Source organism: Rhodnius prolixus, unplaced genomic scaffold (genome assembly GCF_049639745.1).
Source record: "Rhodnius prolixus isolate KJV_2025 unplaced genomic scaffold, Rpr scaffold_6, whole genome shotgun sequence".
NCBI classification, from domain to species: Eukaryota; Metazoa; Arthropoda; class Insecta; order Hemiptera; family Reduviidae; genus Rhodnius; species Rhodnius prolixus.
The window spans coordinates 7,337,684-7,899,015 of NW_027411634.1; the positions used below are offsets into that span (position 1 = coordinate 7,337,684).

Consider the following 561,332-nt stretch of genomic DNA (forward strand, 5'->3'; position numbering starts at 1 on the left):
ATCACGGATTTAAAACAATATTTCAGTCTAGAATTCGTCTTTCCGAAGTATTTGGTGAGCACAAATAACGCGTAGGTAATATCAAGTAAATTATTCAGCAATAATTATTCATTTCTCAATTGTAATTTAATTTAGTCCCCTCTAATTTTACTTATAGTAAAATACTGGAATAATTATGTTAGCTGTCATAAAAATATGCATATCTTATTTATCTTATTACAGTCAATCTAGAGTTAAATGGTGTTCTACTTGAACAAATATTTTGTAGATTAAAATGGCCAGCATAAGGGTCTGTGAAACATCTAATAAATTCAAAAAAATATTAATGAAAATTAATGTAGTAAAATTACTTAAAATAATATCAATGAAGTATTAATGAAATGTTGGGGTACTAGCTGATTTGTGTACCTTTTGGCGTTTAATCAACCCTTATACTTAACATTTTAAACTGTAAGTTTTTTGTTAAAGAGATATATAATATAATGCTCGTGACAGCATTAGCTTTTTAAAGTTTATAATTATATTCCCAGTATTAATTATTTTTATACAATAGATTTATCTAACCTTTGGATTTTTTGTACTATTTTTTGTTGTTTTCTCAGATTCTTCAAAGATTTCAATTCCAGTCAGTCGCACCAATAAACAGGCTGAAAATGATAAACAATACCTCTTATTAGAATTTAATAAAGCTATAGTTTGTTTAGCATTCGGGATTAAAGTGCAAGATAATTAAAACAAAAACCTTGACCACTGGCATAGAGAAAGTCGTCTGAGTATATCACCAGTTTTAATTAAAATTTGCTGATTATTGCATTAATAATTGTTCTTTTTAGTTGACTTGAAATACGTAATTACTGATTTTATAAGGATTCGGAATCAAACCCTGCTTTATGAATCATAATTGCACAACACGGATTGATGTTTTATGTAAGAAGTAACCGTGGTATATATCTCGTAAGGAGGTGGATTGTATGGAACTAGAATATTCTATGATTTCAATTTTTTTAGCTATGGTGAATTATTACACTAACAGAAACAAAAGAAACCAGTTTAATTTATAAAAAAAAAAAAAATATTTTGCCCAACGGCAAGATATTTCGTATTTTCGGTGAACTCTTAAATTGGAAATCTGTTTGATTTCCCTGTCGTGTGGATTAAGAGAGATTAAGTAATGTTAATTATTTCATTTAACATTTTTACTAGCAAATAAACAATTACATAAACACACTAAGCAATCACAATCAAAGCAAAAAAAAAAAAAAATGTCTGAGATTATTTGAATTTTTAACAATAACTTCATTTGACAATAATTTTCTGGGGAAGGGAAAAAAAACTTGCTCATATTTGTATGATGTATGTGCTGGTGAAAAAAAGGAGGCGTTGAAAATTGCACATTACCTAGCTCTCCAGAGAGAGGAGTTTAATATTTCATCGGCTACAAGTTGCCCTAGTTTACAACTCTAGCAATTTAATGTGCTTACTGTATTAAGTTTGGCCATCAATAGACCACTCCCACACATACGTTTGTGTGTACTCACAAATATCTAACACATCATAAACTTATATCTTATTAAGATATTTTCTTCTTGACCCTTTTTCGTGTTGAATTATTGCTTTTATTAGTATAACAATTCCTTCATCACTTTAGATTTTATGAGGATTTTTGGTTCTGAAAATAAATAAAATTTCTGCCGGAAATAAAGTTTTATGAACCTTTAAATATTATGAGATTTTTACTATCTCTTACTTTTAGCAAGAGTAATTATTTCGATTATGTCAAATTTTCTATTCTGAGTATCTCACTGGTCCATTGGAGGTCCATTTTTCTCTCTTTGTATTTTCCCCCTTCGTATAATTAACCCTAGAGGAAAGGAGTTAATTTCCAGAATAATTCTACATAATATGCTATACGCATCTCACTAAAATATGTCAAAAGTACACTCCGATAATTAATTTATTACAGTTTACCTTGAAAGTAAATAAAATAGCACAGACATTACAAGAAAAAACTTAAATTTATATAAAAAAATTTTACAAGAGAAAGATTTCTATTATTACTTAGTGAAAAATAAAGATGTATGTAACTAGAAAACACTGACTAGTAATGCTGTGAAAAGGTATGTCTTAGATGTTGAAGCACCTTACTAATAAAGAAATAACAATTAAGATATGGCATATCTTCAAATTGTAAAGAATATGTAGGAACAAATATGTTAGAAACCATTTTACCAATGCGAAATATGAAGGAAATCTGCAAGCATTGTAAAGTTAGTTGTATGAAAATACGATGTGAAGGTTTATCAACAGATTTTTTTTTTAAATTTTTTGTTAACAGCTACGATCGAAACAGCTCAGCATTTTTAAATTAGCCTATCAGAATGGCATGTTCGACAGCCTTGGAGCCTCCATCACCATGCAATAAGTTTGACATGCTGTGAAGAGAGTAATTTATAATAGCTAAGTTTTTTTTTTAAAAAAAAAGTACAAAAAAAAGAAAATAAGAGCTACAATGAAAATAACTGCATAAAATAAAGCAAGCTTTGTTAAAATGAAGTTTTTTTTGTCTATAAATAGCTAACTTTTCTGCAACAAGAAAACTTTATCATGCAAGAAGAAAAGAGCATCTTATTACCAACCAATCCATACTACTTTAGTGGCGGTAATTATAGTTCACACTTGACATTCTAATGTCTTTAAAGATTTTAATTTTTAATAAGGATTTGTGTCATCATCATCCTGAAAATATTAATGATCTATTCCATAATTATTTCTATATTTTACTAAGTATAAATTTATTAATTGATATGAAACATCATTTTGGAAAGTGTACATCACACACTACAATCTCCCTACTTTGTAAGGAAAAGAGATGCAAATGAGGAGTGGAGGTAACCTGAATTTGGACAAGCTTTTTAAGAAAGGTTAGAAACTAAATATTAGAAACCAAAGGAGCCCTCACTCATCGAAAAGTAAGAAACTGTACGACTCCTAATTTCAAGACTCAAACTTCTTAAGGTGGGAAGTTTACAAAGAGGTATTGGGACACTAGCTTACTACAAGTGCTGATCCTGTTTCCAACCGCTTTTTGAAGATAGCTCTGTACGAAGACGTATACTGTGAACTGAAAGTATAGAACAGCCGCACTATTTCAGTACTTAAAAGACCCTAAAAACTCTGCCCTAGTAGTTTACTGTTTCAACAACGATTGCGATCGAGTGAAAGTTTTGAACAGAGCTGAATCACGGCAAAAACAAGGATAAAATATGACAATAAATGGATATCAACAAGTTTTGTTGTAAACTAGTCACTGAAAAGGATAAGAATTCAGCTTGGAACATGAAATCCTGGGCAATTACTAATTTGACCATTACTTGATCTGACTCAGTTAATCGAGAATTGTGAACATTAAATTCCAATTAGGTAATGATTAGGGATGAATCATTCTCACCGCAGAAGCATGATCGCATCTAAATCCTACTGAAATGAATTAATTGGATTTTTGGATATATCCCGTTGAATTTTAATTCAATTATATTCTAATATTGGGAAAAATTTATTTATATAGACGTAGAGGTCTTTTAAGTTTATTTGAAACATTTTCCCAGAATAATTTGATGAAGGACACAGGGAAAGGGTATACCAACCTCTAACGTGCTGCATCAGCAGCATGTAATTCCAAATTAGAAAAAAGACAAAATTTATTAAAATTTTCAAGATAAAATGGTAATTATTATTTGGTAATATAAAAACATCGAATGCATTCAAGTACATATCTTTCTGCATAGAAAGAACAGAAATAAAATTGGCTCACCACAGGATAGTTCTGAAGATGACAGCAAGTAAATCCAGGAATTGATTTGTAAGCCGACTCCAAACAGCTAATTATTTATATCTAAAAGGATATTTATTATTTCTTGTAAAAGTATCATTCAATGTACACAGCGAAAATAATTAACCTTTATTTCGAGATACAGAATCTCTACGATAGTGGCGCCTCATGTCTACAAAAAATGAAGACACAATTTATGTGTAAAATTGTAAATCAATATTTATATATATATTTCTGAAAAAGAAAATTATCAAATACATTAAATTCGAAAATTCCTATTATTTATTCCATAATTTAAAATTGAATTATTTTACATGGGGTTAAATTCTAGGCAATAATTTTTTCAACTTATTCAATTTTTCAATAAATAAATACACAATGAAAATAAAACTGATTTAATCATTTCATTAGTTGTCCATTTAAAAAAAAAAGTATTGCTATTTTTGTATTTTTGGTGCGTGCACTATTTGTTGTTGCCCTCAGCTTCTCATTATAATAGTGCATGATGGAGTCAAATACTAATCACCAGGTATGTTAATAACTTAATAAACTATTCCAATAGAATTAAGTTAATATAAAGATTTACTTAAAAATTGGTACGTTAAAATTAAATAAATTATTCTATTGAGTTGCTTAGAAGAACCAGGTTTATCAAATTTTCTATGAAAATGGAACGGAATGGTTAGAAATGCCCAGAAGTTCTAATTTTTTAGAAGCAAAAAACTGAGTTATTTCTTGGTCAAAAAAGTAATATGTTCCAAAAAAATTATTTAACTCAAATTAGATGTATAGATTGCAGAATCATCTGCAAGTTTTCTCTAATCCCTGTTCCAAATGATTAAGCCTTGGATTAATATTACTTATAAAAAAAGGGTTTCACTGACTAAGTGCATATTTAAAATGGATAAATTATATGGCAGTGGCTATTTAGTTTGCATTTAAAATTCACCAATCTGAATATCATTCTTATTCGAGATAGAAATGTAAGTAAATATGATTTATTTATGAATTACTTGCAGGCTAATTATATTCACTATCTTAGAGCTAATGGGCTTTTACATTTCCCTACAGTTCAGAATCTGTAGAACAACTTGACTTTGCTTATACTGAACCCACAGATTTGCAAATTTGTTCCTGTTGGCTTAAGGGTATATAGATAAGTTTGTGGGCAGTAAGTGTAAGTAGGTAGAATACACTTTCAGATAAACAATTTATTCCAATATCAGTTTATCTTTCTTTTAATTTAAAGCACCTCAACATTTCGGGAATTGACACAGGGTCTTCTTAATTCTTAATGCATTGCCAGCACACTTACATTGTTCCTCGTCACAGGCGTCACTATAGAATAGGAACAGCTCATCTGAGGACAGCAATCTGAACTTGAATTTGGCGAAGACTATTTTTTTGTAAATGAATAGCTGAATGAATTACAGAATATAATCTTCACTTGAAAAACATCATATTAATTTTAAAAATAAATTAACTACCGAGAGCTTCTCATTGCAGGTTAGTCTCTGTTCAGCACTTTCTCAAGTTAGTTACTGGATAGGTAATCTAACCTTATTGAAGTTATGTTACAAAATAAGACGCAAATAACAACCTCGTCGATTATCCAACACTACGGGCGAACGGACCTAACCACATTTTCGTCAAATTACTTTCAGATTAAATGGATCGGCATAGGTTAGTAACAATTAGATAATTGTTTGATAAATAATTTCATCAGTTGGTAATTTCTTTTATATATGAAAAAACAATACAAATCAGTCAGAACTTACGATCATCTCACCATACTTTACTTTTGAGACTGAGCAAGGAAAACTAAAGTTAATGTTAAACAAAAGACATCAAAAACGTAATCATCAAATTTCGTTAAATAATTCTATTCTCCAAGTGCTATGGAACGTTACTGATGTATGTATATCTTCCTCATGGCATTTCTAATCTCTAAATCCTCGCTTTTTCATAATTTTAGTTATACCTCGTTTAAACACAGGTTGCCATTACATTTTTTTTTAAGTTAATTTTTATTTTTTCCGTTTTTCGTTTATAACTTGACACAATGAAATGTTCTGCAGATGCCATGTCTGACAGTAACCACTTAGTACAAGACTGAGTAAACATGGTAAGGGGAGGGACCGATTGTGGGAGGCAGTCCTTAGGTCGAGATGTCCCCAATCCTTCAATCTGCACACTACATTATCTCAGGACAATGGGAACATATACATTGAAATTTACAATTACATAAAATACAACGATACATATGTATGTGTAACTTAAATAAGATTTGATTAGAACATTAGTATTTGGTATTCATAATACGTAGGCCACTCTAATAAGTCAACTCTTGCTCTTGATTTGATCCGTAACTTGTTATCGCTGGTTGGTTTGCTTGACACGAGAGGCAGAAAAAAGAAGTGCATATTATGGAATATAACATTGCGTTCCTATTCACATTTAGAAGCAGATTTTTTTAATATAGATCGAAAATGTTTATAATTCTAATTTTGTTTCGTTAAAAGTTAGTAAAAAATGTCTTCGTTGCCGATTTCTATCTTCTCGGTAACATTTTATGATGAAGTTCCTTTTCAGAATAAGTTCTTATTTCGTGGAAATCACGGCACTTCCCGTGATTCGGAAAAATCACGAAAAGCTGAAATTAGCTTACTTTGTTATGTTTCAATAAAATCTTTGTACTTGAAACAGGCCAATATATCAAAGCGGAAAACCAGTTTGAAGTTTCTATAGTTTTTGGTATATCTGAAATTTCAATTAAAATCAAATCTGAACTACTGACTCGATACTTCCTGAATACTTGACTTCTTTTTTGTGGGGAGATAACGACGTACCTTCAAGATCTATTGGTGCTACTTGCGCTGAGTCTAGGAAAAAAGTATAGCTAACCTCCAAGATATCTAAGAAATTTTATGATTTAAGTGGATAGCTTCTTAGATGATTAAATCTTTTTGGATAATGATATCGCAGTCAAGATCATTAGTTTACAGAATTTATTTTAACTCAGGTCGAGAAATACCTCAGAAACGTTCCGGTTACCTAGACAGATTTTCGTCGGCCTTGCTTTAGGGAGACGTACAGAGGTGGCTCTGAAAACTTCTCTCTTTTCAGCTCATCCCGGGGGAAAATTGTCTCCTTCCTGCAAAAACGTTCAGACTTTAGGTATTGACGCTTTTGCTTTCCAAAGCAGTTCTATTTCGTTCCACTCCACGTTTCAGCACCAATACTTCCTTTAAGTACTATTAAAAGATTATGTAAATCCCGTGTTCTTTAGTGTACCTTGATCGTAGTTTGAGCCGAGCTTAGGATGATTTGAAGATATTAATTTTTTTTCTTTCCCTCACTCACATTTACGTACTCCACCCACTTAAACAATCTATTAAACAAAATTTGAGTAAAGATTTTGAGTACTGTATTTGCCAGATATTCTGTAAGTAGTATATAATATCTATAAGTAAAGGTCAAATAGATTTCATGCTTTCAACGATTAGAAAACATATTTTATAATTTACATTCTAAACTGATACCAGCGCAATTGCAATGGTATTCATCTAGTAATCAATGCTATTCATCTAGCATTCAATGCAATTGATCTTTCTTTTTCTAAGTATCATTTGTTTTTACTTAATTGAAGTGCAGCTAGAACTTTTTTCAGAGCGACATCCTTTTTTAAATAATACTTTATAAATTAAAAAAAAGAAAAAAAGAGATATAACAAAGAAATATTTAACAATAAAATTAAATTAATTCTCTTTGCATCACCTGTTCGTGTACTTAAGAATACATTCTTTTGTTTTAAACCCTTTCGAGAACTTTCCTTGACCTAGAAACATGGTTTTATATAATTATCTTTTTTAGTGCTGCACTTGCACATTTGTTACAGGTATTAAACATATTGTGATGCAAATTACTCGCCAACTTCCATTTTTGATTTGATTGATCAGTTTTCTTCCAAAACATTTTTACAGAACAAAAAGAAATAAGTTTACCATGATAAAGTTATAATTCCAATTAAAAAAAAAAAAGGTACCATTTTCAAGTTTTTTCCAACTCTTATTTGAATAATTATAACTGTTTTCATGTAACAAGAACATTGTAGCTGAAGGTGGGGAAATGAACGTTGCTTCATAAGTCATGAATGGCTTTTGTCCTGATGTATCTACGTGAGATATCTCGGAATTCGCATGGCCAGCGTCATTCGGGGATTACTTGGAAGTGGTGGGTTTGAGAAAGACAATTTGTGAGGAAAGATAGACGATTATGGGATTTATTTTGTCGGACTTAAGAAAGTTCGTGAATGGTACCTTCATGACGTATGATTAATATTGTTGGAGACGTAAAAAGGAGGCGTTCTGAAGGAAGATTTTTGTTGTAGGCTTTGCACTCTATTGAAGTTAGAACGCACAGCTCTGCCCTAGAATTCTAGTGCCTGAGTTCAGATGGAAGCGATTAACTTGTGTTGGGTATTAGTGCCTAGAAGTGGGATTGTGGCGGGGAAGACTACGCCCAACTGGGCGAAAATTTAATATCTACGGAAGGCAATTCGAGAAGTAAATATTAGAAATATTCAAATAACAAACAAACAAAAACATACATTCAACAAAATAAAACTTCAATGCCATTATAAAAATAAATAATTGAATCAGGATAAGTTCATGAGAAAGTATTCTACTCTTTTACTAGATGCTTTCTAACAAAGAAATTAATAATAATTTTAGTTTTTGTGGTAAATGCTCTGCCGGTTTTTAAACTGTCTGGAGAGCAATATTGATCTCTACACTCTGTGTAATACGAGGGCCATTGAAGATGTATTCTCTGGCAGAGTATCAGAACTGCTGGTACTGTACATGGCGAGCAGCACACACAACGTCTGATCTTAAAGCTCTTTTGAGTAGCATAGGCTACTCATCATCGTCATCATCTTTCCATCCCATCTTGAACTATGCCCGCCATGCCATGCATTAATTAAATAATTTAATTTTCCATTGGAAGCAGTGTGAAATTTACTCATTCCGTTCGGTCTCAGTGATGATTGTTTAAGCTCTTTTACGATGAGATTAAGAGGGTGATCTCTGGGCTCGTTTTGCAAACGAAGGACCCCCCTCAAAAATGGAAGTTTACAAAAATGTTGCGGAAAGATAAATTCATGAGCTGAATCCTGTTTTATGAAGCAATATTGTATTAAAGAGAGCCAATGTAAATGTACCATTATTCAGAAAATAAGCTTTTTGGGAGTGAAACATAGTCACTCTTGAGTTGCAAGAAGACTAAAAGTTAATCTCCACCGAAATAGATTTCTGGTGCCGGTCGGCAAAAAAGTCTAACTGGAGAGAACCAGATTTGAAGTTATTCGGGAAATAATGGACACCAAGAAGACTGTGTTGGCGTACATTGCTGAAAAAAAAAAGATCAATGGTTCGGACTTGTGAAGGGGTGCTAGATGAAAGGTTGCCTAAAAAAATCATAGCGTGGAAACCAGATGGTACGCTGTGGACTTACAGAGAAGGGTGTTTTAAAAATGTATTTCTTGATTCTTTAATTGCATGTTGTAAAACATTTTTAATTTATGAAATTAATAAGATTAACTTTATTTTTGTAATTTTTCGGCGCACGAAGTCTGTGGTCATTAGTACCCACAATTTTTATTCTTTTATTTGCGTAAATTAATCGATTCTAAGTATTAATTATTTTAGAACCATTTTTCTATTTTTCAAGGTAAACCTCAATTTTAGGGAAGCTGATAGTAAAAAAAAATCTCTCTCTGTGTAACTCTTAGTTATGAATTTTGATTTTAATTTACTTTTCTTTTTTAATTGCATTTTATTAGTTCATAATATTGTATTTAATTAATTTAATATTTATTTTTAGATTTTCAAAGATGTAATGAGTAATATCAGTTCGATAATAATCTGAGACTATGGATGCGCATTTTGTATTTCTAGTTTGTGAGTTTGAGGTAAAATAATATTCTATTATTTTTTTAAGTTCGCTGTTCTAAACTTTTTAGCTTAAAGTATATTTTAAAATGCACATAATTCTACTTCAAACGGTTTTCGGAACATCAATTTATTCCCTTTGCTAAGTCCTTGATTACAGAAAGAAGAAAAGACCGAACCTATGAAATATTTTATGGTTACCAAAAACGAAAAAATGATTCGTGAAAAAAGTGAAAATCAATTTTATAACATTGTAGCTACCTCACTGGATTAATTGGAAATTGCTATATCCCTAATAAGTACGTTAAAAAGGGAACTGACTTTGGACAGTCGAGGCGCTCTGTTTACAGAATTTCACCAATGAGTTTAGATCTACTATACTCTATTATTAGAGTGCAAAATTTATTAACTTATCGATCAGAATACAGAATGGAGTATTCCGTTAGTTTTCTCCCGTTTTCCTAATAGCTGCTTGTTGGGCAAACAGTGAAATGTAAAGAGAGTTATTTTGGTCGACGAACAACACCACTGATAATGTAACCTAGTTATCTAGTGGATATCGATATATGGTTCAGTTGCAGAAAGGCCCCCCCCATTTATGTTCCTCTAATTTATTAACTTTTTTTTAAAGCTAGCCTTGTCAGTTTATATTGCGCTTCCTCTGCAAGACTATAAAAAGAGATGACTGTTTCTATGACATCAGTATTATGTAAAAGCAATCATGTTCCTGTTTTTTTAAAGAAGAATGTCTCTGTTTTGAAAATTATTTTTGAATTATGAGCGTATGAATGTTACTGTAACAGTGAGTAATGTTTATTTCTTTTTGGCCTGGGTCCAGAACCTTTATTCGTCTACGAGGAGGTCTGTACTATGCCAAATCATCTAACTATAGGGTTTCTGAGTGTGTTCAGTGAGCTAAAGTTGGAATTTTGGTTGGATCTGGTTCATGTTCGGTGTTCGGTTTGAGTTGATGCAGTTTTTCTAAGATTTCTGTTGAGAGTCTAGATTGTCTAGATGGTAACCCGGGTGACTACAGTTTATGCTCTCCAAACTTCTTAATCTAGGATTTCATCTTGAAATTCTGCGGAAGATTCTGTATTGGAGGAAATCTGACCGATAAATACAATTTTTACCCTCTCTCGAGATTTCCAGGAGCTTAAATAGTTACCAGGTGATAGAGTGGAATAAATCTCATCCAGACTTCTCGTGACTTTAATTTACTGCTTGCTTTATGCTGTAAATTTAGCGAGAACATTGGAAAGGGTATGCATTGAATAGAGATTTATATCTGCCGATCTTACTTCTTTTCTGAGCGTACCTAGAGAATTCCTTGGAAGAATGGTTTCATTATCTAAGGATGAGGATTTTTAGGGTGAGTGGCCTCGTTTGACTCCATGAGGGCTCCTTAAATCTTTCAATTAGCGTTTCAATAAATGTTTTACACACTTCTATTATAAGATTTAACACACACCCGCAACCCAAAATGTAGTTATGCTTAATCACCTATGATTGAAGGTTGAATTTCTTTCAAAACATTTACTGTCAGTGATTGGCTATTGCAGAAAAAAAAATAATAATCCAAGGCTAAGGGATCTTATACTGAAGACGCAACGGTAATTGATTCGCTTAATTTAACTAGATTGTCAGGTAATGCCAATTAAGCTCCTCCCTTAGAGGCGTCTTGTCAATCTGGTAAAGCTGTAAATAATTACCTTGTTTAATCCTCCAAGGGCCAAACCTGGCAAGGACCATCTAGTGTCTGGTTGACACTACTGGTCAGCCACAAGGGACGCCTAGATCATGTCCAAAGACCACCCGAGATGTCCGTTCGTATCGGCCCAGGCATCCCACACAAGATAACTAACTTAGAGAGTCACCACAAACTCGTAAATAGAAGGAAGGAGACTTTAGGGTTTAGAGAGTCTCAAGTCACTTCCGCCATATTATAACTTATTATTTTATTGCGTTAATTAATTGAATTTGTAAATATGCAGTATTTTAATATTATTTTTCTGCAGAAATGATGTGTAAGACAAGAGATGAAATTGAAATGTAGAAGACAAAGTGAGATGGAAGAAGTAAGAATTATGATGGTTAGAGAGAGAGTGAGGAAGAGAGAGAGAGGGGGGGGGGGAAGGGGCATGAGAGATGCAGATATTGATCCTCGTTCAGTTTGACCCATGACCTTTCGTTCGGTTTACTTCGCACACTCCGACAGCGCTCCACACAAGAGTTCCACTTCTAGTCATCCTTCTTCAGCGATAGTGCCCCTATTCTGGATGAATCTATCCTTCTCTCTCACTCTATAAATATAAGTATGCAAAGAAAATATATAGGGACATATCTCACGCTATTTCTCTCTGTCTTCCCATCTTCTTCTTTTGGACATTCTTTTATAGCCAACGGGAAGGCGAGGATGTGTTAAGTTTTCTCCAGCGTCCCCTGGTGGTCAATATATATCTACCACTTCAAACTTCCAATTTCATCTCTATAAAAAGAGCAATATGTTCTCTTTGAAGGCTCTGATCTACATCCGATAAATGTCTTTCCGTATACAATTTCACCATTTTGAATCATAAAGACCGAGTCAGATTTTCGAATATTTATAAAAACCTTGAGCCTGAATTAAGGATAAGTAGGGCCGTGTACATAAGGAAAATCGAAGAACTACCGTCAAAATGTACTTTTGTTTTACACACTATATATCTCGTTACTTGAGCCCCACACATAGACATCCATACGATAGATAACCAGCCTGAATTCTCAAGAGTGTAGTCTCAAAATTGTGGATAATGTCATTTCAAAAGAGTCCTATATACAGGTGAGATCTCACTCCCAAGATGATGAAACACCCACCCTTGTGACCAAAAGAAGTTCCAGGAAGAGCGGGCAGTTAGGGCACCCAACTTTCTTAAGGCATCACTCCCCAATGCTCCAAATAATGATATTACGAAGAAGATTCTTCTACTAGTAAATATATGATTCTGGTTAGTTGTATTCGCCTCCAATGCCTGTAAACGCTCTATGGAAACACCAATTAGACCAGGCTTCTAGGAAGAGAAGGGAACGCAGTCGGGGATCCTTCTAATGTTCTACGCATTCCTCCGTGCCTTCCCCTGATCCAAATAAATTTTATGAGATGGTTCCTTCCTTGTTAAATTCCTTCAACTTGTTGGTAATTTTGGCGACTATCTAGTTCGAAAAAAGAAATGCCCTGTCTTTAATGAAGGATTTAGGGTGCAATATAGTAAGCGTTTTTGAAGATTTACTAAGGTAATTCACTGTGTGTACTTCGGTGGTGGAGTACACCTACTATCCATCAGGAGAGGTTACATGTTTCCAGACCGTCCCACAGTGTCCTGATAAACGGCTATCCGTCGATATGGGATGAGATTAATTCTATTGCCCCTTACAGATTCTTGAAACTTTTTTCCATCAATCCCACACACTCGATTGCCCTAAATGACAAACAATAAATATCACTTTCCAAATAAATTTTCCTAAATCTAATCCAATTGAAAGGTGACGCCATTTAAGAGCAAAGTATTTGTTAGGTTTTTAGTTCTCTTAGAATCGTAACAGTCGGTTACCTTCATTAATATTATCAGTTCAATTTTGTTTCTTATTTATTACTTTTTTATTGGAGAGAAGAAAAAAATATCGTGTAAACTTTCTTAATAGACATTATTTTGAAAGCGTTTATAATAAACAATACCCAAACATAAACAAAAGAATTTTACTCTGTGGCAGGCTGTCTGCTGAATACTTGATCTTACTGCAATACCTAAGCTTTCTTATAAATTGGAACTTTTACTATGAAACTATTCATCTAAGAATAAGAGAAAGAAAGGAAGAGAAGTATTAGCCAGTAGGAAAATATGTACGAATATTACGAGTAAGAAGAAATAAAAATTCTAATATGCCATATATATATTTGTCCTACATAATACCATTAGAGCGAACGTGTTCAAGATGTTTATAATAGTACTTGACCGCATCTGGTCTAATCAGCTGATGTAACCTTACTTTAGTTAATTGAATTGTTATAGATTATTGCTCTAGTTCTGTCCCTTAGTTCTAGAGATTTTTATAATTGTCTGACCCATATTAACCATGGTATGGTTTATGGGGCCATTAAATTTAATTATTTCCATAATCATAATCATTTTCTTAACCAATTCTTTCAGAGTGATCTCCTAAAAGTTTCCTTACTCTTTTCTTGGACATTAATTTAGTTGGGAGGTGGGGTTGATTATTACTCGTTGGATTTTAGGTCAGATTGGTCCTGAATATGAGTCCAGTCAATCCATGAGGGTAGCCTCTAATCTTACTACTGGTAATAAAGGATCAGATACCTAGTAGATCTCTAACTTCTTAATTCTATTTTATTAGATGTTAGAACTTATTATTTTATAAATTAATTTATTATAAGTTTTCATTTTAGTTCTTCTGAATTTGAAAATATTTATAACTTCCTCTCACCTTGAACATCCCCTTACAGATGGCGTAGAAGAAGTAAGAATATTGCAAGATCAATCTCTATTTAAATCTTATTAGGACAACAATTTTAAATTTATTTGTCCCCAAAATTACTGGTGTTCAAGAAACCAAAAATTAGTTTTCTATATCAAATCAAACGCAAACTCTCTCTTTTACTATTCGCTTTGTTCTAACTTATACTTTTTCTTCTGGTTCAGAAAACTCCCACCCGAGCTCAGAAAGGAGGAAATACAGAGTAGTTCTGGACCTCTAGAGTAACCTTCCTGGACTGAAGTAGGCAAAGATTTGTCCATGCAGTTACAAACGGGAGTAAAACTGAGAGTTGTTTCCAGAATAAGTTCGGATGCTTGAAGAGTTCTCACATTGGACATTTACGGCGCAGAGTGCACCTGGAACTAGGATTATAACGTAAATATCTCCTGCAATTGAATGGGGAGATAGAGGAGACTTCTAATGAATTACGGACTGACTTTATCCGCTAAAACATCCTGCCGTTTTAACAGGAGAGCAGGATGTGATATACCCTTTTTTGGAGGGAGAAATTCTTAAGCTTTAGGGAGTATTATTCCAATCTACCGAATTTGTAGAGTTTGGTAAATATCTTTTCAGCGCATTTTGCTTGACGTGTGAAAATCTAATATTTTTTTTTTTTTTTTTTTTTTTTTTTTTTTTTTTTTTTTTTTGGCGCATCAACAGCTGAGGTCATTAGCGCCCGGAGCTTTTTCCAGTGCACTGCCGGCCTCCGGACAGTGTTCTCTCGTTACAGACAACACTGTCCATCACCGGACAGTGAGCTGTAAGAAGCTCCTAAGAAGAGAAAATCTAAGGGTCAGCTGCTGGATTCGAACCCGGGACCTCCGCGTGGGAGTCCAGTATGCTAACCTCATAGCTAATCCCTTCCCTCTAATATTATTGAAGTTAAGGAATTCACAGACAGGAAGCCAACAAACAAACAAAAAAAAAAAAAAAAAAAAAAATTCTGAATCATATGTTAGCCTTTGTTTAAGCCTTTGTTATATGACAACTGTTAAAATTAGAAAACAAAACAAAAATGGTTTGACTATTTTTGTCAATGCCTTTTCTGTTAGTCCAGGCCAGTTTTATCGTAGGATTACTACGAAATTCCGTTTATATCGTCAACTAAAAAATATAGATCTAATAATGATTAATAACTTCTTTTTAAATCGATTTATGGCTGACCCTCTTGTTAATGTCATGTCATTTAATACTTCTGTGATCAATTGTTAACTAGTTTGTATCTATAAAAAGGTAATCAATTTATATATGACAGGTGATTTAGTAACTTAAATGCATTGCCTTGATTGAACTGAACATACCGTTTGGAACCTATTAATGTGGCATCAAACCCAGGCTCTACAAACCCAAGCTGAAGCCTTGGCCACCATTAGAAATTATCCCCACTCATCTCTTGCCATTGCTTTTGACCACTATTCTGTGACAACGATCTGTTTTTTCTAGTTATTTTCACATTAGAATCACTGTGACTTCTGTTTGGAAAGTAGTTTTCAGACGCTCCAGAATAGACCAACCTCCATATTATTGCTTTTTTTTCTAAGCAGATTAAATTATTGTTTTTGGATAAACACATTTAAAGTCCCCAGCGAAGGAGAGTAGACTTCTGTATGTACTCTAAGCCAATTTCCAGCCACAAATTCTTTAGGGTCATGGTGACTATCTGCTTTCAAACTCCTGTTCTTCTGTTCTATGTTGATTAAATAAGTGAACGTCTAGGTAAGATATAATTAAGATTATTAATCAAGATCAATTTAAAGTTTAATTAGTCTAATAATTTTGGCGGACAGTGAGTAGTTTTTAATTTAGTTATTACACTTAGAATGGATTCTTGTACTTTCATTATTTTTGTTGACGTCGTTAACTGGTATTCTCTAATGCAGGGCAGTGCTAAGGTCAACGAAATGTCAAAGTTGAAAGTAGTCAAGTTATTCCCTCTACCTCTAATCATCTACAATTCAGGTTGTAGTTAATTTCTGTTTACAAAAAAGCTTGAAATTAGAACAATGATATTTCTCTACTCTTTTTACTATCTAATATAATATAGCTGGGTTATTCCCTTAACTGCAGGAACCCTTTATTAAATTGTGGCGTAAAGTTTTTCAATTTTGGCCACATTTTTATCTTTATGTATTTAGTTTTTGAAGGTATAAAATTTCCAACCTAATTAAATATTTCACAATTACTAAACTATATATTCGCTTTCTTAACGAAAAAAATCATTCTTGTTTTCTTTTAGATAAATTATGTTTCAATTATATACTATTAATTTGGTCGTAAAGCCCGCATAAGTAAATAGGCATTACAACTCCTTTTGTATTATTATAATTTTAATAAAAGAATGAATTTGAAAGATCTTACAGTTTGCTTGATATTTTAATTTCTTAACTGTCTTTAGTTTAAAAGAGTTTAGTTCAGAGCAGATAAGTCTGTTGAAGTAGTGGGGCTGAAGAACTAAATGGTAATAGTTGTCTTTTGTTCATGAGAAAGAACTGAATTAAATAGAACTTTTATTCTTACTCCCTGGTGTCACTTTGCGGTGATGGGCATGCAGACTATGTCGCATTTCCATAAGAGAATACCGTCCAGAAACAGGCAGTGAACTAAGACGGCTCCTAGCGCTAAAAACCTTAAGAGTGGTTAGGTGAACTTTAAACAAAATATAATTTAAGCGATGAAAGGGGTTAATTAAGTTGTTAGTGTTCTGTAGCGCGAAGTTCCTGGTTTGAGTCCAGATGTTAGATTAGATTAGATTAGACTAGGGCGGCCTCAAGGCCTACGCCACTGCGACCCCTTTGGATCTATTGTGACTCCCTCACCACTCTAAAGCTCACCCTCCAGACTCGCCTTTTTGATCAGACTCTTAATTGTGGAGAGCGACTCTTGGGTAAAGCTCTCAGGCCTTGGTTTTTTCTCCCCGAGAAGTAGCATCCTTAGCCACACGAGCTCCTCTCACTGACACAACACGTGCAGTGCCGTTTCCTCCTCTTCCGACAGAACCTAAAAGGCTATCATCTGCCAGGACCATGCGATGCATGTGTTTTCTGAGCCTGCAGGAGTCCAAATGTTACATTTTGATTGCTATAAAGAGCTGCGTGATGGCTGTAAATAGAAGATGCTACTTCTGACTGATCTGCCAAATAAAAAGTCGGCATGTTACTATTAACAGGAACGTCCTACTCTACAAAATCTGCACGCTGCTTATAGATAGGCTTCAATCAATAACAATCTCCATAAACTCTTTTGGCGTTCGTAAGGAGAAAATGGAAAAGAATCTTTAGTCCAGTTAGGAATGCCCAGAGCAGGAGAAGAATGGTTATTCTTTAAATTATTAAAATTGGTTAATTTTTGGCAGCCATCACGCAAGGATGTCAGAAAGAGCGATGCTTAGAAAGATGATGGAATCGAAGATGACATATACTGAAGTAAAAGAGACATTTGCTAATTTATGTTGACTGGGCGAATCTTGAAAACTGTAGCAACCTACAGCGATGACCGTCAGTGGCAGAGACCCAAAAATAAGATAAAGAGCCAGGAAAGGAGAAGTATAAGGGACCGTAGCTTCTTGCTCGGTAATAGTCACTTGTAACGAGACCAGTGACAAGAGTAAACATCTCTGAGATTGGCAATGCACTCAGAATTCTCAGGAAGCCAGTAACCTCAGATGTTGATGCGTCTTAAAATGGAACTTATAATAATATTTAAAGGGGAAATATTCTGGAATAATTTATAAATAAATAATTAACTGAATTTTTTGAAATAAATATTTTATGGGGATCTTGTGCAGAAAATAGTTTTTGCTCAAGTCCTTAATAAAAAAAACTAGAAACTTTTTGAATTTAGAGAAATAAGTTCATACGTTTTGCAATTTGATGCTCTTAATACTCTCTTATTGCTAACTTGCAAGAAATTATAGGCGTGCAATAAGTGAAATTTCTTTCAAAATTCCACGCAGCATAAATCAACTAATTGATAAATATAGCTATTTGTGACATAAAAGAGCCCGAAAGATAATCGAATTAAACATTTAATTTGTTCACCAATACAATTTGGTAGTATTAGAGCTGGTTTTTTTTATCTGTCTTTTTCCCTGCTACCTAACCACACTAGAACCTAAATCAAAATGTAATTAAAAGCAATTTGAAGAGGGATAAGTGAAATAATGCGGTAATCTTACGGGCAACATGTATACATATATTTTTAACGTTAAATAATTTTTATTATATTGTACTACGTGATTATTCTTAACACATTTCTTAGACTACGTGCATTTCCATGCAAACTCTCCTGCTCATTTTTAAATATTTTTGCTAATAATAAATTTTTCTCTGATTTATCTAGATTGCTATAACTAATTATGCAACCTGTTTGTGTGTGCAGGTAGTAGTAATGTTGTGGGATGTACGCAGCGGCTGGAGGCGCTTCATTGGCCAGCCGGCAAGCTCGCCGAAATATCAGGAAACAGCAACAGAGTTCGGATGTTGTCCATCAACAGTTCAAACGCCGGTTCGAATTACTACAGGCGCAACACGCTCCAGCCGCCACTTCCGAACTGTTCCATCATCATCATCATCACCATCCACATGCTTCTTTTTTGGATTTACATCACGCGCGACTTCCGGCATTATCCAGCCAAGATATTTCAGAGGTTAGTTCATCATTTTCTGAAACACCAAGACGATTCTTTGCCGAATGGATTTTGTTTTTCCAGCGTGATCCTTTCAGCGGGTATTATGTGAATTTGGCGGTGGGAGGGGACTGAAACTTTTTTCGAAGAAAATGAACTTCAATCTTGAGACGAATACTTCAGTGATGATTTTCTTTTGAATTGTTAGGTTTGATTTTGAATGTAGTCTTCTGAATTCAGGGATTTTCAAAATGTTTAAGCTACAGAAATCTCCGTTTTTTTCTCGTAGCTCCAGTGAAATATAATATCACAATATTGAGTGGAAGAATTCCTAATAAATGGCAATTATAATCAATGATTTACAAAGGAGAAAGAACAGAGACTTCATGTTTCAATTTTGTCCCCACAGCGGAAACTAAACATTGACATAAATCCTTCTACCAGTAGAAATATCACTTTAATAAAAGATTTTTCACTGCTTGAGACTTTTTTTGAAAATGTCTACAAGTATTTTTTTTTAATCTTACTCATATCGATTTTTATAAAGGCTCTTCCGGAAGAAAGGGTGATTAAGCTTCCCTCTGTACGCTCCTGTTTCTATTGATGAACAAAAATGGGTTGCTGAAGAAAATTTACACAACCAAAAGTACCACTTTCGCTGAAAGGGTTTTTCACTTCGTTGAGATATTTCCGAAAATGCCTTCTACCATTATCTGTAAACTTTGCATTCATATTACATAAATGTAGATCAATAATATTTATTTGCATCTATATATACGTATATATTAAAGAGAAAAAGAGCTTTAGTCTAATTAAAACATTAGGTCAATCTTATAGCACTATGTTTGATTCATCTCTGGCCTAGTTTGGTGGCAAGCAACGACTTTCCCTGCTTCTGTCTGATTTAATTATTCAAGATATGCTCTTTGGAAACCGCTTCCCGCGCCATATTTCTAAGGCAAAAATGTAAAACAAACATATTTGATTGGAGGGCGTGCCTTCAGCAAAATATTTACTTTAATTATTATAGATTGTTTACACCGCTGAAAGTTTTTTTTCCCTACGTAGTCTTACTATGTAAGACAAGTTTATATGAAATTCGTTTTAGGGTCATCTGAAGAGAAAAAGTTAGATTTGTTTCAAAAATCGAGGTTGAAAAAATAAAATAGGGTAGAACCTTGAGAATTATGGCAAGAGAAAATCGTGTGGGTGATTGCACCAGAGTATTACTTTTTGACGACAAAGTAGGAGATTTGATCTGAGAAATTCAGCGGGCCATATAACAGCATCACTAAGGACAATTTCAGAGCCTTGGCTTTCTCACATAAAGATATTCATCGCATGTAACGATCTTATTATTATTATTGTTCCATTTTAAATAATAACTAATTCTGAAAATAATATAGTTTGTATTTTTTCTCTCTCGTTCTGACCTTGACTCACTCTTAATGTTCGTGTTTAGTGAATAGAGTTCGTGTCGGTTTTAAGGGTCCAAAGAGGTCCCTTAGTTTCTTTGCAGTTCAGCTGTTTTATTTAGAAGGTAACGGTCAGTTGATTTATACAGTTAAATCTAGTAATATTATGTATTGTATACAGTCGTTTGTATTGTGGGCGCCAGTTTGAGTTTTATAAAAATAAATATTTAAAAAATACGAAAGAAATAAAATGGCATAATAAATTTTATATTAAGAATGAAATGTACCTGAAATATTCTGTTCTTAATAGTAACTTTTCTAATAAAACATTCATTTTATAAGGAAAGAAGGGATTAAGAGAGGGGCCAGCACGCTTCCCTGAACTGTTTCCCTTTAACTTTAACCTTACCACTACTAAGCACAGAAATCTAGTACGTTGAATTAATAATAAATAAATTATTCAAAGGGATATAATTGTAAGGGTTGTAACAAGAATTTGGTACCAATAACAAGTGAGCAAATGAGAAGCCATTTATTACTGTAAAACAAAGTAAATTGGGAACTAGACTAATCCTTGAGATTACTTTGTCCTGGGAGTTTAATCCCATCCAAATTAAGCATTCCTGACTTGCAGATCGTCAAGAGTATTTGTGCCTTTCTTCCCTCATTCTTTTGTTTTACAAAGGGGAAAAAAACAATCTGTTCTTTATTAAATAGTTGAATTTAAATCAATTTAAGCCAATATTTTTTTCAGGTAGCTTTAAGATCTAGAAACGAATATCCAAGATTTCGCGAACCTTGCTTACATGCATCATAGTAATTTCTTTACCTACTGTTCTTAAGAAGAATTTTTATATGATAAACCTTCATTATGTTTAGACGGACGACACAAGAGATATCCCCATATCAGACTCAAAAAACCAGACATGACAAAACGCTACCAACTACTTCAACATTTACTGAGTAAATAATCTTAACTGTCGCTACAAAACAAAAGACAGAATTAAAACAGCAATTATAGGACATTCGAAGACTTACAGAATTCAACATTTCCTCCCTTTAAGAGGGGATTAAAAAAAACTAAAATTATAAATATTATGTTACAGCTAGTAAATAAATCTAAAAACTGGACCAATAATAAGGATGTGAAAGTACCACTTTTAAAAATTGGCAAACTTGTCAAACTAGAGAGAAAATCACAGGCAGACAAAGGTGTTGTAATTTTTTGTTTTTAATTTGTTATTAACTGGAATACGAACAGATCCCTAGGTGCTAAGAGCGGAATTGTAGAAAATAGGAACGGTTGACAGGCACGGGGAAGGCAACCTAATTAGCAGCAATAATTAATACAGTGTTTCGTGAACGGATGCTATCAGTCTGTCTGTTAGTGTTCCAGAGAGAACAGCTAGCTGGCGGAATGGTATCTCTGGAGGAGGGCATTTATGGAGCTGCCACCCTCGCAGAGGCTCATTCTCCGCAACTATGACCTAGTTTAAACAACCGTCTTCCACTCTCCCAGGGGCAACTTGGACCCACCATTTATTATATATAGTGGTTCACTTTGCTAAACACAAGAATTTGCTTTAATCATTTCTCTTCATGCTATTTAATAGTAATAATAATTTAGTAATTGACTAAGTACTTACCACTATTATTATTATTGTTTGACATTTAGTTTTTTTTTTATTTTAAGCATTATTACGAAAAAAAATCTGCATTGGGGGAAGCTTACAAAATTTTCTACTGAAGCTTTTTGAAAAGATATTTTTTCTTTTTATTTTAAGAATTTTAAACATAATTAATTCTCATAACAGTATTGATGAGAAAACGTACAATTCAAGAAAAAAGGCACGTCAGAAAAAAACTTAACCTCATTCTGCCCAAAAATTAATTATCCCAGGAAAAAAGTTTAAAAATACAGGAGTAGTTAGTGTATAATATTTTTTTAAAAAAAGAAGCTAAAGTGATGTTTCGGAATAATGGATAATATAATTTTTATGCAACTGATAGATCCTTGCATTAAACTATAGTGGCACTTCAGAAAAGCGGTGTCCATATCCTTACTAGAAAAATGCCCTAAAATGAAGTTTTCAAGGAAAATGTTTCGAATAAATGTTAGTGTGCACTTATTTAAAAAAAAAATCTTTTCATACCACTTTCATTTCCTATTCGGGAAACTAAGAAAAAGGGGAAAAATTGATTCACTTGGACCACTACCAGTAGTTACATCAATTTTGACCAAATTCTGACTACAGGATTTCTTTGTGGCACTTAAACGAAATAAAAATCATAGCCTATTCCACTCTACCCTTCAATTTTTATGGTTAAATTAATTTAATGGTCGATGTATCCTAACTGCCTATTCGAATGTATTCGCAATATTTATACATAAATGTATACTACAAGATTTACTATTCAACTTCTACTTGGTGTATGTGTAGATAAACTGTCAAAATAGAAATTCTTCACGCTACTAAGTTAACCAATAAATCACGTAGAGATATCCACACAACATTCACAAGGCTGGAAAATTGAATGTTCACCAACGAGGAAATATATTTATATCCTTATCAATTTTCATATAAAGGTTATCATAAACAATAAATTTGTGGCTATATAAACTTAAATAATAGCGTGACAACATGAATTTATAAATGAATGCACTTAACGCTGAGTTTCTCTTTTAGTAAAGCATTGAATTTTCAGTTCCCCCAACCCCATAATTTTTTAGATCCTCTTAAAACTGAGATAAACAAAATCTGATGTAAAATATTCACACTACTTTCTTTGAATGCGATTATTTCATTTTTTGATTGTTAAATTTTCTTCCAAAATTATAATTGCTAATTTTTAAAACACATATATTTATTACTAACAGTTATGTGGACACCGCGTCAGTGTTTTAATTTAAGGCATTTCAGGTGTCAAGGTATCCGAATGTATTGAGGCGAAGCCTGAAAAGCTAAGAAGTATTTTGGTGGTTTACTAGATTCGATTCCCAGCCTAAGCCTTGAATGTTATTCAAGTATATACATATATACATATAAGAAATTTGTAGTGAAGTCTGTATGCTTTTTGCTTTCATTCACAACTCCTAATTTGGTAGTTTGACAAAAGTTGATAGATAAACTAGAAAAAGTAGGCATTACTTTACTTTAATGACATTTCTTGTTGCAACATTTTTGAGGTTGTAAAATACAATAAACAAAAATAAAGAAAAAAATGATATAGTTTCATGAAAACTGTCTTATACCAAAATTTCGCAGGTTACAAGGGAGTCTATCTCAATAATCAATCCATCTTCAGAGTGACCTAAAAATAATTTTTGCTAAAAAAAATTATTTTAACAAAGGTTATGGTCAAAATGTTGTAAATGTATTCGAAGTTAGGAGACAGGAGGTGTTTTTTTTAAAAAAAATCTCAAAAAATTGGGAAATCCCATCAGTTAAATTAAATAGTCCTTTAAGTTGTAGAATTTTAGCAACACATTTACTACTCCTTCAAGAACCGGAACAGGACCAATTTCAAATAAAATTTTGCCAACAGGTATTTTTTACGAAATGATTTGGAAATCTTACTTTCTTAATAAATCTTTTACACATCATTAATTATAATTGCCATTTAGCTAAAACAAAAAAAAAATCTTTCATTTGGTGATTGTGATTTAATTCTGATTTGTAATTTTGTTCAATATCCTTTGAATATGTTTATCTTTATGGAATCTTGATGGATAGTTTGTTTTTTGGTGTTTTGATAGGTTGAGTACAATGTTATCTCCTTTTTTTCGCTGACATTTATATTCAGCTAGTGTAAATTGCAATAGAGAGGACCAAAAACCAGTAGAAACTCGCAAGGTATCTTGAAAAAAGTAAAATAATGATTACAGAGAAAATAATTCTTGTATTTTCCCGCAGGTATACTTCTAAAAAAGGAATCAATAATTAAAAAAAAAAAAAAAAAGTGGAATTAAGTTTTTTTACCCGCCCAATACAGAAAAAGTTGTAGTTCTTACTAGTGTTCTTATTCATCCAAGAAGAAGAACATCCAACTGCGAAGGAATACATCTTAACAGTAACTCAAGGACCAAACAATAAAAATAACAAAAAAGAAATATATATATATATATAATAGATATCTATGTGTTATTATGCAAAGAGTTAGGTAAAGAGAGAAAGAGAAAATAGAAGAGAAAACCTAATAAAAGAAAGGAAAATAAGACCATACGGCCTATTCTACGCTTCTTGTGCCCACATATCAATATTTCGCTAAATATATATTACTTAGAAGAAGAAATAAGAAAACTATATTTAAATATATTATAATCTTTAAAAATAACAAAAAATTAAAATTCATATTTTGGTTTGAAAAAACAAAATAAAAAGGACCGAAATAAAAGGATAATAAAGAATATTAATTTTCAAAAAGAGGGGGGAACAGTTTCTTGAAAAAAATATTTTTTTTTTAAAAAAAAAGGACAATATATTTGCTGGGACGTTTCTGTTGTTTTTTATATTTACGTCTTCTGCTTGTCATCACTTCATGTCAATTATAAATAAAAAGGTATCGCTTTAGATGCTTGTTCGCGAGGTCCACTCTTTTTCTATAAATATATATTTAAAAAATTAACAAATATAAAAATATATAAGTTTAGGCGGGAAAAAATACTTAGTGTTTGAGTTATAGCGGTTTTATTTTCCACAAAAGTGTCGACTGATAGTGTGGTAGCGGACTTTGATTATTGATTAATTTAAAATAATGGTGGCTTAAATGAATAGAGACTATCTTTGAAATAAACTTAAACAAGACGTGCTTAATTTTTAGTTTTAGTTTTGTTTTTCTTCTTTTTAATAAATGGAACGAAAAATTGAAAATTCATCTAAAGAAATTTGCAATTTTAATCACCAAATAAGATGAATAACTGCATTGTGGTCGGACCGAGGGGGTTAGTAGTGAGATGCAGAACTGGCGGCGTGCACCAGGGCTAGTATGCAGGCCGCGCTTATCATCAGAGAAAAGGAGAAGTTACGACAGAAAAAGTTCCGAAGGGGCAGATTCGAATTACCCAGTCATGTTGCTACAAAGGAAATTGGACCTTTTCCACCATATCCACCCCATAATTGGGTCAGTATTCAATTTTTTCTTTATTTTAATTTTATTGCTTAATTGTCTTCTAAATATATATTATGTTTTATCTATACTTATTTCAGAAATGTTTGCAAAGCAAAGTAAAAACTACTACCATTATTCGTCAAAAATTACTTATAATTACGATATTATTACTTATCTTGAGCTGAAGCATTTACTGCAACTATTTCGTCTTCCAAATCATCATCCTCAACAGTGCTTACTACACCCCCATTAAACTTCACGCCTCGAGAAAGTAGGAGTTGTTTCAGAAGGAGCAGATTTTGTGAATTTTAAAATAAACTGCCACCTCAATAATAACTTAAGTGAATTTTCGGCGGTTTACTTCCTCACAACAGAACTTGTACATTTGTTCAGTTTGTAAAAGCAGTTTTTTCCATACGCTTTTTGACCCACAAAACGTGTATTTTATATAAAGATATTCTGCACCACTGCAATAATTTCTCTAACATAGGTAAAAAAAAGTAAAGTTACGATTCACGATGATAATGTTCGATTAGAGTATCAGAAAGGTATTATTGGCTCAATGACACACAAGTATATGATAAAATTAATAAATAAATAATAATTAAATTTTTTCTGTGGAATAGGTTTCTGAAAACAAATGTACATTTGAAATTATAATATTATTTAGAATTAAATGGCTTAATGTTTAATGTTAGTTAAAAACTCTGAGACCCGATTGCATTTGGCGTTCGTGCAGCGGTGATATATCCTATAACTTATGTAAATTAGATTTAGTTTCTTTGCGGAAGTGGGATACAGTCAGGCGAACTCACCCTTGCAAGTAGAATCGCCACTCTTCGTCACTACTAATGTCACTGCCGTTTTCCGGTCACCTCATATTGCACCATAGTTGCAACCCTACATTAGTTCTGAGTAATGGCACATTTAAGTGACATAAATTTCTGGTTTACGTAATTGTTGGAAAATACATATTTTAATGTATAGACTTATATATATATTTTCCTCTAGACTCACAGACGGCCTTACAGATTATCAAGTCCTACGAGGTCATTTCAAGGACTACTTCAAGATTCTGAGAAGAATTGGTGAGGATGGCCGAGCATTTAGGTCACTGAAGCGACAGACCGTTTATAAGGGAGTTCCCAAAGAATCTGAAATTTTTCTTGGTGTAACAAAGTGATTCACAAGTGAAGCAATCAAAGCGCGGGCGTACACTAAGTTGCAGCAATGGTGGATGGAAAGAGGTAGGAAAAGAAGTTCATTGTTAAATTTGCCTATGTTTACTACAGAATCAGTCCAGCAAGGCTGGAGCTAACATTTGGATGGTCTCATTAACACATACATAATAAGCGTCGATCTGCCAACCTGCAGTCTGTAAAGGTTTTATCAGGAAGAGTATTTATAGCAATGTCCTTATTGTGTCGCAATGTGAAGTTACAGAGAAGAAAACTCATGCCCTTCAAGCTTAACCCAGGAGCCGCCCATTAAGCATCCAGTTCTAACTAATGGGGCCGCTGTTGTCCCTTTGGGGGTCGTCATAGCTTTCTATCCGAACTCTAAGTTGTCTAATCTAATCATCGTTATAGACTAAAGAGGTTCCTTCATAAAAATAGAAAAATAGGTTATTCCTCAATAAAAATAGAAAAATTATGGAAAGGGTTTCTTAAGAAAGTAATAGTGTTTTGAGATAGGCTGGTGCGGAAGGTTAGTTTGAAAATGTTTGAGCCGAAAAATTCTTTTAGATAACAGTATTGATTTTAGGAGAATTCTAGAGGTGCTGATACGTCATGCTTTCTTGAACAGTACCATTTATAACAGTGATTTACGCAATAAAGGTGAAAATCCGTTTAGTAAAGTATTACTTCCATTTTTGGATTTTATTCACTCTTGTTTCTTCTTTGGATTTTCTTGCGACAATTTAACTCTGTTTTTTAATAATATATGACATAAGATCATACAGTATACAAAAATTGTATTTCCTAGAATAAGCGTATCCACTCTCCTTTCGCAGAAGTGCACTTAATTTAATTTTACTGCAAAAAATTATTTCGAATAAAAGTTAGGGACTACTGTGAATAAGTATAATATGCGAGAACACAGTTTAAAGAATTTTTTTTTAGATATATTCGAGAAAATCATTTTAAAAAAAGTGAAAAATCCATTCAAGTATACTGATATTTTCAGTGGAGGCGTTTTGCTACCTAAGTTATAGTCAGGTTCCCTCTGGTCGATAACCTTATGTTTTTGAGATGTTCACAAAAAGTGAAAAATCCATTCAAGTATACTGATATTTTCAGTGGAGGCGTTTTGCTACCTAAGTTATAGTCAGGTTCCCTCTGGTCGATAACCTTATGTTTTTGAGATGTTCACAAAAAGTGAAAAATCCATTCAAGTATACTGATATTTTCAGTGGAGGCGTTTTGCTACCTAAGTTATAGTCAGGTTCCCTCTGGTCGATAACCTTATGTTTTTGAGATGTTCACCGTTTCATCGTTTTGATTGTCTGTAACTTATGCTTATTACTCGCTTGTAAGTTTTCTTTGGAATTTGGGAGTTTAAATTCAAGGATCGTGGTCAGATTCACTAATACACAAATAACGTAAATAAATATATGACCACATTTACTTCCGTCATATGTGAAGTTCATCATTTAATATAATTTAACAATAAACAAAGATATTATTTTTAAAATGGTGAGGAAAATATGATTCTTACGCCGTTTTACCTTATAATCAAGAGCACGTTTCTTAATTGGTCGTTCCAAATAGGTTATTAAATTCTAAGTTTTATATTGTAATATAGTTAATAATTTTGTTGGTTATAACCTCTTACATGTTATTAAACGAAGATAAAAAAAAAAGTTTATATTAACTTGCTGCTTTTATGGGCTAGAGTTGATGGCAACGTGCTTGTGGAAAAGTCTTGGGTAACCGGTATAAAGTGTAAGCAAGGTGAGTACGAAGTAAAAGAGGGTTTAAGCTGTAAAATGGACAGGGTAAGGTGTGGCGGGTCAGTCATCAGGTTCGGAGACAAGTTGGAGGCCGTAGTGGAAGTGACAAGGGTAAGTGGAGAGGACGTGAAACACGGCGAAGAACGTAACGGTGGCTAACGGCAGGCGGACTTGGACTGTTCAAGAGGCAGGAGCAGAGGAGGGTAACAGGGATCGATGTGAAAGGGCACAGCGCAAGCGCTGGTTAACAGAACGCCGGTTCATTCAAGAGAGAGGGGCGGCAATATTGTTGGATAAGAAAAAGATATGGAGATATTGGGCCTTAATGACGTACACGGAGGCGCGTGAAAAAAAAGAAGAAATTGTCCGTAGTATTTCAGTATAAAATTATGTGTCATAATTTAGTATCAAGTAAGAAAATGATTGTCGACCATTGAAAGTAAACAAATCCATTCTTTTCTTGAAGCCCTCTTCTTCAAACTTGCATACCATCTTACCAACCTGCAGTTCCTAAGCTCAATTAGCCAATTAGAAATAAGTTTAGTGTGCGAACCATAATTTCAATTGAGTTAAAGTTCCTAGAGCCAAGATTCGTGTTCTTAATTAAGTTAGGGACTTATTGCTGACATTCTGAACAAACTGGTGCGGCAAACGCTGGAACTTATTCCTGTTGATTGGGACAGCAATGCTGAACAATTGTCTCGTACTGGTCAGGCAGTCTTGATGAAAAGTATCATTACAGGCTGATAGTAAGCAAAGTGGTGATGTGTACAGACTGTGCTTGATATATTTATCTAGATGTCTTAAAATTAGCGAACTGCTGAAGAAAACGGACTGTGGCCACAGAAGACACCAAGGTTGCCTAATGAAAATTCTACTCGCAGAAGGCTTCTGCTATTTTATAAGGTTCTGTAATCATGTCTTAGATTAAAGAGGGAATCTTATATGTACCTTAAAGATCAGTGATTGTGAACTAAGTAATTGCCCATATCAATTATCTGTGTTAATTACGTGAGTTGAAAGTTAGTGTTGTTTGTGAAGTTAGGCTGGGATAATCGCTGCGATGCTCATACTAACTCGACAAGAAGTGGCTGTTCCACATCCCCTCGAGATATATTACTTTAGACAGCCACGACCTGAAGTCATGGTCTTACCTTGTTTAAAAAATATGTCTTTTATTTCAATTAGCTTTAATCAATTAGAAAGCAACCTAAACTATAATTCTCATCAGTTTGAAAAACAAACAAGACAAAAATGAATGATTTACAAGTGGAATAAAATTCTGAAGATAATTTTGGACTTGTTTTCACGAAAATTTAGAGGTTTCAAAACAATATTTTGAAAAATGGTAGAAAAAAGGAACTACTGACAAATCAATAAGTGAAATAACAGACAGAATTCTTATTTTTTTTATTTCATTAAAAGATGTCTTCGTTTGAAAATATGATTTTCACTTTACCAGAAACCTCAAAGTACTACACATATTTATGAAGGGAATAAAGTGTGAAGTGACATTGTACAATTCTTAAGAAAAAGAAAAGTGAAGGATTATTTAGTTACTATAAAATATATTTTCCAAGTATGTTATTTCTATGTTTTCTACGAACATTCAGTTTTAAAAATCTTATGTATATATTATTAATAACAGACAAATTCAAAAACCACTTCTACAGGCAACAATATGGGATAAATTGTGGAAATATAAGGCTGGTGAACACGTCAGAGAAGTTTGGTGTGTTTAGAGCCACCTGTTGGATTTTGCAAGACCCCCCCTCATGCCGGCACACACCAGTTGGTGCCTTCCCTCACCGACCCCTTAGCAACAGTTGGCAGACCAAACCAGAGCTACTCTCCTCACCGCCTCACCCCTAGCAACCACTCAATATTATCTGACCTGAAAACGTAATACCTGTCGTTGGTTATATTTTCGTTCTTCAAATGGGAGACATATTTTATGTAAGAAAGGCTTCAGTTTCACTTGCAGTCGTATTTTAAACGATATATTGGATTCCTAAGATTTCTCAAGTGAGTTACATGAAAGAAATAAATTTCAGTATTCCTTCAAAAGTGAAAATTGGAAATAATTTCCAAGGAAACTAAATTCAAAATATTAAAATTTAGCATATGTATCATTTCAACCATAACTGAAATATATTTCAGTTAAATTTTATAAGAATATATCGTTCTTTTTTTTTAATTTTTGATGTATTATAATATATTAGCGATTCGAATATCTCTTTATAACAGGAATGTGGAAAGAATTTATTTGTAAGTTTGTAATGTGTTTTAAATTTGTAAATTTAAAATTTTTATTTCATTGTGAACAAAAGTAAAAATTTTTCTAATTGAATTTGGAACGTTACATAAAATTTAAATAAAATCGCTGCTCCCCCAAAATTGCATTAAAATTAATACAAATTTTGTAAAATGTTCCGCTGAGATAATTTTTTAAAAATTTATGCAAGTATATGTCATATGATTTCTTAACAATACTATTATTATCATTGGAAAATTTCAATATTTTTTCTTAGATTAGATTCCATTATCGTTAACCATCGCGACCCAGAGTGATTATGGAACCTTCTATCCAGTTCTATCTGTTTAATCAAATTAGAGACTATTGCTCCTGTGCAAAATATGTAGCAATGAGTTTTCTTCTCTGAAGGGCCAAAATGTGATTCTTAGAAGGCTTTCTGACTGACGCAATCTGTACAGTGGCTTTTTCTTTCCCTTTTGACAAACCTACACCAGCCATCCGCTGCCAGGACCACGCAATCCCTCAGGTTTCTCCAGTCTACAGTGGCTACAATCATCTCAATGGCCGCCATGCCTTGTTGGTAACGTAGTAAATTTAGGTAAGTTGCTAATAATGAACACTTTTGCCTGCCCCTGGCCTGGGGCCCATTATCATCATCATTAATTGTTGCCATGCGACTATGATAACCTTGTAAGAGTTATTACCCTGTCAGAAACTTTTCAAAAAAATCTCCATCTATTTTATTGGGTGACAGTTTCGTTTGGCTTTAAACAACCATTGTAATAATTTTAGGAACAGAAACTTGAGTAAGACCAAATTGTTTTCATTTTTTAGGTCTTCTTGTTAAACATTGGAAGATTTTTGAAAGCAATTTCCATTCTTTTAAGTAAACTACGATGGAAGATATGATTTTGAATAATTTATAGGGATCAGGATGATCCTTGCTTGTTGTACAATTGGATGAATAATAACATTAAAAAATATTGATAACTATCTCATATTTTGTTTAAAAATGGGCAATAAAATGACAAAGCCACATAATGAAGAACAATCGCATTTCAGTGGTCAACGGGTATTCTTATGCGAACACTGTTATCGGAAAACTGCTGTTAATGCTAATTCATCCATTTGCAGGAATTGTGGCAATATTAACCTCCATGTTTGTTTTTATCCATTCAGCGAACCGATCATACCAATTAAATTAAAACCTAAACAAGATCTATTTCAAGACAGTTTGGAGAGTCTATATGCGAACATGAGCTGTTGTGGCATAATTAAACGTACCGACGAGAAATCTTTCAATAACGTTGCCGAGCAAGAATTGCCGCCAAAGATTAGCCCTGAAGATTTCTTTAATTCGGATCTATTCAATGAGCCAAAGGGTTCTATTCAATATGAAGAACAACGCTTTTGTGGGATACCTGTCTTATTCGAGAAGAGAAATCAAAATGAGGCATCAAGAGAAGTTTCTGTGTATGTTTCACCAACAGATCACCTACAGGTAGATAATTTATCTTATAATTTGCAAGATGCAGGTCCCACACCTTTATCGTTTGACAAACCTACCACAAACTCTGTGCCGACAGGTGAAACAGCTGTATCTTCTAAAACTAATGAAGACTCCGAATTTACTCTAATCGATCCTGATTCGTCCACTAAACTTGATAAGGATTGCTCGCCGGTTAAATATAATACACTTGAATCCTGTAGCAAGCAAGAGGTGACTATTTCAGTATCACAAACAGACCTTTCTCTTACTTCCATTCATCTTACAATTGGTAGCAATGATGATGAGGAAGTTGAGTTCATTCAATGTGGAAATGATTCAGTTACTTTCCATTTTGGAACGCAAGAGGTGGATTCTTTTGAGGATTGGGAAAATTTTAGTGAATTTATGATTGATTTACCATTATATGAAAATGACTCTCTTAAGCCCAGAGAAGCAATTTCGGTCAGTAATGGAATGAAATTGAATTCTTGCAGGACTAGAGACCTGAGTCATTGTATCATGAGTATTGACAGTGATAACATTGTCCAGATTAGTCTGCTGCGAGAAGAGATTGATGGAATCGTCAGGTGTGACACATCGGAAACTATGCAAGATCATTGCAAGGAAACTCTTCAAAACAGTATTACCCAAGCTATAACTAAGAGTAATAACAAAACGTCCTCTGAACAGGTAAATGTTACAGAACTTCTAAACAGTATTTCAGAACCGAAGTTAGAAGATTGTGATGTCAGTTTGAGAGCCCGTAGGCAATGTCCATTCCAGGTGACTGAAGGAAGTCTGTTCCTACCTAAATCACTGAATAACGATGACAGCAGGTGTAGGTTGCCTTCCATAATAAATGAAGATTCATTCTACAGATCCTCACTGCAAGGGCCTAAAGACTCTAAAGTTGAAAACCGTTCAAACTTAAAAATTTGGTCTCATAGTTTTGAAAATGTTCTGCAATTTTGTCATTGTAATAAGGAATTATTAGATTGTGGTGTTTACCATTTAGAAGCTAAGGGTAATGTGCAAGTGTCTTCTTATTCGCAAACATATATCGCTAAGCATACAATTAACCCTCAATTTGAGTTCCATTCACAGAACATTGTTAGTCAAAAAGGACAAAGCAACTTTGTTGTTACAGATCAAGATAATATTGCACTAAATGAGAGCATTCCCTTACAACTACAAGGCACATTTCCCAATGAAGGCTCTGCATTTTATATTTCTACCAATCTAGATGTATCACCAAAAAAATTTGTAAATGTTGCCCACACTGAAGAACAAGTTGTAAATGTTACAGTTTCTGGGTCAACTTTGTCATTAGTTGAAGCCAAAGATGAGAATTCCTTATTGAAAAAAGTATTCTCATTGGTAGAAAATATTATAAACGAATTATTGCCTTATTTCTCTGTAGAGATTATCCACGTATTTAAAAGAATAGATAATCCATTTGTTTTAGACATTTTGATGTCCATAATTAGAGATTTAAAAGCAGCTAAATGTATAATACAACTTGTAAGAGATATTCCTTACAGATTCGTAGCTGATAGTTACTATTTGCTTAAAATACAAAAACTTCTTGGCAAAGTGATCAGTGGTTTACAGCATCTAGAAAATGAGAAAATGTATTGGCCAAAAAGTGTCCAATCCAAACGTTTTTGCGCTTCAGTCTACGATTTCAATTTGGATATATTTGAATCGCTGAAATCTTCAGTTTGTGCAAAACCAATCACAAGGAGTAAATCTCTACCTTTATTTTAGCTTTTTATTCCAACTCTTCAAATAAATTTATTTTAGTGGAACCACTTCAGTTAAAAAAAAAAAAAAAAAAATCGACGCAGAATGACGAAGAATTTTTATTTTAGTGATCTTTGTTGTGACTGTTTTGGTAATAAATGTTTATTTTTGAAAATATTTATTATAATTCCAGCATTATTACTGATAGTTAAGTTAGCATCCCATAGAGGCCTGAGTTAAACTAATATTTTATTTTAAACAAAAAAGCAGAGTTCTTACGTTTAATGTAAAAAACATTCGATGATAGTAATAAATGCTGACTGCCAGTATGTCACGTGAATGAAATGCATTCAACAAAATCAATTTAAAAAAAATCTATTGTGATCAATCTCATACTAAAATTTTCGAGGTTTTAACTTTTTAACCCTTTAAAGTGTGAATTTTATAAAATTTAATTTTCACTAACATTATAAAGATCTTAAATTGCACATCACACATAAATGGCATTTTCACATATTCCTGCTCTCACCAGAATGCAAAAATTATTCAGATAATAGTTGTTGGTCTATACGAATTAAAGAAAATCGTGGGGAGCTCTTTTTTTTTTTTTTTTTTTTTTTTTTTTTTTTTTTTTAAATGAAATCTCAGGAAAATAAAAATTATTTTCATAAAATAGTTTTCAAGCTTCTCCAAGCTTATCGCTCTTCCAACCTTCTCCTTAAGGGATGTACGGTACAAAAAATTATGTTCTTGCTTTTCTCTTCGTTTATTGTTGTCTCCTTTTTATTTTTGTGGAATTATAAAAGTAATTAAGATTAAGAATTGATAATAAAACAATGTAGCGAGTTATGCATGATAAACTGACAAAATCCAATTATTAGGGATAATTTAAGGGAATTATTTAGCTCTGTTAATTTCTACAATAAACAATAATCCTTAATATTATGTAGTGGAGACTGCATGCATTTCTCCGAAGTGGACTTAAATGCAATAATACAAACATATGAAAATAATAAAATGTAGAATAAAGAATAATTTTTTTTTACTTAAAAAAATTTGTTATGTGGCCATAAAAAAAAAACCTTTATCAATCAGACAAATGCTTAGCACAAGAATGGTATGGTAATGAAGAAAACGGTTTGGCGAAGGGAAAACCTTTTAGCAAATTAGTTTTGACTCTAGCCAGCTGCCTGCCCACTTTCTCAGTTTCTGCAGTCCAGGATTAGATTTGGTCTCCTCTAGTTAGGAGTTGCCTTATCATATTCTGCATGGACTTTACTTGGGAAACCTGTTCGACCTAAAGAAGTTGATTACATTCTATTTTCGTAATATAGAGTTTTATCATGCAGAATCTAAATTAAAGCAATTTAACTTCCAAAATTGATATATTGTATTTAATTTTAGTAGAAAATTTCTAATATAGAATGTTACTGAAGTGAATTTACAAAAAAAAGTAGTATCTGGAAGGGCCAGTCATAAATTTCATTCGAAACTAATTAAATGTGGATAGTTATGCTACTCACTATCTTCAGCCGACTGAAGGTGAAACCATGAACTAAAATAAATCGTCCTAAATTCTAAAAGTTGGAGAAAGTGAAAAAAAGAGTCAATTTTCTTAAATTAAACTAAAACTATGTGAAAATAATTAGATAATTATAGATGTCCTAGTTAGTATAGACTGTTTATCATAAAATCATTAAACTTGTAGATTAGTTACTGAGATAAAGTCTCCCACCATTATCTTACCTAGGTTCTTAGTGCTGTTAATATAAATATAAACTAATATATACTGTTCCAGAGATCTTTATACAACAAAAAGTATGGTTGCGTGATCGTATGCCATGATTCTCTGTCGTTTCTTACATCGAACCTAAGAGAGTGGGTTAGACCTTTCTGACCAGAACAATCTGGCTTTGTAATTCATCAGGATAGTTTTAGTAAATGTACACTGAATGCCGTTTATCATCCTTGCCGATGTCAGCTTTGTAGTGGTATTTGCATATCTGGAAATAGCATCTAATGCAGTTTAGATTTAAAGTTCATATACCATATTTTTATATCTTTATTAATAGAATTCATTTTCCATAGCATTGTGCGCCTGCTAATTCTCTACAAAGTTAGGTATTTACAAAACTTGTAGGTTGGTCTGAATTGTATAAGTAGATGATGTAAAATCTGTACATTTTTACTCCATTTTCTGACCAAAGACGACCCTGTTGCTGCAAATACCAGAATAATATGTTGTTTTTCTTTTCTTTTTTAAATACTGAAGCGACTTTCTCTCATTTCTAAATTCATTATGAAAAGTTTCTTCAGCTATGGAATTTTCACCAAATATTTGGTAACTATAGAAGTCTAGTACTTACTTCATAATAACTAATGTACCGGGAAGAGACCTCCAGGGAACATGACGGCCCTGCGATTATTTCAGCCTCTCTGCACAAATTGCACCAAACACCCACTGCCTCATCTCTCACAAAATATTCTATGGACCTGGATAGTTGTGTAACTATTTGGGCGTATTGAGCCCACAAGCGAACTCTAGCGTTTCATTAACAAGTACACATACTAAATACATTCGCATATAGCGTTGTGCTGTGAAAGCTGAGTTCGACTGGGCACGGTAGCGTAGGGTTAAATTTCTTCCCAACAATTATTATTTTTTTTTTTTCGATGGACATGTATTAACATTTCTTTTGACCAAAAGAAGTTTCTTCAGTTATTCTCGGATTCAACACAGTATGCCTGCACTAGTCAGAGCAATTTACATATTTGCTGAAATAAATAATAAATCACTCATCAGAAACATCAACTATAACTGTGACATTGGGTTCAGGCACAGAAAGGTGAAAGCGTCCTTATTTAAACTCGTGGCACCCAGATTAGGGTTTCTTAATTTTCCCCTTAATTAAATTATTTATAAAATTTAGAACTGAAACCCTGGTTCAACTTGGTAAATATTGTATTTACATAAATGTACGAACATTTTTGTCATTGCATGTTATACCAATTCTTCAAACTTTATTTGTAAGATGCGGTCACATGAGTTTATTTCTTAAAATCAGATAAGGTCATTATTGTTTAGGGAGACTTAATGTCCAAAGTAAGTGTTGTGACCGCGGGGGCGGGGGCGGAATCACATTCTTTTACAGTTTTTACGATAATATAAAGTTTATTTCTCACTGGAGCAAAACCTGGAATCTCACGTAAGCCCACGTTCTTAACTCACTACGATAGTGATTTACATACGATTTAATCTTTATATTTCGAGCTATATTATTATTTTTAGTGTACCTAACTTCTGAAAGATTATTTTAATACGGTGTTACGGTGTGACTAGTAGATGTACATTGTGACAGTGTTCACTGAAATCAGGACTGGCTCTACTTTCAAACAATCCAACTTTTTACTTAAAATGATCTGCAACGGCTGCACATCCATATATTAGGTACACCATTTGGAGAGTGAAACTGCAGTAAAGTGACGTGAATAACACAAAATAAAATAAAGAATTTCACAAAGTTCAAAGCTGCGTTTAACTCCAGCTAGTCAAATTATGGCCAAAGAAAATAACGAATTAAAAATAAAATACACTGAAGTCCAAAGTAATATTTCGGATGCATTCTACTATCCTTTTTTTTGCCAACCTAATGCAGAATGTATATCATACTCTTATAAGATGGTCAGTCAGGATTGAACAGTGTGGAAAATGCCACCAAATACCGTTTCATGTTTTCCTTTATTCTACGTACATTATCACAGATGAAATGTAGATGGATGAGTGCCATTTAATGAGGAGGTGATGAGTTTCTGTTAAAAAAAACTTCAAGCTCCGTCATTTGGAGCTAACCAAGGCTTCGATTTGTCGATATTGGCCCATGCGACTGACCCTGAGCGATGTGATTAATAAATAAACACATGACTTGTAAATGTTGTTAAAAAACCTCTGCAGTGCAGGCGAAAATACTCTGCCAGCTAATTGAAACAATCCCTTGCAATGTCCCTGTTCAACCAGACATCGTGCAATTGACATTTAATTGACATATGCATAGCTGTATTTAAAAGATTCTTGGCATGCTAAAGAAATACGTGCGCAATGCAGTTGTGTGATGTGTTGTAATTCTTTATTTCAATTAATGTTTCATTTACTTCAAGCAATTATCAACTCAAATAAACATTTACTGTAAAAAAATGTGAACATCACAAATTACAATCAATACTTTTATTTTAGTGTTACTACATTTAATGTATTTACTATAAATTGTACGCTAAATTGATCCCACGCAAAATTGTTTTTCTATCGATTGTTTATTCTATATTATTAATTCTTTCTTGTTTATTCTGTTATCATTTAACATGGATGAAGATACATTTTAAAGCCATAAGAAGCAATTAATTATTATTTTTATTTTCACCAAAGTCCCTATTACACTTCAAACTATAACCTTCATCATGCCCTGAGTGTTTCATTTTTTTTCTTAATTTATCCATTCCCTACTCCAAAATTTCTATACCAACCTCCTGGATCATCGTAATTTTTTCTCCCAACCTCTTGGCACACCCTTCACCGTGACAATCTACCGCGACGTTTTTTAAATGGTGACACAGCTGCTAAAAAAACAAGCTTCCATCTGCTTCAGACGTAGCGAATTATTCAAAGGCTACGTGAGAAGCAAGAAGCGAACCCGGTTTTAAATAGCTGTGAATTCTGCGTCCGCTTGCCTTTCAAATTCTTTTCCTAATAGAGATACTTGAAAGTATGGACATCCATTGTCACGCAACTCATTGTCAGGTTTGTAAATTAGAATTGTAATTACAAGGATAGAGAGCGTCGTTAGTGTTCACAACAGATTTATTTATTTATTTTTGAAGAAAAAAAACATTTCTTGTGATATTGTTTTTTTTTTATTAATTTTTACTGTGATAAAGAACCTTACCTTTATTTATTTATTTTAGCTCTTTGATGCTGTTTCCGACTAACATTTAATATGAAGCTGATGTTTCAGAATTGGTAATATTGTAGATGCTGAAAACTTTGTATTAATTCCTTTGCAAGGTCTTTTCATTAAATACGTTTTTAAAAAATCTTCAAATTAGTAATTTTAACATTATTATTGTTATAGGGTAAGTCAGCATGGGCAGAAAGGGATCGCCGAGCATCTGAGGCGGTTGTACCTCACAGAGCGAGGCATGCTGACCATAGAAGGTGGATATCTAGGAATCGGGTAAATGTTACATAATCTACTGTCTTATTTAACCAACTTAAGTAGATTAAAATAGATGGCAATTACTTTCTTTGTACCGTATCTATTTTAAAATCAATTACAAATTAAGAAGAGCATCCACCGCCAGTGGCTTACTTAGAAAGACAAAACTAATAATAAATTCATATTTATTATCTGATTTAGACGTGAAATAAATTTCACCCGTTTTTAGCTCTATTTCAAAGTTTATTACTTGAATATCCCATTTGAAATTAAATTTATTGACAAAGCTTTTCCTTCTTCAAGTTTCTTTCGAAAAGTACATTATTGGCCATTAAAATTTATTTTTTTGGGCTCATACCAACAACTTCATTTGTGAGAAGTCTAATTATAGGGGAAACAGTAAAGTTTAGTTAGAATTTATAAGTTTAATTAGACTCTGTTGGTTAGTTCTAGGTAAATAATTGCAACTTTATAGTAGTTTAATACAGTAGTTAATATTATTCATTAATATAATAATATAAATTAATAACTTTCCTAAAGAAATAAATCTTGAGATTAGAATTAGATGTAGGGTGACACTATTCTGTTAGTTCTATGTGTAACTTCGATATTACCGAGGTATTTTTAAAACGAACTGTATTTCGTTTACAAAAACAGGACAATACTTTTTCTTTTTTTTTTAACCATTCAATCAAAATATGGGTACTTTTTACCAATTTGGCTAGAAGTACTTTTTCGCTGGGTTAGGTTGCAGTCATGTATGTTTTCATTTGCAGTCATATCTTAGTCTATGATTTTTAAAATGTGTAAACGAGTTATCAGTCTAAGTTAAAAATATTTGTTAGACATTCCAGCTTGTAGAGCCTGTTTTGTAGTTGTTTTTTATTTTCTACATTTTATTCATTATTTATTGAAATTTCAAGTATTAAATTCTATAAAATATATTTCAGTTCTATTTTGAAGTCTTCAAGCGAATGTCAGACATTTCATTTTCTATTATATGCTCGACTTATTCCTTTAATAGACACAATTATTTAAGCAATTAATATAAATAATGCTTCAAGCAGATCAGATCATAGATTCAGCTTCTAATAGGAGACGAACTAGGAAAGCTGATTAGCAAATGTTTCTTTTATTTTATTTCAATCTTTTTAATACTTGCTTTTAGGGTGTGGGGAAGTGAGATCAAGAAAATTTAATAGCATGTTCTATTTAATATTAGTTCTTACAAATATTTGTACAATACAAGTATATATTTATTTTCTCTTTGTCTCCCTTACTAGAGATTAATATAAATAAATGATTTTAGATCCACGATTCTTCATACGGCGGTAGCAGTAGTGAAGAAGATGATTTCCCCGGCTTGTATCATCAGAGTGCAGCGGCGAATGCTCTGCTCTACGTGGGACTGGGTACAACTGCCATAGGGTTGGTTATAGCGTTCGTAGGTACTGGCGAGAAAGGCTTCAAAACGTTGGAATTGAGGCTGATTGGACCAACCCTTATTGCTGGAGGGCTGCTTTGCTGTTTGCTCAGAATTTTTCTATGTGTTTGTCCTACAAGTTGTATTAGGTTAGAAACATCTTCATTTTGTTTTTCATTTTTGGGCTTAAACATTTGTTTAATATTATGCGATTATTATACAGGCGTAAATTCAGACAAAGAAAGAAAAAAAGGCACATTTCAGCCGAACTTAATAGGCATTTTGATAAGAATGATTATTATCGCCATCTGCCATTTAACGCCAGAACTGCAGAAGATTTCCTTCTAATGGATCAGTCTGGTCAGTATATTTTTTAAATTATTATAGGTTGTAAAAATATAAATAAAAACTTAAAAAATTAAACTCAGCTTCAGAAGTGAAGCAACGGATGAATACTACTGCCATATCTGATTTTTTTTTTGTTCTATAACTATACTTACAAGTGCTGCAGATTATGAATGGTAAGAAATTTAACATTTAACCCACTGAACCAAATTCCTTTTTTGGTAAGCAGAAATCACTCTTGAATCTTTTATTTAATTCCATCAATTTGTCTTCGAATTCTGATCCGGGATATTTCGTATCCGAAATTGAGCCAAGCGCTACTCTTTAAATATTTTTTATAAGAATCTTATGAATGTACTGTAGATAAATGTTAGCGATCCTCTCAGAGGCTCAAGAGAAGAACGATGAAACATTGCCATTGAAGGCATATCTAGAATGTTTACTACTGCTCTGTTATTTTCTTTGCAAAGTTAGTTATTTTCTTTCTTCTTTCAGCTAATAAAAAAACAAAAAAACGGGTGTCCATTTTGCCAGCTGTAGCATCCACATCAGATGGACGAGAAATACCCAAGATTATGGTACCTTCTTCAGAAGAAAGATCACCAGTTCGGGAAGGCAATCTTATTGAACTGAAGCCGCTACACGATAATGCACAAAAAGTAATAAAATATGTATTTCTAAAATTAAAAGTAGCAAGTTTTAAGGTTTTTACTTTCTCTTAATTCTTAACTTTATTTATTTATTTTTTTTTCCGGGACTGATGTTTTGAGAACAAATAACCTTGTGAGAACAAAAATTAGCCTGCAAATGTATGCTTTGTGTTACGTAAATCAAGAACAAAAAATCGTAGAAAGTTCAAATTTGATATTTCTTTTATTTCGAATAAAAGGCAAAATAAATAAATCAACCGGACAATTTACCCAAACGATTTTTCATACATCTTACTCGAAATATTTTCTTTAAATTCTGTGTTGAAGTGTTTATTTTTATCTCTAATATAAGTGTTATAAGTGTTATCACCTAGGTAATAGTAGTACAGTAAGAATTATGTAAAAATTCATTAAAATCATTAAAATTTCGAGTTTGAATACAATCGGTCGAGCAGAAGTGCTACTTATTTTTATATTCAACTTATTTATTTTTAACTTCCACGTACTGTTTGACCAGAGAACACTTCTTTTTATGAGGACAGATTTAAAAGCATGGTTTGTAACATCGCCTATTCCTTAAAAATGTTTTTATTACGATGGTCTTTAAATCCAATTAACTTTAGTGAGAATTCGAATCTTGAGGATTATTGTCATGTGAGTGTTATGTTTTAAGTAATGAGTTGAATTTATTTTATAGGGCGGATCGACCGTCAAAAGAGGAGAAGCAAGTTCAGCAGCGGCAAAAGATAGTGCCAGTTTTAGCAGTGATGACTCCTACAATCTTGATCAGAGTTTGGCGCTTTTTGATCGGTCTACAAACGGAGGTGGTGCAGCCAGTGGAAGTGGTGGCGCTGAGAGATTGGCCAGGCTTACTTCAACACTCACTTTTGGAGATTCACTGGATTCTCCAGTTGGTGAAGAGGAACGACCCAGCGGTGGGGAAACTGATAGAGCTAACATAGGAGGAGGCGGTTTACTTGATATCGACGACGATCTATATCCACCGCCCCCAGCACAAGCCTCTAATACTTCCCTTAATTCTCCTTTGATATCTAACAATGCACAGGATCAAGAAGACAATAAAGAATTGGTACTTTGTCCTTCAGATCTCAAGAACGAATGAGAAATAGCAAGGGGTAGAGTAAGTTGTTTGGAGAGCTTTAGATCTGTGACCTTGCTCTCTGTTTGTAATAGACGACACTTCTTACTAACATCAGGTAGAACAAAAGTCATATTTTACCCGCTCCAAGCGTTTGGTCAGGAAAGGGTAAATGAATAATACAAATATAATAGGTATGCTCGTCAATAAATTGGGATTTATAAAGCTCCAAAATGATTTCCAAAGAAGAAAATGTATGTATAGAAATTCCATGAATCTTGATCATAAAATTTAGTCAATTCAGTAAAGTGAAAATCTATTTACAAATAATAAATTGCGTACATATGGTATTTAAAACTAGTTTCAGTAACCAGACTAGAGTTATGACCAACTCCCAAACTTAAGATTGTAGTTTATATTATTTCATAAGTTTTATCTGTCGGGTAAGGTAGTGGGGATTATTTCACCAACAATCATTTCTGTTGGGCTAATAAAGTCAGTGTGCTGCCACTGAATTAAGTCTTCCATAATGGTGAAATATATATTTTCTTCCAGCTAGTTAGTTTTTTTATAATTTTCAGAATGATAATGGAATTTCTGTAACATACATTTTGTTTGTAGTTAACTTTTTGAATTATTTTAATGCAGTTTGTTTTAGAAATATTTTATTTTAATTTGACCCTTTAGATATTAAATAACAAAAAAAAGGTTTTTGTTTTGTATACTCTTTCTAATTAATTAGTTGTGCTATTTTATTATTATTATTATTATTATTACTAATTACAATATTTAAGAAAGTCCTTGCGAAAAATTAAAACGAATGAAGCAGTGGAATCTTCGTGCAACGTTGAGTCCGTGACAACGCGCTAACAGGGCATTTGGATGTATTTTCAATTTCTGCTTTCTCAAGGCTAGTCGAAAGTCGGGCATCTCCACATATTATCGAACCAGGCACTCGCGCGACGAAGTCGGTGTAGGTGGATGCAGTAAAAGAACTGCGTATGTAGTTCTAATACAAAAAGTAGTTTTCATTTCTATTATGAGAAATTAAACGAATGGAACTGTACCCTTTTAAAAAAACTTATACTAAAAGCTTCTAGGTTTTTTTATTTTGTTTTTAAGTTTCGAAAATGTAATGTATCTACTCAACCTGTATATTCAAGCCTTTGATAGTAAGTGAACGTCAAGATGCATAAAAATTAGTCTAATTTTATCTACTGAGTTGCATTCGTTAAGGTTTTCTATTTCATGTAATAAAGACGGCTGCTCTAAATTGGCTTAGGGCTAAACTCTTGTTTAAGGTCAATTTCGAATTCGGTAACCCAAGTTTTTTTACTTGATTTCTTGTGAAAAATTTGAATGAAAAAGCTCAGTCGCGCATTGAGTTGGCCTGCTCAGAATCCGAAATACGCATTTAACTTTAATCTTTTAAACATTAATTGCGAAATTCCTCTGCCATTCCAATTGGCTAATGTCTTTTACATCAGTTTTCACGCTAAAAAATGTGGCATCTTGTGAAGAAAAGTACAACTCTCCTTAGATACTTCAAAGTAAAAAGTGATTGAAAGTTTAAGATCTGATATAGATATTACAACAGAGTTACTGGAGTTTAAACCGAAAGAAGGAGCCCTAATTAATTAAATGTTTTAATCTATCAAGCGCTTTTAAATGATGAGGGTCGCAATTTAAAACTACAAAAGTAACATAAAACTCAATAACAAATTTAGAATCGAAAAAACTTAAAACTTTAAAAATAAATATTTTATTGCATTTACGAAATCTGAAAAAAAACTAATGCCACTGTTTTCAAAAAATTGTTTTCAAGTAATTGCCTTTCAATTATAAAAATATAAATAGTTAAAACTAAGAAAATTGCTAAAAATGAATTAATAAGTAAATGAATTCTTCACAAGCATTTGTTATTTGAAATAAATAATATAGCGGCAAAGAAGAGATTTAAAAAAAAAATATTTTTACATAAAAGTTTAGTTGATTTAAATTTAAACTAGAACATGAATAGAGAAAAATGTAATAAAACTATTTTAAAGAAAAATGTCAATTTTTATATTTTGATAATTTTTAGTAAAACAAAAAAAATCGTAATATTTTTGCCCTAAAAAAGTTCTTAAATAATGAAAGGAAGAGAGAAAACAAATGAAATTAATAAACAAGTAATAATAACTATTAAAAAATGTGTAATAGAATTTATTAAAATTAGCTACGCTTAATACTAGATGAAAAAAATTGTTATGTCGCATATTTTAGAGAGATCCTTTTATGAAAAATGAAACAAAAATATTTATCTAAAATAACTGGATGTTTTCATTAAAATTATCCAATATTCATTTTTACAGTATTGATATATTAAAACTGTCCGGTAGGACAGTTGTATAAGGGTTGATCATCAAAAACTGCAGGAAAAAGCGTAACGTTGAAAAACACCCAACTTTGACAATTTTTTTCTCTTTTTCTATAAAAGATAAAATTCCCAAATTTTCTTTAAATTATAGGACAAACCCTCCTTTATAACTGAAATTTTTTTGCAACAACATAGATCTAATAGATTTCGAGAAAAAAGTTGCCGAAAATGAGCAAAAACGGCTTTTTCAAAAATTGTTGTTGTTCTTCTTCTTCTTCTTCTTCTTGTTGTTGTTGTTGTTGTTGTTGTTGTTGTTGTTGTTGTTGTTGTTACCTTTTTTGTAAACCGCGTACCGCCTAAACGCGTGAACCGATTTTCATGAATGAGGTGTCATTCGATTCGGAATTTTTTGTAGATGTGCCTTTTGGGGGTCTCGACGCTGTACATCGAATGGGAGAGGAGTTAGCCCCCTTTATGTAAGGCCTCCTCCAAAATTATTATTTCTAATTTCTCTGTAAATCTTGGCCCGATTTTGATAAAATTTGGTAGGATGATAGGGTTAGGGCTCCCCTACGTAACATTAAAGCGGCGATCAGCTCTTACACTTGTTAAGGGGAAGTATAGCAATCTTTCAAATTATCGAGACGTGAACCGATTTTCTTGAATAAAGTGTCATTCGAATCAAAATTTTGTACAGATTTGTACTTTAAAAGTCTCGACGCCATGCCTCATAAGGAGGGGAGTTTGCCCTACCCAAATAAGGCCCTTTCTAAAACTATTATTACCAATATTTCTATAAAGCTTAGTCCGATTTTGATAAAATTTAGCACGAAGAAGTGATTAAAGCTCCTCTACGTGGCTGTGAAGTGCCATCATGCTCTTACGCCTTCCAACAGGAAGTACTGCAATCGTTAAAATTATCAATGAGTGAACCGATTTACATCAATGAATTGTCGTTCGATTCAAAATCTTTGCCTTTTAGGGAGAAGTCCAGTAATCGCAGTTTATTTTTCTTGCTCCTCTTAAAAGGAATTACTGAAATCGCAGTTTAATTTTGCTATTTACGTACAAATACCTTCCTATTTTATTCAAAACGCTTTCTCAAAAAAATTGTTATTGAGGATGGTTTGGGGACCGCAATTATAATCGTTCTTTAAAAAGATCTCTACAGTAGTTACGGTTCCGACTTAACGCCTTATCAGGTTATAATGATAGAATTGCTTATACCAAATTTTAAAAAAATCTGTAAAGCAGATATGTAACTTTGCAAAATAGACAAAAAGAAAAATCTATCCAAAAGGTACAAAAATCTCCTTAACAAAAACTTACAGTTTAAAATGTTAAGTATAAGGGTTGATTAAACGCCAAAAGGTACACAAATCAGCAAGTACCCATCATTTCATTTATACTTCATTGATATGATTTAAGTAATTTTACTGCATTAACTTTTCCTTCACATTTTTAGAATTTATTAGATGTCACAGACCCTTATGCTGGCCAGTTCATTCATAATATTTTTTTGTTATAATTATGATAAAATGAGTTCTGAATTATTCTGAGTAGTCACATATACATGCATGTTAAAGTAGAAAAAGACAAAGTCAGAGTCAGCCACTGTTTAAATTTGAATCACGAAGGATTTAAAACAATATTTCAGTCTTGAATTCGTCTTACCGAAATATTCGTGAGCACAAATAACACACAGTTAATAACAAGTAGATTATTCAACAATAATTATTCATTTCTCAATTGTAATTTAATTTAGTCCCCCTAATTTTACTTATAGTAAAATACTGGAATAATTAGCTGTCCTAAAAATATGCAAATCTTATTTATTTTATATTACATATATACAACATTGTGGGAAGAACATCTAGATTGAGAATGTAATTGAAGAAAACTATATTATTTGCGATAAAGCCAGATAATTATTACCTATTATTATAAACGTTTGACTACTTCATAAAATAAAAATTACTTTAATCGAAGAATGAACTTAAACCGACGATTTTTATTTTAAAATAAAAATAAATAAAATGAAATCATTAATGTATGTTGGTGTAAACTTTTTTTTAAAAAAGTTTTTGAAATCTTTAGCCTAATTTTTTTTTTCTTTTTAACCTGTAATTAATAGTTTGATTATTATAGATAAATAGATATTACAATCTACAGTCTAGAACAAATATTTTGTAGATGAAAATGGCCAGCATAAGGGTCTGTGACATCTAATAAATTCTAAAAATGTGAAGGAAAAGTTAATGCAGTAAAATTACTTAAATCATATCAATGAAGTATAAATGAAATGATGGGTACTTGCTGATTTGTGTACCTTTTGGCGTTTAATCAACCCTTATACTTAACATTTTAAACTGTAAGTTTTTGTTAAGGAGATTTTGTTATTAAATGGATACAAATAAAGTGAACTAATATATATTTTATTGAAAATCTTTAGAAAAAACTTTTGATTAGTCATCTGAAATGTTAACCTGTCAACAAAATTGTGTGTATGTAGATTTGAATTTTTTAGACAAGTTTGCTATATAAAAATTAAAAGTTGTTTAGTGAGGCAAAATAATTGCTAAAATTTATGATTACAATCACTAATTCTTTATTTTACAAGAAAAGTTGTTGATTTTACAAAACAGTTTATTAAAAGAACTTTAAAAAAATGTTTTCATTTCTGATCTATTCTTTAAAAAAAGAAAAGTATTTTACAAATCTTTAAAATGAATTAACAAGTAATTTGTAATATCAGAAAACTGGGTACGGGGAATCAACAGTTATTATTATTCTGCGTCTCGCCATTGCAGAAAAACTGTGCTAAACGGCGAACACCTCTGCTCAGTCATTCTCTCACAGTTTAAAATCTCAGGGAGGATTCATTTCTCCACCGTTTCCTTATCAATCAGCATGAAATGCACTAACAACTCAGCTGCAATTTAAAAACTTTCGCTATCTTCTAGCGGAATCCCAAAGAGCTCGCGCTATTCATAATTTGTTGACGAATAATTAAATGAAAAAAGTTAAACGTACAGCACAAAACTGAGTTGTATTTAATTATTCTTTGTGTAAATGCGCTGTACTCCTTTAATTGTATTTTAATCAATTTAAAATATTACGGACGAAAAAAGTAGAATTGTTTAACATTAAATAAAGTTGAACGTGTAAAAAAAATGATTTTTTCAACTTGAGTTTATTTTTTTGCATTTACACGATCGATTTAAAATATTTGGTTTAAATGTTTTTCTTTATAAGACAAATGAACATACATTAAAATGAAAAAAAACAAAAAAAAAAACGTAAATATCGAGAAGAGGTTCATACGATACTCGTATAATTGAGACCAGCACAACTTTGAGACATGAGTGCTTTTGAACATTGAACTTGTGGACAATCATTGAACTATATTTTTCTAAGTTAAATAAAAACCAAAAAAGGCAAATTGATAATTGACAGAACAATGGTATGTTAAAAATCTTTTTGAATACTTAATAAAAGTTAATAAACAAGCAGAAAATTTTGTAATAGCCATAAATTTTTGTATTTTTGCAATTATTTATTTAACAGTTTTAAAAGCACAAGCCAAAAATGGAAAGTAAGTCTAAATCTTATATTATAAATGAAAATCAAATGTTTAATTTTATTTCAACGTATAGTAGTAATATAAACGCTTTCTTTGAAAGACATCTTAAAAGACACAATTTTAAAAAGTATTTGTCAAAAAAAATCACGAAATTATGAAGTTAATATTTATGTAAGCATTAAACTGACCAAAAAGTGGTCTTTTGCAGAACTAATTACGTGTATAAAAGCATATTGTTGCAGTATATTTTCTTTGAATAAGTTTTACACAAAATGCAAACACGATACCTAAAAAATTTAAGGAAATCTATGATCAGTCACGTTATTACTAAATTTGTTTTGTTTTGAACATTACAAAAATTATTGCGAAATTGCAGTGACGTAGCGATCTTAGATTCGGTCCAGGTGTGGATTCTGTTCCCTAGGCTCAACGAGCAGACAGGCTAATTGTACCTATCCCTTCTTGCAGTTCCAGTAGGGGAACACCATCCTTTTCGTAAGTAAAGGTCCTATCGTTTTTGCGCCTTCAGTTCCTTTGATCTGCGAAAGTTTTTTTTTTTATCATAAACCAACAAACACAACGTAATCAAACAGGATACAGGATACTCTAATTCTTCATATCTGATGTGCATATATACTCGGAATAAAATTGTACCAATCCTATGGAGTTGTTTTCTGAGCCTAATGTATTGTATAAGGTCTAACGGTGTAAGGTCAGACTGAGTTTGCAAGGGCATTCTGCCCGTTTTTGTAGACCAGAAGAACCTGTGGGGAACTCTCCTGCTCCAAAGCTGCTTATTTCAGGATGTCTCTAGGAATAGCCTCCGGATTATCACTACTAGCCTCCATGCAATCTCCAAATCGTATTCCTTTTCAAGGTACCTTCCATCGATCAAACTTAAGAAGCTAGCTCAGAAAATGAAAAGTTTAGGTAAATTGAATTCCAACGTACTCTCGGAAGTAAATATTTATTTGACTGGAAAAAAATTGGTTTTTTATACCAATCAAATCCTAGTTATCCTTACTTCAAATCGCAAGGAACTAAACTTAAATCATCCTTAAATAATTTGTTTATTTATTATTATTACTAATTATTGATTAGTAAAATTTATTAAAAAAAAAAAAATAGATGGCATAAATAAAGAGGAGAATGTTATTTTGAAGCGAAAGAGCAAGGTTCACCCAGAAACGGTTAAGAAAGTAAAATTAAACTGAGTACAAAATTTGTGTTATCTATTCAATTATTGATTTTAAAATATTTAAAAAAATAATTGACAATATTATTTAAGATATTTATTGAAACTTAAAAATTGGTTCGCACATATGTGTGAAATGGTGGCACTACTGTACAAAGTAAATTGAAGATTAAAAAGTGTTATAACGTTAACTATCGTCTAAGTGTTAAAAAAACAATTATCCAACAGTTAGTAAAAACAAATTTTATTATCTGCTAAAATTTCTGAAATCAATCTTGCTTGTCGTCTACATATTGAAATTGGTAATTATGTCTTTTGTTTCTTTTTTTTTTTTTTAAAGATTTCTAAAAGTTGCGATTTTAGTTTAAAATTGACTATCAATGTTGATATTTTTCTTTATAAATTGTCGACGTAGAGTGTTGTTGATAACATTACGGATCTGTTTAGGCTCATTCATGGCTTATAAAAAAGCCACCCTCCATTTAATGCTGCGTTTCGCGTACCTCATAGAATAATAAATATATTGTGTTCTTGTTTGTTGAATGCAGAACCAAGCAAAGTTTAAAGCATAAATAAAAAAATATAAGGTCAAAAAGTAAGCGTAACACATCTATAATAAAAAGTAATGCTGGAGAACTCTTCCATCATATCACTTGCCACTTCCACATGTACCCAATCACGTTTTTGGGTTTACCTTTTAGTGCTATCTTCGAAACTAACGCATACATCAGAAATAGAAAGGTATAAATTAAATTAATTTCTCAAAATTAGAAATGTCCAACACAAACGAAGTATTCTCATTTGCTTATTCATTCTATCCCAATTTTTACTGAATAATTCAAGATAAAAGATCGCTATAAAAATAAAAAAGAACTTTAAAAATAATCATTTCGCTACGTTGCCGTCAATATGCAATTAGGAATCTTTTTTTTTTCAAGTAATTAATTACTTGGAATCATTTTGTTTTAAAAAACACCTACAAAAAGATTTTTTGTTTAAATGAAAATATCTGTTATTTTCCCTTGTGTTATCAATTAGCTTTGACCGAAAAAAAAATAATGTAATAAAACAATATTTAACCGACTAAAAAAAAGAAACCTAACCATCTTACATTATTGATGGATTTTAGAGTATATGTTTATAATATTTTACAAAATATAAATATACATAGAGAGAGAGAGAGAAACAGGCAGAAATATAAGATATAAAATAAACTAAATAAACCAATAAATTTATTGTGTGTGTATATAGTAGCCAAAAAGGAATTAGTGTTATTTCTCCAATTTGAAAATACCAGACAAAATTCTGTTGTAAATAATCGTAATGTAAACTAAATAAAAGAAAAACAAAACCATTTTAATATATTTTTATTACTGCAATCTTCCAATAATTCATAAAAATTTTTATAATAAAAGAGAAGAAATAATAAAGCTATAAATGTCGTTGAAATATTGCTAGGTTTCAATGAGTCAAGTATAAATTTTTATATATGTATGAACATTCCTCTTCCGGTGATCATTTTTTAAGTAAAAAAAAAATCGTTGTAATTTTACGCAGTGTAAGAATATTTTGCGGGGAGGTTATACTTTGTAAACTAACCTATAACCTAGAGCCATAAACTCTAGTAGGAATATTATATGAAAATAATGTACAAAAAGTAGAAGTTTATTTCTTAAGTTACAGGCGTATTACATCACAAGGTTAAGGGGCTCCAACAAGTATTCATTTTGAACTTCGGTTTCTACTAAGATGTAGGTCTTAAAACAGATGTTAAATGTGTTTTTCAAACGTTACCTCACCGATGTCTGTCTCCATTAGCGGCTCTAATACGATATGAAATTGTGGGGGGACTACTTGTGGAACAGTAATCTTGTGATTAAGGTAATCGCTATATCGTCCTGTTGCTGCATTTTTCTTGATTGGGTTTTTATTATGTACCTCCAATATACATTTATTTTAAAGCATTTGTGCAACTTTTATAAATGGATCTTCACAGAATTGGATTTTTATCTGTGTCTACGTAATACAAACGTATTGTAAACTACAGTTTTGCTTAGGTTGTACTTTCAGAACAGGCACAAATAAATTATTTGTTTTATACGGTGCGCCCAAGGATTGAACAAAATATCTTTTAGGATTGATCCCTAATAAAAAAAATAATGAAAAATAAAAATAAATAAAAAACCTACGGAAGTAAATACGGGAAAGCTCGGCTACCGAACGCAGAAATTGCTTAAAAACTCTGTTTTTCATATTTCTAGGGAATGGGACAAAACTATCGTCAAATCAACAAATATCTCAAATTTTTAAGATGTTAAATGTTTCTGGAGTTAAGACTGAATAAGAACGAGAAGGTAAATTTACTATTGCATGGGGCAGTAAAACTCCTCGGCCGGCCACGCTTGAGTTGCTTTCTCCACTGCGCAAAATATTGATAGTTGATGAACTAAATAGATCTTAGTTTACAATTGCGAGTGACATAATTGATTACATATTTTTACAGCCATCAAGAGAAGATTTAAGGTACAAGTAATCGTTAAATTTGATGAAAGTAAGTCTAGGAACGAATCACAGCGTACCTCCCACATGAAAGTTGGTTCGTAAGTAGGAAAACTAATATGAATTTAAAAATATGCTTTAGTAATAATAATAAAAATCCTATTTCTGGGCAGTTTCAAATTCTTAATATTGTTCATTCAAATGACTTTTAAAACTGCAAATATGTTACTACTTCGTAGTTAAATATTTTATAATTTTTTTCAACAATCAGACTTGATTTACTATCTAAGAACATCAAATAAAATTAATTTTATTTACAAATGAATGATATTATGAATTATTTATTTATTTATCTATACAAAAACTATACTTAATTCTTACAAAGTATAAACAATGGTTTTTTTTTATGCTTTTGGAAACAGTATAAATATTAGAAGTTAGAGAAAAATTAAATTGGAATGAATAGGTAAGAGTATTAAATTTTGGCGTTTACAAAGTTTTCAATGAATGTGTGTATCCAATGTAATTAAAAAACGAATAATTGCTAGTTTTTTGCTTAGATGTGCGACAGGTTTCGGTCAGCATCGGTCATTGGAAAGTTTTTATTAATCAATTTTTTTTTTTTGCTCAAATGATTTTAAGTTCGTGTACTTATTGCACACGTATAAATCTACTTTCTTCTATTTCAAATCTTTAACCAGGTTAATTTATAAGCACACTTTTGGAGGAAGGTTTAATCCCAGGTCTTGCCACTTGTTATTCTGTTATTAAGAATAAAATAAATTAAATAAAGTCAAGCTCTTGAAGCTAAACCATTTAAAAAAAAAAAAAAATTGTACGGTTCTAATCCCTACACAACAACGAGTATCAAATGTGCTGTTGAAATTCCGACAAAGAACAGATCAGATCAAAAATTGAACTGTAAAGAACGGTTTTTTCGAGTTTAACGTAATTTTTTGTACACTTGCTAAAGAATTTAATAGAAGATGCGCTTTTTCTAGATATCACTATAAAGTGACGATGTACAAATATTTAGTACAATCTTGAAGTTCCAAGAAATTATAATTTTAAAACTTATTGAAGAGTCATGTGCCTAGATTTACTTCGGATTTATTGAGTAGACATTCCTGGAATTGTTTTAGACTTGCATTTATAACTCTGTAAGAGCCAATTGCTAAAAAAAATATTTTTGTTTAAAAAATATGTCTAATCTGGTTTGGTAAAATAAATTATCTGAAAATAACTCTCGCCGCGGTTCAAAGCTAGTAAGATTAGCTACTTAAATTAAAAGATTTTTCCTTCAGAATGAAACACCAAAAGAAGCGTTGAAGTTAGTTTTTTTTTTTAAGAAACTGCACTCATAATTTTTTCTCATTAAAGGAGCATAAGATTGATTTGCACCAACAGACAATAAAAATATAATTTATTCTATCTCCAAATTTAATGTATAAATATATTCTACAACTAAAATACTTTCTTTTTCTTTTTTTTTTAATATTGAGAAAACAATCTATAATCCAAATTTTTAAATTTAAAGACATGTTTGAGAGAATTTAATTAAATAGTCGAGTATCAAAAAGAAAAAAAAAATATGTATATACATATACAAGGTTCCATATATTCAGTCACAGAAACTAGCTAAGCTAAACTAGAAAATTAAGTCGAAAAGTAAACATGGTAAATACTCTCTTACTCACACCATTATATTACACAGGCAACGTTATGAGCATTTACACAAAATATGGAACCTAAAACATTTCTTTATTCATAAAAATAACAATTATTATAAATGCTGACTAAATAATAATTTTCATAAATTTATTTACAAATTTACAAGTTGAGAAACATCAAATGATAGATTTACTTTCTTTACGCTTACAGCTTCTTCAAAAAAAGTTAGGTAACGTACTAAATCAACTTTATTCGACTCTGTAGAATATTAAGAAAAATTCGAACGATAAAGTCGGAAAATATATATTTCAAAAAAATAAGTGTGGAGTGTATTTTGTAAGTGCATTTTAGCTGAAACCTGAAGATAGATATACTTATTCGCCTTGCATTATTTGTCGCTTTAACTGTCTGACCCAAAAAATGGCCATGTAAGAATTAATACCCAAAGAATGATTTAAAATCGAGGTAGTAAGATTTAATTATGAAATCTGGGGATGAGCTAATTGGGCCAAGAATAGACATTATTCCAAATCTATGAGTAAATCTAGTAACATTTCAAAGCGGAAATATCAGAATCAAGAGGTTATCCTATTCCATAGCTAGGCTGTCATTAAAGCGTTGAGTTCACATGTTATCATCTCAAAAATGGTTCCTAGATGAACCCTGGCTAGGTATAGCATCTCCCAATCACTTGGGCCTAAATAGAACCCGAACCCTTCGGGGAGAGATAAGTGTCGATTATTGACAGAGGAAGTATAATTAGAGAATCTAAGTGAACTAATGTGGACGAATATCCGCGCAAGTTGGGTGAACAATTTGTATGTTTGGGGGTTTTGGACCAATGTTTACAATTAACCAATCCTTTCGCAAATATGATACAAACCTAAATTTTTCATATATACGCATGTATGCATATTCACACTAAAGAGAATCAATTAAATATTTAAAAATAAGAACATATACATGGGTTACCATTATGTTTGTTTACTTATCTTTAAGAAAGTACATTTTTTTTGTATACTTTCTTATATTTTCAATTTCTATTTTAAAAAAATACTAAAAGCCTTAAATTTTAAATAATCTAACTTCATCATTAGGCTTAAAGTTTATCAAGAAAATTGTATTCAAAATCAAATATAAATTTTATTACAGATTTTACTAAATTTAGGGTTACTTTCTATTTAGCACCTTATTAACTACACATTTAGAAATAACAACCTTTTGAAACCCTATTTTTATCTTTAACACGATATTATTTAGATTTCGAAAATAGTGCACTTCAGCAATCCATTTTTGAAATCTGCTGAATACGTATTAACTTAAAATTTAAATATACTAAAAAAAAGACAGGTATTTCCAAATAAGGCAGTAAAATAATAACAATTATTATAGACGCAATATGATATTTTAAATGTCCCTTCCTCCACTTTTAATTATGAAGGTTACCTACCGTTGGATATTATTAACATTTTCATTCAATTGGAAATAAAAAAAAGAATCTAAACAAACTCTTAAGAAATTGAATCTTTGATAAGATGCATTAAAATCAAAATCATGTAAAAATAATGATTTAAAATAGAATAAAAAGTTTAAACACTATTTATTTTTTCTAAGTATAAAACTTCAATTATTGACAACTTGAATTAAACTGACTGTAAAAAAGGTAACATTATATGTACAGCAATCATAAGGAAAGGAGAAAATAAAGAATTTTTTTCTTTTACATTCTTACGAACTTAACATGTTTGGGGGGAGAACTATTAGCAATTGCTTTAAAATTTGCAATTAAAACCACTTACTATTTCCATTATATTTTCCCGTTCTGCAGTCAAAAATGTACGAATCAAATTTTTTCCTTAGGAATATTTTGAAATATTACTGGAAGATTTAAAAAAATAACGAGGAACTATTGCATTAATGCTATCAAAGTTTGCGTAGGGATATATAACCCTGATTAATACAAATTTAAAATTTATCAACAGCTGGCTTGAATGGACAGATTGATTTTCATCATGTATTAAAGGGGTTTTTCTTAGATCATCATGTGATAAAGGAGTGCCCAATTTACGACACAAAATAGAATTCTAGCAACCACAAACAAATAAAATGATAATACTAATAAAAAGGGAAGGGATTAGCTACATGGTTAACGTATTAGATTCTCACGCGGAGATCCCGGGTTCGAATCCAGCTGCTGGCCCTTGTATTTTCCTTGGAGCTTCTTACAGCTCACCGTTCGGTGATGGATAGTGTCGTTTTTAACGAGAGAACACTGTCCAAAGGCCGTTAGTGCACTGAAAAAAGCTCCGGGCGCCAATAACCTCAGATTTTGACGCGCCTTAAATAAAATAATAATAATAAAATTGATCAAAATGCAAACAAATGTTCACAAAAAAAAAGAATTGCGATATTGAATGAATAATGCCAATGTGCTAGAAACATATTCAGCTGTTATCCGATAAGAGAGCAATTTTACAATAGACAACAGTCTTGGTGAAACCAAGATGTGATCGTAAGAATAATAACAATAAAGTTGATGATAGTGAATAGATTTCATTGGAAAGTTCAGTCAGTAGTCCAAAGCCCATTCATTCTCCTGCAGAAAATTATCTACCACATCCTTCATAGCAAAATTCGGTATCAGCTGATCTTGAGTTAGCTTGACTCTTGTCACTGGATCAAAATGGCCGACCCTCTGAAAGAGATTATCAATACCATACTTTAATTAGAAGTTAATTTAACTTGGAATGCCCGGTAACATGGGTATTATATATATATTATATTTAAGAAAAGCTCTAGTCAGAATGTTGACTTTTAAAGTGAATTTTTAAAAACTACATTTCATCGTTATAAAGAATCAGGCAAAAAAGTCAATTTCGCAACAATTTCTGAGCACCCTAAAAACTTAGAAACACTAAGAGCGTCTTAAAATTCAGGAGATAGGTTCTGTTTCTAGATAGCCTGCTCATTCAAAAATTTTAGAAAGTTTTGCTCAAGCTGTTCTCTATCCTTAAATCGGGCGTTTTTTTCCCCCCACAGCAGTTACCAGAAGCGGAAGTGGTCCCTACACAAACAAAACTTTCAGATATATTAGGCATGTCTCAACTCAACTATAAACGCAACATGCTAACAGACAATAGTTTCAGAGTTACAAAACATTCCACATCAAATTAAGCTTCAGCAAGCCGCTCGCCGACTTAAAGTCTGTAAAAATATTCTTAAAAACCGGGTGTCTAGTTTTATCAAACAAGTTATATTACTTGCAATGAAAAGTCCAACAATCTCATATAAAATGAAGGTGCATAAGAGCTCTGTGAAAAGATATTTATAAAAAAGGTTATAAATAAATACCTGTAAGTGTTCTTCAATATCCTTCCTCTCATAAGTAATACCGCTGGGAGTGATTACTGGCTCACGAAGGATTTCAAAACTAATCTTTCCACAGAGAAAATCTGGTACATCGCGTTTCTGAAAAAAATATTTTATAATTTATGAAGTGTGTTCACTACAAAATGGGAACATAACAATTGATACAATATTCAGAGTTTTGGATTAAGAATTCAGTCGGAAGCTCCAATCATACCGCAATATCTGTTTTTTTAGTCAAAGGTTTCTAGAATTGATATATTTGGAATGCGAGTTATGTTTTGTGAAGATTATGCAGCTTGTGCCTTCCGTCGATTTTCGCTTGCAACACGTTCATCTAAGTTTGTGTCGGTATATCGTTATTAAGAGGTGATCGAAGTATTATTGTAGTTTCCTCTTTAAGACTCACCTCTCGTTCCTTAGCCACTTAGAAGTATATCGACATTATTCAGTCCTTCGGAATGTCCTCAAATAAAGGACCTCAAAACTGTACTTGAATCCAACACTCACTACATTGCATTCAAGAGGATAGAAACCAAAACATGGAAGAACAAGGGTATCAGCAAGTAAAATACTTCTCTATACTATGTATTTTTGTGAATTTTGCCCAAGCATGTTAAACTCATTAGGGTATTTGCTTTATACTATTACCTCCTTATTTATCAAAGAATCAAGATAGTTAAAATTAGTCTTTTGACAAAATTTTTATCTTTTTTGTTTTAAATACAATTATCGTTTTTTTTTGTTTTTTTTAAGTGTGTAGGTATATTATATAATTAAATAATAATAAAATCTTTTCAACATATTTTGACTTGAAAATATTGAGCATCTATTGAGACACTGACACTTGTAAATATAATTTAAAATCACAGGAGCATCGACAAAACATTAAACCAGTGACTTCATAGATTCAATTTCGATAGATGGCTTATAAAAGCAAATCAATTTATATTTTAATAAAATAATTTGAAGTAATTTAAATCACTCTATCACTAAGAGTAACAATAAAATTAATCGCGTACATTTATAGGTTCTTAAGAAGACATTAAATTAATTTAGATTACTTACCCTTCTTCGGTCATCAACTTTGGCAAAGAGGGCATTTAATTCACTAATACAATTTTCCTGCAAAGAAAAATTAATTAATTAATAGGAGACTTTATAAATATTATTATTTATTACTTTTTGTTAATCGGACAGGGCAGATTCGTTGCAACCTTCCACACCTACTTAATTGCACTTAATCCCCGTATTGCAGAATTTCTCGAACTATTCTTGTGGTAAAACCACTCCCAGAATCACTCTTAATGTCCTCTTTCTAAAGGCATCTGCAGAGGCCTTGATAATTCTCTCTAGTCAATTGACCGTTCTCACGACAGGAAAGGTCACAAACTTACTCAAGTTATATCTCTCTTTCAATTCGAAACCTAGTTGCTGATATTTCCCCAACGAACTTACAGCTTATTTTCGACAAAGAGGCAGCAATATAAATTGTTTTATTTTCCAAGTCTAATCACTGTTCACCTAGATGACTTATTAGATCCAAAGAAATTTAGGGGTCGTTTAGGTTCGAGGTTTAGGGGTATAACCTAATATACCTCAAGGCTGTGCTTCTTTCTTATCACCCAATGAACGTGGTTGGCGGCATTGCAGAAACTTTTTATGCAATCGGACGGAGGCATGACTCAGAGCAGCTTACCTTGAGAAGATAAAGTGCCTAGGTGAAACCATTTAGTAGACATAGTTATAAAAAAAAAAACTATCGTCTAATAAGCAGTTACGCTTATTCATTTTCAAATCAAAGCTGTGAGCAACCTGCATTTTCTTAGAATATTTTCCCGCACTATGTGCTTTCTATAATTTCATTAGAAATCACATGTTTTTGGATCGCCTACGAAACAACGTTTCTGGAAATAGGGTGCCAAGCAGTAACTACTTAGTCAAGACTAATCAAGAACGTTGCTGTCGGAAGTAAGCGTAAAAAGCCGTGCAACTACTTTTGGGCCTATTCATTTTTCAAATTAGTCTCGCTAATAACATCTAATTGTGCATTTGTAAATTAAGGCAGTAAAATTCTAATCTAATCGGCAAAAAGCTTGTTTGAGCTTTTGAACTATGAACGTATGTTCAAAGTAAGCTCTCAATGATTATTTTACGATTCCTGCAGAGATTCGCTAACTTGATGAAAGCTCTTCTTCTTTGGGGAAAGGTACAGCCTAGCCAAGGAAGTACTAGAATGACAACCCTTGTCTGTTCATAACAATCAACCCCTCTATGCGGATTGAAACCACTTCTGAACCCCAAAATTACAAGTGATAAAAGGTACATTGTTTTTATTACTCATTTTTAGTTGGTAAGCTTGTTTTAAGCACTAATTGAATTATACGCGAACATTACTAAAAAACAACAAGGGTATTATTACAATCAAAATTAAATACTTACACATTTCGATTCAATTTCCATCACCCTATCTTGAATAAATTCTTCGTTGAGATCATCCATGTTTTGTTTGACTTTTTCAATTTGTCTGCCTGCATCTTCATGCACCAGTCGACTTAAATATGTCTGTAAAGAAAATAAGTACCTAAAAAAGATACATTAAGGAAACTAATTGAAGCTGCTGATCCTGGTAAACGGAAGTGCGGAAACTTGAGAGCTTTAATGACATAATTAAAATAAGCCTTAAGGTATATATATATTTATTTAGTCTACCTTCCGCAGGACGGATTCAATTCCAACTTACAACTTCAAAATGATGACCGAATTGTACGGAAGATAGAATCAGGGTATGTGTTGAGTTTACATATAATACAAAATTAAACCCTAGTAGCATATTCAACAGTTTGAACGAATAAAAAATAAAAATAGGAAGAAGAAAAAAGGAACAATTAGCTTTTAAAATCATAATAGAAACAGAAATAAACAGAGGTACAGACCAAAAGTTCTATTTCTTGTGTAATTCGTTTTTCTTCTTGTACATTCCATCTTTTCTTGCGAGCTATCCTTAGTTGACAAGCAATATCATCGCCAAAATTTAATTTTTGTTCTTTGGCTAAGTCATTTGCTGGAAAAATGAAAATCTCAGTAAAATCAATACATCAATATCAATGAATAAGTTAAACGAGCCAATTTTTTAAGGTTTTTCTCTATCACTCACAAGGCGGAAAAACTGTTGATACAGAACTTTCACATTTTTTAAAAGTAAAGCTAGCAATGCAAAAATGAGTATAAAACTGTATTAAGAATTAACCCCAAACTATAAAAAAATAGTAATAGTTGAGACCTCTTTGTAAATGTTTAATAGCTTCATCAAAGTTATCCATTTCTAGAAGGGCCTGTCCTAAAAAAAAGTGTCCTTTAACTAGAGTAGAATCCATATCCAGAGCTCGCCTACAATCTTGACAAGATGAATCCCATCGTTTTAATTTCAAATGACATAATGCTCTATTTGTAAAATATGTAGGCATTGTTGGGTTCTTTATCTGAAATAAAAAAAATATAATAAATATTTTCCGTAATTTCTTTGGAATTCACTAAACTTAAGGAAAAAGAGGTTCTGCTGATATGGAGAGTAGCTTTATAGGTTTCTCAGGCGACATGGATTTATGGAGACAAAGTTTTATTTATAAACACGTAAATCCATGAACTGTGTAGAAATAGAAGGTAACATCTTTCTACGGTTGACGCAACACTTCATTACCGCCCCTTTGGCGTAGAAGGTAAGGGAGCTGCTGGAGAGCCTATTCTCAGCAGGGTTGAATCAATAAACGATTTTGTTTTCACATTTTAAATGAGTTATTTTGCAATGAAGATTAATGTTAAAGAGGACAAAAAGAAAACACTAATTTTTAATAAATATGAAATTTTATTTATTCGGTGTTTCTAATTTAAATGGGATTCTTGTTCAGGAACTATGACGGATCACCCTGTAGAGGTATTCTACAGAGTAGTGTGCTTATTAAATATTTATTAAATCCGATCAAACAAAGACCTTGGTCTCTCACGACAGTTTAAGTAAAGGCAACACACTTGAAAAACTAGCTCACACATTTCCCTACAAGAAAAATTAGGGCCATCCATTTAACAAACCTTACGCACTCATCTCCCGTACTTATTTACTACTTTATTTGAAAGCTTACTTTTTTTTCTAGACGACTTATGGAAAAGAGAAATTTTTAAAGAGATCCGTGCACACACAAGTTTAACTAATCCAGGCGGGTTAATAATGAGTATAAAGTACAAAAATAATTTTTGATAATTAGACTCAACACTTTTATGGATGAATATAAGCAAATAAAAGTAAAGTAATATTCAAAAAACAACGTAAAGTATCAAAGAATCCAACTTACTTTATCTTGTTTAAGGTACTATTTTGAAACATTTACGTTCCCATGAAATAAGGAATGAAGTGGTTTTTAAGCTTCATGCATAGACATGATTTTGAGATTTGCTGTAGCAACAATTTAAATGATCTCATTACTGGACAAAAAAATATGTGAGGAACCAACATTTTATTTTTTATAATATTCATATCTTCCTTACAACTTTCAACATAAAAATGTAAATTGCAATTGGGTTAGTAGAAATTTTTTTTTGCCAAAAATCGTTTAAGTTTCATAAACGCATGATATACGTCAATATAATAATACACCTCCTTTACTTTCAGCAACTATTGGGCAAAAAATTGATAAAAGAATGGCGCAATTTTCTTTGTTATTCCACATTAATAGAATTTTTTGCCTGCAGCAACTTTAAAATTACAATGAATGCCACGCTTCTATCATTACAGATTCTTGTAAAGAAACAGGTGAGAAATTTCAAATTATAAATTATATTTTATAAAAATGAATGATGAATGAAAAAGAGAAAAATCAGTAACTAATTAGGACGATATTGCTTAACGTGGCAACACCTTATTAACTACTAGTGGCTACAGTAAATATAGTTTGTTTAAGAAAAACGTATATTTTTACAAATGAAGCCTCTTCTTTTGATACACCTTTGAGTCAGTGATGGAGAGATAACTCAAATATACCCTTCACTAAGTAAGTTGACTGTAATGAGGGAATTGATGAGAAAAAAATGAATACCTAATAAAACTTCAGCGTAACATTATTTAGAAAAAGTAACTAACTTTACACTACACTTAGGAGAACACATGGTAATGTTTATTACAGTTAATAAAGATGGACTAATATAATTCTACAGGTAAAAATAACATTGAGTTGAGTTTTTAAATGAAAATCAAACTTACTATTGCTTTGGTGTAACAAGTTACAGCATCTTCGTATTTTCTCATACTGAAATGTCTGTTACCTTGATCTTTTAATTCTTTATCAGTAAGATTTGCCGTGGAATATGTGTATTTACTCATTATGCACCTCCAATGGCACGATTTAAAACATAAGAGAGAGTAAAAACAAAATCGTAAATAAGTCTTCAGATAATAACAACTTGTAAATTTACAGTGAGGTTATAATGATTGCAGATGATGGCAAAAATGGGCTACGAATAGTACGGGTATCTGGCAGCTGATTGTAAGGTTAAAATAAGTAATGCTTTAATAACTAATAGATAGCAGCAGAATTTTAAGAACATAATTGATAAGAATTCCAAATCGTCATTGTTTTCATATTTTGTTGGAAGTTAGACTGTAGACATTGCAGCTTTTGGTGAGCATTCCAGACCATTTCAAACTAGAAAACAAATTTGGCTCAGTCACCATAATAATTTTCAAACTATAATGAAATCAGCTTTACTGAAACGCAGCCTTTTTTGTTTGTTAATTGCTTAAAGTTGTACCAAGATGAAACGAGGGCTGGATAATTTCGTTGATTATCCGTCAAAGTACGCTTTTTTATTTCTGACTAATTTCGGCTTTTCATCCATCATGTATGTGTACTCTACATGGTCGCAAAGAGTCGTAATGTGCCAGAAGCTGTGTATCTGTAAGTAAAATTGTCTGCACCAAAGCTCTGATCGTGGATGAAAATCCAAAGCACGTCAGAATGTAAGTAAACGAACTATGATAGAAAAAATTAATGTATGAATGAAAAAGTTATTTTTCAAAAAGAAAAAGAAACTGTCTCTAGATGGAAATTTCTTAGTTTGAAGAGTTTTAGCTTATAAAAGAAATAGTTTCAGCCAAAGAATTGTAATTTAAAGTTTCTACTAGAGGTGTGTATGCAAACTGAACCCATCCTCATTCGTACTTGTTCCTTCAATTCCGTCGGTCACTCGTTCACCTTCCTTTTGGTCCTCGGTCAGTCAGTCTGTCCCTTGTTTCTTTGCACTAAGTTTCCCATTAAGTTTTACGTTTAGAGAGAGCAAAAACTGTGATAAAATAAAATTAAGAAATAAAATTGTTTTATAAGTTTAAAGTAGAGGTTTGGCTCTAGTAATTGTCGAGATGTCTCAGGAGTTATTAAGAGCTGCTGAGGAAACATGGTAAGAGATATCCCAGAAATCGGCCAAGAGATATTGCTTGACTCTCGATTAAAAAAAAAAAACTGTTTCAAGCCAGGTAGCACAAAATATGCGAAGGTTTAAGAAAGCATAGTCAATAAAGTGAAACATTTACTATCACTGGAAAAAGAAAAAAACTAACTTCACTCCCTTCCTCATGTAAAATATTTTATATTTTTTCCGTCTTATAAAAGTTTTCCGACAAGCATCAACTGCCGAAGTTATGATATAGAGCAGAGAATGAACATTAATGATCTAAGAATTCAAGTTAAAACCATGTCCCGACTCCTGGCTCCTAAGTTGAGAAAATCGAACACAATGACAGTAAGATTAATAAATTAACTTCTGTTTAATATATATTATTTTTCAGAAAGGCATCTATTTTAAGAAGCAATAGATTTGAAAACCCCTTTTAATGATAATTCACGTATTAATAGTAATATCACGTTTTTAATTTTTCTTTCAAGCGATACCCTTCCTTGCAGTCTTGAGAGAGCCGTTCTTCTACTGCTTCTCCACAACTTTACGGTTTTCATTATCAGCTTACAACAATATTAATCCCCTTGGAGGTACTTCAAGAGAAAAACTTGAGAACAATTCTCTCACATCAGATATTAATCATTCTGAGCTTACAGGGAAGGAATTAGCTATGCAGTTAGCGTATTGGATTCCCACGCGGAGGACCCGGATTCGAATCCAGCTGCTGACTCTTAGATTTTCTCTTTCAAGGAGCCTCTTAAAGCACACTGTGCGGTGATGGACAGTGTCGTCTGTTACTAGAGAACACTGTCCGGAGGCCGGCAGTGCACTGAAGAAGCTCCGGGCGCAATAACCTCAGATGTTTATTCATATTTATCAAAAAGAAATGTCAGCCAGTCAAAGTGACTTCCACTGGAATGGTAGTGCAGCGTAAGCAAGTGTGGTCCATGTCCTAAAGGATAAATCATCGCAACAGACAGCGCATCCAACATCCAGGTATGTTTATAGCATTTTTATTTCTTTAACTTTATTTCCAACTATTTTTAACTCTTTCTTTTGTCTGTATAATGTACTAGCAATACACTTATGGGTCAGTTGAGATTTAGTATAGGGTTTTTTCCTCCTATCTTTCATTCTGTCTTAAGCTTAGTTTATTGGCGATTCCTTAATAATTTAGTAATATCACATTTTCGCATTACAAAATTTCTGTAATTCCTCTTTTCCTCTTCTAAGTTCTAAGATACTGCACTCATATCTTCTTGATTCAACGCCCATCTAATGTTCTTATCATGTGTCTTACCAGGTTCCACTTGCTCTCTAAAATCATTTTCTTCATGTCTTCCAACATTCTCTCTTTTTCTATTGCTTTTTTTTTTGTCTCTTCTTGACATTTTAAGTTTTGTGCTAGTACGTGGCAACTATTCCTTATTTCAGGAATTATTCATTCTGTTAGTGTTCAATCTCCGTTTCATATCTCAACTGGCACTTCAGTTGCAATCCTGAGTTTCAGCTAATTCAATTCTGTTCAGAAAGTGGCTTTGCTCTCTTCAAATGCTTCAAGAAATTCTTCATCTTGCCTAACCTTTGAAATCACCTACCGTAAATATGTAATCGCTTAAATTTCTTTGCTTCTTTTCTCCTTATTCTTTCTTTATTCGACGATGAATTAAATAAATATAGCTGTCTTTAAATTATACTTTACTTTTAAAAAATATTATTCCAATTAATTGTACATTATTTTTGTTTAATAAAATATTTTTTCAAATAAAAAAGAATTATTTTCTATCTACATACATATGTATGTTTTAATAATACATTTTTTCTAGTGGATTGGGATAAAACCTGCTTTTAACCTTCCACTGTAACCTAATCTAAGGGTTTTGAATGTAACCTGCATTAGATAGTGGAGCCAGTTTAACATTTCATCTATAAATTTACGTACATATAAATGACAAATTACGACAGTTTTATCCAGATTATTCATATATTGATATATTCTGATGCATATACGCATATCTGATAAAGTGACATACAATATTGGATTAGATTTGTGGATTGAGGCTTGCAAGTAAGTAGTTAAAATACTTATTGGACCAGTCCATTTACTATTATTCCAAAAACATTTATTAACATAGACTAAAATTATTTATTTCAATTCATCATAAGATAAGTTATAGCAATAGTTTAAAACTGCAGAACAAATTTCACTTGATGTTTTTCTTCCGGCTCACTAACTTTCCGAAATTTGAAGTATTGGGAAGTAATTTAAAAGGGAAATGGAAAAAAGATGAAATTTACAGGTACATGAAGTCTTTTAGTTTTATGATTAGTATTAGATTGATGATAGATTCAATGGGGGCCCAAAAACTGAGGATTAATGAAAAATATCTTATCGAACAGACCTTGTAATTACTTAATCACTAATGACTAAGTTATTAGCAGAAAATTTTATGGGTTAACGAGATCATGTTGCCTTTAACATATTTACAGGAAAAATCCCATTAAAAAAGTAAATGTGCTCTATTCTAATATAACATTTATTCCAAAGGGACAAAGTAATGTAGTTACTTGTAAAAACCTAACCTTTCCCCATCCAAATAATTTCTGGATGCACCTCTGATTCGTAGAATCGTGTTCCCCAAGTTGACGATCTAGTATATAAGAATGGTCAAATTTGATCTAGCCCTTCAAAGTTGTCAATGAGTGCAAATATTTAGGTGTACCTTTGTTGTCTAAAGTCGCTCAAGCATTTCCCAGAATCATAAGCTTATTGTAATTAGAACGTTTAGACGACCAAATTTGGTATTAACAGGATACGGTCAGATTGTTGTAGTCTTGGTTACTTAAAGTAAAATTTAGTTTTCATATTTTGGTCTACCTCTCCACCGTAGGTTATGCCTGCTAAACTTGGGAAGTACGACCAGAAAGAAATAATTTTCAACAATTTTTCATTAAAAAGTTCTTTGCGTTATGCCATTGTTCCCAAAATCATAAGACTTATCAGTTAAACTCATTGGTCCCAAATTGTCTTTGGATGGTAATAACATTAAATTTCCAAAACTGCTGCAGCTCCTTGATTATCCATGGTAAAAAATTGTTTTTCTGGAAGTAATGAACCAAATTAATGTTCTTTAGTTTCAAAACTAAACGCATCATGTAAGTTTTTTCTTTTTCTATTCATAATATTTTAAACAGTTCAATTTGTTTCAGAGAAAATTATCTAAAAGATTCCATTCAAGCAAGAGAGGGATAGTTTAAAGAATGGTTTCTTAATTTGGAATGCAAACCTTTGTGATAATAAACTCTTAAATGGTAATAAGTAAGTATTTATTTAGATAATATAAAGTGATAAATATAGAATATAAATAAGCCAGAAAGATAATTGGTAATTTCAGTAATACTTTTTAATTATGCCAAGTTTTAGACCCAGATCTAATTAATTTAAATTAAGCGTTTTGTCGGGTCGTTTTTAACCTCTGTGTGTCTTTATTTTCTTGAAGACTTTAGTTTTGTTGACATAGTCTGAATGTCTTAATATTACCCCAGAGATATCATTGTCCGCTTTAGTTAATACGTGATTATCTTTTATTTTCTGTCATAACTTATTTGCTGTTCGTAGTTCCTGATGTCTGTTTAGTTCTGTATTTTCAGTTTTGTATGTATATCTTTAATAAAATCAGTCGCTAACTGTTGTGCGTCTTCTTTCTCAGTAGTAGTAATGTTACGGCCATTCCTGCTTCGATCATTAGTTGTTCAGTGTTTTGATGTGCTCATTATTTTTTTGATTATGTTTAAGTCCTTTGCCTTAAGAAATTACGAATGTCTAAACAAACACCAAACGAAGTGCTTGTTGAATGTTTTTTGTTATAATTTTTTTTTTTAAGATTTTACTTATTTATGTACTTTTTAGATAATTTGAATTACTTATTCATCATTATTTCATTGTAACATAAATAATCCCCAGTACAAAGAAAAAAAATTATAATTTTGTGTTCTTTGGATCAAGTTCGCCCCTCCCTCCCTTATGTAATAATAATTTTAAAGCAATACAAATGCACTAAACATGCAGAACCTTTTATTAGGTAATAGATTGAATTAATTTTTATTTCATTATTTTTGCCCAAACATTTACGATTTATTAACACTTTGAATGGCACTGACAACATGTAGCCTTCTTGACTTAGCAGGTGTAGTTCAAGGTTGGATCAGAATTGGAACAGAAATACTTTGTCATTTTAAACCAAATTAATCTGTTTGCAAGCAAAATTAATACAGAATGGTTTAATTTGGTTGTTATATATTTGAACTGCTTGAAACAAAAAAGTTCTTCTACAGAAAAATATTCCGATTTCCGCAAGTTGTGAATTTAATCAATATTATTATTGTAGCATTCTTTATAAGTGTCCAGTGCTTTTATCCATGGGCTTTTCTAACCCTCTGCTAGTTTGCAGCTCAGTAATGCTCAGCTTTCATGTGAATGATTACCTGTACGGGGCTCGTACTTTACATCCACCAGAACGATGGAAAATCTTAGATGGTTCTCATCTACTCCATTTTGGAGAATAAACCAGTCAGGAAAAACTCTTTCCACCACTTATGAAAATGTTCATCAGGTAATCTTACCCATTATTTCCACCCTTGCCTTGACTAAAATTTAATTAATAGGTTCAAAGTAATCCAACAAAAACCAAATTCTATTTTCATATAGTAATTTGAATCGTACCATTTGTATCTGAAAAAAAAGTTTTAGTTTTTGTTGAAATAAGGTTTCAATTTGATTGTAAAATTCAACAATTCAATGTGTTTTGTATTTTGCAATCACATTTATAAAGTAAAAAATAAATCTAGTTTATTCACTCTTTTAATCTTTCTTTCATTATTCTACTTTTGAAGTTTTTTTGAAGTAGTATCCTTGAAGTAATCATTGATTTTCTATTTTATTATTACTTATAATGGAATTGTTTATTCTTTACTGTGTAATGGCTAAAACTCCTATAATTATTTTACATATTGCGATTAATAGAAGAAGTAAATAAAGTTTAATAACATTTTGCATATTTATGAATTGCAAAGGTATGGATGTGTAGACAATTTCAATTTAAAAAAGCAACAAAAACTGCTTTTATGAGCGCTCTACTGGGAAGATCGATAACTACTTAGCAGTTATTAGTTCTCAGTTCCTCCGCTAGATCGCAAGGGTATGTAGAATTTGTTTTTAATTTCATGTAAAACATGTAATTTTTTTTTTTTTTTTTTTTTTTTTTTTGGCGCATCAACAGCTGAGGTTATTAGCGCCCGGAGCTTTTTCCTGTGCACTGCCGGCCTCCGGACAGTGTTCTCTCGTTACAGACAACACTGTCCATCACCGGACAGTGAGCTGTAAGAAGCTCCTAGGAAGAGAAAATCTAAGGGCTAGCTGCTGGATTCGAACCCGGGACCTCCGCGTGGGAGTCCAGTATGCTAACCTCATAGCTAATCCCTTCCCTTAATTATTTCCATTTTTGTTACCAATTTAAATAACTTTGATAAGATCTTTAAAAGTTCCTTAAACAATGATTAAGTGTAAGTGTAGAGAGTCACCAACATGTAAATGTTGGTAAGTGTGACATTACATTGGACAATTTTATTTAGAGGGTGAAGTGTTAATTTCATTGTACCATCAGTATCCAAATTGCAGACAAAAATTGTTCAATTATAAAATTGAAGACCTATTTTTTGAAAAGTAAAGGTACCATGGTCTTTAATTAATTATTATTTTTTTCTTTATTACAGTGCATCGTTTCTCGACCTTTCAGCCAATAGTTGGCGTGCAGTTACCCTTGGAGGTCCGTTCTTTACATCCAGCTATACTTCCGCAAATGTGTTGAGATAACTCTCATTCATTTCTACATCCCTGGGAAATCTACAGACATTACATTGTAATGTGAGACAGGTAATTATCTCTTCATATGTAAAGCATTAAAAAAACATAAATAAATAGCAGATTAATAAGTCTTGAATCTGAATTAGAAACTGTATTTCTGTCTTTTAATTACTGTATTTTCGTAACAATTGATCGGTTTGTCTGTGTAACCATATATCTTTAAATATTCACACATGTATTTTTTTTATATCTAATTTAGTATTAATTATATATATTCAAATATAAATCAACGCTGCAGCTTTTATTCCGATATCACTATTTTTATTCAGATTTAATGTGTTATAACGTAAACAAAAGAAACAAAAATTATTTAATATTAAACTCAGTAAACACTTTATTTTATTCTGTAATATTGAATTTCAGATTAAAAACCGCCAACATGGGAGTACCATCTGGCAAACTGTTCCTTAAATTTAGCCAAAAAGTCAAAAGACGTTGGAAAACATCTATCCAGTAAAAAAATTAAGAACGATTTATCGTGCAGGAATCATCAGTTATTAAAAAATTATGTGGTTAAATATGAGTGAGTAAATATAAGTTAAAATATGAGGTAAATATGTGGACCACAACACTCAAATGTGAGTGTAAGGAGGTCCTATATAAGTCTTACTGCCAACATGGTTAAATTTGAGTGAAAGGCGGTTTATATAATCAGCGATACTTGATATATGAAAGGTCCTAAAATGTCAAATTTATTCTGTTTATTTTGCCAATTTTGCCTCAGTATGGTTATATTTTTGCTAGTATTTATTATATGATCTTTCTGAAAAGAAACAGTTTCAAAGACCGTTGTTCTGGTTGTTTTTACACTAATGAGAAATCACGATCAATACGAGTATCAGTACTCTACTTCACAAAAAAAAAGTATCGTAACAGAAATAAGATTTTTCTAAAAGTTTCTGGTATCTTGAGGGCTATTTTGTACTACAGAAATGATCTGTGGTAATATCATTTTTATCTTTAGGAATATTCTTCGGAAAAGTAACCTTTTTTATTGTAATAATGTTTTTTAATAATTTATTTTATTTATTTTTTGGTAGAAGAACTTCCAACTCAAGAACATTACAAAGATCTTACTTCTCAGAGTGCACTCAACAAATCCAACCGGATTCTGAAACTACATACTTGATTCTTGGATTGACGGAAGAAATGATTTTAATTGAAAAAAGTGATAAATACCGAAGGGTATGGAATATGTTGAATATTGTGAAGCAACTTAATGGACTTAATAAAACTTTTAAAGGTACATCAGTGGATTTACAGATTTCAGGTATTGTTGAAACTCAAATAACTATAACTATTCTTAGCGTACTTGTTTTATATTACTAGACAAAAGTGCTTCTTTAAAACTTAATTCAGTTAGCTAAATCGTTCTGTGAATTTCAATGAGAAAAGTTTTAATTTCGCTGGAATTATGTTATCATGTAATTGGAAAATACGTTAAACGCGAACTATATTTTTGAAAAGGAAATGCAAGTATTTCCGGTCGAGTTAAACCAGTTAGTTAATTCTATTGATAAAGGTTCAATATGATTGAATAGTGGTGATTCTAAAACTATACCAAATTTGAATTATATTTTTTAGACAAAATAACCCGATTGAAATCACAAAAGTATTCTTGGATATGTATTTCAATTTATTGTTTTAAGGGTTATTGTATTTGATTATTCTTATTTATTTATTTTGTGGATGATTTAAATGTTCGTTCTCTAATGTAGCTGTATTGCAATCATATTTAATTTATTCAATAGTAAAAAGAAAGTTATATTTTTCTCTAACTTTCTTAAATGAAGATAAAACTCAGGTAACACTTGATTTTAATTACATCTAATAATGTTCATTTTCAGATTTAATACTGCTGTTGCTGGAGTAGTGGCAGTAGAAATATTCATCAATCAATGTCCAAGTGAAGGAGACGTAAAGGACGTTAGGGATCAAGTAATGAAGCAAGTATTTTGTAGTTATTACATGTTTATTTTGCCAAACGTTCATGCGAATGATTTTTATCTTCCAATCGTCTATCTAAGTAACTATTTTTCAGTCACTTTGACTCTTTAATAAATTTTCATGAGAAAAAGGTTGAATTAGGTGGAAAAATGAAAAGAACAAACTATAAATGAAAATGTAATTATATTTTTCATAAAAAATATCAAATTACAGTAGTTACAATGTATTCTTGTAAATTTATTCATTGTCATTCACATATACAACGGTTTAAATGATTAAAAAAACAGTGATTTAAAAGTAAATATCTTTGATTTAGCTTTATTTATATAATTTTTTTGTAAAAGACCAATCAAATTTAGTATTCCATGTAATTGCTACAGCTTTATGTCCCTATAACAAACAATTTTTAATAGAACACATATTATTTTCGGCTATTACATTAATAAAGCTCACAGTGTGATTATAATTTATTTATTTTATTTTTTTAGGATTTTTGGAGAAATGGCCTTCCAGCTTTCAAGATAGCGCCTGCATTCGAATGAAGGCTTCGTCTCTTTCACCATTACGCCGGCTCGCAATTACCCTTGAGAACCCTTCTTCAAATCCAGCAGCACTTCTACATTTAATTTGTGGTTTCACATCCATTTCTACATTCCGGACAATTTAAACGATTAGAAATTCTACCATGCATTCTTCTGGAGCTGTGTAGCAGGTAATCTTATCCACACCTAAAAACGTTTAGAGAATTTTGTCACAAAATAAACCTTTTTTTTCATATAACTAAATATTTTTCTTTGAATTCAAATGTGAGAAAAGTAATTCTGTTAAAGGTTTTAATTAGGTAGAAAAATACAGCGTCGAACATTCATGTACGTGATACTGTATTTTACAATCCAATAAGTCGAGCTAAATCTATTTGATTATATTTTATTAAAATTAGAATTCTGACTTAACTAAAATATTACACATACGGAATCCTTATTCGGTTTCATTCGTTTTATTTCAGTATTTTGACTACATGTTTGACGATTTAGTTAACATTTGGTATAACACACCATGTAAGCTTCCTTATTTAGTGAGAAAATGTTGGGCAAGTTGGGAACGTGATCGAAGGAGAAGTACTGCTTGAAGAAATGGATTACAGAATGTTTTAATTCCTCGATTTCTACAATCTTTACACAAGCTGTGAATTTAAAGTTAAAATAATTAATGAAGCATTCATTATAAATGTCCATTGCTTTAATCCCTTATGGTTCTCATCCATTCTATTTTGAAGACTGAAGAAGTCAAGGAAATCTACCAACCACCTGGCCTATGGAAATGTTCTTCAGGTAATGTAATCTATTATTTACTGCATTCAATGTGTTATAGCATGAACTAAAATCATTTTTATGATGTTAAATCATTTCCTTTGTATCGGAATAAGTGATGTTTCCACTTTCGAAGATTAATTTAAACGTACATGTATAAAATCAAATGAAACTATTTTTCATCCAATTTTTTTTTATTATTATTTTTGAATATTTGTTCTGTCTTTATTGAGATTAAACTTTTTTTCATCTTAATTTCATTTTCACAAAACGTTTTTATTTTATTCAAAATGGCTTATTGTTGAGGCTTAATAGTAGTTGAACAATTTTGTGCCCAACAGTACATATTACTCAGTATTAAACTCAGTAAACCCCTCTTTCATCTTGTCACCAACTGGTTAAATGCGAGCGTAAAGTAGTCCTACAGAGGACTGGAGAGTTACCCATTTAAAGACATGTTTGTAAAAACTTGATATAAAAGTATTATAACAAAAATTGTATAATTTACTTTAAAAAAATTTAAAAACGAATTAATTAATGTTTTATTTATTTTTCTGTACTTTGACAGAAATCGTGGGGTAGATACTACCTTTCCAATTGTCATCGAATTCTCTCTCACCAATCAAAAATCTTTAGGAAAATAGTAAATGCTCTTCGGTTCGCTTTGATCTTACCATTCACACTGACCTCAAAATCTTTTATTCTTTTTTCCAGATTTCATTTTATTGTTTTGAGGAAGCTCTTACATTTTATAATTCTTAACGTATATATACTGAAGAATTACTTCATTATTATATTTAAGGAAAAAGTTGTATATTTAAAGAAAATTTCAGTATGTAAGTTGTGACGAAAGAAATTTGTGAATGCTCTCAACTGAATTGAATTCGTTAGTGTTGCTCATTAGTTCATCGACTAAACTAAGTTATGAATGTTACTTTTTGAAGTTTGACTAAGTTTGTAGATTGTGTTGGCTTTTATTTTAATCGATCTTGTAGGTTAAACCGAATAAATTCTTTTTAGTTTTATTACCGCTTAAAGTTCATTAAACATTTTTATGTATGTGAGATATCTTTAGTTAATAGAGCAGCTCATTCGGTTTAGCGTAACCTTAGTGTCAAATTTCTATCTACTTTCACCATTTCAGTTCTATACTCATTCAACCTATCTATTTTCAGATAGCAATGTTTTTTAATATTTTTAGCTGTTATTTGCAAATTTTATATCTATAACAATTACAAAATTGTCAGTATTGTAGTGAAGTTCAGAATTTGGTAAAACGTAAGCGCGATTCCTGTCTAAAGAGAGTCACAAACAGATAAACGTCTAATGAGAAGATATAGGTTTTTAAGAAATGATCAATTCTTTAGTTTAATCACAGTAATGTTTATTCAATTTTTATAATATACATAAATTGTTACAGAATTTTTTTTCTCTGGCTTATTGCTAGGTAAAACTCAGTAAACATTTTAATTATTTTTATTACAATAAATAATGTTGATTTTAAGAATAAATACTGTTGATACCAGGGTACTGCCTGCAAAACTGTTCATCAATGGAAACCCAAGTGAAAAAGACGTAAAACATCAATCCAATGTGAATGCATCAATAAACATTGGTTAAGAATCTATAAAAAAAAAAAAAAGTATGTAATTATTGTACTTAAGATGCATGTGTTTATCTCAATTCAAAATTGCATGTTAAAAACGAATTATTTTGTTGCTGAATAAAATAGTCATAAAAAATGATTTTATTTATTTTTCATTTTAATCTTTCAATTTATATAAAAAAAACTAAAATAAGACTAAAAAAATTAATAATATTGTATTCAACTTGCAAAATATTGAAGAAATAAGAAAAAATGAAAAGGAATACCTACATATTAAAGACAAAAGCAGCCAAACCAGCAGTTAAGAGCGCTCTATCGGCTAGCTTGACAACTATTAGCTACTATTAGTTCTTACATCTTCCACTAGATCGCATAGGTATGTAGAATTCATGTCTTTAATTTCATTCTTTACATTTAAGCCATTTTAATTTTCATCCAACTGTTTCTATGATCACAGTTTTCTTGTTTTCATTCCTCTATTTCAATGTAGCCTGATGTAATCAATTGAATTCAAAAGTGGTGAATGTTATTTGAGTCACTTTTGGATAATTTAGGGTTATCATTCATGAGTTAGAATTCGATTAAATAAAATTTTAAATTCTTAAGTTAATTATATTTTAGCAGTATAAACTTTTTTTTACAGATAAAGTAATTCTTTTTCTTTCAATTTGGATGCGTAAAGTTTTAATTTGTTAAAAAAAGAGTTTTAATCCTTCCATTAATTTCGGCCCATTCAGTAATTCGCCAACCAGCAGTTACTCCTCTTTGCTTCTAGCAGCACTTCTGCAGTTGAAAATAAGATGATTCGCTTTCATTTCTATGATCTGGATAATGTAAGGAACTTAAAACATCTACCACCCATTCTTGCGTAGATGTATTTCAGGTAATCTTATCAATTTTTAGTTAATACGACCTTTGCATTTTAACAAACTTTTTTCATATAACTAAATCTCTCTCTTTAAATTCAAAAAAGAGAAAAGTTGCAATTTGATTGAAAGAAAGTTTTAATTGGTTAGAATAATATAAGCCAAACGTTCATGCGAATGATTTTTATCTTCCAATCGTCTATCTAAGTAACTATTTTTCAGTCACTTTGACTCTTTAATAAATTTTCATGAGAAAAAGGTTGAATTAGGTGGAAAAATGAAAAGAACAAACTATAAATGAAAATGTAATTATATTTTTCATAAAAAATATCAAATTACAGTAGTTACAATGTATTCTTGTAAATTTATTCATTGTCATTCACATATACAACGGTTTAAATGATAAAAAAACAGTGATTTAAAAGTAAATATCTTTGATTTAGCTTTATTTACATAATTTTTTTTGTAAAAGACCAATCAAATTTAGTATTCCATGTAATTTCTACAGCTTTATGTCCCTATAACAAACAATTTTGAATTGAATTAAAATTTCGTACAATAAGTAGATTGTAAAATGGTTTATTGTAGCTGAAACAACAGTAATTTGATCGAATTTTAAAAGTTTAAATTGCTTTTGAAGGGACTCATTTTCGGCTATTACATTAATAAAGCTCACAGTGTGATTATAATTTATTTATTTTATTTTTTTAGGATTTTTGGAGAAATGGCCTTCCAGCTTTCAAGATAGCGCCTGCATTCGAATGAAGGCTTCGTCTCTTTCACCATTATGCCGGCTTGCAATTACCCTTGAGAACCCTTCTTCAAATCCAGCAGCACTTCTGAGAAAAGTAATTCTGTTAAAAGGTTTTAATTAGGTAGAAAAATACAACGTCGAACATTCATGTACGTTATACTGTATTTCACAATCCAATAAGTCGAGCGAAATCTATTTGATTAATTTTTGTTAAAATTAGAATTTATAACTGTAATTTTTTTGCGTCTACTCAGATCTAATAGTTTTCGGGAAAAAAGTTGCTGAAAATGAGCTAAAAAGCAAAAGAGAATAAGAGCCAGTTCTGTTCATAAAGACTTCTAATCATTAAACAAATTTTGTATCTACTCGTATTAAAGCTTTAATAAAGTAATGGGTTTACAGAGATTTCATTTTTTAATATTTAGGGTGTATGTATAAAATTCTTTATGAACTAAATGATTTACTCCATTTTCGTCTTACACTTGGACAATGCGATTAATGCTAGAAAATATTTTAATCTCTTTCAGGGCTACGAATATGGTAGATCTGGTAATCCTTCAAGAGCTGTTCTTGAGGAGTGCTTAGCTTCATTGGACGATGCAAAAAATGGTTTGGCATTTTCGTCTGGATTGGCCGTAGTCATTGGATTGTGTGCACTGTTAAAAGTGGAGATCACATTATAACAGGGGATGATATATACGGTGGAACAAATAGGTTTGTATTAAATAAAAGTTTATCTAGAAAGATAGCTTGAATATCAGTACAGTATTAGTTTATTAAATATTTAAATATAAAATGTAGAAATTTCTTTTTACAAGCATTAAAATTCGTTGCTGAATTCTTTAGATTAATAAATAGAGAAGTTCTTCTGATTTGATTTTTTGTGCATTCATCACAAACGAATTAATTTTTTTTTTGCGTCAAAATCAATTGGTTTTTTTTGGTCATAAAGGAGATATTCTAAGCTAGTGCACCAGCCAAAGTAGATGCCTTTTTGTGGTTCTTTCTGACCATCTCCCTACTTGGTGCAGGTTAACTCCGCTTCCTGTGTAATCACTCTAAAAATATTTTTTACTAGATTAATAGTTTTTGAATAATGGAAATCAACTTTTTTTTTTAATATCTGTGTTTCGAATATATATATATATTTACTTCAATTGGTTTAGTGCTTGAGAATTTCTCTTTTAAGTGGAAATTAATGTGTATTATTTTGTGGTCTCAGATACCTGAGAAATGTTGCCAAAAAGATGGGAGTTGACACAACTTTTTTCGATATGACTGCCCCAGAAACTTTGAATGAAGTAATCCAGCCTAATACTAGAGTATGTATATTTTTTTCAATTTTTATATTTTTATAAACATTTATTCCAAATGGATTTTAGTAATATGTTTATTTATTATTTTTGTTATTTATTTTTTGAAGCTCGTTTGGGTTGAAAGCCCTACGAATCCTATGATGAAAGTTATGGACATACCTAGAATAAGTGAAATTATTAAAAGACATAATCAAGATATTATATTTGTTCTGGACAACACTTTTTTAACACCGTATTTTCAGGTGAACGTTATAGTATTTAATTATTCGAGGTTAATTTTATTTTAAACTTACATAGGATTATCAGTTGCCTACACGTAGAGTATGTTCTAATGTTTTGCTTTATAGATAGTTATTTTTTGACTATTTTTGGACGCAAGATTCAGGAAGTATAGGTCTTGAATGATTGCCAGCAACAAGTTATTTTTTTATTATTACCTATGTATTTAGGACTATACTGTTTATGTTTATAATTAATTTAGGTATTTAATTAGCTTTAATTTTTTATTATTATCATTATTTACTTTTGTTTTCATTTTTCAGAAACCATTACCTTTAGGAGCTGATATTTCCATGTACTCTTTAACTAAATACATGGATGGCCACTCGGACGTAATAATGGGAGCAATGACTACAAATAATGAAGATCTTTATAAAAGGATGATGTACTTACAGAATTGTAAGTTTATACTTCTGTGCTTATTAAATATTACAATCCTTATTTACTATAAAATAATGCAATTAATCGAGATAGTTGCAGTGTTGATGGTAACCTTATAAATTAAATTATGTTATTTATTTAAACAAAGTAATAATATTCTGTTTTCTGCATCGGCTTTCGCCACTCAACCAGTGACTTTCCCTATATCTTTGTTCACTCAATAATATAATGTTTGCAATCTAAAATCTAACAATCCTCCATGCGTCTTATTTACATCTACTGATCCTAAACCTTCATCTCACCGATGGCAGGACTCCCCATTTTTTTTAGCCTCACGGTACCAGTACTCAATTCTTGCCTTTATGGCACTTTGTCGCATTCGTCTCTTAATGGATTTACGAAAAAATGTATTTATATTATATTGATTTAATTGCTGGAATATATCAAATGTCACCTTTTCGAAATAGTTGTATAAAGTACCGTGCATTTACTTTCTTTTGAATAACGTTGGCATATCTTTTTATTATATGTTTGAGATCTTATTTATTGCCCTTAGCGTATAGGGTAAAGATCTCTGGTTGATTCTTTGCAAATGTGATCCACAAACTGATCTTAACATACTTATTGTAGAAATATAAGCCTGTACTCATAACTTGTTCTTAAAAACCACCGTCCTTTAGATAATTCGGGCATCATGATCTTATAGGAACTACTCTAGTTGCTGTTATTGTAATCTGCCATTTCTGCAAGGCTTGCTTGGTAATCTTAGATCTCATATCAGTAACAGAATATTTATATTACCGTTGTTGGTGGTAAGCATGTCTTCTACCATTTCGCTGCTCTAACGCCGTCCCCTTACAAAACTAATAGGGTCCTTTCTTCTTTGAGTTAAGGGTGGCTGTTATATCTTTAACTAATTAAAGGATGTTAAAGCAAATAATCTGTCTTCTCTTTAAAAGGTTTTTTTTTTTGTGTAGCTACTAATAGTAAAATAATTTTTACAGAAAATGTTTTTTTTGTAACAATTTTAAACATTTTTCCGTTTTGTTTAAAGCAATGGGTATCGTGCCATCACCTTTCGACTGTTACCTCGTAAACAGAAGTCTTAAGACTTTAGCCGTTAGAATGAACCAACATATGAAGAATGCCATCATTGTCGCCAAACACTTGGAAAAACATCCTTCAGTAGAAAGAGTACTGTGCCCTGGTACGCAGATAAATTTATTTTATACATTTTACAGGGATAAATTTTGTTAAGTATGGAAAAATGAATTGATTTTCTATTTTCAAGCTCTACCCAGCCACCCACATCACAGTCTAGCTAAAAGACTTTGGTCAGGAAGCTCTGGTATGATGTCATTCTATATAAAAAATGGAAATTTAGAAAAAAACAATGCATTTCTGTCATCACTTAAAGTGTTCATATTAGCTGAATCATTAGGAGGTTTTCAATCTCTTGCAGAATTACCGTAAGTACCTGCGATTTTGTCAAAATTATAAATAACTTAATAACTTATAAATAAAAAAAATCAGTTTTATAATTGGTATAAAAGCTTTTAATGATTTTTCAATAATCTACAACCTTTGACACGCCTTAAATTAAAAAACAAAAAATTATCTTCTTCCTTATAAGTGAATCTTATGTATAACTCTAATCAACTTTTATCTCTAAGTAGAGATGATTAGAAGAATGGTGGTAAAATTAATTGATGGGTTGATATAAATATAACCTTAGAGAAAAAAAAGATGAACTGTCAAGGACTCAATAATCTGAAATTCTCATTTCAGATTGAGTGGATAACTTCTTATTTTTTCCGTCATCTAGTATCTTGATTTTATCAGATTTGTTCAGAGATGTCATCTTATTTCTGTTAAATAATGTATTTTATTAAAAACTTTATTTGCTTTTTATCCCACTACTAGGAATTATTGCTATCTAGCAGATGTTTTATTTCGACATTTTTTTGCTTGATTGTAAATTAACTCGTAAACGTTAATGTATTCCTAACAATGAACCGTGGCTTTTACAATTGTAAAACAAAAAATAAAGCTGGTTACTTGCTTGCAGAGTAACGGCTCCGATAGCTGTTTCTTTTTATCTTTCTTGCAAAGTTGAGAGAAAAAAGGTTAGCTCATTTCAGAACTAGGATTTAACCCAGACGAGATTACCGGAAGTAGTAGCCGATTTCTGACGTCAAGAAGGTTAACTATGTCATGATTTTCTCTTAACTAAATTTACATAATTACTGTTCATTATTTTTGGTGACTGAATCATAGTTTCAATAGGATGAGGAAATTAATGCCAGTTTCAGTCATGGTAAACTTTATTATGCCGAGCTTTCGACCTAGGGACTAGGGGTCATCTTCAGGACTAATTTACAAAGTTAACAATGTTTTACATCATTAGTTGGGGTGTCTTCTGTCTTATCTATCCATTTTTCGATCTGGTTATTGTATGGTAATCTGGAGCATCTTTATTATTTCGTTGAAAATGTTCTTTTGTTTCAGTAATCCGTTTGCAGTTATTGCAGTTGTCAATAAGAGCAATGCTTCAAGAGCTGAAAAAAAACAAAATTTAGTTTGGGAATTCTTCTTTCCTTACTTTAATTACAGCTGGTTTTGATTGAATATTGGACACATTAAAAAAATAAATATATGTAAAACGCTATATTGATTAATCTAAAAGATAGCTTGAGACGCTTTGATCTAGAAAGGATTGCGAAGTCTTCCTGTGGTAATGGTAAGAGAAAATTAATAGTAAAACTTAAAGTTTGACTGCAGTGCATTTAAGTACTAAGTCACCTTTGAGTAAATCTATTATCACCTTCAATGTATTTCATATTAGTATAAAGTAATTGCAGAAGATTGAAGTCTTACTCTTGATTGATGGATTCAATAGATTAGCATGGTTGAGGAATAACGTTAGATTGGTATACAACTTTTTACTCCACATCTTCAACTTCTTATAAAAATAGTTAGTTTTTATTGATTTAATTATGGAGATTTATTTGAAGAATTTATTTATATGAAGAATTTCCCTCGCTTGTTGTACCAATATTATTGTCCCATAATTATTAAAATAGTTTCATAAGATTGGTTGGTTCTATTATACATATGTAGCTTGTGAAGAGAGTGTTATAAATATATTATTTTGGTATTTGCTTTATTTAAATCAAAGAATAAATCAGAAATTGAAGTCCTTATATTTAAATTACAATAGAAATGTATAATTCTATACATTCTGTTCTCACTTTAAAATTAGAAATGGGGAAAAATAAACGTTCAAGAACGTCAATGCTATCTAGTGGCAATAGCTTAAACTAAAAAGATGTAATTACATAGAAACTAGTTCCAGTGATCACCGCTAGGTAGCATGAACATGTACTTTGACACTCTTAAAGTAAACATTAAATAACCTCGTAACAAAACAACTGACCGGTAAGGCAGTGGGGTAAAACGGTTATTCGGTTTTCACCTAAAATACTCTATCATGTAGAATCAGTAATAATTTGCTTTATTTATTAAATGTTCTTCACCCACGTTGATAAACATTTTATACCGTCACTATTTTAAAAAGAAGTTTTCCTCTAAAAAAAATTTCCATGTTTAAAATTCCCTGTTTACCTTATAGTTTGATGTTTCTTTATTTATGGTTGATAGTTTTAAGTTGATGCTGTTGTAACTAACTCAGTGAGAACTTTACATACCTTTGAAAACTGATTGTAATATCTATTTGCATTAAGCGATAACTTCCTTGGAAATTAAGAAACTTCTTTTTGAATCATTACTGCGTCAAAGACTTCTTGCAGGTAAGCAACATTTTTTGTGTATACTTTTAGTTTTAATTACGTGTTGAACCGTGTCTCTAAACATATTTGAATATTCTGGAATATGCTATGTCACTCAGAAACAATACTAAGTGACAGAACAGTGTCCATATTAAGGCTGTTCATTACTTTTTTAATATGGTTAAATCCGCTATTATAACTCATTTCATTATTTTGAAGAATCCTTCTATACTTCAAGCAAGTACGACCGTATTTATGAGATAATTCGCATCTATTCTATTTTGATAATAAACTAAACTAGATTCTCTAATTGTGGAACTGTTATCTATTATTTACTACGTTCAGAGTAATACTACATAAAATAAAACTTTTTTCATCTTATCTTTGTAGCTGAAAAAAGTTTTAATTTCTGAAAGGTTTTAATTTGATTGAAATTCTGTTACTCCGTAAAAACTAATTATTTTAGGTACATAAATATTGTTGATTGTACATAATGTTGATTTTCAGATTAAAAATCTCTGATACTGGAGTACTGCCTGCAAAACTGTTCATCAATAGAAGCCCAACTGAAATAGACGTAAATCATCTGTCCTAGGAGATTTTTATGAAGAATCAATTAATAAAACAAGTATTTTGTAGTTACTATATGTAATATGCAAGTTAATTTCACAATGTAATTTTAGAATTTTTACTTCAAATTACTTGTTCTTTGTTTTTAATAAAATGTTTAATTTGTTTGCTGTATATAAAAAAAATATATATAAATTTAAAAAAACAATCTTATTTATTCTCCTTTTCATCTCCAGTAAAAAGGAAAAAGTTCAAAAAACTTCGATAGCGAACAGACAACAGGATGAAAGAAATAATTTCCAAAAATAAAAATAAACTGTTAAAGATGATTTATTAACATGTTTGTACAGATTTATTGTTAAAAGCATTTATTAAAAAGAAAACAATAAAAAGGAAAACATGAAAAGAGATTAGAAATAGATGCGACAATGGAAGGAATAAAAAAGAAAACCTTTAAAAAAAGGATAAAAAAAAAACATTAGAAAATCCTCTTAATTTCGATGTAATGTTTCTGCATTTGATAGTTAATATTAAAGGCAATCCTGGAATGTATACGTTAGGTCGATCAATTTTGAAAATCAAGAAGTATAAAAACCATTGTGAAAAGTAAAAAAGAAAAATTAGTTTCAAAAATGGCCACAAGGTAGCAGCACTTACTGGACCTGTCAACTATATAAACACATTTTAGTTCACATATTCGCCACTAGGTAGCACTAAAACTGTGTATGTACAACTGTTAAGATTTCTCTTCAGTACGACTTGAGCATTGAAGGGGAGAAGGTCGCTCTGTCGCTCGTCACCTCAAACATATCTACTCTTGTGCCCCATCTCAATCATCAATATGAAAAAGGTATGATAACATATGTCTGTCTACTCTAAAAATCACTGTCGTAAACGTTACATTAAAATTCTTCATTTAGAATTTTAAAAAAATATTCGAATTATCAAATATAGGTACCATTACATATGTCTGTCTTGTAAAAAGTAAGCATTTTTCTAAAATATAATAATCACTATCACAAATATAGATGACAGTTCTTCTATAAGAATTATAAAAAAAAACTATTCAAACATTAAATATAAAATAAGGTATTTCAGGAAGCCAACAAAACAATAAAAATTAATTGCCCCGCCCTCCCACCCTGCAAAATCATTCACCTATATACTCTAGCTGTACTATTGCACACTCGAGAAGCAAGAAACATTTTATGCATTTTTCTCACCATAAAACAACTTATTTTATCTTACCTCCGGTATCAATAATTAACACATACCTAATGCCATCTAAATATAATGTTGCCTAATTAAAAAAAAGCTCGAGCTACATAATAAATAATAAAAACCACGGAGTTAATAACGAATGAATTGCAGTTCTAACAGTCACTCCTAGCTAACAGAAAAATCACTATTTTAACGATTAGATTTCTCTTTCTAGACATTTGAGGCCTTTTTTAACTGTTTTTTTTTTTATGTTTTCTTTTTACGTATTTTTTTCATTATTTTTAATTTCTTATTATTTAAGAGTTTAAAAGGAAAAATAAATACAATATTATTAATTAACTACTTTTTTTATTAGTTAAAAATAATTTATAAAAAAATTTACAGTAAGTTTTATAAAATCTTTACAGAGTTTGGGAAAACTTCAATCGACTGGTACAAGACTTATACAGGACCTTCTTAAACACACATTTAACCAATGAAAGGAGTCGTCAATATGATTAAATGTGAGTGAAAGGAAGTCCTATATAATAAACCAATGCTAGATTGTAATTGTGAGGTCTATCATTTTTAAAAATAGAAACTAAAAAGCAAATTGAACTTTTATCACCGTTTCACTGAGATGCAGTGGTTTCTGTATAAGTTAGTTAATAATAAGGCTATTCTAGTGTATACAGCAAGGGAAGATCTGTTGTGAAAAACAAGAATCAAACACCATTGGAATATGTAGAAATCGTCCTCTAATTTCACTCGAACACTCCTGTTTAGTAGTTAATAGTTAATATTAAGGCCGATGTAAGAATGTACATGTAGGTACGTTTAAGTATGAAGAAATAACTATTGGAAAAAGTGGAAATTTTCTCCTAATTTCACAGGAATGCTGATGTTTTAGCATTTTATAGTTAATATAAAGGCTAATGATACATTATACATAGTGGGACCACCTCTTTTGTTAATTAAGAAGTAAAAAGTATTGAAAAAAGTGGAAAGGGTCTCCTAATTTCACTGAATTGCAGCAATTTCGTATTTGATAGTTAATAATAAATGCTAAATTACAAATGAAGGGTCGATCTATTTTGAAAATTATAAAGTATAATCCATTAGAAAAAGTTGAATTTATTTCTTAATTTCACAAGAATATCGCTGTTTCCGTGTTTGAAAAGCCATTCCAAGATTGTGCAAATTAGCTTTAAGAATTATAAAGTAGTGTGGCCCGGGGAGAACAGTGAAGTTGAAATCTTGTAATTCTTCCTCTGAAATTTAATAAAAAGGAACCTTATTTAATGATATTAAGTAACCTATGTACGTATTACACACAGTTGTTTATGTATTTTGGGAGAATCGTTTCGAGTTTTGGTATAGTTATACTTCGTAGAATATAGCCAGTGTAAGAAAAAATAATAAGATGACAATGTTAGGGCTTGAAAAAGGTGTGAAATATATCGAAACTTTGGTATTTATACATGATGGTGATTTCGGCAATTCAGATGGACTGGCTTCGTAGATAGGACTGATAAGAACTTGCTAGCTCAGTGTTTCGCTGGTAATGGACTATTTCGTAACAAGAATGAAGAGGGTAGTATTGCTTACAACCAGGAGTAGAATGAGAAGTACTTGCTGGAGCAAGTGTGTGAACAAGACCTTTCCTTTTGTATCCTCTTCATGAGGTATTTTGCTTATTTATGTCACTTGGCCCTTTAATTTTTCACCTTTACTTTAATATCCACCAAGCACTGTTACAATTCAATTACTTTTTCTTGCCTATTATAATTACAAGGTGTTACGATCAAGACATAGAATGTTATTCAGTTTTCAACGGATATATTTGTTTTCTATAAATGTTTTTATGAATCTTCAAGTTTCGTGTATGATGAAAATCAATAAGGGAAAATTCAAATATTTATATTTAGTTAAATGGCTCCTTTGGCCATCTAACTACAAATTTACTGAATCTGATTTTTCCTATTTTCTCTTTAGCAGCATTTACGATTTCCTGCAAACAACGTACTTTCATTATGTTATTATGATCAAGAGCATGTATTGAAACATTTCTCTCGAAAAATTGATAAAAACTAAAAACTCTCTGTAATCAATAAAAGACTGCTATTGCAGCTGGTATGGAGCAATCTGTACTTTGACAGAAATCGTTGGGTGCTTACTACCTTTCCAACGAATCCAGTCTCCCCAATCAAAAATCATTAGAAAAATAGTAAATGCTCTTCGGTTCGCATTGATCTTACCATTCATAATGACCTCAAAATCTTTTATCCTCTATCTAGCGAAATCCTTTCTTTGCAAAATTATTGTTATGTGCACATTATTGTTTGTTTAGATACAGTCACATTTATTTAATTATATGAATAATATTTCATCAGTAGTTATAGATATTAAATGTGTTTCGTTACTTTTATGAATTAAAAGAAATAATTTTGAACAAAACTGAGCTTGAAAAATCGTTTATTTTGGTTGACGAACCTCATAAAGTAATGATTTCAATTTATGGCAGCTTGACTTAATCAAGTTTAATATAACAGTTTAATTGCAACGTAATTTATGTTAAAATAATTTAATGTTTTACAATGCCACAAATACGTTCTAAAAGATTGATCCGTTTAAAAGATATTAACTAAAATTTCAGCATTCATATTTTTTTGATTTCTTAAATTTTTGAAAGATACAAATTTATCTTGAATAAATAGTTGCGTTTTAAGTTGTAGTATAATTGAATTGAATGCTTTTAATTTAAGATTAAATCTATAAACTGTTTATTTCATTGAATAACGATATTCAGATTGGAAACAGCCAATACTGTGAGCCAATAACTGCAAAACCGTTCATCAAGTGAAGTGGAAATGAAAAAGACGTTGAGAAAACATCAGTCAAATGAGTATGTACAAACAACTTTTTTTAATATGAAAGATATTGACGTAACTAGGTTTTCCACTTTAGGGCTTACACATGAACAATTTCAACACAAGATTAATATCTTACCACTAATGTAGAATAACAGACAACGAAGATTTTGTAAAAATAATAACCTAAAAGAGAAAATTATCGCGTAGGTTCGTGGAAATTCGCCACGTACAAGGATAGGTAATAGGTTAAGTAGTTTTTACGGATTTTCTTAAAAACAGCTTCAAAGATTTTGTTTAAACTTTGTGTACTTTTTATTTAAGCCGTATTACATAAATTTTACTGAAAACCGTTCTCTCAAAACTTATTTTGAGACCTCTTTTGGAGTACAACTTCAGCCCTAGGTCAACATCGTAAAATAGCATTTTATATAAAATTTTAAGTTTTGCCACTAATTTCTTATTAAACTTTACCTATTATTTAATTAAAATTCCAAATTTGAAGAAAATCTATCGAGCAGATTTTCAAAAATTAGCCAAAGAAGGTCAGAAGTACAGGTGCTCATTTTTGCCTTAAAAAACTATTTCTAATGGAAAATAAATTTTTAACTACTTATTTTAACTTGATAATTTAATATTCTTTCATTTTTTAAAAGAAAAGAATTAGTATTATTAATTTTTAACTGGAAATACTTTTTGTATTCTTCCGCAAAACCATGTGCTTTTGAGTGACGTCATAAAGTAGTCCCAAATTAATTATTTATAAAAAGACTTTAAAACTATTAATAGTGTGAGAAAATCATTTCTTTTATCTAAATTAACTTGTTATTAATCCATTTTAAATAGAATTATGCTTAAATTTAATTTTATAAAAAATCCAAGTTCAAATATGGCGACTAACGGATTTTTGCAGTCAGTTGCCATTGGGCTCCCGACCAGTGAACATCTAAGCAGTTCACGTAAGTAAAATTTTATTATTTATTTAATTAAATTCAATCAAATTTTTATTAAAATGAATAAAGTGATACAAATATATTAAATTTACGGAGTTTTAGATATTTTTTTACTAAAAAATTAAAAGAATTGAATTAGCACGTGGTCCACCAATGAATCTTGCATGCCTGGACAAGCAACAATTCTTATTTCTTTAATTATTTTTCTATTTCACTTAATTAATTTTTACATTTTAACATAAAATTAATTTAATATAATTTTTAATAAAAAATTAAACAATTTAGCATGTGGTAGACCAACGAATCTTGCATGCCTGGACAAGTAATGATTCTTATTGCTTTAATTATTTTTCTATTTCACTTTATTAATTTTTACATTTTGAATTTAAATTTATGTTTATTCTAACTTTAAATTTATTTATTTACTTTTTTGTTGTAACTTGCCTCTTGAGATAGCTTCAGACCTTGGGACATTTCTTAACACCTTTTCTAAAACAATCAATAGTCCGAATTGTGAAGTATGTCATCCCGAACAGTCTTCACCTTGAACAGAATAAGCAGGGGTTAAGTAAATTTTGGAAAAAAATAAGTAAGTAATAATATTTATTATTTTATTCAATAAGAACACTGCAAATTAAAATTTTATAATAGAAATTCAAATAGTTTAAAATAAAATTAATTAATGAAATCAATTAAGGATTCAAATGGAACATGCTACAATCTACAATTGGTTGGATTTTGAAATAATTTTAAAGCGCACAATAAGAAAGGCAACCTTCACTTTGGAGTTAAGCATTGAATAAAAAGAAAGATAAATATCTTTGATTTAAAATCCACTAAGTGAATTTATATGATTCTTATGAGTAATGGGCTAGTCAATTACTTCATTAAAAAAATGTTAAGCTATGGGAAGATCCATCAATTTCTATTTAAAACAATTGGAGGGCATTTCGTTTCCCTAAAAACATTTCTTATGTACTTAAATATAATATACTAGACTAAAGGAAATTAAAATATTATTCAAGGTTTATGAGAAATTTTATTATAATAATTCTTCCATTACACGTCCATACAGCAAATCTTAAAACGTTCTCACTTATTAAAAACAATATCTAGATTTTAAGTTTGTACAATGCATTAATAAGGAAAGATAATCCTTAAACTTATAGTCTTAAATATATAGATAATCGATAGGTAATTTTTGGGGAGCGAAATCTGATCTCTACCTCCTCGAGGTGCTCCCTGGGCAACTACTCCCGGGAGTAGGCTAACAGAGACAGTACACGTTTCAAAGCTCAAATGTAGCTTCAATTAACCTTACTTTTACAAATTTTCTAGTATAATCTTTAGCTTCAATGTTAATTATAATTCCACTTATTTTACATTTTCATATTTAATTAATATGGTGTAACTAATAGCATGATAATAATGCATGAAAAAATTAAATCATTTCACTAATTGCATGTTCACTACTCACCTAAATGAATACTTGGAATTATAATTATTTAAAACATTTTAGTGGCCACTAACAATGTTTTTACTCGGTTTTTTAAGACTAAATGAGAATCAAATGTACCGACTAATTAATTATTGTGTTAGATTTATCTCGAATACACATCCGGCACAACACTTCGTGACAAAAAACACCTTCTCCTATTTTATACATTACACGATTCATTGTTTCAAAATCATTTGTTTCTTGTTTGATTTGATCAATTTCAGGCTGGGGTTTCAGTTGTTAATCGTCTTCTTGTTCTTTCTTGAATTTCGTTTTCTTTGTTGGTTTTGCAGACATTGTTTTCTTCAAGTCTGTATCTTTTTGTAAGCCCACTTCCCCCCAGTCTGATCAGAAGAAACTATATCTTAGGAATTTCAATGGATAGCTAAAGTATCTAGTTTGTAAGTTAGGTTAAGCTTAGTTGTAAGTTGAGCAAGAAAGCCCCTGCCATATAAAAAGAAACAATATCAAAGGAATTTCAATGGATGACTAAATTATCTAGTTTATAAGTTAGGTTAAGCTTAGTTGTAAGTTGGGCAAGTAAGCCCCTCCCATATCAGAAGAAACCATATCAAAGAATTTTCAATGGATGACTAAATTATCTAGATTATAAGTTAGGTTAAGCTTAGTTGTAAGTTGGGCAAGTGGGCCCCTGCCATATAAGAAGAAACCATATCTTAGGAATTTCAAAGGATGGCTAATGGATCTAGTTTGTAAGTTAGGTTAAGCTTAGTTGTAAGTTGAGCAAGAGAGCCCCTGCCATATAAGAAGAAACAATATCAAAGGAATTTCAATGGATGACTAAATTATCTAGTTTATAAGTTAGGTTAAGCTTAGTGGTAAGTTGAGTAAGTGGGCCCCTGCCATATAAGAAGAAACCATATCAAAGGAATTTCAATGGATGACTATATTATGTAGTTTATAAGTTAGGTTAGGCTTTGTTGTAAGTTGGGCAAGTGGGCCGCTGCCATATAAAAAGAAACCATATCTTAAGAATTTCAAAGGATGACTAAAGTATCTAGTTTGTAAGTTAGGTTAAGCTTAGTTGTAAGTTCGGCAAGTGTGCCCCAGCCATATCAGAAGAAACCAAATCAAAGGAATTTCAATGGATGACTAAAGTATCTAGTTTGTAAGTTAGGTTAAGCTTAGTTGTAAGTTGGGCAAGAGAGCCGCTGCCATATAAGAAGAAACTATATCTTAGGAATTTCAATGGATGACGAAATTATCTAGTTTATAAGTTAGGTTAAGCTTAGTTGTAAGTTGAGCAAGTGGGCCACTGCCATATAAGAAGAATCCATATTTTAGGAATTTCAATCGATTGATTAAGTATCTAGTTTGTAAGTTAGGTTAAGCTTAAGAGTAAGTTGGGCAAGTGTGACACTGCCATATAAGAAGAAACCATATCAAAGGAATTTAAAAGAATAGCTAAATATGTAGTTTATAAGTTAGGTTAAGCTTAGTTGTAAATTGGGCAAGTGTGCCTCCGCCATATAAGAAGAAACCAAATCAAAGGAATTTCAATGGATGACGAAATTATCTAGTTTATAAGTTAAGTTAAGTTAAGCTTAGTTGTAAGTTGGGCAAGTGAGCTCCTGTCATATAAGAAGAAACCATATCTTAGGAATTTCAAAGGATGGCAAATGCAACTAGTTTGTAAGTTAGGTTAAGCTTAGTTGTAAGTTGGGCAAATGTGCCTTTGCCATATAAGAAGAAAACATATGAAAGGAATTTAAAAGGATAGCTAAATATGTAGTTTAAAAGTTAGGTTAACCTTAGTTGTAAGCTGGGCAAGTGTGCCCCTGCCATATCAGAACAAACCATATCTCTAGAATTTCAAAAATAGCTAAAGTATCTAGTTTGTAAGTTAGGTTAAGCTTAATTATAAGTTGGGCAAGTGTGACACTGCCATATAAGAAGAAACCATATCAAAGGAATTTAAAAGGATAGCTAAATATGTAGTTTATAAGTTAGGTTAAGCTTAGTTGTAAATTGGGCAAGTGTGCCTCCGCCATATAAGAAGAAACCATAACAAAGGAATTTCAATGAATGACGAAATTATCTAGTTTATAAGTTAGGTTAAGCTTAGTTGTAAGTTGGGCAAGTGGGCCTCTGCCATATAAGAAGAAACCATATTTTAGGAATTTCAATCGATGGCTTAAGTATCTAGTTTGTAGGTTAGGTTAAGCTTAGTTGTAAGTTAGGCAGTATGCACCTACCATATTAGAAGAAACCATATAATAGGAACTTCAAAGGATGGCTAAATATCTAGTTTATAAGTTAGGTTAAGTTTAGTGGCAAGTTGAGCAAGTGGGCCCCTGCCATATAAGAAGAAACCATATCAAAGGAATTTCAAAGGATAACTAAATATCTAGTTTATAAGTTAGGTTAAGCTTAGTGGTAAGTTGAGTAAGTGGGCCCCTGCCATATAAGAAGAAACCATATCAAAGGAATTTCAATGGATGACTATATTATGTAGTTTATAAGTTAGGTTAGGCTTTGTTGTAAGTTGGGCAAGTGGGCCGCTGCCATATAAAAAGAAACCATATCTTAAGAATTTCAAAGGATGACTAAAGTATCTAGTTTGTATGTTAGGTTAAGCTTAGTTGTAAGTTGGACAAGTGTGCCCCAGCCATATCAGAAGAAACCAAATCAAAGGAATTTCAATGGATGACTAAATTATCTAGTTTATAAGTTAGGTTAAGCTTAGTTGTAAGTTGGGCAAGTGGGGCTCTGCCATATAAGAAGAAACCATAGCTTAGGAATTTCTATGGATAGCTGAAGTATCTAGTTTGTAAGTTAGGTTAAGCTTAGTTGTAAGTTGGCAAGTGAGCCCCTGCCATATCAGAAGAAACTATATCTTAGGAATTTCAAAGGATGGCTAAAGTATCTAGTTTGTAAGTTAGGTTAAGCTTAGTTGTATGCTGGGCATGTGTGCCCCTGCCATATAAGAAGAAACCTTATCTTGGGAATTTCAATGGATGGCTAATGGATCTAGTTTGTAAGTTAGGTTAAGCTTAATTGTAAGTTGGGCAAGTGTGACACTGCCATATAAGAAGAAACCATATCAAAGGAATTTAAAAGGATAGCTAAATATGTAGTTTATAAGTTAGGTTAAGCTTAGTTGTAAATTGGGCAAGTGTGCCTCCGCCATATAAGAAGAAACCATATCAAAGGAATTTCAATGAATGACGAAATTATCTAGTTTATAAGTTAGGTTAAGCTTAGTTGTAAGTTGGGCAAGTGTGCCTCCGCCATATCAGAAGAAACCATATCTTAAGAATTTCAAAGGATGATTAAAGTATCTAGTTTGTAAGTTAGGTTAAGCTTAGTTGTAAGTTGGACAAGTGTGCCCCAGCCATATCAGAAGAAACCAAATCAAAGGAATTTCAATGGATGACTAAATTATCTAGTTTATAAGTTAGGTTAAGCTTAGTTGTAAGTTGGGCAAGTGAGGCTCTGCCATATAAGAAGAAACCATATCTTAGGAATTTCTATGGATAGCTGAAGTATCTAGTTTGTAAGTTAGGTTAAGCTTAGTTGTAAGTTGGGCAAATGAGCCCCTGCCATATCAGAAGAAACTATATCTTAGGAATTTCAAAGGATGGCTAAAGTATCTAGTTTGTAAGTTAGGTTAAGCTTAGTTGTAAGTTGGGCAAGAGCGCCGCTGCCATATAAGAAGAAACTATATCTTAGGAATTTCAATGGATGACGAAATTATCTAGTTTATAAGTTAGGTTAAGCTTAATTGTAAGTTGAGCAAGTGGGCCTCTGCCATATAAGAAGAAACCATATTTTAGGAATTTCAATCGATGGCTTAAGTATCTAGTTTGTAAGTTAGGTTAAGCTTAGTTGTAAGTTGGGCAGTATGCACCTGCCATATTAGAAGAAACCATATTATAGGAATTTCAATGGATGGCTAATGGATCTAGTTTGTAAGTTAGGTTAAGCTAAGTTGCAAGTTGGGCAAGGGAGCCCCTGCCATATAAGAAGAAACAATATCAAAGGAATTTCAATAGATGACTAAATTATCTAGTTTATAAGTTAGGTTAAGCTTAGTTGTAAGTTGGGCCCCTGCCTTATAAGAAGAAACCATATCTCAGGAATTTCAAAGGATAGCTAAAGTATCTAGTCTGTAAGTTAGGTTAAACTTAGTTGTAAGTTTGGCAGTGTGCCCTCCCCATATAAGAAGAAAACATATCTTAGGAATTTCAATGGATGGCTAAAGTATCTAGTTTGTAAGTTAGGTTAAGCTTAATTTTAAGTTGGGCAAGTGTGACAATGCCATATAAGAAGAAACCATATCAAAGGAATTTCAATGGATGATGAAGTTATCTAGTTTATAAGTTTGGTTAAGCTTAGTTGTAAGTTGGGCGAGTGGGCCTCTGCCATATAAGAAGAAACCATATCTTAGGAATTTCAAAGGACGGCTAAAGCAACTAGTTCGTAAGTTAGGTAATGCTTAGTTGTAAGTTAGGTTAAGCTTAGTTGTAAGTTAGACAAGAGAGCCCCTGCCATATAAGAAGAAACAATATCAAAGGAATTTCAATGGATGATTAAATTTTCTAGTTTATAAGTTAGGTTAAGCTTAGTTGTAAGTTGGGCTAGTGGGCCCCAGCCTTATAAGAAGAAACCATATCTTAGGAATTTCAAAGGATAGCTAAAGTATTTAGTTTGTAAGTTAGGTTAAGCTTAATTGTAAGTTGGGCAAGTGTGCCTCCGCCATATGAGAAGAAACCATATCAAAGGAATTTCAATGGATGACGAAATTATCTAGTTTATAAATTAGGTTAAGCTTAGTTGTAAGTTGGGCAAGTGGGCCTCTGTTATATAAGAAGAAACCATATCAAAGGAATTTCAAAGGATAGCTAAATATCTAGTTTATAAGTTAGGTTAAGCTTAGTGGTAAGTTGAGCAAGTGGGCCCCTGCCATATAAGAAGAAACCATATCAAAGGAATTTCAATGGATGACTAAATAATGTAGTTTATAAGTTAGGTTAAGCTTTGTTGTAAGTTGGGCAAGTGGGCCGCTGCCATATAAAAAGAAACCATATCTTAGGAATTTCAAAGGATGACTAAAGTATCTAGTTTGTAAGTTAGGTTAAGCTTAGTTGTAAGTTGGGCAAGTGTGCCCCTGCCATATCAGAAGAAACCAAATCAAAGGAATTTCAAAGGATGACTAAAGGATTTATTTTGTAAGTTAGGTTAAGCTTAGTTGTAAGTTGGGCAAGTGTGCCCCTGCCATATTAGAAGAAACCATATCTTAGGAATTTCAATGGATGGCTAAAGGATCTAGTTTGTAAGTTAGGTTAAGCTTAGTTGTAGGCTGGGCAAGTGTGTCCCTGCCATATAAGAAGAAACCAGATCTTAGGAATTTCAATGGATGGCTAAAGGATCTAGTTTGTAAGTTAGGTTAAGCTTAGTTGTAAGTTGGGCATGAGAGCCCCTGCCATATAAGAAGAAACCATATCAAAGGAATTTCAATGGATGACTAAATTATCTAGTTTATAAGTTAGGTAAAGCTTAGTTGTAAGTTGGGCAAGTGGGCCCCTGCCATATAAGAAGAAACCATATCTTAGGAATTTCAAAGGATAGATAAAGTATCTAGTTTGTAAGTTAGGTTAAGCTTAAGAGTAAGTTGGGCAAGTGTGACACTGCCATATAAGAAGAAACCATATCAAAGGAATTTAAAAGGATAGCTAAATATGTAGTTTATAAGTTAGGTTAAGTTTAGTTGTAAATTGGGCAAGTGTGCCTCCACCATATAAGAAGAAACCAAATCAAAGCAATTTCAATGGATGACGAAATTATCTAGTTTATAAGTTAGGTTAAGTTTAGTTTAAGTTAGGCAGTATGCCCCTGCCATATCAGAAGAAACCATATTTTAGGAATTTCAATGGATGCCTGATGTAATTAGTTTAGAAGGTAGCTTAGTTTTAACTTAGTGAAGTGCCGTCGTTCAGCTCAGAAGGAAACTATATCTTTGGAATCTCAGTAGTGGATCTCAAAGTAGTTGATAAGTAGTATTTTAAGGAAATTGTTTGGAACAAATAGTTTATCTAGTAACAAACTGACTTTAATAGTAATTTCAGTGCACGTCATCTAATAAATACAGAAATTTAACTATTTTAAGTGAACACTTCTATTTTGTTTTGCTGACTGTTGAAGTGCTCTTGATATAGGTTTAAATTTCTCTTGTATTTTTTTTTTCTACTCTTGGTGGTGCATTCATGTGGCTTTTTTTCTTTTGGAACAGATAGAGTATATTTCCTGGCAATATACTTTTATTAATTAATCTACGTTGTAATCTTAAAAAGAAGGTTGTATTTAGGTAAAAGTGATATTGATTGGAAGAAGAAAACGGTTGAACAGGTAAAAACCGTACGCTGGTTACTGAGAAACTTGTCGGGATGGTTTCATTTCAAATTCGTCTAAGAGTAGGAGATCTTTTCTAGTTATTATTGATAGCATTCTCAAAGCAGTCTTATTGTTTCTATATTAGTTGCTTTGTAGTCAGTCAAAAATCTTTAGGAGTTCTATTATTAATAATTGAAACACTTACTTTTACAAATTTTTTAGTATAATCTTTCGCTTCGATGTTACTATAATTCCACTTATTTTACATTTTCATATTTAATTAATATGGTGTAACTAATAGCATGATAATAATGCATGAAAAGATTAAATTATTTCACTAATTGCATGTTCACTACTCACCTAAATGAATACTTGGAATTATAATTATTTAAAACATTTTAGTGGCCACTAACAATGTTTTTACTCGGTTTTTTAAGACTAAATGTGAATCAAATGTACCGACTAATTAATTATTGTGTTAGATTTATTTCGAATACACATCCTGCACAACACTTCGTGACAAAAAACACTGGCTCCGATTTTATACATTACACGTTTCATTGTTTTAAAATCTTTTGTTTCTTGGTTGATTTGTTTAATTTCAGGCTGGGGTTTCAGTTGTTAATCGTCTTCTTGTTCTTTCTTGAATTTCGTTTCTTTTTTGGTTTTGCAGACTTTGTTTTCTTCAAGTCTGTACCTTTTTGTGAGCCCAATTACCCACCAGTCCAAAAACCCTATTTTTCCGAACGCCTTTCTAATAATCCCCCTATTTCCCTAATTGCCCCATCCTTTACATATCCTAGAAATCTAGGTTTAACTCATTCTAGTCATTGGTCTATGCAGACAGATCTCCCTGTATATCCCTCAATCACTAAACGATATTCTTACCCTATTCCCTTTTCCTCCAATTTTATCTCAATTCATTTTTCAAACTCCATTTTATGGAGTTCTACGTATCCCTATGCCTGCTTAAAATACCAACTAGAATGCGGACGTGGGTAGAAAGGCGTTCTTAGGGGAGCGAAAACTGATCTCTACCTCCTCGAGGTGCTCCCTGGGCAACTACTCCCGGGAGTAGGCTAACAGAGACAGTACATTTTTTAACGCTCAAATGTAGCTTCAATTTAAATTTTTTCCAAATTTAATTAAACTTTATAAATAGAAATATATTCATTAACGATAAGCGAAATGATAAATTAGAACTGTTTTAAAAGGGTTGTAGAATATGAAAGTGTTATCTCGTGCAGTTTCGCGTAAGTTTCGAGATATATATGAAAAATGGCTAAAAAAAAATATACCTCAACTGTTACAGCTCGAACTTAAAATAAAACTAATAATATTTCGTCAAGTTATTTCTACAGGAAGCGTGTTTAATTTTTTTCAACTTTTTTCTGTATTGATATCTTCTTTTCACTTAAATTTACCTTTTTCCTTTTATGATCCAAACTTAAACTAGCGAAAAATTCATTACCAGCTAAATATACAATTTCTGTACTAATATAAGAATCAGCGTTCTTTTAAAATCAATAATGGTTTATTTACAAAAACAAGTAAAAGTGATAAACAGAAAAATATATACATAGCGATACTTCATGACAGAATAAACATTCTGGCCTGACACAATTAAAGAAGGCCTTTTGTTAGTTTAAGTGTAGATTATTTAGTGACGTTACACTGAAACAACATTATTGTTTACTAACAAATTAAACTATTCATGTTCCAAATAATTAGTTTTGAGTATAGTTAAGATAATTATTAAGATCAAGGATAATGAAGAACGTCAATGATAATGAAGATGTGGAATCAAGCTTTGATGTGGAAACCAAACAATTTAAATGCTGCTTAGTTATAAGTTAGTTTTAAGTAACGCTAATCCCAAGCTGTGATGAGGAAAACCAACTTCGTTTAGTTAAGTTAGTTTTAAGAGACTTTAAGTTTGTACATTGTATTTAAAAAAAAGATATCTTTTACTATTTTTCTCCCTAATCCTCTTGATATTAAGCACCAGTATGACATTAAATTTTATGACCAAGGGCAAAGCAGCTGTGATATGGAAGCCAAAAATGATTAATACGAATTAAATAACTCCAAATCCCTACACTCAGTGATGTGGAAGTCTAACATAGTTTTAAATTAATTAATTTAGTAAATTTGTAGCTATAACTGTGATGCAGTGATGTGAATTTTGTGAAAAAATTTTGTTAACATAAGTTAGTTTTAGAAAAACGCTTACATTATTCTGGGGACATATTGTTTAGTTGTTAATTAGTTATAAGATATTAGTTAAAGAAACGCTAATTCCAAGCTGCGATAAGGAAGCCAAATACCATTTAAATGCTTATTATTAATAAGTTAGTTATAAGAAACGCTAGACCTAAACTGGGATGTGGAAAAACTCATAATTTAATCGATAGTTATAAGCTAGTTTTAAGAAAACGCTAGCACTAATGCTGCGATGAGGAAACCAAACATCGTTCAGTAATTAAGTTCCCTAGTTTCAAATAATAGTTATAATTCTAATGCAGTGATGTGGAAACCAATATTTTTTCAAACGTAATTTAGTTAGTTAGTTAGTTAGCTTTATAAGATAGTTATAATCTTCATGAGATGACGTGAACACCAAAAAATATTTCAATTGTTAAATTAGTTAGTTTACTAACTCTTAAGTAAGTATAAACCAGAAGCTGTGATGTGAAAACTGTGTAATATAATACTAAGTTATATGATTCGCATATGTACCAACTTTGATGTCACACAGGAGATGGATAAATAGAAAAAGGAATCTAACTCTACAATATTTTTACATATGGGACATATGTTTTTAATATGCTCATCCAGGTAAAAAAAAGAAAACTTAGTTTTAAGAATTAGTTTTAATGAGGCTGGGATGATGTTATGGATGAAGGAATGGAATGGTAGTCCTACAAATATTTTGGATGTAATGGTAGATGGCTTAACGGACAATGGAGAAAAGAATATTTGGTGTTTGTTGAAATTGGTCCTTTCGTTGTTGCAAAATCTTAGTTATTTTTTTTTTGATGATTGGATCTATTGTAGTTTGTATAATATCGCATTTGCTCTGAGTGCTAGTAGTTGAATTGATACTCCAAAAAATGATTCACATTGATTTTATAAAAACAATTCTTTCCTACGGTTCCATACCCAGTCGATTATTAATCTCGATTGAATTATAATCACTTCTCATCATTGAATATTTTGGGAAGCAGATTTTTAAACTCTGTTCTTATTTGTATTGACCCTCTATATTTATCATTAGCATTTATGTATTTTATTATTTGTCTCATGGCACCGACTGTTAATTTTTAGGCATTTTTTTCCTCCTGAAACTCATCAGTATTGACACACGTTGAAATTTCGTAAAGTTACAAGTTGATACTTGATTAAACTTTTCTTGGTGACTCTTTCCCTTATGTATTAGGAAGAAAGAATTGAAACTGACTATATCATAAGTGACAATAAAAACTGATAGATGGCACTAGTTTTAGTTACATTTTTAGTTGTAGTTTAGTTTAAGTAGAGCATTAGTTTAGAGTACAGATAGAATTTAGTATTAGTTATAAAAGTAGGTATAGTTTTAAGAATTAGTTATAGAAGTAGGTATATTGTTAAGAACTAGTTATAGAAATAGGTATAGTTTTAAGAATTAGTTATAGAAGTAGGTATAGTTTTAACGAATTAGTTATAGAAGTAGGTATAGTTTTAAGCACATTTAAAGGCCATCATATCAGTTTACATTCATTGAAAAAGTTCAGGTGTTGTGAGATGCAGTTTTAATAGATAACTAACCTAATTCTGATTCTAACTTCTCCTACATTATGTTACCAACCTGTATAAAATTAGCTCTTACCCCAACTTCGAATAAAAGATAAGTGAATTTGAAGCTAATTTCCAGACATGCAATTTTACTCTTTTATTCCTCTAAAACTATCTGCACCTTACACTCCTTTCCACGTTAATAAAAAAATAATTGCTAGCTTAAATGTGACACTTAATTCTTCTAGAGTTCACTACTAACACGACATATTTTAAAAGTATGGTACCATACTACTAATATCCGGGCAAATATAAAAAAAAACGGTGCGCGTTCTGATCATATTTGTATTAGCGGGTCTTCTATGGGACGATAAAATCGGATATCCGGGTATTTAGATAATCCGTGAACGTCAAAACATTCCGTATGAAATATCCATCGTCCGAGTTACTATTTTATTTTAAAGAGCTTAAAAAATTATTCGGCGCGGAGCGTGTTCGGGAAATAATTCGGTGAGGCAAACGGAATTAAATCGGTTACCGGTGTATTTCGATAGTATGTGATCTCTAGAACAATTGTATACGACAAATATCTCCAAACAATTAATTTACTGTTATTAATGCGCCAAGCAGAACTGGGCGCAGAGCATATGTATGAGTTCTAATTTAGTGAAATTGCTTGTCTTACTTCGAATTGACTGCTTCAGTCTCAAACAGTCTATTTGTACGGTTTTATGTGTATATTATAATTTTGGTTAAACAATTATGTAGAATTTAAATTCTATAAAATTTCAAAAAATGTGCTTTTATTTAATACGTTCAACGTTTAGAATTTAATGTTTTGAGATAGTTTTTCTTTCTGTTGAGAGTTTAATGTTCATGGACTTGTTTTCGCTGCAGTAGATTAACAATCCATAGGGGTTAAACTCTAAATAGATGAAATCCTTTTTTTAGATTCGAAACGTGTGAGGTTAAATAAAAGTATTTTTGTTTTTTGGGTTAATGTAAATTTTAAACGTATTAGTAATCAAATATTTAGAAGCTCATGTACTTCTTTCATTTTTGTGTTTACTTTGACCTTGATCTGCGAAATCTGAGTAGATTGTTAGGCGAACAGAGAGCTTCGTTTTGTTTGGTTTGTGTTCTTTGTGAATTCTCGATAGCTGTTCTTCAGACAAAAGTGGTCCATTGTAAATTAATTGTATCTTTAAAGGCAGTTACTTTCGTTATGTAGATAGTAAATGGAAGTAAACCTGATACCTCTTTTTTATGATTCTTTGATGTTCTTGGTTCATAGATTCTTTGTAGGCTGTTATTTCTGCTATGCAGCTAGAACATGGAACTAATCCAAACCACCGCATTACGTAAATCTACGTCTTATGAAACTCCAGCCTAGCAAAAATTAGAAAAGAATAATCATTAGTTTTTAAGTTTACTTAGTTATAAGATGAGGAATTTTTACCTATCATGACAGAAGAAAGCTATATGATTGGAATCCCAATGGGTGCCAGCTGAAATCAGCTCTCAGTTAACTTGGCGGCTACAAGACAGGAGAAATGAACCATTTATGTCAGATGAATTTAATATCTTTTGAATCGCAAACGTTGCCTAACCAAATTCACATTTTACGAATAATATTGGGTGTGACAGGTGTTTAGTTTATAAAGTAATGGTTTAGATTAAGCTTTTAAAGTTCGCGTTTATATTTTAAGACTTCACCTATTGGTGTTCACATCACTTGTAAGTAATTAAGTAATTTAGGAGTAAACAATATGCACCCTCAAATTCAGACGAAAGCGAAATCTTAGACATAAGTAGTTAGTAAGTTAGTTAAGTTAGCTGTAAGTCGGGCAAAATACTCCTTCAGGACAGGCAAAACCCATATCATTGGAATATCGAAGTGTACTGAACTTGATTAGTTAGTAAGTTAAGTTAGCTATAAGTTGGACGAAATACTCCTTCAGGTCAGGCGAAACCCTTGTCTTAAGTATATCAACGTGTGTTAAACGTGATTAGTTAGTAAGTTAAGTTAGCCATAAGTTGGACGAAGTACACCCTCAATATTAGACGAAACCCATATCTTTGGAATATCCACGTATTCCTAATGTGATTAGTTAGTCAGTTAAGCTAGCTATAAGTTGGACGAAATACACCCTCAATGTTTAACGAAACCCATATCTTTGGAATATTAATAAAAGCCATACGTGATTAGTTTTTATGGGAACAGAATGATTTAAGTTTATTGCCTAGTATGCGATAATAGTCCAATTAGGTCTGTTTTTTATTCTCATCATCTGCAGTTAGTTCAGTTAGATAGTAAATAGTTTTTAGTTAGCGTAGTTTTAAGTTGGGCAGTATGCCCCTGCCATATCAGAAGAAACCATATCTTAGGAATTTCAATGGATGCCTGATGTAATTAGTTTAGAAGGTAGCTTAGTTCTAAGTTGGGCAAGTGGGCCCCTGCTATATAAGAAGAAACCATATCAAAGGAATTTCAATGGATGACTAAATTATCTAGTTTATAAGTTAGGTGAAGCTTAGTTGTAAGTTGGGTAAGTGAGCCCCTGCCATATAAGAAGAAACCATATTTTAGGAATTTCAAAGGATGACTATAGTACCTAGTTTATAAGTTAGGTTTAGCTTAGTTGTAAGTTGGGCAAGTGGGCCCCTGCCATATTAGAAGAAACCATATCAAAGGAATTTCAATGGATGACTAAATTATCTAGTTTATAAGTTAGGTTAAGCTTAGTTGTTAATTGGGCAAGTAAGCCCCTGCCATATTAGAAGAAACCATATCAAAGGAATTTCAATCGATGGCTTAAGTATCTAGTTTATAAGTTAGGTTAAGCTTAGTTGTTAATTGGGCAAGTAAGCCCCTGCCATATTAGAAGAAACCATATCTTAAGAAATTCAATGGATGACTAAACTATCTAGTAGGTTAAGCTTAGTTGTAAGTTGGGCAAGTGAGCTCCTGCCTTATAAGAAGGAACCATATCTTAGTTATTTCAATGGATGGCTAACGTATCTAGTTTGTAAGTTAGGTTAAGCTTAGTTGTAAGTTGGGCAGTATGCCCCTGCCATATCAGAAGAAACCATATCAAAGGAATTTCAATGTATGAATAAATTACCTAGTTTATAAGTTAGGTTAAGCTTAGTATTTAGGTAAAAGACTGACATTGATTGGAAGAAGAAAACGGTTGAACAGATTGATAGCTACCCCAGCAAAAGATAGTTCCCAGGAGTCTGATAGTTATTACGTTAATAGCTTTGCAGTCAGTCGGAAATTTTTAATACTTTTATTTTTAATAATTGATTCACTTACTTTTACAAATTTCTATTATAAACTTACATTTTAATAATAATTATAATTCCACTTATTTTACATTTTCATATTTAATTAATATGGTGTAACTAATAGCATGATAATAATGCATGAAATAATTAAATCATTTCACTAATTGCATGTTCACTAATCACCTAAATGAATACTTGGAATTATAATTATTTAAAACATTTTCAGTGGCCACTAACAATGTTTTTACTCGTTTTTTTTTAGACTAAATGTGAATCAAATGTACCGATTAATTAATTATTGTGTTAGATTTATCTCGGATACACATCCTGCACAACACTTCGTGACAAAAAACACTGGCTCCGATTTTATACATTACACGTTTGTTTTTTTAATTTGTTGTTTCTTGGTTGATTTGTTTAGTTTCAGGCTGGGGTTTTAGTTCTTAATAATTGTTTTTTCAACTTCGTTTTCTTTGTTGGTTTTGCAGACTTGGTTTTCTTCAAGTCTGTATCTTTTTATAATGCCAATTACCCACCAGTCCAAAAACCTTTTTCTTTCCGAACGCCTTTCTGATTATCCCCCCTATTTCCCTAATCGTCCTATCCTATACGTAACCTAGAAATCTAGGTTTACGTCATTCTAGTCATTAGTCTATGCAGACAGATCTCCCTGTATATCCCTCAATCACTAAACGATTTATCTACCCTATTCCTTTAATCCTCCAATTTTCTCCTGATCCATTTTTACAAACTCCATTGACTGGAGTTCTACTAAATCCTAGCCTACTTCAAAGACCAACTAGAATGCGGAAGTGGGTAGAAAGGCGTTCTTTGGGGAGCGAAATCTGATCTCTACCTCCTCGAGGTGCTCCCCGGGCAACTACTCCCCCCGGGAGTAGGCTAACAGAGACAGTACACTTTCCAGAGCTCAGAAATAGCTTTCATTAAAATGTTTTCCAAATTTAATTTAACTTTATAAATACAAAGTTTTCATTAACGATAAAACCTCCCGTAAGGAGGAAGTGAACTAGCCACTTCTATGGGGACCTTAACGTCCCTGCGGGTACCCTAGCCAACACGAACAATATGCAGTAACAGAACATATGTTCATTTTAAAGCAATTTTTTTTTTTTAATTCAGTTAAACTAGACTTACAATTCTTAATGTTTTCTAAAAAATCAAGGAAAATCTATTACTTACTTTCCTAAAGTCGTAAAAAGAAAATGTAGATTGCTAGGTGATTAAACTGGGAAACAGAGCACTCATATTTCACAACGTTTTCCAAAGGAAACAGCCTGCAGTCTTGTACACCTCTTGACTGCATTTCTGTTAAAATTCAATATATTTACTGCAAAAAACCAAAACACTATTTAAAGAACCAAAGTATTCCACTTTGTTCTTTATTACCTACAATCATAATACAACAAATGAAAAGTACAGATGGAGGGAAACTTCTATCTAGAATCATGTGTCCCCACTTTTCAGAAAGACAGTGTAGCAATTATATATTTAATATTTAATAATATGAAATATGTTATAATCAATTGAAAGTATTTTTAAATTTTAAATATAAAATCATTTTTATAAAACCTTCTGAGAAGTAGTTATAATAATGTTTAAAATATTTCTTATTTCTTTATACTGTTCCTATGAACGAATCAAGATAACTTATTTACTTTGATTCACTTGAATGTGATTTAGTGACTTTTATCTGAATCACTAAATACAAACAAAAAAATTCAAGCGAACTGTCACACGATTTTCTCTTACTATATAATAATTGTCAAGGTTCTTCCATTACACTTCGATACTGCTAATCTTAAAACTTCTCAATTTTTAAAGACAATATCTAGATTTTAAATTTGTACATTGCATTAATAAGAAAAGATATCCCTATATCTTATTGTTATTCCAATAATCGGTAGATAATTTTTGGGGAGCGAAAACTGATCTCTACCTCCTCGAGGTGCTCCCTGGGCAACTACTTCCGGGAGTAGGCTAACAGAGACAGTACACGTTTCAAAGCTCAAATGTAGCTTCAATTAACAATTTTTCCAACTTTAATTAAACTTCATAAATACAAAGATGTTCATTAATGACTACAAACTATAAATTATGTTATCTGTGCAGTATCGCGAACAGTTGAGATATAGTATATCTAAAATTGCTAACAAAAAATAAACTTCAGTTCGATCATGAAATAAAACTAATAAGATCTCGTCAAGTTAATTCTTCCACTCCAGCAAGCGGGCTTAATTTTTTCAACTTTTTTCTGTATCGATGTCTTCTTTTCACTTAAATTTACCGTTTACCTTTTATGATCGAAACTTAAATTAACTAGCGAAAAATTTATTGCCAGCTAAATATACAATTTCTGTACTAATATAAGACTCAGCGTTCTTTTAAAATCAATAATGGTTTATTTACAAAAACAAGTAAAAGTAATAAACAGAAAAATATATACATAGCGGTACTTTATGACAGAATAAACATTCTGGCCAGACACAATTAAAGAATTAAAGAAGGCCTTTTGTTAGTTTAAGTGTAGTTTATTTAGTGACGTTTCATTGAAATAACTTTATAGTTTACCTAACAAATTAAACTATTCATGTTCCAAACAATTATTTTTGAGTATAGTTCAGATAATAATTGAGATCAAGGATAATGAAGAACGTCAATGATAATGAAGATGTGGAACCAAGCTTTGAAGTGAAAACTAAAAAATTGAAATGCTACTTAGTTATAAGTTTGTTTTAATTAACGCTAATTCCAAGCAGTGATCAGGAAAACCACTTCATTTAGTTAGGTTAGTTTTAAGAGACTTTAAGTTTGTATATTGCATTAAAAGAAAAAAAAAGATATCTCTTACTATTTTTCTCCCTAATCCTCTTAATATTAAACTTCAGTATGACATTAAATTTTATGACCAAGGGCAAAGCAGCTATGATATGGAAGCCAAAAATGGTTAAAACGAATTAAGTAAATAAGAAGTTTTAGAAGTGAGCCAAATCCTGACACACAGTGATGTGGCCAACATCACGCTTGAGATGGATAAATAGACAAACCAGTCTGCTATTTTAATAAAATATGTTACATATGGGAAAATAAAGAAAAATATTAACATTCTCGTTCAGGTAAAAAAAACACTTAGTTTTAAGAATTAGTTTTAATGAGGTTAGGATGACGTTATGGATGGGCAAATTGGATATGGATAAAGGAGTTTTAATAGTCCTACAAATATTTTAGATGTAATAGTAAATGGCTCAGCGGACAATGGAGAAAAGAAATTGTTCTAGACAATTTGAGGTTTGTTGAAATTGGTTCTTTCTTTGTCACAAAATCTTATAGTTGTTGTTTTTTTCTATTCTTTTTTTTTTTTACGAATATGTTGATTGGATTTATTGTAGTTTGTATATTCTCGCAATTGGTTTGAGTGAATTGATACTCTAAAAAATGAATCACATGGACTTTATAAAAACAATAGGTTCCTTCAGTCACAGACCCAGTCGATAATAATCTCAATTGATTAATACTCTCAGCTACTCTTCATTAGTGCGGAATATTTTTGGAAGCAGACTTGTGTACTCTGCTCTGTCCCTCTATATTTATCATTAGCATCTATAGATTTTATTGTTACTCTCCTGGCAGAGACTTTGTTAATTATTTGGGCATCTATTCCTCCTGAAACTCATTAGTATTAATACCCTCCAATTCAACCATCCTTATGTTTTTTATTACCAATTATCACGTGTTGGAATTTCGTGAAGTTAAGCTATGATTTTAGATTAGCAATTTTATGCCAAGTATATATTATACTCATTAGGTCGGCTAGTTTTGTATGTAGAGTTTCAGGAAAAATGGAAAAATGCTAAATCCTCAATACTATTACATGAATTTCCTAGTGCTCGGTTGCTAACATTGTAATTTTATGCCAAACATATAATGTACTCATTAGGTCGGCTAGTTTTGTATGTAGAGTTTCATTAAGAAAGAAAATAGGCATAATCTTCATTACTTTTACATGAATTTCGTTATTATGATTGAATATTGGACATATTTAAAATATAAATAAATTTAAAACGCTATATTGAATAAACTAAAAGATAGCTTGAGACGCTTTGTTCTAGAAAAAATTGCAAAGTCTTCCTGTGGTAAGACAAAATTAATAGTAAAACCTAATTTTTCGGAATCGAGCTGATTGATGTTTTTAGTAAGTAGCAAGTGATATTGTCATCCAATAAAAGTTGGACAGCAGTGCATTTAAGCAGGAAGTCACCTTTGAGCCAATCTATTATTACCTTCAATGTATTTTCATATTAGCAAAAAGTAATTGCAAAAAATTGAAGTCTTACTGTTGATTCATGGATACAATGGATTAGCATAGCTGAGGAACAACGTTAGATTTGTAGACAACCTTTTACTCCACATCTTCAACTTATAAAAATAATAAGTTTTTATTGATTTACTTATAGAAATTTTAGTTACGTTACTTGCAAATAGTTAAATATCAATACATCTTATGGAGATTTATTAAGAAATTTCCTCGCTTGTTGTACCAATATTATTGTCCCATAATTATTAAAAAGTTTCATAAGATTGGTTGGTTCTATTATACATAGTGTAGAATTTATAAGTATATTATTTTGGTATTTGCTCTAATTAAATCAAAGAATAAATGAAAAATTGAAGTCCTTATATTTAACTTAAAGAAATTGGGCAACCTCATTACAAATTCTATACATTCTGCTCTAACATTAAAATTAGGAATAGAAAAAAAAACTGACATTAAAATCATGCCAGTGCTATCTAGCGGCAATAGCTTAAACTAGAATGATGTAATCACATTGAAACTAGTTCCAGTCATCACCGCTAGGTAGCATGAACATGTACTTTGACACTATTAAAATAATCATGAAATAACCTCGTAACAACTGTCTTATTAGGTAGTAGGGTAAAAAGGTAATTCGGTTTTCTCCAAATCAGTAATAATTTGCTTTATTTATTAAATGTTCTTCATCCACGTTGATAAACATTTTATATCGTCACTATTTTAAAAAGAAGTTTTCCTCTAAAAAAATTTCCATGTTTAAAATTCCCTGTTTACCTCATAGTTTGATGTTTCTTTATTTATGGTTGATAGTAATAAGTTAAGCGATAACTTACTAGGAAATTAAAAACTAGTTTTTGCTTCATTACTGCGTTAAGGACTTCTTGCAGGTAAGCAGCATTTTTTGTGTATACTATTACTTTTAACTACGAGTTTGTGATTAGAAGTGTTGGGGTTCGGACTCAAATATTTTTCTTTTATTTTATAGGACAACTGTACGCAGTATTATAGATTTCGGATCCTTTTTCTATGGTCAAGCGAAAATGTCAACCCTTAAACCTTTACAATTACTTCAAAATAAAAGGTTAAGATTATGTTTAGGTTACACTAAAACTACACCACTTGATGTTATGCATTCTGAAGCTGGCGAGCTGCCGGTTAATCTCAGAAGAGAACAGTTATGTTCTCGATATGTTCTGAAAACTATGACCAGGAATGAAAAATTATATAAACAAATTTGTTTTTTGAGTATTCATGATTTACAGTTGCGTTATTGGAGTTATAAGAACTCACCCGTGTTATCAGTTAGTTTCACAGAAGTTTCGCATTTGAAACCTCTGATATAATATATCTCAGATAAATTGCCATATTTCAGTGCCAATTCAGAAATAATTTCACAAAATCAGCCGCATGTTAAATTCTTACAAGACTATTCTAATATTCCGCAGTCAATAGTAAATAAAGTATTTCTAGATGATATTTCTAAACTATTTCCCTCCACATACACACTGTTTATCGACGGCTCCAAAATAAATAATGAAGTGGGATGTGCCTATTTTGATCCTAATAGCAATATAAGAAAAATGTTTAAACTGCCTGCCTATTCTACCGTTTATACAGCCGAACTGATCGCCATTCATCAGGCTATGGTATACTCTTACACTTTTGAATGCTACAGATATCACCATATTTAGTGATAGTAGAAGCGCCCTAGATGTCCTGTATCATTGGAAGTTGGCATCCGCTAATCATTTAATAATTAACATTGCCGAAGCTCTTATAAATCTGAAAAAACAAGGAAAGAACATTAATTTTGGTTGGTGCAAAGCTCATTGTGGTATTTGTAATAATGAAACGGTAGATTTACTTGCTAAGGAGGCCAGTAGTTCTGGTGAGTACTTGGCGATCCCTCTTCCACCATCAGATTTAAAGGGCTGGGTAAAAAAAAAATCATGGAAAAATGGCAGCGGAAATACGAAAATTCGGATAAGGGCTTATTTTACAAAACCATGGTACCACAGGTTAACCATAAAGTATGGTTTAAAGATGGTTATTTTGGCAAAAGAATTTACCATAATAAATAGAATGCGAGTAAAACCATGGTATTTGCAAGTCATATTTGTTTAGAATAGGTAAATTGGTCTCTCCTCTTTGTAGGAGATGTAATGAACACGTAGTTATGGTTTGCCGTAATTACAAAAAAGAAAGGAAAAGTTTTTTAATTAGATCACAAGATATTGCACTGTTCCCCTCTATTTTAAGGAGATAATATTTTCAAATAATATCTATGTGTATTCTTCTTTGGTAGAATTTATTAAAAATTACAATTTGTCAAAACGTACCAGGCAGTTATTGCTAAACACAAATACAAATTGTTGATTGGTTAATAGTGTAAACACTGACACCATTAAAAAAAAAATCAACTCTCTTGAGAAATTGTCAATTTCATAAACACTAAAGACACAAACACATAAACATAAAGACAGTTGATAGAAGATGCATTTTAAGTGTACGAATGTAAGGTTCGCACCAGTAGTTTTAAATTCTAAATTATTAAAAATTGTTTTTTTCCGACATATTTGTAAATTACAATGAAAACAATGGTATAAATAATAGTTTATATAATTTTTATTTTTGTTCTCAGCGTTCTTTCGACATTCTAATGGTAATTCTGAACTAGTTCAATTCAAACAAATGGCTGGGTTGATAACATTGATGACATTTTATGCTGTGTAACACGTTTTACTCCTAAAGCAACAGTAAGTAAATGTTTTCAGCTTACAGCATGTTGTTTCTCAGTTAAGATATTATGTCTTATTATCTCTTTAGATTATAAATAATAAGATATACAGTAATAGATTAGATACCTAGTAAGTGCAATGATTTGCCTAAATTCAAACTATCCAGAGGTACATGAACTTAGATTTACGTTTTTTTTAAAAAAAAGGTGAATGTTCTTACACTTTTAATGATTCTCTATCATGTTAGGGCTTTTTAGTTATCAAATTGGTTTACTGAAGTGAATTATTAAGTCATAAACATTAGTGTTGTACAGATTGCACATTCAGAATATTTAATTATATAATTTGATTGGTCTTTTTACTTCTTCAAAACTGAACTTTTTGCATCAATTAAGTCAAGTATCTCAAATAGGCAGCAGGGACGTATCGTCTTCCGCTATTATAACTCATTTCATTATTTTGAAGGATTCTTCTATACTTCCAGCAAGTACGACCTTATTTACGAGGTAATTCGCATCCATTCTATTTTGATAATAAACTAAACTAGATTATCTAATTGTGGAACTGTTCTTCAAGTATTCTTATCTATTATTTACTACGTTCAGAGTAATACTACATAAACTAATACTTTTTTCATATAAATTTTCATCTTTGTAGCTGCAAAAAAGTTTTAATTTTGTTGAAAGGTTTTAATTTGATTTAAATTCTGTTATATTCTCCAATCACAGAACTATTTCTATTCTGTATTAAAAAAAAAAACAAAAAACTAGAATATTAGTAGCATGTTTGTTGTATTGTTCAGTCTAAGTAATCTTTTTGATAAATAATAAGTATGTTTTTTGAAAATATATTTCATTTTCTTTGAAAGAAAGGATTAGGTTCTTTAAAAAATGATTTAAACTTTCATATCAATGATTTAGTTTTATTGCAGTCACATTTATTTAATTTTTATGAATACATAATCAATTATTAGAAATGATTTTTTGTTTGTTTAGGTTCTTAATTCAAGTATATAAATACTCCGTAAAAACTAATTATTTTAGGTACATAAATATTGTTGATTGTACATAATGTTGATTTTCAGATTAAATATCTCTGATACTGGAGAACTGCCTGCAAAACTGTTCATCAATAGAAGCCCAAGTGAAATAGACGTAAATCATCTATCCTAGGAAATTTTTGTGAAGAATCAATTAATAAAACAAGTATTATGTAGTTATTCTATCTCTGAGAGATGGTTGAAAATTACAAATATTCTGCGGACGTAACCTGATTCTCATCAGATTGGTAAATTCTTAAGCCCGTAAATGGTAAAATTCAAGAAGGATTTATTTCTATATCAAAGTGAAGTAACGAAAACCGCAAGACAAGATTCCAAGACGAGGAAGATGTGTACGATAAGGTTAATTCGCTTTTAGAACGAGTTAGACCTGAACATGACATTCACTAATATTACATTAACAGTATAACTAAGGGGTCATTAAATCAACAGATTTGGATTTAATAAATAGAAACCTTATTTAATGATATTAAGTAACTACCTCAATATTTTCAGTCAAACTAGAAGAGAATTCTTAATTTTTTTCATTAATTCTGAAACGTAACTTCTAATTATTAAAGTCTACTCTAGGTGTACGATCCAACTATGTCTTAGTTAATAATATAGTGAATCAGAAATCAAATACGTTTGCCCAAAACTAGACAAGAATTTCATATTTTTCAATTATTTTGTAATTGTGATTCAAAATTTAAGCGTGAATCCGATTGTTCAAATTGCGCACGCCGCTTGACGGAAATTCCTCATTTTTCCTATAATTTTGCAAAACAAACGTCAAATTAGGGCAACCCGGGGGTGTAAATTTCACGTCTAGATTAGTTATTAAAACACTAAAGCAGAAATCTCATTCTTTTAAATAAAACTACATGACAATTTCTTGTTTATACATTCATTTTTCAGACGTAACTTCATATTCTGTTGTGAACATTCCACTTCTTGCTTTGTAATTAAATGTATAATGCAGAAATCTTAATATTATTATTAAATTATTCAAGAATTTTTTATCTTTCCATTCATTTTGGAATCAAACTTCAAATGCGGGCTACCCTGTGTGAACAATCTACCTGTGACTTAGGCTTAGTTATTTATTCACCGAAGCCAAAATCTCCATCTTTCCAGTAACTATCGACGAAATTTTCATATTTTTTCACTAATATTGCAATCGTAACTAGAAATTCAGACTACCCTGAGTATACATTCCACATCTGGTATAATTATTAACTCACTGAAGCATAACTCATAATACTTGAGGTTACTCTAAACGAGAATTCCTAATTTTTTCATTCATTCTGGAGTGGTAACTTCACATTCGGGCTACCCTGAGTGTACATTTCACCTCTTGCCTAATAATGAAATGTTTAAAGCAGAAATTTCAATCTATCCAACAAACTAGAAGAGAATTCATTATTTTGCCTTTTATTTTGTACTCGTAACTTCAAATTCGGTCTTCCTTTTGTGTACAATCAACGTTTGGTTTTGTTATTTTTGCAATGAAGTAGAAATCTCAATCGTTCCAGTGAAACGAGATGAGAACTCCTTATTTTACCATTAATTTTGCAATCGTAACTTCAAATTCAATTCTCAATTTCTCCAGTCAAACTAGACAAGAATTATTTATTTTTGCATTTTTTTACAATCGTAACATAAATCTTGGCTACCCTGTAATTGCATTCCACCTCTGTCGTCGTTACTAATAAAGTTTATTCTTTTGCACAAAACTAGAGGGGATTTCCTCAATTTCTATTAATTTTGCAATGGTAATTTGGAATGTACGCTACTCGGTGTGAAAGAACAATACTCCTCTGCCTTTTGGATAACAGCACGTAACCTCCCTTAGTCAGCTCAGTTAGTAAGAGTAGAGCGGCCCGGGGAGAGCAGTGTAGCCGAAATCCTTTCCCTAATCTGGTTATTCTACCTCTGAGATGGTTGAAAGACCAAAAACGATAAGGGGTAAAATAAAAATACATCCTACTACGGTCAGAATTACAAATATTATTACGCACTGCGGACGTAACCTCATTTTCATAAGACTAATAAATTCTTATGCCTTTACGAAGACCTATAAAAAGTAAGGTTCGAGAAGTGTTAGTTCTATATGGAAGTGAAGTAATGAAAACCACAAGTTGTAGAATATAAAATGAGTTAAAGGAAAAACTAAAGAAAACAAAACACAAATTAATACTTTAAATAGCTAAGGGTTGAAATAAACACCAATCTATCATAAGTATAGTTTATTCACATAAGACATAAGATTCTAACGCCAACACAAGGCCCAACACACATCACACACAGTAATGGAATGGAAAAAGGAATGTCCCTTGCTACCTGCAACTTTATTGACACCCCTAGCGGTCATCCCTTCTCAGATACCCTCAACCGGGCGGCCACTCACATTCCAATTTCCCTACAAAGTCAAGATTCTAAGACGAGGTAGATTACGGTAAGCTTAATTCTTGTAGCACGAGTTAGACCTGTATATGAAATCGACTGCTTATATTACATTAACAGTATAACTGAGGAGTCATTAACTCAACAGATATAGATTTAATAAAAAGGAACCTTATGATATTAAGTAAAGGTTACTTAATAGTAGGTAATGATTTTTTGACTATTTCGTAACAAGAGTGAAGAGGGTAGTTGTAAGCGCGTAGGGCTTACACCCAGATGCAGAGAGGAAAGCGAGCGTAAACGCAGTTTAAGAATCGATAAGTGCCCGAGGTTGACACCGCGACAAAGTAACGCAAATAAGATAGATGAAATACTTAAAAGAAATATAGAAAAGAGAAGGGTAAGAATGCACTTACCTTTGAGATAGTGTAGATGAAGGTACTCAGTCTCAGCTTGATGATGAAGATGATGCTGTTAAGGGGATGGCAAAGGAAGAAAACGGAGGAAAGGGGTGTGCTTGTTTGAATGTGTATTGAGTGTGTGTGCGTGTGTTTTCAGCACAGAGATGCGTAGGGGGAAGTAAGGGTCAAATAGACGGAAACAGACCAGAAGTAATCCGTAGAAGGTTTCTAGAAAGCGAAGATGACTAGCGGTACAAGGGAAGGCGAAGCAGGTATAGAGCCCAGAAGTGCGAGAAGCGGCCGGTGATGATGTGTTGAAGCGGAAGTGCGGTAACCGTACTTGAAGCGAACAGCTGGAGCTTGCAGGCAGAACAGCAGAACAGTGCTGTTGAGCGGGGCAATATGCAGAACGGCGGAAGTGCACTAGATGCGTTGTAAGGCAGGTACAGAGGCACATACAAACTAGCTTGATCAGTGTCAAAGGCGTACTGAACTACAGCAGACGGAAAAACCCCACGGTTAAGAGAGAATAGAGAAGGGGAAGGTTGAAACCATGGGAACTGAGAAATAAACAAAACCACAAAATAGCAGAAAAATAAGATTTGGCGGCGACAACAAAGCAAAGATTAACGAAAAAATAACGCATACTATGAGAATTGGAATAAGGGGAGAGAGAGAGCAATAGAAAAAGGCGAGATGGAGAAGTGTCAAACGGTACCGCCGAGAAAGGATGGTACGCGGCTTAACAGTAGTAGTGCCTACAAGCAGGAGGAAAATGAGAAGTACTTGCTGGAGCTAGTGTTATGTGAACATGACCTTACCTTTTCTATCGGCTTCATAAGGTATTTTGCTTATCTTTGTCACTTGACCCTTTAATTTTTCACCTTTACTTTAATATCCACCAAGCACTCGTTACCATTAATACTTTTTGTTGCCTATAATAATTACAAGGTGTTATGCAGAAATCATGGGGTACTACTAACTTTCCAATTGTCAACGAATTCACTCTCCCCAATCAAAAATCTTTTGGAAAATAGTAAATGCTCTTCTGTTCGCATTGATCTTACTATTGATAATTTTTTATCCTGTATCTAGCAAAATCCTTTTTTCCCGATTTTATTTTATTGTTTTGAAGAAGCTCTTCAATTCTATAATACTTAGCATGTAAAATATAGAATTACTTCATTATTATGTTTAAGGAAAAGTTTTTTATTTAAAGAAAATTCCAATACGTATGTTGTGACGAGAATTCGTGAACGCTCCTACTCATGTTTAATGTAATATTTGTTAAAGTTCATGCGGCGCTAACATCAATCGGCTTGTTGTAAACTTGCAGCTTTTACCAGAGATGAATTTTTAAGGGTCCTTCTGTACTTCCAGCAGCACGACCATTATTAGTATGAAGTTATTCACATCCAGGAAAGTCTTATCTTATTATTTATTATTTTAGGAGTGATACAACAAGATCCAAAACTTTTTTTCATACAAATTATTTTTTTTTTGTATCTGAAAAAATAAATAAATTCTTTAGTTTAATTACATTTCTCTTTATTTAATCTTTTTTTATACATAAATTGTTACAGATGTGTTTCTATAGCTTCTTATGCTAGGTGAAATTCATTACATTGTAATTACAATATTGTTAATTTTCAGGATTAAATACCGGGGATTCCAGATCACTGCCTGCAAAACTGTCCATCAATGGAAGCCCAAGTGAAAAAGACGTAAAACATCAATCCAGTGTGAATATTCCCACTAATTTGGTTAGGAATCTATTAAAAATGATATGAACCGTCGAAGCGACAACATCTCCTTCACTCATGATTCTTTGGGAGAGAGGTGATGAATGTTAGACTAGACTAGATAACATACGTTTGGAGAGACAGAGCGACCTACCCCCCTGCATTAAGTCGTACTGACGAGAATTTGTGCTGTTGCCAGAGGAAGGATTTGTGCTATATATAGAGGAAGGTTACAGCACTGCTACCTGGTGGCAAATTCTGACTAACTAAACTTATATAGAAGTGTCTCGTACTCATATTTAACCATGTTGACGACTCACTAGGCCTGTATAGAACAATTTTACATTCATATTTAACCAAGTTGACGACTCCCTAGGCTTATATTGAACAATTTACACTTACATTTAAGAATGTTGACGACTCACTAAACATATATAGATTTATCTTACACTCACATTTAACCACGTTAGAAACTCACTAGACTTATATAGGTTAAACTTACACTCATATTTAACCCTGTTTGCGTCTTACTAAACTTATACAGGACTATCTTATACTCGCTATTAGCTTATTTTTTTACCGCTTCACATGTAACCTATTTATTAATTTGTTTACTTTTGTCAATCTATTATACAAAATAAAAAAAATGAAAAGTATTCTACGTTCCAAGCACACCTGTTCCTTTAGAATTTAAAAAATGCATAAAAAACAAAAAGTGAAACCTTTGCTAAGTTTACATATTTTTTTTTCGAGGTTTTCGCTTTAATGATGAAATATTTTTAATTTTTTTAAATATATATTGACAAAATTGACAAACAGGATACAAATTACATGGTAAAAAATAAGATAAACATGATTGTAATGTGGTCCTCTTTAGTCCTGTTAGTCACCAACTTGGTTAAAAGTGGGTGTCAAGTGTTTTTATATAAGTCTTGAGAGTCACCAACATGGTTAAATGTGAGTGTAAGATAGCCCTGTATAAATCTTGTGAGTCACCAACATGGTTAAATGTGAGTTTAAGGAGGTCCAGTATAAGTCTTGAGAGTCATCAACTTGGGTAAATGTGAGTTTAAGGAGGTCCAGTATAAGTCTTGAGAGTCACCAACATGGTTAAATGTGAGTGTAAGATAGCCCTGTATAAGTCTTGTGAGTCGCCTGCATGGTTAAATATGGGTGAAAGGAAGTCCTATATTAGTCTAAAGAGTCACCAATGTGGTTAAATATGAGGTTGTAAAGATTTTATAAAATTTATTGTAAAAAAATGTATCAATAATTAAAAAATAAATAATAAACGATTTATTTATAACAATATTGTATTTATTTTCCCTTTTAATCTCTCAATAATATGAAAAATTAAATAAAAAATGCAAAAATTGCGTAGAAATTAAAAGAAAATATAAAAAAGGGTTAAAAATGGCTGCCAGAGTCGTGAGAGTGTGTAAGAAGCATTAAGCAAGGTTACAACAATGGCCGCCGAAGTCTAGAGAGTGTGTAAGAAGATAGCAAGGTTACAACAATGGCTGCTAAAGTCTAGAGAGTGTGTAAGAAGATAGTAAGGTTACAACAATGGCTGCCAGAATCGTGAGAGTGTGTAAGAAGCATTTAGCAAGGGGACAACAATGGCTGCCAAAGTCTAGAGAGTGTGCAAGGAAGGCTACGAGAGGTAAAACAGACAGCACGAGCGATCTAGTGACAGCTGGTGGAACTAATAGTAGGGGGGGAGCCCGTTGTCATGGTGATATGACGCCATCTAGAGGGTATATAAGAAAGTTCGCAGCGCGGGCCGGGCCGGGTGGGGCGAATAGTTGCCTTCCGACCGTCGAGGTGAACGCATCTCCCTAACCATTAACCATGACATATTATCAAAGATTGTTTATGTAGTGAGAGGTGTTTTGACTGGATTAGATATTTTTGGAGCGACGAGCGACATAACCCCCTCCTCACGAGTACGACTCTGCAGTCGTACTGAGCAGACATCTTGTTTGACAGTTGTATATAAACAGTTTAAATGCTACCTGGTGGCAAACATGTGAACTAAATTTTGTTTACATAGTAAACAAGTCCAGTGCTGCAACCTGGTGGCAAATACGTGAACTAAATTTCCTTTAATTTGTTTTACGTCTTTCTGATGCAATTTTTTCAACTTTTTCTGCTTTTTAACGCTCTCTGACGCCATTTTTTCGTACTACTATTACTTTATTTTATTTTTTTTTGTTTAATGTAAACGGAATTTTTAGTTTTACATTACTTTAATTTGCCTCTTATCATTTTTAGTCTTTTTTAACTTTGTTTTTTTAGTTGTAACTTTGCAAATATAATAAAAATAACAAGACTACAGGAAAAGAGAAAATACATAATGACTTTTTTAATCATTTATAGATAATTCTTTATTTTGCTACCAATTATACATTTTTTTTCTTTCCTTTTACAAAAACATTTTAAATTCAATTACATCTTTTAGGAAATGATTCTTAAAATTACCTACATAACAAAATTAAAATTTACATTACATTTTCAAACTTCAAATATATTTTTTTTACAAATAATCGACTAAATAATAAAGAATTGCAGTTGGATAGGTGTTTTCCAACGTCTTTTTCATTTTGGCCTAATTCGATGACCCTATTTGGCAGGAAGCACTCCAGGTTCGCCTGTTTCAACTCTGAAAAATAACATTATACAATGAGAGAGACTGTTCGTCTACTGAATCTTCCTACAAATCAAACTCAACTTCCTTGAAAATCAATGTTAATTTTCTATACGTTTAAATAAAAATAGATCAATCTTTTAGAAAGAAAACGCAAGAAAGTAAAACTGAGTGTTAGTAATTATATGAATTTAATTCATTTTCAAAATAGCAGTTTACTGCACTCTTTAAGTGAAATAAACATTTTTTAAATAAACACTCGTCATTTTTTCTTCTTGGACCTTTCAATTTTCCAATCAAATTAAAACTTTCTTTAACACAGAATCTTTACTGTACTCATTCCGATTCTACAGGAATATATGAACAAAAAGGTTTAATCACGTAAAAATGCTCAAGTTTTAATAAATAATGGATAAGATTACCTGGAAGATAACACCACAGATAGGTAGATTTCCTTATTTGGATATTGCAGGAATAGACATGGATGGGAATCACCTCTTATTTACGGAAGTGCAGCAGCATTAAAAGAAATTCCCTCAAAAGTAATCATTTTAGATTATGTCTCAGCTTTAGTGGGCTGTGAGTCGGCCAAGGGCTGAAAGTATTAAAACCTTAGTAAATGATTTGAATTTCATTCACACTTATTGTAGTACGGTAGCATTTTACATACAAAATCTTAGTTAATTCTGTTTATAACAAATTAAACCATTCTGCAACTAACTCGCAAAATCTAATTTAAACCATCTATTGCGCAAAATAACAACTTTTTATTCAGATTCAAAGGAAAATATTAATTGATGTTAAAATGCTTTAGATGCTTATCAATATTGGATAAGATAACATGAAGATCAGCTCCATAAGGTAACATGGTAAGTATGGAGATTTCATCATTGATTTATTTGAATGTAGAAATAGTTGCGAATTATCTCAAATTATTTGCAATAAATAATAGTTAAGACTATCTGAAGTAGAATTCTACAAATTAACAGGGTACCTTCGAAGATTTCCTGATTTGTTTCATGAACGAAATGTAGAAATTAGATGTGAATTACCTCAACTTATGTAGGAGTGCTGCTGGATGTAAAGAAGGGCCAAGATCAAGAATAGCCAGCGAAGGGAAGAAAGGGTCCTTGGGCAAAGAAACTGGATGGAGAGAAATACATATTACATTTTAAAACACAACTTTTTTTGTTAATGCAATTTTGATATTGAAACATTAGTTGAAGTTGAGGCATAGCCTCTAAAACAGTCCACTACATGGGACCCAAGACTTCAATATAAACAATTAACATTGCAACCGAATAACCAATTTGAAAGATATATTTATCACATAGAAGTTGAAATGTTGTAAAGGAGATTTAATCTGTGTAAGCTTCATAATCAAACTCATAATTAATATTACGTTACAGGTAAGTACACATAATGTAGAGCCAGGACAAAAGTAATTTAGCACACTTCCCTTGAGCATATATAAGACAAACCGAACATATTATCTCTTTTATATAATTTTAATGGCATATCTGATATTTATCAGACACCTATGGGGAGAAAATTGTTTTAAAGATCTTAATTTTTCTGTGAAATAATAATTAAACTTAAAGACGGCAGAGGAAGGGGAGCAAAATGAAGAGTAAAAAGTAGGAGCTAAAAGGGATTTATCATTCATATTTTATATTGCAAAGAAATATTGAGTACAGAAAACCAGTGAACTTGGAGGTGTTCCAGCCATGCACATGCAATTTTACGAAAGATTAAGAACTTACTTGTTTTTCAACCAATTTTGCACTTATAGTGTTATAGAATATTAGCTTCATTATTCTCTCTCAGGTAGTGTCTTTGGAAGTTAAGAATAAATGCGTACTTCTTGACGTTGTTTACTACTTACTTTACTGTGGGAGAGAGGTGATGAATGTTAGACTAGCCAAGATATGTTTGGAACAACCTAACCCCTTGCTATACTTATGTCGTACTGACGAGAATCTGTGCTGTTCACGTATATATAGTGGAAGGTTACAGTACTGCTACCTGGTGGCTATTTCTGAAACTATTTTTACATCTGGTTCTAAGCAGCGCCCTCTGACGGATTTTTTTAAAACTAATCTTTTATTTCTATTTTATACTCGAATTGCTTTGTTTAATTAAGTTTCTCTGTTAGTTTTAAACGTTTTTTATCACTTCTTTTTGTATTTTATTAAATTATATATGTACATTTTCTTATCATAGAAAGTAAAATACTAAGTTTATATAAACTCTGAGCTCTGAGAACCTTTGTCGTGAACACATCGCTCTTCCCCCCTCTATCACTTGAGACGTTCTGAGTAAAAATAGTTGCTGCAGCTCTATATATAGAGCTCCAGTACCACCTGGTGCCCACTTTTAGAACTAATAACAACTTCATACTTTATATATTTTTTATATATAAAATAAAAGTTTATTTTTAACCTGCATTTACTTGATTACAAGAAATATTGAATTCATTTATGAAATAAATATTGAACACTTGAACAATATGAAAGATATTAAACTACTCTTTTGCAAAATCATTCATAATTGAAATTTAATACAAATATAAATGTAATAGGGATGAAACTTACACTTTTATAACAAGAAACATTGAATTGAATATTTAAAAATAAAATGGTAATTAACGTGTTTGCAGATATTTAGTTCGTACATAAAAATGTATTTTAAGAACATAATCACTACTAAGGTTTAAGTAAGGGCATATATTACCTAACAATTTAATAATGCAATGTACACTCACCTAGAAATGTAGGCCATCATTTGTTTGAGAGAAAAACTCAAAATGTAGATCTTCGGTTACCGAAGACGTTAGTTGTGACAAGGAATCAAAGATTAAACCCCTGTTTGGTTTTTCACAAGCAACAATGAACCAATCTAAATTACCTGAAAAGTTAGAAAAGAAAACTTATTTGAAACAGTTCAATAAATTAATAGATTTCATATTGGCAAGTCAACATAATGAAAATTGACGTGCCCGCACTATCTAGTGGCAGAATTAGAAACCGTATAACTTTGTAGTTCACTATTATTCCGCTAGATAGTGTACTATGTACTATTTTGTTCAAGGTTTTAAATATTTAGTTTACTATTATTTGTCAATTGTAAATTAAAATTTTAATTTATTATTTTACATGATAATGATAAATCTAATTACTACATGAAATATGTGAAAATGTAATCGTAATATTCTTTCTACTACATTAAAAGTGTTTTTCTTTAAATATAAGGAGAAAGCTGTAAGAAAAAAAGTTTGATTTGCTGTAAGTTAGCTTTGTATGCGTTAACAAATGGATAAAATTACCTATAAAGCTCGAAAGCTTTGTCGATTTTCTGATTCCTTGTAAATTGTGGAAAATAGAAATGGATGCAAATTACTCTACATAAGTTAGCAGAAGTGGATGTGATCTCAAGGGTTATTATTACCGGCGAATTGCTGAAAGAGGCCGAAAAATTAAATTTTATAAACAGTAAATTCTAAATTAAAGCACTTTATCTTAAAACTACAACATATTTTTTTTAAATTCAATTTTGATAATTACGATGTAGATGACACAATTATCTCTAAAAAAACAACCTCTCAAGACACTGTTAAGCCCCTATTCGCTACAAGCTACTTAGTAGACTACTTGACCGCAGATCCAAACTCGACGTGAATCACAAACTGACTATTTACAAGACCCTGTTAAGACCCATATAGACATACGGAGCAGAAGTGTGGGGCTCAACCAAACCCTCTAACTCCAAACGCCTACAGACATTACAATCCAAAATCCCAAGGAAAATCCTGAAAGCTCCATATTACATTTCTAACCTTACCATATACACTGACCTACACATCCCTTTTGTCACTAACCTAATAAAGTCTCGCTACCGCAACTTTCACAGCCTCCTAGCTCTCCATCCTAATCCTCTTGTCCAACAACTCTCCTCTCCTCACCTTCCCGACAATCCTCCTCGTCGCTTGAAGCGAAAATGGCCTAGAGATCTGTTGTGATTAAATCATTGCGAAAGAGTTTCACCAGTGGGTGATTGCTCTAATCATGTCATAACAAGTAAACTGAACCAGTAAGATCAAGTTTACTTGATGCAACAATTGTTGCAGTTGTAAATACACAAATGAAGTGAAAAAAAAAAACTTTGACGAAACTTCATTTTTGGAAAGATGAATATTGCAATAAATGTAATTTAATTTAATTTTGCTTCATGATCAAACTTATAGTTTGTATTAAGTTTCAAGTTTGAAGCAATGTATGAGATGTATGTTGTCAGTACAAAATTAATGTTTGTATATATTTAAATTTCTGTAAGACTGTTTCCTTAAATAGGATAAACTGAATGTATAACTTCTGAATAATGATAACAAAAATAAAACTATTTTTTTAATGCAATGATAAATTAAATTTGTATGTAGTATTTACCCACTACAACATCTCAGCATGGGCCACGAACAATAAGCTTACCCTGAATGTAGAAAAGACCAAAGCTATAGTTATTGGCTCCAACCCACTCCTTAAATCATTGGCTCCTCTTCCTAATCTTTTCCTTTACAATACCCCAATAAAATATTGTTCTTCTGTGAAAAACCTTGGTATCACTTTCGATCAAAACCTATCTTGGAAAAACCATGTTTCCCAAATCTCTCGTCATTCCATCCATATCCTTAAGCAGTTTAATAGTTCCCGTCACCTTTTTCTAATTAATACCCGGCAACTCCTAGTTTCCTTTCTTATATTCCCCCATTTCGACTATGGTTGTTTAGTGTATGGCGGTCTTTCTGGTGATATTGAAGCTAAGCTTAAGCGCCTCATGAACTGCTTCATAAGATTTATTTTCAGCATTTCCAGAGACTCTCGCATTTCGCACTGCTACGATGAGTTGAAGTGGCTTTTTCCTGTCTATCGCCGCCAATATTTTTTGGCTTCTTTCCTTTTTCAAGTCATCCAGTCTCAAAGGCCTTCCTATATTTTTCAACTCCTTAAGTTTAAATCCTCCATCCATTCCCGTAACACTAGATCTCGCTCATCTGATCTCTATATTCCCTCTCACCGTACCTCATCCTTTGACAAGTCCTTCCTCATACGTGCTACCTCTCTCTGGAACTCCTTGCCTTCATCTGTCCGCCATGCTCCTACCCTATCCATCTTTAAATCCCGTCTATTCAGTTATCTACTTTCTATCCAGCTTCCTCCGAAATTCTAATTGTTTTAATTTATTTCCTTAATTTCTGCTGTTTTATTATTTTATTTTTACTTTCATTTTCACTTATTATATTTTCACTTTTGTAAATACTTATTTATTTATTTAATTTCTGTATAATCACAGGCCAAACTGTTAAGGCCTCTATTTGTTCCTGTATTTATTCTTAGGGGACAATTGTCCCAGAATAATAAATTTCTTTTCTATTTCTATTTACAATGATACCGTACGTTGATGTACACGTATAATGATGTCTAATAGTTGCTTGCCGAATGATCCATACACAAATGGAATTGACCCGTAGAAACAATAAATAAACAGAAAAAAAAACCAAAACTTCTTGTAGTATTTGTTTTTTCCGTAACCGTTTTAGCTGGTATCATGTTGTTTTATCATGCTTTTTACGTACATTATAAGATAAAACAGTACAAGAGAAAGGGTATAAATAACTAACCAAAGAAAAATCGGGTATAATTTCATTATGTGAGCCTTATATGAATGCAATTAATGATAAATTTTTATACACAATATACTGAAAAAGGTCTTTTAACACACCTGAACTCTGACATACCTTTAACATACTCCTAAACTCAAGGTTGTTCCTCATCTTGCCGAAAAATTCCCGGTCTTCTTATCAACACTCTCGTCAGCTCATAACAAGGTCATTATTTCCGTTTCTCATTCTATAATAATGGAGAGATCTATTAATAAAACTAACTTCAGCTCCTTCTGTTTAAAATAATCTCCCAAAACCTTTCAAGATGTTGTGTTTCTTTCGTGCATACTTAAGAAAATGTTATTACTGAGTTTGCTCCCAATATTCTAATTTGCGTGTGTCTTAATATTGCCTTAATGTAGACTGACTAATTTGCTTATAGAACTTGTGCTCTATGCCATAAAAGAACAACGAAACATTTTTGGAAAATTTATTATTAAACAGACTGGTACAATCTACTCCAAAATAGACTTAAATAAATCTAAAATTTCAACAAACCGATTCTGCTTAAAGCAATGTTTTTATGTGATTCATTTTTAAATGCAGAACCCCTAAGTGTCAGTAGATTATTTGCAGCAAAATCTATTATATTTACAAATACATTCTGTTATGGAATAATTTATCACTAACTATATCTCTCCTTTGTGCGCTTCCTTAGCATTAACTCACAATGATATCAGGGCCAGAAGTGGATATCTGGAGGACCGGAATATTTTGATAAAAAACCTTTGTTTAATACTAATAGTCAGAGAAACTTCAATGACAATTATTATGTGATTATTTCTGGCAAGAAGGAATCTAGAAGATACTAAGACTGAATGATATAGGCTTAAAACTAGAGGACTTGTATTCTGTAATTTCACTTCCGAAAATTCGGGCTGACCTCGACCCTCTCGGATAACTTGTTTGAAAATCTGGTATTAATGCACGCCTTATAAGTACATATGTACAGCAAAATTTGTTTAACCTTAAGTTAGTTATTAATGAAATGATATAGAAAGTTACCTATGAATTACTGAGCCACACAGGAGAAATATATTAAGATTAAAATGGTAATTGGGTGGTTTGAAAAGAAAGAAAAAAAGAAAAGCAGATTGAAGAACCAAAAAGAAAAGGGATTTAACCACTTATAGTAACCAGTTTTTTATGTTACCTACAAACTCATAATCCAAACTGTTCAGGGTATAAGAACAATAAATTTCTCGAACTGAAATTGCAGAAACCACTGGTGACACTTCACTTTAAGAAGAAAGTTAAGTTTCTTAAATAATTTTGACGTTCGTTAAAACCTGTCAGAAATTTAATTTGAGAAGCACTAGAATAGGTTCTTATTTTAGTAACTTAAATGATAAAAAAAAGGGAACCTCAGAAAATAAGAAACAAAATCGAACGGAACCAAGAGAAGATCAGACCAGTTGATAATGGGTAAGGTTACCTACCATAACCTGCACTGCCTTCGCTATTTCAAAATATTTTGTATGTCTAGGTAAGAAAGAAAAGAAGTTATGAAAATGACCAAAAAATATTTTAAATAATAATAATAATAATAATAATGTGTTAAACTCTCCATGACAAGAAAATGCAAAAGTAATTTTAGTTTTTGAGGTGGCCCTCCCCCGAAGAGAAAAGTTGAAAAAAATATGGTTTGTCGCTACCCCACTATACGACTATTTATCAATTAAAACAATTATTATTTTATCAAATTCAGTTTTATTATACGTAATATAACTGAAATATAAGGATACTTATTTACTTTTAACCACCAAAATAACCCGTAATACCTACATGGAACCAGCTTACACTCACATTTAACCATGTCAGTGACAATAAGTAGACTTATTTGGTTTTAATTATTATTTCCGGTCAAATTAAATATTCTTGCCTTAAATAGGGAAGTTACAAATTTTGATTAATAACAATATTCACCAATATGTATAATGTTTCTTTTTAATTTTTCACGCTTTCTTACAAATAGATAAAGGGGAGCATAATTTTAATTGGTAACAAAAGTTAATTTAATTTTAATAATTTAACAAAAATGTTAAACAAAAACGCCGTATAATAGTACAGACGCATGTCCATTACATGCTGATTAATTGTTTTATATTTATTCATATTTATTTATTTAGATCTACCTGAACATTTTATTTCGGACTCAAACACGCTTCTGTTCCTGGAACTACAGTAAACGTTGAGTTAAATGGATTGAAATGGATCATACATTCTGTCATATATTGCACACTGAAATTAACGATCAATGAGTGATTCTTCCTTCTTGTTAACTTGTGTAATATTGGTTTTTTACTAATGCCATAAAGTTCACAGGGAGTTTCTGTTACATTTTCAACGGAAAGTTATTTGCTTTAACAGGGCAAAAAACTCGAAAAGAGCATGCTCATGCTTTCTAGCGGCAGAAGCTTAAACTACATTTCATTTATAGTTCTTGCAAGTATCGCTAGATAGCACTAAACACTTTTATGTGTAACGCTTTTACTCGTAAATGTAACTGGTCTTATGTAATGTACGTTAGATCTAGAAGTAACTGTGTATCCATTAAATCTGCTGTCAGTTTTAATTACAAGTAGTTCAATAGTGCCCAGCCTTAACTTTAACTTTCTGAAAATTGTCTGATTTGGTCTTGTTTGTGTTTTCATTACAACTATTGGAAAGAATTCATGTATTTACCTAATTTTCAATCATACATAAATTAAATAAATACAAATTTAAAAAAAAGTCAATACAAAAACTACAAAGTTCGTCAATATGTATAAAAAGTCACGTTTAGAAAATGATCTTTTAATTATTAAGAACAATTTAATAAAAGCAATATAGTTATATACGTCTTTTATTTCATCTTTCCTTGGTCATGCCTAAAACAAGCAAACAAATCAATTAGGAAACCAAATACTGCACTATCGACAAATGCATGCCAGCAAAATGGCATAAAATAATAATATAAGATTATATTTGAAGCTTCTTGACATTGATATGAAGCGAATAAGGTACGTTAAAATATAATAGCAAAGTTTTCATAAGAAGGCAAAATGAACGTCTATTTACCAGATAGACACTCTTTTTCTTATTGAGAGACATTTGAGAAGTAATGTAATCATTTCTGCTCTATGGGAAACAATCGCTTTATAAAAAGCAGTCTGAACAATATGAGTTACATAAATTTAGAGAATATAGTAGATAGATAGATCTTCTTAAATGATGCAATTAACATAATATATGTCCAAAACGCATAATTAATGACGCAATACATGACAACAAGTAAATACTAAATAATTTAAGTGTTGCAAATTAAATTCAACAACAAAAATTTGAAATCATTTTAATTAATTACTGATGAAGCTAAATCCACTAAACAATGTCTAGAGGATAGAGTTATCCCCATCTAGAATATTTTGGATTAGAAAGGTAGTTACTAAGGACAGCATGAAAAATGGACACTAGTTCTGCAAGAGGACCCGACAATGAAAACTAACCGCGAATTTTTACCTGGACCATGACAAGCGACAGTCATATCGCTTCAATACGGTGCATAACTTCGATAGGATAAGACATCGCAGCGTTTTGGCCGTACAGGACCGATTCAAAGCTATTTAATACACTCATCTTTCCAGTTTCAGTTTATAGAAATAGTAATCCTGAAAGATCTTAGGGTACCTATAGATATGTTATTTATATACATGGTAGTTTTTGAGACCAACCATCCAACCAGCTATCTATTCCCACATCACAGATTGTTGGAATAATTAGATGATTAAAGAGTTGGAGAATTCCTCAGACTTGGTGCAACGGAATATTACGACAAAGGAGCTTTTTAAACATTGCTGTTTGAAACTTTCTGTTTTACTAAAATAAACTACAAGAACAATTAGTGTTGAATTAGTGTTAAAACTGCTCCAAATTGATTTGATTAAATTAAATCGGACGAAAAATAAGAAAGGCAAGAAGAAAATAAGGTGAAGTACGCTTATTTACTATTTAAGAACAAGTTTAGTCAAGCTCACCAATGATTAAAACTGTCCGGTAGGACAGTTGTATAAGGGTTGATCGTCAAAAACTGCACGAAAAAGCGTAACGTTGAAAAACTCCCAACTTTGACAATTTTTTTCTATTTTTCTATAAAAGATAAAATTCCCAAATTTTCTTTAAAATGTAGGGCAAATCCTCCTTTACAACTGTAATTTTTTTGCAACAACATAGATATAATAGATTTCGAGAAAAAAGTTGCTGAAAATGAGCAAAAACGGCATTTTCAAAAATGGTTGTTGTTGTTGTTGTTGTTACCTTTTTTGTAAACTGCGTAGCGCCTAAACGCGTGAACCGATTTTCATGAATGAGGTGTCATTCGATTCGGAATTTTATGTAGATGTGCCTTGTGGGGGTCTCGACGCTGTACATCGAATGGGAGAGGAGTTAGCCCCCTTTATGTAAGGCCCCCTCCAAAATTATTATTTCTAATTTCTCTGTAAATCTTGGCCCGATTTTGATAAAATTTGGTAGGATGATAGGGTTAGGGCTCCCCTACGTAACATTAAAACGACATTCTGCTCTTACACTTGTTAAGAGGAAGTATAGCAATCGTTTCAAATTATCGAGACGTGAACCGATATTCATGAATGAAGTGTCATTCGAATCGAAATTTTGTTCAGACTTGTACTTTAAAAGTCTCGACGCTATGCCTCATAAGGAGGGGAGTTTGCCCCACCCAAATAATAGACAAAAAGAAAAATCTATCCAAAAGGTACAAAAATCTCCTTAACAAAAACTTACAGTTTAAAATGTTAAGTATAAGGGTTGATTAAACGCCAAAATGCACACAAATCAGCAGGTAACCAACATTTCATTCATACTTCATTGATATTATTTAAGTAATTTTACTGCATTAACTTTTTATTAAATTTTTTAAAATTTATTAGATGTCACAGACCCTTATGCTGGCCAGTTCATTCATCTAATAAATTCTAAAAATGTGAAGGAAACGTTAATGCAGTAAAATTACTTAAATTTTTATAACTAATTATGTTGATATTACTCACCTTTTATTATTATATCAAAAAACTTATAATGAATGAAATGGCCAGCATAAGGGTGTGTGACATCTAATAAATTCTAAAAAATTTAATAAAAAGTTAATGCAGTAAAATTACTTAAATAATATCAATGAAGTATGAATGAAATGTTGGTTACCTGCTGATTTGTGTGCATTTTGGCGTTTAATCAACCCTTATACTTAACATTTTAAACTGTAAGTTTTTGTTAAGGAGATTTACTATTTAATAATTACTATTGTTTTAAGGTACACTTTTTTAAATCCTCTTGAAACTGTTTCTTTACTTTTGTGTCATTTTAGAAAATATTACTTGTAGAGAACTTTGGATACATTTTCTAATTGCTTGAAAATTCATATGAATTTATTATTCTAAAAATTATACATAAATAATAGATTTTCAAAATAAAGAAAATTTATTACTGATAAATTAATTGAATGATTGGCAATTGTTGCGACGCCCGAAACGTCAAACCCGTTTTTTGGATAAACAAAATGTAAAAAAAATACATTGAAAAACTCTCAATGTTCATAATTAAAGTAACACCATTTTTTCAGGTGGGCTTTACATCTAACTACCGATTAGTGTAGTGCAAATTTCCTTTATTAAATAAAATCCAAGGTCTAGACCGGCAATCGAACCCAGCACCAAATAGATTGTTCATAATTATTTACTACTTTAAATTAACAGAATTTTTACTACATAAATACCTCCATCATCAAATACCTTCATTCTACATTCTCATAACCATTGCAAGTAAAATTATTTTAATCGAGCAGATTATGTTTTAAAGTTCATTAACACTTTAAATAACACCCACTTCCAGTGGACTAAGAGCAATGAAGCTTGATACCGTTATTGGCCCTTCTCTACAAAAGTGCCACCTATGGTGTATCCACACACTTCTCTCACCTCTTTAAGCAACTTGTAAACACCTTGCTTGTAGAAGTAGACTGTTTGCTTCAAAAGCCACATTGTTACTTCGGAAATCAGAGTTTCCTCTTTAGAAAATAATTGCTCTTAAAATCGTTATCAGTTCTGAATTGCTAATTGCTATGTAACCTATTGAACACATATTACATAGTTTCAGTGTCCTGTGATAAATAGAAGTGGGTCTGGGGAAATCTTTGGATTTGAATCACCATATTTTATGTGCGGACGTGCTGCTAGATGTAAAGAAGAGGCCATAGAGACGAAAGCTGTGCGTTACTCGGCTACAAGCTGGCAAGGATAAAAACACTGTTTACAGCAAGAATTCAAATCCATATCAACCAAATTAAGCCAGTTTGTATTCAAATATATAATATAATATGGTTCAAATAACATTTATTAATCACGTTATTTTTTAATCAAAATAAATGAAAGTGGTTGAAATGAAGCCTTAGATTGTTACAAATTTATTAAAAATGATTTGTACAAAAACAAATAAAAATTAATAAATAATGCTGAACTTGTATTAAAAAATAAGGTTTATATATTCCAAATATAACCTAATTTTGAACGAAACTGTAATTTTTCCCTGAAATTTAAATAAAAAATGTAAGGTTTTATTTATAACAGAAATTATGTTAAAAAAAGTTAAGTTTGGCTGAACAAGGATTATTTGATTGAAAAAGCTCCATAACCAAGTACGCTTCACGTTAAATATTTCAATCAAATTTAAACCTTTTTTTTCTAAAAGAAAAAAAAAAATTAAAATACTTACTGAGGGCAAAGGAAAAGATGATTAGAAATAGAGTTTAGATTATGTTTGCATATAAAATAATAGATAAACTGAACAACAGTAACCTCAGGAAGAAATGTTGGTAGGTAGATTTCCTGGACTTCTTTATTCTCTGGAATAGAATGGATGACAAGCGCCAATATTTTCCGACTGGCTGTTGGACGTATAGATGGATCCACAAAAGTAATCATTTAAAATGTAAGAGGAGCATGATCAGACTGCTAGCTGTCAAATGGTTGGTTATTAGACCAATGGATGCCTGCACTGGAAAATTAAAAAGAATACTATATTATAATTTCAATTGAATTCACTCTTATTGTAAGATTGTATAATTCTGATCATTTTTCTAAATCTATTTCTCAACATTTAATGTCCGTATCAACCTAGTATAAATGTAATAATAATGTCATAGTAATAATCTCAACAAAAACTTGAGTTTAAAAAGTTAAGCATAAGGATTGATTAAACAACAAAAGATTCAAAAATCAGGAAGTACCAAACATTTCATTCATACATCAGCTCTTAATTTCAGTCTGATAGAAACGTTCGAAAACAGCATTGTTTAATTGAAATTTTATAACAATTGATATCATTTATTTATTCAATGTTATTAACTCAATTTATAAATAAACTTTATATTTGTATACATTACTCTTTTGTATTTATTGCCTTCCTTATCCAAACCATTAATCAATAAACCATGAACAGATATTAGTTATTACAAGATATTACCTACAGTAAGTAATAAAAATGAACGTGTATGTTAAAAGAAATTAGACATGAATTCTACATACCCATGCCATCTAGTGGAAGATCTGAGAACTACTACTTGCTGAGTGGTTTAGGCTTTTGCCGATAGAACGCACTGCAGTTGTGGTTACTTTTTTAAATTTAATTTGTCTTTAACATGCCTGCAATTAAATTGTAACTAATTTTATACACTTTTTTTTTTGCAAAGTATGTGTTACTAAAGCAGTTAACCTTACGCAGTCTAAACTAAATGTAATAAGTGTATTAAGTGTGTAAAATTAATAATGACACCAATTAACATGTCTAATTGATTAAGATAAGCAAAAGCATAAATACGTCTATTGCTATAAAGATTTAAAAAACAGATAAATAAAGTAATAGAAGCACGAAGTGGAGCTTGTAGTAAGCCAAATCCAATGCTGATAAACAAACTTACATCGGTACAGATGTGGGATGTTTAAATGCGAATGAATATGCTAACTAAGTTCGGCAGTTGTTTCGCTAAACCTAATCAGTTGCAAACATCAGTTGCCCTCTAAAGGTCCTAAAATACATCGTGGGTGTTTGAAGTGTGAATGAAGACTGTAATGGATTAGAATTATTTATTTGAAGATATAAAATAATTCTGTAATATTGTATTTTTTAATCCCTTAGAATGATTAAAATTACAAAAAATGTAAGGGAATCTTGTATTGTTAGCCAGAAAGAAATATAGTCTAAAGGAATAAAGATTTTTTAAACAGTCAGGACAAAAGACACATCAACTTTTAATATTAACTACGTCACTTATTAACATATGTAATTGTTAATAAGTAAAATCCCAGAAATTGATCTAGTACTTAGGTCGAAAGATTTACAAAAAAATAAATAAATCATGACTGAAATTGGCAATAATCTTTCTTACCTTTGAAAGATTCAGAATCTTTCAGTCATCATCATTTAGCTCGTATGAAGAACACATTCAATTCCAACAACTTATTTATAGGAGCGATGGCTGAAAGAGTAAACTTATCCAAAATACATTTCTAGCTACGATTCTGTCATCGAACATTTTAATCTCAACTATAACATACCTACTGCAACCTGAAAGATGTGAGATGGATTTGAAGTGAAGATGCTAATTCTAGTAGTAAGCTTAACCGAATTAATCTACTTACAATTCCCTCTGCAGACCCTTTAATAGTGAGATAACCATAAAATTACCTTCCAGCCATTGTACAATGTCCCACTTGATCACTCAATGTTTTGTATATTGTCCTTAAAATATTCGAATATGAATTTCATGTAATAAATAAGACTGTCAATTGAGAAATTTTAGAGCTAAATAAAAGTCACTAAAGTACTCTTAAAATCATACAATATTTTTGTCATACTGTATTTTCTCCTTACGAGTGGTATGGAAACAAGAAAAAATAAATAATTCCAGATAGATAAGTTTTCAAGTATTATATATATTCCACAATTTGTACACATTTTAAAGTAAATACATATATATAATATTTATGTTTATTTAATAAATAAAATTTTTATACTTTGGTATATTCACATACACTTTTTTTTAAATTTTTTCATAATCCTTATATTTTTGTTTAAATTTTAAATTTACAAATCTAAATTCATATTTTTCTACATAAAAAACCTATCTATCACAATTTGGCTGTTTAATGTAATTTGTGAAAATAAATAACAAAAATCTAGAGTTGTGTGCAGAACTCAGAATTCCAAAACTATAGAAAGTAATAAACTGACTTGTATTAATCTTTTTTTAACTAGAATGTTATGTTCTATTATTGTTATCTATTTAATAATTTAATAAAAAAAAATTAAAGTATTTTCTATATATTTTTAAATTTATAAGTTTGTGTGGTATTGTCTTTCAGTTCATTCTTTTTTTTTGTAACCATTTATTTATTGGCACACGAAGTTATATAGTGAGAAAAAAATGAAAAATTAAATGCAATAATTTTAAGAATATATTAGGGGTGATCAGTAAAAAATAATAATACAACCGATAAATTAAATTAATTAAAATAAATCTTTATAACAAATAAAACTTCAACAAATATAAATGAAAGAAAAAAGTATAACTGATTTTCTATATATATATATATATATACAAAGTTCAAATTAATGAGTAATTAATATACACAATAAAGAAAGAGAGATAAGGAGAAAGTACAAATATTATTTATTTTTACACATCCACTTTGGTAAAGAGATCCTCAAAAACCATAAATCATTATTTAAATAATAATTAAAAACAAAAATTTCTTCAGAAAACAAATTTTTAATTAAAATTGTTCACAAAGCAAAGAGGAAGGAGTTAAAAATGTAAAAATATATTATATCTGATCTATATGATAGCGAAGAAGGTGTAGTTAGAAGATAGTAGATAGGTGGTGGTTGTTGTCACTATTGTTGTTAAATGGTTCTTTTAAAAAAATGACTGTTAACACTTGAAGAAATATGAAGACTGGTGTAGGTGAGCCCTAAATTTAAAATGTTTCAAAGAACAGTTAGAAAAAAAAACAGGTTGCGGGAAGAATTCTAAAGTTTTAAAAACAGAAAACGGTGCAGAAAGTAGCAAATGACCCGGATTTATGATCAGATTTCATAAATGCAACAGATTTATGAAGCCCTAAAGAGGGGAGGTTAAGAGAGAGCTTCAAACCCAGATAAGAGAAAAGCACTCCCCCCATTTTCGCTACTACAGCCCAGTATCGTCAAAACATTTCTACCTATTTACTAAATCCAAGGGATTACACAAAGGGATGCTACTTATCGTCAAGCCAGTTTGAAATGTAACTCTTTGTTGCGCTTATGATGTTGTAAGAAGAATTAGGGTCATTTGTCTAAGGGAACATTTAGGCAGATACTATTTGCCTAACCCAAGAATAAATAAAAGATAAAAAACTGATCCAGGTAAGTGAGATTAATTATTTAAAAAGAGGAAAAGATCAGTTGTGACAGGGTTCGTAATGCCTCAATAAGATCCAGGAATGCACCCAAGCACAAAAGAAAAAAAAAACTGTATTCATTCCGCCAGTGTGGCATAAAACACTCAAATTGAAGGAATGAGAAGCAGACTGCGCATAAAGCTTGAAGTTCCTGTTGGGAGGGAGCAATAGGATTTGAGGATGAACATTCACCTCGGCGTACGATACAATTTCATCGATGTGATGTAATTATTAGTGAACATCAATGATCAATGGGCTGAAGGGAAGAAAATCTTCTTTCTTCTGTTTTATGTTGCACTTAAGGGTAATAAGGGTCGTCAATCCAAGTGGCAGTCACTTCAATAAACTAACTCTACATTTGTCTTAAGCAGATAATGCTGTTGTGTTTCGCAACGGAAGTCACAAAAGGACTGGATGTAATTAGGGAACTATTTCCCAAAGGATTCAAAACTGTAAAAATAAAGCTCAAATAGCCGTTTATGTACTGCTGTTCATTGCAGTAAGCTTGAGCTATTTGAATAATTTTCTAAGGGAGCCTAACTGAAAAGTAACCGAAAAATCTAGTTTTGCTTCGATGAGATACAAAAACGAATAGAAAAAGAGGTCTAATCGAAGCCGAGGGTGTGTGATTGCAGGATCTGATAGGAATGATAAAGCAAGCTGGTTGAAACGGTGAGGATGGAGAAGAGGTAACCTAGCATGAAATGTCTGGACTATGTTAAACAAGATCTCAAGAAGTAAAAACGGATTAGGATCAGGAAGAAGAGAGAAAGAAAAATGGTTTAGGCCAAGGTTTACTTTGGCCGATGTAACGCCATGAAGTAATTTGCCTGCCTGGATGTGGATTGTTTCTGTAACATAATTAACGAACAATTTCTTTGATAAAAACATTGTATAACCAAAGATATTGGCCAGAACTAAGAAGTACAATTAAATTCTTTCAATATTATTTAAGATACAACTTAAGTACATTTTGCAATAAATTTAAATTGAATAAAAAAAATCCCTCCAAGTTGCTTTGTTAAAATAAAATGAAATTTTTTTTAACTCAAAAATTTCCAGGCGCTACGACACTTCTTCTACGTAATTAACCTTCTTCACAAAATTCAGGTACATATTATAAAAAAAAAATCCTTCATACATTTTTTTTGTAAAGAAAAAAAATATTTACAAGCGACTCATAAAAATAAAATTAAAATAACAATATTTCGCGATATTTTGTTTTTAATTATTATCATTATTATTATAACTATTTTTAAATTATGTAAGAGACTAAAGTAGTTCACGGTAAATATTTTTTATTAGTAGGTATGTCTGACAAATGCACTAAAAAATCTGATCCATTTTAAACAAGAAAATCATAAGAAAACACTATTTCTTTTTTTCAGCTTTCAATAGATTCAAAACATTTTTATTTTTTGAAACTAACAATACTTAAAACGATTTTTTAAAATTCCATCTTATTTGATTTAAGTACAGTTTTTGTTGTTCTATTATTTCTCCTACGATTAAAAAAAGGGAAACCATTGAACATTCTATTTGGCTATTTAATCAAATATATTAGGAGTACCAAACAACTTCTAAGAAATTTAACTGTAACTGCTCAAATAAACATTCTTATAACAAAATTTGCTTAAAATGTACAAATTAGCTTATTTTCTTTTAATTGGTGTTGTGACAAGTAACAGTAACACTATTCCTTAAATACTAGACTTTAGACTCTTTAAAAAGTCGGATAAAAGAATTCAATCCAATCTCACACCAGCTGAGGATTCATCTCCTTAAATTTATTTAAAATAGAGTAGATATTAACTTTCATAAATGATTATGTAAAGGAGTGTGACAAAATGAGAATGCCACTACAAGTAGAATATAATAAGAGGGAGCTGAAAATAGTTGAAAATAAATACGTAATATCAGAGATGATATTTATGATAACGGAGTTTATATGTTGTCAATATTTGTTATTCAGGCTCCATTCTAAAAGAAGCCGATGTTCTGCTGTGGATGTGGAGACGAGAGTTGGCAAACAACACCACGGATGTTATAAGGACATTCGACTCCAATTCTCTGGAACAGCAACATCCCTTCTACAAAAATTAAACTATCAACTATGCTTTTGAATGCAGCAGCGTTTTGGGCAATGAAGAAATTCGTTTAATAAATACAGGTGAAAAGACATATCGTGGAGATATTATAAGGAAAGAAGGCTGAAGTAGCATATGTTAGAAGTGGGAAAGTACCCTCAGAATGCCACAAGAACGAATGGCGGTAGAAGGAAGAATATAATAAAGATGTATACTCGCTGACTAGTAATGGAATTCAGTGAGGAGATGGTAAAAGAGCTTATGGGGAATGAGCTTCTTTGCTAAGAGTAAAAACATCAGTATTGAGGAAAATCTTAGGAGAAAACTTAAGTTGTCACACACAGCTAGTAAAAAAGCAAGTAAACTTGCAACAAAGTGAACGAAACGTATTCAAGGCATTGCAAAATTAACTCTTTTTTTTTTAGTAACTTATTCTACAACAACAGACAAATATCAGACGCTCAATTCTAAAGATCTCAAAATGTAGTTCTAAGGCAAATAACTAAGTTAATGAAGCAGTTACAATAACTTTCTACGAATTATCCGGTACACCCATTTAGAAGTCACTAGTAAAAATCCAACTAACTGCTTTGTCAACAAAACAATATTAGAATTTTTTCCTTTGTAGGTAAAAATTATATTTGAATATATTGACCTCTTTTTTTTAATGTTAAAATGATACGATGTTTTGATTTTCTGTTTTAAGTACCTAGACGTACACACAACAAAAGGTGTAAAAACATAAAAGATATTAATAATAAAATGAAATAATGATTTGAACTAATACATCGAAAAAGAACCCTATGATTTTTCTTCGCTTCCGGCCATAATTTTTAATCAACCGTTTCTCACATCGCACAAACATTTAAAAATACAAAATTGAGTCCATTATTTAGTTTCTATTTATTTTTTATCACATAGTGAAGAAAAATTTTAGGTGTACTCAATGAAGAGCCTCTTCACTTTCTTAACCTCAAACACGTTTCTAGGGCACCCTTTAGGGAGTAATTGGAAGTGAAGAGTTCTTCTTTTCGCTTTCTAGGAAGCCACGCAATTTTAGGGTAGTCTATTATCCTTTAAAAGACCTACCTATATGAAGGAAAAGATCCACCTCTTCCTTTTTTTGCTCTTTTTTTTTTTTTTTTTTTGGTGGCCCAACGTCATTTTATTCTGTTTAAGGATGATTCACTGCGCGGTTATCATCCAACAAGACTTCAAGGTATAAGGCACTTGTGCTGATACCACATAATTTTCTTTTTGTTATGTACACATCGTGATAATTTTGTATTAATAATGAACCCCAAAAAGGTTCATTGAGGGAGAGTAACGTCTACACCCACTGAATGTGACGTCTGTGGACTGTTGTCAGCCGCAGTTAGCACGGACTGGGCGCTCCAAAAACCAAAAAAGAATTATTTTCTTACATCATTCATATAATAACCTCGTATCTAACTCTTATTGCCGTGATGCTGATGGTGTTGGTGGTGATGGTGATGGTGGTGGTGATGATGATGATGGGTGCTAGTCTTCTGCGCTTTTTTCTTTCTGGTCGCCAGCATGTCATAGAATGGATTATGACTAATACTCTGCCTGTAAATCAATATATATACACAATATGTAATCAATATGTATTTCAATAAATATATATCATGCACTAAAAGAAATCAACTGTAATGGTTTTGGCCCAAACTTCGGAAAACTGAAAATATTCTTCCAAGAAATGCACACTTCTGAAACTTTTTTTCTCCAACTCAGAATTTTCAACAACTGATTTAATTCTCATTAATATTACATGAGAGAGACAGACAAAAATAATCCCACAAAAGCATTTTAAAAAATGCAAAAAGCCATTACATAAAGGTGATGCTCCCGTTATGGGTTTTCTTCGCCGAAGAATTACTGTTACCATGACGGTAACTTAACAAAATAAATAGTTTTTGAGCTCCCCGCAATTTATCTTTTTGGAGTAGTTTACTCACATACTTATGACCACTAAACAGAATTGTCGAAGTACGTAAGAACTGTTAAAACAGTACCGACTACAGTAAACGAACAGTGTTACTACTATATACTTCATTCGTGAAAAAATGAAAAAATAGGAACTTCTAAAAAATAGAACAGCTTAGGAACCACCTTTTACAACAGAACACTGATTGCACCAAGCAAACCTTGTTTCGTTCATACGTTTGAAAGAAAAAATAAAAAAAAAATGGAAAGCAGCAATGGCAAAGAGAACCTGCCTGAAGAGTCCCTTATCTTTTTTAAGTGCCGTAAGTGATAGAAACCAGCAAGACAATATAAAAACTGTAGAGATAAAAAATGTTTCTGTGAATGGAACCTTCAAATGTCAATAAGATAACTTAAATTCTGAGCTATGAAAAAACTGAAGGAACCACTTATTTTACTTTATATTTATTTTCCTTTAAATTAGCTTTCCATTAATTTAAAACAGTTATCACACTATTGACTCAATAAAACTGATATATTCAATTTTAGTTGAGGAGACTAACAAAACAAAAAATAAGATCGTAGCACTTACCGAACACATTTAATCCATTCATCCTTTTCTTCACTGGTAGCGGCCGACATTCTATATACAGTGTGTTTTCCTGTAATTATGAATTCAATTAATTAATTATTTAATGGTAAAAATATTTTGTAATGAATAATACGCTCAAATAAACTGACTTACCTTCAACAACTTTACCTTCACTGTCAGTTTTACAAGCTTTGATAAATTCAGAACCATCAGCATATAATTCAAAACAGTGAGGTTTATGCCTATCTTGAACTTCTCTAACTTGTATATTCTCTAATGGAATAATGCCACGTGGTTCTTTATCCGTTGTATATTCAAAATAGTATAAACAGTTATCGTTTAATATAAACCATCTTCTTTTCCAACTTTTATAACGTCCACCTAAAGAAATATCATAATACACATGATGAAATTAAAAAATGCAATACAAATGGTTTATTTAATTGTGTATTCATCGACACCATAGTGGATTTTCTTTCATAATTATTACCCACCATATACTTTTATAGATTCAGAAATAAGTTAAAAATAAGGCCAGCTTATTATCGAAATTGGTCATTAGTTTACTTTATTTTTTATAGTTTCACAGTGGATTATCAATCTTTTCGACGTAAAGAGGCTTTATTTCTGTTTAATATTTGGAGTGTGTTTATGATTAATAATCTGCTTACAGGATTTTCTCTCTGCAGCTGAAGCTAGTCCATTACAGTTACTTAAAATTATAAAATTTAAAATAAATTATAAAAGAAGTTCTCTAAAACTTCTTAACACTAATTGCCACATATAATTTTTAAAAAATGCGGAGCTGGCGTATTATTACATAATACGACAATATTTGGTACAATAGTAAAATTAATTAAAAATTGTTCATTTAAAATAAAATTGCCGCATCTTTATTCCCGATATTAAAAATTGAATGATAACATGTATTTACAGACAGAAAAACAAAAAAAAAATCAAAAACACTATCCCAAATTCTTTTTATTTCTCTAACAAGAATAAGAGAGAAGTTTCAGATCTCTATAGATCCATCAGTCTCAAAATAGTTCCTGAGGCTATAAGCGGGAGTTACTTCATTAAGAATATGTATGCATGAATTAAAAAAAAAAAACTTTTAATTCACACTGCGTTATTTTGAGTGAAGTATGTAATCATATTCGTTCCGTATCTAAGCCAAAACATTCAAGTTTGCTAGGTATCTAACAAGAAAACATTCCTAAAAAGTATTGAGAAAAATTATCTCTAACTTGCAGAAAACACCTATTACAAATTTATATCTTAGGTCTCAGGCATTTAAATATATATTTATTATTTATTCCCACAACGCTCAAGAAATAATTAATTGAAAATTTTAACTTTAGTTTTGTATTCTGTTTGGTGTTACAATTCGAAATAATTTCGAAAACATTTCTAAATAATGGCCACACTGTGAACCTATAGATATTGCTATCTTAAATAACCACACATTGGACAATCAAATTAAATAAAGAAAATAATTCACCATAATTAATTATATCTTGACACTTTTCACCATAATTTATTATATTTTATTAACAGCTCACTTTAAATATAGTTAATTCAATTAATGAAGACTAGCCAGAAAGAGAACAGATAGCTGTCCTACAAACTCAAGTAACTGATCATCCGAAAAATTTTATTAGGAGCAGAATCAGACCAGAAGCTGATAGAATATATTTTTGGAAACGAACCCATTCATATCAACCAGTAATAAAACTAAAGCGAAACTTTTCCAATATTTTTGATTCAGACAATAATAATGAGGGTCTAAATCAACATTAACAATATAATGTTTTCAAAAATTAAATATTAATAATCTTTATTGTTAATTTACCTTGCTTCCATAACCAGCCTTCTTTGTCAGGATTAAAGAACGTATGCATGAGATCATTTCCATCATCTTCGGGAATCTTAAATGGCTCCGTCTTTATACTTTCATACAAACTCTGAAAACACAGAAAACCATGTGTTAGTTATGCTTTAAATACTTATGTAATATATATTTAAAGGAACAAAATAAAATGGGTCAGAGATCAAAATGTTAAATCATAGTATAATATTTTTAATGGATATAGATCAGAGGAATCAATAAATCTGACTCAACCCATGACTTAATCCAGAACATCAACGGCTTCTCATAATCATCATACCCATTATGTTTGAAAGATCTCAGAATAGAACAACGTATAAATCTAGCCCAGAAATATCTTTGATAACGGACCTTCTAGTAAAGAAAGCAGTTGTACATTTATTAACAGTAATTCTATATGAAAAATATCATTTACAAACGTGGTGGTAGTGTAAATAAATGAACGTCAAAATATTCAAATATTAAATAACCTTCTACAACACATATAATAATTCAATATTAATTGCTTTTGAGTCCTTATTAATTGATCTATGTATTAAAAGCATTAATAAATATTTCCTATTGCATTAAGCGACCTTATAACTTAGGTTCTATGTTGTTCTTATACTATTTCTTTGCTTCTTCTTAAATTAATCAAATAAATTTTTCGATTATTTCATTCATTGACATGATTCAAATATATGCTTCAAACATCTCCAATATTTTTCTAAAAATAAAGTATTTTATAAACTTACGACTAGTAATTCCCTCGGTAGATCGCCTCCATTGTTAATCCCTCTGTTCATGTTGATGAATTGTTCTACCTGTGGTTTCTCCTTGACACTTGGATTATGTAAACTAGTATTTAACATTATGATCGCAAATGACAGTACATAACATGTATCTAAAAAAAAAAGCAAAGCATACGACATTATGATATAAATAATAATAATAATTATATTGAGGTTATGAAGTTCATTGATTACATGAGACATGAGATCTATTTCTCATGTCATTCTCAAATTTTCTTTTCAGTTATTACTTTCGAACTCCAGAACCACTACTAATCTAAATTTTTCGTTTGTTTTTGTTGGTAAGGTGATTATAGAGGAAAACTGTTATTAGAACATATGCCTGTAAAGTTCGTATGTATTGGATATCTAAAGACCGTTTCCTAGAAGAGCTAGCAATGCTTGGAGCAACTTTAACTTACAGTAAAATAATCCCAACTCTTAGTCAGGTTCTTGGAGCAAATGAATTTTTTGTGACCAATCGAAGAAGGTTAAAAAAAAAAGCTGGTTTAAGCCGTTCGTTTAACTGATTAATGATCCTGAACTTTTCAATACAGCTGCATTTAGTTTCTTTCCATTTCGACAGAGAAGTGACCTGTTTAAGATGTATCCACGGTCAAGTTTTCCTCAGTTCAGGCGAACTCGAAAAGCTTCTCCGAAAAAAGGTCACTTCTCCATTGCTGTTACGCCTAAATAAGGCTTCTGAATGATAAGTTAAGGATCACTGATAGCTCTGTGTAAGCTCGAATCAACTTTATCCAAGCTTCTGAGTTTATCCCTAAATACAGCGATGGAGTCTGGATCATCTTTATTAATTCGTAAGAGATCCATCCTAAGCATCTCCTCCAGTATTATGATAGGATCTTGAAAATCATTTGTCCCTCTTCCTATCTACGGAACAAGTGGTAATAATTCCTGTCTCCGGTCAGAAGTTACATAATTTACATAATTAACTTAACATAATTTACACCTTCTGCAACGTCAAAAATTAGCAATATATCAGAGCCTGGTGTATTATAACCTTACTTTTTTTTTTTGATAATGGTTGTAAAACATCAATTAACAGTTATAACTGGAAATTGCGTAGCTGCATTTTTAATTATGTTAATTATAACTATTAGAACAGAATACTATTATAACATCAAGAAAGAGAAGAATACCTGTATTAGTGAAAATATTTGGATTAAGCTGGCAATATCTTTGGGCAAAACACTCCATCATTCTGTCTATTTTTTGGGCTTCTCCAGGTAATCGGAAACTCCATAAAAATTGCCTGTAAAATAATTAATTTTGATTTAATTAACAAAAACTAGTCTTAAATTTAGGTAGTCTATGTAAATAAAATTTTACACTGCATGTTTTTTTTGTGACTCTGACTAAATGGCTATAAGCATGGACCCACCATTGTCCAAGCCAAACTGACCCCAAATAGAGAGCGCTATGCTCAAACCAAACCATGTCCTAGGACGCCATTTTCTACAATCAGCTGATTGTTTTGTTTTTACAACTCTTTGAGTTATAGAAATTCCTGGTTCGGTTTTACTTTCTTTGGATTGATTTTATCAGTTAAAAAGAGACTAACAAAGGTCATACGCTGATTTATAAACCTGTATTCTAAAATAATTTTAGGCAGCAGACAATCAGCTAGTTTCCTCCTTTGAGACAATGTCGACAATTTTTTGTTTAAAGCCAGAACTACTCACAAGCCGACATTCGAATGAAAGGCTTTGAAAGATAACGTGCCTGTTCATTTTTGTACGCACTAAGTGAAATACGAGAAATCGCCCTTTGCTTGGGATGAAAATATTTATCAAAAAAAGCACACCAAGAAGAACCCTTTTAGAAAAGGATACTTCACTTCAGTCTTGTGGAAATAACGCATCTTACCATTAGACAAAAAGCGTGCTTTCCAATAAACTTTTAGCCACTATTCAAAGGTGTTACTAAAGAATAAGCACGACTCAAAAAGCTTATAATATCTTCAAAGCACTAAGTTCTTTCTTATTTTCTTTCCCTAATAAAAGCCTGTAGCTTTGTAAGTAGTGTAAGAGCTTAAAAGAAGCTCTTAACAATTGTTATAACTTTAGTATAAAAAAAAGCTAATGCTTAAAAAAAAATACTTGAATAACAATTACCTGAGCGCTTGTACTAAAATAAGATCAGTAAAGTCATGTAGATCGACAAAAGCTTTCAGTACTTTTTCATTAAATTCATTTCGTTCGCCTAAATAATCGCCGATGGCAGTTTTATTTAAACCTTCTCCTTTATACAAGAAAGCGGCCACATCCTCTTCAGTCGCTTGTAGTAGACCATGTTCAACTAAATATTCTATACCCTTCTTTGGATCCATATTAAACTTCTTTCTACCAATGGACATCTGCTTTGCCCTTGTGTGGTTCTTACTGCAAAAAAAGAAAAAAAAAATTTTATGTTTAGTTTAACATATTAATAAAAGTAAAAATTATAATGAGTTTACTAATAATATCTTCTTTTATCAATAAAATTTCGTAAAATTGAATTGTTTCACAAGAATTTGATATTTTTGTCAACTTTGTAAAGATAAAACTTTTGACATTTTTATCAACTTTGTAAAAATTAAACTATCAGTAAATATACATTCAGTAATTTATTATTTATAATAGAATAACAATTCCAACATGGTTGAATAACCAACCTTGGAGAAAATGCAGAAACTAATAATAGAACTAAAAAAACAGAAAATTTCTTTTTCTGGTATAACTTTTGGAATTTCTGAGTAAGGTGCAATTTGATTACATTTTAGACCGACTATAAACAGACCTAATTAAGGTTTGCTGATCTTATCTTACATCCCATTTTTGCACTGTGATTCACATTACTGGCTGGTTCTGCTTTCCATCCTACGGAGGAAGTACTATTTCATCATCTCTTATTAAAGTGAGTGTAAAAGGCCCTAGAAAGAGTCTAAGGGGTAAGCAGCTGGATTTGAATCCAGTATATCCACGATATAGAGCCCACTGCAGAAACCTCTGAGCTAATTAAATACCTCCCGTACTTCGCTGTTTTTAACAGAGGCCTGCTGATTGAGGAAACAAATTGACCACATTCAGTGGGCAGGGCTTGATCGGCTGATCTAAGAAGAAAACATTACCTTGCTAAGGAGTCCCTCCGAGGGACTCATAAGTCTAGTTTAACAGATAAGATTTAAAGAGGAGCTCTACGTAGTTGGACAATAAGATACTTTGGGTCGCAAAGACATTGGCTTTCTGGGGCAGCCAATCATTACCTCAAAATAGTGAAGAAAAGATTGTGCACAGTAAAAATAGGGTGTAGGTGTTTCAGGTAAACGACAAATAAGGAATTTTAGAATTAAATCATGGAGAAAATTTAAGTTATAACTTGAATACAAAAAAATTAGTGTAAAACATTTAAAACTATTACAATAAACAAGTGGGAAAAAAAATATCAGAAAACTATTTACCGCCGACTAGGCTAATCGAGGAAAAATGTTAACTAAAACACAACGATAAAGATAATTTGCGTCACCACTTTTAATAATTATACTCATTCTTATTCAAATAGTTGCGTAACTTTGCAAAAATTATACAATTTTTTTTCTCTATTTTAATTGAGTCTTTATAACGTTCCTCCCCATCTACAAAATGCAGCCATAATGAGGAAAGCTTCGCTTTTCAATGTTTTGTTTGCGATTTATGTTGACGATGCAACAAATTATTAAATGAATTACTGGATTAATTGTTATTCAATGAAAATATTTGGGCAATTGAATGTTTAAACAGTGGTTTTATTAAAATTGAACATTTCATGTCTTAAGAAAAAGTAGATAAGTTCACAGTTTAGAGGAATTGGATGTTAGAAGCTACGATTCACGAATTAATGGACAGACCTAAGACGGAAAGCAGCTAGCTGGGGCGAATTAAGGTGGAGTGCTCAAGTTGATGAATCAAGAAGATGCATCTAAGCTATGCAATGTTGAAGGTTGTAATTGGTGGTTCGGTTGTTTTAACCAAAAAGATCACTGACTAAATAAAAATGAAAATGGCTTTATTACAAGTTCACTAAAATGAAACGACGTTTGCAGGAACTGAGGGGTTCTCCCTAAACATAGATTTACAGAATAAACCGATCGGTCTTTTAACTGATTTAAGAACGCTGAAGAGAAATGGTTTAAGTTCCAATCAAATGATTGACTACAAAGTCGGAATTCAGCTACTTATTTCTTTCTTGTTAATATTACATGGTCTGGTAATGCCGTAAAATTACAGTCTTGAAAGGAAGCATGCTTATGTTAAACTAATGCGGAAATACACAGTGAGGATTCAACAGAAGAAGTAATCAGTACTCACTCAACCGCAAGTACAAACATCTATTCCAAATCTGAACCAATCTCTTCAGCAGAGATAAAAGCACTTTTCAGCTCCTCTGTAACTCTGCCCAAAGCTTTAAAATCTGGGTGGGTTTGCAGACAGTATTAAGGAGGGAGTACGAACTAATCTGGGAAGCAAGAGGTGTGGATAAAGGCGTGACGGGGGTTCAAAGTGCAATTGAATGGACTTATGGTGGTACTTCATTTAAGGTCCTGTATTTGGGTGGAATTGCCAGCAGACAATCTGTTAAAGCTGAAGATAAACAATGCTCCAATGCACTGGAAGAACTGTTGCCATCCTCGATGAATCACAAAAAATGTGTGCCAACATTCCTAATTGTTACCTGAACACGACTACCTTTGTTTAGTCACCTACTTAGATTTGGAATAGTCAATAAATAATCCCTCTTACACTCATTATCTGCAAAAAAAAAAAGAAGTGGATACGCGGTAACAATTCAACAATGAGTAGGACTGGCAGATACATGCAACAATACCTGACGAAATATGATGGCAAAACGTCTGAAGAAGGAAACTCCGAGGAGGCTAGTTTTAATATTATGCTCGCACGACCAAGTGGCTGATCGCACAGGTCATTCAGGCGCGAACTGCAAAATGAGCACTAGAAAGCTTAGCATAACTTCGGCTAAACGGTGGGGCATCTAAGAATTTTGATTGCCCTCAGCCGAATGGCTTGAAGGCGAACCCAGGTCCAAATGTCTGGAATTTATAATCAAGATTCATTGCTTTTGGAGCGAAAATTAGTGCTCTTAAGGTATGGATCATTTCACATGTTTATTATGTAGTACCATTTCTGAATTGAGTACCACGGTGAAAGGAAGGACGTGACTCTTCGCCAATGGAATCGATTGTTGGAGTGAGATCGATAGAGAGATCCAGGAAAAATACAATTAGATACATGAGATAGATATTAGAGATAATTAGAAAATTAGTTAGAGATTTAATTGAAACCTAAAGATCAATAAACACATCCTTTAATCTGTCAAAGTAAGGCAGAATACCAAAAGCCATTTACAACTTCCAAATTAAACGAAAAGACGATCCCAAATTAGATAAAATGAAGGAATCCGGATTTGGTTTAAAAGAAGTGGAAGCCAAGTACTTGAGATTAATTGAAAAGAATGGGGCTATTGATACTATGACGCAATCATAAGTTCTAACGTAAAATAAAAGTTACCTTTCAATGTACATGTTGTTCCTATAGGTGAGCTTAGTAATGGCGAATACTGAATAGTCCCAAAATGAAGCAATCTAGCCGACGAACTCCCAAGAGCAACTACAGTTGGATAGCAAGGTAACTGCACTAGCTGAGTTCACTAACTGAATGAGAAGCAATTGGAATGTAGAATGACTCATTTAAAGTGTGGACGACTTGATTTAAATACTACGTTTAAATTCAACAGTGGGGGTACTGCTAACAATTAACAAACATGGAGATTGGTGGGGGTACGCTAAAAGTTTCATTATCTTTTCTTGGCTGCCGGTAATAACCAATGATTCACCGTTTGTACATGCTATTGTTTTCTGTCTAACTGTTCCAAACAATTACTATTAACCTTCTGTACGGCCTTTTATAGTAACCCATGTACATAATTTTTTTTTATATTTTTCAATTAATCTTATCAAACTACCGCTACTTACCGATAGTCTCAAATTCTTATACTACCGGTTATAAGATTTTAAACAACAACGGAAATTCTTTGTTTATTAATAACAGGACGTAAAAAAGAAATACCGTTTTTTCCAAGTTTCCTAATTTTTTGTAAACCTCATGTGCACCCCATTTGGTGTTTTTTTTACAAGGACGATGAGAATAAATCTTTAGGTTCTGTAGATTGTTTATTTTCCTTATTGGGTTCCCTTTAAATAGTCACCTTTAATTGTAAGCATTTTCAGAGAACATGGCCAAAAAAAGGCTACAGAGGAACTGAAAGTACTTATGTCCTAGTGAATTCGTTAAGGAAGGCCCTAGAGTAGGCGTACTGCCTTGAGAAAATTTCTCAACTCTGGATATCGTAGTGCCATAAAAATAAATTGATTTGCTTGGTGTCGAGAAATTCTGATTACTACATTCTGAACGCTAGCATTTTCAACAATGTTTTGGTAATGAAATTTTTAATTTCAAAACCTGAAACATTTACGTCAATGGTTGGATGGCAGATAAGCAGCATTTCCGTTGGAAGTAGCCATTGTGCAGGCCAGGCTGTGACTGAAAGCCAATCTGGTAGCAACAGCCACTTGGAGGCCAGAAGAAGTCAGAAGGTGAAGTTACTTCGGAGAGGAATTTGGGGAATGGTTGTACTAAATTTAACCTGAAATTAGGGTGTTGCTTGATTTTATATTCTAAAGGCAGATTGGTTGGTATCCGTCAACCAACAAAAGGTGGTTTCTTCGTTTAATTTTATTGAAAGACCCATTACAATGGGCGTTTTAACTCTGTTACAAGGAATTAATTCATTTTATTGCCCTGAATTTCCACCTTCTTTGATATGGTCCAAGTTCTCTGTGAATCAAATCAAAGCTCAGATCTTTCTCAAAAACTGCCATTCTTAATACTTTGGCGGATGATTCGCAAGCTACACAATATTTGATAGATTTTATTCATCTTCAGAGATTGCTGCTACAGGTTTGTGAGGAGAATTTTTACCTTCATTTATGAGTTTACAACGTCACTAACCTATGATGGTCAAACTAAACTACAATGATTAGACAAGAAGCGAGTGGTACTGACCTACAAAATAACCATTTTCCCAGCTGTATTAAATTCGCAAAAGGAAAACCGGATATTCATAATTTTGTTTTGTTTATCTATATACCACTGTGAAGATCCAATTAATTCGAGATTTAAACAGCTTATGATGGGAACTTCTCAGGAATCCTTAACGGTGCTCACCCTCGGAAGAGTGAAATCTCGCTAATTGAAGTTTGTTGAACTAATAAGTATAATCTTGATTGTTTTCTTTTCTACTAATTATTTGTTTCTTACCAAATAATAAATGTTTACTAAAAATAGCACAGGATGAAACGGCTAAAAACACTGGCAAGGATCAGAAATGTTATCGCAGTAATTAATACTAATGCTACAGAAAAAGCTATGAAATAACTTTAGATTAGTAGTTAGTTGTCAAGTTCCAAGCATCTTAAGAAGAACCTTAATCAAGCGGAAGGGAAATTAAGACAATAACAAGTTACAAAAAATGATCTTAGAAGCTGCAGCGTATCACCAAGATCTCTCTTAAAAGCTGGTCTTTAATTCTGAACTTCTTAAAAATAATAAAACATTTGGAGAGGGGACTAGCTTAATGGTTAGTTCAGTGGATTCTCACCCAGTAGGGCCCCGGGATCGAGTCCAGCTGAGTGCTTGATTTATTCTAGAACTTAAGAGTCCGAACGCCAATGATATCATACTTTGATGCGCCTTAAAATGGAATAATTGAAGAGAAAAAAAACAAACTACAAATCCTACAAAATTAATCCTTATCTTATGAATTCAGGAAAACATGCATTAAAGAACTTGCCAGGCCGTAAAAGCATCGTGTGTAAAGAAAGAATTTACAAAAAAAAACGTTAGAGTACAACTCAAATAAATTACGAATCTTCCGCAGTTGATCATTTCCTATCTTTTTTTTTGTCTAATGGATTCTCAGTGTAATCTTTCGGTTTTTTGAGTTTTTCGAAACGGGTTTCAAAAATGTTCTTTAAACTTGCAGGGTTCTTAGGTGCAATCAAGGCTCTTCACTAAAGTAACGTTTCAGAATATTGTACGGTTCTTATAGCATATAAATTTTTAGCATAAAGGATTTCATTCGCCAGGATTTGGTCAATAAAACTTTTAATTTTTCGCCAATGTTTCGACCAATTTAATGTCTTCCCCAGGGCATAGATTACCTTAATATATTATTAATAACTACAACAGTAATTAGAATAATTATTTAAAGAAAGAAAATAAACAATCATAAGAAAAAAAATACTGATTGTCATTTTTTAAAGTGAAATATCAATTCAAAATTCCAAGTTAGAAAAACATAACGACATCCCAGAAGTGCAACTGTAACTATTTTGAAGATTTCCTGTAATTTTGTAGTCACGAAAGCGTTGATTTGGTACTTAGGCCTATCACTTTGGTTTCAAACTTTTTTTTTCTTAGGGCATATTGATATTACTATGAGGTGGAGTAAGCTGTGATGTTAGCTACCTTCAAAAAGAGAGGATCTTCGTTTCATTAATTGTTAAAAGAGAAATTCGTTGGATACACTGTCTTTAGAAATACAAAAAAACTGGTTTAATTTCCAAAAATTTTGTTCTAAAAGGTACATTTCCGGGTTATTGAGATCTGTTTAATTCTCATTTTGGGAGGAGACCCAACCCGCATCCAATTTTATTCGACATATTTCCTTTTGCGTATTAAATAGTTTGTTGTAAGTTTACTATACATGAAAAGATTTTTCGTTTTTTACGTTCATTAAAGAAATTCAACCAGTTCAGTCCAGTTGAAGACTGTTATAAGTTTCCGTTTTAAATAATTTACACCGAGTAGAAGAGCACTTCCTTCGCGCTCAATTTATAATTAAAATGATATTCCTTTGTCTGTACAAATTACGTAAAACAAGTTCTAGAAAATAAGGTAACATTTACCTGTCATCAGCAGCGTCCATGTTCTCCATTTCGGCAACAACTTCACCCAATTCATCCTTAAGTTGCTGGAACACACAAATAATAATAATTTGTAAATTTATAAACAATATTATTTTGTAATAGAAATCCAGGAATTAAGCTTATAAACTGTCTGTGTAATGGAGACTAAGTAAAATAACTGTTTACAATGGCTGCTGAAAATGTACTGTACTGAAGGTACAGTTCACTAAACCACTATTGTTCTTCTACTACAGGGGATATATTAGAACAATGATATTCCGTTGGATATGCAAGTGAGGACATTTCCCGTCTGACTCATCAGACGGAAATAAAATGGAGAAGACACAGGTCTGTGTTACGAGAATGGATGGGATCCTGTTTGTAAATCATTTTTGGTTCCTATATATGAAAGCATTTCAGAATATCAGCAATTTTGAGAATTCATTATGTTGTAATATAACGGTCTCCAGAAATGTAAGAACAACGGCGAGCTGGTTTACGACTTTAATTTCCATACCAAAGATTTTGAAAAGTGTACAACTAGATCTTCAATGAACAAACAACAAATTTATGCTTCTACTATATCTGTTGTAGTATTGAACTAACCGTTCCTTTCAGGTTGAAGAACATCGTAATCTAAATACTCTCTGAAACAGATATGACGGGAAGATAATATTTCAAGGTATATTCTCCTTGTTTGTTTAGTAGCGCAGGTCATCTTAGTCAAGCAGAAGAGTTATCTACAACTGTACCAACTTGCTGCTGTAAAGAAGGCTTGTTGGAGAGGAAATAGAAGTACAACAACTCTACTAGACAGGAAGGAAGTCAATATTGGATAATATTTTTTATCAAACAGATAGCACCAGTATGGTCAACTACCTCCGCGACAACTCGTTTACACTACAATAGAGAAAGACAGAGAAAGGTCTTTTGTAAAGTAAATTTCTAATATTGACTTAGTTGACAATGTTGATGAAGGTAAATAAGTATTTTACCAAATAGTAGAAGAAATAAACTTGTTAAACAAAAAAATGTTTACCTAGAAGTAACAAACTGAATCTCGAACTGCGCACAGAGTTTTGTGAATATCTGATTAGTGTTGCTGTCATTGTATAAAAAACATGTATTCTATAATCCAAGATAATCTGATTTCTTTCTAATCCAATCAAGAGCACTAATAAAGTCAGCTATTCAGAATGATTCATGCGGCATGTAGTGTTAAAGTAGAGAAATATGAGAGTTAAGACAAGAAAGATGAATATTCTACTTACCCACAGAGACGGATACTAACTGTTTTAATTTTTTAAAATTAGATATAGTTTTGTAAAACAGGAAGTCACCAAACAATACGAAGAACGAAAACAATAAAAAAAAGAGGGGAAGTATAAGTAGACCTGATGTTTTGGCCGGAAGTGACTGGTCAAGATTTCACTTTAAATTTTTTTTTTTTTATCAACTTCTGATAAGTTAAGAACAAACATTGCACAGGATGTGGAAAGCAACAGAGCTGCTTTAATTTCCGGACCAAAAAACAAGAGGAAATAGTATTATTTATACTATATCTCTCTATACATAGTTGCCAATACAAGATAATTGGATTTATATTATTTGGAGACAGATATATATCTTTGCGTGTTTTGACAGTATTGGTCACCGGTCAAACAAGAACTAGGCAGGAGAATTCAAGTGAACTGGATTCTGCAAGGGAAACCGTTATCGAAGCATAACAAGCGTTAATTCAAAATATGAAAATAATATTCCATCAAAGAGAAAGAAATTAAGGATTTTGTTTTTTCTTTTAATCAACAGGAAAGAGAAAGTATCAAGACTGAGGTAAATTTTTGGGAAATTGAGTAACCGGATGTATCTGGGAGGAAAACATACTGTTGAAAAAAACTGTTGTGTTCCGTTTGGGTGGCACTGGTGTTTCAGGGTTTATGGTATCGGCCAAAATTACCCCAGAAGTGAAATTTTAGTACTTTTCCCAATTTATAAAAGGCAGGATATCACTCTCTTCTATTTGTATAGTGTATTGCTATCCTCCACAAATCTCTGTAGTGTACTCCTTCCACCAGTGCCGGCTAGATTAGCCCCAGCACTCCCTCTGAAATCTCAAGACTCTGTGAGAGGATTCTCGGTACAGTATATATAACCTCCTCCTCTAACTTTTGGTCACTTCCCAGGTAGTTGAATATTCTCAGAACAACACTTTGCAGCCCGCCAGGAGGTGAATGGCGTCTCCTGCAGCTCCCTCACACAATATGGAGATGTTTTCGCGTTCTAAGCCCAGGTTTTTTTGTTTTTTTTTACAGATATCCACCGAGGATCTTTTTTTTTTTATAATGATTTAAGGCGAGTCAACATCTGAGGTTACTGGCGCCCGGACAAAAAAGAATCTCTCGTTACAACTGTCCTTCACCGGATAGTGGAGCTGTAAGAAGCTCCTAGGAAGAGGAAATCTAAGGGTCAGCAGCTGGATTGGAACCCGGGACCTCCGCGTGGGAACCCAATACGCTAACCACATAGCTAATACCCTCCTTCCGATGATCTTAGTACAAGTTTCGAATAGATCACGAAGTCCAAACTGCCAAACTTGTGAATACATAAGGAAAATGAAATGAATTGAATATGCATAATACTATATGATTTGTATTAACACCAAAATACAGTATTCTTTGAATACATGATCCGCATAGTGAAGAAAAATAAAAATGGCTCCCAAAAAACAAGGATGGAGAGGCCGTACACCAAAAAACTTTTATAAATAATTAAAAATAAACTTCTCCATGTTGCTCTAAAACAAAGAAAAGATATAAAACCGTATACTGGGGTCCTCCTTTTGAACTTTACGTACTGCATAATATATAAAGGGTAAAAGGTGAACGACCTTTACAAGAAGTTTAGCAGTAAAACTGCATGCCATCAACTATGACAATGTCGGCGTCGTCGTCTAGACAACAGATAAAACTTTTCCGGCGACCTTACTCCCAACATAACCGAGTGTGTAAGTGTGTGGATTGAGTAAAACTTTTAACCAATAATTATACATTTTTACAGAATTTAAAATGCCTTTGATGCACCCACAGGAATTTCTCTTACTAAATAAGTTTAGAATATGAACTAAGTAGCGCATTTATCGGAGAAATCGATAAGAAACACAAACTCACCCTCAAGTGCTCTAATCGAATTTTATCCGGAAAATTGTGACAGCTAGATTGAAATGTAGAGCTAACTACTCATGCGCAGTAAAAATGTCCCAAGTTTTTAAGAAAACCGTAGAAGCTGTTTTTAGAAGAAATATTTTTTTTTATTATTTTCTGTAAAAGTAGCAATTCTGGAGAAGGCCGAAAAGCTAATTGTGGCACCTAACCCACTTTGATATTCCTTCGATTTTTCGTTTTGAATTCCACTAACCACATATTCCTAGATAGACAGACGGGACATAAACACACCCACATCAGACTTTTTCTATTTACTAAAGGAAGTACAGTATCGTGCAAAATTGTAATTCCTTTAGGTATTAGTTTAACAAAATCGCTAGTAGTTTTATTCTACTTGGTAGTTATCTCAACAGTACTTTATAAGGCTTCTTCAAATTTTCATAACAATGTAGTGAAGCCTTTCACAAAAAGGTAATAGTAGATAATTGTATAAAGGATATTCAATAATAATAATAATAATAATTTCTTATAAAATGTTTCTTTCTAAACAGAAAAGTGGTTAACGGTTCTACAAAAAATTATGAATAATTGTTTCCGTTGGATGGAAATAGGAAGAAAAAATTCAGTAAATAGTATGTAAACTGAAATCTATGTTATGCGCACAATAACAATAATTATTATTAAAAAAAGAAAAGAACACGCAATAAAGTTATTAAATATAACGTTAATTATTTCAAGTAAAATAACGGAGCAAATTTTATTCAATTAAGTATTTAACTGCTATGGCTAACATTAACTTTGATGGAATTCTGAAGCAAAAATTCAAATCTTTTATGGATTTAACATTTATCGATTCAATTCATTTCAACGACTATTCAGCCTTTTTAACTTTGAATACGAAACAGATGGCTAACGAGAAACAAGATTGTGCCAGTCCACTGGTGCCTTGAAAAAGCTTAACATTGTCATGCCATTTTACCTTATTTTCCTTAAGGCTGTGGAATTGGCGTAAACAAATCGCTTTTCCTTTATATTTAAATCTTAGGGCATTGTTAAATTTTCTAACCTCTTATTTCTTTTTTTAAAGCTCAAGTTATTGACAACTCCTCTAGGAAAGGGGTCGGCAACCTATTTTAAGTAGAGAGCCATTTCTTCCTTAAATAATTTTAATAAATCTTACCAAGAGCCGCAAGGATGATGGTGTAAAAACCTCTGAAGATCATTTGTTTTCTCAAATTATTATTTTATGATATTCAATAACATTTAAATATTTTACATACTTATTTTCACTTATTACAAAGTAAATAAACAAATAAATAATAACTAAACCTGCGTCTGAATGAAAATGGCAGCAGTCCTATTACTACGTACTGCATTTCAATATAATTCTATTCAATTTCAAACCTATCACATTTAAAATTCTTTTTGAAAAAATATCTTTACTTTAATAAATGAAATTTTCATTTGTTTCAATAAAATTGAAATATACAATATATTTTGGGCAAGCTGAAGAGCCACAAAATTTGGATAAAAGAGCCGCATGCGGCTCGCGAGCCACGGGTTGCCGACCCCTGCTCTAGGATAACAAGCGTGTCAGTGTGCTATATGCAAGCTCTTCAGTTCTTCCTTCCAATACCGAATTCGTCTAGCTTTAATACCTCTTTAATTGGCTCGGAAAAAAATTTCTGCAAAGAATGTTGCGCATGGCAGGTGACACCATTTGTCATTCTCTAGCAATCCCTACGCGGCCAGGTGAAGAAGAAATGGTCTCCTCTTCTATTCTGCTGATTGCGTTGCTTTCGTTAGTTAGCACTTTGGACTTCTTGGCACTTAGCAAACACAGGAGATAACACGCAAAAAAATACTTCGTAGGAAAAGCTTGGACATCGTTCTGCTATTGTGAAAGCATGACAATGGGGATAAGGTTCATCAAAGTTGACGTTTGAATCGCGGTAGTCCGCTTGACCTTCTCACAATCTCCACCCTAAGGCACTGCGCAATTACAGTGAAATTTCATGGAGATTTGCATCAGATTACTTATTTACAGTTCAATGACTACTAGATTAACACATACATATATATATTACAGACTTCACTAATTACTGGAATAAAAAGTATCTCTGAAATAGGACATCATTGTTCTTGGCGTAACCTCCACATTGCATTCACCTGCGACCTTGCTTCTTTTGTTTTGTAATGCTCAAGTAGATTGTGGGAATCTTGAAGTGGAACAATAGCAGCGGTAGAAGGGCAGCGAGAGGAGAGGAGTTTCCTGTTTTCAGATTATCTACAGGAGAGAAGTTTCGCTGGAGAGATAAAATTAAAAAATTCAGTTTATTTTGTTCCAAGAAAGGAGGTTACCACTAAGTTACTGTTGCAATGATAAGCCAAGTTACCATTGCTCTGATTAAATCCCAAACCATACGCGCAGAGCATATACAGTGGAACCAGTAAGACATTAGAATATGAGGTAGTTCTTATTCGTTCCATTCTATTTGGTTAATACAAATGAAGAACTCACGGTGACAAGCAATTATTAGGCCACCCGTAGCCCTTCCCTAAATATACTTAAACACTAGACATCCTTCGTACATCTCTGCGTGAAGCTCCTTGTTCCTTAACACCTGGAGAACCACTCCTACTAAATAAGTAACTTCTTCTCCTACCTAGACTTGCTTAGTTATTTATTTAAGCCCATTAATTATTGTTTCAGTTTGTCCTTTACTTAATCCATTACTGGGTTTTCTTTTTTTTTTAAAAAAAATTAGGTTATGCCTGCTTTATCATGTGGGCTTTACAGTGGCGGATAGATATTTCATGTTAAATAAAATCCAAGGCCTAAAGCGGAAGTCTAGGCCTGGGTCAGCAGCGCCTTAAGTATAAAGTTAAGCTACGATTTTAGTAAACTAGAGCCTAAAACATGAGCAAAAACTGTAATTAATTGTCCGTTTGGTGTAAATGATTTCCTTCAGTGTTCTTAGAACGTTCTTGCTGTTTCGAACATGACGTTCACAACTAAAAGAACATTTCTCTGTTCAATCTAGACTCTACCTAACCTCCTAAAAAAATAAAAACTAAAGATTATGTGTAGCATATATTAACTAAGTCCTAAAAAGAATCTTAAAAAAAAACATCCTTAAATGTCTGCAAATATTTTGACCAGTAACTTCCATCAAGTCCCACGGTTGAACCATTAAGTTCAGACTTCAAACAACGAACTACAGAATTGTTCTCCAAAAAATCTCCTACAATTTTCTTTAAAGCCGGTACATTTAATGTGCAAAAATAATTCTATAAATTTTACTTAACAAAGTTTCTTGAACAAATTTGATCAAAGACGTGGAGAGTTTGTTCCTTTGAAACTATCGTATATAATTCTCTTTCAGAGTCACTGATTCTTTCTATTTTCAGCCAATTCAACGAGGTAGTACTAATAAAAGATCCAACTACAAACGTTTGCCAACAAACGTTATTAAAATACCGCACCCAACAAATTACGACACAAACTAAACTTTATCTGATAATTTAACAAATGTTTTTTTAAAAAGCTGAGATAAATTTTATTAGGCTAAATGATCTGGCTGTAAAAGACAAGTTGTCGGATAATTATACATGGACAATTTGATCCAAGTTAATAACCTTAGAGTAGAAAGATGACGTATTACTGGTAAAAGAGGGAATCCATGGTCATTTAGCGAAATGACATCAACCTCATAAATAAAATTAGAAATAAAACTGTTTATTAAATTGAACAGTAACTTAACATTAGTTAACTTTTTCTGTTATTCGCTTACTTTATTTATTTAAATTTTGGACTTTGTTCCGAAACAAATTTCAATTAATGCAATAAACTATTAGTACTAGTCAAATATTCTCCCTTTAATCGCCTAATTTGGACTAACCGTCAACAAAAGTGCGTGCCTATCAACAATGCCTGTCAATAACAGCCAACACCACTATATCAGCTGATCACAAAAAGCACTTTTAGCTTTTCTGAAACCACCATCTGATATTAGAATTGAAAATCCAGTCAGAGTTTTCAAAATATGAATATATTACCTGATAATTCCTATTTTTAAAAATTGAGGAATGATTTTTTTTTTGTTTTTTTAAAAAGAGTAACCTCACTTAACTTGAGGTTGAATTTTAATTGGACGTTTTCTTCGGTTGGGGATCATCAGCAATAATACCGGACTACGTTGGGTCATAATTGAAAACTTAATTCATTCTCCTATTCTAAAGAACCTGATGCTGGGCGCGATCACCGTGCACCCTAAAAGCGAAGCTTTAGTAAGTTTCTTTTTTCATAAGGCTTATAGGCGAACTACGTTTCTCGGTAGAATATAAATGATTGCCAAAGTTTGGTAGATTGAACAGCAGAAAGATAATGTATGACTTTAAAACATTAGCAGATTGTTCACCACTAGAGTACCCCATATATGTTGTCCCTAAGGAGTGAATCACGTGCTATCATAAACCCTATCTTTATAACTTTCAACTTCATCTCATATAAATGCATTATATAACCTGAGTGATTCATCTAATCTCTCTAGAGATACATTAATTTCACTAATGAAAGAAGGTAATTTACGTGATTAAGACAACATATAAAACAAATTCGCCATTTTAATATAACATTGTTCAAAAAAAAACATTACACACTATTCCCTAGGGGGAGATTTTAGGTAGATAACTCTGGCCAGAGATGTACATGAGATAATGGTGACGGTTATTGATCGAATAATATTTTATGAACAAGACCCCACTTATGCTGCATGACCGAGTGCATATTAGGCGTAATATTACCTTTTTTTAATAATCAACGTTTGTGGATGAAAAGTGGTAATCAATGATTGCAATAAATTTAATAATATATATTTAATTAGAGCGTGATCTATCACCAATTCATTGTTGACTTTGAAATAATGGCTTCATATTGTCTCCTACTGTCAAAATGTTTTCCATATTTTACCTAATTCTTTTTTTACCACATTATCAGCAGCCCAAAATGTTAAGCTTCGAGGGGAGCGTGGCCATTCATTTGACGCGAACACAACTTATTGTCGCTTCTATTGTGAGCGCACACATCCAATTACTTTTATTTATTTCACCAGAAATTGGGAAAAACTTCTGGATAAAACTAGGAAAGCTTCAGATGGTCTCATGAGATGGTCCTCAGAAATGTTATTATTTGGCTTCAAAACCATTTCTGCGTCATAAGGCAATTCCAAAGATACTTATTACAAGAATTAGTGGTGAAGGGGAATAAAAAAGCTTAATTTTATAAAAGAGAACATTCATTTTAACATAATCGTTTAGAAAAAGATTTATAGCGGGGCTTCCTTTTATAAAATTATAAATGAATAATTGCATTTTTTCTTTTTATCGCCTCAAGGATATCACCCCCCCCCCCCGCCATGCAGAAAATTGCAAACAAATGCAATATGAAATATTATTTACATTTTTGTTAATTATGAATTGTTTAGATTACCTCAGCAAATTTTGTAATTAGCTTCCCCGTGTGATCTATGATTTTGCTAAGTGACGACAATTTTTAGAGGGAAATTGCGGAAATAATAGTTTTTTATTTTTTATATTATTTTCGCGATTCTAGTCAAACAGATATTTTTCTAACTTGGAGTTTTGGCATATCAACAGAATATTAAATTCTCCAGAAGGAACGAAAGAATGATTTCAATGTTAGACATGATTTTTTTAATTATTCTGCAGAGCTTTCGACCTAAGAGGTATGGTCACCTGCAGGGCTAATGTTTCTACATTGTTATTATAGTGTTTGTGTATTTTCTGTCATGCCTGCTTATGAACTGAACAAATTTGACCTAATACGAAATTAAACAAGTTTGCAGTTGCGGTCAACAAGTAATGAATTTATATTGGTTTAAGTCGTTCAAAATGAAAATAAACGTAACTTCACATTGCGTGATCATTAAAATTAATAAAAAGTAAATGATTTTCATTGCCTTGTTACCTAATTGTAATTAATTACTTAATTTGTATTTGAATTCACAAAAATTTAAATTTAATGAGATGCAAACTTATGTTAAATAATTTATAAATAATAACCTCCGCCTGCATAATAATAAATTAAAAATAATTATGCATTCCTCCTTCAATAACCAGTTTGATATTATCCTTCATTTGCATATATGTTAAATAATCATCATAAATCATTTTTACACAACTGAAAAACCCACTAATACGTCACTGCTCACTCTACTAATTTTATCTGCATAACTTTTTTTTTTTTTTTAAATCAATCTGTTACGAACTTAAGAGAACTGCTCTAAATTTTTACGACAGAGAAAAGATCTAATTAAAATTAACGAAAATGGCCAAAATAAAGCTCATTATACAACTAAAATATTTTTTACCAGGTCCTGAAGATAGATTGGACGGAATACTTGAACGGGGTCTAATATTTTTCAATATAAAATTATTTTACGAGGAGTATCTTGGACTAGTAGTATAATAAATGCTAAAACATTAGACTAAGCAATGCAAAGGTTAATTCTCAACTATAAACCAAAAAGTAATAACAAAAGTCCAAAAGTTTATTAGCCAGTAAAATGGACAATGTGTGAGAAAAAACCAACAGACCGGGGAGCTGTTCCAGGTGAACAACCACAGGGCGCACCACGGTACATACCGGGGGTACTACTGTTACCATGCAATCTAATACAGTTGACAGTTGTCTGTTAGCTGGGTGGGCCCCTCTTTGCTGTGCGTATGTATGAGAGAGAAATTAGTATTCTCTCTTCTCAATTATTCAAGTTACTTACTTAGTCAAAACAGCGATGTACACTATCAACAATAATCCAAGGTAAGACCGGGAATCGATCCTGGAGTTAGAACACAGAGGAGAGGAAATGAAAGCAGGTGAGAATTATGTTCTGAATGTAAAAGCTAACTCTCTTGGCTTTGAGTTAGGATAAACTTCAAAGCATCTATTATTACATATCTTGCCCTATAATAAGGGCAAAATCTGAGCTCTGGGGGGCTGTGATTAGTGCATTGCTTCTATTCAGAGCTGTGAGCTGTAGATGCTTCTAGGAAGAAAAAAAAGAATCTAATGATTTCGAACCTAGAACTGAGTTAAAATCTACTAGATAGGAACAGCTATAGATGTGGACCACGATGTGCTAACCTGCAGGATGTGAGAAGCGGATTGCAAGGGTAGTCATATCAGAAGCAAGCCGAGCTTGTCTGCTTGCTTAGAGTAAAGTGCAGAATCAAATGGTTAACTTCAACCACAGCCAGCTTTATTCTTTTTCTCGTAGTACTTAGCGAAACGTTACACATTGTGATCTTAAGTTGTATCTGGTGCGTGTCTACTAGCAATTTCCTACCCCCACTGTCCTCCTGCGCCAGTCGCCCCACTTCTTAAAGAGCCATTCCAGAGGAAATCTTTTATTTCCTTACAAATATGCCGTCTAAATCTAGAAGTAAATAAAAATAAAAGAATAAACAATTGAAGAATGTAACTTAAGGTTATATAAACTAGAGGACAAACCACATAAGAAGAGAGAGAATGTTGTATACACTGTAACAGCCAAGTTTATAGAGAAAGGAAGTGATGCCCCGATGGCTGGCGGAGAACAGAAAGAAGAACAAAGAAAGACCATGGCATTTAGAAGAAGAGGGTAACATTAAAAAAAGGCACACATTAGTAGAAAGAAATGAACATACATGGCGTGCTTGAGCACCATTTGGATAATAAAGCCAGCGGAGCCCCTTGCGAGTTGGACAGACAGACGAAGCTTCTCTGTCCAATCGCCATTAACTTCTCCCTTATCACCCAACACCAACCAATAAAATTATTTCATTGTTTATTAAAAACAAGCATAATACGTAGCCACAACAATCTTAGTAAAAAAAAATATTTTTATGAAGATAAAATAATACAACAAATATTAAGTAGCATTAACAGAAGACATATTTATGATTTAAATGTTATGGTGGCCTTAGCAATGGCGGCTAAGAGCCAAGATATGGTACCGTTAACAGGATTAATTTTAATAATTTCTTGATAAACACGAAGATTTGACATTCTGGATGGAAAACACTTTATTATGTTTGGAGCTACCCGCCGCCGTTTGTAGGGCATCCTAAGTACCATAAATTGGCAAAAAGAGGGTAACTAATGAGGTAACCATTTTATTAGAAGAGTTTATTATAATGTACCAACACAATAATTATTTTCAACGGCAATAAGAAAAAGCTTCATTTCAGAATTAACTTTGACTAGACCAAATCAACCAATGGCTGTTCTCATGATAAAGAAATACCTTATGCCTATTTTTTCAGGCAAGCTTTACTTCCATATATGGACTAGGTAATAAAAGAAACCACTGGAAGATGAAATAAGGTAAAAGAGACACTACAAAGTCGACACACTTGCAATTGTATTGGAATCTGCAGTCACAAAGCAATGGATGGAGTCAAGCAAGGGCGTGTTATGTTCTACATATATTGTTAGAGCGGTGAAATGTAATAGGTAAAATAACAGGAGTGATTATAATAACAGAAATCAAGGCAGCCTTGGCATACCAAGCTTAAGTAATAATAGCCAATCACAAACATACCTAAGGACCTTGAATTATATTAAATTCTTTTAGTTTTCTCTTTTGTTTTTTTGTAAAGGACCCGTTATGTATTTACAGTAAGGTTGCTATAGCAGCATTAGTAACAATTGTAATTCTTTATGTATTAGGTTACTAAAGAGTTATTTAAGCAAAAAACAAGTGTACGAGATGTACAAAGTTGAAATGAGGAAGAGGAAACTAGAACAAACAGACAGCGACAGACACCGTGGATGTGTTTACCAAAAAGGGAAAACCAAGATAGTAAACGTTGAAATCAGTCCAGTAGAATAGTAAAACAACAACAACAACAACAACAAGAATAGAAGAAGGATATTGCAATAACAATATCGTCATTATACTTCTATCCAAGTATAGTTCACATAATTCTGTAACCAATATTGTGTACGAGGGTCGTTTGAAAAGTCCGTGCAAAAATAAAAACTACTTAATTTTTTGGGGTAAACCTTTTTATTTTTCAATATAGTCTCCTTTTAGGCTTATACACTTCGTCCAACGCTGCTCTAGTTTGTTGATCCCTTCCGAATAATAGGATTTGTCCAAGTCTGAAAAATAGCCATTCGTTTCTGCAATCACCTCCTGTTTGAATAAAATCTTTTTCCCGCCAGCCATTTCTTCATATTGGGGAACAAATAGTAGTCCGAGGGAGCAAAGTCTGGAGAATAGGGGGGATGTGAAACGAGTTGGAACCCTATTTCCATTAATTTTGCGACCACAACTGCTGAGGTATGAGCTGGTGCGTTGTCGTGATGGAAAAGGACTTTTTTGTGGGCCAATCGTGGGCGTTTTTCTTGCAGCTCGGTTTTCAAATGGTCCAATAACGATGAATAATATGCACCTGTAATAGTTTTACCCTTTTCCAGATAGTCGATGAGGATTATTCCTTGCGAATCCCAAAAGACAGTCGCCATAATCTTTCCGGCCGAAGGAACGGTCTTCGCCTTTTTTGGCGCAGATTCCCCCTTGGTAACCCATTGTTTAGATTGTTCTTTGGTCTCAGGAGTGTAGTGATGTATCCAAGTTTCATCCACAGTGACGAAACGACGCTTAAAGTCCTGCGGATTCTTCTGGAACAGCTGCAAACCGTCCTTGCAACACTTCACACGATTTCGTTTTTGGTCAAGCGTGAGCAATCGCGGCACCCATCTTGCGGATAGCTTTGTCATGTCCAAATGTTGATGCAAAATATTATGTACCCGTTAATTCGAGATGCCCACAGCACTAGCAATCTCACGCACCTTCACTCTTCTGTCATCCATCACCATATCATGGATTTTATCAATGATTTCTGGAGTAGTAACCTCAACAGGGCGTCCAGAACGTTCAGCGTTACTTGTGCCCATATGGCCACTCCGAAAATTTTGAAACCACTTATAAACTGTTCTAATCGAAGGTGCAGAGTCACCATAATGTTTATCAAGCTTCTCTTTAGTCTCCTGAGGCGTTTTGCCTTTCATAAAGTAATGTTTAATCAACACACGAAATTCTTTTTCGTCCATTTTTTGAAAATCACTCGACTTCCTCGATTCAAACGAATGACAAACACAAAGAAATAGACCGATCTGGCTGAAACTTGGTGTGTGTTCTTCCAAGAGATGCTACTAACTAAACATAACCTCGATACGCGCCAGTGGTGCTATCTCTCTGACTTTGCACGGACTTTTCAAACGACCCTCGAACACTCGCAAAACCTTTTTACTCTGATAAATTATTACAATTCCATTGCTTTTTTTTTGAAAATGGTAATTCAAGGAAACATTAATTATACAAAATTGCGAGAAAAGAAAAATTTGAGTGTTCACTAAAGGATTTTTTAATTTTTCTTTCGAGGTAAAAATATCCGCAAATGGTTTCCTAAAACAGATAACATTATCGTCTGATTCTTTTTTCCTTATCTGATATCTAGAGCGAATCGGGTTCAAGTTCAGAAGATTTGAGTTCAAATTCACTTATCATCTGAATTGAAACTACCAAAAGACTATCATTACAATTTTTCAATTAATCCAATATAATTGGCCACCGTGAATTTTTGGGTAAGCCCAGCCAACCAGGAATGCCAATCTATTGGAGCTAGAGAAAAAAGAAATATATAGAAAAGGCTTTATATGCAGCAAATAATGAACATGTTTATTTATTTAACAAGTAAGAAGGAAAAAATATACAGACATATTGAAAAGAATATAGCGGATAGAACGTGGTATAGCTTGCATATACATTCACATGCAGTATATAAAAAGACAATTGCATTCTGCAGACAGTGCACGTAACATTTTAAACAAACAAAATAGAATATGTGTAGTACCTAACATTATTACGAAGTACATAAACCAGTACAAAACATCAAGACAATACATACGTATATCTGGATTATAATATACAGAAATTGTCTCACCCTAAATATAAAACAATAAATTCAACTAGAGTCTAGAACAGTACTATATTCTAGACTTTCTACAAACTGAATACTTCTCTATACGGTAACATAAAAAAATTAGATAAAAAAAATAAAAAATATGGGATACAATAGTTTTCCCTTTGTTACACATTCTGTGTTAGTGTGCATGTGTCTTTGTGAAACGGAAGTAAAAGTAGATATCTTGGGTACGTGATATTTACACGAGGCGAAACATATTTTATAGCAACAGTCTTTGCGTGACAAATTACTTGAACAACTTAAACTTTCCTACTTTCTCTTACTGTTAATAAAAGAGTGTAATTTGATCGTAACAAATTTGGGGGGGGAATTAAAGAGAAAATGGAGAAAAACATAGTAACGCGATGGAACTTTACGTCTTTCTCTATCAAAGTAGGGCGAAAGAAGGAACAAATCAAGATTTAATTGCACTTCCGGAAGATGAGTTTTAATAGAATTGTTCAATCAATGAAGTGAAGACGTTCAAATAATATCAAGTTTCTACCATTTTTCGGATTCGAAATATTGTTTTAATTCAGATTATATCTCTAACTTACTCTCAGGGCACTAGGAGAAGTCTCAAATTCACGATATTGCTTCTTTTTGTTTGTAACAGTAAATACATGTTACAGGAAGTACAATAAAGTGTCCTGTGTGAACAGAATACCCAGGTCAGGAATGTAGAGTGTAAAAAACCTGGAACAAATGTTGAAGTAGTACGATTTATATTATCACTTTCCAAAAAAAAAAGATAAATTGCGAGTAAATTGCTTGATGCAGGACAAAAACTGCAAATATGATCCTTGAATTCTCACAAAAATTCCAGGATCTTACCCAGGTTAACAAGTTACAATGTTTAAAGAAATAAAAAACAATGTAGAAGAAAGCGTTGCATGGAAGTTGAAGAACAATGAATTATTGTGTAAAGTTGTTGAGATGTGTACTCAAACTGAAGGGCAAGTAGAGCTAAGAGGAAGTGAATGACAATGGAAGTACGGGAAGCAGCAAATACCTGCAGTATATGGTTAAATCGAAATGCAGGATCACACCCTGCACTTAACACAACCCGTCGTCTTCTGTCAAATGCATACGTGACGTCCTCTAGTGATATAAGAGAATGGCCGCCTTTCACTATGGTTAGGAGGTATTTAGAGTTCTTAAACCCTCGCAGGGATAAGTGTTGGCAATCTTTTAAAGATTTTCAACGGCTGCTGATTAATCTGGAGAAATCTCCGGTAGTTTTGGAACGACTGCCATTGTCTCCATGGATAATAGCAGCTAGCGCGATCTATAACAGCGTGAGTTTCTGATGGAAACAAAGTGGAGGAGTCAACAAACGTTCTAATAATTGGTGTAAAATGATTACTAGATTATTAATGTTTTACAAATCGATACTTTTTAAAATAAACATTATTTAATTGGATGTTTGGCTGTTGTTAAAATACAAACTGCAATCTTTTGCTGGGACCAAAAAAGAAGTAATTTTCTTAAAATTTCGAGAGCTGTGCGCCAAGATACCTTCAAAAGCTCTTATTTTATTGAAATTTAACAAGTAAACATGAGCAATATTGAAGTCAACGATCCTAAAATACGAACTGAATTGTCGTAATGAGAAGTTTGAGTAGGTTTTCACATCAAATTTCGTTTTAGGTAGATTTTAGATAGAAAAACAACAGAAAAATACACACAGAGAGAAGGATATGGAATGCTAAAAAAAGGAAATAAAAAGAAATGGGAAGACATACGCCATGATTTCCTCTATTAAATACGTGTTAGTATGTGTCGTGATTGTGTAAATGTTTTTTTGTGTATGAACAGTAAAGTTCCGCTTTATACATTAAAGGTTTTAGCGATATACGAGCGTACTTACATTCTGGAACAGTCACAGCCAAGCAGATAGTCTGGAAGAGAGAGACAGGGTAATGTAAACGACAGGAGAAGAGAACGATTGGCTGAGAAGAAGGGAGAGAGTCTGTAAAGTAACGAGAACCAGTGGAGGAACGTCCGGAGGTTTGGGAGTGCATGGAATGGATCAATACTGCTTCTAGAATGTGAGAGTTATTACCGAATTGAACACTATATACAGATACACACACTAGCGCAGTTTCCTTGTTAGCAACCTGAACAAATACACAAAACGGCAGAAAACATTCAAGCATCAAGTCTCTTCACTACTGGAGTTCACTTTGCCATTCTTCATAACCACATTGCTCACATCAAGTTGATTCTTCTCACACATGTCCTCCACTTCCACTACGCCGCCAAACTATACCCATTGTTCCTCCACAAGCAGAATTCTATTCAGAATTTTTAAACATCAGATTTGGAAAGAAAAAGGAAACCTTAAGCACCAAAGGAATGGAGGTACCTTCCATTTTTGTAAATTGTTGATACTGTAGCTCCCTCACCATAACTAAAGTGACAGCAGAAGTTTTTCTTAAGTCTTAATCTTAAGGGTCACTTTTTTGTGTCCTGAACGTCCACCAGTTGCTGCAACGAAGAAATTACATGACAAGAAGATATAGGAGTGGAGAATGAAGTAAGAATGAAAAAAATGTATGCGGGATAATACTTCTAATCCTGGCAGGGAGAAGTGAAGTATTTTCCGTCCCTTAGAAGGAAGTGACAAGAGTTGTGCAGTCTATGTACTCTTAGGTTACCAGTAAGGAATCTAACAGGAAAGAAAGGTCGTTTGAGTTATAAGAATTGTGATGAGATGGTTAGGGGAAACCATCAATGCGGCGCCCAATTCTAAAATCTAAGTGCTGTGAACTGGAGAGAAACTTACTCTCCAGGGAATTCTTGCAAGATCTGGAGGTTACGATATATTGTACGATACAACAGGATGATTGGAATAGCACTTCTGCAAGGGAAGGTCCTGGAAATTCTTCAAAGGGAAGAAGTGACACGTCAGGGAAAGCGCTAAACTAGGATCAGATCTATTTAGACGGCTTAAACACCCGCAAAATAATAAATGTACGTAAAAAAAGTGGAACTAAAGGATAACTTTGTCAAAGTAATCAATAACTATAAATACTTCCAATCGAGTAAAGAATAAGCTAAGGATGAGGGAGAACTCGTAAGATCCTCGGACAAAGCAGATTCTTCAGAATGGTGTGACCGTAAAAGAGGATGCTGTGTTTCTTGATTTCGTAAAACTTTCTTGATACGACTACTTGTTATTAAAATCTCTTCTTAATGGGTTAAAAGTGGCTTAAAAGGCTTCATTTATAAAATTAGGCTAAATTTAAATGTTAAATAAAAAAAAAAAATTGGGTTAAAAGAATTAATATCGTAGAATCTATTTAATCCAAAGGATGTTGCAACAATAAATCTCAAGCTAATCTCCAATTCCTTACTACAATAATCTTAGAGAAGAGCTCACGCGAACGGCAGTTCTCGAGGAACTGAAGTTAAGCTTGAGAACAATGGGAACCACTCGTGGCTTACAATTTTTTCCTTGACAAGCTCTGATAACAGGACAGATTTGCATAAGCGTTTGTATTGAATCACAATAAGTAAATTAGAGAATGTGACACGTATTTTTTTTTATTAAGATATTCAAATTTATGAAGCCATAATATAAAATTATATCTGGGCACTTTGTATGTTCTGTAAAATAAGAAAAATAGAATGGAGGCACTAATATTTATAAATCAACACGTAAGTTGAACGAGATAAAGCTTGCGTGACCCGGTATTTGAGTTTCAACACTCTGCCTTTGTTTTTTTTCTCGGGTAAAACTGGAATAAACTGGGATGTTTACTCCAAACTGGGATCCCTCTGAATGCAAAAATATGCACTAATTGGAAAATAAAAGGAGCAAAAACAAGGATTCAATGTAATTAATCTACAGATTCAATAATACTGACTATTTACACCGATGTAGGTATATCATGCACGTCTTTTTCTAATTTTACTGATATTTGCTGTGGTTATGCAGACACTGAAAACAACATTTGCTGACGTGTAAGCTAGATTGCATCACTTCAGAACTGACAGCTATTTTATTACTTCCGTTTATCACTCAAAGAAAGAAAACGTTATTTAAACAGTTGATGCCATTTTTAAAATTACGTATTAGAGAATTTTGAAGGAGAGAAGAAAAGTAATATTATAACAAAACAGTTGAAATTGCAGTAAAGCACGAAGTAATAATGAACGTTGCAGAATAATTAGCAGAATAAACAGACGAAGAACTAGTTATGGAAGAAGTAGGTATATGTTGCGGCAAGCGAAAAAGGGCGTACTTCACTGTTGCCCTTTACATATGCATGTAATAATTACGTTGAGAAAGCCTCTGCCCTCTGCCGGCGTTGCATTCCTCTCAAGTGAAGAGATTTCTTCAGACAATATCGTGTTCTTTGTTTATCCAACCCTACAACAATGTTAACTAACTAGTGTGCCTTCTTATACGTAGGGAAATAGAATATCCCTGTGGCTTCACTACGTCAAACCAAAATACACTTTTTTTAGAAAATGGTAATACAATAAAAATAATAGGATACCAACTCTTGTTCTACAAATATCCCTTTTTCAAATGTTATTATCTGGGTTTAAGAAAAAAGGACACTCGTATATCTTCCTCTAATATTACGTCTAACATTGTTCACTAGGTATTTCCTGCCAGACATACCCACGACCCACTGCTCTTACTTCTTATACACATATTTGTCTTTACGTTAGTTAGAATCTGGATTATTTACCTATATTTTACTCAATTCACAAAACGAGATATTGTAGCTATTTTTTTCTATTTCTTTTTTTTTTTTTTTTTTATAAATTACTCAACTTTATAACTGTTGCTATTTTTCTCTTCAAATATTTTTTTTGGGGAATTCCAATTTATTTTCTTTCAAATACATGGCATTCCAGAATCCAAATTATAGAACAATAAAGCGCCAATGTAGGGCACTATAAAAATTTACCCGTCAGAGTATTGGGGTTTGTGTTTAATCAGAGCTACGAGGTCTATAAATTAAGTAATGAGACTGATTTTTTAAAAAAAAATTATTCAAAAAGAATTACAATTCTATATTGTCACCTTCAAAATAACTTCCTTCTGAAGCCACACAGCGCTGGAGACGTTTCTTCCACTCCTCATAGCAGTGCTCGAACTCTGATACTGGAATAGCCTTCAGCTGGTCGGTTACAGCCGTTTGAATGTTTTCGTTTATTGAAATTGCTGTGTTACAAGGAGCATTATCGTGATGCAACACCCACTTGTTTTTGATGTTTGGTCTCACGCGAATGACCATTTTTCGAAGTTTTTCAAGATCCTCTCGGTAAAAGTGTTGATTGACCGTTTGTCCTTGAGGTAGAAACTCTTTGTGGACGATTCCGTGGATATCGAAAAAACAAATCAGCATGCTCCTTGTCACATAGCAATTTCAATAAACGAGTTTTTGGCCAGTAAAAAACATTCCTGTGGCACCTCAGCCTCCTTATTCGCCTGACTTGAGTCCTTATGACTTTTTTCTCTTCCCGAAGTTGGAAAAATCACCTCAAGGGAACTCATTTTGGGACTGTCGAAAACATTAAACGGCTGTAACCGACCAGCTGAAGGCTATTCCAGTATAGGAATTCGAGCACTGCTATGAGGAGTGGAAGAAACGTCTCCAGCGCTGTGTGGCTTCAGAAGGAAGTTTATTTTGAAGGTGACAGTATAGAATTGTAATTCTTTTTGAATAAATGTTTTTTAAAAAATCACGTCTCATTACTTAATTTACAGACCTCGTATGATCGAATGACCTAATAACAAGGCGCATGCTAAGGGTGGATGATTTACCAGGAACGTAAGAAAAATAGAATTAACAATTAAAAATGGCCAGCCAATGAAACGATCAGCTGACTGACGCCGAATATGCCTTGTAAATACTTTATAATAAACTAAAACGACAAAAAGTGACGCACTCCTATACATTTAAATATACATACGAGTATTAAAAAATTCTATATAGATTTCAAAAGTAAGTAAAGAGAGGATGTTCCTATTCTGTCCATCCTTTATCCTGCAAGACTACTTCCGATGATTTCCTGTATAAACATCTTAAATTGCTTTTCACTTTTCGTTAATCATCCTTGATGAACGCCGAAAATGTAAACAATGCCTAAAACACATATCGAGTGACTTTTTTTCTTCACAGCTTACTTGTAAGACAAACTGAAACCTGGCGTTTCCAAGATGGGTAGGATTAGACGCACGTTTATAGCAAAAGAAGCTTCTGCAGGGAAGGAGGTGTTAGAAACTGAAGAGGTGAACATCAAATTTCTCAACAAAAACAAGAAGTCCTTGAAGAAAGAGGCTCAGAAAACAGAAGAAATCAAACCATTCTATGTCGAATGAAATAATTGAAACATAAATAGCTGTAGAAGACAGAATGGCTTGTAGATAGATACATGAATAATCTAGGAGCGAACAGTTTTAGAACAAGAAGTATTGTAGATGTTATCTATAGAAAACTGTGCGCCCAAGAGATGAAAGGTCATGTTACCTTTTACATAACTGGTAAGACGACCTTCTCCAGGGTATTCACATTACTATAAACAATACACATACACAATGGAAGAAAGGGACCGGGGTATCAACAGCCAATATTATAGCATGCAAGCCAGTAAAGATATGTGGAAGGATCCTATCTCCAGGCCAGTATCGCTCTCTTTATCACTTTATCTCTCTCACACCGTCTTTATCCTGTCCTCTGAACACAGACAGACAGACACACACACACAATAAACAGAGGGGAGCGATCTGTTCCCATGGTAACCACACTCCGTTATAAAAGCATCCATTCATCCCCTTTAGATCTCATTGTTCCTTCCTAATACGCTCAACTTTGCCCTTAATATTTGGAATAAGTTATTTATTTATTAATTTTAGGCTGAAATCATAAAAAAAATCAATTATGCAAATCTAATTTATTAAATTCCATTACTGCAACAACAACTGCATCTTGCATAATTTTAGGAACGATCAATTTCATCAAGAAAATATCAGTTTAAGAATACTATCAAGGCTTTTTTATGATTAATCTCTCGAATTAGATTTCTGATAGAAAAGATATTTTAGAAAAAATGTGGACATAATATTAACTAAGAGGATGGAGCTTCTAATCTGGTTAACATACGTAAAACATTTTCGGTTTACAGATATCGGTGGAAAACAGAGTTAGTGACCGAAACGATCTACGTAACAAATTTGGGCTTTCTGAGATTTTTTCATTTTTTAGAAGTGTTGAAGAAAACATACAAATTAAAACTTAATCTCGCTATTTTTTTTGCTAAACCTGAGAAAATCACCCAAAAAACTAGCATTTCCGTTAAAAATTCATTTGGAAAATATTGACACGATGACACAATACTTATCTCGTGTTAGAAGGGAAAAGTATAAGACTAGGTAAAAAATTAATGCGAAACATACTTAGCATTGAACGTATGGAGATTTTGAAGGCTTTATCTCGAAAAGTTCTCGTTTTTTTTTCGACATTATAGGATAAAAAAAGTTTCACAACAAAAACCACGTAAATCTGGGACAAAAGACGGACTATTTCTAATAATTTGATTATTATTATTTTCAATTAGAAAAATGGATGTTTCCATGAAGGCGAAACGAGGAAAACTTCGTTGTATTACATCATTGTTCTTCCTTTTTTAAACTTTCCTAACACTTGAATGAACAATTTTTGAATTTACCTTCATAAATTAAGGTCAACTTTACTTTGAAAAAAATGAAAATTTCCTACACAAAGGAAGAGAAAACTTGTAAAAGGATTTGTATTACTTTTTTATTCTCTCTCTCAAAATAATAAAAGATGATTAAATTTAAAAGGGGCCAAGTTAAAACATAATTGGAGTGTAAAGTGATGATAAGAGGATAAAAGGACGAAGAAGAAGTGGGAAGGAGATACTAGGAAGTAATGATTGCAGGATGCTCTGCGCTGTTCCCGCACAGATCTAGACTTCCTGAATTGATTTTTCATTCCACTTTTAGTACTTTTTCAAAAAAATGGTTCCAAATATGAGGAATAAAAATAAAACTATAGTAAAAAATTAACAACTACTTTTCCTGACTCTGGGGACTTTAGGGACACGTTATTTTCTGATGAAAACTTAACTTAAAAAAAAAAAAAAAAAAAGAACAAATAATTTTTTAAAGACTGATATGTGAAAAAAGGGGCTTGCACATTGGCCACGGCCACCTAGAATGTGGATCACCTTTAATACGTAGCTCCGCCTTTGTTTCAAATCGAAATGCGACAACTTTAAATAAAATTGCAGCCATTAATCCTTTATTATAAAACAGGATCTTTAGCAAAAAAATAGAACAATATATAATCTAAAAGCGCGCTAGAGGAGAGATATAAAATTAATTACTGTTTTTATTATTTTTGAACTTTTTATCTTGTTTTAGTGTTGTAATAAACTATATTCTAGTGCGACAAATCCATTTTATTTTTTAGTCTAGACTAGGGCATTTATTTGTTTTATTGATTTCTATTTTATTAAGCTACTGGTGATGTGGTGTGTGTTCCATTTACTTCAGTTAGGATTTGAACTTGAGGTGGGAAAATGCACTTATTATACAGAACATTTTAAAAATATGTAGGCTCGACAATCTAAGATTTCATTAAATAGAAATTCGGAAATTTATTCTTTGACATCTAACTTTCATTCCTTGAGTTTCCCAATGGAGGACAACTTGAGTCATATATGCCTTTTCAATGTTTGAATATAACCTATTCTTCTCCAATTATCAATATTGATGGCACTTTGGGCCACTGCCACCTGAATTACAAACAAAACAAAGCAAATCTGATTCGTTTTACTAATTTATCAAAACTTTTGCTAGGTTACAATACTCTTTTGAAAGAATATCCGGTCGGAGTAACAGATATAAAATATTCTTTTAGAAGACCCTACATTCAAAAAAACTAAAATTTTTAGAGTGACAGTATAAAGCTCTGCCGAAATGCGAAAAGCGTTTTCTCGTTAAAAGCAACACCAAAGACTGCATCGGTTTAATAATGCAACACCTCTAACTAACAAATAACTCAATATGCACCACCCCAATTTCCTTCTTAACTTCCAAAAAATTCTGTTTACATTTGTAAACTTCATATTCAATTCTCTCACACCAAACATGACGCTGAAGTAAGGGCAAAAAAGAAAAATTTACACTTGTAAATTTACATAAAGAAATCTAAAACGCAGAACGATTGTATAAAATAAAAAACCATGAAAATCACACCTAACGTTGTAGATATATGGGAACTGCGTGCTTGCTTACGATCCTATCTGTGTAAATAAGATGCAAGAAGTCTGTCTGGGTATAATAAAAGATTTCAATAGCCCTGAAATATTGCCAAGTTTCATATTTCACACAAACTATGTTCAAGGACTCGTCTTCTCGTCTCTCTTACATACTGAGTGAACTTTAACAAAAGAAAAACATTACCGCAGTATTCATATTTGAAAAGTAAACAAAATGTGAATATATTGACACATAAACGAGCCATTAATATCTGTAAAAAGGAACAACATTTAGCCCAGATAAAAACAACTACAACGACATAAGTGAACTACAAAATATCTATAAAAAATGTATTTTTATATAATATGTGACAGAAAGGTAAAATTTATGTACTACAAGATAATTGGCATCTATTCAACAAATGTATTTTCTCTAATTAGAATCATATGTTATACATTATAAGGCCAAATATAAAAGATATGCTTTAAGAACCCAAAAATCTAGACATCATCTTTCTATCTTAGGAAGGTTATTGAAAAACAAACTTAATATATTGGTGCTAAAGCATAAGCATTCACTATAATGGCACTAATCGCAAAACTCTAGAAATTTTGTATTTATAGTCCAATGATTTATTTGTTTTTTAACTCAGAATTTCAGCAACTCATTTAATCTTCATGAGTATAATTGTAAAGTAATGCCTAATTTTTCGTCCAACTACCAAATTAGGTATCGTGAACGGAAGCGATTAACAAACATACTTTACTACAAAGTTCTCACATTAAACATTAAATTAAATCTAACGCCTAGATCGGGTATCAAACCCACTAACCAACAATACATCTAAGCTTTGCGGGTCTAGCCACTAACCGCACGGCTGTTGTAGCGCATTACTGGGTAATCTCCATTCTTCCCAGAAAACACCACACATAAAATGCATTTTTCGTGTTTAAATGAAATGCATAAGTTTTAAATAAAAATTTATAAGAGAACAATTGTCCGTAATCATTTTTTTTTTTTTTAGTATTCAGGGGCACTCAATAAATGTACTTCCGTTATTACTCAAAGTAAACAATCTGCACGATTGTAATACTACTACTAAATCTTACGATAGATGATGGAAATTAAAAATTGACCAACATTTCTCTTATCTTGTTTAAAGACAAATGATATCCGAAGACGAGGCAGAAATTACAAGGTGGTAAAAGTACTAACAGCAGTTGCAATACGCAGCGCTGATGACGTTCAGTGATAAGCAAAAAAAAAAAAAACTAATGATGTCAACACAATACAAAAAAAAGCGTCATGACTTATGATAGAGAATAAAGAAGCCATTACCAAAAAATTGACAAACAAACCGCAGGTTTATCAAAAGCTAAATCACCAATAAAAGATAATAAGTAGAATTCCATTTTATTATTACCTTTTTTTCTGATTGCCACAGCCACTTGAATAGAAAACCACAAGGAGATATTTACGTAATATTAGATAAAGATTATAATCTCTACAGTGTATATATCGACACAATTCTTGCGAGGACGTCCTACACTATGCACGGCTGAGTAATTCGCGAAAACAGATGATATTAATCAACTAAAAAGAAGACATGTGTCCCCGAGACAGTGATCAATACACTTGTACATAAAGACCAATAAATCCTTGATCCCATTTTGTCTGTCGTTTATTTTATTTTTTCTCCTCAATAAATAAACACATTTTTGTTTTTTTAAAATTAATTTCTTATAAATTATTCAATTTAATGTACATAAATTTAGTTGATAGAAAAATAGCTTCCCATGGACAAAAAACTCTTCTTTGATTTAAGTGGTAACAATGTCATATTAAATGGAACCGAAATACGCCCACCAATTCTAACCAGATAACAGCCTCTGACTCTAAGTGATGTCCTAGAGCGAGGATTTCTTGAATTGCACAATTATAACACATTTCCCTTTATATTTATTGTAGAAACAAGAAAGTAAGAAGCGTTGTTTTAGTTATTACACGAAATATTAGAACATTTTATTGCAATTATACTTAACGATCAAGTAATCAATGGCACCAATTCGAGAATGTTAACACTAGATAGATACAGAGAAAAATCTGGTATGACTTCACTTTTACTCCTTTAGTACGAACCTACTTTACTGTATCAACCTAATTCAAAGACCTACTGAATTTAACTGGATGTAAACTTCTCTAGTCAGCAACTGTACCGCAATACGGAAACATCAGTGATGTCGAAATCTTCACACTAATCTGATTAATCTACCTCTGAAAGTTGAAACTGGTTAAAGATACAATAAACATAGTGAATAAAATCAAAAATATTAGCCAGCATTGCGAGCCTAACCACATTTTTATCTTCACCAGAGAAATAATATTCACCAAAAAAAGATTAATTAATCTCAAATCACAAGCATTTTTTTGCAACAACCCAAAATAAACGTTGCATTGATTTATTACTAAGAATTCAAGAGCGAATAACTGAGGAAATTCTACTTAAAGTGAAAATGCGAACATACTTCCCTCTCGGGAGTGAAAGAGAAAAAAAAGAGAGAAGTTAGCAACCGGAAAGTTGATTAACAACCAGAAGGATGGATTATGGTGGGAGCAAAGGAAGTGGCAACTCTCCAAGGGATTAAGACAGAATGGAATTCTAGAAAATTATCCTCCCGGGAATCCAAACTCTGCTGATCCAAAACTTGCGATTTAAAAGCTATTTGGAAATAAATTCATTAAGATACTTTTATTAATGTTGATTTGTTTAAATTATTATTATTTTTTTTTATTTTCAAGAGTTAATTCACAGAGATAAAGAATTACAAGTGCCACAATGACGTCGCCACTCAATTTATTAATGGAAGGAATGACGTACATCAGTGACGAAATAATACTTGATTCGTGCATTGCTAAGAGAATTGTAGGTACTGGGTCGATTCCCGGTCTAAAACTTGGATTTTATTAAATGGTTATTTTGAGAAATGTATAGTGAAGTATGTTTGTAAGTCTCCTACGACCACGACAATTAATATGGTAGTTTGAAAGTAAAGTTCTCCTAAAACTATTGTTTTTTCGTGTTTTCTATCATTTACTAGCGTTTTAACAATAATAACTGAGTAAATGGTAAAACAAAGCTAAATAAAACAAACTATTCAACCGAAATTATATATTTAACTTTCAGTAAAAGTAATATTGTTCTATTAGAAAATTAAAAAATATTTACCCAACCAAGAGTGTACCTGGTATGCAAGACATTGAATAGAAAGTAATAGGTTCATTCAATATAATGTTTACTACCCAGCACACGCAATGATCGTTGTTGGTTGTTACTTCGATATACATGTAAACTGTAAAAGTAACAATCTTTTAGAAAGTAAGTTAGTTTATTTGGTGAACAGTGGGTCATACATAGATGTGAAGGAGAAGAAGCACGAATAGAAGGGATACGAAAGGATGTAGGGTAGAACATATGTAACACATAACATGTGAACAGACAGACATACTGATAGAAAGAGAAAATGACCAATATAGAGAAAGTAGGTGCATAAGTTGAAAATATATAAAAAGAAGCATGCAGAAATAAAAGAAAAGATCTAATTAACTGCAACAAAATGTGAGAGGGGATAATTTTCTTCAGCAGAGCGCCTAACAATAGTAATTTACACCGTAATAGACCTAATTTACAAATTAATTACACAGCGCAGATGGTTTGTAAACCACTTAGGTTGATAAAAAAAAAACAAAAAATTAAAAAAGTCTTAAGAAAATTAAAGTAATTAAAAAAAAGCACGACCTACTTAATAAATTATTTTTTTGTAACCTTTGACGTTCCGATAGGTCAAATGGTGGATCCCAAAAATTCTACTTTCCATCCGTTTCCTTTCACTCTTAATGGCGCCTTTTTTTTCTGAAGTTGTCCTTTCTTGAAAGTCCTGCCAGACTTTCCTTGAAAGATCTCCGGTTTTATATTCAGTATTCTTCCTCAGACGCTACTTAATACTTAGTTTCAGCAAAACTAAAACCTATACACTCTCCTTTCACTGCCATTCAGATCTTTTCAGATCCTTTCTTGGACCATTATAATAAACCTTCTTAATTGTTAACATCACCCACATACAGCGCTGAACCCAAAAATCATCCACTTCAACATAGAACTGACTTCGGTATGCTTGATGCCATGCTTCTTTGAACTCTCCATTAGTCCTAAAGAACTTCTAAATAATCAAAACACCCTATATCTTTACGTTTTCATTACTAGCCTTTGCAAACCCAAGATTTGTAAATCCCACGCAGAGTAACACGATATGTGTAACTGAAATTATCTTTCGATTTTAAATAATTAAGGAATAGAGCTGTAGGGTTCAACCAAACGCTCCAATTTCCAAAGGATTCAATATCTTCAATCTAAAATACTTCGAACTATAGTAAACGCTCCATTTTATGTCTCCAAACTGACTATACACACTGACCTTAACATTCCTTTTATCACCCAAGTTGCTAAAACACGATACAGAAAACTCCACTTCAACCTGCAATCTCATATAAATCCTCTAACCACAAAATCTTTCTTCTAGAAGTCTTCCTGACAACCCGTCAAGACGTCTAAAAAGAAGTGGCCTCATGATCTCCTCTCAAGTGAAGAGAGTGACTAACCCCACTGGGTAACTTCTCCACTCGTTACCTTACTCTATTGTATCATTGTTACTTATAGCGCTAACGCAAAAAAAAAAAAAAAAAATTAAAAATTGAATTTTGTCCAGTAACACTCAGCGCGTCATTGAGTGATTTATCCCCGAATCGATTTCCCTTCTATTCACCTTTGTTGTCGAAGAGGAGATCACGAAGACGTTGACTTTTAAGACGCCTAAAAGTGTTATCTGGAAGTGAGTGATGTACCGATGCATTTGGGACGAGTTTGTAAAAGTTATGGTGCAATTTTTGGCGACAGGTTTGAACAAATTTGAGTTCAACTCACCACAGTCACTGAAACAATGAACTCACTATCATTTAAAGTTGTCCTGGATTTTAAAGAAGTGTCTTTTGTTCTACTACAAATCATGCAAACTAGTTATAATTCTTTCTTTTGGTACTTGAACCAAAAATAGTGCTTCAAATTTCCCTCAGCGGTTTGTACATTCTTTCGGTCTGGTTTATCCAGGCGGGAGATTTCATGATTTCAACGAAACATGTTTAATTTGTAAATAAATAAATTGAACAAGAATTTTATATATTTATTTCCCGAAAACATACATCTGTTATTGTGTAAACTGTGTAATCAGAGAAGAGTATTATATTAATATATAGAGTAACGCTCTAATATTCTCAGAATACAAAAATCAGAAAAAATAGGGAAAACAACAATTTCCGAAAAAAGATAAACCACTTGCAGTGGGAAGTACCACGATAAAGGAGTTGGTGGTGCAACTGTCCAAGAGGTTATTATCTCATTTTGGAGAAATCGCTGACAAACACTACCAGTTGACATTGGGAAACTGATAATATATCATCACGCGGTCACTATCTCTTATCTGTTACGTTAATGCTTATCTCTATAAAACTATTTTATATTGTACGCCTTCTTTGCATGTTAAATTCGCTGAATTTTTTATTTTTTAAAGTTCTACTTCCTCAGAAATATTTCACTTATTTGCTTAGAAAAAAAAATGGAGTCAACCCACACAAAACGCGCTTTAAGTAGTTTATTTTCTTCAAATTTCAAACTTTTGACTTCTTGCCAGTATCATTAAGACAATAAGAACTAATATTACGTAAATATCTCCTTGTGGTTTTCTATTCAAGTGGCTGTGGCAATCAGAAAAAAAGGTAATAATAAAATGGAATTCTGCTTATTATCTTTTATTGGTGATTTAGCTTTTGATAAACCTGCTTTTTGTTTGTCAATTTTTTGGTAATGGCTTCTTCATTCTCCTTCATAAGTCATGACGTTTTTTTGTATTGTGTTGACATCATTAGTTTTTTTTTGCTTATCACTGAACGTCATCAGCGTTGCGTATTGCAACTGCTGTTAGTACTTTTACAATGGCTTTACACGAAAGGTTAAATCAAAATAGTTGGTGCCGTTAAGAGAAAAACATCCTAAGAAATATTGCTAATACTGTTGTTTGACACGTAACCATCAATAAAAACTGACGCAGTTTGCCTACTGAGACATAAATAGAGGATGATCATTTTGAACATCAGGTGGAAAGAAGATTAACAAGTAATCATTAGTTCTAACTCTCAATTGCTTCCAACATCTTCGTCTTGAAATCAAACAGTAAACGACGATGAGGACTTGAGATTTGACGCCAATAAAATCGCTCATTTCTCGCATACTTGCACGTTCAGCGATTGCGGCAATCCACAATAATAAATAAATAATCAGGAGTTACAAAATGGACATTAATTTAATGTCGTTATTTAATGTTAATACTGTTGTTAATGTAAATCTGTTAAATATTTGGAACGAACTTGATTAAAAATGGCAGATTTCCGCTTTATTATCAAGAAGCACTAGGTAGAAAGCAAAATGAATACGTCCGACTCTTAGATTTAATATGCAAATCGGCTTTTTTTTTCTTTTTTTTTATTGAAGATGGGGAAAAAATAGAATGAGTTTAAAAAAAAAAGATGGCCATTTACCCGTGAGAACATTTTTAACGTCGGCTAGACTAGCATGATTATAATTTCTTAACAGAGACGAGGCCAGGGCAGTGTTTTAGCCGTGATTATCAACACTTCATTAATAACTGACAAGTAGGGGTGTGTATATTATGTATCCATAATTATTAAAGCCGCTGTATACTTTAACCAAACTAATTAGAGTTCACTACTATTAAAGGGCTACTGGGATTTCCTTTAAAATGTGCTTTTTTATTTTTAAGGGAGAAGGTAAATTTCCCTTCATGCAAGCAGAAAAGTTGTCGGAATGGCAGTATAAGGAATTTTTTAAAAAAAGTGGCTCTCCAACGATTCAATTATATTGAACTGCACAACTCCGTCCGACCAGCGCTGTCTCAGTCGTCTACTGACTAGAATTGTCAGGAAGGAAGAGTCAAAGATCAAAGAAAGTGGAAAGGGATATACAGGATGAACCAGTAAGTATTGTCCATAGGCCTACTGTGTGTAGTACATCTAAAGTGGAGTTCAATGACGAACTGGCCAACTTAGTTATCAAGTTGTTTAATTCATTGAAAACTCTTTTAGGTGGACCAGTAATCAATTTTTAAAGTAGATTGTCTTAAAATAAGAAAGTCAAAGGATACAAATTGCACTTTAAACATTTTCTTCTGATCTCTCTGAAATATTTGAGAAAATGTTAGGAAATATTTTAAACAAGTACTATTTTTATAAACAAAAATTCATATGTACTTACTCTAAATAACAATTTCACAAACAACTAAACTGGTAAAAAAGGAAAGAATGTGAATAAACCTTAACCTTTTTTTTTAAAGTGCAATTTGTAACCTTTGACTTCCTTATTTTAAGACAGCCTACATTAAAAATTGACTACTAGTCCATCTATAAGAGTTTTCAATGAATTAAACCACTTGATAAACTAACACTGTTGTGTGCTCGTGATCACGTTTTCTTGCAAAACAAACATAATTTCTCATACGAAGATGAAAGGAAGTGCCAGCACCTAGGTCTGATAATGATCACGTAAGGGCCTAATGAGTTTTCTTAAAAATTTCGATTACTTTTATTTTTCCAGCATTCGGAGAAAGATTGAGGCCGTTTGGAGAATAACTTATGCTTCGAAATGGTATCAATTTTTAGAAAATTTATCTGTCTTTCTAACCGTGCCAACAGAATCGACTTCGGACAAAAACTTCCTGAGTAATAACATTTTTATTGGGAAAAAGTAATGATTTTAGAAAAAAAAATTAAAGAGACGTCACTCAAGAACAGTGGAAAACATGAAGTTGACCAATACGTCATTGAACTCCACTTTAGATGTACTACACACAGTAGGCCTATGGACAATACTTACTGGTTCACCCTGTATACGAGGATGGTACTGTTAGAGTAATACAGCATACAATTAGTGACTGCAGTATTTGGAGTCAGCAAATGTTAGCGTTTTCCGGTTTGGGTTCCATTTCAAACGTTTATCCGGGTTATCGTGCGGTGACAGTACGAGGAAGTGCAGTCTGCCTATAGTCAACTGGAGGACGTGATGCTTTGGCAAAGTGTAAAGTTTTTTTAAAAGAAATATACGCAGAACACTGGGAGCTCACGTTTACAACATACATCGATAAACATGTAATGCTTAATGTCATACCGGAAGTAGAAAGACACGGAAGAGCTGTGTAATTGCTCTAATTAGAAGTCACGAGTAAGTAATAAATATAAAATAATTAAAAGTAGCGCTATGAGTTACTTTATAGGATTGCCAATCTAATTCAAAGTGTACATTCTCTCTGTAAGTCTCAGTTCAAGGTGGATGAGCTTGTAACAGCCGCGTTCTCTTCTAGAACGACCTTTACAAATATGTCATTAATCCCCACCACACACGCCTGGACCTCCTTCGGTCTCCTTTTTTTTTTGCAGCACAGTTAGTCGCGGTCAGCAAGCTGCAACACTTTATATAGAGATGCAACACTGCAATGGAAACAGGATTCTAAAACTAGACCAATTAAGTTTAAAGAAGGAATTCACTTTCACTTAATTAGTAATTATCAGCTTATTTCTTCGCAGAACAATTGGAGATACAGTACAAGATTTATATTTTTAAAATATTTTTCTAGAAAAACCCTTAGCTCAGGAGTGGTTTTTGAAGGTTAAGTGCGCAATGAAACTTTTAGGGCACGGGAAAAAAAACATGTTTAGATATTATCAAAACATAAGATGACAAGATGTGTACACCCATCTTGCTTAGTGTAACTCCAGGTAGCACATTATTTTCGGTTCATTATTGTGCCCGCCTGAAGTATGGGGTCAGAAGCGAAGGCTCCTGTTTCTGAAGATGTTGCTCAAATCTGATTCTATGAATTTGAATACAGCAGAAGAACCTAACCCACCCTAATATCGTTAAATTTAATTTAATATCGTAAGTGTACAGTATTTCTTCTGCTCCAACATAATGGACGTAACCGAATGGAAATCCAAATCCGGTCAAAATGAAAGGATTCTAAATCATTAAAATATTTAAATAATTTAATACTTTTAACATTTAAAAGAGCACCAGATTTCTATTATTCCATTTTTAGGTTAATATAATAATAATTCAAAAAAAAAAAGGCTGCAGCACCTTTTCCTGTCTAAGAGAGTACAAAAATTACATCCGGATGAAATAAGCATTTCTAAACATGGCCGCTTCATTGCTATTGGTCAGCACTCTCCTCCTCACCCAAATGTTCATAGTACAGGTGGTACGCATAGTATTGTAGGCCATTGTTTTCCGACGACATACATCTAAACATTTTTCCCACGACTGGTTAAGGTTCTACTGAAAAAAGAGAGTGTGATTCAGAATTTCAGCTCTTTTATATCGTTTCAGAATTTCAGCTCTTTTATATCGTAACATTTTTGGGAGCTAAAATAATTTTTCCCTTTATCCATAATTTAATATCGAGGTATAAAATAAAATGGAGAACAAGAAGAGTACTAATTATTTTTAGTTTTAATTAAAAAGTGTTTTTACATACCGTAGCCCTTTTGGTTTACTTTCTGTAGATTTTTAAAATTCTGAAATTGCACCATTTTATGGTGCACACAAGTATCAATTAGGTTTTAGTCAAAGTAGCCAATACTGAGCACTAGATTTCTGAATCAATATGACAAGACAATAAGTCGCAGAGCGGTTATCAAAAAACTGCATAACTAATCAGGTGGTAGGAAGATAAGAAAAAAAGAAGCAAGAGAATTATAGAACGTCCTTGGCAGTAAGGAAGAATGAACCTGGTTATGAGAATGGTTCTGAGATAGAGGGAGAGATGACAATGGTGAACCTATTAATACAAGACTAGAGGCCACACGGTGAGATGATTTCATTGTGGGAGAGTTCCGGTGAAGTGTGTGCATCATCACTACGTCCTGGCAGTTTTTATTCACCATAATATTCTTTTATCTATTTAATCCATCCATCCATTCACAATCTGAATCTTTTGATTTAAATAATTCGCAACTCGTAAAGTTTAACTTACCAGATATACGAGGTCTGGTAAATTAAGTAATGAGACTGATTTTTTTATTCAAAAAGAATTATAAAAAGGTTTTCAAGAACTTCTCGGTAAAAATGTCGATTGACCGTTGGAAAAACTTCGAAAAAGGGTCATTCGTGTGAGACCAAATATCAAGAACAAGTGGGTGTTGCATCACACGATAATGCTCCTTGTCACACAGCAATTTCAATAAACTGAGTTTTTGGCCAGTAAAAACATTCCTGTGGCTCCTCAGCCTCCTTATTCGCCTGACTTGAGTCCTTTTGACTTTTTTCTCTTCCCGAAGTTGGAAAAATCACCTCAAGGGAACTCATTTTGGGACAGTCGAAAACATTCAAACGGCTGTAACCGACCAGCTGAAGGCTATTCCAATATCGGGGTTCGAGCACTGCTATGAGGAGTGGAAGAAACGTCTCCAGTGCTGTGTGGCTTCAGAAGGAAGTTATTTTGAAGGTGAAAATATAGAATTGTAATTCTTTTTGAATAAAAAAAAATTAAAAAATCAGTCTCATTACTTAATTAATAGACCTCGTACACCACTGAACAAAAATACTCATTTCCCGAGCAAGAATATGGGAGGTAACGTTATTTAATGTTTATTTTTCAACTGTTCACGTCAAATTCATGTCAAATAAATAAGCAATCTATTGGGCGAAAATGCCAAGAAATATTCAACATCGCTGATTGAAGTTAAGCTCTATTTGTGGCGAAGTATATTAAAGCCATTAACATTTCCAACAGAGTCTGCGTTGTTTGATCTATTTTTAATCTTCTATTGTTTGCTAAATACTTACGATAAAAAGTATTCTAAAACCGATTACAAAATTAATTCATCAACAAAGCAATCTTGTATTAGTAGTAAAGCTTCAAGAAAGGGGTAACTTGAAAGTAGTACTACAGTAGTAGGTATAATGAAATGCCAGGCCTGGAGTATTGCGTGGGAGCAATGGTGGTAGCCTGCTAATAAAGGCCTACCTTCTTCCTAGGCAATATTAGGCCTCTACTTGTACGATAGTAGGCGGCACTGCGAGGGTGGGAAATAGAATTGGATTTAACACAACTAATTCAATCAATGTAAGACTTGGTAATCAATGTGGGAGGCGGCAGATCTGACTAAAGTTCCGGGTGGTGAATCCAATCACATTACTGGCCGCCAAAACTCCTTCTTACTTTCACCACCCTTGGGCTCCTCCTACATATCGCGTACACATCCGACCTTTCTATCTTTTACTGCATCACCAACCCCAATTACCTATCTAGTTTAGTGAAGCTACATTGAGTACTCTTACTAAGTTAATGATCTGGAAACTCTATCAACTACACAATCTTTACTTCTACTTCTTCTTCTTTTTTATCCGCGCAATTCAATAAGACTTCATTCTGCTTAGTCTTAAAGTTTCTGATAATGTAAGTCCAGAAGTGCCCAACGTTTTAAGGACAAGTGAACATTTTTATAGACCAAAGATTTTTGTTTAGTTTTTTTAAATTAAGATTCCAACCATTCGATTCTTGAACCTCAAATATCATTTCTGCCACTGACGTTCACTCAAATTGCTCTTATTTCGTATCTCATACCGTTTCAGTTGATCATACTACCTGACATTGTGAGGCGGATTTAGTGTAGTGGTTATAAGTACGGTGTAAAAAGTATAAGATCTCCAGTTTTAAGATTTTGGTTCTTACTTTTCATTGTACTGGAAATCAATTTTTCTAAATTCACAAGTACAATACAGAACCAGCTATGCAGATAATTTTTGTCCGTAACCCTTCCCTTTTCATTCATAACGAAATGTCACGTTGCCTTCATCAAGGTAATTTACCAGAATCTGCTAGTAATATTCCTATACTCTTATGGTCACATCCTTCCATTGTTCCTATTAAATGTTATTAATAATAAAGCTTCTACCTTACAAAAGAGAAAATTATAATAAACTTCCTCCGTCTTCTTTACTTTTCTTCAGATAAAAAACAGGATCTTCATAATGGAAGTTGTTGTTTGGCAGTGTCCAGATAAGGAAATAGTAATTTTATAAAAGGAATTTCTTTACCGGAAATAGGAGATTTTATTATTCATGATCAAGTGTACATCCCATAATACATCCTGTACAGATGTATATTTATTTTTTATTAGATTTAGAGAAAAGGTTTCATTTTATAAATGAATAAATAATAATAAGCACTAGCAGGATATATTTCCGGCCATTTAATTGAGTTACATTTAACGCAATTTTATCTCTTCTTGCAACCATACTTAACATTTGTAGACGTTATAACATATTTACAAACATTAATCCGGCAAATTTGTTGTAAGACAACCTGAACGTGACAGTTTTTGTGTCAGTGGTTACACTACTACTACTAATAATACATTATAAAAAACATATAAATCAGTAAACTAAAACTCAATGGTTGTTAAAAAAAATTGATTTGAAACAGAGCCATCAATCAATCAATCAATAATAAAAAATATCTGCTGTCACACTTCACGTGATTCTAATTGTTCTTTTATTTTTATTCAGGTGTAACTAAAAGAAACGTAAGTATACTAAGCATGCAATTCATGAATGTATAGCGGGTTATTTTAGTATATTTTACTTTTAAATTTAATAAGCTGTCAACGTAGTCCGCTACCTTGGGCTTTACCTTGACAGAAGACTTACATGGAACCCTCATACTCGACTTAAGAGAACAGAACTTAACAGACGCTTCCGACAACTGAAAAGACTACTCTACAACGGATCAAAACTCACTCTGGACAACAAAAGACTTATATATGTAAGTATACTAAAGCCAGTCTGGGCTTATGGCATCGAACTGTGGGGTTCAACCAAACGCTCAAATCTGCAAAGGATCCAGTCCTTGCAGACTAAAATTCTTCGCTCTATAGTAAACGCTCCTTTCTACGTCACCAATCAAACCATTCACACAGACTTGAACATTCCTTTCGTCACACAAGTTGCAAAAACACGTTACAGAAATTTCCATCTTAACATACAAACACATCACAATCCACTGGTACAACATCTTTCTTCAAGAACATTTCCAGACAACACTTCCAGACGTCTTAAAAGACAGTGGCCTCGCGATCTCCTCTCTGATGAAGAGAGTCAGTAGAAAGTAAAATGTTTTTGGAGTGTTACCGCTGGGTAACTTCTCCACTCTTTTATTCTGTTATTTATTGTTACCCTTGTTGCTTATAACGCAAAATGCGTTGATTGTAACTAAATAAATGATTAAAAAAACAAAAAATTTAATAAAAGTTAATACAGTACACTTCAGTTGGCATCAGATTAAATTTGGAAAATACTGACATGTTTTCAAAACCTCCTTTTACAATAGAAATAAAGAGATGAAAAACAAAAAATAAAAGAAATATTAGAGCTGAGGCGCCAGCAGAATTCTATGCCATAAACGTAACCTCTAATCTAAACACGAAATATACAGCACCTAACTCCATTAGAGAGCCCGCCACTCAGACAATAGAATTGCTCCTCTAAGACTTTCCTCTAATTGCCAGACCTTCTCCAGGTGTACCACGCATAATGGACTTCTTTGAATTATTTAATTATTTAGCTAAATTGGTTTGCATAGCGAAATAATGACATTATTTCTTACTTGGTTTTCCCTAACCTTTGTACTGAATTGACTAAGAAAGGGAGGTCACTGACTGCATTATTTAGTACGTTACAATTGAAATATCTTAATTCATTTTTTTAAATAAAAAACTCAATAATAATTCAGGCGTTTTTTGTTTTTTTTAAGACCAACGCATTCAGAATAAGGCAAGGAATATGATTTATAATTTGGTCATGTAGACCACGTCCCTTGTACCTTGCTTTAAATGCACTTATTATCTACACACCACAGTGTCACTAAAGAATATCTCCTAAGCAGCAACTCTAACGAGAGAACATAGCCGGCAATGCGCTTTGAGAACGCTCTGGCATTGATCTCAAATTTAACGCGACTCAATTTTTTGTTTATTAAAATAAAGAGAGAAAACAAATAAATAGACAGCTGTTACCTATTAATTAAAACAAAAAATCCATTTACCTGGTTATTATCTACAATACCCAATTAAGTTACTTGTGGACATACCTGAAACAAAATATTAAAAAATAGAATTAATAAATGATCACAATTCATTTTCAAAAGATTATTTAGAACATAACTAAGTAAATGAATTATAAGTTCCAAATTAATGATAATGCAAGGAATCAGCTGCAACAATTGCACTAAGAATTTGTAAAAATTGCATAGAACTCAAAATACGATATAGTAAAGTGGAAATTCCGTTTTAGTTGTTGATTTTAACGGAATATAGAATTTGAAATTTACATAATTTTTAGATCTCATACTCTGCACAGACAAATCTGTAGAAGCCACACTTTTTGCACAGGATACTCAACACGAAAGTTTCCGATGCAAATTCTAAATAGATAATCTAAACAATACGAGAAGAGACAGAGAAAAAACAAAATGATATGAACATAATAAACTATATTTATCAAATTATTCTGATTTAGTTATAATCAATTGATGAAATAGTTGATGCGCTAAAATTAGGTTAACTACAATAGTTTGGAAATTAGTAGCGTAAATTAAGTTTGAATAGGATTGGAACCCACCTTAGATGGTGGTTGCAACTGCACCCGAGAGAGAATGAGAAGTAATAAGGACAGTGTTTTATTAGATTACTTAATGCACTTTAAGGTACATCATTTTAATTAAGGAAAATGTAGGTAAGTCACAGTGCTACCGAACATTATGAGGCAAGCCAAACTGCTGATAAGGTAACATTTTGTTACAACAAAAAGTGACAAATAGAGACGTATTTCACCTTCATTTATTATCTAACACTTTGTCAAAAATTACTACAAAGTTATCCCGAAATGATTTTCTTTCTGGCACAGTAAAACTCTTTAATTGTATTGTAACATTTTTTTTGGTAACTAACAACCAACCTTACATAACAATGCCCAGAGGAAGACTATAAATTTGTCAAAACGTTGTCGTAAAAACAGAGTTGCTGATTTTTATCTGGCCGAATCCTGTCTACTATAATCGTAATTGAAGAGCTTGGTGCAAAAAGGAGTTATCTACAGTTTTTTTTACAATTTTTAGTAAAGACAAAAAACTAAATATGCTTTAAGATGTATTTCCTTATGTTGTGTCTGCTGTAAGGATTAGTTAATATATTGTGATGGGTAATTTGGGGCCCAATTTGAACTTTCTAGGGCATTTTTTAAGCTTGCTATAAGCAAAAGTTATTTTGCAGCTAAAACTCTTTTTTGCACCAAAATCATAATTTTCAGTAAAACTTGAGTACATATTAAGTACTTTAGTCAACAGATTTCTTGTTTTTGAGCTTTTAAGTGGCATTTTGTGTCTTTTCGAAGCGAATGTTAGATATATTATTATGCCTGTCAAAAAGAAAAATAATAATATCTACCTAATATAAACATTAAATCATATTTGACTGATTGCGTCATCTTTTCTGTTTGGAGCAAAAGATAGTTATCTGCAGTAGAAAACTCATTTTTGCTCCAAATCTAACCTAGGTCATAGAATAAGTAATATAAGTAATAATAAACGAGTCTTTATGCAGACTCGTTTATGCACCGAAAGATGTAACTAGAATTGAACATACAATAGGTGGCGCCACTAAACACATTTTCTGAAAAAAAATGAAGATAACTCCTTTTTGCACCAAGCTCTTCAATTACAAACAGGCATACATAAAATACACATAATTGTTCTTTAAAAAATTCTTTTATTCATATTCGGGATCTATATTTATTTACGGTCAAAAATCGATTTGGAAGGTTTTTATTAAACTGCAATGTAATGCAGAGCATTGTTCTTGCTAACTCGAATCAATTAAAGGAGTTAGTAAGGCAATATCTACTGGGGAATTTTAAGAAATTAGGCTCCTTTCTTTTAAAGATAAAATATAAGGATTGAATGGAACTTCTTCCATAACTAGAAAAAATTTATAGTCTTCCTCACGTGATCAAGGATTCTTTGTATTAGTGGAAAATTTAATAAAGGCGAGTTTTCCTTTTTACAAACACAAACAATAATAAATGGATTTCCCCCAAACTGAAAAAAAAGCAAGTTTTTCATATAATTTATTATAAAAAACAAAGAGGATAGATTAACGACATTTTGAATTTAAAAGAAAGTGATTGTAAGTGATTTAGGAGTGTGATTTGTGTAGTGGAAGGCTAACGGGGTCAAGGCTTGGTTTTGGCACAGAACTCCTAAAACACTATGGAAGATCGCTTCCCCTAACCACTTGCCCGGCCAGTATCAGCAGCTTAGCTCGCTCTTACTAATTAATTCGCCTCAATCTTCTCTTTTCTAACAGGCTTTAGTTTAGAGGAAGGAATCTTTAGTAAAGTAAAATTGAAAATAACAACTAAAGTATTAGACAATATAATCCTCTTACAGGATTATAAGTAAATGCTAACATAATCATGAATTGCATTAGTGAAACAATTCACCCACGCTTTTGGCGTACCTTCAAATCTCGAGCATCGCCTAAACCAGTGGTTCTTAACCGGTGTTTCGCGGAACACCGCGAATATGTTCCAAGTGTTCCGCGAAATTTCAATTATAAATGTATTGAAATTTAGAAACTTAGGAAAGATACGAAAACAAAAAATTATCCCTTTTTTTTAATTTGAATTTAATTTTAAGTTCTTGCTAAATACCAAATTTCAAATTATTTAATGTTAGTGTTCCGTGAGAAAAATATATACATATAATTGTGTTCCGCGTCTATGAAAAGGTTAAGAACCACTTTAGGTCGACAGCTTGGCAATAAAACAAATAAAATAAAAAAGGCTGAAATTTATTATGTAGAAATGGGTTTATACCTAATTTAAGAACCACTGATATAAAGGGTTAAAAATTGTTTGGGTCATGAAATTCTGTAAAATTATGGCCTTTCTCTATCTCCCACTGTGAACCACGTATTGATATGGAATTTTGTTCTCTTATACACTTTGTTTTTCTCAATTATAAACTATAGTTATTTTGTGCACAGATCTATAAGTGTAGAAGATATAAAGGGATGAACATTTTTTGGGCCATGAAATTCTGTAAAATAATGGCCGTTCTATATCTCCCACTGTGAACCACGTATTGGTATGGAATTTTGTTCTCTTATACACTTTGTTTTTCTCAATTATAAACTATAGTTATTTTGTGCACAGATCTATAAATGAAGAAGATATAAAGGGTTGAAATTTGTTTGGGTCATGGGAAATTGTCGATGAAATATGTCTGCTGAGACGATCAAGTGTCTGTGTTGTCTCGTGTTTCTGTTTGGTTATTGTTCACCATTGCTCTGTACATCCTGCATGGTTTTGAGTTCATTACTTGGGGAAAATAAAATTGTGATTTTCACAAAAGGTTTATTTATTTTCAAGTCAAATTTTGTGACTATATATTCTATTTTTAAATAGATATTATTTGTGACCGCTGTATATTTTAGAAGAATCAGGACATAGAATTTCAACTTCTTCACTCAATTGGGACTTGTTTTATTTCATGTTAGTTAATGAAAAATTTCTTCAACTTTACTTAAACAGCAAACATCACAATTATTTTGTAGTCTATGCTACAAAAAATCTAATATCACTTTTTCCATCTGTTAACAAAACTACAGAACTGTATCGAGATAACTGCAGAAGCTGGACTGCAGCCAGCCCTGAGTCATCTCAGATATGAGGAGTTCAAGATGTTTTGTTAAATAAAAAGAAAGTGGATTATGGATATTGTTAGCTAAAAGACAGATTGTGATGATGTTTGTTAGAAGTTTGAAGAAAGAAATGTGTATTACTTTGGTCTTTAGTAACATGAAAACTATACAATACCTCTGAGCCGAGAATGATTGTTGAAAAAATGTTCTGATTATTATTCACAGTACACATTGGTAAGATGTAACAACATTTAAAAATTAGAATATTCAAACACAAAATTTGTGATTTAAAATAACCTTTTGGGCAGGCAATTTCACTTCCGATAAATCTATAATTCTGAATGAACTCAACACTAAATAAAACAGTGGTAAACAATTATCGAAATAGTAAATTCTTAACAAAAAAACTAAACAAGTCATTGGGACATATTCAGTAGAATTTACTCGACTTGATCTGTAATAATACCCAACAAAGAGCCAAACATTTAACATTTTACCAGCTCAAGATCGCTCATGTTTGTACCTTCACTTTTTGTAAAATCCATTCATTATTTTTTCATTCAAGATTAAGCTATAATCACTTACTTCAATCAAGTGGTTTAAATTAATAAAATTGAAACAAATATTTTAATTTAAGATAAACTATTTCATAATAATATTTTCTAAAATAATTTATTATTTGCTCGGTATTTTGATCTTTCATCAGTTTATTTTAGTCCTGATTATGGAAAGAAATATTTTGTTGTATTCGACAAGTTTTTCCATCTAAGGACGACCACCATTAAGTACTATTTTTAATGTATGAAGTATTGCACTTACTACAAAAGGTGCAAATTAATGAACGGGAATCGTAATCAGAATCTTGGTGAATTTAATCTTAGTCGTATCTAGAATCGAGTATAGGAAGGAATAATTTAGAGAATAGTAGTTATTAACTATAATAGTGTAGCAACCATATCTATGGTAATTTTCAATCTTTGTATCATACCTATCAACTTGTGCTTTGTATCATCTTTTTCATAATCTTCCTTTAAAAATGGGGTTCTGAATTGATGAACCTTTTATACACCCTAAGTTTTTCACAAAAGTTGGATGGAAATCACTAAACAAGAACAGTAATAATAACTATTGGAAAAACTAAGTCTTAAAACTCCACAAATGATCTGATTTAACTGTTCTGTGAGTTCTAATTAGACTCTGGGAATCTTATTTTCTGAGATCGAATACAAAGATAATGAAATTAAGAAATTTTTGTAAACTTAAAGCTGGGTCTATCGTTCGACGAGATAAGGCGCGTACCTTGTGATTTGTTGCGCGCGGCGATATTTTTAAAACAACGACGATTTTAAATCGCGTCGGCTTTTAGCTCGTCGGCGTATCGCTCGTGAAGAGGGGCCGGTCGATTTAAACGTATCTAGTAGCTTTATTGGTTTCGTAATTCTTTTAGGGTAGCATGCTACCGTTATACGTCGTTCTGCTATCTTCCGTTCCGTACTGAATTGATCGCGTTAGATCTTGTTCATATAGGCCTAATAAGAAGGCATATTAGGAAAATTCTATAAAGTTTTTTATTTAAAAGAATAAATACAAGTTTCAGTCTGATAGCGATCATAAATTTTGGTTTAAATATGAAATAAAAGACCACGTCCAACATTTATGCAAAAATTGTCCTACAAATTCAGTCGTTATTAATTTTAACACATTCAAACAGAAAACTCTCTAACACAGACAAACTGTTCCGAAAATATACTATAACTATAGATATATAACTATCAATATACTACTTTTGGTTTTCTGATAGTCACATAATTAACGAATGCATTCTAGTTTGGTATTTGAGTTCATTTAATTTTACCTTCATTATTTTTGAAAAGCAAGGCCTAATTGTGCTTAACCTAATCATGATCGCCTTTTACAAAGAAAGCTTGATTAGTGCACACATTTAAGGTCGAAGATTTGCATCCTAATAGGCTAAATATTAAATTCAAGATGTAATTTGGAATAAACATTTGTCACGTCTGGCAAACCATATTTTGAAGTATACGATGATTAGAGATTATGTAGGTATAAATAAACTAGATTAGATGGGATAGATGTATTGGATTAGGTGGGATAGATGATCTTAATTGATGGGATATATGTACCGGAATTGTAGGACAGATGAAAGATTAAATGGGATAGATGAACTGGATGAGATAGAGGTATTAGATTAGGGGGGATAGAGGTACTGGATTAGATGGGGTAGATGAGCTGGATTAGATGGTATAGATGTACTGGATTAGAGGGGATAGATGAACTGGATTAGATGGATAGATGAGCTGGATTAAATGGGATATACTATGAACTGTTTTTGTTGGTTGGTTTTGTTTCAGTTGTTTTTTTGCTTCATTCCATTCGTTTTTCGATTTTCAGTTGTTTGTTGTTGTTGTTGGTTGTATTGTTGGTTTTTCTTGTTCTGTTTCTTTTGTTTCCCCCAAAACGCGAATAATCTTTTTTCCGCCATTCATGCCAAATTTGTTTCGCGGCTAACCGTATTCCAAAATCACTGGTTTTCACCCCGTAGCCTTCGCAGGTGATGGATGCCAATAATAATATTGACATCTGCTAATAAGCCTGCTTTACAGGGGGTCAAAACTGGCTGGAATGCGGTTTTTTTTTATAGGCGAGAATGGTATTATTTTGGGGGGGCAAAATTCTGAGCTCTACTTCCACGTGGTGCCCCCCGGGTAACTGCTCCTCTGAGCAGGCTAACAGAGCCAGTTCCTAAATCTTCTCATTTTTTCTAAGGTATCTTTGTAGCCTTTGGATGTGATAATAGTCTAAAGGTTTATAAAGCCGTTAAGGAGATCATGCCGTCAACTTATTTGTTCCTTTAGGCGCCCGAATTGTTACGGTTGAAGACACGAACCGCAAAGCAGACATGTATTGTGGTACTGAGTTCGATTCCCAGTCTTGTGCTTGGATTTTATTTAATCTAATAGAAAGAAATTTACAGTATAGCATGTTAGATATCCGCCTTCGTCCACAACTCCTTGTAGGCAGACGTAAAGCCCGCCTGAAATAACTTTATTTTGTTACTTAGTCATTTAGAAAACTACTTTTGTTATAATTACAAAAAAAGTTTAAAGGACATTCAAAACAGTTAAAAGTAAGGCACAAGATTTGTTAATTTACAATTTTGTATACCACTTCCAAAAATTATATAAAACTAATATGTTTTCTGGCCAAATATGTGTATGTCTCTAGTTTTGTAAACACCACAAACTCATAAATATACACAACAGACAGCATATTATACTCGTGTCAATTCAAAACACGTGTTGACTTTATAAACAGAATTTCCCACGAGAATCATTCAGTATGAATTGATGCGCACCCACAAGCTAGCTACACTATGACCATTTAGCTGGTAGCCTCCACTACAGATCTCATCATGGACTTCTATTTATATACATCCACACTATATATACGTGTAACACAAAAGGAGATTTGAATTTAAAATGGTAATTTTGTGTAAATTGTTGGTCTTTTTCTTACTGATGTAGGAGAAAATTATTGCTGCCCTAACCATTGTATTTCTTTTCCACACGAGAAATAATTTTCCGTAAAAACAGTGAGAAGAGTTTTAATTACGAGTACCTTGATTAGAAAATGGTACAAGAAGAATGGGTAAACTTGAACAATTGGAAATGCAAGTCTACTCAGTCAGAAGTTCAGGATTCCAATGATTTGAATCGTCTTTCCATGCCACCTTTACTTCCAGAATTGATTGGGGCACCCAAATGTTAGAGAACTTTATTCGTTGCACTTGCAAGTCCAAAAAGAACACCTGACCAGCGAACAGGCTCAAACTGTCCGAGATTAACTTACTTTGGGAAGTCTAAAAGTTTTGTCGACACCATCTCTGAACAACTTTTTGATGATAACTGATTATTGGAACGAGCTGACTGAATAACTATGAAAGCCAGTTTACCTTGCGAAGAAATCAGAGCCTTCTTAGACCAATACAACTTCTTCCATCCTAAACTAGTCCGTAAACCATGAACTTAATAAAATTACCAATTGAAATAAGCGGTATTAAACTTATGAATGGTTATTTGTAATGAAGAAGTTTATGTATCAAAAGAGTACTTAGTAAAGTTTAAGCTGAAATTTAATTATACAGCAGTTTCACTAGAAGCGTGCATTATTCAAATTAAAAGGGAATGTTGTCTAAAGCATATGCACGAAGTTTCCCTTTCTGAGTAGATACTCTCCGACTTCTAAGTAGGATGTCTCCCCCAATAGGAAACGATCTCATCCAAACTTATCGAAATTAGGAAACTTATACGCTACACTAATCAGAACTCTCCATCGAAATCTTCATTCATTTCCATTCATTTCTAAAGTATTAAGGTTTGATTTAACACACACGCACAGCAAAGAAATGCAATAATGTTGTTTCAAAATGATACAAAAACCAGGTATGCTGCTTGTAAATACTTCTGCATAGGACTTGATTTTGAGCTTCACAAGTAACATAACCTATGAGAGAGCTGATAATTAGAGATTTGCTCATCGCTCTTAAATAACTGCTTAAGATGGCTACATTTCATTCAATCATTGTTTCACTGATGCAGAGCTTCTAAAAAACTAGAGTAGAAAACAGAAAAAACTAGTGCAGAGTGTAGAAAACTAATTACTTCTCAATAATTTCTAGTCTCAATGAAAACATATTTCGGGCAGACTAAAAATTTATTTGCCAACAAAGAGGTCTTGTGCGGCCCAGCAACATTTATTTCACCAGATCCGCCAGTGATACTCTAGGCCAGCGTTTCCCAACTTTATAGTAAGTCATGCTAAATTGTAGCACTTCGTAAAAATGATTGTATTTCGTGAAATTTGTTATTCGTAGAGTGCTATTTTAATATTATTATCTTTATTTGAGTGGAGATAAGTACAATGTATCTGTTGTTATAAAGCAGTTCATGTTCACTTTATAAACTGTAAGATCTTAGTTTTAAAACTTTTTTGAAATAATTATCAATTGGGTACATATTTTTCTTTTCAAAATTATTAATTAATTTACAAAGTTCTTCTTTAGGATTATTATATTTTTGCCCAAATCTTCTAAATTAATTTCTTGTAAGCATTCAATTACCTGTAAGTACCAATTAAATTTAATGTTGCTTGGATAGAGCTCACTCATTACAATCCAGTCTCTTTAAGCAGATCTTTGCCTAGTTATCATTTAAGTTCTGTCACATGATAATTCTATTATATTTTCTTTATTTTTTGATGATAATGATGTAGCTTTTCCTAAATTTTCTTTATAGAAGAGGTTTGAAATCCAATTATCATTTGTGTTTTCGGGTTTCGGAAAATGAAAGACAATTTTAATCCCGTTAAATATTTTAAATATATAGTTAAATATTATATTTTCTCGTATATCTTGAGGCAGACTAACCTTATTACTGTACATATTAACAACTTTACTGTATAATATTATTAATTAAAATAATTTTTATGAATTATAGGGAAAAACGTTTCTATGATAGTTTTATGATTTAATTTTTTTTAAAAATTTTTTATGTCCGCCATTATTGATTATTTTTCATGTACCACCAACTAGCAACTCGCGTACCACCAGTGGTTGGGAAACGCTGCTCTAGGCCAAAAAGGTTGCACATGCTTGATCTAATGCCAAACAAGTTCGGTTTTGAGAGTCATTTAAAATTAATTTCAGACAATGGTGGATTTGTAAGAGAAAGTCCCCTCCACAGTTTGAATTTCGCGTGTAGATAATTTTAGTTAATAAAATTTAATAAAGAAAAGTATGTGCTTCCGTCCCCGTCCGCTACATCTGATTGGTAGCTCGATGTTAAGTCCTGCCGGGAGAAGTAGGCGATTACTTTACTATTTTGTTAACTTTCCCCTTTCCGCTAGCGTTAAAATAATAAAAAAAAGGGAAGTTGCATAAAAGAGATCTAGATTTATTTTTTCCCCTGCGCTTTTTTATGTTAACCAATGGGTGCATTTTAGGTGTTTAACATGAAGGAGATTACAAGGTAGAAGGCAATAATATAAACATATTTGGCCGATGGTAACAAGGTGTGACAGAACTCGCTCAATGAGCTAGAGAGAAAGAGATGGCTGCTAAGAGATTAGAGAGATGCTGGAGAGCGGACCGATGGAGTTAGTGGAACAAGAGTTAAGAACCCTCCAGTACCAAGCCATAATAATTAGTTCTAGCGATCTGCAATTCAAATTCAGCACCAATATAACCCAAGCTCTCTCCTGCAGTTACTGCACCTAAGTATACTGCTCTCCATGGGCCAGCTTTCCAGGCCCAAATATAAAGCTATATATCGGCTATCTCTCTCTAAAACTATATTACCCATTATACCAAATTACCACGGCATTGCTTTAATTGCGCTTTCCCCTCAACCTTCTCACGTTTTGCTTTACTGTAAAGCCCCCAAAGGTAAGACCATTAGAGGACCTGGATAAGCACTTATAAAGATTTTGGTGCCACCATATATATTGTGGAATTCAAAATATAAACCATAATAGGACCAATACGCGATAAATAACTGAAATACAGCGCAATCTACTAATGACGTAGCAGTAGTTACGCAAATAATAGATGTAAAATTTAATATAATTTATAAAAATAAACTAGACACAGGAGCACGATATACGTAAGAACTTTATGTGATTCAGAATTTTAATTGCATTTTGACCTACTGAGGCGTTCCGTAATTTTATTTGTTCACCCGCGGCACCCAGAATTTCTGTATTTCAGTTCGTCTGACACTCCAAAAGTTTAAAGCTGTTGAAAAGCATATGTTTTAAAAAAAATGCTATTTATTAAGGGTTTTTGTTTTGGTTTTTTACTAATTCAGTTCGGAAATTCTTCACAAAGACCCAGTTCATGCCCCTACCGTCACTTTCAATCTCAAATAGAATCCCTTCAGCCTTGGCTAAAGAATTACATTAAAATTGTATGCACCCAAATGAGTTTTCGTCAACAAATCAAATTATCTAAGAAAACTAACTATCCTCACCAATCAAGCAACTACGAATTCCCTTATTAACACTAAGCCTACATTTTGAAATCGATAAAAAAGCGAACATTGTCAGCATACAAAACGAATATCATTTAGTGTAATAGTTTTTGCCCACAAAAGATAATTGATGCATTTATTTAAAAACAAATTTTTTTTTAAACTTAACATTCAAAGAATTTCAATTATGTTCATTCATATAAATCACCATTTGTTATGCAAATGAATGCATGCTTATAACATCATGCGCCAAATAACTGATCACGTCATCATACTATTTTTTTGAAAACAGGACAATTACAGTCTTCAAACAATTTTTCATTTTTTATTTTCTGACTAAATGAAGGGATTTTTCTTTTTTACGCAAAAGGAACTGTAAATAGAGTTTTAATCCCAAATATTGTTTCGAAAGCTGTTTGGATGCGATAGAAAAACGGCAATTCAGGGATAGTCCAATAGTTTATGTAATACTAAGGAAGATAAAATGAACTGCAAAGAAAATCACTTAGAATGATTTTAAATAAAATATCTTGTAACCAATCTAAACTATTACAGAAATAAAACAAGATAACCAAAGTATGTCCATCCCTCTTCCTAAATGGATTTTTAATCCATTTCTGTCCAGTTGGATTATTGATGGATAGAGTTCCAAACTGTTGGAGCGAGAAGCACCATCAAGAACTAATCAATAGAATGTGACAGTCATTCACTCTCTTTGTTGACCCAAAAGTTTACTCATCCACAATTAAAGGAACTAGGCCGTGACGTCACAGGCTCATCCAGTTTGCTCACCTACTGACATCTATCATCTGAACCACTCACTATTCACCCCCTCTCCTGCAATGCAGTTTTCAACGCTAAAAATTCGAGATAAACTGCTATAGTATTAGTCGCTTTCAGCAACTAATGCAATTCTAAGGCAATAAATGAATAGTTTTTTTGTTTTTTGTATGAAGAGAGATCAGAATTCTTTTTCTCTGTTCATCTTAGGTACACTGTGTTCGCATTGATGGAAATTTAAAAACAAAATGTTTAAAGTAACCAATCACGATGAGATAAATAAGATATCTCTAAAGACCCAGAGCACAACTGTTTTTTTTGTATCTTTAGCTGACCACATCAGAGTTCAGAATGCCCTGTTTCAGTGTTCAACCATAAACCTTGATGAACACAGATGTAGGAAGAAGCTATATCGAAGGAAAACAGCTAAACTTGGAACTTCAGTTAACCGCCATGGTACACCTGGGCGCTCTCTGCTTAGTTAATCCCATCCCTGAATATATAAAACGCTTTAGGAATTGACTTGGCCTTTATCCCTACAAAGAAACAAAACGGCCACTCAAATGAAGAGCATACCGGCAGTTAGCTATTTCCAACATAGCCGAAGTGTCCAGAGATCCAACAAAAATGGTACTTGTGAAGTACCAAAGAATATCACTGGAGAAGATCAGCCTTGTACACCTTATTTAAAGCAGTTAAGAGATACGAGGGTCGTTTGAAAAGTCCGTGCAAAGTCAGAGAGATAGCACTACTGGCGCGTATCGAGGTTTGTTTAGTTAGTAGCATCTCTTGGAAGAACACACACCAAGTTTCAGCCAGATCGGTCTATTTCTTTGTGTTTGGCATTCGTTTGAATCGAGGAAGTCGAGTGATTTTCAACAAATGGACGAAAAAGAATTTCGTGTGTTGATTAAACACTACTTTATGAAAGGCAAAACGCCTCAGGAGACTAAAGAGAAGCTTGATAAACATTATGGTGACTCTGCACCTTCGATTAGAACAGTTTATAAGTGGTTTCAAAATTTTCGGAGTGTCCATATGGGCACAAGTGACGCTGAACGTTCTGGACGCCCTGTTGAGGTTACTACTCCAGAAATCATTGATAAAATCCATGATATGGTGATGGATGACAGAAGAGTGAAGGTGCGTGAGATTGCTAGTGCTGTGGGCATCTCGAATGAACGGGTACATAATATTTTTCATCAACATTTGGACATGACAAAGCTATCCCGCAAGATGGGTGCCGCGATTGCTCACGCTTGACCAAAAACGAAATCGTGTGAAGTGTTGCAAGGACGGTTTGCAGCTGTTCCAGAAGAATCCGCTGGACTTTAAGCGTCGTTTCGTCACTGTGGATGAAACATGGATACATCACTACACTCCTGAGACCAAAGAACAATCTAAACAATGGGTTACCAAGGGGGAATCTGCGCCAAAAAAGGCGAAGACCGTTCCTTCGGCCGGAAAGATTATGGCGACTGTCTTTTGGGATTCGCAAGGAATAATCCTCATCGACTATCTGGAAAAGGGTAAAACTATTACAGGTGCATATTATTCATCGTTATTGGACCGTTTGAAAACCGAGCTGCAAGAAAAACGCCCACGATTGGCCCACAAAAAAGTCCTTTTCCATCACGACAACGCACCAGCTCACACCGCAGCAGTTGTGGTCGCAAAATTAATGGAAATAGGGTTCCAACTCGTTTCACAGCCCCCCTATTCTCCAGTCTTGGCTCCCTTGGACTACTATTTGTTCCCCAATATGAAGAAATGGCTGGCGGGAAAAAGATTTTATTCAAACGAGGAGGTGATTGCAGAAACGAATGGCTATTTTTCAGACTTGGACAAATCCTATTATTCGGAAGGGATCTACAAACTAGAGCAGCGTTGGACGAAGTGTATAAGCCTAAAAGGAGACTATGTTGAAAAATAAAAAAGGTTTACCCCAAAAAATTAAGTAGTTTTTATTTTTGCACGGACTTTTCAAACGACTTTCGTAAATAATTGGGAGTAAGTTACATTGTAGAGAAGAATTAAAGTCAGTCTACAGAGAATCACTGAATAGTAGCATAGATTGAAGTTAATCGAGCAGCATGTGTCCAGAAAGATTCAATGGAAAATGAACTTATACCAATTCAGGAGTTTTAAGATACGCTCAGAGCGATTTTAAAATCTCTATAAGATCTCATAAAAATAGAATAAAAAAAAAGAGATAAAGAGAGAGAAATCCAAAATGCCCTTTTATCAAACAAAATATAGGTGTTAAACAGGTGTAAAGAAAGAGGCAGCTGGTTTATTTTCTCTCAGAACTCCAGCTGTGCAATGTCTTATTTCACATTAACTTTAAGAGGCTATAAATAGACAACTATTTGGACTTGCAACAAGAAATATAAAAATAAAAAGAAAGAACAAAAAAAGTGTTCATCTTTTCCAAAACGATGAAAATGAAACATTCTACACCAAATGAGATAATTTGGCAAGCAAAAAAACAAACAAAACATGCCAGCGCAAGAAAATATTTATTTCTGAGATAGGAGTAATAAGTAAACCAAAGAGAGAAATAGTTCAGATTAAAGTATAAATGTGGGTGCTGAATTAATGCAGCAGAAATGCGTCATTCACCACTTGATGACCTGATTCTTACAGACTCACCTTTATAAATAGATTTAGCAGCGTACTTTATACCAAATGTTCGTTTAAATTGATTATTTTTATTTTATAAAGAAACAAAGTTTGGTGGAAACACAAACGCTTAATTTAAAAAGAGAACCACCATTAAGCATCAGTACATCTTCTGAAGGAATTTGACGAATGGCTTCCTAATCCTCAGTAGTGAAGGTACTGCCAGCAAGGAAGTGGTACAGACATTTGTAATGGTGATAATCCATTGGCCTGAAGAGTAACGTGGGCGGTAAAAAATCTTCAATCTCCCACTCATTCAATATTGAGAGAGAGCAAGAGGATCCAGATAGATCAACCTTCTGTTGACGAATAACGGCGTGGGCTGCCATTTCTGGTACATTTCGTCAATTAATTGACAATATCTCTCAGTACTGGTTAAGTTCGCAGTTTCCTTTTTTTATGAGTTTAGTCCAAGAGAAGTGTTTAAGAGACCCAGCCTTGCCCAATCCCTGAATAGAACGTTCCCTAGGGGAAAGTACAGGGTCTACTTTACCATCATAAGTCATGAATCGTTAAAAAATATGTAGTTCTTGTTGCACAAATAAAGTGAGAAACAATGCTCTAAAAGTTGCAGTATTTATCCACTTTTCGCAGTTTTTCATCTTTAAATAGAGCATTTAAACCCTTTAAACCGATGCAATTCATGCATAAGCCCAGTCCCATTACCATGCACAGTGAGCTGTACGAGACTTACAGGAAGTTGTCTTAAAAAGACTTGCAAGAGGGACATCCGTGAGGAGTACAAAGTACTTGAAAACACGATGTTTCAGAAGGCCGTGGTTTTGGTTCATAGAATCATACAGATTTCTAAAAATGAAAGTAATTATCAGTCTCAAGACCCCTAAAAACAAATTACTTTCGGTTAAAACTTGATACAAAAATTTAGACAAGATCAAAATACTCTCTACCAAGTTAATAAGTAAGGACATAATATATTAGGTTATCAATAAACGCTTCTTGCTGATCATCTATACCAAAAAATATAATCAAAAGCTGGTGAGAAAAATCATTTTTCGTCTTCCTCGCTTCCTCTGACAACCATCAACCATCTGCAGGTATTACGTATGATTCTAGTTAACAATTGAGTCACCATTATAAATTTATGGTTATTAGTGTTACCAATGATTACCTTTAATAGTAGTATCTATTAGTCACAAGAGTAGAAAAAAATTAAAATCTTATCTACTATTTACATAACAACTACCACAGCAGCGTGAACAGAACATTATGACAAGTTGGTAACCAGTCATTGTTTAACTTAAAAAGGAAAAGTATGATTAAAAAAATTAGTAGTAAATAAATTTAGTTCTGGTATTAAATGACTCTCTGATGTAAGTTTCAAATTTTGATATAACTTACAGGATTGGACTTACTCTGTAGAGATGGGTTAAAATTTTTTAAGTAGAAGACTAATAACTCTGTTGTCGTAATAAGACTTTTAATATATTCTCGTACATGATCATCGTAACAAAATGACACTATTAAAGGATGCTTAATATCATTAAATCCGCAAAAACCTCATTAAAAATCTATCATAATGTAAGCAACGTCTTATTCTCAAACATAGTCGCGAATCTGCCTTACAATAGACGAAATCAGATTTATAATAATTGTACTGGAAACAGTCACCCAGTTAAGAAGTCATCTTTGTATTAATTCATTAGTGAATAAATTAGTAGATAATATCCAAGATCCTTGTAAGGTCGAAAAACAAAGAGTGACGTCATAATGACAAAATACCTAGCATTTTTAATGAATGATTGTTAAATATTTCGACTATGAATCATCAAGAAACAATGTAATTAGTGAAATGATTGACAAGTTAAATAATCTATTTCAAATGATTCAACCAATTTTCTGATTCAAAACTTCCATCCGACAGGCGTTTTCTTTATCTACGATTTTCTGTTTTTCCTTTCCCTGACCCTTGCTTCATAAACAGAACTCTATATAATCTCGATTCGCTGATAAAAGTGAAGTACTAAAAGTAGAGTAAGGAAGGAGTTGCCGAAATAAACATAATTACTGATTAAACATGGTCATTGATCAATCAAATTTAATCCAACGACAAGGAAACAAAACGTAGACCACAATTTATAAAAAGAGCCTTTTAAGCAAATAACTTAACTTCTGGTTACAATTAAATTTCGATGTGCTGAGGAGCTGAGGACAAAAAAAAAATTGAACTAAATTTCGCTTTGAAGTTCAACTTCATAGTTGACATACCATTTGCATAAGTTTTTGAAACTTGTTATTTAATTCCTCTTCACTAGATAAAGAAAGAATTCACCGAAAGCGAGGTCCCAGAGCAAAAAAAAAAAAAAAAATTAGGTTTGTAAAAATTTCGTCTCTTTGAACACTAGCTAAAATACAAAAAAAGCGCTAAAAACTGAAAGACTTTTATGTTCTGTTCGAGTAACCCCTCCATAGGATTGGAAATCCATAAAAAGGAAGTGCTACTTCATACAATTAGCTTCATAATGAAAAATATTTTCGAATCACCACCACATTACAGCCATAGCTGGAAATACCACGTTCACTAATTTAAAATTCCATTTTGATGACTAATCGAAAACAAAACTTATGTCTTCCTATTGACAATAATTGCAAAATGCTAAAACAACAATTATGCAAAATATTAAAAGGTAAGAAATTTTTAATAGAAAAATAACTAAATTTCCTCTATAAACAACAGAACTATGTAAATTTTATTGTATGTTAATTATAGTTGGTAATAATTTCTCAAGGATTCATTTACTAAGATAACTACAACTAACGGACCAAAAAACTATCGTTTTCTAAATTACTGAAAAACAAAAATCTTCAGCTTTTATGGGTTAGAAAGTTGGGTGCATAACTAACATACTGCATCATTCAGTTTTGAAAAATAAAATTCTTATTTTTCTTATCTTAATGGTCGGAGTTCTAGTTAGGTTATTAATAAAGTTGTTGACAAGACTCCTCCTCTACTAATAATAAACCAATGATCGATCTGCTTCAAAACAGCCGCTTTTATAGCCATGAATGAACGTTCGACTTGATGCCGTCATAACTAGACTGCCAGTCAAAATTTAGTGCTTATTTTAAGACAGGCTGACACGTATTTGTAAACTGTTTGCTTCACAATATTTACATCGCTCTCGAAAGTTTTGAGATATGCCAAGTCTCCCCTGATTGTGCTATTATTCTAAAAAAAATTGTAACAATTACTAGAAAACCAAAAATTTTCCCACGGAAAAAATGGTCAAAGGTAACTTTTGTACTTTGATCAAACATTAAGAGAGCGCGTGGGAATTAAAAAGTATTTCTTAGTTTAAACCATTAAGCCATTGCTGTTTGTAATGATGTCCGAGCTTAACGCTTGTTGCGTTCATGTTCATACATGCTGCTGTACACAGATAGTGAATTAAGTATTTAATGGGAAATTTGTGTTTTAGATATTAGCGTAGCAGAACATGTAGCCTTGAATGTGTTTGTCCAAACAAGCTAAGGAACCAGTTTGAATTTATTACTAAATAGTTCCTAGATAGATCATACTACGTAATAAGGGTTTTTGTCCCTGCTTTTAAAGATGATTCTCACCCGAAATGTATGTTCAGTGGCGCAAATCTCAAGAAAATAACCATTTCTGGTAGCAGAGCGTTTTGTCGCAGCTTAGTTTTTTTTTTACTAAGATTTAGCATGGATTCTCTTAAACGGAAATAAGGTTTTACGGATTTTTTTGTTACCCAACGCTATTTCAAAAAAAGTTTTTGATAAAGAAGTCCTCACAATCTCACTTAAAACTATACCAACTTATAACATACAACTTGAAAAATAAAAAATTATACGTTCATGCCAACAATTCCTATAAGGAAATAATAAGATTGGAAATTAAGTTCCGTAAGATCTGTAGAAAACGGAAGTCCGAACGACTTCCTTTTTCAAAAATCAAATTTGTTTTCATAGTTTTGAACCGTTCGTTATAAACCCACCAAACCATAACCAACAACAACGTAATCATTGCCTAGTCAATAAAAGTGAATAATTTATGTAAGAAATGAAGTTTATCATTGTAGACAACTGACAATTTACCTTCACACAGGAAGGAAATAAGGTTATAAATGAAGAAAGAGATAGAGAGAAAGATTAAGTGAGGGCTATAAGGGGATTTGAAAGCTTGTTAGTGCTCTTATTCATCATTCAGCAGCACGCAACCCCTTACCAATAAATTACTTTCGAACAATTATTCAATATACTTCACTTCACTTTAGGACGAGGGCTTTGCGATCATCAAAATTCTAATTTATTCAAGGTTTCCTGAAGTAAAAAAATAATTTACAAAACTTTTGTTCATTTGTATGTAGGAGATAAATAAGGAGAAAACTCCGTATAAAACACATCGAGAAATGGCAGAGATCCGATAACAGAAAAGGAATAGGCAAAGGTGACTAGATATACATATTGGAGGCGTACCAGGATGTATAAGGAAGGTTTCGAAATGGGGAAAAAAAGGAGCTATTTGTTTATAAGAATTTCCAAATTTCAATAGAATCATTTAAGGGCATAATGTTGCAATAATGATCCCCACGAGACATTATTATGCATTCGAAACACATTATATGTGCGAAAGAATATAATCCCAGTATCCTGTCCTTTTTAACAAAATTTTAAATTCAAGAGGTGAACTGAAGGACAACAAGGCGCTCTCTTAGTAGCAGCGGCTCACCTCATGACCTTAAAAGTGTGACAATGAAAAAGACATCTTAAAAGCGGACACGAATACACTTCTAGTGTTATGAATTATTTATATATTTTGTTAAACATGATCCAAGTGTACAAGCGCTAATCTCTAAGGGAAAATTCAAACTCTCTCCACTTAACTTTCATAACTAATTATATCACCTGTTACTATATTTTCTACTTTGAGTTTCAGTTTTCCTTAAATAAATTGGATAGACAGGGAGGTATAAACCTCTCTGACAGGTATAATAGCATTCTGGGACACACTGCATGAACCTAACTATCTGACAAGCTCCGAACAAATCACAAAGTTAGAAAAGTCCAGCACCAACTAACGCTAGCGCTAGCTATAAACGAACCAAACATTTTCTAAAAAACACTTTTTTTGGACTCCGGGGTCTCCAGCGGGAAAAGCAATAGCGGAAATTTGCTTAAAGGAAGAAGGAGTGCATAAAGAAGCAAAAAATTGAAAATAATTTTGGAATTTCAAAGTCAAATTGGACACAAGTTTTGGTTGGCAGGTATTAAGATCAAAAGACAAAAGAGAATTATCCCAGTACCATGGGTTTTTCCAAAAGAGGAGTAAACTAAACAAAGAAGGGCAATAAACCACTTTGTAGCAACTGAAGAAGGGTCTAATTTCGACCTTAAACCAACGCTTTTTCACTGCCTCTTCAACATGCTGTCCACATAATCTGAAGGGGAAGTACTGGTAGGGATACCACATACAAGTCATCCACCTGCCTTCAGGGAAACAGACAAGACAGGAAACACTAACATACTTCTCGTATATCTCTAAGCGCCACTCTAGCATTGCTTAAACCACTACTAAAAACAAGTCCTTCATTTAGTTAGCACAAAATAAATTGTAAATTTAGCACTATAATAGTCTAGTTTCTTGTTTTTACGTAGTCATAACATTTTAAAATTGAAAGTTGCCAGCAATATTCCGGACATTTAATTAGTTAGTCTGCTTCAACGTTTGCAGCCTTAATTCCTCAATCCACATTAATTCTATTATAATCTACAAAATAAATATTCCGGACGTATTAAACTAAGTGGCGGATTAAAATACTTTTGGCAAACATCAAATCCAAACACTAGGGTTGGAATACTCTTAATAAAGTAGAAATTATAACTTTTTAACTACGTCAAAAAATACTGACTGTTAGTAGGTGGTTTTAGCTAAGAAATTGAAATATTGAATCGAAGAGGGCTTCTTTTTTGCATTCTGGGAAATACTACGCGTAATAAAGATGCCAAAGTGGATGCTCTTTCAGGAAAGAAAGGACAGGAAAACTGTCCAATTGATGGCGTACCGCTCCCTTCTAGGAGGACCTCCGTTTATGTGGTCACTTTCATTTCTTTTATGTGTGTGTACTATCAATGTTCCTCGACCTAAATAATGGAAAGTAATTTATCTTGGAACAGTTTGAGGCACAACGCTAAGGGGAAAGTGGGCATACATAATGGCCATTATCGCGGCTGTATTTCCGCCGTCGTCAGGTGTCACAAGAAGAAGAAGAAAATGACCTCATTTTAGGTCGGCCCATTGTTATGTAACTCTTATCTGATACAGCGATAGTGGCCATTATTAAAAAGTTTTGTGGTACAGGGTCTGTCTAGTATGCCTAATCGACTGGACAAGTGAACAAAATTTGTAAGATATACGTACACACCCACTCCATATGTTATCAAAAATTTACTTGTAACTATTCCTTTTCAACTTATTTGAGGCGTGGCTGTCAACGATACAATCTCGTCCTGTGCAACAGTTGCAAGTCTATCAGTTATTGAGAATCTCAGTTCTGGGGCAGAGCTGTAGACGATTTAAATGTTTTAACCAATAGATATTACCAATTACTTCGCGGAAATTGGCAACGTATGTACATTTAGCCAGTGCAGACTAACCAGAGATTCTGTCTTATATTTTAACGATAAATTTAATAAAAAAAGCTAGTCTACTTAAAAATAGCATTTTAGCTCTATATTTTAACGGAAAGGGGGGGAAAAAAGCTATAGGAACAGCAGATATTATTATTCTGTGCAGCACCATAAAACAGGAACTAGTATTAGAGTCGTACATGTTCGGCATGCGTACCAACATAATTGGTGACAGCGTTAAATAAAAACACTTTCCCAAAACTACATCCTACAACAGAACAAGACACATTTGCAATTACAAAAACAACAATACAAAATAAAGAAACAAATCTGGCATGGAATAATGAATCGATTTCAAAAATTCTTGCTGGTAAATTCTCTACTTTATATCGATTTCTCTGACTAGTATTCTGGAATCGAATGACTGTTAACATTAGATTAAAGATATCTGCTTTCCAAACGAAAAGGGATTTTCCATTTTCTTTCTCACGTTTCTTTTTTTCCACAAAAAAAAATCTTTTGGGATATTAAGTTAGTGGATAAGATAGGTGAAATCTATCTCCATGTAATTTACAATCAAGAATAACAATCAAAATACCAATCCAAGTCCACCATTACTGCAACTTAATATGACCGCCATTATGTTTACACTTTCTCTAGACTTCATTATCCATGAATATAATCAAGAGTGTATTAAAAAGAAATTTCACTACATTTTTTTTAGTAACCCTATGTGGCTTTATATTGCTAGAGTGTGTAATTTGAATATAATTAAGTTTAATATATTGTACATTCTTTATAAATAAATTTAAGTATAATCACTGTTCTCCTCCGGATGTTCTCACTGATTATACGGTTTCTTACGTCACAGCTTCCGTCGCAATGTGTGACACATCGTCGAACGAATATTTTCAAAAATGGTAACAAATAAAAGTACTTGTTTGAAACTCTAAAATCTGAAATTTTAACATAAAGTTTTGCTGCAAGCAATGTTATGCAGAAATAAGTATTACTAAGTAATAACTACATATATACACGGATACTGGGATTTCCCAACTGGCTATTGTAGCCCAAGGTTGTTGAGTTATGTTATATATTGCTAAAGGAATACAGTGAATCAAGACAAGGACGAAAATAACAGCCGGAAATAGTTATTAATGGTGGAGGGAAGGGAAAGGACATTAAATCAAGAGGTTCCAGAGCAAAAACTTCTCTAAGATAGGAGTCATTAGACATTAACTGCGGTCATGTAGGTCGGTCGCCAGCTTAGATAAAATCTGTGTAGATCAGCGGACATTTACTGAGAGAAAAAAAAATTAAAATGTCTGTAAGGGTGGGTCTCTTTTTTTTTAAAAAAATACTCTTTACAATAATTTATAAGAATCAATTACTACAGAACAATCGTAACAGATGTGAACTGACTGGAATATATAAAACTACAGTTTTATACGTCAAATAAATATTAAATACAGAGAAAAAAAAAAATCCAAGATAAATGAATCGTTCATTAATTCTTTGGAGCAAAACTGTTGCGATTGAATTTTGGTGAATGAAAAGATGGCGATAAATGGAACATCATCTTTCACTTCCTTGCGATATTTTCGATTTTCAAGTATATCGCCTTTCCTTCCACGCATTCTCACAATAAATACGATCGCAATATATCTAAATACATTCTCATAAAGGAGTAATATTTGATCGACATCGCAGAATAAAAAACTTGATGCTAAAAAAAAAGGCAAGCTAGATAAACTATAACTATTAATTACTTTATTAAGCTGATAAAGGATGTAGAACTAATGTTTGTATAATCTAAATAAAGGGTACTGCGGCGCTGCACTATAAATGTTGCCATTAATAAAATAATGACGCTTTAGCAAGAAAATTAACTCATTCAGTAGAATAGCGCCATTCACTAGTAGTAACCAACAATTGCTGCGGCGAAGATGACAGCTTCCGGAGCTAATTATAACAAGGAACATGACCCACCACGATTGCTACAATGAATGAACCAACTTCAAAAGATACGCAACTCTGATAATGTAACTAGATGAATCGTAATTTATTGCCTTTCTCTACCATTGAAATTTTCTATAGCACAGTGTTACTAAATATTTGGCCAATATGAGAGCAAGTGTTCTCTCTTGAGTTAAGATTGATATCGAAAAGAATTGCCAATAAGACTAAGGACGAAAACAAAATTGGTTTCCCGTTAATTGTGACGCTTTTCCGGAAGCGTTATAGAATCATTATCATAAGGGGCATTTTGAGGCAAAGTAGGATCTTTGTTCATATTCTCCACCCTTAAGAAAACTCCAATCTAGCTTAGGAAATGTCAACATCCAAGGGATAGCTGATGAAACGGCACCAACTAACTAACTATCGGGATAAAAAAGACTTTTTCTCTTCTTTTATACGTCTAATTCAATTTCCAAAGCCACCTCTAGACTGGCGATTTTGTAAAAGAGTTTATCTAAATGGTTATTTCTAGTAATAAATTCTGATCATATAAAGGGATGTAACCAGCTGAAAATTGTGGAGGAAGGTTTATTATTATCTTGGTTATATAGTTGGACTAAACCATTTCCCGGCGCACTCAGTATATAATAATGGAAGGGCAGACAGATCAAATAGGTCTTCTCTCTAGTCAGCCGGGGGTAGTAAGGCACGTCCACGTCCACTGCAGATGGTACGCTTTACCACAATGACTAATAGCTCCAGGACGACGACAGAAAGAGGGTGAGACTACAGATAGAGAGCCAAGAGTTCAGGGAAAAGTCCATTGAAGAATCTCATTCACTTTTATTATCCATCCAACAGTACCATATCACAGAAATCTTTATTTGCTTCATTGTTAAATTCATTTCTGTGGTAACTAGATAATAGTTTTTGTGAGGGTAACGGTAGACAGCAAGACTAAACTCCCTACGAGAGGTATAACAATTAAATTCAGGAACCACTTACTTTACGATGAACTTATGGTTGCCATATCGTGACTTCATTCAACAATAAATTCTTGTTATTAACAAAACCCTGAAATAGGATACCACTTCTATAACATCCTATTCGATCTTAAATGATCATAAGCCCCTGTGATGTACCAGAGGTGGTAGAATTCACGTATTTATGTTTAGGATTCACCACGGATTTAGCGAATCCACAGGCGAACCCAAACTCCACCAATCGTACCCACATCCCACCAAAAAAATCTCCCAGAATGACACACCCACATAACCAACCAAAAACACTAAGAAAGCCAATTGAGGGCTGTGAATTGCCTACGGCTTCGCATCTCTCTCCAATACTCTCTTTAATTAATTAACTACATCGCTCGCTGAAGAAAGACCCACAAATGTTACTCCCTCAGTTAGGGCTACTGCATTCCAGATGGGCAGGTGATTGAATAGACATAGCACGAAGAATTACTATATATTTCAGAAATAAAATGAAAATCGACATTTCAAACCATTGCTGTTCAGCAGCTGACAATGGTTAATAAAAAAAACGATCATGCGGGTAACTGGACAGGGTGTTAGGGCATGTGCCGACAAAATCGAAGGTGCGTATCCCCTTGATTAAGTTGGTTACTTTTACTTTGATGCGGGTAATTTCATAACTAAATACAGGTCTATTTTTTTTTAATGTCTATTCAAAATAATTTTTTTATCAGAAAGATAGTAGCTAGTTTGTTCCATACAAGGTCTCGAGCTGTTTTTGTAACTGTTCTGGAATCGTTATCAAGTTAGGGTTTACATTTTAAGGGTATTTTAATAAGCCATAACCATATTTATAAGCAGGAAAGATTTTCATTCATCAGGATTCATTGCTAACATTATATACATGTTAAATACGTACAACTCATTGAAGCAGCTGTTTTGAGAGAATGACTAAATTTCCTTTCACGGAACTTAACGAAATATTTCATAGCATCTTATACTAGGAAGATTCGTTTAGTTTAACCTCAACAGGAATTATTGTAAACTGTAGAGAGAGATTAACAATCCTCTCCGATGATAGCTAAGCTGTCATTGCAGAGCTTAAATGTTACCAGCTTGAAGTTAATTTGGGAAAGCCACGGCAAACTTAATCACGTGAGCAGAGAAAATTCACGATACTTTTAAAAAAGAGATGACCGACGCCCTGGTGTGGCAAAGTGCCAAAAACTCTTCTAATTGGGCCTGTAGAGGAGGAGTAAAAGATCTACACAGCTAAGCAAAGGAATAGTTTTCGTTGAATTTCTTGCCAGCAAATCTGTCGCCATAATCCTCCATTTTTTCTGTTTTAATCAACGAAAACGAGTCTCATCAGATTTGGCACCTCCCGGCTACCATCTGTATCCAAATCTAAAGTAAGCTATGATTGGAAAACACTTTGAAAGTATTTTAACAGACAGGTAAAAGTAAATTGCCCACGTTTCAGACTCGCACTTCAGGGTTAGAGGTCACTCAGAAAAGTAATGAAGTTTTTAATTAAAATAAAATCCTTCACTGTGAACTGGAGGAACTTTTATCTTACGTTGGTGATGAAAACTAAGTTTAAAAAAAATCCGTAGGATTCAATTTCCGATAAAAGTACATCATGATCGCCAAACTTCCTGTTTCAGCTGATAAGACATAGATAAACTATAACAATTTAGTACGTTAAGCTCTACTTAAAAAAATAAAAAATTATAAAACGCCTACGCAAGAAAGGCTATTAAAAGCTGGTAATAGGTGGAAAAAAAGAATTTGATGAAGTGCCCTTGGGTAATTTGTTAGGAAGTGGTTTTTAGCAGCAAGTAGTAGTGCGTGAAGAGAGGTAAAGGGCATTTGGCGGATGAAAATGGGCGTCAGGTTGGTGTAATAAAAATGGTGGAAATTCTGCAGTTGATAGTCTCCCCTGGAGTACATCCTGAAGAACTGTACTATCCACCACAGTCGGACCACTTCTTCGTACTCCCTGGTGGGTGAAGCGGTTAATGCCGACACTGATAGAGAAATACAGTGTAGTGGTCCAGGATGTTGAGTGCTGCCAATGTATACGTACATTTTACCTCATACTCGTACTACCCTGTGCTTGACTACAAAACCTACAGACAGTTTTAACCTCATACACTATTCAAGAATAATATCCCTACAACAATCTACTTTTATCCAATTTTAGCTCTCTTGGGTATGTATACAAGATTCTAGGGAATCTGTTCTAATCTTTTCAAAACCAAGAACTTGTCACACGACCCTCTAAACAATAAACTTATGTTCGGAAATATTTTCTGCCGATAGAGGGGGATATTTACATATTATGTCAATCCAAAATTAATTAGGGTTTCAATGCTGAAATTAAGTTACTATAACTTCAGAAATCGAATTAACTTCTCCAAAACCATTGAAAGTAAAAACTGAAGATAAAAAAAAAGAAGAAGAAGTTAAGCTCCTGCCTTAAGAACTGCTGAGAGATCTCCCAGGTGGCCGAGACAGATACCGGAGTTTGAGACAATAAATCCATCACTTCCATTTCTTCTTCCTAGGAGCTTCTTTTAGCCTATTGTACGGTGATGGACTGTGTTTTCTGTAAAAAGAGGAACACTATTGCGAGTCTGCTAGAAAAAAAAAGGTCCGGACATAACCTAAATATGATGAAGGGCCTTAAATAAAATATACATACGAGGTCTGTAAATGAAGTAATGAGACTGATTTTTTTATTCAAAAAGAATTACTATTCTATATTGTCACCTTCAAAATAACTTCCTTCTGAAGCCACCCAGCGCTGGAAACGTTTCTTCCATTCCTCATAGCAGTGCTCGAACTCCGATACTGGAATAGCATTCAGCTGGTTACAACCGTTTGAATGTTAAAAGTGTTCAGTCAACACTTTTACCGAGAGGTTCTTGAAAAACTTTGAAAAAGGGTCATACGAGTGAGACCAAACATCAAGAACAAGTGGGTGTTACATCACGATAATGCTCCTTGTCACAAAGCAATTTCAATAAACGAGTTTTTGGCCAGTAAAAACATTCCTGTGGCTCCTCAGCCTCCTTATTCGCCTGACTTGAGTTCTTGTGACTTTTTTCTCTTCCCGAAGTTGGAAAAATCACCTCAAGGGAATGCATTTTCGGACACTCGAAAACATTCAAACGGCTGTAACCGACCAGCTGAAGGCTATTCCAGTATCGGAATTCCAGCACTGCTACGAGGAGTGGAAGAAACGTCTCCAGCGCTGTTTGGCTTCAGAAGGAAGTTATTTTGAAGGTGAAAATATAGAATTGTAATTCTTTTTGAATAAAAAAATCAGTCTCATTACTTAATTTACAGACCTCGTACACCACCTTGGGACGGGATGTTGAGGTAGCGGTGACGAACGTGGATTTGTAAGTGGGGGGATCCCCCAGTTCGAATCCCGTGTACAGCTACTTTTTGTTTGCTATAAAATTTTTTTTGCAACAATTATGTACTTCCGCCCCCATTAGTTAGAAATTGAGCATCGCCAGAAGTAAATAGACGATCTTTCTACCAACCTTGAATTTGCACATGGGATTTACAATATTATATACAAATGCTAGGGCAAAAAAAGTAAATCGATTTAGTACTAGCTAGAAAGCGTAGATGATAGTGGAAGCAGTAAAGCTGGAAGCTGGCCAGCTAAGTGGTTAACAACCTTCTAGCGCCAAGATAGGAGAGAGGAAAACCCTCGGTAAAAGCGTAGTGACGTTAAAGAAGAAACGGCAGGAGTAAGGAAGAGAGAGATGGAGGGGATAACGGCGGAACATAACATTGACTTAGTCCTTTTGCCAAAAGATATCTTGGTTCAGTGGCCTGATTTTGGTGCAATACTTTCACTAGGTAGTGAACAAACTTCATTTTATCACCGATATTCTCTATTTTCGCAACTTATTGGGGGTCCTGAACAGTTTGAAAGGTGAATTTTTTGAGAATCAAAAAAATGAAAATAAAGTTTTCGGCTATTTTCAAGCATTCGTCAATTTTGGTTGAAACTTTTGCGAAAATTAACTTTGGGAGAATTCAATTTGCCAAAAATGTGCCAAATCTTACGAGAATTATATATTATATTTATAAAAAAAGGAAGTTGTGTCTAGGTTTAGCTAAAGAATTTGTTTAAAACTATTTTTCAAAACAGGAAAACAAACAAGTTGGCAGACAAACAACAACTACAAACAGCAGTGTTTGTTTGTTGACGTCACTATTACCCAAACTGTTTTGATTTCTTCTTTATTACTTTTTTCTTCTTCTATTGTGAAAGCGTGACCTACTAGATATTTAAATAGACAAAGAAGAAGCTAGTAGCTGTTAGCGGGTGACTTGCAATATTATTATTCCAACTAGTTCTGGATACACTTCAAAACAAAAATTTAGTTCCCGTTTATTGTGATGTATGACTTAGCAGAAATGATTTAGCGGAGGTGGTGGACCAGTATGAAGCAGCAGATAGTTTAATAATGATTACTTTAAATATGTTTGTACTCGCTGAAGACTCTAGATTGTAACAAGAAATAGGCAGTGCAGAACATTGGAGTAATGTATTGCGTTTTACCACGTAATAGTAATGAGCAATAATTAGATTCGTCATATTCGTGGCTCCCTCTCCAGCGGACATTATCTCAGTTAATCATATGAGTGGAATACCACATGCTGACGGCTAGTAAACCGGAAGGAAGCATCAATGGAAACTATTTCGTCATTCAGACAACACCAGCAATAAACCTTCTGAGGCTCCTTGATGCTTCAACTGGACTGGACTCCCTCTTTGGGGACCATCATTCTAGGATCTTTACTTCCTTGAGGGTATCACAATGTAAGCAACACACATAATGGTACTGATGATATCCTTACATTCCCAACAATAAATATAAAGGAAGTTATTTCTTGTAACTTGGGTATAGCGAATCCACAGAACTAAAACTCTGGCTCACCTAATTCTCATAGGCACGCAGTTATACACTGAAAGGAAGGAGATCTGCTCAGTTGATGATAGCGCAGTGATCTAGTGGGCCAGAAGGCGTGGATTCAAATCTAGGCGCGCTACTCTTAGATGTACTCTTTCCAGGAGCCAATGAAACTCCTGATGATAGACAAGGCTGTTTGTAACAAGATAACACTGTGCGGAGACAGGCAGTGCATTGAGAAGGCTCTGGGTGCCAAAATTAAAAAAAAAAGTTACACTTTGTAAAATTTATAGACACAGAAATTCTATGCTGACTATTTATTCAGTCGATGACGTAGCAGGCAGACGGGGATTATGGCGGGATACATAATCCTGACATAAACAGAACCCCCAACTTCATTGGGTCTCTTACAATGCTCTTTCCCCCTTACTATAGTTATGAACATCTGTCGTGAAAACTATATATTTCTAGGAGTTGTTGAAGGCATAGTTTACTTACATGCTAACATAGGAGACATTCTGAATAGCATCACGTGTTGCCACGGCACAAACGTCCCGGTTTGTAACCGTAGTATTGGCACTTCCAAGTTTACGCAGTAGTTTAATGCAGACATTTCTGCGTGAAATGATGCAATTGGCCGCCAATGATAAGATTAGGGTATCATTGGAATTTGGTAAATTTCATAAAGTTTTGAACTTTACTTCCTTCCGGATTTATTTAAAAGGGTTTAAAGATCCGTTAAATTAACAGAAACTCGTGTGAGTCTTCACTTCGGTAATATTTCTGATGTTTTGAAAATATTTCTTCTATACTTACAATTCTAATCAAGAAATTGTAAGTTATTACAAATATTATTTTCTAGAACAATTAATGTGAACCATATTTCACTTTACACGTCATTACTTTACTTTAAATTGATACAGGAAATAGATGGATTGGAACCATACATTGTATGTCAATAGGTGGACGACCATATATCGTTAATTTAACGATCGATTGGCCCTGTACATGTGTGCTGGACGAAGTGACAATCACTGTAATATATTTATGTTCTAGTGAATGCTATAGAGTATGTGTAAAAGGCACGTGTTTCGGCCACGTGTAAAGTGGGTGTATCTTCTCCCGCTGCTATTCACGCGCCAAATCCTCCCTTCTTCACCACCACCCCGTGTCATTACTTTTATATAGCATTCTAAGCGCGCTACTTTTTCATTCATCTACTACTGATTTATTAGGAACTTTATATATACTTTTACGATACATTTATATATGCGCGCGCCACGCTATATAATTTATATATCTGCACATTCAGCTATTATCCCCCACCCGTTGCTCTTTGATTTAGAACATCACTTTATTCTGAAATTGTCATTTTTATTGCTATATAATTCATTTTTTACATTTACGTTTAACGCTATATGTCGGCGTTAAAATAAATATTATAAATTGTAAAGGCATTAAAATTGAGATAATATAGTGTGATTTAGCAAAACTGTCAACAATTAAGTCGGGTACAACTGAATAGATTGATAGATAAAAACATGGCCACGTGGCTGAGCTACTTATAAACCCGAGAAATGTGGTTTCGAATTTAGAGTTGAATTTGAGTTCTCTGGGAACATATCTTGAATCAATTTGTCAAATAGAAGATTGGTTTTGAATACAATTAATTACCGTAGAAGCAGTTTGTACAACGGCGAATCTTTGGTGCACTTTTGTAGGAAATGCCAAAACTTTTGTAAGACTATTCTTTAAAATGCACTTACTTGATATGCACTTACAACCAATGCAAACTGACTGAGATTTCCCAGCACAAACTCGCTTTTACCAGTTTCTCTTTTGGTAGAAGAAATTCGGAAAATCTACTTGTAGTTTTTGAGGAAATTTCATTTTCATACTATGTGAAAATTTGATACGATCGCGTACTTCTCACATCCTAAAGTAAGAGAAAGAATAAAAAGGTTATACCACGCAAGCGAGAGTTTGAATTGCCATGGCAATTTAAATCAGCTTCATTTGTGAAATGCCAGCCATTTACTTTTGTGTACGTGAGTTCGTATATAACACTTACAGTTGTTTAAATGCTTAATTAAATTGCAATACCAAAATTAATTAAAGAGATAGAACGAGAATCGAGCATTTCGTGTTTTGAGATGGCGACCAAAAATGTACTTAGGTGAATGGTGGCAAAAAAGAAACTGTACAAAGCAGCCAGGAACTTCCGGAGATTGCTGGGGAACATGGATCAAGTACGCACTGCATTATCCTTAGTGACTACCCTCTAATAGTGGTGAAGAGAATTTCTTCAAGCTCCTTCACCTCTACCCAATGTTTACTAAAGAACCCTTCAAACTTAGCGGCCACTTTACTCCCATCATTGTTTTGATGGGCATTATACCACTAGACTAGGCAAACGGAACTTCAACGTTTCTAATTAGTTTGCCTGCATCAAGTAGTCACTTCAATTAACCTCCTCTCGCCTCATTATCTGATCTAGGGCAAAGTACCATCACAGGGGAGCCTCTCGAGTTCTCTCAGCATGCACAAATAAATCAACAATAATTATACATTTACCGCTCGTTAGCTATTCTAGAGCCGACTAAGGGTAAAAAAACTTTGAATGATAAATTAACTCAGCATTTTGACCTAATATTACCCGCAAAGAGTGGCGTAGCGTGAAGGGACCCTGAGACCCTATTAGAAATAATAAATAAAAATAATCGGCGAGGTTACTATCCATCGGTAGATTGGAAGCTAAGATGCTCCTAACAAGCAAGAAACCTATGGGCAGAAAACCTACATTCGCAATGGCATCACCTGTGCCATCAGTATCTAAAAAACAATAACAATTTTAGAAAAATTCAAATATGCCTAAAGATAGCGTAATTCCAATTAATAAAAAAATATTTAAACATTCAACACAGAACTGAACGTAGCGTGATTAGAACATTTGAAGTTTCTTTGTGCTAAAAAAAATAGCACAACAAAAAGATGGGGAAAGCATAATAAAAACCTTCATGAAGAATGAAAGCATGATTAGGGCATATTGTTGGGTTATTGTATTGAACGGTATAAGGGAAGTACATGAAGGTTTGTTAACTATATGGCCAAAGAGCAACAAAAATGGACCAGAGGGTAATGGTAGCTGCACTAACATCCCCTATATGCACATCTGGAATCGTCCCCTCTTATTCATGATACTTTCATTCTATGAACCACCATTTCTCTACAGACAGTTATATCGATGTTAATAAAGTAGCTAGAGGTATTCCATCGATATTGCATTTCAGTAACAGTAAAGAATGTAGAATTGAATAGTGAGTGGTAAAGTGCATAGAGAACTGAATATAGTCTGGTGATAAGATGTACAGGAACACTGATAAATTCCATACAGATAAGATAACAATATATCCGGGTGTACTTGACGATAGACACTGCAGCTGGGTATGCAGTACTCACGACTTAAGGCTGGACCGCATAAAGATACTGCGCCTGATTCAGGCTAAATTAGAAACAGATCTCTTATAAATAGAAACCGTAACCATATGGATTTAATTACCTCATGTCAATCTCATGATTTGTGGGTATAACCATGTACTCGCAACTTCTAGTTCTAGACAAATAATTCAGGGCCACCTGACGTTCTCTTATTACAATTAACTTTGTATATGAGAACGCAAGGTACAAGTGAGATACTAGAAAACTTGAGAAAGAAAGTGCATTTTGCAATATTGAACATGTGTAAAGAAACCTTTGGAGTAAGTAGTGAGTGATAAGTAATTCACATTTTACACATAAAAATAGACTGACAACCCCTAATCTTCATTCTGGGACTGCACAGGCTGTTGAAATAGGGTAACTGCATGGTTTGGGCGAGTCTTAGAGAGGCAACCTTTTAGCCGAAATCAAGCACACTAATTCACATTTAACACAATGTTCATTTTGAAGACGTCTACATTCTATTAACAACAACTTGCTAAAGGGGAATTACAATAGATTATCTAGTCCCAAGGGCTTTTAGCTACCCTATAAATACATCTAAATTAATTTAAACTGTATAAATAGAATGTAAATTAAATTTTCTGAAACATCGAATTAATTTTTAAGAAAATTTATAATCAGAAAGAAACAGTTTTGTTTTCCTCGCTTTTCATGGCAACTAATCTAAACATGTAGCTACATGAGCAAATGGACAATAAATACCGCCATCTGTATAAAATATTTTATTTAAAAAACTCATTTTCAAAGGCGGTAACTAAGTAATACAAATTTCCGTCGTAAAAATAACACGACTAACTACAGGGAGTACAAAAACTAAACGTGAAATACAACCTGTAATTACAATTATTTAGTTGACAACTAAACAGTTGTCAACTACAATAAAAAGAAATTAAAACTTCAATTTTTTTTATGTACATGTAATAAAACATTACACAAGACGGATAAAAAGATATAAAGAAAATGTTAACAATAAAAGCTATAAATGTTGTTTGTTTCATTTTTAATTGTAAGGAACGGAAGTGTTATATATTTAACAAAAAGATAAAATACTATGTCAGCTTTCTCTAATTAATTTGGGTATTTATTAGAGTAGCCACTACTAATACTAGAGTTCGCTTTCATGTTTACAATTATATTATGTAATATACATTTTTATGTAATTAGCAGAAAAGAAATAGTAATTGTAATGGTAAGCAGCACTATGTTGTTAATCACTTTTCTAACAACAAATATGGAGCACATTGAAATTAAAAAGTAAGAGCTTTTTTTAGCGCATCAAAAGAAAAATTATTTTAGTAATTCAGACTTCAGGTTTGTGGCCAACCGCTCGTACAATCTAAAAGTAATCAAGCCTGTATTCGGTACGCAAAGTAAGATAGCTGCTGACCCAATTATGTTAGTAATATCTTTTTTAAGAAATAATTTAACAAACAGACTACTAATCGCACACAATGATCCCAAAAAAAAGAGAAGAATATATCTATCACAATACTGTTTGAATACAAATATGTATTGAACCTTTTAGGGCTAATCAGATACATTATTAAGAAAGGGTATCCAATAAATCAATGACTATATCCGATAAAGCTGTCCTAAATAAGAAAATTGATTAAAGCCTTAAAATAAAATTTGAAAACCAAAAACACCAATTTTCAGCGAGATAATGGTAATGAGTACCCGACCTTCCTGAAGGACGAACAACTAGGTCAACGGCGAATATAAAGAATTGACAAAATGACCTAATTACTTCTATCTCACTGGTAGTGATCATTGCCAGCGAATAACAATTATATTCCCAGAGCGTCATTCTAGACGGAATAAAGAGCGAAATAGTAATTCATTCCTTCAATTAACTGAATTTAATTGTGTGGAGAGAATCTAGCGGTAGGTGGCTCCTATACAATATTTAAAATATAATTTTTTTAATTCATTTCTATAGCTTTGCTGCACAGACAAATGAAGTAGAAGTTTCAGTTCCTAAAAGTAATTGTTTTCCTACCTTCTTCAACAAGATTCATGGACCCTACTGCTGTTTTAGAAGGGGGCAAGAAGGACTGCATCAAGTTTAATTAAACCTCTTGTTGTACTTTACGCCCTTTCCTTTTATAAATTTCACAGGGCAAAACTAGTTGGTACTAAAAACAGGTGTAGGGTACTGTTCTTGCTCAACCCCATTTTTTTTTTTGTTGTTGATCACTATAAAGGAGGGAGCCATTGTTGTAATAAAGGATTGGAAAATAATGTTGCAGGAAATACAAGTGTCCTGTATGCACCAAATAAAAATATCATTTATTACTTTATACTTATTAAAGATATTAAGTTTGAATTTAAGCGAATGCCGATACTCTATGCGAAGCTGATGCCAAGATCTTAGGGAAATCTTGATACATAGCATGTTATATGAGTAAAAAGTGAATAGCCAGTCACGAATTAAGTGGCCAGACAATTCTGTTTCGCAAGAAAGACAAGGTTTTAAATAAAATCTGTAGGATTGTCAATTTTTATTAACTAGACTAATATTTGTTTTAATAAATCTGTTACTCATTCCATATCTCCATAGGACGAATATTGAGCGAGGTCTGAGACAGGTGTACGAAAGGAACCAGAAAGGACAAAGGCCTCGAGGAAGGTCTTGGTTGACTGACAGCAAGTAGAGGATGATTTGCCGATTATGGAATCCAACTGTGGAGGCCAAGGTATTGAAAAAGACTGTAGCATTCCAAAATAATAAGTAAAGAAACCTGTGAATCTTCAGATTTGAGAAAAGAAATTTTACTTTGTTGTCAGTTAACAATACTTTATCAATAAGAAATATATATTTTATAAGATAAGATATTTGTATATAAATATTGTACTTTAATTTCCCAAATAATTCATTTATCCTCATGAACCAAAAATATACTAAAATTGCCACCTAATTGAAAACACTCTACTCGCCCAACATTTGGAACTTGCCGGACTGAAGTTCAGAGTAACCAGTCAATCTAGTTAAACCCAAGACTTACAGTGAAGAGAAAATTTACTAAACAGGAAATTTAGATGAGTTTCATGTGAAAACTCAAAACTACGCAAAATCTTCAAAGCCTCAATTCAAAAATCACAATACTTGTACTAAACAGCGGCAGAATAAAAGTAAACATTAATAATCAACGGTCAATTGCAAAAAAAATTTTTGTGTTTTGAAGATACTCAGACAGCGATATAAAAACAATGGCGACAAACAGCCCGACACAAAAGTTCTAATCAATACAAAACTATCAATAAAAACAATTGCTATCTAAGTGGCACAGGTCAGCGCACTTCGAATTCAATTCAAAAACAAATTCATTTAAACTCACGTTTCCAACGATATCAAACAACTATTGTTTTTATCGTTTCTAGACACTTTTCAAGAAATAAGTTCGGCGATTGTGCTAATTTTCTCAAATATATAATTGTATAAAGATATAACTGCATTAATTTGCCATTAGGTATCTGTTTAATGATTAGGTTCAGTCAAAGGATTTATCTCTTTTTAAATAAAAGGACGAATAAGTTTTAATAACAACGAAGATGAAATCGTGCAAAAGATTCGGGTACATTTCCGGGTCAAATGAAATTGTACAACCTCTCAGGTTTAAGTTAGATGGTTTTAAAAACTTAATGTAGTGAAATGGCACTTTAGAGAGGCAGTCTTGAGCCCACGTTATAAACAAACAAATTTGTAACCTTCCACCCAAATGAGTAGCTATTATAGAAAATGTAAGAAGCTAAAGGAATCCATAATTATGTTCGTCGCTTCACAAAATTCTGAATCAATGTTAGCTATCAATGGGCAAAGTCACTTTAAATATAATCCTCTTTTGACGTAATAAAAGTGTTACGACTGTGATTCCAATAAAAGCGTCCTTTACAAGAAAAGAGGAACCACATCCTTTACAGGAAGTGGAAATCCTTAATAGGAATTCCTTACAAAAATGTTTTTTAAAAAAAAGTTATAAACCTCTATTGGTGATACGTCAATATCCTTAATTGATTTGGACCAAAAACCTTTTTGACAGAGCACCCTGGTAGCATCTAAAAGAAATACAGTGGTACCTCAGCTTTCGAACAAATCGGTATTCACAACCAAGAAATTCAAAGAAAATATTGTCCTGAAATCCGAACAAACATTTGGAACTCGAACACCCGAGGTGAGCCGAATGGCGTTCGTACGGCCCGGCGCGCCTCGCCAACAGCATCAGTACGATCTGCGATCGGAGGAAGATTCACGCTTAGTGTTTACCTTTACATTGCACTTATTTTAACCCTTAGACATGGGACCAAAGAAAGCCAGCAGTGATAGTAGAGATACAGGTTAAGATCTGCGAGAAGAACTATTGAACTCAAGAAAGAAACAATAACCAAATATGAAATGGGCACACGTGTCTCGGATCTATCTGTCGAGTATGGTAATATTAAAATTAGGCCAGTAAAACGGCATATTTCTGGAGCTTAGAAAGAAAATAAACTAGTTTACATTATTTCTTATGGGATAAATTGTTTCGGTTCTCGACCGCAATTCCGCAACGAATTTTGGTCGAGAACCGAGGTACCACTGTATCTAATTTTAAACTATCTGAAATTTCCCATTCTAGTAATGCGCAGCCCAGAACAAAGAGACCGAACAAACATACCACTTTTTCTATGTCGAATGAACCCCCTAAACGTATAATTATGGTGAAATTTAAAACTGCAAATCTGCAAAATTTAAACAACTTGTTTAATCATTTACGTTAAAGACAACTTTCCATTTATAAAAATTATTAAATTAAGAGAGATTTTATAACAAAAATTGCATATACTTGGGATATTATTATTAAATCATAAATACAGAAATTAGTGTATAATTAGTATTGAAAAGTAATGGCTGGTGGTATGATTAATTAAATTATAACCCATTATACAAATTTAAAGACTTTCAGGAGTTAATTAATTTAGTTCTATACATCTACTACCCAGTGAACACTAACAAGAGGATGTAGGTTCCGGGCAGTGAGCAAACTTCGCCGAGGGTCTGACGAGTTATGTTACAGTATGGGGAAGTTTGCCCCCCTTCTCAGAAGTTTTAAGCAAAATCATGATCTCATTAGGGACTACGTCAGAGAGGGTAGCAGTCGGATTGAAAAATAACCTTTTAATTCAGTGCCAGCAACGCTATATTGATGACCCTTCTCTTCGCTGGTGTACTGTTCTTAAAATTGATTAAAAAAAACTTCGAATTATTCACTTTGGCTTTAGTAAGAAATGCGCATGGTGTACTTGCAATGGTCAGTGGCTACTTTGGGGAGGGAGAGGAGGCAGAGGGGCTTCATAATCCAGAACGAAGTCATTCCCATCCGCAACCACCAATGGTACGTTTTGGAGGAGTTACTGCTTTATTTGTGGTAGCTGAGAGATTGCCTTTAATTGGCGCTCACTGGTTTTTTAGGGCTCGCCACAAGTATGAGGCAAATTGTGATAATCATCAATCGCCAGGAAATAAGGGCTGGTAAAGTCCCCTTGTAACACACGTGGTCTGAAGTAGATGACAAGTAATATCAAAGGGATTGCTGTTAATGGAATGCTGAGCGACCACCACATGCTGGACCATCCAAGAAGAAGCAAGATTTAATAGGCTAGACTGGCTAGATGAGCCATAGAAGAGACTCTAGCTGGTGGAGTTGCGCAACGAAGAAAAAACTCATCAACAGACAAGGTATCTAAGTGGCCATTTCTTTCAACCCGGAACTTTAGCAACTCAATTTACGCTCCCTAAAAACATACAAAAGTAGGCTCTTCAAAGGAATCCACTCCACTCCTGTAGAAGTGCCCTGCATAGAATTGCTCTGGGAACAGCAAATGGACATGGCCACTTCCAAAACAAGAATCAAAAAAAGTAACATCTCCGAGGAATTTAAAAGGGGACAGTTTGCGGTACGATTTCAACCCCTTACTTAGCTCTAAAAAGAGAAAGCAAAGTATTATTGTGTATTTACTATTTAAGAATCAATGAACAAGCAAGCAGGAAGAAATCAAAAAAAGAAATGGACTCCAAACTTAGGGAGAGAGAGATAAGAATTGTGAACTCCCAAGTGTGAGGAAGGATTCACCTGTTCGCCATTTTGCTGCCAAACGATTTCATCATCTCAAAAGAGTGATGCTGCACTCTTCAATGCATCCTATTCAACAATAACTCCACTCTACTGCAGTTTATATAATGGATTCGGATGTAAAGCAGAGTCACCTCAATTTCCGGCTTATTATTTTCAGTAATTTTAGTATTATTTAGCAATAACCAAAAAGTACTTCTAAAACGTAGTAAATACCATAACAAGAGTTCATACCCCAGAACGCTATTAATAGAAGAAAACTTGAAGATATTTCAGAGATCTTTTAAAACAATTAGCATGCAAAACGTTCATTCCAAGTTCATTCAGAAAGCGTACTTCTCCTTTTACCTGGGTACATCTAATTCAAGCTAAATCTCGGTAGACGGGGAAATTATTCTGGTATACATTTAGAATAGTAATTCGAATGCTAATATCATGGCCCACAGCTTTAGCGATCGTCATGCATAATATTGCTAAATATAGCAATCATGGAACAAAACAGATTTTTTTGTTTTACTTACTGTTTTAAGGTAAAGAGAATTATTGCAATGAAGCCCAATTTTTTCGACCTTTAGCCGGAAATCTTTGAAAATCCCTCAACTGAAAGTGCTATTTCATTTTTTATTCAAACTTAAGGCCACCTACTACTCTCCGGTAACCTGCTGCATAGGATTGTCCCTAATAAAGAAGAGCTCTCTCTACAAGCGGATTGGATTTACGCCTAGTCCTCATTTCACAACCCACTTATACGGAAAATTTTAACAGTTTATTGAAAATGTAGATTTTCAGCTCACTAAAATTGTTGCAAGCTTTTTTTATCAGAGAAACAGACTTAGCTTGCATTCATGTTGTGGTTATACGAGGGTCGTTTGAAAAGTCCGTGCAAAGTCAGAGAGATAGCACTACTGGCGCGTATCGAGGTTATGTTTAGTTAGTAGCATCTCTTGGAAGAACACACACTAAGTTTCAGCCAGATCGGTCTATTTCTTTGTGTTTGGCATTCGTTTGAATCGAGGAAGTCGAGTGATTTTCAAAAAATGGACGAAAAAGTATTTCGTGTGTTGATTAAACACTACTTTATGAAAGGCAAAACGCCTCAGGAGACTAAAGAGAAGCTTGATAAACATTATGGTGACTCTGCACCTTCGATTAGAACAGTTTATAAATGGTTTCAAAATTTTCGGAGTGGCCATATGGGCACAAGTGACGCTGAACGTTCTGGACGCCCTGATGAGGTTACTACTCCAGAAATCATTGGCAAAATCCATGATATGGTGATGGATGACAGAAGAGTGAAGGTGCGTGAGATTGCTAGTGCTGTGGGCATCTCGAATGAACGGGTACATAATATTTTGCATCAACATTTGGACATGACAAAGCTATCCGCAGGATGGGTGCCGCGATTGTTCACGCTTGACCAAAAACGAAATCGTGTGAAGTGTTGCAAGGACGGTTTGCAGCTGTGCAGAAGAATCCGCAGGAATTTAAGCGTCGTTTCGTCACTGTGGATGAAACATGGATACATCACTACACTCCTGAGACCAAAGAACAATCTAAACAATGGGTTACCAAGGGGGAATCTGCGCCAAAAAAGGCGAAGACCGTTCCTTCGGCCGGAAAGATTATGGCGACTGTCTTTTGGGATTCGCAAGGAATAATCCTCATCGACTATCTGGAAAAGGGTAATAAAACTATTACAGGTGCATATTATTCATCGTTATTGGACCGTTTGAAAACCGAGCTGCAAGAAAAACGCTCACGATTGGCCCACAAACAAGTCCTTTTCCATCACGACAACGCACCAGCTCACACCTCAACAGTTGTGGTCGCAAAATTAATGGAAATAGGGTTCCAACTCGTTTCACATCCCCCCTATTCTCCAGACTTGGCCCCCCTCGGACTACTATTTGTTCCCCAATATGATGAAATGGCTGGCGGGAAAAAGATTTTATTCAAACGAGGAGGTGATTGCAGAAACGAATGGCTATTTTTCAGACTTGGACAAATCCTATTATTCGGAAGGGATCAACAAACTAGAGCAGCGTTGGACGAAGTGTATAAGCCTAAAAGGAGACTATGTTGAAAAATAAAAAAGGTTTACCCCACAAAATTAAGTAGTTTTTATTTTTGCACGGACTTTTCAAACGACCCTCGTACATGTTACTGTTATGTATTCGTACATTAAGTTATTGTTTAATGTGTTCTTTCAAAAGTGACATAATCTAGCGTGAACAGAATTGTGTAAGCATTACGTTTCTATCCATAATGAGACATGTGGATGGAACATGTATTCTCCTTCAGCAGGTGTAACATTAGAGAAGAAATAATTGTTAAAAAAATAATAAAATTTAAAATCTATTAACATTTATACGGGCTAGCTTTATTCTGAAACGACTGCTTTCCATTGAATTCTAAATTTAGAATAACTATTCAGGATCGCAACACTCCCAATTAAATTATAGGTTATCTAAGAGGGAGTAAACCTTTTGAATGACAAAAACCTTGCGCTCTCCACCACAAAATACATAACTGCACTTACATATACATAACTAGACACAAAGGGCATTATAATAGATCTAGGTCGCATTAGTAACCACTCCTACACAACTGACATGCAGGACCTTTGTTACAATTCATATAATATTGGTTCTAGTCCTTCACAGTAAATAATATTGCCTTCATTAAATCTACACGAGGGCGACTAATGTGATTTAAAACAAATTTACAGGTGTTTGCTTACATTTTTCTTTGCGACTGTATCACTAAAATTGTTCGAATCCAATTAAATGAATTTTAATTACCCCAAAAAAATGTGAAAAACAATTATTACTAAAAACATAAAATTTAAAATTTATACATTTTTTTTTTTAAAACTGGAAATTTCAAAACATTACTTTAAATTCAATAACGATTTATTCTTTGCAGAACCGCAAATTACGCTAAAATTTCTATTCAGATGAAAATCGTCCGTCCACAACATTGTTCCTTGAAAAACAAAAATAATTAAAACTCGAAACGTTTTTTAAAATTCATTAAAATCGGTTCGCGCGTTTAGGCGCTACGTTGTTTAAAATTTTTTTTCTGAAAATGTCGTTTTTTTTTCCAGTTTTTGCTAACTTTTTTCTAGAAATCTATCAGATCTATGTAATTAGGAAAAAATTACTGATATAAAGGAGGATTTGCTCTATATTTTAAAGAAAATTTGGGAATTTTATCTTTTATAGAAAAAGAGAAAAAAATTGTCAAAGTTGGGTGTTTTTCAACGTTACGCTTTTTCGTGCAGTTTTTGACGATCAACCCTTATACAACTGTCCTACCAGAACAGTTTTAATAAAGATTATTAGATCTACATGTATGTGATGTAAAATAATTTATAAAGTTGCAATAAAATTGGTCTAAGGGTGAAAATCTTAGCGAAGGACTTTCTAAATTTAGAATTTTCGCAATAATTAATAGCCTCCAACTATAGTAAATGCCTCGTACGTAACATTGAAATGATACTTATAGAAAAGTCTCCAAGTAGTGCCCTTAAACTTAAAATCAACGTTACCTGGTGAAAAAGGTTTCAAATAAGTGCAAATAGTTAACCCGAAGTACGAAGAAAAATCGTAGGAAACCGTATTCAAGAAGCCCTAATAAAAATTTCTGCACAATGTTAGAAAGGGATATTTGAATCGACAGAATAGATGCATTTAAAGAACAAAACTAAGGGCATTACTTTTTGAAAATAACAAAAGAATCAAGGGTCATTACTTCATTTTCTAAAATGACTATAGAACGGGATTAACATTCTTTGCTAGCAATAAAAACTGTTAACAATGCAGGGAAATTAAAGTATTTCTCATTTATGACTTCCTCACTCTTAAATGACGCGATCAAAAGACACACATTTTTCTCGACAAAGAATTTAATTTTCATTATATCGTCTCTTTATTTGGGGAATGAGGTTTACTAAAAATACCACTTAGAAATTAGAATGGAAGAAAAAGATTATAGTAATACAAGTCAGGATTTTAAACAGTGGGAATTCTTGCTGTCAAATTTCTTTATTTCCGTTAAAAGGGGAAAAAAACCGGATTCAATGAAATTCCAAAAAAACACATTAAACCAGTTAGATTTACTGCTGATATCCGAGGCTACCACACGACAGACACAATTAATAAACTGTGCTAGGGCAATGCACTCTTGCAAATCGTATTGCTCATCCTTTAACCAACACCATTTATAAAAAAAAAAATGAAGGTTTATTTCTTTTTGTTTTAAGCCATTAACCTGATTAAACTTGATTAGAATTTAAAAGAATCAGTTTACTGTTTAAATTTAATCAAACCAAGGATCTCTCAATTCAATTATAAATCAGTTATATTTGATATAAAATCACAAGAACCGTTCATTAGATCACAAAATGTGAAATATGAAAAGGGCTACTTTCGGTAGTATAATTTCCTTTAAACAAGATCGTTCAAAAAAATTAAGGTAGCATTTTTGGTTAATCATCACTTACTTACGGAATGTTCTTCACTGAATTGAACTTTTTGAAAAAAAAAGTAAAAAAAAAAATATTGTACTTCAAAATACGTGGAAGGAGTGACCATAATATTAAGGAGATTTCCTGAAACCGTTTAACAGAAAACCTCAAAAAAGTATGGGGCGGGAAATGACTTAACTGTTGTATATCCTCTTGTGAGATTTTCAAACGAGATTGCATAAGTTACATTTTGAGCTCTACATACAATTTTCTAGATTTTAGAACCACAAAATGGGGATATTTCAAAAATTTGATAACATTGCAATAACCTCTCGTAAATGAGAAATAAAAAATTAAAATGCAACTGAAGCATGTTCGTAACTAACAGTGACTTATATCTAAGGTTTGATTTGAGATAGCCAGTAACAGCATCTCTTAAGAACTGTTGGAAAGCCGTACGGGCAGATTAAGAAGTAGATACAAAAATTAGAATACCCGAAATCCTTAACTTTTAAATGTATGCACCACACTGTAAAAAAGTCCCTTCCAACGATGTCCCCCTATTAGTTATTGTAATTAATTCTAATAATAATAACGAGGAAACAATGATTTACAAACCATGCTAGGTGTAATATCCCAAGCACTTTTCGCTCTCCTTGGCGGAGGCGGCGGTAATTGTCCACCACCACCAAAGCGTTTCTTGATCGGTCGGGATAATGAAGCAAACCATCCTTGTTTAACTGGTGCACCAGACTGAGGTAAACGTAAATGTTCTGATAAAGCCCGCCTGGTTGGCGGGGGTGGAGGCATATTATATTAATTAGAACTTGGCTGCCGAATATAGATCACATGTGGTAAAATCACCAAAACACCATTCATTTACGAACACACTTATTTAAACCAAATATCACGATTTAGGAACCAAGTTCACGTATAAATATCTCTTTTAGGTCATTTTGTCGCAATATGGGAAAACTGAATGAAGAGTGGTAGAAAACAATTTTTTTGTTTAAATTAAGAACCAAAAACTAAACCAAACTAAAAAAAAACAACCTAAAACTTAGTATATAACCAACAGCATAACCTCCCGACAGACAACTAAACACTGGCCGGCCAAAGCTGTACAAACTCCACCAGCCGGCTTTTACATTCCCCCTCCACTAGAGCAACCAACCGTAGAGAGGGGAGAACAAGACTCCCGCTGGTTGGTAGCAGCCACGTGCCCTAGACGATCACCCTCTGCCTGCCGCACTTCTGCACACTTTACCATCCAACCTGCGTACGTAACGCGCAAATACACACACAGAAACTGCAATATCTACATCTCTCCGAACTGATCCGATCTTAAGCGAATTTTACCGAAACAACCGCCAGGATTGCGGAGACACCTTTCTTTCTTGTCTCGTCACCTTAGGCTAAATAAAAAGGTGATTCTGTGCCCGTCACTAAGATGTTTATCGTCTATTCCTAATGCCTGTGGATTCATTTTTTTGCAAAAACTGTAAAGAATAAATTTACCAAAATTTAACGCTTATCGGGAATTTCATTTAAACTCCTACACCGTCGACTACTTACATTTAGTCAATTTTTTTTGGGTTAAAAGAACAAAATTGTGGGTTATAAATTCTCTTTCACTTCCAGGCACTCCTCACAACTCCATGACTTCATACGCAGCAACCTCCACAGTTTGTAACAAATAAAAAATGAAACCTCCTACGAGAATAATTGATCAATGAATGATTCATCCAGTACGGAGACACCATTCATTCATTAGTATTCAGTCAGGCAAGAGTGCAATGAGACATCGTTTAACATGATGCACCAATAAATATGTTCCGATTGAAAATCATAATGCATTATTAAAAATAGTTATCATGACCACCACTTTGCTGCACAATCAACTGACTACCATCAATTTTTTAATGACCCATTTTCTTTTAACTAGTTTGCAGAAAGGTTTTATTGCTTGGCAGATGATTCTCTTGGAGATATAAATAAAAAAAAGTCAAGGTTATTGCCCTGTAATCCAGACAAAAGGCTATCCCCACATTAAAACTGAAATTCAAATTCAGAATGTTCAGAGCTTAGATTGGGGAAAAAATGTTTCGAACCAAAGAAATCGATGGACATTCCAAATTGGAAAGAAAATCTTGCTGCCGATATTAGAATAAATTCTACAGAAATGTTGTAATCGATTCGCTTGGTCGATTTTTTCTTCTTTGGTCGATTGAAATTCTATCAATGTTTAAATTACAATTGGTACTTTAAATTGTTCTTTAGAAAGCCTCTAAAAAATTTTTGTTTTTCTAAAAATGGTGTCTCATGATTTGAATAATCAGTAAAACTTAGCCAAATTCAGAGGTTTGTTGTTCACTGCGAAAAATACAACGACCGAATTTTGGATACAATCGTGATTTATGATTAAAAGTACATCTTGTAAGACAATAGTAAATATTCTGGACAGAGCTTGAACAAGCGTGAGTACCAAGAAAGCCAAAAACCACAGAGTGGAGGGAGCCAAAAAAGGGGGTGCTTCACAGTAATTGAATCCCAAAGAACCCAATTTTGAAAGTGTAGGAAGATAGGAGACTGTTTTTGTTTACAAAGATGCGCTGATGCTAATGATCCTTTCTTTCATTAAATTAAAGAAAGTACATAATTCTAAACACCTCTGAAACCACCACAATCTTTCCTTAAAGAATATGTCATATGAACTAGCAAAATCTACTTTTTGCCATAAAGTTCTCATATAAACCAATTAAATTAATTCCAACGCCTAGACCAAGAATCGAACCACTAAACCAACAATACATCTTAGCTTTGCGGGTCTAGTAGTCTCTTAAACTAGAGGACGGCAACCCGCGGCTCTTTTATCCAAATTGTGTGGCTCTTCAGCCAGTCCAAAATATATTGTATATTTCAATTTTATTGAAACAAATGAAAATTTCATTTATTAAAGAATTTTAAATGTAATAGGTTTGAAATTGAATAGAATTATATTAAAATACAGTACGTAAAATATCGGACTGCCGCCATTTTCATTCAAACACAGGTTTAGTTATTATTTATTCGTTTATTTACTTTGCAATATGTGAAAATAAATATATAAAACATTTAAATGTTATTGAATATCATAAAATAATAATTTGCGAATACAAATGATCTACAGAGTTTGTTTACACTATCATCCTTGCGGCTCTTGGTAACATTTATTAAAATTATTTAAGTAGAAATGGCTCTCTACTTCAAATAGGTTGCCGACCCCTGTCTTAACCGTATGACTTCCTCCCGCCTTCTTAAAATGAATACGTTAGAGCAGCAATGTGAAACAATCACCAAATAATGTGAAAAAAATAACATGAATTTTTTAAAGGAAAAACAAAAATATTTAGGCAGAAAAAAATTCTACTATTGTACTACAGAACAATGTCGGCCAAAAACTAGTTATGCTACTATAGTTTGGCAATAAGCCCATCATGATCCTACACAATATATTTAATATTCATTTAGTGAATCATGTCACTCATATTGTTCAAATGTTTGTTCGTAGAAAAATGTCGTATTCAATTAATTCGCCGGAAGTACAATGATTAATTTTCATCTATTTCTAGACAGGTATTTGCTGATAGTTACTGTTACTGGCTAAGTTATTCGTTAAATCTTTTATTATTAAATAAAAAACGATCCACCGATTAAAGCCGATTAAAGTAACGGCAAAATTGATGTAATTATTTAACTGGTAAATTGAAAGATCGTACGATATTCTGGGTAAACATACGATATTTATGAAAATAAAACAATAACAAAATATATATATATATCTACATAAAAAATTATCAATTAATAATTAATAGAGGAATTTTTTGTTGAGTGTAAGGCTCTCAACACAAATTTTATCATCTGTGAGTAAGCGATAACATGTCTGTGTAATAATTTATCAAATATCTGAATGCGCGTTTAAGAGTTTAATAAACTTTTATGTTCGCAAATTATAAAATATGGCTGTTCGGTAAAAGCTAATTCCTGGAGCCTCGGCGGGGGAAAAGAAGCAAAGTAAAATAACAATAACAAGAATAACATCTCCAAAAAAATTAACGGAATGCAGAAAGTGCAAAATTAATGAAATACGCTAAGAGCTTTAGTTAAGGCTAAAATGGTGGTCTAGTTTCTTTTCCTTAAGAATACAACAGAAGAAGATTAGATTACTTGGATGAAAATTCAGGAAGTATAAGACAGAACAAGTAATCGGTAAAGATATAAGCAAATCAACAATGAACAACCAAATACGCCATCTATCTATCAACTTGTACACAGTCCAAAATAAGTAACAGAAAGAGCTCAAGCAATGCAAAAAACAATATTAGCAATACTTCCTGCTCCTTGAATAAACTACATTTAAGACAAGATAAAATAAATACAAATGTCATAAATAAAACAATATTCCATATTAAAGTATAAATATTAATATATGCTCGCCGAGTAGTTGAAAGGTTAAATACATACAGGCTACAACAATATGCACAAGGAAGTAGACAGGACTGAAGGCAAGGAGTTAAAAAACAAGCAATAAGAAACGGGGAAAACTAACAAAGTTTTGGCTCATGTCCCAAACATGAAGCTGGTAATCTAGACCAGCTAGCCCTCAAAGTTGTCCTTATAAAACCAAGGATTTGACCTTTTAACTTACATTTCTTTTAGAGTTATTTCACAATAAAGAATGTCACAACTACTGTATGTACAAAAGATAACACGACTTTCAGCGATTCTCAATGTTCTAACTCATTAATATTGTTGAAACATCCGCACGTTAGAGTCATATTCAATTCTTATCACTTTAGAAGAAAAACTACGAACTCTTTCACTTGGAGGTAGGCACCCTCCAGTAAAAACTAAATTTTAATAATCTATCATAATACGAGGGTCATTCAATAAGTAACGAGACAAATTACTACTGCTCAAAAACAGCTAAATTGATCCGTATGAAACTTTCAAAGTTGGCAACCTTGCGATGACATCTGATCAGCTGTTCAATTATATTTTGTAAACATAACCTCAAATTTACTCAGTTAACGATGGCGAGTCCGCTCGAGAATTGCACCGTGGAAGAACAACGTGCCGTGATCAGATTTTTAGTCGCGAAAGGTGAGAAAGGTAGTAAAATCCATAAAAGAATGTTAAAAGTGTACGGAGACAATTGTTTGAATCGTTCGAACGTTTACAAATGGGTAGAACAGTTTCAAAGTGGCCGTACAAAAGTTTCTGACGAGCAACGCAGTGGACGACTGATCGAAGTTGGGACTTCCTCTCTCGAATCTCGGATTGACGCGTTAATTCGGGATAATAGGCGTATCACCGTTGAACTGATAAGCGAAAAAGTAAACGCGAGTGTTGGAACTGTCCATAACATTATTCACAACAAGCTGCAGTACAAGAAAACCTGTGCGAGATGGGTGCCCAGACAACTACACGGACGCTCACAAAGAAACCCGGCTTCAAATCAGTCAACAGTTGAAAAATCGATATTCGACTGAAGGAGAAGATTTTTTCAAAAGAATTGTAACGTGTGATGAAACATGGATCCACCACTATGAGCCAGAGTCAAAACGACAGAGCCTTGAGTGGAAGCATACGACTTCTCCCATTCGGAAAAAATTCAGGACCCAGCCATCTGCCGGTAAAGTCATGCTTACAGTATTCTGGGATTTTCAGGGGCCAATTTATTGTGATTTTCTTGAAGGCAAAAGAACAATCAACAGCCAGTACTACAGTGACATGCTGGAAAACAAGATAAGACCTGCAATTCGAACGAAACGCCGTGGGCTCCTTGACTGAAGGCGTGATTTTGCTTCATGACAACGCCCGTCCACATACGGCACAGCTGACGAAAGAAAAACTTCAGAAACTGGAATGGGAGATCCTTCCACATCCACCCTACAGCCCCGACCACGCCCCATCAGACTTCCATCTGTTTGGACCCCTTAAAGATGGTCTACGAGGGATACATTTTCGATCCAATGAAGAGGTAAAAAATCAGGTGCAAAATTGGCTTCGAGATCAACCCAAAGAATTTTATGCCAAGGGCATTTACAAATTAGCAGAAAGATGGGACAAGTGTATAAGTGTTGCTGGGGACTATGTTGAAAAGTAACCAAAGTTTTGTACTGATTCAATAAACAGTTTTTGAGCAATAATAATTTGTCTCGTTACTTATTGAATGACCCTCGTAACAATACCTTCCTTACGTAGTTAAGAAAAAGTAAAAAAACGTTATCTACTTAGCTCCATCGTATAATTTACAATTTACTGTGCTATAATGTGAAAGGTTAGATAGGATTTTCCAAAATACCTTTTTGACTGATTATGAGAAAAATCTAGCAAGTTCTAGAAGTACTAACTTCATGTTTTAATAAAAACCAAATAACTTCTAGCTTTTATTTTATTACATTTAATTTAATTAAAATGCAAAAAGTGACGTCGCAACTATATTGTGGGAGGGGAAAAAAGCTTCTCAAACAGTAAACAGAATTTAGAGCTTAGGGTTATAGGAGTTTTAAAAGCTTTCTTGAAGACTATTCATGACTTGCGCAGAGAGTAGATGTGGCATTTATGTGCTCTGCAGATTAACATTAACTTCATACACTCATCAACGGGGTGTTGAAACGTTTAAAACAGTCCAATGACTTTTCTAGTAAACTATTAAACCGAATTGCGTAGTAAAGTTCTGGGAGTCTATTTAGCTTTATAGAAGTTCTCCGGAAACCAATTTCATTTTAGGCATTACCAGTGGAAAATTTGGTTTATAAAGGAATAAGAAAAATTGGGAAAAAAGTCATTGCTTTTTTTTTTGAAAAGATAAATAATTAGAAAATGAATTCTCTAAGATTATTCAGAAAACTTTAGCTATGGATTCAAGTACGCCCAACACACAAAGTAACGACCCTGACACACTGCCATCATAATCGACAAAAACAAACTTGTATAATAAAAAAAAAAACGCTTTTACTACCTTACTAAATCATCTTCAACGTATTTTAATACGTTTCAACATCAAAATTACGAGTCATGTCCCTTTTTTATGTGTTTTGTTTGACAAATTATAATTACTACTTTTTGAAGAGGCTTAGTCAAAGTAATTAACCTATTTTAATGAACTTCTACAATCATTCTAAGGTTTGCAAAAAAAATTTGCAACTAGACAGCAAATGACAAATAACAAATGACATAAATCTGGTGTAATTGTTCATTCGAGTTTTCTTTTATTGTACAATTCTCAAATTGGTAACTTGCACATCTTAAAACTAGCAATACTTTTTGCTAAATGTTAGTTTGATTTCGCCTAAGAACAGTACATTAAATGGAAAGTATTTCAAAGAAAAATGAAAGAAAAGTCTTCAACTATTGGAAAAATTAAGGAAATGCTTGAAGATATTATTCATAAAAGCGGAGATTCATACTTCCGGGCCATTGACTTCTTCAAACTTAGTATTCATCAGCTGGTCAAACAGAAATTTCACTGATTGTGCTTTAGGAGCTTATTTTAGTTCCAATTTAAAAGAAATTTTCTCAAGAAAAACAAAAAAATAATACATTAATTTTCTCATTCAACACATTAAATAAAATCCAAGTATAAAAACTGGCAATCGAACCGAAGAATTATAATGGATTTTAGCTTTGCGATACTCGTCTACAATCGCTCGGCTATGATGGCGTGCATACATATATAAAATTAAAAACTGCATTAATATAGTTTTTGCAAAATAATTGAAACCTAATTAATAAAATTAATGCTTACCGCTAGATGTGTTTGAATTAATGCCTGCATAATACATACCTGCACAGAAAAACAAAAAAAATTATCTAGTTAGTTGTGGTAAAATTTATGGTGAAATGGCCTTTTTATAAAAAAGAGGATGAAAAAAAAAACCCTAGAATCTCTCATAAATTTGAAACTTTGTATAAATATTATTAAGCCGCCATATTCAGAGACAGGATAAGGGTGACTTTAAGAAGTGGAGTTAACTCTGAACATTAAGAGAAGTAAAAAGAAGTTAGAAGTTAAGTGAACAGGATGTACTCTAGCACCAAGATCTAAAAGAGAATTCTAGATTGGTAATCGCAACTAGCTGCTTCATAAAGTTGTCCTTCACAAATTGAAACTTTTTTCAAGTAAAAAAAAATGTCAGTGGAAGGTTTTTTAAAAGTACACTGTTTTGGGCCTACACAACACTTTTTGGAGCGGCTAGTTTCCGTCACCAGTTGTTTACTTCTGCCAATCTTTCGATTTAAGGGACTAGTTCATCTTCAGCAGCTATTGAGAGTTACATTCTTTTTTTACATTGATAATTGTTAGCGTTGTTCATCTTCTGTTCATGTAATAAACTGGGCAGGTGCATTCAGAGCGGCGCACTCAATGCATTAAAAACCGTGTGTCCCAGTGTTATGTCGCCAGGTGAACATACCACAGCCTTTTATGTACTCCACGTGCCCTACATATTAATTAATGTAGCACTGATGAAACAGTTGCTTATGGTAATTCAATTCAAAATAAAATATATGTATACTTTTTTAAATTAAGTACTCGCAATGAAGTGGCCAAGATACACATAAATAATGAGTTGTAGAAGTTAAGAAAAAGAAAAGAATAGATGAAATATAATAAAGACTAAAACAGCAGAGCTTTTTTTAAAATGAAGCGTACCTTGGAATTCTTTAAAAGTTCTTATTTTTTAAAATTTCCCTCTCCGGACTATTAAAATACACATTGTTAAGACAAAAGACTTCTTCCCCCTTGATAAAAACTACAAACTTAATATTCCCACCCAAAAAAAGTTGATGAACTCATAACTTTCTCTTTCCATTCATCACAAATTTGAAAAATTGTATTTTAACCAGAATTACACATTTCGAAACCCTTGAAAAGTCCGTGCAAAGTCAGAGAGATAGCACCACTGGCGCGTATCGAGGTTATGTTTAGTTAGTAGCATCTCTTGGAAGAACACACACCAAGTTTCAGCCAGATCGATCTATTTCTTTGTGTTTGGCATTCGTTTGAATCGAGGAAGTCGAGTGATTTTCAAAAAATGGACGAAAAAGAATTTCATGTGTTGATTAAACACTACTTTATGAAAGGCAAAACGCCTCAGGAGACTAAAGAGAAGCTTGATAAACATTATGGTGACTCTGCACCTTCGATTAGAACAGTTTATAAGTGGTTTCAAAATTTTCGGAGTAGCCATATGGGCACAAGTGACGCTGAACGTTCTGGACGCCCTGTTGAGGTTACTACTCCAGAAATCATTGATAAAATCCATGATATGGTGATGGATGACAGAAGAGTGAAGGTGCGTGAGATTGCTAGTGCTGTGGGCATCTCGAATGAACGGGTACATAATATTTTGCATTAACATTTGGACATGACAAAGCTATCCGTAAGATGGGTGCCGCGATTGCTCACGCTTGACCAAAAACGAAATCGTGTGAAGTGTTGCAAGGACGGTTTGCAGCTGTTCCAGAAGAATCCGCAGGACTTTAAGCGTCGTTTCGTCACTGTGGATGAAACATGGATACATCACTACACTCCTGAGACCAAAGAACAATCTAAACAATGGGTTACCAAGGGGGAATCTGCGCCAAAAAAGGCGAAGACCGTTACTTCGGCCGGAAAGATTATGGCGACTGTCTTTTGGGATTCGCAAGGAATATTCCTCATCGACTATCTGGAAAAGGGTAAAACTATTACAGGTGCATATTATTCATCGTTATTGGACCGTTTGAAAACCGAGCTGCAAGAAAAACGCCCACGATTGGCCCACAAAAAAGTCCTTTTCCATCACGACAACGCACCAGCTCACACCTTAGCAGTTGTGATCGCAAAATTAATGGAAATAGGGTTCCAACTCGTTTCGCATCCCCCCTATTCTCCAGACTTGGCTCCCTCGGACTACTATTTGTTCCCCAATATGAAGAAATGGCTGGCGGGAAAAAGATTTTATTCAAACGAGGAGGTGATTGCAGAAACGAATGGCTATTTTTCAGATTTGGACAAATCCTATTATTCGGAAGGGATCAACAAACTAGAGCAGCGTTGGACGAAGTGTATAAGCCTAAAAGGAGACTATGTTGAAAAATAAAAAAGGTTTACCCCAAAAAATTAAGTAGTTTTTATTTTTGCACGGACTTTTCAAACGACCCTCGTATGTATAATAATATATAAAAACACGTACACTACTTTACACAGTTATAAACTATAGTTATTTTGTGTTCAGATCTACATAATATTGAAAAGATATTGAGAATTGAATTTTTTTTTGGTAGATCGCTCAGAAATTGCGACCGCTATATCTCTCTCTGTAAAGAATATACTGGTATGAAATTTTGTTCCCTTATACAGTATACTTTCTTTACTCAGTTATAGTCTTAGTTATTTTGTGTGCAGATCCATAAATAGAGAAGACATTGAGAGTTGAAATTTTTGTGGGTAATAATCCTCTTTTAAATTGCGTCCCCTGTGTCTCCCTTAGTAAGCTACAAAATTAGTATGAAATTTTGTTCTATTATACACTATACCCGTGATTACGAGCTTATATGAAGTGTGACAGAGATTAAACGGGAACTTATTTGGATGGCACGTATCGACGGACATTATGGGCGATTTGTGGAATACAGTGGAGTCTCCGGGGACACTTGACGGATAGTCGAATAGACGGATAATGGAAAAGAACAGGAAAATTTCCAGATTCTTTTGTTTAACGTGTATAAAACTTTGTATTAACTGGTATACATATTTTATACGTTTATATACTTAAGGTATCTTTCATTATTCAATTCATTCTATTGTGTATTAAAATTAATGAATACAATGTCGGCGACATAATTTTTTTTTTTTTTTTTTTAATTTTTAAACACTGAGGAGAGTGACGGTTAATTGGAATAGACGGATAAAAGGGTGACGGATAACCGAGACTCCACTGTACTTTGAAGAAATAACGGTATTTATTGAGAATGAGGATCGATCTGGCAAGCTTTCCTTATTTAATATATATATTTTTACGACAGTTGCGAATATCAAAAAATTATAATTATTTATATATGTGGCAATGCTCAGGGTTAAGTTATGGTTTTCAAAAATGATTTACTCTTATTCTTATTACTCATCTTTCTTAAACTACGTTTTAAAAAAAAGAAGTTATATCCGTTAAATAAAAACAGCATTTTACAGAATAAACACGCAAAAAAAGTTAATTCTCTGCATGATGCAATAACCCAATAGATTACTCTAATACAGGAAGAAGATCAAGGAGCATTAGTTGATTAAGAAAACAAGAGTTCCTATCGATAAACATGTTGCTACCCTTTGATCTTGTTACCAGGCTTGAGCAACAATACTAATTACTCTACACCTATTATGCAATGTTTTATTGAAGCGTAGTAAAGTGGAGAAAAACAATTTGTTAAATAATCTAAATTTGAAGATAATCGCCCTCACGATTACAATTAACAGATAATTAAATTCAGAACAAATAATTTACTAAGTAAAAATCAATTTGCAATAAGCACTGCATTCAGCTTAAAAGGAGAATATAAATTCTAAATTCAACAGCAAGTTGTTGCCTTAATTATAACTGCAAACAATGAAGGTTGCGATGGCCGTTTAACATTAAGCAAGAATGCTGTAACAGCAACAGCCATTTAATGTGCTTTTAATTACGTCATCTTCAAACTTTTAGGATAAACGTCCAAAAAAAGGTTACTTTCTACGCGATTTGATCTTCGACTCATGGCATGTATCTGACTGATTCGTCAATAACTCCATTGGATGATATAAACTTTACTGGGCCTCCCTTGAACAAGTACCTCAAGACTGTGGAGGACATCTGGGTTTCGAGCTACACAAGCTAATGGAGACGTTTAACTGGAAAAAGCGATTGCACTCTCTTCCCTTCTAAATGGCTCTTGTTTTCCTTTGGTTCGATCGTTTCAGTATAAGCGGAAATGGATAAGAAAACTAAGGTTTTTTTTCGCTAACCAAAACCAAAGCTAAGATTAACATAATTAGTTGAAGTGAAACTTTGTAACCAGCCGTGAAAACAATGAATGTATACAAATATTTAATTAAATTCCCAGAATGATAACCACCAAAACACAGAGGGGAAGATAAAATAGGGGGGGCCCCCTAGCCGGTCGCCATGACAACCTGCTGCTGGCAACCAGGTCTTCCAGTTAGGAGAAGGAGCCCACCAGCTGAATCAGACATTGCCTCCACTGCTAACCGTATCATATTACACAAAAAGAAAAAGTCTTCTCTCTAAATTAAATTCGGAGCACCGGAAGTGTAACACGAAGGGTGTAAAGGAGAGAGAAAAATCAACATCAATTTTGCGATTAAACTCAATATCTGTCAGTTACTGCACCATCTTTCATCACCGGAAAGCGCTTAATAAAAAAAATAAAATAAAACCACAGCCTTATAGATTTTACTTCCTCCTAATAGAGATGATTAAATTATCAACGATAGTATAATATCGTAGAATATTTTCGATATCGTGTTCTCACCATAAATACCTTTTTTAGAACCCCTGGGTCCAAAAATGGGTTTATACAAATTGATGCCTTTACTAACTCACTTTGTATCCTTCAACCTATCGCCTTTCTGTTCGAAAAATCGTATAAAATTAAAATTATCTGTTTTAGGTACCCTCATGGGTCCCGACAAAGAGGTTGAACACTTATCCATTTAAGCTTAAAATTTTATTTTCTATGAAATATGCAATTTTAATTTTAAATTTGAAGAAATAATGGTAGTTGCAAGGTAATGCCATTTTGGAGTCTATCTAAGTTCTGCTAGCTTCTGTCCTCCTAGCATTCCTGAATAACAGTTCATATGTTTTGTTATTTTTACAGGGCTGCACTAAGTGCCATTATCCTTCCTATGGAGGGCCTACTTACCCAATTACTAGTAGAGGTTTAAGAGAGAAAAATAGAACCATAATTTAATTCTCTTCCAGCGAAATCTAAGCGTAAAAAAAAAGGAAGTTGTCCCTTTTGAAAATCCATTAGTAGAAATATCAACAGACTCCTACGCCAGTTCTAGGAAGAAATCCGGGTTAACTTCCCACTCTAGGAATATAACGGGGACACCATTTTGAAACAAATAAATAAATATTCTCTAACATCTATAAATGGGCTCTATAGATACAATGTCACACTTCAAACACTTCCTACTAAAAAAAATTCCTTAGAAATCGAAACAAATACTTGTTGGAAAAAGATGGAAGGTTCCTAAAATCCACACAAACCAAGATAATCGAAATTCAGTATCGATTTGTTTGTTTGTGTGCTCATTATTACAGATCAATGTTCTGTAATTTTTTTAAAAAAGAGGTTTATGGGTTAATCAGACCTTCATAAAATATTCATTTCTCGCAAAGAAATAATAATTTTAACCATTTTTATCAAAGGAAATGACTAATAAATAATTTACAATTATCACAAAGAAAAAAGAAGATATTTTTGTGCTATCCAATCAAGTGAGAGGCCAGTTAATTTCTCGTGAAACATTAAAACATTCCTTTTACTATCTCTGTGATAGTCCAAGAGCCAAGCATTCTGATCATGCTAGTTGTAAATCCATTTCGAAAACCAGAAAAGTAGGAAATGTCAAAGAAGCTGGCTAGGGTGGAAATGCAAGTTTATAAGACTTACGACACAAGAAAGCCACTCTCTAACTTTGTGAAAGTTCTGTAAGTTCAGAAAAAAAACTTGGCACAAACAAACACAGACTTAGCTTTGTTCGTACGATTTAGTTGAAGAAAAAGGTGTAGGAACTAAATCCGAACATGTCTATTGAGATAAAAGTTTCAAGAATATAAATTTGTTTGTTGGCTCTTAAACCAATAAGACGGCTAGCTAGCTGTGAAAATCCAGTCCGGATTCCAATAATTAAGTTTAGTTGGTTGAAGAAATGAAAATATGTAAAAATTATCCTCTTTTTTTCGCGCATTTTTCCAAATTTAAGATATAATATTACTGGTAACTGAAATCAAGATAGCAATCGATAACGAATTGTTTTATTAGTCCAGCATCAGTTTGTCTTCAGTGATGCTTTACTCGTACATCATGTCACAAAGAGAATACCAAATTAAGATGTGAGAATGAGAAAAACCTGACTTTTTGGAATTCTTCTTTATTGAAAACAGGATTCAAAGGTCCTTCACTTGTCTGAATAAATTATATGCAATTGGATGCACAAATAATGCATGAGAATATTAATTCTATTGTAAATTACTAATAATTATGCCAAAGAAAAAATAAAGAGAATGAAAGCAATGTAATTATTATCTTTTTTATTAACTACAAAAATTAATTTAACATTGTTAAGATCAGATAAGATCAAAGCTTCTTTTAAGAATCATTTATTTTGGCCTTTCCAACTCAAGGGAATCAACAAAATGGACTCAACCTGAATTGTTTAGAACCAATCAAATCTCGGATTATCATCATTTCTTAACTTGTTAAAAAAATAAATGAAAACTAGAAAAATAGTACGGCATTTGGAAAAGTAACGGGGAAGATTTAATTTTTATCATTAGTGTAAAAATTAAATACAATAAGTAAGTTGGAAGTAATTAATTCATGACCTGCTGTAATAAGCGATAGATACGATGATTTTGAGTACCTCTCGTATGGCACATTTTCTTGGAACACAGCGCGTAACTTCCCTACCAACTGGAGAAGCATTTACCTGGGAGAAAATACCCAAATAAAAGCATACGAAGTTGATAGAAAAGTATTGGAGCCCAAAAATGAAACATCGATTTAGTAAAGTGGTACTTACAGGTTTCATTGAGGCATAACATATACAGGGTGTTCATTTTAAGACGGCTCAAATGCATTTCATGCTTAAACGGTTAATCTGAGCAAAAAATGATAGGGGAAAAATTTGTTGCCCGTCACCTCTAGTTTCAGAATATTTGTCTTGATTTTAGATTCCTGCCCGCATACGCGGCTGACGCGCGACCAAAAGTGAGGGTTCGCAGTTGAGCCCCATTTTCATATGCACAGTTTTAAAGAATATAAAAAATTATTAAAGAAACCGGAAACCGCAATTCGATATCTTCAAAATTAAAGGTGCTAGACCATTTCAAAATCTGGTATTTATTAATCATATTTCAATTTTTTAACTTGTTATCAAAGAGAAAGAAGAGCACGCGATAGGTCATTTTTATGTATTTTTTCATCCCCTTTCTATTAAAAATATTGCCAAGGCAGTAAAGCTAGTATTTTTCTTAAGTCGTTTTCCGAGTGATTTTTCTAAGGAAAATCAAATATTAAGAGCTTTAGACGTTCTCAGGTATACCCAAAATGGCTAAAAAATAATTTTACATCTGTTACAAACAAGAAGGTTTAAAAATTATTTGGTAATTTTGGGAAGAGTTGCGTTTAATTACCAAAAAAATTGGAAATCTCCTGCCACATATTTAAGTGATCAATATCTTTCATGTAAAGGATCAAACTTATTCCTTAATTTATCAAATAATGCACTTTACTCAACTTGTGAAGCATGTACTGTGCCTTCAAAGGTGCCTCCTCAGATACAGAGAGCAGTTGATTACTTCCTGGCTAACCTGCCTTGCGAGCCATTGGAGGCACCTTTGAAGGCACAGTCCACAACTCCTATTAGCAAACTGATCGTGATAAAACTTGTCTCACCGTCTAGGCAGAGATACTACAGAGATTATTTGTCACCAGAAAGTGGAGATTCTTGAATGAACCGTTTCACCAATACAATTCTAAAAGGATTACTTCTTATCCAATCAATTCAGCGAGCCAAATGATGTTAAAATCAGGAAAAAATAATGAAAGATATTCTCAGCCGTTTCTCCTTCAAGAGAATTTTCTATTTCTCCAAGTTTCTCTTGCAAAGAGATAGATATAACCTTAAAGACATCAGTAACAATTTACTTACGAAACATTATATCTATGTTAGAAGCCAATAGTGGAAGAAAGAAAGTAAAGTTTATTCAATTGTGCGAGTGAACACGTTTTTTTCACAACACAATAGAAGGAAAAGATTTAAAAGTTAACATGAGTAGTTTTTTTTCTTAGGTACAGACGAAAAAACAGGACGTTAAGAGAAAAATAAAAGAACGGAATAAGCTGAGGAAACAAAAAAATAGGAGAATGAAATAAATGTATATATATAATGGTCACACACGTGTTTCTTGTTGACAGAAAGGAAAACAAGATTATGGCACCACTGGCTGTCTATTGAGATAGGTTGAGTCGAGAGCCTTTTTTATTCTATTTTGTTATGTTTATTTATTTTATTTTTTTCTTGGGGATCAATGAAACATCACAGGCCGTGAGTGTGCAGGCCATGTGGGAAAGGTCATGTTCTTCAACTTCACTTAAAAACAAAAAACAAATCTTTCATTAATTAAAAACTGTACTAAAAAAAAGAAGTTTTTACGAACCATTCAGTTTTTTCATAACTTCCGGATAAGTTGATAAGATAAAGACAAATGAGTGTTGTTCACTAATGTTTTTTCCTCGCGAAAGTCTAAATTTCCCGGTCGAGGACACAAACTTTAAACTTATCGAGAAATCCTCTCTCTATTTAAAGAACATTTCTTTAAGTCTGCTCACACAGGGACTCAGGGAGTCATACACCCACACATTTTTAAAGCCTTCAGAAAGGGGGGTTCGCACTTTCAATGAATCACAAATGCTGAAAATATAATATGAGTGCAAATTTTGTTTTATTATGCACAGGAAAGGAAAGTACGTGTAACGAAGTTGACCTGGGGAGAGAAGAAAGGCCTAGATTGTTCTAGGGGTTGAACGACCAAAGTCGGTAACAGGCCACCACTGTGTAAACAAAAGGGCCGGTCTCTACCTGAACTGGAAAAGAAAGGGGCTAGATTGTTCTAGGAGTTCTAGTGACCGTAGCCTGTAACGGTCCACCCCTGTGTAAAAGCCAGCTAAGAGAGAGGCCGCAGTCGAGGTGGTGGCAGTATGTGTTTTCCCCAGCCAGTGATTGACAGGTGGGAGTGAGACAGACGGAGTTGGAGTGAGACAGAGAGTTGGAGGAGGGCGGCCCCAGTTGGGGTGGTGGCAGTATGTGTTTTCCTCAGCCAGTGAGCGGCAGGTGGGCGTGAGACAGACGGAGTGGGGCAGTCGCAGTTAAAAGGAGGCAGACACAGTTTTTGAGAAGTCAGTCATTGAGAGTTAGTTTTGGAGAGACTTTGGGAGGGACAGTTTTGAGAGAGTCAGTGTTGCGGAGTGCTTCAGAGTTAGCCAGTTAGTGAGTAGAACTTTGTTAGTGCAGCTGAGACTAGTGCAATTCGGTGCAGTGCGGACCAGTGGTCAGTCGTGGAACAGTTTTGTGACGTTACGTAGTGAGTAAGTAACAGTAAACTGTTGTGACTGTTGTAAATGGTAACTGTAATGAATAGCGTTAGTTGCTAGTAAATGTTAATGTGAGTAAAGGTAATGTGTTAATAAATCAGGTTATTACTTACAACTTTAGCGTGTTTTATTATTTAAACAAACCCACATATTAAATTAATTAGTGGCAGGCATTAGTTGTGTTGTTAAAGTTTTTATTAAAAAGATAGCTGTTAAAATGAATATGAACACTTTGAAAATCGTTTAAAATTAAATAAGTTGTGAGCCGATATTGGAATCTTCGACAGTTACAATCCAATAAAGAAATTTTGAACAGATAGACCGAAGACTATCTATCCCTGTAGCCTTCCGGATCTATTACTGAAAGATTTTAATTTAACTAACACCAAACCAACCGAATTTAGAAGAGTAAAAATAACCAACTTATTGATGATTAAAGCTAACTAGATCAATAGATAGGGTTTTATATTTGTCTAATTGACGACCTTCACTACAGGCAAACAAACAAATCGATTACTAATAATAAAAAAAAAGGGTACCCTTTATGGGAATCTAATGATAACAACCAATTTCTCCTGTTATTAAATTTGATCATTTTGTTTACAACGTACTACTACTACATTGGCTAGAATAACAGTGCTAAGTTGGCCGTTCCGTTCCTAAAGCGCCACTGGTAGTGGGCGGACAAAAAAAGAAAGCATTATTTATCTCTCACAGAAAGTAAACAAGCAGCAGATCTCTCTCTTCCCCTAAATTGAAAAAATTGCCTGGGTTAGAGGGATGTACTCTCAATTTAAACAAACTTTCTAAATTCCAAACTTGAATTTTGGATCACTATTGGAAATCTAGAAAGGGTTTTGTGGGAGTAAAGTGTAATTTAGGATGCGAGATGACTACACCAAACTGATTCTGATGATGGAAACTCCAAAACCAGTCAGGGATACAATAACCGCATATGCTACATCGAATGAAATAAAAGATATCCAGAACTGCGGACCTAACCACATTTTTAACTGGTTTAAGTTGTAAAAGTAATAAATATTTACACATTCCCTAACGATTATAGTTACTTTTAACGGCCTTCTACTGTCAACAGACAAACAATGGGTCTGCTACAACAAAACAATTTGTAAAACAGATATTGGAGAAGTACTAAAATGTTCAGCCCATCATACTGCAACCTAGTAATATGTGACGCCCCCTAATTGTAAAAACCAATAATTATCCAAAATGATATCCTGCACAAATAGAAGGAACAAAAATACTCATAATATCAAATAAGCCGGCTGAATAGAACTCCAGTAATCTGGAATATTTCAACAATGTGTTGTGGGTAATTATGATTTATGTGTGGCCCACACCATCACTTTTAATTCATTTTAATTAAATTTTGTAAGTAAAGCCAGCAAGAGCATAAAATATAATCATGAAACTGATGTATCATGTTCTTATTTTAAAATAGATAAAAAAAAAGAATCCTTTAAAAAATACAACAAATTCAAAATATCGCGACTCCTTGTAAAACTGCTGAAATGTATTTTATCCGGATACTGGAGGCCCATAGGACGGGACAGGTCCCAAGAAAGGGGACACAGGACTGCTATTTTAATTAAAAATGGAATAGTTGTGCGATCGTGACATTAATCACTACTCAAAAATGTGGTAAGAGAAAATCGTGTGATTGTTCACACCAGATGTAAACCATTTCTTTTAAGGGCAAAATAAGTTAATAAAGGGATAGTCAAAGCTGATCATTTCTGGTGAAATCTCCAATTCTGACATCCTTCGCCCAGTAGAAGGTAAGATAAGTGAATAATGTTGAGACAAGTTAAAGACTGTATAAATCAAGTTGGAACAGTGGGACGGCCATGAATCAAGTAGGGCGGACAAGCAAGGGATAGTACAGCAAATGGCATCTAGTGGCAGAAACTAGAAACATTCTACTTATCCAACAAGCAATACATCCAGATGTAAAAGCAAAAATCCTTAATTAATTAAAACGTGATTTATTTGCAACCTAATCAGCGATTAAATCAAAAACATTCAGTCATTCACAGATTTCCACATACTACAATTTTTCTTAGAATTTTCCTTGAAAAAAAACTATAAAATTTACATACACGGGCAAATATTGAGTTAAATAACATTTTTTAGGAATCTTAGAGTCACAAGAATGTGATCAATTCCAACATCTGCACCATTGTAATAATTCCTAATTAAATTTTTTTGGTCAAATTCTATGTAATTAATCAAATGTCCAAGGACAGGATCCAACTTGATCGAGATTTATAACATTGCGTTACTTATAGCGATTTTTTTAGATCCAATTAAAAGAAATGAGAGACAAGTGGATAGACATTTTACAAAAACAACAAACTTTTAACCCGTTCAGGGAAACACAGCTACATTATTAGAAAATTCGGTTTTAAAAGAGTTTCTGTTGAATAATAATATTAAAAATAAGCTCCTATTTAGTATAAATACGCTATCAATTAGTTGACATCTTCATGGTCATAAAATTTCTACAAAACTACAGCTGCGGCGAACACTTGTTTACCTAACTTTTTACCAAATGAATTAAATATGTCCTCCAGACAACAGGGAAAAATAGAAATTTAGGTAATAAAATAGCAGATGTAAAACATTTTCAGTCTGTTATATACATAAATTGGGTTATACAATTTTTGAAATTTATTAAACATAAGCGGGTAAAATAAAATATAAAATTAAATACGATGATGACGCATATATTGGGAGGCAGGTGTACCAGTCTGTTTGAGTATCATTTAAAGTCTCGAGAGTGATATTATTAGTGATACAGTTTTGTTTTGAATTAGTTAGGTAAGGAGGAGAGAAATGTCTGAAATAGAAGAGAGGAATGGAACGCTATATCTGCTGACCCAAGTCCAAGTAGTAACGAGCCAAGGACAGGTGTGCTGGACAATATTTAGCTTAAATATTACACCGTGTTCAACTTTCAAGTACGTGCCTTTATCATGGTCGCGGTATAAAATAAAATAAATAACCAACTTTCAGTTCAATGTCCTATTTCTACGGCTAAAGAGTTAAGACCTACAGAGACACAAACTCAAAGCTCAGTAAGGCGATATGGTGTCAACTCTCATTCAACATTCTTTCACACAGACTGTCACAATCAACATTTTTTGGGAGGGTGTTCAAGAAGTAATTAAATAAAATAAAGGCAAATCATAAAGCTATAAAATTAACGATCACTGACGGAAGCCGAAATGCGGCGGGTAATCCGAGAGTTAATAACTCGTTAAGGTCTTAGAAACATTTAAATTCAACATTTATTTTTCCTTTCAAATAATAAGCATTAATATAGGCTTGCTACTTTTATCCTATTCTAGGTAATTAACTAGAATAAAACACCAATAAATCTTAGTGCAATAGATTTACCATATCATATGAAACAAAAGAATTTATGACGTAAAGCTAGAAAGGTATGTGTGAATCAATAAAAAACATGAAATACAATATGAGATTATTCTCAAGGTAATGAGAATTAAATTCAACAATACAAACTTGAATTTATTAAAGGATTGCAAAATGGATATTATATGTGTAAAAAATGAAAGTATTTCTTCTTTACTTTCAATAAATATCTTTAAAACCAGTTTCAATTCAAACAAATTTCTAAAACGATATATTAACGTATTTTTTTAAAAATAAATCTCCTTTCTTTCTTTAAAATATACAAATAATCATTAGCTGTTTTTTTTTAAATTTCGTTATTGAGTTAACGCGAAAAAAAAGAGTAAAAGTATAAAAATTTTCGAAACGGAAATTACCACCAACTGATCGTAAGTCTATCTGTTAAATATTTAAAATAAATGGAACTGACCTTAAAAACATAAAATGACCACTTTCCATTCAAAAGTTTCTTTTTAACTTTCTCTGATCTCTCGAAAGAGGAAGTATTGCAATCGTACAGGTTTTTTTTTTACTTCGAACTTTCACTGGAAATATACACTTTCGAGTTCAATGAATACGAAAATATTTTTTTAAATAAATTGGCCTTTATATTGAAATCAGATACTTCTAAAGCGAAAATCACAGAGAGTTTAATTTGAATTAGGCATTCCCCTAGCCCAGGGGTCGGCAACCCGCTGCTCGCGAGCCGCATGCGGCTCTTTTAACCAAATTTTGTGGCTTTTCAGCCTGTCCAAAATAAATTGTATATTTCAATTTTATTGAAACAAATGAAAATTTCATTTATTAAAGTAAAGATATTTTTTCAAAAAGAATTTTAAATGAGATTTGGTTTGAAATTGAATAGAATTACATTAAAATACAGTACGTAATATATAGGACTACCGCCATTTTCATTCAAACACAGGTTTAGTTATTATTTATTTGTTTATTTACTTTGCAATATGTAAAAATAAATACATAAAACATTTAAATGTTATTGAATATCATAAAATAATAATTTGTGAATACAAATGATCTGCAGAGTTTATTTACACTATCATCCTTGCGGCTCTTGGTAAGATTTATTAAAATTATTTAAGGAGAAATGGCTCTCTACTTGAAATAGGTTGCCGACCCCTGCCCTAGCCCCATGCGATCACATTAAGTCAAATACAGTTTTGTAGTAAAAAAAAATATGGTTCGCAAACTAGCGTGACTTTTATGTACTCAAATTCTAAATAGTCCAACTTGTCGTTTTCAATAAAATTTTAAAATTTTATTACATGTCACTAACGTTCATAGTACAAGTAAATACATCATAAAACTAAAATATGAGCTTGGCTTGCCTAAAAAATAAAAAAAAACATTCATATACAACTAAATTTCATTCAGATTTATAATACTTCTTTTCATAACTGATAGTTTTTTTATTATTATTATTAAAGAAACTAATAAAAAGGAAGTAGGAACTATAGATGGGAGTGGCGAACTGTCAAGACCACACCTGTTGCATATAAATACGTCCGGAGGTAAAAAAAAAGGCAAGAATTTAAATTGAATACAGGAGCGCCCTGATTTTCACAATAGCAATTGTTAAAATAAAGTAAATGTTTGAATTGGAATATGTATGCTAATATGTTTACTGAACTCTACAAACTGATGAAAATTCTTCCAATTAATGTCCTTAGAAAAATTTAGCAACATAAGTATTTTAATCTTTACTTTTGGACTTGTACGCTTCTAGAATGACAAGAGATGGCGACTATGCTGTTGAACAGTGTCTCCTAGATTACTTTTTTTGTAAGGGTTATCAAATAAAAAAAAAATACCATTTACTTACAAAAACAAAAATATATAACTAAGAATTTTCTTTGGGATTCTTCGGGGGGTCCTTGACACATCCCAGCTGACTTACTAGGCTAACCACACACATTCCCCAAACAACCTCATAATACACATTTTGCAGAGATGGAGGTATTTGGAACATTTGGGTTTATCGAATTCATGGAAAAATTCTAGCTATATTACATTTACACCAAATACATATTTTACACTTCAAAGATCCACACTTATAGGAGCCACAATAGATTTTTTAGATCGCATTAAATTAGGATTATAGCTACTCCCTTTTACAATCTACAAAAATGATGAAAATGCTCTTTAAAAAGAAAATACCAGAAGCTAATTTAAAGTTATATTAGCAAACTTAATCTGTAAAATACTTTTACTTACTTTTAAATAGATAAAGTGGACCATACGGAGTAAGTTATACTTTAAGATACGGAAAGAAATAAAAATAATTAATTTATGAAAATAAAACTTACTCATCCCTCATTAAATTTATAATAAGAACATTAAATTATTTAATTCAAAATAGTTGGGAATAAAGAATATTAGTTGTCAACGAAATGTAAAAAAAAATTAAAAGAAAATAGAAGTCTAACTATTTCTTTAAACAAATGAAAATAAATAAAATCCTACTTAAGAAAACTATTCATGCATGTTTCAAAATCATCAAACATCAATATCTTACTGCAAATTAAACCTTTTATACAAACAGAATCACTAATGAATTGCTCCTAATAAATGTTATGTTCAACAGAATTAGGACAAAAAATAAAATGATAAGGGAAATCATCCTAATGTAATTTAAAAACAACTTTTTGAGAGGCCACAACAAACATTAAAGGTCGTTCAAATAAATTGTTAACGAAGAATTTAAAGAGAAAAATTCCTATAAATCTAATATTTTGATAAGATAAATGCAACTGATTGAGGGAAAATAAAATTGTATTTGTTTTTGGAGAAATGATTAATTGATCTATATTATTACGAATAATATTTGAAGATCAGAATTTACCGTTACCATCTAAACTTTAATTGCAAACTACAAAACACAACATTTTTCAAACAAACATGTTAATCGACTTCATTCTAAAAGAAATTCTACAAGTATATGTGGTGATATATCCAATAAATTCTACTAAGTAATTAAGTAATTAAATCTAGAACATACCAGGCTAATTATTGAAAAACGATTATTGGATGTATTTAAACATGAAATCCAAGTACAAGCACTGAACAGACCACTCTTGGAGTACGTCATTGCCAAAGTTAAATAAATATACTTCTTTAAACTAGTGCCAAATTAATGAAATACTCTTTACAATCAAAAATAAAAAAAAAACTATGAACAATACATTTTTCAATATTATAATTTATATCCTATAATTACTATACTGGAAAAAAGTTTACTTTATAAACTTATAGGGGGAGATAAAATGTGTTTATCAGTATAAAGCACTTTAGATAAAAATGATTTTTCTCTTTATTTTACAAGTCGTCAATAACTGTGTACTTGCTGTTTAAAAAAGTTCTAATTAAAGTATTTATTACTATTAAAACACGTAAATTTGCCTAACATGAATGCACAATTGAAGGTAAGAGGCTCTTTTTTTTATTATAACTTTCAAAGATTATTAGGATTCGTTTCAATGGGTTTTGTAAAACTAATTTTTATCACATGTGAAAACTTACAGTAAATTTAAAATTATTAAGTAGATCCAAAGCCTAAAGCATAAATAACCTCCAATAGTGTCATATAACAGTTCAAAAGTCAACAGAATAAATCTTAAATATCACAAGAATAAGAGATTCAATAATAAAGGAAATATCTTTCTTAAATTAAATTTAAGTATGAGTACCTTATGGAATCTCAATATCTTAAAACAAATTATTCTTACCTGAATTTCTAATAGAAGTTCGGCTTTCCTACGCCTGATTTCTATCAGCATCTTCTGCTGCTCTGGAGTCAGGTCTGTATAAAAATGAATACGATGTTAATATCAATACTGAAATTAAAAATTCAACTAAACTGGCGAGAAGTACTATAACCTGCATGGGCAAAAACTCAACGAGAAACTACTATTCCTACACTTAAAATTATTACATTTAATAAAAAGATAAATATTTATTTTACAAAAAGAGAAAGTTAAGATCGGATCAAAGTCTACGTTAAAACTTTAAAGAAATTCCATCCAGTAAAATGTAATTTCAAAATAATTCATGTAAACATCCCACATAAAAAACTCATTAAATTCATTTGATGTTACCTTTTGGAACGGTAGTTTTTCATCTGACATTTTTGTTAATTTACAATTTATTAAATGTATTCAAAGGAAATATTAAAACAATAAGGATGTTTTAACCTTTAAATATTTAAATAGAAATAATATGTTATGTGTAAATAATCAGCTTTATATTAAAAAAAACTAGCAAAATTTCTTCACAAAACTAGTGTTTAAATTTAAGAAACTGCAATACTGCAAGCCACAAGCCTTTTTTTAAAATTACCTTCTTCTTTTAATAACAGAGAAAACAAAATGTATAACCATTAGAAACGTATTGGTCAAATAAAAATTAGAAAAAAACTATCAATCTGTAATGACTTAGTGAAGGTTAGCTTTTTGTGTTTCAGTAAATATCAACTTACCATTAATATTGAAAGTATCAGAATTATGTTGATTATTCATTTTCATTACGAATAATATTACTAAACCTACTTAAATATAGAAATGTAATTCAACAAAATTGCAAACTCATAAAAAGAATGAACCAAAACACTAGTGATATAGGCCGCCATTTTGAGAAACTACGTAATGGAACAGTTGTACACACAGTACAAGTGCACAAGCTGACACCGTTTCGAATAATATGGGGGGCAAGAAATATTCCCCGCCAAATTTAAAAAACGCTATATTTATTTAATTAATTTTGGTAAGAATAAGAAAAATAAATAAGCAAATAAAATGTTGCCTTTAGATTTATTTCAGTTGGCGTTTTTACAAAAAAATATTCTTAATGCACCAGTTATCTAGATAAAATAATTTTATTCCAGCGTTTGAAAAAAATAATTTAATGGATAATTTAGTCAGTGAAACTTGAAAGACTGCTCAAAAAAATTCATAAGTTAGAATTTAGAGAACAGAATTGAGAGACTTGTGATAGGACATACCAGAGTTTTTAAAAATCAATTCTTTCATTTTTTTAAAAGAACATTTGTTTGGAATTGGAAAATAATGTGAGGCCAGCTATTTCATAATATTAAAAGCAATGAATAAATATTTAAATCTTTAAAAATTTGATATCTGAGATGATATGTAAACTGTGAAAGTTTATTTTTATTTTTTAATAAGCAATTATTGTAATCCTTATCATCAAAAAGAGAGATAAAAGCACAGCTCTAGCAGATTAACATTCTTTTCGTTATAGTCTGCTGATATTTTTCTTGCATTAATAGTCTTCTATAACTAAAACGTGTATTTTAAAATACAGACATTTTTAAAGTAAAATGACAGAATGTAGGAAAAATTGTACGTACTGAAAAATATAAATGACGCCGAGCCTCACTCACCCAATCATTTGAATCACTTTTCACTTTTTCTGTTAACTAGTTATTTGTAGATATATGTACGTACAATAAAAATAAATTAAAACAGACAACTTGAGCGCGGAAGAATTAATAGGGCACCCAGCGCTTAAGTTTCAAGTTGAAACTACAACCTCGCCAAATTAATTGCATAATTCAAGAATATCTCACAACATGTAAATAAGTATATAAAAAATAAATAGATATTTCGAGTTTCTTGACTTTAAATGACATTGTTATTGATTAGCCAACAGCAAATTTTTTGTTCAAACATAATTTAAGTAGCTTTTTAAATTATTTATTTTAGATTAAAAAGGCACAGAAATATGCGTTTATCCTTTAGTTATTGTTGTGAAGAGGTTTTTTTTCTGTTATCAATTTTCCATGTTAAATTACCTACTTACTTAGTACTAATTTTAAATTAATTGTTTAATTTTTCTTAAAATAAGTGGATTTAAAAATATTTAAATTAACCATTTTGTCCCGAAAATGTCAATGATTTATTTATTATTTGATACTGCGTAAATGTTTTCGATATTCTCGACAAGATGGGTACTTCAAATTTTGAAATAAAATTTATTATCTTCAGCTTTATCGTATCTGTGATAAGATAGTAAAGTACGGTTCATTTTTTTTAATGTAGCTTAATAGTATAAAGTATGATCACTTCTAAAAGCTGTAAACGTTCTCTTTGACGAAATTTGACAAGAGTATTTTGTGTACAATGGTGTCCAGTTAGTGTTACAAATTTATGGGTTTCTTATTGTTGATTCCATACTTTAAGAGAAGCTTCTTCCTTTTCCACATTTTGTCTTTACATGATGTTCTAGAATTAAGTATCTTAAACATTCTATTTGTATTGAAGTTCTTGCCTTTTCGAATTGATAATGTGTTATTGTTGCACTATCGTTTTAGTTTCAACATAGTGAAATACAATTGAAGATGTACAAAGTATTAACTTTATAACTTTTACTAACTAGTACAAATTTTATAGAGAAGTAAATTTAACTTGATACATCATTGAACTTCGTGATTATATATAATTTTTTGTTCAGGTAATTTTCATATTTTATTTGCTTTCCGAAGGGATAAATTTTTGGACTTTTTTTCACGTGTTTTGGCAATTGGAATATTCATTAACGTGCCTAAATTTATGACTAACTATTTTATGGTATTATAAGTTCTAAAACTGTGCAATATTTTTTGATTGAACTTATTATGGTTCGCTTTAAGAAGATATATTTTATTTTAATTTTAGTCTTATTTATGTATTTTATGATTTACATAAATGACATAGAAATAGATTTTATTTGGCTTGTATCTCCATCAATTACTACTGAATCTATTCAGATAGCTTGTTATGAAAATAACAGTCTTAATAATCTGCCGACTATTGAGTCTGAAAATGTACCTAAAAACACTTCTTTCTTTTTCCTTGAAACATCATGTCATGAAAGTTACTTGCGACTATCTGCCAGACAAGCGTGTGCAATAGAATCAGTAGCGTTACTCAACCCATCATCTAAAGTTTTTTTATTGATACCTTCACCAATCAAACAACCGGAAAGATTTGATCTCCATACCAAAATCCTTTTGACGTACGATAATATTAAATTTCGTCATATAGATATGAAATCCTTTTTTAAATCTACACCGCTAGAGGAATGGTATGCTATAGATAAACTGAAATCAAGCAGATGGCCTCGTTCACACGCTAGTGATATTTTGAGGTATACAAGTCTATGGAAATATGGAGGCACTTACGTTGATCTTGATGTGGTCTTGCTGAGGTAAGTTAAAACTTAGTTAAGATTAGATGTGGGGGTAGGCATCACACGCCTGATATCGCGGTTGGTCGACCCTTTGCAGGGCTATTTCTGGAGGAGTTCAGGGTTCAGGGTAGTTATTTCGCTATCATCTCCTCCGGTTTCAAATTGCAAACTTACGATTTTAACAAAGATATACGAGGTCGTTTCTCTTTCTCCTGACACCTTCTTATTAGGGTATGGATTAAAAAATGTCCCGCTCTGTAAAGTTGTGTTCTGAGCGTAGCAGTGGTGTGTCCTATTTTCTAGCAGAGGATAGCTGGATGGATGTGAGTGTCACATACACGCTTGTAATAAATAAATGTCCTCGCTACAATCTCAATCAGGGATCGTCTAGTTTTGCTTGGTGCCCAACGACCTTTTAAGAACCTACCCACTCATTGGCCCAAATTCACCTGGCATCCCATACTAGAAAGGTGATTTTAAACTAGTATCTGCTACCTCTTCGAGACACCATCAAATTTATGAAAATGAAGGGAGAAACTTTGGTAGGGTGAGGTTTTTCTTTTCCACGTGAGGTTTTAGTCAAAATGACATAGGCAAGTCATTTTTTGGTTTGGCTTCTTCTGGTGATATTTGTGAGGTCAACTACAAATACTGAAGAAGGCAAAATCAAGACGTTGAATTCTTCTACTTTACAATTTTTACCTTGTACTATCAGAGATATCATGACAGTCATTGATAAGTACTTAAATTGTTTGAGTTAGTAAAATCACGAAAAATATCTTATCTATTAATTTGAAGATTTAAAAATTTTTAAAACTAATTTTTAACACTTTTAAAATATTGTTTGTTGAAAAGATGCTTTTAAATGGTTGATTAAATTCTAAAAAATAATTCAAGAACGTAGATGTCAGAGCTCTGCGTGATGTAAGAACTTTGAAAGTGTTTCTTGGCCATTTTTACTGTGGCTAATTGAGCTATTAGTTAATTTTAAATTACATTTTTATTTCTCATTCAGTATTTTCTTCTTTTTTTTAAGATCCTTGAAAGGACTTAGCAATTTTGCTGGAGCAGAATCTCCTAGGAATGTCGCTGCCGGTATGCTGTCGTTTACACATGGACATCCCCTTTCAGACTTAGCAATCAGAGAAATTAGAGATCGATTTAAAGGCTATTTTTGGGGATATAATGGACCACAAGTCATTACTAGAGCACTTAAAAAATATTGTGCTGTTTCCAAGGTATGTTTCTTCAAAGATTTTTACAAATGTATAAAAGAAAAGCGACAAAGGCCCCTCAAGAATCTTGGACTCACTAGAAAAATAGATGATACTTGATTTTTTGAAAACATTCTGAAATTGTTTATAATACGCCTGAAGTCAGAAAAACTAATCAAATGAATTATACGTTGGATATTGTAACTTATATTGTTTTATAAAATTTTACAAGTTTATGAATTATCACAGTTTCCTCAAATTTCTCGCTAATTGTAGATGTAATGAGTAGCATCTTTCGTGTGTTTTCCCATAATTCATGTTTTTAGATTAACACGAAAAACTATAACTGTTCATTTTAAAATTTAAATTTCTACAAGTGAGAAACCTAGTTTCATTTTGAAGATTTGAGAGGCAATTGATTTGAAATGTAGTCTTAAATAGTCGGATGTGAATTCTAAATATAATAATTAAATTTGTTGCACTTGCATCATTTATATTTCTGTATTAGCTGAGCAATTCTTTTGATTTCTTTTGCTGATATTTTGTAATATTCAGTCCAAAATGTTGAAACTTCTTTTTGTTTTAAAAACTCTCTGATCATTTGGATCTTCTACATCAACCAATTGTCTTACAAAATGGTTAAAAGTATACAATAAAAACATGCTTGATTAGATTATCAGGGTGGGACCTATGCCCAAGGTACCGCAGCCAAAAGTGGCTTATTGTGCCATCTCCTTTGGATTTCGTAGATGAAACCTCCCCTACTAAAGAGGTGGAGGACTTCCTACTAGTTCTTTTTGCACTACTATCTCCTTTGGGCTCAAAGATCCAAAGGTTTCATAGCGCAATCACTTGATTGCCGCAATCTATCAGCCAGTGAGAGGTCGTTTCCTCCTCATCCTCACACAATCTGCACAACGGTTCCGAGCTAATAAGTTTCTCCTTGTACAGATGACTATGCCCTGAGTGTACTGTGTAAATGTATTGGGGTGAAACAGTATATGTTGTGCATGTTCATGTTGTTAGGCTGGGATACCCGCAGGGACGCCAAGTACCCTGAAGAAGTGGCTAATCCACTTCCCTCCCTAAGGGGAAGATGCTTGTAAGTATATATTTTTAAATTTTATGCCACAATACACTTTATTATTTTTATAGATATCCAAAATGACTAAGGAGCAGTGCGGTGGATTTACTGTGTTCCCTCCGAAAGTATTTTATCCTATATATTGGAATAATTGGCGTGATTACTTCAGTTTTAAAGAAGCAAACAGCATTTTAGCACAATTTAATGAAAGCCTAGCTGTACATCTTTGGAATAAATTCAGCCAAAATGAAAAGGTGATAGTCGGTTCTGGGCAACCGTATGACAGATTGGCTGCTAAATTTTGTCCGCGAGTTTATTCAACCCTTGGTGGACGTGGGAATACCTTCTGAGGAAGTTTATTTTCTTAAGTATTTTTATGTTTTAGCTATTAATTGTTTCAATTATCCTACTTTTTTTTGTTAGATATTTTTTGTGTTTTTATTTTGACAGAATTCTAAAAATTTAATTTTTAAATATTTTTCTGTCATATTAATATAGATTACCTATGTTAAAACGTAACTTCTTTTACTTTTCATAATTTGTTAGGCTAGGTGATATGTTTGAAAGCTATTGCTTTCAAGCCACTTTTTTACATTATAACGCACACAACGCTTCAATTCCCTAGAAGTTCAGTTGAATGGCTCCAATGGTACCCGAAGCGTAAAGCACCAATTAAAAGTTATTGTTAGAAGATTTGCCCCGACCATTGCAGAACAACCTTTTTTGTTTCTTCTTTTTTTTTTTTTTTTTTTTTTTTTTTTTTTTAATCTTAAAAATACATCTTCTAATCATTCCATACGTTTCTCAAGAGTATTACAAGTAAACAGAAAATTCCCGCTCGATTGAAGTTTTCTTAAAGTTCTAAGTATTAGCCTCCTCATAACAGTGTCTTTTAGATTCGCATTTTTTCCTCAGCTAAAAGTGGCGCAGAATGTAAGGAATCCTGTTAGAGAAACCACTTATAAGATCCAAAGTTATCTTATTTTGAGCATAATCTTCTCTGCGGAGGTATTAACTTTCAGTGTTCTCTCATGGCACAATAATGATAGCAATGCATAAGTCAGGATCTAAGTGTCTGTTTCCTATTCTCCTGTGATACTCTGCCTCGGGACTGGATCGCGCAGTTAGGGGCACAGTATGAAAATGTTTTTGCATTTTCTTTTCAAAATTTCTCAAAAAATCTTTTCACATTCCTTAAAATAGCTATATAGCGAATAAAAAAGATAAAATACTGTAACTACACTCTTTTTATTATTATTATTTTTTATAATTATATTATGAGGCTACAGTATTAATGTTAGTTTAGAATCACGCTTAATGGAGAGAATTAGGTTTATTATTATTTTAGTTATGATGGATTTGTAGTAAATATAATTTCATGACATCTGTGATATACACTCCGTTGTATGAAACCGACTCTCAGCCATTTAACAGAGATTATTTTATAACGTTTTTATATTGTTTTTTGTTTAAAAGGTCTTTAACTATAAAAATTTATAACTCTAATTGTAAAATCTAGAATCAAATTTGTTAATTGGTTATAAATAAAAATTAACTGTTCTCTAATCAGTCTTGAGTCATTTAAGGTCAAGTATGTTTTAATAGATTTTAGATAAGAAAAATGGAAAGAGGAGTACAGTTAGGTTTTGCCTAGTTATTTTTCATAAACGATAAAAATTTGACTACTTAAGATAATTGAGATAATATGATTTCCTAGTATAAGTTACCACAAAAATCACAGAAACCATAAAGTGAAGTGCTTACCGGCATTACTTTTTGTTCATGGGCCAAATTCTAATCTTGCTGTTCAAAGTTAATATTTCTATTGCTTTACAGCCCAGATTCTTAACCTACTTTACTAAAACCACCTACTCTTGGCGATCGACCGCCTTCCTCCTTCAGTGTCGCACTCCCATTCGTCCCTAAACCTTTTCCACCTCATGCAACCATCTAAGATGGAATCTGTCTAAGGTCCTTCGGCTGCTGGAAAGTCATTTGTATGCTAGCCTCGGACCGCAACTTCTCTCCATCTAAGTGTCCCAATCTGCAAACCCAACCCAGAAATTTTTAGCTCTTGCATCAAGATCTTCCTCTTTGAAGAGCTCTACTTACTAATGTTTTGCAAGAAACCAAGCTCAAATTGCTTTAACATTTAAACTTTGACTCCTGTAATTTTTCTGGACCTTTCAATTCTTATCGTCTTGTCGTCTTAAGCTTTAAAGCGCAAAGTTGGTAACTAAAATCTATCGCAAAAGATTTGATATCATTTCTATCCTAGGTGCCATGTGTATCTATTATGTATGTATTGTTTTGTCAGTGGTTTTCTATGCAGATATTTGTGATAATATATTTTCCCACTTGCAAATTCATTTTGTAAGCATTAATTTTAAACATCTGCTTATTAAATAATACATTACATTGTCATTTCAAAACAATAACGTTGATATTTTTAATGAAATTATTCCCATTTGCGAATTCATGAAATTATAAAAAGTGGCTGTGCTATTCAAAGCAAATATTTGAAAAAATTTGTGTGTTGGTTAGTTATTTAAAATAAATTTTACCTATGGTGTGTCATTTATAGAAATTAGTGGTCATTATTTTGCAATGTTTATGTTACATGTATATTTGCAGCACTACGCTTTTGGATGACAAATCGAATAATTTCATGTATTACATGAACTTAAAAAAGGTATTTTTATAAAAATCTGTGTAATATACATGACTATTATGAAATTCCACTATTTGTGACGTTTTGATAATTAAGATGGTTTATAAAACAAGTAGTTATTAAAAGAAAATGTACCTGGAATCAAAAAGTTTATATTCTGTAAATCGTATTTAAAAAAAAAACAAACAGGTGTGTATTAAATAAAAAATGAAAATGAAATTAAAAAAAAAATAGCCATTAAATTAACGTATAAGTAATATTGTTTTTAATAATTAAAGATTTTTACAGATTTTTGAAATAAGACAAAATGGTACACCCTTTAGGAATGACAAATCAATGATTATACTGGCATAAAAAATATTTTTTAAAGAAACTTATGAAATAAAAAAAGTATCTAATTAAATTGCCTTTATTTTGATATTCATATTTTTTTGAAAACGTTAATTTTTAATTAAGTTAGGCAATACCAATGGTCTAACGAAACGAAATGATATTAAAATATATACGGTGGGCTGATGACAGAAATTTGATAATGCGTTGTGAATTATATTTATATAATGTAAGTAACAATAAAATGATAGTTTTGAAGAAGATCAATTAAATCGAAACTGAGTGATTTAAGAGATTTATAATACATTCATAAAGATATATCAAAAGGAAATCTGGTCTTAAAAAAGAAATAATAGCATTTTATTCATAACATTCCCTAAGTTTGTGAGTTTAGTCTTTTTTTTAAAAAAAAAGAAAAATAGTATTTTTAAATATTACATGGTACCACCAAATATTTACTTATTTTTCCTAGCAAATGATATTCTTGTCCTATACTAAACGTTCCCTATACTTTGTAATAAAGATTGTAAGTTCATTGGTACTTTATTATTTTTGCAAGTAATGTACATATTTTGTAATAAAGTTTTTATCTATCTAATTTGTTTACATATTGTGTTGTCCTCAGCCAGAAAGAAACTTTGTATTATTTAGAAGAAGCATACCTATATTCTTGACAAAAATAATGAATTCAAAGTTTCTAACTCATCGAGAAAGGAAAGTAAAGTCTTGAAGAAATTGCAATGGGTTAAGATTTTGTTCAATTAAGATGTATTATTAATTTCAGGAAAGTATACACCAAGTTGGGAGAAGTTGACTAGACATTTTTCAGTATTTCGGTGTCCCTGCAGATATTCTAGCCCAACAACACAAATAGGTTCTACATGCATTATATTAATAGGAACAGCAGTGCTTTGGATTAGCGTACTTAATAATATATCCATAAAAATTATCTGCAAACTCATATTGTTTTTTTTAAAACCATTTTTTACAGGAGGCATTTTAGCACATTAACGTTTAGCACTTTCTGAAAGCGTGTAAATCTGAATTTGGCCAAGAGAATTAAGCTTGTACTTGCGTATGCAATTTATTTGTGCTAAATAAATATATTATACTGTCCTGAATTGTTCAATAAATTAATTGTAACATATCCTGGAAATCTGTTCACTTAATGAAACTTTAAACCAGTTGTTTTTGATTTCATGTTATAGGTAATTTTCGATTTTCTTAGTAAAACTTTTCAATTGTACCATAGGATCGAATACGAAGTTAGATCTGAAATGCAGGATGATGTCAATAATTTAATAAGTCATTATCAGCTTGTTTCCTTGAATCTACAGATAGAACGCTGAGAATGTACAAAAGCTTTACACATCAAATTCCTAGATAAAACCAGATAAACCAAACTCTGGTGGATGAAAATACGAAACTTATCAGAAGGAAAAGATAAGAAATGTAATTAATTATTGTATTATCTATTAAATTTTACAAAATCTTACCTTTTAAAAAAATTAAGCTAATTAAACAGTTTATTTAGCAGTTATCATTAGTAGTGGTAAGTATTTAATTTACATGTTACATATGAAAATAATGAATCTCTATTATGATTAAATACATTTTATAAACATAATATGGTTTTACATCTTAAATGTGATATATAATTTTAAAGTCACAATTCTTAATAACAGTCAAGAGTTATAAAGTAAGAATGTAAATTTCTAAGTTTCTTTTATTGTATTATACAGAGTAACTTAAATCATTTAAGTAATTTATTCAATTTTATCATTTATTTATTCTGTTAAACCATAATATTAACAAATGAAGTAAATATAAAATGTGAAAATTTTCCATTCATCCAGTAACTTTGCCTATAGCTGACATCGCACAGTCGATGACTTTAGTCCATGCATCTTCCACTTCTGGATTCATTGCAGTACCTAATGCCCTCCTCAGAGTTTCTAATACAACTTTCCCAAGAGTCTAAAAAAAAGTATTTTGGTTTTTGTTTTTTCATAATTTACAAGTTCATTAGAATAAATGAATGAATGAGAAGAAGCAATTTTACATCTTAAGTTGGTAACTGTATGGAGATTTATGAATAAAATATTTTATTATCAGAACGAAATTCAGAAAATAAATTTAGTAAAACCTTTATTTAAAAGATTTCTAAATGTTTTGTTTGGAATACCTGCAATGATTTTCATGCTTACATGTTCTATTTCTCAATAGTAAAGACAGATTATGAAGAGTTAAATATTTTTGCCGCTATCAAAGTAACGATAAAAGTAACTGCTTTAAAACGGAAGAAAAAAGAACTTGACTAAAGCTTTTTTTTTATTTTATTTTTCTATATAAATACTTATTAACGAAACTATGACATTCTTTTTTTGCTTTTGTAAGGAAAACTTAGCACTTTTTAAAACGTCTTGATTATATTTTGGTCAAATTCCTTAAGGGATGGCGTGAAAACCTAACACTGCGACCCAGTCCTATTTTGGCTCCTTCTAATGCTAACAGTTCTCTTCTAGTCTGAACTCTGAACCATATAAGCTCTTAGAACACACCCCAATAAAAGAAGTAGAGTTTCCTTTTCTTCAGACTCAACTACTCAAGTTTTTCACATAAAGTAACAATATTTGGAAAGAACAGGTGAATCCTTAGTATGAGACTTCTGAGAGGTAATTAGCTTTTTAGGGCAAACACATGTTTTCAAAAGTTAAGTCTGATAAAAAGAGCTTAAGTTTCTCTTGGGAGAAAAAAAAACCCTGAACCATCATCTTTCATAAAGCGTTCGTTGGTAATTCGCTCAAGTAAAAAAATGATCAGCTACAGTTATATACTTACAACGAATTCTTCTTTCTTTATATTTCTTTTCTTGTGATTGCTAGCTACAGATTTTAATATTTTTAACAATCTTTCATCATTTTCTAAATTATCAATTACTTCGTTGAGTGAGTCCATAACTTTATGTTTTACATGAAACAAAAACATTGGATTGTCAAACAATGATTTTGCCCCTTCACTTTTAAATCTTGCAAAGTATTTCTCAAAGTCAGGATGTAGCTCAAATAATCTATGTACAAAAATAAAAAAAAAATACATATGTATTAAGGACTTTTAAATGTAGGGAATTGTGATTAATACTCCGCATAATATATTATATTATATATTACATATTATGTTAATAGTAATCATGCACTTACTGTTTTAAATAATGATACATGCTTCAATAGGAAAATAACTTACACTTGGAACAAAAAAACACCAGAATTTTCTTTATCTTTATAAACTGGTTCCCAAGTTTTTCTAACAGCTGCTATGCCTTCCTTACTGACACCACAATCTTGTATAATCTGAAACAGAAATTGATTTATTACAATTAAATGCTTACTTAATTTGCACTCCAGCTTTTAAGCATAACATTCACTTTAATGCACGAGGTTTTTTAATTGTAAGGATGGAACATGTTATTTGGTGTTTAAATTTCATTGTAATAAGCAAATTAAAATTGTACATAAAATGAAGAGTTTCAAGTAGAATTTATGAAAGATTCAAAGCATACATCCAATTGTTAAATATGGAATATAATTATATCATTCTAATGAACCATCTGGAAACTTTTCCATACCTCAAGTTCTAAGTGAAATAGATGTACACTTCGACAAAATTAACTTCTTTTGAAAATAAAGTTTAAAACAAAGTTTCTTTGCTTACTACTTCCTTTTTTAGGGGCTTCTGAAATATCTACCTTAACTTCAAAAACATTTACTTAGTTTGTGGAATTGCTTTAAGAACAGTAACGGAATAAAATTAAAACCAAAAATAATTTCTAAAAATTAATTTTTACTTCCCAGGTTATAATTCAGTTCATTGCTATAAACTGGCCTAAACAGTAGTAATAATAAACGGCATTCTTATGCTATCTAGCGATGAAAGCTTGAACTAACTTTTTCTAGTAGTTCCAACAAATGCCACTAGAGGGCACGAAAAACACTTTTTTTTAAGTTTTTGACCTTAAAATATAGTCAGCTATCAATTTAGAATTTGTTAAAATGATTTACCAAGAAATAGCATGCCAGAGCTATCTAGCGGCATTTGGTTAAACTACCACAAAAGTTTAGTTCAAGCTTGTGCCTCTAGATGGCATGAGAATGCACTTTTCTACATATATGTAACCTGTAAATAATCAAATAAAATAGAGTGAATATTTTATTTAAAACAATTTATCAAACGTAACATTATTAAGTTAATTGTTAAGTTCTTCATAAGGGGGAATGAATATATCACTTTCTGCATTCAGGTGAGTTAATAATAGTGTAATAATAATTTAAGGCCCCACCCTCCACTCCCTGTGAACACATTACTCTTATGCAAACCACACCAACATGACAAAACGAGAAAGAAGATTCATTAAATTTAATAATTTCAAAACATAAAAATTAATTTGAACCTTATTGCAATACAATTTATTAGCTATAACTTAATACCATATAACTGTATATTTCCCTCCCTAAAAAAAAGACGTGTATTATGCAAAATAAATAGTATAATACAAATAAATAAAAAAATGATGATTAGTTCAACAAATGACTACCAGGTGGCAGAAACCTACTGAACAAAATATTGCTTGGCGGCACAATAACCATATTTTATCATTTATTTGTTTTATCTCATACATTTTTAAATATATAGAAATATACTGTTGCGTGTTATTACGTTATTTTTCAATAAAAAGCTACTGATTTGTTATATGCTATTGATATAAGTTAATAGTAGGCTGTTGAAACTAGCAAAAAATTTTTAAAAAAGTGCATTGTATTTTTATTCTGCATTTTTTAGTTAGAAATATCAACATTACTTAGTACTGTGTTATTGATAATAAAATGTAGTAAAATTAAGCTACAATAAATTATATTGCGCTGAAATTATTGAATACAATTTATTTTTCTTCAAAATCGTCTGTTCGTTCTGTTGTAATTATTGTTTTTGTTAACTTTAATTTTGTTAGGTGGGCAAGGTGAGAGAGAATTTGATCTATTATTGAAGACCTAACAACTTTTTTAAAAAAATATTACATTGTGTTTAGATATTAAATTGATTTACACATTCAATTTGTTGGAATGCTCAATTTTAAAGTCTGTTAAAACTTATAAAGAACTCTAGCTATTTAGCGGCAGTCCTAACAAATTCCGAGATTGAAAGGTTTACTACAAAAAAAACATTAATAGGCAACTGATAGAACATAAATATTTGAGATGGAAGCTTTATTTAAATGTGATAATTTTTGCATAATGTAAGTTATTAAAGTAGCTTAATTCTACAAAAAAATTATTAAAATTAACATCATACCAATGGTAAAGCTAAAATATAAAGTGGTGTATCGAATATAAATAAAAACAAAAAAAGAAATGAAAACATTTTAAATTAATGTGCCCAGCTATGCTATCTAGCGGAATTTATTAAAACTATTACAGAAGTATGTAGTTTCAGCTTTTGCCGCTAGATAGTATGAGAATGCTCTTTTATCAATTTTATCAGCTAGTTTTAATTGAGCTGTCGAACAACATCGTGAAATCTCTACACTCTGGACAGAAGATACGACAACCTTTATGGCAAATGCAAATAACATAAAACATATTTCAAATATTTATGAGTATAGCCGTGAAGATGATCTCTTCTCTAGGTAGAAAAGTTTTGTATTAATTCAAATAAAAAAAAATTATGACTGAAATTGGAAAAATTTTCTTCTTCTTGCATGAATCACCAAAAAGAAAGAATAGTACTTTACAATTTAAATTGTAACATTTTTTAAGTAAGTATAAAGTTAAATACCAAGAAAGTTATGCAAATACTTCTTTTTATTGTATTTAGTGTTCTCAATAAATTTCTATTACCTGAATTATTTGAAAAAACTAACTTTACAAATGATATTTTTCAGAGCTATTACTTTATTATGGTAGTTTTTACATTTTTGGTTTTTTAAAAATAATATTAAGAATCAATTGTTTACAGAATTCTTTACTGATATTTTCATATTATTTATAGTAGTTACTAATTAAATATTTTTTTTTACAAAAGTTGATTTCTTTTAAAAGAAAGTGGGATCTAGGAGTTATTCTCGTATTCACACTGTTTAAAATTTATTCAGACTGGTAGTCTCTGGTATGTTACGGAAAATAAATTTTCGTAGATTGAAGCTATAACTATATATTGTGTTGAATTAGCTAAAACTTATCCTGAATTGTAATGATCACATTAAATGAATTTTCCTAGTCGTACTTAGTGTTGTAATGATTCCTATTAAATTAATTTTTTGCTCACGTTCTCGTACAGTCTCTTTCTTTTCCACTTGACCCATTTCTTATGATTATATATTATGTAGTTCCCTAAAAAATTAAACTATTAATACTTCACTTATTCCTTTATTACCTTATCTTTTATTAAATTTATTATATGAAATTATAAAGAGCATGCAAATATGTCTTATGGAGAACAAAGGAGGATAATAGATAAATAATATAATGAGATCATCTTTAGATGAATGTTGTATGAAAAATAAGCAAGTTTGTTAAAAAATTTAGTTTTGAATTTTGGATTTGAGTTTAAATTACGGTTTTCTTCTCCTGGGTAGTGCATAAAGTAGTAAGAAGAGAGAGCATGGATTTTTTTAATCCACCAAGAAAGTAAGGGATTGCCTACTGACTTTACTTAACTAACATAAACTAAATTCTGACTCTCTAAATTCCAGGTAGTAGGAGATAGTTAGAAAAGATAAATTGGAGTTAATTTAGCTTCAGTACATTTTGCCCAATAGAGAGGACCTCCTCACCGTTTCAGGAAATAGATGTAGGATTCGGAACTGAGTTTACCTAATCTTTCAAATGCAAAAGAAACTTGAAAAAGAAGTCAATTACGTTTGTCAAGAAATTGACGAAAGATATATCAAACAAAAAAGCTTGAATACACTTACATAAATGTTATGTCGCTCAGGGAGTGATATTTTTTATTGTCTGAGAGTAATTTAGGTTTTCGGTAACGTCTATTGAGTTCTCTTAAATAGTAAACGATGACAAAAATTTGACTACCGATAATAGAATTTCATTGTAGAAGGCAGAACGAATAAATAAATTACAAAACTGAATTTTTGAAAAAGTAAAAACTAAAACCTAAATCCAGTTAGTTCTTCTATAAGAACTTAAATAAAAGACTGTGAAGAATTAGGACAGAGCCTGTATGAACAGGCAAGGTTATATCTACGTAAAGCCTCTCTACTCCACCTCGGTTTGCGGTTGATTTTCGATATCGGATGAGTTTCCTCATCTGATTATTTATTGATTACAAAAACTCCCTTCAATAAAATATGATGATTCATTTGGACATCTTGGATGTCTCAAATTACTAATGACTATACGTATATTATTACCTTTGTTTCATAATCTTGCGTTCCGCAAAGAGGCCGCAAAAAGCTACAGGGTTTGATTCCCTGTCTAGGCCTTGGATTTTATTTAATGATTAATATCAGACATACAGTGAAGTATGTATGCTAGCCTCACCCGTCCATATCACCTAATTTGGCAGTTAGAAGTATGAGCCCATGAAAAACAGGCATTACTTTACTTTCTTTAATTTGCGTTTAAAATAAATTTGATTGGTTATTTTCTTTTGAAAAAAATAACAAAAGTAAATATGAAGCAAGGTCACTTCTGTAAATAGCTGGCACTTAGGTGAAGGAGTTACTTCCATACCAAAGAAAAGTTGCCAAGTAGTCGGTCGTGCAACAAGATGGCTCAATCGCTAAAATTTGTCTTTCATGTATACGTATCGTCAGGGACCAACTTGGGTAGTTTTCCTTTTGTAACATTTAAAAATAGACGTATTACTTCTTGATTCATTCTTTAGTGATTCTCGTATAATGCAGATAAACTGGAATATCTTGTCTTCATAAATGCCTTCATTTTGTTCAGTTTATTTCCAAATAGAATTTATCCAAAGTTGGTGACCATTTATAACAAGTGTGCTCATATCAAGAACCCCAAATAAATTAACTCGGTTACGCTATTGCTAACAGAATGCGAAAAATTGTGAGATTAGGTCAGTTGAACTAGCCTATTACTGTTGCTATCCACTGTTCATGTGCCGTGTGCTAGATTTTGTTCTAACGAGTCATCAATTGAGTCAATAATGAAATGAGTCAAGAATTAAAAGTGCAAGTGTTTTTGCATTGATGATAATAATAATAATAATTTTTTAAAAAAATGAATATTCAAATAAAAACTGTTGTTTTCAAAGTATAGCATTGTTATGAGGAGAAAATGTGAGCTATTTCACACAAGATAACAGAAATTCATTATAATTATTTCTCCCTAGAAAGTAAAATAAAATTATGTAATATACGTTTCTAAGTTATCAAATTGAACTAAAAAATAGATAGTACCAGAGACAGTTATCTACACGATTGAATAACGATAGTGTTTCAAATGTTATATTGTAATCCTAAATATTCTCAATAAGCTGAATAATTATCAGAAATTTCTGGGTTAATAGAGAATTCAATTTACCTTATCCAGATTTACTCTAGGAAACCTGAGTATAGTTACTACTCACCCACCTTAACAAGCGTAAAAGATTTAATAAACACAATTGTACTTAAATTCATCTCTTAAAAATGAGCCAATGTATTGTAAATATTTTTTGCCAAGTCATTAACTAAACGTTTGTTATGTAACAATTCTCTCAATTATTATAGTCGCTTAAATTTTCAAAGTGTTCAATTAAATCAGAGTGATTTAAGTCATTTTTAATTTATTAAAGTCAGGAATGGAGTTTATAAACACACATCATTCATTCTCTCTCTTCGATAATTGCAACAAGATTCTAATTCTAAAATGTCAACTATCATATATCCCTGTCAAAATGATCTCACACAATAGGATAAGAATTAAAAAAGGCAAATCGGAGTAAATGAAAGCAAGTACAAAAGACAAGTGGATTTCTGTGTTCAAGAACGGTTCAGCTGACAGGTTCCGGTCAGAAATAATGAAAAACATGAGTCCTGTGACGAATAACATTAACGACATAAAGAATATATAAAAAAGAAATAATACGTTTATAAAAACACGAAAGATGTCTTTAGAGAAATGTTAAAAACACTTGTTTTCTTACTTCTTAGCGGGCTCCAACTTCTACACTTTCCTGTAACCGCTACTTCTTTTCATAAAGCAGAAATAAGGACCAGTATAGATAGTCTTTACGACTTTACATTGGAAGACACACGGCTAGGTGAGAGGTATGATGAAAAAATGGCTCCAAGACCACCTGTGGCGTAGGAAGTTGGGCTTCATCAAAAGACCTCTCAGAAATCCTTTACGACATACAGTCTGAAAACTTCGCCATCACGATCTGCGCTAAAAAAAAAGGTGACAAAAGAAAAGATGTCCTTCTCTTTTCGGACAACCAGTCACGAAGCCCTAATCGGCTTCAGAGAGCAATAAGATTGCTTTTGAGGGAACGACAGGACATGATCGTTGGGATGCCACTATTTTATTGATCCAGTTATTGTCTCCGTTATTAAGTTACTCATTAAATGAAAAACTGGTTACTTGGAACTGAAATTACTTAGTGGTCACACCATATTTCTCATACTCACAAGATCTCAATTTATTGAACTACTTCTAGTAAATTTGATCAGCGTTGTGAGGCTCCCTTCTTCTTGTACTTCTTCCACCATCCCAAAGCTCTCCTATTGTCCCTTTCAGTACCTCCTTTAAGCGCTCTTCCCACCTCATCGCGGTCTGCCTCTTCATCTTTATCCCACCATTCGTGCTTTTTATGCCACTCTAGCCAATCTGTCGGAATCCATCCGTACAACGTGCCCGAACCAGAGTAGCCTATTCTGTTACTGCTTCTGCTGGCTTTACATTCAAGCTAGCATTATGGTGGCGTTAAGAAATCCAAAAAAATATTAAATTAATTTAAATATTTTGTAAAAATATTTGTTTTTTTTTTTTTTTAAATTACTACAGTACAAATACTGCATGTGGAAGACCTATACTACTAATACTAATGCAACTAATGAATGCAATGAATAATTAACTGACACTAATGAATCATTAAGAATACAAAAAACGGTAATGAAACTATTCAAGGTTGGCATCCTATTTGCCTAGAACATAATAAAAATCCATCCGGCAATACAAATTCCGTCGAGAATTTGATAAAAATAGAACTCGTTTGGCTTCACATATATTTAAAGTTTGTAGTATGAGCAAGAAGGACTATTTTAGTTAATTCAAACTAAGAGTTTCGTCTATAATTTACAATTACACATAATTACATATAATTTAAAAGATGTCTCTTCTTTATAAGGAGGCAATCACAGTGTCGTTTGTACTTGTTTAATGGGAATTTCCTGTCCTAACGCATAATCATTTTTAGATTGCTTTTTTTATTATTATTAAATTTTGGATATTTGATTTTGTTAATTTTTCAGCATATTTTCGGATATCTTTCCTTTCTCTTACTCATATTTAGTAGAAGTAGTTTAATAAATTGAGGTCTTCTGAGTGTGAGAAATATGGGGTGATCCTTGGTTATTTCAATTCCAATTAACCAATATCGTACTATGAATAACTTAATAACTCAGACAATTCTGGGCCAATAAAATAGTGGTAGCCCTTGAAAACAATGATTCTAGAGTCAGAGATGCTGTGCTATCACATTTCCTTCAAAGGAATCGTAATAAATATACATATTTGTAATTACGAAATCAATTATCTTTTCAGTTTTCTCGATTCTGAATTACAAAAGTGATGACGAGTGTTTCGATTTTAGAGGATCCTGAAAACATGTAAAATGTATGTATTTATTTACACATATTTATTTTGTCAATATAAAAGTGTATATTGCGCATTATATTTTTATGATTGAAGTAAGTTTTAGAAAATATGTTCAATCATCCTGTTAACATGAACACACCCTGAATATTTCCACAAAGAATGATAAAGCAAGAGATTCCCGTAAAAAATTATTACACACAAATTCTAGGCAACTATTTACTTAACAAAAGTAAATATTGTACTAGAATGTTTACTTTAAATTAAGCAAATATTGTATTGGCTAAGATAGATTTCTTAATATCGCCCAACAGAAAGTAGTAGCCAACGATTAAATAAATAAATTTTGTCGTAACAGCATGCGTGAGTAGCTAAATATTTGCTTAATAGCATTTTTTCTAATTTTTTGTTTTTGGTTTTCCGGGCTGTAAGTTCCTTGTAACCAGTAACTTCTTATTTCGTATTAAACTCGATCAACTTTCCTCAGTCCGGGAATCGAATTTTGATCCCGCATTTAAGGAAATTCAAGAAAAATATCGAGATTTTTTTTGCTTTCATTGCCTACATAAATATGTAAACATCTAGAGAACACTCACTCGAATTCCTCGTACGGAAATTTATAAGTTCTTAACATAGGTTCCCCCACTGTCCCAATGATTGTAAAAAAGAAAAAAAAGAAAAATTGAAATTAAACAGCTTGGAAGGGAGAACATAAATTTAGCTATAAGTAGAATCTTATCAATATGCTAAATGAGAACATAAAGTGAACATAAAATAAAATGACTGTATCAAAGAAATAGCATAGAAGTAGTTGAATGATGTTTTTTAGATCTTTAAGCAATTAAACTACGGCGATTTGCATACATTTTCCTTTGAAATTCAACTGTAACTGAATCTAAGAATTACAATAATGACATGAAATTTTTGAACTAATAAATAAAGGTAATTACGCACATCCTAAGCCAAAAAATGTAAGATTATAAAAAAAATATAAATAATGTTATGTAACTTATTTAATAGCAGACAGAGCAGTGGTGAAGTTATCTACATTTATGATGGTTTGGATAGAATAATGTTACTCCTTAAAAGATCCACTTTACAAAACACATATTTACTTTTATTAATAACTCCTATAATAAGTTACCTCGTAGGGCGAAGTGAATTAGCCACTTCTTTAGGGTACTTGGCGACCCTGCGGGAATCCTAGTCTAACAAAATGAACATGAGCAACATACACCGTAAAACCCCAAAATATTTACAGTCACCTTGGGGTACCGGGCGAAACCCCATTGTAATGTTGCCTTCCTCTGGTAGTGGGGTTCTGCCACACGTGGGGCAAAAAAAAAAAAAAAATGCATAAAAATAAAAAACTCAAAATTATCAGCTAGCTAGTGGTGTTCCTCAGGTTTCTGAGAAAAGTACACTGGGGTTGGGTCTAGACTTAAGGGTGGTATTGTGCCAGACCTTAATATGGATGTGGTGAGTCCCCAGGAAAGCGTTCCTGGAAGGAGCGGAAACGCTGATCCCAAAAAACGGTGGCTCTTGCTGAGGTCTCACAGAAACTAGGTTCAGGAAGCATTTGCCCAAAGTGGGGGCTTATTAGCTCGGAAATGTTGTGCAGATTGTGTCAGGAAAGGGGAGGAATTGGCCTCTCACTTGCTATTCAATTGCGTTGCAATCGAGCGGTTGCGCTTTGAAACCTTTGGAACTTTCGAGCCTAAAGGAGAGAGTAGCGCAAAAAGAACTAGTAGGGAAAGTCCTCAATCTCTTTAGAAGGGCACAATAAGCCTCTTTTTGCTGCGATGCCGTGGGGCATAGGTCCCGTCCCGATATTTAGTCTTAATCTCATCTTTCTTTTAAATTTTCGAAATAAATAAAATTAAAATAACTTTTAACTATTAATTTTTAATTTCAATTGTAACTAAAACAAAAAAAAAATCTGAAAATCTGAAAAATTGGAATCTGCAATGTTAGGAAGTGTTGATTTTATCCCCATAACATGCATGTTTTTTTTTTCATGAACATCCGAAACCGGTCAGAAAAAAAGAACGTACATATGAACAGATAAAAATCCACTACCCTATTTGCATTCCTTTGACATCTTGTTTTCATCACGGTTTTTGAATTAAAGGTGCTCGTGTATAGCTTTCTTTTTGGAATAATTGTGAAAAGAACTAAATTGATATACAAATTTAAGCTTTCAAATCTTATGAAAAATGATATAATCTTTTGGAAAATTTAGGCGCCACGGTAGCCGAGCGGTTAGAGGCGGGACCTGCGAAGCTAATACGTATTGTGGTACTGGGTTCGATTCCCGGTCTTAGGCCTTGGCTTTTTATTTAATGGTTAATAAAAGGAATTTTACAGTAAAGTATGTTTGCTAGTCGCCTCCATCCATAACACCTAATTGGTAATTGGTTGTAAAGCCCGCCTGAAAAAAAATAGGCAATTACTTTACTTTTACTTTATTGAAAATTTGGGCAATTAAATTGGCTGTAACTCTCTAGAAATTAAAACCATTTTATAGAGCCAAATCACGAAAGCACTAACAATGTAAAACATGACCCGTTTTCTCGAACTCGGTCATTATTATTATTTTTTAATAAATTTATATTATTTTTTCGCTTAATATTTTAATGTTCGATAGTAGCAACCATCTTCTTATCTAAGTTCACGGATATCCATCTTTTACAACTGTTAATATCTAAGTTCACGAGTATCCATCTTTTACAACTGTTAATATCATCTATGCCTATTTTATCAAAAACTTGGTTCAGTAAAGTAATACACCCGGATGACGAATTTTGACAAAAAACGTTATAGTGGCGTCCTCAGTTATAAAATATAAAATTTCAACTGTTTATAAATTTTTGCTTTTACGTTACGTTGACTTTTCAAACACCTACAAAACACATTCACGCTCACTGCGAGGGAGAAGAATTTGTAAAAAAATATTTTTCTGAGTCTCAGAGTACTTCTTGAAGTATTAGATACTCCAAGTGAAAACTCAAAGTTAGAAAGCTCCCTTAATAGTAGAGTAAAAGGAAGTCAAACTGTACACTTGAAAAAAAAAAAAGAAAAAAAACTTACCGGCATAATTTACGGTTTTCTCCTTAAGTTTCTTCAATGCAAGAAAGCAATCACCCACATTCATACACTATAATCAATAATTTGTAAGAAATAGCCAAAGCTAAGACTTGTAGCACATAGAGTGATGTCCGCGTGACAATTGAACGAACGATCCAAAGATATTTGTGGATATTTACAGAGTGCCAGACAGAATATCAAATCTGCTTTGTGCGGCAGACTATTCGTCAGTTTGTAAGAAATGAATAGTCGCTTATATTTGTATTATACGTAGATATATATCTATATGTATATCTTATACTTGACTGAGATAGTATTTACGCATGCGCACTACTTACAAAATCTTACCGCCACCAATCTTGTCCTCCCGTCACCACACAAAATTTACCTTACCTTCAAATTATACTCACAGATTAATTAACAGCCTTCCATCAAGATAGACACCCTTAATACTCAAAATGGATCCGACATATCATTCGTCGCTATTTGACGCCAATACTGTTCAAAAATTTGTGATCAGGTTTACTGTAAAGAAATTATTGAAAAATATTAATAATTGAACAATCTAGTTTTTGGATCAAGAGATGAATACACAGAGCCTAAGCTATTTTATTAGTTTTTCTTAATAGTTGGGGGAGATTATTGCGATCATGCATAATTTCATCATAAATATATGATGTCCACTGAGTTTGAAAAAGTAATTTTTAAAGAATGATCTGTGTACACGTTTAGTGTGTTTATAAAATTATTTCAAAAAAGTAAAATCGCGGGGAAATGTAACTTTACTTTTCGAATTGGTCCCAACAGAGGACTCTTAGCGAACAAAATCTCTCATTGGAGTGCACCACTTCACTAAATTCAATTTCATTATGTTTCTTTGCTCGAAAATTACTCCAAAAATTTCCTTTTTGTTTTAGGATACTCTAAAGATGGATAGAGGTAGATTAAAAGTTAAAATTAAGTGTAATATGCAGTTTAAAAAAAAAAAAAAATTATGAAGATGAATATGTTTTAAAATTTATGATTTGAAAAACAGCACGAAACCACATCTCAAAAAACAATACATTAAATTTTGTTATCAGTCAATTCGATAAAAAACAAATCAATTTAATTAATAAAATAATTTCATTATTTGCAATATTTCTGCAACAAGTGCAATAAAGCGGAACTCAAATTTGCAATATCATTATTTCAAGAAGAATTTTATAGAACTAGCTCTTAGTTCCACTAATAAAGACACTTTAATATTTTATGATTACAGCTACAGAAATAGGTGCTATACATTATATAAGAGTCCATTTAAGTAGTCCGGTTATAGAAAATCCATGAAGCTACCAAACTGGATCCCCTAGATTCAACAGGTGCTATTAAAGGGTGCGTGATTACAATGACTGGCGCCTGGGATGGGTCTCTGAGGCCGACCTAACCTCTCAACTTCCTTCCGCCTTACCCCTTTCGAAATTATATCCATGATTTTGAACGCACGAAACCAAAACCAATATCATAGTGCAGTGATGTACGTACATAAAAACAAGAGTTTTTGGTCAGCGTGTTACTTATGATTACAATAAATCACTTCATGTTTGAAAGATTCATCTCTTCCTCCAATAATCTTCAATAACAATTCTGTTTCTTGTGAAACCCGGTGCGCTACCCTGGACTTCTCATAAAAACCGACTAATGTGGAACATGGAAGATATAAAAGATAAAAAAATTAATAAACCTGTGAAATTTCTTTATAGAATTCTCGGCAGACGTTCAAATTAATCAACGGATCTAAAGATATTTATTTACAGTAAGTAAAACATCAAACCTATGTGTATTTCCAAGCTAGAGTTGTGGGTTCAGCCAAATCGACAATTTATAAACCTATCAGACTTTCCAAGTTACTTGTTTTTTAAAGAAAATTCTCATGCATGACAAAAAATTCTCTGAAGTTTTAACAATTTTTAATTTGGAATTATTGAGAATTGAATTATTATAGAAATGTGGAGCGAAACAAAGTAGAATGATGTACACGAAGAACTCGTACATCATGGAAGAGGTTCTATCTAAAAGCTTGTAGGAACATCGAAAGACGTAAAATACAAATAGTTGGCATAGAAATGCAATAAAAAAGTTAAAAATTATCTACAAATATCGCAACAAACTTTTGCTGCAAAAATTGTAAAGTTGTAGTAAATGTCTTGTAATTAAGTAAATTACGGCCTCTTAGAAAGTACAAGTGCCTGGACTATAAATGGAATCGGTTTGGTGAAGTTCTAACTATAGTTCGATCGTGAGAACACAACTATTTAAATGTTGAATTTAGAATGATTATAGATAGAGGGTCTCGACGGCCAGACAACTGGACAGGCAATTGGCGAGTCAATAATTGGCGAACACTTAAAGCAAGACTTCTATAATTGATGTTATTTATGTCTATCAGTAGAAGACCTAATTCCAAAAACTTGATTGCTCAATTATTAATACAAATATTTTTTATAAAAAATAATATCTATTATAGAAAACTAGTCTATCAACTATTTCGTCTCCAAAAATACATCCTCGTCACCAACAGGAATATGGAAAATGAACAAACAGGCTGGGCAAAAACCTCAAAACCCCAAATAGTCGTAACGATACAATCTAGAAACCACCGCTCTTTAGGGTTTGAATCATTTTGCAGGAAACTTTAAAGTTTCTTTAAGGGGTGCGGTAAAGTTACTCTTTTCTCAAATGCCCCTTTGTAATTATATTTTTTAGGCTTTAATATTTAACCAAAATTCCGAGTTGGAAGAACAACCTTTTGACGAATCACGACGCTTTCTCTTAGAACATGTTAATTTCTTTAGAAGGGATCCTTTTCAGAAAAATGGATTTTCTCAGAAAAGTGAAGGCGAGAGAGATGGCATGTGGATGAGAAGAAAAATACAGGAGGAAATAACCAGTAGGTTTTTAGGACGATGGCTGGGCTGATAATGGTAATAAGAGTGGACCAGAAATAACAGTAAGAATGGTAATAACAGAAATATTAACCGAACAGTCAGGAGGCCGGCAGTGCACTTAAAAAAGGCTCTGGCTTTGGCCAATTACTGTTGACAAGCTTTAATTAATTTAAAAAAAAAATCAGAAAGTCGTGTGATTCTTTCACACACAATGTGAAAAAAAATAACAAAAGTTAAACCTTCAGCCGGACCCTAATTTAACCTTGAAACTAGAACGTAGAATTATCGTCACATAGGCTGCTCAAACAAGTGCCATATTTTTCCAAGTGTAAATTAACGGCCGACTGAAGGTTACACTCTTGGTTATTTATATCTCCCTGGTTTGACTTAGTATATTTGTCAAACATAACTTGTCCAATTGCTGCTTCTAGGGATAGCAGCTGTATTCCATCTCATCTCATTTACTGCTATTTAACTAGTCACTCCGTTATTACTAAATTCAATATTAACTTTAAGCAATTTATTAATTTCTTATTTGGAACTTTTACTAATACTTACACGATTTTCTCTTGCTACAATGCTCAAGGTCATAACTCACAAATTTCCTTCGATCTCCGGGCATTTGAGAGATATTTAATTCTTATCAACATCATCCAGCTAGTAAAATCGTACCTAGAAAAATGATAAAAATAAAAATTATTAAGAGAAATTCTCTTCAAACTATTTTAGCGGCACACAACAACTTCTATTATCATTAGAAAAAGTGTTTGTGCTATTACGCTGTGTGCTATTAGTAATTTCTCAGTTAAAAATAGTAGTTCGTTTGATTTTCTTGTTCTACAGTTACCTTATAGTTAATTTATTAAAAAAGTTTTGGTGAAAATGTCTGTGAGTAGCGGTGGCCCCGGGCCACCGTTTACTACTAATAATTCAAATAACTTAGACATTGATAATGGAAGTGTCGGTAACAATACTACAAGACGGACATGTGAGAATGGAAGTAAGAATATGGAAGTAGAAGTCACACCTTACCCAACCACTACAGCACCTAATGAAGCTATGGTACGAGGCAATAAAAGAGGGGGGGATGCTGTATCGAGTAGCGTAAATAAGGTTCATATCCATGAAATCAGAACTAATAATAAAAATCAACCTCCTAGCAAATCAGATTACATTGATAAGGCCACGAAAAATCGGTATCGCAATTCTGACAAAGGTCCATACGTAGTAAATTTGGAAGGAAATAAAGGCAATTTGGGTAAGTTACATAGGATGGCTCTGGGTAAGTGGCTGTTTAAGACATCTAGTACATATAAAGATGAAATAGTTGATATTTCAGTAACGGGTCAAAATAGAATGAAAGTGACCACACGTTCACCACAGGCTGCCAATGATTTATTAAATCTTGAAATTCTCAAGGAAAGAGAAATAATTGCATACATTCCCAATTTCAGAGTTCAATGTACTGGCGTAATCAGGGATATCGATGTTGAGTTAGAGGACAATGAAATTCTGGCCGAACTAATATCTCCGTCCAGGCCCATTAGCATTAGACGGCTTACTCGCAAAACTTACGTAAACAACAAACTGCTGACTGAAAAATTACCGGTATGTTTCATTAACTTTGACAGTCAAAGTCTACCACAGTATGTTTCACTGTATGGAGCAAAATGTAAAGTAAACCCTTACATTCCTTCCATTAGGCAGTGCAAAAATTGTTTACGTTTCAGACACTCTGAAGAACAGTGTAGAAGCAAAATGAGATGCGAGCATTGCACGCAAAATCATAATGTCAGGGAATGTCCCCTAGCCGAGGCGACATTGCCAGTGTGTATTCACTGTAACGGTGAACACAGGTCTACGTTCCGGGACTGTCCCGTTAAAATAATGCAAAATAATGAAATTAAAAATAAAATACTAAATAAAAGTTCCTTTGCCATGGCAACTAAAAATAAATTTGATGTACTGAGTGTGAGTGAATTTCCAGAATTACCTGAAGTTAGTCCGACAACTTCATCGCTAAGAAAACCTCCAAAAATAGCGAATAAAACTAGACACGTTAATAATGAAATGTTGTCAAAACAGTTTCGTGATGCAATGAGGTCAAAACCCTTGAATGATGACAGCCCAATAGTTTCCCGTATCAGTGGCGAAGAAATAAAACAGTCAGCTAGTAAGATGCACAGAATAACTATGCAAGGGACACAGAGTGGTCTGACATACAGACCATCAATAGGAAACACTCAAGACAGTGGTGTAGAGTATATAGTACACTTAATTCAAAAGATAAATAATGTGCATGACAACAACAACGAAATAATTCAGGTCATTACGTCTAACTTAGAAGAAATTCTTGCTAAATATATTAATAATTGTAATATTATTACAAAAGCTCCTCAATTAATTCAAGCTAAAATCTCAACTCACGAGCATGAATTGCAAAGGTCAGATAATACCGCACAAGACAATCCGTAACGTTAAGACCAACGTCAACCGATCAAAATACCCCTGAAACTTGGTTAAAGATGACGGACAATTTCAGCATCTCTGGATACGAACATTGGGAGAGCCGACAGATACACAAAGCTAAATCCAATAAGTGGACAACACTGCTTGAAACGTGGAAGCAACCAACCATGTTTGGTAGTGACAGGAATATGCTCATCATTCCAGCTGAGGAGGGGGGGAAACAAACAAAAACAAAAAAATGTTAAAAATTTTACAGCTAAATATTAGATCTCTCGCTGCTAATAGGAATTATCTGGAATCATTTCTTAGACTGAACAAAATTGACTTGGCGTTACTTTCTGAAACTTGGCTTAAAAAATCACAATTATTTACTATTTCTGGTTACACTATTGTAAGAGCGGACAGAAATGATGGTTATGGAGGCGCGGGCATTGTGATAAAAAATAACATACAGTATCAAATAATTAGCTTCCCTTCAAAATTTAATAACAATGCGATGCAAGTTTGTGGTATTGTGTGCAAAGTAATGAATTTAGAGATGAGTATCCTATCAATTTATTGTGCACCTGGCCATAAATTAAATACTGACTACTGGACATCCCTAATCAGGACAATTAAACCTCCTTTGTTGATGTGTGGGGATTTGAACTCATATCACACTAGCTTCGGATGCTCTTACGATAATTTTGAGGGTCGAAACCTAATAGATGCCATAGACATTGAGAATCTCTGTATTCTAAATGATGGGACTCCCACTCTTATACGGAGACATGACAGACGTCCTTCCGCAGTTGATCTATCCGTTGGTACTCCATCTCTCATACCTAGGATGGAATGGAGGGTCGTGGATGAGCCGTTCGGGTCGGACCATGTGGGCATCCTCATGTCAATAGATAAACAAGTTCAGCCTGACCATCATCCTCCTCATAATAGTAGAAAATGGAACCTGAAATCTGCTCAGTGGGACAAGTACACTCTCTTATCGGATCAGCTGCTCTCTCAGATGCCTACCTCTCAAGATCCTTGCCTTAATTATGATCACTTTGTGGCGTGTATTAATGGTGCGGCCGAAATCTGTATCGCCAAGTACAAACCTTATCTAGGGCGCAAACCTAAACATCCTCCCAAACCTTGGTGGGATGAGGAATGCGATAAAGCCAGAAAATACAATATAGATGCATTCAAGCAGTATAAATTGACTCCCAGTCTGTCAAATTTCATAAGCTGCAAACGAGCCTCTACTTTATGTAGGAAAATATATAGAGAAAAAAGGAGACTGAAATGGGCGGAGTTTTGCAACTCCTTCAATAGAAATACACCAGTCAAGAGGATTTGGAGTGGGGTGAGAGCTCTCAGGCATGGATATGTCGGTCGCAAAATCTCTTCAGACAACTGGGTTCCTGAATTCTTGAACTCCTTCTCTCCTGAAATAGTACCAAATCAAGATCAGATTCCTTATACATCCTTCGGCGCCCACAAACTTAATGATCCATTTTCCTACAATGAACTCATACTTGCCCTTAAAACAAATTCAAATACCTCCCCGGGTGAGGACAATATCCACTACCCAATGCTGACTAATCTGTCATCCAATGGCAAAAAAGTTCTGCTGAGAGTACTAAATGATGTTTGGGTTCAGGAGAAACGCATAGATGCCTGGAGCAATCAAATAGTTGTGCCGTTATTAAAACCCAACAAAGATCCTTCCCTACACGATTCCTATCGGCCCATTGCTTTATCCTCCTGCATAGGTAAAACCTTTGAACGCCTCATTAAAGCTAGATTAGAGTGGTGGGTAGAGGCAAACAGAAAAGTCCCTCAATATCAGAATGGCTTCAGGAAGAAGCGCTGCACTTTTGATGCCTTAGCTGGCTTTGTGTCTGACATATACGGCTGTTTCTCTGACAACAAGTATATGATGGTAGCGAATATCGACTTAAAAAACGCCTATAATTCTGTCTGTATCTCCGTGCTCATAAATAAAATGGTTAATATGGGCATTCCATCTAGAATTATCAGACACACGCATAACCTTCTCTCCTTCCGCTCCATTAAAATCCGGTATAACGGCAAAATATATGGTCCTCGTGTAACGCACTTGGGATTGCCGCAAGGGGCGGTGCTCAGTCCCTTGTTCTTTAACATCTATACGGCCGATCTTAAGGCAGCAGTAGGCACGGATGTTTCTGTATCTCAGTATGCTGATGACATAATCCTGTACAGTCAAGAGCTAACGCTAGACGAAAGTTTGAGAAAACTAAGCTGTGCAATGTTGTTGTTCAGCCGGTGGTGCTCAGACATGGGTCTCACTCTGTCTGAGAATAAAAGTAGCGTGACTGTGTTCACTAGGCACAGAAAATACTCTATCCCATCCTCGATATCGCTAGGTGGCTATCAACTACGAGTTGAGCCCATCATGAGGACGCTAGGTATGGCAATAGATAACAAATTGTTATGGAGACAGCAAATTGAACAGTTGGTTAAGGGATGTGAACAGTCGCTAAACATACTGAGATGCATCAACCGTCTGAACTACGGAGCCGATATCAAAACATCGCTAATGCTCTACAGACAATTAATTCTTTCGAGAATAGACTATGGTTGTTTCCTCTACGGGGATGCGGCAAAAAATCACTTGGTGAAAATAGAAAGAATTCAGTACAAAGCGCTGAGGTCCTGCTTGGGGGCTCTCAAATCCACTCCTATCAACGCCCTTTTAGTAGAGGCCCGTGACTTCCCACTAAATATAAGAAGGAAGCTGTTAGCTTCCCGCTTCATTGTAGACAGACTGAGAATCAAAAATCATCCAGTAACTCGCAGAATCAGTCACATGGCTACTCGAGTCCTCACAGAAAGATACTGGTTTGAAAGGAAAAGTCCAATGCTAGTAGAAGTGTTCTGTGACTTGTCGCACTTCTCAGTCCCCTTAAATCACCTTGAAATCCTTCCTAGGTATCATTTTGACTACCCTACACTGATTCAAAACTATAGTTCGCATATCGCCGTCAACTTCTACCAATACGACCCGGATCTTCCCAATGCAGTAAATAATTCTTACCTCCTGTCCAAACTCGAGAACAAATTCCCTCACTTTAATTATTTCTATACCGATGGCTCTAAAAGTAGTGACGGAGTTGGATGTGCAATTTATGATTCCCAGTTAGATTCCTGTTCTCAATACAAACTCAATAATTTAGCCTCAGTTTTTACTGCAGAATTAGTAGCCATCAATAAATCCTTAGCTTATTTACTGTCATCGACGGTCCAGCACGCCATTATTTTGAGTGATAGCAAAGGTGTGCTCCAAAAATTACAAAACCCAGGCAGAGACCCCTCTTTCCTGATTATAGATTCCTTAAACTTGCTGAACCAATTGATTAGGAATGGTAAGTCAGTATATCTGATATGGGTGAGAGGCCATTACGGGCTGGTCGGCAATGAGAAGGCTGACGCTGCGGCGAAAGCAGCCACTCGATTGCGGGAGCCTACCATTAACTCACTATCTCCCTCAGACATAAAAAGCTATTACAAGAGAGTAAGTTATAAAAAGTGGGAAGAAAGTTACTCCATATCAAAAAATCTAAAGGGTAAATTCTATTCATCCATTCAACCTTCCATTCCGGTCAAACCGTGGTTCAATCAATTCACAGAAGGTAGAGGATTTTACAGCACCATCTGCAGGCTAAGATTTAATCATAATTATTCACCACACCATTTGGCGCGTATCGGAATTCACATAAACTCTACATGTCCTTGTGATTCCGAGTCAATAGCTGATGCCAATCATATAATCTTAGCCTGCGACAAATATACCAACGGCAGGGATCAGCTGTGGAAGGCAGTACTGAAGACAGACTGCCCTCTACCCGCCGATTTACATACTATACTGACGCACCAGACAGACAACATCTACCGAGAACTATACAACTACATCCGAACAAACAAAATAACAATATAAAAGAAATAAATTATATCCCCTCGTAACATCTGTCAAGGTGTACGTTTCAACACATACTAAATCCGACTGTTCAACTTTAAATTAATCGCAAGTGCACGTTACCAATGGCTAATTTGCGGTGTACAATAAGGCCAAAAAAAAAAAAAAAAAAAAAAAAAAAAAAAAAAAAAAAAAAAAACTTCTATTATCAATACCCTACAGTTAGGATATAAATTGCAAAAAGAAATGGCGCTTTTTAGAGAATCTACCCATACCCTTTTCATAAGTACCATTATCAGCTTTTAATTTATACTTATATAACATGGTAGATGTCTATTCCATGAGATTATAATAAAACATTATTATAAAGATAAATTAAATGTAAAGAAAATAAAATAATTGTAAGGTAATTGAGAATTGCGATCAAAACAAAAAAAAGTAAGAAAAAGAAAGTATAAAGCTGAGGATGGCTGTTAGAGGCAGACACCTAGTGAGTCAATATCATAACATAACATAAAAGACAAAGTAAGGACTTAAAAAATAACTAATCCAAATTAATTCAAAAATATCTGGTTCATGTAAATGACCACAAACAACCAGAAGCAGTTTACACATGCGATGGCCTAACTTTTGCCGCACTTAAGAGACATTTCACAAAGCTACAGAAGCGATCGGTCCGGCTTCTGGATAGACTCCAAAACCACTTAATTACCACCACCACCACCACCACCACCTACATTATCCTATCTACTTGACTAATTACCCAAAGTCTCGTCTTGGCAACCCACGAAAGAGGACCCCACATTCGTAAGATTACCTTATTTGGTACATTACTGGAAAGTTTTCGCGAGATTCTGCAGTTTCTTCACAATTCTAAGGGCAACATTCAATATATCAAAAGTTCCTGGCACTTTTAACCCAAATTAGATATAAATTTTATATTCAAGGTCTCTTTAATAAAGAGAACATCTAACGATACTGTTGAAGGTCAACTATAAATTCCTCTGATTTGCCAACCCAATGCATCAAAGTCATTCTGCCTCATGAAGCTGATGAGATAATATCAATTTAATGTGATTATAATTTGTTTTGCAAACTGTAATTAAAAAAATGGCGTTTCGGCATTTCCTTTGTAATCCCATAAATGGGAAAAATAATTGTTGTACATTAATAACTCAAATATTTTCTTCAAATAAGAATTTTATTTTAATTATTGTAGTAATCACTTTTATTAATCATTCAGTACTATAAAGCTTAATTTACACGCAATTTTGGGCTTTGAAATAAAAGTTCATTTCATCACGTTGAAATAAAATAAATCAGATGAGTACTCGAGCCTTTTGTGATGTGACGTCCCAGGACCCCTTCTTAAAATCTATTTCCATAAAAAAAAATTCTGACTCCCGAGCTAAACAGTTCACGAGATTTCAACTTCTAATCGAGTATATATTCCACTGACATAATATCAATTAAAATTCTGTTTGGAAATCGCTTGGTTGGAAGTGTAAATTTTTTGTACTACAATTTTTGCTTTCTTTTGTGAAACGATTCTCCAAGATTCTTAGCAAATAATTTAATTTTAATTGATATTATGTCAGTGGAATATATACTCGATTAGAAGTTGAAATCTCGTGAGAATCTTGATTTTTTTTCTAATACTTTTAGCTGCGAATTTAATTATCACTAATGTTGCACAGAGGTAGAGCCGCACAATTTTTCGACCCCATCTCATACCAAGAAATCAAATGAATTTACCTAAAAGAAAAACCTTTCCCTGTCAGTTTGGGCGGAGGTCAGGTTTTGGGGATAGATAAGTGTTTCCTGAGGAATTGGGGGAGATAGATATCGAGAAGATATTACATTAAATTTTTTTTTTCAACTTTCGTGATCTCTGGCTTGTTTGTCCTTGTTTTTCAATTAATTATATTTTTAGTTAATTAAAAAAAAATACACCAAAAATAGCCCATCCAAGAGAAACTTAGTATGAATAAAAAAATTAGCTATTATTTGAACCGCGTGATCCCGGAAAGTAAATTGCTAGAACACGTGTTCTAGAAAGAGGAGTCGGCCAGCTGGTCTTCTTCCTATTTATGAAAAATTCATGCCCAATTATAACAGTTTAAATAACATTATTTGATAGCACAGTTAATTAATCACAATCCACTAGTTGTGAACGTCATGAACGGGGTGTTTATTTACTATTTGATTTAATGAATTTGTATACAGTTTAGTTTCAATAATGAAGCTGTTGAAAAGACATTCTACATTTATTAGTTTAAACGTATTTATTGAAATTTATTGACACATTCAACCTCAAACAAATCTGAAATTATGCGTAATGCGCAGGAATTCTTTAGGTTTAAAATACACTAAGTTTACGTTTTAATTCCAACTTCTTTGACTCCGAATATTGGAATTACATTTAATTCTTATTAGAAACGAACATTTTTCAAAATCGTAGAACAAAAAAACAATGACACCTTTAAGAGAAATTCCCCTAGGGTGCTGTCCAAAAATGAATTTACCTAATACAATATGTACTTCTGTAAAGCATAAGTAGATTACATGTGTGCATACAAAGTTTACTAAAATCAACAATAGCTGCTTTATGGTCTAAGTAAAGAGAGATATTTCGTAAAGTTATGAGTGAATCTTTAGAATGCACTGGAGTAGTTGCGACTTCATGTTAGAATCTTTATTGGACATTTCCTTAAAAGAAACAGATTTCTTTAAATTGTGACAAATTATTATGGTTTAAAATAGTTCATATTTGTGTTAGTTTCTAGAAAATTGCAAGAACCCACTCTTATTCTGTCTCTCCCTACTGCGTATACTTTACAAAAAAAAAATAATAATTTGGAGAATCGTTATGAGTGAATCTTTAGAATGCACTGGAGTAGTTGCGACTTTATGTTAGAATCTTAATTGGACATTTCCTTAAAAGAACAGATTTCTTTAAATTGTGACAAATTATTATGGTTTAAAATAGTTCATATTTGTGTTAGTTTCTAGAAAATTGCAAGAACCCACTCTTATTCTGTCTCTCCCTACTGCGTATACTTTACAAAAAAAAAAATAATAATTTGGAGAATCGTTACACAAAAGAAGGCAAAAATTGTAGTACAAAAAATTTACACTTCCAACCAAGCGATTTCCAAACATAATTTTAATTGATATTATGTCAGTGGAATATATACTCAATTAAAATTATACATAGAGGTACGCTTTAGCAACCCTTCGAAACATCCTAAATAATCCGCTCTTTAATAGACTTCCTGGAAAAAAGTTTAAAATTGATACATCAACTAGTATTGCCTTTTAAGTAGTTCGAAGTACGTAAAGAAGTAAACGCTTTCAAATTACTTAATTCTTATCCATCATCAATGGATTTTAAGAACGGAACATTGAATGGATGTTGCGCAATTTAACAATATTCAAAAAGAAAGTTATAGATCCAATAGCTCTCTAAATCTATATGAATAACCATCAATGGGCACTAGAGCAAAAAGCCCCTAACCTCATGTAATACGTATTTTAGCTAGCAGAATTACAGACATGCATCCGTAATCTAATTTTGATAAAACTACTGATCCTTACAAAGTCAATATCACACCAGGTCTACCTTTTTCACAACTTAAAAATTAATAAGTTAATATATTAATAAAATAGTTAACTTGTTATTCAAAGAAACCTGAACAAATAAGTATTAATATAGTTGAAACTGTGATTGAATGCAATCTTGAACGGAGAGACATGTTTCTTTTCAGTGTATGTCAAATCGTCTGTTATACATGTTAACAATACTAAATACATACAGGAACAGACAACTTAAATAGTTAAATCTTTATGGTCCTTTTGTTCGGTTTCTCTAATATTTTTGTTTGTATCCATCTCAAAACTTCAATATTTTTCCGAATTATTTATTTTGTTCAATGTTAAAACTACTTTTAAATTGTAAAAGTTTTATTAAAAGGAAAATAAATAATACATACCAAATTTACAATGATGTAATGAGGATTTTAAAATGTCCGCTTGCACTATTTTGAGAAGTCATTGCCACCTTTTCAACCAATTGCCAAGCACTCGTTAATCAACATCAACATCAATCCCGGTCTGCCTTTTTCACAACTTAAAAATTAATAAGTTAATATATTAATAAAATAGTTATCTTGTTATTCACAGAAACCTGAACAAGTAAGTATTGATATAGTTGAGGCTGATTGAATGCAATCTATTGTTGCCTCGTGGATATTATTATGGCATTCTCTTGTCGTGAAAATTTTTGGTCGACCTTTTCTCGGTTAATATGAGCATTTCCCCATTTCCTCGTACATAATATGAACAAACAACATATATGTAAATATAAGTGGTACATAATATAAACAAATTACAAATGTCAACTTTATCCTTTCTTGTGAACATAATTTAAATTTGTCAATATGAACATATTCATTCAATCAATTCATTAAAATCTACAAATGTTAACTTTAAACTATGACTTTTCTAGTAAATATAATTAAAACTTTTCAATATGAACAAATTCATTCTAGAATTGAAATACTTTTAAACTGTCCATTTTTTTTAGTTTCTGATTTACAAATTTACTTTGTAATGTTTTTTTTTCGTTTTGGTATTAAATGTACATAAATTGAAATAAAGTTTATAATGATAAGAGTTTTGGGATCCTCTTTCGTTACTCATGTATAAACAGAAAATAATTCACTGGTGCAAATACTTCGGGATGCTACTTATCTCCTAATTTCATACTTTCATATGGTAAAGTTTTTGTTTAATAATGACATAATTCGTAATCAAACAACTGAAACAGTTTTGTGTCAATAATCTACAAATGCAATTGAAATTCTAATCTACGCTCACAAGAGAAATCTAATCTCTGTTTGCATGATAAAACTGACATGAGATGCAAACTGTTACTTACTCTTGGATATTTATTATAAATACAGCATCAGTTTAACTTCTGAATTTTGTTCTTTTTGTAGTCTGGAATCTCTCAAATCACTTATTCAGTTCTCTCCATTCACAGAAGTGAATCTTCCTTCACTAGGTCAGACACCTAAAATCAGTAAATCTTGTTAATAATGCGTACGGCGTAACCTCCTTCAATGAGGCACAACTCACTGAACGAATTTATTAGTAGTTAATAATGCTGAATATTAAATGAAAACCTGACGTCAATTGATATTTTGCTTATTTATTTAAGTACTTACTCACACACATACAAAAGAGGCCCGTCAAAGTACATTATCATAGTTTCTAATGACAGGAAAGAAATCTAATAAACTAATAAAATACTATTTAACCATAGAATTATTTAATTCGTAGATTATTCATGTACATTCTTCTTTAAAAACATTAAACTTTACAATTTAAAAATATTTATTTTCTTTAAAATATAAATGTTGAATAAGTCAAATACAAATTCTTTTAGTACTAAAATCTGCCGCTAGAATGTGTACGCTGCATGATACTGAACACGCTGGAGCAGCTGAGCGTTCCAACTTTGTTCACAACTACTAGAGTAAAAATAATAATAAAATAAATATACGAAATAATAATAAATAATTAAAAAGCAAGGAATCGTGAGCTACATAAGTAGAAAAAAAAATTATAGGTTGCTTGCCTTCAACAATCCTCCTAGAAGATAAACAATTTTAAAGACCAAATCCGTGAATGACGCCTCTCAAGATATGTATCCTCAAGTTAAATTTAACAAGTTATACTAAGAAACAACCAAGCGATATTTACTAACAGGAATTCAACATAAAAAAAAACAACAAATCCAGATTTCAAGAAAATCGGCCGATTTGCAATGTATATAATATACATATTTTTTTAGTTGATTATTTATACATTAATGTAAATTGCGAAGTTATAAATTTATTTCATGAAAATTTCAGTTGTGAAGCCAGATGACTTTCTTTACAACTACCTACACCGAATCTTATAATTTTTTTGATGACCGGCAGGTCTATTTGCTTAGCTTGGATTTTTTTTTTTTTTACGTAAGTGCAACTTTGTTCAAGGTGCTGTTTCACTTTCTGTGTAAGATTAAAAGGACTTCTACAAAATTGCAAATTTGAAAAAATAAGATTAATAGAAAGAAGTGTTTTATAAAAATAGGTTTCTACAATGTAAATATAACTTAAAACATATTTGCGTTTATTTATTGAATATGCTAATAAGAAAACGCAATCACCTTATTGTTATTGCTACCCTCTATTTTTTTTAGGATTCTGCAAAACCAATGCTACTAAAAAAAAAAATGAATGAATTGGCATAAAAACAATTACGTTCATTGTTTTTGGTGACTGCTTCATTGTTTCTTCCTATAAAAACAATTGTTAGAACAGCCTTATATGTACATATGAATATTCAGCCTTAGCAATGTTAAGTTCTTAAAATGAGAATGATCTGTTTGGACTTTTTATTTCTAAAATAAAAATAAAAGTAGCATTCACTCGTCTCTCATTTAAAGAAAAGAAAAAGGCCAATTAACAAACTTACAGAAGATTGTTCTCTTTAATAAGTACCGAATAAAATGACCCGTAAGAGTGCTGCAGGGCAGTAAAACATTTTTATAATGTTAAATAAATGATTGATAAACGTACTTAAAGCTGGAATCCATCTATTAATACAAAATTTCTTGCAATGAGAATGTTCACTGAATAACAACAACTAGTACCTCTTTCGCTTAACCACTAGCAATCAGCCATTATACTATAGAAAACAACGTAGAGGTTACTGTAATCAAAACAATTTCCAGTAGTGAGTGTGGTGCGTGATTTCTTTAAGATGGTTAAAGTTTTTTACGATTCAAAGGTAGCCAAAAGAATTTTGAATTAAAGGTGAATATTCAAATAAATAGCCAAAAGCGACTGTAAACATCATTTAATTACAAATTTACATTTCAGGCTATAATTTAAAAATTGACATTGTCAACTCTATGTGCCCTCAACCATTTTATTTATTATTTATAAATTCTTATCATAAGATTTCATTCTTTGTTTTTGTTTTTTTTAAATACTATTAAATTACATTCTTTATATTGCTTCTAAACTTTATTAATTTGTACACCATCTAATTCTTTTATTTTCTAAAGAAAAATCATTAGCACATCTAAACATTTAGATTTTTTTTTTAAATTAGGAATTAAAACGTTAGGTCGTTACTTGTGTTTTGTAAAAGTTTAAGTGTTGTAATTCTGTTTGTGTGTTAGAGATTTGGTGTAGAAATGTGCTAAAAAAGTATAGTCATATCTTTATTCCTATATAAATTATCAGTTTGGTCATTATAAAAAAGATGAGCTCTATGTTTTATTCATTTAAATAACACTTAACCACTCAGGAATAATTGAGCTAAGAACACATATTTGATTATATTTTAATATACATTTATTATATAATATACTTATATAAAAGTTTGTTTTAGGGGGCCTACAAATAGCAGGAATATCATATACATTCATTTTTGGGTTTTGTGAAAGAATGGGTTCGTAGAAAACAGGTTCCCCATTATCTGTATTGTTCGTAATGTAGTCTAAGTAAATAAAGTTTTGTCATTTATTATGAAATAAGTTTAATTGAACCAAATTTTTTTTTTTAATTTCCAAAATTTGTCAACTTTTAAGAGAAAAACAGAATAATTGAAGTCTACTTGTAATTGATTGGCCTGAATCAAAGGCGGAGATGCATGAAAAATCTTTGGTTACATCCTAATTAACGAATTATTACAAATTATTTTTGCTTAGCTAACCAAAAAAATAAAATTTCTAATACTGAGAAAATATATTTAGAAGTAATATGAAGCTGTATTAATTTTTTTCAGTCCCCCCAGATTAAGGGAATTTTTGTTTTTGTTTAATTCAAGGCGTGTCAACATCTGAGATCATTGGCACCCGGTGCACTGCAGGCCTGCGTACAGTGTTCTACAACATAGTCTGTCGATGTCCAATGAACAGGAAGAGAACATCTCTAATCAATTTCCACAACTTCATTGTCCGAGTTGGAGATTGGCTACCTTCAGGTAAAGAGGCCAGCTGAAGAGTTAGCAGCTCTTCTTCACGATTTTCTAATCCCTGTACCCACCCCAAATCATGTATCATCTCCATATCCTTACTATCTTCACAACATATGTCTTCACGGAAATCAGATCAACTTTATATGCATTTAACATACTTAGCAAAATATTCACCGTCAACAGCTTACCTAATTTTATGATTTGATATGGAAACAGTTTCCCCAAATAATTTTTTTGTTTAGTGAACATCGAAATAGACAGACTTTCGATTAGTTTATTTATTGTAAGAGCTTTTAAATTTATTTTAACTGTGTATTTGTACTTCTTATTTGGTTGAAGCTTTCTGGAGGGAAGTTCACAATACTACGGTATATTAAAGTTATAGAATTCTTGGTTCAATTCAACTAAATTCCATACAGACTTTTGGGATCTTATTCCTTATTCTCGTAGGTAATGATTTTGGATTTTTAAAATATAAATCATAATCATTTTATGATTTCTTTTCACACAGTTCATTTTACTAAAAACAGAAAGCACACTATAGGTCTTTCTATTTCATTTATTACTTTTTTATTATTACTATTTTCTATTACAATAAAATATTTTTTAAATTGGTTCAACAATTCTTACAAGTTGATCTCATTCATTTTTACAGCAAAATACAAAAATTAGAAATTAAGGAAAACAGTACTTAATTATTAGAATTCAGTCATCACAATTAAAGTCTTTATGTTTTTATTTAGATTTTTCTATTTCAAAATGGGACATTTTTTTTTTTGTGTTTACTTGTAAGCTGCTTTTTTTTTTGGTTGAACTTTTTGATTTTGTAGATTTCAAATAGCATTCAGACAACTTTTTTTTTGTTTATTGCGAAGAAAATATATGAAAAGTTGTTTAGATTATTATTTTTTCTTCCTGGATAGTTTAAAATATATACATATATATGTATTTAATGATTTTTTTAATTATTTCTACAAAACCTTTTCCTTTCTTAACTATTTTCTATAGTTACTTTATAAATTCTGGTTCTACACATTAATTATTTTTATTTTTAGCATTTTTTTTCCTTTGTTACAATTCTAAGGCATAAAACACTAGGCCTGATTTTGAAAATACCTTTTTATTCTTTTTGACTTTTAAAATTACTCTTAATAGTAATCATGTAATGAGCAGTTTTAAACACTGGTTTTAAAAGTGTTGCTTGAAATAATTTTCTAGTTTTATCTAGTTTTTTTAAAATATAATTTACAAATATATTCGTAATATTTGAAAAAATAAAATACACCAAATAGCAAGTTTATTCCAAATAAAAAATGTCTTGGGCTTTTTGTGATTGCTTATAGTAAGTCTATAAGTTTGTGATAAGACAGAATAGTGGAAGGATCAAATATTTACTATCGGTTAAGGACAAGGATAGGGCAAACTTTCAGAGGCTGGTGGTAACACAAGAATACTTGTAGGCATGGTATTCATTTTAAGGAGAAAGAAGTATTGGTTAGGGTGCTGGTCTTCTAAGCCGGCTTCAAGTTCTGCCTGTCCGTAGATTTCTTTCCCCCTTAAAGCCTCTTTCCTTAAAGCTCACTGACTGGTGACAGGCCAATTGTCTTTAAGGAGAGAACTATGTCCGGTGGCAAGTACTGCTTTTAAAACTGGCTCTAGGCGCCAGGGACCACAGAGTACCGTAATTACAAAAACTCCATATTATTAAAAAAACTATCTGGGAAATAGTGAAGGGAAATCACAAATCATTTGGAATAAACATAATATTCGTAAAATTTTAATACAATTTGGACAATATTCATAATTGCTTAGGTTTTAAACCTAACCTGGTTTACAATTATAGCTCTAAATATCTTAGGCCCTTAAGGAAATAAATAAATAAATAAAACAACGATAATTATAAGTTAAACTTGCTTAACAAATGAAAAGAGGCCTATTTTGACTAGGTTTTTATTACAGAAACTGATTTCATGTTCAGTATTATCTATTAAAATGTCTCTCTTATTATTGAAACCTATTTTATGAAAAAGACACCTTTTCTTTTTTGTCTAATTTTTTGTTTTGTTTTTTTTTATAAGCTTTTTACTTTCTATTAGCTTTTATGTTTCATGTGCTTTGTTTTTTGGCCACAAAAAAAGAGAGGTTCTTTTGTAATTGTTTACATAAATTTTACTTTTCTTTTTTATATTTATCTCGCATTTTTGGGGTAATGTTGCATGAATTTGATGAAGCAGATATACCTACAGCTTCTGAATGATACACTGAAATCATTGGATGATTTTTAAATCTAGAATCTGTTTTGAATTAAGTAAAATGAACGTATTCTATTTTATTTAAAACACGCAGAGTTCTGAACTAGGAGACAAGTATTGGCTAATTGTTTGATTTTTATAAAACAGTTGTAAGATTTGCAATGAGACATTAAAAATGGAATTGAATAAAACATACATATGATTATGGAAATGGTTTCACATTGACAGATTTTAGTGGACAGAAATTTAAATTTGTAGAGACAAAATTTCAGACAGAGATGGTTGGTTGTCCCACAAAGAAAGAGATAGAGAGAGACAGTCAAAGAGGTTTCAATTTATTTAATAATAAAGAGAATAAATTTTTTTTTTATATTTTTTGAATTTTTTTTAAAATAATTGTTATAATTATTTTAGGTCAAATTTGGCGGGTACTTGCACCCGCATTATAAATGATAGGAAGGTAGCGATGGTGTTTGCTACTTGGCTTAGTTTTCAGGACTCGACGAGCCCTCGGCTGATGATGCTACGCCAGTGTTGTCAACATTTCCGGTTCTGGTGACCAACAATTGTCCGATAGCCAACATCCAATCACTACCGTGATCAGTCCGATTAATAGCGCCAGCACTATATACAGTTCTGCATTACCTATATACATATATATAACAAAAAGAAGATATTTAGTTAGTTATATTACCATAAAAACAACATAATTATCATTAAACATTCTTCATAATTGTATTCAAAGAAGCTGCTCCTGAATTTAAGGACGTCAGAAAAAAATAAATCTTTGGGAGCATCAGCGCACATATATTGATCCCTTTCACCAAAAAGTAATGCTCAAGTTTTTGGTCCTTAGAGATTATTTGGCAAGAAAGATCTCAAATTGTTACTCTCCTTCGTGGATTCTAAGAATTTTTTATCTAATATGTTTCCGGCGGTCCATTAGAAGTCACTCTTTCTATAGTTGCCTTTGCTAGAACTGCTTAGAGAAGAATATATAAATGTAGCGATAATTAGCGGACTTGTTTCGAGAGGAAACTGCCAAATGTTGGCCATAGACAATTCCTGGGCAGAATAATGAGCCTATTGGCAATCATGTCCTATCGTAGGGCTTGGATTTGGGGGGGGGGAATACACGTAAGTTGTGGGGATCAGAGAGTTTTCAAACGCAACCTAATTACTATCTTGCTCCTAAGTTGGATGGACATCTTTGTACCTGATTAGCCAGCATGCAGCTTGGAAAGGATGACGAAGATAACAAACTGGAGAGTTCATCATCTTTAGCCTTCCATTCGATGTTTTAGTGACTTGGCATCATTTGTAAAACTATTGGGCAATCTTTTGGCAGGAAACCGATGTTCTCCTTAATATTATTTATGACATCATTCGTATTTATCCCCACTAATGCTGCCATGGTTTCGGAGACATTCTCTCTGAATCTATTCCTTAAAAAAGGCCATTGCCAGACACTGCTTAGGGTATACATGCAGGTGGTTCGCGTTTATCAGTGGGCTCTTTTCGAAAGAGTTGTAAAGAAATGTCGGCTAGAGATAATAATAGTAATAGAGTTAATATTGCTATCAAATTATTAGGAGAAATGCATCTAACTTTGCTAACAATCAACCGTACTACTGAAAGCTATGTTCCAATGAAGGGCAATCAGTATTTAACTTGACAGTTGGATAATCTACATAAACTTACAATTATCATCCTAATCGCCAATTAAACTAGATCTGTTTGTTGTGAACCAACTATCTGTAATAACTAGGCACTGTCCTGGGAGTTAGTCCCACAATTACATAGTTTCACACTAGTGAGATATGTGTAATATCACTATTGATTATAAACATTTAATAATACAAACTTTACAGTTTTATAAAACTTTCTTTATCAACACGAATAAACTACTCTGATTGCCTGCTACAAACTTGTGATTAAAAAGCCGTTATAACTTGTGAATTCTCTGTGATATTTCTACATTATATTCATCAGTTAGTTTAGTTCAGCTAAGTCATTAACTATTTATGCTTTCATGAAGTTTGAAATAAATAAGAGTTTATCTACATAACGTCTACCCTCTACGGTAGCCATTCTGGTTAGATTAAAGGTAAATAGTATAAAACAGACTTCACTTAGTGGCCTAGAGGCTTCACTCTTGCGGATAGCTGGTTTTGAGCAAAACTTATGATAAGTTTCTAATGGCGCAAAAAATTATATCAACTTTCCAGTTTTATAAAATGAATCAATGAATGAATAACTGAGAAAATACTCCGGAAGTTCTAGAACTACAGCTTGAGAAAAATCTTGCATTTTTTGTGCTTGAGTTAGTGATTGATGATAGTTTGGATATTTTTTAAAATTTTGTGAAACCTGGCTTTTTAAACCTTTAAGTGGCAACAACAAGGTGGAAAAGGTGCCCAAGGTGGGAAAGGTGCCCAAGAAAACAACTTATAGATATCTACTTTTCAGCTTAATTTTACAGAAAAGATAAAAGCGTAAAAACAAAAATGTAGAAAATAGAATAAAATGTTAATCAGCTAATTCTCCAATTATTGATATTCCACTCAAGGAGTCTGCGATGGACTCCTTTTATGGACTTGCACCTAACTGATGTAAAAGTGAAATATTCATTAATGGATTAAAATAGAACTGGTGAAGAGTACGCCATTGCATTGTATTTTCTATCTAAAACAAAGTTTAGTATTAAAAACACGGTTGGTTTACCTACATCATAACTTTATTATATATGCATTGGAATACATACTCGTATATCTCATATAGTTATCATTCACAACCAAACTCTACCATAGTTGCAAATACATAATACAGACAAATGCATACGTACGAAAGTCGTCTACCACATAAAATGAAAGGGGAATATAAACGACTATTTCTGATTTATTCTTGACATGTTAGCGTTATTTATGACACTTCTTGGTTAAAACGAAATTTCACCATCCACTACGAAATACTATGATGCGTACTTATTCTCACTTTTGTTAATATTTATCATCATTTTTGAAGTTTTTCACAGTGGAAAAGAACATATCTTTCACTGCTTCATTAATGGAATAGTTTTTTTCTTTTGGATTTTGCAAGGAGATCGTTTATCTAACTTCTAGATTAGTCTACCATTTTAGAAAGGGTGAAGTGAGGCAAAACTTACTGAACCAGTACTACAGCTTGAAGTAATATTATTGCATTAATTGGCTAGGTAGATGTAACTGTCAGCCAGTGAAGAAGAAGAAGTGAGCCAGTGTAATGGTTACTAAAAGACATATCTCTGTTGTAAGTATGTGCCTGTGGGAAGGAAGCAAGCCTTACGCGATCCAAAGCCGATCTACCTATAGGCTATAGCTAATCCACTACAAGCTGAAGCTTGAGCCACCTAAAGTTTGCAGTTGTCCGAATAAACAGTACAATAAACTTAACTGGTAATAACCAAGCTGTTTTATCTTTAATCTGCTCCGATCGAAGATTCTATACTCAATTTCCTCATATCCTGAACAATCCGTCATGTTATGATGTTAATGTTGTGATTGGTACTTTATTATCAGCCACACAAATTCTCCTTCAGAAGTTCCATCCAGAGATGTTAACTGAATCCATATTTCCCAGTAGAGAAAGTCTCAGCGAAGACCATGATAGACACAAAATGATCTTACTATCCGTTCCTTTTGCCTGCATCGGGCTCTGGCAGCAAAATCAGCCGAATTCGGTGCCAAAGGGATAAAAAACAAAAACAAAAACTTGTTACTTTTAAAAAATAATATGGCCGACCTAAAGGAGTTTTACTCTTCCATAATCCGTTGAAGAGGGTTGGATCCGTCCTGTGCCATTCTCTCCAGCCAGTTTTTATCTTGCTCAGCGGGTCCCCAGAGCCAGGTGTATTTGGCGAACCGGAAGCAGGTTGGCCTGGTCCACTCTGACCACTTCCTGCGCCTGCTCACACAAAACAAAAAAATTAATTAAAAAGCATATTTACTGTATTATTTCAAAAAGAAAATAAAAATAAGGAATTATACAACTCTAAAAGAAGTTTACAAAATTTGGTTTAAAGAATAATTATGAAGTATTCTTCTCTTGATTGACACCAATTCTGTTGAACAAAACACCGATTAATCCTTCATCCTTAAAATTGATCATACCACATTTTAAATAATATAATCCTAATTATGAGTTTATTTTTATTTTTTTAAGGTTTTTTGAATGCTTTCTTTAATTATAAAGTGCCATCTTCATCTTCATTTAAAAAAAACCTTTTTGCCATTTAAAATAATGAACAGAATTATTTTTAACGCCATTATTTTATATAAAAAAAATTTCCTTAATTCAAAAAACTTGTCACATTTAGTTATATGAATTTTGACAATGTTAATCAATCATAAAGATGAATGTTAAACAATTATTCGATAAATAAAAGAGTATGTTAAATAAAGAAGCAAATATTTGTAGCAGATTTGAGCTTGAAACCAATCAAAAGTAGTTCATGAAACAAATTTCAATTATTTGCGTATTGAATTAATGACATTTTTATTTCATTACATGTTAAAACATTTCTCATTAAATTTTAAAGCAGCTCAATTAATTATCCATTCTTGGCTCGTGAAGTCTACCTGACATGGGTGATTAACTCGAAAGACTTTTATTGTAATGTTTACTATTTTTAACACTTGAATGGTTTTTTAATTATTCTTTTTTTTTTTATCTTTATTGTTATCGCTTTAATTCATATTTAAGTTTCATGTCATGCACGGGTCATCATTAATAATTTATTCATCAACCAATGGTATTGTATATTGCGTGTGTTCCACTTGAATAGAGAGACAAATATGACACAGAATTTGTTTTTTTTTTTTTGTCAAGTAGACGGAAATAGTCAGCCGAGAGAAGTTGGGTAATAAACGGTCAGGAAAAAATGCTGCCGCAAGTTCTGTTTGAGTTCGGAGTTGGAATCTTGGGAGACTGAAGGAGGAGGTGTAGTCTGGGAGACCATACAGTATGAGAACACTGAAGTTCGCCAGGGAACCTTGTGGTCCCAATTCTTCTGACTTACCCCTTAATCAAAAGGATTTTCCGCAGAACGTAGGTTTGGAGTAGCTCCGACCTCTTATCTCAGGGAATAAGAGAAAGTAATTAGAAAAAAACAAAAAGAAACAGAATTCTGGCTGAAATAGAATATTAGGCTGGAATTTCTTCGAGTTTCCTCTCTCTGTCTCGCAAACACACGCACGGCCCTTTATGTCAGGGAGAGCAAGTGAGAGAAAAGAACATTTTTATTCCCGAGAGGCCTCAGAACATTTATACCCAGGGAAAACTCAATTTAGAAACCAGATTGAATAGAAAAAAAAAATGTCCAATGTCCAATTCCACCAATCAATGTCCAATCATTTTGTTCAGAAACATTTTTATCTTAGATTGATTTATACTAACTAGTCATTCACTGAATCATGAGTTTAGACAAGCTCCTCTGGACATCAAACCTAATTCTCGTAGCCTCATTCGCCAAATTATAATTTTCCTAATTACTTTGAGCGCTTTTATTTGGTAAAAATTTGAAAAATTCTTAAAGAAAAAGGAAATTTTAAACCTTAGCCTCAAAAAAAGATGAACATAATCTTATGAAACAAATACTACAATCTAAATTTATAAATAAATGTCTAACTTTTAATCCAAATATATAAATTTAAAAGATTTGGAGGTAGAAGATAAAAATAAAGTGAATAATAAATTCTAGCCGTAATGTTGAAGTTCCTGCAAATGCTAATCTTTAAAAATTAATCATTTCTACCCTCTTACTTCCGTTCATCGAATTTTAATAAGAAGCTGTGCTGTCTCAGAATGCACACTTCCTTTTCTAGGCACTCTGCTACCACCAGAAGATTACTTGGAATTTTTACTTTCTTTTTTTTTAGCAAATGCATTTAGACAAGCTTACATTTGGGGGCATTGTGAGGGAAGAGTAGGGACGCTTCTCTTTAAAGTCTAAAGTATCATTTCAGATGTTGAAAGTACCAAACGTTTGTTACTAAGAAGTTAGATAAGTTCTTAAAATTGGGAGTCTGTAGAAAATTATAGGATAGTTATAGGGACGTTTGGGTGTCGTGAACCCAATTTCTTTGAAGTACAACCATTTTTTTCCTAAAGCATTTCACTGATTTCTACTGCGGCCCTCAACTACTTCTTTTTACACCATCCCAGAGGATCTAAGGTGAATCATCTGATGAAGACGCGCCTGCAAAAAAAGAAGAGAGTAAAAAAAAAAAGTAAAAAGTTGTTAAAAATGGTTTAAATAAAGCGAACAAATGAAAAAAAATCTTTCATTATATAAAAATAAATAATTCGCGTAAAAAATATGAGGTTTAGATAAATTATTTGAATAAAAGTTTGTTTGTCAGAGGGAAGGCAAAAAAAGAAGCTGATATAGAAAAAGGAGTACATTATAACTCCCAGGGATATCCCATCAATCAGTCACCATGTGTGCAGTGGGAAACCATCCCCCAGTCTAAAGTACATCTCCTGGGAGTTTCGCGAAACTAACATTCATTAGATAGATGATCTCTATGTTTTATAAGAACATAACTTTTCCAATATTTCTACATTTGTTCGTATGTACATTGGACATATGTTCATTTGTAATATTAGTTAAGATAGCCTAATTAAGTTCCCCACCCTAATTCTGACTTTGTACATTGTTATAATTTGTTGAGAAAACAAATTTTAATTCAATTGTAAGAATCAAAGGCACCCGTTCCGTTTAAAATGAGCGGCAATTATTTCTATTAAAAGTTTTACCAGAGACATTATTTATTTATTGCAAAATTTGATTTGGTTGTATTGTTAATGATAAACCATAAGATTTAAACTGGGAAATCCCATGTACAGTAAGTAGAGGATCTTTAGCCTAATTTACGGGAAATATAAATAAAAGAAAATTTATTAGAAAACAGCTTCTGTTTTAGCTGAAGGGAAGTCTGTAAAGCCGACTTCCTTTGCCCCAAACGGTAATAGATTGACTTTACTTTGATACAAATATAATTTGTTGACTTAATTGAGATCTGCGGAGATGTTCTTTCAAAATTCCTTCTGAATATTTATAAAATTGTAGACTGTAGACTGTAGACCATAGTCAGTGAAGTGAAGGATAGAGAGAGAGAGAGAAGTACTTTATTTGGACCAGAATTTATAGCGTCTTGCATAATTAACCACAGCTTTATTAAATAATTAGAATAATATTTTAGTTTAGTTCAAAATATTTAAATGTTTCTTTGTTTCTTAATTATACGCCTTTATGTCTTATTAAGATAGAATTTTTAGATGTTCACTGATGGTTTCATTTTGACTTAGTCTTACTTCCTGTGATTTTCTAAAATTTTCATCATTACAACTTTGTGTAATTTTCACAACGGACAATGCTTTAAAGAACAGATTTGAAGGCAGTTCACTAGTCAAAAATATTAAATCTATCTTCATACTGTATTTATTATTTAGAAAGCTCCAAGTTAAGATAGAAGGAGAAACTGTTTTTGTCCAATTCCAGCCGAATAGTCTGCAAAAAGTAAAAAGAAACTGATAAAAGCAAATTGTGAAATACTCTACTGATTCTTCGTGATATTGGAAATATTCTTCACATGAATTTTGTAAATTATATGAATAAATTCTTTTCATTGCAGCTAAATTCGTACATATTTATAGACGTATTTTCCTACATAACATAAAAGACTTGACTTATTCATTGTAAGCATTTTATTTTTGCTATACTCAGAAAACAAGCTGAACTTATAATAACAGAAAGATCTACCATTAGGCGTTTCTATTTTTACCTTTTTCACTTTAGTACCCTATTTTTCCTTATTCTTTCCGCCTAAAACCCACGAAAACAGAACCATCTACCCTTGAAAAGCCATTCTACCGTACAGTACTTACAATTAAGTTCCTTAGAGTATCTCCAAGAATAAAAAGAAATGGTATTATTTTGCTAAAGGGCTTAAAATTTTATTTATTTACTGCCAGGTACGAATTGTATTCATTTAACTAATAGTACTTTCTATATCTTGGTTGAAATTACAGTTTTATAACACTTTTCTTAATTGATTTTGTCAGTCGCCATTTATCACTTCATCCCAAATGAAGACGATCCTTTATGTTTATCTTTACCGTGGCCTTAAAAACAGGTTGCAGAGACAGAATAAGTGGAAATTTAGACAAACTGGAACCCAATTCGGTACTTTTCCTTTATATTTTACCAATTATATTCCAAATGAAGGCGACCCTTTATGTTTATCTTTACCGTGGCCTTAAAAACAGGTTGCAGAGACAGAATAAGTGGAAATTTAGACAAACTGGAACCCAATTCGGTACTTTTTCTTTGTATTTTACCATTCATATTCCAAATGAAGGCGACCCTTTATGTTTATCTTTACCCTGACCTTAAAAACAGGTTGCAGAGACAGAATAAGTGGAAATTTAGATAAACTGGAACCCAATTCGGTACTTTTTCTTTGTATTTTACCATTCATATTCCAAATGAAGGCGACCCTTTATGTTTATCTTTACCCTGGCCTTAAAAACAGGTTGCAGAGACAGATTAAGTGGAAATTTAGACAAACTGGGACCCAATTCGGTACTTTTCCTTTTTATTTTACCATTCATATTCCAAATGAAGGCGACCCTTTATGTTTATCTTTACCGTGGCCTTAAAAACAGGTTGCAGAGACAGAATAAGTGGAAATTTAGACAAACTGGAACCCAATTCGGTACTTTTCCTTTATATTTTACCATTCATATTCCAAATGAAGGCGACCCTTTATGTTTATCTTTACCCTGACCTTAAAAACAGGTTGCAGAGACAGAATAAGTGGAAATTTAGACAAACTGGGACCCAATTCGGTACTTTTCCTTTATATTTTACCATTCATATTCCAAATGAAGGCGACCCTTTATGTTTATCTTTACCGTGGCCTTAAAAACAGGTTGCAGAGACAGAATAAGTGGAAATTTAGACAAACTGGAACCCAATTCGGTACTTTTTCTTTGTATTTTACCATTCATATTCCAAATGAAGGCGACCCTTTATGTTTATCTTTACCCTGACCTTAAAAACAGGTTGCAGAGACAGAATAAGTGGAAATTTAGATAAACTGGAACCCAATTCGGTACTTTTTCTTTGTATTTTACCATTCATATTCCAAATGAAGGCGACCCTTTATGTTTATCTTTACCCTGGCCTTAAAAACAGGTTGCAGAGACAGAATAAGTGGAAATTTAGACAAACTGGGACCCAATTCGGTACTTTTCCTTTTTATTTTACCATTCATATTCCAAATGAAGGCGACCCTTTATGTTTATCTTTACCGTGGCCTTAAAAACAGGTTGCAGAGACAGAATAAGTGGAAATTTAGACAAACTGGAACCCAATTCGGTACTTTTCCTTTATATTTTACCATTCATATTCCAAATGAAGGCGACCCTTTATGTTTATCTTTACCCTGACCTTAAAAACAGGTTGCAGAGACAGAATAAGTGGAAATTTAGACAAACTGGGACCCAATTCGGTACTTTTCCTTTATATTTTACCATTCATATTCCAAATGAAGGCGACCCTTTATGTTTATCTTTACCCTGGCTTTAAAAACAGGTTGCAGAGACAGAATAAGTGGAAATTTAGACAAACTGGAACCCAATTCGGTACTTTTTCTTTGTATTTTACCATTCATATTACAAATGAAGGCGACCCTTTATGTTTATCTTTACCCTGGCCTTAAAAACAGGTTGCAGAGACAGAATAAGTGGAAATTTAGACAAACTGGAACCCAATTCGGTACTTTTTCTTTGTATTTTACCATTCATATTCCAAATGAAGGCGACCCTTTATGTTTATCTTTACCCTGGCCTTAAAAACAGGTTGCAGAGACAGATTAAGTGGAAATTTAGACAAACTGGGACCCAATTCGGTACTTTTCCTTTTTATTTTACCATTCATATTCCAAATGAAGGCGACCCTTTATGTTTATCTTTACCGTGGCCTTAAAAACAGGTTGCAGAGACAGAATAAGTGGAAATTTAGACAAACTGGAACCCAATTCGGTACTTTTCCTTTATATTTTACCATTCATATTCCAAATGAAGGCGACCCTTTATGTTTATCTTTACCCTGACCTTAAAAACAGGTTGCAGAGACAGAATAAGTGGAAATTTAGACAAACTGGGACCCAATTCGGTACTTTTCCTTTATATTTTACCATTCATATTCCAAATGAAGGCGACCCTTTATGTTTATCTTTACCGTGGCCTTAAAAACAGGTTGCAGAGACAGAATAAGTGGAAATTTAGACAAACTGGAACCCAATTCGGTACTTTTTCTTTGTATTTTACCATTCATATTCCAAATGAAGGCGACCCTTTATGTTTATCTTTACCCTGACCTTAAAAACAGGTTGCAGAGACAGAATAAGTGGAAATTTAGATAAACTGGAACCCAATTCGGTACTTTTTCTTTGTATTTTACCATTCATATTCCAAATGAAGGCGACCCTTTATGTTTATCTTTACCCTGGCCTTAAAAACAGGTTGCAGAGACAGAATAAGTGGAAATTTAGACAAACTGGGACCCAATTCGGTACTTTTCCTTTTTATTTTACCATTCATATTCCAAATGAAGGCGACCCTTTATGTTTATCTTTACCGTGGCCTTAAAAACAGGTTGCAGAGACAGAATAAGTGGAAATTTAGACAAACTGGAACCCAATTCGGTACTTTTCCTTTATATTTTACCATTCATATTCCAAATGAAGGCGACCCTTTATGTTTATCTTTACCCTGACCTTAAAAACAGGTTGCAGAGACAGAATAAGTGGAAATTTAGACAAACTGGGACCCAATTCGGTACTTTTCCTTTATATTTTACCATTCATATTCCAAATGAAGGCGACCCTTTATGTTTATCTTTACCCTGGCTTTAAAAACAGGTTGCAGAGACAGAATAAGTGGAAATTTAGACAAACTGGAACCCAATTCGGTACTTTTTCTTTGTATTTTACCATTCATATTACAAATGAAGGCGACCCTTTATGTTTATCTTTACCCTGGCCTTAAAAACAGGTTGCAGAGACAGAATAAGTGGAAATTTAGACAAACTGGAACCCAATTCGGTACTTTTTCTTTGTATTTTACCATTCATATTCCAAATGAAGGCGAAATCTTAAGATTTCGATATCCGCTCATTGATAAAAGTTCTACTTTGGATAAACTCGTTTCTTTATTGAATTGTTTTAATGCCGATCAAATTAGATTATTGTGTACTTTTGAAAAAACATTTTGTTTATCAAAACTTATATTCAACGTTGGCTTTAAAGATGTTATTGTATTTATTTTAGAGGATTAATACATTTTTAATTTATTTTTTATTGTGTTAAAAAAAGTAACATTTTATTATTTTGTTTTGAGCTGGTTTGTTTATGTTTATTTAGTATTTTGTTTATGTTTATATAATGTGAATAATGAAGATATGTTTTTGCGTCAGATTCACGCGCTGAACTCCTGTTTTTATAAAAACTTGTATTTTTTCTTAAAAAAAACAATAAATTATTCTATTCTTTTTCTTCTTCTTTGATAGGCCACTAAAAGATTTAATTAAAGTTATACATTCGGATAAAATGTTTCAGTTTTTCTCTTCACAATCGTGAGAAGGAAAATTGAAATCATTTTTATGGAACATGTTTTGTTTCATATCTCTGTATTTTTCCCGTAAATAGCAAAATGATGGAAGAAAAAATACTGAATTAAAATTTTAATTGGAAAACATTGGTATAGATTAAAAATCTGTGTGCAAATGTGTTGAAATTATTGAAAAGTTGGTTTGCTGTACAGAGTTACCACAACAGTCTGAATACCCTTCCTGGTAAATGGGTTAAATTTGCGAGTTTTGAAAAGTTCTGTTTCACAGGCGCTTGTTAAATGAACAGACTTTGCTGTTTAATGCTAACAGTTGCAGAAAATTGGTATCTTAAAATAATAATGTTAACAGAAAAGATGGAAAAACATTTAACTATTAAATTGCCATTAATTGATTGGACTCCTCATTTACTAATTGCTAAGAATAGACTGAGTGGTGAGGTCATTAAATTCAAGTGGCAACATCGATAAACATCAACAACCGATGTTCTTGATTTAATTGGTGTTCTAATTGCATAGGGTATGCCATCCATCAAGCTGCATCGATTCCGGATTATCTTAGCCCTAGCCATGAATGCAGGTGACAGAGACAGAAAAAGTAGAAATCTAGCCGAACTGGAAGCCAAATCGGTATTTTCCTTTGAATTTTATCTTCCATTTCCCAAATGAAGGCTACCCTTTCTGTTTGTTTTAACCCTGGCCATAAAAGTAGATGACAGAGACAGAAAAAGTAGAAATCTAGCCGAACTGGAAGCCAAGGCGGTATTTTCCTTTGTATTTTATCTTCCATTTCCCAAATGAAGGCTACACTTTCTGTTTGTTTTATCCCTGGCCATAAAAGTAGATGACAGAGACAGAAAAAGTAGAAATCTAGCCGAACTAGAAGCCAATTCGGTATTTTTCCTTGTATTTGGCTTTCCATTTCCCAAATGAAGGCTACCCTTTCTGTTTGTTTTATCCCTGGCCATAAAAGTAGATGACAGAGACAGAAAAAGTAGAAATCTAGCCGAACTGGAAGCCAATTCGGTATTTTTCCTTGTATTTGGCTTTCCATTTCCCAAATGAAGGCTACCCTTTCTGTTTGTTTTATCCCTGGCCATAAAAGTAGATGACAAAGGCAGAAAAAGTAGAAATCTAGCCGAACTGGAAGCCAATTCGGTATTTTTCCTTGTATTTGGCTTTCCATTTCCCAAATGAAGGCTACCCTTTCTGTTTGTTTTATCCCTGGCCATTAAAGTAGGTGACAATAACAGAAAAGGTAGAAATCTAGCCGAACTGGAAGCCAATTCGGTATTTTTCCTTGTATTTGGCTTTCCATTTCCCAAATGAAGGCTACCCTTTCTGTTTGTTTTATCCCTGGCCATTAAAGTAGGTGACAATGACAGAAAAGGTAGAAATCTAGACGAACTGGAAGCCAAGTCGGTATTTTTCCTTGTATTTGGCTTTCCATTTCCCAAATGAAGGCTACCCTTTCTGTTTGTTTTATCCCTGGCCATTAAAGTAGGTGACAATGACAGAAAAGGTAGAAATCTAGACGAACTGGAAGCCAAGTCGGTATTTTCCTTTGTATTTTACCTTCCATTTCCCAAATGAAGGCTACCCTTTCTGTTTGTTTTATCCCTGGCCATAAAAGTAGATGACAAAGGCAGAAAAAGTAGAAATCTAGCCGAACTGGAAGCCAATTCGGTATTTTTCCTTGTATTTGGCTTTCCATTTCCCAAATGAAGGCTACCCTTTCTGTTTGTTTTATCCCTGGCCATTAAAGTAGGTGACAGAGACAGAAAAGGTAGAAATCTAGCCGAACTGGAAGCCAATTCGGTATTTTTCCTTGTATTTGGCTTTCCATTTCCCAAATGAAGGCTACCCTTTCTGTTTGTTTTATCCCTGGCCATTAAAGTAGGTGACAATGACAGAAAAGGTAGAAATCTAGCCGAACTGGAAGCCAATTCGGTATTTTTCCTTGTATTTGGCTTTCCATTTCCCAAATGAAGGCTACCCTTTCTGTTTGTTTTATCCCTGGCCATTAAAGTAGGTGACAATGACAGAAAAGGTAGAAATCTAGACGAACTGGAAGCCAATTCGGTATTTTCCTTTGTATTTTACCTTCCATTTCCCAAATGAAGGCTACCCTTTCTGTTTGTTTTATCCCTGGCCATAAAAGTAGATGACAGAGACAGAAAAAGTAGAAATCTAGCCGAACTGGAAGCCAATTCGGTATTTTTCCTTGTATTTGGCTTTCCATTTCCCAAATGAAGGCTACCCTTTCTGTTTGTTTTATCCCTGGCCATAAAAGTAGATGACAAAGGCAGAAAAAGTAGAAATCTAGCCGAACTGGAAGCGAATTCGGTTTTTTTCCTTGTATTTGGCTTTCCATTTCCCAAATGAAGGCTACCCTTTCTGTTTGTTTTATCCCTGGCCATAAAAGTAGATGACAAAGGCAGAAAAAGTAGAAATCTAGCCGAACTGGAAGCCAATTCGTATTTTTCCTTGTATTTGGCTTTCCATTTCCCAAATGAAGGCTACCCTTTCTGTTTGTTTTATCCCTGGCCATTAAAGTAGGTGACAATGACAGAAAAGGTAGAAATCTAGCCGAACTGGAAGCCAATTCGGTATTTTTCCTTGTATTTGGCTTTCCATTTCCCAAATGAAGGCTACCCTTTCTGTTTGTTTTATCCCTGGCCATTAAAGTAGGTGACAATGACAGAAAAGGTAGAAATCTAGACGAACTGGAAGCCAATTCGGTATTTTCCTTTGTATTTTACCTTCCATTTCCCAAATGAAGGCTACCCTTTCTGTTTGTTTTATCCCTGGCCATAAAAGTAGATGACAGAGACAGAAAAAGTAGAAATCTAGCCGAACTGGAAGCCAATTCGGTATTTTTCCTTGTATTTGGCTTTCCATTTCCCAAATGAAGGCTACCCTTTCTGTTTGTTTTATCCCTGGCCATAAAAGTAGATGACAAAGGCAGAAAAAGTAGAAATCTAGCCGAACTGGAAGCCAATTCGGTTTTTTTCCTTGTATTTGGCTTTCCATTTCCCAAATGAAGGCTACCCTTTCTGTTTGTTTTATCCCTGGCCATAAAAGTAGATGACAAAGGCAGAAAAAGTAGAAATCTAGCCGAACTGGAAGCCAATTCGTATTTTTCCTTGTATTTGGCTTTCCATTTCCCAAATGAAGGCTACCCTTTCTGTTTGTTTTATCCCTGGCCATTAAAGTAGGTGACAATGACAGAAAAGGTAGAATTCTAGACGAACTGGAAGCCAATTCGGTATTTTCCTTTGTATATTAGTATTCATATTAAAAATGATGGCAACCCTCCTTAACTTTTTTGACTTTTTTTTAAAGAGTTTCCGGAACAGATTCCAATGTTTTAGTTTTACTATTGTAGTTTCGAAAATTCTTTTGAAATTAGTTTTCTTCGGAAAATATTCTCTGGGTATTCAGTGTAGGATTTCATTACATAGATTTTCATGCCATCTTAGGCTTTTCCAATGTTTCTCTCGAAAGCTGTTGTGAAATAAAATTTCGTTGCTGTTACATCAGATTTTTTTGAAGAAGGAATTGCGAATTTTCTGACTAGTTCTTTGCGATTACTGCTTCGGAAAGTGCGTTTAGGAGTGGTAAACGATTTTTAATGTTTGTTAAGAGAAAATCTAATAATCTAACCGAAATTAAATAAAATTGGACCGGATAAAATTGTGCTGATGAACAAATTAGTATACAATATTAAGTAGTCTTTCGACTAAACGATTCTCTAGAATAATGAGGATATATGGAATGACGATGAACAGAAGTAGAGGAAGACGGAGGGAATAGTAAACGCTAATTGCACGCCAAACCCTAGCGGATTAATTAAGACGAAGGGTTACGGTTTGGTTGCTCCAGAGACGAGCATTGAGGAATGAAGTGAGAGGTCAGAAGGCTAGCTGAAGATAGACACTCAGTGATGAGCCGGGGAAAGAAATTGCTCGGAGACTGAGGATGTACTCGTATAAGGGGAATAAAAAGGGACGAAGGAATCTCGCTTGGAGCTCCATCCGGTGTTGATAGTGGGACATGAGGAGGGCTCCGCAAAGGCCCTTCAGTATTTTAACGCTTATTTGGTCTGCTATTAACTTATTAAACCAACCAGTTACATTTTGATTTACTTTCTCTACGTTACTGCCATTACTGCAGATCTCTCTGAGTAAATTCACTATAATCCACTGTTATTTCTACAAAGCAACATCAAAAGTTCTCTTACTTCTTTTATCATCCCCCAAAAAGTACACATCTTTTATCTTTTAGGGAAAATTAGGTAAAAATTGTCCGAAATTGACGAAGATTGAGGTATAAAATAAAATATTTCTATCCATTATAAAATGGATTTCTTATTTTACTATAAGTATATGTATATATACTAATATATTACTGATTATATACATATATTATTGATACGTATAATATGGGTTATACAGGGTGTTTCATGGTTAAGTGTCCTATCTGAAAATATGAATTTAGGACCTCAAAACAAGAAAAAGTTTTTATCTGGAGGTATGCCCGTTAACGCTTTGTTTATCAGATATTCACGTCTAAAGATTTCCATTTTATGAATTATTATTAGGTAGGTTATAATAAAAAAAATTAATAGTGCCTTTCAAATACTTTATTAATAGAAAATAATGTCAATTAAAAGTAAATTAATAAATAATAAAGGAAATGAGGAATCGGTATCTTTCTTCCACAGCAGCAATAGCCTAACGGCACTGGATTGCTGTTATTGATTCATTTACTCTTCTTCTTAAAGAATGAAGATCATTGACCGGCATTTCATAGACGTTTCCTTTAATGGCACCCCAAGCAAAAACAATCCATTCGTGTCAGATCTGGACAGCAAGCAGGCTAAGCCACTGGTCCTGCACGGCCAATCCATCGATTAGGATAATTTTTATTTAGCCACTTTCGTGGACCTCTGCCGCAATGTGCTGGACAACCGTCTAATTGAAACCATGAGTTCCTTCTAAAGTGTGGCAAAACATCTTCAATATCTTTCTTTCAATTCTTTGTAATAATCATTATCATTACAAAGAAACTGCAGAAATGTGCCCGCATTGAGCCTAGGTGGTATGAAATGCGGACCAATTAAAATTTTGTCTAATACCCCCAACCAAACATTGCACAGAAACTCATGCTGAAAATAGTGCTCGCAAATTGCCTGAGGATTTTCGAGCATCCAGAGATGTTAATTTTTTTGGTTGAACATTTCTTGTGAGTGTAGCTTCATTCGTCCAGAGAATATGACGCGGAAATTGTGGCTTAAGATCAACTTGATTTGAATACTAATCGGGACAATTTCTTTGGCAAAATTCTTGAGGTAATAAATGTCGTACCCGTTGATAATTGGTTACTACACTAGCGGACGGATTATCATCATTATTGTCGCACTCCTTTCATTTCAAAAGGGACAAGAGCTCCATCAGCATGTGGCATTAAAGTAAATGTGGATCTAAAGATGGTCTTGTAAGGTAATCTTTTATTCGGAAATCGCACGGAATATTCACAGTATAGGCAGCATTGCAAAAACCATACACAAACACCATATCGGCATATTCACTGTTAGAATAAATGCGTTGCATAATGATGTAAATTCTGTAAAAGCGTCAAACTGATAAATGTTATTGAGAAAGAGTTATTATTTACAAAGTTCACAGTGCAAATTCCAGATGTTATTATTCCGTAAAATGTCAATATTGGTATGTGCAGATAGAGACACAAGGTGATTTTTAGCAGTTATACAATCAATTTATCATTCGTTTTAAAATCTTTATTGGCCGTACAGGACCAGTGGCTTAGTCTGCTTGCTGTCCAGATCTGACACGAATGGATTGTTTTTGCTTGGGGTGCCATTAAAGGAAAAGTCAATGAAATGCCGGTCAATGATCTTCATTCTTTAAGAAGAAGAGTAAATGAATCAACAGCAATCCAGTGCCGTTAGGCTATTGCTGCTGTGGAAGAAAGATACCGATTCCTCATTTCCTTTATTATTTATTAATTTACTTTTAATTGACATTATTTTCTATTAATAAAGTATTTGAAAGGCACTATTAAATTTTTTTATTATGACCTACCTAATAATAATTCATAAAATGGAAATCTTTAGACGTGAATATCTGATAAACAAAGCGTTAACAGGCATACCTCCAGAGGATAACTTTTTCTTGTATTGAGGTCCTAAATTCATATTTTCAGTTAGGACACCTAACCCTGAAACACCCTGTATAATATATAATTTCTTCAAGATTGGAATTATTGAACAAAATAAGTGATTTTCAGCTATTTTTGCGCGCAAATTGTAGAAAGAAATAAAATAAGAGATTTTTTTTTAACGAATGTAACATTCTGAATATCATATCTCTAGCAATGTGTGAGAGATTTAAATCGGATCACAAATAATTTAGAGACGAAAGCTTAGTAAAAAGTTTTGTCAACTACAAATTAGTTCGTTCTCCTTTGAAGAAGGAAGATTTTCACACCGAATACAAAAGAAATTGTTAGTAAAATAAAACATTTGTGTAGGAGAGTGTGTAAGGCAAGTAACAGTTTTTGTCTTAGAAGGTTTAGAGGCAGGAGTTGATTCTTATTTAAGTGGCGGGATACCTGATAAAGTTAGCCGGTAAAAGGGAAGTTTGAAGCAGGGTGAGCAAAAGTATTACCAAGTTTTCGATGGACCTAAAACTCCCAGCGGTAATGTTCAGAAGAAGAGTTGAATGCATTTGTTGGTCCTACATTAGCTGAAAAGCTAAACGTTCGCGTGAGGTCTTAAATTTATGTATCCAGCTTCTAGGGAAGATATTTCCTAGAATAACCAGCCAATGACCAAAACTTCCTAAATACCATTTTCTGTTTTCCATCAACCCATCGATCATCTTCGATTTATTTCCGCTCGTTATTCCCTCCTTACCCAACGGCTCTACGTGGAAGTGTAAAACTGGATAATAAACCTACTAAGAGGAGATCAATTCTTTTATCTCTTTAAAGAAAAGTACTCTCTTTTATAACGTTTATTTCCGGAAACTGATGGAAGCGTGATTGGAAGCAATTTCTTCTAAACTTCCTTCTGATACACATAAATCTAATCAATCAGATTGTTATTAGTTAATGGAAGAAAGAACCTCATTTTTATCTATAACAATATTTTGTTTTATAATAAATCAAATGAAAAAGTAAAAATATATTTAAAAACCCACCAGACTACCCGTTAATATCTAGTTTGACAAATTCTATAATAACATTGAACTTTACTTGAGAAAAGTTCTTCCTAACTATCTAGAAATTGGTTGGTAGGGCCTGTCTACGTTAAGGTAAGAAAGTGGATATGATTGGTCTGCCACTAATAAGCCTGGAAAATCGCTCACTTTAAAGTGTTTGTGGCGACTCTTAATGTAGAGCTGTAGTACATTTTGGCTGAATATCAATTGGTTTTTGTTTTCATTACAATCTAACAATTTTCCCAGCCACTAATTTCTTTATAGTTGCGAATAGCTGAACGTAAAGTTTGATGAATAGGATAGTTTGGTTCAAGCATTCGTATTTCGAGTCTATCGGTTCTTGTAATGCCATATTACATTCGTGGCCAGTGCATTGTCCTAATTAAGGATGAGTTTCGTTTTCTCTTGGGCAATCCAGTCTTTTCTCACAAATTTCTAAATCAGTTAAACCAGAAGTCTTGCATAGAATACCATATTTATTGATTAACTTTTTGATAATTAAATAAAATCTTCTTGGCTGGCCAGAAAACACTGTTTTTTGAACTTTCCTGCAGATTTAATTGGCAGAGCTGCCATTACTTTGACCTCTGATCGTTTCTGGTGTTTAGTAGAGAATCCATGGTTTTTCCCTCAATAACTTGTTGGTACCAAAAATCTGTTGGATATTTTTTAAAACCGGCAATTAAAATTAATCCATTTCCAGTTGAAATTTAAAGTGCAAACTTCATTCAAAATTTTAATAACGTTAACAATGAATCGCCCAAAACCAAGAATTTTATGGTAAACACTAAATTCCAGTTTATCCATTTCAAAATCAACACGTCTATTTTGTAAAGAAAGCTATTGGTCTGATAAAGTTGAACAATAACGCACATAAGAAGACAAAGTTTCTTCGGCGCTAACGTCTACTGTAATCTTGGAGCTTCATAAGGTTTAGATTTATTTATCAAACTGTTATCATTCATTGCTTTTAGTGTATTGAAATAAACCTAGATTATACTCATGGGTTTTATAAGTGAAGTAAATGCGATCCACTTCAGAGAAACAATCCGGAAATGATAGTAATAATCCACGACCATCTGCGCCGAATCCAGTTAAGGCGCAATCTTACTTCATATAAAATTAAATGGGTGTAGAAGTAATGGTTTGGCACCAACAAAATTAGATTTTACAACATTTATGATCGTTTCTCCTCCCGCACGCGCTATACCTGTATTGGTGGAACTGAGCGAATTGAATACGGTCTAGGAGGAAGCTGCTACGTTTTTTCAACTGGACCAATCACTCGGAACTGGTCAATAAAACAAAAAGCTTTGTATTACAAGTTATTTCTACATTTCTAACGTTTATAATGGAAAGTTTTCCATTTAGGTTACATGAGTTGTTTTTCTCCAAAGTGGACTGAGAGATTAGAAATTGAAAGAAAGTATATGATTTTCCTTAAATAAAATAGGATAGACCAATTGTAATTTAAGTTGGTTTTACAAATGTTAAACCAAGGATATCTGCGCACTTCCCGTACACGAAATGGGTTTTACTCACAGATTAAATTTAATTCTTAAAATGTAGCTAAGTGTTTTGTAGTTGAACTCATCGATGAAAAAATGACTCAAAATAAGGAGCAATCTTTTGAGGTAAAAACTACAAACTTCTATTTTTACCATCTCTGTAATTTTTTGTTGTTGGTAATTAGATCGGGCGGTAAGCTTCGTCAGGAAGGAGCTGCAAATGATCGTATCTTGGAATAGGTCAGTAGTTAAATGTTCGGTCTTGCGTTCTTTCTCGATCTTCAAACGAGCACTCTTTTGTAATTAACTAAAGACGGATATTTTTCAGTCAAAATGAAGTGGACTCGTTCTTGCTGAGTGGAGTGCTCGGGAACAGCCCATTATGAAAGACTCTCCCTGAATCAAACCTTTTTTTCCCCCAGTTTTTCGTGATGTAATTGAAAGTTGCTCCAACGATTCCTTTTTAAACATCATCTTATCATCTTTCCATAAAACTGCCTATTACTTTTATGCCTATTACGTTTTGATGGAGATGAGGCTTATTTCTCGCTTTCAAACTTTGTCCCAAAGCGCCCAACGGTACTTTCTCATCTTTCTTTTAGCTGCAAGAACGACTAAAAATTTCCTAAAGTACGTTCATGGTTAAAATTAGGAGATGGTGGAAAAAAAAGATGGTTACAATAAATATTTAAGAGGAGATGTGAATGGAGAAGGGCAAAGAAGAGGTCTGAATGACTCTCGAAGAACCCTAAGAGTTCTGTACAACCCCTCTAGGACAGCCAGGTGGTTTGGTCTTTATTTTCTATTTATTATTCATCGTTCCTGGTGGAAAAGATAATTGAAAAGGAGTAACAACAGTGCATGAACATTTTTTATTCTTTTCTTTCTATTTAGATAGTTGAAAAAGTATACTGGAAAAGCGCGGAAATGTTTGATGTACGAACAGAGGATGTACTCTCTCTGTCAGCAGCCGGAGGGAAATTATCAGAATGAGAAATAATTTACCATCGAGTAACCGCCAGCGACTTTTTTCACATAACTTTTTAAGCGATGCACAGAACTTAGTGAATCCAAAATTTTGTCAAAGCTTCCATAATAATAACTGGGAAAAGGTTTAGAATTGTTAAATAAGAAAGAAGCTCCACTTCCAAATCTCTCTTTATATTTTCTGTAGCCGCAGGGGAAAGTGGTTAGGCCATTTCTTTTGAGAACTCGGCGTTGGCGTTTCTGCCTAACAATATACACGGAAACCTCAGAGAGAGCTTTGGTTTTAGCGAACACAGAGGTAAATTCCAGCTCAGCTCAATCTAAGGTGGCTAACGAGCCAACTAGTTCGTGCGACCTTTTGCGATTCCTCCAAATTACAGAAATGAAGGGAATAATTTAGGAATGGAGAGGGTAAAACTTCTCAACTTAACAAAAATTTAATAAATTTCTTGTGCTTAATTGGAAAAGCGGTTAAGGCTATTAGACTTATATTTAAGGCTGATTTTGTTTACTTATAGTTTTAGTGTTACCGAAATAATAGTTTTTACACTGTTTAAATCTAGCGCTAACACAGCTCATAATGTGCGTAATTGTGGTAAGAAATGTGCCGCACTAGAAGGCCATTTATTTTGATAATTAGGCCATTTTACTGCTACATGACCACTAAAGCCCCTCCACTCACCTCCAGAATGTAATAACAGTAAATGTCTCAGGCCAGCATCAGTAGTGTTGACTGGCTCTTATCTCACTTCATGTATACGTACATAAATTTCTATCATTTTGCAATATTAAATCACATAATGTCCCATCAATAAATAAAGAGCTATGCAACTCCTGGTAGGCAGGCAATCATCCTTAAATTTAACATTCCCTAGTTATAGTTGTCATAAAAACGATCTAAAAAGTTTATAATTCCTATTTTTGTAATTCTGTCAAGCCCTAGTTTACAAGAAGAATTTTATTGGTGCTCTTCATTTCGGGAACCATTAAACAGCTGGGTTTTGAGGTTATAAAAAAAAAGAGTAGAAATTATAAAATGCAGAGTACGTTAACATAATGTGGGTTCGTTATAACGTACAACGTATAAGCTCTGATAAAGGGCACCAATAGTAGCCGAAATGTAGAGCGATGATAACAATTTCTTTAAAGACTATCTGTAGCCATTTCCGTACAATCCCCTCAAAATTTCAACGGCTTTTTTGGCTGCTAGATTGTTAATAAATAAATTTTAAATTTTTTGTTCTGCATTTTGGTAGTTAATATTAAAGGCAATGCTAGATTGTACATGTAGGTTAAATCAACTATGGAAAGCAAGAAGTAAAAACAATTGGAAAATTTTTGTCTTAATTTCCCTGGTTTTCTGCAGTTTCAGTATTTGATAGTTAATATTAAGGGCAGAGCTAGAATATACATAAAGGGTCGATCTATTTTGGTAAGTAAAAAGTAAAAACTATTGGAAAAAGTAGAAATGGACTCTTAATTTCACAGAAATGATGTTGTTTCTGTAATTGATAGTTAACAATGAGGGAAATGTTATATTTTACATGTAGGATCGATCTATTTTGGAACTTAAGAAGTAAAAACTATTGAAAAAAGCAGAAATCATCTCTTAATTTCGCTGGTATGCTGCAGCTTCTGCATTTGATAGTTAATATTAAGGCCAATGCTAGGTTGTATATATAGAATCAATCTATTTTGGAAAGTAAGAAGTAAAAACCATTGGAAAAAGTAGAAATGGTCTCTTAATTTCGCTGGTTTGCTGCAGTTTCTGCATTTGCCAGTTAATATTTAGGGCAATGCTAGGTTGAACATGTAGGATCGATCTATTTTGAAACGTAAGAAGTAAAAACTATTGGAAAAAGTAGAAATCGTCACTTAATTTCACAAGAATGCCGCAGTTTCTGCATTTCACAGTTAATATTAAGGCCACTGCTAAATTGTACATATAGGGCCGATCTATTTAGGAGAGTAAGAAGTAAAAACCATTGGAAAAAGTAGAAATGGTCTCTTAATTTCGCTGGTTTGCTGCAGTTTCTGCATTTGCCAGTTAATATTTAGGGCAATGCTAGGTTGAACATGTAGGATCGATCTATTTTGAAACGTAAGAAGTAAAAACTATTGGAAAAAGTAGAAATCGTCACTTAATTTCACAAGAATGCCGCAGTTTCTGCATTTGATAGTTAATATTAAGGCCACTGCTAAATTGTACATATAGGGCCGATCTATTTTGGAAAGTAAGAAGTAAAAACCATTGGAAAAAGTAGAAATGGTCTCTTAATTTCGCTGGTTTGCTGCAGTTTCTGCATTTGCCAGTTAATATTTAGGGCAATGCTAGGTTGAACATGTAGGATCGATCTATTTTAAAACGTAAGAAGTAAAAACTATTGGAAAAAGTAGAAATCGTCACTTAATTTCACAAGAATGCTGCAGTTTCTGCATTTGATAGTTAATATTAAGGCCACTGCTAGAATGTACATATAGGGTCGATCTATTTTGGAAAGTAAGAAGTAAAAACCATTGGAAAAAGTAGAAATGGTCTCTTAATTTCGCTGGTTTGCTGCAGTTTCTGCATTTGCCAGTTAATATTTAGGGCAATGCTAGGTTGAACATGTAGGATCGATCTATTTTGAAACGTAAGAAGTAAAAACTATTGGAAAAAGTAGAAATCGTCACTTAATTTCACAAGAATGCCGCAGTTTCTGCATTTCACAGTTAATATTAAGGCCACTGCTAAATTGTACATATAGGGCCGATCTATTTAGGAGAGTAAGAAGTAAAAACCATTGGAAAAAGTAGAAATGGTCTCTTAATTTCGCTGGTTTGCTGCAGTTTCTGCATTTGCCAGTTAATATTTAGGGCAATGCTAGGTTGAACATGTAGGATCGATCTATTTTGAAACGTAAGAAGTAAAAACTATTGGAAAAAGTAGAAATCGTCACTTAATTTCACAAGAATGCCGCAGTTTCTGCATTTCACAGTTAATATTAAGGCCACTGCTAAATTGTACATATAGGGCCGATCTATTTAGGAGAGTAAGAAGTAAAAACCATTGGAAAAAGTAAAAATGGTCTCTTAATTTCGCTGGTTTGCTGCAGTTTCTGCATTTGCCAGTTAATATTTAGGGCAATGCTAGGTTGAACATGTAGGATCGATCTATTTTGAAACGTAAGAAGTAAAAACTATTGGAAAAAGTAGAAATCGTCACTTAATTTCACAAGAATGCCGCAGTTTCTGCATTTGATAGTTAATATTAAGGCCACTGCTAAATTGTACATATAGGGCCGATCTATTTTGGAAAGTAAGAAGTAAAAACCATTGGAAAAAGTAGAAATGGTCTCTTAATTTCGCTGGTTTGCTGCAGTTTCTGCATTTGCCAGTTAATATTTAGGGCAATGCTAGGTTGAACATGTAGGATCGATCTATTTTAAAACGTAAGAAGTAAAAACTATTGGAAAAAGTAGAAATCGTCACTTAATTTCACAAGAATGCTGCAGTTTCTGCATTTGATAGTTAATATTAAGGCCACTGCTAGAATGTACATATAGGGTCGATCTATTTTGGAAAGTAAGAAGTAAAAACCATTGGAAAAAGTAGAAATGGTCTCTTAATTTCGCTGGTTTGCTGCAGTTTCTGCATTTGCCAGTTAATATTTAGGGCAATGCTAGGTTGAACATGTAGGATCGATCTATTTTGAAACGTAAGAAGTAAAAACTATTGGAAAAAGTAGAAATCGTCACTTAATTTCACAAGAATGCCGCATTTTCTGCATTTGACAGTTAATATTAAGGCCACTCCTAAATTGTACATATAGGGCCGATCTATTTTGGAAAGTAAGAAGTAAAAACCATTGGAAAAAGTAGAAATGGTCTCTTAATTTCGCTGGTTTGCTGCAGTTTCTGCATTTGCCAGTTAATATTTAGGGCAATGCTAGGTTGAACATGTAGGATCGATCTATTTTGAAACGTAAGAAGTAAAAACTATTGGAAAAAGTAGAAATCGTCACTTAATTTCACAAGAATGCCGCAGTTTCTGCATTTGATAGTTAATATTAAGGCCACTGCTAAATTGTACATATAGGGCCGATCTATTTTGGAAAGTAAGAAGTAAAAACCATTGGAAAAAGTAGAAATGGTCTCTTAATTTCGCTGGTTTGCTGCAGTTTCTGCATTTGCCAGTTAATATTTAGGGCAATGCTAGGTTGAACATGTAGGATCGATCTATTTTAAAACGTAAGAAGTAAAAACTATTGGAAAAAGTAGAAATCGTCACTTAATTTCACAAGAATGCTGCAGTTTCTGCATTTGATAGTTAATATTAAGGCCACTGCTAGAATGTACATATAGGGTCGATCTATTTTGGAAAGTAAGAAGTAAAAACCATTGGAAAAAGTAGAAATGGTCTCTTAATTTCGCTGGTTTGCTGCAGTTTCTGCATTTGCCAGTTAATATTTAGGGCAATGCTAGGTTGAACATGTAGGATCGATCTATTTTGAAACGTAAGAAGTAAAAACTATTGGAAAAAGTAGAAATCGTCACTTAATTTCACAAGAATGCCGCAGTTTCTGCATTTGACAGTTAATATTAAGGCCACTGCTAGAATGTACATATAGGGTCGATCTATTTTGGAAAGTAAGAAGTAAAAACCATTGGAAAAAGTAGAAATGGTCTCTTAATTTCGCTGGTTTGCTGCAGTTTCTGCATTTGCCAGTTAATATTTAGGGCAATGCTAGGTTGAACATGTAGGATCGATCTATTTTGAAACGTAAGAAGTAAAAACTATTGGAAAAAGTAGAAATCGTCACTTAATTTCACAAGAATGCCGCAGTTTCTGCATTTGACAGTTAATATTAAGGCCACTGCTAGAATGTACATATAGGGTCGATCTATTTAGGAGAGTAAGAAGTAAAAACCATTGGAAAAAGTAGAAATGGTCTCTTAATTTCGCTGGTTTGCTGCAGTTTCTGCATTTGCCAGTTAATATTTAGGGCAATGCTAGGTTGAACATGTAGGATCGATCTATTTTGAAACGTAAGAAGTAAAAACTATTGGAAAAAGTAGAAATCGTCACTTAATTTCACAAGAATGCCGCATTTTCTGCATTTGACAGTTAATATTAAGGCCACTGCTAGAATGTACATATAGGGTCGATCTATTTAGGAGAGTAAGAAGTAAAAACCATTGGAAAAAGTAGAAATGGTCTCTTAATTTCGCTGGTTTGCTGCAGTTTCTGCATTTGCCAGTTAATATTTAGGGCAATGCTAGGTTGTATATATAGAATCAATCTATTTTGGAAAGTAAGAAGTAAAAACCATTGGAAAAAGTAGAAATGGTCTCTTAATTTCGCTGGTTTGCTGCAGTTTCTGCATTTGCCAGTTAATATTTAGGGCAATGCTAGGTTGAACATGTAGGATCGATCTATTTTGAAACGTAAGAAGTAAAAACTATTGGAAAAAGTAGAAATCGTCACTTAATTTCACAAGAATGCCGCATTTTCCGCATTTGACAGTTAATATTAACGCCACTGCTAAATTGTACATGTAGGATCGATCTATTTTGGAAAATAAGAAGTAACAACCATTAGAAACAAAAACGTTTTGTAAAAAAAACAAAAAATCTAAGTCTTAGAAATAAATGTGACCAAAAGGAAAACTGTACGATTCACAGGAGTTCAAAGTAGTTTCTTCTCCCTAGCCAAGAGTAAAAGAAATGTTATGGAATTGGGGTGTCTGCTAACCAAAGATTTCTGATAAATTTCCAAAACACGATACAATTGCAGTTTCTCTCATCAAAGGAAGAGCAAGAATAGCTGTAAATCGAGTTTATGTTCTTGAATGGAACCTCTTCCGCTATATATATATATAAATTCTTTTTATGTGCCCATAAATATTAATGGGACCAATTTAATGGCTCTCTAGTGGAAAAGGTGTACGATATTTATGGTGGGTAGGAATGATAATAAAATGCAATGTGCTTTTATTATCTCTTATCTATATACAGAATCGATATTACATTCTACAGTAAACTAGTATATAAAAATTTAATCATTTCAGGTTGATCATAAAATACTTTTAAGATTTCTCCACAAAAAAATTAGTAGACTTAAAAGATAAAGAACATCTGTTAAGAAACAATCTCAGTAGTGATTCTCAGAGTTTCGGCTATCTGTGGGAGCCATTTCTCCTAAACTCCTATTATAATGATTCTTCTCAGAGGAGAAAAACAATTTAAAGAGCCAAGTCCTGTTTAGCTCTTCACGGTACACTCGTTCTGATTTGCACATTACACAACGTTTAGACAGTTTCGTTCCACAACAATTCGGGATTAGGGTAGATCTACTTTGAAAAGTAAGAAGTAAAAATAGAGTCTAGCCCTAGTCTCTGTCCTACTGATTGGTTACCGTCCGTGAGGAATGCACAAAAGATTCTACGAGCAATACGAATGTGATAGCTTATACGAGTTGATTGGCATTAATGAACCAATTTCAAACTACGATGATGATGAACGTTGACGAGCCCCTAAACATAGAAGATTGCCTTGTTTGTCGCTTCATGGTGATTTTCCTGGCTTAATCGCTTGATGATACAGAACTGAGTGATTAAGAAGGCCCTCGATCCTGCCGAATTTGGTACTAACCAGAAAGAAAGATATGTAATACAAGAAGAAGTGCAAGACAAAGAAAAATGCAAAAGCAAATATCCAAATGACCTTGGTTAAAGAAGCTGCAATATCTCTCTAAGAAAAAATAGAGATCTATTTTGGAAAGTAAGAAGTAAAAACCATTGGAAAAAGTAGAAATGGTCTCTTAATTTCGCTCGTTTGCTGCAGTTTCTGCATTTGCCAGTTAATATTTAGGGCAATGCTAGGTTGAACATGTAGGATCGGTCTATTTTGGAACTTAAGAAGTAAAAACTATTGGAAAAAGTTGAAAATGTCTCTTAATTTCACAAGAATGCAGCTGTTTCTGCATTTGATAGTTAATATTAAGGACAATGCTAGATTATACATACAGGTTCGATCTATTTTGGAAAGAGAGAAGTAGAAACCATTGGAAAAAGTAGAAATGATCTCTTAATTTCACAGCAATGCTGCTGTTTCTGCAATTGACAGTAAAATTTTTGGGCAATGCTAGCAAACTACTTTACTGTAAATTTCTTTTATTAACCATTAAATAAAATCCAAGGCCTAAGACCGGGAATCGAACCCAGTACCACCACAGTACATATTAGCTTTACAGATCTCACCTCTAACCGCTCGACTACCGCGGCGCCATCCATTTAAAATAATTAAATCATTTTTGTTGCAAAATTCAAGCTATTGTTTACCTCTAGAATTTAAATTTTTACCTTTAGATTTACATTCAGAACTAATATCAGCTTTAGAATAAATTAACTAGTTGATTGTTAGCAATACATACATTAAAATTATTTACCTCAGCCTCACAAAACAAATTCTCCAAAATTTACAAAATCTTGTTCCCAATTATTACAATTGATATAAACTGGCACAATATAAATTACAGTATCAACGCTTTGTGCAAATTTAATGTCCACAGTATGGCTTACTCGTATGAAGCTTATTGCGTTACTCTTAAATTTTGATTTTTTGAATCCGTAAATATTCCCACCAATTGCCCTACCATAAATGTTATGACGTACCGCTGGAATTACAAACAAATGGAAATCTCTTAAATAATTTTCAAATAATTGTGAATCATTTACCTCTAAAAAAGTCTCGAAGAGTAAAACAATATCAAAACCCTTCAGGAAAAGAAAATTATCCTTCTTATTTTTAATGCCCACTATATTACAACCAAGAATCGTAAAAACGAACTCATTACCTTAATTGACGAAAATGTCATTTTTCACGACCATTTTCTTCTGAAGTTTTCCGCTCGATTGCTTGTGGTCTACGAAAGGGCTGCTGTATGTGCGGATCATCTGCTTTCCTCTTCTGAGGTTTCTTTCTTCTCATCAATCTTCCTTCTCTTACCAATTACGTAAAGTTCCACCTAAAACATTATCTAGTCCAATCATTTTCTCTCTCACTTTCCGAGGGTGAAAGAGAGCTTGCATTTCTCTTTTTCTGCAGATGGTCCAAACTCCAGAATCTTCCATCTATTTTCAGCTTGTCATAGTACATGAAAGCTTTTTATTTTCATTAGGTGCCTCCTTCCAAAAAAGGTACAGCTTTTTTCTAATTTCTCTAACACTCAGAGGAAAATCCTCAGTTAAAACTAAATTGGTTCCTTTCACATTTTTCGCAGATCTTAATACCTCATATTTGCATCTCAGTGCTGAAAATCTCATTAATACTGGCCGTTTATTTCTTTTATTAATACCAACTCTCCTTATTACATCAATATCTTTCAAATTGACTTCTGTTTACAGTACTTCCCGGAAAATAGATTCAATTTCCTTTTCCATATCATAGACTTTTCGTTGCCTTTCTCGGGAAAATTGAATAGAAGTAAGTTTTTTCTTTTGTGAACAACTTCAGATTGTTTAATTCGTCCCTCTAAACTCTGTAATTTTGTCACTTTGTTCACGGTTTTTTTGCAAGAGCAGATTTAACTTTTTGTCAGTACTTTTGTTTTTTTCAATCAGATCATCATTTTTTTGACTCAACTTTGTACGTAACTGTTTAATTAAAGACATTAAATCATTTAAATTGGGCTCTTTGTCTCCCATTTTATTAATAAAGTAAATCCGATTTAATTTTTATTTTTTTAAAATTGTATTTGATTATTTAGTAGAATTCAAACAAACAGACATTCATTAATTAATAAAAAAAAAATGGTAAAAGCGAGAGTTGTCTAATTTGACTTTGAACTGAGACTCTAAATATTAGCAGTCAGTAAATCTAACAGTACGTGCATAGACCGACAAAAATAGTAACATAGATCTTCAGCGAGAGAGTTCTTGTATTGTATGTTTATTTTAACCAATTCTCTTCTCAACAAATTCACTCCCCACCCCAATAACCATTGTACGGTTTTGAGCCAGTTAACATTAAAGATAAATTATTACTTTAATTAATTAGAAGGAAACGGCTCGATCAATTTTTCCAAAAATTTACGGGTAAATTTAAAACACATAAAACAATAAATGTGCCAAATTTCAAATCAAAATTCAACTTTAAACCATCCAAACTACATAAAAATCACAGAGCACACAAAAAGATGTTTACTCTTCTACTACTAGAATGCAACTGCATTGGCCTTAATATTAAAACTAAAACATCAAATACTAAAACAGCAGCAAAACAAAATTAGGGGACAATTTCTAATTTTTCCAATGGTTTTCACTCGTTACGTTTTAAAATAGATCGACCCTACATATACAACCTAGCATTACTGTTAAATATTGTATTAAATACAGAAACAGCAGCATTCTTGGGAAATTAGGAGATTTTTACTTTTTCCAATAGTTTTTACTTCTTACGTTTTATGATAGATCGACCCAATATGTACAACCTAGCACTGCCCTGAATATTAACTGTCAAATGCAGAAACTGCAGCATTCTTGTCAAATTAGGAGACGATTTCTACTTTTCCCCGTAGTTTTTACTTTTTACGTTTCAAAATAGATCGACCCTACAAGTACAACCTAACATTGCCCTGAATATTAACTGTTAAATGCAGAAAATGCAGTCAACTAGCGAAAGTAGGTGGCGATTTCTACTTTTTCCTTACGTTTACTTCTTACTTTCCAAAATAGATCGACCCTATATGTACATTTTAGCAGTGGCCTTAATATTAACTGTCAAATGCAGAAACTGCAGCATTCTTGTCAAATTAGGAGACGATTTTTACTTTTTCCAATAGTTTTTACTTCTTACTCTCCAAAATAGATCGACCCTACAAGTACAACCTAGCATTGCCCTGAATATTAACTGTTAAATGCAGAAACTGCAGCATTCTTGTCAAATTAGGAGACGATTTTTACTTTTTCCAATAGTTTTTACTTCTTACTCTCCAAAATAGATCGACCCTACAAGTACAACCTAGCATTGCCCTGAATATTAACTGTTAAATGCAGAAACTGCAGCATTCTTGTCAAATTAGGAGACGATTTTTACTTTTTCCAATAGTTTTTACTTCTTACTCTCCAAAATAGATCGACCCTACAAGTACAACCTAGCATTGCCCTGAATATTAACTGTTAAATGCAGAAACTGCAGCATTCTTGTCAAATTAGGAGACGATTTTTACTTTTTCCAATAGTTTTTACTTCTTACTCTCCAAAATAGATCGACCCTACAAGTACAACCTAGCATTGCCCTGAATATTAACTGTTAAATGCAGAAACTGCAGCATTCTTGTCAAATTAGGAGACGATTTTTACTTTTTCCAATAGTTTTTACTTCTTACTCTCCAAAATAGATCGACCCTACAAGTACAACCTAGCATTGCCCTGAATATTAACTGTTAAATGCAGAAACTGCAGCATTCTTGTCAAATTAGGAGACGATTTTTACTTTTTCCAATAGTTTTTACTTCTTACTCTCCAAAATAGATCGACCCTACAAGTACAACCTAGCATTGCCCTGAATATTAACTGTTAAATGCAGAAACTGCAGCATTCTTGTCAAATTAGGAGACGATTTTTACTTTTTCCAATAGTTTTTACTTCTTACTCTCCAAAATAGATCGACCCTACAAGTACAACCTAGCATTGCCCTGAATATTAACTGTTAAATGCAGAAACTGCAGCATTCTTGTCAAATTAGGAGACGATTTTTACTTTTTCCAATAGTTTTTACTTCTTACTCTCCAAAATAGATCGACCCTACAAGTACAACCTAGCATTGCCCTGAATATTAACTGTTAAATGCAGAAACTGCAGCATTCTTGTCAAATTAGGAGACGATTTTTACTTTTTCCAATAGTTTTTACTTCTTACTCTCCAAAATAGATCGACCCTACAAGTACAACCTAGCATTGCCCTGAATATTAACTGTTAAATGCAGAAACTGCAGCATTCTTGTCAAATTAGGAGACGATTTTTACTTTTTCCAATAGTTTTTACTTCTTACTCTCCAAAATAGATCGACCCTACAAGTACAACCTAGCATTGCCCTGAATATTAACTGTTAAATGCAGAAACTGCAGCATTCTTGTCAAATTAGGAGACGATTTTTACTTTTTCCAATAGTTTTTACTTCTTACTCTCCAAAATAGATCGACCCTACAAGTACAACCTAGCATTGCCCTGAATATTAACTGTTAAATGCAGAAACTGCAGCATTCTTGTCAAATTAGGAGACGATTTTTACTTTTTCCAATAGTTTTTACTTCTTACTCTCCAAAATAGATCGACCCTACAAGTACAACCTAGCATTGCCCTGAATATTAACTGTTAAATGCAGAAACTGCAGCATTCTTGTCAAATTAGGAGACGATTTTTACTTTTTCCAATAGTTTTTACTTCTTACTCTCCAAAATAGATCGACCCTACAAGTACAACCTAGCATTGCCCTGAATATTAACTGTTAAATGCAGAAACTGCAGCATTCTTGTCAAATTAGGAGACGATTTTTACTTTTTCCAATAGTTTTTACTTCTTACTCTCCAAAATAGATCGACCCTACAAGTACAACCTAGCATTGCCCTGAATATTAACTGTTAAATGCAGAAACTGCAGCATTCTTGTCAAATTAGGAGACGATTTTTACTTTTTCCAATAGTTTTTACTTCTTACTCTCCAAAATAGATCGACTCTACATGTACAATCAAGCTGTGGCCTTAATATTAATTGTCAAATGCAGAAACTGCAATTGATAGTAAGTAATTTCAAGTTTTCAATTTTTATATTTCATTGGATATATTCGTTTTGAGACCATTGGGCCCAAAACAAAAATTAGCTTTAATTCTTTAGGCGTACGGAAAGGCGTCGAAAGTGCAACTTTGATAACTGAACACCAGGGACTCGGTAATGAACTTTTGGAAGCGCCAACCTTCCAGGACACTGTCATTATAATTGAAAACAAAAGAGAACAAAAAGATATGGTTTTCAATTTGTCAGGTTTTAAAAGTACAACAAGATGTCTCGGCAATCACCAGATATTGTTTTCATTATAAAAAAAATTATTTTCTTTTGATGAAGAAGATGAATGGTACCAGAAACTTAGCGCACAAAGAAAATATTTTTTCTAGCCATTTCCAGACATCTTTTCTTTTTGAACAAAATGAATTTTCTGACGGAAATTACTTTAGGAAAACTCTAGTTTGAAAAATAAAGACTCCAAAAAAACATATAGAGAGAAGGATACTAAAGGAAGAAGAAGTAACTGAGCAAGAAAAGTTTTAGTGTAAGAGATCATATCACGTTTCTTTGAAGGAAGTCTAAATATTGTTCTTTTCTTTATATGAGTCCTTTGGATGGCAGAAAGGAAGAACTTTTTCGGTATCGTGAAATTAATTCTTAGAGAAACATTAAGCGAATTAAATGAGGTCTTCTTCTTCTTCTACTTCTTCTGTGACTTGTCCCAAACTTTTACTGACTTCATCATGACGTGCTGTCGTCCAACTTAATAATAACTTTATACTTTGTGAGGATAAGACGAAACAAGCGACAATGGTTCAGTGATTTCCACGATACAAGCTCTCTACTGTCTAAAATTCATTTTCTCAAATTGATCTTTTTCTTTTATGAGTTGATATTTTATCTTAGTTTAATATTTTTGTTTCTCCAGAAGACAGTTTTTTTTTTTTATTTCAATGTGCAATATAATTTTCTATATCCATTTTTTCTCTGGTAATTCCAGTTTAAGGTCCATTGCTCCAGCACTAATTATGTCCGGGAACAAACCGTAAACAACTCGCTTACATCCAGACAGCATCTTTCTTTTGATCAAGTAATCAGGTAGTATGGGAGTGAAAAAAGAGGGAAGATTCCTGCAAATATTTTCCAAGTAAATTAATGAAGGAAATATTAAAGTTTCCATTGAGCTGATATCTTCCCCTTAGTTATTAGCCCTTGGTACTCAATTATGAAAGGCTAAAAAAAAACTAACTCTGTTAGTTCAAAAGGGCTCTATGATGAGAAATGTATTTCTTTATAGCTTTAATTTTAATATCGAAAAAGTTAGATCCTAAAAAATACCGTAAACCGCTCCTACTTTAGCCCCATAAGTATTTACTTTAGTACAGCACCAGAAAATATACATTTTATTTTTTTATTGGATCTAAAATAAAAGATACGTTGGAAATTAGCTCTTAAATAATAGTGGAGCCCAAAAGTTAGGGGAATTTGGTATTTTTAAGCCTATTTAGTTTGTTTTTGTCAATAATCATGAGTGTTTTATAAGAGATTAAGTACTGGAAACTTTTCATTAGAAGTAATTTTAAGAAAAAGTAAAAATAAAGGTATGTATTGTTACAGTGTCAGTTAACGTGACTCAAGTGGAGAACAGCCAGGGAGCAAAGTCTTGTCAGAAGAGAACACTTCAGAGCTCAAGAGTGTCCAATTATGAGTTCTAATTCGTGTTCATTTAACCTAATTTTATAAGAAACTATTTGTTTTGAAGTGAAATATTTTTCACGTGTTTATTTTGGGCCAAACTGTTTTGGGTAATAAATTGTAACAATAAAGATTGTTTTAAAACCTCTTTTATTAAAGCAACCCTTTACAAAAGACTTCATTAACTCCAATTAAGAAAAATACATGTTCTTTAAACAGATATGTAATATGAATCAGAGCCAGTGTAATCCCGACCTGGGTTTTTTTTAAAGAATCTTACAAAACGGTCATACAATAGTTAGAAAAACAAATACATTCAATAAATGTGTTTATATTAGTAGAAATATGTAGTTTGAAACCTTTGAAATTCCCTGTTAGCTCTTCTTTTACATCAGTAAAATACTTTGTATCAATATCAACAAAGTAATCCCTGTTTACTCCTGTACATTTAAAACAATTGTTATATTGAGGCAGATACTGTTTGCCATCTTAGAACTCAGAGAGGTTTATGGAGGAGTGTTCATTGTAAATTACAATGGAATTGCTGGTTGATTCCACTTTGTTATGGACATACTAAGTTCTAAAATTATTGATCGTTTCGTTTCGTTTTATAATGGGTGTTACAATTTTAGTAGATACGAGAAGTGCGGGTACTAAGTTTTGAAAAAAATAATAGTATTCAACGCAAAAAAATATCTTTCTTGCTCGATTGTAACCGGGCAGAACTCTGCTCTTCTTTAACTTAACATACCGGAGCAATCACAAAACCTGAAAAGTATACTGCTCTTAAACCATGTGGTAACTCCTCAGACATCTAACTCTTTCTTGCAAAATGGTATCGCGGATAGTGAGGAAGATGTTTATGACAGTTAAAGACTCCACACAGAATCTAAAGCTTCTTGACGCAGATTTTACTAGAGTAATGACTTCTCCATTAATAATTATTAAAATAAAAACTAGGCCAGTGTAATAAAATGAAAGAAAAAATAAATATAACAGCAAATAAAATAAAGGAAATGACAACCTTATAAAATGATTTCATTCGTTGAAAAAAAGAGTGCTTTCGATCAATAAATATATTTCCTTTCTTCCTTTTGTGTATTTCCTCTACAACGAAATGTGTATTTTTAATTTTAATTGAAGCCTTTGATTTGTGTAATTAAAAATTTTATTGACTTTTCCTTTGAATTTAAAATTTCCAAAAAATAAAAATAAAATGGCAGTACTAAGGAGCAGTTCAATTCAAAAATGAAACAATCTTATAGTTACCCAAACAATACTTCGCTTGACTAAGTTTTGGAAGATAGATCCAGAGCTAGAATGTCGGCCGTCTGTAGATTTACAACAGATTAAGTTATTTTATGAGAACATTCTATTGTAAAGGCTTATATGTAGGTGTAACATTTAGTAACAAATTTTAGGATAATAACCATTAGAGGATAATGATTAAAGTGGAAGAAGAAATGTAGATAAAGAAGAAAGAAGTAAGGATTGTGTTCATTCTGGTAACGATAATGTACCTTCAAATTGAAGGTAAAACCTATTTCTCAGGGCCTAGACAAAGGGTGAAATATAAGAGGACAAGAGCCCAAAATAAGGACAGTTTGCCTTCCTAAATCTCTAAGAAGTGTTTACTTCTCTACTTCATTATATAATGGCCAGTAGAGCGCTTACAGTAAATCTAAATCGAAAGAAAGACAGGGCACTTTTCCTTTTCTTAGAATGTTACAACTGGAAAATAAGATTATTTAGCTCGTTTTCCCTTTACAGAATGCACCTCGTTTTCTCTTACTGTACCTCTATTTTCATTCCTCCATTTTCCTTAATAAAAGGGAGATAAATCTTTTCTTCCGCTAATAATTCATCAGCTCAATAATAAATAATAATAGTTATTAACTAGATAGAGATACAAGAACTTTTAATGGTGTTTTATTTATGAAATTAAGAGGGAATAATATGCTCTTTCCAAACAGGCTATTATGTCCTCCTATAATTATAATTGTGTTTTTGTCCGCTTTATGCTCACTGTTGTCACCGGTTATGCCTGGTTTAGCTGCACATATAATCATTTATTAAAATTTTACCCAAAAAAAACCGCACTTCACTTAAGATTATAGTTTCACGAACAATTGCCGATTGATCAAAACTATCCCTGTTAGGAATTTTCTAAACGCAAGACCAAATTGGCTGAGTGTACAAGCTCATCTAGCTACAAAAGTGTTTAAAGTAAGAAAGTATCAGGTCCTCAAAATCAAATTAGTTCTGCTATTTACGCCACAGAGCTTTACATCACAATTTCTATGATGGTTTTGTGGGCAGAGCCGAATTAGATTTACAATAAGGCCAAAACCGGGAATCGAAGCTTCATATTCAATGTAATATGAAGTCAACATCATATTACATTTTGGGCTAAACCAGCGAAATTAGATAACATTTCTACTTTTTCCAAGACTTTTTACTTCTTACTTTCCAAAATAGATCGACCCTATATGTACAATCTAGCATTGTCCTTAATATTAACTGTCAAATGCAGAAACTGCAGCATTCTTGTGAAATTAGGAGACGATTCAACTTTTTCCAATAGTTTTTACTTCTCTCTTTCCAAAATAGATCGAACCTACATGTACATTCTAGCTTTGGGTTAATATTAACGATCAAATGCAGAAACAGCAGCATTTCTGTGAAATTGGGAGCCGATTTTAACTTTTTCCCTTGGTTTTTACTTCTTGCTTTCCAAAATAGATCGACCCTACATGCATAATCTTGCATTGCCCTTAATATTAACGATCAAATGCAGAAACAGCAGCATTCCTGTGAAATTAGGAGATGAGTTCAACTTTTTCAATGGTTTTTACTTCTTACTTTTCAAAATAGGTCGACGCTAAATAGTATGTACAAGCTAACATTAACTTTAACATTATCCATCAAACACAGAAACGGCGGCCTTCCAGTAAAATTAGGAGATAATTTCTGATTTTTTAATGGTATTTACTTCTTACTTTCCAAAATAGATCAGTTTTGCGATTACAACCTGGGCTTGGCCTTAATATTAACATAAATTATTTATTATCGGCAGTTATTTTTCGCATGGCAATGACGTACCATCAAATCCATTCTAGTTACTACTAGCAATCCTACAGAAACCTAACAGTTCCAAAAACGCAAAATTCTATTGTACGAGTATGTATAATCTAAGCTGTTATCTAAGCTCATTTGCTTAAATTTGGGATTTTTTCTGCACTTCTTAATATATTAAAGTAAGTGGCGCTATGACGAAAACGAAGTTCATGAAGAAGAATTGTAATTTCGATGGATGTTTTGTACGTGTGACGTTAGTTAGTCGAATGTAGGTGAACTTGGGCGCTTAGAGATTCTTGGCTTATCGAATTATACTTTAATGAAACTTGTAGCGTACAAGAACAAGATGGTGGCGTGCAGATAACTTAGTTGATTAGCGATATGTTCTCAGATAATATTCTGTCTCTAGCATCTGCTTTCACTACAATCCCTAACATCCATCATCTACGGTACGGTGGTTATTACAAGATTATGCATATCTAATTGCCTAAAATCATGGTTACACCAAACTAGCAACCCTATCACCTGTATAAATAGGTAAGTTTGGAAGTTGTCATGCACAATATCTAGCAGCGAGTATACCACTCAATTGATACGCTTGGCATGGATACGCTTCCAAACAATTATACCATAAAATGAATGCCTAATTTGCTCCGACCAGTTCTAGGAGAAAATTAACTGTAGTCCTACATGCAAGTAGTGATAGAGAGGTGGGAACATTATACCATTCATATTAATGCCACATTAATTCAGCTTCCCGCCTACTCATCTTCCCGCACCCTCCTTCAACAGTCATGCGCACTAGATTGAACTAGAATTCACTTATTTTGCCGCAATCTACTGTACATAAATCACATACGACTTTATAAATCACACTATTAGGAGTTTATAAAGGAATTAGTTAGACTTCAAGTGAAGTAAAATATTGTACGATTACATCACAACCAAGATCACTAAAAACCTCCATAGAAACATTTCTGGTGTGAAAAAGTGTAAAACAATTTTAGTATTGGTGGAGTTCCCAAGGGAGAAGGATACTAATTACTTCATCAATGATGTGTTTTTTATTATCGAAGTGGACTGCACTGCAACCAAATAGACATCTCCCAGGGGAAGCAGATGAAAAACAGCACTCCGTGGTGAAACAACTCACCCGCATTTTGCAGGGAAGTTCTATGAAGTGTAGGAGGATCCGGCGTTGGTAAAAGACACTTTCCCTTTCTCAAATACCCTCCCAGATATGTTGAAGTAAACTTCGCTAGATTAAAGGAATACAGAGAGAGAAACTCCAATAGCTGGAAACTGCCTAGGTACTCCACCAGGAAATTGTTGGGATAACCACTATCGAAGCTAGATGTTCTGAGACTGGCTTCCCCAAATTGAGGGTACCAGGCTTTATAGGCTAATTTTAAGAAGAGCAGGAGAAACGGGGTTAGAAATAACCAATCCTTTTCTAATGCCCAAAGTATTCTGTAGGAAACTTCCCAAATCACAGAAAAAGAAGAACTATAATAACTGGTAACTATCCAGAATCTCCAAGGGTTCACCAGAAAGCAGTAAGGAAACCTACTGGGAGTCAGATGTTCTGTCACAGACCGCCAAATTTATGGAACCAAGCTCCAAGGCTAATTTGCAGAAAAAATGGGTGAAGTAGAAGTCAGACAGGTTTAAACAGACCCTGCTGTTTCTTTAGCGATCAACTTGAACTCCAAGTAAAAACGTACCACCTAAAATACATTCAGGAGCCATAAAGGCTAACAAACTTGCTCGTGAACACACTGGAAAGAGTGTTCTTTTTAGTTCACTGTACATTTGGGATTATTAGGCCACTCTCTCGTCAAACTATGATGTGGATGTCAAGAACTAGTAGTAGTAATCCAAAAATTCAAAAATAAAAGTATTAAAAAAAACACTAAAACTTTTACTTAGATTTAAAATACAAGCAAATACTTTAATATTACTGGATTTGATTTCAAGAGATGGAACAGTAAATTACTCTGATGGGAGAAAGATAATTAGGGAGTTAACAAGGCAAATATATTATCTTAAGCAGATATATATTTGTATCCACAAGGAAATATGGCATCATCCAAAACCTCATTGATCGATAGTTCTACTTTATAATGGAAAGAGAGAGTAAAAAGTGAAGTGAATAATGTCTATGTCAATATTTGTTCTTTGCTGAAATAAAACATCCGTTAAAGATGAATCCAGCAAGCTCCAGAATTACATGTTAGCTAGCTGTAATGGATGGACCAGGCTAATCTTTTTTATTGATCTCCTTAATGGCATCCTGTAATAGTAGATGAAATAATAACCACCAATAAAAATTATATAAATTTATACATAAAAAATTCTATTTCCTTTTTTTAGTATTTACTTATTCATTAAGTAAAGCTGCTTTTATTTATATTGCATTTACTAAGTAGAGCTTTGCTGCAAAAATTATTTTGCCTTGTTCGGCACAATAAATCATGATGAAATATATCGACCTAACAACCTAACAATAAGACAAAGAAAACGATGGCCTAATGTTCTTGATTTGCAGAAGTCCATTAAATGGGAATGTCTCTACCCTACCTTTAACTTGTTAAATACATAATTTCTGGAATAATTGTTAAAGTTTTTACGACAAATATATCACAAAATGACGTAAAATAAGCAACAAATAGTACAATCACTCGATTTTACTCTTACTGCAATTCTCAAAGTTGTTTTTTGACTATTTAATTTAGCAGGAAATGTTTTACAGGCTTTTACTCTTGTTAGATCAGTAGATTGCTAGAAAAATACTCTTAAATGGGAACTCTAAACACAAACTTATTAGAATCTCTAAATGTTATCTAAACAAAATATAAAATTTTAATTCTACATAACATATTATTTTCTATTTTTGAGTTACTCTGATAATAGACAGATCTGCGCACAAATCTTTTTATAAAAGATACAGTTTCAAAATGTGTATGTCCCATTAAAACTCAATTGCAATACTTCTTTTTAAGTGATGAAAGTGTAAGTAAAAGTGAATGTTCTGAAAAAAAATACGTGAGAATGACAGGCAGTATAGATTTTATTAATTTGTTTTTATTATGAAGTAGAATTACAATTTTAAACTGGAAACAATAGATTTCAATTTGGAAGCGAATTGGTCCGCATTTCAAGTAAATTATAGAGTAAAAAGCATTGAGCTACTGTAGCAAACATGGAGGAACTTAAAACAGAAGCTTGTAAATCAAAGTTTAATAGAAGTGGAAGACAATAGCGATCCCAAACCACTGTATGGAACAGAGTAGTACAGAGGTTGCAAAGTTAGGCGCACCTTTTGGAACGCCAACCTCACTCCTACTTGGAACCAGTGAATTGAGAAGTCTAAATAACATTTTTACAAAAACAGGATATTGTTAATATTGTAAAAGTTTGGAAATGTAAACACTTTTCAACTTCCAATAGAAAACAATTCTACCTATGATTTAGGGAACAGAACACACCCATCCACTGTTGTCTTAAATGGAATTGATCTTAATAGAAGTGAACAAATCTTAACTTTAGCAAGTTGTGGGTGCCCAACTGTCTGATAACTTTCAGTCCGACAGTCCTTGTCGCTTTTCTGAAAACATCAACAGCCTCATTCTTTCTTGCTGGCTGGTGACGCTTACTTTTACTTTTCATTCTAGTAGATTTATCGAAGATAGAATACAATTTTAGATGATTTTTAACTATTCAAATTAATGTTTAATAAGTTCAAAAGATTTCAAAAGGTGAAGTGAATTTAATTAAGAAGAGAGGGAGAGAGAATAATTAAATAATTTTGTGTTAAATGCTTCGTAAAGTTTATTGGTGGGGCTTCAATTAATGTACGCTGCCATCTTTAACATCGTGACTGATTCTGACGCTCATTATATAATTAATTAATAAGTATTATTTAACTTGAGGATAATTAAAATGAAGTAAGTTGCGTTGGGATATTTTGGACCAGGTATTTGATGAAGCTTGACATTTAACTTTTTCGGGCATTTTTATTTTAGAATTATCAGATGTCAAATAGAGGCAAACAACTTTCCGATTACAGACTAACAGATTTTTCACTGATAATATTGAATGAAGCGTTTAGAGCATATGTTCAAATTTCATAAAAGCAAGAAAGATTATCTCCCTTGATCACTTCTTTCGGACCAGAAGATGAAAAAGAAAATAGCGAGTTAGATATTCGCCGATAATAGTGGCCCGTGTTAAGATAGATAGATTAAGGTTTTGATGGGCAGCCACCTGACACGGCTGCCATATAATGATTGGAAACATAGGGCTGGCGAAAAACTTGTATTAACTCTTAAAGAGGATAATCAATCTTTCAAGCAAGAAATTAATCAAGCACAACACCTTATTTAAAGACAAGTTAATATTCCATTTCAAATGGCCAGTTCATTAATAAACAGAGTCAATCCAAATAAATTTCCATTAAACAGAGGATTGGTAAAAAAAACAATAGATGTCAGGTTAGTTATTAAATTGTCGGAGAATTAACTTTGTCTAATTTAGATAGCAAGGTTATTGTTTTCAAGTCACGTGTGAAGATCACGTAGATAACGTGATAAAGAATAATAATGTTTATTGCCTATTTAAAAAAATACTTAAAAAATCAAGTGCCAATCTATCTCTTTTTTAAGTATCACTGATTAAGTAAATAAAGGTTTAAACGAAGTCTGTCTGAAAAGATCATTAAGGCTGAAATAAACTGATAAAATTTAACAAGAATCAACCAAAGTAGACGAAATACATTCTTCAAATTCTACACTCCTTTTCAACTGGGAAACCGGAAGTATTTGTGTAAAACTTTCTATTGGAGATTTTAACGGAAATGAATTATTTGAAGTCTGTATAATTCTACTTGTCTCCCTTTTCAAGGATTTCAGAAATAAAGGGCATCTTGTTCCCTTTTCTGTCGCTGTTCTGAAAGTCTTTTAAGGACATGAGCTTATTCCATCCTCTCGTAGACTCGTGTACTATTTTTTTCCTTCTTTGCCTTCTCTGTATCCTTGGAAATTCCTCTTCTTACATCTACTATCACAGTTTCTTCCTCATTATTCACTCTCCAACTCTCCTAGTCCCATCATTCTCCTCACCTCGTCATATGTTAGTTCATTCTGATCCCGAACCAAAGAACGAGTGTAGCTGCTCTTCTTGTCTTTGCCACCCAGGATTGAAAAACTTTCAAAGTGGATGAATACTCCACTCGAATGTGGTTTTAGATAGAATCTGAATTTAAATGGCCACTTTACTAAATTGTTTAAATTTGCTGGAATGACTTTAAACACATCTCCATCCAAATTTCCCTAGTATAGACAAAATAGACAACCAAAAATTAAAACTTTTCTAGCAAAACTAGACGAACAATTCTTTATTTTCTGTAGCTTTTTCCCTTCTGTTTCTATTTTAGGATGCCCTTATTGGTAAGAAATAGCTCTGCTTTAGTTCTTCTTGTACACAGTCAAAAATTAAAACTTTTCTAGCAAAACTAGGCGAACAATTCTTTATTTTCTGTAACTTTTTCCCTTCTGTTTCTATTTTAGGATGCCCTTATTGGTAAGAAATAGCTCTGCTTTAGTTCTTCTTGTACACAGTCATAAATTAAAACTTTTCTAGCAAAACTAGACGAACAATTCTTTATTTTCAGTAACTTTTTCCCTTCTGTTTCTATTTTAGGATGCCCTTATTGGTAAGAAATAGCTCTGCTTTAGTTCTTCTTGTACACAGTCAAAAATTAAAACTTTTCTAGCAAAACTAGGCGACCAATTCTTTATTTTCTGTAACTTTTTTCCTTCTGTTTCTATTTTAGGATGCCCTTATTGGTAAGAAATAACTCTGCTTTAGTTCTTCTTGTACACAGTCAAAAATTAAAACTTTTCTAGCTCATAGCTTTCTGGAATATTCACTAAAGTCCAGACAGAACTGATTGTTAGTTGATCCTGTGTTTGTATTTGGATACGTTTCGTTAATCAAGAGTATTAGGCACTTGTGATGTTTTTAGAATTTAAATTTTTGTCAGGTACTTAATTCCACGTATGAATTATCACTAAATTTAGTTGGATTAAGCATAAATCCCATCTGTTTGTTTTAATTTCAATATTTGTGTAGCTATTATCTATTGCCAATCCTGACGCTTTAGATAATCTGAAATGTCACTTCCACCATCGCGCTTTAATACCATTCTTGTTTAATCGTATAACAAACATATTTTTACAAAAGTTTGAGGCAGCTGATAATCTAGCTGTTTGTTCGCGTATAATCACATTAGGTAATTAGAGAATTATTATTTCCTCTGCTACAATACGATTTCATGTTTTCAGAATTAGCAAAAATAAAAAGTAGTTATTTTCATATAAGTAATAAGTTCAGATGTTTTCTAAGTCACTTTCAATCTGTTCTTTCAGTATGACGAGTTTTTTAATCTTTATTATTACAGCAAATTGAGATGATTTTACATGAAAACCAATCTTCGACGTAATTACAATATTGTACGATTTCTACAATCGTATTATAGAGGATCAGAAATTACCATATTCTTTAGCAAAATCCAATTCTCACTTTTTTTTCCTTTGAACTTCAATTTTTTTTTAGCAAGGAACAGCCTTGTCGTTTTTCTTTATCCAGCTCTAAGAAATAGCTCTGCTTTAGTTCTTCTTGTACACAGTCAAAATTAAAACTTTCTAGCAAAACTAGACGAACAATTCTTTATTTTCTGTTGCTATTTCCTGCCATGAGTTCATTTGATTAAGTCAATCAGCGTAACTCGCGTACTGGTAAACTCAAGTTTTTTTAAAAAAACATTTAATAAACAATAAAGTTCTAAATTTATAAATGAATAATTTATTTTCAGTTTGCCGAAAGTTTATTGAAGTAAAATGATTGTATAACACTTAGTGGATTTTACTCTGTATCAACAATAAGGCTGGTAGAAGGTAAGCTATAGAATTATGGGTAAAGTTTGGGCATGGCCAACTTGCAAATGATGTTGAAACAGAGAATAAAACGGCGAATGAAGGAGGTTGGGAGAAAGAGAAAGAGAGATAAGGCTATCAGAGCATGAGGTTTGAAGAGAATTGGCGGCTCAACCTCAAACTATTCTGAGGTAGTCCAACAATGTGCTTTCTCGCAGACAGATCAACTACCACTATATCATATTGTATAAACGTATATATTATACATAGTAAAGCCGCTCCATTAAATTATGGTATGCACAATTCGCATTCCGTCAATATTATGCATAAATTCACAGCCTATTGCAGATTGATATCCATGTATTATAGAATTAAGTGAATAGATAAATCTATACATAAACTTAATGGTGATAACTAATTTTCTAGGATTTCCCAGCTGGGCCCTAGGAAACTCTGTAGAATTTAATTGTTAAATTATTTCTATTAAAGTATGAACCAATAGACATAGTCTTTTGCCTTAAAGATTGTTTCGCTACCTACCTGACAGCTGACTGTCCTAATATAGTATAATTTAGGCTTTCTGCAAGAATTTGAAGTAATCTCAACTTTAATTTGTTTTTGTTTCTTTATTGGTACATGGCCATTGTTTGGGTTGCCTAGCTAAACATCTCTGTATTGCCCGGAAAGGGTATTCACAGGAAATCAAAATAAAGAACTATATGTAAAAGACTACTGAAATAATAATAAAGATTTCCTTAAACTGGGAAAAATGTGACCTTAGCTAGAAAAGTAGATAATTTATTTAAGATGAGGAAAACCTTAAGCCGGGAAAATCCTGAAAAGCTCATTTCTTTTTCTCCAATCCAGCCCTACAAACCTAAATGCTTCCTTTAATTGAGCTCCCACTTCAAACTGGATCTTACTATGCCAGGCTATCCTCTATAGTTAAATCTTTGGCTCGTTAAGTTCCGCAAGTAACAGGTTGTCCTAAACCATCTCAGACTATTTCCTGTGTAATATCATGTTAGGTCGTTGTGTCATCTATTAAATTGGTTGGCTACACTCAAATTTCTAAAAATACACCAATTTACACATTACTTTTTGTACCCTCTTTTGGGCTAAGGAAACCCATTTAATGGCGCTCAAAATCCCAATCGCTGCAAATATCTACTTCGGTTGAATAATAGTTTTGTACAGAATTACCAACAGCAGGGGCTGAGAAATTGGGACTTTATGAATATTTTCCTAGATAAATGGTACAGGTGCACAGAGTCTGTTCGGCTCAATTAAATGTAGAGCCGTATATAACACTTACTGATATATGGGAATTTGGTTTTACAGGTAATATAGCATTGAATTCGCCATAATAATTGAGAGATTAAGCTCGGCCATTACCTAAAATATGTATTAACTACCATAAATTTAGCATTGTTTCGAATATTTAACTTGTACTCGTGTTTTCCCACCATAATGGTAGATATATCTAATATTCAGGTATTATCTATCCTTACCGGAACTTGATTGCTTTTCCTGTTTGCATGTTAAAACAGCCAGTGCTACTGAGTAGAACACCTTTAATTACATTTCACTAAGTAAAATGGAAATTTACTGTAGAATAAAGGAATGGATTGTCAGATGGCAGAAGAAGCGATCAATGGTGAGAATGGTCTGTTTGTCAGTCCTGTAACGAGATGACCATTAAAACTACATCACTGGCAGTTTCCGCTGTTTTCCACTTAAATGTATTTTTGGCGCTTTCTTTTGATTTTAACGCATTAAAAAATTAAAGTAAGACTCAATAAATTCACTTTAATTTTTTTTTTTTTTTTTTTAGAAGTAATTATTTGCTGAAAATATTAAAGACATGCATGTTACAACGTGAAAAATCTTCGATATTATTAATTAATTAATTAATTTTTTTTGTTATTAATAAACTTTCATAAATTATAAAAAAATGTACAAATAATAAAGAGACAAAAATTTTGAATAGGTTTTAAGCACATTTTATTAATACAAAGTTGTTTAAAAAATAAATAAATAAATATTGCTTAAACAAAGTGATGAAAACACTCTCTAAACTTTCCCTTGACGTATTTCCATGGCGTCCTTCTGGATCCGGAAAAAAAGATTTCAGTTACAAGGAATTAGCTGTATTTTGGTCAGAGATGGTTAGTTTTTGACGGCTCTGTTCCTCATCGTAAAATAAGAAAGTTATGCACCCATTGCATCATTATTTTAAGCTGAATGAAAAGAAACGTCATAGAACCTGTTTTTTTTTTTTAACTTTAAGCCTTGGGCACACAGAAAGCGGTCAGTCGCGGCTAGCAACCGAGGCGGTCAGGCGGTCTAGTTGTAGTACACAATGTTTTGCCTCATCTCTGTCAATCAGAACGCGGTCTACCTCCGCGGGCTAGTCTTTGACGCGACGACAAGCGATCTGGTAGTACAAAAGTACAGAGATTTTTTATTTAATTCTCGCGACATACGAGAATGCTAGAAGAATCTTTCTTGAAGTGACTCCAGTTCGATACATAAGCGGTGGTATTCCAATAATTGTTCTCTCTTCTTATCAATTTCATGCACCCAACTTTGTCTTTTCTTCTTTTTGCTTTGCAAAGCTAATAGCAGAAGGAGTTGTTGCTCTTCGTCCGAGCTCATACTCAATATATAAAAATTAAAACAAAGAACAAGAAAACGCACTACTACTTCTCAAGAAGAAAGCTACCAAACTGGGCCGCTCTAACAAAAGAATCACGTCCTGTGTGACGTCCCCATATCGCTGCCCGCCGCAACAGACCGCTTTCTGTGTGCCATAGGCCTAGATCATAAAAAAAGGAGCACCGTTTCGTCATCAATGTCCAAAAATATACTTAAAAAAATTAGTTATTTCAGTAATTAAGTACATTTTTAAAGGAAATGATTGGTTAGAAAGAATATTTCTACCATTACCCACCAATGAAGAGGGTCAAATGACGTAATATTTCCACTTCGTTGAGTGAAAGTAAAACATATACATTAGAATAAAGAGAAACCCCATGTTTGGGTAAGAGAAAGAGGAGTTATGTTTGCCTATCAATTAAGAGTGTTGAGAATGGTTGATGGAATATTAGAGCACAGGACCGTAGAACGTAGACCAAAATAAACACGACTAATTAAACAGTACGATCTAGTTTTGCAAACAGATGGAACACCTCCATTACGTTTATTACTATACCATATATGGAATTTTCTCCGTCCGTGCGTATGTAAAAGTTACGAGGCACTTCGTTTGGTGTTCGTGAGTATTGGATGAGTAGCAAAAAGGAAGTTATGAAAGGTCAAGCTTGATGGAGATACGAACAGTCTCCCTTCTCTCCAGGACCAAACAGTAAAGTGAGCTCTCCTCAGAGTTCCGACCTGCTGCTTCGATGTTTTATTGAAATTAATAACTGAAAGGTCTCCACTAGTTTTCTTCTTAGTCCTTTTTAAGGATAATCCTGTATTATAAAAGTGAAATTCGGGTTTTTACTTAAGATTAATTTATTTCGAGCGTTTTGTAAAGAATTGTGATCTACTACAAATGATATGCCTTCACATCTCAATGTAATATTGTCGTTCTGATCAATTTCTTTTTTAAGGGAGTTGTTTTCTAGCTAAAAAGGGTTAGGAGGATATCTATCCTCTGTTTGAATTCTAATGAAAGATAGATTTATGAGTAGATAGAAATAACTAAGATTTAAGAGTAAAGATAGATTTATAAACTGGAATCCGGTTTACGCCTTCTTTGACTTTCGTTTAATCCAGCATATTTCCATACAGAAACAGAAATACAGAAACCGCCGACTCTTGTTCGTAAAAGAGAGTTTACCGGAGAGTTGGAGATAAAGGGTTATCTTTACAGTGCAGGAGAAACCTGGGTCTGAATTATTACTATTGAGAGTAAATGTAATAATAATTGGCAAATCCCAAATGTTTGGCCACGGGAAGCTGTAAATGTTGCTGAGATTAGTTAATCAAACCCAGTTTTTCTGGCAATGATCTAGATTACAAATTATTTAATCTCTTTCATAAATACCCATAACTTTTGAAATAAATTTTCATTTTAAGATTATCTACTTAAATTACATTAGGATCTCTTAAAATTATGTACCTACTTTGATCGATAAATCAATGAGTAAAGTTAATAACGTTAAAAAAACTAAATAAGAGAATACATGTGTAAGTTACATTCTCAATGAACTAACAAATAAAGGCAATCAACTTGAAGTTTACTTAGTTTATTATTGTTCCACGGTTTCAGAGACAAATTTCTCAGAATATTCTGGCAAACTAAGAAGTATTAATAATATTCAAAATAATTGACATATTACAAAATAGAACTTACCTGCGAGTGTAAGCAAGGCTACTATCAGGTTAAAGTATCTCCAGGCCATACTACCTCTGCCCCATAATCATCAACAACTGCAAGCAAACCAAAGTTAGTTTTAGATTTTTAGGTCCGTTTTAGAGATATTTTCATTTATACAAAGAAGAACATTGTTGGGGGAAAAATCTATTAAGTTTACTGGATAATTTATTTTTAGGATTTTTTTTTTTTTAGCGGAAACGAGGTCTGGGAATTCACGCATTCATTCAAGTTCATGCAAATCATTAGCTAGAAAGCCGTCGAGGGATAAGAAATCCTTGTTGCATCATCTAACCCCGGCCTTAATTGTAGTTGCCATCTCTTCGAAACCCTCTTCTACGCCCGAACTGGCTGAAACTATCCAATTTTTCCATGGTTTTTTACAATGTACATTAAAACAAAGTCAGCCCTGGTTGTATCAGCTAACCCCGGCCTTAATTGTAGTTGCCATCTCTTCGAAACCCTCTTCTACGCCCGAACTGGCTGAAACTATCCAATTTTTCCATGGTTTTTTATAATGTACATTAAAACAAAGTCAGCCTTGGTTGTATCATCTAACCCCGGCCTTAATTGTAGTTGCCATCTCTTCGAAACCCTCTTCTACGCCCGAACTGGCTGAAACTATCCAATTTTTCCAAGGTTTTTTACAATGTACATTAAAACAAAGTCAGCCTTGGTTGTATCATCTAACCCCGGCCTTAATTGTAGTTGCCATCTCTTCGTAACCCTCTTCTACGCCCGAACTGGCTGAAACTATCCAATTTTTCCAAGGTTTTTTACAATGTACATTAAAACAAAGTCAGCCTTGGTTGTATCATCTAACCCCGGCCTTAATTGTAGTTGCCATCTCTTCGAAACCCTCTTCTACGCCCGAACTGGCTGAAACTATCCAATTTTTCCAAGGTTTTTTACAATGTACATTAAAACAAAGTCAGCCTTGGTTGTATCATCTAACCCCGGCCTTAATTGTAGTTGCCATCTCTTCGAAACCCTCTTCTACGCCCGAACTGGCTGAAACTATCCAATTTTTCCAAGGTTTTTTACAATGTACATTAAAACAAAGTCAGCCTTGGTTGTATCATCTAACCCCGGCCTTAATTGTAGTTGCCATCTCTTCGAAACCCTCTTCTACGCCCGAACTGGCTGAAACTATCCAATTTTTCCAAGGTTTTTTACAATGTACATTAAAACAAAGTCAGCCTTGGTTGTATCATCTAACCCCGGCCTTAATTGTAGTTGCCATCTCTTCGAAACCCTCTTCTACGCCCGAACTGGCTGAAACTATCCAATTTTTCCAAGGTTTTTTACAATGTACATTAAAACAAAGTCAGCCCTGGTTGTATCATCTAACCCCGGCCTTAATTGTAGTTGCCATCTCTTCGTAACCCTCTTCTACAGCCCAAACTGACTGAAACTATCCAATTTTTCCATGGTTTTTTATAATGTACATTAAAACAAAGTCAGCCTTGGTTGTATCATCTAACCCCGGCCTTAATTGTAGTTGCCATCTCTTCGAAACCCTCTTCTATAGCCCAAACTGACTGAAACTATCCAATTTTTCCAAGGTTTTTTACAATGTACATTAAAACAAAGTCAGCCCTGGTTGTATCATCTAACCCCGGCCTTAATTGTAGTTGCCATCTCTTCGTAACCCTCTTCTACAGCCCAAACTGACTGAAACTATCCAATTTTTCCATGGTTTTTTATAATGTACATTAAAACAAAGTCAGCCTTGGTTGTATCATCTAACCCCGGCCTTAATTGTAGTTGCCATCTCTTCGAAACCCTCTTCTATAGCCCAAACTGACTGAAACTATCCAATTTTTCCAAGGTTTTTTACAATGTACATTAAAACAAAGTCAGCCCTGGTTGTATCATCTAACCCCGGCCTTAATTGTAGTTGCCATCTCTTCGTAACCCTCTTCTACAGCCCAAACTGACTGAAACTATCCAATTTTTCCATGGTTTTTTATAATGTACATTAAAACAAAGTCAGCCTTGGTTGTATCATCTAACCCCGGCCTTAATTGTAGTTGCCATCTCTTCGAAACCCTCTTCTATAGCCCAAACTGACTGAAACTATCCAATTTTTCCAAGGTTTTTTACAATGTACATTAAAACAAAGTCAGCCCTGGTTGTATCATCTAACCCCGGCCTTAATTGTAGTTGCCATCTCTTCGTAACCCTCTTCTACAGCCCAAACTGACTGAAACTATCCAATTTTTCCATGGTTTTTTATAATGTACATTAAAACAAAGTCAGCCTTGGTTGTATCATCTAACCCCGGCCTTAATTGTAGTTGCCATCTCTTCGAAACCCTCTTCTATAGCCCAAACTGACTGAAACTATCCAATTTTTCCAAGGTTTTTTACAATGTACATTAAAACAAAGTCAGCCCTGGTTGTATCATCTAACCCCGGCCTTAATTGTAGTTGCCATCTCTTCAAAACCCTCTTCTACAGCCCAAACTGACTGTGGTTATGTGAACTACAATCTGAATAACACCTTTTGTATAGAGTACTTGCTGGCAGGATAATACACAAGCAAGGGGCTAGCGACATTTTTTCTCTTTAAAAGAGCCAAGATGATGGATTGGTTATTTAAAGAAAATTCTAATAAAATAGTTTTTTAAAAGCTTTCAAAACGGAACATATTACTTTGGATTATTAAATATTAGTTTAGATTTAGATTTCCATTAGTAGGAGGACTTGAACTAACTATGATGTCTGGAGATAATGATGTTTTTACAACTCTTACTTCATCTCGACGAACTCTATTAGCATTCAAATAGAATTGTGGGCAGAGAAACATTTTTGGAAAAACTAGAAAAGGAGAAGGATACAAAGGCTAATGTAGTGATGGTGGTGAAAGGAACAAGTGGAAATTGAATTGTTGTTTTAAGTAAAGAAGGAAAAGCTTTTTTCCAAAGAGTCGCCAAACAAGAGGAAAACATTTTAGTGTTTAAAAGAGCGAACATAATGTGTACCATTCCGACAACTGGCTGTCCGTGTCCACCTATTTGTTTGTCACTTCCAGATTTCTTCTACACTTTTTTTTGGGTTATTTGTTTTTTATTTCATTTAATGAGCATTCATTCGCTGTTTTCCCAGTCTGTCAGTTTGGTTTTTTCGCTGCTTTGTTTTCGACCAGAAATAAGCTTTCGCCTTTTTTTCACGTCCAAATAAAATAATTCATTCTGAAGTAAACTAACCTTCTGTGGTATTCACTTTTAGTTCGAATTTCACTTACGGCACTTTAATTATGTAATTACACTTTCTTGAAACTTTAGAATTTGAAAGAATATTGGAGATATTATTGGAGACTGATTCATTAATATAAAAAGAAGAAAGATTATTACTTATTCTAGTTCATAATTTTGCATTACTTTTTGCCAAGCTTTCGATCTAGGTCATCTTGACAATTAAAACATATTTTACATTTTGAACATAAAAGGTTGGTCCTGACTATTTAGGAACTATTAAACATACCCAGTACCAAACATTGAGACGAGGCAACACATAAACTTTGATGTTAAAAATGTCAAAACAATTGTAATGTCTACAAACATAAGTGCTACAGTCAAAAGCATAGTCTCTACGTCAAAATAATCATCTTTCTTCTTTTTGCATTCACTACAATAAACTGATTCTGAATCATCTTTCACAAACTTCCAGAGAACCACATTGCAATCAAAAGATTTCAAACTAAATGACTTTACAGGAGAGCTAAACTTAAGTTCATCCTTAGCTCTCCGCGTTAATTACTTTTTTGGGGAACCATCTGCCGAAGAGGCAATTTTTGTTAAGTTGTTCTTATAACGAAAGGGTAACTTATATAGATACAAGCCTGCCATTTCTCTCTTCAAACCTTGCCTTTCAATTAATTTTTCTGAGAACATTTCTTCAAATAAATGTTACACATTTAAAGAAAACAATCAGAATACAATTTAGTTAAGTGGCATTTCAGATCATGGTTTCAAATGACGACCATTTGGTGAGACACGTGTAGAGTGTGTTTAAGTTTATATCAGTAGTTAGGTAAGAGAGGTAAAATGTTCTAGCTTAAATAAACTAGGATGGAGTTGTTTTATATGTTTCTATCGAGACCAGTGAACGAACGACGGCTTTAACCACCCTAGCGGTAATAAGTAAGCGGCGAAAACTGCTAGCAAGTGGGTAGGCAGGGGGAGAGGAACAGGAAGTTTGTCTGATAGCTCCGCCCGAGATCAGCTGCTTTCCTCTCATAAATTCTTAATTTCCACTTTCATTTCTTAAATGGTTTATCGCCAACAAAAATTCATCTAAAGTTGTTGAAGTTATTAAATTTTCTAAGAACTGATGGCTGACGTAAATCAAGAACAGAAAAACATTTTATTCGCCAATTCGTTGCACTGAATTGTTGCACGGGTTCATCTCTACATATAAAAATGAAACAACAAATTATGGCTTGAGGAGCGAATGATTAGTTAATGTACGCCATCCGGTCAAGCAGTATCGCCATCCTATGGGAGCGGCTTTCAGCAAAATTAGTATTGGATATCCCCAGCAGAAATGGCAGGTTAAAATGCCAGTGTGTAGACGGTAGCAGGCAATACCATCCTTCCTTGGCAGCTTAGGAGGAATCCGCACTTTCCTTCAGTTTTTGTGAAGTAAAAACGTACAAAAGATATTCGCAGCGGTTCTCCTCTTGAACGACTTGCTTGGACAATAGTAGTTCATGGTAATGTCCGCCCTCATTTCGCTAGTCGATCAGCTCTTAATTTCTAACTACACCGCAGTGCTCCTGTAATCTTTATAGCGCTACAGACATAACTGGAATTGCCAGTTCGCCTGTTTACGACACCAATAATTTCAAAACACATTCTGACAAAGCTGGATAGTATTAGTGTTGATTGTCTACAATTAGAATATAAAGCACATTATCTCTAGAAAAAATTATTAGCAACAAATTGTTGTATGATTTAAAAACAAATTACTTAAAGATTGCAGGTATTTTATTTTCCCTTTGCAAACGTTTTTGCCAACACTAATGGCAACGCCAGTGTACTAGTTATACTGTAATTTTAATAATTCATTTTACAAAGAATTTAAAAGATAAAAAGAGGTTTTTTTTTATGATAAAAAAGTTATAAGGACCTGTAGTCAAGGTAGAAAATATGAATTTATAATAACTGGGTAATGTCTACGGTTATTACATTCTATACAGGTACCATTATTATTATTATGTATTTTATATTCAGGTAATCTCTGTGTAAGTAGGTATTATTATATAAATTACTTATATATTATTGTTGATAAAGATGTAATTTAAAATTCATTAAATTTTAAGTAATTTAAAATTATGTAATTTAAATTCATCAACTGCAACTGCAGTACGGGTGTTTGGGATATCAGCGTAGTTTAAGTGGGCTCCCGTTGTGAGCCAAGTTTGGTAGCTGATTTCTCGAAAAGTGTGAACGTCATATCTGGAGTTTTTAGGCTTCAATAAGAAACGGAGATCTTATTTCATTATTAATATAATATTTTTTATTATCACAAAATGGGCAAATGGAGGACAGAAGTTTCGGAAAACACTGCAATAGGGAACTTCAGGTCGCAGTGTATTTGGCTTGCAGCCACGAGTCTCCTAATTTATAATCTAAGGTCAGTAGCGTAGATAGACGATGGCGAGTTGGTTGGAGATTTCTATGGGAACGTAAAGTTTAGCGATGGGTAAATCTAGTCAATGCCCCCAGTATAGCTGAATAACTTTTTCGGACAAAACTTTCTTCTTACTTCTTCACTATGGACTTACCTTGAGACTTCACTTGCGACTTGTGTAGACAACTAAGTTCCCTAAGCTTCTCTCATTCTTTATTCTCTTTACAACGAGAACTACGCCTTTAGATAAGTAGAAAGAGGTGGCTAAAGATGGCGAGTGGATACAGCTTGATTGGTTCCAAGGTTTTGTCTGAAAACTTTGTAAGGGTTTTTTTAAAAAAATCTGTGCACGCCATTAAAGAGCCTTGCGAGCCGTTATTAAATGAAGTAGATTGGATCCGGCTAAAGTAAATCAGAGTTTAGTGATTCTTCAGGCCTTCCGCAATATTTATGATCGGTGAGTTCAGAGACTATGTGAGAACTTAGTTTTGTAGACTGGAATGTCTGCAAAGTTACTTCAAGAAAAGCGCTCGCCCATTCGCTCCGTTTGAATGCTACAGGCCAACCACGGATTCAAACTAAGAAGTAACCAAGAAGTAAATTAAAATATTTTCCTTAAATAGATCCACCAAAGTTCAAAAGTGGGTTGTAAGAAACTTCGTACGAGAATAACAGTAGAAGTTTCTACTGCACATGTGTCTTCAACTTCTACTTTACGAAGTACAAATATTTCTTTACTACTTTTAGGTTTAAATTGTTCAAAAATTTATTACAAAATGTTAATTGCCTTCTTTCTATTTTTAGGTCTAAGTATTAAAAACTACGCATACGTTTCTTTACTTCTTTGTTCTAATTGGCCCTAGAAAGTTGACTAGATAATTGAACCCATTTGATTTGAAACCAAATTCCCTAAAAATTATCGGTTTTGAATTAGTTTTTTTAGAATACCATTATGTGTCAATGGTTACCTATAATAGCACTATAAAGTATAGAAGCGAACTTGCAATAAGAATGTCTGACTGGTAATTTGAGTGGTTTGGAAAAAGAGGGAGATACTTAGCTTCTTAAGAGAGATAGGGAGAAGGACTTCTTAGAGTGGGAAGCTTCATTAACTTGAGTTTGATTGGCACTGAATTGATTGTCCACTTTTTGTTTTTGAGGTTGTCACAAAGATAGCTGGGACAATTTACTCTAAACTTTGTCTTCTCTTTGCACCAATGATAGTCCACAACTTTTATTTGGGAAATTTGTCAGGATGATTTAATTATCAGGTCTTTTGGGAACGGGGGACCTGTATATATTTTGTTGTATGAGTTCTGGGTCATTGTATATTAAAAATATGAAACTTATTTTGGCACATTATTATTTGAGAGTATACTTATTCGAATGCATATTTAAATTTAGGCACAAAAATGGCCCTTCAACTAAGTTCCATTATAAAGGATATGGTGAACAATTTAGTAGGGTGCCAAACGACAGTTCTACCTTGCCAAAGTCAACAATATTGAATTTCATTAAATAGACGGTCAGATAGTGAGGCCTTATTGGTTATTCAACTAACCACTCCACGTACTAATTCAACAGGGAGTTCACATGCATTGCATATTGAAGTTAAAAACCATTTGGGAGTTAACTGCGCATGATGTGGCCAGAATTTAATGTGAACAAAAAAAAAAGAAAAAGAAAATACTATAAACACACTGTGCGGAAAGAACTTTATATGATATGCAGGAGAAAGTAAAAAACATGATTGAGTTTAACCAGAACATGATTGTTAAATATAACATTCATTACAGGCGTTTTCAACCAAAAGTTTTGGGGAAAAGTATTTGAGATGTTCCAAAATAAACCAAACAATACCCAAACTCTGGAAAAATTTTGCTGATCAATTCAGACAAAACATTTTAGTATAATAATACAGTATTACTTCTTTCTATAACTTAAATTCTATAAGCTATGATTGTATCAACCGTATTGCCAAAACGGTCAAGGTGCAATCAAGGAATGAATAATTTGAAATGATTAAGTCATATGGACTCGGCAGTACGTTCTTGCGTTTCAGCGGAAAATGTGGATCAGGCTGTGGAACCATTCGCTATTTTGCCGGCCCCTTCTAGGGACTGTCGGGGGCTCTCCTGATGCGACACCTCAGCTATACTGTCTGACAAAATTGAACAGTTTAGTGAATTTCATTAGTAGCATTGGCATTATTAGTTTTATTCCAATCGTTTTGTTTACAATAGACAACTGTATAAGCTTAAAAAGCTGCTGATGATACATTTAATATTAGGAATTACTACGAATGGCGTATTGAGGACCGTGCTACTGTGTATACTCGATGACCTCCAAGCGGAAATTCCCGGTGTAAATTTAAAATCAAAAGACTACGTAATCACCTCATCTTCTATTACTGGTGGAAAAAAGCGAGAGCTGCTGTGTTTGTTTCAAGAGAAACGAAAATTATTAACTTCTTTTTTTTTACGTCGATTATTTCATTTCGGTTCTCATTTCCTTTAAATCTGATTAATGTTTTTGTGTTGAAAAATATTCTATTTCAAACGGCCTCCTTTGTTCTATCCCAATCCCATTTTAATCCACTATTTTCGGGAAGTTTCAGTGTTGGCTGTTTGCTCCTCTCTTCTTTCACAATAGCACAGCGATCCCTCTTTTGCTCTATCCTCCCCCAAGAATCCAACTTTAATAAACCTAACGGCCCCTCTTGAGAGAGTTTCCAATGTTTGCTAAATCCCAAAATCCCTTTGTAAAATATGAAAGGTATCAATGTCACAACTTTCTGAGATAAAAAATAAAGAAGTTTTCAACTAAAATATTTCAGCCTTAAGAGATGGAGTTTATGAATGGATGAAATATATGGTAATTAATGAAAGTTCACTCTTTAGTGTGGCGTGTTAAGTGATTAAGACAGACGGCTGGTGTGAAGGAATAGCGGAAAGATGTCGGCTACAAAGGAGTTCCACGTTCCAGCATGGTGTGTCTCTGGATTGAGTGACTATCATCACAAGTTTATGGCAAGTTTTAGTCGCATACATCTCTCTATGGAGTCTCCGCCCATCTAGAACATAACTACAAGCCGCCAACTTGGCTGAGTTTAAATAACTACCCAAAACTTTCACGGTTTCCTTCAATGTTCAGCTCTTCAAATTAAATCCATGTCCTTCATGTATTGTTCCACTGTTGATAATTCCTCCCAATACTATGTACAATACATAAATTACTATTCTAAGAGTTGTCAGGTATCTGAAGAACAATGGTTAGTTTCAGTATATGTTGTAGATGTTTGTTCAGAGACGATATACGTACGCTAGAGCATAAATCTACTAAATTTTAGACTTTCAATCAGTCTTCAAAAAGAAGGAATTATTTGAGATTAACAAATGTAAATCTGAAAGAAAACTCATGCAATTTCTTTCATCACTTTCATTTAAATCATTGGAAATTGTTCTCCTAACACAAAAAAGTAAGGAAAATAGTTACTAACTGTATAACTGAAGCCAAAATTAATACTGAAGCTAACTGAATATTATTGAATTTAAATAAAAATCTTTCGTTTTTATAACTGATGTAAGAATGAGAAGGCATTCATTATGCACACAAAGCAAAAGTGCATAAAACAGTGATAGAAATTTGAGCTTCTTTCATTAAGTATAAGAATGGACACAATTAGGCGATTATAGAAAATTATGTATTTACTAGCTTCTGGGAGACCGAAATATCAAAATTGGAAGCGATTTTCGTGATCTGATGGCAGTCACCGGTACTGGTAGCGTGCTGCGTCACAGCCTGCCAAAAAAATAATCATATTTTTGGTGTATGGCTACCACATCCGCTTGACTTTTTAAGAAGAAGAAAAAAAAAAATCAATGGCAGTAGTCTTCGAAGTTCCAGGTAGTCTACACCTTAGGAGCAGATACAAATGATGTCTTAACGTTCAAAGATATGTTACGTATGTAAATGAATGATTTTACCTAATTACATATATAAAATAGTAGTTAAAAAAAATAAAGTTCAAATAACATAAGCGATATGATTTCTAATCGCATCACGTTGCGTATTATAAGCTGCACGCGCTTTGGCCGTTACCATAGATACGGCCCAGGTGAACTCTCGCCCTATAGAAACCTTGGTCTTCATGACCTCTAATACTTAGGAATCTTTTATCCTGAATTTTTGCATCCCTAAAATTATTATTTTCTTTGCCTTTTAAACCGAATAAACTTCTTTACAATTTTAACCGAATTCCTGAGAATGAATATTGGGAAAACTCACACGATCATTTCCAATGAAAATTTTCTAGCAGTTAATATCTTGCGGCTGAAATACAAAATGAATCTTCGGTTAAAAAATCTGGATTTTTTATTTTTTAAATTAAAAAGTACTTTTTCAGTATTCATTAATAGGAGAAACAGCTTTAGTATGTAGCAGATTTAGTAGAGACAAGAGACCTTCCGAATTTCCAGAAGATCAGAAGTTTCCAATCACTCCTTCGTTTTTTATAATGTATCTCAAAATAGTGTCAGCCCTAGTTGTATCATCTAACCCCGGCCTTAATTGTAGTTGTAATCTCTTCAAAACCCTCTTCTACGCCCGAACTGGCTGAAACTATCCAATTTTTCCATGGTTTTTTACAATGTAAACCAAAATAAAGTCAGCCCTGGTTGTACCATCTAACCCCGGCCTTAATTGTAGTTGTAATCTCTTCAAAACCCTCTTCTACGCCCGAACTGGCTGAAACTATCCAATTTTTCCATTGTTTTTTACAATGTATACCAAAATAAAGTCAGCCCTGGTTGTATCATCTAACCCCAGCCTTAATTGTAGTTGCCATCTCTTCAAAACCCTCTTCTACGCCCGAACTGGCTGAAACTATCCAACTTTTCCATGGTTTTTTACAATGTGAACCAAAATAAAGTCAGCCCTGGTTGTATCATCTAACCCCGGCCTTAATTGTAGTTGTAATCTCTTCAAAACCCTCTCCTACGCCCGAACTGGCTGAAACTATCCAATTTTTCCATTGTTTTTTACAATGTATACCAAAACAAAGTCAGCCCTGGTTGTATCATCTGACCCCGGCCTTAATTGTAGTTGCCATCTCTTCAAAACCCTCTTCTACGCCCGAACTGGCTGAAACTATCCAACTTTTCCATGGTTTTTTACAATGTGAACCAAAACAAAGTCAGCCCTGGTTGTATCATCTGACCCCGGCCTTAATTGTAGTTGCCATCTCTTCGAAACCCTCTTCTACGCCCGAACTGGCTGAAACTATCCAACTTTTCCATGGTTTTTTACAATGTGAACCAAAATAAAGTCAGCCCTGGTTGTATCATCTAACCCCGGCCTTAATTGTAGTTGTAATCTCTTCAAAACCCTCTTCTACGCCCGAACTGGCTGAAACTATCCAATTTTTCCATGGTTTTTTTACAATGTAAACCAAAATAAAGTCAGCCCTGGTTGTATCATCTAACCCCGGCCTAAATTGTAGTTGTCATCTCTTCAAAAACCTCTTCTACAGCCAAAACTAGCTGAAAATATCCAATTTTTCCATGGTTTTTTACAATGTGAACCAAAATAAAGTCAGCCCTAGTTGTATCATCTAACCCCGGCCTTAATTGTAGTTGTAATCTCTTCAAAACCCTCTTCTACGCCCGAACAGGCTGAAACTATCCAATTTTTCCATGGTTTTTTACAATGTAAACCAAAATAAAGTCAGCCCTGGTTGTACCATCTAACCCCGGCCTTAATTGTAGTTGTAATCTATTCAAAACCCTCTTCTACGCCCGAACTGGCTGAAACTATCCAATTTTTCCATGGTTTTTTACAATGTAAACCAAAATAAAGTCAGCCCTGGTTGTACCATCTAACCCCGGCCTAAATTGTAGTTGTCATCTCTTCAAAAACCTCTTCTACAGCCAAAACTAGCTGAAAATATCCAATTTTTCCATGGTTTTTTACAATGTGAACCAAAATAAAGTCAGCCCTAGTTGTATCATCTAACCCCGGCCTTAATTGTAGTTGTAATCTCTTCAAAACCCTCTTCTACGCCCGAACTGGCTGAAACTATCCAATTTTTCCATGGTTTTTTACAATGTAAACCAAAACAAGGTCAGCCCTGGTTGTATCATCTAACCCCGGCCTAAATTGTAGTTGTCATCTCTTCAAAAACCTCTTCTACAGCCAAAACTAGCTGAAACTATCCAATTTTTCCATGGTTTTTTACAATGTAAACCAAAACAAAGTCAGCCCTGGTTGTATCATCTAACCCCGGCATTAATTGTAGTTGTAATCTCTTCAAAATCCTCTTCTACGCCCGAACTGGCTGAAACTATCCAATTTTTCCATTGTTTTTTACAATGTATACCAAAATAAAGTCAGCCCTGGTTGTATCATCTAACCCCAGCCTTAATTGTAGTTGCCATCTCTTCAAAACCCTCTTCTACGCCCGAACTGGCTGAAACTATCCAACTTTTCCATGGTTTTTTACAATGTGAACCAAAATAAAGTCAGCCCTGGTTGTATCATCTAACCCCGGCCTTAATTGTAGTTGTAATCTCTTCAAAACCCTCTCCTACGCCCGAACTGGCTGAAACTATCCAATTTTTCCATTGTTTTTTACAATGTATACCAAAACAAAGTCAGCCCTGGTTGTATCATCTAACCCCGGCCTAAATTGTAGTTGTCATCTCTTCAAAAACCTCTTCTACAGCCAAAACTAGCTGAAAATATCCAATTTTTCCATGGTTTTTTACAATGTGAACCAAAATAAAGTCAGCCCTAGTTGTATCATCTAACCCCGGCCTTAATTGTAGTTGTAATCTCTTCAAAACCCTCTTCTACGCCCGAACTGGCTGAAACTATCCAATTTTTCCATGGTTTTTTACAATGTAAACCAAAATAAAGTCAGCCCTGGTTGTACCATCTAACCCCGGCCTTAATTGTAGTTGTAATCTCTTCAAAACCCTCTTCTACGCCCGAACTGGCTGAAACTATCCAATTTTTCCATTGTTTTTTACAATGTATACCAAAATAAAGTCAGCCCTGGTTGTATCATCTAACCCCAGCCTTAATTGTAGTTGCCATCTCTTCAAAACCCTCTTCTACGCCCGAACTGGCTGAAACTATCCAATTTTTCCATGGTTTTTTACAATGTAAACCAAAATAAAGTCAGCCCTGGTTGTACCATCTAACCCCGGCCTTAATTGTAGTTGTAATCTCTTCAAAACCCTCTTCTACGCCCGAACTGGCTGAAACTATCTAATTTTTCCATGGTTTTTTACAATGTAAACCAAAATAAAGTCAGCCCTGGTTGTACCATCTAACCCCGGCCTAAATTGTAGTTGTCATCTCTTCAAAAACCTCTTCTACAGCCAAAACTAGCTGAAAATATCCAATTTTTCCATGGTTTTTTACAATGTGAACCAAAATAAAGTCAGCCCTAGTTGTATCATCTAACCCCGGCCTTAATTGTAGTTGTAATCTCTTCAAAACCCTCTTCTACGCCCGAACTGGCTGAAACTATCCAATTTTTCCATGGTTTTTTACAATGTAAACCAAAACAAGGTCAGCCCTGGTTGTATCATCTAACCCCGGCCTAAATTGTAGTTGTCATCTCTTCAAAAACCTCTTCTACAGCCAAAACTAGCTGAAACTATCCAATTTTTCCATGGTTTTTTACAATGTAAACCAAAACAAAGTCAGCCCTGGTTGTATCATCTAACCCCGGCCTTAATTGTAGTTGTAATCTCTTCAAAATCCTCTTCTATGCCCGAACTGGCTGAAACTATCCAATTTTTCCATTGTTTTTTACAATGTATACCAAAATAAAGTCAGCCCTGGTTGTATCATCTAACCCCGGCCTTAATTGTAGTTGCCATCTCTTCAAAACCCTCTTCTACGCCCGAACTGGCTGAAACTATCCAACTTTTCCATGGTTTTTTACAATGTGAACCAAAATAAAGTCAGCCCTGGTTGTATCATCTAACCCCGGCCTTAATTGTAGTTGTAATCTCTTCAAAACCCTCTCCTACGCCCGAACTGGCTGAAACTATCCAATTTTTCCATTGTTTTTTACAATGTATACCAAAACAAAGTCAGCCCTGGTTGTATCATCTGACCCCGGCCTTAATTGTAGTTGCCATCTCTTCAAAACCCTCTTCTACGCCTGAACTGGCTGAAACTATCCAACTTTTCCATGGTTTTTTACAATGTGAACCAAAACAAAGTCAGCCCTGGTTGTATCATCTGACCCCGGCCTTAATTGTAGTTGCCATCTCTTCGAAACCCTCTTCTACGCCCGAACTGGCTGAAACTATCCAACTTTTCCATGGTTTTTTACAATGTGAACCAAAATAAAGTCAGCCCTGGTTGTATCATCTAACCCCGGCCTTAATTGTAGTTGTAATCTCTTCAAAACCCTCTTCTACGCCCGAACTGGCTGAAACTATCCAATTTTTCCATGGTTTTTTACAATGTAAACCAAAATAAAGTCAGCCCTGGTTGTATCATCTAACCCCGGCCTTAATTGTAGTTATAATCTCTTTCAAAATCTCTTCTACAGCCAAAACTAGCTGAAACCGTCCAATTTTTCCATGGTTTTTTACAATGTAAACCAAAATAAAGTCAGCCCTGGTTGTATCATCTAACCCCGGCCTAAATTGTAGTTGCCATCTCTTCAAAACCCTCTTCTACGCCCGAACTGGCTGAAACTATCCAATTTTTCCATGGTTTTTTATAATGTATACCAAAATAATGTCAGCCCTGGTTGTATAATTGACTAATGTATGTCACAAGAATGTCTTAGTATAAAACAAATTTGAGTTATTCTTCTCAATTCAAATTCTTTGAATATTTCTATTAATTAAATTATAAAATTTAGTTGATAACACATGGCTCAAATCCGAACACTAGGAATTTACCAAGCGGGAGTTCAAAGAAACTACTGCAATCTAATGTATGTGTATAATTAAACAATTTAATTAATATTCTGTCTGATTTAGTTGGTGCTATTTGTTAAATATGCAACCGACAAATTTAATTGGTTATACCTTTGTTAATTACAAATATGACAATGAAATTATTCAGTTATAAGTTGTTTTTATTCATTAGTTTTTATTATAGCACAATTAATTTCTGATTGTTTGTTTTAATTATTCATTCTATTCCAGTTTTACATTGTGTTCGGTTAGAATAACAAAAATAAGCGCTTGTTCACCTGTTACAAATTTTACGTCACCCTGAACTCTATAAACAGGAATATTTTAATTAGTGTTAGTCGTTCTCGGTGGTGCACCATGGGGGATGCAAGCCTTTCTTTGCAATTCTTTCAGACTTGCATCATTTCCAATTGTTTAAGGTAACTCCAAGTAGGATCCCTTCATCTCATTACTAGTGTAATGAGTGGAAGAAGAAAAATTACATGCATTCCTCCAAAAGTTTGAGCTGTTGTAAAGAAGAAGTAAGTATGTGTCACTTTAGTTATAACTCCCTCTGTCTCACATTACATTCAGGTGTTTCTGAAGAAGCTGGGCAATAAGCTTTATATAAAAGTAAACCATTCTACAGCAAAAGTAAAAAATATTAAAACCAACAAACATTTTGAGAAAATTCCAGTTAAAAATATAGTTTTTAGAAATACCTTCAATAATGAATAGTTTAATTCAGGAATAATAAATAGTTTAGTTAGGAATGTATTTGTACTAAAAAGGGGATAATATATACACAATAGCGAGTGGAGGGGAAATTAAAGATTCCCATCTGGGATGTAGGAAGGTCACATTTAGGTTGTGTGGGCAGCACATGAACCCGGTTGACCAAACGATAGCAATCCTCCCTGACCTTGTGTCTACACCCGACAGTGCCCTTTGCGACCGCACCCGTAAACCTACAGTTCCATTTCCAACTTGCGCTATTCAATTATCAAGTTGTTTTAGAAAATTTACATGCGTTATTTAGATTAGAATAGAAAATAGGGACTTCCTATAAATAGACAAACATCTAACCTTTCCCTCAATATTAATGAATGTAGTGTCATACTCTTTTACTGTAATTTTAAATTTTAGTATTGAGAGTATACGAAGTGTAGTAATGCCCATGTTTTCAAGCAGGGTTTACATCTAACAACCAATCTGCGCAACGATTGCGATGGTCGCCTACTACAGATATTATTATTTTAAATTACATATCTTGTAGATTTATTCTTTTAATTAAACATTTGTCCAATAGAAATTCCTTATAGAGGGCAGCAAAGATCTTGGTGGTGATGAGACATTCCTCCTCTCCAATTTCTGTTTAATAAACTGTATAAAATTAAAAATTCAAACTACAAAGAAAAGGAGAGAGTTAGGAACGATGAGGACAGTAGTCCGGGAAGGTAATGTGCTTTTTCACATCAGAATTCTTTTAGATGTACGCTTTACGTGTAACTAACGATAACTTTTTGTGAACAGAAGTGGATATCAAACATATTTCACTAAACATTACTAAACCCATTGCCTCTGTTTCTGATCCTATAAAATTATCAATCTAGTTCTCTCGCTTAAATTTATTCTGCCAGAAATAAATCCTATTTCCGAACTTCTGAAGCAAACATTATAATTAGTTGAAAATAAAAACTAGATAATGTCTCAGAGCGAAGACAAAAAACTTTTTAAATTAATTATGCGTTCTTCGCTTGCACTCCTGGTGGTATCATCTAACCCAATCCTTCATAGAAGTTCTCATCTTTCAGATGTCATAGTTTCAGCCAGTTAGAGGTAAAGAAGAGGGTTTTTCGAGAGATGACATCTACAATTAAGGCCGAGGTTAGGTGATACAATTAGGTTTGACTTTATTTTGGTATACATTGTAAAAAAGAATGGAAAAATTGGATAGTTTCAGTCAGTTTGGGCTGTAGAAGAGGGTTTTGAAGAGATGACAACTACAATTAGGGCCGGGGTTAGATGATACAACCAGAATGACTTGGCCGTGGATTAGGTTAGTTCTAATTCTAATTAAGTCAGTCTTGTTTCTATCATGTAATCCCTTCTTTATAGTAGTAGTCATCTCTTTCTAAAACTCCGGGAAGGTAATGTATTGATAGGACGTCTGGATTTGAACCTGTGTCTTTGGCATACTAAGCCATCGGCCACCAAGTGAGCTAAACTCCTCCCCTGTTAGTGTCTTACCAAGGAAAGTGGCTTCTTTAGAGAAATACGCTCCTAACAATCAAGAAAATAAACTGGGGAAATGCCACAATTCCTTGCTCTAGATTTTTTTCCCCAGGATGGTGGTACTTTTCAAGTAGATAGTTTTTAAGCCTAATTATTGTGAATTGATAGTTTAAAGAAAAGCCTGCATGTTGCAGCGGAGAAGGAAGATCATAATAGTAACAAAAGAAAAATAAAAGATTTCCAATATGAGTAGGAAAGTAAAGAAAGCTCGTGATTTCATTTTGCGCGCCTCTCTTATCAAGTAAATAAGGAAACTGAAGGATATTGATAAATATCTCTCTTCTTAGCAAACAGACATACTTACAGTAGTGGCGGAAAATTTTCCTGCAAGTAATATGTGAAGATGATAAGAGTGGAAAAGAAGGCAATATTTTCTTGTTTTTATATGTATTTTATTTTATCATTGAAAAGTTTCAGCAAATACCAGAAACCGTTCAAAAACACATGAATCCTGCTGCTTAGTTTGGTTCACAAGCTGATTTTTAAAAGTTCTGGTAAAATATAAGATAATAATATTTCTCTCAGATCTGTTAGATTATTATATTTCTAACTCAATACAATGTTTTGGGCAATTTTAGAACACTTTTATTACTCCGCTCTCCGAGAAGTGTCTGTAATAGAATTAATCCAAAGAAATTATTTTAAATGAACTCTATAGACTTGCAAGGATATCTAGATTAAACAAAATCATTGGAATCAATTTCAAGAAAAGCTGAACAAAAAGTGAAAATGATTTTTGGTAAAATAGTACCCTGGTCGGCCCCATTCAAAATATAAAGTTTCACTTTAAATTTTTCTGCGATTTCTTTTTTGAGATATTCAGTTCACCATCGTTTTCTAAAAACCACTTGTTCAAACTTAGGGTATCTCAAAACGGAAATTCCCTGAGAGTAAAAAAAGGAAAGCTAATTAAGCTCTCAGAACAAGAATTAAGTAAAATTGTGTTAACAAAATAACGAATTGGCTGAACTTGATATAGTATTGCATTTCCTACTTTTTCTTTATCTTTAATACTTTGCTACAAGAAGTAAGTAATTGGCAACGATAGATATCCAAGGGCGTCTCACCCTCGGACGGCGGCCATTAGCTCTTTTTTCTAATAGGATTACCTTTATTAAACTTTATCTTTCTATCTAAAAGTCCCCACGAGTGCTGTCCTGGTTGAACATTTTATCTCCCAGGGTATACCATTTCACTTATTTATTTAAACCATCAACTATTAACAACCTGTTTCCTAGAGGGAGGACACTTGCTAAAGCCGATTTACCATGCTTAAACTTTTAACTAGGCCCTTATAGATTGGTTGAGGTTTGGTTTTGCTTTTTTAATAATTGATCAGAATAATCTTCCACTAAGTGTAACATTCTGACAGCCCTTATCGCAGAAATATCAAAATGGCAAAAAAGCTGATTATCTTTTATTTATTTATTTATTTCGATAGAACAATAATTTCATCTGCTCAAAGTTGAGTTTTGATGGAATTTAACTAAGAGTGGAGTATGATTCTTTATCTATAGCAGGTCAAAGAGGTAGATAGGACATTTGTCCGAGTAGCCGAGATGAAAAAATCCTTTCTGATTGGCTGGCATTTGTAAGAAGTTTGTTAGATCTCTCCTGATATTAGGTGTTAGGAATAATACACCACAGTAGTCAAATTTCAAGTTCGATGAAATATAACTAAACCTTGAAGAAAATCGAAAGTGGATCAAAACATCAAAGGTTTGTCTGATGGAGCTAAGTCTGGGCTATAGGATACTAGAAGGATAATAAAGCTAAAATTTTCAGTAAAAATAAGTATGTCGGTAGTAGGGCCATACATAGGAATCCAGACTCCAGGAGCTAGTTCAGCTCCTGTGATAGTCTATGTTCTGGAATTCAGTTTGGTGACCTGCACGGCACTGAGGAGCAACCGTGTGCCACTGACTATAAATGTTCACGCATCCTAAATGAAAAGACAAAAATTAAATATAATAATATATTGTTACTTAACCTTCAAATCATAAATACTTCAGTAACAAGAGACGAGGTGGCCGAGTGGTTAAGGCGTTGGACTGCTAATCCAATGTGCTCTGCACGCGTGGGTTCGAATCCCATCCTCGTCGCGTTTCAATTTTAGTTAATTATTTTTAAAAAGAACGCGTTCGTTGTTGCCGGTCACAAGAGGAATAGATAGTGGTTAATTAGAGTAAGATAAGTTATGTGTTTTATGCAACTTCTTTACGTCAATTTGTAAATTACTTTTTAATCAATAAAGTAATTTTTATTTTATGTTTAATTTTCATTTATCTTTTGCCATTTCTGTTAATAAGATTTAGATTTAAAAAATATATATATATTTAATTGAATACATTTAAGTAACTTAGTTAAGTAACTTAGGAAAAAATTGTAAAAAGACTTTATTATGTATTTCAATATTGTATGCTGTTCTTTAATAATTTTAAAGATTTATTCTTAAGCGGGTCTAAATTTGAGATAAATTGCTGTTCATTGATTGTTATAATTTATTTATCATAATTAAGTAGAAAACAGAATTAATTATCCAATAAGATGAATCAAGTTCCATTAATTCTTCAGAAAACTCATTAAACATTTTCAGAATTGGTCAATTATGAATTTTCATTGAAGTTATACTGAGAAAAGATTTTAAAGTAAAGATATTTTAAAGAATGACAATTTTCAACTTTTACAATTGTTACTACTTAAAACTTCCAACTTTGTGAGTTTAGGGTTAAAATTATTTTCATCATTCAAGATAATTTCCTTTCCTACTGAAAATCTGTCTTAGTATTCATTCGAAATTTTCTTTAATTCTAAATAAATTTAAATATTTAAAAATTAATTTACAGTTAATTGACTGGGTGGATGGTAAATTTGTTTGCAGCTATTATATTTTAAAGATTAAACATTCTAAGCGTTTTGCTAAAACTTCTGAACTTCTTCGTAGTTTTTTTTTCATCTTTTTCTTGTGGCAATATTTTAATAATTAATTAGCTATATAATCTTCAATTTAGGCTAAAAGTATCTATTCTCACCGAGTCCAAGTTCCGTGTCTCTTGGATAGTCTTTGAGTAATCCGCTCCAGTCTCAGCCGATATCTGATTATCCCGGTAACATAGCTGAATCGGGATAATGCTTCTTATTGTGTTTATATATCAGAACTATATGTTTCTCCGACACCAGGTAACTAGCTACCCAGACATCTTTTCTGCATCTAAATTGAAGAAAAGTAACAAAAAATCTGGAAAGAGCACTTAGGACTATCTTATATTGTCAAAAATCAGATTCCAATTCTAATTTTCGGATTCTGCGCTAATCATTGAATTTTACTAAATATGTTTTTGCTTATCCTTAACTAAGAGCTGGTTATAATTTTAATTTTTAGTAATAATTTTTGGGTTATCTGATGATGTATTACAATTTTACTTATTCAATTATTAAATAATAATTTAAACTTTGCCTAAACAATAATATTTTGACAAGATAAAGTTGGACAATGGTTGTAGGTGTTGCCATCTACTTGAAAAGGAAGGTTTGCAATGGAGGTGGCTATTATGCAATTCTACATGAACAATCTGCTGTGGTAACTGTGCAAACTTTAACCTCCAATTGGCAAAGTTAGAATAGCTGACTCTCACGTTAATGTTAAACATCCCATGTAGCCGTTTTGAAGTTCCGGAAAAGTCGGATTAAAAAATTATATATCCACTTTTGCGTCCAAGTCCATTAAAATAGATTTTCGTAAAAATAGTCTGTGTGTGTGAAAACTGTATGTGCCTACGTGTTAGAAATTTTCCAGTTAGAAGTAAATAAAAATCATTTGAAGTACGATTTTTGTCCACCATTTTCTGGCAATCTAGGTAAACTCATTAAACCAGAATTATGCTATTTTGTAACTCCGAAACGCAACTGGCAATTTTTTGAAATTGTTAGTTCGCCCCGAGTATTTCCATCATTTTCGAAATATCTTCTAAGAGGTCTTCCGGTTAAGAGAAGACTGAACTAAAAATGTCTTCTCTCATTTGTGCAGCACAGTCAACTTTCTTCGATGTTCTTCACCACCACCAAAAGTTATACTTTTAAAATTTGTCAAAGAGAATTTGTAGCCGATCTTTTGTTGTAAGCGTTTCATCACAAGTTATTTCTTTATCCGATTCAAGAATTGCCCCCCCTTAACCCCTTTTTCCAGTTCCTTTCATCTCATCATAGTTTTTAAAATTGGTTTTCTACCATTTCTGCAAACTTGTCGTTGAGATAAGTCGCTTTCTTAGCAGAGCAGTACTAGTAGCATCATTATTTTGTCGTAAAAATTCATATTTCTTCACTTTCAAGTCATTTGTGACAATGTACGAAACATGTCTTCCACTGAATTTAGATTTTCCTTCACATGTGAATAGCATACGCGAAATATAGGTGCGTTGCATGACCAAATAGATTTGCCACGCTTGTCGAATGTTAGATTAGATTCCCGTGGAATTTGGCCACATATGCAGATAGCGCCGAAAATTGCCTATACAATAGAAGTTATTGTTTTAATTATGAGGCTTGCTTGGCTAGAATGAGACAATCAAAAAGGCGGAACATACTTGAATAATACAGAAAATGAAATATGGCCGCTCTGCAGCTATTAATGTAAATGTATACCTAAGCGATAATAAATACTGAAACTTTGGTGAACGTTATCTAAATGGAGGCTGCATAATGAAGATGAATTTTTTAAAACAAACAAAAAAATTTGCCAGAAAAGATAGGGAAACAGATTTACATTATGAGTGACTAGGTGAGGAAGGACGATGGAGAGGAGGAGGGTGCTTATCTGAAAAGCTTTGGTTATGTTTGTTCTCCAGGGAAATCATTGCTTCCTACTTCCAGCTGATTCTGTGAACATCATCATGATATACCTACATCCGGTTGTTTTTTTTTTCTATAGATAACCAAAACTAGCTTTACCAAAAAGTGAGTGCGTTTAGATTTTGCGACAAGATGGTTTGTGTACTTTATATATATTATATAGAAACTACAACTTGGGTCACTTAAATGTTTGTAATAATCTTTAAAGAGGTAAACTTTGCAGCTCAATTTCACAAAGCACCCCTAGTATTCTTGCTAATCCATCAATTCTCATTTTACTAGTTTATGGGGTTCCTGTATCCCAGCCAATGCAAACAGATCTTGTTGTGACCACTCCTTGTCTAGTAGCTGAAATCTGTTAGAGTCATAGAGCTCAGGTTTCAGTCAGATTTAACTACTTTTTCATCTAACAAAAGCAGTGACACACAGTATTAAATTGCACGCTGCTGGAAGAAATAAAATCTGAATTTCCATGAAGTTTACAAAGGGTGGTGCCTGAGTCAGCCTCAAACGGCAAGTGCCCATTTCTCCATTTTTTGTGACATTAACGGCTTAGAGAGAATGCTGTTACCAAAGAAGCTATTTCTTCGTGTTTTGGAGTACTTCCTAGCCTTTCGGTTCTTACATAAAGTCTACGGAAAGTTGAGGCTTCCCTGGTGGATATCACGTTTAAATCTTAAATGGAAAACTCTTACCATGTTATCTTCTCTTCATGTTTTCTTTCAGCAACTTTGTTAAACTGTTTGTGAGTTCAGAGGTTATGGTTTTAATTGGAATGAAGATTTCTCGCTAATAAAAATAGGTTTTATCTGCCAGAAAATTGAAAAATTTCACTTTGATGAGTCCGCCGCCTTTTAGAACACTCAGACATTCGGAGAGTCAACAAGGCTCGGCCTACTCGATTAAAAAGATCAGGTTACAACTATGCGATCAATATAAACCATTGAAATGAACACCATGGTATATAAGTTTTAATGATAAAATAAAAGGATTTTGCGGAAAGGAAACATTCCTATTCGGATATATTCTAATACAGAAAGATAGAATAAAAGGGTGGAAATATATCAGATTTGCAATAAAGTGTAAAAGCTAAGGTAGAAAATAAACAGAAAATAACGGAAGCAGGGACTTATCGTGGAAAGAAATCTGTGTTTGCTGGACGAACAGAAACAGTAAAATAGAGTGGTAAATAAAGAGAAATAGATAGATAGAAAGGGGAATTAGTTTAGTTACTACCTCGCTTTACATATGCTCCATTCAAACGGAAGTACATTACACAGAATATCAGAGGAAGTTAGTGTGATATATTCACGCACAAATACACAGAGAAAGTTGCCTTACTACACACTCGAGAAATTGAACACAATGCAGCCAGCAGACACCACAGTTCTGAATGAATGGTTCCAAAATGTGTTTCTATAATAGGATGGGCCTGCCAGAGTGGGTTATTATTTTGAAGAAAAGGATAAAGGAAATAACTCGCTTGACTGGTTTTTTTCCCTTCCCTCCAAATTGAAAATCGCCGGAAAATGCTAGATATAATTTTACATCCACAGAATAAAATTCTTCTTTAAATCCTCTTCATATATCTTCCCCATAATATTTAAGTCGCCTCATTGCTTATATATTCTATCCTTTATTCTTGTGAGATAAAAAGATTGAATCCATTCGTTCTAATATACATGCAGGGGATTTAAGGATATTGGAAATTATTATATAGAGTCGGAACTAAAGTATAAACGTTTCGCAATAAAGAAATAGAGCTGAATCACCGTAATTATCAGATAAACGTGATAAACTATGATGTTTTGTTAAGTTCTGAAAGTTAAAAAAAAATGGTTGATGTAGTGGTCAGAAGAAAAGTCGACCAATGGCGCAAAACAGTTTTTTCGACCCAAGCGATCTTAAAAAAACATATATTTCCTGTGAGAATTCGATTGGAACCCCTTACTATGCTTTACTTCCTCATATCGGAAAGAATAAACGTTCTCATTTTGCGGAAGAGAATTTTATTTGAATGAAGTTTACTGTCGATCCGAGCGAACCATATAAATATATTTATTACATCTTTTTGATATTTAGAAACTTTCTTCTCGTCTATCTCAATTCTCCAGCCAATCAATGCAATGGGAAAATAAATAGTCAAAATCCCAAGTTGATTGGTCGCGATGTTAAATAGAAGCAAAAATGGTGCCAGAGAAGAAAACCTATTGGAAGAAAGTGATTTAGTAAAGTAATGAACTAGGGAAGGAAAAACCACCATCCACTCAAAATGGATTAGAAAATAGATAGACATTCAATCTATTTGTTTAAAAAAAAGCGATAGAAAAAGGTATAAAATGCATTTAATTTTATAAAAATGTTTGTGTAAAAAATGAAGAGTAATAAAGCAAAATCTCCCAAGCTGTTTTTGTTATTTTGTTTGTATAATTTAAGGCGCGTCAATATCTGAAATGTTTGTGGTATTGTTTGTGAATTGCTGCCCCAACTTGACTCTGCTAAATCGATCTAGAACTTCCATATTTAATCATAAATGCTGAAAAAAACGTTGGAAAAAGCCGTAATTTAAGTCTAGATTGACCGAAAATGAATAACTTTGATCTTAAATCTATTTTCTAGAACAGGGCTGGTTGTTACAGCCAGGGTCGCCCTTATTTCATAATGCACACTTATAAAATATTGGAAATAGACGAAATTTCGGCCTAAATGAAACGCAACGGTCTGCGAGATGATTAATATTTCTCTTTAGACGTCTCGACAATGATCAAAACTTCCACAAAACCACAAACGAGACTTATCAAAGACAATGGCACTCAAAACTGTCTGGAAATACAAAATGAAACTTTAGAGCTCAGCCAAGGCTTCCAATATCTATAGACTCCAATCCTTAAAATCCAAAATACTCCATTGAATGCTGGTGCTCCTTTTCTGTTTCTAACACTACTTGGCACCGAGATCGCTTTGTTCCAAGATACTGCTATGCCAAGTTCTACGCCTCTGGTTCCTCTCATCCTAACTCTCTAGTTTCTCGATTTAATCCTTTTCCAGGAAATCCCTCAAGATAATGAATGCACCATTGGCTACGTGATCTTCTTAATGGAGTAAGTGCTAGTACAATAGTGAAATGTTGTTCTGTGGGAGTTTCACTATTGGGTAATTTATCTCCTCATGCTACTAATGTATCTATATTTTTCATGCTGTATCAGGTACATTTGTTACCGAAATAGTACTGCATTTATGAAAGTACGAGTAAGTACTTACAGTAAGTTTAAGAAGCAGGAATTAGCTGGATGGTTATCAAAGTAGTTTCCTTCGCCGAGATCATGGATCCAAATCCAGTTGCCGGTCCTTAGAATTCTCTTCTTAGATGCGTCTTACTGCTCATTGACCAGAGGTCGCGCACTGAAAGGGGTTCCCGATGACCTCCAGATGTTAAAACGCTCAAATTAAAATAAAAGGAAGTAAGAAAGAGGAAACAAAGTACACTCTGTGATAGTTACGAGTTATTCCTGAATTACAAAAATGAAACAATTCCCATGGAGAAGGCGAGAGACGGCTGGGAAATTCGTAGTAAAAAATGTGTAAAAATCTCTACGCAGGATGAATTTCCCAAGAGAAATAACAAGTGCTCTTGTGTCTATTTCATAGTAGCTGCTCTAGAAATATATAAAAATAAACTACTACATCCAGTGTTCATTTCCGATTCTTTATAAACAATAAAATTATATAATAATTTCATTAGGTATTCTTCTATATTCTTAAAAGTAAAGTTAAATTTTTTCAATCATCAAAAGTGGAGTGGCAAAGTTAAGGCTTTAAGAAGGCAAAGTTAAGAAACCTTACAATAATTAAAAGTGGCACATCTTATATATATTATATTTTATCAATTTCAGGCATTCCTGTTGTGTCCTAGAAAATTGTTATATATTCTGGCTTAACCTCACATTTCAGAATTATAATTCAACTTAGAGGGGCTGAAATCTACGAGGGATAGAGTTAGCGAGGAAACCATAATTTTGTTTTTTTTTTAAAAAAAACACCCCTCCTGAAATGAAATTCATTACTGAATACGTAATAGATAGCTGACACGCTTCCAAGAAAGTTAGAATCAGTGGATGAAAATAATTGTCAATGTAAAAGAAGAAAAAGGAATAAACGCAAATTTAAATAATTGCCCATTTCAATGAAAGATATATCTTGTAGAAATCGGTCATGTACTCAAATTAGTGAGCTTTATATTTCAATATCGAATTCCACGTTTAATTTGTAACAAAAATACAGTTCTCCAGTGAATTTAAAAAAAAGTATACTTTCATTAAAAGAGTCTGAGAAGGATTGAAATTGTGAAAATGTACTACACTCTGTTTAAAAAGTCATATTAACAAATATTAAATAAATTAAAAATAAAAAGACCTAAAATGTGAAAATCAATGTTCCTATTTCCTAATAAATAATTTATTTTATAGGAACAAGTTACTCAATAACAGTGTAATGTTACCAAAATTATAGCATCCCATAGCTTTCATCAGAACACTGTCTCAAATTAATTAATGTTCAAATTAATAGCTCAAAATGCAATCCGCCAAAACTTGAGAACCTGATTCATTTTGTAATAGTACCTAGCACTTGGCTAGGATAGATTATTTACTCATTATTAGCTCAAAACTTAATGAGGGTAATAATTATTCAATTCTTTTGCCACCCAGTATAAATGAAATCAAACTCGCCAATGTTTCGATTCTAAAAGAATCATACACTTCAATCTTTTACCCAAGAATACATCTCGTTTTGGGCACAAGTGATTTCTTGCTCACCTCATTGCATCCGTTTCCCTTATAAACTTACATTTCTAACTCTTCCTCACGTCATTCGATACGTCATCCTGTTTTTTCGGCCTAACTTATAATCTTTGGCGAGCCACAGGTAACTCCTCTCATGTCACATATAAGTTACATGGTTTATTTATTTATTTCACAGGTGGACAGATGGTGCGGTGGTGAATTTCAATTAAATTATAGACAATCAACTTCTTCTCATCTAGAGACGCACACACATCCTCTGTTAATCAATTTTCTTTAACAACATCCTCTCAATCATAATGTCGTCAAGGAAGCTCTCTGTTCCCCTCGAACTTCAACCAGCCACCTTTTCCTGCTTTCCATGCGCCCAACATCTGTACTACTTTATCTCTCTTATATCCGCCAGGGTTTCATCAACTTTCCCGCACACCATAACTTTCCACACCTAAATTACCCTGCACATCTGCACTGATTTCCATGTACTCAGTTTTCTGGTAGTTTCTCTTCTCACCTCAACTCCTTGGGTGTATACTAGTGGCGCTGATCGGTCTTTTTATGAACTTTGAATTCTAGTTAAATGAATAATTATTCTAAACCAAAAATCTAGCAATATTTTGAAATGAATTCTGTCAGGAAAATGAATTCTTACTAATTTTGTCTAAAATTAATAAAATATGAATGAATTCAAAAACAGCATGCTTTGCATTTATTTTAAGTTATGTATCTGTCTACAAAAGTCAGTCATTTGTGTTAATTTATTTGCCCTCTGAAATTATAACATCAGTTTTGACATGGAAAAAGGGTAATGGAAATGGCTAGAAAGAGAACAAAGCACGCTCTGTGCAGCTTCCAAGCTTCTACAAACAAGCACAATAAGCTCTTCTGTTTCCAATTTGGAAAGAGAGTGGTAGAAGAAACAAGAGTGCGCAAGTGTGGAGATGTTCTATTGTTTAGAACAGGAGAAACTTTCAAAATTCATATTAGCTTATCATGACAAGGAAAGCTTTGTTGTCAACGTATTCTTCAAAAGCTTGCCTCGTCAAAGTGTAATATTAATCAAGCTTGTAGTAATGTTAGTAGAGCTTTCAATGAATATCAATTCATGTTATTATATAATTATTATTACATATATATCATTTATAATTTCTCTTGGTAATTGCAATCATCTCACGGTTGTCAGAGGTCATCTTTGTCTGGAAGAGTGGTTTATAGTAAATAATTATGTCAGTGTGTGTTTGAGTACTCAAGCTTCATAACAACAAATATATCAAACTCAAATGTGTGTTTGAGTATAACCATAGTAGCGAACATGACTCTAACTTAGCGAAGGAAATCACTCAACAGGTAGCTCCACTTGAATGAATTTATGTTTCACTTTTCTAAGATTTCCTCTAGAACAGCTTTCCCTAGATTACCTTGACGTCACTCAGACAGCTCTAAAGACTACCAGCCATACATGTACTCGAGCCTAATTCGACAGATTATATTGCCTAGAGTTTAGGATAAAATTAGCACCTGTCTTGATTCAAGTAATTTTCTTTGGCCTCCCTTTAGGAATTATTTATTCAATTGTTCCTTTGGTTATATAAATAAGGGCTAAGTTTTCCCTACGGAGTACATGCTATAATTAATTATTGAAATCAATTATCCCCTCTAAAAAATATAACATTACACTCCTCTTTTCCAGAAATATATTATAGTATCTATTACGTATATATAGTATATGGATATTTTATGACGTCTACAATATTCCAAGAGCAATTTTGAGGTGAAGGCATTGGAAATCATTTCGGCATTCAGCGCAGATTGACTGAGTAAAGCATAAATATTTGAGGATTGGGGTTTTAAGAAAAAGTGAGTATTGCTTTTAAAAGTTAGTGTTTATTTTTATTTTAACATTAAAATTTATTAATTTAAATAAGGAATAATAGCTTCTTTATCATTTCTGTAAAGGTTTCTTTGATAAATAATCTGCTCCAAAAAGAAGACAGTGATGGCAACAAGGAGACCGACGCCTAAAACCAGAAATGCACCGCTAAGCCCTCTCAAAGTGCTGGCCTTAAATTGTCCAGATTTTAATCTTCTGCTCGTTTTACGACACTTTGTGGTGCTTTTGATTATTTTATCATTTATACCACTTTCCACGAGTCTAATAATCATTTTATTAATTATTTTGTAAAGAAAATGACTTTTTCTCATCATTAATCCAGTTTTCATTGGAAAGGTGGATAAGCCGCTGTTATAGATCGGTTTCTTGCTAAATTTTGAACAGATTGTGTAATCAACGTAAGCACTGTTGTCTAGAATGGACATATTACCGTGAAGAGCCATTAAGCTGATCGCCTCGTCTGTGTCTTCTATTAGGAGAAATTTGTCCAACGCTTGTCTAACTTCCGGATCCGAAATGTTTGTCGTGGCCGATTGGTGAACGTCTAACATGGCTGTAGGCAAGCCAGTATTGATCAGGTCATTAAAGTTTTTCACTCTTGGTCGGTGCGCACTTTTCGTCAAGAGACCTGCTAAGGATGCTGTATACGCTAGAGCTAAGTGCATCGCATAGATCATCCAAACTGCATAGATAATTCTTACGGAAGTTGTTCGAGGTTTTTTGCCCGTTGAATTGCCAACCGCTAACGCCCAGGCAGCTACATAACATCTTGTTATACATTTGAATAATGATAGCTCATTGTCGGCGAGTTTAGCTATAATTGCTATAAAAACTGGGATAGTAAATATAACTGCTATGGAAAGCAATAGTAACTTCTTTTGAAAAGCTTTGTACATAGTTTTCCAGGTTTGTTCGTAGGGTGGTTGAGGTAGATACCATGTTAGGTAACTTATGGCGTAAGTGGTTGTAAAATGCACGTACCCGGCCAACTCGGGAGAACGGATAAGACCTCCGCAAGCCAAATGAGTTCTACCATACAATATGTCCGGCAGTATACCATAATGACTACCGTTCTTGAGGTAACTGAACCATGACTCTCTTAGTAACCAACGAACTGTCATGTTTAAAGATTCTCCAATCAGCTTTACCATAACACCATCAATTCCTTTAACTTCATTCCTTCCATGGTAAATTGTATATGGAACATATTCAATGAAGGACACATCCAGATTGCAACCATTGAATAATTGTGGTACTTTATGTGGATATAAATTCTTATGAAATCTATTATTTACCCATTTATCCAGAAGTTTTATTTCTATACCATTTTCTGGACAATTTTTCATCTTTTCACCAAATGGAAATAGTGTATACGCAAAAAGATTGTCTTCCGGATTCAATAGTAGAGCATCTGGATGTCCTCGACGAAATAAAGTTATCAATGCTTTAGATTTTTGCTGGAAGTTCAGTTTGTTTTGGGCAATCACGATATATTTGGAAAGTTCTGTTTCTTTATTTAAGAAAAATTTGGAATTAATCTTCGCGGGATCATTGTCTAAAAGGTAATCTTTTTCTCCTAGGAGTATTATATAGAAACATGGGAAGGGCACTTTAGTCACTATATTGACAACAGGGCGTAGTAAATAGAATGCCTTCATTTTGTGCAGTTGTTTCAGCAATAGTAACTCCAACTCGGTGGCTTGTAATCGCAAGGTGAACAGCGTTAAACAATCCCCATCGAAATAGTTCTCCAATAAAAATACTACACCATCTACCATCTCCTGATTGCTAACAGAACTTTCACAATTCAAAATAAAACCATAGAAAACGAAACATAACAAATATGATCTCATTATCTTCGGAGAAACGATTACCTTAACTGGTCAAGATGAACTGAAATACTGCTGCTCTCTTACGTTTCGCAACTCTTCAATTTTTATCAATTAAGTCAATTGAAGTCAAATTGCTTCATTATATTGGAAAGTTCATTATCATTAATAAAATAAACAAATTAAATAACTTTATCTTCTTTTCCGATATCGATTAATAATAATTATGTTTGTCCAAGTTTTCTCCAAGACAAAGAAGAAGATAATAATCAATCATGTCAAAACAATCAATCAAGCAACCAATAAGCGCGGAAGAAAATTAAAATAGTGGCCAAAGAAAGCCAAATCTGGTGAGAACACCCAGAAATTTCTGTAAAATTCTTCACTTTTTTTCCCTCAAAACTGACTCCAATCTTTTCTTTAAACCACCGCTAAAATGAATTTATTATCTTGCGAGGAAACATAGCAGCTTCACAGAGAGACAGGACTTTGATGTTGGCCTTGAGCGGAAATGTTGCAAACTATAAGAGATTTGTAGGAAAGATGAAAGCGTTTCCTTTTCACGCACAGTCACCTTTCAGCATCCACAGGAGAACTCCTGCGAAGCTGTTCCTTGAAAAGAATCTTAAAATGTCGTTTATATTAGAAACTGAAATGCTGAGGACGATATAGTTAGTAAGATCCATGTTTGAAAGTGTATAACAATACTTAGTCTGGCCAGCAGTAGGAAAAAGTAAAAAAAACTAGCAATAACTGTTATTATTTTAGAATAAACAAATGATTGCTTTTAGGTGAATTAAATCATAAGTTATCTCAAACAACCTGGAATGGGTCTTGAGCTATAGAGGATCCAATCTGAGGGCAGCATTCCTCAGTCGGAGGCAAATGATTGTTAAATAAATCAGTATAAAGGAAAAAATATTTTTTTTTTTACGTAATATGTATTCATTATCATTTTCTTTGATTAAATTAAAGATGTTAGTTTCATAATTTAAAAAGAATTTTCTTCTATACAGCTGAGATAGATTGTTATTTTGTTGTGAAGTCTAAAGTGTTCAGGGGAGTTTATTTATTAGAAAGGAGGTAAAGAAAGGTAAAGAAATTGTTGGAATGAAGAAGATCTTTGTATCACTTCGGGGCATTTTATGATTAGTTTAGTTTTAATTTAATTAAAACACATTTTTTATCGGCAGAAGGATGATACCAAATTAATTTGAACGTTATTATTGGGTAGAATAAAAAAAATAATCATTTCTTAAATTCTTTTTAAATTCTCATAACATTTTAAAACTTTAAAATAATCATAGTGAATAACTAAGCGAATTTTTGTGTATCGATTTTTATATACCAAGAATATAAAACCATACAAAAATAGTTGTCCTTAATGAAAGTGGTAGAAAAAGCGAAATTTTGTGATTTCATAAGACCCAATTTTTTGGTCTTATTTTTATGAAAGCACATTTTTAAAACCAAGACCAATTTCATTAATAATTTACTATTAAACAGATATTTGTTGTATCTTCTGTATTAGAGCTCTCAACAAGAATAGTCTAAGAATTGTCTGGAGTTGACTTCAGTAATTTCGGTTGACTAAAAGTAATGGAGACAAGAAAGTATATGTATCTGGGAGGGAGACTATTTAGTTGCGAAAAGCGAATTTACAAATCAGTTCCTGTGCCTTCCAGAAGATATAAGAATTTAATTATTAATCACTGCAGAGGAATATACATCACGCAATATGAGAACTTGTTTTGTGTGGAACAAGCAAACATGTGGGAAAATGTCTAGCACACGTCAAACCCAATTATAGTTCAGATCCACGACAGAAAACTCCTTTAAGATAAACCTTGGACCATTATTATTTTAGCTAATATTTCATTCATTCTAAACATAACATGTAAACAAAAACAAAATTAACATAAACGTCCGCCCACCGACCATATTGTTGAACATATCCCGTCATGTAAATTTCCGCAATATTTATTCAATATTTACGAGTATTCAGAATTAATTGTAATTGGCTATTACATTTTACTGGAAACCATAGTATAGACAGGAAGATCAATATTAGTTAACTTCCTCCGGCCAAACATTCTTTTGACCGCTTCCGTTTGGTTTGAGTAAGAGAGAGAATTAAGTAAATTAAGTTAAATAAGTTACATTTTTTATAGATTACCAAAACCTAGCTAACATTGAATACTAGGAATAATAAATATCAAGATGGTAGTTATGTCAAACGAATTTGATTGAAGAGTGAGACGAAGGAGGTGTTTACATTGAATTAAGGAATTTTGGAGGATTAAAGATAGTTGAGGATGTAGAGAGAGAATGTCACTTTAAGATTTAAAATTGAGAAGAATCTAAGATTTTCTAGATTGTAAGAGTGATTCTAAGATTAATGTACCCTACTTTTATGTTTATGCCCTATTTCTTGTGCCCTCAGAGGAAGGAAAGAGCACTATAAATAGCCCGAAAAGAGGAGGCCAAAGAGGGAGTTTTCAGTTTTCCACTACTCCTATTAATAAATTCTTACCAGCTTCTTTTGCTGATGTATGCAGTTACAATACATACGGTAAAAACTTTCTGAAGTAAAAGAATTTAGTGCGATGGTAACAACATTTTCAAATGAGGTTTTTCCCGGAGTTTTGCGTTTTGAAAACAGCTGTGCAAAAAAAAGTGTTTAAGAGAGATAAAATCATAGATCAAAATCAGAAAATCCAGAAAAGTGGAAATTTGGAATTCCGTAACAGCTTCTGTTGTCCAGTTACTAAGATTTCTGCTGCTCCAAGGTTCCATTTCGAAATAATGCACGATTTTTCCTTCCTAAACTAACATTAAAGGGCGTTGTAAGAATTGTTAGAATTTAAAAATTTGAAGAAAATTTAACGGTCGAAAGTGAGACTTTATGGATTAGAACTTGAGTTTTTTAAACAAATTGAACGGAAATGGCTCTGAACAGTTTTTGAATGTACATAAGAGCATGCGTTTCACATGCATTGTTGATATTGGTCACAGAACGTCTTGTCAATTTGTATCAAAGTTCCTGTTATTGAATTTCTAGTTTCTCAAGTTAGTAGCTTGTTACTGATAATTCCTAAGTAACAAACCAAGTTCTCAGGAATAAGTGCTATGAGCTCAAACGGAAGAGAAAGTAACTTGCTGCAGAGCAAGATGATTTGATGGAATTTGATTGTGGTAAGATTCGGGAAAAAATTAAAAGCACGCGGCTACGAGGAAAAGAGGATCCTGGCAAATGGCGATCTCCAATGGCTGAGAATGGGTTAAGAGAAGAAGGACAGCCGAAAGGAAGAATGGCTGTGAGATCCGATAAAGGAAGCTGTACATTACTCCCCCTCACAAACTAATAAATCCTAATTAACTTTGAGGCTGCTGGACAGAGAGGTAATGGGGCTACTGTATGGGCGACCCAATGTGTTGCCCCACAGTCCAGTCAGCAGCCGCCACCTGTGACATCATACTAATTATCTACTTCTTCACAATAGGGAAGCCCCACCAGGTCTACCTGTCCAAACTTCCTGCCCTCTCGAATTACCTTCATCAGCATCTGCCGCAAACTCTAATTAAGAAACTTCTTTTATATTTTCACAATATACCGTCCTTCCATTCAACGGTCCATTACTTTTAACCACCTCTTCAATCATTTTTTTTTTTTTTTTGTATTTACCCTATCCTCTCTTTCCTCCTCTAAGGAACTAATTATGTATTCATCACTTTGTTTCTTAAGATTCCCATTTAATTGTTTATTGAGAAGCTTTTGTAATTTAATTTACTAAAATATTTATCCTTTTTTTTTCCACTGGTTTACAACTTCCTTATGTTATGAGAAAAACTCCTAGAAGACCTCCCAAGATGCCGGAACCCGTCTCATATCACGTTCCTTAATAAATATTGTCAAATCCAATATTGCCATAGCGTATATTTTCTACCTGCAAGTGAAGAAGAGATTAAATTAGGGACGAAGGAAGGGTTGAACTAAGTGGTAACTGGATCCCACTTAGAAACCTCCTGAAGAGTTCCAGACTATCAGACTACCCTAAAAATTCCACAATTATTTGTGCTAACTATTTATTTTGTAATCAATTATTTATTATTTAAACAAAAAGAAAGAAAAGTTAAATGACGATAGGTATGTTCTAAGGGCGAAAATTGTGACTCCAAAATTGAAATCGTAGATCCCGATTGACGGTGGCTCTGCTAAGTGGAAGTTCAGTATTTAGCTGATTGTGAGTTACGTGAGTGTTCATTGAGTTTATTTAGCTCTTGCAAAAGTGGACAATTACTAAGAAAATCTTTGTTTTAATTTGAATTAATTAACAAAGAGGAAATAAAAAAGTCGGCAACTGTATTCCGCCAGATTCTTATTTTGGGCCCAAGTCGAAGCATGGGGCTTAAGCTGCACTCATTGCTTTGTTCAAAAAGCTCCTCACCTATTTTATAACTCAATTATTGTAGATTACGTCTAGACAGTAAGTTGATTCGGTATTATTAAAATATGTTTAATTTTAGTTGAATAAGTTTAGATTCTAAAAACTTTAGATTCTCCCTCGTCCGATTAAATGAGAATTCTCATCCATCCAACTGTCCATTTCTTTGTCCAAGATAAACTGAATTTAGTCTTAGACTGACGTCCCTATTTCCTTGTTTTAAAACAACTCCATCAAAGATAACAGCTGGATAACTTCATTACATCTTCGTCTCGAGCAGTTCATTATTTTATTACCAACTTCCGTTCTTTCCATTTTCAATAAATTATGAAAGGGATTTTATTTTGTTTCCAAGGAATAGCTCCTTCTGCAGACTGTGCTTTAATAATATCTTTCTCAACATCTATTGTTTGGATAAGTTATAAAATCCAGAATATCAGTTGGCTGCAAGTCCTAGGTAAAAAAAAAGATTCTCAGGTATTTGAGATTTTCAGGAATAAAGGTTTTAACAATTTTTATTTTAAAATTAGGATCTCCGTGGAATACTGTTTTTCAGTTTTACTTAAAACCCAGTTGCTGGAAATTTCATTTAAGTTTAGTTCTGAGAGCAGAGGGATGTTACGCTACTTCGTGATATTCATTAGCGCATCCTTTACAACAAAGTAATTTACAATTAACAGCTTTTCTTTTCATTTAACAAACCACTGTCTATTTCAAACTACAGCGAATTTCAATCTGTAAAGTTAAAATAGATGGAATACATTGGAAGTAAACAAGCCTCATAATGCAGATATTCCAAATTCTGTAATAGATGATTCAGTTGATTTTGAAATGCAATTCACAGTGCAGGGATATCCATGAATAGATGCAATGAATAGAAGGTTAATTTCCAGGTTAAGCTCTAATTTATTTATTGGATAAACTGACCTTTAAACCCTTCGGTGCTAAACCAAAGGTCAATTTTCCAGTGAAATATATTAATATAATCAATCCTAGGACATCGACCAAATGGGAAATACTAGATTTTGAATTTGATGAGCTCGTCAATAAGGTTTTTAGAACTTATTATGAACTGATTTTTGTTTTGTGACTTTCCTCAAAAACTACACTAACGATTTTTCTTTGTACTTCTGGAAATTTCTGGAAGTGGCACCCTAAAGACTTGTTCGGATTTAAGCTCTCCTGTAAAGTTCTGTTTCAGTGCAAAAACAAAACGAAAAAATTTGAATTGAAAGTCTTGCGGATGTACAGAATAGTTTTGTTCAGTTTTCTGTAATTCTCTAGGAAGCTAGATTTGAACTTGGAAATTTAAGTGTGTTAAGCCAAACACTTAGATTTTTAAAACTTTTTTCAGGTGACAATAATTTAAGTGATGAGTCATGAGACGGGATCTCAAGCCACCCTTACCTAGATAAGAGAACCTCTGCTATTTGAGGTACATTAGATTTTTATTAATAAAAAGATTAGTTCAACAGTTTTTTAAATTTATTATGGATAAAAGAGAAATTTTTTAGAAAAAAAAGAAGTGTTGATGAGAAATAGCAAACAATGCAAACAAATTACTGTACTGTCCAAATTAGTTGCCCCGCAGAATAATGGACCTTTTATTGCGCGTTTTTATTGTGGTGATCATACAGACAATAAAGTGCCCCAGCTCCCAGTACGCCATCTTTTTTTTTTTAATATTTATTTTCTCCCCATCTGCTCTAAAACCCTCGCCGAATATTCATGTGAATGTGTGTATTTCTCTTTCTGTTATCTTTACTAAAATGGAATATTCACATTATCTAAAAACGGGGGACAAAACCTGTGGTATCCTTCCCCTACTCCTAGATCCCGAAATCCAATTTATATCATGCAGCTTCCCCCTTACACACAATGCCTTTTTTATTTATTTATCTTTATTATTTGCGCAGAATTAAAAAACATATATTGATCTATTCAAACAAACTTCTGGTAAAAAATTTATTATATCTTAATTTTCTCTTCTTTCTTGCAAACGGAAAGCAATGAATTTTAGAATGACTTCAGAAATTATGTTTGCATCAGAATGTTTTGTTTAGCAAGAAACTAATACTTATTCACTTACTTCTTCTCAAAGTTCTTAAAAACTAAATTAAAAAAATCTGTCTTACGAAGTGAAAAATGAAGTGAAACCACTTACACTTTCTGAAATTATTACAATATTAAACGAGACTATTTTAAAGTCACACTTTAGCTAGTTTTCTTGAAACTAGGAATTCAAAAAGAATATTTTGTAAACTATCTTTTAACAAAAACTACTATTAAAGGAAGTGAAGGAGAAGCTAACTCGATCACAGTAAGATACTGAAGGAAGTGGAAGTGATTGGAGAAGTTGGGTAGGATATTGAAGATCATCCTGGGCTGATAGTAACCGGACGGGCCACACAAGATAACACTCCTAGAGCTCGTTGGTGGTGTTGACAACAACTTCTCACCACACTCTATAATATGCAACCCAGGATAGAAACTAGTTTGAGACCAAAGAGATTAGTCGAGGACCCTAAATGTGGCTGAACGAAGATTATAATGTAGCTTTGTAGTTTACATTTTGTAAATTTATACTTAGTACTGACGCTATAAGAAATAATATTAAAGTTTGGTCAAATTTAATTAAGCAAAACGTAACTTATAATTGGTAACAACTGCGTCTTTTTCAACGAAGATACAAAATACATTTATGAAGTATTCGAAAAAATTGTTTTTTTCTTAAAGAATCAATTTTCTTGAAAACGTCACCTTAATAGTTGGATGTATGAATGCTGAACAACAAATCTCACACGGATTCAAATTTCTGGAAAACGATTCTGTAAAGTATCACTTCTAGGGATTAATATGGCCAAAAAGTTATATAGTACCACCGCAGCTACTAAGAAAACTGATCACAGATTTGAACTATCTACAATTTTCTGTTCATGGAGTTTGTACTGAACTTGGTCAGAAAGATTGACACTTAGATCAATTTGTATCAATAACTTTTTCATGCTCATGGGACAGCTTTTTGTTTAAAGTGTATCTCAAGTTTTAGAGCAAAGTGGAGTAGTTCAGAAAAAAAGTGAGTTAAAAAACTATTTAATGGAGTCACACCTTGAGGTATCCGATTTTCACCAAACTGGATCTAGGACAATTTAAGAACTGGAAAGGAAATTTCAAAGTAAGATTATTAAATCAAAATTCACTAACTTAAGACATATTTCAGCTTAATAGTCAGTGGTAGCACTTATTAGAAAAATTAGTTGGGAATTCAGAGAAGAGATGAACAAAAAATTTACTTGCTTTGATAAATGAAGGTATCACTGACACAAACAGACCGAGATAAAGTGTAAAACAAATTGGCTTCTTCGAGAGAAGATTGGGTTAGATAAAAAAAAAAAACCGTAAATTGAGGAAGAACACTTGTGCTTACAGGAGGAAGGAGATAGAGAGCCGCTAAAATACTTTGTTACTGGTTGGTATAGGGAGACAGTCAATCTGAGGATGCTGTGGTTTTGGTGACAGTCGAAGATGGGGAGGATCGTGGGTAGCTATTGTTCTCGGCGTGGCACTTGTCTACCAGCCACCTTCTAGTCTTCTTGTTGTTGCTTTAACATTCTTTGTCATCCCGATTTATGCGACACATAGTTTGCATAAGAAAAGCAATCCTCCCTTTTGCTGTTCATACACTTCCGACATATACTCTTATCCAGTAAGATATCTGAGCTCTCATTCATACACTCTCCTATCCCATCTGTAACAAATGAAGAAGTGTTCTACTCTAATACACCTATACTTTCGTACTGCTCTGCTAAGAATAAATTCCTTAACCTATAAGCATTTTTCATCTCGGTATATTAATACCGCGAAGCCATCTTCGATTTTGTGCAGAATAGCTCCATTTAAAATCTATATTTAGCTTAATTGTAGTAAGATTAAGTTTTATGCGTGTTCAAGCCAGATTATTTTTTACTTAACAATAATAGATGTACAATAATAATAAGAAATAAATAACAGATATAAAGTTTTTATTCTATCGGAAAAAACAGAAGTGGAAAAGTGGTGGCGAAGATTTTATTAGGAAAAAGGCGTTACCAGGTTTATTTGTGTTCTTTCTGTGTTCGTCGGCTAGACGATCACGTGCCGGTGCTCTAACTGTGCTCGGAGGAAGGAAAGATGGGCGCATTTCTATCGCAGCAAAGGAAGATTCTAGAAGTAAAAGTTTTCTGGAATCGCATGTAAATCTTTCTACGTCACTAACTTGAAATAACTTTATTCTATTCAAAGAAATATTGTTATTAGATTTTTATCTCATCTTTAAATTTAAAAAGTCTTTCATTAAATAATAATATGTACTATTAAGTAATAGAATCCAAATAAAAAAAACTCGGAACAAAAAGGAACCATAGATGGTGATCTCACTCCGATCCACATTGAGTAGAACTGTGTCCGCTTGGCCACAACTCTTTTAAATCCTGTATAGTACTTCAAACCAAAGACAACATACCCTGTTATATCGCCAATCGCATGTTGCATCAAATCCCCATTCGACAATGAATTAATCAAAAGCCCATAAGTTCCACAATAAACTCTTAGAACATCCAAATCATCCCTAACATGTTTAAAACATGGCTGGCCACAAGTCTTACTTACTTCCCAACCTCTTACTCCATCTTAGGATACTATGGAGTTTTAGTGCTGGCTAGTCTCTTCTTTAAACATCATCCTAGATGATACAAGCCAAAAGCTCAGTGATGCAAACAGTATAATAAATTTTACATAATTAAAAAATTAAAAAAACTGGCTGTTTCAGAGCGCAAAAATGGATAATTTCCTGTATCGTACACTTTAGACTTTAAGCCATTATTTAAAATTCCTGGAAAAACCACCGAATTACCTTAAGAATTTTTAGGGGGAAAGAATGTGAGGAATTCACATCAAAATCCCCAATTAGAGATTCACGGCCCACTAAAAAAAAAATAAAAAAAATTGCTTGATACATAATCCTGGTTGGGAGTTATGTTACAGAACGTACTAGGCTTATCTACATACTGTACAGGTACCAAGTGTCGGTATACCGTGCCAATCAACCTCTAAAAGTAAGTCTCCTCCATCAATATGACTGATTGCAGAAACCTGACCCTAGCAGGCTCCTATTACCTTCCACCATATTTATCTCCTGCTGGGAGGCTAAAGAAATATATTCATACACATATATATATATCCAGCTATCCATGTAACATCTGTTGAGAGTTCCGAGGAAGTGACATCATTTCTAGAAGGAATTTTAATAAACTAATTCCAGAATTTACTTTTTTTCGAATTTGGTATTTTACAAATTTGGTCAGAGAATAATAATAACAATAAAGTGCCGTCCACATGTGGAAAGAAGTAATGAAAACAAGGATATTCCTGTATATATGTGGAGTACCAAAATGTTAACTTAATGTAAACTGGGTAAAATAACATTGGCGCGAAATAAAGGCGAAAAAATAAATAAAAGCGAATGTCATTAGGTAAATGGAAACTGAATTAGATGGTAGGTAAAATGGACAGGTGTTTGTTAATGTATTTTTTCTGGAGATTTTTATTTGAATTTCATTTTGTAGAATTTTTCTAAAGCAATTTAAAAGCAATATCACTCAGTAACTTTTTTCGTTGCTTTTAAATCATTTAATTTTCATTTTACTTTATTTCGTTAGTTACATTCTATTTCATAGAAAATGGAATTAAGTAGAAAACACGCGATTCAAATTTACATTTTTGCAATTTTTAAGTTTAACATAACAATCCAAATTTATTTATTGTTTAAAGTAGCAAAAGTAGTGTCTTTTTTATCAAGTCCAACTCCAAAATTAAGTGTAGCGAATAGAATAAATTAATGTGTAGATGTAGTAAAGTCCACTTAATAATAGGCTTGTTTGTTTTCTGACCCCAAAGAGGATGAACTCTGTGCCCATAGCAGCCATCGAGATACAGTGCTGCGCGGTTTTCTCTTCCTCCAAACAGAAACCACCCGACACATGAATAATCACCTGTCAAACCCATGCTATGTGAAAAGTCGATGTTTGAAGAAAACTATAAAAAAAGAAGGGAAATAGCAATAATAGTAAGAAAAAATCGAATGAAAGTTGGTTTCGTTAATAAATAATATAAACAAAAAAATTCTTATGTATTGGTATAATTTTTAAGCGGTCATTATTGATGAGGAAAATATAAAATCATTAATTTATCGTTGTCATCCCAATATCCAACTTATAAGTGCCACAAGAAATGATACAATGAAAAGAAAAAAAATTATTATTTATCAGCCAGTAGACGACACATCCGGAAATCTCGTTGGATATCTAAACGGAAGAAGAACATATTCACCTTTTTTTTTTACCTCGGTGAAATATTGTATCAAGAATATAGCCAAGGACTGTACAAACCGGGAAAACAACAATGCAAATAACAGATAAAAACTGTAATAACAATTATAAATCAGAATTGAATCTGCAATTTTTCTTTTACTATAATTATTTATGTCTGTTTTTCCTGAACAAGAAAACCCTTAGGCAGAAGTGAACAGTAAACTAAAGGAAAATCTTATCGATAGATTCCACCAGAACTCCTCAACCTTGTTTTTCAGAAAATTTGAAACAGTTTCCTGAAAAATTGGAATTTATAACAATTTTTTTAATTAAATATCAATTTGTTAAGAATTAACTACTTAAATATCTCGAAAAAATCATAATTACCTCAAATATTGCAAATCTACAAAAAATCATTTAAGAAGTAAGTAGAAGATTTTCTTTAATTTTATCCTAAAAATTAGTTGTATTTTTTAAATTTGAATTTTCCACGAGGGGTGTAGGATATTCTTTCTTTCTACAGATTATTTTTAGAGAAGATGAAAACTTCAGACTGCAGGACGTCTAGAGGGAAACCTAAAATCTTCCCTTCCCAAGAACCCTAGGAGATTGAGAGAAACTACTTATTTTTTGACTCGGCGAAACTTGAAACCAGCGAACAAAAATTGAATGCAAACTGCCAGAAGTACTTACAGAGAGGTATAAAATAAGAAAACCTGTTTTCAAAAGGAAGTTGCTAGATAATGCATTGCCACAGTTTTCTTTGAAACTAAACAAATACCCCAACTAATTGAATTTCCTACTTCCTGCTGGCTAAGGACTGAGCACTAAATTGTTGGTTCCTGTTTTGCGTTGATATTAAATCATTTATTTCCTTATTTCTTTATTCAATCTCAGTAAGCATCTTTAGTTATTTAATTTCTTGTCTAACATCCTGTACATGATTTTTATTTTTGTTTCTGCACTTCCTGTCGTATATTTATTTAGTTTTGGAATCGATTTTACTTTCTTTTTGTTTAAATTTTTTCATATAGTTGTAGAATTTTAAATTATTGATCTTTAAAGGCAGGTTTTAATTAATTTCTAATGTAATAATTGGGACTCCAAAAGTTCACTCCCCATGTTCCAACGGCCTTAGTATTTGCCTGATGGAAGATAGGATGCCACATCTTCAATGATTTAGGCGTCCATGTGGGCCTCAAGACTTAATATTATATAGTTGGCAAGAACTATGGAGAAAGCTCCAATAATCGCGCACTTTAAACACAGAACTAGCCATCAAAAATAGGTAATTTGTTCAATGATTTGGGTTTTAGGTATATACTCTAGCTCGTCTTTCACATATAATTACCAACATCCACATGTAACAGTTTAAAGATGTAGTTTTCTCCTTTACAAATCTAATCTAAAGAGAAACTATAAACTGGTAAAGTTAGAAGCGTTAGCTGCTAACATTAGTTATAAGTTACGTTAGTTAGTTTCATTAGTTACGTTAGTTTGGGACGTTACTTTTTTTTAGTGAGTTGCTAGCAAGGAGCGTAACGTAATGGCAGTATCATTTATTTAATGACGAAAAGATGAGAGGTAAATGATGGCGTAATCCCTCTAATCCTGAATACTTTTCAAATCTGTTAACCGTTTACCTTAAATAATATTGAACCAGAATTAAAACTAACAAACCTAATTTTCGATTAGCACATTCTTATAGAAAATAACGTCATCTCACTTGTTTAAGATATCCGTTATCATTTTAATTCGTTGTTGTACCATGTACTACATTCCCTGTTGTAACCATCTCTTTCTAGTTGTTCTCTATCTCAATCTCTAGTCGTCATGCAACTCTTGCTAAAGGAATGCTGACACAAGAAGAACTATGGCTCCAGGATACCTCAAGTACCTTTTTCTTACTAACGCAGGCTTAGGAGGGCATTTGACGTGCTCAGAAAACCTGCATGGTTACTAGGTAGTAGAGTGGGTAATATTATTTCTTTAAGAATGAGTTTCTATGCTTTAGAGAGTCAATCTCAGAGGACCTGGCCTGGATGGTTACCAGGTTGGAGGTGTGTATACTTGTTTTAGAACTCTCCTTTACTCTTGGAACTTTCCAAATATGTGGTGAGAATTTTGGACTATCTGAGGAAGAATAACAAGTACAGCTAAAGGCAACGATTTCCAATTTCACTCTAAATATAATCAGACAGATATAAAACTGAAGAATTTGTAACTTGTAATAAAAAAAATGTTGTTTCTAAAACAAACTGCAGGACAGAATCTCCGACCTAAACTCATATACTTATATATTTTACAATCACACTATAATGAGTTCAATTAACAATGTTCATGATCATAAATTTGATAATTTGCCCAATTTGGAGAAATAATTACTATTTCAAATCATCCCAATTCTGTGTCAACATATTGGGCGAAAAAAAAAAGGCAAAAGTTTTAATGTTGAAAATAATTGTCGCTGGACATTAAGGACTTTAATTCCAAGATATTGGTAAAGTTTGCTGCTCGCCGCACTACAACTTTACCAATATGTGCTTTACTATAATAAATCTATATTTAGAGAGCGTGAGAGAGAGAGAGATACTTAAAGAATATCCGAACTCCGATTATTTTTCTTTTAAGATTTTCTTATCTCAAAGTTTTGCCAATTGATTAAGGTTTAAATTTGTTCCTTTTTAATCTGTTAAGAAATCTCTAGAAGGTGGTTTATGTAGCTGAATTTCTAGTTAAACGAAAAAAATTGCATTAAAAAGAAGACTTCTACATCGCAATCCACGGACTCCCAATATAATGATTCAATTAAAAGAGAAACCATGGCATCATCAGATTCCCCAAATCCCTCACTGAAAATCACCTTCTCTGCAAGAAAACTCACTAAATCCTATCCAGCCTCTACTGGCGTTTAACTTGATGAAATACCAAATTTGAACGTTCTAAGATTATTTTTGAGTTGTGCTAAGCCTGGCCACAGACTCACAGAGCCCTTTTCTCTTAACAGGAGAAAGAGAAAAAGGAATAAATTCAAATGAAAATCAAAGCTTGCAAACAGTAGCTAAACTAGAAGTCTAACATTCCCAGCGACGAACTGTGTGTGCAAAAAATTAACTCCTTTTGCTCACTCCCTAAAGGGACTGTACTTCTCCAGAAATACGAATTAGACTTTCTACAATGTTATGTTCGAACTAAACACTATATTGGAGGGGATTAGTTCGTCCAACTATCCTCGTGTCTGTCTGTCCGTAGTGGTGTTGATGGTTAATGAGAACTCAAGTTATCAGTTACCTTTTAAAGGTTTACTTTCTGATTATAAGTTGTGTAATGAGAGAGTAAATTAGTTTGAAAATATTCTTTATTTAAAACTGAAGCGAATTTCATGGCAGACAAAGCAAGAAAAAGGATCGCATTGAAGTAGGGAAATGGTAAGTACTTTTTTTAAAAGATAATTTCTACCTTACAATAATGAAGTTTGGAGATGAGCTGAAAATAGCTTAAACGATTCTTTACTTCTGAATCACGCTAAAACAATGAAAGGGCCTACTTTAATAGAGTATGAAAAATTAAACTTGTGGGCGTACATTGAAAAATGCGTTCTGCTAAATATTCCACTTGGTTATAAGAATGTTGAGTTATTTCAGGTACAGTATCATTGTCCAGCAATAGTTACAGGGATAAAGTCACAATAACATGTTCATCCCAAAATGCCCCCACAACGATCCTCCCCCAGATCCTCTGTATGTAGGTTTAGTAGGACGTTTTCCACCTATTAGGAAAAGTAAATTCTTATCCAGTGGATCAGCAATGCTTGGAAATCGATCAAACGTGAGACTTTCCTGAATAGTTCCTGAGTTGTTAATTTCTTTTTCCAAAAATGGCTTTTTTCTTTTTATTAATCTGGGAGTATTCACTAGTTGCGTAGTTTTTAATCACTTTTATTTAGAATATATAATACAGTGTAAGGAGTTTGGATTAAGAGTAATTTACTATACAGAGCAAGAGAATCTAAAATGCAGTATTAGGAAAACATATGTCAATTAGAATTGCTAAAAGCAAAAATTCTTTCGAATGTTGTCAGATTTTTTAAGACTTCAAAAAAGTCCTAATGTAACTGCTTACCAATGTAATCCCATTTATTATGCTTGAGGTTTCTCTTCAATATTTAATCGAAAATGATGTCATTGCTGGATGGAATAATGATGGAACTATCCATCAATCTTAACCGATGGGCCTCCTTCATGCATTTAGAAACAGTATTACGGAAAGTTGCATCACTTCCTGGCCGCTTTGGTAACATGTCGCTTATAAATTAAACATGGGAATAGAACATTCACGCGATATTCTCTTTAAAAGGAATAATTACAATCCTGACAAATTTTTAAATTGTGAATTTGAATTCACTTTTCTTAATTAAGACGAGAAGCGGCCATAATGGTCCAACATTGCGCCTATTAACCAATGTAGCTGATTTCATGGCAAAATAAAGGCGGAATGTGATTCCAGATTTTCCAGAAACCCGTCATAAGCTAGCTGGCAATCTTAGGTAATCGGAAGTGTCACTTAATCTGTTGGATTCTGCTAAAAAATAAATCTCATGATTTTCTATAAACTGGTCCACCAATTTCTTGCTTGAAGATAGAACTTCAAGTGTGATACTGAACGCTTTCCAGAGAGGTTTTCTCTAAAGTTTCATTTCAGTCTAATCTACGACTTCAGCACCGTAACAATGTAAATAGAAAATTTTTCTAGGCAGTGACCAAAGAGTTCCATTTGAATACTTCTTAGATTAACACTATCATCTTGGTTATTTCATTTTGATTTTAGTGGATGAGTTTAGAAGGGAAACTGCGAGGCCACAAAGTATCTTATTATTATAGTGAACATGAATAACACTGACTTCAACAATTTTTTTAGTATGAGACAAAGCTTCCAAAAAATATAATAATATCAGTCATGTGAGATTGTAAACTTTCTTTAATGTAAAGGACTTGAAAGAGCATAAAGTCAACTTCCGGAACAGTTTCCTAGCCGGTTTTACATTAGTTACCTTTATCAGTGAGCGTGTGGTTGTCATGGAATGTCTAGGGCGTGGAGAAGAGAATAGGAGTAAGTTCCGTTAGAGAGGAAATTCACGGACAGTTTAGCATATAGCTGCCAGCATGATGGTAACAACAGGCACACGTTTAATTACCAGCAGTAGTTGCATTGAGCTACACACGTACACCATCCCACTGGTTGCTGTAGATCACTTCCTGATGAAGGAAATAAACAAACGTAAGCTTGCTGCAACCGTGTGGGTGCGTAGACATGGAAGTAAGACAGAAGTAAAGGTAACTGTTGATGTGGATCCTCACCAATACAGCGAGGGACGGTCTACTGAATTGATGATGTTGTTGTTCTGTTGATGAGAGAGAAAATGAGGCTATGAATTATAGAACATGTTGTTTACCTGCATGTAACTTCCTTCTTTACGGCATCTAAATTGCTACATCCTGGTGTTTTGTTTTAATATACATGCACATGTACATAATGTGACCTCTGCCATTAGTATTTATTAGGAAGATCTGTGTTCTAGGAAATTATTTGTTTAAGTTTCTGAAAATTATCAGGAGAAATTAAAAAAAAAAATTCGTGGCCTCAGAGAACTATACTTTTATAGGAGGTTACTGCTTACAAGTTTGGTCAGATAATGAGTATTTTGGGGTACAGAAAACGGCCATTACTAAATGTTAGACCAGGAGTAAAACTTTCCATCTACTACAAAAAGGAAAAAAAGGAAAAAAATAAGTACCTCCTGATTGATACTCAGGTGAGAAAAAGAGTGTTTTGGGATCACTACAGCAGCTATTAAAGATAATTCTAAATGTTACAACTGGGAAAAATCTTTTTAAGGATAATACTTATTGAGAAAACCCAAAAAAACTTAATATTCTGCTACGATCAACAAAAAAATAAAAACCATTTTGCAGTAAAGAGACTATTTAATTAGGACCGTACTATGCGTTACAATTACGGTAAACCTTTTTCTGTATTTTCAATGCGAAAAACGAAAAAGAATTTAGTGCCAGTCAGAAAAAAAAGTATTATGGGTTAATCAACACTGCTATTTAAGCCAATACTAAAAGCTACGACTGCAGTGGATCACTACTTATTTACTTCCATTGCAAAATACCAAGTAAAAATTAGGTACTCCCTGATACATTAGGCAGAAACGGCTGTAGGCGTGTTTTTTATCCCCAAAAAAAGCCAACCACAACTGTACGAACCTTAAGTGTGATGGAAATAGAATATAGGTAGAAAATTCCCTTTTTTGTGCTCAAAGCAAAAGTATTTTCCTTTGTATAATTTTCATTTTTTCTAAAATTGCAATTCCCGAAACTGGCCAACCAACATTGTACGAACTACCAGTGTCCTGGAAATAGAAAATAGAAGAGGGAAAAATATACTTTATTTACTGAATACGAAGACATTTTTGTTTTTAGAATGCTTTCCCAGAAAATATATTTTGAAAACTAGCCAACCACAATCGTACGAACCACAAATGGCTTGGAACTATAAAGAGAAAATTCTCTTATCGACCGTTAAAAAAAAGTGGATTTTTCATTTAGATTTCATTTTTTCGATCTTGTACTTCCAAAACTGGCCAGCCTCACTTGAACGAACTACCAGCGGCATAGAAGTAGAATGTATATCGTAAAAGAAAACTTACTTTCTATATTCATAGGAAACGGAATTTGCTACTTAGAACAATTTTTTCTAAAACTGGTACTTCCAAAAAATAAATTTCTTATTTTGAATGCTTTTTACTTCTTATGTACTTCCAAAACAGGACCGACCAACATTTACAAATAACCGATTGTCTGTAATTACAGTGTAGAAGATGGAAAATTCACAATTCTTGCTCAAAGTTAGGAGAATTTCTTATTTTGAATGATTTTTTCTTATGTACTTCCAATTCAGGCCATCCACAAATTTATGAATTACTATCGGCCTTGATATAGGGTGTAGAATTGGGGAAAATCACTTATCGGACTCAAAGTTAAGGAAATCGTCCATTTAAAATGCTTTTTTGAAGTTGTACTTCCAAAATTTACCAACCTCATTTGTACCAAGTACCAGCAGTCCTGGAATAAAATTTAAATTCTCATTTTCTTGCTGAAAGTAGAGAAAATTTCTCATTTAGAAAGCTTTTTTTTCTGATCTTCTGTTCTTAAAACTAAGCCATCTCACTTGTACGAATTACCAGAGGAATGAAAATATAATGTGGACAAGAGAAAATTCACTTTTCGTTCTTAAGCTAGAGAGAATTTACTGTTTAGAATGTATTATTTTGAATTTCTACTTCCTAATATGGCCAAACTCATTTGAATGAATTTGAAGCGGCCTTGAAATAGAATTTAGAAGTTTGAAAATTCACTTTTGGTATTCGGAAGTTAAGAGAATTACCCATTCAATATTCTTTTTCGAAACTTTTACTTCATTTTAACTTATAATTTAATGAATTAGAAAAGCAACAAGCGACAACGGCCGGATGGGCAGCCAAACTACAATAATCTTCTACAGAAAATATTTTTCGAGTTCCTAAAATTGTATATTTTTCAGAAAAGGTCACAAACTAATATTAGCAAATTATTTTTCTCTAAAGTAAACAAAATTTTAAATGAAATATTAGACGGGACGTAAGCAAGAAGAAAGAAATGAAGATGTTTAAGAAAGTGTACAACAATTCTTCTAAAACTCAGGACTTAACCCAAGTAGATATCACTAAGTGGTGTGAGCTAGCGGCATGCAGTTACATAAACCATCCTAGAGCCGTCATGCAGTACACTTGAACATGCACAGTGACTCTCTCCAGAGCTAGATGACTGTCTAGACATCTTAACTATAGTAGACATTTTCCAGCCAACTGGAAAATATACTCACATGAGCACATTGTTATTTTATCTTCTGTTTATTATTATATATTTCCTTCCTAGGTAGTGTGGGTAAACTGTTTCTAAATTTAGAATATTGCTGTGACAGTTCTATTTTTGAATAAAAACGAATCCGAAGTGAGATAGCAGATATAGGGGTATATCTTTTACTTGCAGTAGATAATAATTTATTTCTTTAACTTTCCCCTCTTTGGAGGAAGTCGTACAAATTTTCGATTTATAGTTTTCAGTGGAAATTCATGTTTTGAGGTCTTCTGAAAAGTCGATTGTATAAAAGTATTGTCCTGACGGCAGGGAGTCCGAGGGTCACCCCGGTAGTGTTCATATCGTCTCCGTATTAGTTGTCTTTTTAATGTGTTAAATTGTGAGTTTAAGCTTTAAAAATAGTATCAAACTGTAGAGAAAAGAGTGCTAGTGGTGACTGTTAAGTTATACTTGGAAAATAGCGAGTTGGTGCTTGGGAAAGTGTAATTATAAAATTATAAATTTATATAACTAAGTACAGTTAGTGCAGGTAAAAAGATATTTGGTGATTTTGGAGTAGTAGGGGTGACTTGCGCAGTGAGTACTAGTAAAGTAGATAAGAATAAGTTATTACTGATTGTTGGTTAAATCATAATATATCAAAACAACAATATTACTGCTAACAAGTTACTGTATCACTTGGTTAAGGTCTAGGTCAATCAGCTGTAACTACCTACTACTTATTAAATAATTATATTTTTAATTTAAAATGGATGAATCAAAACTTATAGAGCTTCTAACAAAATTTAAAGACGAAATTAAACAAGATGTGAACTTAAAATTTAAAGAGATGAGTAATTTGTTAGAAGAGAAGTTCACCCAATTAAAGAAAAGTGTGGAAGTACACGAGAATAAAATTTCTTTTTTGGAACGAGAGTGGAGAAGTAAGAATTTAATTATTTATGGTTTGAAAGAATTAAATACACCCAGTTATTTTGCAACAGAATCTTATGTTATGAATTTTATTAAGGACAGTGTTAAAGTGAATATTCAGGAAGAAGAATTAGATTTGGTAAGAAGAATAGGCAAAAAAGATGAGAATAAATGTAGACCTATTTTGCTCAGAGTAACTACATTTAGGAAAAAAATGTTGATACTAAAAAATAAAAAACAACTTAAAGGACAAGACATTTATATTTCTGAAGATTTTTCTTATGAAACTAGAGCTAAAAGAAAGGAATTATTTGAACCAATGGTAGAAGCTCGAAAGGCAGGAAAGATCGCTTATATCAGATATGATAAACTTATCATTAAAGAGCCTTCAGATAAGTTCATCGGTAGAAAGAGAATGTTGGAATCTTCTCCGAAATTTCAGGAAGTAAATAAAAAAGAAAATAAAAGACATAAAACGGAAGTAAAACAGTTAGCTCGCTCATTTAGTACTAGGGATATATCACACTTTTTTAGAGATGGGTCAGATTCGGATGGGAGCACCTCTCAGTCTTCAAAGGGAAATAGGGGTAGGAAAAGAGAAGATTGAAGATTACTGGTAACTGGGTGCACTCGGCAACGGAACAATGGCAGTTTAGTATCAACATATAGCAATAATAAAGCCAAAATCTTCCATCAAGGCTGGTCACCGAGGAAGAGTCAGACCAATTCCTCCTCCTGACGGCAGAAATGCTGAACTTCAGCCAGAAAAGCAAGTGACCATTCTCTAAAAACATTCAGTACGCTTTTCTGTCTTATTATTCTTAGTCTTGCTGAATCCTGGAATTAGATGAATAATCTGTTTGATTCACCCTAAAAGTAAGCCCTGATTTGTACTTTTTCCGGTCAATTACTCATTTCCTTTAATTGAAGTGCTTAAAATAATTATGAAACAGTGAAGTTGAGTTACAATGAGTTTTCCATTGTAAAATGTAATAGGACTGGTACCTTAACAACAAATTGAAATTTTACATAAAAATTTTTAAAGGGGGCAGAAAATTATTTTAAAATATTATAAGGGACAGTTTTATTTTGAAGAATAAAATTCTAGACAGCCTTATCTTTTAAATATTTTTTTCTGATGAAACGGTTTTTATAAAAGAAAAAAAAAAATCTTTTTAACAATCTGGTAATAAAATTGCAAATCTTCAATTATTTTATGCAAAACTCCCAATATTGGAGTAACTAATTGGTATTAAAATTAAATTTAAATTGTAAATAAACTACGCCTTTACATGTACAGATATTTAATAATATTTGCGTAGATGGCTCCTAATTAATGGAATTTTAATTATAAATTGGCGTTTGGTTTTTGCTAATTAAAATATTAGCAACTGAAGCAGCCAAAAAGTAACTTCTCATGCTGCAAACAAATACAAATTTATCAGATTAATCTGAGAGAATTTATTGCTGACATCATAGCCGAGCTCTTCTGCATATTTGAGTACGGTAAAATGGCTGCATTTTGATTGTCTCATTATGAATATTTTTAACCAACCGCACTTTAACCTTTGTACGACCTCGTAGATCTATTACACCCATTAAATCTCAGAATCATGGAGCATGCTAGGGAAGTAGTACTATATCCTTCCCTCCAATATATGGTAATTTTCCAGGCATCCTAAATCTTCCTTGAATGATGTGTCTTCGGTGTCTGTTTGAAGGTTTTCTTTTCTACTCTATTTCCCTTCAGGCAGCCCAACTTTTAAGGGTTTCACCTACTTCAAGTACTCTCCGCAATGCCCTGTGAAGAGACCTGTATGCATGCAAAGCCGGTTTTTACTCAGCAGACTGAGGAATGCTTCTGATCTCTTTCGATTATAATTACCCAGAATGAGCTTCGCTAATGGGTTGATCTAGACTAGAACTTAGCGCTGCGAATCTCCTCTTTCTTTCTCAATTTAAATCTTTTTTAAGCCTTACTAACCAGAAAACAGATTATTTCAATGATAGAATCTGACGAATTTGTTTGTAAAGCTCATCGTCTTTTTAAGCGAAGCTCTCTCGAAGGTTTTAAAGATCCCTTGCTGATTTGTCTAATTAAATTTAATTGAAATTGTCAAAGTTGGGTGTTTTTCAACGTTACGCTTTTTCGTGCACTTTTTGACGATCAACCCTTATACAACTGTCCTACCGGACAGTTTTAATAATCAGTTAATAATTTAATTTTAAATTTAATAATCAGTGCCCGGAAGGTGTAATCAATTAAATATTTAGGAAATTGCATTCTTTTTAACTCTCTCTATCAGTTTTACAGAATTTCACTAGAGACAAATCTAAAGTATTTAGAGAGAGAGAGAAAGAACAGAAATTCATAGCTCAACACTTTTGTAGGCCTTGTTGAAAAAGTCACGAAGCTTTACATCATTGTGTGTTTCCGAAATTATTTAATGTTGTAATAGTTCTTATTATTAGAAAGATTGTATAACAAAGAATACATAGTAAGCATGCGCTGTAAATATGAGCACATACCTAACGAACCAATAAAATAGTGGCCTGCGATTTCCTCGGCAAAGGATTGTCCCGCTATTCTCGATGACACATGTAAGACCTTCGTCTTGTCTGTAACAAAAATATAGGTATAGAAAAAAAAGAGTTTATAACTAGAAAACGAGGATGCTGTATAAAGAAAATTGTTGAAGGTATTTTTCAATAAAATTGAAACAATCGACCTTATAACTGATGTACCTGAGGTATCAGTACCTGAAATTACAAGGTTGACCTTGGTATGATTTAAAATTTCTATAAACGGTTTAAACTTATTCGGTAATTGTAGAAGATTAGAGCGACAGAACTCTAGTAGATTAACTAGAGTTACCATACCTCTACCTTAAGCGTAAAATGTTCTTACCTATGTAAATATATAAAAGAAAGATACAGCTTCTGTAACTATTTATTTCGCGCAGTTAAAAGTTTTTTACAAAATTAAACAAGACAGAGCAAACGTATACCCTCGGATTCAACTTAATGAGAGTATGTCCATAAAAACAAACTGGTCATAATAAATGGAATATGGGGGGTGATATGGGGCTACCATCATCTACACAGTTTAGAAATAAAGCACTTCATAAAAACAAGGCACGCATGGCTCCTGTATTAATGGCATAGTCACCGCCCTTTCCTGTGAGATCTACCTGGCCGGATGGAATTTTTTTGTTGTTTTTCTCTGAAATGGATGTGTCTGCGGCCACTACTGTTGGTACAGGAAGGATTGGCGATGGTCCTTCCGCTGGAAATTTTATTTGTACAGAGGAAGTTTTTTAAAAAAATAAAAATGAAAAATTCCCAGTTATTACACCTGGACGTAATTGCTCTCCATCTCCATTAATGTGTTACTATATTACCTGCGCGGAGACTTCATGACACTCTTTAGAAATTTAAGGTTCTTCTTCAGGTTTTTTTTTTAAAATTTATTATTGTGCAAAATTTAAATATTTATTAGCTACTCTATTTTACTTCCTTCCTTTTATTAAAACCCTCGCGTGTGATGATGATCTAAAGTTTTCCTGTGGGTACGCTGAGGTCAGACGGTATCTTCAAGTCAATTATTGTCGTATTTGAAAATGGGGATTTCAAATTGTATAGATACAGCCTATATGACCACGTCTCACCCCTTATCGTTTGGTCGAAGCCTGACAAGTTATTCCCTACAGTACAATTTCTTACCCCATTGGATTGGCATAAATAGATTATTCTCAAAACATTTACAGTAACCTCTTCCCTTAATTCTCTCAGCAAATAAATTACCCTGGACAGTGTTATCCTATAAAACAGTGCCTTGTCTCAAAAAATACCTCGTTTGTAGAAAGACGTTTAATGAATAGAACTGCCGATAAGTGAAGAAGTTGGAGTAATGTTTTTAAAATGAGGGCAGCGAAGAAAACCGCTTTATTTTTTTGGGTCATCATAACAAATTGTCAAGTGATAGTTTTTGGTCGTTCATTGTAAAGAAATATATTGTGAATTGTGAGAACTTTTCTTTCGAGAGAAATAAATGGACAGCGTGTCCATGGAGTGGACTGAAGCGGATGATAAAGTGAACGAATCACATGAGTTATCTATTGTTGTAGGTGAGGGGTTGGAGAAGAAAGAGGAGCCACTGGTGACGCAACTATAGTTATCGTCTGATAAACAACTGTGCGAGTAACAGTAAGTATTAGGGTCTCTTCTGACCGATTTATTGGCGTGTTACTCCCCCCTTTTAGTGGTGTGGGTGGAATCGCCCAACCTTCTCTCGCTGGACCATCGCTTTCAGCCAATGTTTTCCAATCAAACAAAGACATTTTCTAGCAATTGAAAACAAATGTTTGTCCTAGTAAACACACATACGGTACACCGTACTGCACAAATCACTGAACTGGCCACTCGTCAATCGCTACCACTAGTGGACCACTATCACAACTGATAAATGGAATCAAATTGCATAAATTTCACCCTTTTCTGGAAAATTATTCAGTATTTTATCATACGTGAAATTATCCAAATATATGTTTACTACAATTCGAACGTTTGTAAAGTTTATTTGGCTTAATTCGAATTGGTTTGCCTGATCGAGCATAATTACGTATTCAACAGCTGTTAAACAGTTCCAATTTCTTTTTACAGTACGTATGTTTTGTTTTGTTTTTTATAAAATTCTTCGCACTTCCTTTATAATTTAACCCTACTAAGAGTAAGAGGTAGTGATGCTATCGTTCAAATTTTCAAAAAATTAAGGTTTTAAGGCCATCTGGAAGGAAAGAAAGTTTGTAGGGCATAGTCTCTCTCTTTGTTATCAGAATACGTCGCAAGAAATGAGATGCGAAACTGAGGTCAGACGCTTTGGCTTTTGCGTTCCTTCTGTTATGGGTAAATTCATGTATTTGTTTAGCTCATATTCTTATTCATGTTACTTTTTCGAGAGAAACAAATATGGCACTGCCTGTTTGGAAAAGAGGAGATAAGTTCGCCATCTAAATATTTTGTCAATATCTCTGTTCTAAAGGGAGGTAAGAAAAGAAAAGATTCTTGTAATCTTTAGGAAGGAAGGAAGGCTGTTTGATTTTCTTCTTGACGATGTGCTTCCTTTTTAGAATGTTCTCTATTTTCCTAGACACCTTATCCTCTATGACTGAGTTTGGTAAGTAAGTTTTCTTGAATTCAGGTGGTTCGACTTTCCCAGATTTAGAGATAATTTTTGTTTAAAAAATTCTAAATATCTGGCAACTTGCTGAATTGGAAATTTACGTTCTAGTAGACATGTTTTCATAAAAACCAGTTAAAAGAAAATCTTTATTTGATCGCAAGTTTATTTCTGCCTTTTCAAGACTTGTGGATAACCGCGCCTAAGTTTTCACCTTCAATTCCTACTCAGGAAGCCTTGGGAGAATTCAGGTACTCTTGAAAGCCCTAAGGAACCCTTTTTTGGGCTAAGCCTTATTAACACATCCCGAATATTTGGGCACCAAGAAGAGAAAGACTTTATTTTGGCTGCAAATTCAAGTCAGATCCATTCACACTAGCCTGGAACAGTTTTGATATCCTGCCAAAACGCTTTGCTATCTAAATTTGTTCTGGAATTTCACCAAAAAAAACATAATTTCTGAGATTTGAAAGGGCTGTAGTAAGTACTAACGTGAGAGAAACTGATAAATTTGAGAAAAATTGTCACAAAAAGTGTAAATTTTTTCACGAGTACAACGAAAAGAGAACGCCTCAATGTCACTTGCCATTGCTTGTCTAAACCAAGATGAATTTTGAATCCGGAGGAAATTACTAGACAATTAATAAGAAAATGAGTTTTATACATCTGGGGGGGAGAACAAACCCCAAATGTTTTGTAAAAAACAAAACGATTTAGAAATCTTCCGCAAATTCAAAAAAGTGCAGATTTGAGTGTGGACCCTATTATTTGTATGCGAGTGCTCATAAAGACTGGGACATTATCAGTAATTCAATCTTGAAGGTAACGGACCACAAATCTGAGGTAGTTACTAATTGAATTAATTAAAGGGTAGAGCTGGAAAGTGGGTCTCCTTCTTTGGCGGTGTTGTGCTCTTCGTAATCACGCAGAACTGTGGGATGTTTTGGCTTTCTACCTTGCTCTTATATTTGTAATTATTGTCCTTGTATATTTTTATACTAAGATGACATTTGAACAAATACTTAGTATTTATTAATTAATTTTTCATTAACAAAATTGTGCTATCATTTAAGCAAAGGAGAAACAGCCTGGATTTATCAACACAAAACTCGCGATATATTTTCTATAAAAGTCTAAAGGAGATTCGGATGGAAATAAAACAGGATTAAAATCGTGCAACGAACATTTTGTTGCTGCGAGTTATTTCTTTTTAAATTTTAGAAAATACAATTGTAGAGAAATAAAAAGAGAGAGGGTGACTGTAAAGTGTAGTTAGAAATACTAGCTACGATATCGATATACAGGGTGACCAGAGTTATATGCTCCACCCACTTTTTTTTTTAACGGCGGGAAATTTCGAAAAAACAAAAAACAGGTATTTAATCATTTTTAGTCTAGTTTATTTTCAGTGATTGACCCATTTTTTTAAACCCTTGTATCTTGAGATACAGCATCCAACTTTGTTTTTTCAAATAGAACGTTATATTTTTTGTGCATATTTTTATAGTATTTGAGCTTCTAAAAAAAACAAAAAAAAATTTTTTGAAATCGGTTAGGTTTTTCAAAAGTTATGGTAATTTAAAATATGAAAAACAAATTTCAGTTTATTGTCAAAATTACGTTATTTTTTTTAAAGAATCTGTTCAAACTTATCAACAAAATCAACGGATAGGCAAGCCAAAACTTTGGACTCCCACGCTTTGCTTGTAGCAGCACTTACAGTATGGTGACGAAGTCAAGATCTAGGCAGGCTAGAGTTATTCGACGTTTCAGATCATCGACTGAATCCATGGGATTAAGGTTACTGTACACTTTATTTTTTAGATATCCCCCACAAAAAATAGTCCATTGGGGTCAAGTCCAAAATCGAGGTGGCCATTGGATGGGACAATGGGTCTCTAAGCACTTTTCCTGGAAATTTCTGTCCAGGCAACCTCGAACAACTCTCGCTTTATGTGCCGGGCAACCATCTTGTTGAAAATACTTATCTAGCCGATGTTGTAGAGGAACATCTTCTAGCAGAACTGGCAAAATGTCTCTTAAAAAAAGTTAGATACCTTTCACCAGTTAAGTTCTCTCTGTAGAAGTGTGGGCCGATTAGTTGATTTCCTAAAACTCCACACCAAACGTTTGTAGAAAAAACAACCTGAACGTCGAATAACTCTAGCCTCCCTAGATCTTGACTTCGCCACCATAAGTGGTGCTACAAGCAAAGCGAGGAAGTCCAGAGTTTTGGCCTGCCTATCCGTTAATTGTGCCCAGTTTGAACAGATTCTTTAGACAAAATAACTCAATTTTGACAATAAACTGAAATTTGTTTTTCATATTTTAAACCACCATTACTTTTGGAAAACCAAACCGATTTCAAAAAAATTTTTTTTGTTTTTTTTAGGAGCTCAAATACTATAAAAATATGCAAAAAAAATTATAACGTTCCATTTGAAAAAACAAAGTTGGATGCTGTATCTCGAGATACATGGGTTTAAAAAAATGGGTCAATCACTGAAAACAAACTAGACTAAAAATGATTAAATACGTGTTTTTTATTTTTTCGAAATTTCCCGCCGTTTAAAAAAAAAGTGGGTGGAGCATATAACTTTGGTCACCCTGTATACTACCGGTCAAAGTTACATTAACCCCCGAGGAAAGAATGGGGTACACCAAGTGTATTTGTAAGTGACTGTGTTTAAGAGTAGAATTAAATCAGTTGGTGCAGATGTGTCTATAGAAATGTAACGGCCAGTCCAGGGAAAACTGGAGAAAGAATGACCCAGAGGAGAAATATATCCATTTCAATGCTACCAGTAAAATCGGAAATGATCCCACGTGCAGGAAAATTTACTACAGGCACGGCATATATTACACAGAAATTCAGAACGAACTGAGATACTTTCCCAGTTAGCGGAAAATTATGTTATTACTCACATCCTCCTGAAAGATAATAAAATTCCTGGAGAAAGGGCTAGTATAAGACAGTTACATATAATATATTATTACAAAGTTTGCAACAATTTTGTGAGAACCATTACCAGGAAAATTCAGAAGTAAGATATTATGATTTGGCAGAAATATGAAGTGGAGGGAAATTAATGTATCTAGCCCGTGCATAAATTGGGAAATACTAATTATTGTTTTTTAATGTAAAAGTATTCTTTACATTTGATTTATTTGCTTTTTCGTTTTGAGTTTTAGCTCCTTTTTTTTTGCGCTCCTGTTTTAGTTGCTGTTACTTTTCTGTTTTTCCTTATTCCTGATGAAATATCCAGGAGATAAAATTATTATTTCAAAAGCGTGGCCGAAATTGGAGAATATATTTTATTGTATCTGCTGGCTTGAATTTTCTTTACTTTAATTCTTTTTCACTACCTTTACAAATCGAGCAATTAACGATTTCGATTATTTAATTTAGATTTAAAGCTGGTCACAGGCAGGAAGCTGTCACAGGCAACCCAGTTACAAATCGCTTCCTCTTTTCCCTACATTTTACTGGATACTGCATCCTTTTCTGGTTGATTTTCATTAATTACTTTTACAAATTCCGTCAAAAAATAAATACTAATGCCCTAAAAAAAAGTTTTATAATGTAAATCAAAATATTACTAAGATATAAAAATAATTCTAATAAAAAAATGTGATGAACGTCATGAAAATAATGTATATTTGAAGTATAGAGACAAGTCGTAGCAGGAATTTGTGAAATAATGTCAGAAAAGTGGATGAGCCATTAAGGTTTAAAAATTCGTTATATGAAAAAAGTAACTATTTATTCCATGGATTTTAATTAAACTTTTTATGAGTAATTAAAATTCTTAATATTTAATGTTCAGTAACTGTTAAGAATTTCGCCTGAAAATAACAAAATAACATTACTATCATCAATTGACGATGCTATAATCCACATTTGACAGTACCCAATCAGTAAATTAGTACAGCAGACTGATTGGTGGTTGAGTTTGTATGTGCAATTACCTTTTCAAAATGTACAGGATAGGAAAGGGATTAGCTCTTAATAGACGAACCCGCGAAGATCTCGGGTTCAGGTCCTAATGGATGTTATTAGAACCTTCCAAGGAGCCTCTTTAAGTTCCCTTACCAGAGGGAAGAAAGGCATCGATCTCCGTAAAGAGAGATCACGTCTGGATAGCGGTTCTGCACTGATTTAATGAGTTAACACACTGACAAATTTTAAGTAGAAATTAATATTGTAAATTTTTGTTGAACTCGGTTCTGAAATCGAGACGTTACTCTTGTAAAATATTGGTAGAAATCTAAGAAAAATTGTACGCTAGAGTCTCTAACGAGGTTTAACAATATAACTTCTTGTTCAAACAAGAAGATCCCTTCCTTCCTCTCAGATGAAAGTAACTTAAGGAGCACAGTAAATTGATGATCCGCTAGAGATAGATTGTGATGAAAATAAACCAGAGGTTTTTTTTTGGAGAATAAAGTTTTCTTTTATTATAAGAAAAGGTCCATTCCTTTTTCGTAGCTAGTGAACTGTAAGGGAAGAAGTAAACGCAAACACAAAGATCAGTATTCCAGGCAGTAAGATGACGGTACGCTCCAGGTAATGGAGATACTGTTTATTGTCATGTAAATCCCGTGTACATCTCCAAGACTACTAGTTTAACTGAACTCCGTACTAACACACTAGTTCACGTTAAACTGTAATACAAGCGCCAAGTTTTGTCTTCTACAGCTTCATCTCAGTTTATTTGGTGATGGACCTTTCCACTTGCTCGACTTTTTATCAGACACGTCTCTGCCTTGCAAACATCTAAATTTATTTATCTCTATTATTCGCTCAAAGTCCTCCGTTCTCTCCTTGCTCTTTCATTCCAACTTTATACTTCATTTTTTATGTTAATGGAAATAATATTTGCTCAAAGAAGTTATTCATTTATACCATTATGGTTCAGAGAGTTCCATAAATGGGCATTATGGTATAATTAGCGATAATCTGCTTTGCCCTATTCTCTTCTTTTGAGAATCATCCAAACCTAACAGATTAGAGAATCTTTTGCGATTTAAAATTAACCTTCTGCTTGTAACTGAAGATCGTGAAATTAAGATTTCTGAAAAATACAATTTTGAGTTTTCTAAGGAATTGGAATAGAGTTTCGCTTCTCCTTTCCACACCTCTTCCACTTTGTTTTAGTGTTTTCTACGATTAAGTTTCTCTCTACAAAGTGCACTTACTATTGTTTCTGATTACGTAGAAAATGTCCCACTTTGAAGAAAGTGTAAATATTAAAAATGTTATAATTCTTTGTTTAATTAGAATTGATGAAATTTTGTTCTAGTGACGGACATCGGGTAATCTCGATCGTCAGAAAAACAGAAGTATTGCTGACTCAGAAGATTCTGACTGAAGAAATCTTCCGGATATCTGAGATAGAGTACCAAAGACAGAACTACAGTGGAATCTAACTGGCCGAAGGAATAGTGGCAGATCCAGAATTAATTGTAGGACAGGAGTGAAAACGCTTATGATTTGCATGGGACTTGATGAAAAGATGCTGAAGATGGACCATTATTAAGATAAAATAAAATATTACTATTATTACGTATACAAAGTAATACCGTCTTGCAAAATGCAGATAAAAGTGGAGTAGTGACTGTAGTCATCGCCGAGGAAATCGCCCAGCAAACCAGCCAAGGCCACCTCAAGCGTCGGTTGGAGTTGTCAGGAACTAGTAGAGATGAGAAACTAGTGGATAAGGTTGACATGCAGGTGAGAATGAAACCTTATTTATCTAGATGATATTAATTCTTTGATCTGTATGGTTCTTTCAGATCATTATTGTTTTGGAAATTATAATTTGGGAAAAGTAACGTACACCATTGGTTGTTGGAGCTAGAGACGGTCAATGCCTGGGGACGGAGATACTCGACTGACCCTAATGTTTCTAGTTCAGAAGTCCAAATAGGTTTAATCAAATTTTAAATACGTGTTTTGGTAGTATGTGGATTTTCTGTCAAGTAGTCGCGCTAGTAAGCGGTAACTTTTATTTAGTTATTGGTGAAGTTTCCTCGTCAGTCGTTTGCCAGAAGAAGTCCAAGGTGTTCGGCGCAAGGAAGGGTTGTCTGATTTATGTTTAATGAATAAAAGTTATGAACATTTACTTGAGAGAGAGAAATGATAGAACGTCAACGTGATTGAAGGTAGTTTTGTTAGAATCTGATGGAAGGCAGGAAATGAACTGGCAGATATTAAAATCAATACCGGTTTAATTAAATTAATTGGAAATTCTAAACAAAATATTTCTCATTTCCTTTTTAGAATAGAATAGATAACCAAGTCTAAAGGCCAAAGTCGGTAAATTACAACCACAGCAGCACCAGTTCAGTTTGGTGTTCAATTTAGTTTGGTATTTCTCGTTTACCTTCGACTACTGCTATTACTTATGTAAAGTGCGACTGTGTGAGAGAATACACACAAACACACTGGCCTTCAGTAGCCTAACTTGCACACCGGCATCTACGCCAGGTTATCAAACCTTTACCAGCTGCATGAACGGAAGCTGGCCGTCCAATAACTCCAAATGATCATACAGCCAACCAACTTTATGTAGCAAGTAGACCCTCCTATCTAGTATAGGTTCCCAATCTACTACTAATGTATTTTACACGACTACGAATTACAAGCTGTACTAATATTGTAATTTTGTATAAAGTATCATAAATTTTGTCCTTAATACAGGATATTTACTTTGATAGCGTTAGCTTAGTTATTAGATAGAATCTTTATAAATATAAAGAGCGTGTACAGCGGCGGAAGATCAGTAATTTGACTTTTTAAAATTCTATCTCATTTTTTCTTCCCTTAGTTGATCCGAAATGATAAAAGTTAAGTGATTTTTTGTTTTAGGTCCTTATCTTTTTATTTTATTATAGAATTGTTTAAAAACCAGAGAAGATTGAAAACTTCTCTCTTTGGGAAGTGAATCCTTTAATGGAGTAAGATCTAGAAGAAGCACGTCTCAGTAAAAAGAAATAGAAAGAGAGAGAAAAATTTGGCGTGATCACTAAGACAATTTCTCTTCCGGCAATTTCCACAAAGAAATTTCCTCCCAATTATTTACATGAAAACACAATTCTTCTTTTTAAACAAAAAAAACAAAATGGCACATCTACCATCTTTTTTCTGTTCGCAAATTTATAAGTGCAATGAGCAATAGATAAATACTGTTAAAAATAATTGTGACCTTTGATTATTTATAAATCTGGTAATCATAATGGAACAACATTGAAATAAACTGTTAACTATATTTAGAGCCAAAACATTGATCTGCGACTGGAGTAGTCTCTGGCAACTAAAATAAGATTAGAGAGCAGACAAGTGAAGAAATGCTTTTAGTTGTACTTTCGCCTTGAAATAAACATTAGCTGAGGAAATGTGAAACCGAAAACTCCATTCTAGCACTTTAACCTTCACAGATTTCCTACATTGAAACACCCACCTTCTGGGATTTTCCCTTCGGATATCTCCCCTCTATTTGGGAATTAATCTAAACTGGATTGTAAGGAAAGAAAATCTTTGGAAAAATCCTTGCTTTTCCACTGAGGATTTCTTTTTTTACCTTAATATGTTTTTCATGCTAATTTACGAGTATTAGTGTAGTGTATTCAAAAAGGGGTCATTGCAACCTTTTTATCCCAAAGGGCTACTTGCTAATTTTGTGAAATATCCGCGGGCCGCCTACAAATTTTCTCCTCTTCTAGAAGTATTATTTTAGTATCCTGAAATATGATTTCAGAAAGAAGGTCATTTTGTGTTAAAAATTTCACAGATAAATAATCATTTATTTCCTCGCCTAACTTATATGTAGTTTCATTCTGGAGCAGAATAGGTTCAATAGATGTGTGGCTCCATTTTCTATCGACTGTAAGATAAAGAAAAAAAAGAAAAGATCTTTTCCTTACCATACCTGATGTTCTGGACTTGATACCTGTAACAGATACGTTCAGAAAACCATTCGCAGGATGGGGTCTATATCAGGAAGAGGAGGAAACGTCCTCATAACCTGTTTGATTGCACTGCTATCGCGAGTTGGCAAAATGAGATGATACTTGATTATTGGAGGCTAGAGAAGAATTATGCCGCAAGAAGGGCTGGTGGGAAAGATCGTGGACCTATAATAAAGGAACGATTTACGAATTTTGTCCTTAATACAGGATATTTACTTTGATAGCGTTAGCTTAGTTATTAGATAGAATCTTTATAAATATAAAGAGCGTGTACAGCGGCGGAAGATCAGTAATTTGACTTTTTAAAATTCTATCTCATTTTTTCTTCCCTTAGTTGATCCGAAATGATAAAAGTTAAGTGATTTTTTGTTTTAGGTCCTTATCTTTTTATTTTATTATAGAATTGTTTAAAAACCAGAGAAGCTTGAAAACTTCTCTCTTTGGGAAGTGAATCTGTAGATGTGTGGCTCCATTTTCTATCGACTGTAAGATAAAGAAAAAAAAGAAAAGATCTTTTCCTTACTATACCTGATGTTCTGGACTTGATACCTGTAACAGATACGTTCAGAAAACCATTCGCAGGATGGGGTCTATATCAGGAAGAGGAGGAAACGTCCTCATAACCTGTTTGATTGCACTGCTATCGCGAGTTGGCAAAATGAGATGATACTTGGTATATTCTATACCATTTAGGGCAGTGCTTCTTTAACTTTTTGCGACCACGACCCTTAAATTTTTAAAGTAAAAATTTCTTGCCAACCTCTTTTTATCCTAACACCTAATGATTAGGCTATAAGTACATTTAAGGTCATATTTGGATATGATTGTACATATACAGGTTCGTATATATGAAAACATCAGGCTGTAAAACCACCAAATTTAGGCTCGATTTTTTCAAACAGGAACAAATTGAAGTTTGTAAACCTAAAAGGCCGTATATTAATTTTAAGATGTTATAATTAGAAAATATTGATAATTATAAACGCAATTAAAACATCAAATCAATATCAACACTTTAAAAAATAGAAAAACATAAACATATATATTTGATTTCCAATTATCACAAATAAAATTTTTTATTGTAAAACTAGAGAACCATAAAAATGTTTCGTATTAGAATCATATAGTTATTTTTAATAAGAAGGAAGTGCTTGTTTACCTTCGCACAATAAATTAAATCTGGGATAAATATTTGTCATGGAAGGACTCATAGCAGTTTCAATATTTCTACCCGAAAATTTGTGGAGATAAAAAATATAAATATTCAAACTAAATTAAATATTAAGGTTCCTCATAAATGTGATATTGTTTGGGCGATACATTCCTTGAGGTTTTAAGGAGCGCTATTGGAAAGTCTAGACTCAAAAGGAATGGAAAATAAAAATAAATTTCTGGCAATGTAGCTGTGAAATAAAATCAGAGTTTAAGATGTTTTCTGTAGATCTGATGAAAATAAATGGAATCCGTACTGCAAATAAATGGAGGAAGGATGGAAAACAAGAATAAGGACATAGAAACAAGAATAAGGCCTGTAAGGATATTTCAGTATATGTAGTGGAACAGCAACTGCAGAAAGGATAACAAAGATGAAGAAATGTATAATCCTGTGGGATGTTTCTATATCCAGGGTTTGTGGGGGAGTAAAGAGAGATAGAGATTCATTAATCTTACAGAAATAATGGGTTTACAGATGAGAGGGTAAAATCTTCTGACAACAGGACCGCCGCTGTTGTACACGTGGTCACGAATAATAATAACACTTGACCAAGTTTGTTATTTCAACACGTGACCTCCGTTTAACATGTGACAAGAAATATAATACTGTTTAATTCGTACAAAATATCATTTACAGTTGTCTTCGTCTGGATTATTCTTGTCACAAGAGATTTTTTTTTTATTGCATTTTTCCTCTTCTCATGTTTCAGCTGCGTTATGAAATCATGAAGAAAGTTGGTCTCAACGTTTTCTTATACAATTTTCTTTTCACAACAGTTTCCTAAATAGGGAATGAAGGTTAAAACCCACAAAATACAGATATTACATTGATGCTGAAATGCCATCAAGTCTTTGCTGCTAGGCGTTGGTACATGAGACGCTACTTAACAAATGCTTGACCTAGAACCCACTTTCTAAAATGAAACCAAGTGCAAAAACTTACTACGTATTCAAGCGACTTCTGAACAAACGATCAAAACTAACACTTAAAAACAAAGTAGACTCCACAAACTAGTCCTAAAAGCTCAAGTTATGGAGTTAATCCAAACGTTTTAGCATGCACCTCTAATCCATTAAATCAAAAACACTTCAAAGAATCCTGAGATGCATTAAGGATTAAAAAGAGCTACCAGATTGTCCAAACTAGAAAGATTAACAATGAAGTGTTGAGATAGTGGACAGATAGAGAACTCATTAGTAGTGTGGCCATTTAGAGTAATGGAAGAAGAGACGAGGCCTAAATCTATTCCAGAATTGTCTCCACCAGTTAAAAGAAGAAACCAAGATAAACCAAACGCTATCTGCTAGCTTGAAAGTGGTAAGTGATAAAAATATTGATTTTTTAGCGAAGATGATCTGATTTCCATATTTGGGATCAAAAAAGTAGTTGACATTGCGAGTTTACAGAAAATATGAGAAGCCGTTTTGTCAAGAACTGGTTGGGTTCAAGAGTTCTTTTTGGTTTGTTTCCTCGGGTTCTAAGGTTCAAGCTTGTGATGTACCAGTCAGTCTTCATAGGAGTTCTTGATATTTAAATAAAATCAAGAATGTAATGAAGGAGTATGACAGATTGGGAAGCATAGAAGAGAGTTTGCAATTTAAATTTGAATCCGTGATGCCATTAAAAAATCCTTGGCTGAGAATAGTTTAACAAACAGTTCTTAGAAAAGTTTTAAACATTTCTATGTTTACCCTAATCTTAAGAATGGTGTCATTTTAAATAGAATGGCGAATAGTAAGAAAATAAAAATGGTAAAAGAGGAAGAAATATATCATAAGTTTGTAGGAATTATAGTTTTTCTTTTTCTGCTTTGAATGCAAAATGGGGTTTTTAATATTTGGGTATCTTATGAAAAACTATAAGTATGGAAACTCTTTCGTTTTTTTAAAGATGTTTACTTGGAAATAATCCAGGTGACCTCCAAGAAGGAAAGTAAAATTTATTGAAATGAATATTATCAGTGACTTAGACAAACAAAATAGTCTACCAAACATACTCGCTCCTAATTTCCATAATTTTTCTTTAGAGGGATCCATATAAACTTTAGAAGATAATTGCCTAATGACTTTCAATGGAGTTCCAATAGGAGCGCTTTAGTTTTCTTAATTCTGAGTCTTGGCAATTGGTCTAAAAACAAATCAAAACTAAAGGGATATGCCCTCAGTCGACTTTCTGATAAAAGAATTACATTGTAATTCTAATCAATTTTTATTTATACTTCTAAAACTTGGCATCTTTAGTTCAGTTGACCGGATAAAGAAAAATGTAAATGATAAGTTCTGTTTAAAATGTAAAAATTAGAAAATAAAATTATATAACTGTGTTGAACCATGTTTTACCTGTTTATTACTTCCGTGTTACGAAGTAACTTCCAACGTAAACATCAAAATCGAAAATTGCTCGAATTCAATGCTTTCTTTTTGGCGAGTTTAGAAAAAGCAAAGTTTAAGGAAACTTTTGTTGCTCTTTGTATCCGGGTCAGGCCTGAGCAATCTTTTTAATCCAAAGAACTGAATTCGCAAACAACCTGTATCTTTAATTAATTAATTTATTTATTATTTTTAAGTTAATTCAACTTTTTCACAAACTTTATCTTTTATTTTCTTGTGGGTGTTTTTAGTGATTTTTCCGCTCTAATTTCCAGTAATTTAAATTATTTAATTAGTTACAGAACACTACCCTAGGTTGTTAATTGGTTTTTAATTTTTTCGTAGCTGCGGGCCACTTGGGACTGCCCTAGTGGGTAGTGGAAGATTTGCGATTTCATTTCACTACAAACAATATGTGTGAATGTCAACGAGGAGATTGGTGTAGCATTGCCCAGAAACAGACGTCCAAGTGTGTGTTTGACATGTGTAAAACGAGGAGCATTGTATACTAGTACACATTGGCGGCCGAATACCTGCCAGGCCCGGACTAAAATGGACATTTAATGTGAACGAACCCCTCTTCCTCCCACTGGACTACATTCCCGGTCAACCCGGTTCGCCAGCCTGTAACAATACAGATTGAAAACTCAGCAGTTTCTAACAAGAGTATGCGCACACTCATTTAACACGCCAGCGTTAGTTGTGTGTATTCTATGGGTGCGGTTTGAGGGGTCAAAGGTAAAATAGAGGATCTGGTGAAATCAACAAATTGCCTATAGATTTAACCTTCTGCCCACAAATTTAACTTTATATCCCAGTTTTAGTTTCAGCAGGATATGTAATCTTTGGCATTTATTTAGTTCCATTTCTTATAGACCCGTCTATTTCACAGTAATATGCAGATGATTTTGCAGATTGTACTACTGAAAAACGACAGTTATTCATGAGTAATTTAACAAAGGTTTCAGTTCTGCTTGAATAGTGCTCCTGTAGGAGGAGAAAATTGAATGAAGGATAGAAAAACCAATTCCGGCGTAATCACACAATCTAATCAATGATATTGATCGTATCAGGTTTTATAGTAACAAGAAAATCTGCTGGCTCTTAGATTTTCTCTTCCTAGGTGCTTCTTACAGCTCACTCTCCGGCGATGGACAGTGGTGTCTTTAACGAAGAGAACACTGTCCAGAGGCCAGCAGTGCCTTGGAAAAAGCTCTGGGCGCCAATAACCTTAGATGCTGACACGCCTTAAATAAATAAAAAAATTTGTAAAAATTTAAAAAAATAAATAAATAATAAAAAACTTTTCCTGTAGGTTTTAACTTATCTAAGTAAGTTACTTAAAAGGCTACCTCATATTACCTTTCAGAGTAATTTAGATTACTCTACCTACTACTTTGCAGCTCCATTGTTACATTAAAAAGAATGTTTTAAGTTACATCTGCGCCACAAAAAATCCTAAAATTATTTTTCTCGGAGAAATGTTTCAAATAAAAGTTTTAACATTTAGGCGGAGTAATACAGTTCTCTTGGCGCATCTAAGAAGAAGATTTGTCCAACCCCGTTGTTGACGTTTGCATTATTTGATCGTAAATGCCTTTTTGCTCAGCTTAACAATATTTGATTGCACATACGACAAAATATCTCCCGTGTTGTAATTTGTTTCATGACGCAATTCTACATCGAACGAAGCAAAAGTAGATAGATTTGGCGATGGCATTTCGGATTGATAGAGAACTTTGTTCGTGATTTCTAAACATAAATTTTCAATCATTAATTAATGCTTCGTTGTTGTAGATTTCAGCTGTGAAATCCATGCTCATGTTGTAATTTTCCTTGCGTATTCGACGATATTTGGTAAATATCTTCAGCCATATACGATTTATATTTCTTCTATAACTCTGATGGAGACGAAGGAGAGCAGGCGGTCAGTATGATTGCAAACAATACACGAACTTGATTTGGATGTGTATTTTCCCATTTTTCTGAATCTCTACAAACAAAACCAACCTAACTAATGTGTATAATATATGGTTGGCATAGAAATACAATGTTCGAATACGAAGGTTAGGAAATTCCAGCAAAATTAAGAAAGATTTTGTATTTTTTCCTTTTTCCAAATCTCTACATCCAAAACTAGCCGACCTAATGTGAATAATATAAGTTTGGCATTAAAGTACAACATTAGAAACAGAAATTATGGAAATTCCAGCAAAACTAAGAAAGATTTTGTATTTTTTCCTTTTTTCTAAATCTCTAAATCCAAAACCAGCCGACAAGCGCATAAACTATCCTAATTAAAGGTCATTTCTATGTAATCAACCTGAAAATTCTCGCAACAGAAAACATGACCCAATGAGGCCAATCATTTCAGCATAGTAATCCGTGGTCGTAACTCTAAAAGCCTCAGATCTGCTCAGGTTTTACAGGAAATATTATCTCTAAACGAAGCAGGAGCATTTCCTTCAGGAACCTTAAGAATAAAATCAGACTGCGTCATTACCCTCCTGCATTATTCTTCTTTGTGCGCGCTCTTTTCAGGCAGCTCTTTCCAGAACGGTAATCTAGCAGCTCCTCCAAACCTATTTCTTATTGAGCCTCCAGTTTAGAACAGTTTGCATGCCTCAGTTTAATCTCTTTTTCTTTTAGTTTGGAGCCACACCGAACACTTTCGACCTCAACATCTCCACTATTCCGTTTTATTCCGCCAAACAATTTCTCTGAGTGCAATTAGTATCCAATGGCTAGATTAGAATGGAGAGTTCAATGAAAATGAATAAATAAAACTAAAAACACCATGGAATGCTTCGTTTTTATTGCTTGATCCATAGGTGAGTTTTGTTATTAATATTGAATTCAGCCGGTAGATAGCATCATCTAATATGCATACACACATAGTAAGCTCACCGGTATTCAATGAGTATATTCAATTTGTAAAGTAGAAGAAAATAATCGAATAGAGGTAAGGTAACAAACAAATGGGAGGGGCTCCCTATAAACAAATAACATTAGATAATTGTTTTGAAACCTTTTATTAAAATTAAACCTTTAAAAAAATTGCTTTATTTTGGCCCTATATTAAGACAGTTACTACTACCGTTACTACTATCGTTATAGGTGTGCTAAGTTACCAAGTAACGAGCTTTATATTATTAAGCAAATAATTTGCAGCGTTTTTGCATAAAATGTAGTCAATCAGTTAAGTGTATGAAGCGTAAATGTGTGGTGATGGTAACCTCAAGTTTGCCTGTGGGTTCGGTAAACCCAAGCTGTTCACTATCGTCGCAGGGCTCAATGTGTATTGAGCATTGATGGTGTCAGTGTTGAGTGTAGTTTCGGTTGTTAGGCTGGGATAAACGCAAGCGTCAAGTATACAATGAAGAAGTGGCTAGTACACTTCCCTTTTTAGGGTGTCTGGTAAATGGGTTCCCTGTAGGTACCTAAATAAATACTCCTCAAAACGGAAATGGTGGAAAACTCAATGGAAAATCTGCACAATTCTAGTACTTCCTCTTTAAGAGAGATAAGTGAAAGAAGAAGAAGAATTGGATTTCTAATTAGAGAAATATTACTAATGAAAAAACGTTAGATCATGAGGGAAATTTTTTTTAGACATTACAAACTAATTTTCTTCCTTTTTTCGAAATATTTCATTTTCTCCCTACACATTATTTTTCCTGAAGGTTAAAAAGTGAACTCTGTAAAATTATGTAACTTATATCTTAGTAAAATTGTTAATAAAGGGCAAAACTTTTCTCAGATATTAAAATCCTTAATGTTAGCTACATTGAAAACTCAGGCAATCTTTTTTTTTTTTTTAAACAAAATTAGGGTCTTGTTTGAAAGTTTTAGTAAAAGAATTCCACCAGTTTGACTGCTCCCCTTCTCTTAAAGATCTCTAGCAGCGAGCTTCATTGATCTTATCTTTGGCAGATAATTATCTAATCAATATTTACTCTTCCGCTGTTTGCTCTATAGCCAACTTTGAAGAACATGAAATGATGTTTCTTTGCACTGTAAATTTTTCAGTTTTCTTATCGAATGAAGTAAGCAAAGCAATTGCAACGCTGTTGGTTTTTGAGCGTCACAACAGCCAGAATTCGGAAATGATGTTCTTATTAACACAACATTTTAACCAATTTTAATAATTTTTATTATTTACATTTCCAACTTATCTGTATATGAGAGAACGCCCTGTGGAGGGTGTTCGGAAAAGGCGTGTAATGGCACCAGGAAAATGCCATCCAAAAAAGGCAATGTCTATCCTCAACTAAATAGATCAGCAGCCGTATTTTTCCTTCTGCGGCCTCATATGCGGCATAAATAAAATGCGAGAGACGTTTTGTACTCAGATAGACACAATTTTGCCCCTGTTTTCCAATTTCAGTATGCATGGCACGCACAATATTGGGGTATTCTGGCTGCTGTATAACTCTGTCAACATCAATTTTTTTAGCGTCTTATCGGCAGTAGTAAATCTGCCTTTCACATTTTGTTTTAATGTTTATTGTATTTCCTTTCTTTATTTACCTTTATTAGCCTAATGTGATCTTTATTGTGACGAAGTTTATATTGTATTCTATGAAGCTCACTGACCTTGCGTACTTTAGGTAGTTTTATTCACCTCTCACACCTAATTAAGCCCTTCCAAAGAACAAACTTATAGACAGTGGTCGGTTGTTGGTCAACCACCCAGACAATTTAGATTTGGGGGAGATATCCTCAGTATATCAGGGGAGACCGTTAGTAGGAATGCAAGAGGTGAATTGGCACCTCGGAATGTTCATCTCTGATTGCCGCCCTCCACTCTTTCCAAAACTTCCCTTGAGGTTCTAGGTGAATGCATTCATCAATAAAGATATAACGACATTTTCCTCCACACTGGTATATTCAGATTTTGGACAGTAGAAGTCTGTACTTTCACTTTAATTAATAAGACCTCCAGCTAAATAGCAGCAGAAAGCGGCGATGGCCTGAAACTGAAAATGTTATGAAAACGAACTCTAATGTTTACCACGGCAGAGGAAACCTTAATTAGCAAAAGATCTGAAAGGAACTTCCTATTTAGTAAAACGGAAGCTACAAAAATAAGAATATAATTAAGAAAAAGTAAAAACTGTCCTCTCTAGTAAATTTGTCTTTGCAGTTGGCAAAAAAAAGAACTATAAGAGTCCGGAAGTAGAATATATTTCACATTGGGTAAAGGGTAAAGCAAGGCGTGCTTCTACAGCCGCCGAAATTACCTACGGCCCTTACAAGGTTCTCCCTTCGGTAGAGCGCGTTCTGCTCACGGTTCACGGTTGGCTTCATACACTTCTCTCTCTCCTCCAAAGTGCAGATTTTAAGTGATATTAAATTTGTCGCTTTTTTCTCCCTTATTTTTTACCGCTTCAAGTTTTCATGCCTGTTAGGAAAAAGGGAGAATAGGATTAGAATTACTTGGAGCATTTTATTTTTATTATTTATACTTTCTTTTTTTTTTGCATATGGGAATATATTTTAGCAAAATATTTTATTTTCATCTTCCAGAGCTTCTTCACTTTAACGTACAGATCTTCTCATATCTATAGACAGGACAGAAGACACTCCAACCTTACAAATAAAGAAAAAGGAATTTGCCGAAGAGCATAAGCTGTGAAGATGACCTAGTCTTAAGTCGAAAGCTCGGCCAAAATAAAATAAAAAACCGACTGAAATTGGCCGCATTCTTTCTTACATCTTCCTGTAATTTATGAGCTTCCAAAATTTCACTCATAATATATCCTTCAAGACTAGTGAATTTGGTGCAATCAAATATCTTTTCTATCCCCTTGTTCACCATACGACCGCGAATGTATTCCTCAACGAGTACTCCTACTCCTGACCCTTATCATCTTTTCTTTGTTGCATTTTCGGTCATCTCTACAAGTAATCTTGCTTTTAAGAACAAAGCTTTTAGTAATTTTGGAGCATACTTTTCTAATTAATTGGCGTGTGAAATTAAGTTTTAAAGAATTACTTCTCCAAATAGAGAGATGTTGCAGTATTTAACTATTATAGGTGTTTTAACTATGGAGAGAATCTCCTAGAGAAATTGCCATCAGCCAAGCAGGAAATTATATTACTGGAATCGAAGGGTTAAAGGAAGATGTGGAAATAATGCTACAATATCCCTGTACTTTAATTCCTGGGACTTCATCTGTGACTGTAATAATATTTTGAAAATCTTAGTAACCTTATTATCCTCTGGCAGCCCAAATAAACCTGTTTACTCAGCCATATGATTGAAAAATGTTTTACACTTCAATCGAATTCATTATTTTTAATGAAATACAAAACAAATGAACTCTACTTTTCAAACTTCTCACGGTGTTTGTTTTACAATTTATTTTCCTAAACTTTCAGGAATGGTTAGTTGAAACAGTTATTCATTCAATAAAGGAAAGAATAAAACCGAAGGTAAAACAGGAAATTAAAACGAGTCATAATATAAAAACAAAAATGTAGTAGCGTGTCTGTCTGTAAAATGTTTAATCTCATTCTGGTAGAAGAACACTAGACTTTAATAATATTTTGATCATATTTACTGTTTTATAGTTTTAATCAGATTTTTAAAAAAAGGAAATAGAAAATTATTAAATTGTTATTTAAAAAAAAGTTAACAGTAATGGATAACTTCCTAGTACATGAATTAGTCTCAGCGAATGAGGAAGTTGAAATAATGATTATCTTTAAGTTGAAATGAAGACTGCGAAGATACTTTTCCGTGACTCCTAGAAACAAAACATTGTCTCCGTAGAAGGCTATTAATAAAATCACCTTCCAAACCCTTGGTATGCTTGCGAGTGACTCTCGATTTGAAATAAAATTACGGTCAGACTAAAGGAAGCTGCAGATTTTACTCTCTCTTTTTAGTTTCTCTCACTTCTCGTTGAACTGTGAAGTTAAAAAAGGGTCCTTCATAAACAGAGAGAATCACAGGAAGTTCAAAGGGAGTTCTATTTCATAACACCATCCACTTCCCGAGGAGAAGGCATCCTTCTATTTGTCATTTTTGTAAACTCTAGTTTTTCGACCTATTCCTATATAAGTTGCAGTGAGATAAATATCTTAATATCAAGTTGGAAGAAAAGCGTTGATATTTTTTTCTATGGCAATCAGAAAATCAGTTCTGCTCTTGATGATTTTCAATGAAACATTTTTTTCCGTAAAATTGTTGTTACTAAAAGTAGGAAAATCTTTAAAAGAAAAATTCTCAACTGTGAACGTAGTAATAGTAGTGAGAGAAAATTATTTGGTCTCCAGCTTCGCTCACCTTCTCTCTCACCATCTTTAATTACTCTAAATGTGAACAATAAAACTTTAGAAAATGAACCATTCACTTTGCTTATTTTTATTTAATTTTTTTATGTCTTTGATTGATTGAAACTATAAATATTGCCCTATGGATGGTGTATTAGTCGTGAAAAATCACCTGTCACTGCCGTGTGCCGCAATTTATCACAAATATGGAAGTCATCTAGAGCAGTCATTTACACAGGAGGCGAGAAATCAACTGATGGTGATTACACTAAGTTATACATTTTATAATTGTATATTTATATGTATAATTAAAACATAACTATATTTGTTCAATTTTTATTCTGTTTTTCCAGTTAATACAATAAATTAACAATAATAAAAAAAAAAAAATTATTTTGAGGAAACACACATTACTTTTTTGATTCTATTTCGTGAGATGATAGGGAAAACAAATTTACCCTTTCTCATGGTCGTATATCTTCACAACCAATTTTCTTAAAATTAGGAATTTTTACTTACATAATATTTAATTCCTAAATTTTACACAGCGGAGAGGCCATGTATTACAGAAACATTGGATCATGTTCCCTCTGCTTTCTATTTGAAAATTTTGTTTTGCTTAAATTAATTAATAATCCAATCTCTCCTACCCTATAGGAATCTTTGTCGGACTTAATTTTGTCTGTAGTAAAGATTTTGTCATAAAAAGCCTAAATTTAATGGCTGCGTAATTGAATACTCACTTCCATATAAACCTGAATGACATTTATAATATCATTTTATATTTAGATTTTAGATTTATGGAGAGTAATGAAGTGATGCTGGAGAGAAATTAATGAAATTAAAGTTATATTGGGTGGTGAAAGAGACAAGAAATTGGATTAGTGGTCGGTGAATTGTCTTCTAAAGTAGGCGAGTTGGCAGAGGGTTCAAACAATTCAAATTGCAAAAGCAAATTCACTAGTACAAACTGGTCCTTCCTTCTGTTTGTACCTTTATTCCCTTAGGGTATAATTACTATTTTAATAGAAGATTTTCTTAATTGTTTTTCCTTCTTTTAGCAAAATTATGTGTAATTAAATCATCTTTTAATTGGATTAGCTTACTCTGGTAATTGTTTCCATTTAAAAACAAAAGAGAAAAAGTGTGTGTAAATTAAAAAGGAAAAAATAGTTTTCCCGACCTAAATAACTAATTAAGATTTTCCTTAATCCTGAAACTATATTCAACCCAGACCGTCTTACTGTAATAGTTACTGCAAGATATATTTGCAGTTGAAGACTAAAGAAGTGCTTCCTTCCGCTATATTTCCAAGATTTATGAAAGGAAGTTTGATCGTATAGAAACTCTGAAAGCTTTAGCTGAATCCAACAGGACTCTAATCTAGTTGCCAATTGCAGAACGCCTTGAGCGTTCTTGGATATTTGGGAATTCGGAGATTGAAAGCAAAGAGAGAGAGAGAGTTGACTAGCTGGTATAAAGCGTCTAGCACAGAGGTGTCAAACTCGCGGCCTGAGATGAACATTTTTGCCGCCCAATCAATATATCCGACGCAAAGTAAAAATAAAATAGAAATGTGAATTAGAAACGAAACCAGCATATAAAATTATAATATACTTTATTTTTATAAACTATTCGGATCAATTTAAATTGTACGCGCGAAAATGTAAAATTCTAATTGGCTGAAATGGAGTCCGTTTCACACAAAGCTATCAACGACAAACTGCTACGCATCAGCTGATACACCTAACCTAATAAGACGAAATAGGAAAGATTGTGTTAGAGAAGAGATGTCAAGTATCAGGACGTAAACAATAATTTAACTTTACATATGTTTATTACAATGTAATAGTCAAAATAAAAATGTTTTTTTTTTTGCGGCCCACCTAAAGTTAAGTATTGTTTATTTGGCCCAAGTTAGCTTTTGAGTTTGACACCCCTGGTCTAGCACATTATTCTCTGGACTTGGTCCTGCCTTCGCATGTGATATTGTGACGAAATAACTAAATATGTAAACTGTGTATTCTTATTCTTATTGCAATTACTTATTACTAATGTGTTGTGATATTTACTTTATTTTTTTCAAAAAATAAAAAAGTGGAGACAGAGAGAACTGAAGAGTTTCTGGACTGAGATGGGAGGCTGTTGGCTTTCAAAGAGACTTACAGACAAAATTAACCTGAAGGAAGCTTTAAGAGTTTTGATGACTGAGCATCTACCGTGGCTTCTTAAGTGAATACAGTCGGAATGGAGACCAACCCCTGTCTATGATTGGTGTGGAGAGACCACTACAGTTATCGCTTCCTGAAGGCCACATATGTATATAGGATATTGGTACAGGCCAGATATTAAGGGAAGATCTAGGACAGTTGGAATTCTCGGGTATTGCAATGAGACCAGCAGACTGATCTTGAAGGAACTTAAAGATGAGGTGAATCGTATTGGGACAGTTCTAGAGAGAGTTCGAGGTAGGTAAGAATTCAATATGGTTTTTATTTCCGAGAATGTAGAAAATTTGTGAGTTAGAGTTTTGAGAATGGTAGAAAGAGATGGTGGTGTGCCCACTAGTCGTTCCATTGGGTTCAATCAAGAAAATAATTGAAATAAGAGAAAATGAATTATTCCTGATTTAAATAGTAGAATAATTATTATAATCCAGTTGTTTTTTTTTTCTTTTCCAGTCTTACCGTTGAAGATAACAGCCCTGGAACAGTTTGAAGTCCCACTCTGAAATGGGATTACGCAGTCTGCTGGAGCTGCCAGGAGAGACTAATGCTGGATTATTAAGCAAACTAGGCTACGCCTTGGTTTTCTCTCAGTAACCTCACCCAGTCTGAAGACATAAAGGATCTCTTTCACTCGTAAGGGAAAAATACTCTTATTAGCCAAACTAGGTCTGCGCTGTGCTTACGCTCCATTGCAGTGATCTTAACTTTTTCACCTATCAAATATTATTATTTTATTTTTTTTAATTTTCCAGATAGATAAAAGCGGATTAAGTAGATAGTTACAAATAGCTTTCTGTGCGGTGTGGCCGTCTCAATTATTTTATCAATCGCGGCTCTTAGTTTGAAATCGTCCCTCCACTTGGTGGTGCAGATCCTTCCATCTCTCACAGCTGGATGGTAAATGGTATTGTTGATAACTATTTGATTCCCTTCCTTCGCTGCCGGACGATTTAAGCTGAACAATCCTGTGATGTCTAATTTCAATCAAATTGTGATCTTTTACACTTTAATAGATAACTATTTTCATCCTACATCCCAAACTGAAAATATTTATTTATTAAAGATAGAAAGAAATAAATGACTGCAATGTGAAACCATTTTTTTTTTTTAATTTCTTGTTTCAGCTGTAAAGCCGAAAAGTGGCAAAAGTAAGGGTCTGCAGGTGTGAACAGCTGACGGGAGGGCTTCACTGTTCGTCTGTACAACTGGAGAAATTTGATTCTGTAGACAACCAGCTCGGTACTCCTGTACTGGCGAGAGATTTGACGCCTGGAAATTCTAGAAAAATACTGAAACAGGTGATTAAGCAGAGAATTTTTCCTAAAACTTAATTTTGTTGAATGACGTTAACTACGCTTTTCATTAGATTAATGAAACCTTACGTTTGAAAAATAAACACTCGTAAGTAATGCGAGGCAATGCAAAGACTTTTTGGTACTGGAATTTCAGTCATGTGTGCATATATATTTCATTAAATTCTAGTTGAATGTTTGTGCTGGCAATGAAGGTTATGGCGTAAAATTATAAATCCCTAATAAGTTTATAATTCATGTAAGAGGATTTGAATTTAAGAGACCCAAGATAGTGGGGGCAAAACTTGTTGTTCTTGTGTAATTTACCAAAAAGGCCTACATTAACAGAATATATCGCTTTAAGTAGAAAGATGGGAGAAATGGATAAAGACAAATTATATCTTCTATTATATACCATATAAGTGTATATATGAAACTTTCTCTCAACTTACGGATTAAATATGTGTTTTATATTCCTGTAACTTTATCTTTTCGAATTTTATCTACTTAGTATTCCACTGCTGTAGTGTTTAAGATTAACTCTAACAGAATGTAAGGCTACATTCCTAGAATAGACTAAAGATTTTTCTCTTAATTGACTTTAATTAAAGAACTGTCTCTTTAATTGAGTTTCTATTGTTTTGTCATATAATTTAGTGATTTTACTTTTAACTTTGTTTAGTAGCAAACAGTGCATTATTGGGCTATAGGTTTCCAGGATGATGTAGATTCCAACAATTCGCTTCAGTTGTCTCTCATCGTCATATTGGAAATTGCTAGGACTTTAGTTGTGTATTTCTGGAATAATCCGGGAAAAAATAGAATTGCGAGAGTGGATTTAGTTGAAATACTTATTTAAGGAAGGACTTCCCTGTATCGGGTTCAGCCAATTGTTTATGATTGGCGGAATAAAAAAGAGCGTTACCTATTGAACGAAGAATTGCAGACTACTACGCCAATCTATTTGGAGATTTAAGCGTTTGGCCAAACCCCAAAGTTCAATGCCACAAGCCTTAAAAAATACCTGCACAATTAAGTCTTTTGTTCACCAGGAATAGTTTTGATCTAGTATTTGTATGGCTAAAACTAGGAGTTCTGTTCTCTAAAGTAGTATGCGAGAATTTCAGAATAGTCTTTTGTTGTTTTAAAGTTCTTTGTTGACTTTAAGTTAAAGAATTAGGTTATCGAAGACTGGAGGAAGACTGATACGACGATTAGTAAATGTATTAATTGTTTTGCGACTGACTTAAACTTTTTCAATAATAGCCCATGTTTTACTTCATTTCTTTACAGAAATGGAATAAAACATTAGGGTTATAAAAAATCAGGGTTTTACTAGTCACATCTGGATCGTGGTTGGAGGATAATATGATAATTTAATTTTGAAAAATGAATAATGAGGAGTAAGTTCTTATCTTGAAACGGGAACAAGGAAGGAACTTGCACTTAGCCTACTGGACCGAATCCTAAACAGCCCTGAATCAAGAACGCCAGGGTCGCCAGAAGCGAGTGAGAACTATGACCCTCAGGGCGGCTCCAGGTTGTAGGCGTAAGAATTTAAGAATCGTTTCCGAACAAAATGTGCATATTCCCAAACATGATGGAGGGGAGTAATGCCCTTATTCATAGATATTGAACAAACTAAAAGTGGTGAAGACTTCAGTGTGAAAAACTAACAGAATAGTACTTAGAGTATTGGCGATGCTGACTCCAGCTTTAAGTGATTTAAAGATATTGCAAATAATTGCTAGATAGTGCACAGAGATCATTTATATTAAAGTTCTACAGTAATCTTAGAAGAGATAAAGAATTGTAGTAAACCAGTTACATCAAGGACTGTGTGGTAGTCTTATCTCGGTATCTGTGTGACAGACCAGAACAGTAACTTTGTCACATCAATTAAAGTTTTTCTTTTAGTCACACTGTCCAACCCTGGAGGGTAAACATCCATCAGTATCGAAATGGTGTTCAATCACGTCAATACTTCTTTCTGCCACACCTTCACAGTTCTATCTCTGTCTCTTTTCTTTATAACTTGGTAAACAGGCTTAGTAAGATAAATGCATTTCTGGAATACTCTATTTATTGATGTTAACATTTCCACAATATTAGTTCTCTCATCTGAACTTCCATTATTTGATTTAGCCAACATTTAATAAAACTTGTTAGGTCCCACGTTAGTCGGGAGGTTAGAGGCGAGACCTGCTAAACTATGAAGTGTTGTGGGACTGGGTTCTAGGGCTTGGATTTAATTTAATGGTTAATATGAGAATTTATAGTTAAGTATGTTTGCCACGACACCCAATTAGTGGTAGTCGGACGTAAAAAGAACGCCTGAAACAATAAGCATTACTTTAATTTATAAAATTTTCGAAAAGTTCCCAGAAAAGTGAAAAATCCATTTAGTAAAGTAGTAATTCCGGACAAATGATTTTGATTGGCTAAGGTTCAGAGTAATTCTTTCAATTAAATACAAGTAACTGAATTGTTTTAGCAACCATTGTGCAACAAAGAGTTGTCCCTGTAAGTATTTATTAATACTGGCCACTAGAGCAGAGATTATAATGAAAAATGTACAACAATTAATAATTCCCAGCTTAAATATTATCTCCATCGATCAATCTCTCTCAATGTACAATAGAAATATAGCTTTGTATTGTGAGCCAGGTATTTATATTGGCATTGTCCAACCTGGGAGAAATACAGTCATAGTTTAAGCTCCATACAACGGATATGTTCACAAGTTTCTATAATAGCGTATATTACATTTAGGACGATAGATAATATGAGCTTTTATAAAAAGTACACTCCATGCACTTGCTTCCATTTTGAAAGAACGTTAGCTTTCGATGGGGAAAAACGTTTTAATGTTGTGTTGTAACGCACTAAAACACTGTACGGTAATTTAATGGCTTCCTGATCCAATGAATGCGGGGAGCAGTAAAACTGAATTAGGTTCAATGAGGCCTTCAAATACACTGTGATTGAAACAGAAAATAAGAAATTATCAATTAAACAAATGAAGATTTCTCATTTTCCAACTTTTTCTGAATGTCAACAACTGACGCTAGCCGATCAATGTACGAGATAAGCTAGCTAGGCTGTCTATGGAATACAACTGTTAGAAACCGGAAAAAAATATTTCCAGTAAAAATAATAAAGATTTCCCCTTTTTTTTCTCCCTTATTTCCTGAACATCTACATTCAAAATTAAACGACTTAATTTGTACAATTTATATCTGGCTTTGAAATAAAATATTGGAAACAGATGATAGGCAATTTTCTGCAAAAAAAAAAAAAAAGAGTTCCAATTTTCACTCTTTTCTGAACCTACAAATCGAAAACTAGTCGACCTAATTTGTACATTTTGTGACTGGCTTTAAAATAAAATTTGTGGAACTGAAAATGTGGAAATTCCAGTAAAACTAATTAAGATTTGATTGTACATTTAAAACTAGGCCAAATAATGTGTATAATGTCCACCTGTCTATTAAATACAGTAATAGAAACCAAGAAAAAAGAATTTTCAGTAAAACTAATAAAGATTTTTCCATTTTACCACTTTTACTGAACCTCAACATCCAAAACTAGGCGACCTAATGAGTACAATGTATGCTTTGGCTTTGAAATATAATTTTACAAACAGCAAATATGGGATATTTAGGTTCAGAATGAGAACTTAATCCCTCCAGAAAAGATGCATATTATAATAATATTAATTAAATGTTGGTTCCTCATTTGTTTTCTCTTTTTTCTTAATGAAAATGTATGGAGAGAATGTTTTCGAGTATGAAGATTACATATGCGAGCAAAATGTGGAAATACAGAAGAGATTAAAGTAACTGGAGCGACTGGAAAGCAAGTGACATCATAACTGGAGCCGCTGGACCCAGCCTTAGAGGGTTTTAAATGATTACAGCCTCAAGCAAAGGCTAGTGGGAAGGGGTGGGTTTTAGTTAGTCCACCTGCCCCCCTTACTAGACCTACAAATTTATCTTAGTGCCCAGATGGGGAATGGTGGGGGGTCAACTCTCGGTTACACTTGTTACAGCCTGACACAGGACAGGTTGAGGGTTAAAACTATATCTCTATTACAGCTCTTGATTTTCAACCTTTGACCTCCTCTCATTTCCTCTCCTGCATGTACTACCTCTCTTTTTTAACTGCTAAACTAATTCTCTGAATGTGTAACCGGAAATGTTTTCACTAACTTAATTAAATTTTTATCTCAACTTACTGTAGGAGGAAATGATGCGATTCTCTTTTTTTTTCATCTGCATTTCAACTTTATTAGCAGTTTGCTCTTGAGTATGTTGTGTGTAAAACAGATATTTAGACCCCTGTACTATACCGCCGGTATTTCCGCTTTCATCTTTCTCTTTACCTTTCAGCTATTAGAGAGTTTTGCGGATTGAATATAACTATTTTTGGGAAAATACTTTCACATCGCTTCCTTGGATAAGCGATTTGTATCTCGTATCTTTATCTCACTCATTCTCACTTCCTCGTTCGAGTTCACATGAAATGTGAATAAAAAAATAACAATAAACCTCCAACAGATATTGTCTATTGGCTTTATTTTATTAGAGCGTGAATAAGACCGCTTATTAAATAAGACCAACTTCGCTAAGAAATCTAGGAATATAAGATCTTAGTTTCCTTATAGCCCTCCTCAGCGGCCTAGTTTTTGTAAATCTTTTTCGAGTTTTAGATAATCGCAGTTCTGTAACATTATTGTCTGTTTTAACTTTATTTTATAGCTTTATTCTGACATTTCATAAGAATATCATATCATAAGAATAATAGTAATACAAAAATTATTTTCTTTGTTTCAAAAAATTTGATTCTTTCTGTGAACTAAACATTATATTTACTTATCACTTTTTTTTTTTTAGGATGAAGAGTATTCAAATGAAAAAGTTCATCTATTTGGCTTTGTTGCAAAGAGGAAGTTAAAAGAGCATGCAGTAGTTAACCTAGATATTTACCTTTATCTCTTTCAAACAGTAGACTCCTACAGGAAGTGGACAAAGCTTCACAACAATTATTACAAAACAACGAACTCAGAATAACAAAACTAGGTAAGAAGTTCTTTTAAAGTTTCATTTAAGCTGTTTACTGTACTTCAGGGGGGTGGATTCCCTTCAGCGGGTGGGTTTAGTTGGTGGCTACATAAAAATAAGATACAGTAAGAAAGTCTTTCAAAAAGATTTTATTTCTTGGGGGGTGAATTTGTTGGAACCTCAGAGAAGCGCAGCGATGAATGTAATGCAAAATTAATTTATGTAAAGTTAATTTTGTTTGTTAGCCTTAACATAGTCAATAACTCTAACTTTGACGATATGAAATATAGACAATAAAACTAATTTGATGTAAGCTACTAAAAATTGTAAACTTTGTCAATAAATGTTTAGGGTACGAACTTTTGTGAACCCTTCTGTTTAAATTCATAGCGAATGAACTTGATGTACGACTTTGAGGACGGTGAGGAGAGGGTTGCCATAATTTTTGAGATTGAATATTCACGGGAAATATCAGTTTTAAGGGATCCCTTGATTGGACTTTTAGAAAATGGTCTCTGATTGTGTAATTATAGAAAAATGAAAAATTGTAAGATCATTTAAATTGGCGCACCAGGAAATCTGTCTGAAACTGTGCGACCAAATTCCCACAATTATTATAAAACTTAAGTAATAAAATAATTAATTTTTAATTTTTCATCGGGAGTTGGTTTGGTTTCCCTTAAATGTTTCATTTCTGTGCAATTTTTAGTCAAACCACTGCAATCCTTTAGGGTTATTGATTAGCCAAAATTATCTACTTTCTACTTACACTAATTAAGATTACTTAGCACTTTACTTTTTATTTATTCAATAAGTTGGCTAAACAGGATATCCTCCAAGAAAAGCAGTCTGGGCCAACTTGCTCATATGACTTCTAAATTTAGAATGCAATCCACAAGGGACTGTTTCACTAGATTTATATGCATGCAGCCAGGCTGGTCTGTGGTTCCCTCCTATAATCTGAGATCCTCTTAACGTGCTCTTAGTCCTCTTGAATAGATAATGATGATGTATAATGTGCATTGATTGACTTGATATGGTATCTAAGATGAGAACTTCTATGGCTGTACTAATAGCACAGGGCTAGAGCTGGCAAGTTGAATGCAAGTTTTAATGAGCCATGATGAGGGCGAACCGAGGAATCTACTTGTAGAAACTTGTAGATTTGCAAAACTAAATATTTATTAAAGAGTTACTGACATAAGTATAGCTGTTGCTTACTAACTTAAGCGAAATTCTGAAAATACAAGCAAACTCAAAATGGATCCATTAAACACGAAATATAGAAAGAAAGTGAGACAAAAATAGTTAGAGAAAATTGAACAGGTTGAGTTGAAAGATGCGCAGATCAAATATCGTATCATCTTAGCACACTTCCCGAGTTCATCGAAACCTTGGCGTGGCTTTAAGAGAATTCTTTAACTTTAGTTAGTATAAGTTTCAACTTTGCAAAAAAATTTCAGTAAGAGCTGTAAATGGGAGTAGTCACGAAGTCACGAAGTGTTAAATAAAGAAGAAACTAAAATATAACTTTTTAACAATTTATGTATCTTTCACATATCACTGAAGCATACGTTTTACAACTGCTTTGTTGGCCCATAAAAAGCTGTAAATAAATTAATGTAAAATAAAGCTCCAAGAAAATCTTAGCAACTTGAAAAATTACATGGTCAATGGTTCTAAAGAAAAACTAGGTGGGCATTGTTGTATTTTAGTGTGGAAATATATTTTGAGTGTTAACATCTCCTAAATTGAGTTCACATTTATAAATATATTTTATTCACTACGGGGCCATGTTTTAGGTTAAGGGCAGCCATAAAATGTATACTAGCTCAAAGATAAATTGCATCTCCCTTCTTGTATGTACCATTTTCTGAGACCTAAACATTGTAAAGAGGGGAAAGTCAAGAAAATATTGAAAAATTCAGTTTAAGGTTTAAGGCAGAGTGACATAGAGTTGGAGAGTAAAAAAAGGAGGGGGTAGGTTGCCTATAAAATTGCTCCACTACATTGAATAAGACAAAGGGCCAGTGCTGCAGTTTACAACAACTGTAAGCCCTTAGTTGCTCTTACACTCTGTGTAGCCCCTTGTTTAACTTGTGAATATTTCAGTAAAGTAAAACTTGCGGTTAGGAACACTCGCAACTTGTACTATACGTACCTGGAGAAGGAATTACCTTTCTCTATTGTCCAAAAAGAAAGTCCAGCTGCTAATCCAAGTTTCAGTATTTACTTTACATGATGCTGCATACTCTCAATCATTACACTTTTTAAAATTTTAATCACTCTTTATCATTTTTATGAAGACTAAATTAGTGGTTATTTGTAAAGAAACTATTAATGCAATAAGCTCTAGCAAGTTCAGCTTTACTTTTATCGAAAAAGAAATGGGAAATACAACTTTTTTTAAATTAAATAAATTAGCTTTACCTTATTGCGATTACTCCTGCAACAATTCTTTGGCATGAGAGGTGTTATCACCTAGCGGTGACTTTCCAATAAATGGGTTAATCAATAGAATAAGTCCCGTAGTTTGGGTTGAGCAGAGAGGCGAGAATTGATTTTTTTTTATGCTGAGGTAATTAAAAATTAAATTAAAGTTACTTTCAGATTAGTGTGAATACAATTGTTAAGAGATTTAGTGTGGCATTATTATAGCGTAGAAGACATAGAAGACCATAGTGTTTGAAGTTGAAAGATGTTAAAATGCTTGGTTGAACCCTACACAGTCCAAATCTGACTTAGTAAAGCATTATGAATAAGTACTTTGTTGTTTTTGACTAAGGTGTTGATTGTCTCTTAAGGAATCTTGGTAGGAGCGTTTTTTGAGTTATTGAAGTTATAGGCGAATAGGTAGGTTCCTTGTAAAATGTTTGACTTGATTCAGTCCGACTTATGTGCTGTATTTATGTTAAAGGAAGTACAGTCTGGTTGTAGTAAATTGGGAGAATAGGTGGCACATTCTTCCAGAGAAAATGCTGTTGGAAGTTGCGGATTGACTGGAGCCTGACTTGATGAAGTGAAAGGATAACATGTGATATGACACATCTGTAGTATGCAAAGATTGAGATTGCGAATGATTAGAAGTATGGAGAATGAACATAACGGACCCAAGAATGCTTTCCTGGGGAACTGTAGTTCCACAGGGTGGAAAGAAAGAGAAGAGCAAGCCACGCTAAATATCCCAATTGCTAATAAAATCCAAGTCATATCCCTTTATTTAAATAAGACCTATTTTATTAGGCCCATACTCACTTGAATGGATGAATGCGTCTTCGAACAAAACGTAACGATTTAAGTTCCTTCAAAATTAAATACCGCTTACAATTAAATGTAGTGAGCGCTATACTAAGAATTTTTATACACAAAAGTCAACTCGTTGTGTATCTTGAGGTGTAAAAGTGGCTCTTTGTAGTCTTTAGAGACCTCAGACCATTCATCTCTCGACAAAACTCAATATGGAAAAAAGATAATAATTCTTTGAGTAGAAATGATAATTACTTAAAGAAATTGTGTGCACCCCCCCCCCCCCCCCTAATTCGCCCTCGTTTGACGTTTGACACAAAAAAGGCAAAAAGAAATATCGATAGAATTTTAATGTCGATCAGTGTAATTAGAAACTCCGGTCATTTGTTTTCTATTCACTTGGGCTTTAATGAGAAAGGAGGAGGAAAAAAGTGAGGGTATTCTATAATGAAGAGAGTTTAGGTCAGAGGGCAAGGTGGGTTACCAGAGAGTTGACGTCACAGAGTTAAACTTTTAGCCTTCAATAATGAGGCTTCTCTAAGTACTCCACGCTGAGCTTTTAAGGTTACACATTATTTTATTTTCTGATTCTGTTTTAATGACGCACTACTCCTTAGTTTTTGTAATTAGTGAATGTACGTTTAAATCAGAGTAATACTAATAATTTAGTTGTGATGTACCTGGATGAAAGAATGTTTTAGATAATGGTAAAACAAGGCCTCTGTGAAGTCCATTACTTATGATGAAATATTAGCATAAAGAGAAAACATAAAACCAGCATAAAGCCAATGTTTTATTTATTTATAAACTATGTGGCAAGCATGTCACAATTGGTGCTGATACCTCTAGGAATCATAGAGGTGCTTTAGTACTGGAACTCTCTGGGTAAAAATATCTTGCTGTTTTGGGTTTAGGGCCTCTGTAATTGGATTGTTGGATGGGCTGCTAGGTTATTGTGGAAATTTAATAAGCTGGAATAGATTAGTTTTGGTAACAGACAGGAAATTGAGGTCTTTGTAGAGATTTATGTCTTGGTGGAATCGTAGTAGAGTGCGTTGACAATATGGCGAAGGATTTTACATTGGAAGGGTTGGATTCTCGGAATGTTGGATATCGGGAACCCATTGTTTGGTTCCTTAAGTCCGTATTGGTCTCAGAAGGGTTTTGTAACGGTTTTGTTTTGAATATTCATGGTTGATCTCCGCCCAACAGTCGTCGTAGTTGTTCATAACGTTGGTTTAGTTATTGTCTTTTCAGTCTCAAATGTAATTCGGTTGTCTAAATAAAGCGTAACATTTCTTTTTAAACTTTAATAAATCGAAAGTATTAATAGTCTGAATAAATATCTGGTCATTCGGGATATATGGACAATTTCTTTAATGCTTGTTAGATGATAGCGTAATAAATTTATATCGAATATTTTGGGAACCCAATAGTCGGAGTAGTACCAGATTAAAGTGGATTTATTATTAAAGAAGCATAATTGAACACGAATTCAATCGATTAAATCAGAATATTGCGAATTCCTCTTACATCAATTTATGGTAATTACATATAAAGCGCAGATGGATATATGTATATATATATTTTACGTAATGTAATTAGAGAGAAGTATGACTATACAGCTGACTAGATTATCATTCACAGCTGTTAGCGGGGCAAGCACTATTAAGGAAATGGTCGATGCAAACTCTTCACCACTCAGGGCAATTAATCATTCGTAATCTTTCTCTTCAGATGGATGAAAAGTATTCATTTCCTTTAATTCTTAAGTGCAAACCGGAACTTTTAAATTAGGACTAATTTCTTCGAACTTCGGTCTTCTAAAAGGAATCACAATATCTGAGGCAGAGAGGTTTGTGTAGAAGATGCCGAAGAATCTGAGAGAAACGTATGGAGATGGTCCACCATACCTACATACTTGTTTCTACAAATAGAACAAGTACTTATAATCTGAGTTAATGTCTACCACTTTCTAAGCGCGTTGAACTTATCTTTGGCTGAGCTTGCCAAACACAATGTCTTGTCACTGCCTCCACTAAAAGGTAATTAAAAAAAAAAGAAAGATAGATTTAAGTTTAATCATACCCCATTTTTGCTTGGAAAATTACATTTGGAGAACAGTGGAGAAATAAAGGTTTTTCTTATTGGGTGGTCCTAGATTGACAGCAGTGGTGTCAAACCTTAGTGTGCCATCTAGTAACCAAGATGTAATCTGCTTAACTTGATTCTATTTTACAAAGTTCATTCTCTAAATTAAATTGATGTCAAAAAGAGAGCATTGAATCCTTACGGTTCTCTTGTCTTAGATTAAATCTCTTTTTGCTACTACAATGGATGGATTACATCATTTACAACTCTAGAAAACAACTTCTAAGACATTGAGTTAGCCGTTATAAAAGTATTAATTACTTTTTTGTTTTGTTTAAAAAAAAAGAAGAAAAGATTGACTTCTTTCCAGAAGTGTACCTTTTCAATAAAAAGCCTTCATCCTCCTGCGAGCGTTGCGTTAATTTCTTTTAGTATAAATTCCGATTTTTAAGAAAATTTGACCTAGAAATGTTCACTTTGTCTAGGTAGGCTTGAGGTTTGGGTGTCGTCTCCTGCAGTAATCCTGTACAAATTCTAATGGTCAGTTCCCGATACAGGGTACAGATAAATTACATTTTACCATTTCCTCGCAGAAGGTTGTAGATGTTAAGTTTTAAACCATTTATTAAGTCAAGTCTCCACACATACTTCTGAAAGTGGATAAAAAACGTCACTTTATTTCTACTGAAACAGTCGTCTATATAAAGTGCCCTGTGGACGTATGAATCAGAGTGTGAAACGATAAGATTCTGCCAAAGTTAGAGCTAGAAATGGTATCAATAATCCTATTTCTTTTATTACTTCACAAAAAGAAAGAAGCGGAATAATTTATCATACTGATAGAAACTTTTTCAAGATGCGCTTTCCTCTTGAAATAGAATGGCTATCCTCAGTATTAAGATTTTATAAATGGATGCCAAGAGAGAGGGCCAAATGAAAGAGGAAAGGCAGAGAGAAGGGCCCAGGTAAATGAGTGGAATCAATCAGTTTTTACAATTTAACGATAAATGAAGCCGTGCTGAAGTTGATGAGTTTGCAGAGTTTGATGAGTGAAGATCTTTTTGATTCATTAAATCTACTTTCAAAGACTCTCTATTGAGTTTGAATATACCTCATTAGCTCTAGAGGACTTATACTTAGTTTATTGACATAATAATTGATTAATTGAATAGTTCCATACTCATGGAAATATCAATAGTTTTTATTACCTATTTTTTATATTTTCCTACCTCTCGCAAGAGTAATTATTGCTATTGTACAGATATATTGTTATATTGCTTCACCGTTTTTAATGTCCTTGTATTGAACAAAACGTTTTTTTACAAATTATAGGTCCAAATATCGCGGCAAGTTCAAATTAGACATTTCTATGTTGATTCCAGAGAACGCGACAATAAGCTTTAGACCAAAATTTGTTAACCCAAAGCGCCAAAATCCTTTACTGAATAGATATTTTAGGGATTTCTTCGAATTTGGTTCCAATACGTTTTTAAAGAGAGTTTTAAGATATTTCCAGTGGACACAGCATTTTGAAAATTGCACATGTCTCACAATACTTTCCTAACTAAGAAAAAGTATAAAAGTATAATTTTGTCTCTAAGGGATTTATTTTAGCTGTATAACCGAATAACCTAAATAGAATAAAAATGCAGAGAACTTAGAAAAGTGACTGAGATGTCTTGCTTATGGGGCTTTATTCAACACTAACTCAATATATTATAGATTGAAAATGAAATGGAATCTTATCTGCCATGTCTATCAGAAAGCGAGCCAAGAACCGGAGTATAATTCTACAAAAAGGATGAATGTGAGCGCTCCCTCATGTGAATGACAGAAACTGACAATTTAACATGACAAATTTGTATGCTATCAAATATTGCTATCAAGAAAATAGCTTTTATTTATTTATTTATATTAAATCAAATTGTTCCAGCTGACTCACGTACTTTTCCATCGCGGTTAGTAAAATAATAAATGATGAACTTTCTTTATTTTCATTTTTTCTTAGTAAAGACAAGTAGCCTGAGGTACTGGGTTTCCTTTTGCGGTCTTTGTTACAGTTTTATTAAATGTTATATGAGAAATTTAAGAATATTAGCTACCAGCTTCTGTTCAATTCTATCGGGATAGTTGGACGTAAAGCCCGCCTGAAAAATAAGCGTTACATTATTTTACTTCATTTTTTTAATGTTTCACTAAGTAAAGACCGAAAATTTAGTTTATTTGCGACACTTCAAAGTGATGTCACCCACAAGCTGGAGGAAAAAGCTTTATCCAATAGGTGAGCCGCAACTAAATAGTCGCGGACTATGCAGATTCACTGGGGATTTGTACTCTTGCAGGTATTTGAGGGACTAGAATGACATTACACTGTAGACTAGCATACATGCTATCATGATTCTTACATTTCTCGGTTTTTCGTTCTTTAGATCCGTCTGTTGCACAACTTTGTGTGATGCATCCTCCCACTTTCTCTTTCCCCTGAAATACTTACTAATAACGTCACATATCCTAATGAATCGAAAGCTTGGTTAATTTTTCAAAAAAAACAAAGTGATAAATGTGAAAACTGCATCCATCATTGCAAGGTTAAAGAAAATCGATGCAACTTTTTAAGTAAATTAAAAAACAAAAATAAATGAATTCACACCAATTGTTTTGTCTTTGGTAAAAGTTGGCAAAGTACAGTGTAGGTAATATCGATATAGAAGAATCCTACCATCTAAGAAAAATTTAAAAAGTGACAGGACTCTGGTAAAATCGTTTGTTAAAGAAAATCATTGAAGCAGTTTTTCGAGTCAATCGCGAAAAATAAAATGATTTAGGGTATTTCTTGTCATTGAAATCGGCAATGGTATCTAAATGAAATACAAAGTTTGACTATTCTCCTGCGCTTTTCCTTTTTGTGAAATTCCAATCGCTACAAACTTCTTTGCCTTCCACTCATAGAATCTCAGATAATCGTATGAATTCTAATTCAAACCCTCCAGCTAGAGAGCAAGTAAATCGAGCGAATTTACATCATTAATAAAGCAATTTGCCTCGCCAATTCCAGGTAGTGTTAATGTTCTCACTATCTATCACAAAATTAATTTAACTAATTACAGTTTGTTAGTTAGATTGGCTTTATAAACTAATCTAAATGCTATTAGTTGGGGCAAACTGTTACTATATCGCATGATTTACGTACTAATAACTGTAGAAGCGTAATTTTTAAATAGCACGTTACAAAAGTTTGGATGAGAAAACTTATTGGGATTTTGATTATTATTATTAGATTTTTTTTTTTTTTTTTTTTTTGTAACTTGCTGTGAACTATCACACTATTTTTGTTTACCACGATTATTGAAGTTATTTATGGAAATTCGACTGCCAAGAGGTCCGGAAGGTAGTAGCTTTTCTGTTCTTGTCTTTTAAGCTCTATTTGGATTCTATTTTAAACATTGATCTATATTATAGACGGTTATATCGTTCAGTTTCAGGGCAAGAAAGTGCAGTCCCTTTGTAGTGAACTGAGATGTTCACTTCATTGAATGAAGTGGAGGGCATGGAATTGAAATTAAACGTACAAAAACGTCATAACATCCACTCTCAGATGAAAACAACCAACATAGAAAAATTTCAATCACTGTGTTCCTCTTACGTGCGGCCCGCTTGTTAATACTTCGAATGCAGGAAGTCATAATACATTTTATATGTTAGCAAGTATTTATTAATTAAAGCCGATATTATTAAAGTAAGAAACATTTGGTATTAGGGTGCATGCATAATTTTGTTAAAGCCATGCTAGCTAATATAAGGTGAAACTAGGCTAAAGTCGAATTAATATTGTAAGAGGTGAAGTCATAAATTTCAACTAAAGAGAATTATCAGTAATAACGCACTTTCAAATTGTGAATAAAGCGGATACAATTAGGAAAGCAATATTGGTGGAATATAAAGCAGGAAACTGTATTCCCCGTAGTGACTCTAGGTCCTAGAACTTAGCGATATTAGGGTCATGTAAATAGGGGTGGCAGACATTTCTGGTTCCACCTCCAATTACAACGAATATTCTCCTAAAGAGTACGTAAAGTCTTTATAGTTAAAGACATGATGAGTTTAATGCGGTAGAGTTGAGATGTGCTGCTGGCTTTGGAGAAGAAAGGAGACCTGTCCGTCTATAACTTTAGGAACTGAAATCCCTAGAATATAGGAGCGTTCATAACCTCTTTCCCTCTCTGCCCAGGTAGGCTCCTTTACTCTAAGATCAAATTGAATCATTTAATCTGTACTGGCATAAGCTGACGTTTACAGAAATGCAAATTTGAGCACTTAGCTAGCAAATATCTTTAGTTAAGCCTTTAGTTACTTAAACAAAGATGTTCTCACTATCTGTAGTGTCCCTAGAATATAATTATTCCAAGGAAGACCCGAGGGAAAACAATACCAACCAACAAAACATTTAACATGATAAAAGAATTGTCTTACGGGAATTCATAATTTCGAGAGTTTCTTCGCACATAGGGTTTTAATTCGGTTCAGAAATAGGCATAGAATTAATCAACTTCACACGGCCCTTTTTTGTTTTCGATGGTGACTTTAGATTTATATTGAAGTAAAAATACCATTAAAGAATAACAATACGATTATAGAATATTTTTCGTTACTATGCTGTTTATGTTCCTCTAATATTTGTAAATTGAGTAGGGCCAGAATAAAAGGCATCAGTTGCCAATGGGAAAGGTAAACAATTTAGAAATGTAACAATGTGAAGACAAAGTAAATGTACACCCACGAAACAATGAAGATTTTGACTGAGAGAAAACAGAGTTAATAAAGTTTGAATGCAGATAATTAAATTTTCATGAGAAAGTTCTATTTTCCAACCACGTTTGAACGTTTGAACGTTATTTATACCATTATTTCATTTATTTATTAAATAGTAATTTAAGATATTACATATGTATGTGTTTTGTATTTCTCTTCATTATGAGTACTAAGAGGTTTGTTGGTTTTGCAAAGGCAAAGGCTTGTGTCAGTTTTGTTTTGAACACTGGCTTTGACTGTGTCTCTCATTCCAGCCTTGGGTTGTTCATTTTCTCGTGTTTTACTGGTAAAAACAACCGGATGAATTTCTTCTCTTGAAATCTATTTACAAGTCGCATTTTCAATAATTTTAAAACCGTTTTTTTCAGAACTTAAGTCATTTATTCGTTACTTAAAATTAAATTTTGATATCTTCGATTTTTGGAATAACTTGATTAAAGTTTTCTCACGCTCCTAAGACGTAATGAGATGCTCAATTGGAAGATTCCATAGAAGAATATTTTTTGATGAGTTCTTCAAATGATCGTATTTAATAAAAACAAAAAAAAAGTTTAAAGTTAAATCCATTTCATTTTAAGGAACCAGAATGTTATCTTCAAGGGGTAAAATACTAAGTAAAAAAAAAAATCGGCATGGCAGTAAGTACAATAAATGGTTTCTGAATTGTGAAATCATTAAGAGTTAGTAATTTCCTCTTCAGAGCCATCTATTTCTCTCCATGATAAAGTAATGAGGTCATCATCTTCTGGCCGCCATATTTTAGAGTTTTTCCAAACACTTAATATTTTATTACTTAACAGAAGGAGATAAGATAAATGCAAAGATAATAGCAATGGAAACAGTAGAAGTGGAGGAGGGAAGAAAATACTTTGTCCTTCAACGTTTTCTGCAAATTTTCTTAAATCTACTTATAAATTTTCTTAGAAGGCTTTTCTTGGATTATTAATACTCCATCACAGCCACATAAATGGAAAATTTTTGTAAATAAAAGTCACAAAATACCATCACATAAAATTATTTTATTCATCGAGAGAGAGAGAGATGGTCTAAGTTCTATCTAAAGCCCCCATGTCCCAAAATACAATATTAATTCAAGTACAGTACAAAAATTAAGACCCTACCTCGAATAAACTAAAAGTAAACAGTAGTCCTAACAAACGAAATTCGATAACTTTAAAGCCAAAGCTCTCTCACAGAGCCCAGCCCCGGAAGAATCTGGACAACCCTTCACGAAAGGAAGGTGTTTTCTCAAACCCTGATTGTGATCTAGTTTGGGTTCCATAATGCAATGTTGTCTCCTTTAACTACAACGTCCTCTAAGAGTCCAAAAGGGAACCAAGATATAGAAAAGAACTGTCTCTTGTTATGAGCCTTTGCCGACCATTTATCAACATTTTACAGTACCGCCTACCCTCTAAGCTCTTTCGTAGAATTGAATACAAGTGGGACATTATGGATTAACAGTAATTAAATAGGTAAAGATAAATTTATTTTGGAAATCTTTTAATTTAGCAAACAAGAAGGAAAAGCGCAACTAATTCCATTTATGAAGTAAAAAGAAAATCATATTACAACTGCTCTTTACCTTTACACCTACAAGTTTTTCAAGGCTTAAGTGTTTTTTCCCAGCTTCCAAGAAAGGTAAAAGTAATTTTCTTTTGGTTTACAAATGAATTTCATTAAAAAGATAAAAGTAAACAAAGTCTGAAAAATTAAAAAGATAAAAAAAAAATTGAAAAGATTTCGAAATTATTTTTTAAATAATTCAAGGAAAGAAAAGGTACTTTAATTTATTTAACTGACTTTAAATTATTCTCTTTTAAAAAGAACTGAATATAAATAAAAATTGAAGCTTTCAGTTTTGATTTTAATTTAAATTGAAAATTTTAAAACTTCTCAACTTATACTCAAATATATATCAAGTTCATTAATTTATTTTTTATTTTTTTAAGGAAAGCAATAGAAATGTCTTAACATGTAAAAAGTCTGCTTCTTAATGGAAGTAGATGAAGTGTAAAGAAAGTTCATTATAAGATCGTCTTAACAGTAGCCAAGGTAGCAAAAAGGGACGAAGTAAAGTAACAGCGACAAACAAGCCAGCCTGTTTGAAGACAATTCTGTCTGGGAATGGGCTAACAGCGTTGAAGACTTGGCTGAAAAATATTGTTCTTGGAATGGACAAGAAAATGACCAAAGCATATCCCTTTCTCCATGCGCCAGAGGTGTGAACGCTGTTGCATTAGGCAAGCCTCAGAAGGGTTCCTGTAGTTCAGCCGAAAAAAAATTTATCATTAAGTTAGCAGAGTTGGCTTACAGCAACGATTCTTTCCTATAGCTGCGAATATCAATGCTTAATAATGCAATTAATGTTATAAAACTTTTCAGAAATACATAAACTTATGAGTTAACTCAAAAATACTATTCCAAATTTAGAACGCAACATATATTTTAGTTATTCTGATGGAAAACATTTGTTCAAATAAAATCAATAACAGTTAATTACGCGGCATTAGGAGTAAAGCCTGGGAATTAGGTTATACGATCACCGTTGATTATACAGCTGTGTTTAATTATTACCTTCATTAACGGTTAATTTCAATCATGTTTTGGGACTCTACAGTATAATATATTATGTAGTAAATAATATATATGTTACTGTCTATCTTAGTGGATCCAAGAAGAGGTTTTGTAAAACAATAACTATTATTAAATAAACAATAGTAGGTACATACAATCTATTTTCAAATTTATATAAAATTATGTTTATAACTATTTGAGTATAACTATTTAAGACGGATGGCCTCTATCTTAACCAATTTAAACCCTTTGAATTGCATTCAATCTTCTGACCAGTTACTCGATCCTGCCACTCGAACTCTCGTTGCAATGTATTTTCCAATTTTGTTAACTCATTCCGTTTACAAATTTGTCCCATTGAATTACATCTACTACAAAGATCCTCAATCTGCATTGCTCAAGGTGCAGTTTCTCCAATGTAATGTGCCAAAGAGTCAGTAATGCTTTTCATTATTATACTGTTGACAAAGTGCCTGCCGAATTGAATTCATGGTGGGCCACTGTTGCTTGCCAGGTTATCAGCACCTCTATGAGTCTCAATTATTATTATTTGGGTCTCATATTGGAGATGTGTATTTTTTTATTACATAGGAGAAATCATCCAGTGGTAATTCTTCACACTATTTCAGTGAACACCAACCAAACACTTAACTACGTATTTCACTGAAGGCACCACTGTCACCTATTCGTCGAGGAGTATTATCTGGAATCGATGATTTAAGAAAGTTTGTGGACTAAAGGGTTGTGATGACTTGCATGAAGGGAGTGGAATTGGCGATGAAGCGTTTAGATTATGTCATTGATGAGTAGGAGTTAAAGATAGGATGGATACATAAAAATCAGAATCAGCTTTACAACAGAGTATTTTTGATTGAAGGAATTGGAGACGATGGATGTTGAAACGCTTGGATCAACTCACAGTTCGAGTCCATGAGTCCAAATTGGTTTAAAAAGGAGATAGTAGAGCAGGACTTTGTTGTTTAGTGTTGATTTCCAGCATTTGTCCAGAAGTCGCTTGAGCAGGTAGTAACGTATTTTTACTCCGTTATGTTTCATTCTTGTATGTGGGATCCAGTTCAAGCGTTTGTCTATGTAGAGTCCAACGTTATTCACTGTAATAATGCATGGATGTAAGGCCCGGTTCGTAAGAACTGGAGGACAGAAGGCTCATCTCAATGTTTTTGCTTTTGTGGACATTTACTTTCATTCTCCATCTTCGCTCATGGGATTGTAGATGTTGAAGGAGACAAAAAAAATCAATAAGGACTACACTAAAGAAATAGGTCCATGTATGTTTTTCCTTGAAGGGAAATTCTGATTAATTCGAAAATATCAGATTCAGAAGAAGCTTCCTAATACAAATGCAAATTGGTTCACCTGTCAATACTTCCGCTATTAATTGGCAGTTATTTGGTTATAACTACTGTTTATTATTCAAAATATGTAAGCAAACATCGACTAATTTTCCTGAAAACTGTTCACTTTAGTTCAAAGTTTGTTGCTTTTAAAAATCCTTGTACCAACCATCAACCAAGTGATATTTGCTCCTCATTTTCAAATATTTAACCTCTGGCTTATGTACTTGCCCTCAAAAAGTAGTAATTTCATAATTTAAAACCCAAAGAGGGAAGACTCAATAAACATTTATTCTAATTATATTTTATCGATGGTAATTTTATTCAGAGAAGAGTGGAAAGGATTGTCTCTTAAATGGAGTAAATGTACAGAAAGAACAAGTCTGTTCTAATTCTTTTTCATGAAATATGGAATAAGAAATAAAACTTCTTGGAGACATTCCAAATGGTTAAATGAAGCGATCACAATCAATACTGCATTCTCTAATAAAGGCTAAAACAAACAATTAGAGGTCATTAACGGTATGAACAAAAATCTAGACTAAAACCTTCAAATGATTCACTTTTAGTGCAATTATTAATATTAGATAACTATTTCTCTGTAATCTTGAAATATTTTAACGAACCATTAGTTTCCCTTAGCACATAAAGGAAGCGCTTTTTCAAGGACGCAATACTTTTTCAGTAAATGGAGGCATTAAAGCATCGTTTCATGGATGTGGAATTAGTAGGAGTAAGTTTCAGACTAGTGGGCATCCGAGAAAGTTGATTTTTTCAGCGTTTTGCCCTGACTTAAACCCAACCAGGCCTCACGACCACACAGATGATTGTAAAGTATTATAGACATGAAGATCCTTTGGGCAGCTACAGATAGACTGGTAGTTTTTGTCAATACAAGAGGGATGGACTACCCGTCAAAGATTAGGATATTGCGTAAAGAAAAACAAATGCTTTTAAATAACTCAGGAGTCTCTCTTCAGATTCTTCAGCCTAGTCAGGACAGTAAAAGGTGTTTGCCACAAAAGCCATCGTTAAAAGTATTAATTCTGTAAAAAGTATTGATAGGATTGAACAAATCACCCTAGGAATCATTGAATGTGGCGATGGCCTGGTTTCCGGTTTCATCTGATGGATCTCGCTGGCTATTATGAGCCACAAATGAAAGTGAAATAGCTTTATCTTAAGATAGAATTATCTTCTGCGTTTTCTCTTGATGCCGTTACAATGTCGCCGACGAATTTCTTTGGGCTAGTTAATGCTTATTCTAACAATTATTTATTCTTTCAGATTATCTTCCATCTTCAGAAATCGAGCAAATGAGGTTCTTCAAAAGAATTCATCTTCCACTCGCTGGATTCTCGTTTACTTCAGCTAGGTAAATAAATATAAGAGTAACTTTCTATTTCTTAACTTTACAAATGGTCAAAATTAAAGTAACTACATTACAGATAAAAATAAAGATAAAATAAAAAATTAATTACAAAAGAATGGATAAAAACTTGCAAAGAATTGAATGAAATCAAATATTACTTGATTAGACAATTAATATTTTCTAATAAAGTAAAATTTTATTCTATATTACTTTATTTTATACAGAAATGGGGGCTTCTAATTAACTTTGTGAAATCGGTTCCACAAATATTTATTTTGAATTTAGATGTTTTATAAACATAAATTTACCTATAAATCTTCGAAAATATTGTTATGAAAATGAATTCGTAGGAAATCGATGGTCGTGTTTGACTTAATAATTATTAACTTTCAGATCAAATTATTTTACCAGACCCTGCTTGCAATTTATTTTATTCAGAGGATGTCTGAAAGTAACAGCACAACTTTGCTTCTCACTATCTATATTGTTAGAGACTAGTGCAAACACTGTAAAATCAGAGCTAAGGAGAGCGTTAAACTAGTGGGAGTCAGAGTCGGTCTAGTAACTGGCCTTCTTTGAGGACACTGTAGGTTCAGAAAGCACCTCTCCATTCTGGGGTTTACCAATCTAGAGCCCTTCTAGATTGAGTCAGGAACTGGAGAAATCAGACACTCACATCCAGTTTGCGTAACTGCTTCAAAATTGAGACCTTTAGCTCACTGAGTCCAAGAGGGGGTTGTCAAAAAGAGCAACGTTTGACTGAAGTGGTGACAGAAATAAAGTCATCAAACGTTCCGCTACTGTAGAGGTCCGAACCAAAGTTCACTTATACTTTTTACTGAAGATGTCGTTAGATTGTTACATAAAAATATTTATTTTAGTTGTCGAAAAATTGCAATCATCACATCAAAAGTTGGACACTACTAAAATTCGATATATCATAATAGAATTATGACAGCGGAGGGTCGCCACCTCGGTGTTTACTGGATTTATTGCAGTTTCTCTTACTGTAAACATAATTTCATTCATTTATTTAAAAAAAGTGAGAAAGGAAAAATGACTAGAACTATGAATTGGGCAATTTGCATCTCATTTATTAGTTTTATGTAACAAAAAAATTCTTATCTTAAACTGGCAATTTAGAAAAGTATACCGAACAATCTTTTTAGCAAGCCAAGACATCTCCGCTGATAGCAATAGCAAGAATTGTCAGGAAAATGGCTACACCTTATTTGCTATGTTAAGCCTGTCAGGAAAAAAGTAGGTCTTTACTTTTGTAGAAAACTTTTAGTTAGAAATGTAGATATGGTAAAATCACTGCCATTCCAGCAGAAAGTTGTGAACACAGTTACAGAAACTTGGCTGAACTAAGTTTTAAAATGTTTTTTTTTTTTTTTTTTCCGAGATTAATTTGTTAGAATAAATTGCACCTTTCTGAAATGGGAACTAAGTTGAAGATATCGGATTTTACCTCAAGAGATTGAGGTTTTTTTTTTTTGCAAGGAATATATCAATGCTTTCTTCTAAGTATTATATTGTATTTAGAGTTACCCTCGAAAGCGTATATCAAAAGCTATGTATTTCAAAAGAACTCTTTAAATTAGATTGCAGTTTTGGGATAATTGCTTCAGATTTACAGAAGGTTTTTTGCCTAGTCACGCTCATGTATTCTCTTTATTTTGTAATATTTTCATTTGGCTGTCTTGATAAAGTTTACTACACTTTTCTGCAATTCTCTTCTTTATTAAGTTATTATTGCCTTAATGAAGAAAACAAGCCCCACGCTATACCCGAAGTAAAATAAAAAAGAAACCTCACAGAGGAAATTAGCTTTGTTCTAGGTCCAGAAATCCAGACCCACTTTTAAACCACTTGCAGTTATTACAGCCGTCCGCACAAATTGGACAAAATAATCAAAGGGTCCTCAGTAAGCTCTTACAGGATCTGAACTTAATCTCCCAATAAACTCTCTTATATCGCTAACTCATAAAGGCTACTAAATGTTACTTTTTTTAGGAACTGTTAGTTTTAGAGATCAATGGCATCACACGGACTATCCATAGAGATGACCACTGTGAGACTAACAGCTTCTCGGGACCGATAAAGAGAAGAAAAGTACTCTCATTAGAATTATATAACAGAATCGTATAACATCTTTAGTAGAAAGTATTGCAGAATTTTCTACCATTTTCAAGGATGTTATATAATTCTCTTCTTTATTAGCAACCTGGAGAAGGTATTAAAAACTGTTAAAGGAGAGAAAAATAATCATACTGTTAAAAATCATAAAGACATACGGTTAAAATCCTTCTTATTGTCCAGGATGTGGTTTCAAGTATAAAATGTATTCTGCAATAAACAATAAATGTAATGGAATTTCAGAAATCGCCCGTAAGCAGGAGTGATGCAAGAAAATATGTGCTTTATCTAATCGTTAAGGCGGTTCTTAAGAGAAATGTGTACCTGTATCTATTAGGAATCGATTCTTATTATTCGTAATAAAAATATGTGAAACGATACCTAATTGATATGGTACCAATTTTTCTGTAGATCCTTAACGACTAGATTAAGCACATAGAAATTGTTCGCATGGGATTCCAATCATCATCTTACGATCAAAAAAATAATTACAATAATCTAGGATCCAATATAAGGAAGAAAGAAGTATTTTGTAAAAAAAAAACTTGGTCTACACCACTTTGGCGCTCGTGGAAAATGTGTTTCTTCTAGGTCGTTTGGGGTCCATTATTATCATCTTAAAACGGGAAGCACATCAAGGAACAAAGTTTGTGCAGTTTTATGGTCCAGATAGTTACATGTGCAGATGTAGTCAGAGCACGTACAGACAGTATGGCTTTAGTAAGACATCACGTTACACAAGGCTGAACTTATCCTTGGGTGACCAGCCTAGCATCACTTCCCTCTCTCTGACTTCTTCGAAAAATAAGGACAACGTAAAATACCATGCCCAGAAATAATGGTTTGTAATCGGGTTTACATTTTGATTTTATCATCAGGTTCTGTAGTTCAACAGAGATATCTAGTACCTTGATAAGTCATAATTTCTTCTAAAAGACATATTACTTCATGAATAGATTTGAAATTCTTAATAGCAAACTCTCTGTTAACAAAAAAAAGAAAAGAAAAAAGGCAGTCATTTGGAGTGATTGAACATACAAAATACTTTCATTATTGAAGGAAACTCTCCAATTCATTTTTATTAGTTTACAGAAAATTCAGTGCAGAGATTGTCCTAGAACTTTCCGTACATTCTCGGTTACAAATCTAATTATTTTTATCTTTACTTTTTTTGCTGCCCCAGCTCTAGTCTGAATTATCTAATCTAGCCTGCTGAGCCAGTTACCGCGGGCAATTCAACACAGCCGTTTGTTAGCGACAGATTCAGTGCAATCGTCCAGGTGAACAACGTCATCTCACTGTTTACCTTTGTATCTTTGCAAGTAATCGTATTCGGCTCTAGCAGGTTGGAGGATTTTTTCTCCCCTGAAAGGGCTACGACCTACGACTTGTCCTGGTCTCTCCCAACTCTTCCTTCCAGCTTGAATTTGTTTTTGTTTAGCCCCAGATTATGTGAATGCATTCTCGGTTAATCTTGATTTGTTCCTGTTGTACTTGAACTCCTCGAAGAATTGCACGTTTAAAACACCTTTCAACATCGGCTTTGGAACAATCAGCTCAATAACTGATTGGCTACCTCAGAGTAGACAGAGGTAGCTATACTACTAGGACCAATGCTAAGCTTGATGTCATCTTAAGACATCACGTTACACAAGGCTGAACTTATCCTTGGGTGACCAGCCTAGCATCACTTCCCTCTCTCTGACTTCTTCGAAAAATAAGGACAACGTAAAATGCTACGCTCCTCTTCCCATAGCCGCTGAAAAAGGATTTCAAGGAGACCCCTTCTCCCATATTTCTAGTCGCTTTTATAGCTGCACTGTTGATGCCAACATGTGTTCAATGAGGATAAATTGTGAAAATCCGTCGCATTTACACTTATCTCTGGTGTGTTCTCCTTATCTTAAGGCGGCAACAATTAAAAATTAGTTTCGGATAGATAATAAATGAAAATTAAATTAAACTTTTATGTCATTACTATTCCCTCATTACTTATTTCTTTTTAAGACAAAGTTTAAACTTCGAACACCATTTTTAGAGTAAACCTAACCTTTTAAACTTGTCTGTTGACTTTCTTCCAAAGGTATAACTTCGTTTTACTCTTAACGTTTATTACATTGCTGCTTCTTTTGAAAGCCTTTCCACTGATTGCGGAATTATTTTCAATTTCCTGTTTCATTCCTCCACTAAATGTATATTTGCACCCAATCAATCATTACTTTCTTAGTTAGTTTTTACTACACAGCTTTACAGCTCGGGCTGGGCCTTGTTTTTCCTGATAATGCCCCTCCATGCATTTCTGTTTTTTGCTTATTCCCTCCCCTGGTCACACCTATCATCCTCAAGCCCTCTTCAACCTCCTAGAATCTACGACAACGCGGGCGTCCAGTTCTTTTCTTGCCGAACACCGCACCCTTCAATAATCTATTTGACATTCGGTTACTCCTCTGAACCGGTAGCTTTCAATGATTTTTCTTCATCGAGATAAAAAATTTCTTTTAAATTGGAAAGGTTAGCTCAATGCTAGCTATTATTTATCTTTTATTTAGTTTTAATCATTCGAAGTCAGAAATTTTAATATTGTAGACATTGCTACCATTATATTAAATATTGTGGAAGTGTAAAAAGTCTGTTCCATTTAGCTCATGACATTCCTTGTTCGAACTATATCCAATATTCTTCCAATATTCAAGAAGTGCCTCTTTGATGTAGTTGTAGATAGTAGATGGAATTGATAAAACATTTTTGGCCGTCTAATCTTCCATTCGGTACACGTGGCCAAGCAATAACAAGTTCACTTACAATCAGTGCATGGGATGCTGTTAATAGGAATAAATGCACTTATTCTCACCATGTCCGCCATATTCTTCAACTGAACAAAAAAAAAAATCTTTAACCAAGTCTCATCACACCATCCTTCAATAACTCAATTATTGGAGTTTTCCTCATTCTTCAGAAGAATGAATTTGCTGTAAGAACTCCATCAAAACTTAGAAAATCTAACGCCGTATGTACATTAGGTTTATTGAATTGCAGCTATTTACTGATTCTCTGAGTTGTTTGGAAATATAAAAATTGATGTTTACTTAATGAAAGAAAATTAGTTAATTAAATAACTGAGGCAGTTTCCTAATAATTATATGAAAAACCATTAAAATTATGAAATATTAAAAGTGAGAAAGAAGTAATATTATTTTCTGGATAATTTCATCAGTTCATTTAAAATCATTTTTAAATTAAAGTTCATCTCATTTATAATTATCTCTAGTTTCAGTAGAGGTAGTTATATTCAAGTTAAGTTCTATCTCATTTACTCAATCTTATTGATTTTCGGCGAAAATTCAGAGCAATTACATTAAAGGTAATTTTAACTTTCTTACTAGTTATTTATTCAATTCTATAAATTTTTATTAATTGATATTTCTGGTCCAATTTTATAATTAAATAGCTGTAGGGAATCTAATTTCAGTAAAAAATCCGCAATTCTCTTAAATTCCTCGTTCGCCAAGAGGGTAAGGTGCCAATGAATGATTCCTTAAGGAAAAATGAAACCCCATTTTGTAGAGATTAAGTAAGTACTACACGGAAGGATCATCATTTGCATAAGTAAGAAAGTTAAATGAAAGTCCACTTGAATTTCAACACCAAATGAATGAAAGAATGGCGGACATTATTAAGTAGGCTTTAATTAAAATTCAATGTTCTGCTTTCTAAATTCCAAAGGTGACAGAAATGTACCTTCAACATCCTGAGTGTAATTACAATTGTCTGATTGAAGGATATTTCAGTTGAATAATATTTTTTCCTTCTGAATATTTACCTAAAATCTGAGAACAAACCTATTGATTTCATTGATCACTCACACATTAAGATCAAAACCTATTAAAATCTAATTACTGATCCAAACAAGTAATCGTCTTTGGGCTGTAAAATCTGGTTGTAATCATTCTCTTAATTTTCAGTTATTGGTAAGGGAACTTACTTAGTAAATCTTCATCAAGAACTCTTAGATTTTTATTTACGATCTTTTATTTGAAATTCCGTGAACATCCATCCATATTCGGTTTGAAATTCTGCGAATCTGTCAATTATTTTTTATATAGATATTAGAATAATTTTCTATCAAATTTAAAGAAGCTTATTTCTGTACTTCGCCTTAGCCCAAATTGTTGGTATTTAGGATTAGAAGCTGCAGTATTTAAAAAATAGATCATAAAATACTGATAATATTGAATGGATTTATATTTTTGAAAAGGTAAAATAAAATAAACCAAAACTGCATAAGAATAAATTTGTTCTACTTAAATGTTTATTTTCATGGTAACATAACAGTTGTGGTTCAGTGTACAATAAACTTTTCTCGACAGGCTAAACCAACAAAACAGTATTCTCTAAAAGAAAGAAAAAGGAATAGAAGATATGAGAGTGCTGACGATGAAAGATGGTGGAAGTATTACTTCGACTATCTGTGAGCAGTCTGAGGCTAGCACAGCCAACTCTTAGGATGTGGGATGGGTATTTGTAGGGCTTTACGTTGTGTCTCTGGTATGAGAAGGAACCAGCCTGTGTTCCTTTTTTCCCCAAAGGAAACCCTTACCAACTGTGACCTCTTTCTACCCACGACCGGAAGGTGGAGCTGGGGGAAGGATTAGTTGCTTTCAATTTAATGATTTGACACTCTAACCTATTTGAACGGTGTGAACTGAATGTAACTGTGTACTCTTAAATTATATATATATAATTTGAAATTTACAACTCTCTTGCATTTTTAGGCTGTCAGTATTAGACAGTGGGAATTTTAACTTGAACGCGCCCAATCGAAGAGATTCATAAAGAACGTTAAGCCTGAGGATTCTTCTGAGATCATCAAATGAAGCAGGAAGAATGTAAAGAACGTGTCCGTGTTCTAAGAGGATCGAGAGGTTTTGAAATGGAGGGATTTCAGAGACTCAAATTCATAAACCTATCTCTTACAGGATTTGTGAAGGCTCTGGTAGTTTTCAGAGCAGCCAATTTGATGGTTTAATAGGAAGGTGAATGTAAGTGTTTTCTAGCAACTAGGTTTAGAAATCTACTCGTGGCGTAGGACTAAGCTTTAGGGACCCATCTCGAATAATAATACTGGGGAACTGCAAGGGCATTATTCATGTTGAGCTGGTCCTTAATGGCCCGTGCGTTAATTTTTCTCTAATCTGGTATAAAGCATACTCACTCTTTTGACTACAAAATATTCCTCGTGGAAGTTAGGCAAGAAAAATTCAATAATTACGAGGAGCAAACAAACCATTATTGCAAAAAAGGGACTGACTTTTGTTGCTCCTCGTGGTCCCCATTGAAAACAGTGTCATTTTTTATCCCAACCCATCCACTAAGGTAATAAATTTAGCTTATAGAATGGTAATACGAAGAATAACCATTACAATATGGTAGGCCAAATACGTAAGTAATTCTTCTCACGCTTTGAAGTAAATCGTACTGAACAGTAAACGAATATAGAATATAGAGGGGACCGACAATCACAGAAGATGATTATTGAATTTTTTTCTTTTATCTATGAGTAAAAATAGTAAGCCCCCATCCGTATCATTCTTTTCGTGTAGCTGTCAGAGTTAGGGAAGAATAGAAGCTAAAAGACATGGTTTGAAAAGAAATAAGAAATAAAAATAAGTTTCACGATAAAGTTATGGGAACTCCATTCATTTCGAATGACTTGCCCTGTGTACTATTTCTTGACAGGGATATCTAAACGGAGGAAATTGTCGTTAAACTCTTTTTTTGAAAAGAACTAATGCTACCATTCGTTGGGTAAAATTATTGGCAAAATTAACGTAAAATTTATAACACTATTTCTTTTTCAGTATGTTCACAAAAACTAGATTCCAAGAATTGAAAAGTTTGGCTAAGAATATGGAGTATTTCTTTTGGAAAAGAATGTTTACATATGACAAGCAAAAGGATAACAAACTAAAAGAAACAGTAAGTTGTTTTTAATTTTCTTCCTAATCCACATTAATTTTACAATAGTATTGTAAATACCGTGAGGTATTTCATTACCTAATTTTAAAATGAGGTAATTAAATCGGTTAGGTCGAAATGTTACTGTTAAAGCATGTTTCTCGATCAAACTAGGTATCCGACAGACCACTTGACACGTCTTTTGTTATCTGTTTTGACATGTGGCCTCAAGCAATCGTAATTGTGTCAAGTATAATTGATTGCCAGGGCTGCCCCTAGAAATCGTGGGGCTAGGACACCCGAATTAATACAAACTTTGTTTAAAGACGAAATTTGCATTGATACCGAAAACGTTTGTACATAGATATTTAAAAAAAGAAAATGACAGAAACAATAGGCATCGAAATGGTGGCATATGAAACTTGAGCGTCTTGAAATGTTAAGAAATTGATCGTTATAAGAATTTTACTCGTACGTTTCAAAGCCTTTTCGGAAAAAGTGTTTTTTCTAAGTTGCATCACATGTATTAACATCATGAAAGCGGTAAGAATGAAAGGGCCGTACAAACTGCTAAGTGTTCTGACTTAGAAATAGCTACTACTTATGATAATGCCTCTACAAACGATATAGAACTAACTGACATCCAAGCCAACTGCATCAAAATTATTAAATACGCCTTACAATAACGTGTATTTCTTTTAGCCGTGAAAATCTTTTGGCGGTTTTTCAAGCTAAAACAATTTTTAGAAGTCAACAAGAGAAGGAAATTGATTCCACAAATGTGGCAGTTTTTGTTTTCTGATAAATGGACGATGGGCATTAAATTTTGAAAAACATGAGTTAACAATAATATACCGAAACAGAAGGAGAGAATTTTGGTGCTTCAATAAGTACTTTACTCTGAAAGAGGTAACTATTGTCTTTATTTCATAGTCTTTACTTTCTGGAGGCTCTGGAATGCACATACTCCTGATGCTCGCTTGAGGTTGTTGGAAAATATATTAATGCAGTGTACGGAATCGCAATAAAGTCATACCAAACGCAGAAATATTAGCTTCAACCCTTGAGAATTTATATATAACTAATATCCCTGCTCTACTAAAGAATGTACTAGCTAGCATATTAAAAAACAAGCGAAGCAGGTAGGGATAGACCAGTAGGACGAGAGATGGATAGATTTATGATGTAAATTATATTGGAAGTAGATGGATTGTAAATTCCAATTTCTAACTTCACCAACCTGGACTCACCACAACTTCCTTGCCTTCACCATTTGCATATTTCTAAAGCCTAGTTCCTTATTCAAGAATTACAACCGCGGCCGCTATTTTATGCTGCTGCAATAATGATGAGCTTAATTTTCTTTTAATTATGTGCTCCTCATTTTCTTCGTCATCCCCTCTTCCGCGGACCAATCTTCTCTTGTAAGTCTATAAAAACTTCGAAGAAAGAATGTAGTCGAGAGTTTAATTAAATTTTAGTGATGAATGTGTGGAAAAATGGAGTGAAAATATTTGTATTTAATCTGGGAAACTGGTAGTGTAGATGATATGTTGGCGTGAGTTCTAATAAGGGCAGTGTGTCCGTTCAGAAGATGTTACATCTGCAACATTTGCAGAGTCGAAATTGGTATAAAAAAAATTAACATTTTTCATCTGCGGAAACTTTTAGAGTTCTGATTTTATTCTTGATTTTTTCGAGGAAAATTATTTTAAGGAAATCTAGTATTATGGAAAATTAGGCTTTCGTTTATATTTCATTTAAATTTTGCTACACTTTTAACTAATATTTAACAGTAGGAAAACTGTTTATTGTTTTAGTTAGAAACTCGATGTTGTGGTGTTCATTTTGATTAAAGTTGGATATCACAAGTTCTAATCATGGATTGACTTCTTTTCTATTTAAATCTAGATACTATTCTTTTTTTAACTGGTGGTTTAAATTAAGATTCCAATAAGAGAAAGGGTTTTTAAATAACTACAAAAATCATGAAAAAGTATTGGTAAAATAGATTTTTGTAGTTAGAAAAAGGAACGAGAAAATGTTGTAAATATTAATAAAATTGTTCAAATATTTTTGTGTCCATTTCTGCATAAGCTGTTAACACTTCAGTTTTTGCTGTTTTTTGTTTTAGTTTAAATTTTAGAATTTTGACTAAATTATTTGTTGTTAGTTTTACTTTAAAATGGACTTGTTTCTACATTCCTTTAGGGGTATTTAATTTGTATTTTCTAATCTCTTGTTTCAGAATGACTAGCATTTTATTGCAGGTGGGAAGTAGCTACACCATCATACCTTTGCTTCACTGTCGGACTGTGGTAGACAATGTATCGGGAGTGTACATTGGAATTATGTTACTAATGGCTTCTTAGGCAGATCTGACTACTGACCCATCATCTTGCTCCAGCTCTTATTTAACTCCATCACCGGGCGATAACTGACTAGACATCCCGTTTCAGCACTGGGCCAAGAAGCGGTGGTTTTTCCGAGAGAATCCTAAACGCGAAGTGTTTTGCCCACAAGTTCATCTCTAGGCTTCATAGTCAAGGTAAAAGTTACATCTCAAGAACCTGCTGTTCACGGCCGTGTGTCTTAAAACCATACCGCGCTAAATGCTCCATCTAGCCTTAAGCCTGTTCTAATCGAAATATTTCTCTTTAGAAAAGTAAACAAAGTGGGATCATTTTGGACTGCAGGACATGAAGATTATGTAGTAGGTTGTGCACAGTCGCTCAAAATCAATCTAATGAATCAATCACCGTAAATATGGTGAAAATTCGAATTCAGGTAGAATTAAAGAAAACTTGGTAAGACTGTAGTATACTAAGATGAATAAAAACAGCGATATAAAATTAATGGTTAATCTTGAAATAAACAACTTGATAGAACAAAATTGTCAGTAATGGTTCTCTTTTTGGTGTTTCCAGACGGCGTTAGGAATATTTATATTATTGAAAGCTTTGTCTGGCCTCATTGGAAGAGAAAAAGCAACCAATAGATAACAGGAAAAGCTTTGTGTAAACAGAAGTTATGAAGTGGTTTTGTCAATAGCTATCTTGGTACTTTTTAGGAAAATCCAAATAAAACATTGTATAATAAATCTCTCTTTGTGTCGCCACAGTTATAAATTTTTTTAAGATCACTGCTACTCTACAAAACTAATATTTTTTTCTTTTATTACATTTTAGGAACGGCTGCCCAGTGATAGTTAAAGGAGCTACAAATCTAAGACATATAAATACTTTTAGAAGAGTGAAGTCTTTTTAGCTAGCTGGCACTCTTCAATTCTGATTGTTAACGAAATTCTTTAAAGACATATGAAAATCTGAAATCTCTTAGAATTAATAAGTACAAGCCTGATGCCGAATAAAATCACTGATAATCTGGTGCAGAGGATCTTATAAAGTATTCATTATAATCTCTCTTTTTCACTAAATATCTTATTTTCTTTATCTTATTCACTAAAATTTGAGAATTATTATCCTTCTTTCTCCTAAGTCAGAGAGTTCTAAGTAACTAAATGGTTGTCTTTTCAAAGTATCCTTTTACATGTTGGATGTTTTTCTAATTTTAAATGATAAAAATAATGTTTCTGTTCAAAAAGTTGGTTTAAGTTCAAAGTTTTTGTAGCTGTATTTGAAAAATGTGTAAATATTGTGTTTTAGTTATGAAAATCTTGTCAGATTCGTTTAAAATGATACTCTTAAACTTGACTGACTTATCTGACCTTAGTTGCAGGATTTACTTCCATTGAAATGAGAGATTACCAGTAAGTAAATGCCATCGGTCAAAACCAATAAATATGGGTGAATAATATAAATAATACTTTTAAAAGACAACTGAGAAAATAATTTTAGTTCGTATATTGTATTTTTTACTTTTAAACCTTAAATAATACCCTTCACATTGTGAAGTTTTGTTACAGAATTGAGTATTTACGTCTGAACATTATTATTTTGATGAAAGACTTGTACAAATTAATCTAAGTATTGTGTATTGCATTAGAAATCTTATCGTCGTCTCTTTCTTACATTAAAAGTGTTAATAGAACCAACTTAAAATTCAAAAAAATTGTTCATATAATTTTGCAATTAAAGCTGATTCTAATAATTCAGAATAGTTGCAGATTATGAGGCAGTTTGAATACAAAGAAAGACATTGATATGTTTGTAATGTTAAAAGATTCTAAACAACTAATAGACGTGAAACGTAGAAATTTATTACCCAGATTTATTGTAAACATAAGAAGTCTGTAATATAACTAGAGAACTAGCCACTTTCTCATGGATCTTGACATTTCTAACGTAATTAGAAACGCTTACATTACACAATACATCTTACACTTCTTAAATAATTTCGATACAGTGTATCCTCTGGGAAACTCTAGATTATTATCCCATTTTCTTGCTCATTTAAGTCTACAGGTGACTAGTTACATGTGCAAATGACTAAAGATGCAGCAATAGATTTGCAAGTTTATAGACCATCGCAAAAAATATTTCAAAATACTAGTTCTTCCCGCTCAAAGTGTCCTGCGCAAATATTTCAACTATGAATTTGTAAATCAAAGCTTCTCTTTTTCAAGAAGAAGCAGTTAATTTCAGTGTACTTTCAAATTCTCGAAAAGCAATTGTTTTACGATTTTTATGAGAACCGGTGGATATGGATTTAAGAATGAACAGTCCTGATTAAACAAACCTAGTTAGTTAAAGGGATAGTTAAATTTGTCTCAAATTATATCATTTTGTAATGATAAATATTTGAAAATTTTAATTATTTGTATTAAATCATCGAAGTTGATGGTAATTTGTGAAAAGTTAATTTTAACGTAACAAAAAAGCACTATAGAGGGAAATCTGCTCAACGTTGCTCCTAAAACTGCCTTAAAGTAAGGTTTAGTAAAAAGAAATGTTATATTTGAAAGTTTTAGATTTTTTTCAAAAATATCATTGACTATTCAATTCTACCATCTCGAAAGGTATTTTTTAAGAGATTGCCAGATTGATTTTAATAAGACAAAACATCAGAAGAAATAAGAAAGATCAATGAAAAATATGCTATATATGTTAAATAGAAGTTTTTCAGACTTGATTATTAATTTTTAGTTATGTGTTTACAATTAACTTTACCACTTAGCAAAAATTATCGTTTTGAAGTAAATTATTTGTTTTTACAAGATTGTCTTGCACAGGTTGGTGAGTAGACTGCTTTTTGTGGCTGCTGAGTAGATGAGCGTACGCCTGAACCCGGTCAGGGTGATGTCCCAGGTGACCCATGTGTACCCACACCCAACTGTATTTCACAAAGTGCTGTTGACCAAGATTTCATCGAGAGTAGGAATTCTAATAAATGTGAAAGGATTGTGATGTGAAGACATGCTGTAGAGAGTAATCCTTTTAGCAGTTCATTTATTCATTTTATTTAATTAGTTAATTTGTTTTTGTTTATTTTATTCACTTTTTTAATTATTTTTTAATTGTTTTTAGCATGTCATACTTAAAGGTGTCCAGCTGGAGTAGTATTGTATGTTACGTTGTGAAGAAGATTTCTAAAATAAGGCTATTTATCTGTAGACTCACCGAGTGAAGAGAGTAGTTTTTCCAGTAGAAGGCCTGGAGAATGACTGGAGCACCTGTAGATATGCCTCCAGTGAGGGCGGCAGGGTGACATGCGCTGCCGGTACCACCCAGTCTGCCGCCTCCCATCGTGTACGCCAAGAGAAGAGTAGTATGTGTTTTGCCACCCCATCTAACTTACACCATGAATTCCGAGACCTATTAGACCGTAGCTGATGCTACCGGCGTAGTTGCAAACGGTACTTCTCTCTTCACTTTACCATAATAGTAGTGTTTTTTTTCTTTTAAACTACAGTTTTTGACAAATTTTTTCACTATTTACACAAGTACATCTAATATTACATAGTTGTCGGACCAAACATTGCAAAGTAATGCCTGCCTATACAACTATAGATGAAAGTCTGCCCAACCTTGCTCCAAAAATTGCCTTAAAATAAGTTTTCGTGAAAAAGTGTTTTAATTAAAAGTTTTAGATTTAAACGTACTCATTTAATAATTCATTTAAAGTAAATTTAAAGAAACACGAAGAAACTAGGAAATTCATTCTAAATTGTAAAAATCTGGATTCTATTCCTAAAACAGTTTTCTATTTCTGTTTTTGCCGTTGAACTTCTATCATTTACTATAACATGCTTTTATAGGCTAAAGAACATTTACGCTCTAAAGGAAGTTGTAAAAATTAGTTTGTAAACGTGAATTTCAAAGTAAATGATGGATTTTGAGAAAGTTTCTAAATACACAGATGGATTTATAAGCGCATTTCTGGTGTGGTATATGAAGGAAAGCTCTACAGCAGGGGTGGCCAACACGTCGACCGCGGTCGACCGGTCGACCGCGAAGGTTTTTAAAGTAGCCCGCGAAGCTAAAGTTGAACAACTTGCTTTCACCTAAATTAATGTATGAAAACCTTAATTCGATTATTTATTCTTACAATAATAGCCTGTCTGTGCAATGTACCCATACTGTTTGTATTTATCCCGATGAACAATGCTAATGAATGTTAACTTTTTAAATTAATTGTAGTTGCATTGCATAAGCATATAAATGGCAATGGCAAAAAATGGCGCAAAATCATGTGCCGGACAGTAAAGTGATAGCTCCTGACTTCAATCCACTTGTTACTCTTTGTTTGTCCACTTGTATTTACTTTCAATTTTATTTTATTTTTTTTATTTGTTCATACAGCGAATAGAAGCAGGTATGTTAGTTATTAATTATTATTAAGTAATTAATTAATGTCATTAATATTTAACCCCATTATTTTAGAATGAATAAACCAAGTACAGACCAGAAAAAAATAAAAACTTATCATTATCACGGTGAATGGGAAGAAGATTATTTCTTTACTATGATGAAGGATAAATGTGTGTGTTTTATTTGCAATGCAACAGTAGCTTTGCCTAAGAAAGCAAACGTTGAAAGACATTTTCTAACAGTTCACAAAAATTATGAAGAAGATTATCCACGCGGTACTGCATTAAGAAAGGCCAAAATACAACAACTGAAGGCACAATTAACTGCGCAACAAAATAGTTTTTTCAAATGCAACACGAACTCGAAGACTGCTACGATTGCCTCATTCAAAGTAACTGATACTTTAATTAAACATAATAAACCGTTTCATGATGGGGAAGTATGGAAGGAGGCTTTTATTAAAGCTGGTGAAGTGTTGTTCCAAAATTTTAAAAATAAATCGGAAATAATGGCATCCATCAAAAATATGTCGTTATCGCGAAATACAGTTATGCGTAGAACAGAAGGAATTAGCCAAAATCTTGAAGATATTTTACATGAAAACATTAATAAATGCATTGTGTTATCACTACAGTTTGACGAATCTACTGACTATATCGGCACTGCACAATTATGTATTTTTATTCGAATGGTTTTCGATGATATGTCGGCCACAGAAGAATTATTAACTATTATTCCAATGCATGAACGCACAAGAGGTCAGGATATCTTCGATTTATTTAAAAATTATGTTGCCCGTACAAATTTTCCAATTTGCAAGTTGGCATCAATAACCACAGATGGGGCTCCGGCAATGATCGGGAATAAAAGTGGCTTCGTTGCTCTGTGTAAACGTGATGATGACATTCCAAATTTTATGGATTATCATTGTATTATACATACTCAAGTGCTATGTTCAAAAGTACTGAAATTTGATCATGTTATGGATGTTGCATTTAAAATAGTAAATTCCATAAGATCTAAAAGTTTGTCACGACGTCAGTTCCGCGCTTTGCTGAAAGAATGCGGCGATGAACACAGTGAACTGTTACTACATACTGACGTAAGATGGTTAAGCCGTGCTACATTTTTAACGAGATTTAGAGAACTTCTGCCACAAATATGCTCATATTTACAAACTAAAGGCGATTCATATCCACTATTAAATGATGAAGAATGGCTTCTTGATCTTGCTTTTTTCTGCGATGTTACTGAAAAATTACACCAATTAAATCTGCAACTACAGGGTAAAGGTAAAACAATAATAGATATGATAAGCATTTTGAAGTCATTTAAAGAGAAACTAAATATGCTTGCAATGCAATTAAAACGTCGTGTGATTTAAAACATTATCAAAATCTGGCTGATGAGTCTAAAAATAAAAAGAATCTTACTTATAACAAATATGGCGATATTATTGCACTGCTTCTAAAAGAATTTGAAAGAAGATTTCTAACATTAAGTGAACTCGAAGATATTGCCTTTTTTTTGTCTTGCCCATTTAATGACAACATCGATGTTGAAAATGTAGCTCAGAAACTAAACAACTTTCTCGGTACTACGAATTTAGCAGGCTTAGAAGAAGAAATAATAAATATTAAATGCGACATAAATCTTAAGTCACTGGTTTCAGATTGTAATTTTTGGAAACTGATAAATAAAGATAAATATCCAAATATTTGGACAATTGTTGCACGTTTTAATGCCTTCTTTGGATCAACTTATTTATGTGAATCCGCATTTTCATTTATGAATGCGATCAAAACAAAACATCGATCGCAATTAACAAATCAACATTTGGAATCATGTTTGAGAATTGCCTTAAGTTCATATGAGCCAAATTTTGAAAAACTTGCGGCACTTATGCAATGTCGGGTTTCGTCCAATTGAACATTGTTATTCGTTTGCTTATTTACAATGTACCTACTTTTTTTTTAAGTTAATAAGTATTTCATCTCAAAAAATAAAATTGTTTTCTTTATTTGTCATAATATTTTTTAAATTGAAATTCTTGTTAATTACCCGTATTTATTAAAATATCAATGAAAAATTTGAAAAATCCTAAAATAGTTTGCCCATATTTAAAGTCGCCCGTAGACTAAATTTTTCAGAATAAGTAGCCCCCAAGAGATAAAAGTTTGGCCACACCTGCTCTACAGTAACAACAAAATTTAATAAACATTCAATATTCACCATTGGAAAATTGTATAATTTATTTTAAATGATTCATTAATGATCCTATAGTTTTTTATATAAGTAATTCATTGAAAGACAACAAAGGTTTTAAAATAGCTAATTCTTTTAAAAGTAAAAAGTAAAGTAATTACCTATTTTTGCTGGCGGGCAGCTACCAATTATGTGACGGGGACGGAGGCGACTAGCAAACATACTTTACTGTAAAATTTCTTTTATTAACCATTAAATAAAACCCAAGGCCTAAGACCGGGAATCGAACCCAGTACCACAATACATATTAGCTTTACAGGTCTCGCCTCTAACTGCTCGGCTACCGTGGTGCCTGATTTAATCTTTTTTTTTTAAAACCGCTTTTAAAATGGCACTGAAATAGCCACTGTCAAATTGTTTTTTTCATTATACTTGCATTTTATTACTAGCAACAATCATTTATTTCTAGATTTCTTTACTGATAAATATTGCGTTTTATTAATCTTTGTTTCATACTTTTGTGTTGAAATAATTGTTTTTTTTTTTTGTTCCTTTAAGGCTCGTCCACTTCTGACAGTGACGCCCGTAGCTTTTTTAGTGCACTGCCCATTTCTCGCTAGGGTTCTCTCGTTACAGACAACATTGTGCATCACCGTACAATAGGCTGCAAGAAGCTCCTTGGAAGAGAAACTCTGAGGCCAGTAGTTCGGTTCTCCGCATAAGAGTTCAGTTTACCCTTCTCTATTGTTTTATTGAAAATAGATTTTTAGTGCTATTAAGATATAATTGGTTTTGTTGACGATTATCGCATTAAATCAATTTTCCTTCTAATATGTTTTTGTTGTAATAGTTGCCTATTGAATGTTACTTTTGTTTAAAGGTAGAAAGAAGTAAGGGAAACATTCTCTAAGATATGATTTTTTTAAGATATTTTATTTAGTACAATACAATATTTGTATTCTACTTATTTTTATTATTTTAGTAACACTCAAATTTTCTGAAATAATTTATTTTTCTTCCCGTTTAAAGTGTTGTAACGGTTAACTATAAATGTAATTTTCCACAAGACGCAAGGAATTATATTAGAATGAATTAAGAATGAATATTAGTTTCAACTCAACAATTTTTAGTGAAATATATATATATTAACAAAAAGAATTTATTCTTGCAAATTATTTAGAAAAATATTTGAAAGTATAAACTACAATTACTGCAAATTTAATAAATATTTAAAACTATTATTTATTTTGTAGGATAGTAGAGGGTACTTTAAACAGGAGCCTTTCAATTTTAACTCAAACTAATATTTATTTCTTTGTTTTAAATGATTATTATATTATATTAAATGATTATTAATATCATGATTATTAAAATGTTTAGGGTGATACATCAAAATGTATTTAGATAGAGTTAAGCTTAATAAAATATTCAAATTGTTATTCGGCTCTTTTAAGACCATAAGTAATGAAATTAGCATTTCCATGCTATCTAACGGCTAAAGCCTGAACTAATCTTTTTATTAGTTCTAACTGTTGTCGCCAGGAGGCACTGATTTTCATTTTTTAATAAAATGCAATTTTAGTTTAATAAAATACAAATTTAAAAAAACTTAATCAGTATTCTCATGCTATCTAGCGGCAAACGCATGAACTAACTTTTTTAATAGTTTCAACTAGTGCCGCCAGGAGGCACTGACTTTCATTTTTTTAGCAAAAATGCTATTTTAGTTTTAATAAAAATACAAATTGGAAAAAACTTAAAGCAGCATTTTCATGCTATCTAGCGGCGCTAGCTTAAACTAAATAGTTTATACGATGTTCGCTAGATAGCGTTGCAATGCAATTTTTATAATTAAGTTCGAAGTCTACAAAATTGTAATGGTAAGAACAATTTCAGTTTAGTATCGTCTGTGAGACGGAGGAGAGTAGGACGATTTGTTGCTCGTCTCTTCTTTAAATATTGTTCAACATATTTATAAGTCTGAATGTTATAGTAATGTATCAAGATGGCTTCCATTAAAAAAGTAAAAAAAAATTGAAACAGCATTCTAGACAAATTCTATAATAAAAAATTCTATGTATGTAAATTCTTTCTATATATATGTATATGGAATTAATTGAAATGTCGTTCTAGAAGAGAGCATTGTCTGGTTGCTGGTCGTTCCAAACAGGTCTTAAAATTTCTACAATTACAGATTATCGCTATATGCCCCACCCTCCCACCCTGTGAACACAAATTACTTAAGTACACGCCATCACAATGTGCACTCACTAGAAGGAAGATCTATTTATTTTGATTATTAAACAAAAACCTTGTTTTTTATCCTAAATTTTGCCCATATCTGTTAATAATTATATAATACCACCTAATGATTATTTTTTTTAATTAAAAAAATTATTTTATTACTTAAAAAAGAAATAAATAAACAAATACTTAAAAAAGCACACTATTAGTTCAACCAATGGCTACCAGGCTGCAGCGCTTATTTCACAATATCTTAACTTTCCCAATCTTTTCTCTAGATTTTTTGAATAAATTTTATTAGTAGGAAAAGATCTTTTTAAATTCTTAATTTCCTATTGCGGGTAATTAACTTCTTTTTATTACACCAAAAAAATGTACTTTTTTTTTGCGTAATGCGTTCTCAAAGTCTATTTGTAAATCATATCAGAGTTCTTTTGTTTTAATTTAAAGGATTATTACGAAGTTATAAAAATGTTTGATGTTAGAAAATATGTTTATGTTTAATAATATTAGAGTTTATGAATATTATTCTTAATTTTTCTGTTAGTGCACTGAAAAGACAAGTAATGCCTATTTTTCATGCGGGCTTTATGCCAAACTATGGATTTAGTGCACAATTTGTGTACATGATACATGTGTAAAACTGGTTTTTCATTAGAGAAATATAGTTTATACAATTGTCACATTTTGATGTCAAATTGTTTCTTTTTACGAAATATTTTAAGTGGTCATGTATATAGTTAAAAAAAACTACTGATTTGTTGAAGCTTGGCTTCAAGTTGTCTTTCTAGCTACTAATAATTATTAATTTTTATTGTATTATGCTTGAAAGAACATTTTGCAATGTCGAACTGGCAATTAAATAAAAAATATTACGCATGTATGTACCCTAATGTGAAAACAGAATGTATTCATTGTATAGACAATAAAAAATAAATAGTTTGAAATAAAATTAAGATTTTTTTAAAATAAATAAAACAAAATGATTTAAAAGCGTGCAGAAACGAGGTATTTAATTTAAATTATTTATTTATTCCAATATTGATCAGAAAAAAAGGCTTTATTGAGATATAATATATAGAGGATGTAATTTATAGATGAATATATTCATAATAAAAAAAGGTAGTAAGTTATACATTTTATTACTGTTATATTTGAATCTTCTAAGAATAACAATATTCGACTTATAACTCTGAATCTTAAGTTATGGAGATTATAATAAATACGGGGTGGTTTACTTTTATAAAATTAAGTTTTTTCATTCTTATACACTGAAAATTTTTTTTTCAACAAGTCCATTATGGATGATGCTCAAAGTTAAAAAAAAAGTTAAAAAAGTAAAAATTATAACTATTTCAGCTGTAATTCAATACATTTTCATTTAGTAGTAATTATTTAAACTTCCAGTTATAAAAATCATCCAATAAGTATTGCAGATAGGTCTCGCAACAGATTAAGCCAACGATGATTTCAGTATTTGGAATCGGTTTCTTTTTCATCAGTAGAATAACTGGAGCTTCCCTCAATCAGTTAAAAGTTATTTAAAGAAGTAAATTTCCATAAAAAAAGACCCTGAATGCTTAGAGAATGATTATCTCTTTTGCAAACTATATATCATAATTTTTTACTCAATTTCAACCATCATTAGTTTTAGCTGAAAAAACTGGCACCCTACATTAACTATGTTTAAAATAATAATTAAGGCTATTATTGATGCCCATTTTAAAATTACATTTTATTTTTATTAATCACTTAATACTCCATTAAAAACCAAACATTATTGTACAAATTAACAACTTTCCAAAAGCACCTGAGTGTAAGAATTTGAATGGCGTAGGCGTAAAATTTTAGAGTATTAAATGTCAGAATAATCAACTTCTATTTCTATCTGTATAAATATACCACTAGTTTAGCTTCTTTCATACAATTAGAAGTTCCTCTTATGACCAGATAGGGCTAAAAACCTTCACTTAACTTTTAGGGCACCTTAAGGACGGTTCAAGTTAGCTAAATTATAATAAATTGTCTTGTTATAAATAATAGTAATTTTATTACTTAAAAAGAAAATAAATTAAATGGATAGTTTCGTTAAAAATGGCTGATTATAATCTATAGGAAAGAATTAACAGAGACCAACAGCCATGAGAATCTTGATTCCTAAAATTGTTTAACGACTTATAGTCGTCCTACCCTTTTTCATGCTTGTTAACAAAGTTTCGTATAATGCATTTTTAGTTTAGATACACAATATTTAAAAAGGAAAAAGAAGCCAAAGGTGATATTACCTTTACATCTTCTTGTATTCAATCGCTGGGTAATATTCCATTAAGAGGAATAAAGCTTTATGTGTTAGCACTCCTTTGATGAGCCTCATTACATTTTATGAGCAAGGCATTCTCCAGGTCATTAAAAATTCAAGGATTATAACATTTTGGTCGAGTTAAATCGAAGTATAAATTGCTGTCGTTCCCATTAGTCAATGAACTAATCTTGCACCTGTAGTGCCAATTTTTTTTTTTTTTTTTTTTTATACAGAATATAATAAATAACAAACCATAGTAAGTTTCACAAAACATTTTTGCACAACCATTGCAAGTTATAAAACGCCAGTTAATGGGTAATCTGTTTTCTTAAAGCGACAATAAATGCTAAACAAATTGACATTATTTGTGCAAAATTTATCCAATAAATAGATAATAAATACATAATACATAATAGCAAGGTACTAAAATATAATAACAATCCTAAAAATCAAATTTTAATAATATGGTTCACATTATTACTCCATTAATTAAGTAATATTTCTTCAAGTTAAGTTTTGTTTATGCAAACAAAATTCGGATTATTTTAAAATACTCAATATACGATTCTAAGAACCACAGTGTTTCTTATTTTCGGCAAAAAATTTCTTTAACATAGAAATTATGGAAAGTGTAGTTGACGATTCTCTCTTTAAAAATACATATACAATAATAAACAATTTAATCACATATCTAGCAAGTAAATAAATAACTTTTGTTTACAAAATCCTGATCAGTAAGTATTAATCTAAGTATTGTACATACTAAGATTAATCCTAAGATTCGTAAATGTTTTAAAAATAGAAAAAAACTGTAATTTAGATTTCTCCCTCATATATATGTGTATATATATATAATAAATTAAACTTTTATAACAATATTTACAAATATTAATTTAACAAAGTGAAGTTAAATTATTGTCCATATAACATCACGCAGTGTTAAATGTTCAATATAGATTATTCTTTCAATATTTAAGAAATGTATGATTTTTTTTTTATAATTTATCGAATATCAACATGTGTAAGGTAACCCACTCGTATGCAGTAATTTTTATGTTACAACTTCTCCTTGACCTTAGGTTATCACAAAATAAAATATTGCAAAACAATATTTAAAAGAATGCAATTTATAATAATCCACAATACTAGCGAATACAATACAATACTCAGAAACCGTATATTGCAACAGAAATTAAAAATTAGTAAGAGTAAACTCTGCCTTTTCATACATTCTAATATTGAAAGTTTTCTCGCTGAAAAAGGCTTATGAAGTTTCTATCAATTTGTTTAACCTGCAATTTATTAATAAATTATTAATAAGCAATTATATGTAGTGTAAAAATAATTATATAATATTTTGACAAAACAAAATCCAATTCTAAAGATTTTTTCCCCAACAAGGAAATTTTTTAAATGTTAGTGGCTGAGGGACGCACAGCAAGAACCTCTATAATATGTAATATGCACGAACGAAATTTCATCAAAAGTGATAGCTACTTTTTTAATTAGATGGTTTGTAAATGTAGCCTCTATGATGTGAAGTTTACTGGTAAACAACTATCACTATAAATATAATGTTCAGAGCAAAACAAAAGTCTAATGCAAACATTTTTGAGCAGTCGAGGAGTTGATAAATCATTTTTATCACCTATTCCCGAAGACTGGAGATATGTTCCAATTGAGTCGTTAAAAATCAGCTTCGCAATGCAAGTAAATTAAGATTTTTTTTTTTCAATTCTTTAAAAAATATATTTAAAAAGTACAAATTTTAGGTGAAATTCATTAGGTCAAGCAAAATGCTATTAAGTTACAATTCACCATATTTAAAGAAGAAATACTAAAGTTTGATAAATCATTTGTCTCACACACGAAAAACACATTAAAATTATTTTAACAATTACCTGAATCTAGAGATTTTAAGCTCATACTATACTGTAGTTTGTTGGCACGCAGTTTCTTGTAAAGCAGTCAGAAGAGAAGGTTCTGATTCGGCTCTTTTTAACAGTCCATCTTGTTCGCCTAATGCCACTGAATGGTTGCTACATTCAGACATTACGACTTCCATATTCGGCTGTGAACGAGACATCAGTTCATCTTCACCAATACTTTCCAATGTTTTAACCCCCACACGTAGCATTTCTTCATTTAGACATACATCGTGCATGCTTACCTATGATTAAGAAATAAATAAAATATTAACCTAATTATTTTAATGTTAACTGTTAAGTTAAATTCAAGTAAATAAATAAAAAACTAAAAATTATGAATGCAGTTACATTTTAAGATATTAAAGACTTGAAATGTGTTTATGTCCGCAATTCTGGATAATATTTTTGATTTTATCCGTGTTGCATGCTTATCTACTGTATCCCTGACTGGTTTCGGGCTTTCATGCAAAATCAAAGGTAGATTGATCAGATTGGTGTAGAGATTTCGACTTTTCAATTTCCGTCTCGCACTACACTTGCTGTCTGAATGGGGAAGGTTATGTAAATTGTTATTTAAAAAATTATTGAATTGTAAACCATTGTAACAATGAAATAAAATTAATGAAAGTACTTGTTAAAGGGTTCTGTAAGTTTAGAGTGCATGTGTAATAGTTAATAATAGTAAAGCTGTGGGGGTAGGGGAATTCAATAAGTTATCGATGAGTACGTGACTCTCATCATTTAACAAATGAGTAAATAAGTTATCTTTAAGTAAATTACATGGCAAAATGCTAGTATATTAGTGCTTTTTGTTTTTGTGCTCAGTTACGACTTCAAAATGTGTACCAGAGGTAAGGTTAAATTGGTTGTTCATAATGTTTTAGTTAATGGCTTCCTGCTTATACATTTCTACTCTTTCTAAGAGTCCGTACGCCTTCTTTTCCTTTCTATATGTATATAACTGCAACATTGCGTTGTTATTTTGAATAGTGACCTGTTTATAAAATATATATAAAAAAAAAGGTGTTTAAGCACTTCTTAACTTTCTTTAAACACTTCAGTGTTTGAACTTGCAGCGATATATATAAAACTATCCAATAAAGGTCACAAAATAAATAATAATTTCTTAAATACCGTAGAATTAGCAAAGATGGCTGTAGATGTAAGATTTGAGGGTTGACCAATATGTTCGGGAGTTGTAGAAAGTCTAACCGATTTCTGTTCACCACAAGCCTTTGAAGAGGAAATAACGGTAGTTGAAGTACTAACAGCGTTAGAATTGGATAACACTGGCCGAGTAGGACTAGTAGCTATGTCTTTACTGTTTGGACGCTTTTCTTCTTTTTCTCTTTCCTAAAAAGCATTTCATAATGAGAAACTAACTAAGACATTACATATTTATTCCTTCTGGATCCGAGAAAGAAATAGAAATAATTATTTTGGACAATTGCACGACATACTTATCATCAAATTATTTACAACAAAAAAAAATAGATAATTCTGTATAGAAACAAATCGATCTAATTAATTAAATAATATAACAGCTACAAGAGTAGTCCGGCACTAGTATAAGAATTTCAAAATTCTCAAGTACATGATTTTACAACCACTGGCAGAGAAGAAAAAAAAATTTAACGAGAGTTCTATTTGAGAAAAAATCAGGGGCTGAATTCGGATCTTTATTTTAGAATAAAGCCATACAAATAAATCTAATTTTAAAGTTAAATTGAAGAAATTGAAACTATAACAAATTCAAAAGCAGCAGTTTGTAATCAAGTGCTCGCTTCGGAGGTACAAATTGATTACATTACTACGTGATTACCTTAAACTAAACTAAAACGACTATTCTGTAGAGAGTTTAAAACTTCTCACCTCCAGCTTAAACAGTTTAATGGAAAATTATGTTAAATAAAAGTAATAAACATTTATATATTTAGAATTAAGCAAAAGAAATCATTGGAACTATTTTTGAAAAATCGTACAAATTACGGTCTATTTCGTTAAAGATTTCCCATCGTCGCTAAACGTCAACGTAAGTTTGTTTAATTCTTTTATTTTTTTACTTATTTACACACACCTAGCACAACCTAATCTCTTTAAAAGATCTCTTTTTTTATGAATAAATTTCAGGTGTAAAAACCCAGTTTTTAACTTGATTTTAAATTAAGAAAAAAAAATTGCCTCATTTTGTGATCTTTTTATGTATCTTACAGCTATACAACACGATTTTAATACTTCCACTAAGATTTAATAGAATATAAAAGTAAACTATAATAGATACCTGCTGATGTCTATCCATAAGGTCGCATGCTTTTGACAATATCAGTAGATTGTTTGAGATACAAACTGAATGCAACGTAACGTAGACTACAACAGCAACTATGAACGAAGAAGGACTAGTTACTCGAACACAAGAACTAAACACCCGTATCATTACAACTCCCAGAGGTAAAGGAATGAATCCCATTCTTCTTGCAACCAGATCAGAATGATCTGAAAATGCCTGCAATAAAAACAAACACTTAGAAATAAACAAAAATTAAAATTAATAAAAATTAATTGCTTTTAATTAAAGATCTGCAAGTAAATACAATATAATTATAACCTAAAAATGAAACTAATAAAGGAAATTTAAACAACACTAAAAAAAACATACGTTTTTATGTCTTGTTTGCGCCATATCGTAGGCGAGAGAAAGGGTATAGTCCCGGTACACATCTACAGGTAGTTCATTGAATCTGGTGATAAAAGCATGTTTGATCCAATCAACTAAAATTTCGCATATTATTACTAGAGTGCAATCAGGAAAAAGCACCCACAATGTCTCTGTGAAAATATACAGAAAATTTTAGTAAATGTTTCACAATTTCCTAAGAAACTTATATATTCACTATGCTGGTGGATTTGGCAGCGAAATCCCCCTATCATCACCAAATGTCCTACCAACCAATTGTACATTTAATAAAAGAATTTACGACCTTACGACTATTTAGTCAATAAATAGATACTTACCCTCTTTCCAGGCATACTCTTTCATTGTCTGCATGACCACAATGAAAAGCAAAATGAAAAAATGAAAACGCTCCCTGATATCGCTGCAGGCTACTTGGAATAAATTGTTCTTATCAAACTTCTTAAAAACACTTCCTTTTAATTCTACGAACTAAAAAAAAAAGAATATCGTAAAATGGTTTACTATAATCAATCCAATTAAATAAAATTAAGGTAATATTTTGTATAACTTACATTATTAGAGATCATAATTGTTAGGAGGGCCTTATTGCTAGAGTTGATGGCAACATTAAGGGTCGTTGCCTGGCACAATACTAGCAAGGCATGAAGAACTGTTTTATGTAAAGGCAAAACACAGATTTTTCTACATATATATATTTATACATAAATGAATATTTTTAATGTTTGAATTTGGCAGAATTTCTTTTTCAAATAACCACATCTAAATAATATACTTGGTAAATTCTCTTCTAAATTCTACTCGTTAGGTAAAAAATATTATGATTCTAAGTGTTCCGTAATGCCCTTAAGAAGTAAGATCAGTAGATGAACGCACCAATGGTACCCGAAACGAAGAGCAACAATAACAATTTTATATTTAAAAAAAACTTTTTCTGGCCACTTCCAAATATCATTTACCTTAAAAAAAAATGTTACCTCTTTAAAAATTATGAGCCAGTAGAAAACACTGCAGTCAGTAGGAAGTATGTATTATATAGAATTTGATTCAAAGGATACAGACATAAATGACAGCAAATAAGAGATGAGGAATAGTTCCAAGGTGCTCTCTCTTTCTATCTCTTGGTTCAGTGGAGGTCCAAAAAAGGGCGTCTATAACATCTTGACCAAAAGCAGAAAATAGTCTATCGCCCACCTCAAAAATAATAGTAATAAAATTAAAAATAAAATCTCTAATATTTATAAATGCTGATACCAAATACGGAATGAAATATATACAACTTTACTTTACTATATACAATAGAATATGAACACAAAAAACAAACCTCTAACATATTATAAAATATGTACAGTTTAATCACCGACTGACTCTTGATCAGATGGTACATAATAGAGGTGTCTACATACGATATTAAAAAACTGCATATTACAAGTATGCATCCTTTAAGGATGTCGCAGATCTGAGCTGGATTTAAAGCAGATTCTGATCTGTAAAATTGCAACGGATTAGATGTATAAAATGTTAAAATGCGACATCAAAAGAGCATGCACAAGAATGCATTTACCAGAAATTATTCCAAATCAACCAAAAACTCACCCAAAACATACTTGAAATGGTCTTTTGATTAAAGTCCAAACTGCAAGTACGAAACGAATAGGCAAGAACGTATACACAAATAAAAAAGAGTCTGTACACTATAAAACAAAGATACATTAAAATCATAATAATAATTAACATTTTCATAAAATTTTATTTTAAAAAAAAGTTTAATGAACAAAATGGAATTTACCTGCATAAAGCCATAGATCATAAACTTTTCAACTTCTCTCGGAATTTTCATAAAAGAATATACTTTTTCCCTTCTAGCGGAATAGTGCTCTTCATCATTTTCAAGAACATAACTTCTATGCACTTCTGCCCCAAGAAATTCCCAAAGCGTAGTACTGCTATCATCTAAAGTAACAGTAACTTTTTAATAATCTGAATTCTATTTCAACGAATTCATATTAACGAATCTTTTGTACTACTATCTTTTGCAAAACTAACTAAAAATTACTATACTTTCCAAAAATCTATAAGAAGTAACCAACCCTCTTCTTCGGAGGAATCATCTTTCTGCAGTTTAAATTTATGTTCAGATTTCGATCTTGGCCTGGGCAGATAAATGTCTTCCACTCTATTGAATGCATAATTTGGATCAGCTGTTGTTGATATAGATCTGAATTTGATTCTTTTCTCTGAACTTGTATCAGAATCAGTCATTTCTTATCGAAATGGTGGATCTTATACTGGAGACCTTCTCACATAAAATTAACATATAACTTGTTCACATATCATTTCACTCGGTATAATAACGTTTTTTGCCGTAAAGTGAATTACAAGCAGTAATAATTTTAACAGAATGTCAAGATTTACAAATGTAATAATTCATACAAAAATAAGTTTCTGGAAACTACACATATTTACAGTGACATGCCGTGAAGGCAATAGTGCTGTTACTGCTGAAAGGTTATATTTATTACTTATCTAATTTTCTTCGATATCCTTTTCTAGTGAATCTTTCATCAAGTATAGCTTTTATAAAAAGACTTAACTCTATAATTCCTCAACTTAAATTTATGTAACCACGATTACAAATGAGTTCTGGCCTGGTATATGTGAACATATTGCTGTAACCTTGGTGTAGCATTCTAAAAGTGGCGAGTTTTAGAAACTATAGTTGTCCATTTTTTTTTTTATACAATCAAGGCCTTCATCAGTCAGCCGGTGTAAAGTAAACTGGGGTAGGGTATGGGAAATCTGAGTAATGGCAACAAAAGAAGATGCTCAAGAAGCTGTAAAATGTAAAGTAATTATTATTGGAGCAGGAATGGCAGGTCTTTCTGCTGCCAGTCTTCTAGCAAACAATAATATGACTGATTTCTTAGTACTAGAAGCAAGAAATAGAATTGGTGGGCGAATTGTTTCAATTGATAAAGGTAAACTATCACTCTAAATTCATGTTCACAATTTATTTAGATTACGATCTGAAAGGTAAATTTGATTACAGATGGTTCAAAACTTGAACTTGGTGCTAATTGGATCCATGGAGTGCTTGGGAATCCTATGTATGAAATGGCAGTTGTGAATAACTTAATAGATATAGTGCAAATACCAAAACCCCATAAAGTAGTAGCTGCTACAGAAGAAGGAAAGCAAGTGCCTTTTTCTTTATTGCAAGTAGGTCGTTCAGTGCTTACAAATGCCCAGCAATTAATTTGTATGTATTCGAACTTCACTTAATTTTATAATTATAGCGCTTTTTTCGTTGGCGTCTTTTACCTGCTTCAGTTAACTGTTAAACAATAATTTATTGAATTAGCTGTAGCATTTATATTTCACATGTTTCTTGTTTGTTTTTGTTTTGTTCCTGTGCCTATAAATTTTCTCTGTAAGCTATACTAACAGAATTTTCTTGTACACAGGAAATTTACGAAGCATACATGTGCTTCTTACATAGGTGTGAAGAGTATTTTTTGTGTCAATATTTACCACCTGCTGGGATTGAGAGTGTAGGTGAACATATAGAACTTGAAATAGCTCTTTACTTAGAAAGAATATCAGAACCAGAAGAAAGAAGACTAAGGAGGCTCATTTTTGACTGTTTGCTCAAAAGAGAAACATGTATTAGTGGGTGAGAAAAAAAATTGTTTCATAGCGTTTTAGGTGGTAATTTCTCTTACTGTTGAAATTTTTTTTTTTTTTTTTGATAGATGTGACACAATGTCCGACATTGATCTTCTAGAATTAGGCAGCTACACTGAGCTCCAAGGCGGTAACATATCATTGCCTTCCGGTTACAGTAGCATTCTCGAACCAGCATCGAAAGACATTCCATCTGAGAAAATTCTTAAAAATCATGCAGTAACGACCATAAGATGGGCTCCTTCTGATTGGACTGGTGAAGATGATGGAGCTTCAGATGATTCGGAAAGAACTGTAGTTGGATCAGAATTAGGCAATAGTTCCCAGCTTACACCTTCTGTATCGCGGAGGAACAGCGAAAAAGGTGCTTCCGCAGATGCTGTTTCGATGCCAGTTGAGGTTTCTTCTTCATAAAATTCTCCATTTTTTCATAAAGTAATTTCTAAGGTCCTTGTCTGAATTCAGAAAATCTTTTACTATAGGTGAGTTGTGAAAATGGTTCACGTTTTCTTGCTGAACATGTTATATGTACAATACCGCTGGGAGTACTTAAAGATAGAGCAGATAGTCTGTTTATTCCGCAACTTCCTCCTCACAAACAAGAAGCGATTGATAAACTCTTATTTGGTACTGTAGATAAAATATTTCTTTCCTATGATAGACCTTTTTTACATCCGGATATTTCAGAAGTAATGCTACTATGGAGTCACGATCCTACGGCAAAAGGTAATTCAAAAAGTATATTCTTCCAAAATGTTATTTAAAAATAAACTGAATAGCATTAAATTTAATTATTTTGTAGAAAGTAATGTAAATAATCTAACCATAAACTATATTTATTTACAGATGAAATTTCAGAAAGCTGGTACAAGAAAATATACTCATTTTCGAAAGTAAATGAGACAGTATTGTTAGGTTGGATCTCTGGAAAGGAAGCAGAATACATGGAAACTTTACCAGAATCGGAGGTTGCTGAAAAATGTACATTGGTATTACGAAGGTTTCTAAATGATCCATTTGTACCTAAACCGAAATCGTGTGTAAGGTTCGTGCCCTTATGTTTTTGTCTTTGCATGACAAAGTACTATTCAACCCATGATGTAGTCGTTGAATATGTTTAGTACGAACTGGAGAAAGGAACCTCATACTAGAGGGTCATACACGGCCATGGCTGTTGGCGCCAGCCAATGTGATATTGAAAATTTGGCGCAGCCTCTCTACATCGACATGGCACAAAATAAGGTGTGCTAATTTTTAATTGTTCAAAACCTTTCAGTCAAGTATCCTTAAATAGTCTACGAATTTTCTTTATCCCTTCAACGTATTCTTCAGATAAACAATCCAATATTTGCAAGTAAAACCTTCTCTTAGTCGCATTATAATTCTACTCATCCAAATGAAATTCAGTATCTCTCTTTCGTGGGTCATACAATGCGCAGCGCATGTGCTCACTGAACATAAGTGTCTCTCTGCATTATTTACTCAAAATAAGTGTTTCCTCGTAACATATTATTTGCAAGGTCTATTAAATGTTTTTTCGCGTCTATGCCCAGCTGAAACATTTTAAACCCAGTTAAGATAGGAGCAAATTCTGAACACTTAATCAAATTTTTAAGCTTACACGGTATATTTCTGTTATTACTAATTCAAATTTAATTCATTAGCTTCATAAAATGCCCATTGAAAATTTCAGAAATGACCGCGCATTTTTAGTGTATAGTATGTTTAATTTCCGTTCAAGCAAAGCAAAAATAAATTCTTGGTTCTAAGCATGTAGCACTTATCTAGTAGTTGCCAAACTGAAAGTGTAAACGAAATAATAAGATAAAATATACATATGTATGTTTTTGTATGTGATACGAAAACTAGAGGTTCTTTCAAAACCTCTTTTGTCCTACATATCTAAAGAAACTTACAGCATTGCTTCCTTTAAAAAAAAATTTAAAAACATTAAAAATTAATTAATAAAAAAAGTATAATAATAGTACCAAAATATTTTAGATAATGGAATGAAAGCTCACCTTCATCAGAAATCGGCTTTTCAGATGGCTTCTTTGAAAAAAGCTTTCTATGTTTTGACATATTAATTGTTTACTATTACGAAAGAACTGGTAACATATAATATTATTTTTAATTTTAATGAATAACATTGTTATCTAAAAATTATTATATTGCATTCAATTGAATGATAACATTTTATATTGGAACAGGTAAATTACTGATAACTTCTGATATCACGTACAGCTTGTCTTTATTAAGTTGTTCTTTAATAGCAATTGAAATAATTGTTTATTTGAATATTTTACTAATATTTTTTGTATTTAATTTTGGCTTCTTATTATATTCGTATGTGAAGTTTTGATTATTGCACTTTTGCATTTATTACTATACGCTTATTTTTATAATGGAAATTTTATTACAAATATTTGGAACTATAAGAGCTGGTCGGTGTGCCAATTAGCCAAAATGTCAATGATCAAGATTACTGTAAAGTTAAATTTTTATTTTAATAAATAATTAAGCTAAATAATTTTTATTTACGACGAAGAAAGTACAAAAAAAGCAATGCTTGTACGGTTAGGGTTTCACATATTCCCGTGTATATGGAGAGCTATTTATTACGGAATCTCTAAATTTAAAGCCACTTAGTCCACTTCAGGCTTTTTGCAATAGGGCAATAGGTGTTTTAGTATATTTTATCATGTTCGTCTTTTGGATAAAGCCATAATTGCTTCTTTTTTTTTGTTTTTATGCATTTAGGCAAAAGTATTGTTTGCTGGGGAACATACTCACTCAAGTTTTTATTCGACCGTACATGGTGCATATCTGTCTGGAAGAGCGTGTGCGCAAACATTGTTAGATGCTGACAGGTTGGACACTTCTGTCGCCATGGCTTGCCCAGATACAGCAGATCTTTCATCTTGGATAAGAGGCATCTCATTAGATGATTATTCCATATGAAGTATTCATTACTTAAGAAAAGAAAATGTGTTTCAATTCATAACAGTGTTGAAAAGACTGTTTTTGCCTTAGTGTTCTACTGTGAGCAAATGTTGGGATTGTGGTTGCAGTTGTGCAATTTTAAAAACAGTAATCTGGAAAAGTATTTGAACTATCTGTTTAAAAAAAAAAAAAAAAAAAAAAAAAAAGGAAAAGAAAATATGACTTTGTGCACTTGATTATTTCCCTACGGATACAGTTGAAAGAAATGAACTAGAAAGTCATTTATTTATAAAGAAATTTCAGTTTTAATTGAAAATATGAAAACTGGTGCTGTCATATCTTTGTAATATATTTATTTTAAGTATAATTCTTTTTAAAAATATATTAATTCAGTGGGCTGACTTTGTTCTAAATACAATTTTATTGTCAGTTCATATATTATCAGATTTACATTCATTTCTGAAAAGATAATTATTTGAGCCAAAGTAAAAGTTTGATTTAAGTAGGAGTGATCGCTATTCATACATATAAGACTATTTTGTAAAAATTAATAATTTAATTTTAGCGAAGACTATCAAGGATGTATGGAACAGAGGAGCTTTAACAAATGAGAATTTGTCAAGATGCAAGTGCTTAATGAGAAAAGTTAAAAAGTGCTGAATGAGATTTTAATCGTTGCTACTATTAGAAACCTTTTAAAGTCATTTATATGGATTTAATTTTCAATTGCTTATCTCCAGGTAGATCTGACGTATTTTCTCATGAAAAATTGTATTGCCGATGTTTTGAAGTATTTATTTTACAAGGATAGCGAAATATTGATGATAGTTATCCTCGTAGTAATTATTCATTTTGTATTGTGGTTTTATTTTTAAAAAAATGTTACCAAGTCGGCAATAATTTAATATCTTGGTGTATTTCTTTACTACAGTTTAAGCTTTGCGGATGATAACAGTAGCTCGGAAATGCGCTCTCCGTTAAAGTGATATCCCAAAAAAGCAAATAAAGCTGTTTAATATCAATTATCTAGATTGGTTATTTATATTTTTGAAGTTTTATATTTAATTAATGTTGTTTAATTTTGAATTCATTTAGTGAAAAAATGAAGTCTCTCTGACCTTCACTAATTCAATTTTCCGGGAACATTGTACTTTATAGTGACATATTTTATTAAGAAAACGTTTGCTTTTAGATTTTTTTTCATGTGATATTTATACTTTAAGTAGTGTAAATTGTGTTATTCGTTTTTTTTTTAGTGAAACTCCGTGGAAAATATGAAATCTTATTTATTTTTAAAATAAAAGGGTTGAAATTTTGTTTAGAATGAAGTACTACCATAATTTATATATTTTTGTAAACCTTTTTTTTAAATTCAAGGTTAATTTTTATTTTTACTTTGCTCTCATTATCTTAAAAGCGTACACTTAGAAACAACCATTTTCTTTATTTTTTTTAAGTTATTTTTTAAGAAATTAGTGACTAACAACACAATAGGAAGAATTTTAGTCTTCGCACAAAGATGTAAGCTGCATCTTTATACAATTAATAATTAGAGTTTTAAATTGCCTATGTGTTTATTTTATATGATGTGCATTTTGTAGGCCATAAACTGTGATCTTTTTTTATTGTTAATTTTATTTATTTTTTGCAAATAGTATAAATTTACCAGTCATTACTGAAAAGACTACTTGATATATGAATAAACTAGTCTGTAGATTAATGAGCGAATTTTAAAGTAATTTCGTACATGTGAATCACATATTTTTTATGACAGAATATGTTTTATAAAGCTTTTCTAAATAAAAAGAAACTTCATCTAGTCTCACCTATGATGAAGCGTGCTGCGATAATTACTGCTGTAAATATATATTCAAAATTTAAATATGAAATATAAACAAAATAATGTATAATTTATGTTAATAATGTAAAAAATATTGGTTAATTTAAAGCTTTGTAAAATTATGTATTTTTTAATTTTTTTTTTTTGCGAAAATTTTTTCGTTACCCTATTATTCTTAAAAAATTAGTATAAATTTTGATTCTTTATATAAATATATTATTTAACAGAAATAATTATTATCGAGTCATTATTCTTGTGTTGCTAACAATAAGCTGTTTACCTTTCATCAGCGGCGGACACAATTTGATCTCAATAGTTTATATGTTATTAAAAAATTATCTTTTTTATTAGAGGATATATTATTTTTAAGAAATTGATATTTACCAGAATGGAGCAGCTTTGAATTAGGCGAATTACTGAAGATAACATATTATTTTTTAGTTATTTCGTATTTATATTTATTAAAGTGTTATTACATTCTGAGAGGATCCAGTGTTATTGATTAGTTTTCGAACAAACATCACCAACTAATTAACTTCCCACACCTACCAACCTTCCTCTATCAGAGGATATCAACTTCTGAAAAAAATATCTAGTAATTTAATCATTAGGTCATAGAAAGTTCTATAACCACTTACTAATCAATTCTCTTTATGAAACTTACTCACAGATTTGAAAACTGCAAATTGTGATCTTTTTGAAATTGTGATTGAGTCGTGCGAGAAAAATATTTTAATTAAACTTTTTTTCTTTCTCTGATCATCATTCTGTATTTCCGTTTTATATTTTGTAACTGCTTACATTTCCTAAAATTTTGAAAATCAAAAATCATTTGAGTAATACAGTATATAATTATTTATTCTTTTTGCGTTAAGATATTACTAAAAGATGGAAAATAAGAATAATTAACTCTCAGACTTTCAATCCTTGCAAATTCCCGTCAAGACACCAAATTAAATAGTTATTCGTTAATCCCCGTTCAAGAAAATTAATGACGTAGTGATTACAACTAGTAGTAACTGATTTCAAGAGGACGCTACCTATTGATGATGACACTCCTTCAACCCTGAATAATGAGAAGAGAAAATCCAATCTTTTAAAAAACTTTTGATTTTTTAGGACTTATACATTACAGGAAATTCTATGTATAAAGAAAATTTAGTTTATTAAATAATTACTGTAATATTTTCATATTAGACTTCAAAGAACTGAGACTTGAAAAAGTAATCGAAGACAATTACAAAAATTAGAAATATTGCTTAAAAGAATGTATAAAATCATATACTTGCTCGTTCTCTTCTATCCGAAAGCAGGGAATGCAATATGAATCTTTGTAAGAAAAAGAATTCAAGTACAGATAGTCCTGCTTCGATTCCAGCTTGCTGCCCATATTTTTATTATTTTGTTTTTTTAAGCCTCACAGACTATTGATCAAATACATTGTCTGTAATGAGAACACGGTCCGGCAAACAGTGGAGCACTAAGAGACGTACGCAGGTGACACTTTATATATATAAAAAAAAAAACTATACATAGTTTATGTACAAAAAGTTTTTTAATTTATGTACAAATTTTGCGAATCACAAGAAAAAATGAATTGTAATAAAAACAGCTTTACATATCGTGTAAAAATATACAAAGCGTTTACTTTTATAGTTCTCCTTAATTTTGGACAAAAATATCCAAAGTACTTTGAGAAAAAATAAAAAACAAGAAATCACTTAAATTTTCTAATAAGAACAATGGAAATATTGCATTAAATACAATTTCGTTTTTTAAGATACAAGATCTGTCCACCAAAATTCAAATTTGCATTAATTTTTTCGAAATGTTGTAATTATTTAAAAATTATGAATGTTTTTAAAACTATAAAATCAGTCACAGTTTTTTCTATTTTTAATTTAACATCACAGGAATATTCTACCTATTTGAAAAAAAGGTCCTTTTAAAACCACAGGAACTACGTTTATGTTGATGAATAAGTTTAGAGACGTACTCGTAGTATTTGCTTTTTACGGCTACGGTATAAGATTTTAAGGTATTTGATATTTCATTTGTTTACAGTCCAGGAAAATATGTTTGTAAACTAATTATAGTAATAATCATTTTGAATAAGTCTTTCGGTCAAAACAAAAGCAATGGCAATGTGTTTAATTTTTCAGAACGAAAATAATCGTTTAGAAAAATCAATTACGGATAACAAAAAATGAGAAAATTATTGAACACAACATTACAACTGTATACCTTGCGAAACAATAGACCTACCGCAATCTTTATTACTACTGGCCAGATCGGCCAATACACTGTTGGTTGAAGACGTCTTACTGACTTTAATTGCTTCAATTTCTTCTTCCAGTTCACGATTTCTGTTGTACATGTGCACATAATTTAACTGTAATTTCTTTTGATATATAAGTACACGACCTTTCTCATCGGCCCATCTAGCTCGCTCCATTTGCCAAGCAGCTCTCTCTCGCGTTAATTCATTGCGCAAACGTTCCACTTCTATATTATTATTGTTCAATTTTTGTTGGTCTTCTTGTAAGTCACGTTTTGACAGCAGCTCTAAAACATTATCTTCACCGTCTACCACAGAATCAGAAGCCTATAGACATAAATGAAATTAATTATTAGTGCCAATAAGAAGAATAAAAAAAAAATATTAAATTAAAAAAATTATATCTATATACACAAGAAAGTATCTGAATGCCTTTCACCTAACGGTAAAGGTTATAAACACCTCTGACAATGATGTAAGACTTGTGATTCGTTTAGTTACCTACAAGACAGTGGAAGCAAAACAAGATATATATTCTTAGGACAAATATTTTCGAACCAAGAAGAGATCAAAAACAGCTAAGTAACGGTTATTTATGTAATGAAGATCAACGATAATTTATACACATATACATATATTAAGTCACACAAATTATTAAACAAAAATAAATAAAGTAACCTTGTGCTTGACCAAATCGCCTTCTGTTTCTGCTTCGTTAGCCACTAGCCTCAACTCATTTAACTGCAGTCTGGTGTCCTCTAATTGGGAAGACATCTTCTCTATACTGTCCTCTTTATTTCTCAATTCAGCTTTTAATTCTCTTAGTTCACCTTTTAGACTAACGATTTCTTGCACTTTAGTAGAATGATCGTTCTAAAAATGTAAATATCAATTATATACTAGGAAAATGGAATGAGCTTTAGGTGATAAGAAGTAGATCTTATTGACTACAACAATAATTTTACAAAGAAGAGAAATATAAGATTCCCTACAATCCTAACACAAAAATTAAATACATACATAAAAAACAGCATCAATATCAACATATCTTAAATTTATTTTCTAATAGCTTCGTAAAAAGTATTGTATAAAATATTTCAGCTTAGTTGTATATAATTTCGAATTAAACACTCGTTAAATAAAATAAGCTGTTCGAAATTTTTTAATTAATAACTACGCTAAAAAAACTTAAGTATGGATTCATAATTATTCGGTCACTCATAGTCAATAACAAATTTTCAAATGTGACGTATTTTGTGGAAACCAAAGTTCCTGAAGAAAATTTTGTCATTTTTAATTTTTATGTTTTTATGTTCACTTCAAATTTTTCTTTTCAATGAGGAAGAAAGATCTTCTTTAATTCCCGGAATTGGTATAGTAATTATGAGCGTAGGCTAATAAGTGGAAGGTGCTGAGTCCGAGACCAACGAGCAACTACAAACGTTTTTATTTATAAGGACAATGAAAATAATAAAGGATTTGCTTTCAACTCATACGTGGTGACATCTACTGTGGCGTTTGTGAGAAAACAGGCAGTTATTTGCTTTTCATATAGTTTTTATGATAATCTATTAAAGTAACAATTAAATATTAAGAAAAAATACTTTCTTATGCGTCGTATTTTTAAGCATTTGTTTAAATACTTATTTTATGTTATGTTTTGTATATACTAAAAGTAAATTTGAAAAATGATACATTTTTTAAGTGACAGTACCTGCGTCTCTTTCAATTTAGATTTTACTAGAGCTAATTCTCCAGATTTTTGACAAAGACTCCATTCAGTTTCTTCCAGTCTGTTCCTTAATAATTCAGTTTCTCTTCTCAGACTGGCATTCTCTTCTTCAGCTCGTTCAACTTCTTCACGCAATCTCTTCTTATCTTGTTGTAACTTAAAATAAAGCAACGTAATTAATTCATTAGAATCAATTTTAATAAAATAGAATATACATATTCTGTTATAAATATGTACAGATTATAACGCAAGAAATGTATATTAACAGTATACCTGGTAAGTATGCATCATAAGCATCTGTTCCAGACGAAGCGCCCTCTGTGCAGACGATCTAAGTCTCGTTTCATGTAAAGCTTTTAAACGTCTGGTTTCTCTTTCCCATGCACGTTCTTTTTCTTCATATACCCTAAATATAACTCTTTCGTTGTGTTCCATCGTTTGTCGCAGGTACTGTAATTCCGAGTCCCTTTCCCTGAGCGCTCCTTCCAATTCAGCCAACGTTGAAGAATCACAAGGTGAAGGAGTTAATTCTGACACACTGGGACATTCATCAGAGATCACACCTCGGCTGTGGGGGAAAAAAACGATAAGATTTAGTGTTTATTTTAAACTTCATCCTCCTCCCTTAAAATTATTTAAAATTTATTGATCATTGAATTCCTATGTTCCTCTAAAGCTTTACATTGAAAAAAAGGATCCAAGCGCTTTTGACATACGATGTTGCGCCTAAAAAATAAAAATCCACTGAACCAGTAGTCACTGAAATGGTTAAACTTAAACGTCACTAGAAAATCAGAGCTATTTAAATAGAGTAACAGAAATTAAGTAAGAAATGCACAAAAACATTGTCAAAAAATTAAATCATTAAATATTAAATATTTTAAAGCCAAATTGCATTAAGGCATTTATCAAGAACTCTAAAATGAAAGGCTTTACACGTTTTGTAAGGCTACTAAATATAGTACATATACCTGGCAAGAGTACAACGTTTTTCAAATAATCCGTTACGACATAAAGTTGTACATAACGTTTTAAAAATTTAATGGTTATCATTTAGAGAAAATTTGGAGTAAAAAACAATAAAGAAATTTTATGTACTAATAAACAGAACCTTCCTTCTTGTTTATTTGCGAGAGACAAGAGAGTCTAAGCAGAACTGTACATAATTCCATTCGTTTCAATTAGTCGGAAGATTAAAATGTAATTTATTGATCTAAGTATCTTTAGTAGTTAAAAATAAATATGTACCTAGTGAGTATGACTGTTCATACATTCTAGAAGGATTCAAAGAACTCCATTCACTTGTTTTTTGATTTAATTTATCTGATGAACTAAATATTTTCAAAGAAACGAAATGATATCAAGTTATAGAATCTTCAAGAGAATCGGGATCATGCAACCCACTGTTTTTTTGCAAAATAAGTAATTAATCAGGATTAATTGGAAATGGAAAATGGAAGAAACAAAATTCGAAGTATCCTATTTGAGCTTTTGGAGATGACAATGGTGGCAGATAAGCCCGAATGAATTTGTCCAATAAGAGGAAGACATCCAAAATTAAAAGAAAAAATCAACTTTCATAGTACAGACGTTAAATAACGGAACAACTTGATTAAAGATTTAGTTTAAGATATTTTAATAATTTACATATATAACACAGGAATATAATTGTACGCTTAAAAATAAATTATTTCAGTGACTAGTCAGTTTTCTTAGCTTAAGAACTGATAAATTTAAGATAATATTTGATCAATTTTTATTTACGATCAAGTGTTTCTTCTTTACTTTTTTCGAATTATATTGGTACAATTTATCATATTTCTTATACCCCATTCTAAAATTATTTTATTTTTTTTTAATTTGAAGTTAGCGAATCAACAATATAAATCCATTCGCAAACAAATAATAATATCTAAAGAGAAAGTGTATAATTAAATATCAAAGTAAGTATAAAATACGATTATTAAAGGTTACAAAAACTCGAATGCAGTTGTAAATTTCCTACTTCACCACAGTAGAAGAGGGACAGCCAATGAAAAAAAATTAAAGTGAATGCTGGGTGAACGACGTGGTAATTGGTTAAAAATGATTTGAAGCTGTTAGATAGACCGGACCTTACATGAAATTGAAATTAGAATTACTATTCCAGTTTCGCCGCCTTGCACCCTTCTATCGTCCTATTTAAATGCAATCAGTTTTAAGGCTGTTATATAAAAAAAATATCTTTAGGCAAACTTTTAACGGTATCTAGTTCGTTAGTGAAGAAGTGGAAGACATTGGTTAGGCGGAGAGCCAAGGTCGCCAAGGACATTTCCAACTTCCAACAAATAATTATAAATCTCTTAATCTTCTTCATACGAACAAACGATTAGTAATCGAACAACAAATCTTCCTATTTTAGCACATCATTATATCATATAATATAAAAAATATCTATAAAATTAAAATTGTACCCAAATTCCCCTTTCTATTTACAATTTATAACATAATATATATAGCTCAAGTTCAGTTAATTATTATTATTATTTATAATTTTTTAAAAAGAATAATTTTCACTAACCTATTTGAATGAGTATTTCCTGAAGTAGACTTATAGACACTATCGAAACTGTCGTAAGTGTGTAAGCGGCCACAATCAGACGGTAAAGACGACATTGCTAACGATGGGGACACAGCTTTTCTTTCACCCCATATCTCGCTGCGGCCTGAAATTAAATAAATAATCTTTAAATATAATAGAAAAATTAATACATAAATCTAAGCATTAAAATCATTTTCATAGATGATTAGATTAAGGTTGGTTAGATACGGGCTTTGCACTTTCTATAGTAAGCATTTACAATCTTGACAACTACTTTGAAATTTGTTTCTTTTCAGAAAAAGCTGATATGATGTTTTGTGTGTTAGTTCTCAAAAATGCCGTTGATTTTAGTTCTAGTAAGCCGTTATCCTCGTTTCTGATCGGATTTGATTTTTAATCTATAATAGAAAATAGTTCATTAGTAGGGGTGGTGAATTTAATACCCAGATGAGTGGATAGATTAAAAATTCTTTTCACCAACCTTATGAACGAATTTTTGATGACAAATGAAAATGCAGAACAGACAGAGTTAACATAGCGCAAAAATGAAAAATAAATTCCAAGATAAAATAGCCAGCATTGCAGCGGACCAACCAAATTTTGATGAAAATTTGTTGAGTATTCAAAAATCATCTACATTTCGTTGAGTAACATTAGAAGAAGATAATATAAGAGAAGGAAAATTGGTTTAACCCGCAGTAATACAAACTGTCAAGGTCTTATCTTCAAAGTACATTGACCGAGAAGACTGAGGCAATGTTTGTGTGTTTTATTATACGTAGATCTTTCGGCTTTATCATTTGTTGCGAGCGGTAAAACTTGCAATCTATAAACATAGTTAAGATCATTGGTCCTGTGAGTTAGCGTAACTTTGGCAATAATCAGAGAAAATGCTGGAGATCTTGGAAAAGAAAGATATTAAAGAAATTTATGGATCGAAAAATTTGTTCCTATCAAGCAATCGGGAAGCCCCAACATAGTTTTTTTTAAAAAAAAGGAGATATGATTGCGATGGCTTGGCCATGTAGAGCGAAATATTCCTTATTAGATTGCCAAGGAAGGTGATGATGGAGTACTGGGAGGAGTCGTCAACGTTTAAGTTAGCAAGAACAATGTAGAGAATGATCACTGCAGGACTGGTATAAGGAGGTGGCAAAAAACACATAGGGTCTAAATAGAGGAATAATATACTCTCATAAATGAGGTTTAAGGCCTACAGCAAAACTGTAACACTCGAGCAAGAACATTTGAACTTTAGAGGAAATAGGGTTATAGGCTGTTACAAAATTCTGTTTACTATTTGTTCCTAAGTGAACTATAAGATACTGAAATATTTTCTGCCAATAACTGCTTTTATCAAGAGATGTATAAATATTTAAATATTTTCCAAGAATAGGCATTTTTTATTTATTTTTTTAAAGTAGGTTCTCAGTTATAAATTCCCCCTTAAAGAACCGCTTCAGAACAATTTACTATCTGCCAGCCACTTACCTATATTAAAACTGTCCGGTAGGACAGTTGTATAAGGATTGATCGTCAAAAAGTGCACGAAAAAGCGTAACGTTAAAAAACACCCAACTTTGACAATTTTTTTCTCTTTTTCTATAAAAGATAAAATTCCCAAATTTTCTTTAAAATATAGGGCAAACCCTCCTTTATAACTGTAATTTTTTTGCAACCCCCCAGACCTAATAGATTTTGAGAAAAAAGTTGCCGAAAATGAGCAAAAACGGCATTTTCAGAAATTGTTGTTGTTCTTAATTATTTAGGAACCATTAAAAACATTGCTGGAATTCTAAATTAAATGGAAGTAAGTGCTTCTTTAGTGAGAGGATACTTGGTGTCAGTTTTTAGAAATTTTCACGAAAACGGTAACATTGATTTTCTTGGAAAAACTAAACACATTTACAACATCACTTTTAAGAAAAAAAAACATACTGAAACATTGCTCCAGAAAAAGTTATAATATATAAGTGGTTTCTGGGTTTCCACGTAATTTGAAGTGTTTCGATGGGCGTGGCATTGATGTTCATCAATGAACCTCAAATATGTAATTGAAAAAGCTTTAAGCCTTATTTTGCACTCTTAAAGTAATTATAAGAAACTCAAAAAGCACATTTAATCACAATAATAAATCTTCAATCTAAACAATAATAAAAGTGTTAAATAAAATTTGAATAATAAAAATAAATAAATGAAATGTAGCACATCTTTTCCCCTTCATACTTGGTCATTTAGCTACTCGAAATTCAAAAGACGGAAGTGAACTTTAATTACACTGAGTAGATGATGAATAAAAATATGAAAAAAATAAAATAAATTACCATCAGAAATGCTAATTTTGAGTAGGAGATCAAGCGTGCCGGTCAATCTACATTTTCCTAACTGCACAAAACCATCTTCGCTTCCAATAGATTAATAAACTGACACGATATATTTCCTTCCACCCACTTTTTCGTTTTTTAAAATTTATTTTCACTTTTTTTTTATGAATTAAATGAATAATTCATAAATTTGACAAAGTTACCTTCAGCAATTGGATGTCCAAGTGATAATTTTATAGTTTGTAGTTTTTTTGAGCTGTATCTATCATATTCTTCAATTCGTAGATTTCTTTTCATTTTGTAGGGATGATTTTTATTTTAATATTAACATTAGAAAAACAAAAGTCAGGAAAACGTTTCAATGAATGCAACATCAATTCAAGCCACCAAGAGGGAAATGAAGATGTACACTCTCAAAAACATATGTAAGAAAAAGTTTCAGAACAGTAAATAAGATAAAAGATAACTATATTTACTTTGCCATCTTTGATTAGATTATTATTTTGAAATCTATTTTTACACACAAAAGAAATTCACTTTATTAATCTTGTTTTTGAAACTAGATTATTTTTACTAAAGCACATCAGAAAAATGCATTATTTAAAAAAAATTAAAATCAACCCATGAATGATCTTAAAAATGAGAAATTTATCCATTTAACATTTGAAAGAACTTCTGAATGGCTATCTCCTTATACCGTAATATTCATTGAAATGACCCTTCATTGGAAAGCCTGCTGCTTGTTACTTTCCATACAGAAAGTTGTTCATCGTTTTCCATCGCATTATTATCTTGGTGCATAATTTTTTTGTACATTTACGGTTCAAGTTGAACAATTACAATGTTTAAGGGGGAAACAATAATTTGCAGTGGATTAATTAATATTTATCAGCGTACGATAGAGATTTGACTTTAATTTGGAAACCAAAATTTAATAATATTTTAATGGAGCCTCCATTTTTTCTTTCCTTGTTTAAGATGTGAGGAAAAAGTGAAAATAAAATTTTAAAAAACCTGCACCAAACCTTTTTAAAAAAAGTTTGAAAGGAAATGTAACCTTATTATCAAAACAATATTCCATTGTATTTATGCCATAATTTTTTTTTTTTTAAGTTACTTTGATGATTATGCCATCTCATCTTATGTGTCATCTCATTAAATAAGTTTTAATCCTTAAACAATTCAGTGTCGTCTCATTAAATAAGTTTTATTTCTTAAACAATGTGCTACTAATGCTCAGCTTAGCCAAGCTACCATTTAATTTGTTTTATAAATTAATGTCTTTATTTTACATTTACGATTTGAAAATATCCACCACATCCTTCGATAAGTACAAATAATTTAACCTGGAGTTCATTAAACGTCGACGTTTTCAGCTATATCTTCCTGCTATATGTATGTTTCCTGTAAAAATGTATTCTTAAATTTATTATTGTAATGTAATACTTGTAATTCTTACTTCCATATAAGGCGAGATGAGAATTTGGCCTTGCCAAAATTGGTGTGGAACCGTATCTATGGCCATTACTTCCAAACCTAGAATTGGGTAATGCTGATGGTTTAAATGCAACTGGCCTTATCACAACCTTTCCCTGAAAATAAAAATTAAATTTTTATTAAATGAGTTCATATAGTTATAATGTATTTAAAACGAAATTTTGGAGGAAAAATAAAAACTTCCTTAAAATGAATATCAGGACACGATCAAATGGATAGTGCACTATATAAAAAGTTCGAGAGTACATGAGTCACTGGAATGTGAATAAAATGAAGGCTATACGAGAAAGCAAGACATTTTCCAATACTACGGAAGTATTCATACTTCTAATAAGAAACCTGACTGTCATGACCCTTATTTGTCATTAGTACGAGGTAAGAAGAGAAATTGTACAAAATCCTCGAACCTTAACCCTGAACTTAACAGCTCATTCAAGATAGTAGTTTGCAGAAATAATCATAGAAAATTATTTAAACTGCTTCTCACATGATGCTAATTATTAGCTAAACCTCTCCACGTACTCCCTAACTTAAACACATCTATTTAGCGAATTGGTTTAATTCGAAGAGAACTTATTTTATAACATGCTATTAAATTACTAAGACACATATTTTTTACTGGTTGTAGTCAACCCACTCTTCTCCATTACTAAAACTTTTTTAAGTAATCTTTTATTTTGTTTTTTAGTAGTCTAACATTCATTCACACACACACACACACCCAGAGCTGTGTAAAATGAATGGTAAAGTTCATACAAGCACATTACACTGCGGTGCTATTAAAGTATACAACAAAGAGAATCTTTTCCTATGTTAGTATATACAGTATAAAGACTAATGCACGTTTAATGAGGTCATTGTCGCTGGTAATGTTTCTAAAAGTTTATTTTCAACTTGTAATTATTGTGAACAGTTTAAACATAATGATAGTTAGTTTGTCGTTTACAAACAAATTTACAATGACTAAATTTTCTGTTACTTTGCGTATTAACCAAAGCAAAGACAGTATAAGCACTGCATAACTATATCCATTAAGTTAGAACATTTTCTTGGTTAGAGATGTGGAGTTTAAAATATCTAACGTAAATAATAAGTTTTCTTTGTTTTTCCACCCAACAATTAAGGACAAAAAAAAACTCCCGAAAGATGTAGCGATTCATTTATTAGAAATCTTGAAACAATTTCCCCTTCTTTTTTATGGGCAAATAAAAATTTAGTGGTTTGTCATAACAAATCCACCACATTACGCTAGCGGCATTAATTTACTTACGTTTGGAAATAGAGTTCTCATTTCTTTAGCTAAATTAAAATTTTAGATTTCAAACAACTTTCTAGTCAGTAAGAACCCAAATATCACCTTGCCATACCCACAATTACTTTTTTTCTCGCAACCATAAATAAATTAATATTCCATAAAATGCAATACAATACAATATGATATAATAAATAAGTAGTAGCAAGATCATTCTAATATTGTAAGTAGTAGAATTCCAAGATTCCCATCAGCTGTACTAGATTTTATCTTCCTAGTAGTCACCCACAACTGTACGGTGACGGACAGAGTTGGTTGGAGTCCACTGCCGAAGAACATTCTCCAACAGCTGGAAAGTCTTAAAATTACGAAACAAAAAAAAAAATGAACAAATATCTAACCTGTGTAAGGACTGCAGATAACCTTGGCGGAGTATGAAGTAATGCCGGCTCAGATGCTGTAGTGTCTGGGGAGCCTTCTTGGCTTTCATTACCACTGTCAACCCGGGACATCTGAAATCATAAATTTATTTTAAGTATGATGGTCTTTATATAATACATAAAGCACATTATTTTTTCAATTACAATATGTAAAAGCAAAAGCAAAATGTGCAAAAGTTAAATTGGCCCAATTTGAGCGGTGGCAAAATGGTCAGAGCAAAAATATATGGTTAAACACACGACTTTCTTCTCGAGGTTTCATCTTGCATTTGCTTCGAACTCCGAATTAAAGAAGCGTATTTCTTTCTGATAAAAAAAATCAGCCTTTAAACCCTATAGAAGGAGACCTACCAACCTCACCCAACTTTACCATCAGTTCTCTAATTAAAAACCCACAACTTTTTAAATATTTATTTTAAATATTAGCATAAACGTTCAGCCAAAATATTAAAATTTTGTTTAATAGGTTGAGCTTGAACTTGTTATGAATTCTCTTTCGCCTGAACAATAAAAGCTGTCTCTAGTTTGAATTTTACTAATTCTTGCAATGATAGAAACGGGGTTAGAGGGACACTTACGTAAATAGCTGCGATTTCATCTCCAGATAGATTTTATATTAGAAATAAGTTTAAAAACTTTTCATTCAAATATCTCAAAGAGAATGCCGACCGACAAATATTATGAGTAACTTGTCCTCATTCCACAGCCTTCTCCATTAGTTCATATCTAAATATAAATTATACGCATAAAACAAAATTAAAAAAAAAACATAACCTGGGGAAAATACTGGCGTATACAAGTTTTACTTACGAATAATTATCTGTAAAACTGAAAAATAACAAAAAATTGACATTTTTTCCGCACTTTAGTAAGGCTTAAATTGTTATACGTAAATATTGCAAGATGTATTTGGATGTGCGATAGATGCTAAAAGAATACATTGAATTAAGTAAACAGCAGGTACAATTAGATAATATTTATTATTACACTTGCCCTAGTACTAGAAGACGATCCAAATATAACCTACTGAGATCGATCGAAATTAATTAAGTGTGCTGTTAACGCATACTGAAGACTAAATTCATATTTAGTAAGATACGATAAACACAATAGGCCTGAAATCATATGGCACAGCTATACATTTCTATTCTGATAATTGTATGCAAGAGAAACCGGGCAGTCACTCTGGAAATTACCTCCGGTGATAAAAATCTGAAATAGAGTTCGCATAACAGCGCTCCTAACGATCTCACATACTCTCGAAGGATTGTGTCTGAGGGTGGACCGAGCACTCATTTTAAGTTGCATTCTCTGTCCATGCTGTAACACACGATTAGTTCTGGTAATTGGTCAGGAATTTTGTTATAAATGATTTTATTTCATCAAAAAAAATTTTTAAATGTCCGACACGGTAAAAGAGTTGATTACAGGCACTTGTAATATATTCACTTACAAGGATTTCAGATACATCCACCGGTTCTATTGCTAATACGTGATTAAAAACAAATTGCTTTAAAAAATCTTAAATCCGATCTTTAAAAGAGTTTAACATCCTTTTAACTTGTTAATTATAGAATGGTATAAATGAGTTCGTAACATTTGCGCTACTATAAACTGTAAGTAGTTTCAGATTGTAAAGGTGTATAAAAGATAAGTGAGCACTTACTTCCAACTATAGCTGTAAGTAAATTGTAAAGTTATCTACACAGTTATTAAGCGATATAAACTGTCACCTGCTATCTTGTTAAGATATTTACATGTTAGGTACAACATGTAGATACATATATCTGTATGCGCGTTGTTCAATGTAATTTAGAAGATCAATATTTGTAATCTATATTTGCTACCAAGTTATAGTTTTAATCTAAGATACAACTTACTTGCCCAGCTTTATTTCACCGTTATTATAATCAGTAATATTTGAAAGATGATCTTTCATGCATAATAACGGAATTTTGATTGTAATTTTAATAATTACACCACCACCATTTTGCCTCTATAATTAAAAACTTACTAAAATCAATAAACTTCAGTGATAGATATTAGCCATTTTTAAAAAAATATTTCTTTCTATTTCTATGAAAAACTTAAAACTGGAAAATGTGAAAGAAACCAGCACGATTTGAGTTTGCAATAAAATTGCATTGCTGTTAAGATAAGCCATGTTTTTCAGACGCCACCGAGCGGTTAGAGGCGAGGCGAGGCTCACAAAGCTAAAATGTATTGTAGTACTGGGTTCGATTCCCGTTCTAGGCCTTGGAGTTTGTTAGATGTTTAACAAGAGAAATTTATAGAAAAGTACTTTGTTAATCGCCTCCGTCCACAACATCTAATTTGGTATTTGGACGTTATAACCCACTTGATCTCTCTCTCACATACTTTATTACTATATCTTTTCCATTAACGCATTCTCCACAGTTACACGCATCGACCTCCATAAAATTAATTAAATACACCTTAATAAACTGTATAAGTAAAAATAATCTGAGACCACCTCTCAATTAATTTTAATTTGTAATAGTTATAAATTGAAAATAAATAAATAATCGAAATGCTAGAATTTGTAGCAACAAACATACACACTTGAGATTGTTAGGCAGATTTTATGCGGGCTTCTATAAAAACAAATATAATATATTTTATATTCTTGACCTAAAAAAAGGCTAGCGGAACGGAATTTTCTTTATCTGTTTAATCTACAATGACATTCTGGCATGTCAATATTGGGTAGGCTTTTATTTTGAATGATACAAGTTTTTTTGTTCATGGGATTCATTTTATTAGAACGAATTCTAACTAGGGCATATTTGTTAACTAAATTAACATCTATAGCACTAAATTAACAAAAATCGTATCTTAATATAATATCTTCAGAATAATTTTTCGAATGCTTTTAATCAAATATTGCTAAGAGAATACAATTATTTCTTCAAAGTAAATTCTTACCTCATAATACCTGTGGTCTTGTTTACTTTTCTCTTACTGTAATCTGTAACAAAAACAAAAGGGTACATCAATAAAAGATCAAAGAATAAATAACAAAAATACTATAGTAATGAAACCTACAGCTTAAGAATTACCTTGAATAAATACAATGACTTCTAGAGTGAAATAAAAATTTATTTAAATAAATACATAAGAGTTAAACTACAACAATATAATAATAGATCTGATTGCGTTGACCTTGGAAATATCCATATATATAAAATTCAAATGCAAAAAAAGATGCGTGCCGGAAGTGGGATAAAACCCACACAACTAGGCGCACACACACCCAAAATTTCTTCCAGAGACTCTAAGGCGTATATTATACATAGGGAATTTAAAATGTAGATACAATATTTAATGTTAAGATGATGAGGTATGGTTTAAAAAAAAAAAGTTGAAACAACCGGTACAGATAACATGGGAGAAAATCGTGTGTAGGTGATTATAGAACTGACTTAACAAGGAATTTATAACACATGGAGATTATACAAGATATATTATATGTCGGCATTCATGTATTGTGTAACCATTTTTCTTTTCTTGATTCTTTTTTTTTTACAACCAAAGAAATAACTGTGAAATAGAACTTCTACGGACAATCTACAAAATGTCAATGGATGAACTTTGTGGCTAAAAGATTGCGGAAGATGATTCTATCAGATGAGTTAGAGAAAGTATTGGAAAAGTCAATAGAAATCCCGAAAAATAGAATTATCAGCCTACAATATCACCTAATGGTGAGATTTTATAAAAAGAATTCTCAATTGGATCATGAAGATGCTAATGAGATTAGCGTTCAAGTGTATTGTAATCATAACTACTGATAAGTTGCTCAGCAAGTTTCAAGCACTTTAAATTCAATAAGAATTACAGGAATCTGGAAATAGTGATTCTTCCCACGCGGGGTAATCACGGATTCGAATCCATCGACTGGCCCTTAGATTTTTTTTTCTTCCTAGAAGCTTCTTACAGCTCACTGTCCGGTGCAATAAGTAAGATGACGAGTCTTAATTAGAAAAATAAAAAGCCTAACAGAACATTTTAATAAATTATAGCTAATTACAATTAATATAAGTAAGACTTTTAACAAGTACAGAGTAGAACACAAATAATTCAGCACAAACCCTGAAGATGTATACTAGACTCAAATAAATAAAAAAGACTAAAATTAACAATAGGATTTGTCTATATCGGGTTACCTTCCCGTTGAAGGTTAATGCTTTATTTATTTTGCTAGAGCATTTTGTAAAATTTATAGCTCTTCCAATTGAATAATCAATAAACAATTTTAATAATAGATAGTGTTATATATTTTTTAACTGTTGTGATATTCGATAATTTGTAAATGGAGAACAAAACAATAACAGTGATAATGTTGACATAATACAAATGTTTGATAGCACTGTGAAAAAAGAGGGTAATCGTGAGATATTGTTCACTTTCTCCTACTTTTTTAAATTAGAATTTAGAAAGGAAAAAACAAATATCACTTCTTTAATTTTTTTCTGGATATTCTCGAAAATAACTCCTGATGATTTACCATCTATCAAAAATATCTTTTTTCAACATCAATCGACGATAAGTTTCCCATTTCATTCTCTAAATAAATATCTTGTGCATATATTTAAACGAACATCTACAATATATATAATTAATTTCTTGGTAAAACATAGTATTGGCGAAACATGTTTTAAAGATAGCAGGAGAAACTCAACAAAAAAAACAAAACCTAAGGCTTTGAAGGAGCAGGAACGAGAAGAAGTACTTTACAGAGGATTATCTGCGCTAATTTATTATTCCTACAAAGATAAGTAGAATAAAGAAAGAATAAAAAATAAAACAAACCACTTTATAAAAAGAAGTTGGCGAAAACACAAATAAAAAAAAGTGAGAAAAAATCCAATGCGAGGAACCTGTTGATAGTGATTTATTTTATAATGCCATAAAATAAATAATTGCTTCTTTTTCTTTCTTTAACATAAGTAAATATAATTTCAATTCCATGTTTTGATTATCAACTTATCTTAATTTTTTTTTTTTTTTTTCTTGCGACAGTATAATAGCATATTGTTGAAATAAATAAATTTTATAGGCATATAAGTTGATGTTATTTACCACAAAAAAAAAAAAAAAAATACCGTTATGTAAACTTGCCATATTTAAGGTGGAACAATGACAGAAGTAAACCAAGTGTATATTATAGGTCTATTTTATGTGCAGGAAAAAGAGCTGCAGCAGGTAATTTAGTAAGCACCATATCACTTCTCTTAGTATACGTTTATGTGTGTGTTTGTTAGAGGAAGACCGCAGAGAGGTCGTGAGAAAGGTCCCGCAAAGACTGTACTGCCTATGAGTGTGATTTGTAGATCTTTTTACCTCCTTTTTTCTTCTCTTCTCTGCTACCTTTATATATATATATATATATATATTCATACTCCCGCCAAACCAACAATAACACAAACATAGATATACTTAGATATAGACTTACACGTCACACATACGTACGGAACGTAGTACAACGCCCGAATCTCAGTGGGAGCTATTGGCGCCGACTGTCTTGTATATTTCCAACTCATCCTCAAAAAACCAGTCTTTCACCGTATAAATCTCTCTTATTATAAATATTATTGGGATATTCAATTTATTTAGCAGGCAAATCAAGTACTTTATATATTTTCTGACACTTATATTTACTGATTTCTGTTGATGAACTGAAAATATTAAAAATAATATTTTAAATTCTAAAACATTTAATCTTATATACATATACACAAGGAAGATAAAAACTGACTATTTTGAAAGAATTGTATGCTTTAGCCTTCACGCTACAATAAGCATAACAAACAATCTACTTAATGCGACTATTTCGCACTTTCTTTTGTTTTTCAGCGGACAATATGAATGCATCGCGGTTCGTATGTGTCAAAAGACATGGACAACATCAAATATCAAAATCACTTTTCCAATTCAATCAATATTTTTAAAAGAGCCAATTAGCGAACTAAACTCTTCTTTATTGAATCCTTACTCGTCCACTGACCAAAAAAAAAGCAACGCTTCATTATCCTGAGCCAACAAAAGTTGCTATACTAATTCTAATTATTAAATTTTCCTAAAATAAAACTTGACACTAAAAACATCAGCATAGAGATTTGTTGTTTCATTTTTCTTGCTAATACTTTAATATTGGGTCCACAATGGCAGGTTACCAGCCCCCTCTGATTTTCCTTCTCATTTTCTTCCAAACCAAAGAAAATCACAAAAAATGGAAAAATATATTCGTTAAGTAAATTTTTTTAAATTTTAAAATTCAGGCCCAAATTTGATTCTTACTAACATTATTCAAGCGACAAAGGAGTAAAGTAAACAGTAGCACTATAAAGGAAATCCTGACTGCACCTTCTCACGGAAATGCCGTATGTAGAATTAAAGTTACAGACCAACTATGTAAATAATATAGTTCACCCTGTTCTCAGGAAATCGTTACTTCTAAAAAATTAATCCCAAAAATCCTAAAATTTAATTCAGTAAAGCGGTACTCCCGATGACCAAAAAAAACCGTATTGTAACATCCTCTGTTGCCACCTAACCAAAATATTAAACTTGAACTTTCAGTGAAATAAAGAGAAACAATGAAAGTACTGAAAGAAAGGCTTTATTCACATAAACTAGCAGTAATGCTAGAGTACAAGCTTCACTTGAATTACTGGAATAATTTTAGAAAATTAAAAAAAAATTGCTTATTTGCATTTTTTTGCCTGAGGAACGTTTCAGATTTGTCTTTAAAAGACGGTAAAATAGAAAGTTCAGTGATTACAAAATTATTTTGTTATTTCCGTCTAATTTGAATTTTCTGCAAGGAAAGGTGAAAGGGCGGAAAAAAAAACTACGTCAAAGCAAATTATACGTACCGTAATGTGCGTACTTTCTCAACGAGCTGTTTTTTTAGTGACGTCATCGCGATACAATTATTACATCACAAATCTTTCCGTATTCTCAATAATCACTACAAGTCCCTCTCTAACACCCTCCCGTGTTTCACTTCATTAATTAGCATATTAAGTTAATGTCGTCTAGCATTTTCTTCCTTTCTTTCAAATCTTTTTCTTTGCAAATTGTGATTTAAAAGAACCGTGAGAGATTAAATGGTGTTTCTTAACTCTCTTTTTACTAGAAAAAAAAAGAAGTACAGCAGAGATATGACTATAATGACACAATTCCAGTCACTGCAATCAAACTGAAAAATGCAAGTAATATTTTCTTCCAGTAAAATGTTTCAATATGTTTCGCAAAAGGTAACTGCCATGTGTGGAAGAAATTAGGTTAAATTGCTTGTAGAAGAAATAGGATGAAGACCATTTTTGGGATATGAAAATGTAACTCAGGTGACTGAATGCTCTTACGTGGATAGCATTACTTTTCCATAACAGCAAAGTAAGAAAAATAAAAGAATTAATAAAATAAATACGTAAGAAAGTAATTATAAAACTTTCGCTTGCTGTTTATCAGAACATACAGATTGAAGAGCAGTTAATCTTTTTAATAACCAATTAACAAAATCATCGGAACTCAACTAGAAAATTAAATATCTCAATGTAAATTTTTTTTTAAAAAAAGAAAAAAAAAGGATAGAATATTAAAAAATAATATAAACTTAAACATTGCAAGGAGAGTGGACTTACCGCAAACACAACGAAAGATCGTGTTAAGTTCAAGGTGCTAAACAAGAGAACAATTAACAGGTCGTGATGTTCACACAGCGTGATGAAATTTCATCCATTAACTCTTTCACTCTAGTCCCCTCTTTCTAGGTTGCTGAATCTAATCTCTGTTCTGATGCTGGGTATATTGTTACCAAGTAATTTCATTTATGTACCTTCCATGGTGGCTTCGCTTCTAAAGGTATATGTAAAAACACGTTTGTGAAATAAGAATGTTCTGGCTAAATATAAAAATTAAACTTTCAACTCAGTTTCATTGGTCAGTCTTTTACCATTCTAAGAATACGTTTTTACGATGAAACATTAGCCCAGAAAAATCACGAAATACGATGATGAATAGTGTTGAAATATAAACACATATGGAATTATAATAGTTTAATTTAAACAATTTTTCTGAAAAGTTTATTACTTGAATTTCTGGGCAAATCTCTAAAACAATGCTGGCTTATTGTCAAAATTTTATATTTCAATGTTAATCTTTTAGAAAAATTACATATTTTAATAAAATGTGCAATTTCCTTTGTGATTTAATAATAAAAATATTTCTTCAGCGAAGAATTCATTGTCATTCTTTCTTTTTCGTTTCTTAGAAGTAAAAGAAAGGAAACAAGAAAACCGACAAAGACAGCTGCTCCTGTTTTAATGAAGCGCATGGATTGTACTACAGCTAGCACTGAAAGTACCTAGTCTCAAAATCGCCCATGCAGAAGGAAAAGCGGGGAATGAGGAGGTATTGTTTGTCATCAGCAATGACCGAGACGGCGACGGCGATCAACTCAAGGACAGTCAACTCAATGGCATCATGTGCTTTTCTTTATCGTTACAATAACAAATTATAGGTTTTTCGGGAAAGGTCAATACAATCTATTATCAATTAAGGCGTAGCAATGAATTAGCCGTGTGAACATTAAGATTATATCCCTAGCTAATGGACACGTGTTTTTTTCCATCATAAGTTAAGCTTTATTATTAAACAACTCGCCAAGTCAGCATTTAATAACTGATATAGCTTCACTTATTATATACAGATAGGCTAAAATGATTTCTTCATCTTTGTTAGATAGAATTCTCTGAATGTATGTGTCAGCTCTAAATGATAACATTAGTTTGGCACTGGTTTAGCTCATCAGCTGAAACTTATGTCAAAAAAACTGTTGATTTCTTATATTGGAAGTGTATTTTCTGTTGTCGAAACACCGAGGGTAACACAGAACATAGAAAGTGAGTTATAGAAAAAACAACTTATAGAAACGTTTAAAAAAAATTGTAAAGCTTTTTCTTCGTGAAAGCTAAGAAACGCGGAACGTATTCTGCAAATTCGCAATTGTTAAAGCGTTTTATTAAAATTTGAATTTCTTGTAAGCTACATATTTTAAAATATTTTCTCTCATTTGCATAACAATGCATTTAAAATATTTAAATAATCATCTGCAAAGCAGATGAGAACTCAGTCCTATGTGCCATTCCAAGCACCTTTGTACCAAAAACTACCTTTTTATGCCAGCGACTGATAAATAATGCTAGAGCTTGTCTTGAGGAATGTGTCTTGCACCTAAGTCTGACCCAATCTAAGGATCTCAACTGAATGTCTGCAGAGTCATTACTGAACTTACTGAATAAGTCCTCTAAAGCCCTCAAAGAAATCACGAAAATCATTATAACCATTGTCGAGAAAACTCCAAAAATAATTGACTGAAATTCATATATATTTATTAATTAAAACCTTAGGTGGATAAACTTTCAGAATATCTACCATTTTCTCCTTCTTACAATAATTAATTAACGCTTATAGAAAAGTGAAGGAAATTGGATTAAATGCTCACTCAATAAACTTTTCTCGTTCACAATGGAAACCCAAAAATCTAGTTAAACTGTTAAGCTTTGTGAACTAATAAGTTAGTTTTTAAAATACTTTGCTATTTATGTTTTTTCAATCTTTGAACAAGCCACATTTCCTGCACACTGGGTTCGACCACAACTATTGAAGCTTGACAAAAGTAATAATAATCACTTTTATATACGGTCCAGTGATCAGGCAAGAGTAATAACCCTAAATTAGTCAGTCTTTAGTCAGCTGGCATCAGACATCTTGCTAAGAACAATAATAATAAAAAAATAAACAAATGAAAAACTAACTATAATCGATCAGATTGACGCATCACCTTAAATAAAAATTATTCCAGTTGCATATGTCGTGTTCGCGCTCGCGTGCGGGCGTTTTTCAAAAGAGTAGTTTGTTTTTCTTTGTTCAAAAGTCACCTATTTTATAAGAACAAATATCATAAATCATAAAAATTATGCTTGTTAGGTAACATTTTATTTTTTTATGAAATATATCTGAAGGAACCAAGTCAAAAATTAAAGTATTTTAAGGTTGAAAAGAAGTTAGGGTTACCAGAAGAGGGATATAACCATCGGTTAATAAAACTGAGAAAACAAATAAGGAGGTGCGAGAATTCCTAAAATGATATGATAACAAACACCAAGCCACTATCCCTTACCATTACACAATGGAGTCACTGAGAGAATAAAGAAAACCATTATTGAAAAATCCCTATGTTAAAGCGTTCTACGTTAAAATATACTAAATTTAAAAAAAAAACTTTTCCGAAGCAGTATATCTGAAAGTAGTAGCTTATTTGAAAGATACGAATCCGAAGAGTGCAATTAAGGGCGCTACTATTATCTACTTTAAACCACATTTATCTTATAATTTGTGCGTGACTGAAACCTCAGAGCATTGCTGCCATCCGAACAATGAGCTTCTAGGAAGAGAAAAACTAATGGTAACATGCCTGAATAGAATCCGGGACCTCCGGCTTACTAAGCCGCCGCGCTGACTACTGAGCTATCCCTTCCTACCGTATATCATTTATGTTAAGTAAAGCCTAAATGCGTGAAATAAAAAAACAAAATATTTAAATTTATTATTATTCGTTAATAAAAGTAAAATGGCGAGATCCTTCCCTTTGTACGCTAAGTAATCAAGCAGAGACGTCGGAGTAAGCATTTACCTTTGTGCACACCATTGTCAGGTCATAAACGCATATCTGTACTTGACTGCAGCACAATAAAAGGAGTATGACTAAAATAAAGGGATGTTAAATAAATAACAAAAAATCACAAAGAGTTGTTCCGTAAATGACAATAGAACAAATACAATCCCAAAAAACTGCAGGAACATTTATACAATTATCTTAGTTCATGATATATGAACAAAACGTTCTTGGTTTACGAGCAAGAAATTTTAGTCTTAGTTTATTCTCGTTTGATTAAATTTTTATGTTGACTATGACCTTCATCAATCTAACACGGAGAAGGTCGAAAGGTTAGACTATTTCGTTTGATCACCAAAAAAATATTAACGCACTCGCTTTTTCCGATATAAAAAGAATCCATTTTAAATCTCAGAACGATATACAAACTCACTTTTCAAAGATAAGCCTCTAAAAATTATGCTAGGATATGTCCAAAGCATTCTTTTGCCTCTGTTTCACTATCCTACATTAAATATAGTTTTTACCTCAATTTTCTATCTAAACTCTTAATATTCTCTTCTCTCCCGCGTTCTTGAAAAACTTGTCTAAGTATTCATCTGAGTATAGTAGAGATACATCGGATAGATGACAGATACCGCGCGAATGTCTCCGTCGCTTACAGCAAAATCCTCGAATACTGAATTTGAAGAGCGTCAGCTTCATCCATGAACTCTAAACACAGATCATCAAAAATCAAAATACTCATTAAGTGAAGGAATTACTGTAAAACAAGATTTATGAATGTAGTTTTGGCTTTTAATTTTTTTGATTGCAACGCCCGATATACTTCTGAAGAAATTGTAAAAAATTGCAGGTAATGAGATGGTGAGAAAGGAGAGAGGATGCCAGTGTGATAGAAATTGTTATAGATAGGAAGAGAGAACAAGATATAGCACGAGCAACGAATAAAGATTGTTATTAAGATGGATAGAGATTGGTTTAGCATGGAGCACAAACTACAACACAACTACAGAGAAAAAGAAAGAACAGCGCAGTAAGTTGTGCAAGACCCTCAGGCTCTGCTGAGATAACGGTCTTACAGGCAAATTTCTCTTGGTATCTCTCCTGGTTCATGCAATATTCCCCAACTAGATTCCTTAATACTTATTCTTACTACGTAGTAACCAAAATTACATTTCTTTGCTTTAAAATTATCTGTAGATACAAATGAATAAAGAATTTGGATAATTTGATAGAGGAGAAATAAATGAGTACGTTAAATCACAAATTATAGCTAAATCAACAAGATTAGACAAAAACATTCACTTGTGGAAGAACAAAATAACAACTTTCTTTATTTAACTATTTCTGTTTCTCTCACATTTTATGAGGATTTATTAAAACTCTGAACTTTTAAGACAATTAATAGAAGCATTAAAAGTTTCATGAACGGAGAGTCATCAATGCCGAAATTCTCTCACAAATGGCAGGAATTGACATTTGACAATAATTGTAAATTGCAGTTCTTTCAGAAAAACGACAAGTATTTCTTGATAAAATATATAACAAACAAATATAGGGTAAAAAAACGGTTTTTGTTTTCAGGGGAACTCAAAGCATGTACATAACGATGTACAAAACAAAATCCCGAAAATTTAACAAGGTCTTAATATCACTCTAACCAAAAGTAAGAGAAAATAGAAAATAGTAATTCTCACTTCAGAAAAGTTTTTTTATGTTAATTATACAGATAACATACCATTAGAATTCTGATATAAAGCTACTTCGAAGAAGTTATTTTATTAACAAAATACTTATTTTTGCCACGAATTTGTATAAAAGTACTTCTTTTTACAAGGGTAGGATTTCAGAAGTTTATTTGTTCAAAATAGTAGGAAAATGAAGCCATAATCTAAATCTCTTTGCAAATAGTAATAAACTTCTTTTATCTCCCAATCATTACGAGATTTATGTCGTCGTTACGACTTCCATTTTCCTTCTTTTCATTTGAAATGTACCATCCATGTCTCAGTGCATCATTCACTTTCATATTTATATGTTTGACATAAATCACGCTTGATTAAAATATTAACATATATTTTGTCCATCTCAAACAACCATTTATTGGCGGATTTAAATAAGAATGAATTCGAAAGCGAAATCACTTATCATCACTAATCAATCAGTGACGTTCTGTAAATTTGACTAACCGGGAGAGCGGGTAGACTAGTGCACCCTTATCTTAAATACACAATATAGAAAAGAAGATAAACTACGATCTGTAAATAACAATTCAGATTTTACCTTGATCCAAGTCAATCCGATCTATAAAAGCAGCAACAACACATGACCATCAATCTGGAAAACAAAAAAAAATTAGAACCTTGTAAAACAATATAAGCAAAAATTCAAAATAATTCAATGAAGAACTACTTCCACGATACCAGTTTGGTGAAAAAATTAAAAAAACAAAATTAGGGTAGCTACAAAAAATAAAAGCAAATATTGAAAATATATTATGCAGATTACAAGTGACTAAACTAGCAGATTTAAAAGCATCTAACATTTACTCTCCTACAAAACTTAAGTCTCTTAATTTGATCACGGCTCACTTTAACTTCGCTAACATTGTCGCAAGATCTTTCGGTTATAACAAAAAATGCAATTATTTTTTCCTTCTGCTTTTAGTCGTTTATGTACCATTTCTTTACGCAGGTATGTGAGGTTATAACTCGGTTTTTATAAATGAACTTTTGGAATTGGAAATATTTAAATAAAAAAAACGAACAAACAAAACTATACACCTATTGATTTAAACCAATACCTAAAGAAAGTATTAAATGAGCAACTCCGGCTATATTTTCAAAAGATGTTTATCACTTCAAAATAGAAATAGATCTAACAGCTTAAACAACTGTCATTCGATTTTTTAACTTATTAAAATTATGTTTAATACCCCTTTAATATTTATGATATATTAATTTGAAAAATAAATAAATACATGCCAAAGACTAACAAACAAATCAACTCGTTGGTCTTCAACGTTAGGAAGGTGCATAACAAAACTCGTTAAAGCAGACAGCTGGTCCAATCAATTAACACAACACGCCCAAGAGGTTTCATTCGAACAAATAATGTTGACGCAATAAAATTAATAGGGGGATCAGTGAGGAAAACATTCTTCGAGATTAAAATACGTTATTAGAGAAATAGCAATATTCCTAATTTACTTTTGGATTTGCTTGATGTTTAAAATTAACAAAAATGATTCTATAATTAGAAAGCGTACGTTTGGAAGTTAACAGGAAGATGATAAATGGTAAGGTCAAATTATTACCTCTAATCTAACAGCAAATAAAATTTAAGTCTATAGTCTATTCATATTTTATACCAACATGATAATTTTTGTAAAAAGAAAACAGACAAAACAAAGCTGTCAAAAACTTTAGTTTTGTAGCCAAATAGCTCAAAAATCATCTGGTACAAACTCTTCACACAACCCAATACACAAGATTGTTGTTACTTTACGGAATATATTATTTTTAATAACATTATCCAAATGAAAATCATTGGGCCGCCGCGGCGGTATATCTTTTCAACGTCACTTACTCTTTGTTTAGGTGACACGCCATTAGAGCCACTGACTTTAAAACGTAAATGAAATGGGTTGGGTACAAAGATTACCCATCTCCTCCTTCTTAAACGAAGTATTTAAGAAAGTTTTTCAAATAAAAGATATGAACTATGCGTAGATAATGTATGCAAAAAGTATAGAGAAAATCTTACAATGCCAATTACTAAAAAAATCTCATAGAAGCAAACAAAGTATAAAGATAGAATTTCCTGTGATTTGTGTGGTTTTGGACTTGAAGATTGTTCATACACACACAATTTTCTAAAAACCATTTTGTCGTATTCAGGGAATATCAAAACGAATATTTCTGATTAAGACTTTTGACATGATTGCTAGTAATTTCCTTACCTAAGAGTAAGTAAAAAAAAATTAATTTAAGAAATACAAAGTAAAAGGTTCATTATTTCCATGATTAAAGAAAAAATTTCCGAGAGCTACTCATTATCAAAATGTGAAGGACGGATTGTTGAATTTATAAAAATGCTTACAACCAAAAACTATATTGTCAGAAGCGGTAATGGTCCTAGAAAAGAATGCTCAGCGACTCTTAAGTTAGAAAAAAAAATCACGCATTGAAAGCCACACATAAACAGTATTTACGAATTTGGGGAAAGTGAGAAGCCGAAAGAAAGGTAAGAAAGAGTACTTTCTCTTACCATCTTAAGAGGAAGTAAAAATATCAAGTTCAAGTGAAATACGAAAAAGAATGAAAGAAGCAGAGGATACTATAAGTGAAGATAGATAGATATAAGCAAAGTGTAAGCATAGAAATATTTCAGGCGCTATCAACACAACTGTAACAATAATAAAACAAGAGCGGCAGAGGACACACCCTGGGTGGTCTGCACCAACCTCTAGCTGCTACACGCGCGCAACCGGCCAATTATTTCACTCACCGGCTCTTTCTAATTTCTTCTCTCCACTCTTGTTTTTATTCCTCTACACGAGCCTTTTTTCCTTCTTCTTCTTCTTCTTTCTTTGTAAACCTTCAAGTTTAAGATAGCCAGAGCTTAACTACGTACCTACACGCACAGAGAAGGACCAAGCCGTATATATAAATACAAAGGAATAAGCGAAACAAGATATATAAAAAAAAAGTTAAGGTTCCCAAGTGTGGTAGTACTATGAAAAAGGTCTGAATGTCGGCAACTCCTTTTGTGATCAGTCCAGCAAAGAGCGGTCCTAGTCCGGACAACATTGGGCCGCCGCGGCGGTATATCTTTTCAACGTCACATACTCTCTTTTGAGGTGACACACCATAAGAGCCGCTGACTTTAAACTAATACGTGATTAATGTTGTATTAATAAAAGAGGTTTTAATAAATGCTACCGCTTTTGCAGTATCATAATAGAATACGCATTTCTTAAAAAGTTTTATCCTTCACAAAAAACAAACAAACATAAGCATCTTTGATTAAAATATATAAAATTTTAAATTATACACCTAATCATAAATTATTTAGTGATTGTACCAAAATTCTTATTTCTTTATAATTTTACACATAATTCTTAACTCCCAGGTATAACTAACCAGTACTCACTGAATCTAAACATCTCTCATCATTTTTGTGACTGAGTTGGTTTAAGAAGAGGTAGCAGGAGTAGTTTGAGTTGGTTGCTTTATATATTCGGAATATTGGAAGTATTTGTAAACAAACATAGGAGATATCCAGAATCTTTTGAAAAATGTTTCATATACAAACTTTCTTGATTTCTAGGTAAAATAATTATTCTATCCATAAATGCAATGATTTTTCAGGTGCGGCGAACCTAAACTTAAGTATGTGAGGACGCAATTTTTTATTTCACTTCCCCAGTTCAATAAATCACCATTTAGTTTTAAAGTTAATTCTATATACACAAAGAGGGAACTGATAGAAAATATAATTAAGAAAGGCAATAAAGAAAACACGCTTGCTGGCGTCTAAGATAACCAAAGTTTATAGTTGTAGCATAATTTGTGATGAATGGTATCCTCTTTGTGGTGAGCAGAGGTATCACTTTGAAGAAGAGGACATAGCTGCTGCGAGAAGATAGTGCAGAGAGGAAGGAGAAGAAGAAAGGTGACCTTGAGCGAGAGCCGTGGAGGCACATAGTCGACAAGGTCGACCTGGTGGAGTGGTACCCCGCTCCACTGTCGACCCTGTTCTACATAGCCGACACATGCCCAGAAATAGCGCACTAATTATTATGTAAGCAGGCTTCCTCACCTCACCATGACAACCCTAATCAAATCTTATAGCCATCTATTTAGCGTGTCCCGCGCGCGCTCTCACCACACTTAGCAGTGGAAATCTGCTCGTTATTGCAGACCAATGTGGCCACCTCCAAGACAGTTCAAGCGTCTCCCCCTGTATCCCGACTTGAAGGTTATCTCTTAATTTCCGTCGGGACCTCTTCCAATGCGCCGCTTTTTTTTTTAATGTCCACTCCTCAGATTTCTTCTCTTTTGAAAAACATGTTAACATTCATAATTATCGTTTTGAATTTTTCGTTTTATTCCTGTAGCAGCTATTACTATCGCCTATTCGAGCTTTAGACGAATGATACTTCAGAGGAATAAGACTTAGTTCTCTCCGTTTGGACAATAAATTTAATAAAAAATGCGAAAAGTAGGTATCCATTTAGTTGAGTGTATAAGACGCAAGAATTGTACTTTGAGAACAATGTTAAAACAAAAAATTGTTGAAGAAGATTCCCCGCATCAGCGGTCAGCGTCCTGGATTTCTTTGCGGAGAACCTGGGTTCGATTCTAGATTTTCTCTTCCTAGGAGCTTGTTACAGCTCACAGTTTATGATTATTCAGGGGCTGCGAACCTAATCTGTGAGAACACACGGCAGTGTGGTACAAGAGAACACTTTCCTGGGACCGCAGCTCCGATCGCCAATGACCTCAGATATTGATGTGCCTCTAACAATATATATATATATATATATATATATATATATATATATATATATATATAATAATGTTAGTGGTATGACGTCTGCATTTGAGGGTCTTGTTGAACCAGACAATCATATATATTTATTTATATATTTTATTTTAGTGCCCAGTTATGGGGTCCTGTTTCTACGCCACTAACTCTTGCTAGAAGTAGGAAAGCGATTGAAGCATCGGAAATTCCATCACCATACCTCGCTGCAAATGGCTTGCAAGTTCCGCTTAGAAATGCAGCTTCACTATAAATAAAACCCATTTTAGTTGAGTAGGATGCAATTTACTATTTCCTACCCTCAATGCTCTGATCACATATTTTATTATTTTTCAATTATACAAAATATTACCGATATTTAAAAAAAAAAAAGAAAAAACTTTAACGGTTCTCACACAACTTCGATATGAATTTACATTTAAAGAAAATAAAAAAATATTGGAAGTTTACAACCGTCATAAGTTAAAAACTAGCATGTTTCGAACTAATCTATAGACAGACATGGTGTTACTATAGAAGTGTACCACATCGTCTTGTTTTTATTCTCCTTTCTTAATCATGAATAATAAAGAACGTTGTTTTTTTATTATTATTATTCAGTATCTATAGACAAACCTTGTTTCCATCTCTCTCTCATCCTACTTTCAAACCTTATAAAACATTTATAAATGGTTGCGGTAGAGTCAGGTGTTTTCAAGGGGGAGATTGTGTTGGTCTCAGCGGGAGAGGTATATCAGGGACCACAAACCAACAGTCCGTGCTTGTGTGTGCGCCTGTAAAAGGAGTGGAGGAAGAGTGAGAAAGTATAAAATAAAAGAGCAAGAAGGAGATAGGTTATTCCACTTGGGAGATCCCTTATCTTTGTAGAGAGTCCGACAAGAAGAGGTATTAGAACATGAAGAGAACAGGAAGAAGTAGGAAGAAGGATAAAGAATCAGTGAAGAGAAGAGGAGAGTGAGACCTTGTCCCGAGGCGGTCCATTCATTATACAGCCCACGGGGCCACACCTCCCTCTCTGTCTTACGACGCACGCTGTAGCCCAACCTCATTAGAAGAAGCTGGCGCACACGAGGGATCCCTAGCCATGTGCCTCAGGGCCAGTTTTAGATGTAGGAAACCGTTTTTGGTTCCAAGCAATCACCAAGTTGAAAACTGTCAACTAATAACAACTATAGATTAAATAAAAACACACACACTCACAAAGAGAAGTAAAACGAGGAACAGAACCAACACATATACAGACAGACGCCTATATTGGTTCACTTAATGCGACACAGAACTTATTATAATCTGCTAAAGAACACAAAGCATGATATTGATTGCCATTTTAGCGAATATTTTGAGTCAACATTTTTTATTTATTTTATTTTTATTAAAGTATTATATAAATTATTTTGAATGTTGTTATAAGCAACTAGGTAGATCAATAGAATCCTTATAGGTTAATCTAAAAAGTTCGAAGATTGTTTTTTGGATGAGGTACCAGGCTTCCAACAAAAGATTTCGTTAATTTATTAGAAATACTTATAGGCAAACATAATTTCCAAACAGTGGATATCACATCCAGCCTTTGTGGAGTTCAGCTCTCATCAAAGATACTAAATGAAAACAATTGATTTTCTGTGTAGAGAGAAATGAGTTCTAATTTGCAAAGACTTGGGACAATCTTTCAGAGAACCATCGAAAGATAAACACAATAGGAATGGTATTTTTAGGGCAGTATCAGAAGCAACGACATTTAAACGAATGTTTTAACATTTAGCAAACTTAAATTTTCAAGATAATCTGTTCACGATCACAAATACACAAGGACAGTCCATTATCTCAAAATCTATATCTACTGCCACAAAACTTGTAACAAAAAAAAAAAGAACAAAAAAGACCCCTCATACATTCTCTACCAAAGTTCCAAATTCTAGAAATTTTTTATTGCATAAACAACTCAATCCCAAATTGAGAAAGATGCTAAAATTAATATAGGAATTATAGAAATGTACTAAGTCCCATAGCAAGTATGAGTATATAGTATGCGAATTAAAAAAAAAATCATTGTACCTTCTTTAAGAAATACTCGATAAATTGTTAAGTAACTTTTGGTTGAGTCGCACTTCGGCCGAAACTTTACTATTAGCTGCGAAAGGAAAACCAAAGTAGAATGCAAGTATGAGGTTCTGCTATTAGCATCAGCCTATATCAATAGCATGGATACGCATGGCGGAACTTCTACAAATCTCGATACTCCAAAGAAGAAGAGAAAGACAATAAGTAAGAAAAAGTCACAAATTCTATTATTGAGTTCTTTTATAACTCCTAATTCTCAAAAAAATTAATTAAGCATCTAAAAGAGAGAAAATGGTCCTTTAATTTCATGTAATGACTTGGCGGATTCCATTTACATTTTCATTTAACGTTTTAAGTTCTAGTAAACTAATCTTTCCATACATTACAATGTTATTGACTATTTGACAGATACGATCACATGTGTAGGTTAACGTGAAGATGAAGCCTGGCATGTGATGTATATTCTGGACTAGTAGCCTTAGTGTGCTGTAAGCTTGATGCAATATATAAAATATACTCAGACTCACGCACATATAAACTAACAGACACTTTCTATTAATATCTACAATAACAGTAATTATCTAGACACAGTTCATAAAGTAGTTAGAAACAGTGTCACACATACTTTGTCTTAACAAAAAACACATTAACACTTGTAGCTTATAACATACTTGTTAACATTTATTTCCGTGAATAACAACTACAGAGGAATTGCTTTTATTTTTCTTATTTTAATAATCATTGGAAAAAGAATCATTTTTTCTTTATTAGAATTAGAAATAATTAAGAAAGCAAACTCGCAAAAAACTTAAAATTCTATTTGGATAAAAGCTGGAAATCTAACAAACATGATTACAGTAAATCAATGAACAGAAATGCTATTTTGTAGAAGTTTGATTTTTAATTTTCTTTAAAATGCATTTCAACAATTCGAGAACATAACATTTTAATATTAATACACGAGCATTTAGTACTAAAAACAGAAACACAAAAAGAGTGAATGACAATAAATAGATAATGATAGACAATAATCTTTATAAATTAATCATCCAGCACACTATTATTACGAATGTGGATAATTTTATTTCTGGAAGAAAGCAATGAAGCGTTAAATATTGGTTAAAGAAGTAAGATAACTGGGCGAAATAGAAATCAAGTTTACTAATTCCTTGCTGAAACTGGTTACTGTGTTTGGGGATACAACAGTCTTCTAGTACAGATGACTACTCAAGCAAAAGATAGAAAACCCATAATGTATATAAATTCATTATATAATTATCATTATTCAAGTATATTTCTACCGAATTGAAAAACAAAATTTAAAACTATTGTAGTCCATTTTATTTAACCAAGAAGTGTTGCTTGCACCTTTATAAAGGTCTCCCATAACTTTGCAACATTTATCCAAGAATAGATTTTAATTTTAAATCAAATGCAAAGTTAAGCTTTATCTAACCTAATCTTCTCAGTACGATGTACGCAGTATCGTAGGCGTGGTCATACTGTTTGAGCAATCTGAGGAGGAAGCATATTCTCCGATACGGCATAACTTCTTCTAAGGAACACCTCTGTATTGCAGATAGATCGAAATAATATTTTCCAAATTCCTGGTGGAATAAAGAAATAAAATGGAATATTGATTTAGAAACAGTCATGTGAATTTTCTTTCAAGCATAGTTTACATATCTATAACCATTAGATAATCTATTTAATCAAATATTTTTCCCCTTTTAATTTTTATTGCCTTGCCATTTTTGCAAGAGTTTTGCAAAGCCTTGCTCTCAACACCAAGTGTTAACAAATATGATTAGAATGACAATTAAAATAATGGAGATGCCCGCAACACGACTACCTCGCATTGGCTATAACGTTTCTCATTCTTTCCTTTAAGCAAAATTAAGTGTAATTAGGTCACTCAGCTTAAAATAATGTTTGCCTCCATAGGTTCATGAGACGGCATCATCCCGCGAGAGGGATCCCGCACTCTTAGAATCTCAAATTAACAATCTAGAACAAAAATTTTAGAATGGTTGTAAAAGTAAGGATATATCTTATGTAAATGTAATACACTGTACACTGTACGTCATATGAGTTACTGCGGCAGAGTAAAGCAATACCTTCCTTGTTTATCTAAAAAATAATGGTGTTTCTACTACATTCAATTCGGGTCTCCCCCATTCTTTTTCAAAAATCTTATTTCTTCAACTTAATCGGTTTCAATAATTTTTTTTTTATAAACATAAGTTACATCGGGAAAAATATTTTTGACCTTAGCATATTAAGATCCTTTGGTAAATCATTTTTGTACCCAACCTTTTCTTTTTCTGAAAGTATACATCTTCAGTACAAGATTATTATTTCCTGGACGAATTAGAAAACAACAAATTTTATTAAATCTACTTTCTTTGCTTTGAAATAAGAAAGAGATATCACTTTACAACTATTTCATTAAAAAAATCAATTTTCTTACGTCAAAGAAAATATTTTTAGTTAAAATTAAAACAATAAATAATTGTACAACTACATTCAACCTAAAAAAATTCACAACTGAACGTAAAATATACATTCGTAACTGCTTATGAAAGTCTAAGATTGGTTGCATAAGGCGTTAAAAAGTTTGAGGCTAGCAAACAAGCTATAAAGGGGCGGCTTGTCGACTTCAAAGTGACCGTATAACTTCCTTTCAAGTCAGTACACGCTGACGAAGAGGAGAAACACAACAACAAGGGCAAGAAGTAAGAGCCGGGCAAATCTTCTGGAGAACGTGACCGTTAGAAGAGACGAAATAATATTCCGCGGCCCCTTTCTACTGTTTATATGATGTTTTACTGTCAGCGTTAAACTTCGAATTAAATTTGATTTCACTCACTTTACACTCAGAGCAATTTGCTTGATGTTACAACGGTTCTGAATGAAGAACATCTAGCGCATCATTGGTATTTATCAATTACTGTCAAAAGTAGGCTGGTACTCGTCAATCTCGAATATTTTAGTTATATGAAAAAAAGGTCCGGAACCTTCTAAGATCAATTATCTTAAAAATAAATTAAAAACTATCGTCATGGCTTTTTATTCGAACAGTTAGATTAATAAGTTTACAGACACACACTCCACTTAAAGTGGTTTAAACTCTTCAATGAAATTAAGAAAATCAAATCCCATCTTGCATTCCTCCTAAAAAGAGAACTCCTATAAATCCGTGAAAAAAAAATTTCATAGCTCTTAATGCTAGCTCCCTCTTAGCGGATAAGATATAAATAATAAATACAACCGATTATTTTTAAATGAAGATAAGATTGAATAGAATTATTTAGTATTCAATGGATGTATGAACAATTTCTAACTCAGTGCTATGGGCATAAAGAATTGGTTTTATTAGATAAGAATAGCTGATTGTGCGGCAATTTTCAAAGCCTCACTTTAGCTGCGGGAAACACAGTGACAGAGGATCCCATGAAGTTGAAAAACAACAAGTAAGCCGCTGTCCAGCTTGCGAAAGCACTAGCATAATATATTTATATACATTCATACAAACCTGCCTCATCTAACTTTCTCACACATACCCTAGCATGAACGCTATCCACTGAATCCACTACCCATTCTATGCAAATGTTTCGGTATTTTTTTGTATTAAGTTCTGACTGGTTAGTGGAGACCTACGCTTTATTCTCTCTGCATTAAGTGCATGCAAGTGTTTTCATCTATTGTTTTTCTCTTTAAGAATTTAACTGGAAAGCACTGCAACATTCAATAAAAAACAGAAAATGTTTAATTTAATAATATTATTTTACACTTTTTTTTTTTTGCAACTACGACTGTAATGTCATGCAAAATGCTGCGATATTTGATAACTACAGAAATTATAAAAATACAAAAATTTACTTTAAGTTTAGAATGTTAACCTACAAGTTAGTTGACTTCTGCATTATTGAGCAGATGTTCTTAGGAATATTGCATATTATAAGGAACCTAATTCTTCGCGTTGCCAATTTGTGCTGCAGTGCAACGGGCACAATTTTATATGAATTTAAAACTAATCTGTTGAGAATTAAAATTTGATCACGCTAGTATTATTGTTAAAAATGCGTCTTATTTTAACAAACAATTGGCAGTTCATTTATCTGAAGAGGGAAAGATAGGAAAATTTTATTTTTCAGTAAGCAATGAGAGACCGACCACCGGGCGTCCCAACCTTAAACACAGACACAAGAAAAAAGTATTGAACTAACGGATTCAACTCGGCAACACTTTTTTGCGAGAAGTAGAGAGGTATTTACACAGATCTCAGGTTCTCTCAAACTTCTGCTCCTTATTTTAGGACCTCTCTCTCACATTATCACTCTCTTGTTGTTTGTATCTCGCGGCTTTTAACCAACCAACCCCCTTCTCTTACAACTATAATTTACGCAGCACCTCTAAGCAGAGAGCTGAAAAACAGGACCACAGAGGAAGCGGGGAGAGTAGAGCCGCCGATGGGATAGACTTCACATGGCCGACCCACAGAGGGCGACCTCAACCTCCCCAAGCCACACCGACGAAACCGGTCGTCACTTGCGGCACTAACTCTTTGAAGTTCGCACACACTCTCACATCGCTTCTACCACCTTTATAATAACCTCTCTCTCGCACACGAATACACTACGGCTGGATTAAACTCTACCACAGCTTTACCCACCACCAAATCTCTTTTATATTATCAACATACAGACATATATCCTGGTTAAAATAGTGTCAAACTAATTTCTTTATTCCTAACTTATACTTTATATCACATATATACATATATCAGATGTATATGGTTTATGGCGGTTCACTTTAACTAAAGGCACAAATCATGTTTTTCATTTTTTCTAATAGTGATCGAGATCGACCAGGGTTCTGGTCTAACATATCTGTGATACGTGAATGAGAATATATCTTCGCTTAATTCACCTGAAGGTGTTCAAACTGGTTGTTGGCCAAAAAATGCGAAAGCCTGATTAGACATAAGTAAATCTAAATAATTTTTTTTTCCATTCTACCGGCAGAAATACATAGGAAACTATTTCTGAAATGACGGGTAAAATTAATTAATCCTTCAAGTGTAGATCTTTTGGTTTTAAATTTTCACTTTTTCCACACAAAATAACGGGAGTTAATGAAGACAAAGCTACCATTAAAACATATACAAAATGTTTTAGTTTTCAATTGAACCTACAATATCTTACTAATTAGAATAATTAATACAAATCTAATTAAACGTGAAGTGAGTACTTTCACTTGTAACAATTTCCCAGGAAAAATTGATCATGGAATGTATCTGTGGGGAGCTGAAAATCTCAGCTTCTTCTAGACTGCGTCTTTAGTGAAATGTTCGCTTGTATTACATAAAAGGTATGGAAATCCAAAATAAAACCAATTTACACTTTCAAATTAGAAGAAAATCGTTCAGTGGAAAGTGTGATTTGACAAGATTAAGAGGTGGTTAAGCGTAGCCGTGAAATGCCAATTGGAACGTACTTACCACCTCTGCATAATACTTAAAGAATAAAGCATTTTTCAAATTAAAAAAATTGAAGTAATTTTAAGAATTCTTAAAAATATAAATAAAGTTCTAAAGTATGAGATAAATGATTAGTGGGCTTGGGCACTTTATGAAATAGCTTTTTTAAGTTTTTTTTTTTCAAAAATAGTTTCTCAAGTATTTCTACAATCTTTAAAAACAATAAACATTACTTTTAATTGGATCTCTTTTTCAAGAAGTTTCATTTAACCTAGTTCTTAGGGTTCCATGAAGGGTTCTCCTCTAAAATGTCCTCTTAATAAATTGAACAATTCTGCATAATTTACACACATGATTATCAAAATTGCGTCAAATAAGAGTTATAAAATATCTTTTAAACGGAAATGTGATAGTATAAATCAAACGGCTTATCGACTTTTCTGTAATTTTCTTAATAATCATTGATTCATTAGAACGTAGAAATAACGTACCAACATTAATTTTAGTGGATTGCTGAAATTGTGACGATGCCCAAGCTTCGTGATAAATTTCAATAATTATTGCAAACCTACTTATCTTTTCAGTATAAAAATTGTAGGTTTGAAAAAAAAAAAAAATAGATGTAATCTGCAGAAATGAAAGTCTTATGGGTGTTATTTTTTTTTTATGTTTATCAAATCTTTGTTTCATTTTAATTCTTTAAAGGCAAATAACTTTAAATAAAATGAATAAATTACTGTTATGAATCATCATTTCTATATATGCAGTATTAGTCTGCTTTTTATCACATCCGTTTAGAATGGCATATAGATTATAACATACTCAAGGATACGTAATTCGCTATTTTTTTTTTTTTTTCTTTAACACACAACGAGTTTGGTGACCAACACACACTTTGTTCTAAACGTTCGCAGAAAGTGAATCACTGGGCCACCAAAGGGTAATCTATATAAATGATGATTGCTCTTTGTGTGGACTGAGAGAAATAAAGCGTAATGCGTGGGAATTGATGGTGAATAGGAATGTAAAATTGCAACCTTTACAGAACGAATAGATTCTATAATGAAACATTTAAGGGGCTGTCCGACCACCTTTTTTACCAATTGGATTTAAACTTTTTGATTTTTTCTTATAATAATAATAATTGTTTTATTTTTAATTAATGTATAAATAATATTATAACCAGTAAATCATATTTACACCAAGCATGGACAGCAGTCCATCTGCTTGAACAATTCGAATTCTATTTAAAAATTTACAATTTACTATAGCAGCCAGAACTTATCGCATAATTTCAGTTATATTCTATTACTCATATTTTCTAATATATACTGTATATTCTATTAAATAGCATTTTATTTTTTCTTATTCCTTTAACTAGACGCAATCAAGTCAAATTTTCGAGATTTCTAATAAGAATAGTTTTAAAAAGGTCTCAAATCGAGGTTGCGATTTGTACTAAATAACGCTGGGCATTTTTTGTACCTGAATATTGCTTGAACGGCAATATTGTCTAGAAGAGCCAGATCAGCTATGAAGAAGATGCCTTGGTACAGAAGCAATCTTTTTCGGGGTTAAAATAAATTAAAGAAAAATCCTTAGTTCTGATTTGGAGAGAAAATGTATGATCGCCAGCGCAGTTCTATAAAAATATGTATTTTGTAACTTAGATTTATAACCACCTAATTATAGAAGGTACAATGGGCTTTAAGAAAACTGACTAGATAAAGGCAAATCCATATATAAAGCAATCACGACTCATTATGGGTTTTAACACCGAAAAATTAAGTAAACATTACTTTAGGTCCCTCTTTAAATAATAAGATATTTTAGTACCTACATAGGAGACAAAATGATATAATCATGTATGAACAGATTTAGGTAATATAAATGTAAGTAAATGGTGATAGGGAATATCTGAACAGTTGGTCATATCGAGCTGGGTGGCACACGGACCGTCATAACGGAGCTCTACGGCTATCTCCACTCGCGGCCCATAAATTACAGAGCAAACTTTAATGAGCTGACTTCTCCGCCACCCGCTCTGCACTCAAAAAATTTCTAGAGATCTAGAAGTAGAATTCCATCTTATAGCAGCATCTTCCAAAATAAAAGAAACTTGATTATGTCTTCCGAATAAAATTACAATAAACTGTGGCAGGTGATTATGTCATGCTACTAAATATTTTTTTTTCAAAAATCACCTATTGAATAAAATTGGAATTTCATCCACCTGTTGATTTGTTTTTTTTAGTTTACTTCCTTTCCCTCTTCCACCCTCTCTTTTTTGAGGTTTCCTTTAGGTTATCGAATATATAGGTGAGTGGCCATTATTAAAGTTGGATTTCCTTGCCCTCTCCACTCTTCATCAGTTTTATTCTATAACACACAAACTAAAATAACTAATCAAATTTGACATACAATACAACATAATGTTGCTTCCAACTCAAAAGAGTTTTGTGCTTTCCTTTAGAGGTGATAAATTTATGATAAGAAAGCAGCGTTTAGTGCATGCCACACATAAATGACACAAAAAGTTGACATCAACAGTATTCTGTAAACTGAATACTTGTGAAAAAAACAAGACTAAGGGGATATAACCAAAACTAATTGTGTGAAAGATTTTGAACTTGCAAAGAAAGTGAAAGGCTTTACCTAAACAATGGGTGGAGCACAATAATCTGTCTTTTGGTTCTAGTATCTCGTGAACAGAATCCTATGGTTTAATCTTAAAAGACAAAAGCCCCGATCAGATGCAGTTAGAACGAAATTCGTTCCCAAGACCCTTACTTTTAATTTCTAGAGATAAACCAATGTGAAACTAATTTTTGGGTTAGGGAATGTAAGAATAAACTTTTTTCCAAAAATATCATTTCAAAACTAAGTAAAAGGACGATACGCCCGTCAATTTTAAGATGGAATAAACTATGGCTTTTCATGGGACATCTTAGTAAATAAAATAGTTGATCAAAAATACAACTTTACCACTGAGGTCGTTTGGAATTTTTTTGGACAACCGCAACAAAAGTTTTCTGCAAACTTGAAATGCATAATAAAAATTCTTTAAATCGTTATCACTTTTATTTAAATGTTATTTTCCTCGGAAAAACATTGAGTTAAATATATTCTAAGATACACAGTGGTCAAAAAAAGTATTCATACACTAAGTTTTCTTACTTTATCTACTGAACTTTTGATTCTAGGATGACTATTACTTCAGCACTGAAATCGAAGATAGTAACAATGAATTTAATGCACTCATTTTCTTTTATAAACATAAAGTATTAATTAAAAAGAAGAAAAATAATTTATTGTATGCAAAATAAGTATTCATACACTCAGCCTGAATGTTATAATTAACGCAAAACTAAAGACCTAATATTTTGTAAGCAATCCCTTTGCATTTGTTATTGCCTGAAGCCTCCTTGGCATAGATTCCACCTGGTTTAGTGTCTCTTGAGATGTGATTTCTGCCCAAGATTTCTTTAAATTGGTTCTGAGCTCTTTTCTGGAAGAACATTTCAATTTTCGAATTTTTCGCTCCAAACAAGACCATGAATTTTCAATAGGGTTTTATTTTTCTGCTTTTTACTCAATTCTTTATGTTTATAGTATTAAATTCATTGTTACTATCATCGATTTCAGTGCTGAACAATTAGTCATCCTAGAAAAGTTCAGTAGATAAAGTAAGAAAACTTAAAGTTAAAATAAAAGTATGAATACTTTTTTTGACCACTGTATAAGATGTAATGAATACCTCTAAAATTATTCAACCCTTATTTATAGGCTAGATGCATAGACTGCAAATTATTAATATTTAGCGCTTTAATATCTAAGCAGGTATCACAACCTTATAACTCACTAGCTGAACAATCTTGCAACCTTATAAAACGTACAGGAGTTATTTTAGGTGTCTAAAAATCATATTATGTCCTAAACACAACTTCTCAAAACTCATTAGCAACAATTAACATTTAGCAAATACATTTCTTTTTAGAAAAACTTAATCAATGGAAGTATTAATAATACAATATGAGAAAGTGGTGTGGGTGTTCCGCATCAAATTTTTTATTTTTTTTGTTTGTGGAGTGGATAGCCAACATACTGATTGAAGTAAGATATGTATTCAGGTAAGCTGTTATTTTCCATCTTCCAGATAATAACAGTGTAAAGACATGTGAATGATGTAAATTACACATGCTTTAAGTGACCGGAAGTAGTTCAAACTTTGAAAAGAGATAAGAAATTATCCGCCTGTTTAACAAGGCGGATCTCTTGACAGATAATTGGAATGTTAAGAAATAAACTGGCCCGTCAGATAAACTCACACATACATATATATATATTTTTTTATGATTAAATTTATAATGGTGTTACTTGCTTAAGATGTGCGTTCGCCGGCTCTAGCGCTCTTGGTAGTGAATATATTACAAATATAAGTGATATATAAGTGTAGAAAATATAGATACAAAAATCATTTTAAAAAAAAACAGGTCATTACTAAATTTTTTTTTCAGTATAAATGAAACAATGTTCAGTGTAACATTGTTGGGAACTATTCAATTATGATGGTAGCGTGATAACAATTGATAAGTCAGTCTACTCCAAGCCTTTTTTTTGATAGCTCATGCGAGTGTAGCTAACTTTTCTCGTTTTTAGCAATCATAGGGTTTGTATTAGCAATATTTTTATTCTACAAAAACGTTTCGACAAAAATGTAAACTTTTAAAAATTAAAGTAATTTTGTAAATTACAAATTTGAATACAAACATTGCAATTGATTCTGTGACTTAGTGCAAGAAGTACCAATGTCAGATTTTGGAAAAATGAGTAAAAAATCTGTTTTGATATACATATTAACCACCAGAATTTTTTTTGCAAGGAGTGCCGAAGTCAATTTTAAAGTAGTAACTGAGTTACCAAATCGAGGACGTACAATCGTAATCCTTTTTCTGACATAGGCATTTCTTGCACCAAGCCATAGGATTAGGTTCACCATGTAAAGTACCCTATTTTCAATGCAATCTTTTACTTACTATCTTTGCTCATGTTCCAGGGACTACAGCAAAGAATGACATGAAAGGGATGAAGCAATTTTTCCTTGGTCCGCCACTTGACTTGTCACCGATTATCGTTATTTAATAATTGACTAAGCACTTCATTTAAAAATTTTAATCAATAAATTCAAATCCGTTTTCTTCTTTTTGCACATATAATCACCTTAATTATGCATTCATAATTCATATTCAATGTAAAACCTAATTTGCATATTATTGTATAACAGGTAGGATAAGCGATGAAGCAATAGAATATTATAGTTTGACCAAACTGTATCCCAATAACCAGTGAACACACATGTATAACCTCCATTAATGACATGATTAGCGGACAGTCTCTTACACACGTGGGGAATACCTGCCACGAGGTGAATGCAAATTAATGTCTCAAAATCAGGTGATTCATATTTCTCACTTATATCATATACATATTAATATGCATAATAAACAAACGTTTATAGTAAATAAAAATTTTGTCTTTAAAAAACGAGGCGCGGTCTAACATACTTTACAAAAAAAAAAAAAAAAAGAAGATAAATAAATAAAAAAAAAGTATATAGAAGAACTAGGAAAATTATACGACGGTGCCGAAAATAATTACATAGCAGAGCTCCCTGTGTAGTAGTGGCAGAAGATAGGAGATAACAGGGAGCCGAGATTAGTAAGACAGTCTTGGGTGTGTGTACGGTCGTTATTTAGCGGCTCTTTAACTATCGATTATTATTACCCCACACCGGCTCTCCCCACCAATTCTATCTTCCCTTCAAATAGAGAATACAACGCCGGATATTTGCGCAAAAAAACTGGCCGCATTAACTCAACACGATGTTGAGGAAACCACTAGAATTTTAAAAAATAAATTACAGATAATAGGATGATCCGGGTTGATGTCTCACTAGTTTTGTGGAAACTAACAAAAAAATCTGGTGTGGTATTCATAGGAGTTTTTCGTTTTACAATAGTTAAAATTTAACAGCAAATGCTTCTTATAACACTGAATTTCGTTGAACGTTTGATGTGTGCTTTATAGCTGTAGTAGTGGCCAAAACTATTGTCAAGTCAAGGTAAGGTCAAGGTAAGGGCTCCTCGCTCAAATGTCTCGCACTTACTTTCTCCCTGAATTTTCGAATCTTTTTACAGTTAAAAAGCTAGAAACAGCAAAAAAGTGAGAAAAACCGCTTCATGAAATATGGTAAACAGAAACTTGCTTAAATAAAAAGTGTCCATTTTTTACAAGAAAAAGAAAAAAAAAAAGGAGCGGTCGGGATGACTTGAAATAAAAACAGCTTATTACATTCTGGCAAACGATGGCCGTGCAAATGTTGATTAAGAAATGGACTAGGCCAGACATGTTGGCGTCAAAAACAGCCTATCTTGAACAACAGCTGTCCTACATTTCTCTGCACTTCACACAGCGCCATTCACTAACACAAACCATTATATGCGAATCTAGAACTGCAAACAATTTAGCGCCCTCTTTTACCAAAACAAATTAAATAACAATTTTAGGACCACACACACACACTGTAATAGCTGAATAAGTAAAATATCCGTTTTAATTTGTTTGTTAAAAAGAACAATCACACTTGACAATCTGTTTACCTGATGCTGTTTGTAAGATATAAAGATTTTACAATCTTGAAAGATTTCCAAATTCCCAGATTTTTATTCTAAGATCCTCTAATGTGTGAAGCGATAACAATCAACTATACGCTTATAAAAAGTATAAAATGAATCAAAAGATTTACTGGAATCACAAGTCTTTCGCGCCAGATCTTCAATATTTCATTTCTTTGATAATATTTAACAGGAGCGAAGAAAAAGAAACAAAAACAGAACAATTCCTTAAGCAATTCAGTTTCCCTAACTCCGTTCTTCTTCTAAATTTCACCGCACTGCTATGTCTAAACATAAATTCAAATGAATATAAATATAAGAGTACTCAGTTAATTATAATGAATGACTTTTTGTCTTCAGTTTTTCGCGATGTATCTAAAGATGATTAGGGATTGATTGATAGGGGGATTAAAATGTAACAATCTTGTTTTTCTAAATGCCATATTTCAAATGTTTGAGCTAGGTAGTACTGAATTGTGCACTTCAGTATAATCTGCCTCAAAGATCTGCTGAGATCCTTGCCACCTCCTCCACACACACACTACAATAGCTGGAGAACAATTATTAATAAAGTATATATACATATATATACTCCTTAAGTCATTATTTCTTTAAAAAATAATAATCATCGAAAATCGCTGGGAAAATAAGAAAGATGTTCTAAGGGAGGAACTGCTCTTCTTGTCTAGACAATTAAGGTAAACTGTGGGTGAAGCTACAAAATTAGCATATGTAACCATAGTGTTCCATTTTTCAAGACAATGCTTCCATAACAATTACTTTTTTGTACCAGATATTATCTAGTCTCTTTTCCATTCTTTTCTTTGTTCAAGTTTAGGTAAACAACAGGAAATTGTAGTTAGTATCCTATCTTTATTCCGATCTTATTTACATTTTATAACTGTATTATCTATTTACCTAACTCTCCTTTAAATATATTTATTTATTTTTGGCAAGCTCAAATTGCCAAACAAGTTATTATTATATAAAGATATAAGAAGTTAGTATGCACAATCGCACTGACGAAATAATTCTGTAAAACAAAAAAGAATGGCAAATACTGCAAAAAGTTGTATAAAATAATAATTTAGACGAAATTTAATATAAAAACGGGTATTTGTTATAAGAAGTCTAGCAGATTTTGAAGGAAGCTTCTCAGTGTGACGAAGGTCTATCAAATTTCGAAGCATAAAAATTATAGGAGTACCTAGTACCTATACGAAAAATTATAAAATGGTGAAAATAAGACAGCACTTTTTCTAACCAAAAAATTTCACGTAAAATCCGACAATGAAAATTGTAAAAACGAAACAAATTGAAAAAAGGTTACATAAATGTTCTCTAAAGTTGAGATATTAAGTCCACAAAATGTATTTTTGGGAGTTTTAAGAAATCTGAGAGTTCGGTTAGTTTGAAGAAATTACCGTATTGCCGTGCAAGTCAAGAGAGCGAATAAAACTACTTATCTTATCCCACGCATTACATTTATTGACGTCAACTTTTAAATGTGTCGTCAATTGATATTGTTTTTTTAAAAACATTTTTAAAGATTTTAGTAATTTTTAGAGTAAGCCTTGGAGCGTTACCTTATCATCAGTTTAAAATGGAACCACTTGCATAAATTTTCGTTATTACTGCAGTATTCTCTCAAACTTCAAATGCAGCAGGAGCTAGAAGCACCTCACGAACACCTAGTTAAACACATTTTATAGGTTACATATTTACCAAAGGAAATTATTGTAAGTAAAGAGTGTAATAAAAATAGGTCTGAGAATGTACCAAAAAAAAAAAAAAAGGTTAGCCTTTAAGTCCTTATTAAAATATGCACTTTTAACCTTACCAATGTTAAACTGGCATAAGTAACGGTATAAATTCCTGCCGTTATCCTTAAAGTCTATTTCAAGAAGTTACTCGTCTGGATTTAGATAATTTGTTTTACATTCAGTGTAATTTAAGTGAAATAAAAAAGAAATTCTATCTATAGTAATTAAATTAATATTTCTGCCTGTATGTATATTTGAAATTTCTTATTAACTATGTAATTACCCAGATCGAAGCATTAAGAAATCCCTTAATGGTTTACTAGAGAACATTTCTGAGGCGTTTCATTTTTTATTTTGTACTATCATTATTATTATTTTTAAAAAAGGTATCACTTAAATAGGATTCCATAAATTTTCTTTTAATGCAAGATCCAATTTGAAATAGTTTTGTGAAAAAAAAAAAATATATTATTGGAGCAATAAAATTTCTGCATTAATGGCGCCGAGGATATAACGTAATTAATGGGTTTGATAATAAATGTTATAGGGAGTCGAGAGGTAATAGAGTAGAGATAAATGTAAGGGATAGTAGGGATAAAAGAAGTACATTCTTTGCTATATTACTCCATCCGAGCTAATTAAAATGATTATGAGACCCATCTTATCCATCCCCATCGTATTAGCAAGTTTCGAGAGGAATTTAAAGAATTGTAAAGGTAAAACAGTTTATGGGTGCAATGTTTGTCAAACAAATTAAAAAGGATGTCAGTTTCAAAATGAACTTGCAGAGAAAAATGTGATCAATGGTTTCATAAATGATTCTAGCCAGATTCCCACAGGTTTGTCAGGAGTAGGAGTCTGGTTCCAAGCAGGTATGAGCAGAAATGTGGCATTAAGGCATTTTGCTCGTTTTCTTTGCAAAGTTATAAAAAATAATAGCAATGTAAAGTAATGCCTATTTTTTCAGGCCGGCTTTACGTCCAACTACCAAATTAAGTTAAAAATAATAGTATACTGCGAGAGTTTTCTTATAACAGAGATAAGAATGTTCTCTGAGATTCAGGCAGCTCTAAAGGCATAAGCTACATAGAGCTAACTTATAGCTGATAGGAGAATGCAGTCGTCGCTAAAATCATATTGCCTTGAGAATGATGGTTAGACTCTTATTGATCATCGAAAAAGCTGATGGATTAAGTAGATGTTCACCACATCATTCTATGTTCTCGAATTGCTCAATAAAATGACGAGATTATTAAGAAGAGGAGGCTAAGGGAATTGGAGAGGTTTTAGATGAAATTTGGAGGCTATCTACAGGCTAAGAGTTTAAATAAGCGAATAATCCGGTCACTAGAAGGTACTTATAGAATCTAAGAACAAAGCAGTTAAGGTTTCCTGTGCCGATTACACGGGGGGAACACACCGAGGCTGGAGACCATGTAACATACTTCTACTACAGGCAAAAATATCAAGGAAGGACGTTAAAGGTCAGTATTCGACGTTGCATTGAAGCCGAAAGTCAGAACAGGGATCGTTGCAGGATGTTTAGGGGGATAGAAATAAGATACTTAGGAGGCAAAAGTCCCAAGCGCTTTGCAGCCTCAGCAACAATAAATAACGGACTGGCAGACATCACTCCAAATATCAGCAATATGTATGTAGATAATATTTAAGAACTTACACATTCATATAAATTGTTTAATTGTAAACCAAAAAAAAAATGAGGACTGACAGGTACAAATTAAAAATAAAATAAAAATCTAACCTTCTTCATTTATTTAATAGTTATAAATCTAAAGCAAGTTGTAAAAGATCAGCTGATAGTAGAGGTCAACACACATAAACCATATTTACTACCTTGGCTAAGCGTGGGAACTCCATGAGAGAACCTTTTTTTTTTCTTTTTGAAGTATGTATTAAGAGAAGGTGAGTATTTTAATCTAAGAGATGGTAAGACAGTGTAGCAAAAGAGAAGATGAATCGCTGAAGAACTCAAAGAAGAGAAATAATTTGAAGAAGCAAAGAGAAAGATTTCAATGTAGCACAATGTTCTGTTGGCCATTAATAAACCGTATATATATATATAGTTAGATATTTATATATTCTCTTCTCTCTGACACACACACGATCTCAGAGCGTGTAAGTGTAAATATAGTTGTGTTATGGCAGTACCCTACTTGACTTGTACTGTGTCAGAGATCATGGGAACCATACCCACTCACGTATACTTTTATCTATTCATTCTCGTTTATCTATTTATTTATTTATTTTATTTTTTTACATTCATTTATTAAGTCTATCTTTCTTTCATTAACTCAGGTGTCCCTTCTTCAACTCAATGAACTCAAACTTTGTGCTTATTAAAGAGAAGAAACGTGTACTACTAAGGTTAATAAATAAATGTTATTTTATTTTTAGAAGCACATTTCTTTTCCTTGTATAATTTCTAATTTTACAAGAAATTAATTCCCCAGCATAACATTACTAACCTAGTACTACTATGTTATTATAATAACTGGAGAAAGGAACAACCAACTGCAATGGAGCATCCTAACAATGTGGGTTATGATTCAGACATGTTTGCACATTAAAAAAAAAAAACCTGCTTTAGGAATATAAAGAAACATTACACTAGATTGTGTTAAAATGCCCAATGGTTCTAGCTGTGACGCAGTTATTGGGTTGAGCCCCAGTGAAGTCAGTGAAAGGAAGGAAGGAAACAAACTCTTATTTTCTGTCTGCGAAGCAATTGCTACTTTAAAATATAACTTCTGGTACTGAGAGAGCACAGGAAAAACCCTAGTCCATGTAAAAAAAAAAAGAAGTTTTTTTCTCTAAAAGATCTAAAAAGGGTCTGCGTAGTAATTGTCTTTAGACACCAGTAATACTGGAACAGAACTTGCCCGTGTTGTTTTTTTTGTAATAAGGTAAAAAGAATTAGTCAATTCTTCAGGAAAGCCAGTGTTTTGGAGGGTATCACAGACTAACAACACCACCAACTTACAAAGACGCACTGATGTCGTAAATGCTCAAAATATAGAAATTGTTTTAAGATAGCGCACCAACTGGAGGTTAGCGTACCCACAGACAAACTCTAACTCATTATCATTCATAAAATTATTATTAGTATTGTCTACGAAGGCCAAATAAAGTATTACAGGATGGAAGCCAATACTGCAAGTGTTTTTAGAGCCCCAGAAAGGCTTTTAATAACTTAAGGCCTCACTCTCACAAATTAATAATATCAAAATAAATTAATAAACAAAAAAATCTGAAAAACAGAGCTCTGATAAATGTATTTCATTTAAACTTAATTAAAAATAAAAAGTAATGCCATTGCTGATTCTTTCATAATTACCTTATCAAGCTCGTAGATGTATTTGTGACAATTAAGCGCAAACTTGACTTATTAAAAGATTTCTTTCTTCTTACTTAAGTGCCCAATGCTGAAAATATCGCCTTGTATAAATAAATGGTCGAAAATGCACTGAACTTTTTGTAATCATTGAACAAGGTTTTCCATTAAGGGTACTGCAGAGATACTGTTCAACGACACTAAGATTCTAAAAAAAAAAAGTGGCTTTTTCTCTTCCCTTCTCTCAATTAAAACACAAAATTTGGCACTACTTTCAGTACTTCTACTTATCAAGAAAGGAAAAATTAGAAAATATTTTGAAAATAACCAGAGGTAAATATTTAGTAATGTCGAAGGAGGTGTTGGTTATATTTCTTTTTTGGTCGCAACAAACAGGCCCTAACAGGTCAGCCTTGAATAAGAGAGAGAGACTGGCCTGTCTGGGCACTCTTCTGCAGCTCTATTCCTTCTGCAGACAGATACACAACATCCAACAGCAATTAAAATTCTAATGCACTCAAACAATAATATATATATCTTATAATTTATCAACAAAAGTGCTTGTTATTTATGGGTAACTGCAGTTGACTAAAAATTGACATCGATAAAGTCCCTATTAGGTTACAGATTTCAGTTCAACAAAAGTAGTCTTAATAACAATTTCACAAAAACGGAGTTTTAAGCAAGATTGAGTTTTCGGTATTTGAGGATAATATATAAGTTCCGATAATTTTTAATGTTGAGATATTATGGTAATACAAAAACTAACCCATTTTCCAATAGCTTTCTCGAAGTTGCGCAACGCTCACAGTAAAACTAGGAACTTTCAATTTATTTTAAATTTCCCTATCTTTTTCAAATAATAAATTGTAGTAAAATGTCCCATGAGATTCCTCAGTCATTCTTTCTCTTTTTCCTTAAACTGCACAACTATAAAGGATACAAAGGAGGTGTGCTTTAGGTTGCTTGTAGTATAACGTCGATTACAAAATCGATTAAAAAATAGTCACCATTAATTTGATGTTATCACAACACTTTAACTGAAGATTCTCAGGTCTAAAATAAATCAAGGATCTGATTGACAGCTTTAAGGCAGAACAATCAACTGTTAATTCTGATAAGCCGATTTGCAACAGTGGTAAGGGTAAAACAAAAACGATTCCCAGGTTGTTGTAGAAAATGATGTTTCTCCAGGCAATGAGGAAAACTAAATTACTATACTTCCCAGTCACCAAACTCCACTAGATTCCTTACGTTTTATTTATTTTTATTTTTTTTGTTTGTTTTCAAAATTAAAATAAGTGATGAAAGGGTGTCAAACCTCTTAATAACTAATTCATAGGCATTGAAGGAAATTTCAGAAGTTTTCATTATAAAAAAAAATTGAAATTCGTTGTGAAATTTTTAAGTAGTTTTTTCTATGTAAGCGATACAGAGATATGGAGGCAACAATTTCGGAAATATTTTATTTTCACTAGGAGACTAAAAGAACTAGGAATTTTTATAGTTGATTTTATTTTTCTATCCGATCGCAGAGCATCCTGTCACTAGCAAAAGACAATATAATATATAAGTTCTTAAGCAATAATTATAAAGATATTTGTAACACTTATAAAGTAAAAAACATTTTTAAACATAGCGCCATAACTACCTCAACCGTAACTAGAACAGATTGTTTCAATAAGTTCTAGCCAACAATTTATTCATATAATTATTATTAGCTTAAATATAAAAATGATGTAAATGTAGTGTTTGAACAAGAGGTGACACATGTGATAGCATGCTAGTGTTTCTAGGAGGGCGCTAGAGGGAGGGAGAGGAGGTCAGAAGATCACGGTCTGTTCAGTTTGTTCAAGTCTTCATTCTCTCTCTCCTCTCTCCTACACCTTCTGACTCACTATCTCTCTCGCCATCCCCAAGTGACTGTAAGAGTATAGGCGAACGCCCACTATAACGTGCACAGAATTAGTCAATTGTAAAATAAAATTACAAACAACCTCATTCAACTATCTTACAAAAACATTTTACATAATTTATACATTATTAAATGGCCAGTTTATTCCCAAAAATTAGCTCCTTAAGAAAAGTTTTCTGTTCTATTTAAAGTAAGAGATTTTTTTGTGTGTATATTTGTGAGAAACCATCGTATGATACTTTTAACTTGTTTTGAACATGAGTGCCTTTAACGTTGGTACACTAGAAATAAACCCAAATGACATTCGCGCAATGCGATTTAAGTAGTACTTAAGTTACGTTTCAGTAGATATTTAAATAGAGTAAAATTTTAAACTTTCTGTATTTTTTGTTTTTTGAGATATTCTGATCACCAAAACAAAAGTAGAGAATTAAAAGTTAAGCCAGAGAGTCACAACCATAAAACATTTTGAAAGTGGTAATTTCATATTAGAGGAAGGCTACATACGAAGAAAATTGGCCAATGGTAGTTTCTCTTGCGTTGTAATTAATATGAAACTTAATTGATACCTGTACGCATGCACACATCACATACACCATCACAAAACAAAGAGGCTGGTCTTAGAGGGCGGAGTCCTGAAATTGCATCTAACACTCTTTGAGTTATATATGCCTTAGCAGGACGGCAAGATGATTCTATATATTTTGTTTTTTATAACTTGGACTAATATAAATTGTGTTAGTTAAATTAGAGTTTGTTACTATGAGCCAGAACAATTACTTGGTTAATAAAGCGCATGGTTGTTGTTAAGCCATTTTAAAAATAAAGTACCCACTCACGGACACCTGTGTACTAAGAGGTTCAGATTGCAAGACGAGAAAGAGAGAGATATCTGAAAGATCTGGAAAAAATCTTCTTTTAACTAGCATGACTATCTATTTTTATAAACTATTACAAGCATAATTTTCAATTTCCTACACAAAGTTACAGTTTACAACTAATCGAAAAGTACATCTCGTAAATATAGGTAGTGGAAACTCTAGCCGAATAGTGATTGGATTTGAAGGTAACAAGGGGCTCTTAAATCTTTCTTCCCCTAGAAACTTTAACCGATCGTTCGGATTTCTTAAAAATTTTAGAAAATTACTTTTCCAGATAAATGTTTAAAATAAATCACAGGTACTTTTATTTCTAGCAATATAATGGAGCTTGATACTAGATACTTAATAGAAACATACCTTGGTTTGGAGGGCCACAAAGTGGATTTCTTTCTGCCAAAAATAGGCTTCCTAAAATTAGTACCCTCTCTTATTCCGAACTAAAGGTATTAAGGTTCGTCAAAAAATAAATAGAAATATCTTTCAACATGCAGGAAAAAATAGGGAAAAGTTGCAAGTAACCTAGAAATTCCTAGTTTGTCAGGGATGTAAGTACAAGCTCTCGGTAGTTTGGGGTGATTACAGACCGATGACAGAATGAAGAAGAAATGTTAGGTAAGCATCTCCCTCATTGTTCCATTTTAAAAAATGTAGCCTATTTTACTAGAGTAGATTAGATCACTAGGTCTACGCTACCGTCTGGAGGAATTTTAGCAACATTAGAACAATTCCTCCAGTTCTGATTATTTAAACAGCCTTAACAACTGGGGAGGAGTATCTCTGTAAAGCTTGTAAAGGCACAAGGAAGCAATGGAATGCCAGAGAGAAGGACTACGATTTAGCGAATAATCGCTCTGTCTAGTTGAAATGATTTCCTAGTAAAATGGGGCGATTTATTGCAAACCTATTTTGCGTTCATGCCTTGACAGCCAAACTTGTGAGGCAAAAAGACCATGTTTCTTGAGGCTAGGTGATTTGTCGCCCATGAATACCCTAAATTCCAGCAAACTCAGTCAAAATAAATCAAGTTTTTTAACCTTCATTTGTATCATCAGGATTTCCAAGCAGCCCCACACTAACACAAGAATTGACCTCGAAAGCCCTTTCGGCTAATTCGTCACTTGATATTTTGGCCAGATTTGTCCAGTGTGATGCTAGACAAGTGCCGGAACAAGAGGAGGGAAAAAAATTATTCTAATTATGATGAAAATAAGATGCCACGGTAGCCGAGCGGTTAGAGGCGAGACCTGCGAAGCTAATATGTATTGTGAACTGGGTTCGATTCCCGGTCTTAGGCCTTGGATTTTATTTAATGGTTAATAAAAGAAATTTACAGTAAAGTATGTTTGCTAGTCGCCTCCGTCCACGACACCTAATTGGTAGTTGGACGTTAAGCCCCGCCTGAGAAAATAGGCGATTGTATTGATTATGATGAAAATAAGATAACCGCAAGAATGATTTTAATGCGTAGATATCAGATTTTTTGAAATTGTACTGAAAGCAATACCATGTTTTCTCTAATTTTTATTTTTAACGATTTCTATAGTTTAACAATGAAATGTATCGTCATTTGAAAAAAAAAAAGCTATCATACGTATATGTAAAAAAAATTATTTATAAATAAAAAATGAGTTCATTTTAGTTCCATCATTCACTGGAGAGATTTTTGAAGACAGAAAAAATAGAATAATTTTCCTTTTTATAAAAAACATCCCACTTTGATGTCAATGATGTTATTTACGTTTAGAGTCCGATAACGAAGTTTAAAAAAAAAAAAAAGAAAGTGTTCGAGGTGCTGGAAGAAAGTGACACTAATGAACAGTGAGGACCTCTCAGGTGCGCCTTATGTATTATGTATTCTCTAGTACAATGCAAGGCACATGACACTGCGCTCTTGTCATCATTCTACATTCCGCCCACTGAAAAGTCTTTACAAAACTGATGATTATTTCGACAGATTGGTGTTTCTAAATTGTTCGTTTTTCTTCTTACTTTCGTTCAATTTCTGCCTTTTATTATCGAGATAACTCCGGGAACAACATCGGAGGTCACTCAAGTGAGCAAGCATTGTTTTCGAAATAAAAATAGATTTTGAACGGAAATATTGTTTTCAGATTACTTTAAAAATAGTTATTTTACTTTTTCTTACTTAAATAAGAAAAAGTGTAGCATTCGTGTCATATTTTTGAAAACTGAGTTTTCATTGGAAATCAGGTATATAGGGCACCTGACCTGAATTTGATAAAAAAAGATCTGGCTTCAAACAAAATATATCAAAAACAAAAAGGTGTAAAAATCTCCAAATTGATAGGAAACGATTATTAAGCTCTACAATGGTTGTAATTCCTTTCCCAATTGGGTGGTACGCAGATTGCATAAACTTTAAAATTCTCTTCATAAAATTTAATAAGCAATAGAATAATACTAAACTAAGGTAGAGTGGAAATTTGGGAAAAAAAAAAACGAAAATAATGAAAGAATTCCATAAATTAGAAGAATGTTATAGATGTGTGGTAGGCAGAAGTGTAACCGTAGCCGCGAAGCAGGTCTATTCATGAATGAAATACTTACAATCCACTCAGGGTTTATTTTAGTTTTATTTTTTTGTGTGTGTTAGGCATTGCGTTCGTTTGAAACATCAAACCACATTCCTAGCGTCATTCCTCTATATCGTCCAACAAAGATGGTGAATGGTGTTTAAGGTTTGCTTAACGAGTGAATCAATGTCTGGAATGTAATTAATTTGTCAAATTATTTACATATAAAACAAATTTTATTACTACTAAATTACAGGAAGAATGTAAGTACATATAGTACATTAAAGAAAAACCTATTAGTTCCTTTAGTTTCTCACTAAAATAAAAGGACAGCGTTTCTTTCTTTGATGCTTCAAAGATTCTTTGAAATTGCATTTTTGCTAGAAATAAGTGTTACAGATAAAAGAAGTACAAGAATTAACAGAGGTCTGTGTCAAGGAGTGGTTATTTTTAAATGGAGAATAAGGCAATAGCTTGGGTAGCTGATTACAAATAAATCCTGTGGGCGTTTGGAGTAAAGATGTTTAGGAACCAGGAAGTGGTTATTACTAAATACCAGGAGTAGCTATTTCTAACCGTAGGCTCCCACCGCTTTTCCAAGAATATCCCCCATATAACCTGGCTGAATTGTTACAAGACCTGCGGGCTGTGGGGAAAGTGGCTACTGACGTCGTAAAAAGAGGGGCACAGTAGATAGGAAAAGTCTATGTGCTACTATGTATGATTGTGTGAGAGATAGCTGTTTAAAGTTGAAGAAAATCGCTTTTCCGGAGCTATGGATTTACTGTAAGAAATGTTTCAGTCTAGGGCTGTCTTAAAACTTTGTAACGTAATATAGGTTTACGATCGATGTAAAGCACAACTCTAAACACAACACAAAAGGCCTGTTCCATAAAAACTTTTACATGAAAATTGATTGAGATTGCCAAGATAAGAGCTACCTATAAAGTATGTGTCTGTGATGAACGACATTACCAGCTAGTTAGTGTTATTGGTCTTCGAGTAAGCAGAAAATAAGAAATTACAAACATGAGAATTGCAGTAAGAGTAAGTTATGTGATTTTATCACACCAGATTTTTAGCACTAGGAATATAGTAAAGAATATTTTTATGTACTTTAATGAATCTTAAAATCTGAATATAAATGTTCAAAGGTAGGATATCCTCAAGAGCGCATAAAAATTGTCTATAACTTTATTGTTTTACTAAATGCTACTTGACTTCAATGTTATATGGATTTACTGGAATAAATCGGTACTTAAAGAGAGAAGTTGGCATACCAACTTTTCAGAAAACTCATTATAACGAAATATATATATTCAACCTAATAAAAAGAGAATTTCAACACACGGAAAGCAAGAAATGTACAGCTATTTCTAGATTATTTACATAATTCTCTATTTCCAGTTAGCTGGCTGGTCACTAACAATACTTCCGGCTTTAAGCTCTGGTTGAGTTCTTTTGTTTGGAAGTATAACAACAAAAAACGTAAGTGTGTACGTTCCTCATTTCACTTAAATATGTAATTATTGAATTAATTGAATAACATATTCAAAAAAACATTTCATAAGATATAACTACTAGATCCAATTGAGAATAAAAAATCATTTATAGATCCCAGGAAAGTCACTTTATATGCTAAGAAATTGTATGCTTGATATTCATATTTGTCACAGTAAACACTGAATGACATAAGATATTGTCAACGTCAAAGTCGAGTTAAGGAATTAAAACTGTCCGGTAGGACAGTTGTATAAGGGTTGATCATCAAAAAATGCACGAAAAAGCGTAACGTTGAAAAACACCCAACTTTGACAATTTTTTTCTCTTTTTCTATAAAAGATAAAATTCCTAAATTTTCTTTATAATATAGGGCAAATCCTCCTTTATACTAGATATGTAATCATATACTTCCCGAAGTGACAGTGCAATGAGATCTTTAAAATCTACAACCCCTTCTAGCCCTGGTAGCAGGGATCGAGGAGCCAGTAGATTGGGATAAAGGTAAAATTTATGTTTTCATACAATATTATAGAAATGCCGAATGGAATCAAGAACGAATTCCTTCCTCATCCCTTTTCTACTTCTACATATTGATTAATCAAATTAATACATTTGATAAAACTTGTACTGAGACTGGGATACAAGAAAATTAGTTACAAGAAAATTTTAGAAACCACCTAGGAAGAAAATCTCCCCAAAAAATGAATTAAAATCATTCATCAAGAATCACACTTAAGGATAATAAGAACAAGAATGATATGAATGAATGAATGATGAATGATAAATATTACGATTGAAACTTCAATATTCGAGTTGCTAAATGAGATATCAGGTTTCTGCATTTTGCGGTTTTTCGTATTATATTATAAGAAAGCAAAGTTCATTAAAAATAGATAAATGTTTTAAAACGATCATGAATCAAGAAACTTCTCCATTAATTTACAACATTAAATCTTCTAATCACATAATAATGTGACATAATTGTTCAGAATAAAGAAAAATAAACAAATAAACCAGTTTCAGTCAATGGACCGTTGAAATTTGAACTTGAGATTTGAAATACCGCTTTGGTAACGGATAATTTATTAAGTTAGGTAAGAAAATTTTCAATAATTTTAAAATTTATAAAATCATGGTCAAACGAGAAGGAAAAAAAAGAAAGAAATTTGATAAAAACTTTGTCTGTAATTTCACATCATTTTCTCTTCATACACACAAAAAAAAAAAAAAAACAATAATAGCAATAAAATAAGTGTACAGAAATGTTCAGAAATATCGGGTATGTATACTTTTTTAAAAAGTACTTAAACACAAATAGGTTTCATTATCTTTTGAATAAAAAAGTTACAACTAAAAGAATAAGAAAAGTAACTTAAGTTGTCAAGCTTTACCTACATTCAACATCCCTGCCACCAATTTTATCAGCATTTTTTTTTTTAAATAAATAAATTTAAACAGCAAATATAATTTAACTGGAAAAAATATTATACTCACAGAAACTTGCTTCAACGAAATGTAAAGAGAATCAAACAAAAAAAAAATAAACCGGCTTGATAAGAGATTTGGCTAATTGGGATAAGTGAAGTTGGTATTCAGATAACGAGTCAAAATAATAAACAATAATTATCACAGAAACGTATTTATAAACAAGTTAACGAACCGATTGCTAAGAATGAACTGAAGCCAGTGTACAATTTAGAAAAAGAAAGAGTATGCATAACTAACAAAGAGAGTACGGTTGAGAGACTGTGTGTATGATGAAAGATAGATCGGCTAGGGTAGGGAGGGATGCTGCAGAAGAGAGAAGGATAGGGAGGGTCATCTTAAGAACTGAACAGCAGTGGGGAAAACGAACTGGGCACGGGCAGAGATACCCATGATTCCCCCCAAGAGTAAGTGCTTAAGTCTGGCGGTTCCTTACTTTTAAACAAAAACAAAACAAAACAAATGGATTATTAGCTTACACAACATATTTTATCTATATACATTATTTATTCTTTCGCTCTTATTATTATAAGCACATCTTTTCTCTAACTCTACTTAGGTGTTATAATCGTGCAAATTAAGCGGTGTTCTCGGCGAGAATCCTCAAAATGCTGTTTTAGTTCACGGTTCCGTCAGTCGGGAGAACAATTTTACAGAACAAGTTTTTGTTATTTATCTGAAATTTTTTAGTCATTCTCAAAGGGTTTTATTTTAAATTAGATGTTCCATACCTTAAGCCTACAACTCTATTTTGAAACGCCTTCTAAGTGAATATAAAATTTTATAAAATATTTTAATTATTGTAACTAATAAATACCTCCTTTTTTTGTCACTTACAAAATATTAATTTCAAAACACAATAAATTGGTGTTTTTTTTTTTACGCTCACCTTCATATTAATAGTTGAAACTAATAGAAAAGAAAAGGAATGACACCTTTGACTTCTAATTAATGTTGACTCATCATTGTTGATATATTTAATTTCCTAGAAATTAAAATTCAATTAGTATCACATCAATATTTAACTTCAGTTAAATTATCCTAAATTTCTTGTTCTTACTTACATTAGAAAGATCAGAACCGAAGATTGGAACAACAAAGTGACAAGCAACATAGTTGCTTCTCTCTATTGGATTATTTTTGAACTTAAAATCATGTTACAAATGAAAATTTTCTTTTTTTTTAATTTGAATCAAAATTTAAAAAAAAAAATCGATGTTTAGATACACATCAAAGTTGTTTAATGAAATTGGTGATATTGGGTGACAGTGAAAAACATGACTATGAACTTTTATCAAACAAAACAGAATAGATTACCAAAACGAAAAATAACTGCATTTGAGCGCAAAAATATTTCCCTATTAATTTAATATACATTAAATTAGCTGAAAAGTTTTAGCTAGGTATACAAAAAAAAAAAAATGAATTAAAGGACTTATCATATAGCGCATTCCACTTAGGTTGCGCAGGAGAACACGGATCTGGTAGATTTGAACCCAGCAGTACGGGTTCAATAGAAGGAGAGTTTGGTTAGTTTTGTTTGGAAAAAATCGTTTAGCAGAGGAAGCTTATATAGAAAACATATTAAAGATTTTCCAAAAATTCTAAAAACAGTCAATGTGAAATTATACGGTTCCATTATTTTTTAACGATCCAACAAAATAATCGTAAATTGCTTCCTGCAATACGCCACGTACCTACACATCCCTTCTGACTTAATATTTGGATGTCTGGTAAAATGCTACATAATAGTTTCGTTTGATGAAAAAGTCATAAACAGAATTATTGTCTTCGAAAATGTATAATTACTAATTAGCCTCAGACGGAACACTCGAAGCCGTATATCTTGAAGGATAGCAACATATCACTTAAAAAAGAAAAACTAAAAACTGTATTGCTAACCTGTTTAATAATTGTATCCACATACGAGAAATTTTCAACAAAAAAGATATAATCGTTTAAACACATTCCACTGAAACTAAGACTGATCTACCTAAACACTTCTGCAGTTCTCTCTTCAATTTGACCTCCAAAATCTCATTGCTCTAGTCTCAACTTCTCAAAATTAAGAAATATAGCGTATGTTCCACATGCCTGGGCGCCAGTAAGACTGCAATGAATAAGCTTTAGTTTTTTAATTTGTACTTCATGATATACTGACGTTCAAAACAGCTGCATCTTAAAAACTTTCTGCTCTTGGACCATGGGACTCTTCACAGTAAAAAGTTTCTTGAGCAGTGCTTTCGGTTAGACAACAAAAAGCTAAGTTCACTGCTACACAGAAAACAGTAGTACATTGAAAGCCGTACCAAAATAACAACTAAATTTAAATCTAATTACGAATATTTCTACTTTTCATAAGTATAATCTTTACTTTGTTCAATTTTTATGCATTGACTCTACAGTCAGTAGGTCCCTACGGGTCCAATAGCGCCAAAATCATATTAAAACAAATTTTTTCACATACCACCTCTTGCAAATAATTTTATTGCATCTTATTTATTGCTAACCGTTGAGCAAATTACTTTCCTGAATGGGAAAAATTATTTTAAATTTGTTTATTTTACATTATGTATGTAAAACATTTATTAACATGTGAACAGACTTGTTCAACTATTAAAATGGATAACCATCCGGAAGGTTTGCATTTAAAAAATTCTAATGCAGAGCTCCATGATTCGGCTGTTTCCGTACACATTCGGCTTTATTTTACTTAACCTGTCTCGGCAGCCATGGGTTCCAGAACTAAGTAAATACCAGGAATTATCTGTGAATTCCTAGAATTTACTTTGAATAGACGACTTCTGTTTGTTTCATCGATTGGGATCACTTTCTGTCGGTATTCCCCGACTGATTTTTATTTAGCCTTCCATAACATAGATTGGCATGGCTGGGACATTTGGAAAGAATGGACGAGGATCGAGCACTGAAAAAGCTTTTCCGGAATTGGCCAGAAGGAAGGAGGAAAGTGGGAAGACCTAGAAAGAGATGGTTGGAGGATGTGGAGGAGGACCTCAGAAGGCTTGGTGTGAGGAATTGGAGAAGAAAGGCCACAGATAGAGAGAGCTGGTGGCAAATTACTAAGGAGGTCAAGGCCCTTCAAGGGCTGAAGTGCCAAAAAAAAAAAAAAAAAAAAACATGCTTGGGCGCTAGTAAGTCTGCAATGAATAAGCTGTAACATTTCCAAAATCAAGTCTCCCTATCGCCTCGGGAGGAGCACTATGGTTCATAAGGAATGAACAAATCCGCCGGATAATTTTAAATATAAACTTTTGGTATTTGGTTTGTTTGCATTATATTGTATTTTGTATGGCCGAAATAGTATCTTCACAAAGTGAATGTCCCGATCAAAACGGGACGTAAGGTGAGCCAAGTTAAAGTGCAAACATAAGTTAAATATTTTAGTTGATCTAACTCGATTTCAGACGTTAAAGTAGACATCAGGGGGAGAATGTAAATTACACTGGTTATAATCTGTGATCATGCATATTTATTTGTCACAATTACATTTTCATTTTCTTTAAAAAAAAAAAAAAATTGTATACACTGAAATTACAATTTAATGAATGTTAGGCGTTTCAGCCTAAATTAACATTTTTCTTTTTCTTCGTTTTTAAAACAATATAATGAAAAAATAATTTTTTACTTCCTTTTTTTTTAATTTTTTTAAATACACTAATGTGATATTTAATCAATTTATTTTTTAAACTATGAAAACTAAAATTTCAGAAGAAAAATACTCTAAAAAGAAGGCACAATTAACGGTACCATTATATGAATCTTCGAGGAAAAAATATTATATCAGTTTTATTTATATTTTATTCATTTTAAAAAAATAAAACACCTACAGTACTTTTTTTTATGATATTTTCACAACCGAAACTATTTTTTGTTAGTCAACTACAAAAAAAAAAAAAATTATTTTGTTACAAATTAAAAAACTAAAAAAAAAAGTGAAACTAAACTAAGCTATTTAAATATCAAAATAATTTTTATAAATTTATTTTATTTTTTGAACTTCCGTTTCTTGTTTAAAAAGGAAGAATAGTTTTTTAACAATGAAAAAACAAACAAAACAAATAGGCAAACAAAAATACACCACTACCTTTATTATTATTTTTTTTTAAACAAATGGTAGTCCAGCTACTCAACTAACGCCACAAATAATCTTTTCTGATCCCAAAATTTCAAATTATACATCGCTACTCATTCATTACATTAACAAAAAAAAGTCATACATTTAAAAAAAAATAAATAAATAAATAAAAATAAAAAGATAGTGGTGAAAAGGCTTTTTAAAAGATTTTTTAGCTAATTTTTAGCAATATGGTGGAATAAAAATTTAAATGGGATCAGAGAAAAATTTTCAATTTTAAATAAATTACTTTTAGAAGTTCTTTCGCTTTATTCCTTCCTTTTATTCATTAAAAATTATTTAATTTTTGTTTTATTACTCCAATCGGATAAATATAATCAACTACATATGATTGGAGAAAAATTATTAGTTCACTTAAACCTTTGAAATTTTATCTAATCACAAAGGTGATCTTGAAGAAACGCGTGTTTTAACGATCTAACCTGATAGACAAAAGAAAATGAACCTAGTAGTTAGGGTAAACCAAGCACAAGGCGCTAGCTAATACACTTTCGATTTTTAACACAAGCGATTTGTAGGCATTGTTTCCTTGGAACACTTTAATAGCGGAAGCTTAGAAATTTTGAACACGTATTAACTAAAGCAGGACAATGGACTGATGGCCATAGACAACCTTTCCTGAAAAAAGTTTTTTTTCTGAAATTAAGCATCCTTTTTTCTGGTGATGATCGATTACTAAGATGCTATGAATTATGAAACTACAGAAGGATGCGCATTTTTCTGCATTAAGTGAAAAATCATATTTAAATGGAATTCTATTTGTGTCGGTCAAAAAGTCCTGCAGGGTTTAAATACCAATGTCCCGAATAAAATTAGTTAATGATACACCCGTTTGCCAAAGTAGGATATATTGGTTTTGCATTTGGTAAAGCTATTTATTATTAACCTGCTTCATTCCATAACTACTGACGAAACAAAACTAATAAACTTATCAACTAAAAATCGCTATAATCCGGTCTAAAAAAATTTATATTTAACATTTACTGGTAGATCTTTAAAACACGCCAACACTAATTCTGATCAACGCTGACATAAACTTCCGCTTTTTCTAGAAGCGTCTTCTTAAAACCCCACAAACACTACTAGAGGTTTCCGCATCATGATAAAAGAAGACTCAACACGCACACTCAAAAGTACATTTCTAAATTTACAAAATAATAATAGTTATAATTAATTTTCTGGTTAGTTCTTTTATACCAGGTTTTCAGCCATTATAATAAATAATTTAATAATAACAATAATAATAATAATAAGGTCCGGTGATGGACACTATTGTCTGTGGCAAGAGAACACTGTCCGGAGGCCGGCAGTGGTCAGAGAAGATAACGGGCGCCAATGACCTTAGACGTCGGTCGCGCCTTTTTTTAAAAAATAAAATAAAAGACAATAAATACTACAGTACAATTTCAAACATTTAAAAAAATAATAAAATCATCATTACTACAAAATCCTGAAGAGAAAATTTACTTAGCGAAGTTGTGTACAAAAAAAAAAAAAAAATTCTTGGGTCTGAAACGGTTAATGTTAGGACCAAACTATAAACGTGTAACATAAAAATATATATGTAGTTTTTTTATGAGGATGTACAACTAAAATGTTTTTGAATTTGAAATTTAGGCTCCACCGTAGCCACAAAAAAAAGAAGATACTCGAGATTCTCCTTATAATAAATTTACATAAAGTTTATTGCTTCGTTATCGTTTACAAATGATCTGATATTAACTACATTAGTTTTTCATTTATTTTAAGGAGAATCACAAATTAATTTATAACTCCACTACAATAGAAATAATTTCTTTTTTAACTAATTTATTTTCATTTTTTTTGGAATTTTTAAATATTTTTTAATTTTTTTTTCTTGAGTAAAATGTGTATTAATGAAATGATAAATGAAAGAATAAATACACCAGGATACTAAAATGTAGTTACTCTACGCATGCAATTAGAACGAACATGGGCGTCTCTCACTACTCTTAACTCACGAAGTAGAGAACCAAAACATCTTATTAGCCCCTCGAAACACCAAAGAAAGCATGTTTCCCAATTCGAAGGTGGCACAACATAGAAACTGATTAATCAGAAAGTACAATAATTTGCATCGAGAACAACGATTTCATTAAGACAGATTAAGGTAGGGGCACTTATGAATATTCTACACCGGAATATTAGAGGAGGTTATGTTTGCAAAGAGCGTGGAGTGTTAATTGGTGCTGGTGTTAACTGAGGGGTAAGAGTATTATGAACCAAAGGACTACCGCTACGCGAGCACGAAACGGCAATAAGCAATCATTAACAAAAACCATACATTCTGCAAAATGTTAATTTTGCAATGATTTCTTCATTTTATGACCAGAAAAAAGAAATCCTACATAATACGTCATGAGAGTAGTTCCAAACGTATTACCTCACTCACTTTAACAAGTATAAAGAAAATTAATGGAATTATATTCCCCATTGGTGAGAACGATGATGAATCCATATTTTTGTAGGTTGACAGCAGGATAATCTGGGCAGTGGCAGAATATAAAGATCCGTTATAAGAGATAACAGAAATCACGAAAAGCTCGAATAAAAATTAAGTATACTCCACGCGTTTCTGGGATCGCTATTATCATGTCATTTGGATGCGCCAAGTACTGTTCTTAATTGAACGCTAAAAATGTAGTTATATTATTTGAGCAGGGTAATCGAATTGAAATTTGCCAACCCTATCGCAGATTGAAACAGTTACGTTGCCACTATCATATATAGCTGCATAACTCACAATATTATAAGTATAATATTGTTTTGCAACAGGTTTGTGTAATGTGACCACGCCACCTGAGCAACTGAAACTGAAGACAGACACAAGCTGGGCAACAAAAGATGAATTCTCATCAATTTTAATGAATGACAGAAAAAATAAATTCTTCAAGGTAACCAATAGGTCGAAAAAGGTTGGGAATTGGTTTATAACAGTAATTGTTACAATAAGATCGTAAGATTAAACCTCGAATAACAATATTCTCAGTAGAGATAGTGAGAGAGGCAAATTAAAAAAATAAATAAATAAAATTTCTTAAAAAGAAATAAGTGTTCACTCAAGATTGAAATAATAGAAGTCACAGTTGAAGTTAACATAAGAAAAGCAAATTTCAACTAAATATTTAAAGACATCACATCACAACACACATAAACTATATAAAATAATTCTAGTATATATTTTTTAATGTATTCATAAAATAATATATTCACTTGAAATTTATCTTTATCTGTTTTCGTTCATCTTAAATACATATGTTTTTTTTTTTAATATAAATTTTTTATTATATTTAATTTTTTTGATTGTTTAAACTTTTATTTTGAGCACAAAGATTATATTGCAATAGCATAATTTCTCAATCTAGAATATAGTTTATTAAATTCAAGAATATATTTTTTTTTGCTATTTTTAATTTTAGTTTTTTAATTTTTTTTTTGTTTTGTTTTTTGGTAAAAGTAAAGGCTCGAAATTAGAAAATTTAGCAATTAATTAATATCTTCAATTAATAGAACAAATTTAAATTTATACAAAAACAGTAATAAGGGAAAATAGAAAATTGACATACTTAGTAGTTTTAATAACGAGCCTGTACAAATAAACCACTTAAAAACATTTTACACATTTTTAAGTTCAAAAATTGAAATACAATTTTTTACATTTTAATATAAGGAGATAACACAATTAATCAATAAAATACGATAATAGACACTTTGCCGTTTAATGTTTTTTTATTAAATTAAGAACAAGAAATTCAGCTAGACCCTGCTCTGTTTAACGCTGTTTCATTATAACACATTCCTTAGAAAATTCTGTATTTTTCATTGTTTTACTTTTTTCAGTTTTTTAGAACGTTGAAGTGACAAAAAAAAATATATATATTTTATGCAGAAATCACACGAATTTTTTTGTAGGATATTCAGTACGAGGAAGTGCGTTTCTTTGATTTCAGTGAAGGCAACACTAAGTCAGATGCGGTCGAAGTTTATACTTGAGACCGGCCGTAAGGTATATTGAGTAAAATTTAATTATAATCTTTTAGTTTTATAGTTGAAAGATATGCAATTGTAGTTCTAAAATTAAGTGATTATAAGTGTAAAAAAAAAAAAAAAAAATGGAAAATGAAATTCAGGCGATTAGAAGCGCATAACTCAAGTTGAAATGGTCTCTGTATTGAATTTCTAAAAATCAATTTTCAAAAAATAAACCTCGCGTTAATCAGGGCCATTCTAATTTTATTTATTATTATTTTTTAAATATATTAATTGGTTCTAGGCAAAGTTAAAAAAAAAAGAAAAAAAAAAAGAAAGACATTAGAGAATTATTCAAATAAATCTGAATTTAAAAAATATTCCTTATCTCTCTCATTCATCCACGCAAAAAAAAATTCAATATAATCAAAAAAGTGACTACATACAACTCACTGAAGACAAACTTATGTAACACACAACTATTCACACACTTCCACAAAGTACTCATTTATACAATTTACGTCGCACAAATTTTGAAAAGAAATCTTAAAAAATTTTACAAAGTCAAAAATGAAACAGACGATACCATAAGATGCGACTTCTTAATGGGAGTTATTCAAATGTGCTCTATAATTTCTTGCATTAAAATACTCGGCACGGTATTCATTTTAATGACTTGTACCTCAACTCCCAGTTTGGTATCTTACATTATTTTTAATTTTATTAAGCACTGAATGGACAACTTAAAACAAAAATAAATAAATAAAAATTGAAACAATTCGTTTTTAACAAAATAGGAAAATAAAATTTGTCCCTTTTGAATAATATTTATAATAAATAAATATATGAATAAAAAGGTACTGATTTATTTTTAACTTTGTTAACAAGTGATCACTAAAAATTAGAAGCCTATTTAAGGTGGAGTTTCCACTTTATTTTTAGGGCTCTAAAAGTGACGCAAAAAATTAATAAAGACAACATTTTTTTTTAGTAATTATGTTGTTAGGAAAAAGTAACAAATACATATTATTATTTTAAAAGAAACACCTGTGAAGAATAAATAATAAAATAAACTTTCAAGCTTACTTCTTATGTACAAACATCTTTAACAACCCAAAATTACTCATTCGTCCCCAGATTTGCTTTTTTTCGAATGAGGTATATTAACTAGTTAAATATGAAAAAATAAAACGTCTGTAAAATCCTTATTTGCTTTGATCTGAATCTTGACGTAATTTATAATTAAACAAGAATTTGATACAATGAAAATACTGATCCAAACAAAACCAATTACTTTTAATAATATTTTTATGATCGATTTGCTTAAAAGGACTAAGTGTCGGATAGCATCGATGAAAGATAGCTTAAGAGCAATTTGCTGTTAGAAATTAGTTAAAGTAAAAGAATTCAAAATAAAGTAATATGAATATGAGTTTAATGAAGTTTATTCTCTATATTTAAAGAGATTTGATTGAACATTTGTCTCATTTTGCCGAAAAACATGTACTTTGCCGTAATGTAATCCTTTTATAAGCCCAGCACTGTAAAATTAAATTACATGTAAAACAAACATGTACACTGATGTTCATCGAACTACTTCCTCTAAAAAAAACGTTAATAATAGTTCTAAACATTTTTGCAAAAATCATTTAAGGTATCTTTTTGAAATGTTTTAATTTCCGTAAGTTTACTACTATGCGAGAAATTCATTCAGTGTTGAACTCAGCTCTGAAAATGGATGCTCAACTCCGAAAATCGAGGGTAACTAATGCTTTATATATTTCTAAGATGAAAGAGGGAGGGTTTTTAGTTATAAATACTATCTTAATTGCTCTGTTACAGGGGTTTGAAGATATGCAAAGAAAACGTAACAATTTTAATAAATAGAACCAGTGATCGGAGTGTTTACGAGTAGGACATATCCAGTTATAAGATATTTCATACTTTTCAGTTTGAAGGGCTTCATCACATTACGGCAGATTACTGAAACTGTAAGATTGAAAATTTCTAACAGGTTAAATATTTATAGTTTCTAACATGTAGGAGGTGTTTCTTTGTTTTATATATATTCCACAATTGTAAATCCTTAAACAATAAATAATCAAATATGAAACTTCTTTTCTTTTAGCCTAATGTTACTTTGTAAGAAATTAACTTATTGTAACAATACACACACAAAAAAAATTCTTTTCGCCACTTTATTATTAGTTTTATTTAGCAAAAAACAGTTTTGAAACATATTTTACTGTTATGCTATTCAGCTATTTTATTTAATTCTTTTAATTTAAACTTTAATAACTACATCATAACGAATAAATGAAAATAAAAAAACTGAAGGGGCATTTTGGTAGTGAGCACTTAATAATAATAAATCTTCATTCTTAGAAGGAATAAATCTCACTTCACTTTCTCAAAATTTATCTTTCATTAAAAATACATATAATAATAATAAACTATGATAATAAAAGCATGAACTCTCCATATTTACATTTTTTTTAAATTTTTTTTTTTTATATTGGAGAGACAATTAGGCTTGTTTATTTAAAGTGAAAGAAGCAAAAAAACACAAAAATAATTTTGTGAAATAAAATGTTTATACATTTTAAACTTTTCTAAAAAAGAAAAGCTAAAAAACTATATCTTTCCGCAATTTTTTTGTTTGTTATAATTATCATAACTTTTACGGTTTTTCCTTCTCTTTTAAGAGTTTTATTAATATTTCCTATTTTTGGGTATGAATTATACATAAAATAAAAATGGTAATTTACTATTACCTCAATGTGAGGCGTTTAAAAATAAAAATAATTTAAAAAATATAATGAATGCTAACGGAATTAATAAGTTTTCAATTATAATAATAATAATAATTATTATTATTATTATTATAAATACACCAACGTGAGGTTTTGCCACTTTGTAAAAAATTAAAACTTAGAAAATATTGGGTTCTTTTTTAGCTATCTTTAAAAAATTCAGATGGAAAATAAGTGCATCTTGATTAATTATTATTATCTCACAACCAAATTCAAGAATGAATTCGTAAATGGCTTTTTGAAAAGCACTATTTTTTTTTTAATTTTAAACTATTTAAACAAAATATGTATAAATATACATTTGTGGTTGCTACCAATTTTATGGCTTGTCGATTAAATATAAATTTATTAATATTATAATATTCTTTAAAATTACATATATCGATGTAAATAATTATAAACTTTACTGTATCCCCCTAAACTTTAAAAAATGAACAAAATAAAAAATATATATTTACATCGATATCGATTCTAATAATTAATATTGCTGATTAAAAAAATTAATCTAAAAGTGGGGGTATTTTGTTTATGTTGTTTCTGTTTATAAAAATCTTTAAAATTTTCGATATATTAGCCGATGGCTATTACTTCATTTTGTTAATCAGCAACAAATAATAATACGTATAGTAATTATACGTATTAATTTGATAAAAATAATCTAATATCTAAAGAAGTAAGAAAAAATTATCACACAACCTATCAGTTTACATTTATATCAGTGGATTTTTAAACTGAAAAAAGAAAGTAACTTGTATTCATAGCTTTGTTAAAAAATGAAAAAAATTAAACAATTTTTGAGGGGAAACGTATTTCTATTAATATTTTGATTTAGATTATAAAATGTGAAAAAAGGGAGGGCACTGAAGGATCAATAAAAACGAAGGGTTATGTGATAAGACGTTCTAAATGTACATACACGTTGGAATAAAATTAATTTTGTTTTCTCTTTTCTTTTTTTTTTTCAACAACATAAAAAAAAACAAAAAAGAAAAACATACTGGGATAAGAAGAAAAACTCATGGAAACCTAGAAAGGCAATGATGAATGATGCTTTCATCGACGGTTGTTCTTTACCCATGTTTTTTTTTTTTTTATGAGAGGCCAAAAATTTTCCTATCTTCTTATACTCTGCCCGACTGCGCCATTAGAGCTTTCTAAATGTAAATAAATAAATAAATAAATATAATCTGTTTGAACACAACTTACATTTACAATTCTCGAGATTATAACTTGTACGGTTTTTCACTTTCCCAATTTTGAAGCATATTTAATTATCAATGTATCATCTAGATTGAAAAACTGCACTAATGTGGAAATGACACTTTAGAAAGAACTCTTATTCCGTTCCTTCCATAGAATGCCAAAAAATAAATAAATAAATAAAATGACAATAAAAAAAATCTACAAAAATGATTTAAATGACAGATATTGATCTTCATGAACGAATTGTTTTTTTCATGGTTGGCAGGAAACCGTACGAGCCATTTCCGAAAAAAATCTTAACCTTCATAAATGTTACGACACATAAACGTACATTTTACTGAAATATTTTAAAAGAAAGCTTATCCATCATGTCTTCCCCTGAAGTGCCTCAGACCAACATTAATACTACCAGTATTCGAAATTTAAAGGAAATCGTAGCTGCCATTTTCGAGAAAATAAAAAAAAGTGACAAATTCATTAAGTAAAACAGGATTTTTTATCACTATATCGATTAACAGTCGAGTTCCAGGTAAGACTAAATCGAAATATATAATTTCAGTATCCTGCAATTTTAAGATATTTCACGCGACAGACATATTCACACACTTCTTTATTCTACTTTTTCTGACTCAACGAACCTCGAAACGTATATTTGGAGAAACCCGATATCTAAAAGTTGACATGATAATACTGTAATACTATTATCGATTGAAAATGTGGATAGGTTTTTATTAGTATAAATTTTGAGGTGGTTTTCAATTGCAACAATTTTTTCAATTAAAGTGACAATTTAATGATTATGTTGGTCTTTGCAAATGCGCAGAATGCATGGAATCCTTTTTTCATTTCGATGATGCCATTGATATAATCTGTCTAGGAAAATTCTACCGTATAGGCATTTCAGGAAACGAGATAGATGGTGGCCTAATTAATCTTACCCATTTATTAGTGCTGTTGGCACAACTATGACGACACATTACTGCCTAGCTTCAGAAATGGACATCTTCACAGCACTTACCTTCATGGATGAGCGAAAAGTCTGTTAGTACAATGATACTGAATTTTTCAAGAAAATTTCTCACACTGGGCTCTGGGTTTTAAATAGAAAACTATGCGTAAAGGGTTTTATAACATCTGTTTTTCTAAGTTTATGAGATTGAGGTGGATACATCCTTTCATCTCATTACAAATAGTTTGGGGTTAATAAGAGTTACTATTTGAGACAAATTGACAATTAAGTACTAAAACAGATTAACAAGTTAAAACCTCATGCGTTTCTTATTTTTAAGAAATTCTGAACTCTCACTCATATATCATGGGCATTTTTTTTAATCTCGAATTTAGGGTACCACAGTATTTTCGTTAGAAACTCATTTTAAAAAATTTAACACGATCATAAAACTTTAAAATAAAATAATCACTTGCAATGAAAGCCTGCATAGTTATATGGGCAGGTTTAATAAATTAAACTATGGACCTTGCATAAAATAAAGTTGACCAAATAATTATTCTTTAAAGAAAGTTTTATATAAATTTAAGGAAATCTGCTTTCCATAAGTTATTCGGTTTTTGCTCTTTTCGAAGCCAAGGATAAAAAAAGTCAATTGTGAGTTAGAGGTAAAAACCCGGACCAAACACAACCTAAAGGTCATTTCACAATTTGAATTGTTATAATCAAAAAAACCGCTAAAGTACTTCAGAGGAAAACTTAGTTGAGGCTTTCCCGGAAACCCAGAATATTGATTTTCTATAAAAAAAAAAAATCAGTTTTGTTTTTAATTTGTTAATACATTTCTTAATTTTATTATTTTTCTATTTAAATAAATAGCGAAAAAGCAATCTATATTGATATTTAAGGAATACGAACCTGAACATGAGGATTTGGTTCATCCATCCGTTCAGGATCCAAGAACAAATGTATGGATGAAAGATCCGATAACAATTCTTCTCCTTCTTCGGACAACTCGTCTCTTAAGCGAAGATAATGTTCGTTTCGATCGTCCATTCTACAATCCTCAATGCAGGTCGGACTGCCTCCAATATTTTTGTCTCCACCACCATTACCATTGCGGACCCTGATATTAAGTAAATTAATTTTAAGAGTGTACGCGATTTAAAAAAAAATTAATGTTGAGAAAAAAAATTAATTTAAAAATAGAACCCTAACCATGCCTTGGCGTTGCTATTGTCAGTTGCTGAAGCCCAAATAGCGGCACTAGAATCCATTGCTACTGGCCATGCTGTTACCCATCCGGAGATCTGGATCGCTTGACGAGTTTCACCATCAATTGCAGACCTTCTATCTTCAAACCAATCGTCATTTTCTTCCGTCCCTTCACCATCATCTTCAATTACATCATCTTCTTCGCAACAGTTGTTCAACACTTCCTCAGCCAAGCGATCATCACCGGGAAAGAAAAAATCGCTTTCCAAAGGAGTCAAAGTTGACATATCTGTTTGGCAGAATTTTTCGTTTTGCCGAACCTGTCGAGAATTTGACTACATTGATCACTTGTGTGTAACAAGCTTAGTCTTTACGTGGGCACAGAACTACTTCCAGTTTTCTGATTGATTTTCCTACAATTCTAAATTCTAAACAACAAATATTGGATATTTCTCTTTAACTAATCGAAAACACTCAAGTAGTAAACTTGATAAAGTAACTATTAAAACAAAAATAAGCAATAATTATAAGTGTAATTTCTTGAAAACTAAATAATAGGTTACAGAGGGTTAAATGATTGGAGACTAACCTTGAATTTAGGCACGAAAGTCGAAGAGGACTGTGACGAGGACAGCTGTTGCTGGAATTCCTGAGAAGTAGGAAGTGGCAGGTAATTAGGAGATGTTCTTTTAAACTCAAAATATTTCTCCCCCGTAGTGGCTAAATAGAGAGCTCCACTTTCACTGCGCTTAAAATCCAGCTTCAGTGGTGAGGCTGAAGAATCAGAAAAAGTTGAGCCGTTCTTATAAACACCTCCAGTACCAACTCCTGCAGTTGAGCCATCTTCACCATTGGTGGCTATCTTTGTTGGACCTCCATTATCATTGCTTCTTATCGGTCTAAAGTGAGTTCTCATGGATGTCAATAGATCTTCGTCCTGCTCTACTTCTGAACGCATAGTATCACCAACTGATCCATCAACCTTCTTCTCATTGAGCTAAAATAAATTTGTATCTTGTCAAAACAGAATAAAACGCTGAAACTGTTAAAAGTTTCTATTGCTATTACATCACACCAACCTCGGAGGACTTTTTACAATTCTGCGTTTGATATGAAGAAATGATTGGGGTTGAATCGAAAAAAGAATAAAAAGAACCCGAACTGGCATTGACAGCTAAAGAAGTTCCTTCAATGTCTTTATCATAAACAAATGGGAGTTTCCAAGCTGAAGAAAGTATAGATCCTCTAGCGTCCGACCACTTACTGCGCCCTCCAATATTATTTCCACTGGTCCCACATACATTTTCCCAATTGCCACTATTTCCGCCATTATCATCTTCTTCCATTTTCTCGGATGTATCCGACCTACGACATATAAAAACTCAGTAACTTTGCAAACCATTAATAACTTAATTCTCATTAAAAAATATTATCAAGAATAAGATAAAATACAAACCATATGGAGCTAGTAATGTTCGTGCCACATTGGATGAAATTTCCAGAAGGGACCCCAGAACTTAGAGTAAACGACTGATGCTGTTTATAAAGTGAAGATTCAAGAGAATAATCTGAAGGAGATGTGAGAAGTTGTTGGAAATCCACAGGAGGCAATTCGTCTGAATCATAATTCTCTGCATTGACTAGATCTATTTTTGGAATATCTCCACCCTTGTCTCTCCGCCCTGGAGTACGGGAAAGCTTATCATCACGTCGTCGAGGAATTTGTTCCTCAATAGCAGGCCTAGACACTGGATACCTGTTAAAGAAAGCAATATTTTGTAAAATAAACTAAGTTAAAGATAAAAAGCTTAAAGAAAAAATTAAGTATTGACTGATTGATTAGTAATAAAATCTAAAACGTGTCATTCCAAAACTCACCCAATCAATTGTCCCAAAGAGTTATGCATGAAGCTTAGACATTTTCTTCCACGAGAATCCCCTACTCCAGAAAATGATCCACTATTACCACAATCTACTTCACTGTTAGAAATTGTCTTAGTAGCCCCGTAAGTCCTCTTCATGGTAGTGCTTATTTCGTCTTCTTTTCTATCAAGTGACTTAGCAGCTGAAGCTCTATTTCTATGATGTCCTGATGATTGTTTCACCGTAGATCTAGATCGCATCCTCCGAGTACCTCCGTTTAAACCACAAAGAACATTTTCTTTATTTTCTTTTCTCTTGGACACCTGCATTAAAAATAAAGAAATCACATAAAATATACATGTTAACGTAAACATTAATGTTTAAACATTAATTTAAAAATAAAACCTTGTTATCTTTTGTACTTGATTCACTGTCAACTCTTCTTCTTCCCCCTCCCAAGGCTCTACAAATATTTCGACTCCACACAGATGTCAAGGGAAAAGTATTCTCAAACGGATTACTTTTTGTTAGAGCAGGAAATGCAGAATAGTACCTAAAAAGATACATTTCTGTGAAATGACCACAAATTTAATGTGTAGCAAGTCTTGTATATAACGGCTTAAGCGTATAGCAAGTACACTTGGACTTAAAAAAAATAATCGAGTAGAAAACCTAAATTACTATTTCTAATAATTTAAAATAAATCTAAGCCCAATTGTTTTATTAGATTAACCAGTCAAAAGAACTCTGGATTAGTAAAAACCGTGATTTTTACTTAGCCGCAACCTTAATATTCAATATATGGCTGTGAATTGTATGCGTTCGTTTAACCAATAAGACCCCAGCCCAGTTTGAATTCTATTTATATCGTGGATGTTCGACGTTTGCCTAAAAATTATTAAAATAGCTCTAATGACTTTTCAATTTTCATTTTATTATTATGAATGTACAAAATAACTGTACATCAAAGATGATATCTGAAGCATCTAATCCTGACATTGGCTTCTATGCTTAATGCCCTGTTCGACTGCCAATGCAAGAAAAAATCTTTATCTTTCATGTAATGCAAATATTAAGCATGGAAGTTAACATTGTCTAGTTTCAATAAATTAATAAGTAACAAAAAAGTAAATAAGTTATAAACCTTTAGTACACTCTGGACTGAGCGATGTCCAACAACCGTATACAAACTAATTTTCCTTATTTCTTAACTTTGGCGTTCAGACAAATCGACAATACTACTAAATAGTGAACAAAGTTGTTTTAGTTTATTACCACAGCTTATTGAAGATGGTTGAGAATTATGTTACTAAAATTAAGATTTCTTCACTTATTGAGATGATTAAACTGAGGAGCATTGAAACAATAGTGTTTTGACGATTTATCCAAATTTAAAAAAACCAAGGAAAATTAATAAGTCTACAATTATAAGCATCGCTCAGAAAAAAAGCGAATACCACTTTCTAAACTTGTTTCATTGCAAATAGAAAATGTAAACTTCTATATTTAATTTAATACTTGCTAACTTATAAAATTAAAAATTTAATTTTTGTATCATTATAGATTATAGAATGGGAAGCATAGGTTCATAACGAATCTTATTTCATGTTATGTACTAATACCAGCAAAATAAATCTTACTGGAGACTATATAAGGCTTCCTATTTGCAAGATATAAATAACAGTCTGTCTACCTATCAACATAAAAAATCAAACATCTTCCAAAAAAACATCTTAAGGGTTATGTTGATTGATGTTTTCAAAAAACTCATCCACTTGAAGATACGCAATTACTATCACCAACTTTATCAACATAAATTTAAAAAAAACTGGATTCCATTTAACTGATTATCAACGTTTTGGTTTTGAGAAAAATTGTTAAGTCTAACAACCCAGACATACTGAAATCTGAGTATTAATCTGTAAAAATAAGTTTTTTCAGATAAATTAAATCACATTATCATTTCAATCTAAGAAAAAGCAGGAACTTTATTTGGGCTCTTTTTTTTTTTAATCCCTCGCGGAATCTAAAGAGTGTTTCGGCGTATCAAACAGATGAATACGTTTCTGATTTATGACTGAACATCCAAGACCGGTTAGAATTCGGTAAACAATCGTTTACAAGGATACTAAGATTCAAGCTGTAACTATCATCAGATCAAGAACAAAACATGAAAGAATCCTTAACCGTTTCAAGGTAATGACAAAACCTCACCTGTTTATTTTGATAGTGCTTCAAATCAAAACAAAATAACGATTTATTTTTTTTTTTAAAAAAATCTGGTGCGAAGACTAACTGAATTTTCTCTTACAGCAATGTTTAGAATTATAGTTCTTTCCGCAATTAATTTTTATGCTGCACCCCTTTAATACCGAAGGTTGTAAAACTGCACTTTACTCTAAAATGACAATCTAGAGGAAAGCCTAACCGCCAAACTTAGAAATAGTTCTTCCAGAACTTCTTACACTCAAATGAAGGATCCTAGAAAAATTATTACAAATCTACGAATATGTAGCATATGAGTATATAAAGGTTAGAGAAAATCTAAAAAAATCTTTTAGTTAGGAGGTGTTTACGGTTAAGGTTCACTATGTTACTACAGTACAATTGATATAAAAACTAAATAACTAAATATTGGGTTCAGCTACCTGTGATATGAGTTGGAGTGTGAACATAGAGATCACTTACTAAAAAAATTAAACATTTCCAGAACTCAGTGGGCCTACAAACTTATACTTCTATTGATTAAAAAATATGACAAGAATGTTTACTCTTACAAATGACGGAGGGGGTTAAGAGATAACCTTTTACAGGATGGGCTTACTCCCAAACTACAAATTTAATTTTCTTAAACCTAAAGGCTTCTACAGGGTAGAAAACTCATCCAATATTTCAACAAATACTACCCTAAATTATCAACTACTTTTTTAACGTACCAAGTAACTAATTCACTTGGTGAAAGTGTAATCGCAAGCCGCACTTGAGTATTATGTGTACAATTTTCTAGAAAAACGTTTCAAACACTAACAGTGATGAGTCGCTAGAAAATCTATTGGTGATCTAAATTAATAAATGTCGAAAACTGCTCCTAGAAATTTTTAGACGAGGTTGGATTTTATTCCGAAACTTAGTATCAGATACGCAATAAATTTTAACTAATTATTATTCCTAAATGACATCATGATGTTTGAGCAACATACTCCTTTTTTCACTGAAAGTGCCATCCATAATTGTAGGAGTTAATTTTAATTCAATTTTCTTACTTGCTTTCCAAATCGAGGCCAGACACAGATAAATCCAGATTAAAAATATCCTCAGAATTTGTTTTTTCCTTAAGACATTTACCATCTGAAACTGAAATCGCAAACCATTGCAACTTTTAGGTTGTAGGGAAAAGATTAAGTAGTTAAAGGGAATTACACATCTCGATTAGGTGGATCAAATTAACATAAATTAGTCATTTGAATTTCATGCCCAATGTTTGTGCGAGGGGTCTGAGGTGGTCACGTCGGAAGTTATGTAAGAAAAGAATGAACTTTGTCACCCTTGATTCTTCAGCGAATCATAGCAACCACAACGAGTGAAATACAGTCCGCAGTTGAAAGACTTACATTGGTTCCTACTAAAGAGATTGTTACTGATGCTGAGATTTCCCCCCTTTTATTTCTTTAATTCTGAGAAAGTGAGTAACGCATGTGTTACGTGAAGATGGGACAAAAATGAAAAACCTGGCCCACAAAGCCCTTGAAGCTTTCTGCTATTATTTATTCCACGTCCTTGGACCTCAACCTATTCGGGATTCTACCGTCTTGAGTGAATGAATACTTGCAGAGAAGCCCAAAGTTCATGCGAGAATAAGCAGTAAATTTTGATGAATCTGAAAAACCTTGATAAACTCAAGAGTTAGCGCGAGGAAAATGCGAGTAGGTCATGTTTTAAGCAAGCCTTGTCCCCTCAGATTATCTTTCCAGAAGACCTTACCTAGTATTTAAATAAAGTTATGTATACAGGGTGATCCATTTAAAACGCACCAATCGCAAATAACTTTTTAGGAAAGCGGAATTTCGAAAAAACCCATGAAGTAAACTATATGTTTTTTTTGTCTAGTTTTCAAATTTTCTACCCCCGATGCTGTATCTTTATTTTTGGCGGAGTTAGGGCTAAAAACCCAATTGGGGTTTCATAAGGACTATTGGTTTTGACAATGACTTTGAAAAGTACATACAAATTTGTGAAAAATGACGTTAACCCCGTTTCGATACCCCTAATATTTGTCGTGATATTTAAAATCAAAGTTGCTATTTTATCAACTCGTGAACGGTTTTCGATATTAATTTTCCACCAGAAATACACGTTTTGGGAGGTCCTCTGACTGCAAAAAATGTTATTTGTGACGCAAAGTAAAAAAATAATAATAATTGAAGATTTTAAAACATGAAGTGTCATGTAATGGTTATGGGTGAATTAGGATAAATTTGTTTTATCATCAAATAAAAGCTATCATCACATCATTTTAATGCCCCCAGTATTCATGACTTCTTGACCTATCATTACAGTAAGAATATCTTGCCAGGATGTTGGTCTAGTGGCCAAGAACGTGGCTTTGTAAGTGGGAGATCCCCAGTTCGAATCCCGCATATGCAGTCATTCTTATTACTTAAAAAACCATAATACTTTTTTAAATGAAATGTAGTCATACGCGGGATTCGAATTGGGGATCTTCCAATTTACAAAGCCACGCTCATGACCACTAGACCAACACCCGCCCATCCCTGGCAAGATGTAATGATAGGTCAAGAAGTCATGCATACTGGGGGCTTTAAAATGATGTGATGATAGCTTTTATTTGATGATAAAACAAATTTATCCTGATTCACCCATAACCATTACATGACACTTCATGTTTTAAAATCTTCAATTATTATTATTTTTTTACTTTGCGTCACAAATAACATTTTTTGCAATCAGAGGACCTCCCAAAACGTGTATTTCTGGTGGAAAATTAATATTGAAAACCGTTCTCGAATAGAAAAAATTGTAACTTTGATCTTAAATATCTCGACAAATACTACGGATATCGAAACGGGGTCAACGTCATTTTTCACAGTTTTTTATGCAGTTCTCATAATCATTGTCAAAACCAGTGGTCTTTATGTAACCCCCATCAGGATTTTGGCCGTAACTCCGCCAAAAATGAAGATACATCATCGGTGGTAAAAAATTTGAAAACTAGACCCAAAAAAACATATAGTTTACTTCGTGAGTTTTTTGGAAATTCCGCTTTCCTAAAAAGTTATTAGCGATTGGTGCGTTTTAAATGGATCACCCTGTATATTTTTTTAAAAAAATAATTGAATAGTTTTAAGAAGTTTCAAAAACAAAACTAACCTTCACTACCTGCTTCTTTCAGTTTAACACACAATTCATCAACCAAACTTTCAATCTCATATGCCTGCAAAATTAAGGATGGAATAAAAATAAAAGTAATTATACAAAATCAAATAAAAGAAATCCTAGAAAAAATGTACCCACTTGTTCAGCAGCTTCTGTTAAACATTGAATCACAGCAGAACGTTTTAAATCCTCTAAATTACAACTCTTCCAACTGCTCAATTTTTTTTTACCCTAATGGATAAGTTTTAAGCAATTTTAAGTTTGATTTACACAAAAATGGTAATGGAGCTAACCTCCTGAACGAAATTGTATCATATGCCTTACCTTGCAGTATGTGGTAAGATCGTTTAAGTCGAATGTCTCGTCGTTCAACAGACTAAGAATATAACGTGTGTAAACGACCGAGTCGATACCCCTAAGTTCAAGCTGTTGTTCAAGCCACAATGCAATGGAAGGGGGCAAGGCGTTAGCTCCCTGAAACTTCATGCTAATCTGTGCCTACAAATTATTTTGTTTTAATTTCCTTTAATGGAAAAATAATTGCAATTATTTTTAGAATAAAGATTTTCAATAAACAACCATTGATATGTTGTTCTGATCGATCGCTTATCACACACTAACACATAAAATACACTTACAATGATCTTTAAAAAGTTCAGTTAAAGTTTCAAATCTTTCGACACTAAAAGAACTAATTTTGACATCAATTAACAGTAACTGTTGATGCCTAAGAAATAAACTAAACATTTTGAACGATTTATATCAAGCACCTCTTGTTTTAAAATCCTACAATGGCGTACAACTTCAGTTAACTACACCCACATGGACTAACGAGTGTGGGGTTGTTCTTTTAGAATCCTACTTTTAAAAAACAAAATTTTAAACAAATGTCGTTTAATGTAACTTTTAATACAAATTAGATAAATTGATCTTTAGAATGAGAAATTTTTTCGCAGTTCCCTTGACCAGCATGTGAATTGTAATCTTCAATTTGCCTAGGTAGTTGACATGGTTAGTCCAAGGAATCAAAGTACTGCGAAGCAGAATTATTAGACACTAATAAAGGAAGGGAACAATGGTTTTTAAGACGTATAAAATATATAGAAATATATGTTAAATCTTAAGAGAGTGATTGGCGATCGATTGAAACGTTTTCTCCTAATTTGTTATATAGAAAATTTTTATAAGTATAGAATGCACGTGATGATATAGGATTTTTAGGGACCGTCTTGAACATTATATTCGAAAAAAAAACAACCATGCCATAAAATTACTTCACAGAAAAATTTACGAGAAGAGCACTTTTTAACAGAGTGATAACACAACTGTGTTTACCAAACTAGAAGTGCCTGCACTAATTAAGAATAAAAAAAAAAACACTGCGTAATTCCTGGCTAAGTACAGTGCCTAACAATGGCGTAGAACACGCCTTTAATCCAAGCTGCATAGTCTGAGATCAACATCTCCCACAAAATATCTTTAATAGTCTATTTTAGACGAGCAAACATTTCAGACGTTGTTTTCATTTTCCTAGTACTAAACAATGAAAAACTTTTTAAGAAAAAATCATTTACTTTTATACCGCTTTATACAGCTTTTATTAGAATTTGATAAATTGTCCTTTTAATTGGAATAACATTTTGTATTGTTGAAATACATGTATACAAAAATATACATTTTTGGTACACGAGCATTAATCATAGGGTTCAAAAATCAATCCAGACGAGTTAAACTAAAGAAAATTAAAGAAAAGAGAGAAGCAAAAGTTACATCACAGAAATTTTGACCTCTTAAAAAAAGTGGGGGACGGAAATTCTTATAATCTACATTTCTTTGACGTGATCAACAAAATTTGCTTTAGAGTATTCACAGCACTGTATTCATTAGACAATCGTGTAAATAAGGAATTATTTTTTTAGGAAACACTATTGACTTCATTGTGTTAAAGCCAATTATTAGTAGCCAGATTTAATGCAATTGAGTAACATCGAAAGCTTGATAGTAAATATTATTTTTAAATTAAAAACTGAATAGAAATGATGCTTACCTCAGCACAGTTATAATACTGCCTTCATAGATAGTTTTATAAGCCCACAATTACATAGCTTGGACTGGCTTTTCTCTTGCATTTGCTATGCTAATTAAAACTAAACTAATCCTCTAAAATGTCAATAAATACTTATTTTTTAAAATTTATTACTAACTAAGAGATGGTAAGTGCAGATTACAAACTCATTTTGTTCTTCATTATTGGCTTGGGTGTCTTAAGAGACTCTACCATCCCATTTTTGTATCTGGAAATAAGTAATCAGAAATAATTAGGAATGAATTTTGTAATGTGTGACATTATTTACATTAGAATTTATTTATTTCGTACACTCTTACAAGAGTATGTTTATCAACACAAGTCACAATTACTCTTAATTTCAAATGACCTAAGTTAAATTATAAATTATTTGCTAGACAGTGCCCGCCATTTTAGGTTAGAGCAATAGAGAAGAATGGAATGGCTTTGTTCCTATGTACATTGAAAACCTACAAGCAATTTAATAATACATTTTTATGTGGCCGTCAAAAACATAAAAAAATACAAAAATCTTGAAATTACGTATTTGTTGAATCAATTAACGTAAACATAAATAGATGCTACGTAATGCTTTGGAGCTATTCCATGAGTTAACTGAATTATTTTTCCAATTCCTTACTGACCTCAAACTACCAATAAGAAAAAGGATAACAAAATTAAAAAATAACAAATATGCTTTGGGAAAATTACACGATGTATTTAATTACTTCAAATTGTGAAATACCAGGTGTCTTTGCGCGAGAACTAAGTTTAATTAAATGAAGTTGAAGAAGGTCATGTATTTAATATTACTTTTAGATTTAAGGAGGAAACTGTATTAATACGTGAACTATTAAATGATATAAAATAATTATTATTATATACCTTTCACATTGATGGGATGATACAGCCTATCAACCCACCTCGTCCTTTCAGCACTAAAATACCCCTCCTCTTTGCAAGTATTTCACGGTTTAGAAGGTTCTACCAACGTAATTTATTAATCTATAGAACATTAAAAAAAAAAAAAAAAAACAAATCAATCTTTTAAATATACATATATTCAAAGAATATCATGATGCCTTTTGAATTCTTACATTATCTTCATTTAATTAAACTTAACATGTCAGAATGACTAGAAATTCTGTTTATTCTAATAGTATTTTTTATCTATTCACTAATCAAGACGCTCCGGATTCATGGTCGTTGAGGAAAGAAAACAATGATTTAACACAATTTGCTGAAAATGAATGTAAATGAAAGCATCTACATCTCTACTTAAAACA

The 561,332-nt window shown here is 32.6% G+C and overlaps 10 protein-coding genes, 6 long non-coding RNA genes, 1 other non-coding gene and 1 pseudogene across 49 annotated transcripts; 10 read left to right on the forward strand and 8 right to left on the reverse strand.

Annotated features, from left to right (window-relative positions):
• Positions 1–3,993: 3,993 nt before the first annotated feature.
• On the forward strand, positions 3,994–18,642 carry LOC141460382 (uncharacterized). Of its 2 annotated transcripts, none has more exons than XR_012461930.1 (5): positions 3,994–4,358; positions 5,336–5,512; positions 7,728–7,870; positions 9,713–9,800; positions 17,669–18,642. It is a non-coding gene; the product is annotated as an uncharacterized lncRNA (long non-coding RNA). The 2 variants fall into 2 exon arrangements; XR_012461932.1 differs by lacking the exon at positions 17,669–18,642 and adding an exon at positions 13,531–13,709.
• Positions 18,643–18,693: 51 nt separating this feature from the next.
• LOC141460375 (uncharacterized) lies at positions 18,694–52,424 on the forward strand. 2 transcript variants are annotated; one of them, XR_012461925.1, is made up of 7 exons: positions 18,694–18,961; positions 39,030–39,131; positions 40,423–40,685; positions 40,760–40,896; positions 41,377–41,540; positions 42,229–50,069; positions 52,271–52,424. XR_012461925.1 is itself a non-coding variant. In XM_074140306.1 (6 exons), the coding sequence occupies exons 1-6, from the start codon at positions 18,713–18,715 to the stop codon at positions 42,652–42,654; spliced, it is 1,341 nt and encodes a 446-aa protein (XP_073996407.1). In that variant the 5' UTR covers positions 18,694–18,712; the 3' UTR covers positions 42,655–50,609. The 2 variants fall into 2 exon arrangements, 1 of the variants encoding a protein (XP_073996407.1); XM_074140306.1 differs by lacking the exon at positions 52,271–52,424 and having other exon boundaries at positions 42,229–50,609.
• On the forward strand, positions 30,544–38,590 carry LOC141460372 (uncharacterized). The gene is made up of 2 exons (XM_074140302.1): positions 30,544–30,685; positions 31,509–38,590. Exon 2 carries the CDS (start codon positions 31,687–31,689, stop codon positions 33,928–33,930), a length of 2,244 nt encoding a protein of 747 aa, XP_073996403.1. The 5' UTR covers positions 30,544–30,685; positions 31,509–31,686; the 3' UTR covers positions 33,931–38,590.
• A 1,248-nt stretch (positions 52,425–53,672) lies between the features above and the next one.
• Positions 53,673–62,808, reverse strand: STUB1 (STIP1 homology and U-box containing protein 1). Its single transcript, XM_074140308.1, has 7 exons — positions 62,558–62,808; positions 60,587–60,785; positions 60,240–60,367; positions 59,746–59,868; positions 58,372–58,428; positions 57,289–57,405; positions 53,673–56,632 (listed from the first exon to the last, which is right to left on the reverse strand). The coding sequence occupies exons 1-7, from the start codon at positions 62,675–62,677 to the stop codon at positions 56,507–56,509; spliced, it is 870 nt and encodes a 289-aa protein (XP_073996409.1). The 5' UTR covers positions 62,678–62,808; the 3' UTR covers positions 53,673–56,506.
• Positions 62,792–82,915, forward strand: LOC141460376 (cystathionine gamma-lyase-like; annotated as a pseudogene).
• A 3,230-nt stretch (positions 82,916–86,145) lies between these two features.
• On the reverse strand, positions 86,146–103,870 carry LOC141460856 (uncharacterized). Of its 2 annotated transcripts, XR_012462395.1 has the most exons (4): positions 103,628–103,870; positions 100,394–100,525; positions 87,937–88,053; positions 86,146–87,678 (listed from the first exon to the last, which is right to left on the reverse strand). It is a non-coding gene; the product is annotated as an uncharacterized lncRNA (long non-coding RNA). The 2 variants fall into 2 exon arrangements; XR_012462394.1 differs by having other exon boundaries at positions 86,146–88,053; positions 103,628–103,861.
• Positions 103,871–107,362: 3,492 nt separating this feature from the next.
• On the forward strand, positions 107,363–112,355 carry LOC141461442 (uncharacterized). Its single transcript, XR_012462864.1, has 3 exons — positions 107,363–107,644; positions 107,743–107,838; positions 109,399–112,355. It is a non-coding gene; the product is annotated as an uncharacterized lncRNA (long non-coding RNA).
• Positions 112,356–117,444: 5,089 nt separating this feature from the next.
• Positions 117,445–124,902, reverse strand: LOC141461440 (uncharacterized). Of its 6 annotated transcripts, none has more exons than XR_012462856.1 (7): positions 124,604–124,902; positions 123,522–123,633; positions 121,056–121,187; positions 120,495–120,637; positions 118,783–118,873; positions 118,153–118,325; positions 117,445–117,745 (listed from the first exon to the last, which is right to left on the reverse strand). It is a non-coding gene; the product is annotated as an uncharacterized lncRNA (long non-coding RNA). The 6 variants fall into 6 exon arrangements; XR_012462855.1 differs by having other exon boundaries at positions 124,600–124,902; XR_012462854.1 differs by having other exon boundaries at positions 124,452–124,902.
• A 7,508-nt stretch (positions 124,903–132,410) lies between these two features.
• step (cytohesin steppke) lies at positions 132,411–257,162 on the reverse strand. Of its 5 annotated transcripts, none has more exons than XM_074142543.1 (10): positions 256,858–257,162; positions 255,221–255,294; positions 150,243–150,307; positions 143,356–143,622; positions 142,381–142,493; positions 141,185–141,333; positions 140,415–140,526; positions 138,716–138,943; positions 138,563–138,632; positions 132,411–137,613 (listed from the first exon to the last, which is right to left on the reverse strand). In XM_074142543.1, exons 2-10 carry the CDS (start codon positions 255,269–255,271, stop codon positions 137,472–137,474), a joined length of 1,197 nt encoding a protein of 398 aa, XP_073998644.1. In that variant the 5' UTR covers positions 255,272–255,294; positions 256,858–257,162; the 3' UTR covers positions 132,411–137,471. The 5 variants fall into 5 exon arrangements, with proteins under 5 accessions (XP_073998644.1, XP_073998643.1, XP_073998645.1 ...); XM_074142542.1 differs by lacking the exon at positions 256,858–257,162 and adding an exon at positions 255,970–256,154; XM_074142544.1 differs by lacking the exon at positions 256,858–257,162 and adding an exon at positions 255,372–255,415.
• On the forward strand, positions 254,819–261,742 carry LOC141461430 (lactosylceramide 4-alpha-galactosyltransferase-like). Of its 5 annotated transcripts, none has more exons than XM_074142550.1 (4): positions 254,819–254,917; positions 258,533–258,695; positions 259,714–259,915; positions 261,047–261,742. In XM_074142550.1, the coding sequence occupies exons 2-4, from the start codon at positions 258,535–258,537 to the stop codon at positions 261,323–261,325; spliced, it is 642 nt and encodes a 213-aa protein (XP_073998651.1). In that variant the 5' UTR covers positions 254,819–254,917; positions 258,533–258,534; the 3' UTR covers positions 261,326–261,742. The 5 variants fall into 5 exon arrangements, with proteins under 5 accessions (XP_073998651.1, XP_073998648.1, XP_073998647.1 ...); XM_074142547.1 differs by lacking the exon at positions 254,819–254,917 and adding an exon at positions 257,241–257,523 and having other exon boundaries at positions 257,821–258,695; XM_074142549.1 differs by lacking the exon at positions 254,819–254,917 and adding an exon at positions 257,244–257,960.
• Positions 261,709–278,164, reverse strand: LOC141461433 (cytoglobin-1-like). 2 transcript variants are annotated; one of them, XM_074142554.1, is made up of 5 exons: positions 277,896–278,164; positions 270,295–270,359; positions 267,220–267,326; positions 266,818–267,046; positions 261,709–265,953 (listed from the first exon to the last, which is right to left on the reverse strand). In XM_074142554.1, exons 1-5 carry the CDS (start codon positions 277,957–277,959, stop codon positions 265,825–265,827), a joined length of 594 nt encoding a protein of 197 aa, XP_073998655.1. In that variant the 5' UTR covers positions 277,960–278,164; the 3' UTR covers positions 261,709–265,824. The 2 variants fall into 2 exon arrangements, with proteins under 2 accessions (XP_073998655.1, XP_073998656.1); XM_074142555.1 differs by lacking the exon at positions 270,295–270,359 and having other exon boundaries at positions 277,896–278,159.
• Positions 278,165–293,890: 15,726 nt separating this feature from the next.
• LOC141461443 (uncharacterized) lies at positions 293,891–295,774 on the forward strand. Its single transcript, XR_012462865.1, has 2 exons — positions 293,891–294,091; positions 295,113–295,774. It is a non-coding gene; the product is annotated as an uncharacterized lncRNA (long non-coding RNA).
• A 69,892-nt stretch (positions 295,775–365,666) lies between these two features.
• TRNAS-GCU (transfer RNA serine (anticodon GCU)) lies at positions 365,667–365,748 on the forward strand. The gene has a single exon. It is a non-coding gene; the product is annotated as a tRNA-Ser (tRNA).
• A 35,022-nt stretch (positions 365,749–400,770) lies between these two features.
• Positions 400,771–421,078, forward strand: LOC141461222 (uncharacterized). The gene is made up of 3 exons (XR_012462688.1): positions 400,771–400,842; positions 407,119–407,549; positions 420,811–421,078. It is a non-coding gene; the product is annotated as an uncharacterized lncRNA (long non-coding RNA).
• Positions 421,079–465,121: 44,043 nt separating this feature from the next.
• LOC141461425 (protein TAPT1 homolog) lies at positions 465,122–476,730 on the reverse strand. 2 transcript variants are annotated; one of them, XM_074142528.1, is made up of 12 exons: positions 476,626–476,730; positions 472,710–472,873; positions 472,517–472,614; positions 472,245–472,407; positions 471,979–472,114; positions 471,475–471,572; positions 471,241–471,391; positions 470,885–471,054; positions 470,510–470,731; positions 469,363–469,581; positions 468,202–468,470; positions 465,122–467,592 (listed from the first exon to the last, which is right to left on the reverse strand). In XM_074142528.1, exons 1-11 carry the CDS (start codon positions 476,684–476,686, stop codon positions 468,228–468,230), a joined length of 1,725 nt encoding a protein of 574 aa, XP_073998629.1. In that variant the 5' UTR covers positions 476,687–476,730; the 3' UTR covers positions 465,122–467,592; positions 468,202–468,227. The 2 variants fall into 2 exon arrangements, with proteins under 2 accessions (XP_073998629.1, XP_073998628.1); XM_074142527.1 differs by lacking the exon at positions 476,626–476,730 and adding an exon at positions 473,011–473,182.
• Positions 473,727–477,764, forward strand: LOC141461426 (peroxisomal N(1)-acetyl-spermine/spermidine oxidase). 3 transcript variants are annotated; one of them, XR_012462852.1, is made up of 9 exons: positions 473,727–473,898; positions 473,970–474,139; positions 474,385–474,593; positions 474,673–475,003; positions 475,087–475,330; positions 475,451–475,649; positions 475,726–475,846; positions 476,606–476,715; positions 477,365–477,764. XR_012462852.1 is itself a non-coding variant. In XM_074142530.1 (8 exons), the coding sequence occupies exons 1-8, from the start codon at positions 473,727–473,729 to the stop codon at positions 477,563–477,565; spliced, it is 1,647 nt and encodes a 548-aa protein (XP_073998631.1). In that variant the 3' UTR covers positions 477,566–477,764. The 3 variants fall into 3 exon arrangements, 2 of the variants coding, with proteins under 2 accessions (XP_073998631.1, XP_073998632.1); XM_074142530.1 differs by lacking the exon at positions 476,606–476,715; XM_074142531.1 differs by lacking the exons at positions 475,726–475,846; positions 476,606–476,715 and having other exon boundaries at positions 475,451–475,593.
• LOC141461427 (uncharacterized) lies at positions 477,730–521,467 on the reverse strand. Of its 7 annotated transcripts, XM_074142533.1 has the most exons (12): positions 521,328–521,463; positions 518,496–518,670; positions 504,483–504,536; positions 502,724–502,910; positions 494,438–494,480; positions 491,453–491,563; positions 489,762–489,894; positions 485,958–486,102; positions 483,671–483,965; positions 483,380–483,553; positions 482,344–482,538; positions 477,730–481,992 (listed from the first exon to the last, which is right to left on the reverse strand). In XM_074142533.1, the coding sequence occupies exons 6-12, from the start codon at positions 491,561–491,563 to the stop codon at positions 481,618–481,620; spliced, it is 1,428 nt and encodes a 475-aa protein (XP_073998634.1). In that variant the 5' UTR covers positions 494,438–494,480; positions 502,724–502,910; positions 504,483–504,536; positions 518,496–518,670; positions 521,328–521,463; the 3' UTR covers positions 477,730–481,617. The 7 variants fall into 7 exon arrangements, with proteins under 7 accessions (XP_073998634.1, XP_073998637.1, XP_073998633.1 ...); XM_074142536.1 differs by lacking the exon at positions 518,496–518,670 and having other exon boundaries at positions 521,328–521,467; XM_074142532.1 differs by lacking the exons at positions 518,496–518,670; positions 521,328–521,463 and adding an exon at positions 505,184–505,292.
• A 3,084-nt stretch (positions 521,468–524,551) lies between these two features.
• On the reverse strand, positions 524,552–561,051 carry LOC141461423 (uncharacterized). 7 transcript variants are annotated; one of them, XM_074142512.1, is made up of 19 exons: positions 560,932–561,051; positions 560,029–560,275; positions 558,306–558,479; positions 558,120–558,212; positions 557,976–558,039; positions 555,851–555,941; positions 552,993–553,140; positions 552,603–552,910; positions 552,181–552,480; positions 551,804–552,089; positions 551,314–551,721; positions 550,728–551,044; positions 550,428–550,635; positions 538,866–548,511; positions 538,392–538,508; positions 537,288–537,383; positions 533,445–533,600; positions 528,084–528,171; positions 524,552–524,656 (listed from the first exon to the last, which is right to left on the reverse strand). In XM_074142512.1, exons 3-14 carry the CDS (start codon positions 558,465–558,467, stop codon positions 548,479–548,481), a joined length of 2,418 nt encoding a protein of 805 aa, XP_073998613.1. In that variant the 5' UTR covers positions 558,468–558,479; positions 560,029–560,275; positions 560,932–561,051; the 3' UTR covers positions 524,552–524,656; positions 528,084–528,171; positions 533,445–533,600; positions 537,288–537,383; positions 538,392–538,508; positions 538,866–548,478. The 7 variants fall into 7 exon arrangements, with proteins under 7 accessions (XP_073998613.1, XP_073998611.1, XP_073998610.1 ...); XM_074142510.1 differs by having other exon boundaries at positions 538,301–538,508; XM_074142509.1 differs by lacking the exon at positions 533,445–533,600 and adding an exon at positions 536,408–537,074 and having other exon boundaries at positions 538,301–538,508.
• Positions 561,052–561,332: the final 281 nt, after the last annotated feature.

What these genes read in the sequence shown, in the direction of transcription:
- LOC141460375 (XM_074140306.1), top strand. Translation starts at nt 18,713, where the DNA reads ATGTACGCAGCGGCTGGAGGCGCTTCATTGGCCAGCCGGCAAGCTCGC. An exon ending in CCTTCTAATGGATCAGTCTG is followed by an intron (nt 40,897 to 41,376) that starts GTCAGTATATTT and finishes TTCTTCTTTCAG; the next exon opens with CTAATAAAAAAACAAAAAAA. An exon ending in TACACGATAATGCACAAAAA is followed by an intron (nt 41,541 to 42,228) that starts GTAATAAAATAT and finishes TTTATTTTATAG; the next exon opens with GGCGGATCGACCGTCAAAAG.
- LOC141460372 (XM_074140302.1), top strand. Translation starts at nt 31,687, where the DNA reads ATGGGCAATAAAATGACAAAGCCACATAATGAAGAACAATCGCATTTC.
- STUB1 (XM_074140308.1), bottom strand. Translation starts at nt 62,677, where the DNA reads ATGAGTAAATACACATATTCCACGGCAAATCTTACTGATAAAGAATTA. An exon ending in CACAAGAAATAGAACTTTTG is followed by an intron (nt 59,869 to 60,239) that starts GTCTGTACCTCT and finishes TTTTCTTTACAG; the next exon opens with ACATATTTAAGTCGACTGGT. An exon ending in TGGAAATTGAATCGAAATGT is followed by an intron (nt 58,429 to 59,745) that starts GTAAGTATTTAA and finishes TTTTCTTTGCAG; the next exon opens with GAAAATTGTATTAGTGAATT.
- step (XM_074142541.1), bottom strand. Translation starts at nt 231,446, where the DNA reads ATGCCTCCACCCCCGCCAACCAGGCGGGCTTTATCAGAACATTTACGT. An exon ending in ATTTTAGTACAAGCGCTCAG is followed by an intron (nt 142,494 to 143,355) that starts GTAATTGTTATT and finishes ATTATTTTACAG; the next exon opens with GCAATTTTTATGGAGTTTCC. An exon ending in GAATGGATTAAATGTGTTCG is followed by an intron (nt 137,614 to 138,562) that starts GTAAGTGCTACG and finishes ATTGATTTACAG; the next exon opens with GCAGAGTATTAGTCATAATC.
- LOC141461430 (XM_074142546.1), top strand. Translation starts at nt 258,124, where the DNA reads ATGGTTCGCTTTAAGAAGATATATTTTATTTTAATTTTAGTCTTATTT. An exon ending in CTTGATGTGGTCTTGCTGAG is followed by an intron (nt 258,696 to 259,713) that starts GTAAGTTAAAAC and finishes CTTTTTTTTAAG; the next exon opens with ATCCTTGAAAGGACTTAGCA. An exon ending in AATATTGTGCTGTTTCCAAG is followed by an intron (nt 259,916 to 261,046) that starts GTATGTTTCTTC and finishes TTATTTTTATAG; the next exon opens with ATATCCAAAATGACTAAGGA.
- LOC141461433 (XM_074142554.1), bottom strand. Translation starts at nt 277,959, where the DNA reads ATGAATGTGGGTGATTGCTTTCTTGCATTGAAGAAACTTAAGGAGAAA. An exon ending in GAAAACCGTAAATTATGCCG is followed by an intron (nt 270,360 to 277,895) that starts GTAAGTTTTTTT and finishes TTAATTTTTTAG; the next exon opens with GGAACTACATAATATATAAT. An exon ending in GAAAGAGACTGTACGAGAAC is followed by an intron (nt 267,327 to 270,294) that starts GTGAGCAAAAAA and finishes TTTCTGTTTCAG; the next exon opens with ATTATACAAGATTGTGGTGT.
- LOC141461425 (XM_074142527.1), bottom strand. Translation starts at nt 473,182, where the DNA reads ATGACTGATTCTGATACAAGTTCAGAGAAAAGAATCAAATTCAGATCT. An exon ending in TATTTTATAATATGTTAGAG is followed by an intron (nt 472,115 to 472,244) that starts GTTTGTTTTTTG and finishes ATTATTTTTGAG; the next exon opens with GTGGGCGATAGACTATTTTC. An exon ending in CGCAAACAAGACATAAAAAC is followed by an intron (nt 470,732 to 470,884) that starts GTATGTTTTTTT and finishes TTTTTATTGCAG; the next exon opens with GCATTTTCAGATCATTCTGA.
- LOC141461426 (XM_074142530.1), top strand. Translation starts at nt 473,727, where the DNA reads ATGGCAACAAAAGAAGATGCTCAAGAAGCTGTAAAATGTAAAGTAATT. An exon ending in AATTGTTTCAATTGATAAAG is followed by an intron (nt 473,899 to 473,969) that starts GTAAACTATCAC and finishes ATTTGATTACAG; the next exon opens with ATGGTTCAAAACTTGAACTT. An exon ending in TGCCTTTTTCTTTATTGCAA is followed by an intron (nt 474,140 to 474,384) that starts GTAGGTCGTTCA and finishes TCTTGTACACAG; the next exon opens with GAAATTTACGAAGCATACAT.
- LOC141461427 (XM_074142536.1), bottom strand. Translation starts at nt 491,563, where the DNA reads ATGTCCCGGGTTGACAGTGGTAATGAAAGCCAAGAAGGCTCCCCAGAC. An exon ending in TCATCTCGCCTTATATGGAA is followed by an intron (nt 486,103 to 489,761) that starts GTAAGAATTACA and finishes ATTTAATTTCAG; the next exon opens with GCCGCAGCGAGATATGGGGT. An exon ending in TTATGATGCATACTTACCAG is followed by an intron (nt 483,554 to 483,670) that starts GTATACTGTTAA and finishes CTTTATTTTAAG; the next exon opens with TTACAACAAGATAAGAAGAG.
- LOC141461423 (XM_074142511.1), bottom strand. Translation starts at nt 558,467, where the DNA reads ATGAAGTTTCAGGGAGCTAACGCCTTGCCCCCTTCCATTGCATTGTGG. An exon ending in ATCTTACCACATACTGCAAG is followed by an intron (nt 558,213 to 558,305) that starts GTAAGGCATATG and finishes CTTATCCATTAG; the next exon opens with GGTAAAAAAAAATTGAGCAG. An exon ending in TCTTTGGGACAATTGATTGG is followed by an intron (nt 552,481 to 552,602) that starts GTGAGTTTTGGA and finishes TTTCTTTAACAG; the next exon opens with GTATCCAGTGTCTAGGCCTG.